This window comes from Gymnogyps californianus, chromosome 20 (assembly GCF_018139145.2).
Source record: "Gymnogyps californianus isolate 813 chromosome 20, ASM1813914v2, whole genome shotgun sequence".
Lineage (NCBI taxonomy): Eukaryota > Metazoa > Chordata > Aves > Accipitriformes > Cathartidae > Gymnogyps > Gymnogyps californianus.
This window is the reverse complement of record NC_059490.1, coordinates 2,879,499-3,429,917: the sequence shown is the minus strand read 5'-3', so window position 1 is coordinate 3,429,917 and position 550,419 is coordinate 2,879,499. Positions and strand designations below refer to the sequence as shown.

The following is a 550,419-nucleotide window of genomic DNA, read 5'->3' as shown; positions in this document are numbered from 1 at the left end:
GGTAAGCCACGCTGCTCCCCAGCCCAGCCTCCTGCCCCTCTTCCCCCGTGTTCCCACTACGTGCCCGTATGGATGCTCTGAGCATCGTGGGCTTACGCTGTCCTCCATGGGGCAGGACCGGGGGAATTTACTCCAGGGCTTGGTGCTTTTTTCATGGTACAGAATCTCTTATTTGGGAATTTTCTTGACTGCCCATGGCCTGTGCCCCGGCTCAGCAGCACCCCATACAGCAATGAAACATCCATCTCTCTTACTGCCGTGTTTTCCTGCACCCATGGGCTGTAGATCATTTACAGAAAGGCAGGGGTTTCCCAGTATTGCCAGCTATCTTAAGATACAGGAAAAAACTGGGATGCTTTTTTCCTTGCTCCCTGGCTGCTTCTTTTCCTGGACTTAAAACAGAATTCTCCACTACCAGGATTATCTGAACGTTTTAAACTCTTTCTGAATAGCTGGTGAGGTTTGCAGGTGATGGGTTGATTCCAGAGCAAGGCCCCAAGAAAATTACAGGTGACTGACAATAACACCATGAAAACTGGCCCTGCAGCCTTATTCCAGAGCTGTAACATGGTCTGCACAGTGTGGTCTGTGATACCCTGCTATTTTATTTTCTCAAGGTGTGTAAGAGTTGCTGTCAAAAACGAGTAACTTGAGACTTTCTGTTTCCTCACCAGCTCCCTGGCCCTGTGCATTGCAGGGTCTCAGGATCTCCTAAAATAGCTGGCCAAGAACGGCGGGTCCCTGGGTCACCGCGTTGCTTTTTTCTAGAGCGGGTGCTGATGGCATCCGCTGCTGCCGTGTGCTTCACTGTCCTCCAGCGGCTGGAAGGAGAATAATTTATATGAGCTTGGCTTGGGAGAAATCTCCGGACGCAGGACGGTCCGTCTGGGCTCAGCCCTCGGCGCTGGGCAGGGAGCTGATGAAGTCGTTATTTTCCCTGCCCTTTGCTTTCAAAGGCTGCTGCTGGTCACTCCCGTCGGGTCCTCAGATGCTGGGCAGCGCTGGAGGGGTGGGATCCTCTCCCAGCCAAGCAGCTCTGGCGTGGGGAGCTGGGCGGTGGCTCGCCCGTGGGATCCCGCTGTCACCGCTCGGCCCTGGCCCCAAATAGCTGCTTCGAGGAGGTTTGTGACCCTCTGCTCCTTCAGTCCCGTCTTTGCTGCCGAGGCTGCCGGCGAGGGGGAGGACCGCTCCAGCGGCAGCTGTGGAGCTGTCCCCACGCTGGCTGCGAGGTCACCAAGCAAGTTCCCTTTTGCAGCCAGCGCTCCTGGAGGGAGATGTACCCAGGAAAAGACGGGGTGTGGGGACAGGAGGCTTTATCCAGTACAGCTGGCAGAAAACAGCGAGTTTTCCATCAAGCCAGCCCTTCCCTGGACTCTGGGCAGGGGCTGGGCTGCCCGGGGCAGGTGGCAAAGGCCACGAGCACTGTGTCCCTGCTCAGGGCAGGTGACTCCAGCTCCATCTTTTATGTAGCTCCACTATATAACTCATTAATGTGCATATTTACAATCAAGTGTCCAAGCCCCGGTATCTCACAGAGATAACACTGTAGCGCATGCCTTCGTAGACATCACATTTCGGTGCCGTTAATCGTATGGTGAGGATTAATAAAACATGAAGTTTAAAAATGCCCAAATCACAGTGGGGGAGCTGGTAATCTCTGCCAACAATAATATTTGCACTTTATTTTCATCCTCGCATCCAGCCAAGGAGCGGAGCCTGGGCTGGGGAGCAGTACCGCTGCATGCAAATGGATGGGGTGAGGATGGTACGGGGATCCCGACCTGCTTCTTGGGCATCATGAGGGGCTCAAAGAGGCGATGGGTGGGACGCCCTTCCTCATCCATGTGAAGGACCTTGTCACCCTGGGATGCTGTGCTCATGCCCAGAGCTGGACGGGTGCTTCAGGGATGGGTTTAGTCCAGGGGTGAGGTAGGGATGAGACATGAAGTGACCTCTCTGCATGGGGACACATGCAGAGGTGACATCCGTGGCCACCCGTGGTCCGTGCTCCCCCAGGAACGTCCCTTTGGGCTGTCCCCTCTGGAGGGGGCAGATGTACCAGGTCTCTGCTTGGTGCTGGGCGAACTGTGGGCCACCAAAGGTGCAATTCTGCTTTTGCAGGGGCTGCCCGTGTCCCCTCCCCGCTGCAGCCCCAACGCCAGCGAGCCCGGCTGGAAGGGGCACCGCAGCCCCAGTGCCAAAATCGGGGCCAGGAACATGCTGCTTCCCTGGCAAGGCTGTTTCCTCCCCACCTCTTTGCTGCCTAACAAGCATCCTTGTGAAAATAGCTAATTTCCTTCCAGAACAAAAAGTCACCTGAATACATTTGGAAGCTGTATTGCACTATCAGGGCAATCAGAATTTAATTTGATGCAGTCAAGGCTCTGAAAAGATGTTATCAAGGGGAACATCAAAGCTGGATTCCTGCGCTTGGAAATGCAACTGGAATGCTTAGTCCAGATTTCTCATTTTATCGGAGACTTTCAAAATATCAGTCTAAATAACAAAAAATGAATATTAAAAGTATTTGCAAATTAATGTCTTTTGTAGCTGAACAAAGGCCTACTTCTTTTGCATGTCTGGGACAGTCTCTTATTAAATCCTACTAATTATACAATTTTGTTGTGTCTAATAATTTCTGCACTTACAGGAATTAAAACTGAAGCTCATTTCCCCATTTGTTGCACCACGCTGCTCTTCAGGGTCCCAATCCTGCAAAGTGAGGCTGCTCCCACTCAAGACAGGGAGACCCCGTGGGTACAGAGACGGGGGGAAGGTGAGATGGGGAACCTGGGCTTGTTCTTTCTCTCCTGTGTCTGTGTTGTATCCTTGGGTCTTTGCATCGCTCTCAGCTCTTGGGATAGCTGAGGAAAAGCTCCAGCACTTACTAGTGAATGTAATCATGTGATGATTTCAGTTTTTATTTTTCAAGTACAATTTCAGAAGGAAGAAAGGCAGTTCTGGGCCTTTTGGGTGCCAAGAAGGTTGAAAATGTGACCAAAATGTGACCCTGGAGATGGGGTGCTCCTTTTTGGGGAGGTTTTGTTCGACCTGGAGGGGCATGGCTGTGTTATAGCTATGGCTGATGCTGGGGGGGACACACACGCAAAAGCAGTGGCCTTGACTATATTCACTTCAAATGCCACGATTTCTGTGCCAAGCTCAGGCTGTTTTGCTGCCCGGCGCATGCCGAGCTGGCCGGGGCGGTGGGTGATGGCACGGCAGCCCCCGCTCAGCACTGCAACCATCGACCCCCTCTCTTCCCTTAGCTCCCATTTCTGCAGAGCCCCATCCCAAACTCCATCATCCCACCGTGCAGGGGACACGGGGGACAGACCCGTCCCCGGCTTTAGCCCTCGGAAACGTGGCGGGGGAGCTTTGGGGGAAAGCAGGCTCAGTCAACTTCGTTAGGGAAATAGCATGGATCTTGTGTTCAAACCTTTGAAGTGTTAATTAAAAAGAATTATGCAAAGGAGCGAGGATTTGAAACATTCATTTGAATCTCAATAAGGCATCTGTATTAAAAATAGCAGCGGGATCAACTAAAGATACAGCAGTTTTGGAGCTAAACGGTCCCGGCGTCCCCGGCGCTGTCGGGCAGCAGGTTTCTGCCCGCTCCCTGCCCCGAACGGTTGCTGTGGAGCCTGGCACAGCGAGAACCTGGGAAAACACTTCTTGCCTAATATTTAAAGATCTTAAGAGCATCTCATTTAAAAAAAGACCCAGTGGGGTCCAGCGTGGCACTCAGCTGTAGCGCATGGGGAGGGAGAGCAGGGTGCAGGGGCTGGTGAGGCGGGTGCAGGGCTGGGACCACCCCAGGGGCACCCAACATGGGGCACAAGGCACCCCACGCAGACCGCAGCCCCCCAGACCCCAAACCACCCCCCAGTCTCCCCCCAGCACAGCCCCTTCCAGGGGAAACTGGGGGGATGCGCCTCTCCGGCACGGCCCTTCATTAAAACTCCCGGCATGTCCTGGCCCTCGCTCGTTCCAATAAAAAGCATTCAGGGTATTAATTACCAGATCGGTGGATAACGTCGTTAAGTTTACTTTTGCACTGCGCGGACCCAACGGGAATGTCAATGCCTCTTGCCCTTGGCGTCGGCGCTGCAAGGGCGTGAGCGGGTGGGGGCCCCGACCGGCACTGGGTGGGCTGTGCCGGGCCGGCAGCGCCACGGGGGCACCGGCACCAAGACCCCGCACCTGCAGAGAACCGACGCTCTCGGTTCATTCCCGGCATGGGAGCGGGTGGGCTGCAAGGGCGTGGGTCCTCCGGTGGGGATGGCTTTGCCGGGCAGCAAGTTGAGGGGTTGCAGTCGGGGGCTGAAAGCAGCCTGAGCAGGGGACGGGGGGCGAGGAGCTTTGCTGGGGCCGCAGCCCCGCGGGGAAGGTGCTGATGGGCAAAGCTGGAGCCTCACTGAGAAATTACGCGGCGATTTCAAAGGCTGGGGCTGTAACCTCAGCTGCAGGTTTGATTAAAAATGTATGAATATCAGCCCGACCTTGGGCACAGCTCAGGGCCGGCACTCGCCCGGCAGCCCCTCGTCCCCCGTCGGCAGAAGGAGGTGATGCTCTCGGCCGAAACGCAGCCCGGGGATAACCCCACTGCCTGCCTTCCCGCGCCAGGGAGTGGGATTTCCATGGATGGGGCCTCCCCGGTCCCATTTGGATGCCTGAAGTCTGCAGAGGGGACCCCAGGACCAAGGGTTGGGCTGTCGGACCCCCCCCAGGGATGCTGCCGGTACCCGAAGCAGCCCTCCTGCCCGCGCGGGTGTGTGAAGGGTTCCCCATCCCTTGCACTGATGAGCCAAAAACAACGCCGGTGACAACGTCGGCTTAGGAAAGGGCCTTTCCTCCTGCCAGGTGACGTGGAGCTGGGAAGGACGGGGCGTCAGAAAATGGAAATCTCCCCGCTCTGCTCCCCAGGACGCTGTCCGGAGGCTCCGGTTTGGGAGCGCCTCGCCGGGCTCTCATTAGCATGGAAATAATTCAAGGGATGCATGCAAGACAGCTGGAAAAGCATTTTATCTGTTGCGCCGGAGCAAACTCCTTTTGCAGCGCAGCGTTCAAAGGACGGCACAACTGCAGGCAGCTGGCACCGCAGATAGATATGTTAAATGCAGATAGGCAGAGTAAATATTCACTATAAGCCATCGCTACGCCCCAGCAGGCAGGGAATGGAGGGGGGGGCGCGTTTTTTGATCTTTCTACAAATATGTTTGGGACCAATAGATATCAGCTCGGGTTTTGCAGGGAATCCTTGCCAGTTTTACTCAATAGCATATATCTTGCAAAAGAATTAATAATACTTTTGGCTGCCTCGGTGCACAGCTCTCCCCGCAGTAGCTGTTTTCAGTGCAGGAGGGACTCGCTGCAAACGCAGCCCAAACACCAGTGGTTAATTTGCTGCATGCAAAGTCTTATTCCTCCAAGTGCGAGCAATGGATTGAAAATCTCTTTTTTCCCCCCCAACCCTCAAAGCTTCCCATCCAGAGCCGCAGACCCCAGTACTTTCTCCTCTAGGCTTTTCCTTGTATGGTTTTTGCATCTCCCAGCCCTGCTCCGGGTGATGCCAGCTCCCCGCGTCCGCACCGCTCACCCGAGACGTGCCCGGCAGCAATGAGTTCCGGGGGCTTCCAGAAATGTCTCGCTCTTTGATCTATAATTTAAAAACCATTTTGTTTTGCCTTGGTCGTTTTAACCAGCAATTTGCTATAGCAAAAGAACACAATACCCCTTTAGGAAAGAAGAAATAAACTCATTCTTTCAATTAAATTTCTCCTGACCTTACGAAAACTTTTTCCTCGTTCCCTTTTCTAAAGAAGCAGCTTTTCTTTTTTTATTTTTGTGATCTCCAATTCCACCGAGAGACAGAAGAAATCAGCATATCAGAGAAAACAACGATTCTTGTGATGCCCAGCAGTCACTAATTAACAAATTAAAAAAAAAAAAGAAATCTTTCTGCAGATAGGATTGTTTTCTGGCGATGTTGCCTTTTCTTTTGTTGGCGCTGTGACAAGGAACTTCTTTATTGCTGCAGATAGAGCAGATTAAACCATCCCTCTCACACCGTTCGCCTAGTTGGATGGGTTTGTGCGGCTCATTGTTTTGGCCCCCAAATAAAATGTCTTGCCCCCAATTTATCCTGTTGTGGTGGGTTCCTTCAGAGACGTGCATAGATGTGAAAATTGCAAGAGAGCGTTTAAGGCATCGCATCCGTCCCTCGGCTGGACCAGGCGTCCTTTTAATAAGCATGAGCATCCCTCGAGGATGCCGAGTTCACCTGCGTGGACTCAGTTCCAGTGGAACATCTGGAGAACATCTGGGGTCCCACCAGCAGGTCCATCTCCCCCCTGAAGTCCAGAGCCCCCAACTGGCAGCAGCCCCAGGAGCCCTCCCCACGCGGCCAAGCTGCGGCTCAGCCCGTCCCTCCCGGCACTCGTGCGGTTCAGCCCGCAGCCTCCCCGCCTCCACACCATCTTCCCAGGCTCCTTCTCCAAATTTCAGGATCATTTTGGCCTCTCCCCCTCCCAAGCGCTCATAGCCCTACATGGGGACGGCACCTAAAGCAGAGGCTCTGTTGGGAGCTGCTGCCGGCCGCGGGGACTGAGCTCTCTTGTTCACGCACCGGTGACCAAAGGTGGCACCCATGGATCTCCAACCTTATTTCGGTTCACGGTCCCCAACGGTGAGGAGCAAAATGGGACCCCAAAGCCAGCCGGCACAGAGCCGTCCCCGGGGCTCAGCGCTGGGGTCCCAGCCTTGCGACCAGCTCTCGGGGTCTGCTGGAGCGAGGCAAAAGGGCAGGACAGTTCCCTGTTGGTCTTTGGCCAAAGGACCTTGGAAACCCTCTTTGCCAAGGTCCCCTCCGAGGGTCGGCGTCCTTCGGAGAGCTCCGAGAAATGTCGCCCTGCAGCGTATTTCCAGTGGCGATGAGTCGAACGTATGCGGGGGGTTGCTTAATTCCCCAAATGCCAACACCACCGTGTTTCTCTGACCGGTCCATAAATGTTCCCTTGGGGCTGCCGGCACCCACCGGATGCCCCAGCGGGCTGGGAGCACGGGGCCGGTCCCAGGGAGGGCAGGTTTTGGGAGCAACGACGAGCACGAGCCTGACTTGAACGTGGCCGCAGGCAGGACCCCAGCGCTGCCTGAAACCTCTGCCCACTGCGACGGGCACCGTGGGGCCACAGCCCTCCTGGGCACCCCAGTGCCGCCCGCAACCTCTGCCCGCTGCGACGGGCACTCGGGGCCACAGCCCTCCCGGGGTGCAGAGCAGGGGGATGCGCACAGCCGTGGCAGCTGGATGTTGCACCAAAATACACTTTTTTCCCCCTTTTTTTTAAATTGCACAGGTTTCCCTGGTCAGGGGCCATGGGTTTTGGCCAGCAGCGTGCCATGGAGGTGATGGAGAGCCACGGCGAGAGCTGGGCAGCAGAGCCCTGCACAGAAACCTGCCCATCCTTTGCAGGCAGCTCCCCCTTGTTCAGCTCCTGCGCTCAGATGACCTAATTAAATTAATTTTGGTGGATTTTTTTTTGTTTTGGGTCTGGCTTAAAGATAATTAGCCAAAAGATGCCCTGATTTCTTTCTTTGGAGTAAGATCTTCCATTTAATTATTCAGCAAGTGTGTTTTCACTCACCATGGATACTCCCAGGGACAGCCAATGTCACGTGTGAATCGGGGACCGGCTCCGGCCACCCCGGTGGGACCCATCCTGCCCCGAGGAGCCCCGTCCCATCAAACCCTTCATCCCTACTGGGGTTTTGCTGGGACGCAGCGCAGCCCCCAGCCTGCCGCTACCAATGCAATGAGTTTGCCAGGCCTGATGACACAGGGAGGGATGCAGGGGGTGCCGGGTGCCCGCACGGGGCTCGGCAGCGCCGAAAAGCCCCTTCCCCACTCCTCCAGAAACCAGAGAAAAGTGTTTTTTGTTAAAATGTTTTCTTCTCCCTGTGGCCCTGGAGCAGTAATAAATCATCACTTATTTAAAACAAAATCCAGCTAATGGAGCAGCTGCATAATGTGTGCTTCAAAGGGAAAAAAAAATGTCAGCAGTTTCCAAACTTTCGAGGTTAAACCGCTGTCAAGTTATTTTTAATAGTTTTTCATTTGTTTTAATTTGCCGTTCCTTAATATGCAGCGAGGAACTCGGAAAATAATCATTTCCTCCTCGCGGGTCGTCTTCCTGGCTGGCAAACACAGCCTCGGCCTCTGTGCCACCGGGCAGGGGTGGCCGGGGATGGCGGCAGCGCCGATGGGGCGGACAGGACCTCCTGGCACCGCCGCGCCTGGCTCCGGTGAACGGGGTGCTCCGAACGGGCATGCCGAGCTGGGCCGGGCTGTGCCGAGCTGGGCCATACAGCGCCAGGCTGTGCGATGCTGTGCCGAGCCCCGCTGTGCCGTGTCAAGCCATGCCCTAATGGGCCATGCCGAGCCGGGCCATGCCGAGCCGGGCCATGCCCTGCTGAGCAGGGCTGTGCGGTGCCACGCTGGGTCATGCTGAACCAGGCCATGCGCTGGTGAGCTGTGATATGCCATGCCGAGCCGTGCCATGCCAAGCCATGCCACGCCAAGCCAAGCAGTGCCAAGCCAAGCTGTGCTGAGCTGAGTCGTGCAGATCCAGGCCATGCTGAGCCAGGCCGTGCTGAGCCACACCATAGAGAGCAAGGCTGTGCCAAGCCATGCCATGCTGAGCCAAGCTGAACCACGTGGGGCAAGGCTGTGCCGAGCTGAGCTGTGCTATGCCCTGCTGAGCCATGCAGTGCCATGCCATGCCAAGCCATGTCACGGTAGGCCAAGCCATGCCGAGCCAAGCTGCGTGGGGCCAGGCTGTGCCAAGCTGTGTTGTGCCGTGCTGAGCTGTGCAGGGCCAGGCCGTGCCAAGCTGTGCCATGCTGAGCCGAGCCGAGCCATGTGGGGCAAGGCTATGCCATGCCGAGCCGTGCAGGACCAGGCCATGCCAAACTGTGCTGTGCCGCGCCAAGCCGAGCCAAGCCAAACCTAGCCAAGCTGTACAGCGCAAGGCTGTGCCAACCTGTGCCAACGCCATGCCGATCCATGCCGTACCGAGCCACACCGTGCCAAACCACACCAGGACCGCGCTCTATCAAGCCATACCATGCCAAACCGTGCCAAGCCCAGCCATGCCAACACCAACAGGTGGCGACAGGTCCCCATGGCACCCCAATAACCCCCCCCCACAGCAGCCAACTGGGCTACCGCGCCGGGGCCGTGCCGAACCGCGCCGAGCCGTGCCGAGCCGGAACGGCTCGGCGCGGCTCGGCGCGGCTCGGCACGGCATGCAAGGATTTAACACGGCTCGTCGTCGTCCCCCTCGCCCCCCCAAACCCCCCGTCCGGTTATCGGGCTGGTTAATCCCGTATGTAAATGGCAGCCAATGGATGGTGCCGTTGAGCGGGGTTGGGATTAGCGGCGGGGCGAATGGCTGGCACTTTTACTGGGATTACAGAACAAAGAGCTGCTCTCCCTTCCCAGTTTGGGGTGGGTTGGGGGGGTTTATTATTATTTTTTTTTTAATCACCCCCTCCCCCCCCTCCCCTTCTCCTCACCTCCCTCCCTCCCTTCCTTTCTTTCCTTTAAGCCCCACCGGGTAGTACCGGCTCCGCCCGGGGAGGAGGGAAGCGGCGGGAGGCGGCGGGAGGCGGCTCCATCCCGGCCCCCGCCCGCCCGCCCCCGCCGCTCCCGCGCAGCCTCGCCGGGGGAGGCAGGAGCGCCGCGCCCGAGACGCCCGCGGTAAGGAAAAGTTTTGCCCCCCCCTCCCCGTCCCCATCACGGTGTTCCCCCCTCTCCCGGTCACCCCCCTCCTCCCCCGGTCCCAGTCCTGGGGGTGGCGGTGGGGAGGGCCGGAGGGGATGCGGGGGTTGGGGGATGCTAGGTGCGATGGGGCTGGGGGGGTGCAAGGAGGTATTAGGGCCGGGGGGGGGGGGAGCAACGGAGCTGGGTGTGATAGGGCTGGGGGGGGGATAGGGCTGGGGGATGCAGGGGGGCATTAGGGCTGCTGGGGGGTGATAGGGCTGCGGGGGTGCATCAAGGCTTGGGGGATGTTGGGAGCAATAGGGCTGGGGGGGGATGCTGGGGGGGTGATAGGGCTGGGGGTGTGCAGGGGGGCATTAGGGCTTGAGGGATGCTGGGGGGGTGATAGGACTGGAGGATGGTGGGGGGCAATAGGGCTGGGGGGGAATACTAGGCTCATCAGGGCTGGGAGAGTGCAGGGGGGCAATAGGGATGCTGGGGAGCGATAGGGCTGGGGGATGCTGGGGGGCATTAGGGCTGGGGGATGCTGCAGGGCAGTAGGGCTGGCAGGGATGCTGGGGGGGGTATTAGGGCTGGGAGGGATGTTGGGGGGCTATAGGGCTTGGGGGAGATGCTGGGGATATTTGGGGCTGGGGGGAGTGTTGAGCTCCTCGGGGCTGGGGGGTGCATTAGGGCTGGCGGGGGGGAATGCTGGGGGTGATGATGGGGCTTGGGGTTGGTGGGGTCCATCAGGGCTGTGGGGGGATGCCAGGAGGCAGTAAGGCTGGGGGAGGGCAGTAGGGGTTGGGGGTGATAGCACTGCAGGGGTGCTTGGGGTGGTAAGGCAGGGGATGCAGGAAGCAGTCGGGCTGGGGGGGTGTGATAGCGCTGGGGGGGTGCTGGGGCAGTCGGGCAGGGGATGTCAGGCTGGCCTTTGGTGCCCACCACCGCAACGGTGTCCCATATCCCTAAGGCAGCTCCAGGGCCACCACCTGCCCCGGCTGCGTCTGGTGGTGCCGGGCAGGAAGGGAAGCTGCAAGCAGGGCTCTGCCAGGGCTGGCCTCCCTCTCCGCCGGCGCGGGGAAAGGCGGCAGCGCGGCTGGAAATAGAAACGCAGGGTTGAGCTGACGAAGCGCTCGGGGCTTCGGCTAGGCTGGTAACCTGGCCTCGGCACTGCGGCCCGTGGGGTGGAGGGACAGACATCCTCTGCGGCTCCCCAGTGCTGGTGGGGGCAAGCGGAGGTTTCTCAGTGTGCGGGGACAACCGTGATGGGGGAGAAAGTTGCTCCCTGGGGAGCCGGTGCCCTTGTCCTTCCAGCGTGCAAGGCTGGCAGTGGGTTTATCTGGGATAAGCTGTAAATCGGAGCGATCCTATTAATGCATCTTGCACTGGAGTGAGCCTTGGACCCGGCAGCGCTTCACAGGTAATCCCGGGTGTTCACGGCGGGCGCCGGGTGCACCTGGGCGAGAGCGCTTTGGGAGGCGCTGGTGCCGCCGAGCATCGCTGCAGAGCCGTGGGGCTGGGTGTTGCGGGCGCTTTGGGGTCGGTCGCTCGGCCTCCTGCTGCATCCATTGCCTGTCGGTGTGTGAGCTCCGGACATTGGAACCGCCTGGGGACGTCGGCACGGAGCCTCGTGTGACGGGAGCCCCCAGCTTTGGGGTGTCTGCTCTTCGCGCCGCTCCCACTGGAGGAGCTGCTGGAAGTGCTGCAGCTGGGGAATAATCCCGCAGACGCGAGCGCCTTTAATTCCGCAGGATCCCGGGTCTCCGGTTCCCGCTGACATGGCCAGACCCGCTATGTTGGTTGTCACCCGTCCGAGCCCACAGAATTTCCTATTCCTGTGGAAACTGCTGCAGCGCTCGCTCTGAAATGAGAAAGCGGTGTGGTGGCTGCCGGCATCAGACCCGACCCCGCCAGCGGCCGAGGGGCTGGGACGCTAAAGGCCGCGGCTCAGCGCCTCTGCCACAGCCTGCGGGCCCCCGCCACCAGAGCAGCGAGCCCTGGCACAGCGGTGCGTGCCGCTGTCGGGGCGATACCAAGCAGCCGGTCGGGTGTCAGGGTCGCCTTTGAGCCACGGCAGCGCAGTGTGGCTCTGTGGCCGCCTGCGTGTCCCCCGCTCGTCTCCCCTTGCCCCGACAGAGTCAGGGTCCCGGTGACCGCCGGGGGACAGGGTGCCCCGGTTTGGGGCTGTGCCGCTGGTTTTCCCATGCACCGCTGCTGTCCCAGCTGGTGTTGCTTCCCAGGGCTGCGTTTTCAGGGTGAACCCTGCCCGGGATGCATCGCCGCTGGGTGCGGGCAGGGGAAGGGATCGGGCAGGTGCCCTCGCGAGGTGCTTGCAGGAGCCGGGGGGTGACGAAGGGGACATGCACTGGTGGCCACCACTGCTTCCCTCTGCTGTCCCTCCCAGGAGGGCTTTCATGTCTCGGCGGAGGTGCTGCTGGTACTGCCGTGGGTCGCTGCTCGTTTAGGTTTGCTAATGAGAAGCCGGGAGAGGAGGGAAGGAACCTGCTCAGGGACGTATTTAGCAACCTGCCCTACCGGCCTGGGCGAGAGACACAGTGCCCTTGCTGGCAGCCCGGTGCTGTCCCAGGAGCTTGGTGCCGTGCCGGCAGGCGTCTGGTGGGACCTTGCGTGGGGCAGGAGGTGACAAGGAGGGTGGGCTTTGGGGCCAGCACAGAGGGGACAGGTCTGGCTGTCCCGCATGGTGTGCATCACATACGACTTGAGCGATGCTCTGCTTAAAGGAAGGAGAAAAAAAAACCCTCAAAACCCAAAAATCCCAGACCAAAACAAGCGACCTCTCGCTGTTGGAGCTAATGAGGGATTCCCATCTGCTGCTCCCGCAGGAAATAGCTCAGATTTTTTTTGGCAATTATCAATGCCCTGTACTTCCTTTGGGAATTTTGGCGGCTGCACCCGGGCAGCCAGGCTGGAGGAATGCGGAGGGACTCCGGTCGCCGGCCAGGCTCGTCCCTGGCCGATCGCCCGCTGTGGGGCTGACCCCTGGGGTGGGCGCAGGGCTCGGTGCCAGCCGTCCCCGGCTTGGGCAGCGGCACCCTGCCCTGCCTGCCGGCCGACGGGCGCGGTTGTTCCTTGTGCTGCCGGCATCCCTTCGGAGATGCCTGTGGCGGGTGGACATGGTGGTGGTTCATCATGGAAGAAGAGGTGTGGATGGGGACTGCTGCTCCCAGGATGGCTGGGCTTGGGTGTAGGTGGTGGGTGATGGTTTGGGGAAGGGGATGAGTGGGCGAGGGGCTGTGTTGGTGTCCATGCTCTGCTCCTGGCCCTCTGGCCACGTCTGCCTGTGTTGCACCTTGTCGGCAATGACAGACCTCCTCCGGGGCTTTCGGGGGAGCAGAGGCAGATGCTGAAGGCACGTGGGGTGGGTTTGCCACCACTAGAGCCTTGCCCTTGAGGACAGGGAGGAGGAGAGGAAAGGACCTACTGGGAGCCCCTTCTGAGGATGGAGATACACATCCAGGAGCTAAAAATGTATCTGTTGATTCATTTATTGGGAAGAGCCCAGCTAAAAGCTGTAGGGAAGGGCCTCTGGTGTCCATCTGGATGCTGGCAGCAGTGGGGCTGGGGGCAGAGAGCAGCCCCGGCCGGAGGTTTGCCGGGGAGGTGGCAGGTCTTTGCAGACTGGAGCAAGGTTTCCCAGGACCTTGCTCTGCCCCGTTGCAGCCTGTCCCTTCACAGGACATGTTTTATTTACATCTCTTGAAGCATTGTCTTTAAAAAGAGGTCAGGAGCGCTCGGCCCGGTCAGAAGCTGCGGGAGGCTTGGGGCTGCGCAGTGGCCGGGGTCCAGGTGGACTTTACGGATTGGGGGTTTGGGGTTTTTTTGCTCGCCAGTTCGATGGTTCGTTTCTTAGTGCAGCCCCATTGGTTGAATTTGCTTCGAGCCCAAGAGAAAAACGTGAAGTGAGCCCAGGTGGGCGCTCGGCCCCGCTGCGTGGTGCCCCCGTGGTGCGGAGCAATGGCCTGGGATGGGGGGCTGCTGCCGGAGAAATCCCCCGAAGCAGCTGGGACATCGCTGTTGTGGGAATACCCCCGTGCCTCGTCCTGGTTTGGGAAGCTGCTGCCAAACGCCGCCTTACAAACACTTTGGCGGTGATTTCCGAGGGACTTGCCTATGGCGGCAGCAAGGCTTTCCCGTAGGTAGGATGCTATGAAGAAAAGCAGTCGGTACACAAATCCCCTCCTCGAGAGCAGGCTGTACCGAGGTGGGATTTACATTCCTGCATGCAAACAGCTTCTGTTTGAGTTTTCTGGCTTCACGTTGCCTTGTCTGCTCTGTGCTGGTCTGGCTGGTTTAAGAAGAGAATTTACCTCAGTGGGATGAGCAGGGGACCGGTGAGGAGCATCGCTCTGCTGCTGCGCGTCCGCACGGATGTCATCGTCCTTTACCAGGGCTTCCCCCCTCAGAGCTGATCTCCACCTCTCATGTGAGGGATGAGGTGTCTGTCTTCATTTTCTTTAAATCTGCAACATCAAAAGGAGCAAATGCTGGTGAGGAGGTCAGTGTGGACCCAGGAGGGGTCCTGGAAATCTGTCATCCAGTGCCCGCCTGCGTGCCTGGAACCTCTGCCCCAGAAGATTGGAGGGGACAAACCCAGATGTCCCCTTGCCGTGGGTGACATCCCCTATGGGGTGTGCCGGGGTCTGGCTACGCCCCTGAGCCATCCAAGTGGGTGCGAGCGGGTGGGTGCAAAGGCTCGTGGTGGGCATCACGGACCTGCTGCTGATCCACTCCTGGAGCCCCACAGGCAGAGTAAAACCTGGGAGCTCGGAGGGTGCTTTGGGGTGTAGATCCCTCTGGAGATAGCCGGGAGGAAAACCGGTGGGCAGGATGTTTTGTTATCCTTTTTATTTTTTGGAGCATTTCTTGCACTTTTTGGTGATGTGTGCGGGTGCTGGTCACTGCCAGGGGTTGTGTGTCCTGCTTAGTTGGGATGTTCCTGGAGGAGAAACCTCCCCCTGTAATGGCTGGACAGAGGTTGGAGGGATTTGCACGCTTCTGAGAGCAACGTGTGGTGCCCAGGCCCTGATAACCAGCAGCTTTATGGGGTAGTTTGAAGTGGGGCCGAAAAATCCCTTTACATGAGAAGAGGCATTTGGTAGAGAGGTTGGAGCTAAGCCCCATCCCTGGCCGAGGCAGGGGGTGGACGCACGGGATCCCAGCCACGGGTTGTGCCAGTGGTGAGGCCATTGAGGAGCCCTTGGCTTCCTTCTCCCTCACTAAAAAAAAAAAAAGGCAAAAAACCCTCAAAGCTTTCCCTCTGGTAACTGCTGGTTAGAATAACATAGAGGTGGTCAGTCTGGCTTAGGGAAAACTCGTGGTGAGTGGAGAGGGAGTCCTCCGGAGCAAGGTAACATTGGGACATGAAACCACTGCAGTGGGTAAAGAAGACCTCCTTGGTTTTATCCGGTTGCTGTGCGAGAAGATGCTTTGCCCATCTTTAAAGGGTGGCGTGCGGGGATGAGCGCGACTCCACGCCCAGGTTTTGGCAGAGCTCGTGTCTTGCTTTTACCTACGGCTGCGTCTGCATGGATGTGTCTCCTGCCTGGGAAACCACCCACTCCGTAGTGCCTGCGTGAGGTGACCTTACCTTGGGACACTGGCCACCAGGTTGCTCATCTGCTGCTGGAGCTCCAGCCTGGTGGGACCGAAGGGTTGGCCCTGGGCGGTGGGGACGGCTCCGGCCATCGCGCCGGGGATGGAGGTGGCTCCCTGGAGGTGGGCAGAGCCCCCTGCGCTGACACGCACAGATGAAAGAGGGAAACTCAGCCCTGCTTCTAATTAGCGGCAATCCTCACGCCTGAAATTAAGCCCGGCCACTTTATAAGGGCTGGGTGCCGGGGAGCACGCGTGGCACGTCGCATCGATGACAGCACCCGGGAGCAGTGCCGGTAAGTCAGGCGCTGCCCTCCCCTGCCCACCCGCCGGCAGCCATCGGGCAGAGCGTCTGGGACGCTGAAAGGTTCGGGATGAGGCTTGAGATGAGCTGCTGGGCTGCTGGTCCGGACCCCGCTGCAGGGCAGAGACCCCAGAGGGACATGCGTGGCAAGGGTGGGGTTTTCCCTGGATGGATGCTGCTGCTCAGACCTTCCCAAAAGAGACCCTAAAGGATGGTTTGCATTTGGGGCTGGACCACTGCCAAGCCCCGTGGGATGGGTATTTTGGCATATCTCCCCCGGCACCGGTAGGACGGGGCTGTGCCCGCTGCGGTCAGGCTTCGTGACCTATTTGAGGCTCCCATCAAAGTCACACTCCTCCCCATTGGGTTGGTTTTCTGCTTGTTTCATTGCAGGGTAGGAGACGGGGATGGAAAAACCTGTAGGAAAGGCAGGATTATGTCTCCCTAATTAGTAGGGGCCTGATTATCATTTCTACCCAGAGCTCTCGTAATGATTAAATATGTGGGAATTATCTTTATTATTTGTATTGCATTAGTATTTAGGAGGCTAGGACCCCATTTGCTGTGCAAACAGTGAACGATAGTCCTTGCCTGGAGGAACGCCGTCTCTGGCACACCCGTCGCCTGTCCTGGGCTGGGCAGACTGGGGGGTTTGAGCCCTGCGCGCCCACGGCATCGCCTGAATTGCTACTGCAGCTTCGCTCCCTGGCACTTAGAAGAATTTAAAGCATTGAATTGTATGTCTTTTTTGTTGCATACGAGTCACATGTGGTTTAGTATGGGAAAAAAAAATCAGTGTATTAACATGACCTCTGAAATCATGATTTATATCTAGATTTAAAATATATATATATATATATATATATTTTTGGCACCTGGGTTCTCAAAGCCCAGGAGCTGGCCGCTGCCTTTAGATGCTCTCGCTTTATTGTTGGAGGGCTACAATAAAGCAATCTCGTTAGGTAAATATAACGATGTTACGATCCACCATCTGCTAAAGTGCTGCTGCGCGGCGCTGGCAGAGCGGTGGGAGCTGCCTGCCGTGCTGCCTCTCCCCTGCTCCTTCTTGCCGGTGTCTGCCGTGGGTCTTGCATGTCCTAGGAGAAACAGAAGTGGTTGGTACGGATGGAGAAAGGGCTTTTTCTTATGGTTTCCTCCCCTTTAGCCAGCCGGGGGATGAGCTGTGGAACCCTTCCAGCTGGTGAGGACTGATTCCCGTCAGAGCGCAGTGGGGCTGTTGGGATGGTGGTAGGGTCATCAGCAAGTCCCCCCAAAACTGGGTCACCACATCGCTGAGCCGTGGAGACCCTGATGTGTGGGGATGCTCTGGTCTGCAGGGACACCCTGAGATGCTACCAGCTCGCTGGGTCCCACAGCATCATCCTTGCTCCCATCCGAGCAGTGGGACAGCCCTGTCCTCGTGGCAGCAGGGACCCCCCGCAACCCCCCCGGGTGCTGGAAGCCCTTTTGCAATCGCCGGCAGGAAGGATCGCGCTCGGTCGGCAAAATATGTGAGGAACTCTGCTTGTTTAAAGTGCCTTTGGGGTTTTGGGCCTTAAATAAACATCCTGGTTGGGGTTTGGGTTGGAGGTTTTCATCCTGGGAAAGGCAAGCGGGGGGGAAGGGAGCTGCGCCGGTGCCCCGAGTCTGCGTGTGCCTTCTGACAAGGTTATAAATTAGCTTCATTAGAGGAGGATCACTGAAAATAAATTGCTCCGCACCCTTTAGGGCCATTGCCAGGCTGTAATTTCATCTCGTCTTTCTGGGGACAAATGCCTAGAAACCCCCAAAGTGAAATTACAGCGTTTTACCCTGAGCTAGAGCTTGGTATTTTTGCCAACAAAAATGCAAACGCCCCCGTGCCCCCAGAGGAAGCTCAACTGGGGGCTTGCATCGAAAGCAAGGGGCTTAGTTGGGGTTTGCTGCAGGTTTTGCCACCGCTGCCCGACAGCTTCCTTGGGGGACGCCTGGCTGGGGCGAGGAGCGTGCTGGGCGTTGGAACCCCGACGAAACAGCGCGGTTCAAACCGAGTGGCCCGTGTGCTGTTAATACAGATCTGCGGTGGGAGCGAGAGGCGGGCGACCTTTAACAGGACATTAAATATTTATTAAAGCCGTTAGAATTAGTGTCAGGTTGTATTTATTTATTTTATTTAAAAAGAGAGGGGAGAAGAAAAGACTTATAAGAGAGGTGAGCGTGACCCGAGAGTCCCGTGAGCTGATTGACCTGGTGTGGTGCAACCCCAGCCCTCCCCGTGCAAGCTCCCGGAGCAAAGACCTGGCTCCGGGATGGATCCAGCATCCGCCCGTGCCCTTCCCACGGCTCCTTGCTGGATCCTGCTGCAGGGAAGAGCAGGCAGCAGCGGCACATCGCAGCATCCCACCTCCATCCTCAGCCCCTCAAGTACTTATCGTTTAGGTGGGTTAATTTTTTTCCCCCACCTGCCCGAAGGTTTATTCCTTTATGGGGGGTGGGAGAGCACAAGATTAGCCCCTCGTCTCTCCCACATCGTCTTCCCACAGCCACTCGCTGGCTTTCCCCGAGCCGCCCCTCCAAGGATTATGTGCTCTCTTGAAAACCTCTTTGTTTCCCCATGTTTGCTGTTGTAATTTATGTACGATGCCACCGCTTGTTGAAAAACAAGGTCTTTATCTCCGTGGGAATTACACCTGCAGAAATCCAGCCCTATCACTGCCTGCGTACGAGGCTCTCCATGATAAAAGCCGGCTCCAGCGCCGCCGCAGCGATGCAAAAGTTTCCTCTACTTTAGCTGCCGGCAAGAGCGATGCTTGCCTCCCCTCTGCACCTTGTAGCGCACAAATCCCCTCATTTTTAAATGCTCTCTGAAAGCAGACTGCTTGGGTTGTGGCTTCATCGCCAATAAATTTTCTTCCTCTTGATTGATTTCTTTCTCCCCTAGCAGCATAGGTATCGTTGAATTTTTTTTTTTTTTGGCTTCTGGTTGATTTATTTTATTTTTTTCTGCACGTAAGATGCATATTTCCACTCTCGCTGACCTTCTGGCATGCCATGGACCTGGCACGGTGATGCCGGTGGACGGAGCAGAGAGCGCGCGTCCCACGGGGGCCAAGGGTGCCTGTGGGTGGCTGGCAGCCGCGCTCCTGGAAAGGGCTATTTTTAACAGCTGGGCTTGTGCTGGGTTGCCATCGATGCGCTGGAGCACGTAGGCATCCTTTATTATTTTAAACCCGATAATTAAAAATAATGCGGAGTTGTCTCTGCTGTGGGTAGCTGCTGCTGAGGATGCTCCGGGATGCCGGCTTTCCCATGATGCGGGGGTCTCATCCCCGGACCGGAGGATGGGCTTTGCCAATGCACGTGCCCAGCTCCCCCCAGTTGCTATCCCCGTTGGGGCAGGGAAGCCGATGCCCGCTGGCAGCCAGAGCCGGCCCTTTGGAGGTGCAGGAGGTGCAGGACCAGAAGAGCAGGAAGGGAAACGGCTCCCGTCTGGGCTGCGGGCGAGGAGAGCAGTGGGAGGGTGGCTCTCCTCCCGGCGCCGGCCGACAGACGGCCGGCTGTCCCCATGTGCCCCCACCCCGTGGCTCCGCACCCCCCAAAAGCAAAATGGGGCGATGCATGCCAGCATCGCTCGGGTGGGAGCCAGGACGCGGTGCTGGGGTCTCCCTCCTCTTCCAATAACTCTTTGCTTGTGGTCGGATCAGGCTCGGGGGGTGCCGGGCTGGGTCTGCACCCACCCTGCGTGCTCCCCGCCTAGAAACCATCAGTGATGCCTATGGAAAACCTTACAGCAAACGCTGTTCCTCTTAAACCCATGTGCTGTGGGTGTGCTGAGGGTTTGTCTGTCCTTTTCCCTCCCCTCCTTCACTAACCCGCTTTTCACCAGCAATGCTACGAAAGGCGTTTAAGCCCAGAACCTTCCTTCTCAGTATTGATTTTGCTTTCTGCTTGAGTCTCTCTTTATTGCCCTTGGTATTTTGAGTAGCTGGAAAGATGCTGGAGAGAGCCAGGCTGCCTCTTTGGGGGGCTTCGTGTCCCCGGCAGCGAGGTGATGGGCACGGGGGCTGGGGGAGGCATTTGTGGGGATGGAGCAGTACCCCTCCTTAGAAGTGCTGATATCCTGGGGGTCGCGGTTTTGGGCTGCCAGAAATGCTCCTTGAAGATGCTGGAGAGATGCAGGATCACACTCGGCGTCTGGGGAAAGCCTCTTGTAGGGTGGCGGGGGTGGTTTCTCCTCCTGGTCCCATACCACTGGCCTCGGGGAGAGGTTAAGGTGCTTCCTCCCATCTTGGGGAAAAACAGCATTTTGCTTTTAATCAGGTTTTTGGGCTCCACCCAGGTCAGCAACTTTGCAGAGGACAAGGCAGGGCGGCAGAGCAGCCGAAATAAACCTGCCTATTTAAATATTTACTTGCCCATTATAAAGTAGCTCCATGTTTACCCGCTCTGTGGCTGCGTGCGGTGCGAAGAGCCGTGCTGAGAGCTCACCGGCTGCCTCGGGCTCGGCACCCGGGCGGCGGGCACCCCTTGCCAAATTGTTTGCCACCCATTTAAGGGGAACTGACTAAGAAATTAATTCACAATCTCAGGCTCCGTGGGTCCTGATGTGAATGCTTTGATCACCGCGGAGCGGGGACGGATGCAGGCGAGCGTGCTGCTTCCCATCCTTCTGGCTGAAGCAAGAGGTAATTAGGGGGCTTTTGGTGTCGGGGTGATTTGGTATTTGAAAATTCCCTTTTTTTTTTGTCGGTTTCTACAAGTTTTGCAGTGTATGAGGCTGCGTGGCTCTCGGCGGGGTTTGGGTTATGGGTCTGTGCTTGGTGGCACCCTGAACTGCGATGAAGGAGAGCCTGAGCTGGTCCCTGGTGGTGCAGCCCCTTGTTTCCCATCTCATGGATGAAGACATCCGAGGGTTTCCATTTTTCAACCCAACAAGCGCATGTGCGAAAAATAAGCTACGAGCCCAAAAAATAAGCTGCGTGCCCTCTGCCTTCCCTGTGACAGGGTGCTCTCCCTTTGCACAGCCCCAAAAATCTCTTTTTTTTGAGGGGCCGGTCCCCACCCCTGGTATCAGCTCTCCTGGAAGCATCACCATCCCGGAGCTAAATCAGCATCGAGCCACCTCCCACACCCAAACCACAACGCACATGTATCTCCTATTTATGGGGCGCCTGAGCCAGGCTCTTGCTTTCCCTGGTGGTGTGGAACCGGAGTGCCTTACAGCCACCTTGGCACCCCCCAAACCGGCCCTGGGCATCCCGAGAGGTGGTGGGTGCTGGACGTTGGGTGCTTATTTCCCTGCCGTTGTACCTAAAGCAGGCTGCAAATTTGGGACGCCGCTTCTCTTGGTGCTTCGTTGGGCGCTGGAGCTGCCGATTAAGGGAAATGTGCCACGAGGCAGGTTTGCTTTGCAGGATTAAAAGCAAATAAATATTTATGCGCTATGCAAAGCAGGCCTGATAAGATATGCGTATCATTGGGAATTTGAAGCGGTTTCAGTTTGGGCCCAAGATGAAGGGGTGTGCGTGTCGGTGCGTTATGTGGGTTTAAAGGGATGGTTTTTCTCCTGCTGCACAAAAATAAAAATAGAAAGGGAAAAACAAGTTTTTTTTTTTCTTCTCGGGCTGCTCTGGTCTTGGGTTTCACCATCTCCCTGCATCCCCGTGTCTTTAACTGCAGGGATAGAGAAGAGCCAGGGAGAGAGGGCAGTGCAGGCAGCATTTCGTATGCAAATATAATGCTGGCCCCGTTCCTAATATTCGCTGTGTTTACACGTAAATGCAAACAACTGTTGACTTAGTTTCAACAGATAATGTGTTTCATAACACAATGGAAATGAGAATTAAGCTGGAATTTAGCAGGGGGGAACATGTGTTTCTGCGAGACCTCAGGCTCCGCCGGCCCCGTGCCCGTGTGCCGTGTTGTGGTCATGGCAGTGCCGGCACCGTGGGGGCTCAGGCTCGGCGTCCTTGGGGGGCCCCTTCTTGCTGGTGTTGGGGGACACCTCTGCTGACTGATTTCCCTTGCTAAATCGCCCTGAAATGGGGTGAACGAGACAAGAGGGCAGGGCCGGTCGGCTGCAGGGTCGGTGGGTTGAGCTGGCCCAGCGGCGAGGCTGGGGAAGGGGGCCGGTGTTCCCCCGAGGTTATAGTGACCGGGGCTGATCCCGGGCTGGTTTTCCCCTGGGAAAGAAGGGGCTCGTATGCTTTGGGGGGGTCAAGGCATCAGGGGAAGGGAAATGCTGGCCAGGCCACCGTGTTGGAGCCCGAGTGCCGGCACGTCCCGGGAGGGAGGAGGTGGCAGCGGCCAGGTCACCTTGTCCCGGAGTGACTCTGAGCAGAAGCATGTGGGAGAGGCCCCGGCTGTATTTTAGGGCCGGATCCTGGCCAGCCCGGGGCAGTCCTCGCAGGGCTCCCCGGGGCCAGCCCCGACGCCGGCCTGGGCAGCCTTTGAGTCACGGCTCAAATCGCCAGCTATCAGAGCCGCTCCCGCCGCCTCTGCCCCGCGCCTGCTGCCCTCCCCACCCCACCGCACCCCAAATCCCACTGGGGGGTGAGGCGGGACCCCGGCACCGCTGGGGATCCCCCCAGGGTGCTGCGTTGTCCTTCCCAGGCGAAGGCACCGATGCACGTGGGCAGCTCCCCACAGCCCCGGGGAGCAGAGGCATCGCCGGGGGATCGGCGATTCGGGACCCACGGGTGTGTAATCACCGTCTCTGGGCGTGGGTTTGTCCCCGTCCATCTGTCTGCCTGTCCCTTGCCTGCTGGCTGGCTGCCACCCAGCGCGGCAGGGCTTGCAGTGCTCAGGGCGCAGCGTTAAAAAAAAGCTGAGCCCTTGTGAATACGGCGGGGGGAAATTTTGTGATGTGCACCCAAGCTATGCTAGACACCGGCGAATCTCCCCACGAGAGCTGTAGGGACGGTCACGCCGGTGGGGACACCTTGGCTGGAGGTGCATGGCTCTACCAGCCACTGAGGAGCCCGACCACAGGCTGGGGACCCCTGGGGACACCCCCCCCCCCCCAGCCACGGAGCTGCCGCTCCCGGGATGCGGGACCAGCATGGCAGGACCCGGCATTGCAGCCCTGGTCGTGATGCCGGGGCCCGGGAAAGCCAGAGCTGTCCTCGGCCGGACCCGGCGGCTCCTGGCGTGTCGGCTCACCGCAGAGGGTGATGTCTGCCTGGGGTGGGTGGGGGCCGCGCGGCACCCGCGGCTGTTTGTGTCTGGCAGCCAGCGGTGATGCCAAGCCCTGATAGCGCTGCGGTAATGGCGGGCTTTGCATGAGAAACAGCAGGTTTCGGGGCTGGTGCCACAGCCAGAGGCTGCCCAGGAAGGAAATGGGGATCCTGGCTGGCCGGGGCAGGCAGCTACCGGCAGCATCCCTCCTCCCTGGCTGGACTGCTGCACTGCCTGGCTCCCTTGAAGGGTCACACCGGGGTGGGTGCAGGCTTGGCTTTGCCGAAGGCTCCTCCGTTGGCGGTGGCGGTGCCTGGGCAGCGCCACGTTCCCCTGCCCGCGTGGGATGCCCGATTCTGGGCAGGCGTCGAGGCTGCAGGTGACAAGGTGCAGCCAGCACTGGCTCTCAGCACACGTGCTCCTCGCCGCGGGGCCGGAGCAGAGGGCAAGCGCCGGGGCAACCCGGGACCTGCTCCTTCTTTTCCAACTCAGCCCGTAAAATAAAATAAGGGAGAAGGGAGCGGGCAGGAGGGGCAAGCTCGGGGCACAGGATGCTCCTATCTCCAAGCCTCCTCTCATCCCCTTAGAAAGCCATTTCATTTTTTTATTGAGCTTATTTATGTGGCGTAGAGTCAGGCCTGGGATTAGCAAATAGCCCATCCTGTAACATGGGGAATACTCGATACTGAGACACCAGTAACCAGAGAGAAATAGTAGAGATAAAATGAAAACATAATGAGATTAGGTAGCGGCTCTCTATCAGAGACCTCTTTACGCAGAGGTAATTACCTGGGAAGAGCAGAAAGCGGGTGATGAGCGGTGGTGGCCGTGGGCCGGGGTCAACGTGGGGCAGACGGGGCCACCCCAGCCCTGCCCGGGAGCTGGAGGGTTGGTGCCATCAGCAGCGGCTTTGCAAAAGAAAAAAGCGTTGGGGTTCAGTGTTGAGGAGGAAGACAAAATGCCCACCAGCATCCACTCCTGTGGCGAGGACTGGGGTGGACCATCCTCCGCTGAGCCCTTGCAAACTTGTTGCCCCCAGCCTGGGCACTGTGTCTTTGTATATTTCCAGTTTGGGGATTTTTTTGCTAGATAATTCAGAATTATTATTATTATTATTAATTGTTATTAACTGGAGCAGTGCCCAGTTAGACGGATGCAAGGTGGGCACGCAAACCGGGGCAACAGCCGGGACGGGGCATCGGGCGCCGTTCAGAGAAAGCAAACCTTGTACCGGGATATGGGGCTGGTGCTGTAGCACCTGCGGGCATCGTGCACATGGGATTTTTCTTTAATTTAGAGGGGGGAAAAAGGGGGGGGGGGAGCAAAAAACCATGTGCCTGTGTAATATAAAATTCAAGTTAGGCTCTCGGTGACTGCATGGAAAACAACAGGCTTTTTATGTTGGCTCTTGGGGTAGGAGGAGAGCAGGCTAGAATAAAGATTTACAGTGTTTGGGAGATTAAAGGCCCTTGGTACATTGTTCAAATACCACGAGATTAGTTTCCAAGGAGACGGATACCAGTTGCCATAGGCACCGGGGGGCCAGGAATTAGGATTGCGATTTTTTATCCTGATCACGCAACCAGTAGCTGAACGCTGCTAAAACTCGGGCTTTAAATAACCCCAGCGTTAGCTTACGCACCGCCGAACCAGAGGCTGGAAACCATATCTCCCTTCCTTCTCCCTGCCCCAGCACCCATTCGGGTGCGCAGCGTTGGACCCGGGTATCAGTAGAGGGGTGCGAGGGGATATGGGGCTGGGGACCGACGTTGGTGCAACCCCAAGACCTGCCTTGCAGGTCGTCCTGCAGCTTCCGAGCTTGTTTCATCTCATTTGTTTCATTCTCTAGGCAAGGGATTGCCAGCATCTTCTTGTGATAGCCAGGACGTGCGGTTCCCCATCGGCAGTTGCTGCAGTCCAGGGGCAGGAGATGTACTGAGGGGCAGAATTAGTCGCCTGCTAATTTTGGCTTCCCCCGGTCGCCCACTTCTGGGAAGTGCAACCCGAGCCCTGGCGCGTGGGATGCCGGATCCGTGCCCTCACCGCCCGCCTTTCCTTCTAGGAACTGCAAAGCACCGGGTTTTGTCCAGGCTGCCCCGGTGCCGGCACGGGAAGGGGTGCTGAGCTCCCCGCCACGGTGCTGTGGGATGGGTTTTGGGGCTGGATGTCCCCCCAGAGAGGGAGACTCAACCCTGGGAGCCATGCAAGCACCCAGGTCCCCATGGCTGGGCGTCTTTGCTCACCCATCGGGCACCATGAAGCTCATCTCCAGCTTCGCCACCCCCAACCACCCGCGTGGGGCTGCCGGGGCAGGATCCAGCTTAGCCGCAGCCGCTTTCCATGCACGATGCTCGCAGCATCCCTTCCCTGCAACAGTGGGAACGCTCCGATTAACACTTACTTTTTTTTTTCCCTTCCCTTTTTTTCTCTTTTCTTTAATAAATGAAGAGGCAGTTGCTCGAAGCAAGAGCTTCTGCGCCTGCCTGCCGTGAGATTGCGGCGTGTAAACTTGTCTAGAGCTGAAAGCTGCTCTGCTCGAGCTCCGCAGGCAGAGCAATCCCCCCCAGCAGCCGCCGTGACATGAAAGTGTTTATCCTGGGGGAGATGAGACGCAGCTTCTGAAGGGCACTTGATCCTGATCCGTCTCTCTTTGCACTAGACAGAAGCCTACTATAATTTTACTATATTATATCTGTGTGTGTGCCTAAGCCAGGCTTAAGAAAATCAAGGCGGCAGCGGAATGCAACGCCCTGGTTGAGGGGGGAAAGCTAAATTCCTGCGGCTGACACGTCCCTCCGTGGGAGCCCCCAGTTTGCTCTTTGCTGCTTTTATAAGTGGGACTAAACCGCGGCAGGCGCCGGATTATCCGGGAAAGCAGAGCTGAGGCGGCGATGCTGGTGGATGTTGTGGTGCCAGCGTGTATGTGAGGAGCTTTTCCAGCAGGTGCCCTGGGTTTTGTCGGTAAAATAAAACAGGGGAGGAGATGTTCGGTGGTGGGAGCTTGTTCTGCCTGGTACTACCCAGCTGGAAGGAGCAGGGGGAAAAATATAGGGTTTGGGGGAGCTGGGGGAGCCGGCAGACCTGCCGAGGTAAGGGCTGCCGGCACAGTGGGGGTGCGGGCACAAGCAGTTGGGTGCCCCGGACTGTGCCGCAGGCTGTTGCCCCCCAGCTCTGCTGCTTTCAGACTTTTGCAAAAAGGTATTGGCTTGAAAAGTAGCCAAAAAAAAAAAAAGGGAATTTGTGGATGTGGGGAGAGACGTGGCAGCGGTTATGAGGCAGCAGTTGGACCAGGTTCTGGGGCTGGGGGTGCACCGGCACCCACCTTTGGGGGATGCAGGTGTGTCCTCAGCAGATGCTTTTTCGCAGCAGATGCATCGGCAGGGTGGCACCTGGGGTCCCCCAAAACCCAGAGCCCCCCACCTACCCTGGGAGGGCTGCGCTGCAGGGGCACCCACACGTGGGGCAGGGACTAGGAATTTGGGGGCTTTTGGGGGCGTTCAGACATTTGAGGGTATTTCTGGGCATTTTGTGAGTGCCCTGGACCGCAGTTATCTGCTTTACTGCTGGCATCGGTGCTGACTGCGCAGCTCACCGACCGCGCAGCTCACCGACCGCCTGCTAACGAAGCATCGTTAGCGAAGCAATAAACCGCCCCGGCACGAGTTGCGTGGCTTTGCCCTGCGCCAGCTCGGGATGGAGAGGATGCAGCTGCGGGGGCCAGAGGCCGGCGCTGAATTAGGCGTAAGGGATTAGGGTTTAGCCAGGCGGCACGGCCGGGTTAAAGCCATCGTGCTGCGAGCAAGTTGTCCATGCGGAGCAGAAATCTCCACCGCTGCGGCAAAAACCCCAAGGCCAGTTATTTGGCGAGCGTGGGGCAGTGCCGTGGTGCTCCTGCACCCGAGATGGCTTCAGTCGCATCCGCTGGCTCCGCTGATACCGGTGTTTGCTTAAGCGATTAGAAAAAAACCGCAAGTTGAAATTCAAGCCTGGTCCCTACCCCTGGCTTTCGCCCTGCTGCGGTTTATGTGGTTTCCAGGGCTTTTTGCTTGAGTGGCTCCAGCTCGCCGGGCACCTCGCTGCTAACAGCTGCCTGCTGAAAAAGGGACCTCAAAAGTCCCCGAGATGGAGGGGGACAGAGAAATACCTTCCGAGGTGGTGCCCCTTCCTCGTCGGTGAGATAACCCTTAGCATGGGTCCTGCCCCAAGGCGATGTCCCCGGTGGGGACACGGGGGACGGTCCCCTCGCTTGGAGGGGGGACGCTGTCCCAGCACTAGCAAAGGACATTATTTGTCCCTCTGGCTCCTGTCAGGATGACTCCTGATGGATTTTAAAGTGTGTTTAATGATAGCCAGGGCTAATTGCTTAAATGTCCTCCAGGGCCGGTGTAATTTTTAAAAATCCCCTTTAAATATGCCCTCCCAGAGTAAAAGGCAATTACAAATAAAATCACTGTCATCTCATCGTTTTGTGCGGGTCATCGTTACATCCATGCGCTGGCTGCGGTGTCACATCCTCCTCCCGCCGGATGGGCTGCGGGTGCCGGACCTGCGCCCTCAGTCCCGGGGGGGATGGAGGCAGCTGAACATGGCACCTCATGTCCCGTGGCTCATCGAGCATTTTGGGTGGCGGAGAAGCCAAATGCTGCCTTCAGAAGTCCTTTTGGTGCCTGGTAGCCTAATTGCCCCCCACCCCAGCAGTGCCTTCCCCTGCTCTAGTGCACCCCCAGGCTGCCCCTCCTCTCCTCAGGAGGGGAAATGGCCTGTGAGTCCATCTCAAGACCTACCTTTTATATATATATATATATATAAAAAAATAGAATGTTTGAGTATCTATATTCAATATATATTGATACTTTTTTTTTTTTTTAAATATTTTGCTGGAATTGGGGCTGGCTCACTTGGGCTTCCCACGGTCTCACCGGCACCGCTGAAGCAACAGGCAGAATTTTCCTGGAAAAATGAACAAGCAGATAATTTCCAGCCACTCTTGTGTGGAGCTGCGGGCAGGACTGGCGCAATGGTCCTTTTTTTTTTTTTTTTTTCTTCTTTTTCTTCTTCTTTTTTTCACCGCAACGTGCTGAACGGTCAAAGCTCTCATTAATTTAAATTCCTGTTTGGCTCCCTGAACTGGGAGCCAGCCCACGCAGTCGGAGGCTTTATAAACATCTCGGGCGGGCGCGCAGGGGGATTTCCGTGGTGATGCTGCGATGTCCGTAGGGCAAGGGGGGAGCACTGGTAGCATCTCTTTGGGGCTCTCCGTGCTGCTCCCCTGCTTTTCGCTTCTCACTTGCTGCCATCAGACCCCGACACGCTCCGTGCCGGTGGCATTTCCTTGGTGCTGCGGCTGAGCCGGTGTCCTCCGGCTTGTCGCCCTTGGATGCAGTTGGTGGTTTAAGGGCTGAGCTGGAAGATGCGGCCATTGCACCCACCCAGCGCTCATGGGTTTGGGTTGGGGCACCGGCCGTGGAATGCTTTGCCCTGCAATGGTTTTGAGTCGTCTGGTGTCCTCGTTAAAGGAGATGCTTCATGCGGTGAAAATTGCCAGCGTTACATTTTTAAGATACAGTAGAGCTGCAGGAAAAAAATAAATAAGTCACTCAGTTCAGTTTAAAACCAGTATTGGTAGAAAGCAATATAAGAAGCAGCAGATGCAGGATGTCCTTGGTCCCTCCCGGGCATTTGGCTGTTCCCATCTCACGGCATTTCCCGCTCTGCACTGGGTTTGGCCTTAGGTAATTCCCAAAAAAGGATTTATTGCCCTTTTTTTTTTCTGATGGCAACGGTGGTCCGAAGGAGCAGCAGGCATGGGGAGAGCCGGCAACAAGTTCAGCCCAGTTTTGTGAGTCCTGGCGAGTGCATTGCTCCCTTTGGATAACTGGATTTGGGGGTTTAGGCTAAATAAGGCTTTCGTACACGGCAATGTGAAAGTGGTGGGGAGGATGGCAGTGGAGCTCCTTCTGCAAGCTCCACCATGGCAGTGTGGAAGCATCAACTCGGCTTAATAAATAAGATACTGTTGCTTCTGGTTGTGGCATGGGGCTGGAAATTGCTGTAAGGCTCGAAAAGATGAGCAAGAAGGGGGACAAAAGTCAACACCAGGAGCTTACAGCACCCGTCTTTGCCATGAACCAAGCCCCAGCCTGGCATGCGATGCCAGGGCTGCGCCGTGTGAGCTGCTGGCTCGCATAAACTCACCTCGGTTTCTCCTAATTGAACCTGTTTATAATTTAAGGGATGTAATCACACAGTTTTCTGCTTGGAAATTTCCTTTGGAGGGTTGTCGTTGGCTTGTTGTTTTTTTTTTTTTTTACTGTTCTGTTTGCTCCGAACGCTTTGGAAATGGTGACGAAGCACGCAAGACTGGAGGATGTTTATTCTGGGGAGAGATGCTGCCCGGCGGCAGCGGTCGGGGGGATGGAGAGGGGATGCGCCTGCTGCGGGCGCAGGGTTGGGGGGACCACTGCCATTTCTGCGGGGGTTCAGCAGCCTCCCCACGCACCTGGTTTTGCCTTTGCCGCAGCCCAGGTGATTCACGAGTGAAACTCCCCCGGGGCCAAATTTATAATCTTTCCCAGGATCATAAAGGGAGGCGAGGAAGGAGGTGTCGTAAGAGCCGAGCAGGCGACGGCCCGTGCGGGCTGCCTGCCCGCATCCCGCACCGGCTGTGGCACGACACCCTCGTCCCCGTGCTGTTCATCCCATCCCCGCAAGACTCATTCGGGGGGGAGAAATAATTAAATAATATATATATTTTTTTAATATTAAAAAAATAAAACCAATCTGCAAATGTTTGCTTTCGCCCCGTGACAGCGGCGTGACGGTCCCTGAGTCACCCTGCGCCCCTGGGGACGGGACCCGGCGTGCAGAGGTGGGATGGGGCTGGGGCCGGAGCTGAGCCCCTGCTGCGGGCCCGGAGGGGGGAAATCAACCCCTTGGTGGGTGCCCCGGGGTGGGATTTCAGCAGGATGGGTGTGTGGAGCCCTGGGAAGGGGGGTAGGATGCTCTGCACCCATCCTACCCACCTCGCTCCCTGCCGCCGGCCCTAACTGCTATAAGAATGGTTTACCCCAGTTTTCCTAAAGATTACTTTCCCTTTGATTAGACAAACAACTTCAAGCCGTACGTCTTAATTTGATTTGAATAAGCCTAGCGCTTGCTGTGAAGTTTTTTTCCTCCCTTTTGTTCCCCCCTTTTCTAAATCTGCTGTCACTGCTCTTCGTGACCACAATTATTAAAAGCTTTACCGGAGTATTGTCCCCCCCATCCCTTAAAGTCCTGTTGTATTACTTGGGTCACATTTTTATTAGGATTTTTTTTCTTGTTGAGTGATTGTCCCTTTTCCTTATTAAACAATCAGGCAGGTGAAAGGGATTATTTTTGTCCCGGTCTCCTGCAGAGCAGGGAGCGGGTAGGGAGGGGATGCAGGGACCCTGCCCCACTTCCCACTGACTTTATCTTGGGCTTTCCCTTTGGTTCCCCCTGTGGGGCTGGATCCAGCTCGTGGCTTTGCTTTTTGCAGCCAAGGGAGGAGCATCTCTTCCCCATAAGTGCTGCTTCCCGTGGGAGGCCGTGGCTGAGCAGGTCGGTGCAGCTTGAGCTCTCCGAGGGGCTGCAACCAGCCCTGCCGAGGCACGGACCGGCTCTCCAAAATGCTACCGGAAGGCAACAAGAACATCCATGTCGCAGCAGTCATATTTAATAATAATTAGGGCACTCAGAAATATGTACGGGCATCAAAATAAGGCTGTTTTCCAAGCGAGTGCTTGTGGGGGGCTTAAGAAGGGAGTGATGCTCCCTGCACCGAGTCCTTTCCTGACGGCAGCCCCCAGGCGATGGCTGTTCCCGAGCCCAGCATTGCGGCTGCCCGGTGTCCTGCAGGCTGGGAGAGCAGCTCAGGGCTGGCATCGGCACCGCTGTCACCTCGCTGCTCCCTGCCAGCTGCAACAAGGCACCTCTTATTAACACAGCATCGATTAAAAGAAGGAATCTTGAGTTCCCTGCACCCACAGGGCTGTGCGCAGGGAGCTGCTCGGGAGCTTGCACGTGAAATGATCCCTCGTCTGTCTGTCCATCCATCCATCCATGCACAAACTGCAGGGCTGGAGCAAGGCGGACCGTTTCCTGGCCTTGCTGCAAGCTTTCGTGATGGTAAAGCTGGGGGTGCCTGGCAGAGCCCTGTCCCCAGCGTGGGGACGTCCGGGGAGCTGTGCCGGAGGGCGGTAGCGCCTAGGCTTCAGGACTGTGTGTTCGGTTTCCTTCTTTATTTTCCATCCTGACGCCTAGTTTTGGGTTTTTTTTTCCCCAAGATCATCCTGGGGGAGAAGAGTCATCCGTCAGCTTTGTTAAGAAGTGTCAGATGGGTGTAAGAGGATTTTGCTGGGTGGCTGTCAGCGTGGCGCAGCAGAAGTGCTGGTACGGCTGCGGCCATGGCTCTGCTGTTCAAAAGCACCGGTGAGACCTCAGCACTGCTTGCGTGCTCTCACCGGCTGGCGACGCAGGGGAAGCCAGCTTGGAGGTCTCATCAAGAGCAATTTCTGAAATTCAGTCATTATTGTTTAACGGGGAATTGTCTCCACCCTTGTTAGCTTGTTGCATGCCCACAGAACAGCGAGGTTTTGCAGGGCCGAGGGCACGTTCATCAGCCCCCTGCCCTGTGCGTGCTCAGGCACCTGCAGAGATGCCGGCATGGGGGAACTTGTTATTTTGGACCAAAATCCACCATTTCCCCGGCTGCACGGAGCAGCACGGCCCCGCTTTGCATGCAAATTCCATCTGCTTGGACACGAGTGTGAACCGGGGCTGGAAGGTGAATGTGGGTTTTTGCTGTTGACTTTTAACCCTTCTTTTCAGCAGGGCCGAGCAGCCGCGGTTATCGGCTGAGCCACAAATCGAGTTACATGCAGGCAGCTTCATTCATATTCCCCGGCTCCTGCCCGTCTCGCCTCGTTAGAAATTCTCCGGCCTCTTTTATCCGCTTGCGGCTTCGAGCACATGATTTACGATCTGGTTTGAGTGGCTCCGGAGCATTGCCGGCTAATTTGCCACCCTTTATTCGCAGGATTAAAGGCGGGCGGTGCGACGCTGCCCCGCGGATGGAGGGGTGATAGCTGGGAGGGACCGTGTTGGGTGCTGGGGGGTGATGCTGTGTCACGTGTGGGTGCCCCAGCATGGGAGTGGGGTGATTTACGCAGGGTGAGCCCCTGCCTCAGTTGCCCCTGCAGCATCAGCATCGCCATGGGTCATGGTGAGACATGTGCACTGGGGTGCAGAGACCTGGCACAGTTGCTGCACGTGTGGCCGGGCCCCAGCATTTTTGCCCCTTTTTTCCCCGTTTTGCAGTGAGGGATGGAGCTCCCGGGGCTGAGCTCCTACTTGGACGTAGGGTCCCTGCACGCCGCCTGGTCCTGCTCCCACCGGCACAGTCCCCCAGGAGCTGCAGGGTGGGATGATTCGATGATGGAGCCCCTCGCCATAAGCTGCCTCTCTCCCTTGGGGTGAAGGCAGAGCACCCTGTGGCTTTGGCCCGTTTCAGGGACACCTTTGGGTGCCAGGCTCTCCTCTTGCCCAGGGTATAGGGAGGGAGGCACGGGGACAGCCATCACGGTGTCCTCGTGGGGACACGTGCATCACCCCCTGCTCTCTGCTGCCCACAGAGCTCGGGCACAGGAGCGCTCTGCATCCGCTTCAGCGCCGCATCCTCCGGCTTGGCACTGCCGCAGCCTGCTCATCCGGGGTGTCCCACCGCGCGGTCGGTCCGGCGTGCCCTGCGCGGTGGTGGCATCTCCCCGGGGGTGAGTCCTGAGGGCAAAGGTGACCTGGCCGTTGCTGGGACACACAGTATCGGCCCCGGCGTTTGGTTATGGCTCAGCAGCATCTGCAATTATCTGCCTTTAGCAGAGGAGACGCGGGGAACATGGGGCTCAGGCTGGCCCCGGCCTCTCTCTGTGCCTCAGTTTCTCCTGTATATCCATGCCGGTGTTGCGCCATAGCCCATGGCACACGCTGGTGTTGGGCTGCGCTCGCAATGCTCAGGGCCGGCTCTCCATCAGTAACAGCAATGCCTGTACCATTTTTTTTCTCTTTCCAGGTGAATATGGCCCTGGCAGGGAAGCCTTTAGACGTGACTCTCAGCAGTTCCAGAGCTGACCAGTGGAATATGGTTTTTCCCCAGAAAGATGAAATCATCACCAGCTTAGTGTCTGCCTTAGACTCCATGGTAAGAGGCCGGTGGTGTCCCCATCCCCCTCCATCGTTTCGCCTCCCTTTAACTGGGCTGGCTGGGAGCAGGGCTGAAGCAGGAGGGCTGTCGAGCTCGTCCCGCTCCCCCTCCGCTGCCGGCAAGCCCAGGGAGCTGCCGGGGCTGGGAAATAAAAATCTTCTACCGCCCTGACAGCCGTAAGGATCGTAAAGTCAGCCCAAGTTAATCTCAGATGTCTATTGTTTTCCCATTAATATTTATGTTGGTATCAACTGAATGTAGGGTGGTGGGTTTTTTTTTTTCTTGATGTTTTACCAATGTTACCGTGAGCTTTTACACAACAGGAGAACAACGGCTTTTATCTCCGAGAACAAAGAAAATAACTTTCATATCTTTCGACGTAGAATTCCCGGTGGAAACCTTGCCTAAGTCAGCCGTGCTTACATAAACAAGATAACTGTCTGGATTAAGTCTCGTGGACCAGAGCTAATCTTATTTTTAACTGTGAATGTGATCAAGAAGGGAAAGCGGGTGTGTAGTAACAAATATTTAATGCAATGCGATGTGCTGAATAGCCCTCCCTTTTTAAAGCCAAGTCGTATTTAACGTATTTATCTTGGATGCATCTTCTTCTCTATGCAGGTAGGGTTTTTTTTTTCACTAGTACTAATTTCCTTCTTTTTAACCATCACCACCCCACTAAGGAGCAGGTTCTCCGGAGCTGACGCACCCCAAGCGGCTTTGATGATTTATATACGTGCCATCCCGTACAGCAAATTGTGTTATCGTAGTTTGGCTTCTTAATGAATATACATTATTCCGCAGTCCTCGTTACGTGCTGACACCAGGGCCAGGAGGCCAGGCTGCTCCTGAAATTCAGCCTTTATCCCAGCGCTTCACCAGGGCCGGGCTCCGCACCCACTGAAGCCGGGCTGCCTGCGTGCGTGATAAATAAACCACAGGGCCACGTGCACGTTGCCAGGCGGGCTTAGGGTTTGGATTTGGTCTGCCTCCAAATCTCACATCCCCTGGATTTTGTATTTATTTTTTGAGTGTTGGGCTTTTTGAGCAAAACAATTCCATTGGCTGCTGCGTTTTTGAAAGGAGGTTTCTTAAAAATACCTATTTTTGAGGATGCGATTCAATACCTCCTTCTTGAAGAAGGTGAGCAGGAGGTAAAATGACCCAGTATAGAGACTGGTTTAAGCCCACGCAAATCAAACTTGCTGTAAATGCATGCGGGAAGCCGAAGGTAGCTCGGGGCGGGGGGGTTGGTCCATGGGCAGCTGCTGTCCCACTCCCTCCCTGGCTGCCACCATCCTCCGGCCCCTCCACGGTGCCGGGGGCAGGCGACATGTCTAACCGGGGCTGCCGACGGGAGAACTCCCCCTCTTTTACCCATTTAAATCGTGACCCGGGGATAGCGTCTTCATAGCGTCGGTGCTGTAGCTATGGGAATATGACTCAGGCTGCCGGCACTGGGTAACTATTATAATATGAAAAATAATAATAAAAACGCATATACATGTGTATTATGTAGAGCAGGAAGCGCACGTTACATAAAATGGATTAATAGAGGAAGTCTTTTCCATCTCTTTAATGTTTTGCATAACTGTACAAGAAGAATCGTTCGACTAATCCAGACTTTGACCATATTAGTGTTCTGCAGCTGAAATAAGATTCCCGTGCTCCTTATTTCATTAGAGCTGGTAGAAAAATACAAATCGTTGTTGTTGTTGGTTTTTTTTACAGGAATATTTTCTTTTAAAGAAATACTATAAAATGTTTACTTTTAGGGTAGGAAAAAATGAAGCGAAATGATGGGTAAATAGTTCTTGTTTTCCAGCAAAGCGTAGCTCAGCCGGATACCTTTCTGGAGCTGTAAAGTCACCAAAGTGTTTAGGGGATGTCATAAAACCCATGAAATTCTGACCCAAACCAGAAAATTGCTTTTGATGGGAGAATCTTTTGATGGGAAGGAAAAAATCCCACTGGAAACTGGCAGGGAGTGCCAAGCAGGGATGCTCCGCAGCCGCTCTGACCTGGTGCCTCCCCGCAGTGCTCGGCGCTCTCCAAGCTGAACGCAGAGGTGGCCTGCATCGCCGTCCACGAGGAGAGTGCCTTCGTGGTGGGCACCGAGAAGGGACGGGTCTTCCTCAGCGCCCGCAAGGAGCTGCAAGCCGACTTCCAGAAGTTTTGCAGTGAGTACCCCCGCCGGCGCGGTCTTCTCCCGTGCCGAGTTTGGTGCTCCAGTTGTGCCAGCTGGGACTCCCACCGCGCACAGAGGGCTTGTGGTTCGGGGGGCACCGCAGGCACTCTCTGTCCGTGGGGCTGAGCGGTGTTTCAAGTGATGGAGAAAGCGGGTGGGAACCACAGCCGGAGCCTCTCCCCTCCCAGGGAGGGCACCGCACGCCCCGGCTCTCCTCTCTGAAAGCATCCCTTGGGTGGCACGGGGCTGGATGGCTGCTGTGCTTCCCCGGTGCTGTTGGCCTGCAGCAACACTGCCGGTGCGCTGGAGTGGCATTTGAGGACTTAGCAGAAATAGTTTGACCTAGTGATCCCCCAGGAGCAGAGAGGCTTTCTTGGGCCAAGGCTTTTTTTCCTAGTTTTGGAAAGACAGGGATGGATTTGGGAGCTGGGAGTGATGGTTGTGGAGCCCCTTATTTTTTTGAGAGGCTAACCGATGTGATAGGATGCCTTAAGCAGGAGCTGTGGTCCCCCCAGTCTCAGATCAGGGTCACCAGGTATCACAGGGATGTGTGTGACTGGCAGCAGCCCTGCGTGCGGTGAGGCCGGCATCCAGCCCTCCACGCCAGCTCCGTGCCTCTGCTGGCTCCCCAAAAACAGCTGAGGGGAAGGTGGGAGCCGTGCTGTGAATGGGGACCTGCGTTCCTTGGATGGCATCATCCCTGGCACGCCAACCACTGCTTTCCCCACTCCATGCAGGAGCTGGGACGGGATCTGGCTTTGGTGGTGCTGGGGACTCCAGACCTGGGGGGACCCCAGACCCAGATCTGCTCGCACACGCTGCCTATGGCAGGATGTCTGTGGAGAGAAGTGACCCGGCTGTGTGTGCACACGCATGGTGTTGACGGAAACCATATTGGTGCTTAATCTGTTGGAGGGATTGCTCAGGAAGGGTTCACTCTAGTGAAAACATTAGCACCGTAGAGCTGCCGGCATCGCTGTCTGCTCGGGTTATTCGCCGCACACGTGCAGGGTGAGCTGGCACGGCTTTGCAGGAGCGGCTCCCTGCCAAGGCTCCGCTCTGCCCCTCCGTCCTGCCCGCCGTGGGCATCTGCCTGCCACCTCCACCACGCCACTTGCGCCTGGGAGAGCCGCCGTTAGTTATCCTCCGCTTTGGTACCTTGCGTTTTGCAGGACAGGAGGCGTTTTGGGGACGTTTCCTGCGTTGACGGGTGACTCTGCCTCCCCTTCCCACCACCCACAAGAGGCAGGGAGGTACCCGAGTGGTGAACGGCAGCGGGGTGGCCAACGGGAGGGAGCTCCCTCTTATATATGAAATGCCAACTGTGTCTCCCTAGAGCTCACAATATTGATGACCATCTGCAAATCTCACTTTTAGGAATATATATACATATATCCTGGCCGGTGACCTACTGTTGTGCTGGGGCAAGGCACCCAACATTAGATCCTGATTCCCCTCTCCTTCGGTTTCATTTCCACCTTTGTCAAGATGAAATAGTCACATCTGGTTGAAAGTACAAAATCTTGACAATGGGGTTCAGGCGAAGCGGCTGGTGCTGGAGACAGGGCGAAACGTGATAACTCTGTCTTGAATTATAAATGGCCCAGGCTCAACTCTGCTCCATAAAGCTCTTACAACTGGCACGCAGTGGAAAGCATCCCTGGAAGTGCCTCTGATTTATGGTCTAGCTGCCCCGTTAGAAAGGATCTGAAATAATCTAAAGCAGACATCGCTGGGAGATGTAAGAAGCCTCTTATCTCTCTGGGCGTGCAGACCTCGCTTGAACACCCTCCTTTATCTGAACCTCTGGCTCAGCCTTTCCTGGTACACAGCGGGACTTGGCAGTGATCAGGATTAATGTCAACGGAGGAGAGTTAGCGCCCAGCCAGGAGGGAGAGTCAGTCATACGAGGGTGTGGATGCTGATGCATTTCACCACCTTGGTAAAGCACCCCAAAAAAGTTTTCCAGGGCCCGTTTCCCCGTGCCATGGGAGGTATGCGGAGCTTGCCAGGGGTTGCGTGGTGTTGGGTGGCTGTCCCCTGTCCTATGTCGAGTTCTGTGGGTACCCCGGGTGGCTCTCGCCCCCATCCCAGTGATGCCCCAGCCACAGGCTGTTTCCATGGGAGGGATCCACGAGCTCCTCCTTGAGCGCTCAGGCAGCATCCAGGCCAATCACTGGCAGGAGCCTGTCGAGGATGATGAAGGAATTAGTCCTTTGCCACCGAAATCCCTTGTGAATCGCTTTGGATAGAACGGCAATAATGCACTTGTAGTGTTTAATTTTTTGTGCGTTTAGAGATGCAAGGAAGTCATTGCCGAAGATATGCTTTATTTGAGGTTTAATGGGGGAAATTAGCAGGAAATAGCTGGCATTACCGAGCTACGTGATGCTGAAGGGTAAAAAAGCCTCCAAGAAAGGCGGATTTTCTTTTCCTGAGAGATTGAAGGCTAAGCAGATTGAAACCAGAGAAAAGAAATGTGCTGCCCAATTAATCACAACAGTTCCAGTGCAGCCGAGTGGGTAAAACCAGGAAAGGGGGGGGCACGCACAGGATGACCGACCCCGCTCCCAGCTGCGCTACTGGCACCGCTGCCCATGCCAGCACCTTCCCCTGCACGTCGGGGGCTGCCAGGGGCCGTGGCCCCATCTGAGCCAGGGGGCTGGGGTGGGTGGGAGACCGGGGGCACCCGCCTGCCAGGCCAGAGGACTTTGCTGATGCTGTGAGGGTGGCAAGGGGCCCGGCGCCCACGGGACCGCATCTTGCCTGGGGTTTGGTGGGCAGGGATGCATTCAGCCCTGGCTGAAGTTGGTGTAACCTGGCTGGCGGGTTCGATCACTTTGAAAGCATGTGGGGCATCGCCCATGAACCCTCTTCTCACCACAGCGTCTCCCGTTTCCTCCTCTCCCCCCTGCAGGAGTCCAGCAGAGGAAGGAGCAGGACGCGGAGGCGCAGAAGAAGGCAAAGGAGTGCGGGCGAAGCGTGCTCAGGGTCTCCCCGGACCAGGGATCAGACGTGTACCTCCTCAGGAAGATGGTAGAGGAAGTGTTTGATGTGCTTTATAGTAAGAACCTTCACGCTTCCATTTGGGGATTTGGATTGCCCCCGGGGCTCACTGAGCTGCCCGGTGCTGCCGCCGGATGCGGCTTTCGGCCCCATCCCTGCTCCCCGGCGAGGGAGCAGGCGCCTGGCAGGGCGGCGTGGCGGGACATGCTCCTGCGTAGGGTTAGTGTTGCGTTGAAATGGGATCCAGCCACCGCTTCTTCATTTTCCAGTGCCCCAATCTGGGCAAAAAAAATCCCCATGCTGGGAGGAGCATCCTCTGTCCCCCTGGCCAGGGGAAGCCTCTGCCATGCCCTGAGTGTGATTTTCAAGCACACCTTTATTCCTGACACCACGTCTACAGCACCTCTTTCACAAGCACTGTGGCGGGGCTCTGCAGAGACTCTCTCACTCGTTTCCCTGGCAAGTCTATTTAAAAGGAAAAAAGATTATTTTTCTAGCAGGCGGCCTCGCAGCCTCGGCTCCGAGAGACGAGCTGGTGCCGTTCCAGCACATGCATCATCCCCGGCAATAAAGCTTCTGCAATTAAAATGTAGATGACCATATGGCTGTTGATATGTAACCCAGTGGGTTGCAGAGCTCCCTCCGGGCCCAATCTGCGGAGGCTCAAGAGGCGGCAGCGCCTGCTTCTCACTCGGGAGGTCCCCGCTGGAGCCCCGACGGAGCGGCTGGAGGTAGCGGCCATGCTCCCGGCTCATCCCCTGGCAGCACTTCTAGGGCCATGCTGGTCTGGGTAGGAATGGCGAGGTTGGGTTGGGAAAATGGGGCGGCGAGCCCCAATATTCCCCCGTGCTGCTCAGCGGGTTGCATTAGCCCAGCGTGATGCTTCGGGGGAGTTCAGGCTGCGTGGCTGGACCAGCTGCAGAGATGGGTGTTTCACTTTCCTGGGTGCAGCTCCCCGTCACCATTTGGGATTTGGGGTGTGCTACCAAGCCCTGCTGGGGCCATGTGGGTCTCCCTGAGCCCAAAGCGCAGGCATTGCCCCTGTTTGCGTGCTGGGTTTGGGAATGGGCACTCCCACGCGATGGGAGGGGGATAACGGGTGCTCCCACCAACCGCCCTGGGCTCGCGAGCAGGATCTGCTGCTGCTGGCTGTCGTTCGGCGCTCGCCTCGCCAGCGCCTGCCGCAGGCTTCACAGACAGAAAAGGGAGGTGGTATCCCTTCCCCTGGGGACGGACAGTCGCTGAGGTTTTCTGAAACCACTTAAAGGACTTGGAGGCAATATTCCCATTAACAGGGGGAATCAAATCCTCTCGCTGCCTTCAAAGGGCTGGGCTCAAGCAGGAAGGAAGGGGCAACGCAGAAGAGCCAAGGGAATGGGGTGGGTAGAGCATTTCAGCGCTGGTTGGATCCCTGCTCCGAGCTGCAGGTCGTATTGTCCTGCTGCTGGGAGAGTGCCAGGCTTTGCAGGCCTCTTGGGAATATGGGAATTATTCGTATATGACATACCATAAATATATAATTGCATAAAAAAGCTTGATCAGGGTGCATCTGCTTGGGGTGTATGAACCAGGCGGCGCATCCGTCAGGATGAGTTTGCCATGCTCTTTACCTTGTCGAGGTGCGTGGATGTGCGCGGGGACAAGCTGGCCTGGTCCCCAACCCAGGGTGGCTGGCATTGCCATGGCAGGAGGAGGTTGGGCATCCCTGGGTGGTGGTTTTGGCCCTGGCATTGGGTGTAGTTCTGGCATTGGGTGTAATTCTGCCTTTGCTGCTGTTTCGGTAGGATCAGCTGTTTCCATCCTTGAGCCGCTCTGGGCGAAACCCGCCGGGTGGATGCTCCCCTCCCGGCATGCCCACCGGGAAGAGCCTCTCCTGGTTGAGTGGGGAGAAGTACCACAGGAGATAATAGGTGCCCCAGGGTGATTCTGTTTCCAACACTGAGAGGACTGTAGGAAATTAACAGTTATCTTTCTTATGGGTTTTTTGGGGTTTTTTTTTATCCTTTCAGTCGCCTCCCACCAACAGGGATTGGAAAGAAAAAAATCTTAGAAAACGCTCAGTCAAAAAGATCGCATATTCCCTCCAGAGCTGGGTAATCTCTGCACCAACAGGATGACTGATTAGCGCCAGCTTCTATTAAACAGGCATTAATGATGATTATTGTCTCTCTTTAGCTAAACCGTGAGCCTCTGCACAGCAGCGTGAGGCTTGGTGAAGGTCACTTTGACAGTAACGCATTCCCCATAAAAATATGTTCGGGGAGTTGTTGAGTGTCGGGTTGATAAGGAGCCACCGTGGGCATTGGGAGCTTCTTGCCATCACGAAGAGAGGTGATGGAGGGAGGTGGAAAGCCGCTAGAGCCTGCGCATCGGGGCAGGGAAACCGTCAGCTTGCAGAAAGTGTACTCGTGGTGTTGTGGTTCAGAGGTTCGTTTTGAAACTTCTGTTATTGGCTTAATTAAAACGTTATCCATCCCACCTATAAGGAACCTTGATGGCTCATGCAAGTTGTATGTCGTTAGTTACCACGCATTCCTTCAAAGAACATGTTGAAGAAATCACTTTTAATAAGGACTTGCTGACAGTGTCACAAGATTTCCAGGGTTTCTGTAAGCTCTTTTGGTGGTTTTTTTTTTAAAGAAGAGATTAAAAAGAAAAGATTTTAAAGAAAATCAACAATATAAAATCCCACAGCTATTTAAAGGTCCCATAATCTCTGCTTGCTCCTCAGCCTGGAGATGGAGGCGCAGACACCTTGCCACGTGGCCAGATGTTCTGCATCTGGACGCTGCTTTGCCAGACAGGTTGCATTCCTGCATGACTGTTTCTTCTGTTTCGTGCTTTCAGCACCAGGTTTATTGGTCGCAGGGACCTGGGTTGGTTTCCAAAGTAATTTTTCCACAGAGAGCAGCTCAAGGGTTTTGGCCATTCTTGAAACCCTTCAGAGGGGGCTTGTTTTCCGACAGTGTCTTGCCTGAAGAGCACCATAAGCATCCCTGGTTTGGGCACGTGGGCTCTTTAGCCAGTTTATCCAATCTCTGTATAGCTGCGGTGCTCGCTGGTCATCTTCTGCTGCTGGGGAAGGGAAAGCAGTTTGCTCCTGACTCCTTGGGGAGATTTTGGTGTCAGAGGTACAGCGGAGCCAGCCCGTGCAGTGGGGACACGGGGGGACTCTGTGGCCATCATCAAGGGGAGTGGGTGAGATTTCTGGGCTGCTGGAGGCAATCGTGCAGTCAAATGTATCAATGTTCTTGCTGCATGTGAATGGTGGGATAGAGGAAGACTGTTGGGGTTCTTTTCCTTGTCTTTCAAAATGCATCAAGGCTGCCTGTCAGCACCAGCAATCAAAGTACTTTCCATTCTTCCAGGAGGTAAAATAAGAAAACCGACTGAAAATAAGGTTCCCAGAATATCTCAGTAAACATGAGATAAAAATCAGCATGAGCCCTTCAGCCTCCTTTGTCAGCTCTCAGCTCCCTCCTGGCTTGCCGGCAGCCACGTCCCTCACTGGCACGCGTCTGGGCGCTCCCGGGGGGTGGGCTTGTGCCAAGTGACCCCAGCCGAGGATTTTACTGTGCAACCCGAAAGATGAGACATCTGCTTATTGGCTTTTGTGAACTTTTTATTAATTACCGCTTACAAAGAGCTTGCAGGTCCTTGTGTGCTAAGTGCAGAGGTAGGAAGCGATTTTCTTCTCATAATGTTTCCATCGGGATCTCTTGCTCTTGCGTTTGCTCCTCCAGCCCGGCTCAGCCATGGTCAGGGGTGCGGGGTGTCCATCAGTGTGTAACTCTGCTCGCTCCCCAGGTGAAGCTGTGGGGAAGAGCAGCGTGGTCCCTTTGCCGTACGAGAGGTTCCTGAAAGAGCCGGGCTCGCTGGCGGTGGCCGGCTTGCCTGAAGGGATCAGCTTTAAGAAACCCATGGAGTACGACGTGAAATCCCTGATGGCCATCCTAGAGCACAGCCACAGCATCCGCTTCAGGCTAAAAAGGTAATTTTGGGGATCCCGAAGGGGTGGGAGGGCAGCGAGCCCTCGGGATGGCGGCTCTTATAACACCGGTGGATGGCAGAGATTTTGTGCAGAGCAGGCAGAAGGGTCCCTCCCATGTCCTGGCTTCCCCCACGAGACCCAGAAACCTGGGTCCAGCCGTGCCAAACCCAGCCTTCCATGGAGGTTCATCAGTGTCGGGTGGCTCGAGACTGTTTCAGACTCGTTCCTATAATAAGCGCGTGTAAACGTGCGCATTAACCACATCGCTTTACGTGTCTCCGCCAAAATTTCCGCTGCGGTTAGCTAAGTGCTTTTCTGTCTCCAGAGAGGTTTCCAGTGTAAATGCTGCAAGCTTCTTCCCAGGCTGAAATGAGGTTTTTAACACCAGACAAGGGAGGCAGGGGACCGCAGCAGGGCAAATCCCCATTTGGGCCACGTTTTTGCAAGGGGCTCGGCGGCTTTGGGTGCGTTTCCTCTGCGTTTGCCTGGCTGGAGGCACCTTGGATCCATTCAGAGAAATGCTGAGTGCTACCAAATACCTCCTCTGAAGGCTCAGCACTTCTGGAAAATCAGGCTGAGACAGCTAAAAGTAGGACACGCAGAATTTGAGCCGTCTGTGAGCTCGTGGCTGCCTGTCTCATGTGAAGCACGTGGGCTTCCTCAGTCTGAAGCTTATCCCTGGGCTGACTGAGGTCCCCCTTGAATATGTCATGGGTCCTGGGGGCTGGGACAGGCAATGGAGTCAAGTGATTATGGTCACACAAGTTGTTTTACTCCTTAAACGCACCAGGCTGTGGAGCTAGGCAGCTTTGCCCTAGCTAATATAAACGCTTTGAGCTACCGTAAGACCAACCTGCTCCACTTAAAGAAGACAAAAACGGTCCAGGTGCCTGAAGAAGCTGGAAGAGGTTGGGCGATGGCTGTAATTTCTGGAACAAAGAGCCCGGCAGCTGGCAGTGCAGCGTGTCCCACCCTCCCAGACATGGCTCTCCTTTTCCCCTCCACATCCTTGCTTGTCCCAGCTTAGCAGTGCCACAGACCCAAAGGAACCTGTTTTTTCCTCCTCTTCTCCCTTCCTTCCCCTCAGGCCAGCGGACGAGCCCAGCCGAGAGCCAAACCCCAGCGTCGAGTTGACTTGTACCTCCCTCGCCTCCAAGGGCGGCCGAGACTCTGGTGCCAATGGCCCCATGGCCAAACCCGCCGGCCAGGACGCCTCCTCCGCCGTCGCCGTCACCAACTTCTTATACGGCGTCTCGCTGCCGGCCCAGATCGCCGTCGACCTAAAGCAAGAGGTGTCCTCCGGCCTGCCCGGGCCGAACGCGGCCGGCGAGGCACTGCTGCCCAGGCCCGCGGGAGAGCTGAAGGTGCCTTCCTCACAGGAGTACAGCGACTGCTGTGGTAATAGCCTGGAGTTTGCTCTCAGACGAGGGCCTGGTGCGAAGCCCACCCCCCCGGCGCTGACAGGGGACAGGCCCGGGTGTTTTGGCGGTCCTCGGATGAAAATCGGTGCAAAGCTTGGCCCGTATGGAGATGAGCGAACCCCCCCCGCCATGCCGCGCCACCCCGGCCCTTCCCCGGCTGCCTCCGAGGTGCCGATGGGGCGCACCTCCATTTTTGCCCTGAAACGCTGGGTGCTGCGCCGCGAGGCTGGAGGGGCAGACGGCGGGGGACGGTGGGGGCTCGGTCTGGCCAGGACCCCGCTGGGTTGTCACAGGCCAGGGTGCACGGAGGAGAGCCGGCAGGGTTGGGTCAGCGTCACCGGCGGGGGACAGCAGCCAGGGTCTTGTTCAGGCGCCCAGAGCATCGGCCAGGCTCTCATCAGCCCGTTCTCCTTGTCTCCCCTCTTGTCCAGGACAGAAATCGTTGGTCTCCGGAGGTCCCCTCATCCAGAATGTGCACTCGTCCAAGCGCATCCTCTTCTCCATTGTCCATGACAAGACAGGTCTGTGTCCCGCTCCAGCGTTGGGGGCAGCCAGCAGCCACCTCTTAGGGAAAGGTTTCCCCCAGGCGCATCTCTCCCCAGCGGTCTCCCAGCCATCCCCATGCTCTGCAGGGACCTGGCAGTGCTGGAGATGCTGCAGCGGGGGATTTTTTCCCTTTACTTGCTGCAACATCTCAGCATTGCAGCCAAGACCTTCATGCCCGCTCGGGTCCGTCCCTGCCATCTCCACAATGCTTGGTCCTCAAGCGCTGCCGGCCGGCTGGGAAATCCCATCCTTGCTTCGTGCACAGGGAACCGAGGCACGGCTTCGGGTGAGGCCATTTGCCCGAGCTGCAAACAACAAATACCCGCTGAAAGCTTGGTGTTATTTCAAAATAACTGAAACCCACTAACCCCAGCGTGATTCTGCAGCGGTGCCCGGGGCGATCAGCAATGGGGAGGAGACTCTGCCATTTCCCCACCTCCACCCCACCCAAAGGAAATGCAACCTAAAAATGCTGACGTGTTTACGTCAAAACCCTCGCCTGCCTGCGTTAAAAAGAAGAAAAAAATATGGGTAGGAAAGTTGGGAAAGAGAAGGAGATGAAAAAGCTCCTCTGTGAAATGGCCGTGCCTTTCAAAGGTTCATTTCAGGTTGAGTTTGCTCTGTCCCAGAGGGTCTTTCATTTCAGGGTTGAGAAGTTTTATGGGGTCATTTCTTAGGAATCTGCTTTGCACATGCATGGCTGCAGAGGAGGTTGCTTGGGGCTGGGGAAGCCCAGACCTTATCTGCCAGCCTGGCAAAATCCGCTCAGGAAGAGGGAAATAATTATTTTTAAAGCAGCAAAGTCTTGTTCCTGCTTCCCAGCACTTCGCGCAAGAAAAGTGCATCTGCTGTGTACGAACCATATGGAAGTTCCTTATTTCTTATATTTTGTTTTGATAGATAAGTGGGACAGTTTTATAAAAGAAACTGAAGATATCAACACCCTTAGGGAGTGCGTGCAAATTCTGTTTAACAGCAGATATGGTGAGTAGGAGTTAATATCCCATTATGCATCTGCAGCGCTTGTGGTTTGCATATCATTATATAGCAATCATTTTTGTTCCCTAACACAGCAGCAGAAGCCATATGCTAGAGCTCCCTTCTCTTCCTAACACATTTAGCCCAGCAGCTCCCAGTCTCTGGGTGTCTGCTGAAGGTTATGTCAATATTTCCATTTGGAGCCCCCCCCCCACCATCGAGGAATTTATAACTGGGCTGTAAAACAGCCCCGGTTTGAAGTGTGGCATGCCAGGTCAGAGTGCCTGGGCACTGCCAGCGCTTGCAGGCGACGGGGAGCAGTGGCATGCGGCCGTTTTAAATTAACGTGGCAGAGGAAAAAAGAAGATTGTCCTTATTGCAGCTGCTTTTTTCCACCAGCACGGCTTATGGGCGTCATTGGTGCTTCCCTTGCCATGGGCAGTGCTTTGGGGTTAGTTCCTGGGCGTTTGGGCAGCTGTAAGCTCAGGAGATGCTCGGGAATGGGCTGACAGGCTGGAGGTTGTCACCTGTACCATCCTCATCAGGCTGTGTAATTCATGAGTTATAGATGGGCTATAAATACGCGCTATGTAACTCATGAGTTATATACGGGCTATAGATGAGCTCTGTAACTTATAAACTGTATATGTGCTATGCAACTCATGAGTTATATAGCTCAGTGACCTGCTGCGGTCATGGGGAGGTTGGGGATGGCACGTGGGCCGGCTCGCCCCTAGTTTGAGCAACACCGGGTGTGTTTGGGGGTTTTGGAGGACACCGTTAGCTGTGTTTGCTGCTGCATTGTCTCCCTGTTGTCCCATCTCCCATGGGCAAGCTGCTCCCAGGGCTCACCTTCTGGGACAAGCAAAGGAGAAGAGGGCAGGAGGCACTAGCTCTGCTTGAGTTCAAGCCTTTACACCTTCATTTTATCATCCGTAAAAGGAAAAGCACGTGTTTAAGTGAAAACCATGCGTTCACCTTTCAGCCGAAGCCTTGGGGTTAGACCACATGGTCCCCGTCCCATACCGGAAGATTGCCTGCGACCCCGAGGCGGTGGAAATCATTGGCATCCCGGACAAGATACCCTTCAAAAGACCTTGCACCTACGGCGTCCCCAAACTCAAGCGGATACTGGAGGAGAGGCACAACATCCATTTTGTCATCAAAAGGTGGGTGGCAAGGAAGGCAAGGGAGAGTGCCTGGCCTCGAGGGGGCTTGGGGATTTAAGCTGTGTTCCCGCTGTGCTCACAGGGTTTGTTTTGACACCCAAAACTCATTTTACCCTTTTTTATGGAAAAGAACTGAAGAGCTCTTTTTTCCCCCCAAACCTCTGTTTGCCATCGCTCTCCCTTTTTGTAAGGATGTGGCAGGGCTGGCCGTACCATGGTCACCCCCGAGCCCTGCCACCCTGTTGTAAGTCCATGCAGACATTGCCAGTGCCACCCTAAGCATTTCGGGTGGTAACGGGACCCTCCGACCACAGCACGACTCTCTCCAATGGCATTTGGCAGATGGGAGCGGTGCCTCCGGGCAGGAGGAGGAACATCCATATTCACGATGCACAGGGATTCCCCTCCACCTTGTTTTGCGGTAATCACTTATGGACATCCTATATATACAATGATGAGGATGTAACGCCTACAGGCAGGGCATTGTGTCTTGGTGTCTGCATTTGCACTGGAGTAGGAGGAGTGGACGCTTTCCCGGTTGTCTCTGCACCATACAACCCCTCTTTGCTTCTCTGTCAGGAAAATCTGCTTTATAATATATTTTTTTATTCGATCCCTGCCTGTGCAGCGCTTGTGTTGTTCTCCTGCTAGAGGTGTGAAACTATGGCACAGAAAAGCCCCGGCTAAGGCTCCCAAGGGGGCTAAAATCACTGACATCAACAGGACTCAGGCATCCTAAAAGGAATTAGCTTTCCAGATGTCAGCCGGTGGAGGAGCCGCTTTGTCCCACACCGGTTGGGCTGCACCGGCCTGGATCAGGCCGCAGGACGTGGCGCTGAACACACTTTGCTCTCATGAGCAAAGTTGTGGGTGGCACCAAAATATGATATTCAGGAGACAGGTGACATCTGGTCGATGGTCTACGTCATGAAGTGAAGGTCCAGCAACAGCTACTTCGGTCCCACTGTCTCTTTTGGTAAAGCCAGCCTATAGCAGCCTCATTTAATAAGTTAATTAAATTAAGAGAATGACTTGTAAGCAGATTTAAAGGTCTTTAGTTAAAAAGCATATGCTGTAAGATTGCTTGGTTGCACAACAGCCTAAAAGGCTTTTTTTTTTTAGCTGAAAAATTCATTCCCGCTTTTTAGAGAATGAATAAAATGACTGTTTTGACTTGGTTTAATACTGTTCATTAATAAAACCTAAAATTCAGTCATTAGAAGTACCTATTTCTAATCCCTTTTTTTTGCCTTTCCTCCTAGGATGTTTGACGAGAGAATTTTCACAGGTACGTTCTCCACGTCCTTTGATTTATTGCCCACAAAATTGAAAGATTAGCCAGAGAAGCAGAGTTGAAATAATGTCACCTGTAAGCAGCAAAAGTGCAGGACACGTGCAATTATGCTCAGTGAGGAGAAGCCTTGTCTGTGTCCCGCGCCCGAGCGTGCTGCGATTGCCTTCGCCTGGGATCAGTGCAAGCTCTGTGCGCCCCTTAAATAGTGTTTTGAAGGTTTAAGCCAGAAATCCGCGGTGCGTGAGGCTGGGCTGGCTTCCTGCTTGGCAGTGTTCGGTTTACAGTTGGACTCGATGATCTTAAGGGTCTTTTCCAACCTAAATGGTTCTATGATTCTACAGGCAGCACACGGCATGTTTCTGTGCTTTCAGGAGGAAGAAAAATCACTGCTAGGTTCCTCACTGGTAAATTATTCTCTTTTTTTTGGCTGGGAAGTGCTAGCATCATCCAGCCGCTGACTGTTTTTAAAACAACAAAAATCCATTTTTTCAGTGACAAAACCCTGGGGAGGGGTTTTCTTCGGCTTTTTTTTCCCCATATTTTTACTCCTTTTGCCTTGAGATGGAGAAGCCAGGCTAAGTGCTTCTTGGAGGAGACAGGTGCTGGTGCGGTCTGACCCGACCCTCGCTCCAGCGGCTGCCCCCGTCCCACCGCCCTGATACCCGCCTGAAATACGGCACTGCACCCGAATTCATCACCGCCCAGCCCCGCTCCCTGATCGCCTGGGCTTGGCTCGCAAGTAAAGACATGTTTTGGGGTGGTTGTTTGTTGTTTTTTTTTTTCCCCAAGCTGCCAACCCCGCACGCTGGCTTTCCAGGCACCACCTTCTCCTCGGATATCTCTGCCAGCCAAGTTAACCCCTGTGGCCCCGCGACAGCCCCAGCCCCAAGGGTGCTCCCTGGGGACGATGACGCCAGAGCCACCCAAAGGGGACCTCCAGCAGAGCCTGGAGGGGGTCCCACCTCCATGGGGGGGTTTCTTCATCTCCAGCCCCTTTAATGACTTTTCTTCTCAAGAAAAGGGTTTTTTAAGCTCTAACCCACCCTGAAGGGATAGAGCACCGAACTGTGTCTTGGAATGCTTGGGTTTTCCTTGCAAATCCATCATGGTTGCGCAGTATCCGTGGGGAGGCATCACATACGTCTGTACGTCAGCTCAAGAGCTGCTGATGGAAAGCACCGTGCTACGAGCTCGGGGGTTACACGGCAGCGTGGTGCAAGTGGAAATTAGGAGATGAGGAAGCAAACCCAGCAGGACTGGGGCGGATGGCCGTTCCCCCTCCCCTGTCTGGTCCCTGCAGGGCTACCAGAAGCAAAACACATTAAACCTGGCTTTTTGTGATTCGCATCAGCACATCTGACTGTGTGAAAAAAAAAAAAAAGCATCTGCTGAGTCAGGAGGTGCCATTTTTGCAAAGACACTATTTTCCAAGCGGAGCTATATTTTAAATTGCCGACTGCAAAGTATCCCAAAGCTTCCTCGTACAGTTTTGCTCACCCTTTAATTAAAATACCCACCACTGCTAGGAAACCTATTTTTGCTACTCCCCTGGGTAGCAGCTTCAGGCAGGCTTCGCTGCTGCAAGAACAAGATTTGGTCCATAGAAAGCACAAATTAAAAGGAGCCTTTCGGACTGTCGGTAGATAAATAGTGTCTTTAAGGCTCTATATTGCTGCTGGTCCCATTGCCAGAGCCCTGCCCTTCCTCGCAGACTGGAGCCGAAAGGAAAAAGGCTTCATGTTCCCACAGACAGGATGTGTTTTGGAAGGGTGGGGATGTCACGATGGCACTTTGAGACCAGCAAAGGGCCTTTGGCAGCAGCTATTTAACAAGACACCTACGTGGTTTCTGCAGCCTCGCGGCATAATTTCATTCCCTCCTTCCCCCAGCACTAATCCTTCAGCTCTTCACTCACCTTCCCTGCCCGATTTTCATTTCCTACCCTTCCTTCAGATCACTCGTTTCATCTCCAAGGTCATTGATGAGGCTTCGTTTCAGCTCCTTTCAGGTTACTGAGGAAGAGGGAAGGGGGAGAGGAGGTTTTTCGTGGTGACAGGATGCTTTTGTCCCCCTCCACATTGCTGCAGGAGAGATTTCTCCCGCTGTGCGCAGGGCTCAGAGCTGTGGAACTGGCCTCCCTGTGGCACTGCTGCTCTGGGCTTTGCCGAGCTCCTGTCCCCTCCCTTGGGACAGGGCTCTCCCCGCTTTGGGGCTTGCTCCTGCAGCACTGGTCCATGGCCCTGGCCATGCCTGGGTTTCCCGGCCCCAGTCCCCACCTCTCGGCACCCTGTCCCGGCAGCCAGCCCTTTCCGGAGATGCTCCATCCCTGGCAGGGCTTCCCAGTGCACACTTAGTTAGGCAGAGGTTTAAGCAAAAGATTTGCTGTTATTTTAACATGCAAACCTGATTAAATCTGTACCCTTCTCTTTGCAAGCAGGTGACGCTTGATAACCTGTCCCCCACCCCGACCTCAGCTCTGGGACTGGAGGGGGGAAAAATGGAGGTGGAAAAGCTGCATCATTGGCATCTCTGGTTGCTAATTCTGGTTTTGCTTTTCCTTCCAAACCCACCCTGCGCACCCGGCACCAGGAAGCAAATTTACCAAAGATTCAACCAAGCTGGAGCCCTCCAGCCCCCCCGGGGAGATCTCCCCTGAGCCGCACCGTGGGGCCGTGCTGGACCTGGCGGGGACCTCTCAGGCCAACAGCAGGTAAGTGGCACTCCTGTTCCCTGGCCACCGCAAAGTGACGTCCCTCAGAGAGTTATTTTGGGGACATTAATATGCCCAGCGGTTATTGCTGTGCTGCTGTAAGGGTGTTGCTTTCCTGCCGCCCTAAAAACCCACTGCGGTGGTACAGCTAGCCAGCACAGGAGGAGACTGAGCACCCCCATCCTTTTGCGAGCCAAAATAGCAAAGTTTGGAATCATTGATTTTGTACAAAACTGATGAAATCGGGGCTGTGCCCGGGCAGGCTGGGATTATCTGCAGGAACAATCTCTAGTGTTAAAGCATGGCCTAAGGATTCACCCTCAGCCAGCACCGTAACACAACATCCTGCTAATTAAGTATTACTTGTTTATAAAGCTCACAAGGAGACTAATAGCGGATTAACAGATGTTTTAATAAAGGTGAGGTTGCAGAGTTCAGCAGGGCAGGAGGCTTTTTATAAGAGTACCTGTTTCTGGTACAACCATGCCATGAACTAGACTGGTCTGTAACATGCTGGCAGGGCCTATGGAGTGTATAGGGCTGCTTTCCAACCCGTGCTGGGAGATCCAGAAGCTATTTTCCTCTGTGTAGCCCCAGTTTCCTTCATTTTTGCTGCAGCTGGTCAGAAGCAAGGTAATATTTAGCCCCAACGTTTCCCTTTAAAATCACTTTAAATAAGAGAAGCAGGGCAGCAGTTCATAGCAGTGTAACTGGTGCTCACAGGCGAGGCTGTGCTGCAGGGAAAGGAGCCTTTTCCCAGCCTTGCCCCGCACAGATGGCTCGGTCATGGATGGGTTTACAAGCAGTAAAATGAACTTTGCTGGGATGTCCATCCGCACACCCATGCTGGAGGCCGCCGGCTGCAGGGCGGGCTCAGGAGCGGGGCTGTAGGAGCCGGTGCTCCTCAGCCTTTCTGGCACAAAGTCTCGCTGCCCGGTGCTGACACCTCCACCAGCTGGGGCTGCGGACCGTGCTACGGGGTCAGTAACTTCTGCAAGCCGTGCAGGGGAGATGGGGTAACTTGCCCTTGTCTCCTCCATGGCATGTGTGGGGTTCCCCTCCCTCCTTGGCTCTTCGTTGACGTGAACCCGCGACAGGTTGGAGTCTCCTTCTGGTTCTCCGCAGTGCTGTTTCAGGTTTGTCCCCTTGGATGTGGCTGCCGTGTGCCTCTAAAGCGGTGCTTGCCGTTGGCGGGGGCCCTGCCACGTCGGCAGCGTTAGAGCAGGCAGTGAGCGAGCCCAGCGGTGCACCAAGCACTGAAATCTCGCAGCTTCAGAGGGCAGACACCTCTTGAGCTGCCCAGTCCGCGGGGCTGGCATTCGCCACCCAGCCCTCTGGGTATCTCCAGCTTCAAAGGAGGGTTTGGGAGTGGTTTTACCCCACGGGGCTGGGATGGCTCTTGTACAGCCTTGCTGCCCCACTGCTGCGGGACCCCACTGTGTCCCCTCCAAGACTTTGTTTTGCTAAATGGAACAAGCCAAATTCTTCTTGTCCTCTCCTCTGCCAGGGACGGGGTGCCGGGAGCACCCATGGGTGTCACTCGTGCCCCATGCTATGCCACGGTGACGTTTCCCGCACTTTGCAGATGCTGGCCCCACTTCCTTGTGGCGTTGGCTGTGAGTGCAATACAAGCCGTGCCACGCTGGAGCTCTGACGCAAGGCAGAGTCAACCATGGGCATGGGAAGAACGGGTGGTTGGGTTGGCTTGCCTGGACCAGGTCTCTGTGGGTGATGTTGGTTTGCTCTGTGCATTGATATTGTGCATGGGTTGAAATGGTCGGTCCTCAGCATGCTGGTGTCACCCCCAAAGAACAGCACCCCCAAATGCTGTGCTGGTGAAGCAGAGCCGTGGCAGCACGGCCGCTCACCCGCTCTGCCGGAGGGAGGCTGGCGGCAGCTGCCTTTGGGTGTCCATGCTGGAGCAGGGCTGGCTGAGTCACTCCAGAACCTTTCAGCAGCAGCAAGCTCAGTGCACCGAGTGAGTCAGCCCTTTCCAACCATTTAAAACAGGTTGGAGGAATCCCACCCCACGAGTGCCTGTTTCTCTTTCCGATGATGAAGGGACTCCGGATGAGAGCCTCGGCCGGAGACATCTGCGATGGGAACTCAGCTGGGCTGGGTCCCAGCCTGAGGTGCTTCACTGGTGTTACAGGGAATTAAACTCAAATCTCCAGGATCCTCAGCTAGGGCTTAGCCACAAAACCATTCTGAATCACCAGCTGAATCGCTCCATGTCTGGAGGCATTTAGACTCGGGGAGCAGCAGAGCATCCGCTGTGCACTGGATGCCAGGGGAAACAGTGATGCTTCAAATACTGCTGGCCTCTAAGCATGCTGCGGGGCTGAAACCTGGCCTGAGGCTTCTCGTTTTCCCATTCATTTGTTAACATTTGCAATTAGGACACTTTTAATTTTTGCAACAGAAGATCCCACTGTGCAGTTAAATTGGTGTGACTGGAAACAAGAAGGTGGAAGGATGGGATGTTAGGGATGCCGAGCTGGTTTCTGCAAAGCAATAGGTAGATAACCAGCCGCTGCGTGTCTGTTGGAGCATGCCAGCGGGGTGGGAGCTGAGGTTTGCCACTGCAGAGCTCCAAGGGCGGCCGGAGGCTCGTGGTCCCCGTACAGCCCTCACTGACACTGCACCATCCCCATCTCACCTGCCGCACTCCAGCTGTGGGCCAGGTAGGGATTGCACGAGCGGTAAAACCACTTTAGAAGATCCTATGGGGGAAAAATAGGTTTTTTAGGGTTGGTTTGTACCCAGCCAGATTCAGATCACCCTCCCTGTGGTGGTGCTGTGATGTGGACTGTGCTGGGCTGAGCTGACCACCTTCCACTGGTGTAAATCTGGGACAACCTGGAGGTCACGGAAAGGTCCCTTTCGAATCTATCCTATTTGTGTCTATATATGTCTTGCTCCTGATTTACGCTGTGTGTGCGCACATTGAATCGGGCCATGGACCCCGAGGTTCATGTGCACCTCTGGTTACAAAGGGAATCATGAATTGCAGTGGCGGCGCACAGCTTGCTTTGCCTGCCGCAGGGGTAAACTTAAATCTCCCAGAATCTCCCAGTGCATTGATAACACCTATCTGCAGGAAAATATAGGTGGATATTCAAATCCCACTTTGTTCTTCCTGCAAATGAGGAACCTCTGTTCCCTGGTAGGAGCAGAGCATTTCCATAGCAGTAATCCACCCAGGTCAGGGTCGAGTTCCAGGAAAAGGGCAGTGCCAGATACTCCAGGGAGAAAGGCCAGACACTGGCCTCCTACACTGCGAGGAGTAACACGCTCCCCAGGGAAGCCCTCCTTCCAAATTTCCCTAGTGAAAGGTTGACTTTGACCCGAAGTGGGAGAGTTTAAAACCCTTCCCAAGGCTCCTAGGTAGTATATACAGTGCTTTCTAGACCAGAGATCCTTTTTACCTATACCACATTGAGGAAGAACATTTCAAGAGCACTCCTGGCTTCCTTTGCGTAGCCCGTAGTTCTGCTGACGCTGCTGAGTGGATTTAGGCGAGCGAGAAGTGCTTTTGAACATCCCCCCTGAGCCAACAGGGATGTGGCGCTGGCTCAGAAGGGTTTTCCTTCCCCCTGAAGGACCAGCGTCGTGGAGGAGTGCGTTTTCCAGTGCCATTCCTTGGGTCCCTTACTGCCAAAGAGCTGTGGTTGTTCTTGTTTAAGAAAGAGAGAGACAGAAAGCAAATGCATCCTGAGAATGCAAAGTAGTCTCATTTGGATGCTGAACACCTTGTGTAAATTCCTGAGCATGCGAAGTTAACTGTAGGCGCAAGTTTGGGATAGTGCCCAGTTTTCAGGGGAGAAAAGCCTTGAGCAGAATAAATATTTACCAAATCAATTGACTTTTTTCCTTTCTCCCTATTTGCTTTAGCTCCATGAGTAACCACATTGTAATGATGCTTTATGCACTGCTCTCTGCCGCAACGGGATGGAGTCAACCAGGTTTCAGGCTTAAAAGCCCTCTTGCTTTCAGGAGCTCTGTGCTGTGGTTACATCCATCGGTTTCTAGAGGCAGGGCTGCGATCAGCAGTGGTGCAGGACCAGGAAGGGTTTGGGAGCAGGGCTTATTTGCAGAGAAACCCGCAGACCGTGGCTTTCCCTTGCAGCCATGGATGCCATGCCACTGCTGGGACCATGGGTGCAGTGTCCCCGGGGACCGCTCCGCAGCCTTGCCTGGCCTTGCAGGGGGCTGCAGTGTTTCTCCCTCCTGCCAGGATCAGTCCTACGCACACTGCTGGGTTTTAAGCTCTTTTTGGTTGCTCCATGACCACCTCTCTTGTCTGCCTTTCCCTTCCAGGTCCGAGAAGTGTAATGTTTCTGAAAGCTGTGAACCAGGTGAGGAATAATTCATTTTCTCTTGCAAAATAGTGATGTTGGGGGGGGCACTAGAGAAAGTTGCCTGCAAAGTAACTTGGACGTGTGGCACCACTTACCTGGTTGCCCCACAGTACAGTTCTCTAAGGACTTTATCCCCGTTCGATAGATGCAGAGATGAAGAGTCTTACCCTGTGACCCTCCAGCTGGGTCCCAAAAGTGCGTGAATTGAAATAAGAGACTTAAGCATGTGCTTAAATGCAAAGCTAAGGGAAGCCTTCAGTCTCCAAGTTCCCTTCTCCCTGAAAGCCACCACGGTCGGGTCACCGAGAAGTCAGTGGTGTCAGTGTTCTGAGCACCGCAAATGAGAAGGAAATGCTTTTCCCCAGGTTTAGGGGCTTGGACCCATTGAAACGCCACAACAAGCCTCGCTGTCCTGGCCGCCCACGCTGCAAGCTGTGACTCAGCCCCTTGCAGTGAATCAGTCCCACCCTGAGTGAGGAAATTTATCTGGAGATGAGAGGCAGCTGGGCGGAGGACCAGGGCAGCATCCTCCCGCGGCAGCAGCCTCCCGAGGCCGGCCGCTCCAAAACCATGCTGAATTTTGCCAGGGTTCAGCTGGTCGCGTCCTGGTGTGCTGCGGCTGCGGTCGGCCCTCCCTCCCAGAGCACGGGGCTGCAGAGGGGCATGTCCGAGGGATGAGTTTGGGAGCATTAAAAGTGCCAGGAGCGCCCGCTGGAGACGGCTCCTCCTGCATCTCCACCAACGCTTGTTGGCAACCCAGTTCATTTTAAGTGAAGAAAGCCAAGGAACAAGCACAGAGCGAGGGCTGGCGGCCAGTTCGAGGGCACCAACAGCTCCTGCCAGCTGAGCTGTTTGCAGAGGCCATGCCCACGGGTGCCCTTCGGGTACTTCCATGCTGTGGGCTTGATGCCGCTGGGCCACTTGGCCAAAGCCTCATTGCTGCGGGATGCTCGGCTGGCACTGAACTCGCAGCCGGCCGCGGTTTCCCTGCCCGCATCGGTGGGCAGACGCGGCATTGCTGGTTCCTGCTGGCGATTGCCTTTCATTGCCTTTCCCCGGTAGGTACCTCAGGAGAGCTGGGTGGGATCAGGCAGATCAAAATCGAGCCGGATGAGCTGGACATCATCCAGATCACCGTGCCAGGTAGGCGCTGGGGTACCGGCTGTGTGCAGTGGCCTCTGCGCAGGCAGGGCTGCTGCATCATGTCTCGGCATCTTGCTTTGAGAAGAGGCGTTTGCAGGGTATCTCCCAGCACGGAAGGTCCCCCCGTGCCCGTGCACTGGTCTTTCTTCCCTGAAAGTCATTTTAAGGGGCATATTGGGAATGAGCTGGTTTCCTGGGGGCAGTGGAGGGTGTTTTAGGGCTCTTCGTTGTTTCTCTCTCTCCTTCGTTGCTTTTCTATTTTGCCTTTCCCCTGGAGAAAGCAAGCCTGGTTTGCTGCTTTCCTTCACATGCGGGCTTGGAGGATCCCAGGTATTGAGCGCAGGATGCTTTTGGTGAAGTCCTTAATTTAGAAAAACAGCCTGGTTATGAAGAGTTTGTAAGAACAGGTTTAATATTAAGCATGTGCTGAAAACATGTTGGAATTGGTGGCACTCATGCATTTCCCCGCGTTTCTGCCTGGAGAGGTCGGTGGCGATGGGTGGTGATGGAGACGAGCGGTTGGGTGCTTGAGGGGCAGCTGGGAGAGTCGTTTTCCACTTACCTGACCTGGACAGCACAGCAAATGGTAGGATGATCCTCAGAGTTTAATGAGTGGATAGTTAGCACTTTGCATTTTCAGTGTCCTTTACAAACATTAATTAATAATCTCACCAGAATGAGGGCAGCAACAGGGCGAGCGATGCTGGGGACAGCAGTGACGCCCAGCCCTGCCACACTGGTGCGATCTCTGTTTCACCCAAATTGTAGCAGTCCCCTTAATACAGTGATATTTGGGGAGTCACTCCAGGATTATCGTAGAATTGACTTAACGTACGGTTAATATAGGGGAAGGAGAAGGAACAAGGTATAGTGGTAGATCAAACATTTTAATTTTCAACTTGGCAGCTAATGGAAGAGAAGAAAGCTAATACGTGGCGAGCTGGCGGTACATGTGAGGAGGAGGAGGAGGTGTTATCACTTCTCCGGTGCTGGGTAGATCATACCTGAAGTCCAGAGTCCACCTTTTCTTACCTTATTTGAAGATCAAGTTCAATCAGAGGGAGTACAACTGAGGGCAGGGAGGAGGATTAATAGAAAGAGGTGCTCACCTACAGGGAGAAATTGATGAAATTTGGATTATTTATCCTGCGAGGTGATGATTAAGAAGTGACCTGATTGAAGTATTTAAACTAGCTGAAGGTTTATTTAAAGCTAAGTTTGGATAGCTCTTTGAGGGCGTTGGAGAGCCCAGCATTAGGGGAGACAGGTTTAAATGAAGAGGGCATACAGATTACATAAGGGAAACCCAAGGAGGTGTGATTTTGGGGAGGAAGGCAGCATTAGCGGAATGGTTTTCCCACAGTGGAGTAGCTAAGTCAAGCAGCATTAACTTTTTAAGCCAAAATTGAGTGTCTGGATGGAATTAAGCCAAGTAAATTGTTTTGAAATATTTTTGCTCTTCACCTTCTGCGGAGGTTAGGAAGAAACTTTTGCTCCTGTCCCTCGGACTGAGAGGTCGGGTGTGTTTCAGGGACGAGCTCCGGGTGGTTCCGGGGAGGAAGAAGGCAGATGCACCCCCAGAGCAGCTCCTGGTGTGGGGCCGTGGTGTGTGGGGCTCCCGGGAGCGGAGGGCCCTTCGCTCAGCCCTTGCTGATGGGCCAGGACCCTCTGAACCCTATTTTGGGGACAGTGCCCCCCCCCAGCACCGAAATAAAAGCTGCCTGTGGGGTTTTGTCCGCAGACCGATCGCCCGGTTCAGATGAGATGCACGACCCGGTGCCCACGCACATGGCCTCGGAGGAGTCGAACTACATGCTAGAAACGGTAGCAGGTACCAGAAATGAAGCATCCAGGAGACTGCGCAGGGGCACGGGAGTTTGTGTGTGTGTCAGAAATGAGTAAATACCATTTATGAGCCAAGGTGATGGCGTTGGGACCCACTTCCAGAGTTGTGGCCTCAATCAGGCCAGCTGGGAGCTCTGATAGACAAACTGGTGGCTTTTCCAGCACCACCGCTCCTTCCCAGCCCCTCTCCAGCCCCAGCTCGCTGCAAACCCCAGCTCCTCTGCCCGACTCACGACTGGGATTTACCTGGGGGATTTGTGCCGGCACTGCGGCTGCCCTCACTCATGCCGAGTGCTGGGTCTCGCCTCTCCCAGGAAGCCCATGCCGAAGGGCAGGCAGACCTCTTGGATGTAGGCGACGGGTTTATTCTGCCTATGCAGCTCCTGGCACGGTGCTGCCAGCCCGAGCCTGCGCTGGGATGCGTGCTCAGAGCTTAGTGAGGGGAGGGGGAGCTGGGTGACTGCAGGGGACCTGGAGAACTCCTGCTTATATCTGGTCTGGTTTTGCTGGTGCCAGCTGCCGCTAACCCTCCTCTTCCTCAGCAGGGACAGAGAAGGGGCCCAGCGAGGAGTCGCGACATGAAGAAAAGCAGATGGAGGGCTCAGGTGAGTGGACGATGAACTCCGAGCATTGCCCATCATTGCAAGTTTTTGGAAGGATGGATGAACACAGATATATTTCGGGTTGGGTTTCATGGGCTTCCTACATCATGAGCAAAGCATTCAGCCTCTGAAAAGCTCAGCACAGAAGGGCACCGCTGTGTTCCTGGGCTCTGTCCTCCCCTCTCTTGCCCAGATTTGCTTTTTCCCCTATTTTTTTTCCTCCGTGCTGCTAGCACAGCTCTGTGGCAGGTGCATCACTGCCCTTCCTCGCTTGGGGATGAGCTTGGAGGCAGCTGCCGGAGGACCGGCACTGATCTGGGAGACGTGAAGAGCACACGGCCGGCTCTACCGGGGGTCAGGGGCTGCTTGTCTGCGCTGTGTGTTGCTTGCCCTGGAGGCAGCTGGTTTCTCAGAGCATTTCCCTCTTTTTCTTTTTCTTTTTTTTTTTTTTTTTTTTTTTTTGCAGATGGTATAGGGGACGTTTTAAGTCATTTGAGGAAACAAGTTGAAATTTTGTTCAACACGAGATACGGTAAGATGGTCGTTAACACATGTTCATCATGCTGAGTGCCGGCCTCTGCTGCGGGGAGCTCCTAATTGCTCAGAAATGTCACCTACCATTTCCAAACCAGCAGCTGAGTAAAGGTGCAATCTAATTTGTTCATTTGCTGTCTGCTGGGCTTACAAATGCATTTGAAATCTCCCCAGGCCGTGTTATTGCAGCTCTTCCCCTTGGTTTCCTCAATGCCTTCTCACTGGCTGCAGCCCAGGAATTGCCACCATGACCTTCAGCCTTCCTCTCATGGAGGGAAGGACCAAAGTGGTTCCCCCCATCACTTGTTTGAAATATCAGAGAGGGTTTTCCACCCGAGGTGGTTGTGGCGTGGCTCAGGAAGGCTGGTGGGACCCCGGCGCCAGGGGCTGGCACTCAGCATGCTCTGCTCACCCCTCTTTAGAAAGGTTATTTAACCCAGAAAAAATACAAGTGAGGTCACACGTGCACTTTGAGAGCTGGCAGAAAGGTTTTGCCACTGGCAGAACCAGGAGATGCGGCTCTGCCCAGCGGTCCCCAAAAGCCGGGGGCAGAGCTGAGCTATGCCCCTGGGCTGGGAGAGCCCATGGTGACTGGAGGAAAGGAGAGGGGCCGGGATGCTCTCGGGCAGGGTTGGGTGCTGGGGATGCAGCTGGAACGGCCCTCAAGGCAGCCCACGTTTTAGTAACAGACTGGGAGTCCTCGCCTGCACTGGTGAGATTTTGTCCTGATTTTTTACCTCTGGCCAAACAGCACTGCTTGGCACTGGCTGTTTGGTGGCTTTTTGGCAATATTTAGCAGAGCAAGGGGAGCCCTCGCCGTGCCGGGCTGCACGGGCTGGCAGGGCACCCCCAGGCACGTTCTCTGTCCCCTCATCTAGCAGAGGGACATCCATGGAGGTCTGGATGTGGGGTCCCATTGCCTTGTGGAGAGATGCTTGCAACCTTTATAGGAAGCCCCTTTGACGTGTGCCACCGAAAGGCAGGCTGTGTTAACGCAGCAATGCAGAAGCCAGCTCTGGGTGGCTGCCTGGCTCTGTCCCTCATCTCGTGTCTGCCAGTGTCAGGGACATCCCCACCAGGCACAGAGTGACAACAAACTCTCCAAAAACCTCTTCAGCCCCGCCGCCGACATATCGTGTCGCTGCTGCTTTGATCTGACGTGGAGGTCCAGCAAACTAACGAGATTTGGTCCCCACGCAGCGAAAGCCATAGGAATATCAGAGCCGGTCAAAGTTCCCTACTCCAAGTTCCTGATGTACCCTGAGGACCTGTTCGTTGTGGGCTTGCCAGAGGGCATCCTGCTGCGGCGCCCCAACTGCTTCGGGATTGCGAAGCTGAAGAAGATCCTGCAAGCGAGCAACAACATCCAGTTTGTCATTAAAAGGTAAGGCAGACGGTGTGGCCGTCCCCTGGGGAGGATGTTCCTGCTTGGAGCTCCTGCCACTGTGCAGTGTCCTGGGGAACATCCATCACTTGGTCACCTTCAATAAATTTGCTTGATTAGAAGCAACTAAAGGTTGTTGCCTTGTTGGAGCCATCCCTGAGAGGCAGCGGTGGTGTTGTCATCTCTCCCTCAATGTCTTTTGGGCTTTTAACCCACTTTTGCAAAGGTTTGGCCACAGCAGCAAGGAGCACCCAAGGGTGGGTGAAGGAGCCAGAGCCTTTAACCTTCAGGGTGCTCAGGCATGGGGCAAGGAGAGGGGCTGGGAGCTCCGGAGGGTTTTCCTGTGGGAAGCGGCTCTGGCTGAGGTCCAGATGTGCACATCTGTGCCTCAGCAGGATGCTGTGGGCATCAGGGAAGATGCTGTCCTTGCGCTGGGGAGCCGGGGGGGTCACAGGAGCTGGGGGGGCTGTGAGAAGCCATGACCGATGTAACACAACGGCATTGCCCTGAAAGAGGGAACGGATCCAGCCGAGATGGATTTAAAAATTTCTTTAGGTATTTTGGGGGGTTTCTCACCCAAATGCTGACTCTGCCTCCCTTGCAGAGGAGAGAGCTGACGCGACCAATGCGTCGGGCGGCTGAAACAGAAAATGAACATTGGGAACACAGAGATTTTGTGGTGTCGGACCAGCAGCTCACAGGCCAGCCTGACCACACTTTGGGGTTTCTCCTGGCCCCATCCCAGACCCATTTCTCTGTGACACAGCTTCAGCATGGCTCGTAACGAGCCCTGCTATCACCTCGCTGTGTGGTTTTAGCATTAGATACCCAAGTGACAATTTTTGGTGCCAATTGTATGATGAAAGGAGCCGTGCATGGCTTCTCCCATCCCCAAGAAACATGCAGGACCATGTCTCCTAGAAGTCTGTAACCGCTGATTAAAGCTGCTCAGCCATCACCAGCTTAATCTCATCCCGGGGAGCATCACATCAGCTCACTAAAGAGTCTGTTGGCATGAAAATTACTTCCAAAGTTTCCCCGCTGCATTGCAGGAGCTTTAAAATTGCGTTAGCCAGACACGGTTAGTGGTTAGTGGCTGTAGGAGCGTTGTCCTAGGGGATGCTGGAGCAGCGGGGTGTCGCTGGCCGGGGAGCTCACTCGCGTGCCCTCTGCTTCTCGCTGTTTTCCAGGCCGGAGCTGCTGGCGGAGGGCGTAAAGGAGCCGGCGTCGGACAGCCCGGCAGCCAAAGGTAGGCTGCGAGGCGCCCGGCAGCCGGGCCGTTAAGGACTAGGTAGGAGAGGAGTGAGAGCGTTTTCCTACAGTGCGTCTCTTGCCTTCCCTCCCCACCTCATTTTTTGGCTGGAAACCCCTTCCTGTGCGTCCCCCTTGGTGGCACCGCGAATCCTAATTCCTCTTATGTCCCCTGTCTCAGCCGCCGGCGAGAGGGATTCGAGTGAGGTGCTGCTGGAGGATGCTGTGAAGAGACAGGGCTTTCAAGGTGAGGGCCTGGAGGCATCTGCAGGGGGTTGGAGGCAGAGCCCCTGGCCCGTTGCAGGGACTGTGTAGAGCAAACAGACGTGGGAAGGGGGTGGCCGCGGGGCATCAGGCCTCGGTGAGTCGGCAGAGGAGCAAGGCAGGCAAGGATGGGAGGGAAGAGAGGAGAGGAGGAGGTGGGGTGAGAGGATGGGAAGGACAGGCAACCAGAAGACAAGTCGCGCAGCCGGGGCAGGCAGTCCCATAGGTCCAAGGAAGAGGCTCGAAGTGCTCTGGATGGTGCCCTAATTAACCGGCTTTGCTTATCTCGCCGTCTGACCTTGTGAGATGCATAATTAAGTCTTCCAAGCCTCGGGGTTTGCCTTTTCTGGAGCTTTTTCCACCTGGGTGATGTTTGTATAAACACCGCTCCTGTCCGGCACGCACTGGCAGCTGGCGTGGTGGCTCTGTTGGGGGAAGGAGCGATGGTGAGAAGCCCGTGGGCTGGGGGGGCAAGTGCTGCCCTCCTCGAGCATCCCTTTCCTCGGGCCATGGGGGCCTGCAAGGGTTTGCAGAGAGGGACGGAGGCTTTTCAAAGACTTTGGCTTCTCAGAGAGGCTTTGGAGTGCGTTTTATTTTAACGCCGGTAATTATCGTAACTGAATCTTCGATTTCATGCGGCTTTTATTCTTAGTAAAGAGGCAGGGGAAAAAAACCCATATTTCTGTTTAGATTATTTTTAAGGACTTTGAATGGCCCACTCCAGAGATTAGCTAATTGCAAGATAAGGACTTTCCTATAATTAGAAAATGGCATTACTTAAAAGTCACAGAGTGCCTTTTAATTTACCAGCAGAAGTCCATAATTGTTTCTTTATTTTACAGAAAATTATGATGCCAGGCTTTCCAGAATAGACATCGCTAACACGCTGCGGGAACAAGTCCAGGACCTGTTCAATAAGAAATACGGTGAGAAACCAGAGGGGCAGTTGGTTTTATTCCCCCCTTATCCCCTCCTGATTTTTTGCTCCCTATCCCTCCCCTCTCCTCCCGATTCCCCCTTGCCAGGTGCTTTTTCTCACCTCCCCCTTGAGCGGCTGGCACCTCGGAGGGCCGGGGAGGGAACGGTGGGTCTGGGAATCGGTGCTCTTTGCTGCAGACACTTGCTGCCTAGGCGGCTCCCACGCAGCACAGGGGAGCCCGTGATGGAGAGTGTGCCGCAGCCCTTCCCGCTGCCTGCCCTCCCTGGCCACGTTTTGGTGGGTTTTTTTTCTTTTAACCCCCCGTTCCATGAAGAACAACGATGGGAAATTCATTAGTGGAGAATTGCGGAGCAGTGGGGGCACAGAGGGTGATGGGGGGTTGGGAAGGGAATAGGGAGAGGCCGTAGCGAGCACTCGCAGGAGTGTTGGGGGACGAGTAGATGCCGCTCCTCCTGTCCCCAGGGCACCTACCCGGGCTCTGCAGGGCGCTCCCATGGCCTGCCTGCCCCAGCGTCTGTTCTTTATCAAGCAAGGCAGGGAAATGCTGTTTTCCTCATTTTCTAGGCAGGGATAAGACTCGTGCAGGTTCCCAGGTACCCACAAGAACAATTACTTGCAAGGAAATGTGTAGCCTTGGTCCTGCAGCCAGACCTCAGAGAGGGAACATGTCTATAGAGTTATCTCCAAATAATGTCCCAAAGCAAAGAGCAACAGCTTTCCGTCCCTCCCACTGCACTGCACGGACGTCATCGTAGAGGACGGTGACTTCCCTCAGCCCCACCAGCCCTGCTGCATGTGTGTGGCTGCCTTGGGACCCCTCCACTCCCATCGTGGAGGCGGCCTGAAAATGTTGGTCCTTGATCTACACTTGACGTGGTACCTTGAGCAGCCTGCTCACACCACGCCGTGCTTTGGCAGGTTGGGGATGGAGCCAGAGCCGCAGTACAAATGGCATCCCTGGCATCCTGCACGCTTACTGCTCGCTTACCGCTCGCTTCTCTCCCAGGTGAGGCCTTGGGGATTAAATACCCCGTGCAAGTGCCATACAAGCGGATCAAGAGCAATCCGGGGTCGGTGATTATAGAGGGGCTGCCCCCCGGGATCCCCTTCAGGAAGCCGTGCACCTTCGGCTCGCAGAACCTGGAGAGGATATTGGCCGTCGCCGATAAAATCAAGTTCACCGTGACGAGGTACGTGGTGAGAGGTGTCAGCCGCCCCACCGAGGAGGAGGGAGAGAGGAGGGAGTCGACCTAAATGCATCCCCAGCTCTGCCAGCCCCATAGGGGCAGGACTGTAAATACTATAAATGCCTCCAGCCCCCAAGACAGCAATTAAGTCAGCAGCTAAAGGTTTGACAGAAAGGAGGGGACCATAAAATAGAGACTCCTGCTCTTTCCTCCTGTCTGCTGCTTGGGGAGGCGGTGGGTTAGGCACTGGCAGGAGAAAACGGTGCTCGGTGCAATGGATGCACAGGCAGAGAAATCCCAGCCCCTTTTCTAGGAGGCTTGAGCTAGGAGAAACGTTGCTTGGTTTATTGCTGGTGCAAGGCAGCGCTCAGGGTCCCGCAGCACTTGGAGAGGTGCCGGGCACTGGCTGTTTGTGGCAGGGTCCTGTGGGTTTTGCAGCCAAAGGGGACGGACACAAGTGGGAGAGGAAAAGCACTTTATCAGTGTATCACTGTAAGGTGAGACAGGGAAAAAATGGTTTTAAGAGTGGCTCTGTCACCCTCTTGCTGGGCCACGCTGCCTGTCTTCTTACCGACGGGGCGCATGCTGCCCCGAGCAGGACCGCAAGGACTCCGTCTCCGCAGAGCTCCTGCGGGTCCCACAGGAGTCGTGGCACAGCGTGCAAAAGACAGGCTGATCCCTAATTCTCCTTGGGCCGCGGGAGGGTGCTCGGTCCAGGCATGTTGGCTTCCTAGTGGCATTTCATTTTAAATCTCCTTTTTTCCTTATTTTTCACAGGCCTTTTCAAGGACTCATCCCCAAACCCGGTAAGAGATGATGCCTTTTTCCCTAAGCAATGCATTGGCCAAGTGTTTAGTGGTGGTCAGGGAGTTGTAAGCTGTGGATGGTGAGCAATAATTTTATCAGCTGGAGGAAGGTTGCCCCTGACCTCGCTTTCCTGGGCTTCCCACTTTGGTTTTGCTGTTGTTTGGTGCCTTTGCTGAAGTTCCCCTGACTGAGACAGCGGGCCTCAGCGTCACCCATCGGTACTGCTGCTGTTGCCTTGAACTGATGGCATTTTTCAAGAGCTAATCTAGGGCAGGGATCTGTGTTCTGTATTTAAGAAAGCACCCGCTTTCTTAAGTGTTTTCTTAAAATAAGTAAGTGTTGCAATGAGGTGCCAGGTTCGGTGGCAAGGGAGGGTCATGGGAAGGGAGTGATGAACCACAGGGTCCGCATCGGGCTACAGCAGCGTGGCAAGTGAAAGCCCTCTCTGGCTCGTGGGCATCCCACGTGTGGATACCCGGGGGGAGATGTGGGAGAGGGGAGGACGGGGTGTCTGGGGTGTGCTCCGTACCCAGCTGCAGAAATCACCATCCCGGAGCCACGTCCTTCCCCGTGCATCGCTGCGGTAGCTCTGTCTCTCGCTTCTAGGCTGCCCAAAAAAAGAGAGCTGCCGTCAGAAACGTGGGTAAAAACCTGTCTCGGTTTTAAATGTCTGTAATTACAACTGTTGGAAGAGCACAGATGGGTGCAAAAAACGTTGTCGTCTTTATTGATGGCTTCCCATTTCCTTGGCCAGCCTCCACGGGGATGGCACAATTTAGGGAAGACAAATATGACAGAGAGGAAAACATTTATATGCCCTTATTGGGAACAAGCAAGAAGGTGTTAGACGCCCGAGAGGGCTCTAACAAAAGGCGAGCTGTCTGAGAAATTCAGTCCAGGGCATGGTCCATGTGTCGGCCCTCTGCATCCCTGTGTATGGCCCAGCCAAGACGATGGGGAGGTCCCCGAGACCTCCACGGACCTTGGCCTTAGAGTTCCTATCTCTCGGTCCTAAGCAGCAAGGTGCCGGCTCGCATCAGCTGGACCTTAAACGAGCCCTCGGCGAAATGCAAGTTTTGCAGAACTCTGGTTTTCCACAGAATTACACGGCTATAACGCCGGAGTGAGCCAAGGATGTATCTGCTCTTCCAGCCACATCTTGTCTTCCCGTTCCTCCGCCGTAATCGGTATAATTACGTTAAGAGACGCTGATCTGACACAAATCACACCATTAACAAAGGAGCACATCAGAAGGCAAATACTTCAACCTGCCAGCTGGCTGGGAAACACAGCCTGATAAATAGAGATGTAGAGGAAATTGATTTTCTTTTCGATGCACAACGGTTTTTTTTTCCTCCTTCTCCAGCTGAACGCTCCCACCATGGGCTGGCCCATGCTAGCACAAACCCAAAGACATATTTTATTCTGTGTATTGTGGTACTCGAGTGGGCTCGGGAGGAGGTCGCAGCATCCCAGCGGGGCTCGGGGCTTCGCGCCCTCTCCTCCCACGGGGGTTTTAAATAAGAGCAGTCGCAGGTGAGGGGTTTTTCTTACTTGACATCTCAATTTGTTATAGACTATTTCATATATTTGCTAAATCTTCGGAGACAATTGCAGGAGTTATAATTATTTTCTAGTAGTCAGACTACCACCAGAATGTCTCCTCGAGAAAAAAGCTGTTTGTATTTTGCCCCCCAAAAATCCCCGTTGACAGCAATTAACTTCTCATCTGCTTTTCCACCCCATTACACCGAAGTGGATGGTGGTAACACAGTGGTACATTCACTGCCTTGGCTTTGATCGCTTTTCATCTGCCTTAACAAAATTAATGACTTCCAACTAGCCATAGATCATTAAAAATTTAAATTTAAGAGTGTTCTTTTTACCTCAATCTTGTGTAGTAAAGTCCTGCCATGTAAACTGAAGAGCAGCAGCAGAAGTGCGTGCTTGGCGTTAAAACAAAATCAATGAAAATCACTTTTATTTTGCAGAGGAGCGTTAAAATGAAAGCAATAGTTACTCCCAAGCAGGATGGCATTGCAAAGGCATCTAAAAGCTGGAAAGCCCAGGAGATGACTGTATAAATATAAGGGAAGTTATGGTTTTTGTGGATCATTTTGGCCAAAAATTACATGAAAAGTACACATTTTAAGGGAAAAGGGAAATTTAACATTTTTTTTTAAAAAAAATCACTTTGGGGTGATTTTAGTTGCCTTTACGTTAAATTATGGGTTTAATTTGCTTTAAACAAGTTGTGCACCTCCTGCATTGCAAAGAGCATCCCAGATAACTGCAGGACCGCGGAGTACCGGCCTCCTTATCTCTCTCTTTTGGGGACACCCATTTTTTAAATGCGACAGAAACAGATAACAGGATTTCAATATAATCTGAGTGTCTCGCACCCTTTTTTCTCAAGATAATCTGTAATTTCTCTGTTGAGATGGTATCTCCCCCCTAATGGGTTGCAGTGGGGGCGGGGGGAGCGAGGCTGCCCGCACAGAGACGGCTGAGGGTGCGTGCCTGCAGGGATGCTGTTTGCAGAAGAAGGTGGTTTTTTGGGGGAATGAGGCTGGGTTTTGGAAAAATAAAGCCGGTGGTGCTCCCCGGTGCCCGGAGGAGGTCAGTGGCTGCAACCCCTTTCTGCAGCGTGCAGATCTGCAGCCTTTGAAAGGTGGGACAACGGCCCCGAGGTCACCGGTGCCTCTGCCAGCTCTTTACCTGCGTGGCTCCCGGGGGGCTTTAACTCAGGAGCAGAACCCTCCTGGTGTCCAGAGATTTTCCTTTTGATTTCCAGTTTCTTTTCTCCCCACCGCTGGTCTCTGCTCTGCAAAAAAGACCTTCCTTCAAAACCCCTTTTTGAAAGCAGAATGATCTTTCGGCATTAAACCAGAAGTGAGCGAGCAGGGGTGAAGCTCCAGCGCTATAAACATGGCACTTATCCTTTCTTTTCTTCTTTCCTGAGGCACAGAGATACAAAACAGGCTTAATTTGAGCCTTTGAAAAAAAAAAGATATCAAGCATAAGTAATCTAGCACACACAAAAAAAATCTTTCTGTATGTTAATTTTTATGTGCTTTGATTGAAAATGTACACCAGCTCCATCTGTCCTATTCCCCAAACTCCCCACCACCCTGATAGATTATTTCCCTTACTCCAATTAATAAAGTAGGGCAGGCAGTGTTCTTTAATTAAAAAAACCACACATCCAGGCATCCTTTTTATATTTTTTTTTTTTTTTAATCACAAGAGCACAATCCTCCTCAAGACTTTGATGAGATGTGCCTCGCGTTGGAAACTCCGAGCAAGAAAAAAAGAAAAGAGGAAAGCGCCTGATGGGGCAGTGATGGGAGCTGAGCGCATCTTGCTCCATCACCAGGTTGCTTTTTGAGGTCCATGCCCTTCTCCCTTCACCTCCCAGCCCCAACGTTTAACCCCCGCGGGAGCAGCCGGGTTATTTTTCCTTCTGATCCGCCTTCCTGTTATCCGGGGTGAATTATTTTTTAGTGTTCAGCTGGTCAGTGTTTCTAGTCTGACGGTGAAAATTCAAGCAGGTAGTGTGAATAGCTGTGGAGCTTCAAAGCCTGTTTATAAGCACCTCCTCGATGCCAGTCACCTTTTTCTTTGCCTATTCTTTGTCTCCTTTTCCCTTTCGCCTGCGTGTGTGGCATCCTCGCGCCGACGAGAAGGCAGCACCATCGCCCAGCTCATCCCAGCCCTCATGTTTGCTTTGCTCTTGCCTTCTTCCCACTCCCCGCCAGCCTCATATCCTGCCGTGTCCTTCAGAGACCCCAAAAGCCCCGTTTTTCATGGTGCTCATTGCACGGCGAGATGGGTGCCGCTCCATCCAGGCTGTGGTCCAGCACTTAGGGATGCGCTCCATACCTCGCAGCGCAGTAGCCGTGAGCCTGGTGGAATGCCTCCCTTGGTTAAGGCTGAGCAGCACATGTGGGTTACCAGGACAAAAAATTTTAATTATCTTTCTTAATCAGCATGATTTCATAAAGGCACCTTGAAATCTTCACCTGAAACACTACAAATGCCTTTGAGTTGCCACCGACCAAACGAAATGCCGTGCTGCCCTTCCTAGACCGTTTCTGATTCATATTGGAAAGATGCTGCTGTATGCTTCGCTTCCTTGCTGCCTGCCCGCACTCCTGCCTGCCTGCAGTCTGCCTGCACTCCTGCCCATGCTCCTGCCTGCATTCCTCCTTGACGGGAGCTATGCCAGGACCTCGTTCCCTCTTGGCTTGGACTCTAGCTTGGCTTTCCCAGTGCCGGCGAGACCCATCTGCATCTCTTCCCCTTTGCATTGCGTATTTGCCTAAACATTTTGCGTGGCGAGTGCCACCTGCAGGGCGTCCACGCAGGCAGGGTGTCACCCAGCGATTCGGGGGACGAGGCGATGGGCAGCATCGCTTATTTGCCGGCTGGGTCCTTCTGCGTGGCAGCAAGCAGCGGTGCCGCAGCCGCCAGCCGCTTACAGCAGGATTTGTCCGCCTGCAGCCCAGGCGGTGCAGGGTCCGGCTCAGCGCCCCGGCTCGCCGTGGTCTGCACCGAAACATCGTCGCCTGCAGCTGCCCTGTGCAAAAACCTTTGTTTTTCTGTTCCTTTGGTGCCGCTGAACTGAGGGGCTCTCCCCGCGCAGACAGTCGTGCCGGAGGCATTGGCAGAGCTCTTTGTGCCGCAATGGCTGCTTTCCTGAGCCTGCTTGAAATGTTTGATGCATATTTTGGGATTGCTTATGTCTCTGCTCAGCAAATTTGGATGTGCACCCTTGCTTTCTCCCCTATCCCCTCCAGTTTGCCGGTGCCAGCGTGCTGCAGTTTGGAAGCAAGAGCTTCCCCGCTGAGCCCCGTCCTTGTCCCAGTGCCACAACCCACAGCCCCCATCCTCCCCGCCGGCTCTCCCCATGGCTGCCAGCTTTGGCGTGAGGAGCCACTTCATTCCTCCTTTTGCCCATCATGCAAATCCTGGCCCTAGCCCGGTTGCTGCTGCTTTTCCCCAGGAAATTAATTTCTTTTTGATATCGCTTGTCACTTCGGAGTCAGTGGTGAGCGCCAGCCTCTCCTTAGGGATCCCTTTTTCTCCTGTCCCCCCGCCCGTTGCTGCAGAACTGACACAGTTTCCCTGTTTGCTTTTCATCTGCTTTAACCTCAGATATTTTTTTTCTCCTCCGGCGCGGCCACACAGCACAACCACTGCTGCTTTGGCACGTGCCGTAAATGCTGCAATTCGGCCACATGGCCCCGGGCACGTGTGGACCTCGAGCTGCTCAGAAGTGCGGCGTAGCTCGAGGGATGCTCGTGGGCTCAAGCACATCCCAAAACGGGTCCCTGGTGCACGGTGGAGAGCCCAGCCTGCCCGCCCAGCTCACGGGGCAGTTATTTAGCTACCAAAAGCATCTCTGTGCCAAGGGGCCTCGGGACCGGAGGAATTTTAAGCTGCTAGGGACAGTGTCATCCTGGGTTTTGCTTTTGTTTGTGACCAAGAAACCAAGCTGCAGCACTCATGGCTCTCTTTTTCTTTCTCTCTCTTTTTTTTTTTTTTTTTGTCTTCTTTTAACTTGCGCTGTAGCCCCTAGACGGATAACATCATTGGAAAAAGCCTACGCTGCCTTGAATGGTACGTAGCTCAGTTGATGCATCGTAGATGGTAGCAGACAAGAAATGCACTTGCGTTTTAATATGGGAATGAAAATGTCTTAAACCCCCAAATTTCAGGTATTTTTTTTTTTCCTCTCTGCTCTGTTTCCCTGTGATACCAAGAACTGAATGATGCAGGATGTGTTTAACAGTACTTTATTGTTGTTATTAATCCTCTCTGCATTTCTAAGCACCATTGCTGCAGTCCCTGGGCATCGGTGCCAGTTCTGCTCCAGACAAACCAACCTGCCACGTTATCCTCAGCTCATCCATGTGTCCAAGCAATTAATTTGTTAAAAAATCCACTTGCCATACACAAGGAGAGCTTGCACAGATTTGGGTTGGGTTTTTTTTGCTTTGCTTTAACACATACTCTGGGCCAGGGTTGGTATGTAGTCATGTAGGCTCCGGGGATTTAACATATATACTAATTTACAGGAGTAAAGAAGAGCTCGCCTGCTCGTATCTGTGGCAGGGCACAGCGTATCTCCGGCAGATCCAGCCTTAGTCCCATCAGCTGGAATTCTGGCATGTGTCTACATGTTAATTGCGTGCTCCCATGAGTTTATAGCTCTGCTTTGAAAACATGCATGTGTTGAGCTAGTTCTAACTGTATTTAACCCTGAGTTGCTGTGGAATAGCCTCAGTAAAGTCAGCAGGTTTATTCCGGATTTACACAGGGGTGTAATTGAATTATACCCATTGAAGCTGGAAGGGGGGAAGAGGCATGTATTTATCCTCTTAAGATTCAGGGCCAGATCCTGACCGCTGTAAGCAGCCTGCCCCGGCTGGGTGTTTCTTTGACATGACTGGGATTGCCTGAGGAAGGGACCCGTGCCACTTTCCCAGTGGGATGCATTGGGCAGTGGCTGTTTTCCTGATGAAATGGGCTTCATGCCAGGTGTTCTGGTAACGGGAGGTTGTTACTCCGAGCACAGTGACCGGGTGCAGGACGTGCATCGCCTGGAGCAGCACCCCGGGATGCTGGCAGTGGCACGGGGAGGAGGAAGGCTCCACCGGGTACCCTGCCCGGCCGTGCCGCGGCTTCGCTGCCGAGATCAGGGCTCGGCACATGGCATCGCGAACCCAGGCAGAACCATTATTTATCCTTGGGATACCTTGGATTTGGTTTTGTTGTGGGTTTTTTTGAAGTCACTAGAAGAATAGGCGGTGTTTTGGATCCTGTTGTCCAACAGCAGACACCTAAACCCCATTTTTAATAGCTACTGAATGTGACTTGGTGTTTCTAAAAGAAATGTCGAGCTCTGACAAGTCCTATTGGGAAAGAGGAAATGGTGCTTTAAAAATGTGACCACTTGTACGTAAGTGCCTATGGAGTGCAGAGGTCCTCGCTTCAGGCAAGTAGGATTGGGAAAAAAATAAGTCAATCAACTGGCTACTGTTTTTAATTTAAAAAAAAAAAAAAAAAGATAACACAGAGCTGAAGCCAGCAGCATGCATAAACCTGCTTTATGGGAAGGACTCAGCACATTCCAGGGGTGCCAGTGGCTTCCTTGCGTTGATTATTTCCCGAACCCAAATGGATAAACTCAAAGGTAGATGGAGATCCCTCTTGCCCGCAGCCGCCTGGGGACGGAGGGGCAGGTCCCCGGAAGCGGTGCCGCCGGCTGGTGCCTCCTCTCTGGCTTCTCTGTTATGCATGCTCAGTTCCAGGTTTTTCATGGCATTTGTTTGTGTCCTTGGATGGGAATTTGGGAGTCCTGCCCACTGCAAGGCGGAAAAAAAACCCCTTGGGATCTTGTTTCTTGCACTCGGGTCACTCGGGGCATGAGCGGAAAGGAAAGAGCGGCTGCGTTTTTCAGTCCCAGAGAATTAAACGAGTGAGAACACTTAATTTTGGTGTTTCTTTGTCTGCTACCATCTACACATCCATACGGGTGTGTATATACAGCCCAGAAACTGAGCATCAATGACAAGGAAGTCACAGAGGGAGCCCGCAGGGTTTGCCCCTGCCGGCCTGCCACGGCCTCGGAGCGGCACCACAAGGCAAGGTCTTGGTTCTTGAAATCAGAGCTCCTTGGCAACATCTATTTGATTTTCTTCTATTTTATCTATTTTTTGCTCCATCCCTTTCAAGCTGCTTTGTTGCCATTTCTGGATTTGAAGCATGACTTGGCCCTGAGGTTCCTTTGCAGAAACTTCTCCCTTTTTTTTTTCTTAGTTATATCCAGATAAAACTATTGTTTTCCAGGTGGAGAAGAGGCTTTTTTTGAGGCCGTACCCTGCAGTAGCAGGGTGCGGAGATTTAAGAGTGCCAGCTTTTCTCCAGGACCCCCAGCAGCAGGGTGGCCGAGGCGTGTGATTTCTGCTGGGGGTGCTGAGCGCTGGGCTCTGGGGCCTGGGCAGGGAGGCAAAGACTCGCGACAGGTTTTCAGCTTGCATTTAAAACAAAACTACAAGCCATGTGTTTGCTTAAACTCAAAATTGTGTGATTGCTCAAAATCAAATTAAATAGCTGCAGACCAGGAGCAGAGGATGCTCAGGGCCCTCTTGCTGAGGTTTGCAGCGCTCACCTTGATGTTTTAAATAACCATCCTGGATTTCCATCCTGTGGCATGCCAGCCGGGGTGAAAATGAAAATGCCTGCCTAGGGTGCGGTGAGGCTCATGATGGTGATGCCTCCTCTCCGGGAGGAGACCGCACCGAGCCGGCCCCGTGCTGCGCACCCCGGCTGGCTCGGGGCTGGAGGGGTGACCCCAGCGAGAGGCGGATAAGGTTCATTCAGTTGGTGCTTTATACCTGTGGGGTGAAAAGGCATCCAAGGGGGCCGGTACTGACCCCAGTTGTTTTTCCTGGAGCCCCCTGAGGATGCTGAATAGCCGGGGGAAAAATCTACTGACATAGGCACGTTGTTTGAAATGAGAGAACGGAGGAGAAACTGTTTGGCACGATGAGGATAATTAAAAAAGCTAGTAAAGCCAAGCTGATTATATGGCATATTATAAAACAATACTGTACTTAGGAGCCCAGCTATAAAAGTGCTATCTCATTCCTTGATATCACTTGTGGGAGCATTCGTGGCACTGAGGGCCTGAGTCTCCGTTGCTTTGCATATTTTGCAGTCATTTACAGCACCGCAAAGTGGATGTAAAACGCTCTCAGCCATGGCAGCGCGTAGCAAATGCAGATTTGGCAGCGTTTTATAGCTACTTTGCACGGCTCTAAAAGGCAATGCAAGGTGCAAGCGCAGAGCAGCCGCCTCTGAGGTGTCCCCACACCGCCCTGGGGCAGAGGGACAGAGACACGGTCGTGCGTTGTGAGAGTGGGATGGGTTTTCCAGGGGCTCAGAAAGAAACGGGGTATGTTATTCCCTGTCCTTTTTTGCTTTGCAGATGAGGACGATGCCAACAGGCTCGGAGAGAAGGTGATTCTCCGAGAGCAAGTGAAAGAGCTTTTCAATGAAAAATACGGTGAGTCTCCCGTCTGCACGCATCGCCAAGCGAGTTTGTTTTTGCTGACAGCAGCCATAGTTGAAATTAATTCGACTGACGGCCTCTATTTATAGGCCGAGCGCACGGCAGCCTGCTGCAGCACAGGTTTTGTCCCACTGCTTCACATTACAGCCTGTCCCCAGGGATGTTCCCATGTCTCGCTCCTGGCAGGTGGGACCGTGACCTTCTTGTTGACAGCTCATCCTTGGCGAGGGGAGGGAGGATGGAAAAACGCAGCCGAGGGGCAGGATTTGTTCAGTCTGGTGTCAGCCTTTGATGCGTTTTTACCGTGTCCTGAGCCGGTGTGAGCTGTGGTGTGTGTGCTGAGCGTGCCTGCCCTGCGCCAGCCTGCTGACAGGCAGCCCCTGCCTGCTCTGCCTGCCGGGCTGGGAGCAAGGCTGGAGCCGCAGCCCAACGTGGGGCACGGCTGGGGAAAAGCTTGCTGGAGCCGCGGTGGAAAAGGAGGTCAGGAGATAGATTGAAGAAGATTTGAAAATGCCATTTGCGGGCTCCTTGTGCTGCCTAGCAAACCCCTCCTTCCACCCATCGTTGGGAAAAGGTCCAGTAGGAATAGCAGCCGGGTGGGGGGAGCGTAGGAGCCAGCCACAGCATCATGGCCCCGAGCGGCGTCACCGTCTCAGTCCCGCAGGTACGGGCTGCCACTGCTCGTGGCTGTCCCCTCGCCGCTGTTGGGGCACAGCTTACCTAAGTGCTGGGCGGTTGTTTCTCAGCCTGTGACTCCTCAGGGCTGCGCAGCCGGGCCACGGCAGCTCGGTGGCACCCCATCGCTTCAGTGCGGTGTCTTGCCTCCCTCCCCAGAATAATTGCCTGAAGGAGAAGGAAAATAGCCAAAATGATAGCAAAGCAGTGGGGAATGTCATTCCCCTCCTTTCTCAAGTCTCCTCTTGTCAAGGCTGCTCGCCCTTCCCACAAACCCTGTTTATTTTGGGGTGCTGCTCACAGCATAGGCTGTGTGCTGCTTTGGCAGCAGATTTGCCCCGTTGGAGGTGCCAGCGTACGGGCACAGCTCCCCGGGGAGGCTGCTGCCCATGCTCTGAGCATCCCCATCCATCCTGGCTCAGCAGCACTCACCCCGCATGGGGGCTGAGCCCACAGCAGATCCCGGCGTTCCCATGGTCCTGGCACCATTTATGGAGCACAAGATGCTGGGTGGGCTCCAGGGACGAACTCCCTGCAAGGAAAGCCAGAAATGTGGCTGAGGGGCAGCTCACACCTTCAGGTTTGGGGGCTGCAGAGACGTGAGGCAAGAGCAGGCTCTTACAATCAGGACCAGCACAGGAGGGAGGGATGTTCACTGCTTCCCACCGTGCAGGAACTAAAGGGGTACCCAGAGAGGTGGGCAGCAGGTTTAAATCACGCAGAAGGAAGTACTTTTAATGCAGCAAGGAATTAAGTTGTGGTATTTCACTGCCATGGGATATTGTGGAGGCCAAAGGGATAAAGTGATTCAAAAAATGGGCAGGAGTGATGTGATGATGAGCGATGGACGTGATCTCCACCCCCGTGACCCCCAAACCTGCTGACAGCTGGAGGCAAGAGGAGATGGGCAAATCTCTCCCATTTGCCCTCTCTCCTGGGCTCTCCCGCGCTGCTACTGCTGGCCCAGCCGTGGGCTGGTGCAAGCGTGGCGATGGGTGTGCTCTGCACGCAGGAGAGGTGGGTGTGCAAGTGCTGGTGCTGTAAAACAGCCCTCACCTGAGGCTCCTGGCAGGATCCTAAATGGAGACTAACGGAGCAGGCAATAAATAGGGCAGGCAGACGTGAAACGGCTGGGTGGGATGTGGCTGCAGCAAAGGTCAGGCATCACGGCAGCCGTGGCTTCCCAAAGTCCTCCCAGGGCTCTTGGTCCTTCGGTTGGTTGGATCCGGAGCCCTGTGGGGTAAAGCCGGTGCGTTGTCCTCTGCTCTGCCGTTACAGGAGAGGCTCTGGGCTTGAACCGGCCCGTCATGGTGCCCTATAAACTCATCAGGGACAGTCCTGACGCCGTGGAGGTTACCGGGTTGCCGGATGATATCCCTTTCAGAAACCCCAATACCTACGACATCCATCGGCTGGAGAAGATCCTGAAGGCACGGGAGAGCATCCGGATGGTGATTATAAACCAGCTCCAGTAAGTTCCCCCAGCTCTGCGACCGGGGAAGTTTTCTGTTCATTAAGCATTGCCCTTGCTTCTCCAGCTGCGAGCGGGGTAAGTCACTGCGGGGCCACCGGAGCGGGGCCATGCCACCACGTACCCACGGAGGAGCCACTCCATCCCCAGCATCCGCTGTCCTGCACCACGGGGACGTGCTCAGCCACGGGTGGGCACAGCGAAGCGTTAGCAGGGACGGTTTATCCCCTCTTTCTTGCACAGTTTGAGATGATGATGCTGGGAAGGAGCATGGCACAGGGGCAGATAACGGGACAGCTCAGAGACCCAGCTGAGTTATTTTGGGTTGCTGCCCTCCGGGGAGCGGTGGGGAGGCTCCGTGTCCCACCCCCGCGCAGAGGGGTGTCGGAGGAGGCAGCTCGGTATCGGGGTCTGGGCTGCGTCCCAGCACGGGCAGGCGCGTAGGGGAGAAACAACAGCATCCGCCTGCTCTCACCCCCTTGTCTCTTAACGCAGGCCGTTTGCCGAAATCTGCACTGAGGCCAAACAAACAGGTAAGCGGAGGGCTAAGAAATAACCGTGGCTTTCCCTGCCCTGCGGCAGAGAGAATATACGGGCAAAACGGATGGGGGTGGTGGGGAGGCGTTTGAACCTCCTGCATCCCCAGGGGAGGCTGGGGAGAAGATCCTACCTGGAAAAAGAAAAGTCAGGCTCAGCATCTGTTCAGGAGCAAACCATCCTCTTAGACAATTGCACTTCTGTGAGCTGGGGAGAGACTGGGCTCTTAGTCTCAAACTTTCAGCATATTCTGGAGGATATGATTATCCTTTTCCCATTAGCAATTTACTCTCCATGAGCAATTTATTCACTGGTTAAAGTCCTTAATTTGAGCCATCGTTTAGCAGTTGAGCTTCTAAGGAAACAAGGTTTCTGTGATCACTGCAAATGCGTTTCTCTCTCTGTCCCATCCTCCCCAATAAATCTCAGCCAGTTTTAATCAAATGTGTCAGAATTAGCAGCCTCAGAGATAATTAGGAACCTATTAGTTTTATGAAAATAGGTGGCTAGGTAGGGGAGAGAGATCTGGCAAGCAAGAGCACGCCTGCAACCTGAGGTAAAAAGAGATGCACAAGAAACTTTATATATGCAGAGATATATATATGGGCATACTGTCATCACAGCTGGCACCTTCACAGCCCCAAAGCATCCAGCACAGACAGAAGTCTGTGGGATGTCAGGCTCTGTAAGTGCTGGAGTTTGGGATTCACTGAGTTTGGGGATTTTCTTTGCCGGTGCCTGAGGAAAGCTGGCAGCTCCGTGCCAGGTCATGGAGGCCAAGCCCACGTCACCAACGGTGGCACAGCGGATCGCCGCGGGGGGATGCTCAGCAGGAGGCGAGGTCGGAGCAGCAGGATGGATCCCCGCGTTTAGGGACCACTCGCAGGGCTCGGACACCTCATGCCTTCCCTCTTTCCCTGCAGAGAAAGACACCAGTGTTCCCAAACGGAAGCGGAAGAGGATCTCCGAAGGGAACTCGGTATCTTCCTCTTCCTCATCTTCCTCTTCCTCCTCTTCCAATATGGAGTCTACATCATCAACAAATCAGATCTCACTTGTGGTAAAGCCTTCCAAATATTAGGGGGGTTACTGCCTACCTATCTTTCTGCTTCAGGATGCTGCTCTCTGCTCTCCTCGAACCGTCACCACCTCCCTCCGCCTGACAAACACTATAAAGTGTGACGTAAAATGGCACAAGCAGGTTTGGCAAAGGAGGGGACGCAGCTTTGGGGCTGCCTTTTCCTGCCGGGTTTGTTGGGGTCGGGGTGGGGGGGGTCAGCGGAGCAAAGCACCCGCCGCCCCTCGCGGCTCTCCCGCATCGATCCTGCCGAGTGCCTCGGGGGGATGCTCAGCGTTAGCGGGAGCCACACGTGAGACAGGCTCGAGCAAATCCCCCGGCCCCACCGGGTGAAAACACCGGCGCTGGCGGCGGCGCCTCGGCCCCGCGGTCCCTCTCGGCAGGACCCGGCCGTTCCCCCGTGGTCTGAGCTGCGCCGGGCGTGCTGCTCCGGCTCGGTCCTGGGAGCGATGCAGAGCTCCGGTGTGCAGCGAAACTGCGAAAATAGGAAAGGAAATCGGGGAGATGCATCCAACTGCTCTCCCTCAGGGCTCGCCTTCGGTTGTGGATGATACCAAATGCTTTTAAAAAATAATAATAAAAAAAAAAAAAAGCGCAAAAGAGACATAAACTTAGAAGGTTTTTTTTGTCAGGTTTGCCGGTGGTGTTTTGGTTTGGGGTTGGTTCTTTTCTCTTATTTGGAAAGTGGGAGCAACAGCCCGTGTCGGAACATGTCAGAGATTTGATGTATGCATGGTTTTGTGTTGTGTCCTAACAGAGACTTTTGCCTTCTTTTTCTCTCCCTCTCTTTCAGCAATGGCCCATGAACATGTACATGTTAGACTATGGTGGTCTAAACGTCCAGATCCCAGGACCTATTAACTATTAGACCTCAATACCGAATAAGAACCTCAAATGAAAGAATAAATAAATAAATGTAATTTATGTAAAAAGTGTATATTCCAATATGTATCAATGCCTTTTAGTTTTTCCAATGATTTTTACACTATATTCTTGCCATCAAGGCCTTTTTAAATAAAAATAAAAAGTGTTGCCTTGCTCTTAAAAGTACTTATTTTATTATATATATTATTGATAAATAGCATTTATAGGTAAGAGTAAGTACAGGAGGGCACACCCAGACAGACCTTGTCGTGCTTTGGCTGCTCAATAAAGTCCTTAGCGTCACCAGTGCTTGAAACCAAGAGGTCTGACACGTTTTAATGCTTCATTTAATTTAGATCAAAGGCATAAAAATTTACGTACAGAGCTGCAGGAGGGGTGGTACCAAACTGCAGCAGTGGCAGACGAGGGAACCCGCCCTTCGGAGCGTCAGAGACCTGCGCCCGCGAGTCCTGTTGGCTCTGGAGCAGAAGCGGGTTGGGATTAAGCGGGAAGGAGGTTTCAGGCCCCCCAAGGAGCGAGATCCCCTCCAAGCACTCTCGTCTCCGGCCTCCTGCCGCCCCAGCCTTGGAAAGGCACAGAAGCAATTTCGGTTGCGTGCGTTCAACCGGCTTCTGAAGTAGGAAAAGATTTTCATTTGGCGAATTTCTTCACTATTTATGATTTTCTAAGAAGCTTTGATGCCTTACGGGGGGGGGAAGCTCCCACAGTACGTACAGGCTGATCCCGCTGATGCTCCACAGGTTCCATAACGCTGGACCAAGAGCTGCGGGTGACATTGCTGAGAGCATTCAGGGGAGCCCCTGGGCTCCTCCGCGTGACCTGGGCTGCTTCGCCCCATATAAGAAGCAACCCAGTAAATTGAGGGCTATAATCTGGAATTCCTGCAATTTTACTTCCATTCCACTCCTGGAGTTTGGCAGCAGAAGCTAATGGTGCCGACCACTATTACTAACCACCACTTAATTTGTGCTTTGTGTCTGCTGAGAGCCGTGCATGGGCGAGACGCGGTGGGAGCTAATGCCAGCGTGAGGGCGGCATAAGAAACCAACAAAAAGAAACATCCCAGCTTGCGTGTAGGTAAATGCAGCCCAGCAGGAACCACCAGTGAAGCGAGATGCCCTGGGGCTTGTAGCTTTGCTGTCCTCCCAAGCAGCAACGCGTGGCGTCACTGGGGGATGACCATTGCTGGGTGTCCCTCCAGGCTGCAGGACGGGTCACAGCCTTTTTGTGGAGCAAACCCGCTCTGAAAGCAGCGGCCGTGGTCTGCTGGAGGGTGGACGGTAGCAGACACAGGATCAAAGTCACTCCTGCCAGCTTTCCCGAGTGCAGCGTGCTACTTTATTTGTTTTACAGGTTTTTGGTCTGCTCGAGTCCTTGTCTTTTCGGGCCACAGGAGGGTTTTGATGGGTAGAAGTGTTTCAAGGCAGCTACAGTTTTATTTCCTGGCTCTGGACTTGCATTTGCTGTGGAGTTAGATGCAAATGATCACATGAGATAATAAAAGCCCAAACAAATGTAGGAGACTGCACAAAGGCAGCAGCTGAAAGAAGGGCAAAGATCTGTATTGGTGACCCCAATTAGAAATACAGCTTGACATCTGAGCGGTTGGCATAAAAATCTGAAGTCTTTCATGTTTCTGCCTGATGCTCAGACCTGTGGCATCTCCAATTAGGAAACAAAGAAACATGATTCAGAGGTAAAAATACAATTTTCTCTTCCCAAATGTCTGAAAGGGGCTTATTCACAGATCAAACCCCACCGAGTAGGTGTCTCCTAAGAGGGCACAGTCATTATATTTTGACTCTTTTTTTGCCGTTAAAAAAATAAAGGTCTGATGCCGTAGCACCAAAGGCAGCGGCGCGGTTCGGTAATGAACGGAGATGTTTGAGGCTGCCCCGGGTACGCTGCCGGTCCCGGCGTCCCACGAACGCGCCGGCGGCGGCGGGGAGGCTGCTCGCAGGGTGTGGGTCTGGAGCAGTGCGCCCTGCACGGGGCCCTAATTACTGCTGCTGAAAGGCAGGGCTGAATGCAGGCAGTGGAGTTAAATTAGGGCATGGGAGCTATGCTGGGGACTAATGATTTGGTTCAGAAAGCCGAATGCAATCGTAAAGGCTGTAAATGGGGGGGGGGAATGGAAGCTGAGCAAGGAGGCAGCGTAGGGCTGTTTCCCGACTCTGCCTCTTCCCTCTCCCCCCGCCGGCATCCCCGGCTCGGAGCCTGGTTAGCAAGATGAGGCAGGGGAAGGCTGGCTGTGCCGCTACGGCACGGGCTGAGCCAAAGCTCTGGGCTCAGGTTTTCTTCCCTGAGTTTCTTGATCCATTAACTGGAGCTCTGCGTGCCCCCAAGCCCCGCTGACCGAAGGGCAGCTCGTGCCCTGCCCCAGCTGCTCGGCCGGGAAGCTCCACGGCTGCCTGGCACCTCCAGTATCCCCAGGTTGGGTTTTGAGGCTGCTGGGTTCTGGTAACAGATATATTTTTGGGAGTGAATAGCAGTAATTCCCACTGTAATTTGGGGGAGTTTCAGAGCCACAACATCCACTTTTCATTTTCTGTGGCCGGGGTGGGAAGCTCCTGCCCTCAGTGCCTGTGTTTGCTTGTGACCCAGGAGCGCTGACCCTTCCCACTTTGGAAAAATGACAGATATCGCTTTATTACTGTTTTCCCTCAGCTGTAATTCTTGCAGCTTCCCTAATCTTGATCCTGCAGTTGCAGGGTATTTTTATACCCATTTTTTGTGTATAATGTGATTATCTGCTGAATGGGATTCACTCCATTACAATTAGACAAGTGAAGATGCAGATCTTAACACTTGAGCCACGTTTCTCATTTATTACTTTTCAAAGACTTTGGGGGGGGTGTTGTTTATGTGTTTACAAGTCCAATAACAATCCTCATTAAGAGTTGCAAAACATGAAGCCATTTTGATCCCAGGCAGATGGCAGCTAAATGAAGTTTAATTAAAGAATGAGAGCTTTGGTTCAAATCATTTTTAAAAAATATAGTGCACCGAGATGCTAGAGAACAGCATAAACAGCATCTGGGCTTTTATTCAGAAGCCTGAATGCATTTGCGAGGAAACACTTTGCAAACCCTTTCAGAGCAATCACGGGTTGTGGGCTGCAGCTCGACGGGCCGGCACGGCCGGCTGGGTGCGTGCAGAAACCTCCTTCCCCTGATGCTACGGCAAGGCTAGGAAACTCACAACACAGCCAAGCGCGAGGTCTTGTGTCCTTCTTCGGGTGTTTTTTTATTTTCAATTTTGAAGAGTTCAGCTGATGCCAAAGTAAGACTCGATTTGAGATACAATCAAGTTTCAAGCTGGTTTCCAGCAGTCGTTACACCCCACCCCTCCCCGCAGTAACTAGCCCCTTCCAGCAGCGCACGAAGCAGTATGGCTAGCATATACGTTACGAGTAGTCCTTTGTAGCCTATACACTTATGGCATGTTGCTTATCAAAGGCCAAAGCTAAAGAAATGGAGGCTGCGGTGTCGCAGGAGGCTCTCTCCCGGTGGTGCCAAGGCTTGACTGTCCCAGGAGCTCCCGGGCGGCTCCGGCCAGGGCTCAGTGCTTTCCTGCAGGTCAAACCCCATGTGCCCGCCCGGCCGTAGTGAGGCTGAAAGCCCACTGCGTGCCCGTGTGCAGGACGGGGCAAGGGGGAGGACAGCCCGGCGGCGCTTTTCCATACCCAGATTTTCTGTGGTCCCAGTGAGAAGGCGGCACAGGTTTCTGTGCGGGCTCTTTGTCCAGCACAGCGTACACCAGAGCCTTTCCAGGGGTGGCAGCTGCTTGACAGCGCAGTGACTTCTATTTATTTCATGTGTCTGCAAGTTGTGTGACCTTCAGCCATGGCCTTCCTTCCCCCATATAACTTATGTGTGTGTGTGTATATATATATATAAAAAACACTTGTATATATATATTCCCATATAACTTGTATATAACATATAACTTGTGCTTTGCTATCTCTTGGATTATTTTCTCCGGTTAATGGCTCAAACACCATTCAGTTTAAACTGGTAATCCTATTGATTAGGATTACCTAATCCAGAGAAAGAAACCCCACTGATGTGCCTGTGCTGCTGGACGGGAGAGCTGGTGGGCAGTGGTGCTGCTGGAGGCTCCGGGGTCAATCGGGGGGATGGAGCTGCGGTGCTGTAATTCATGAACACGCTGCCAGTGGAGTATCTAAGTCTTTTGTTAAATGAATGTATTAAACAGCTGTCTCAGACTCAGATTAACAGGTCCGTGGGGTATAAAGGCAGATTGATGTAGCTGAACTGAACCGGCGCGCTCTCATGCGAAGATTAGTGTCTTTCCATGAGTGGGGTTTTTTTGAGGGGTGATGCTTAAGTGGAATGAATCTCTGTGAGCCATCGTTAAAGTTATTTATTATTTTTTTCCCCGATAAGATTATGAAATGGGCACTCCTAGAAGGGACAGGCTGAATCTCCAGCAAGACCATTCATCTTACTAAAATGGCTTCATAGTCCTCACGGCAGGGGCTGGGATTTCATCGCTGCCTGCGGGATTTGGAGACGCAGGGCTGTGGCACATCCACTGCCGTCGGCAGGCTCGGGGAGGAGGCAGCTCTGCTGCTTCGCCCTATTCTGCTGATGGCAAACGGTGGCAGAGAAGACTGATGGAGATCTCCCCTGGTAGGAGCTGTGTGGTCACAGGAGGGTAACAAGGCTCCTCGTCAACCTGCACATTAATACCTCTCTGAGAAGGGCCTGGGCAGGAGCTTTGTAAGGGAAAAGGCAGGAGGGGAAGGGTGCTGGGAGTGGTTTGTCAAGGATCAGGGAGGCATCTGTGCAGCTCTGTGCCAAAGGATGCCATGGAAAATTTGTGTGGGCTCAAGGGGAGGCTGGAGAAGTAACTTGGAAGCAAGATCTGTTGAGGGCTACCAAGCTGGCAAACCACATTGGGTGTGGGCATCTCCCCAAAATAGCTGGGGTCTGGGTGAGTACTGGGGGAGAGCATTGCCTGTGCTTGTCCTCTTCCCTTCTCAGGCCACCCGTGCACAACCACAGTAGCGTCCACCTGCGCTGTGAGCCAGCCCCGCAGCCTCAGCAAGCATGGCCATGCCTGCGTAACCCAGGGCTCGCTCTAGGGAAGTGCTCTGGGTAGGGAGGCATGTTTCATGGAGACTGCCTGCTCTTCTTCTTGCTCCTCTGGACACGCAGCTCTAAAGGTATGTGCAGATCTGCCCAGCCATTCTGTTCCTGGGGTTTGGAAGAGCTGGGAGGGTCACAGGTGACCTGTGCTGAGGAAAGCAATGAGGATTCTTTCGGTTGTGCTTCTCAGCTCTGGTTTGGCGTTGGTCCTGCTGAACCCAAGCCAAGATGTCTGAGCTGGTTTGGATGCACCGGGCTTGTTCTCTTGGGTCTTATGTTGTGTGAACAGCAAGGAATTGCTTCTGGCACCTGCACGGGGGTGTGCCCGGGTGCAATCCAGCATCACTCCCAGCAAGGTGCTGCTGTGCCTGCGGCATGGCCCGTCCTGGAAAGCCCCTAGAAGTGGCTGCAGTTGAGTGGCCTGTGATGACAATCTCTGCTCCCGTCCTGCTTCAAAGCTTTCTCCGAAACACTTTGCCCATTTCTCTGACTAAATCAACACAACTGGTTTCCAAACAGATGAGGAGAACTAAGAAAGCAACCGCCACCGCCGCATGTAGCACCATCGCTGCTTTGCGATGTGGTGGCACAGGATTTCTTCTCTGTTGTAAAGATACTACATTGGCTTGCCAGCTTGGAAACCTCCAGCTTTAGGAGAGACCCTGGCAGTGCTGGTGTCAGTCTATGGAGAGCTGACTGCAGGCTCAGGGTCTTATAAAGGATTATAAAGTCCTCGGGGAAGAGGTGCATCTGACTTGTCTACAGGAGCGAGCTTCCTCAGAGTTGCTCTACTGATATGAATGGCTCATTTTAAGCTGCTGGTTACGTTGCTGATGTCTGCATCAGTAAATCTGTATTCTGTTGCAACCCGGACAAAAAAGACCCTCTTCTTCACACCCAAATGTCGATAGACCTGAGTGCAGAATAATTGGAGATAAGGATGCAATAGGCTGATTACATTTAGAAGCGCTAATAGATCTGCAGGCGTATAAGTGATAGTGACAGCCGACTGTGTTCAGCCAAAAATAAATAAGATGGCCCGTGTTTGCCTCGGGAAGCCTCTGCGGAGGATGGCACTGATGCGCCAGAAAGCTCCTGCGCGGAGTGCTGACATGCTGCTCATGCCGGCGCTGCCAGGCGCCTCCCCGGGAACATCACCTCTCCGGGAAGGACGGCGATGAATGCGGACAAACACGCTCTCCCTCGGTGAGGAATGCTGAATGGTTAGTTTGCACAAAAAATACCCAGCTCTGCAGCTGAGGAAAACTGCATCCATCTGGCTTTGACTTCTCACCACCAAGATGATGAGGGCAGAGCGCTCCCACGTCCCGGGCTCCCTGGTAGGAGCACCGGGCTGCTCCTTGCTGCTCAGTTTTAGACTCCTTCACCACCACTTTCAGGTGGCTTTTGGCCCCTTGGGAGAAGTTGTGCTGTGCCCCGGGGAGGCGAGTAGATCCAGGTGACAGCCAGGTTTAGAGCAGCCCTGCTGAAGAGCTCCTAACCCTAGAAGACAATCCCCATCGCAGCCAGCCTGCTGCCACCTCCTCGCTGCCGTGGTCCCTGCCTGCCCCAGCACAGCTCGTACAGGCAGGAGTACATAAGGAGAAGGGATGGACAGTGTCTAGGAAGATCAGACCGGAACCATAACCTGAACACAGGCAATTCCCTAAAATGTTTATTGGTTTTGTTGAAATTCTTTTACTTTTGTATAAAGACATTTTTTACAGGTTAGCTGCTAATGAAACTGTTCTGTAATGTAAAGCAAAAATACTCCCAAACTCCTTTCTTCTAGAAATGTAGGTCAAGTAGAAAAGTCTGTCTTCTTTTATTGCAAACAAGTACAAGAATCCCTTTTCAGCCTTTGGTGTTGTGGGTATTTGTATCAAATACGCAGGTGCCCAAATTTGGCAACCATTGTCAACGGCTTGATCTAGGCTCCATAATTACACTGGCAAAGATTTCTTAGTGAGGAGCATGAAGGGGGAAGAAAAACCCAAACGAAAGCAAAAAACCCCGAAAACCCTCTCTTGGATGATAAAGCATCCCGATCTAATTTCCTCCTAACAGCAACAAAATAACTTAAGTTTATTTGAGGGATTGGCTGAACGTAGGAGACACAAGCACTGCTGGCTTCTGCGTTACTCGAAGATCTTTGTTATACAGCTGAATTAATTTGCAGCGTGCCTGCACTAGATCTGAACTATCGCGTTTCGTGTTTGCTCACTTTGTCCTTTCTGCTGCCTGGGACTCTTTGCAGTGCCGGCCCAAGCCTGGCGCTGGGCTGGAGCGGGCCCAGGAGCGCGTGGTGGGATGCTGGCACGCCTCCCGCTCTGCCATCTTGCGCAAAACCGTCTCAGCTTTCATTTTAGAAACACTCGGTCGCTGGCTGGTATGGCTGGGAGGAAAATTCGGGAAGCACAAGCTGATGCAGCAATGTCTGTACGAGCCTGCGAGTGCAGCGACCATTTTGAGACGTGAATATTACTCAGCAGCCGCGGATCCTTTTAACGTCCCCATTAACTACTGTGCTCATTGAAGCATCTTACTGCACAGATTTGCTGGGTAATTTCAAAGTGGCAACTTCTTTTGTGCTGTAAGTAGATGCGTTTAGGGGTCTCCATGACCAATTGCTAGTGCCTGCAATTTTGGATAGTGTGTCAAGTTGGGTTTTGGGGTTTTTTTTATTCCTGATCTTTGGAAAAAATGCATATTTACTGTCACTGTAACCCTCTGTCACAAAAGGTGAATTATTTTTATATGCTTCCCTCTTCTTTTGAAGAGTTACAGGACACAAGCCAGTGCAGAATTCCTGCCTGCTGTATAGACTTTATATTGTCATTAAAAACGATGGTAATAGAAGGATCTTGATTTAAGATCATCACTCTGGGAGGATGTGGAGGGGAGAGCCAAGACATTCCAGTACATCCTTCCTTGCTAAACTTCCCCGAACATCCTTAACTGAGGGCAGAGGAGTAAATGATAGGAGAAAACGGTGCCTGTGCTTTTACTAGCCAAATATTTGTACTGCCCATGTGTTCACCAGCCTTATCACGTGCACCACGTTCAAAGGAAAAATACAGGATGTCCTTATTTACTATTTAACAGAGAAAAAGCTTAGTGAAAGAAAACTGCAGAGGAATCTAGACAACTGGAGCAAAGGAAAATTGGTAAAGGAGCATGAAATAAGCTTATCTGGAGCCGTTTGCTGGAAAACTGTGGATCACTATAGTCTTGTTCTGGTCCGTCATCACTACTGTTCTCTGATACAAAGAGCACATTGCAGCTTCTGGGCTGTACTGGAGCTATACTGGTTTGGGAGTTGCAATTAAAAAAATAAATTGGGAGAAGGAAAGAGATTCTGTTTACATATGAAAGAAACAGTGCACAGCGAGGAACTACGAACCCCGTGCTCTGGGGGTCTGACAGATCTGCACGTAGCTTCCAGACGCTGCAGTCTGACTTCTGCACAAAATATAAAAGACAATATAATTCTGTGTTGGTTTTCCCTGAGAGGTTGGGGCTTCCTCCTTCCTTTCCCTCTGCACTTCCCCTCTATTCAAAGGTTATATACGTGAATCCTGGAACTAAAGCACTTTGAGAAAGAGATGGCAAGACACCAAGTAAAGGCTGGCAAACTGAGGCACGTATCCTGCGCTGGACAAAGATAAGGCAGCACCGGGGAAGAACTGAGATTGGACCCGAACTCTCCACGCGTGAAGTTTTTGCAGGGGTTTTGAAGTTTTCCTGCCTGGAAAAGCAGGTCTACGGTGATCAGTGTAAGACTGGTTGGTTTCTACTCACCCTCACCTCTTCACAAATTTTTAAGGACTCCAATAGTTTCGACAGGTGTACGCTAAGGTTTTCAGACTCTCAGATGTTAGGTGGAAGTTGGCAAGGGTATTTAGATTTACCCATAGAAACTTCAAGGGCGAGCTGACTGAAATCCCCTATGCTACACTTAGCTTGAGGTTAAATTTGTAACTTCTTGCATGTAGTGAAACAAAGCCTTCTGATAAAGACAGCCTAGCTCTGGTGAGTGCTAAAGAGAATAATACACGTTTCTGGGGATGAAACAGAATAATTCCCCAAACTAATGAGTAAGTAAAAAAAAAAAAAAATTGTATGTATTGGTCTCAATTTCTTTTCAGAAGACGACTATGAGCTTGAAATGGATTATTTTTTTTTTTTAATGATGATAAAAATAACTCTGAATTCAACTCCTCTCTTCCAATGTTTTTGGTTTCACAGTCTGGCTCCCTTGTTTAAGAGAAATGTTTTGCTTGCCTTGTAGTCGTGTGAAAATCTTTTTCCATCTGTAGTTGAAGCCCAGCTGCTTAAGTAGTAGAGAGAAAAGCAAAGCGATATAAAATACTTTAAACCAAGGAATTTAGATCAAAGTATTTTCTGCCAGAAGACTTGACCTTGAATTTTAAACCTAGAAAGAATATCAAGATTAACTGGTCAGATGTTGTATATAACAGTCGGTTCAGGAATCTGCTGGTAAAAATCCACAGAGGCTGTGTATTAAGCTGGATGTCTTTTCTAGAAGGAAGCTGCTTGAATTTCCAGGCTCTGAACTGATGGAGAAATTCTCGCGGTCCGTGGTAATATGTTACAGTTGTTAATTACTCTAGCTACTAAAAACATACAAGTTATTTCTAGTCTGAGCATTGTTTTACAACACCCAGTGAACGTCTCTGATGGATTTAGAAGCCTTAAGGAACTAATTCTTCAGTTAGTCATCTTGTAACCACAATGGGTAAACATTATTCCACATAAAGCATGACTTAAGTTAACTCTCCGACTTCAGTTAACTCCTAAACTTTATTCAGCTCCATAGCTCATGTGGCTGGATCAGGTGGTAGAGAGGGATACAGCAGAGTGGGAAGAATCTTGTCCCGCAGAAATACCAAATTTCCACTCTTCTGAGGACCCACGGGGTAGCAAATGAACCACGGCAATGGTGGTCTTACCAGCGGGAAGCAGCTGCCACGTATGACTCTCAAAATAAATGGTGACGTGATGCTGTGTAACCAAAAGGCATCTTCTCCGCGACCAGGAGCAGTCCATGCCTGCAGGACAAGGGTCCGGGTGCAGCCCCTGAATGATGTCCTGGCAACAAGCTTCCATTTCTTAGGCAGGTAAAACTCCTCCTGTCTTCCAGGAGGATTTGCTTGAGTAACTTTTGGACAGGGTGTACTTAGGACATCTCAATCTGTATGAAATGGCCAGTATGGGCTGCGTGTGCAGTAAGGTACAGCTGGAAGATGACAGCATGCAGTTGTCATGGAGCGATGCCTTCCGCTAAAAATGCCTTCTAAACGGCAAAGGGAGCTGACACACTGACGTAGAAAATCGTTGTGGCTGCTTAGGAAGATTTGGTGTCCCTCGTGCTGAACTCCTTCACCAGAGGTTATGCCTTTCCCGGCACAGGATCTGCAAAAAGGAACCACCCAAGTGCCGCAGGGCAAAATCTTCTGGTTTAGGTTAAGCTGGTGATGAAAGTGGGTGGTGGCTTTTTTTGGTCTGTTGAGTTTTTTGGAGTGTTTGGGGGGGGAGTTGTTGGGGGTTTGGGGGGTCTTCTTTGCTAGGCCACCGCAGAATGCTTCTGTCTCCTTTCCCACAATGTAAATAATGAGAGCAGGTACGTCCAGCTAAACACTGGCAAGGAACCACCGAGAGCCACAACATCTTGAATCACTCGGACCGTTTGTTCAGGGGATGCCGGTAGGCATTTGCAGATGGGCATTTTCTGCACAAAGCCCATGGCCTCAACGGCCAAAGTGCCTCCCGCAGGGTCCTTTCCTCAGAAAGGTCCTTCCTCAGAAGCAGGCAGCTCCTGAGCTTTATTCCCCAGTTTGATTTATCGCTATTTATTGCAACTAGGAGGAAGCTGAATGCTTTCAACTAAGCACGCTTCCGTTTCCTTTACAAATGAGATTTACTTGCAATCGTAGTGTTTGGTGGTTAGTCTTGGCCAACTCTAAACACAGTTAGCATTCTGAAAATACCATTAACAGTTTTATACACATCGTAACACTCCTGTAACACACAATAAACAAAATGTTGATATTTACAAAAAGGATAGTTTGATTTAAAACCCAGCTACTTTTAACAGCGGTTTTTTTGATTGGGAGCAAATTTTGAAACGCAACGTTCCCCTTCGAATGGAAAACTTTCTATCCACATTGACCACATTGAACCTAAATTCAAAGGAAGAGAATAGCGATGCCAGCCACAATTTGCCTGGTTACACCAAGGTAAACAGATCTCACAGATGGCATCCGTTATGCTGAGCACCTTTGTGAAAGTAATAACCTAACTTGCAGCAACAGGGAAATTATTTTGCTGCGAAGATGTGTATTACACCGAAAGCAGGCTTTCCGCTTGCGGGAGGCTGTTGCCTCCAGTGTTGGCTCTGGAGAGCCCGGGAGCAGCTCTGGGTGCTACACCCGGCTCATTTTTGCAGAAAGGGATCGAAGGTGGCGGGGCTGCCGAGCCACGGCCTCTGCCAGGGGCCAGCCGGGGCACAGCCGGCCGGGCGGCACCGCGCACCGGAGCCGCACCAGCGCGGGGTGGAAGCAGCCGCCGACTCCGACATGCGGAGCCGTTTTCGGGGCTCGGCGCCGCCGCCGCTCCTCCGACAACCGCGACGGGCCCTCAGCCACGAAAGGGCGAGCGGACACGGTGAGGCCCCGCGGGGCGGCCGGCGGCTCTCCTCGCTGCGCCGGGCCAGGACGCAGGGAAGGAGGGAGGGGAACGGCCCGGCGGCGGCAGAGCCCTCCCGGGGCAGGGGAGCGGGGCGGGTCGGAGGGAGGCCTCGGCGGCGCACGGCCATCTTCCGCCCAGGCCCCCGCCGCCCGCCCGAGCGCCCGGCGCCGCTCCGGCCTCGCTCCCCTGCTCGGCGCAGGGCTCCGGCCGCCCCTCCCCGCGCGGGGCACGCCGGGAGCCGCAGTCCGCCGCCCTCCCCGCGGCCCGGCCCGGCCCGGCCCGGCCGCCGCCGGCGGACTGCGGCTCCCGGCGGCCCCCGCGAGGGGCGCGCGTGCGCGGCCGGGGCTCCCCGAACAAAAAAAAAAACCTGCCCCCTCCCCTCCCCTCCCCCGGAGCGGCGCTGGGCTCAGCCCGAGACCGTGAGGGGAAAAAACGGGGCCGCGCCGCGCCCGGTGCCCCGCCAGCCGCTGACAGGCCGCGGGGAGGCCGCCTCCCGCCAGCGGGGCTCCGCCGCCCCCGGCCTTCTCCCGCAGCCCGGCCGGCGCCTCCTCGCCTCCAGCCAGCAGGACCGGGCTGTCCGCGCCCGGCGGCGGGTGAGTGGGAGGGCGGGATCGGGCCTCGCCGGTACGAGGCGGGGCGGGGGACGGGACCGTTATCCCGCGGATCCCTGAGGGGAGCACTCCCCCTCCCTCGGCCCGGAGCGCGGGAGGCGGGGGGGGGGGGGCGCTTTGGCGCGGTGGGGGCCGCATCCCCCCGGGCCCCAGGGGGAGCTCCTGCCGCCGCTCGGCGGGGCTGCGGAAGCGGCCGGGGGCCCGGCGGGGCGGCTGCTCGGGCCCCTCCGCGCCGTGCCCGCCGCTCTCTGCGCGGTCCTGCGGGGGGGGGTGTGTGTGGTGTGGGGGAGCGCGCCCCCTCCTCAGCGCCGCGCGCGCGGGGGGGGCGGGGCTCCGCGCCCTTCACCGCCCCCTCCCCCGGGACCCCGGCCGCTGAGAGGAGGGGGCGCTGCCACCGTGCCGCCGCCTCCCATTGGCTGGCGGGGCGGCGCGCACGTGCCGGAGCCCTGCGCGTGGCGGCGGCGATTGGGCGCGGGCGGGAAGGGGCGGGGCGGGGTATGCAAAGGAGCTGCCGTGGGACCCCGCCCCGAGGGGCCCCGGCCCCGGCCCGGCCCCGGCGGGAAGCGGCTCCTTCTCCTTCTCCCGCCGCGGAGCCGGGCTCCCCTCAGGGATGAGGGGGAGGGTGTGCATTTGGGACTGTGAGCGCGGGGTGAGGACCGAGCCCCTCCCCGGGACAGTACAGATGTGTGTAGGCCAGTGCCCAGGCACTGGGGAGGAAGTGCACAGGCAGCTCAGGTGAGGAGGACGTGCAGTTACATGTAGTAAGCAGAATGATTTTATTTATTTTTTTCTTAAAATCTAGACACCTCTAGACTTTTTTTTCCTTCTATATGCCAGGCGACTTAACTGTGAATTCAGTCTAACACTGCAGTTTCACCCTGCAGGTGGCAAATCTGCACTCTAGTCAGCTGTCAAGGGGAGCAGATTGCCAGGGGCAGAGCGTTAGGGCAGGAGAGCTCGGCAGGGAGACGCGGGAGCGTGCTTCTCCAGAGTGGTTGCTTGAGGCAGGGATTCAGCAAAGGTGGGTTTATGTGCAGCAACGTGGCCGGCAGCATAGAGTTGTTATGGAAGTCCGTCAACCTGATGTTTAAGGGAGGTCGACATAAAATCGTACACCTGTCTGGATGTGTAACATTACCTGCCTGTCTTGGATTCATGACAATGTTTTTAATCATCACAATGTTTTGGGTATCACCTGTTGTGTTTTCCAGTTCTTTATTTGCAGGCTTCTTTTGCCAAAGGTTTGGTGTGTAAGTTGCTTAAGAGAAACATCTGCACGGTGACTGTTTAATGAGTGCAGCCATCCCCTTGTAAGCTAATCCTGTAGCTGAGTTGTGGTCAGTGTGTACAAATCTTTGGGTTAATATCTCACAATAAGGAGCAACTTTTAGACTGTGTTTTTAAATATACCTAATATTTGTTTCTGCTTGTCTAACTTTAACTCTGCAGTTAAAATAGCAAAACCCTATAAAACATATTTAAAAAAAACGAACAAAAAGAAAGGCTTGTAAATTCATTAGGTAAATTAGATGGCATAAAAGTTTGTCCCCTATGCGGCCTGGTAAGAGGCTACCGGCAGCCCTTTGTCTTACCCATCAGGACATGAGAACCTTTTCATAGAAGTTTGGTTGAAAGTCGTGTTCCTCTGGAAAGACTGTGAATTTGTAATTTTTTGACAAGAAGTTGCTGACGCATTCGCAAACTCTTGCTGATGGAGTTGACTTTTATTTCTGGTCTCGGATCCTGGGTAGAGAGAGGCTTCTAATAGGATTGACATAAATGCTTTAATTCAAGGAAGAACACGTGTAATTGATTCCATAGAAATCGGTGTTCTGGTTCATTTGGTTAAGTACCATAATAGGAACAAGGGAGAGAGATGCAGAGGGAATTAAGTGACCAAATAGAGGGGACTGATTGCTGCTGAAGAGTGACGGGGTGATTGGTTTCACAGGTTTCCCAGGGGGTCCTGATGTGTGCAGTGGTGGGCAGCAGCACACCGGTGTGGACACCGGGCGGTTCACCGCATGAAGCTACCGTGCAAAGGTGTGCGCTTCAGATACCAGCTATACACTGATTGGGTGATTTTTTTTCAAGGTGTTAGAACATGAGTGGATGTTTAGTGTCGGGTTAGTGCTTTGTGGCAACCCCAGAGGAATTAAAGGGGTTTTGTTTGCCCTTAAATCAATTTAAGCCTTTTGTTTCCTATGACCATTGCAGTATGACATAGAAATCCAAAGAACCAGCTCGCACTAGCGAGGACAACAATTTCTCACTCTGGAAAATGTGCCAGCACCAATTTTGTTATAATTAAACAAATACTAATAGAGTTTAGACTAATTCACTTCTCAAATATTATGTGTAAGTGTTGATGGACACACAGAACTAAAGTAATTGTTTTTCAACGTGATCATCATGTTGACTAAGTAAATATAATTACACTGGTAAAGACAGAAATTATCAGATGGTCAGAACTGCTGTGATTAATATTTCATTCTGTTTACATGGTTTCACTGTAATTCACAAATGCCTAGGTGCTGCAGTAGGACACTGCGTACTTAAAAACTAAGTGAATTTTTCCACGAGTCTGTCTGGCTTTAATACAGAAATGGAGTTTTACACTAATGGTTTCTTAACTACCCAAACTGGGTAATATGTTCACTTTTATATAGTTGCCTTGTGAGGTATATAGTTAGATACTGCATTTTCATTTTACCTAAAATTTTGTGATTATATTGTGGTCTATATTGGAATCTTTAGAAATAGTGAAAATCAAATTTAAATATCTCTTTGCAAACATTATGCGGACTTATGAACGAGTGAAATCAGAGGTTCTTTTAAAATAACAGTTACTGGAATCGTGTTTTACTTTTTTAATGGTTCTTAAGAGTAGCAGAGGTAGTTGCCATCTAGGCTGACTTAAAAGTCATCATATGGTGCTGAGTATCATAAAAGTACCTAGAAAAATGGAAATTAATTATTACTGCTTTTAGGGGGGTCTCACAGCTGTGTAATGAACTGTGCCCCCCCCCCCCCCAGCAAAATGCTGCTGGTCTTGTGTGACTTTGTGCTGTCTCAGTGTGTGCTGCGCACCAGGTGTTTCCCCTCGGAGCTTTGTTTGTTGGGGGCCCTTGTTATCTCTCCCAACTGCCTTTGGTTGCTGACCTTCTGCTCGGCTGCCCTCGGAGAAAAAGAAAAAAAAAAGCTTAAATCAGTGAGCACTACAGTAGCGATTTGGGGCAGTGTGTTGGTTTACAGTGAGATCGTATTTCTGAGTGATGTGATTCTGCGAATCATTTCATTAATTAGAGTGGGACGTGGTGCTGTAAGTAGCGTTGCTGGTGTGTTTTGTTGGGGTAAGCCCTAATGTAAAACACTCAGCGCTGCGTCTTGTTGATTCTGCTGCTGCGAGTTAAATCCCTGCAGTGGGAGTTGGATTGAAATGGCGACAGCAAATGTCCCAGCTGCTGTGTTTAATGGGTCACTGTTGCTGTGCTTGTAATGGTGTTGAGTGTGAATGGCAAGAGCGTGCTTACCAGGGAACCTGCTCCTCGGGTGAAACCAGTGAGTGCTATGTCTGTATTCCTGGTGTCTCGGACTAGAAAGTGATATAGCTTAAGGTTAGGGAGATTAAACACACTTAATTTTTAGTGAGCGAAGGAGCAAGAAGGTTGACTGTAATCGTGATGTGCGCTTTTCCTGAATCAGCCGCTCTGCTGCTCCAGATAAGAGGCTGGGAAAAAAGGCAACAGAGATACTTCAGGGACTGTGTGTGGAGGGGAGAGGGGCAGAGCCTCCCTGGTATGTTAAGGCTTCTTCAGGGCTACTCTGCTGTCCTTGAGAGTTATTTTTATTCATTTTTAGTGGGGATTAATAGCCTGGGTTCAGTCTTAGCGAAGAGCTGACCGTGCATATGTACATGACACTGCTCTCTAGCTGATGAGTCCAGGTTTGTACCTCCAAGGGAGCCAACTTCTGTCTGGAGGAGCTGACAGTAAACCAGAAGACAGGAACGCAGATGGGTCTGAGTTGACTAGACGGTATCTCCATATTGTCTCTCCTTCCTGTTCCTAACATCAGGAAGCTTCACCCTCTTGTTTTTGGTGTAGGCTGTTAGCAGAGTAGGTGTAGGTGTAAGCAGAGTTTGGTGTAGGTGTAAGCAGAGTTAAACTCTGCCAGACTGGCCTCTGCCTCTCTGCTTTGGATTGAGCTGGCTCTGAACATCTGGAGCTGCTTTTGCTTAGTGTGGTCCAGCAGTGTTTGTGTTTCAGAACAGGCTGGTCCTCCACAGAGGTAACATGGATGTTGCTCATCTGAATTGATTCATAATCCAGATGCATCAGATGCAGATGGTGAAGAACTGGCAATGTTTTTGTGAAGGAACTCCCAGATCCTTTGCTTCTATTTCTCTTGGGCTATGGCTGGTGAAAATACTTCCTTTCAAAAAATAGTTGCATGTATCTGAAGGTAAGAGTGTCACACAGTCTTGAGCACCCTTGCTGTTAAGCTAGTTGTGTTTCTGCTACGTGTGAGCAGTCTAGTGGTTGGAAGGAGCTGAAAATTGTTGCTTATAGAGTATTTGTATAATTTGAAGATGATCAATGACATGTCATAACAAGGAAAATAGATCATCCTAAGGGGATTGCATAGGTCAGCTATGAACAGATGCTGTGGGGTGAAGGTGAGACTCTCCTAGCCCTGTGTGCGCTGCAGCTAGGGTGGATGTGTTACAGAAAATCAGAAAAACCGGTGGTGGTCGGTTTGCATCCCAACAGAGTTTCTATGCTAGGTTAGCTAAGAACCGTCAGACTTCACTTCCTCTGAAACATGGGATCACTGAACCAAATTGTAGGAAAAATAACACAGATTTTTAGCCAACATCTGTTTAAAAAGATTCATTTGCACTTAGCAGCTTGTGAGTATTAATTTGTACCGTTTGGAAAGAACCAACTTCTGTCCTTTGTCAGAAGGCCAATATTTGGGCAGAGTTAAATATGCTGAAATTGTGTCTTGGCCCAGAAGGCAAAGCAGCCAAGGGGTGAAAGCTGCAGCAGCCAAGAAGCAGTCTAGCTTCGTTAGATTTTTTTTTTTTTTAAATGGTATATTTTGTTATGTTCCTTCTTGTTCCAGCTTTGTAATGAAATGTGTGCTTTTTTACTCTGCTAGAGTAACTTTTTTTTCCCCAAATATCAAAAGTGGCCCATGGGGATCTAGCAGGAACTGGACTTCTTTCCCCTAGGGAGCAGCAAATCTTCAGTGGTGTGTAAGGATGAGCTCACACTAACTCGCATCCAGCTGTATTTTGGGGTTCTCGGGAGTTACGTTCTTTTTCATCAGTGTAGCAGGATTTGTTTTAGTGTTTGTAATGCTAGTTGAGGGGTTAGTGGAGAAAAGTATGCTTTGGCATCCGCAGCTACTTTTCTGGAGAGTAGCAGACAATGAATGGATGTATCATTTTTGGAATACCAGCTTGCATTACATCTGGTGAAGGGTAAAAACATGTTGCTACTGCTTATTAAGACTCTTCTCTAAGAAATGCATATTCCTTCATTTTTTTCCCCCTAATTTTCCATATGTATTCTTTATATGCTTAAATAACAGTTTTTCTTCATAAAGCTTAATTATATTTTTGTTTTTGCTTTTTGTGTGTCTGACAAGCAACTACTAGAGACAGTATCCGTTACTGGTGGGTTTATCAAGATTGGCGTGTCTGCCTCTGTATGAGTACAGGGAAGATGGAAAGTAACTGTATCTTGTGGTTTTGTTCTCTCTTGCCTTGAGTATTTCTATTTTTTGATTCTTAAAAGTAGAAGCTGGCAAGAAACATGTGGAGTGACATGCATGTTGGTTTGATTTGGCTTCCTGAAAAGCTACTGGTTTTGGTCTTTGGTTTTCTCCTTGTAAAAGGAAAACCCAGAGGGTTTTTTAGGTCTATATCGTGGTGACCTTCTCATCAGGCAGCATGCTGGTTTTGGCTGGGATAGAGTTAATTTTCTTCATAGTAGCTAGTATGAGGCTATGTTTTGGATTTGTGCTGGAAACAGTGTTGATAATACAGAGATGTTTTTGTTATTGCTGAGCAGTGCTTACACAGAGTCAAGGCCTTTTCTGCTTCTCACATCACCAGCGAGCAGGCTGGGGGTGCACAAGAAGCTGGGAGGGGACACAGCCGGGACATCTGACCCTGACTGACCAAAGGGATATTCCATACCATATGACGTCATGCTCAGCATATAAAGCTGGGGGAAGAAGAAGGAAGCGGGGGATGTTCGGAGTTACGGCATTTGTCTTCCCAAGTAACCATTACGCGTGATGGAGCCCTGCTTTCCTGGAGATGGCTGAACACCTGCCTGCCGACGGGAAGCAGTGAATGAATTTCTTGTTTTCCTTTGCTTGTGCGCACGGCTTTTGCTTTCTCTATTAAACTGTCTTTATCTCAACCCACGAGTTTTCTCACTTTTGCCCTTCCAATTCTGGCCTCCATCCCACCGGGGAGGAGCGAGCGAGTGGCTCTGTGGGGCTTAGTTGCTGGCCAGGGTTAAACCACAGGCAGGAATGGCTAAATGCTACATCCTCGGTACTCTACCAGTGTATTTTGTAAGGCTTTGTTCATTGTTACAAGCCTTTACTTGGGCAAAGGCTCATCTCGGCACAGTTAAACTGAAGGATTTATAGGTAATTATAACTAATATTAACTGATCTGGAAGTTCTTTTTTAGCAGTATGTGATTAAGATTAATAGATATATTGTAAGTGGTACTCTGGCAGCCAGCTTATAGTTGTTCAAAGGACGGTTTTTAAATTGGCCTTTTTGTGTAGCATGTTGGTAATGGGTAAGGTGTTACACTTTTTTCAAGGCTTTGCACTGGGGATTTACATTGGGCAGTGGTGTTGTCACACACTTTCTAAGGGCTGGATCTTGGAAAGGCAGCCAGGTTCATTAGATCTACTGAACCATAGCCTACTCTTTCTAGTAATAAACACTGTCCCAGTGGTATAGATAAAGACAGTGGAGAAAACTTGTTTGAAAGGGAAAAACTGGTGAAATGTGGGGGGAAAAAAAAAAATCTTTCACATGTGACTTGCTGTCAAGTAGGTAGGAAAAATACTCTTGTGCTGCCATGGTGCAACAGGATGTCTCTTGAACCTACATTAAACACTGATGTGGCACCATGCAAACTGGTTAAAGAATGGGTGTCCTAAAAATACAAGCCACTATGACTTTATACTTTGGAAAGACTCTTCCAAATGTTATTAGAAGAGTAGTCCAATGATAACCTAACCCAACTCCTGATCCAAATGCGATTCTGAGATACTGAGGCTGTGGCTTCACATGCAGCAGCAAGGTAGCTTAGGATGTGCTGTCCTCTCCGTTGAGCCAGGACGGCTGTTTGTGGGGCTGTGCGGTGAATCAAACTGGGACCCCGTCCAGTGGAGCGCTGCTTCTCCCTGTTCCCTGGACAAGCTCCCTGACTTGATTCACTGTGTGCCTGTGGATCAGAAACCACCCTCCAGGGATGGGAGCAATTCTGCATGGGGGAGACAGCCTGAGCTGGCACTTCTCTTATGTGCTTGTGCATCCACAGCCTTCAAATGATCGCTAGAATTTCCTTCGTCTGTTTTCTGGACAAGATACCTCTGCAAAATAGAAAATAAGTTTACTCTTGCTTTTACACAGCGTGATTTTTCACCTAGAATGGGGTAGGTGTGTATGTTTGTGCCACGGCTAGCTTGGGAGGTGTTGAACTGATGCAGAACAACTGCATCAGACAGTGAGTAGAGATATGGGAGAAAGGGGAAATGTGTAGTTATGTTCTATTTAATCTTTAATATTGGATTGGTAAGATATCGTTTTAAAAAGTCTAAAAGCTGTCATGTTTAAAATCACTGTCAGCATCCCAACCCTAAATGAGTTCCAAAGATGAGCTTGAGAAGTCTGTTAGGTATCAAAAATCATGGCTCAGTGAAGACTGATTTATTTAAGTCACATGATAATCTCCCTTTTCCCTCTGATATTCCACAAGCAATAAGTAAGATGCCCCTCTTCCTCTGAAGAATAACCCCATCAGCCTCTGCCTCCCCATCCCCAGCTGACCCTCTCTTAGGTCACTGAAGTAATCAACATCGTTCGACAGTTGTTATTCCTTTATATTCACTTTTGAAGTTTCGCTCCTTTTCCAGACCTGATGAAGGACCTCTTTGCCTATTCTTCAGTGTAGCAGGTGCCGATGTTCAAACCTCTCATTACCTGCATCCTTAAACGGCTGCTGACTATGCCACTGCCAGTTCATCCATAACGCAATTTTAAAGCTGTTTAAACCTTGCCGGCCTGTGTCTGGAGAGCCAGAAGGCTGCTGGATGTCTGTTGTGAGCTTGCAGTGTTGCTAGCTTTTTTTTTTTCCTCCTCTCCAATTTGTAGTCTGAAGTGCTCTAAGCCCTATCAAAAGAACAACAGAGTGCCATTTTTTCCAATGTAAGCATGTATTATCTCATGCAATGGTTATTTATGCTGCCCTGACTTGACTGCACATCTAATAGGATACACGTCACCTTTGAAAACTTGAGCCACGTGTGTCCAGGTTCTACAGGAGCAGCAAGCTATCTCATTGAGCTGTTGTGAAATGTCTCAATCTGAGCTATCTTGACTTTTGAGGTGATTTTTCTCAAGACTTACACATGGAGTTGTAACAGCTAAATCTCTACCACTTCTGTCCTCCTCCAGGCATGTCAGGTTATTGCTTTAGATACCTGTAAACATCACAAGTTGCAACACTGTAATAGAAAAATGTGCTCTTAGCAGCTGCTGAAACTTCATTCTCAATATATTCATTCTTGTATAGACAATTCTACCAGCAGAAGCATAAACCAGTCCTGATTATTACTTATTTCTCAAATAAGTTGAAAGTCTCTTGAATGACATACAGAAAATAGGTTTAAATCTCTTTTTTGTGTCACTGCTGAAATTTTTTTAATTTTAGCAACTTAAATGGGACTGCTTAGCTTTGGAGTTAATCCTACAACTGAAGAATATGCAACTAAAAATGTCACGTTCTGGTTACTGATACTGTAGTCTCTGAGGCCGTGATTTTGGGGCAGGGTGGTGGTGGTTTGTTTTGAGCTAGGCCATGATAATTACAGGAGGGATTGTTCTAATACTTGTGTCATAACTGTGATTTGCCATTTCTTTTCTGTACATTAATGCCAGTGGTTTTTTGCTGCGTTTATCTAGACTGCTGGAGTTGCAAACTTGCTTAGAAAGAAAAATCGCTGTAAATTCAGCTAATCAATTAATATGCGTCTTTCTAGGCACAAAGGGTTTGTGGTCTAGTCATGGCACAACATTTTAACTTTTGAACGTTGAGCTCCAGCTTTGGATAAAACAGCAGGAAGCACGAAAGAGTAGAAGAGCAAGCACTTCCTCCTGTTAATTCACCTGTATATTTGCTTGCTTGTGTGTGTGTGTGGTGGGGTGTGTTCTGGGTTTTTGAATTTTTTTTTTTTCTTTGCTTGCGTAAGAGAGGTTTTTGTCTTCTTGCACTGTTGTGTGTATCTGAACAGGTTTTTTAATTTCATTTTATAGGAGGAAAATGGCCCAAACTACCGCACCAGCAACGTCCATCCATGATGAGGACTCCTCTGAAAGCAGAATGGTGGTTACATTCCTCATGTCAGCACTTGAGTCAATGGTTAGTAGAGAAGTTAAGCAGCTACGTCATAACTTGGTCTTGGCATGTGCAGGATTACACCAATATATTGCTTCCCGCTGGGGAGCAGGGAAGGTGTAATGTTATATCTTTACCTTACTGTGTGCTGTCCAACCAGCTGTAACTCTGTCTCTTTACTTGTGGAAAATCGTGCTAACAGTCTTCTTAACAGTCATCTTGTTTCTTGTTGTGGTGTGGTTGTTTTAAAAATTATTTTGTCAAATAAACAAATGGGAAATATTTCTTGACTGCTTGGGTAGAGCGTGGTTGAAAGGCAAGAGTATGTTCTGGTCTTTGTCATCTCTAATGTAGAGTGAATAAATGGCCTTGAGGCTAATGCCTTGTCCTCAGCTGCTGTACCAGACTTGTTCAGAAAATACTTTTTTTTAAGTTGGCATATCACCTGTTTTGTAGAAGTTATTTAATCATTGTGTGGTGTAAGGTTGGCCAGGGCTGTGAGTGGAAATGCCTGTCCCGTTTCCTTAAAGTTGAGGCACTGTTGAGGATTTGGTTCTTTAAAATTGTTTTCTTAAATGATAAGCAAGAGCAGAAATTTTCTTTTTAGCAATGAAACTTTGAATGGGATGGTTGTAAGATAATTGATTGCAAGCCTTTTCTCCCTATGGGTCTATTCAGTTCCTAAAGGCTTTGTGTCACTTTTTCCTCTCATGCTGCAGTTGTTGGTGTCTTTATAGGTTGCAGCAAACTCTGATCTGAGTTCCTAGGAGAAATTGACTTTTTGTGATCACTTCTTGATGATCTCACTAATTTTCTTAGCACCTTTGCTCTCTCCTTGCGCCGCAGGCTTCCTGCCTTACTACTTTGCCAGAAATTTCTGCCAGCAGAACACACGTAGGTAGGTGTTCACAGGGAAGGTGCAATCCTTCCGCTCTAGGAATTCACCTGAGCCTGAGCACAGCAGGCAGGACAAGGCAGACTGCAGGCAGCCTTCCTGCTTGCAACCACACCTTTCTGAACAGAACATGATGTGTGATAAGTGTGCTGTGAATGAACAAAACTCCTATACGCTCTGTTGAAAGTTGGAGTCAGAGATTCAATATGATTATCTAACAGGGAAGTGATAATTTCACATGGATTGATGTCATAAATCATTTTAATTAAAAACAGTGCAATCTCTGAGTCTAGACAAGGCCTTAATTTCACTAATGCATCTACAATGCTTTTAAGATTCCTGATGAAAAGCACTCCAGATGTATAAATTATTCTTTGCTAATGGCTGGTGTTATGTTACTTGCAGTACCTTCTGAAGGGTGGATGCTGGCAGCAGAAGTAATAACTGTTTTACATGATACCACATACATTTCTATTAACTGTACTCTTAACTCTGGTAATAAAAGCTTTTTGTTTTTCTTTTTATAGTGTAAAGAACTTGCCAAGTCCAAGGCAGAAGTTGCCTGTATTGCTGTATATGAAACAGATGTGTTTGTAGTTGGAACTGAGAGAGGAAGAGCCTTTGTCAATTCTAGGAAAGATTTTCAGAAGGATTTTGTTAAATACTGTAAGTTTCAATGTTGTATTTTTATATTTCACAAGCTGCTTAACCTGTATTGCATAATACTAATAACTTTGGGGAGCTAAGTTCTGTATATCATGGCTACATGCTATAATTACGTTGGCTATGGCAAAACCAGCTGTTTAAGAACATAAAAATGATCAGTAACAGTGGTCTTGTTTGGAGTGTTATTTTAACTGTGGCTGGAAATGTTCTTTTTTTCTTAGATAATGTGACAAACTAGTACAATAAGAAGTATTATACTGTCCACCCTCACAACAGATCCTGCATTTCCTAGTGCATGTTAATTTTTCTTTGTATCCCCTCCTCCAAGTCTGTTTTCCACTCGTGAAGGCTGGGCGGGACATTGAACAGGTAGTGGACTACTTCTGTCAGCTCAGGTGGTCCTGGTTCTTCAGATCACTTCATGCCTTACTAAAGCAGATGCACATTTCTGACAAGATATTAGTTTTTTATGTAGCTTTTTTATATCACTGTTATTTAGTAGACAGAAATATAGATCTATACCATAATGACTTAAAATTACATCTGCATTACTTTTGTACTCCTTTAAGTACATCTAGGGTGTGTTTTTTGTTTAATTTCATTTTTATAGTAAAACAGTGGAACTTTTGTGTTCATAAAACATGATCCGTTGAGTACAGGACAGTATTTTTAGGAGTTAGGTTTCAAAGGTTCAGTGACTTTGGGGGATCATTGACGTGCTCGTTTAGGAAAGTGTTGTTGATGGACACTGCTTAATCAATAACGAAATGTACATTTACCTGCCTAGGGAAAGGGAGAAGATGCAGGTCAAGAGCAGGGTATGAGAGAAGAATCGGTCTCTGGGGGAGTTTAAAAGCAACAGCTGTAAAATGTTATGGGTTGACTAATTAAATACTGCTTGGAAAGCAACTATGTTTAATCTGTAACAGAAACATTTGCTCCTAAAAATGCTTTTGCTGCTAGCTAAAATTCTCCTGGAGGTTTTGTCTCAAGGTCATTTGTTGCTGGTGGGGCTGTGGATTTTTGCCACTGTCCTATTCACTTGGACAGTGACTTTTTGTGCGCATAGATATATTTACTCTAAGGAAAGTCACCACAATGTTGCATTGTAACAGATAACTGATATCAAAATGCAGAATTATGACCTCACTGAGGAATCAAGTATAAGATGAATCAATTCCTTTTTTATTTTTTACAGGGCAGTGTTCTGATACTGGTATTTATGAAAACTGTTAGCTGAATAATGGGGAGGAGTTCAGTTTTTCACCTGATTTCTTTTTTTGTTGTTCCTTAAAGAGCTTCCCTGAGATCCTAGATACTTTGTTTTATTGCCAGTACAGTGGTATCATGGGCCCTGATGTACTGGAGACTTTGTATACTGGGCACATCTCTTGGTAGGGAGTCTGAAATAACTAGGATTTGATGTTTGATCTCCCTGGCTAGATCTGCATTTCTGGTTCTGTACCATGGGAAGCACTGGCTTCACATCCATGCTTGTGTTCAACTGTATCGTGGTTTCAACTGTAGACGTGGTTTCTATAGATATGTGCATGTGTTTAAATCTTACTTTAGTTCTGATAATCCTGATCCTTTGCTTTATTCCAATTACAAGATACTCGTTCTTGGGCAGCGTTTTTGTACTGTCAGGCCGATGAGATTAAACAATAGCCACTTTGAAAACAGTGTTTTCGTTATGCTTCTTGTGGAACATCATGGTGTAGTTCTGTGTGAGTAAAGCCAGCTAACCTCAGTCATTGATTTCATGGTTTCACTAAGTGCATATTCCTCATACTTTCTGGGGAGTTTTGATGCTGGAGGTAGTTTTCTCCTGTTGCTGACAAAGATGTTGATAATTCCAGAAGACTTAACCTCAGAACACCAGTTTTTAGGAGTAATAGCATTACATGTTCCTGGCAATGCTGATTCCATCACTGCCTTTGGTAACTTTGAAGTCTTAATGAAGTTTATAGTGTAATATCTTTTGATCTGAAACTTAGAACTGTGGCGGCAACAGTTCCTTTCCCCTCGCACCTTGTTTCTTCAGTTAAACATGAAAGCTAGCCATAGACAACGCTAGTTGCAATTTTAGTAGGTGTTTTGGAGAAATCCAGGAAGGCCTTAGTTCTGTGTGTTTTTAATAAGTTAAAGTTGGGCCCTTTTTGTTCCTTTATGATTAATTAAGGCTTCCAGGAGATTCTTACATTGCTGTTAGAATTAAACCTTCAAAAATTCAGCTGTGATGTCTGTCCCTGGAACACGTGGTGCTGACAATATTCAGAATTAGCTCTCCACTTGTGTGGGTCTCTTCATTTTTCTTTAAGTATGGAAACAGAAGTGTAGTTACTAAGCATTCCTCTGGTTATGTCTGTGTATTGGGTCTGACTGAGATGGAGTTAATTTTCCCCATAGCAGCTCTTACAGTGCTGTGCTCTGTATTGGTAGCTAGAAGGGTGTTGATAACACACCGGTGTTTTGGCTACTGCTGAGCAGTGCTTGCACAGCATCAAGGCTGTCTCTCCAACATTCCCCCCCTCACCAGTAGGCTGGGGGTGGGCAAGGTCTTGAGAGGGGACACAGCCAGGACAGCTGACCCAAACTGACCAAAGGGATATTCCGTACCATATGACGTCTGCTCAGAAATAAAAGCTAGGAGAAGGAGGAGGAAGTGGGGGGGCATTCGTTATTTATGTTTGTCTTCCGGAGCAACCGCTACGTGTACTGAAGCCCTGCTTCCTGGGAAGTGGCCAGACATGACCTGCTGATGGGAAGTAGAGAATAAAATCTTTTATTTTTCTTTGCTTTCGCACGTGACCTTTGCTTTTGCTTTATTAAACTGTCCTTATCTCGACCTACGAGCCTTTCGTTCTATTTTCTCTCCCCTGTCCAGCTGAGGAGGGGGAATGATAGAGCGGCTTTGGTGGGCACCTGGAATACAGCTGGGTCAACCCACCACAGTCTGATGTTGTGACAAGCCAGCATGTGTCTCCAGTCTTTACTTCCACTTTTCCCACAGCTCCTTTGTATAGTTTGAGTAAATATGAAGAGTTTTCAGAATTTGGAGGGCTCAGGCTTCAAACCCGCTGCTCATTTTTAGTAATGAGTGTAATTTAGCGGGCTAAATTGATGAAATGTATATATGAGTTTTACGAAGGAAGTAGCATGTACACTTTCTAGCAGTATAGGACTGATACAAGTAACTGGTTCAGTGAAAGCAGCGCTGGAGTTTGGTTTCCTGTGGCTTTCATTCATAATGACTTTCACCCACATGGGTTCCCTAATGCCTGGCTGCAGGGGAAGGAGGAGCCCTGTGCATCTCTCATGTACCTTGTTACCTTAAGAAAATGCGTTAGAAACAAATTATAGCAATGCTTTTTTTAATGTTAGTATGGGTTGTGTAGGGAGGGTTGAAGAGCCAGTCAACGGGCATTAATTATTTAAAATTGGGTCAGATAATATATTTGTCTGAACTGTGGTTAATTAAGATGCTGTAAGCCCTATGTTACAGTGAAATGGTATGTTTCAGTCAATGTAGAACTGCATGTGCTTGTACACATAATATGTAACTTAGGTAACCTGCAGTGTCAGTTATTCTAAGGTTGTGTAAGTTTGTATTGTACATAAAAAACGTATATTCTTCGAGTGCCTGCTCACATTCGGAATATGAACAAGCATGGATACTTGTGCAGTGTGAGCAATCAAGATCATACACGTCTTGCCCTACCAGTACCTCTCTGTTTTAGTTGCTGTTCCCTGCTGAAGTGTATTGTGTGGTTCTCAGTTCCTCTTGGATGGCCTCAGCAAGATGAAGTGCCTCCTTGCTCTCTGGATTGCTGTGGAGTTGTGGGTTATCAGCCAATCTGAACAGGAGACTTATTCCTGAGGTGCCTCAAGAATGCTGTTCCCTTCATGTATTCGTCTTTGTCATCTTGGCAGTTTCCCTTGAGGTTTGGTCAAGGTTTGGTATCAGCTTTGTGGAATTCATTCTCATTTGAAAGGAGCTGGAGGTGGTTTATAAAACAAAGAAAAAAACCAGAAGAGACCTCATCATGCCCAGGTTGTATTTGCCTGTCAGAAGTGAACTTTCAGAAGAGTTTCCTGACTCAAACACCCTTTTGGTCATCTGCTCTGGACTTTGAAAGAGATTTGCCCAGTACTGTGTGTTCCATCCCATCTGCCAAGGAGCTGATTGTTCTCCAAGAATCCCAGTTGCCTCTGCTAGCATTTCCACTGGTACTGGCTGTTGCACCATCGGTATGTAGGTCGCACGGAAGCGTAATCCTGCTAGTTCTGCAACTTTCTGTCAGCTCTCCCAGTCATGCTGCTTTTTCCTTCTTTGGTGCCAGGGCTCTGGGCTCACTTGCCTGAGGTGGAGCCATCTTGCATCTGTAGATGGTGCATCTTGGATGATAGGTCCTTAGGAGCCTTTGTTTTCCTTCTGGTGGCGTCAGGTTTCCACGCTGATCTTAACAATGCATCTGGTATGGGCTGGAGTTTGGCTGCAAGTCCTGCTAGAGACTTTGGCCCAACATCTTTCATTCTTCTTACCTATACCTCCATGTCCATCCAGCCACAGGTTGCAACAACTCCTTGTAGCTTCAAGAATGCTCAGAACCCGAGTGTTTTTAATGGGCACAGCTGTTCCTCCTGCTCGTGATGAATGAATGGCACACGATGCTCCAAAGACCTTATGGGAAAGATTGCTCAGCTTTGGCTCCTCAGTATCTTTGGTATGTGGATTACTGTTCCCTTTTGGAGATCCTCAATCATCTGCAGGCAAGTAAAACGACTTTTCCCATAAACTAGGCTACTGTGGACTTGCTTGAAGATCTGCAGCTAGGCTTCTGTCTCATTGAATCCTTCTGGCCTTTGAGCAAATAGAAGTGTCAGGTTTTCTGGGGAATTCTTCTGACGTTGTGCTCCCTTATCATAGAATCATAGAATGGTTTGGGTTGGAAGGGACCTTAAAGATCATCTAGTTCCAACCCCCCTGCCACGGGCAGGGACACCTTCCACTACACCAGGTTGATCAAAGCCTCATCCAACCTGGCCTTGAACACTTCTAGGGATGGGGTGTCTACAGCCTCTCTGGGCAACCTGTTCCAGTGCCTCACCGCCCTCACAGTGAAGAACTTCTTCCTTACATCTCCTCTAAATCTACCTTCTTGCAGTTTAAAGCCATCACCGCTCGTCCTGTCACTACAGGCCCTTGTAAAAAGTCCCTCTCTGGCTTTCCTGTAGGCCCCCTTTAGGTCCTGGAAGGCTGCTATAAGGTCTCCCCAGAGCCTTCTCTTCTCCAGGCTGAACAACCCCAACTCTCCCAGCCTGTCTTCATAGGGGAGGTGCACCAGCCCTCTGATCATCTTCATGGCCCTCCTCTGGACTTGCTCCAACAGGTCCATGTCCTTCTTATGTTGGGGGCCCCAGAGCTGAACGCAGTACTCTGGGGGGGTCTCAGGAGAGTGGAGTACACTCGACAAAGAGTCTCTTTGACACTGTAACTAATGTAATGCTTCAGTTTAGAGGGGAGTGGAAAAAGCAAACAAAACCAGAAACCTGAACGGCTAGATCTTACTGGTTTAAAAAACAAAACAAATTCAAAACTGGCAAGTCTCTAACTGGATTGGCAACTGTTGGACTACTTTGGCCTGCTGTAGTTTCCGTCTGAATACCTGAAATTGGCATTTCTGGGCCTGTAGTAGCTTGTCACTATAGTCTAGAGAGAATTAAGCATCTCTGGCTGAAGTTATACCATGTCTAGGGTCCTGCTATGGTAGATGCTGGCTTCCTACTCCATAGCTGTAATTATAGGTATGCAGTGACTGTCCTCACTTCAGGTTTTGGCTTCCACAGAAGCTGCTGTTCACTGTGCCAGGATCTCTTCTCTGTGGAGAATGAGCTTTTTAGCTTGTATCTAAGAAGGTTTCAAATGCACAAAAAGACTGTAGAGCAATCCTTTGGTCTTTAAGGATGTGCAAATGGGATTCTGAGTAGTCTGTACATCACACCTACACTGGAGAGCGTCAGTCTACTTCATCCCTGGCTGTTCGTCTCTGTAGGCTGGAGGATGCCTGTGTGGGATTAAAGCAAATCTGTTACTGCCTAGACCTTGTTTTCCAGGTAGCATCTTCCCAGCTATGCCAAAGAGCTACAACTCACTTCTGTCTTTGCTTTCTGTGTTCCCTTCAGTGGCAGAATTTTGATCTGTTTCTAGGGATTCTCCTCATGAAATCTTACTCTTGTTGTTCTCTGAGTGACAGAAATAGTTTTTTCCTTGCATTAAACATTAATGTTTAAACTATGACTGCACAGGACAAAGCTACTCAGATGTTCCAAGAGGCTGTTTTGCATCTCTAGCTGTGATACCGCAGCACAGCAAAAGTGCTGTCAGTGAACATAGTGTGCTCCACGTGGGGACTGGGGCTGTTCGATGGTATCACATACACCGTGCTGAGATCCTGGACAGCTGGAAGGCAGTCTGAACGTTCTGGATACGCTTTCATCAGAAGTGATGGCTTTGCTCACCTCAGGAGATCTTGCCATCAGTGAATATGAGCCCTGGCTGGAGTCATCCCCTATGGAAAAGTGCATATGGACACTACAGCCCTAAAGTCCAACTGTTTGAAGGCAGCAGCTTCCTTTCTTTGTTTGCCTATCATTATCTGTCTTACGCTGTTCCTTACTGACAAGAGGTACATGCACTCCAAATTGCCTAATACGTTTTTTTCCAAACTAGAAGTATTTTGTGAAATAAAATAGTCAATACTTCTCTTGCGATTGAAGTTTAAAAAAAAGTTAATATTCTCCATTGCATCACCACAGGTGCAATTAGTTCTAATATTAGCAATACTAAAAGCCATGCTAGCAACAGGGCCAGATCTACCAAGCAACTTAGGTACCTAAAAATCTAGAACAAAGCTTCTGAAAAGCTCCATGACATCTACCTGTGGGCATCTAAATAGCTTGTAAATCAGTATTTTTGTCTTGAACTGTGTTCTCTTTGTAGGTGATGATATCTAAAAAGCATGGTATAGAAATACATGACTTCAGTATTTTTTTAACCAAAGCTCAGTAAAGTGTATAGCATATTGGTATAAAGTTTAACATACTGAAGCTCTGATTGGCACGTCTTGCTGCTTTCTTTCATTTTTCTAATGGATGAAGCTATTTACATGTTTGATCCTGTCTGTGTGTCATCTATGTATTTTCACTATAAGCAATGCTGAACAGACTGTGATATTGCAGGCCTGAGAGCATCATCCACAGATCTTGTGTTTAGAAGATGATAGGTGGGAGTCAAGCTACAGTAGTGTGAATATTTTTATTAACTCAGTAGCTCTGGGTTAGTTTTAGACTTGTGCTTAAAAATGTCTTTGATTAAATCTGCAGAGATAGCCCCTGACACTGCAGCTTACTAGTTAGTGTGTGTACTGTACTGCTAGTCTGGACATAGTCCTTTTATGGTACTTTATTTGGATGCTCCAGTAATGATGTAAATAAAGTATTAATAAAGTTGATTTGCTTCTTCCTTACTATTGTGATTACCTCTGATTATATTCTGTATATCTTACTTGTCATGCCTGTAGTAGTTCAGAAGCAGCATCTAAATGGGATGTTTAGCTTTTCAGCTCTAAAGCAGAATGTCTCAGACTTGAAATTGAGCACAGACTGAATCTCCTGATCTGTATGGAAGCAGCCTAATACCTTTTCAGTATTACTCTAATAACAGAGGTTATTAGTGGGTCTAACTGCTAGTGATCGCGTTGTTTGTCCTCGTTATAATATCTAAAGGACAATCTTCATAATCATCTTTGGCTCTGATTATGTGCTACGGTATTATAGTGAAAATACCATTCTGTAACTAGCTGACATCTTTTTATGTTGCTCAGAGGCTAATCCCTTGACACTAATGCAGCTAGTTTAAAAATACCAGTTCTTTTTGTTGATGATGTGCCAGTGTGGAAACTGGTTTCCCACAGTCATTTTCTTTGGCCCTAAACTATTCTGTGGCCAGCTGAGACTTCTGTGGCTTTTGCTGCTCCTGAAGCTACAGAATATTTTGGAAGAGAAAGGAGTCATTAAATCATAGACATAAATAGTAAATGAAAGAAAAACAATAAGAGCCAGGCGGAGGATTAGTCCTGACAAAACACTCATGGAGTTGCATGTATGCCATCACTAATCTGTTACCTATTGTAAATGCAAATGGAGGGCTGTATCTGTGATTCTTGCTTTAGCTTTGGTCTTCCAGTGCACTTCAAAATGGGTAAGCTTTACAAAACGCGTAGCAGGAAAAAAGGATGTTGGAATAGTTGTTTTTTAAAGCTGTGAATGTCAGGATGCTTTCCTATTGCAAAGCCAGAGCTGTTTTACACCTCTGTAACTCTCAACCTCTTTTTTCATGCCAGATTTCCTTCCAGCTATTTGGGAGTGGCCTTTTTAAAACAACCTCTGCTAAATGCCTATTCTGTTTGAGTATCTGCTGGAACAGGCTCTTCCCAGTCACTTTTAATGGTAACTTACTCAGCTGTGGCTCTTGGTTGTGTTCCTGAGTTTTCACCTCCCTTTTTGCAGTAGATGACTTGGAATAACTTGCACTTCTCCAAATTGCAAGACCAGAAGAGATACATGGCTGCTCCTGGCCACACTGACTGTAGCCCATCACCATTTCCCAAACCAATTGTGCTGGCAAACATGATGTCTTTATTCCTACCATGTCTGTCACTTGGGAGTTAAGACCTTGCATCCCTGCTAGTGGAAGGGATCACGTGAGTGTTCCCTTGTCCATTTTACATTATGTGAGCCAGGTTGCATCATGCCTGTTTAGTGATGTGTTAATGCTAACCTGGCTGGCTCTGCCTGGGGTTAATTAGGGAACAGTTTCATAATCTTTTTTGCTTGGGAGAGTTGTGGGCATGGTAACTGCTGGCTTCCTCTTGTGTATCTCCTTTCCTGTTCTGCAGCTCTCTGCGCAAGATGATCTTCTGCATTTTTTGTGCCCAGGCCTCTGTATGACTGTAAAACCTTAGCACTGTGAGTTAGTTCTGAGAGTCCCCATCCCCCTAGGATGCTACAAAGATGTCTGGAGTGGCCTAATTGCTAAAGCTTATGGGATATCTTTGTTTAATAAAAAGCATGAAGCTTCAGATGTTCCTGCCAGCAAGCTAGGACACTTTGCTACATACATTGTGACTGCCTCCAGCACTCTGGGCTTCTACTTTCCCGGTCTCTTAAAGTATTTACATCGTACTCTGTTTATTGGAAGCACCAGTTCATATTTTGCATCTGTTTCTGCCCCACCCCTAGTTTTTGGGGGAGTTTTTCTGTTGCGGTTGTAACTGCTTGATAAATTAACTGAACTGTGTTCATTCTTGGAATCCCCAAGAGCTTTTTTGATTTAAGATTTCAGTTTCAATCACTTTCTATTTTGTATTTGCAGAATGTAGCTATGAGCTAAAGCATCTACCCTTAAAGACTTGATCAGTTTATTCCTAATAAATCACGTGCTTAGGAATTAGTTTAAAGATAACATTCCTAGCACTCACCAAACAGTTGCAGTTACAAGTAATAAAAATAAAATCCAAAGCAGTCATCCCCGTCTTTCTTACTGTAAGAGCTGCTTTTTTTTTGCCATTGCTGTCTCCATTTGAGCTCACTTAAATGGTTCAGCTTACAGTCCCCTTCTGCCTAACCTTTTGAAATGCAAATAATGTAGTTTTTGAGCTGTCCCATGCTGCATATTTCTCAAGTATTAATGTGTGTTCATTAGCTGAATTCTGCACTGATAGCCTAGATCTTCGTGAAAGACATGGAAATAATTCTCCTATCTCCATCTCCTTGTGGCCTGCTATACTTTTTCTTTTCTTTTCTACTACTGTTCTCCTTCCCTTCTTTTTTCCCCAACTTCCCAGACTGGTAAAAGGGCTTTACCTGAAGTGGGTGATGGCCAGCCCTGGCTAGCCATGCATTTTTTGATGGTCTCCTTTGCAAGCCCTTTCTCATGGTATTAGGGGTGAATTAATCTGGTTTTCTTAAGTTTCACATTGCTGGCAATTTCCCTTGTTTTACAAGTCAGTTTACCCCTTTTCCCAAGTTCTCAAAATGAAAAGAAAAATGCATTTTCAAAACTTCTGTTACATAGTTAGACACAAGTTATTTTTAAAGACTTTTGTAAGATCACTTTCTGCCTCCCTTCCTCAGAGGTGCTTCCTTTGCTTCCATCGTCTGCCTCTCTGGCTCCATAGATGTGTCAGGAACAGAGACTCTTGCAGGTCGTGCACCAGTCCCGAGGCCTTTTCTTTCCAGCACCTTTAGCTTTAGCCGTGTCCTGCCTAGCTCAGAGCTCTGTGCTATTTTTCTGGGTTTATTTCAGATTTGGGTAACTGGCCTCTTTTACAGCCTTCTTAGAGCTAGGTTGCTTGGCTTGATTCTCAGAAACGTTTCATGTTTTGTCTCTGCCTAGCCAGTTAAGGAGTATGAAGCTAACAGCTAGCTTAAAAAACTTGCTAAGAAAGTTCAGTCACATTTCAGTGGAGACCACCCATCTGTTCCCTCAGAGTTGCAAACAAACAGAAAATTACTGTAGATAGCCGATCTTTTTGAAATTCCCTGGCTCCTAAATTCTGCCTCAGGTGATTTGCTTTTCTTGTGGTTTAAGTGATCCTTTGATAATCGTAAAATTATTTTTCTTTAATTTGAGGTTATTGTCCAATTTCCTGAACTGTAAGACTGGATGGCCTTAAAAAGCTCACAGATTAACTGGGTGGATGCATTATAAAACAAAGCAAAATGCTTTTAGCCACACACACATTTACTTTCCCTCTTTCATTGCTCATAGTTATTCTCAGAGAGTAGTTTTCCTTAAGCACAAATGATAAAATATATATACATGAGTGTTGTCACAAAATAATTGTTGCCCTTAAGTTGCCTCTCGGAGTGTCTGTGCAGGGGTGACATTCATACTCTTATAATCACTTCTTGGCTTTCTCTACCTGAGGGTTTTAAAACCACCTGATTAAAAACCTTCTGATGTTGTAAGATGCCTTATGTACCGTGGGACTGACAGCTCTTTTGCTAGAGGAGAGTTGAGCTCCATCAGCTTCAGACACTGAATCCTACCAGCTTTTCTCTGTTGTTGTTTGTGTAGCATCTCATCTTCAGCTCACACTTTTGAAAAAATTTCAGTTAAGTAAATTGTTTCTCTGCTAAAGCTTGATTTCTTGTTTCTTATTCTTTGGTGAGATGCAGACAGTGCTGCTTTTGTCACTTGTCTGCAGCATGACCCAGCGTGGCATGCTCTGCTCCGCAGGAGAAATGCAGCCTGCCTCCTCCAAACAGCAGCTTTCCCCTTACCTCTGAGTCAGGTGCTTTGAAGACAGACGCGCTTTGTGGCCTATTTAGTGTGCTGCACTCAGACCATGCTTTAGTGGACCTTCAGAATAAGTGTTGTGTAACACTGCTGCGCTGTAACTCTCTTCATCAATTAATAAGCATAACAGCATCTATTTAAGGCAGGAAGCTATAGCATCTGCCCATACAGAGGTCAGGGTGTAGCTATCTAATTGCTGCCATGCAACAAGAAAAAATTGCCAAGTTAAAATTCGATTGTTTCAAGTATTCCATTTTTTGTTCTCTCATAAAAATTTTTTGTAAAAGAGGGCTTTTTTTACTTTAAAGCAGCCTATTCATTTTATAGTATATCCATTTTATAAGGATGGTGACAGCTGGGAGATTCCTTTTCCAGCCAAGTGGTAGGCTGGACTGTCAAACCCAGTCTGCCGTTGGTCAGGACAGGTAAGAGGGAAGGGTGTTCTGAATAACCAAAACACCTGGATAGTACAAAAGATAGGAGACACTCAACCATATATGGACTCTCAGTGCAAAATGAGGATTGTCAGGAGTTGGGTCATTGTAATCCTGCTGAATCCAGAATAGCTTTTGCAGAGTAACTGGACTAATCCTGCAGTATACTCCCAGCTGTGTAGAATGCAGTTCTTTTACCATACAACCGTTCCTCACCCTTCCTGAGCCATTTACCCTGTAAATACAGCCCCCCATCCCTCTTCCCCGCCAGGTCTTGTTGCACGTGTCCCAGGCATCCCCTCCCAAACGTAGCCTGAGTCCTGCTGGGTGCTCTAGTAATTGTGGCGAGGGCTTCAACAGAGCCTGTAAGTTGTGTAACCTCCAACAAGTGGAGATGTGTCCGTCGGTGCTGCCAGGAGGAGATGAATGGCTGCTAGGTTTGAGCAGTTGTGCAGAGCCTTTATAAATCTTAGTGTGTTTGAGACTTGATCTTGTTTGTCAGACTTGATTGAAATTGGCCAACAAATGTGGGAGAGATTAGGGAGGCAAATGCATAATGTGAGCTTAAGAAAATGGATAAAAATCGTGTAATAAACAACGATGAGGGTTTCTCTTCTAGTTAAGAAGGAAAATTTCTATGTCTCTTTGTCTGCGTTTCATTTTAATGGGAAGTGAGCAGTGTTGTCATCTTATTTTTGTTTTGGTTATTATTTTTAGAAAGTGTGGGTACACTTTTGAGAAGCTGCTGGCAGTAGAGGTGTTTTCAGTGAATCAGTCTCTTATGTGGAAGAAAACCCACCCAAAAAGCGACGTTGCATGTAGCTATAAATGGAAACTGATGTCTCTCATCCCCGAGTCTGCAGGCAAACCTTATAAGCTGTCATTAAGTAAGCACCTGTGTTATAGGTATATAATAATATTCCACTTTTGCATTATTTTTTTGTGTTATGGTAGGCCCTATCATATTGCAGAGAAAGCAAAAGTTTCAGGCCTGAAGAGCTAGAGAGCTAAATGTCACGTGGAGGGGGGTTTCCAGGGCACAAAGCAGATGTGTGATCTGTAGAGGAAGGAAGAGATTCTCTTTTAAATGAAGATAGGAGTTTTTAAGATGGTAAATGTGTTTTTACTTAAAGCGTTGCTGCTTTAGCTCATTTCACAACCCGTTTGTAATCAGTTGTTAAAACTGATGTTTGTTTTCTTGTATTAGCATAGAATTACGATGCCAGCAGTACTGGTAATGCAAATTGCAGTGTTTCAGGCTTACCGCTGTGCTTGCTCATGGTGAAGTCATGACACATCTTCAGCACTGATCATTTTCTTGTACATAGGAACAGATCTCCCTTGCTTTTTCTTTCATATGCAGAATATCTCTGTTTTCCCCTGTTTTTGCTGTGTGATTCTCAGTAAATCTTTGCAAGAACCAAATGATAAGAAAGGAAGGCTGCCACCTGAAACAATCACTTCCGTTTGCTTTTTAATATCGAAAGCATTGTTACTCCCTCACTCCTTTTGCAATGACTTTTGCTCAGAGGCTAGGACAAGGGGTAGGGCTGAAATCTTCTCTGTCCTGTGTGATGATGGCTTGTTTGCAACTCCTATTTGGCAATGAGAGACGTGTATTTAAAATGTCTTTTGAAAGATATAGGAGCTGTTGTGGCAAAAGTCAGATGCCTTCTATAAAAAGTTCAGCTAAGCACATACAGCATAAACAAAACAGGATGTAACATAAGTGCTGCATAAGACATCATGCATAGCACTAGAGAGCTATGGGACCCTCCACACAGGCGTTTTACCTTTTCCCTGGTGACTGTCTTGGTCCTTCTTTTCTTGGCAGTTTTGCATTTTATTTCTACTGTATTATCCTCTCCTGAGATTAATAGTGTTTTCTACCTCTTCATGCCAAAAAAAGCCTGCTTGGATGTGTCTCTTAATTCATCATTCTTACACCTCAGAGGGTGGTATTTTCAAAGATTGTAAGGAGGATATAATAATTTTGGTGTAAATTTAAATTTACTCATTGCTCATGTTCTTATGATTTTCTGGCAGGAATCCTTCCTGAGTGTCTATAGTCTAAACTGGAGGGACTGGGTACTGGGTGTTTTAATAACTTACTATTTTATTTTTGTCTTATTTTTATAAATAACTGTCAGGTGTTACAGAAGAGGAGAGGGCTGCAGAACTGCAGAAAACAAAGGCCATACCACCTGTAAACAGACTGACAGTGGATATTGTGGAACTGGAAGCTCTCAGAAAGTCAGTGGAGGACTTTTTCTGCTTTTGCTATGGTGGGTGCTTTAAAGTCTTCTAAATAGCTGTTCTGGATTCCAGTTGGGAGGGAAGTACTGCATGATCTTAGCCTTCCAACTATACTGCTGTTAAGGTGATAAGTTTAACTTTTAGTAGCCAATTCTAAAACGTACATGTATTGAATAGTTTTCTTTTTGATGTGTTTTGTGGGATGTGATTTGAGATTATTGCACAGCACAGCCCATTTAGTTTTCTTTCAAGAAAGCCTCTATCTCAGTGGGTTCCAGTGCATGTTAATGCGAGCAGTACTTGGTTTCCTGTAGAGATTTGCATCTGCACCTTGCTTTTGCTCCAGTCTTCTCCAAAGTAAAAAGTTTTATGAAGGACTCGTCCTTTTGCTAACTTGAGCACTCTTGACCCCAAAACAATTTTTTTTTTTTTTTTTTTTTTTTTTAGGTAAAGCTTTAGGAAAGTCAACAGTGGTGCCTGTGCCATATGAGAAGATTCAGAGGGACCAGTCTGCTGTGGTAGTGCAGGGCCTGCCCGAAGGACTTGCATTTAAACATCCAGCAAATTACGATGTTTCAACCCTGAAATGGATTTTGGAAAACAAGTCAGGGATCTCATTTATCATCAAAAGGTTATTTGCTCTGTCTTGTGCTGGTCTGTCCACTTTGGTTTTGTATTTAAATTAAGTCCAATTAATTTCAATTTTTAAGTAAATACGTTGCAGCCTGTTTCTCTTAAACAGGAGTGCTCTCTCTTTAATGTTATGCTACCAAGTAAGTAATGATGTCTTTGCTAAAGCTATGGGTTTTTCTTTCCATATTTCCACACAGGCCTTTCCTAGAGCCAAAGAAACACCTAGGTAAGTTACTACTTACTCAGACTAAACAGAAACAGATCAGAATTTTAGTTTAGATAGCAATATAGATACAAGATTTGGTCACGTGGATAAAATGGCAAACTGTGCAGAAATTCCTAGACTGTGAGTTGCCTTGCTTATGGAACTATAACCTTTTCCTTTACGCATTCTGCCAGGAGCGACTACTTAGAGATAAAATTTGTTCTATTGCATTCTTCATCCTTTTACTGAATTTAAATTTAATGTGGATTGGATAGTATCCTAGGGAAAGAAGTGAACCGATGAAGGACTACACTGCATTTTTAGAAGATGCCAAGACTTTGCAGTGCTGTGTGTTCCAATACGTAGCTGATTTTGGCACTTATATCTCATTTTAAAAATTGATTTAATCTTCTGAAGTGGCTAGGTGTTGTAGTTCCTAGGAAAGCCTCTATATATTAAAAAATCTGAGCTAGAGTGAGTTTTTTAAAACTCTGCAAAGATTCACTTCTAGCTTAGAAGAAATCCCTTCTCCTGTTCCTTTCATGGGATCATGTTGCTTTACTTGCCAAATTCGTGTATGTGAGGATTTGTTTTATGAGGAGGATGAAGCGATCTCTATAGGCATGTAGTCAAAAAAGAAAGGTTTCACTTTCCCAGGTGAAACAGCCAGAAGTTGATGCTGGATTAGTAAAATTAGAAATGTGTTGCCTGTGCCCAGTAAGAAGACTAGAGAGTGGGAAATAACAGAGATTCTGGTAATAATATATTTCTATTGACAATGCAAGGCAGGTTTTCAGTGTGGTAAATGACATTCTAAAAACATAATCTATTTGTGCCTAGCTGTAATTTAGGACTAAGCTGAATCTCTGTAAAACTATGTTTTCTTTTAGCAGAGTTTAGGTGAAAGATTTGTTTACCTTTATTTCCCAAGATTTTCACTTAGCATCATGAAAGAGAGCAGTGAAAAGCATGGTGAAATGCACATTTGAAGTAATTTTATATTGGTGTTGCTTTATAGATTAATAGAACAGTTTGATGAGATCTTTCCCTCGTATCTGTGAATACAGAAAATATGCCCATATGCTTGTAAAATGTGAACAGGTTTTCGCTTCATGAAATCAATGTTACATTTTCAATTTGTATTTAAGGTAAACGGAGTACAGGAAATTCAAAGATTGTCTTTTAACTTTCAGGAGCTCATATGACAGATCCTTCACATTCAATTATACCTCCAGGTGGAAGGTGAATTTAAAATAATGTAGTTTTTTTTGTATCAACTATGTATTTTCATATCGTTTATCTTTCTCTTAATGTGCTTTTTCTGTCCAGCTGACCTTTGGATAACTTGCTTGCCTGGGATTGTAAAAAGCATGAAGCTGAATTTTCTCTTTCTTTTGACTATTACTTGTGGGGAAACTGTTACGAATTAAACAGATGGCAAAGTTTCCCCTCTGTTTAATTAGCCCAATGAGTGTTCTTAATTCACAGTCTGTCAGGCAGGGATAAGTTTGTCATGTTTTACGATACGGCAGCAATGGGGAACAGATGTAATGTTTCTTCCTTCCCCCTTCTCAATTAAAAAAACTAAAATAAATTTTTTTGTTAGTAAAAGAAGAGATTATATCTGGAATAAATCAAAAATTGGTTAATGTGAAAACAGGGATCAGTTTTCTGTGCTTCTGAGTTTGCTTCTCATTAAATGGTAAACATGCTTTGGATATTGTGTATGTCCCGAAAATGTAGGGATAGGAGATTCCTGGCAATTCCTTTGAGATAAATCAGATAAGCCAAGATGCAGGGTTTTTTACTTTTGTGTTCCTAGTTGGAAAAAAATACTGGGAGATTGACATTATAGAAAACAAATATCACGTTTCTGGAAAGTTCCTCAAACTTTACAGGTTGTCAAGTAAAATCAATGTGCTTTATTTGTTTTTGTAGTTGTCCTCCTATTCAAGTGAAAACGGAACCAAACGAGGATTCTGGTATGTTCAAAATTTTGCCCTTATTTGCAAAAAAAATGGTCAGTTTCTGTTCAGAAGGCTGAATTTAAGCAAAGATAGGAAGCTCCAAGAAAAAAGCAGCAAAAAGCCGTCCTTTGTGAGAAGGAAAAACTTTTCTTTCCTTAAAATTGTCCACTTTTCAGTTGGAGTTTTTATCAAGTATTGAACCTTAGCCAAATGTTTCCATTTCTAGAAGGAGGAGATTTGTAAAATTTTGTAGAATAAAATAATTTATTTTTGTAAATAGTTTAGTTTTCAGTGGAGAAGAAGAAAATCCTCTGGTTTTTATTTTGTTCTAATTCAAGATCACTTTGTCCCTAATAGGGAGAGAAAAACTTGGTTTATTTGTTAATATTACTAAAATACTGAAAATGACAGAATGTCCATTTTCGAGCTAAAATGGAAATAAATAAATAATAAATAGCAAAATGCTTTATTGTTAAAAAAATGCCCAAGCATTCCTAAGTTCCCCTGCAGGTAGGACATGATCCTGCAAGGCACTGTGATCTGCAGCAGAGCAACGCTTACGTGTATGCTTTGAGGTGAAGGCATGAATGATCCCATTAGAGCCAGTGAGATGACAGATGTGCTTAGAGATAAGCTGGTGACTTTCCCTTTTGCTGCGTTGGGCTACACCGCTCAGCATTTTGTATAAGAATTAAGTTTTTATATTTAGTCCAGTTTTTTGCTCTAGTTCTTTGTGCTTCACAACTTTAAACTTGTGGTTTGGGAACCCTTCATGGTTAACATTTAGCTTAACGTACGTGAAGAGTTAACTTGAGCTTTTTGTCAGGTTGGTCCCAGACTCTTTCCAGTGCTGCTTTCTAGGCATTTTGAGTAATTCTCCTTTTGTCAGAACGTTTTGAAAACATTTTAGGGAATGCTGTGAAGGCTTATGGAGGGGATATTTCACTTAAAGGATGCCAAGAGCAGTTGAGGACCTTTGGTGTTGCTCCATCAGCAGCACAGTTTGATGCAGACTGTATCTGAACTTGGCTGTACAGAGGAGTGAGCAGGAGTAGGTCTAGAAGTACTTTCAGCACAAGAAGTGATAATTTTTTTTTTTTTTTTTTTTTTTTTTTTTTTGGCTGTGGTAGTGGGCAAAAAGGAAGGAGACCATTTTTTTTAATTCTTCAGATCCAAGATAGCATTTGCAAGGATGCCTAGTTTGGAGGGAAGCATTTAATCCTGAATCCCTTCTGACGGTTACCAAACTGAAACATAAGAAACCAGCAGGTCACTTTGTTACCATTGTTTTAGCTCAACAATTGTTTAGTGTCTCAGCACCTGAAAATTTTTTTTTTTCTTTTTTTTGAATAGAGACCATCTAGGATCTTGGTGGGTGTTTTGTTTGGGTTTTTTTAAGAATCTGGTTATTATTAGTGTCCATATTTGATTCCTTTGTTGCTTCTACAGGAATTTCTTTGGAAATGGCAACAGTAACAGTGAAGGAGGAATCAGATGATCCTGACTACTATCAATATAATATTCCAGGTAATGATACTAACTTTCATATGTGTTTATCTCATGAAAAGGTTGATTGCTTATGTGTTACTCTCTGTGTGCCTCTCTTTTTACTTATTCTTGGTCATTAAACATGCAATTACTAAGCTCTGTAGGGATACAACATTTCCATGCTGGCTATCAGTTAAGTTATTCTGAAGAATACCGAAAGAGCTGAAGTACAACTTCAGCATACCCACATGTGTGTGTTTGGGCTGAAGGAGAAGTTCCAGGAGTCTTTTGAACTGCTTGGGTTTTTTTCTGAGGATCCAGTATGCAGACTCTAATTCCAGTGACCTCTTTAAACAGGAAATAAACCATAATAATGATGCTGTCTAGAGTACTGCTTGAATCTTTTCTTTAGTTTAACGTTTCAGTAACTTTTATAGTGTATCCATCAGTTTTCTTGTATGGAATGACCAATGTGTGTCAAAATTGTATTGAAAGGTCTATTTATATAGACAAAGCATAACAACATTCGTGACGTCCATGACGTGGGCTCTGTGTATGTTTTAAGGTTGCTTTGCCTCACCTCTACATATCCAGTTAATACTGCATGTTAACCTCAACTAGGAGTGGAAAAAAAGAAATCATTGTTTCTGTGGGTTGAAATGAACAGTAATTAAGAAGTCGTGATTATAAATGGCCATATGAAATAACTAGAACCCTAAATTTATTATTTCAGCCTGTTTGCATTTGTCGTTAGGTTAACTGAGCAATACAAAGCAACACAGGCAAGCTGCCATGCATCTCTGAAGGATAGCTGCATGTTCAACAATGAAGTGCAAAACAGCACATCCTTTCATTTTGTAATATTATATATTATTGAGATAACATTTTTGTGTGTGTTTAGACACAAAGATTCTTGAGATTATTTTCTAATGTGCTTTAATAACTAACTGCAGGATTGTAGAATCAATATTCTCGTACTGGCATGTCTCAAGTAGTGTACGAGCACTGTTCAGAGAGATCTTAACTGTACAGCATTGCAAAATGTCACCACTCAAGTTCAGAATTGGAAAGGTGAATTCTCTGGCATTAGGATTATCTTTTCTTCATATTTGTACATTGCCTAGCCTCAGGGGACGGGGTGCTTTACAGGCACAATATAACGTAGTAAAAATAGATACTTTTTTGGAGAAGACAACCTAATCATTATTCCTTCCAAAGCCAAGTCCTGTCATCTTTTTGCTTTTCAGCCCTTGTGGCTTTCCATTTCTTGCATAGAAAACAGTGTCAGAATTTGGCCAATAGACTGAAGTGTATTCCAATGCCGTTTGAAGAGAGTCTGTACTGAAATCACTTCCTTACAAAATAGTAACCCATTGTACTGCAGTGAGTTCGTCTGAGCTAAAAAATCCCATTTATATGATATGCGTCCATGGTGAAGTCTAAGCAATGTGGATTTGGGGAGGGGGATTTCTGTTGTCTTTTACAGAACTCTGAATTTAAATTTTCTGATTGGTGAAGAGCAATATGTATCTCTCTCAGATAAAATGGTGCTCAATTAATAACTGCCCCTTTCCCCCCTCCTAGTGTAGTCCTCCAAACTTGTATTTAAAACGAGATAAAACTGAGTATATTGGTAGAAGTGATGGGGTGCTGTGAGCTAAAAGAGATGTTACCATGTCAAGTCATGCCGCCTTCCCCCGAGTAAAGCAGCTTCCCCTTCGTTTCTTCAAGTTGCTACTGCTCGGATTCAAGCCAAAGGTTGTACAAAGTGCAGAGAGCTATTAACTGAAGAGGCATATAGGGGTTTGTGTGTGTGTGATGGTGCTGTACAGAGAAGTGAACCTTAGAAAAGTACGGTTATCCTGAGGTGTGTTCCTGAGGAATGACGCAAGTCTGCCCAAGCATTGCCTTTGTAGAGACGTGCTACAAAATAAAGAAAATGGCTAGGGTCATAGTTCTTGCTAAAAATACCCTACAGCGAAAGCCGGGCTTATTGATTTATGAGAAGAAACAACTTAACTGTTAGAGAACAGCAATGTGCCCAGGGCTTCCTGGAGAAAATGATTTACTGGTGAAATCTCATGGTTATTGTTTTTCTCTGAGTGTTTGCTTCCTCTCACAAATCTGTAATGCTGACCGAAGCGCTGTGTGCGAAATTCTCCCATTAATCAAACGGGGAAAATTATACCTGTAGGTGGACGTTCTTTACATCTCTTATTGTCTCGTAGTAGGTTGCAGCGTTTGGATGTTGCCATGAGTTAATACTGAATTACTAAATTTAGAAATGTTTTAGCAGTACACAGTCAGACGACTGAAAAATAGGGACTTTAGCCATCAAAAACTTCGTGTGGGTGTTTTGACAGAGTATTAGGGGCAATTTTCCATCAGTGGGCACTAGCAGTATGGCAGTGGGTGTTTTTTTCCAGTATCCTGGACAAATGTGAAGGTCACTGCAGTGTTAAATGCTTTGGGTGACACCAAAGACAACCTGTTCTGGAAGAAAGGTCCAGATTTTGACTGTTGACTAAATGAGGAAAAAGACTGAGCAGAAATCTACAGGACTGACTAATGCATACTGGAGCATTCCAGCTATCATAGTTAATATTCCTGCATATACCTTATCTATAAGCACCAGTTATTATGGCTCTTATGAAAAGAAACGTTAGTTAAAATGCTGTTTCTTAGTTTAGTCATTGAAATGTGGTTTAGTCCTTGAACTGTGGTTTGTACTCTTAGATTAAGCATATTACTATGCTGTGGGAATAGATCTGTTTCCATGGCTGTTGCAGAGGGACCGGCATTCGTTTCTGCCAGAGCTCCAGACCAGCTGGGTATGTGCAAGGCCTGATCCAAAAGCCAAGTAGCAGGGCATCTGTTCTGTACTGTGTTAATGCAAATATATCTTTGTGCCTGTAAATCCTGCTAGCTTCTATACCAGCTTCCTTGGAGTCAGGGGACTGTTCAGCTGATGCATAAATGTATTGGACAATAACAGACACGCATCTTGGCTTCTTACTAGACGGCTGTCCACAAGACCCAGGCTATCTTGAAGGCTTTTGATGGAAGAAAAGAGGTCAAAATATCAGTGCCAGAATGAGAACAGCTCTGAATCAATTAACAGAATAGAATTAAGAGCGATACTTTTTTTTTTTTTCTTTTCCAATTTACAAAGAAGCAGGAATACATTAAGCAAATTTCTTGGGGATATATACCACCTTCAGTCCTCTTCATCAGCATGGAGTAAAGCAAGGCTTTTTGAAGACCTATCCCATGCAGAACTGAGTAATTTGCTGACTAAGGACCAAACATTTCCTGTGAATTTTGTGGATGCAAGTCTTCAGTTACCACTGACGCCTTGAAGTTAAAACCAAGAGAACTGGAAGCGGAAGGAAAAGGCTGTAAACAGTGTGTCCTGTGAATTGGCTGGTTCAGCTTATGAACCGCTGTCTAATGAACTGGCTGGTTTAGCTTATAAACCACTTAGAAGTGAGTAAAAACGGCCTAACATCTTTTCTCTTTAAAACACCATATCGTTGAACAGTGCCATCAGTTTTGGAATTTCTGGAAATGTTAGTGAGGCAGTTAAAATACAGGACATTCATCCAAAACCAAATGAGATTGAAAATATCTTCTGCTGGGAAAAAAGCCCAAAATGGGAATGTAAACTGTGCTTTTGTTCTCACTCTGGAACGTTGAAAGTCATGAATGTCTTTTGGTATGTCTCTAACAACAAAATATTTCTCCTTTTGAAGATCTCCCAGAATAGTGGAATAATGTCCCTTTTAATGGGGCTAAAACTGTAAAGCTAGGCTGGCACTACTCTAACCACCATAATGTAGTACAAATGAGTGTTGATACTATCTTAAACCAAGAAATTCCAGAGAATATATCGAGAAAACAAGAAAGCACAATGTTGTGTGCTTCCTAAAGGCATTCTGATAATACCCTGGTAATTACATATTGTTCACATTGCTACCATCTGTGTAGCGAAAAAAAGACCAGAAAAGTGAGCATTGCTGACGATGCTAATCCATGAGATGATAAATCCATTCCTTCTGCCAAGTGGCACCAGTTTGGCTATGTAGTGTTAGGACATAATCCATTAGAAACTGAGGCTGAGAGATTTGACCTCAGTGTAAGTAAAGGGTTTGTTGGTGGGTAAGCTGAAGGAATAGCTGTGACTGTGGAGGGAACGACATCTACTCCTGTTTTTAAAGGAATTGTTAGAACATGAAAAATTACATATTTGTAAAAGGCATTTCAGAAGTTTCCAATTTATGGCAATAGCCATCTTTGACAAAGGTTTCACTTCAGTGCAGAATCCCAGCCCAAGTACATGATTTAGGTGCAATGGTCTGTTAGGTGTTTATCTGCTCATGAAAGACCAAGTTTTAGTCTGAGTGTTACAGAATTTCAGAGTCTCTGTGTTGCGTAGCAGAGTCGGCTGTTAGCTGAAGAGCGTACTCGGTGCTTTTTCTGATACAAGGTGATATTGCTTAGCTCTGCCTACAAATCTTAAGTTCAGACTCCAAGACGTAACCATACTGCAAGATTTTACTTCTAATGTGTCCTGTGGTTTTAGTAATTAAATCTCCCACCTTTGTGTCCATCCTTCCTCCTGCATCCTACCTACTGCAGTGGAATTAAGTTCTTCTCTCTTGAGTTTTCTTCTTTTTTCTTTTTTTGTGATTTCCTCATACTTTTATTCCTAGATGGAACTTCTTTTGATCTGGTTACCACTGTACTTGGTTTTTGCTTTTCTTAGTTATGTGATGTGTGTGTATTTGCCTGTTATGTGCATGAATGCAGTAAAGCGGAAATCTGTCTGCTTTTGTTAGTGTCTCCTGGTGATAGAACTTTCAGAATTCTTTTAAATTTAATTTTCTAGTCTTTACTAAATTAAGCTAGCAGAATATATTGTTTTACACTTTTCAATTTCTGAAACAATTTTTTCATACTGTTTTTTCCTTTGTCAAAGCTTCATGATATGAAAAAAAAAAAAACCACTTCACGTTTCATAAAATAATCTGTGTGGGTCACTTTTAAAAAATCTGATGGATTTACTACCTGTACAGTAGTTTTTATTGACATTAAAGATGAAGGGATTGAATTCTCTGTGCTTAATCCCAAGGGCTGTAAGCCTAGTAAGTGTATCTTTTTAACTAGAGGAATCTTTCTTCAAGTTTGAACGTGTCAAGGACTCCTATTTTTCCTTTTTTATTTGTGTCACAGCATTTATTTGGCATGAAGATAAAGCAATATAGAGACTACTGCAGAATATGTGGGTAAAGCAATCCTGTCAGGATTTCTGAATTAAGGAATAAACACAAAAATATGTGCTTATAATAGGATATTTGCTTATAATGGGATGCATGCTTCTGTGTGTCAGTGTGTTATGAATTATAGTAATTGCATGTTCTGAAGAGTTCTTAGGAAATGACACTCCCGTTTGGCTGCATACACTCTATATGCTTGTTTAAATAAAAACAAATTTAGTCCACAGAGACGTTTTCCAGCACACCCAAGGAGGCTGTGTTCTATTCCCACTCGCCTGTAACGGTTGCAGATCACACCATTCGGATGAGAATTTCTTCTCATGTGGCCTAGAGCACCACCAGTGTCTCTGGCTTCTGCCGCGCTCCTTTTCCTCCCCCTGCTTTTTCCCATCTTTGGCGTACAGTCTCGGCTGTGCTAGTACCACTCTTTCTGGAGCTGTGTTGAACCAAATCTGGGAGCTCCTCTGAGTTAGAGATAAATAGAAAAAAACCCAACGCCACCCCCCCCCCACCCCCAGCAAAGAAAAAGTGGCAGGAGTGGGTTAAAGCAGCACTTACTGAAAGAAATCCATGTAAAACGAAGAACCTTGTATAGGTTCCTCACTTGAAATCCTGTTAATTTAAAATCCCTTTGAAAATCTGAGCAATCAAATTAGGTGGAACTGTCTCAACCAGACATTATTATAACCACCTAATAATCATGTTTTTCTTTTAAAAATTTAATCCCTAAATATTGATTTTCTTGAATAACTCATAGTATTTGATACTGAATATGAACTTTCAGTTGACTGAAATACTCATTAAGTCTGACTGCGACAGCAGTCTTTTCTATCTTTTCTTACTTACTGTGTGTATGAAATAATGAGTTTAAAATATTTCACTTGCCTTGTTAGTTAGCAGTAGCTTTTTCTGTTGTGAAGCTATTAATATTTGTTGTTGATACACTTTTAAACCTACCTCTAAACAGCCATAATTTCTGTAGAGGTATATGATCTTCTGCAGATTGCTTTTGCAAATGAACACAGCAATGATTTGGTTTATGCAGAACAATTAGTCCAAGTCCTTCAGTTCCATTTAGTCCTATACATTCCCGTATGCCACATATACGCTAGTTTTATGTACCTATGCTATTTTTGTGTTATAGAATGATCTCTTGCTCAGTGTGAAGCCATTTGTGCTGTAAGCAGTTCACTCTTTTCAGTGTAACTGCAGGAGTGCGAAAGCATTAAGCAGTAGGATTTTAGGGGTGTTAATTTAATCTTTTAAGTGTCGTTTGTGTGCTGTTTTCTGCAACAGCCTTTTAAAGCGGTCCGTATATAGCCATCAAAAGAGCTGTTGTGATGAAAAGCAAACAACCTTGAAGTGTCATAAATGATTTTAATCTCTCTGAATTTGTCTATTTAATGTAGGTAGAAATTTTAAAGTCAAAAAGGACTCCCTAGGAATACGAATTTTAACAAACAGGGAGAAGATTTAGCTGATTAAAAATTCATTGACAAAAGGCAGAACCATCAACATTTTGTGTTTTTAAAATTAGTCTGTTAACACCAAAAAAATGGAAAACCTGCTGTTCTGCATGAGTATCTGGTTGTTCAGTAGTCCAAGAAATGCATACCCCTGCCATTAGCCCTTCAATATTTTTATTCTGTTGAACTGGATGAGTAAGGATTTATATATTCTTAATATTTCACACAGTCTTTCCGAAGTTCAACATTACAGAAAGTATGAAATGAGCATGTGATATATGAAGTTAAGAGTTATTTGGCAAATTCCTCTATGGACTGGGAAAATGTGTTTATTGTGAGACACTATTTAAAAGCCGTTCTCTTTGTTCCCAAGCAGGCCCTTCCGAAACATCAGAGATGGATGAAAAAATTGCTCTTGCAAAAAGTTACACAGGTAGATCTTTTAGTTGTATTTTTCTCACATCTGTTTTGGAAATTGAATGTGTGAGTTTTACTTTTCAAGGCTCTGCTTCCTTGATTTGAAGTAAGAGTTAGGATATTGGAACTTAAACTTCAACAGAAATGAAAATTTCAGTTGCCTTAATTTTCAGGTGTCCAAGTAGAGACACATATAGAAGGGAATCTCATTTCTTTCTTTTCTAAATTCGAAAAGGAACATCAGGTTGATCACTAAAGCACTAGTAATTTGTGCAAGTTGATATGTTTCTCATGAAATTGTTTCGTAGTTGGTTATAAAGTTTAATAAACTTCTGCTTATGTATTATGAGTACAACTTGATCATTTGTTTCAGCTGTGTGTGAGGTGAATCGGTATATACAGAACAAAGTATATGGGAAGTCTGCGTTTAGTGGAAAGAATTCCTTACTGTATATGAACAATATGTGAAACAAACTTACTCCAAAATTGTATGGTTTTTTCAACTTCTTACAGTCTGTATTAAAAATACTGGTTTGCCTACTTGCAAACGCTAGAAAATACTAATCTGTATTTCAACCCGTGAATTTCTTTATAAGGTCAGAGTGCTCCTGCTGTCATGAATTTAAGATTCAGAAATTGAGCCTTCTGTATGTTGTTCATGTGAACATTATTGTTCTGGATTTTTCGCTTACGAAAATCCTTGCTTTGAATAGTCAATGTTAAAAGTTCCTTTTGTATTTTTATGGTATGTTTTTTACTTTATATTTATCTAAAGGAAGCCACCAGGGTTCCGATTGCAGTGAAGGAACAGATGTGGAAATACCGGTAGAAGGTTAGAGATACGAAATGTTTTTCATGAGAATAATTTTACATCATTGGATATTTTTTACAGAAATATTTTAAAAGATGGCACCTTAATTAAAGTTGTACATCTTCTCCAACCATTCTCTTTCCACATTTCCACAAGGTTGGCTTTTGGGTTTTTTGTTTTGTTTTGCTTTTAATCTCCCAAATCATGCCACTCTGTGGCTTACTATAAGCAAGTTGTGATGGGAGTCGTCATTCTTTTAAATCATGAATTGCATTTGTAAGGTGCTTGTGACCCAACATTTAATGCTTTGGCACGATGTTAAAAGTACGTCATTCTGCAGCTAGTTTCATTCTAAGCACCTGACTCTCAAACCTGAGTCGTGAGTATTTTTTGGATGTTAAGGCCAAGTTATGCTAGCAACAATACTCATTCTTGCAAATCTCATTAGTTTTGCTTTGAAGGTACATATCACCACAGTTAAGGGCACCATTACATGAAATTTAAAAGCATTTCTCATGATAAAGGAGAATAAAGTTCTTTGCTCTTGCTGACTGCACTATTAACTCTACTTATTTGGGAAGAAATAATCTAGGTACTTTGTTTTCCTAAGCATAATGCCATGAGCTTTGTGCCTGACCATGTAGAGAAAGCCTGGGGAAAGGGAAGTGTGATACAAAATGACCGAGACTCTGACTTTGCTTTGGTTTTGACTATGTAGAATTTTATAGCTACAGGTGCTGAGTGTGGCCCTTTGTGTCAGAATATGCTTTTGTTACACGCCCTTTTCTCAAATCTGTTCTCCTTTACAAGTTTCTGTAAGAGATATGCTGAAAGTTGCACCCTGGTTTTGCTGAATAGAATAAACGTGTTGTTTGTGAAGATGAAAAGGTCTGTAGGCAGAGATTAAAAATTGCAGGTAACAGTCTAACTTAAATGTCATTTGTTGTTTAAATAGGCATACAGCGTAGGCAGTCTTGTCTGGATTCTGTAAAATAAAATTATTTATTGCTGATCCTCACTAAAATGAGTTAGAAAGAAAAATCGATGACAATGTTTGGATTTTATGAAGTCTTTGGTGTATATCCTTCTAAATATTATTAAAGAAATATGTATAATAGGCATTTAAAGTTCTTCTGAAAGTTTGTCTGAAAGCTACAGCCTGTGATGCAGAAGATTTGCAGAAATGATTGTTTTCTGCAAAGAAAAACATCAGAGGGATGTACGAACGTATCTTTTGGTGTATATCACTGGGGGTTTTCACTGTTTTTCCCCTCCAGTAACCTTGACAAGACAGTGAAAAGGAAGTGGCAAAATGAACGTGTGCCTGCAATCCCCCAGATTAGCTGTAGCTGATAGATGTGTCTGAGGTCTTAGTGAGATTGGATGAGTGGGGAGCATGGTGTGATTGAAATTCAGCAATCAGAAAGTTAAGGTTAGGTGCATCAAAAGAAATTGTTTTAAACCAAATGAAATCACGTTTGAGAAACTGGAGACAGTGCCAGTGAATGAGAACATTTAGAACTGTGAAGAAGGCTGCTGCTTAGGAGCTGTGTGTATTTACCTAAGGTCAAAAAATACCTAGTGATGATAATACTTTGTTAAAAAAACCTTACTTTAGTGTTTAAACCAGTTGGTTTAATATGACTTAAGAAGAAGTGTCCCATCTGGGAGTTTTCTTCCAGAACTTTGTTACCATCTGCTTTGACATTTTTGCGTGTTTCTCTTAATTATGACTATTTCTCAGGGATTTGGTACTGGACTAGATCGACCATTTCCCAGTCTTTGTGGCTGTTCTTAAATTTCCAAAAATTGTGTTTCTTTTTTTTAAACTTTTCTGATGCTTCTGATGCTTAGAACCTTCAAAAAAGGTTCTAAGTGATCAGTTGATGTGATAGTTATTTTTATGACCATACTTTATGTTCACATCTACTAAAAGACCATTACCTCCTAATTCATTCCCTTTGTTGTGCTTTGCATTTGCTAGTTATCTGCCCAGCACTCACTCTGAATTAGTTCAAAACATCATACTGTGTTTTCCATGAACTAGGTGATATATTTGACATGGTTCGAATATACTACAGTTAAGGTGTTTCAGTAGATACTGCTGAATCTCTACTATACATGACGTCATGGGAAGAACCTTTGAAACGGAGATTCCTTCAGACTTGCTCCCCAAGTGATATCATACTTCCAGCTTACAGAGATCTGAAAGAAGATACTCTTCAAAATGCACAAGCAAAGCATTACTCTGCCAGAATAATTAAAATTTATTCCTTCGTACACCGCTACTTAGTTTTGAAATAGTTTCCAATATAATTAGCTTCACTTTTTTAAACTTTACTGCAGTTAAATGCAAATTGCTCTTTTTCCCACTGAGTATTGATAGGCCTAATCCGATGTATTATGTTGGTGTGGACTGCCCCAACAAAAGCATTGTGATTATGAATTTCCCTCTCATTTTTCACTGTTGGCCTTGCAGCCTGTTATGGAAATCATTATAGTGCAACAACTATGAGTCTGTATAAATGGTAAAGAAATACATCATCTGTAGGGGCACACAGCCGTTGTTTATATTTTCAGTAATCCTTGATAACAAAGGGAAAAATATTTATGATTGTATTAATCCTATTAAGCCAAGAATAAGGAATTTCCTACTGTCATTAACACCAACTCTGCACTGCTGCACACACAATTTAGCAAGTATAATCCCCGCCTCCTTACCCTTGTCTAGAATTGCTTAAAGGCTAATGGTAAAATATCTTTGGTTCTGTTTTTGTTGCACACTCTGCAAAACGTTTCAGTGAGCCGGGGGCTTCTTTGACAAGTGTTAGTTTAAATACAAAATCATGGAGTGTTTGGTTAAAAATCTTTTCTGTCTCCATCATTCAGCAGTCCTGTTTTTCCCCCTTCAGACTCCTCCCAGCACGCCCCTTCAGAAACAAGTGAGGATCCTGAGGTCGAGGTCACCATCGAAGGTTAGTTCTCCGGTTCATTGATTTCAGTCCATTGGGCATCTTTACGTCCAAAAAATGTTTTACAATGCCTGCATTACTTGGCACTGAATAAATAGGATTATGTGCCAGTGTTGACTGCAGTTTGGATCGTGCACTGCTTGGTAAGTCCATATCTAGTCCAGAAGTTTTATAAAACCACAATATACTGAAGCATATTGGACTTACCGGGCTGGTTTTGAAATGATGCATGACAGAGATTTGCATCTTTCACATATTTTTTTCAAGCATTGGTAATGAAGAATACTCATTACTTAACAGCCATTAATTTAGATTTTAAAAAGATTTTACAACACTCATTCTGAAGAACGCGTTGTTTTATAAGCACACTGTATTTATATAAAATTTCTAGCTAACACTAGCTTCTGGGAAGAATTGTACTATAACAGAAATGATGTGTTACAGGTGGTGTAAGTGAAGCTTCAATTTATGTGTCTAATATTGATAAATATGATATAAAAACCTTTATACTTACCACGTCCCTTTCTCATCTAAATGGCACTAAAGCCACTAACCAGTGTCCATGTTGTTTTCATGCTAGGATGTTGGTTGGAAGTCAGCTGTATTTCTTGTATTTGTGAATTACATGTCCTGTAACTGCTTTAAAACACTTCTGAGCTTGGCTTTTGCAATGCTTGCTTCTGGAATGGGTAAGATTAAGACCGCCAAAGTAGCAACTTAGAAATTAGGCAATGCATTTTAGGACACGTTGACACGTCTGGCATTACTTTCACCTTTTTATAATCCAGCAGTAAAATAATTTTACATTACCTCAACAGAAAAGGTAATAAGAGAATAGTCATTAAGTTCTGTGTATATGTAAAGGCCTTTACCACAAAAGTAAATATGCTCTGAAAAGGCTTTCTCTAACAGAATATAATACAACTGCATAGGTGCAAAAGTGTCAATATGTAATATTATTCTTCCTAAGTAAACTATACCCTTGGTGACCTGGGCAGATGCTATTCTGTATGTGAGATTAACTTTCATTTTCTTTGTCTGCTTTAACCATTTCTTTTCTCTAAGGTTGCAGGTATTACTAATTGGACAGTCTTAAAAACTCATTGACTGGCAGGGAAGATAGTGTTTTGGATTGGGAGGTGACTGGCTAAGTAGCAGCTTACTGAAAAATACCTGGGGTTTGCAGTTTTCCCCCTCTGTCTGTTTATGTGTGTGTGAGGTAGGGCTGACCTGTTAAATGAATTTCAGTTACGTCCATCAGTTTTACATTGGTTTGAAACCAGTTTTATCACCTTTGAGCTCTTCAAGATAAAAATTAGGTACTGTGTTTCAAGACTTATTAGTGGAAGGATACTTCCAATTAGATAAAAAAATGAAGTCTATGTCTGCACAATTTATTTCCTGATTTCTTTTGCTGTTGCATGGTCATTTTATGATCGTAAGATGTCCAGGTGTGTTTCAGAATATGATATTGTTTTCCTTAGGAAGTACGGAAGAAACTTTGCTTTTTGCTATCTTATGCCTTGTGCTGGCTCTCTTATGCAAATTGTTCCTACACAGGCCAGTAGCTTTCTAAAGTTACTCCGATAAGTAATTCATTGCAAAATTTAATGCCCTGATAAAGCACAGTTCAATACCTACATTAGAGCTTTGAAATTCAAAGCAGTTCCAACATTGCACATGAGTTCTCTGGATATTAAAACAGTGATATTTTTGTTTCTTTAAGATGATGATGACTACTTGCCCCCTAACAAGAGACCGAAGAACACCGAGTCAGCTAATGAAGCTGCCAATACTGGGAGAAGAAAAGTGAGAGAGTTCAATTTTGGTGAGATAAAAATTAAAGATTATTTTTTCTCTCTGCTTTGTTTTATAAAAAGGTGTTAGACAATTTCACACTGCAGGAGTGAGACACGCCAGCGCGGGTATTCATTTAAGAGCCCAGGGCTTAGATGTATTGCAGCAGTATAATCATCATCATAGGGTACCTCTGTTTCGCATTATTCAAAGTGACCATCTAAATAGACACGGCAAGTAATTCAATAAAATAAAAATAAGTCTAGATTTTTGTCAGCTGATTTCTTGGACAAGAAGATAAGACTGAATTTACTAGTGTGCTGAATTATGGCAAACTGGAGGTCAGGAGCCTGTCTAGCTGGTCTTTCTTGATATGTGCTGTGAACAGTGAAGATGTGCTGAGCAGAGCCGCATTTGGGAAGGTAACCAAATGACTCTGTTATGCTGAGTAGCCTGCCTTGATCCCTGTGGACACACAAACAGTTGGGGTCTTTTTGGTAGTGTTCTTTCATGATACCTGATGTAGAGTTCTCACTGCAGAAGTGCATCCACACACTAGTTATTCTGGTTAAAAGGTACTTCCCATGTGATTTGTTGCAGCCCCATACCTCTCCTTTATTTCTTGTTTTGGTTTGGTTTCTGGGCAGATATCCCATGAATCTGTGTGCTTCTATAAGGTTCTGCGCAATCAGGAATATGTCCTTTGGCACAGTGTTTGAGACGTTTATTAGGAATGCTGGGATTTGAGGTCACTTGAAAAATCCCCATGGAACAACTGCTGACATCTGTTTTACGTGAAACGTGTTATTTCATGCTAATTTCAGCGAAAATGAATAAAACATTGTTGAGAGCTCTGTTCTCAAAAGATCATTAATACTAATAGGCAGTTCCACGTGTAGCATTAGTTAGTTTTGGTTGGGTCAGGAGAACATAACGGCGATATTAGCAGAGGAGAAGATTGAGTGGTTAATACTGCAGAAGCCTTTGCTAGAATATATTCCCTTAGTAGAAAACAGCATCTAAGCTTGGCAGGCCAGCAGTGTTTGAAGGGAATAAACAGTGAGTTTGATTAGACACAGAGAGCAAAGGTAATAAAATATTAGGATGATAAAAGTTTGGGTTGAGCTTGCAATGTTGAAACACCAGTTAAAGAACATCTCACAGCTTACCTGCTCACTGTTGCTTCTGAGTTGACTTGGTAGATTATCTCTCTGGGCTGTTCTTAAGAAAACTTTGCTCTTAACCACCTGCCACGCAGTTAGATTACAGTGTTTTGCAGCTCACGGGTTATTCAGAGATCTTTATTCCTGGGCTTCCTAAATTGTATTGAGGTTATTGCCCCTCATATTCTCTTTTGGGATTCACCTACAGAAAGTGGTATTTCTCTGTGGTGGTGCGAGGTCTGGTTAAAACACAAAATGAATGTAAGAAGCTTTGGAGAAATAGACTTCATTTGTTGTAATGAAAAAAAGAGCAACTGTTGGTAGTTGCAGTGCTGCTGTTTGGACATTTCAGAAGACTTTGCATCTTTGTCTAATGAAGTCTAATATTAGATAATTGGACAGGAGAAAGGAGGTATTTAATTCTATCATGAATAGCTGCAGAATGACAAAGGCACATGCAGTCATAAGACTGGAAAGGAGGTATAGATGCTTGAGAGAGAAATCTGTCTCATCTGATAAGGACTTTCAGTATTTTACATAACACTGATGAGATCCAGATGTTTGATAGCTGTGAGTTGGAGAGACTTCCTGTATGTCTTGATTGAGTCAGAGATCAGGTACCCCAAGTGGCCTGAGAAACAGGGTGAATAATGTGCTGTGCTCTTAGTTTCGTGGAAACAGGAAAACAAAGTGGAAAACAAAATAATTGTAACCAGGGGGAGGAATGAAAAGTCTGGTAAAATGCTTGATAGAAATTGATAATCTTTGGGAAGGGAGGTTGGATTTCAAAAATATTTCTGAACCAGCTATTTAAGGTTAAAAATATCTTTGCTGAAAGGAACTGACATTGTCTGTAAAAATCTCTTCATCTCTTTCCACAACGTTTTTTTGCTTTCTTAGAGATTTTATCAGAAGCTCAGAAGCTTCAAGTTGTGTCTTGCAGTTGTGTCATACCATTTTAGTGGGGAAAAAAGTCCCTTTAGCTGTTGTCTCACTATGACAGTGACGGAAAGTGTGTACAGTTTTTTCCCCATTTTGACATGCTGTTGAACACAGGTTTTGCCAGCCTGCAGCATGCTGAGAGTTGCTGTGTGTTTTCCATTTTATTTCCCCACAGAGTACTGTGTGGCATGTTGATGGGAATAGGAATGTGCTTAGTACCTGAGCATCTTTTTGTGTGCATTGTGCAGGTTGCCCCTACTGTAGTGGATGTTATCTGCAGCATGTCCCGAAGGAGCAGAGAATGGGGCAAATTGAAGAGACTGTGGATGACTGGGAATTTTTCAGGATTGTTATTTAATTGGGATGGTGTTTCCCATGTATCAGAAGATGTATATATAGGAATAGAAGGAAACCACCACTTATCTTGGTGCCTACAGGAAAACTAAACTGCTTTGCAGAGCGTGATTGCCATAACAGAGTATCAGGTTAGCTTTGTGGTAGGTCTTCAACTTTGCTACGTGAGCACGAAGTGTGTGACAAAAGAATGTTTTTACAGTAATTGATCTGAATCAAGGGGTTAATAATGCTGACAATCTGATTAAAAATCATGCCAGTTACGTGATAACCCCTCTGAATTTTGAAATATCTCTGTAGCCTAACTTGGCAGTTTACTCATAGAATACAAAAGTAGCTAAAAAAACCCAGTGTGCTGATCAAATGTGAGCCAGTTTGTGATTTTTCTTTTTCAATTGCCTATTCTCTGTATGTCCATCATTCCAAATAAACATGCCTGTATTATGGTGTATTTGATTATTAATCCCTGTAGCGTTTCCATTGGAGGGAGAGGGGCACAGAAGTAGTTGCTTGAAAATATCCACATGGAATATTTGGCCAGTGATTGTGGGGTTTGGTAACTGAGAAAAACAAAGTCTTGACAACTTAATGGCTCATGTAGGAACACTCTTGTGAGCATGCTAACGAGCAGAGGGAGACCAGGCTGGGTGGGAGCAGCTTCTCCTAAAACTGTAGTGACAACCAATATTCAGAACAGTATTATTTATATACTTTTATATGGTTGCTTTGTAATATGGTATGACATTCTTTCTGGCTGTTCTCCCTCTGACGAAAACCAGCCTGAGTTTTAGAGGAGATCGTTTGCTGAGTCTGCCTCAGAGCTTGATGAACTGAAGGGATCTCAACTCTGTGACAGTTTCCTCTGGGTTGCAATCTGGAGTCACACAGGTGCCTTTCAAAACCCTTGTCCCAGGACCTGTCCATGTGTCCATGGTGTTCACCAGCTCTGAGTAAAGCAGGGTTTCCCCTTTAGGCCAGTAAATTCTGACTCATATTTTCCTGACTCTTACTGGTAAAGCTGCTGTTAATCCATTGTTCTGTAGGTCAACAAAAAAATGCAGTCGGTGGTTGTGCTGGAATCAGAAGGAGCTTCATCTGGCTACACATCTGCAGTTAAAGGGGGAAATATTACAAGGTTGAAGCGACACAGGAATAGAAAACATTGAGCTCACGACATGTTTATCAGCTAAGAAGCTGTGCACTACAAGATAGCAGTAAAAAGGGCGGCAGAAGCAATTATATAGATTTATCCACAAGGATGTTATTTCAAAATATAAACAGGTTAATTGATGTAGGTGATATGCCAGGTAACTAGAATGAAGAGTTTGTGTGTGGATGCAAGGCAGCATGCCAAAACACCCTTTCCCCTCTAAACAAGGTCTTATTCTTGCCCACATCTGAATCATGCTGTCCTATTGATATCCATGAAATTACATTAAAAAATATAAGCTTAAACATGGCACCAAAGTTGTGTACATTTGTCTGAGAATGAATATTTAAACCCCTTTCGATATGGACTCCAAATTCAATCCTCTGTCTTGTCTGATATAAGATTTTTTTTGACAACTGGAAGTGTAATAGCTTGAATGGCCTCATTTTTTGACCTCTGTAGTTACTAGATTCAAGTCGTTGGTGTAAGAAATAAGCTGTAAGTACGCTTGCTTATTAACTTGTTCTTAAAAGGCCAGCTAGCATCTGGTACCATCTACAGAAGAGTTGTGGCATTTTCCTAAAAGTATTGAGATAGTACAAAAAGCTGTGAAAATGTGTACTTTCTGTCACAGACAGAAAATTAGATGTTAAAATTCTGCCATTTAATCCAGCTGTCCATGGAACACATGATTGGATTTGGATAACTTCTGTCTTGCAGCCTGTATCTCCTTTCAGAAATAGGATTTATGGGGATGTTTTGCAACATCAGGACCTGGAGAAATACTAGATTAAGGTAGACGATGGCACAATGCCTCCTGACCCAGATAGCTGTACAGATTTGCACCAAAACAACTTCATGTATTCACTGTAACCTTTATCAAGCTTCACTAATAAAGCTTTTCAGCAGCCAGATTTAGATAACTATCAACAGCGGCTGCAAACTGACTTTACTCCTGATGGGAGTGAGAGCTGCTGACCGAGCCATCAAAGAGAAACCATTTTTGGAAGTCGCTTTAGCGGTTTATGTTTTTTTTTTTTTAAACTTGATTTAACATCTGCACAAGTTTTGGAGGTAATCTTAAACATTTTATTCTATCCTTTTTCTTTCTGAATTTATCCATGTGTTTTAAGGTATAGCCTATACCGTAATCCACAGGCACCTGTACGCAAGTGAGCAGTAAAAGCACACTGCATATTTCAGTTGGTGGTAACATAGATTTTACAAGAGATTCTCAGTTTCATTTGTAGTCTGACATGTCCCCCTCTTTTCTTTGCAGAGAAATGGAATGCGCGAATTACAGACTTGAGAAAGCAAGTTGAAGAGCTGTTTGAAAAAAAATATGGTATGTGTTACACTCCCTTCCAAACAATTCCCTCTAGTCCTTTGACACTGTAAATCACAGCTCTTTGGCATGCATCTTGTTGTTGCCTCAGGAGCGCACCAGTACTGACAGCATCAAAGGGCTAAATACTATTAGAAGACTTAAAACTGGGGAAAGTAGCTTTTTTGATGAGCAGAGTAATTTCACAGTTTGGTGCCTGTGTTTGGCACCTAAGTGCAAAACTTGATTTTTCAGTTGTGCTCAGTTTCCTGGAGCTCCAGTGTGCTCATGTCTTGGGCACCCACATTCGAGAGAGCTGGCCTTTTTTCTGTACATTACACTGAGTCCTTAAGTGAAATAATCTTTTAAAATGGCTCTGGGGAGAGGTTACCACTGATTGATTGTTCCTTTCTGATTATGATTGATTTGCAGTGAAGCAACAATTATATGTTAATGGTTCTTGGAGAGAAAAAGAAGCACACGTGTTAGACTTTGGAATTTGTGTCCAGATGCTGGACCTAGACATATTTTGTGTCCACATATCACAGACTAAAACAGCATCAGCAAAAATTTCAAAATAAATGGTGGTGCTCCTCTGCCATGAAAAGTGGAAGTGCTTTCAGCATGGACCTTGTGATTTGGAGTTACTACATGTTTTGGGTATGACTATCATCTGACATTTAAACAGCCCACTGAAAGCAACTCACACCAAGTAAAAACAGTTCAGAATCTGATTCACAATATTTTAATTGCTCTAGAAAGGAGCATCATTCTTGGTGAATTGCTTTAATTTTGGTTTCAGTGTTTGCACATAGCCAGCCTAAAAATCTCCTGTGGAGTCTGTTGAGTACAGAGCTATTCCTGACTTTCCATAGCAGGCCATATGGTATTACATTATCCCCTTTTTCCCCTGTGGATGACAACTTTTCATTGATTCACAAACCAATTCCGTATCCGATTCCAGTTCTTTCTATCTGTATGGCCATGCAGTTTCCCATTTACTGAAATGACTTATGGATATCCAGAATTCCCAGAATGCTCCTCAGATTTGTTGGCTTCTGGAGCTCCAAAGTGTTTTAGCAATGTCAGTCACTGTTGTCCATTACAACTGACGTGTCTGAAAATATATTTATTTTTGTGTTTAGATGTAAACTAAATGGGATTACTTTTTAGTGTAAATACAAGATAGTGGTTCACGAATACAGACTAACTTCTAAAAATGAAACCCATATTCAGTAGGATTTCTATGCAAAAACGTGTAAGGTTCCAAATGTAAGAAGCCTCACTGCAGACTGCGATGCTGATCGTGTTCTTAGGCTGTCTGAAGAGTATTTGCTAAAACATTTGCTGATTTAAGAGAAATACTCTCACTTGTAAAAACTTACCTGTTGTTAGTAACTTATTTAAACAAACAGGACTTTTATTACTCTGAAGCCATTCTTACTTGATGCTGTGTAGTGATCCAGACTTTAGTGATGTTCTTGATCTTTTTTCCTGTGGCTAACTGTGGTTCACGAACGCTCGTTTACATCTGAAGCTTGTCTGCTGGATTTGTTATGGTTTTCACCACTAGCCTCCAGGGCTGAGAATAATTTTTTTAATTTCTTGGAAGAGGTATATGACTGCAATAAAAATCTGCTTTAATGAAGGACTGGTGTGATACACAGCAGCTCTTTTGGTGATTGTTCTGCAGCTCCTTTGACACAGGTTTGAATGGGGTTTCTTTAGTCTATTTGCTAAGAGTCATCTTCAGGTTCATGTCCCTCTCTGTACGTATCTATTCTCTGTCTCCAGTTTTGGCCATCTTATATTTGGCAGTTGAAACCAAGTCTAGTTGAAACACAGTTCTTCTCACAGTTTTCTAAAATTTTGATATTCAGTTCTCATCAGAATATAAGACTAAGATACATACAGTATTTTCACAGCTTCTGTTTTGTGATGAACTTACCTAGAACTGTTCTGCTTCCAAGTGGCTGAAAGAGTATGTTACCCAAATGCCTTTAAAACCTAAATGGTTTTATTGCTTTTAAGAATTTGTCTGTTAATGTGAGCATTTTGTATACACCGATGTCTGAACCGCTGGCCGCTTTTACATTAGGTTAAGTTGCTTGAAAAGGTGCCCTGAGTAGTTTTGCTTTCAGAAACCCTGCCACAGCATCACTGTACTCTAATTTGGCCTCAGCTTGGCCTTTCTCTCCTCAAATAACTTTTTGCATCTGATTTCCATAGCAAAACCACAGAATGTACCAAACTGTTTGCAGACCAGTCAGATGATAATAGAGAATTCTTGTTGCATGGCCTACAAAATTAACGTACCCTTGTGAGTGTAAAGCAATTAGCCCTCTTGGTATTTGCAAACCATCATGCCATTCTCCAGTATTTGCCAGCCTGATAGGTGTATTGATATTATTATGGTCCTCATAACTTAAAGAAATACATTGAGGTTATTTTCCAGCTCTGGGTGAATCTGTTATTTGCTTTTCACTTGCTCCAAAGATTTCATTAGTAGGGCCATGCTTTTTTCAACAATGTTAGAAGTGTATTGTTTATTTCATTAGTGATTCCTTGGATTTCTAAAATACACTGAAGCTTTAGGAATTCACTCAAAAGAAGGGATGTGTGCCCCTCCTCCAAGGCATTAATGACTCCTGTAACCCAATAGTAGTAACAAATAATAATAATCAGAGCTAATGAACTGAAACATGCTGGGTTTATAATTAAGTCTAGATAAGTTCATCTTTCAAAATGTGCTATTAAACAAAACCAAAATACTGTGAAACTTCACTGTAACAGGTGCAGTCTCTGTCATTAAATGTTTACAGAGTAAAGGGAAAAGAGGAAAATTGCATATGTATGCAGGTCTGCGGCTTGTTTACTGTGAATTAGAGTGATTTAGCTATAAAACAAAACCAAACCCCCACAAATATGAATGCTTGCATGTTTAAATGTGCTGAGGGGGTTATTGCCTGTCTGCTAATTTTAATGTTTTTCAGAGTGATATCAAACAGGTAATTTGAGTAGAGCTACAAGTTAGTCTAATGTTTTTATTCTCCTTTTTTCTTAAAGCTCAAGCTATAAAAGCAAAAGGTCCAGTGTCTATCCCATACCCACTCTTCCAGTCACATGTGGAAGACTTATATGTGGAAGGGCTGCCAGAAGGAATTCCCTTCAGGCGGCCATCCACATACGGCATTCCCCGTCTTGAGAGGATACTTCTCGCAAAGGAGCGGATCCGGTTTGTGATTAAAAAGTAAGGAATTTTGCATTTTTGTCCCTACATTACTCATTGTTTTCTGCTGGCTCCACTCTGCTTCATTTTGTCTTCAAGAACTTCCAAACTGATTTGTGCTGATGTATTCTTTTGCAGTACTGATGAGTAATTTTTAGTTGATGTTCACTCTGATAAGTTCAGCTTATCAGATCACCAGAGCACCACAGTGGTGGCTGAGATCTGGACAGATCTCTTCAATATTATGGACTTCTTGTCATGGGCAGATCTCTTTGTACTATTTTAGTCTCTGCAGCTGTAATACATGTTGAAAGCCATTGGCTTGGGGATATTTTATGCTATCTGAGGATCCTGGCCTAAATTTCAGCTTGTGCTTTTGTTTTTTTCTTGCTGGAGTGCTGTGTCAAGGTGTCTATGGCCGTATCTGTGTACAGCATCTCCCAGGGCAGGCTTGAGGCCAAAATAGCTACTGGTTCCTGTGATTTAGTTGGATGTGTGTCTGGAGGTGGATCAGATAGCGTACATGAAGGGAGACCTTAGATGTACATAGAAACTGCTCAGTTTCTCAGCCCTCGTAGAAGGGCTCAGTTGCCTGCCGTAGCTAGCCTGGCAGCGTATCGTCTGCCTTTCAAGTGAGGACATGAGACTCATGAGATGTTCTGGGCTCCTTTCTTTTTCCTTTTTCTCCTTTCTTGCCTTGGTGTCTTTCCTAGAAGAACACTGACATTACTTTCTGCAAAGGCAGGTGGGATTGGAAGGGAGCCTGGACCGAGCCTGAATTCAGGATATGCAGGGAGAGATGCCGACATCTGTGGATGCTGAGTGCTGGATCTCAGAGCTGCAGAGCACTTCGAGATCCAGTACTGCGGGTACGACTGTGGCAGACTGATATGCAGCTTTGGTAGTGGGTGGATATTTGCCTTGTATAGTTTGGTGCTTCACTTCAGACAAATGTGATGTTTCACACCACAGATGAGCATTTACAGTTTAAATGAAGCTTCTGTGAGTAACAGCTGACGTTTTACTATTGTTCAGTGGTGTAGGGCCTAATCTAAGAGTTTTTGAAGTGGATAGGAATCTGCTGATTGCGGTGGTCAGGCTCAGAATTGGTGGTAGTGACGGCCCATACCTCTGTGCATGCTGCCTTTAGCACAGATGCTAGTTTCTCAAATTTGAGAGGTATATGTTCATATGTTCAGTTTCTGTCATCCTAACACTTGCAGATAACAAGAAAAGAGGAGGAAGTGTAGATCTACCTTTTGTCTCGCTTAAAATCAGACACTATGTGTAGATTTTAATATCTATGCAATGCTGCCACCTGCTCTTGTCAAATTTTGTCTTAGTTGTTAACTAATTAATTTATGCTGTTCATCGGTTTTGTGATGTGTGGTAACCAGAGTAGCTCAAAAACCAGTTCAGCTCTGAGAAATGTCAGAATTTTTAAATTTTTTGTTGTTCTAATATGGATAAAACTAGGGGTATTTGGGAAACAGAAATGTCTACTTTGAGATTTTCATTTTTAGAGGTTAAATTTTTGATTTGGATCTTTGTTTCTGATGAAGTGCATCTTAGACCTCAGAGATAATTTTAATGTAATCTGTATGTTATCATGAAATGTTATGGCTCAGGTGGATATGAGTATCAGGCATGAAAAATGTTTTTGTCAGTTGGGTTCCAACCAGCTCTTATAATACTTTGGTGTTAATTGGAATTTAATGTTGGGGATTGTGATATTCCCCCCCCCCTTTTTTTTTCCCCTGATCCTTCAGTGGAAACTTGAGGCTGTAACTTCTGGTTTATCAAAGCATAAAACCATATGTCACTGTTGAAGCATGTATCTTAAATCTTTTAGGCACGAGCTTTTGAATTCGACACGAGAAGATGTACCATTGGACAAACCAGTTGCAGGAGGTAGGTCTTCAAACAAGGGAGTTGTACAAGTACAGTATGGTTTCCTATTTGTCAGTCTTAGTGGTGGCTACCATTTGCTTTTACTAATAACACATTGCAAATAATTCCTCTTCTTTTGAATTTTCTTCAGCTACAAAGTGAAAGCAATTTTCTACTGGTTATCCAAGCCAGTGTTACTAACACTCTTTATTAACTGATTTGATTCAGCTGGCCAGAAGGAAAAACAATGAGCTAAGTGTTAGTCTGTTGAGATACAGAGAAAAGGCAGTAGTTTCCATAGTTGATAGAGTTAACTGGGTAGGGAACTGTCTGTGTCATGGAACAATTGCTTATATATGGTATTTGCCAAAAGTAGATTAACTGAAATGTAGTAATGAACATACTGGTTATAGGGATATTTATTATTGTAGACTCTGACTTGCTCGGATGATGGGACTCCGTTTTCACATAGCAGTGCAAAGACAATGCATTCTAACCACTTTTGCCATCAGGAATACTTTTCAGCAGATGCATGCTCTTACATGTTTTGTCTCCATTGAGTACCCATACAAAAATGACCATGTAAAAACAAGACTACAAGGATAGACTTGTGTTACAATTGCACCCATGAACTCATTTCCCCTCAAGTTGGGAGACAGCAGTTTAGTATGGAAAAAAAATCAAGTTTTGAAAGAATTGTGCCTTTGCATGGGCGCTAGTTGGTAAATTACTTTCCTGGACTTGTTTTTCTCTTCAGTTGTATTCTACTGTCTCTTGAGCTTCAGGGCATTTTTTTAATTGTCCAATTAAGCCAAGTGTTGAAAGCTTGTATACCTGAACCAATGGTAGCAAAAAAATTGCTCCCAACCCCAAAATGCTAACTGGCAACCTCAGCCTGGTTGAACTGTGAATTTTTAGTAATACCGGAGAAATTCTTAGTTCGGACAGGGACGCAAGCATATAAATGGTAGTATCTGCGCTACTGCAGCACCATTATGTTGTATTATATACTCATAGTCTTCTGTTGTAAAAAATATATCAAAGACTGTACTTAAACATTAAGGACGTAAATTAAGCAAAGAAATTATGTCATAAGGAAGTCACTTTAGCATGTGTGTATGAATTAAACTTTTCCTGCAGTGTAAGTTAACCTAGTGTCTTGAGTCTTAATAACCTACCGTTCAAGCACCAAATTTGACTACAAAAATAGTAGGTAGGCTAATGACTGAGTCTTAAACTTAACTGTAGTCTTATGTGGGTTTTTAAATTAACCCTTTTCTCTGTTGTTTTTGTTGTATTTAATATGGTTATACTGATTATGAAGACAAAGCAGGTACATTACATATCCTGTAAAACCTCTGTAGCTAAGAAAACTAGCGGTAACCCATTTTTATGGCACAGTGTTATGAACAGTCACTTTATGTTGCTTGTCTTTACTAACTCATAATGATGGTATATTCATGTGTGACCTCTGCATTATTTCTGAGAGAAGAGAACATCTGTGAAAGCTGTTGATAACATCTCAGGGAACATAGCTCAGAAGACAGCAGCTGTCTGAGCCTCCTTTCCCTCAGTTTTCTTTTCTCCCTGTTTGGATTCCCTCTTTCCCAGTAGCTCATAGTCTCCTCTGCTGCTCCACAGGAGCAGCCATCTCAGGAGATCTGAGACCATCTCCGTCTGCTGCCATCTCAGGAGAGAGCGCTTTGTAGCACCAGCCCCTGCTCTCAGCTCCTTGCGGCTCCATGTCCAACATCCTGCTCTGTCCATAGCCCCTGCTAGCTTCTGTCCCCAGCAGGAGAGGAATGGGATGAGTATGGAAGTTGTATTTTGACTGGCAGAAGACAATTTGCATTTGTATTCCTGTGGGAAATAGGCTGGTCAGGAAAGTTTAATGAAATGGCCTCAGCCCTGAAGCCCTGAGAAGCTGTCCGGTATCTTGTTCAAGCCTGGTGAGCTTCCATGTGTTGGTCGCAGACATATTCAGAAGAAAAAAGTGATTTGTATGGTATGTGCTTTGATCCCTGTCACCCAACACTGAGGGGACAAACAGGTTCTTTTAGGGATCCTTGACAGAATGATGACGGCAATAAATCGTAGTTACGATTAGAGCTTTATTTTTTTTATTATAACAGGATATTATAATTAGCATAGGATAGAATTTATGATTAGAATGACACAGGATTTCTACAAGCAGAGTCAATGGAGCACAATTTGTAAGTAGTGTAATACAGAATTTACACTAGTACATACAATAATACAACTTAACCTGTAGTTTCTAGTCACCTAGACCCTCTCCAGATCGGGTCAGATCTTAATACATGGCTTGCTGTATCAATATAACAATCATAATCTAGACTCAAAAACGATATAAAAGAAGACGAGTCACTCAGTCCTCGGGGGAAGCAGAGGACAGTGGAGGCATCCCTGGCCACTGAGGGGTCACAGGTCTCACTGTCCAGCAGCACCTCTGGTCCAGGTTCCCCCCACAGGACTTGTAACTGCTTGATTTTACGGACAGTGCTCCATGTGCTGTTACGCTTCCCTGTTCCGTGCCAGGGACATCACCACCACCGGGCTGGCCGGGTGCCTGGGACCTTCAAGGCCGATGAGGAGGGGAGCAATTGGCCTGGCACCCAGGAACCTTGAGGGTGGTAGGGAGGGAAAGAAGAAATCTGTTTGGTTTGTCTGCTTGGTTCACAGGACCTTCAGAGCCTGAAAATGAAGGGAAAAGGAACGAGTATGTGACCCGCTCGGTCACAGAGGATGGCTGCTTGCCTTAGCATAACTAATGCCATTTTGTAACGACATTACCAGGGGTTGGGAGCAGGGCGTACCGGTCACAATCCCAAATGACGAGCACACATGACAAAACAGAAACAAAAGCTGTTACCATTCCTGCTACCAAATACAACAGCACTAACATCATCGTTGTGCTCTGTTGTTCTGCTGGAGGAGCAGAACTCAAACTCATGACTATCTTCAGGTGCAAAACTTTTTCTCGTGAACTCCCAAGTTGCGTGTGTATCAGCCAATAACCAAAGACGCTCAAGTGATAAAATGATGGAAAAACTGTATTTAATCTTGTTTTATTGACCAGGATATGCTAATCTGCATAGCTGCCACATGTTGGGTTCTGTGTCTAAATTATGACTTAACTCATGTCTTAGGTAGTGTCAAGGAAACATTTTGGAGAGTTGGAACTAAGCTGCTTGTCATCTTAAGAAGAATGACAAAATCCCTGGAGTTACTTGATGCAGTTATTAATCACCATTTAAAAAGTATTGTCCACAAACAGTGGGAAAAATGGATGCTGGAAGTTCAGCGTGAATATACAGCAAGGAGCAAACTGCTGTGTGCACCCATTGCAAAAGCTTACTTTGGGGTTCTCAGTGCTTAGTGAAAATTCCTTGAAAGCAAGTTTTCATCCCATATGCATACCAAATTCTGCACTGAATATCAAGATAATTTTTTAGAAAATGAAACTGGCAAAAAACTAATCCCATCTCCAAATGGGATTTACAGTTTGGAGGCGGATGATGAAAGCATTGCAGTTCTTCATGCCAATACACTGTGTGTATTTTGTAGCAAGAGCGATGTCACTGGTTTAATGGATTTTTGTACAGTTTTAATATTCTGTCATTTTTTTAATAATAAACTTTGCTAGTTCCAAGTTGAATCCATACTTCTTCTGCATAGTATTTTCTGGGTTACCTGAAAATGCAAGATGGTTATGCGTGCTATAAACTGAACGACTGAAAATATAACAAAAATAATTAGGGAATGTTGTTTTTGTTCTGTGTCACTCTCAAATACAGTGAAAGAGGAGTGGTATGCCAGAATCACCAAACTGCGAAAGATGGTAGATCAACTCTTCTGTAAAAAGTTTGGTGAGTACAGTGTTATTATTTCCTTTTCTTTTATGGCTGTGTATTTGTTGAAGGTTGCTTTCAGTATTTCCTTTGAATGTCTACATGAATAAGACCTTTGATCAGTTTTTTTCAAATATTTAAAATGCTGGCAGTTGAGTGAAAAAGAGTGTATTACTCTACTGCTTATACAACAAAGTAAATTCATAGTTAAAAAAAATTATAAGTCTTATATGTACAGCTCTTCTAATTGCTCTCAATTCCTTCCTATTTGGATTTTTTTCCTTTGATGGTGAATAAAACAACCATTTACTTATTTATATCCATTCCAGTATCATTAAAATTACTATTAGAACATTTCTGGGTGAATTTTTATGTTCTCTCCAATATTAAAAAAAAAAAAAAGTCAACTTCATAAGAGCTAGAATCAAATGTTGCATGATGGTCTATAATAGATTAAAAACTTTGGATAAAACCACTGTATTATGCCCCCGTGAGGAACCCAGTAATCTTCAGTCTAGCATTGTGACTGCCCAATAGCAACATGATATAATACGGTAAATTTTTATGGTTTTGATGTGCTGAGACTTGGACTCTGGTGGGTTTAGATATCCTGCATTGTCCCAGGTTCTAAGATCACGATTGCAACAGCCTGAAGAATTGGTAGCTTAGCAAGCTTTTAATAAAGGTTGATGGCCAAACTGTCCAGTTACTGGATGTATTTTGTTCTAACAGCCGAGGCCTTGGGGAGCACTGAGCCTAAAGCTGTTCCATACCAGAAATTTGAGGCCCATCCTACTGACCTCTATGTTGAAGGGCTGCCAGAGAACATCCCCTTTAGGAGTCCCTCCTGGTATGGAATCCCTCGCCTTGAAAAAATAATTCAAGTGGGCAACAGAATAAAATTTGTGATCAAAAGGTAAGTGTTTGTTTTAATGCCTAAACGTGTTTTGTTGTTTGTGTTTTTTTTAAGAAAGAGGCCAAACAAACACCCTTTGTGTAATCAGCCACTTGCTTTCATTAAGTCATGAAGCATTCGGTCTCTAGTTACCAAATAGGCAGATTAAATATTCTGCATTATAAAGTGGGTATTTGCAATCCAGACAAGTCTTCCAAAATATCTTTGTAGCATGCTCACAAGTGCAAAATACGTAATAGAAAAATCCAAACTTTTCAATTCATGTCATACTAAGTAGTAGTATTTAATTTATGTCACGAATGTGCAGATTATTTGTTTTCTGGTTGCAGGCCAGAGCTGCTAACTCTCACTTCAACCGAAGTTATTCAACCCAGGTCGAACACCCCAGGTAAGACAGGTGCTGTCTCCAAGTGGGAATGGAAGGGTTTGGTGGGGAAACACATTTGGATTAATGCAGCGTTTTTCAAGAAGTAACTCTTCGATGATGAGTGTGCTGACATGCTCTTCATGAGGTCTGAAAAGAATAAATTGATCATTATGAACATAGATGGCTTTCTGGATTCGAGACAGCAGTCCAGCTGTCTTTGAATAACTAGCATGGATGACCTTCACAGCCCGGGAGAACGGGAGTTACTATCCTGGCCTGAATCAAAGCTCTGGAGCCCCTTAGCATTTCACAGCGGCCTCTGTTGGGCTTTTTTCAGGCCTCTGTTGGTAAGGAATTGTAATGACTTCTTGAAAGCATGAAGTGCCTTTAACACAGGAGAAGCATCAGATTGGTTTTTATTTCTGAATGCTCTGAATTGGAGTGTATTGGCACTTTCTTGCTACAGAACTGTACAATCCAGATCTTGTTAGGGTTTTTTAGGAGTGTGAATCTGCTTGTAGTAATAACACAAACTGAGATCCAGGGCTTCCTAGGTTTTTCCCCACACACATTTCACTGGATAAACAAACAGCAGCTTTAGGAAATAATTGTGTAGAGCTCTCTGCAGGAAAAAAAAAAGAGTATGATTTAATAATCATGTAATCAGTAGTCATCTTACATCATCACAGTGTATTGTGGATTTTGTTTGGAATTTGGGAAAAGGCTCATATTCAGCAAGAAAGTAGCTCAGTAGAAAAGACTCTGTTCAGTGTGGAGCAGAAGGAAAAGGCAGCATTGTTTAGTTTGGTTTGGTTTGTTTGGTTGGTTGCCAAGACCCCGATTGTCATCAAATTTGACAATATAACTGACAATTTGACAATGAAGTACTAACAGCAGGTGCCAATGATACCAGTAAAAAACCAGCTAATAAAATCCTCTTTCTGAAAGAACTGGCACGCAGCGGTCATGATTCTTAAAACTCAGACTGTTTGAATGTTCAGAATAACATTTCTTTTTTGTACTAGTTATTTCACTGTACTTTTCACTAACTTGTAGGTGAGTCTGGTATTACCAGTGCCCACAAAGCTTACCACGGTCCAGGGTTTGATGTCAGACAGGCAAACACAGCAAATGTTCTCTTGGGGTTAGAGCCCGGTGAAAACCACTTTCCCAGGCAAAGGCTGAGGATCTTCTTACTGCAGATGCAAACTTTATGTTGCTAAGGAATATTAGACCTTTTTTAAAGCAAAATATTATTCTATTGCAAAGTAGTAACCCTGTGCCCTCAACAGATAGTCTGCGAACAACATTTTCATTTTTTTAAAGTAAATTAGTCAGTCTAATTCCTTTGCCAGTAAGACTACAACATGTGAATAAGTATAAACACAGGTGCAGGTGTTAAATACCTGTGAAATCTATCAAATAAGTAGGCCAGATTGGAAAAAACTGTAATGCATCTTGCCTTGAAAATATAAGAAGCTAGAAATAAACAAGGTCAAGTAATTTGTTAGTCAAAAATATGATTCGGAAACAAAAAATTTCTGTATAGCTTCCTTCATGCATGCTTACCACAACTCTGAATGGTTTTAGCTCAGTAGCAGTTAATTGTTATTTGTGGGTTATGATGAAAAGTAATGAATTAGGATGCTGTTTGTCAGAAAAGAAGTGCTTTTTATTGCTGCTAATGTCCTTTGCTTTCTTCTCTACCTCCACTGCGAATTGTCTGCTCTGGCTAGCACTTCTATAATTGGCTTTTATTTACAATAGAGAACAGGACTGAAGATTATTTTTTTATGCTAATCAAAATGTTTAGCAAAGCGCTCTTTAAATCCTCGTCTTCTGTTCTAAAGAGTGTTATTCTTATGCATTATGATTAATTAATTCGAACTTTGTAAGAGCCACTAGAATAATTCCTTCCTGCATCTAAAGGCTCTGAAGAACAAGTTCTCCCACTTGGGCCAATGTTTGAAATCTGTAACTACATTTAAACAGATTTTCCATTATGTAGAGGGAATTACGTGTATCATTTAAGCTGCCATTAATAATCATTACTCATTGTGTGTCCTTGTCTACTCAGATGTGATTGTGTTGATAGTTTACAAGTTCTTGTGTTGAAAGAAATGTGTTCGAATGTACCTCTGTCTGGAACTGGGTAATACTCTGACATATATCCATTTCTGGTTTTCAGTGAAAGAAGATTGGAACGTCAGGATCACAAAGCTAAGAAAGCAAGTAGAAGAGATATTTAATATGAAGTTTGGTAAGTTAAATGAACTGTTTTATAATGCTGCTGCATTTTGAAACTCATCTGTAAAAAGTTTTAAATTTTACTGTACTTATTTAAATGTCAGAAATGTACTAGGACAGATATGGAAATCTTGACTCTTCTTACCTACTTTTTACTGACTTTTCCCTGTAACTGACATAAATGACTTTATAACAACATCCTAGGCCTTAGTTTTTCCAGTTGTGTGACAAGAGATGATGATATGTGCACAAAAAGCTTTTAGATGAAAAAAGTTCTCAGAAGAAAATATTAGGCACTAGAGGCTTAGATGTTATCTGAAACAAGATGGACCAAGTTCCCATTTGCAGTTATTCTACAGAAAATACTAGCAAATCTATTTAAATATTTCTCTTGGGTTTTTTTATTATCTCTGAGTAGCAGAGCTTCTGTAAGCCAAGCTTCTTAAAATCACTTGAGATAAAATACCACCCATTTGAGTGTGTAAACTATCATTAAATCTTTATTTTCAGCCCAAGCTCTGGGGCTTTCAGAGGCAGTGAAAGTTCCCTATCCTGTATTTGAATCAAACCCTGAGTACTTGTACGTCGAAGGCTTGCCAGAAGGAATCCCCTTCCGGAGTCCCACATGGTTTGGAATTCCACGCCTTGAAAGAATTGTCCGTGGGAGTGGCAAAATCAAATTTGTTGTTAAAAAGTATGTTTGTAATTCAGTTATTTTTACTCCTGATTTTGAAGTTATTTGATTTTCTTCCCAGCAACTTTAGGCTTTAAATGCTACCTAAATTCTGTTTCCGTGAAACAGAAAGAACATTTTGCACGTATGTTTTATCTCATAAAAGGATATACCTTCCTTATTAAATTTATATAGATGTATAAATTGCGTGTTTCATGCATCAAGGATCTAGGGGAAAAAATGGCCTTGTACCTGGAAGCTTTTTTCCTTTTTTTTTCCCTTCTTTATTTTTTTGCTTGAAATAAACCCAGAAGAAAATTACACAGTAGAAAATGTAGCTATGTCTACTAACTTTTTGTGGCTATAGTTGATGGAGAGTCACTCGTGCTTCTAGCAGTATTATAGAGAGCTGATGTTATGTAAATTGGAACGCAACTGAATTCCAAGAAATTTGTAACATTTTGCTGTATTATTTTTCTTGCATGTGTACTTGATTGGATTGTGTTCTGTTCAACTTTTAGGCCTGAGCTTGTCACTTCCTATTTACCTCCAGGACTGGCTAGTAAAATAAACACTAAAGGTAAACAATTAAGTATTATTTGCTGCCATCAATTCATAAGTGCTTACTTTCTGCTTCCTTAGCAGACTGAGAGATCTTTGTGGTTGAAAAATACGGGTGTTGCAAACAAAAGACATTATTTAAGATGATCTAGCATAGTAGCCTCTAAATCTGCTATTATTGGAAAAAGTTACTGACAACATAAATTTATCTACTTTTTTTTACTTAAGACTATTCCAACAGAAAATGGAATTTACCCAATTTTGACAACTTTTATTTTGCTATTAATGGCCTAAACCGTATTTAGCTTATAGCTGTGAACTGAAGTAAATAACAATGAAGTTTTGTAAGAAAAGAATAAAAAAGAAAGTCTTTTAAGTTGTCTATTAAAAATTCAGAGGTTAATAATTTTGTTATCTAGACAATAAAAAGTACCAAAGCTGTCCCTCACACTTAGAAACAACGAAGTCTTCTGTTCTGAATTAGTGGAGCTAAAATTCAGGTGTGATGCCTGCCTTTTTCCAGAGTACTAAACCTACTTTTTAAGGCTGTGAGCGTCACTACATTGTTCAGGTTTTACAATGCAGACTGTACTTAGTACAAACACAAGTGATTCTTCAGTCTGTTGGAATTTTCAGCATACACCTGTTTTTTCATTAGCTGTGCAGGATATACGTTATAGAGGGTTTGTGCATTACACCTTGTATTGTATTGACTTCCAGCAATGAGTCCAAAGAGTTCAAAAAGGTCACGAAGTCCTGCAGGCAATTCAAAGGTCCCAGAGATTGAAGTTACTGTTGAAGAAGGTATGGAAGAAATATCATTAAATATACTTCTAAGGTTCTTCTATTCTTCTAAATGTTTTCTGTTCTTCTCAGTTTTCATAGCCCGTAGTTAACTTATACATGCACCTCATGTAGCAAACTCAGTTTCATTTCAGGGCTCCAGATACACTTTAATATAGAAACGGTTTTATTTTTCATTTCTGATTAAGACTGGATTCTGTGCAGTTGATGGTTATGTAAAATGTGGAGTTTGACAGCTTGCTTGGGCCTTTTATTCCAGGCAGAGATGTGGGAACTGATGTAGTCCTGAGCAGAGAAATGACAGACATGATCAGTAGTATCAATGCTTAAATACAACCCTAGAAGAACTTCTTAAGGGGTTTTTTATTCTACTCTTGATTCAGAAGTTAAGTTATTTCTAGTGATCAAGTTTGATGCATTGTTCTTTTTGTATGATGGCTTGTTTCTGTTCTCTGCATGTATATATGTAATGTCTTTTTACAGGTCCTAATAAACCACAAACAACAGATGTTCGAACTAATTCTCAAACCAATGGGTCCAATATGAGTTTCAAGCCACGAGGAAGAGAGTTTTCTTTTGGTAAATGTTGTGGGAATTAGCACACATGCATTCTATTAATGTTGGTATTGAGAATTCTGGTGATTACCTATCAGAGATCTTTTGAATTCATGTTTTATTCTACAGTTAGTGAATGACTGAACTTGTTTTCATGTACATTCAGTTCTTCGTCATGTAGAATAATCTGCATCGGAGAAATCCTGGATGACGTATGAAGAATGCTGTACAAATGCAGCACAGGTCCATTAGATCTTATTAATTTGGGTTCAGAATCAGTCCCTTTAGACTTTTGCAGCTCTGTTACTTCACAATGCTGCAGACCTTTGAAGGACTTGTCTGGTGCACAGTACCACCAGAGTGCATAAACCCAGCTGAGATCTGATGTCGTGCATGAGCTTAATAAGCGCTCCACGAACTTGAAATATTGAGCATCACTGTGCAGAGATACCCAAGGGGTATGTAGGAACTGGGAAGGATTTGAACTAACATTAGTAAGCCATGATCTATCAGAGCTGATTTTGCAAGATTGCCGTTATAGACCTCTCAGTTCTGGAAAATCAGTAAAGGAAAAGCCAGACAGGACTGGAAGCCATGTAGCAGTGTTCACGAGCATCGGGCCAGAGCTTTTTAGCCATGGAGGACCAGGCCTGTCTGTGCAGTGCTCTCGCACAGAAATCTTTGCGTTGAAAGCACTGTCAATTTGCAACCCAGATAAATTCCTCATAGTCAGGTGAGATGAATGACTGTATTCAGAGTAACTGTAAGCAGTTCCCAAGTCTCCTGAAACCTTTTTTTCAGCATCCTTATATTCTGAGTTTATTTGCTTATATTTATATAGGAGTTTGTTGTTATTTGCTTTATTGTATTTGTCCCCCATGCTTTCTTCTTATCCATATGGTCATAAAATGTGAAACAAAGGAATTCTTTACTCCTACTAAGCCAGTTTAGAATGAATATAAGATACTGATTTGGTATGACTGCTCCTTTTGGCATGGGCAGTATTTGTATTCAGAGTTACATACAGTTTTCTTGGACTTGCTTGTTATTGTTAGACCTAGCGCTTTTTTTTTTTTTTTTTTTAAAGTCTGCAACTTTTTTAAACTTTCAACTGAGTTCTTAGTTTTGTAGACCAGCTACAGACCACTTACTGCAGCCACAGGTAAACCGGTTTAGGAATTGCTGCTGATCGCTGTCAGAAACAAAATGCCTAGCTAGATGGACAGTTAATCTTACCCACTGAAGTTGAAACTATGATAGAGTTTGTAGTTCTCAAGAGAGAGGCGTGTGTTTCAGGGCTATGTCACTGAACATCTAAAGAACTTTCTGCCACTATTTTGAGTGCTGGTTCTGATGAGTAAATTTTATGCTGCCTGATACTGTAGATTTGGATCACTCTTGGATTAATTTCCATTTTAATCACCCTTGCTTTATCTAGTAGCAGTATCTTTCAAAGCTTTAGGAAAATGAGGATTGATGTGGATATAGGTTTAGACTGCAGCAGAATGTTTCAGTGCCGTTTGCAGAATGAAAGCCATTTTGCGTGTTTTACTGTCATAGTAAATCAGTTATCAAGCATAATAATTTATTAAACATTTATTAAAATATTCTTCAAGGACGGATTCATTGTATGAGTGTTGATTTAATTCTTCCAATTTCCTCCTGGCAGAGGCGTGGAATGCCAAAATTACTGACTTAAAGCAGAAAGTCGAAAATCTTTTTAATGAAAAATGTGGTAAGTTTATTGATTCTTTTTTACTGAGATGTCTTTCTTATGAACATGCAGTTAAACATATGAGAGAGATGTTCACATGTTTATTCCAAAGGCCCTGCAATCCTTGTGTACTCTAGGCAATTTCTCATTTGAGTTCATTCTCGCGTAGGTTGCTTGCAATTCTGTGTCACATTTCCAGTAGTTATTTTATTTGGGTTTGGAAATGGAGAAGTTGTGGTTGGATTACTACTTCTTTAATGACCCAGAGGCATAGTGACTCCACATCCTAGCACATCTTTTTAAGCTTTCTTCACTCTGCTTATGAATGGGCCTTCGTATGACTTCGGCCTCTGCATGACTCGATACGTTATGGATGGTATCTGGAGAGATGTGCTCCATTGCATCCCAGCACTGCTTCTAGTGCAGGCTGTTTGGAGGCTAATGACTTTAGGAAGTAATGACTTCTCATTACTCTTCTGAGTGTGGTTTTTGGAACAAGAGCACTAATCTCACCTGCCCTTGGTGCTATTCTTTAGAAGAGACAGGATGCATCGCCTGTAACAAAGTCGAGTACAAATGGGATAGTCTTGTATGCAGACCGAGCCAGTGGCTTGAGCTGGCTGCAAATTATTAATTTTCAACTGCAAATTATGATCAGATTTACTGCAACAGAATGAGTTATGTTTGAGACTGTTAATTTTCTTCCTACCTACTCATAGCTGTCACCAAAAAAGGCAAAGCCTGCTGGTTGCACCTAATCTAGTATATATGTGCCCACTATTCTATACCATTTATACCCGAGGTTTTCCTTTTTATACGCACATCAGTTATCTAGCTGGTAGCTTATTTGTTCTGTTGCATTTCAGGGGAAGCGCTGGGGCTGACTGAACCAGTGAAGGTGCCGTTTGCATTGTTTGAATCCTTCCCGGAGGTTTTCTACGTGGAAGGACTACCTGAGGGGGTGCCATTCCGCCGACCGTCTACTTTTGGAATTCCAAGACTAGAGAAGATCCTGAGAAACAAATCTAAGATAAAATTCATTATTAAAAAGTAAGACTCCTATATGTCTTTGATAATCTATTCTATGAGAATTGAAATGTAGACAACGAAATGAAATTGTGTTGCTGAGTTGCTAAATTACTCTATAAAATACACACTGGAATATTTTTAGTAAATGAGGAAGTGGTCAGAAAGCTCTTGTAGAGGTGGAGCAAGATACAGTAATCTCTTTTTTTCTGAAAGACACTCACAACCTGTTCTGGGAGGAAGAACAAGACCAGATTTCTTAGCCCATTTCAGTTACCATATCACTGGTTTAGTTGCTACTGCGTGGAGCACTTATGGGTTACTCAGAAAACTTGCTGGCAGTGTACTAAGAGCTGAGAAGTGGATATTCATATATTGGGGGTTGTAAGAATTTATTTTTCTTACATGTTGTGGAGCCTCTCAGCCATTGCATTCTTAGCTGTCTTTGGCTGAGAGGGTATCACTTAGTTCCTGTCTTTAATAAGTTAGTATTAGAAAATTGCATTTTCTTTAATGTTGATGAATGTAATTTTATTATTGTACATGAAATGTTCAATCTGTTTGCAGGCCTGAGATGTTTGAGGCAGCTGTTAAGGAAAGTTCTGCTAGAAGCCCCCAAAGTGAGTTTTGCAACTGCTTAACATTCTAGATAACAGTCTCTTTCAAGGATTAAATACAATTCGGGAGAGCTGCATGGTGTTAACGAATTCCTGAAAGATTCATTCTACATGGTGGTTGGTTTGTTTGTTTGCTTGTTTGTTTTTAAGATAGGAAAAGCACTTACCAGTTACAGTTTAAATATAGCTTTAGCAAGGGAGTATTAATTTTTTAAAGTTATTCACAATAATCGTGCCTCTAATATATTCTTTACTACCTTTTATCCAAATGTAACAAGTAATGTGTGATTCACAGAAGTAATTCAGGTCTAGAGATAAATTATTTGCTCCTAATACGTAGGTCATCGAAATGACAAGTGCTCCACAGCTAGGAGTGCAGATAGCCAGTAGAAGATTGTGTCAGGCAGGTCATGGATTAAATGTTTTGAGTCATATTATTATCTGTTACTATGGGTTGGCAAAACTCGGCTGATTTACTTGAACTATGCTAGTTTGTGCCACTGGACAGTGTGGCTCACAAGTATAACTGTAAGGGATTTCTTTTGTGAATGCACAAAGTGAACACATGAATCAGTGGGTGTTACTGAATTAACTGCAAGTGCTATGATTTTTCTGTTAATAAAAATACCTTAATACATGCTCCACATACTCTTTTTTCCCTTTTCTTATTAATCTTTTTAGAAAACCAGATAGCTAAAGACTAACATTATCTTTAATCTAGCTCTTTCTCCTCTTGAGTTGGAAAGACAGAGTACTGTGTACCTTCAGTAAGTACATCTCATTGGAAGCTGCTCCCATTTTGAAAATGAAACTGGGTCCGCTTTGAAAACTTTGCAAATATCTGTTATTTTGCAATATTTTCTTTATATATGACATTCAAGATTTTGGGCTTTCTACAAGTGTTTTTTAAATTAATTCTCTTACTTTTAGGAAAAAATAATTCGTCTAATATAGCCAATACAGCAAGCACCACAACAAACACAGTGGTGAACACAGCTGCAGGTGTTGAAGATCTTAACATCATTCAAGTAACTATACCAGGTGTGTATACTGTCTGGTTTCACATCATACTCTTTGTGCTTATGTTCTTCAAAACATTTGTTTAGTCTGATGAAGTTTTTTCCTACAGTCAAGCTGGTTCACTGAAATACAAGTACAGTCAACAAAGAGCATAATTTAGCATTCTGTTTTTGCCGAGATGTTAAATATTTTCTAACACTCATGAATATGTGTTCAGTGACAGCTCTAGAATATTCTTGGTCTAGCCTCTAGTTAAGAAGTATCCACATTTTTCCCTTTTTTCTCATGCAATAAATTAAATATTGATTTGCAATTTTCTTGGCAACTTCAAGAGATCAGTACTCGGACTGAATTGAATAACCGTGCAGACTGAACTGCTTTGTCTTAACACTGATTACTACTTTGTCAGGCATGTATTACATTCATTAGAAACTGTGAGGACCATTGCATGCTATGGTCATCTGTTGAATGGTCACTTTGCTTTTACCTTTCCCCACCGTTATATGTACTGTAAGAAAATAAAATATAATTTGTGGTTTTAGATTAAGTTTACAAAATCACCTCTAGACAGTAAATCTAATGTTGGTTATGTAAATACTTTGAAGCTTCTCACAGATTTCTTAACAACCATCTATTTTTGCGTATTTCTACAATTCTCTGTTACTGCTAAAACTAGGAACAAAGACAGCGCCTGTTTTGAAGCACTCAGGTATACCTGCTTTGAGTAAACATGCAATGATAAACAAGCTTCAGGGAAAAAAAAAATCTGCTTGATTCTGATGCTATTCTAACAATTTCTTCCAGATGATGAAAGTGAGCGACTGTCAAAAGTGGAAAAGGCCAGACAATTGAGAGAGCAAGTAAATGATCTTTTTAGCCGGAAATTTGGTAATTGCTTCCTACTCCCCATTTTTACATAGATGTGAATGCAATTAATGTTGTTCATATTGAAGTTACTGAATCATCACAGTGGATGATATATATGATCATTAAAATGGAGAAATTTGAAAATTGTATATGAATGTTGTGATTTCACTTCAAAAAGAATCTTTTATAAGTGATGTAAGTTGTTTGGTGTTTGAAACAAAAAATCCTAAGAGTATTGATTGCTTTACGTTTCCCCCCCTCCGCTTCCTGTTTCTTTCTGTGTAAACATGGATGAAATATTTATTTTGCTGGCAATCCATGATTCTTGTTAGGTCTTCATAATCCTGACCTGTTAATACTTGGGACTAGAGTAATTTTAAAAATGCAACTTAACCTTTTTGCTGTGTATAGTTTTCTTTTTTTACTTTGTATTTGCTTTGTACAGCAATAATGACCTGAGTTTCTTTATCTGAAATTCCTTCACTAATGCTGTGTTGAATTACTTTTCGTGGCATTGCAGGAAATGCTTTGTTTTCCTTCATGTAGCTATTTCCTTAGATATCCTGTTCTATGCCTTTTTTAGTAAAAACAGAATCTGGGTTCTTTATCTGGTGAGCTGTCAGGGTTGGAGTTTTAACTAACGCTCTCGTAGTAATGTTCATTAGCGTAATCCAAAACATCTATTTCTAACACTGTAATGGTTTCATTGTCAAGTGAATTTTCATTGTTTCAGATCTGATAGAAAGCTTGGCTTTGCATTTAGTTTCTTAATCATCTGAGGACTTTTTCTTCAATGTAATCATAAATATGTAGACTCGAAAATAAACATGACCTCTCTCACTTAGGTGAAGCCATTGGTATGAATTTTCCTGTGAAAGTCCCATACAGAAAAATCACTATCAACCCTGGCTGTGTGGTGGTGGATGGGATGCCTCCTGGCGTGGCATTTAAAGCTCCCAGTTATCTGGAAATCAGCTCAATGAGGAAGATTCTAGAATCAGCGGAGTTTATCAAATTTACTGTCATTCGGTATGTAGTTGCCATTGATTAGATTGTACAGATGTTGCGAGGACAGCCCTGTAGCTTGAATAAATTGCAATTTGAAAGAATAGAAGTTGTCGTGCATCTTTAAATAGTGGCAGATGTTGGCTTTTTTGGATAACAATATATCAGGTCAAATGAAGCCCAGATGTTCATAGCATGAATGAAGATGGTAACTCTTTGGAGGACACGTCCAATTTAGTATGAGAAAGGGCATATTATTAATACTGCATATTACAGCAGCTGTCTGTTGAGTTGAAATCTGTTCGTATTACGTAAAAGTCCTAAAGTGTTGTGGGCCTTGCTCTCCCATTTATAAGATCAAGTTTTGAGACAAGCCGAGAGTTTGTTGCCTCTTAACGGTAAGTAGTATGTTTGTAATAGTATTACTATTAATATTTTTAAATATTTCAGTTGTGTTAAGAATCCTGAGTTAAGGTAAGCTCTTTGATAAATGGTTTTTTCCCCCTACAAAATGAGTTTATCTACAATATTTAAAAATACAGTATTGTCCAATTACAATGTAAGTGAATTTTATTTGTATGTGTATATTTCCATAGACACCTACACACACACGTATATACAAAGTATATTTGTATGCATGAAGCAGAATAGATGAAACTTTGGAATCATACTAAGAAGGAGTTCAGTAATTGAAAATAAAATTTTATCAGTTTATGTAACTTCTCAAATCATAGACTGCTTCACAGGAGTCTAAAAGCTTCAGTTTATCTTTAGAGAGAGAGACATTTCTTAAATATATTTTGCTAAGGGGTCTGAGTTCTCAACCCTTAATCATAAGTGTTCTAACTGAAAGGACTCTTGCTTGATACATTTTGTTAAATTGAGCTCTGAAGAAGAGGTGACTCCCTGGTTAATTAGTGGTGACTGAGGGAAGGATTTAGATCTTTCTGTGTATGTTACTTTTCAAAATGCTAGTGAACAAACCATGGTGCCCAAGAGCTGCTGTGACGGTTCCTTCTGTTTTGTTCGACTTTCTGTTTGTTTTTTAGCATGGCCTCTGTTACAAAAGGTTAGGTGAGGTTGCCTTGGGAGGGAGACCCCATACAGTATATTTTAGTATCAGTAATTTTTTTTTTTTTTTTTTTTTTTAACAGACCATTTCCCGGACTTGTGATTAACAATCGTAAGTATTTATGAGACACTGATGGTAAATGTATTTTTGTAACTTACCAAGATTCATTTTCTACATTTTGGCTTAGTGGCAGAGGCTCCACAGTGGTTAAATTCCATGTATAACTCTTGTCTGTGTCTGTCTCATTAAGATTTCCTGACTAAAAATGCATGTGCAGTTAACTTGAGAGCAGTGTGATAAATTTACAGAACAGTATAAGATTAGCATTAACTTGGATATGAAAATGCAAGATACTGATTTTGTATTTTTCAGCTGCAGAGTCCCAAAGAGATTTAGGACCCTGACTGAGCAACAGACTTACATGGGAGTGCCTACATTTTAGGTTCGGATCCATCGCAGTAGCAGTTAATAAGCAAGAACTTTCCAGTAGCTGCACAACTGTGTTCCAATGAAAAATTCTGCATTCTGCTGAAACTGTAACACTTTAGAGAGGCAGAGTGTAATTACCTGGAGTGCCATGGCCAATTTGGCCGTGTTAATGAAATTGTTGGGGGTGGGGGGGGAAGATCTCTTAGCATTTTCAGTTGCCTAAAATAATTGTGACCTGGTTTTTTAGATCTTATTTGAGAGAAAAAACAAACCGCAAAACACTGTCATTACAGTGTCCCTTGTGTCATGTCCTTTCTGAGCCAATGTCAGATTAGAAATTCAGAGGCCAAATAACCTACTGTCATTAATTTGGCCTTACGCAGCCTGAGCCTTAGCGACCGAGCGTTCATTCATTTGCATCCAGCCACCAGTATATTCCAGCTAACATGCTGAGGTCTATGAACTGCAAGTATGAAGTGTTCTCAGGAAGATATTATAGCTAGTAACTCACACTGACCTGCTTACCGGTCCTAGGCACACTTTCTTAGGTGGGAAAGAAATCCCTTTGTAAGAGGGAACCTTCCAGGCAGATAAGTGTGTAATAGCATTTCCAGAGAATTGAATTAGAAATGAAAGAATCTGTTAAACTGTTGTCTTTTCGGCATAACTGTCAGCATGTGTTAGGACTGAGGCTAGCTAATATGCTGAGTAAGAACAACACAGATATCTGATCATCTTCCATCACTGGATGAGCAGATTGGTCATTGTGGGGTTTATGCATTATCCATGTCCATTATGATCAAAATGATCCGATATTGATAGATACCAAAGTGAATGATTGAAAGGCTCTGAGCCTACTGCTTATAGGTATGATGCTTTATTCTTCTGAAGAACATGTGGGAACTTAAAAGGAAATTTTTGGTGCTTGCAGGCAAGATAGGGAATGTTTTTTCTGTAACAAAAAATACTGAACTGCAGCTCAATCACAAGTGTTAGTAACCTGTTCATGCGACAAGTTTCAGGATTTGCAGATTCAAGAAGTAGGATTGCCCTTGTGTTACATGTGGACCATTTTCATTGTGAAGTTAAACAGTGATCATGTCTAATCTTAGAGCTGATGGAAAAAGCTGAAGCAGAAGCACCACCAACAGCACCAGCAGCAGCACCAGTACTACCAGGTGATGCAGAGCGTGACGCATGTCCTTGCAGGAGGGGTAGGGTATGGAGTTCTTGATCTTATTGGCAGATGATATTAGTAGTCATGTCCTGGGTACACGCTGCTCATGATGAGCCATTTTATTTTGACAGATGGTGTGCGACGGTGACTTTTATAGCTATTAAATATTAATAAATTAATAGAAAGAGCCATTGCTTCCTTCAAGCTGTGTCATTGGCGTGTTCCTTGATTTGATTTTTTGCAGATGATGAGTGAGCTGAAAAGAAGGATTAGTAGGGGCAATATATAAAGCCAATTCAGTATCCATTTGTTGATGTCTGCTTAACTCAAAGTGTGTGTGTGTGTGTGTACCAGACAGATGTTCAGCCAAGTGAAGTTTGCCTGTGTAACATGTAAGAACCTCGAATGGGGTCTTGATGGAATTTCTGCCCACTGCACAGCTCTGTAACCCCTGCTAGACTGTGTCTAGACTGCACACAGGTCACCTATCTTAGTCTGAATGGAGAACTTAGCTTTGTGCTATGAATAGCTGAAGTAAATGTAGTTGAGCAACTTCCTTTTGGCCCAATATAGTTTCTAAATGTTCGCAGACCTTTTAAAAATGTGTATCCCAAGTTGGTGTAGTGCGGGACAGACTTTTGCGATTGACTGAATAAACTGTTACTCAAAGAAACTGGGTGACTGAGAGACGACATTCAATAAACATTTTAAGAGTAAGGCACACTTGTATGGTGGAAGTAATTATAAAGGAAACTACTGGCTCCTCTGTTTGCATTTGGAGGTGGTGGGAGGGAGGAAAACAGCTGCTGATGGTCAGTGAACTTGCTGTAGTCTATCTGTCCTTAACTCACCGCAGTGTTAAAAAGGTTAAATGGCTTTCCCAGCACCTGTCCATCTATAATCCATCAACATAGGTAATAGAAAAATCATTATGGAATCAAAACATACTTTTTGCCCTCTATTCTGCACCTTCCCCCTCTCCCCCAAAATACACATACTCGCCATTGAAGACAATACTAACTGGAAGTGATGACTTCTTTTTTAAATACAGTTTTATATATAAGCGATTTGAGTAAAGCTGTTCCAAACTTGGTATGTTCTGTGCAAGTGCATGTTGTGTTCTGCTAGGACTTGGTGATATGTCTGCCGCAGTGAACTATACTCGGAAGAGAAAGTGTCAGGTAGTGTAATGTAATAAATGTTTGGGTATTTTTTATTTTGCTGCAGACTATAGAAAGTTACACACATTTATCTCAGGCAAAGATATTTGAGTCTGATCGTAAGAGAAAAAATGAGGCACTTTTTTTTCAGGGAAAACTTAATTTCCCTAATTTTTCTAAGATACGTATCTGATTGATATTGTTGAAACTATATTCATATTCACTTGACTATATTTTTTTCATTTAAGAGCCAGCTGAGCCAAGCCAAATAGAAGTATCTGTAGGAGGTAAGTGTTTGTCTTCAGTTATTATCAACAAATATTTTCAAGTAATTTTGAACAAAGTTGCATCTTTTTTGACCTGAGACAGGTCAATGAAAACAAAAAAAAGGGCTTTTATTGGTTCCGAGGACATTTTTTCATCTGTATTAATATCATGCTGCATCATGTGAAAAATACTCTGCAGCAGAAGTTATTATTCAAATAATTTTACAAAGGAGTTCTATGAATTGTTGTTCTTGGTTGGTGAGTCATGACTATATATAGGCTTTGAGTGATTGCTCATATCCTGAGCGATGCATCTAGTTACTCAGCGCAGTAGTTTCCACAATTTATGCAAGTGAATGATTGCCATCATCAGGAAATTTGAATGCCATATTGGCCTGAATATACTGTGTTGAGGAGCGGGAGTATTGTTGTTCGTCCAGAACTTAAGCTCTTGGAAAACATCCAACTTTCCTATTGTCCAAGAATATACTTGAGTTGTATCTTTTTCAATGTTTGATATATGTGAGACCAAGGAGACTGTAGATCTTCTACACCTCCTGTGCTTTTGCATGTGGTCTTGGAGCATTAGGAATGCTGAGTTGACCTGAGAATTGGGATGCTGCTGTCTGCTGTGTGCTCTGGTCCTGTAAATGCTGCCTCTGCTATAGCCCCAGCTTGTCAGCATGGCCCTGGACGGCTGTGGCTGCCTCTGGCGTGGCTGGCATAGGGGATCCGAGGTGCTGTGACAGTTTGACGGGGTGCTGCCTTCGTGCTAGGTAGTCCTGAGAGGGGCTCTCTGATGTGTCAGTAGCAGATTGACAGCAACGTAGCCAACAGCACTGGGATGGAGGCTGCTGTGCATCAGCGCTTGTCATCTTAAAACTCTCAACTTGAGTTCATTCCCTAATCCTGCTTTGGTTCCCCCAAAAGAGAAAGCAGCAAATCTCAGCACTCCCATTCGTCTGTATCCTTTTCCATGGAAATGCCCTTTGCAGTCTCTGTTGCTTCAGTTTCCCTGTCACGTCACTGAACTTGAGACAAGCCAACGTGCTCAACCAGAACTACTGTTACAAGCTCAGTTACAGGTTCACTCTGAGTGTTATGAGTAGGTCTTTCTCAGAGTGTAGATCAATCCTGTTGCAGCAATCAAGACAAAAAGAAGGCAAGTGTTAGAGTCACAGAAGAGCTGAGCTGCAGGTTTTAAGCTCACAGTTATTGAAAGCTGGAACATCAGATGTCTTTATAATGCCAAAACTATGTGGGATCACTGAAATTGTTAGGTGATGACGGAGAGAGACAGTGTTTTTGAATTTGTCATCCAAAACTGGATTCAGACCCAGTAACCAGAGGAATGATCTTGAGAAAAGGCATGCAATTGCTAAGGAACTCAAAGTCACTTCAGAACTAGGCTGGAAGGTATAAAATGATCGTGTGGTGAAATGGCTTGGCTTTGTAGTGATGAATTACCCTAGCCCCGAACCTTCCAAACAACTTCAGTGAAAAACCAATTTCCTTCCAGCATTATATTCTCTGTTTATAAAAAGAACAAAATCAGGCTCCAGGTCATATAGGCAGTGCTATACAGGCACGAGATTTCTTTGATTTACCTCCAGGCATCCCTGTGAACAAGAAAAAGCAAAGATTTTGTAATGAAGTCTCCTGGAAATGAAAATTATATCAAAAAATGATGAATGCTTTTGCCAACAAGATAAAATTTATTTCTCTTTTTTTTTTTTAAGCATATCATAATGCCTTCCTATGTGATACTGTGCACTGAAGAAGAAAAATTAGCTAGGGTTAAAATCTGTTTTGGACAGAATGAAATACAATAATGCGGAAGTCTGTATCTAGTCGAGAAGAGATGGAAAAAAAAAAATCTGAAAAGTAGTCAGTGCTGTGAAAACAAGAGTTCGTGCCATGAATGTTAATTTAATAACTAACCCAGAAGGCATGACTTGAGCACAAGTAGGTTCAGATGTTGTTAGCTAGCTTTGGAAGACAGCATCTTAAAAAATGTGAAACAGTGGTCATGCCTGATGTATTTGAAGTCATGAGCTACAGACTTACCTGTGAGTGTTTGAAAAGCTTCACCCGGCATCGCTTATCCGATGAGGTGGCTGAAGGAAGGAGTGGTGCTGGGGATTGACAAAGAGGAGAGAGGAGGACTGAAGAGCAGGATGCAGACCAAAACAGTGATATATCTGACATTTTTTCACTGATTGTGTGTTGTTTCCTTTTTGGATTAAGTACCTTTCTGGCCCAGTGAGTATTTCAGCTACATAAAAAGCATTTTTAAGTTTCATACACTTCTAATACCAATTTTTATTTCTGTTCTTTAAAAACTAAAGTTCTCTAAGATCCCGGCTGCTTTACATTGAAGTGAATATGGTAATTTCCACAGAATCAGATTGTTGTGAATACTTTTTTATTTATTGTTAATAGTTTAAAAGGATAAATTTAATAGGATAAAATATTGTCATAATTTGTTGCTTATAAAGTACAACAGTAACAACAAAGTTAGTTGGGAGATTCCCTTTTTTTCTTCATTCATTACTGCTTTTTCAACAGGTATTACAGAAACAGAAGAAAATTCTCAAATAAAGCAAGAACCAGACCCAACGTGGTAGACCTCATCAATACTGGGTAAAAGAATTTAGTGTTTCTTGAAGTCAACACCTGTCAAGGAATAATATTTTTATATTTTTGGGTGAGGAGAAGAGGACTGAGATACAGGACTGAATGCCAGAAGGTGCCAGTCCTTTACTTGTGAATTATTTTATTTGTCTCAGTTCTCACCTATAAAATGTAGGATGTTTTCACTACCTTATCCAAATACAATGTAAGGCACACTGTGTTCAAATTTGTGAGGCAGTGAGTCCTAGGAAAATGTGGCCTATAAATAAAAATGGGTGATGGTAATTACATACCTCAGAGGCAGAGTAAATGAAAGCTTAGGGAATTAGTGTTTACGAAGAGCTCTGACATGGTTGTGTGAAAGAGCATTGTTATTCTTGGTAAAGCCTATATATTTCCAAATTGTAATTGAGCAGGAAAGCTCTTCACTATGATTGCAATATTGTCTAAGCTTGGGACACTTGGTAAACCTATTAGCTGTGATGACAAACCAACTTCCTTTAAAAGTTTTTTTCTTTTCCATTAACTTTTATGAAAAGCTTAGTTTAATTTACAGTGCAGAAATGTCCGAATCTTTCTCTTATGCTATTTTTAACTTCACTTATTCCTAAAAATGACATTTTGGTGGAGGTGGAGAACAGTGCTAGCGATGCTATCACATCACCAAATGTAAAAGGCTGACCCACATGGTTGTGAGTCTCTATGCTTCATTCAGAGAAAATGGCAATTTTAAGCTATCACAGCTCTGTAGTACTTTTTCCCATTTCAGTTTTTTGCTAATACTCCAAACTAAATATTTTCCTCATTGTGTAGTGTTTGATACTTTAGCAATTTTATTTGATTGATGTAAAGTTGGATGCATTTATTTAGTGTACTCGAGCTTTAACCTGTCCAGCTTTAGTAAGAAAAAGACATGGTATTCATCTCAGAGAGGAAAACGTCTGCGTACTATTCCAGTTCTGAGGGCACAGACAGGCAATCCGCAACACCACGCTCTGGTTCTTCATTTTTGCCAGCCTGAGCAGCTGAGAGTGATAATGCGGTTTGCCCCTCGCATGAAGCAGTGCCTGGGGGAGCCTGGAGCCTGCGGGTTTCGCTCCTGGCACCATCCAGCTTTTTGGAGACAAGGACAGCTTTGGCCGTGGCCCTCCGTCCGTGCAGCATAAACACAGCCTGGTACACGGAGGGCTGCTGATGGCATCGGGATGAGCGTTTGAAGGGACAAATCCAGAAATGATTTGATAGAAACTGGCAGAGACTGATGTACCAGCATACCAACTGTCTGTGCCCTGAGAATTAAAGTACAGCAGTAGTCCTCCTAATAAATTGGTGAAGTCTGCTTTGAAAAATATTTGTCATAAAACTGAACGTGGCAGGAGAAAATATACTAAAGAAAAACTTTTGATTTGTCATGGGACGCACTTCACCCAGTGGAGGTATAAAAAGCCATCTCGCTTGTCCGTTAAAGGGCACGGAAACTTTGTCTGAGCAATGGCTGTGCAATTCGGTGCTGCAGCGGTTCGGATTTTTGAGTGCTTTAGGCCATCCACTGAATTTACACGAAAGCAAATATTTGTTCTAGATTCTTACAGAGACCACTCAAGCACGCGTTTAATCTCGTATTTATTGAGAGCAACATTGAGTTTCTGCATGCTTTCTGAATCTAGGCCTAAAGAACTCAAAGGCAACGCAAACTACTCGTATCTGTAATAAGGTACAGAGCTGCAATGAAACTAACTCACTTTTGTAATTTTTCTTATCTAGTCAGAAGCATCCAGTTCTGAGAAGAGCCTGCCGGGACTGTCTTGAGCTGTGTAATATAACTGTATAAGAGAAGTACCTTCTATACAAACCCTTTTTGTACTTTTAGATAGAAATGTCTACTTTTTCAGCAGTTCTGTGAATTGACTTAAAGCAAAGAATGACTGTAGATTTGGAATGGCTGGTTTTACTTTGGAATATATTATAAGGACTAAATTTGATGCAGCAATGCTGGGGAGATGACAGGGATTAAAACCAACAGGGACTTAACAGAGGCTGTCTGCATTTCCCAATAAAGCTGAATTTCACCGTACCTGAATGCATCTCAGCTTTTGTAATGAAGAAAAATTCCTGCAAGTAGTTCAGTTTGTTAGTTTTACTTTGGAAAAAAAAAACACATTAATTTTTGGTTCTTACTCCTTTAATGGCTGATTGGACAATAGTATCTGTATATTTGAACTAATTTTTCCTATGATATCTATCACAATTCATATGTTTTTCATAAATAAAAGATAAACTGGTTCACTTGACCGTTAGTATGCATTAATGAGACGGACTGTGAAATGGTCAGTATTTCAGTGTGTGGATTAGGAACCAATTTAAATTAAACCCTGTTATAGTTTGTTCCTTTAATTCAAAGTAGTAAGTGCATGTTTTATCAGAATATCACATGGTTTATATATGATGGGTCTGGTCTTGCAGTCCTAACGTAGGCAAAACTCGCATGGACCTGTGTGAGAGCTTTTCTCTGAAGGCTGGGGGGGATCCCCTTCTGGTCATCTAGAACTAGTTATGGAAATGTATGCTACAAGCTGCTGTAAGTCCTACTATGTCGAAAGTTAAGTCCCCTGTAGTCCTGGTTACGCCCCGCATCATGCAAGAGACTTGTATGCATTTTTTTTTTTTTAAGTTTCACAAACCATAAGAGATGTAAAGTTCTGGCTATATGATAATCTCTATAGAGAAGATGCAGATTATTGTAAAGGTTTCTCTTTTATTGGCATGAGTTTGGGATGACTGCATTATGCACAAATGGTAAATCTTATTCCCTGATAAAGAAATAAAAACCTTTCTGATGGTTTTCATGACTGTCCATGCAGTATACCTTTACCTGTTTTACAACAAATCAAGTTCTAGCAGTAATTCTGTAGGCAGGTAGAACACGCTGTAACATAGTTATTCATTCCAGCAAAGGAAGTAAGTTCTAGTCATGCCTTTCAGACAGAAATCCAGCTCCTGGTGGGTGACGTGGTTGTATCTTCAAGGAAAATTTTGAAGCCTTAAGTTCAGTCTCTGTTCCCTGGGAGCAACCTGAAATTCAGCAGATGAATTCAGAGCAGCACGTGTTCTGTCGTTCTGGAGGCAAGGGAGAGCTGTAGGACGTGTGCTTGCGTTTTCACAGTTGCTCTGTGCAGATCTAGGTGCTCCCACTTAAATATTTGGACCTTGTGCTGTTGATGTCAGTAGGAGCAGGGTTAGCTGCATGCTGAGTCATTTTGAAAACGCTCGTCCCGGTTGTACCTTCCAGCTCTCCAGATGGGAACCGGTGGTGACCGATGCAGTGCTGCCTTCCTGCCTCGGCAAACAGCCCCCATCTCAGTCCCATGGGAACGAGCCCGTTGACTTAACTTACCTGTTAACTCTCAGCCGTATGGGTGCTGTCCCAAATTATAACCCCTGACGTATTTCATTGCTGATTAATAGACATGCTTAGTTAACGTACCTCCATAAATAGGTTGTTATCAGGGTGACGGCCAGTTTCGCGATTGCTGCTAGAAATGTTTAGAAGGGGGAAATGAGTTATTGCAGCTTTCCCCGGGTTTTCAGCTGGCTCTCGACTTCTCCTTTTGAAAAAGCAGAAGGATGGTCCATCCCTTCTTCACTCGCAGTTATCTTTAGGAGGCACTTTTTGCACCGCTGCCTGCCCAGCAAGGCTGTGTATTGCTGATGGAGTCGTTAGTGCTCCCTCAAAATGAGGGCAAGGCATTGTAGCGAAAGAACTGTGAAAATAAGTAATTGCAGGCTACTGCCTTGTCAAGTATGTAACAGCAGAGCGTGGACGTCCTGCAACTTTGCGTGCAGGAGCTGAAAAAAAAAAAAATATGAAGTGAAAACTGATGCAGTGGTTTTACTGGAAGGACTGGAGTCTTTATGTGATGCTGGGAGCGAGGGTGGTGGCGTGCGTTGTGTCCGTCCTGCTGCTGGGCTTGCGGTAATGCTGATGGGTGCGTCGGCATTCAACACCGAAGTCTCTTCTTGGTCTCAGACATTTTGAGTTATATCCAGTAGAGAGAAATTAGACTGACAATATTTATACCTTCCAAATACCAATTTTATATTAAAAAATTATCTATATATATAGTCCTAACAGGTAGCAGACTTTTAAGATGTTGACCGTGTATGAAAATCTCACTCATTTCCAAACTAGTAATACATGAGGTGTGTCACTCTTCGGGTATTCAGTGATAATGCCCTAAAAAGCCTTGGCTGTACTAATAAACAAGTAAATAAATAAAATTGCAACAACTTACCAGAGCTCTGAATATTTTTTTGTTCCAGCAGAGAAGCTTTGTGGTGATGAAGTAGCAGACGAGTATTTATTCCCCATGTTTTACTGAACTTTAAAAGCCCGTCCTGTGCCTTGGGCTGGCTCCTCTCTCTTAAATAGGAATTTTGGATCCAAGTAGTGTAGGATCCTGGGTGTCCGTGGTGGAGCCTGCTGTTCCTGGGGTACGGCACCCCGGCTTTTCTCCCAGCAGTAACCACTAGATGTCAGATGAGGTCCAGCACCTCTGTCGTGCAGCTGCTGGCCACTGTTTTTCCCTTGGGATTTGAAGTTTTCCACAGACAAAACTTGAACCCTTTCTCCTTCATTTATTTTCATATCTGTCCTGTCAGCGACAGACTGCTAAGGAAGAGGGCAGACTTTCATTTTTGTGATTTTTGCAACAGCTATTAGAGCACGTAGTATACTGTTCACACACAGCAATTTGCCATCAGTGACATAAGCAAGGCCTCCCTTGGCTCTGGATTGAATTAAGCTTAAATTTAAACTACCAAAAAAATCAAAAATTACATTTTGAACAAAATTAGGGTGGCATCCCTTCCTTCAGCTTTTAATTTCTAGTTTTGGTACTAGTTTTGGGTGGAGCACTACAGAAAAGAGGATAGTCCATTCGCCTAAGAAACTCTAAACCTCCAGCGCTTCATCTTCAATAACCTTGACTGAAATCTGTCACCTTCAGTCCCGGATCTGCCGTTCCCACTCCAAAGCAGTGGTGCGTTGCTGCAAAGCACTGCTGCTAACTCCCCGTCTGCAGGCCAGTGGCACTTCTCCCTCTCTCAGAAATCAGGTCCTGCATTCAGATGCCAGTCTTGTTTCCCAAAACACGAGGCGGCTCATGAACTCTGTAAACTCAGCTTGTTTAGCGGATGGGTCATTACTCCTCCAAGAATTTTCTTCTGAAATTATGCTTCTTGACGCCTGCTAACTATGGGACAGTTGGTAGAAACACTAAGCAGTGTATCATACTGAGTTACAAGTTACATCTCACTGTGAACTAACCCAGTGCCAGCAGTGAGATCTACAAGCTCCGTTTCATTTCTCACATCACAAGATGAGGAATGAGGAAACAGGAAGAAACATGTGAATGAAGTGGTTTCCAGTAATGCACTGTCTGTAAAGCAGTTTTAAACTTGGTACAAACAACTGTAATTATAAAATTAGCTTTCATGACAAAGTTTGTGGTGGTTCTGCATAAGCAGCAGCAATCTGGCTATTAACAGAGCAGAATCCAAACAGCCCTGGAGGTATCTTTTAATATTACTGGTTGTATAATTTTGCCTTGCATACAGGGAAGTCCCCATGTTAAGATAATAAGAAACCGAATGTAAATGAGACTGTTTCTGATCTCAACAGCTGCAAAGCACCATACTTGATATTCAGGGGAAAGCTATGGTTAGGTTGGTTTTTTTTTAATGCAGCTAGAGCCAGCTTTTGTCTTTACAGCTAACAAGGGCATCGGGGGCTGACCCTGTGCCACGGTTTGCTGTTGATGGTCAGTGGGGACAGCCTGTGTTAGCTCCGCTGGTGGTTTGGGGCTGCTGCCTCGCTTGACCAAGATGACTCCACTCCCGGTTGAGACCGGGGGTCTGGGCTTGCTCGGACGACCAGCTCGCGGTAAGGCGCTGGCCTGCTGGGGACACCAGCGGCACCCGCACACAGGCTCCTGGAGGGGATGTAGTGAAGGGAGCCGGGGATGGGGCTGAGGGCTCACGGCCGGGCGGCTGGAGCTGCTCCTCCGAGCATCCCGTGGAGAGCAGGTCCCGGCTCTGTCAGGGGACAGCCCAGCACTGGCACCCGTTGTAATCGAGGGTGCCCTTGCTGGGGACAAAAGTGCTCCCGGGTGCACCTTTGCCTGCGAGCAGCGTGGGATTGATACCTGCAGCCCTCGCGTCCCCTCAGGCCTTTCTGCTCAGAGCTGGGGGCGGAGGAGGAAGAGGAGGAGGATGCTGGTGCGCTGCCGTTTCAGAGGGGCTTTGCAAGGGACCCTCATGCTCTCCCAGGGGGAGGCAGGCCCTCCCTGGGGTTTCCCCTTGTCTGGGGTCCCCCGTGGCCGGGGGTCCCACGCAGCCCTGTGCCCGGGTAAGGCAGTGAGCAGAGCGGCGGCGCTGGGGCTGGCTCAGGTCCTCAGGGGCTGCTCAAGGGAGCCTTTTGCTGGCAGATTTTGGGGAAGCTGCAGGTGACTGAAAGGAAACGGTGATGCAAGGGCAGGAGCTCTTGCACACGCAGCCTGTGGCTGCCCCATCCTGCCTGCGCCGTGCCCCATCCTGCCTGCGCCGTGCCCCCAGCTTCCCCGCCTGCCCTGGGAGCGCAGGATGGTCTCCCAGCCGTACAGAGGACAGTGCTGCCGTCCCTGGGCTTGGGGAGCGCGTTATGTCCTTCGGTCAGCCCATCCAGCTCTGCTCGAGAGGGTAAAGACTCATTGCCAAGGCACTTGTCTGTCCTTGACCCTCTGCGAAACAAGTGCTGCAGCACCCTGTGCCATCACGGGGCTGCGTCAGCAGTTGGAGGGGCCACTTGGCTATCAGGGCAGCCAACCTGGCCCTAGACCTTCACTGTCCTCTGATTTCAGAGGTGCCTCCAGGGCATCCCCAAGGAGTCCCTACTGCCTGCATCCTCCCCAGCCCTGGAGCCGTTGGAGGGGCTGGGCTGGAGACTCCCCACGGGAAACACCGACTCAATACAAACCGCAGCGGGTAAACAATTACGGGTGCGATTGCAGCGGGACTTCCGCTTTCCCAAGGGCTTTAACGGTGAAGCGGAGCTGTGTGAAGGCAGAGGGGAGGAGAGGACGCCGAGACGCCTGGGGAGACAGGAGCGGGGGCCGGAGCGAGACACCTTGGCTAGGAGCAGCTATGGGGGATGTCTTCATCCGACACATCGAGCTGCTGGGCTACGAGAAAAGGTTTTTCCCCAGCCAGCACTATGTGAGTATGCAGCGACCTTCCGACAAGCTGAGTAGCGAGGACTGGCTGGGGTAAAAAGCCTGGTCAGCAAATTTCTTTAGCTAAATATGACCGAGGGCCTAAAAGCATTCTTTTTTGGGGGGCTCATGACTGATGGCATGAGCCGGAGGCAGCCAGAGGCTAAAATGTCCTGAACACACAAGATTCTGGGCACCTGCTTTGCAAGCCATTGGTTACTTCGCAGGCTTGGAAAGGGCTTTTCCCTCTTTGATTCCCACCCGTCTGCATGTTTCTGTTCCCCACTCCGTCCCTGCCGAGCTTTCCTAGCGCCCAGCTCACTCGCTGCCTGGGCAGAGCTACTCGCATTGGGGTGGTGGAAGAAAAACACACAGTTTGTTTGAAACTGAAACATCCGCGGGGCTCCCTGAGGGCTTCAGCTGCAGCGGGGTGCCGGGTCCCACAGAGCTGCAGCGCCTTTGCTTTGCCCCTCAGGTCTACATGTTCCTGGTGAAGTGGAACGACCTCTCTGAAAAGGTTGTCTACCGCCGGTTTACCGAGATATACGAGTTCCACGTGAGTCGTCCTGGGGCGGGTACCGGCCCCCAGCCCAGCGCACCAGGGGTTCCTCGGGTGGGGAAAAGAGGAGGGCGAATTCCAGCTGAAATTGCCCCAAAACAAACCTGGCTCAAAAGAGGCTCCTGGGTCCCAGTGCTTCAATCTCCTTCGCCCCTTGAAGGGGGGAGCCGTCGGCTCTGTGCTCCCCTGGCAGATTTCTCCCAGTGTCAAGGCACGGGGTCCAGCCAGCGTGTGCCAGTGGCAGCAGGACGAATGCCGGGACGGGGGCCAAGCCGTGGGCAGGGGTGTGGGTGCCACAGGGGGGTCCCTCGGTGCCATCCTCACGGCCGTGCCTGGCTCTGCTCTGCAGAAAGCGCTGAAGGAGATGTTCCCCATTGAATCCGGGGACATCAACATGGAGAACCGGATCATCCCACACTTGCCAGGTGAGGGGCAGGTGCCGGGGCTGGGGGGTGAAGTAGAAATTGCAGCTGGTTGGGAAATGCCCCGGCGGGCTGAGCTCTGCCGGCTGCCTCCCGTGCAGGTGCTTGGTGTGATTTCTGTTCCTGCCCACCAGGCTTGAAATCAAAACCCCAGAAAAGTCTGAGCAGCGGCGGGGCTTTCCCCCAACACTCGCCAGCCCTGCAGATCCTGTCCTTCCTCCCCAAAAGCTAGGCACCCCGGAGACACGTCCTGCAGCATTGGCTGTGACCCCTGGCTGGTGCAAAGGGTCTGGCTTTGGGGAGCCTGGGCTGAGCTGAGCTGAGCTGAGCTGAGCCCTCCTTCAGTGACACTGTCACTGGGGATGGGTTTTAGTGCCCTTATGGCAACACACGTTTTTGTAAAAGGAAACGATGCAATGTGTCTTCAATGACAGGGAACGAACTCCTGATCCAAAGAGCTGACAGTTTGCCCCCGAGCAAGGTGCAGGTCAGCAAAATTCCCCCTTTTATTTAATTTCCTGCTTTAAAGGAGGCAGGAAGGAGCATGAGAAATAGCTGCAGGTTGTGGTCGACACCTCTTCAGGAGGAATAAACCTGCACCACGGAGGAGTGTGGGTGCCACATCTGGGGGGCTCCCCTGGGGGCCAGACTAACACCGCTGTGCCGGGACCCTTCCCACGTGCTGCCGCCGCCATGCTGGGGCTGTTTGGAGCGTCCTTGTCCGATTTGGGGAACTGAAAGCACTGGGGACAAGGCAGGCGTCAGACTGCTGCGGGGGGTGTGGGGGTGGCACCAGCTGCACACATGCACCCCAATGGGGGGTTCAGCACTGCTGTGGGTTGGGGCTGCCAGCGGCATTTTAGAGCCCTGAGGTCAAGAGTGGCTGCTGCAGGACACGCGCTGTGGCCGGTGGGATGGAAGGACGTGCACCTCTCCCCTGGCGCAGGCTGGTCCCCTGAGCCCCTCTTTGTGCCCCGGCGCAGCCACTGTATTTGTGGCCCAGCAGCTGCGCTTCATCTGAGCACGGATGTGGGAGTTATCCTGTAACTGAAATGGGGTCAAACGGGGTCTTTTCTGGGCTTGCACAAGCTGTGCAAGGGTCCGTGGGCTGCAGGGGACGAGTCCGGCTGCACAGAGCTCTCCTCCGCGCTGCCTGTGGCACCCGGGCTGGGCACTGCACCGCACTCGCCTCCCCAGCCACACTGCTGAAACGAGGAACCTGCGGCTGTAGCGCTTTTGCAAAACAGCCCTGGCCCTTCGGTCAGCTTCTCCCCAGCTTTTTCAGCACCATGCATGGCCCCCCGTGTGCAAGGCCGGGGCCAGAGCAGCAAGCGAGGAGACGGGGCCACACTCCCACAGAGCTTCGCCTTATGGGCACCATGCAGCCATGCAGCACCCTGGGGCCAAATCCACTTGTTTTCAGGGCAAAATTAATGATTCAAAGCAGCCTGCTTGGGAAAGTCATAAAAACAGGGCGCTCTGTCTGCTTTTTGTGAGTCCTTTCCCCTCTCTCCCAGCCCCAAAGTGGTTTGATGGGCAGCGCTCAACCCAGAACAGGCAGGGCACGCTGGCCGAGTACTGCTACACGCTGGTCAACCTGCCCCACAAGATCTCCCGGTGCCTGCATGTGGTCAACTTCTTCAAGGTCCGTCATGATGACATGAATCCCGTCACAGACAGCCAGTGAGTCCAGCTGCCTGCTATTTGGGGGGAAACCCTGCATCCCCGGCCCCGGGTGCTGGCAGCAGCCTGCAGGGAGGGCACCAGTGCCAGCGGTGAGGGCTGGTTGGTATTCAGCTGCCTTTGCTCTGACCTGTCTAGGATCAAGAAGCCTGAGGTCTTCCTCCTGCCGAAGGATGCCAAGAAAAACTCCGCCGGTAAGAGGCCTCGGAGGGGTGCAAGCGGCTGCCTCAGCAGCAGCAAAGCCCAGAAGGGAGAGGGGCAGCCATCCCACAGCAGATGCCCTGACCGAGAGCACGGTCTCTGTGCCAGAGCTGCAGCTGGGAGGAAACCACAGCCTCGGGGGGAATGAGTCCCTGTCCTGGGATCCAGCTGGTTTGGGACCAGAAGAGGCTGAGAGAGCACTTTGGGCTGTCCTGGGGCTGCTTTTGGCCTGCCTGAAATAGGGTATTTCTGCGCTGGGGGCTGGGAGAGGGAACGTCTCTCACTTCTCCCACACAGACATCACGGGCCCCATTGTCCTGCAAACGTACCGAGCCATCGCCAGCTACGAGAAGAGCTCCACATCCGAGATGGCTCTAAAAGCTGGGGACATGGTGGACGTCGTGGAGAAGGGCGAGAGCGGTATGTGTCCATCCCTCCAGAGAGCCCCCGAGGGCCAGCCCCCTCCTCACCACCATTTCAGCAAGGACGGGGACCGCCCTTGCATCTCGCGTCCAAACGCAGCATGCGAGTTAGTTACGCCGGTGCACGGGTTAAAGGGTAGGCGGTTGTATCGGGGTGTCCTGATGGAGAGGCTCAGAGCAAATGCAACCGGCAGCACTGAACCTCTCGGCGCTTCCTGCCCCCTTGGGACACATTTCACATTCACATGGAGCCACATGACAGTCGGTTTCGGCCGGGGAGGGTGTGGGACAATCCTAGAAAACCATGCAACCTCCTCACATGCCTCACCCTGTGGGGTTTCCTGCCCAGGAGGAAACAGGATGAACTGCCCAAGCTCCCTGGTTGCACCATGTAAACAGGGACCAGCCCCGGCGCCGTCCCTTCCGTCCAGGCCACGTGGATGCCTGCGCCTACCCCAGCGGGGACAGACCCGGTGCTGGTGTCCCCACAGTGCCCCCACAACGCCCTCTGCTTTTGCCCACGGCTGCTTTCCTTGCAGGCTGGTGGTTTTGTCAGTTGAAGAATAAACGGGGCTGGGTGCCAGCCGCCTATCTGGAGCCGATGGATGGTCCTGATGAGTCTGAAGAGCAGGAGCCCAACTATGCAGGTAAAAGGTTGGGGTAACCAGGGTGTGCACCAGAGCACAGCCTGCCGCAGCTTCCCGCTGGGATGGTTCATTGCAAGGCCCCAGTCAGGCAGTCTGTGCTAAGCAGGACCGCTGGGCAGGGAGATGTTGCTGTAGGAGCTGCCAGGAGGGATGAATCTCATGGTTTGGTGCCTCAGGGTCAACCTCAGGAGCTTCCCATGACCTGCAACTCAGCACTAGATGCTTGTTTTGGCTGATCACAGATGCACACCTTCATCCAGTGGCCATCCTGAGCTAGCTGGGTGAATGCCGAGTTGCTGGATTAGCAAAGGAGTACGGTGCAGCATCCAAAGGGAGGCACAGGCTTTCCCTAGTGCTTGGTTTCTGCACTGTCCTTATCAGCCCCCCGCATCGCCCCACCGTGACAGCGGGGCCTTATCGCACGGAGCAGAGGGAGGATCCTGCAGACTCATGCTGATTGCTCTCTGGCTTTCATCTTCGTGGTTTTCAAAACACTGCAACAAACTTTATTAGCACAACATTTCCTTCTTCCTCATTTAATCACCCAAATTATAAACATGCTCTTCAGCAGAGATAAGTGTGCTTCCACTGCTTGCATTCACCAGCTTTCTCCTGGAGAGGTGCTGGAGGGGCTGGGATGAGCCACAAGCACTGACAAGGCTGGGGGAAATCTGAATCCAAACTTGGAGACCTGAAGTGCCCTGGCTTTTGCCTAAAATGTAGGGTAGATGCTCTGGTGCCTCCTCTCCTCAGTGGCTGGAGAGCCTGAGCCCCATCCCCAGGGTGGTAGCACACAACCCGCTGTCCCAATTTTGTGCGCAGGTGAGCAGTACATTGTCCAGAAAAGCTACACAGCCGTGGAGGAGGATGAGCTGACCCTCAAGGAGGGTGATACCATTGAAGTCATCCACAAGCTCCTCGATGGCTGGTGGGTCATCAGGTGAGAGATGCCAGGAACAAAGCCGGCAAGCGGGATTCGGGCAGAGAGAAGGGGTGAACCAGCCGTTCTCCACACCGGGGCTGTGAAAGCCACAGACCGTTTGGTGCCGCTGCCCAGCACTTCCTTTTGCAGGGCTGCTTCTAGTAGCCTGTGGCTTTGCCAAATGTTAAACGTTGCAGCTGGGGCTTCCTCTGCTGGGGGCTTCAGAAATATCCAAGAAGGAGACAGATGGAAAAAAACCATATCTGTTATTTTGCCTCTAAGTATTCTGGCACATTTTGCTTTGCAAAACCTCAGCTTTCATCCCAGCCCTGGCCTGCCCTGCAAACTCGGGCTTTCCCAAGGGGAACCCCAGCTGCATTTGTGTTCTGGAGAGTCACAGATTGCACATTCACAGCAGGACATGGCGTGGCTGCAAACCCTGGGGATCCTCCCGCCCCAGCCTGCGCCCAGGCGAGTGGCACCGGGAGGATCTCCTGGTGTTTGCAGGTGTGCTGCGCTGGAGGGGGAGACGGGCCAGGGACCAGGGAGTGTGTCTTGAGCACACAACAGCAGGGTGTCTGGTAGGAAGCCCTGAGTGATGCTTCAGGAGCCCAGCGAAACGCCCAGGGGAGATAATATGGGCTGGTGAGACCCTGAAAGCTGTCAGCCATTGCTCTGTCTGCTACCTACTTGCTTTTGGGACTCAAGCCACACTTTCAGGGAGAGCCACAGGCACACAAGGTGGGGGGACAGTCAAAGCCCCCCTCGCTGCAAGCAACGTGAGAAATAGCCCACCCAGCGCCAGCCGGGGACAGGCATGAGGAGGTGGTGGTTGCAGAGCCACAACTGCAAGCGATGTTCCTTTGTGTTGCACTGCAGGAAGGATGAAACCACGGGTTATTACCCCTCCATGTACCTGCAGAAAGCCGGGGAGGCGAACACCTCCATGAAGAGTGAGCTGCGGAACCGGGGTGCTCCTCCGCGGAGGTAGGAGAAGCCCTGGGTGGGGGGGAGGAGGACTAAAGCTCTTCTTCGAGGGGGGTGAAATGAAACCAGACAGTGATTTGTGGTGTCCCTTGCTCGCCCTGGCAATGAGGAACTGCCCGGGAGAGATGCGAGCAGGGCAAAGACAGACCAGGAGGCAGATCCTGGAGGGCTGCAGCAAAAATAGCTCTGTGCTCCCCGACTTCCACAGGCAGAGAGGCACCCCAGTGTTTCTGATGCAGGGCGGCATGATCCTTGCTCCAACAGGTCCTCCGGCCAGGTGTATTTCTCCTTGTCCTTCTGCAAAGTTTCTTTTCTGGGCTAATCTTGTTTAATTTTCAAACTGGCCTTTTTCTTATTTCCAAAGTGCATCCACTGAATCTTTGAGAAGCGAGGAGAGATTTGACTAATCAGAGCTGCCAAATGGCCTAATCTGATGGGAGGATTTGAGCTAATGGAAGGGATTTTATTTTGATTAAAAAGATAAAAAGCAATAATAACTCATTAATTCTGATGCAAAGAAAACTGCTAGGAAGGGCAGAGCTTGCCGCTATCTTTTCTTCCCTGCAAGAAAACACAGCAGCCTTGCTATAAAATCTCTCAAAATCCAGCTCTGCTGGAGCACGGATTGAGCGTGAGACAGTGTAAAATGGCCCAAATCCACCTATTTGAGCGCGGTGATGCTCACTGATACCCTTGGGGGAGGTGAGGTGGCCTGTTCCAAGGACAGTGACTTGCCCCCCGTGCTGAATGCTGTCCCTGTGGTGCTGGTGACGGCAGCCAGGCTGAGCCCTGTTGCAAAGGTGGTGACCTGCCGTTGCGGGCAAGAGCTTTGCTATGAAATGGGGTGCGTGCTCAGACCAGGGAGGAGTTGAAGGCAAGATGGGCACGTTGCCTTGGGCAGAGCAGGAGGATGATGCCATGGGATGGACATCAGGAGCCACCTCGCTCATGCCCTGGTAGTGAAGACAAAGCGGTGGCCTCTGTCTGCCTGCCTGGGGACAGTCCCCGACGCTGGGGGTTCCCCTGCGGCAGCATGCCACCACACAGCCCCAGGCTGCTCGGCCTTTCACTTCTCTCAGTAGTTTCTCTGCTGTGGTTCAACACCGCACATCCAGGTGCACCCTGACACGTACCCCACGCTGTTCCCCTGGCCCAGGGACTGATGCTTGGGTGTCAGGGAGCCATGCCAAACCCCACACCAGGGATCTCAGTGTTGCAGCCAGTATAGATGCTGTATGTCCATTCATCAAAGAGCTATAGATCACTTCCAGGGCTTTCTTGGATAAACCTCATGCTTCGTCCTTCCAGCCTTATGCCCAATCTACCTCGCCATCTCCATCATTACTTTCTGGACTTGTGCTCAGGCCTCACCCTTCAGTATTTGCTTCCAAAGCACCACTCCAGCTGCCTCCTGACACGCTGTACATCACATCTCACCTATGGCTGCCCTCGAGGGCTGGCATCCACCTGCTGCCTTCCGCTGGGCAAAACCGAAAAGCAGATATTGGGCTTTGGGTGAGACAGAGGAGGAAGCGCCGGGGGGGAAAGCCTCAGCGAGAAAGTGTGTGGTGCGAGAGCTGCTGGCACAGAAACTGAAAGTTTTGTTTCTAACTCACTGTAGATCCACCATCCGAAATGCGAAGAGCATCCACAAGCAGAGCCGGAAGCAGATCAGCCAGGAGACCTACAGGAGGAACAGCAAGAAGTACATCCAGAGCCGGAGGAACATGAAGGAAAACTTCCAGAAAAAGGCCAATGTCATCAGTAAGTCTCACCGGGCCCTTGCCCTGGACCGCGGGCTGAAGTCCTGCAGGCATGGCCCATGCTCTCCAACGCTGGTTGCTGGAGTAGGACAGCACATGGAGGTCACTCCTTGCTTGTCCACCCTTTTCCTGTGAGGAAAGTGTGTGCAGGGAGGTGTTTCTTTTCAATGAGGTTTCTTACCTCTGGTTATAGGTCTGACAGGGAAGGAGCAGAATATGGTCCTGGTGGGAGGTCAGCCCACATTTAGGACCTGTGCTTTCCTCTGTGCACCTAACCTCACCCATGCCGCTGTTACCATTATCATGTACGTTAGCTGTCAGCAGAGCACCTAGAGGGAAGTGTTGCATGAAGGAGGAGGCTGCTATTGAGGTGGATGCTTTAGATCTGGTAATCCCCGTGTGGGACCCATGACCTTCCCAAGGGAGAGCAGCTCCTCGTGCAGACCTCGAGCTGGGCTTCCACCTGAGCAGAGCTCCCAGCCGGGCACGGGTGGGCTCATCCCACCACCCTGACCTCCGGGAAGACCATCACACGCGGCTGAGACAGGAGGAGAGGCAGGAGCTTTGGTGGCCATTACACAGGAAGCTTTTGAACGTTCACATGAAGATGTTGGGTGGCAGAGAGCTCTGACCCATCTGTACATCTGCTTTACCCGCAGTTGAGAAAAATGAGCGAGAGGAGAACAAGGCCAAGGCTCAACCTGCTGTTCCTCCCCGTCCCAGCAAAGACCTCATCCTGAACCGCTGTACCGAGAGCACCCGGAGAAAGATCCTGTGAGCCCTCAGCCCCCCGCACCAGCCAGCCGATGCTTTATCTCCGCCAGCTCCTGCGCAGCCGGGGCTCAGAGCCAGACCAGGGGATCCAGGTTCTGGCAGCTGCCGCAGGCCCCGGCGGGCTGCCGGCCGCATCGGCGCAGCCCAGCGCCCATCTTCATCCACCGGCACAGCGATCCCCAGATGTCCGAATGACAGCGTGAGGAGAGCCCCAGCCCTGCTCCACCGGCTCCTGGGGGACTGAGGTCTCCACAGCCACTGGGGACCCCTCGCCACTAGACCACCTTTTATCCCCTATTTGTATTTTGAATTATTTTGCTTCTTTCATCAATAAAGGAGAGACACTTTATAGAAGTATTTCAGTGTCCGCCTGGACGGCTGGTCAATGCAGCCACCAGGGAGCAGCCTGGCAGCCGGCAGCATGGCGGCAGGAAAGGCGTTTCTCCCCGCGTGGCCAGTGGAGGATTGGGCAAGGGTCTCTTGTGAAAGATGCCGGTGGGGAGGAAATTTGGTTGGGGGGACAAAAGGACGGCATCTTCCTCCTGGAAATGGCTGCTTTGCTCCCTCTAATGGAAAGCGAGGACTGGGATGTGGGGTTATGGTGTTCGCCGGGATGGGGTAGGAGCCATGTGGCAAGGTGGCCGCCCCGAATGGCAGCGGGGTGTGAGGGGCGCGGGGCGGGCGGCCCAGGGCCCGTGGGGCTGCCAGGGCCTGAGGGGTGAGCGGCTTCCCAAGGCTGCAGACACTGGTCCCTCCTGCCGCCTGATGGAGGGCCACCATGTCGGGAGGCCAGTGGCCATGACGGCATGGCCAGCGCCTCCGGGACAGGGCTGCTTTGCAACAGGGAGCGCGGTGCGAGGGCTGTTTGTGTGCCACCACAGCCAGCCCTGCTGCCGCCATGCCAGGCGGCTTCGGGTTCGGGTCTGGGTCTGGGTGTGGGTTTGGGATAGGGTCTAGGTGTAGGCTGGGTCTGGGTTTGGATCTGGGTTTGGGTGTAGGTCTGGGTTTGGGATGGAGTGTGGGTCTAGGTGTAGGTTTGGGTCTGGGTTTGGGTTTGGGTCTGGGTTTGGGTGTGGGTTTAAATCAGGGTCTGGGTCTGTGTTTGGGTCTGGGTCTAGGTCCAAGTTAGGGTTTGCATTTGGGTCTGGGAATAGGTTTGGGTCTGGGTCTGGGTTTGGGTCTGGGTCCAGGTTAAGGTCTGGGTTTGGGTCTAGTTCTGGGTCTGGGACTGGGTTTGGGTCTGGGTTTGGATTTGGGTCTCAGTCTAGGTTTAGATTTGGGTCTGGGTGTAAGTCTGAGTCTGGGTCTAGGTGTAGGTCTGGGTCTGGGTTTAGATTTAGACCTAGCTCTGGGTCTGTGTGGGGTTGGGGCCCACTCTCTGCAACGGGCGGCATAGCCCCTTTAAGACAAGACCTTCCCGCGCCACAGCCGGCCGCGTCTCGCACCGCACGTGACCGCGGCGCCGCGGCCGGGCGCATGCGCGCAGGGGGTGGTGAGCGGGCGCGCGGCCCGCCGCCCGCACGGGGGTCGCAGGTGAGAGGTCGGCAAGATGGCGGCGGCGGCGGCCTGAGGAGCGCGGAGAGGCGGCGGCGATGTGGGGGGCGCTGAGGGGAGTGCGGCGGCCGCCGCCGCCGGCCCTCCGCAGGGGCCTGGCCAAGCCGGCGGGCCCGCGGAGCGTCCGCCAGCTGAGGGAGGCCGAGGAGGCCGCCCCCGTCTTCCAGTACGCGGGGAAGGCGGCCAAGCGGAAGGACCGCGTCTTCGTGTGGGGTTTCTGCTACTCGGGCGCCCTGGGCATCCCCAGCTTCGTGAAGCCGGACGTGGGCTGGAAGAAGCCGCGGCGGATCCAACCCACGCCCTACCGGCTGGAAACGGAGGAGAAGGTGGGCCCGGGGGCGGCGGCCGTGTTTTGTCCCGCAGGGTAACGTTAGTGCTGCTTCCCGGGCAGCGGTGCACCTCCTCCGTCCGTGCCGGCTAGCCTGGGCCGGCATCTTCTCTCAGCTTTGAAAGGCCATTACTTTGAAAGTAACCTGATTGACACACCTTGCAGTGATTCTTTTTTTTAGTTGATACAGCGGTATTCGTCAGGGTGATTTTTGGTGTAATTACGTACAATTTGGAAAATATGTATCTGTATTCTTTTGTCAGAGGCATAAGAGAGCAAGAGTGCGAACAACACTTATCAGAGAAAATGGGCCTCGTTTTCAGTGGCTTTCATGGCTGCTCTCACCTTGACAAAATTGGAAGCTTGTGTTGAAAATCATGTTATTCTGTCGCAAGTTTCAGTCATTATGCTCTGCTGTCCAATTCAAAGAAGGTCAGAGCTTTTATACTGGGCTTTTTTTGTCAAAAGGAGTAAAACAGGGGAATGTTATTCTCTTAATATCTCTTTGTGTTTGGGGTTTTTTTATCTACTGCTGCTGCTGGTCAGCAAATAGGTCTTCCTGTTGTGTTTGAATGTGTCCAAAATAATGCAAAAAATAAAGATGTATGCACATGAAAACAAAACTCTAAGCTAGTAATGTCGGACTTGAGTTTACACCATTGTGCTTATCGCTGAAGAGTGTTTCTGATCATTTTTACAAAGACCATTCATACCATGAATTTGGGCCGTATTTGGAAATAGCTTAATGAAGGTTGAATGCTGATGAACAAATAGCATGGGGTGAAACTTGTTTTTCTAAGCCATAGCTTGTAACTGAATGGTGTGGGTTTTGTTTGTCTTGAAAGATATCCTCTGCTGCCTGCGGTTATGGATTCACACTGCTGTCCTCTAATACCACAGACATCACCAAAGTGTGGGGCATGGGGCTGAACAAGGATTCCCAACTTGGATTCCAGAGGAGCATAAGAGATCGAAGTAAGGATTGAAGTGTTTTGAAGACTTACAGGGCGGCACTACAGGATACATGTGATGTGGGAAACTTCGTGTTAGAAGGCATGAAAAATGCCCAGCAGGCTTTGATGCAGAGTGTGGGGCTGTGCTTTTTCTTTTTTTTCTTTTTTTTTCTTTTTGAGAGGTCTTTTTTTGGAACTTAGCTGTATTTTTGTGTGCTTTGTAATTGGTCAAGGTATGCATCTGTTCTATGCACTGCACTTATATTCTTGCCTGGATGTAACTAAAATCTAAGTAACTATTCTGCAGAAGTGTGTGTGTGTGTGTGTTAAGGTGTTGCTTTGAATCTCTATAGTTTTATAGTAGGCAATGTAGTGGACTAGTTAATAAAACAATTTTGGCAAGATGGTTCACTCACTTCTGTTGCCTTTGCATCTATAAACTAATTTCCTTTCCCACAGAGATCTTTTTATACAGCCAGTGGAATTTTTTGTGAAGCTGTAGGAGTTTTTTATTTTAATACCAAATTCCATTTTGAAGGAAAAAATATGTTATTCAGCCATTCTGTCTTATACCAGGCTCTCAAACTCATTTAAGATGATAATTTCTGTGCAGAACATTGCCACCTTCCACCTAAGACAGATACGAAAAACATGAACTTACTTCCCTTATAGAATGGCTGTCTTTAACTGTTTGAAAACATTCCTCCATGAACAATTGGGGAAAACCATGTTAAAAGCAGTTTTTCTCTGTGTAGTGTGTAAGAGCATTAAGGTATGGTGCATCTGATATGGGCAAAAGGTTAAACTTTGTGGAGAAGCAAAAGAAAACTGCAGCTACTGTGCAGAATGCTGAAGTTTACAGTGGTGCTGCTGTTGTGCATTGCTGATAGCACACTGTATAGATTTCCAAGAGTGTGTGCACGCAGCAAGTGTGTGTGCTTAAACAGCAGCTGCAAAATGAAGGGTCCGCAGAAACCCACTCCACTCACTTCTGCTTTTAAAGCTTTCAGCTATTACTCTGTCTTAGTTCTGTATGTGCTGATGTCTCAGGAGCATCTTGTCATTTCCTTGTTTTTCATCTGACCTGCAGATTATTTTTGCCAGAAAATCCAGAAATAGGTTAAATAGTTTTGTGGTTCAAGCCCTTCTAAGTAAGAGAGCGCTCAGTGTTTGGTAGGATCTGTTGAAAGTGAAACCTTCTGACTTTTAGATGGTTGTATTTCATGCTCTAACTTCAGCTGTTTCTAAGCTAAACTGCTAGTATTTTACTCTCACCCTCCTCTTCCTTAGCCACCTCATTGCCTCTCTTCTCCAAAATCCCTCAGATATCAGTGATGATTACCACAGATCCCAGTAGCTTGTGTCGCTCTGCTGGAAGGAACACAGAGGTTTTTTGCTTTGTGACTTCCACGTCTCTTTAGACAGATACAAACTTTGCTGCCTTTCAGTTCCTGCTGTATTGCATGGCAGGCTCCCACCATTTGCAAACAGCCAGTTGTGATGCCCATCCTCGCATCAAGTAGTGTCTTACTGTAAAAGGGTATGTGTAGATTTTCTGGGTTTTTTTTTAATTGAAGGCAGTGAGGACTAGTTAAAGCACTGCTACGTATGAGCAGAATACTGCTTTGGGTCCTCTGGGATTTGATTTCACTTGTTACAGTGGCTTTCTTTGATATCAAAGCTTTTTATCTCCCCTTAACCTTTTCCCTAGTACTGATTTATGTTTTGCTGTTCTTTTTTTTCCTTTTTTTTCCCCAGCTGACCGTAACTGATTACATATTCTTCAAGTTACTAAATCTTCTTTTTCTAGTACAGCCTGTCATTTTTTTTCGTAAACGTTAGATCTCTTATCCCCTATGGAGCCAGGCTAGCTAATGTTTCTTGCATTCCTTTTTTCTGAAAGGGCCTTTAATCTACTGTTCTTTAAATATGAAGCCCTGAGATTTTTTTGTTCACCTTTCGTGCTGTCTTTTTGTGACTGCGGCTATTGTACCTTGTTTGCAATATCCCCAGTTGCACAGAGTACTTAGTTTGTGCTTGATGTTAAGCTCTCTAGTAATCCAGCCTTATTCACCAAAGTGGTTGAACATATGGCTGAAAGCCTCAGTTTCTCAGTTCTGGCCACCTGAAGCCTTAATAACATTCAGCCTCTAGGTATGGTGGATTTTTGATTAGGCAGTGATTATTGCCTTCAGCCATCCCTATGACTTTAAACTTGTTCCCCTCCTCAATGAATCCTAGTCAGCCTTTTACTTTGGTTAGTATCTTGGCTTTCTAAAATATATCTGCTTTTGTAACAAAATAGAAGTGAGTGTGTGTATGTACAACAGGATCGGCAAATATATGATGAATTTGCTTTGTGGAAGCTACTGACTTTTTAAATTTCTCTCTCTTCCTTAAGCTAAGGGCTATGAATATGTCTTGGAACCATCTCCAATTCCATTACCCTTGGAGAAGCCGCAGCAGACTCGAGTCTTGCAGGTGTCCTGTGGGAGAGCCCATTCCCTGATCCTGACAGATAGTGAAGGAGGTATAGTATCGCTTGTGCTGGTGACAAGGGATGCCTGACTATGCTTTTATTAAAAGCTCCGAAAAAGATTGTCTTCTGTTCTTTAGAACTAGACCCCAGACGGGCTGTCTGCACTGTAAATGTGATGCAGGTAGCTGTTGGCCTTTTTGGGATTGCTCCAGGGAGGGAGGGCCCTGAGCTGCTAATGGTGTGTTGAGCTCTGCTTGGCTCAAGCTGTAATGTGTTGGAAGCTTTTTCGCTACAAGTGTTGCAAAATATGGTTTGTTTATCTAGCCCCAGGCCTCGTTTAAGTGTAGCCTATTTGTCTTGTTCAGTCGGATGTGTTTTTGAATTCATTTTTGGATGGCTATGCCAATACTCCTGTGTTACTTTCCCCTTGAAGCCCCAGAGTGCTACATTTATAAAAGCGATTAATTAATAGGCCTTTATACAGGAGATCCTGTTTGTGAATTGGCTCTCCACATCTCTGGGAGTTCTCCGGTGCAGTGGCTTCGGTGCTGCACCGAGCGATCCAGTGCTGCTTATCAGTGGGTGAGCTGGTTGGCTGGTTGATTTAACGCTCCTGTGGGAGCGCTGATCTATTTCTGAGTCTCCTTGGCAACGGCAGGATGAACTAGGCAATTACTGAAAAACAGCCAATGGGCTCCAGGTACCGCTACTGTGCCTGCAACAATATCGCCGGGATATTGCTGACGAAAATGGATTCAGTCACTTGAATTTAAGTGGGCTTGGTTTGAAGAAAGCTTATGCGATTTTTACGGTACTGTGCTCCACCTTTCGTACTGAGGACCGCATGAAAGTATTTTGTGTACCTGAAAAGAGGCTTTCAGGGGATTGGAGAGTAATAAAACTAGCACATTTTATCATTGTTTTTCAGTTTTCACAATGGGGAACAATTCTTACGGACAGTGTGGCCGGAAGGTTGTGGAAGATGAAAGTTACAGGTGAGAATCCAAAGATCCTGAACTTCCTTAATGTTAAAAACATAATTGCATGAAAACCACCCTACAGAAAAGCCTGGAGGTGGAAAAATCTGGTAGTATAAGGATTAAGGAGTCTGAGAACAGGCTTTAGTGCTGCAGGCACCGTATAAATGGCCTGGCTTTAAACCCAGGCTGGGCACTAGCACTCTTCTGACCACATTCACAAAAGACAGAAAGATGTCAGCATGTGACAGTTTTCACAGGGCATAGTGAGAAAACCCAACCTTCATAAATTGCGTGAGGTAATTGGTGTTAGTAGTCGGTCTTTCTCCCTTTCGCCTCTCAGAGTGCAAGTGCTATTTCCGAGGGTGTTAGAAATGCCATTTAATGATGAAAGAGGCATCCTTTTGTTGAATCTCTTTGCTGTAACTGCCTTTGAATCTGTAGTGCTTTGCCTTTACAGGCTTTTTGTGGGCCACACCAAAGCATGTTCTCAGAATGCTCTGTAAGATAGTAGCAATGTAAGTGGATAATGGGAATATGTTGGAAGTTACAGACTCCCTGGCAGGGCCTAGAAGAGATCTTGCTCATTGCTCTCTCTGTGATCCATAAGACTTGGCCTGTAGAGTTTAAGAAAACAGCTGTAATTTAGCTAGCCTTCTTTTGCCTTGATACTGGAAGTTAGTCATTGGATTGTTCAGAATTCCTGTTTTTGTGAAAGAATGACATGGGTGTTAACACTAGGCTGTTTGTGCTCTGGGATATCTGGTTAATCTCTAGTTAACTGTAGTGTTTATATAGGTGCTGCAGTATTATCTAGTGTCTGTGCTCATTCTAGACTAAGGACTGTGTTTGAGGATTGCTCCCACCCCCGGTTCCCATGAGAGGTTATATTTATAAAGTGACAGTTCTTAACTTCTTAAATAAGAGAATGCAAAATTGCTTTCCTTTTTTGTGCAGTAATTTTACAGTGGAATTATGCTCTTTGAATATATAAGAGAACATGGGACAGAATCTCTCTTCTTGTAATAGGAAAGCAGCTTTCAGTAAAGGCAGGTCTACCTTCACGTTTTTCAGTTGCAGTCCTCTGAAATCCTCTGTGTTCCCTTTTCTCTTCTCGGTGGTTGTTTGGTGGTGTCCAGTGAAAGCCATCTAATTCATCAGCTGAAGGAGTTTGACAGCAGAGTTGTCCAGGTAAGAGGATCATCTGAACTGAATTCTGAAGGTGGATTGAAAACTGGCTGAACAGCCGAGCTCAGAGGGTGGTAATCATTGGGACGAAGACTAGTTGAATGCCAGTAACTAGTGCTGTATCCCAGGGGTCAGTACTGGGCCCAGTCCTGCTTAACATTTTCACTAATGATCTGGATGATGGGGCAGAGCCTACCCTCAGCAAGTTTGCAGATGACATAAAACTGGGAGGAGTGGCTGATACACCAGAGGGTGGTGCTGCCATCCAGAGGCTGGAGAAATGGGCTGACGTGAACCTCCCGAAGTTCAGCAAGGGGAAGAGCGAAGTCCTGCACCTGAGGAGGAACGGCCCCAGACACCACTATATGCTGGGGGCCGACCGGCTGGGAAGCAGCTCTGCAGAAAGGGCCCTGGGGGTCCTGGTGGACACCAAGTTGACCGTGAGCCAGCAGCGTGCCCTTGCTGTAGAGAAGGCAAATGGTATCCTGGGCTTCATTAGGAGGAGTGTTGCCAGCAGGTCAAGGGAGGTGGTCCTTCCCTTCTATTCAGCACTGATGAGGCCACGCTTAGAGTACTGTGTCCATTTCTGGGCTCCCCGGTACAAGAGAGACATGGACATACTGGAGAGAGTCCACCAAAGGGCCATTAAGGTGATGAAGGGACTGGAGCATCTCTGCTGTGAGGAAATGCTGAGAGAGCTGGGACTGTTTAGCCTGGAAAAGAGAAGCCTGGGGCGTGTGTCTTGGCAATGTGTATAAATACCTGAAGGGAGGGTGCAAAGAGGACGGAGCCAGGGTCTTTTCAGTGGTGCCCAGTGAGAGGACAAGAGGCACTGGGCACAAACTGAGACACAGGAGGTTCCCCCTGAACATCAGGAAACACTTTTTTACTGTGACTGAGCACTGACACAGGTTGCCCAGCGAGGTTGTGGAGTCTCCCACCTTGGTGATATTCAAAAGCCATCTGGACATGGTCCTGGACAGCTGGCTGTACATGGCCCTGCTTGAGCAGGGGCGTTGGACCAGATGACTTTCAGAGGTTCCTTCCAAACTCAACCAGTCTGTGATTCTGTAATGAAAGAAGAAAAAAAAAAACCAAACCAGTATGCAAATCATTCAGTTGAAGCTCTTTGAAACGACAAGCCAATCTACTATATGGTTGCTTATAAAAAGCACAAGGTGATATTTTGCTCCATGCCTCTGCAGAGCAGTTGTAACTGGCCATGCAGGGTCTGAACTTATTGAAGAATTTGATGGGAATGCCAATGCAGCGTTTGTTTGCTCGACTCCTAGGTAACGCCTGCACGGCAGGGAGGTTGTTCTGACGCCTCATCTCTTCTTGTCCTGATTTCTTGCTCGTGTTCCCCTTTGTCACTTTTATATCACTTGGGAACTGTTTTATTTTGAATTTTGTCTTCCTCATTTCAAAAGTGAGCTGTGAGACTGTCCACTTAGACTAGCCAGCATTTCCCTAGGGCAGGTTTCTAGGAGAGCAAGGGACTGCAGAGCAGCATAAATGCCAGGAGTCTGCACATGGCTACAGTATTTCCAGGCACGGGAGCCGTTTGCTAGTATGTCTGTGCCACTGTAGCAGCACTCTGTGGGCAAACCGCTCCTGTTCGTGCAGCATCCTAGAAAGCAAGGGTCATTCATTTAGGTCTACATGATGAGAGTGTGCCGTGGTACATCCTAATGATGTACCTAATGAATTAGGCTTGTAAACATCTCTTTGGATTTTTCATGATTTTATTTTTTTCATGGGAGTTGAATAATTGGTACCTGTTTGTACTTTGATGACAGCAGTTATGTGCTTAATACTCTTGGTAGTCACTCTGTTAACTTGTGGATTAAATCCCTTTAATCTTTGGCTAATTTTTAATGTCTGCTTTTGAAGATCTTGGCTTTAATTCATGCCAAGCCTGTGGCAGACATGATTGCTAGTTCAACATAAATGTCAATTTGAGAACAGATGTGTTCCTAGAGTGCTTACATGGCAAGGAATCAATAGCAGTTTGTAGCTGGCATTGAGAGCCATGTGGTAGCACTCTGGGAAGGGAGATCTCTTACTTACTCTTTGCTGTTTTATTGTGTGGTACTGCTGAATCGAGCTTTCTGTTAACTAGGCCTTGGTTTGGATCTCAGAACAAATCAACTGCAGCATCACTTTCCACAAAGAAAATTCTGCTGTTTTCTGTGCTGTATCGTGCTGTTCTTAGCCTTCGCTGTCTGTAGAGCCGTTTGATCGGGAGAGAAAGGTCAAAATCTGAGCTGATGGGCGTTGTAGAGGTTCATTGCTCAATTTGTCTGCCGGTAATGCTTCATTAAATCGATTCTGAACACGTGACCTTTCCTGACCAGCTCTGACTTTTTTGTTTGTGTGCAGGTTGTGTGTGGGCAGGACCACAGTCTGTTTAGAACCAAGAAAGGTGCTGTCTATGCATGTGGATGGGGAGCTGATGGACAAACAGGTAGGAGCTCAGCTCAGCTTGCATTTCAGTGAATTGATGAATATAGCAAGCTGTCCTAATTCAGAGCTTGTGATGTATATTTGTCCTGCGTGTATGGACAGAAAGGGGCTGGTATGTTTCCAGCTGTGTGCAGATGTTCTCAATACTATTGTGGAACCAAACTGAGACAAACCAGTTCATTTTTAGAGGAGCTTTAGGATGCCATGCTGGCAATCCAAGCGTGCAATCTGAGGAGAATGTGTCTACTGTTTAATGCTTGTGAGGGGACGTGGAAGTGGCATGGGAAGGTTAGCTCCCTGGTTCTGTGCAGGCTTTGCCTTCCGATTCGCATTTCAGGGTCTGTTTTGCTTCTTGCTCCTTTTGAACTGACAGAGACCTTTGGCAGCTACTGCTGTCTTAGCATGGGATCTTTGGCCAGGCCCTTTTTCTGGTGGCTTCTGCTGTCAAAGAACTTCCTCACAGTCCTTCCTACTCTTTGATCCTTCTGCTGCTCCTTGAAGCTGAGTTCTTCCCGTGGTTCTCTTGTGCGGACATACTGTAGCCCATCTTGTTTCTGTCATCTACATTCTGGCCTCTTTTCCAGGCAGCTCTCTGTCACGTAAAGTGTTTGCTTCCCAGCCTCTTTTGCCACGTCACCTGCTGTTGTCTAAACTGATTGCACTGTGCGGTCAGTCATGGCTCTCCTTGCAGAAGACAGGATGCAGCCTGTTTGTGAAATTTCACCTCTGTCAGGATATCTGCCCAGTTTGATTACTGCTCTCTCAAACACTTTGGTCCATGCAGACAAGAGAGACGAGACTGTTTTCCAGGTGTGATTGTATAAAGTTGTTTTGTACTCTAGAGAGGTAGCTTTGGCTAGTAGAACTGGTGTTTGTGGCTATATGTCCATTGAAGCTGGTAGTTAAGAGATATGGACAGAAGGATTTCTTTTGGAGGAAGGGTGATTGGGTTATAACATGACAAACTGGTCCTATGTAGGCGTTAAAAGTATGTCTGGAAAAAAGTTCTTCATCTCTCTACCTTTTTCCTTTCAGGTCTTGGACACTACAACATCACCAGTGTTCCTACTAAACTACGTGGTGACATTGCTGGAGTAAACATTATCCAGGTCTCTTCCTATGGGGACTGTTGTCTGGCTGTTTCAGATGAAGGAGACGTCTTTGGTTGGGGAAATTCAGAATACTTGCAGTTGGCATCTGTCACAGAAACCACACAGGTCAGTTGGCCTGGGGACATGTTTTTACATGTTCCAGTTCAGCTGCTGCACACAGAGTTAAAAATTACACATTTCTCCCTGCTCTGGGTTCTTTTGACAGCAGTATAAATCAATATAAACTAATACCACTAGCAGGCTGGTTTTACCTACGCTTACAAAACCAATCTGTCTGAAATATTTGTATAGCTTTAGGGCAGTATGTTTCCCAGCTATTGATAGGCAAAGGCTTGTGTCACCTCACCCCGGTTTGTTAGTCTGTTATAAAGGAAGAGTACACCCCATGTTCTCCTTTCCCCATCCCATGGACTTTGCACCAAATTGAGATCCAGCTTGAGGGCTTGTGCTGGTTTCAGGACAGGAATTAGTCTTTTGGCTGGCTAATCTAGAATTTCGAGTGGTCCTGCTTTGAGCATGGTGCTGGTCCAGATGACCCTTGGAAGTCCCTTTTAATCAATTCAATCACGTATCTTGGTGAGTTTTTCACAAACAACCTTAGTAGGTTTATAGTTGAGTCCTAAACAAATCCCAGTGTCTCACAGATAAAAGTTTTTTGGAGCAAAATTATGTGGGGCAAAAATATAGTGCTGACTTGACACTAAGTATTGTAGTATGGAGATAACTAGGCAGATGGTCTCATCTTACAGTTAGTGTAGGAAATGGAGTCAGGGAGTTAATTAATACTCAAGCTATTCTTGGCAGAAGGCTAAGAGCAGACAATTGCATTAGTATGGCTTCAGTAAAATATATGCCTTTGTTTCCTATGCCTCTCCTGATGTTGGGCTAGTTACTGAGACCCATAAGGCCTGAAGACAATGACCAGGTTAAGTAGTGTAGTAGTTTCCTGGCTGGGTGCTCGATGGAGGTGAGAGGGATCTGAAACGGATGAATGGTGTGTTTGCCAAAGCGGGAGTTTTAGGTACAATATAGATAAAGTCCAAATTGTGGAATAGCAGAGCTGGATATTGTCCGTGAAATCCGAGGTCACTGTTTACATGTGTCAAGCCGTGTAGGTTTCTATTGTGTTGAACTGTACCAAATAAGAGTGATTTTCTTCTGAGTGATTTTTCCTTAGTGTGTTCAAAAATGCCACCACAGACCAAATTTTAGTGATCTTGTCCATTGTGAAAACTTGCAAATGTGCTCACCTATTGACTTTCCCATCGTGTCTGACTTAGCCAGGGATATAAGCAGATGTTAAGCATTCCCAGCTTTGTTGCCATGCATGTAAGCTTTCCAGTGGGTAACTTTTTCTACTTTGTACTCTCGGCCTTAATGAATTTCATGTAGTTTTTTTAATCTTGAGACTTGCCTTCATTCTGTTACTCAGGCAATAAAGGTTGTCTGTATCAGGAATTCACTGTACGTAAGCTCTAACCAGAACGAGAGAACAAGTTAAAAATGTGTGTCTAGTTTGCAGTTTACCATGTCTCTAACGACTCTCTTGCAACCTCATACAGGTGAATGTTCCCAGACATTTGCCATTCAAGATCGGGAAGATAAAGGAGGCTGCGTGTGGAGGGACAGGCAATATTGTGCTAACGGGTGAGTTTGCTTTTACAATCATCCTCTTTGGTGCAAGGCCATGCAGTAGGTAGATTGTAACATCATGGAGCAAGCATCTTGTGTACTGGAAACAGGAAAGTACTGTCTGTTACAAGGAAAGCTGGGAGAATGTGAAACCTGTGATTTAAGAATGTACTAGCGGAGTTATTTTCACTAGCCGCAGAGCATTGCTTCCAGTATCTGCTGTTGCGAGTACTTAAGCAAACTAGAACAAGAGCATAGTTGCTGCTTGCGGTTCTGATCTCGTTTGCTGATCACACGGGCCATGTGTGGCCTGTAATGAAGATGGATATAGGGAGGAAGTAAGGCAACACTTGAGAGAAAGAAGAGCCCTTCAGACTCAATATAAATCTGACATGTAAATAAATCTTGATAAACTAGGCTGGAAAGTAGAGAGTTCTGAGAACAGTGAAACTCTGCAGCAGGCTTCTTAGTAAATACTGCTTTGGATTGCCAGTGGCGAGGGGAGTACAGCTTGAAAGGCACTGGGTGAAGGAATGAGGGAGAGGATTGTGCTACTTTTATGAAGGATCATCTCAAGGAAGATGTTCGTATGTGTGATGTGGTAGTTGTGATGACGAGACATTTGAACTTCTAGTGTGAAGGGAGCAGAGCTAGCAGACATAGCAACTTACTCTGTCTTATGCTGTCCAACTGCTGCCTTTCCCAGGCACCCAGTTTAAGGCAGAATGCCAGGCAGAGTGACTAGCCTACTGCTGGTTTGGCCATGCCTCAAAGGAAAAAGCAGTGATAATAAAACACTCAACCTCTGTCCCGTCAGTCAGTAAGCTGAAGTATTTTATCCAGCCCACACTGTGTTGGCATTATTTCCTCATGAAAGTTTTGCCTGTAGAGCTTGATCTGCTTGTACAGCTTAGGAAAAAATTAAGGCATTTGGATGGGAATGCATTGTTTTCAAATTTTAAATAATCAAAAGGTGCTAGACTGCTCTGGGAGAAAGGAAAATATCCCTTCGGATCTGATTAACTCTTGGTCACGGCATGAATTTCACAAGCACAGACTTTCTTACAGAATGTGTTCTTATTGTAATACAGAAGAAGGAAATGTTTTTGTCTGGGGATATGGAATTCTTGGGAAAGGACCAAACCTAATAGAGACAGCAGTGCCAGAGATGATCCCACCCAGCCTTTTTGGCTGGTCAGACTTCAATCCGGACATCCGTGTTGCTCACGTTCGCTGTGGACTCAGCCAGTTTGCAGCACTTACAAGTAAGTTTCTAGTCCTACTGTCATGGAGAAGTCACATTGCTGTATTGTTGGCAGTTAAAAGAAAAACAAAAAACCGCCCATCTTTCTTTAAACTTAAAGCACACTGGAATGCAACAGGAGGGGCGGGCAGCACATTTGCAGGTGTCAGCATGGTTTCTAATGGTAGAATCTATTTACCTTTGTAACTATTTTTATTATTTCTATACATTTCTATACAACTATTTATTTCTAACTATTCCAGCAGTACCTACTACTAATAGGTACTGCACTAACTTACGCTTTAATTAAGAAAGTGTTATTCTTCTAAAGCAAACAAAAAATTTCTCTCAAACAGGAAACTTGGGAAGTTTTTTTCATTTGCTTGTACAGAATAAGTCAGTCAGTTGCACTTCAGAAGCCGCAGGAATTTGTGATAAATGAACAAACAAAAACTGAGTCTAAATCGGAGCTGGATTGTCAGGGTTTCTTGGCTCTTCTGACCAATTGAGTTAGCCATCTGAGGCGGGAAGACCTATACATTTAACATGCAAGGGGTACGATACTCTGGTATGTGGACGCTGTACTTGATACCAGCCTTTAAAGGAAGTTTTGAATTTGAAAGTCATTTAAAAATGGGCAGCAGAGGGCAGCAGCACAGAAAACCCATGTACTTGGTAGTGAAAGTAGTAGTTTACTAATGAAAAGTGCCAGGTGCCAACGTGCTCGGTCCTTCTTGGGGAAGTGTTATGCATGACACTATCAGTTTGGTTACAGGGTGCTTGTAACTGGTCTCCCACTGGTATTCGGGAAGCGTTAGAAACTGTGTTCGGGTGAAATTGTACTGCTGTTACAGATTGTGTTTTGATTGTCTGTGCTGTGGGGCTGATCTGAACACTTCCGAGATCTACATGTTTTGTTGAGGAGCTTAAAACTCTCCAACTGAACTGAACACAAGTTTTTTCTTTTCCCCAGTTGTCATTAGGTCACTTCTGTCAGGCAGCTGAATAACCAGTCCCCAGGTGATGGCTTGGGACAGATTTCACTGCCTTGCTTACCCGATTTGCTGTGCTGATAGCTGACGTGGGTCAGCTGTAATTGTCTAACTTCCAGCACAAATGATTCACTTCACCACAAATGATTCCCTGGAATCTCTTCTGCTGCACTCTTTCGTCAAATAAAATTCCAAAGCAAGAGCTGTAAGAGGGGGAAGCAAAGACTTGTGCCCAGAACTTGCTGCTTGTTCTGCTCATTAGGCATCATTTTGCCCAAGCACAAGTACATTTATTGTACTTGGAACTAAACTCGATGGCTTTCGTACTGCATGTATAACCCTTTATACTCCCAGAAGCACTGTAGCCACACTTGCCAGCATCACAAATAGAATTCTTCCTTTTTAATGACTCTGCCCTATTTTATTCTTTTTATTCTTTTTTTCCCTGTATAGACAGAGGAGAACTGTTTGTATGGGGCAAGAATCTAAGAGGGTGCCTGGGAACTGGAAGGATGGAAGACCAGTATTTCCCATGGAGGGTAAGGATGGTAGTATTAAGACCACGAGTATATTCTTTAGCTAGTCTTTGTTATCCTGAGGGCAAGAAACATCATTTGCTGTGTAGTTTGTTGAGTAATTTTGAAAGAAGTGGAAGCCTAAGATGACTGTAGAATTGCTTTGTTTTCCAGAGGTCCTTGCTTAGCCTGCTTAGGGATGGAGATATTCAGTAAATTTTTTAGTCTGCAACTTCAGTATCCATTTCAGAAGCCAAAGCAACATCTGGTGCTGTGCCATCACATCTGAACAGTTCTTACCTCCCTCCTGTCTGCAGTCTTCTACCTGCTACCCCTTACTGCCTCTTCCCTCCCTGTCTCACCTGCACTTCGCTTTTGTACATGCTGCAAAGAAAACCACCAGTATTGGTCATCTGTGACCCAAAAGACTTGCATTATACATCTAAATTAGGTGAATGTTTTGGTCATGGTGGTCAGACTATAGTGGCAGCAGGTCCACATAGAGGTGGGCTTCCTTCCCCTGCTCCTCTGCCAAGTCAAGCAGCTATGGTGGTGGGTCACTGGACTGACTGTGTAGTTACAGCAGGAGATCCTTAGCCGCTGAACTGTTTTCATAGCTGTTTCGCAACGCTTCCAATTGCACTCTCTTCTCTCGGATGGCTCTGAGAGCCAGACTCTGTGGGTGTAGAAGAGTCTTTGGCTCTGGAGTTCAGCACTCAGCCTAACAGATGTTCCCAGTCTCCATGAAGGCCAAGTAGGAGAGGAGGGAGGCAATCAGTGGACCACCCTGGAGTCCCTTTCTGTGTGTCTGAACTTGCAGTGGATGTGTTTCTTTAGCATGCTTTCTCCTCCTTTTAAAAATGAACGAGAAAAGACCAACTCTGGAGCGTTTGCCTAATGCTGTGGCTGAGTGGAGTTTCTGAATTCGCCAAGCGTGGCACGTCCAGGTTTCCCTAAGTGTGGACATTGAGGGTTATGCTCCCTCAAACAGCCAACGCCTGTCTGACACTACTACAGCAAGGTACCAAAGCAAGGGCAGTTACCAGGATACTTGTCTGTGACCTGCTGCCCTAGAACCAGCCGTCTCTCCTCTCCCTTAGCTCTAAGGAAAAACTTGCAGTTGTAGCCTCTGCTTTCCTTGAGTCTGAAGTCAGCTTTAAGTGAAAGAGCTGTAACTACACTAGTGAGCGAGCAGGGTCTGCTTAGCATCAAAGCAAAAACTGCCGTAGGCTGAGTTGAGCTTTTGCCTTGTTCCAGTCCTTGCTGATGAGAAAGAGGCAAATCCTTGTGGTGCTTGGGCAGGTCCTCTTCCTGCTGTGTGCATTACGCTCTGCTCGGTCATGGTGTTTCTGCTGCTGAACAGATGGGCTGAGGCTACAGTCTCCTCAGTGTCTGCTAGTGAGCCCTCTCTTTCTGTCCTTCCAAAGGTTTATGTGCTTCTGTGAAGGGAGAAGGGGAATATTTCACAGCTCAACGCACAAGCATGTCTGGTGCTGAATCTTGCTTTCTCTGGGTTTTCAAGATGGCACTTTCATTGGTACAAGTCCCTGTGAAACCAACTAGCGTGTTAAGCAGAAGGAGGATGAGAAACAGGAAATATCAGGTGTGAAGTACCAGCTTGAGAAATAATCCACTTCTGTGTGTCTGATCCAGGTGACTGTACCCGGTGAGGTGGTGGATGTTGCGTGTGGAGTTGATCATATGGTAAGCATGGTTAAGTCTTTTACCTAGTAATATTGCTGGGCCTCAGCACTGTGCTAAGAAGATGGAGGGACTTGGTAATGAGCTTCTTGGAAAGGAAGACTCATTCTGTGAAGCCAAGCAAGAAGTGACTGTGAGCAGAGACAGCCGTAGCAGTGCCTGGGTGTGTTGTCATCTCTGCGTCGTTGAAACGCTCTGGCCTGGCTGCCAGAAGGAAGTATGTTCCCTGAGGAGAGTGGAAATGCAAGGAGTGCTCTGGCTGCTTCGTGATGAGCTCCCAAAGAGTCTGAGGCCCAGACCACAGCTGGTGAGTCCCTCTGTGCCTAAGGATGAAGAGCATCTCCCTCAGGGAAGATTGGCACAAGATGAAATCTGTAGCACAGGACATTCATTTGTGGATGCTTTCCCTGTCACCAGCTCTGGGGTGTCAGTGTTGGGCTGAGCCAAACTATTTCTTAAGGGAAAGGGGTTTTTTATGACTATTTTTTATGTGGAAGAAAAGTCGTGCTGGCTGTTGGAGTCCAGCACAGCCATCCTCGGAGTCCACCACCAGCTGCACTCTGCCCAGGCTGCTGTTCCGTGCGGAAGCTGGATGCACAGCCAGTGGCCTGGAGGCAGCGGCGTGCTCTTGTCCCAGGCTGTTGCAGGCTTTCTGTGTGGACTCTAAAGACTGAACACCCAAGGAACACGTTCGTTAAACTGGAAGAGTGAGAACTTGTTTGCAGGGGGAAAGTACTGTTAAATAAGACAGCATGGAAAGATAAATCATAGGCTGTCTAGGCTGCCGTTGCTGTGGAAGGACAGATTGATAGTGACAGTAGCCAACCTAGCCTGTTTATGGAGATGATAGGCTGGAAACAAAGCTCTCTCTTAGCTACCTGCAGGGTCGGTGCTCAGGCAGTGGACGCGAGCAGCACTCACTGCTCGTCAGGTACGTTTGTCTTCATGTGCTGATCACAAACCGCTGCCTTTTTGCTTTTTTTGGGGAGTCCCTGCTCTCTTTCTGTCTTCAGGGGTATGGTGGCTCTCGGTTGCAAAGAGCCCTTTTAAATTAGCCAGGCTTTTCAGTAGTGCCTAGCAGGGGAAGGAGTCTTAATGGGCAAGAAGCAGAGCCTTGTTTCTTGGTACCTTCACAGCAGAGAAGTTGTGGTGAGCACATTTAGGACACAGTAAGCTGATGGAGGTGGGATGCAACAGCTGTATGTACCTGTAGCAGGCACTTACCAGATCTCACACTGAAGTGTGGGAGACTGTCTCCTGTGAAATACTCCAAACAACAGGCAGAGTTGTATCATTTCTCTCTGTGTGGGATACTTCTACTGTGTAAATTATTTTGGCGAAATCCAAGCTAATACGTTTTTAATAAAGTGATTATAAAGTCTTTGTCAGTAGTAATGAGAATATTCTTGAGCTTGACTTCACACATGAGCTGCTCTGTCTTGCACTCTGCATTTAAACTTAAGCATTTCGGTTCAGAGTGATGTGACAGGAAACCTCTTTGGTCAGCTGAGGCACCTCCGCACCTGCAGGACTGACACCGCTGTAGGCAGACGCTGCATCCACGGACCCAGGGGACACTACATATGCACATTTTGGTTCCATTAGCTGAAATTCTATATCAAATCTCTTGTGTAATTACCAAAACTCGAGGGGTGAACTCTACCTTGATGAAATAAGTCTTTAAGGGCTTTTCATAAAATATAGGAAAGGTGAAACAAAGTACGCAGAAATAGAGACAAGTATATGAGTTGTTATTAATGTTACTGTGTAACTGGTATTGTTGTGGTGGGTTGAGAGGCAGAACAAGCAGAAAGCCACCGTTCAATTGTGGCAGACCTTCGCTGCTGTGAATTCCCATTAAGTTAGCTTTAATTTGTACCTTATTCTACATGCGACTTGGGCAACTTGAGCTGCCCAAACATGTCTTGCTGGCCTCATGGGAGTAGCTATGCCCTTTTAACATGAAGAAGGTTATTAAAGCATTGAAAACAAATATTAAAAACTATGGTAAGAAAGGTGTTACAAACAATTCCCTTCGTGGATGTTGCTGTTTGAGGAGGGCTGCACGCGATGGCTGGTTAGTGCTGGGGAGCGCTGCAGGCTTTTAGCTGCTCTCGTTCACGACTGTTTCCTGATGCCACTTGGGGCTGGGCCTCTTGGAGAGCTGGCATGAGAATTAATGCCGTGTCGTACCTGGGTGTGTTGCAGTCTTGCTGTGCAATAAATTGCAAAATCTGTGTGTTAATTAGATGCCGGCAAGGTCTTTAGCCCTAAATAGAAGTGTTGTATGGCTTAATGCAGTGGGAGTGTTTGCGCTTTCATTACAGTGGCTGTGGGCATTCTCGAACATGCTGCTTGATGGGAACAAGGTTAGCGGCAGAGAGCCTGCGGTCCGGCAAACGCCAGCGCTGACCCTTCTTTTGGTTGGAGTGGTGTGGGGGGTTGACCTTGGCCCGGTGCCCACCGAGCTGCTCTGTCACTGCCCTTCCATCGACAGGACAGGAGGAGAAAATATGATGGAAAGCTTGTGGGTGGAGGTAAGGACAGGGAGATCACTTACCGGTTACCATCATGGGCAAAACAGACTCAACTTGGGGAAATTAATTTATTGCCAATGAAACAGAGCAGGATAATGAGGAATAAAAACAAATCTAAAAACACCTTTCCCCCACCCCTCCCTTCTTCCAGGCTCAACCTTGCTCCTGACTTTTCTACCTCCTCCCTCTCCTTGTTCACTGACCTTGGTGTCTGCATGGTTGTTTCTCGCACATTCTCACTCCTCTCTCCCAGCTGCCGTTGCACAGCAGTTTTTTCCCCTCCTTGAATCTGTTATCCCAGCGGTGCTACTGCTGTTGCCGGTGGGCTCAGCCTTGGCCAGCGGCGGGTCCCACTTGGAGCTGGGTGGCACTGTCTCTGCCCGACGTGGGGGTGGCTCCTGGTGTCTTCTCACAGAAGCCACCCCTGCAGCCCCCTGCTACCAAAACCTTGCCATCCGATACAAGCAGGCGTTGCTGAAATGATTTCATCCACAAGATCTGACTAGAGCACATCCAGAGCCATTAGCGAGGCCGTGGCAGCAGCCGTTTCATTATTCATAGCGTCTTGCACTACTTGTGAAGTTAGATATGGCCTGAGACCTCCAGGCCCAACGCCAGCTCCCAGGGTGTTTGCATTTGCTCAACAGTTTTGTACAGAGGGGTCAGCGTGCGAAGTAGACTGCGAGAGCTGCCAGGGTGGTGACAGATGTAGTAGCACGCTGCGCTGCCTGTCCTTGGCTGGGCAGAGACCTGCCTCCAGCAGGCTGCTGGCTGGGCAGCACAGGCTGTCCTGCCCATGGGGTGGCTGCGTGGGTAGGATGGGTCGGCAAAAGCCTGAACAGGCAGCAGAGGCCAGAGCTGGATGCCCAGTGTACCATCTCTGACTTTTTAAAATCAGCCTAACCATAGGCCTGATGAGGAAAACTTCTGGGACCGGGTGTTTTTCTCCCCTCCATCCCTGCCGGGGCAGAGCTGAGGCCAGACTGCAGAAACCCAATGCAGCAGACCCTAGCTAACGCAAAGTGCCTTCTGTAACCCTTGCTCCCAACCATTGCTACCTCCTTTAACGTCAAAACCCAACTCTCTGTTCCCCATCTATCAGCTGTTTGTGCTCTCCTCAGGTAAGAAACAGCCTCTGCTTTCTCTTCCTACCTACCCCAAACCAACCCCATCGTCCTCCTGGACCACAAGCAGGGACGACCGGTGCGCTCTTCGTGCAGCAGCAGCCTGTGGCTGAAGTAGCGACCCGAACTGTGGGTGGGTTTGCTGCTCTCCTGCCCTGCCTCCAGCGAGTCTTGTGTCGCAGCTGAAGTGGTGGTGGGATGTGCTGAGCTTGTGGTTACCTGGGCTGGAGCTGCAGTTCCCCGGCTGCTCATCGTGCTCTGCTCCAGGATCCTGGAAGTGCAGGGAGAGCTGTGCTGGCCTAAAGCTGAGCCCCCTTTCCTCTGGCTGCTGGGGAAAGAAGTCCAAGTGGCAGAAGGTTCCTTAGAGTCATAACAGAGAGGAGAAAGTCTGCAGTGCCGTGTTTTCTAATTGCCAGCATCATACTGTGAATGTTGAAATGCAGGTGGGAAAAGGTTGGCGTTCACAGGCCCAGCTGCCCTCTGCAGCAAATGGCAGGGGTAGAGGGAACGCTGGCTTCAGCGCCGGCTGGGCTGAGCTGCTGTCCTGCCCTATAGCCCTGCAGTCTAAATGCGTGTAAAGAAATCCTCTGCTCCCTGCCAGCCTTCAGTGTGAACCACTAAGTAAACCTAAAGCCCTGCGGCCCTGGCAAACAGCGGTCGCGAGGAAGAGGGTGTTTGGCCACCGTCTTTGCACCCTGCTCAGCTGCGAAGCCTCACGGCGCTGCCAGTGTGGTAGTTGCCTGTGGATGAATAAAGACCGAATGGAAACCGTATGTCCAGCCCTGTGGGGTGCAGCTGCACTGCTTTCCGTCTGGAAGGGCTCCTCCGAGCCCCCTGCCAGCGCGCCTGGGGAGACGTCCCTCCCGGTAGGCAGGCTGGGGAGGCCAGGAGGGCCGTGGCGGGGGGTGCGTGCTGTAACCCCCTGCCCGCTGCAGCCTGCGGTGCTGGCTGTGCGATGCTCTGCAGCCCGCGCAGCTCAGCCTCGCTGCCAGCCAGCTGGGGAGAGGCTGCGGAGGAGACGCAGAAGATGCACGAGCCCGTCTTTTAGCTGAGGCGTTTCATGGCGTGTCAGCCCTGCGGCCGTCTCCGTGGCACTGTCCTGCCGCGGCTCGCCCGGCCGGCTGGCGGTGGTGTGTCCCTGCGGCCTTTCCCCCAGCAGCTGCAGGTTTGCTAAATGGGTGCGTTGTTGGCCAAAAAGGGCCTTTGCCAGGGACAGCGTTGCCAGGATCTGCTGCGCTGGCATCGGTGCCCCGTGTGTCAGTGCAGGTGAACCACATTTACGCTTGTCTCTTGGGGTTTGGGGTTTTTTTTTTACATTATAGTCTGAAATTTATTAACATAACTTTTAATATATGCAATCTGTTCACTATTTTACGGTTTCCACTCTCATTACAACAAATTTGTAGTTTTTGTTTGTTTGTTTTTGTTAAATAAAGACTTTGGTGTTGGGCTCCCCTCCTCCCCACCGGCAGAGCCACCCCGACTGTGCCACCCCTCAGCCCGGCACTGGGCTGGCCAGGCCATGTTTTTGGCATCCAAGCTCAGCTGGCAGCCGGGACCCGGCAGGAGCCGGTACTCGCGTGGCATCGCTGCATGCACAGCTCATCCCCGTGGGAAGCCTGGGAACAGCAGCTCGTGCTGCGGAGGGGGAAAGTGAGGCTGGGGAGAGCCGGCACCTTCCTTGGCTCCGGCTGCCAGGGCAGAGGGCGCAAAGAAGCATCCGCAAAATGAGATCGTACAAATGGGGTTCCCTTGCGGGGGGGCAGCAGGAACGCACCCTACTAAAAGGAGCCCTTTCAGTGGCGTGTTGCTTCTCACTACAAGCAGCCAAAAGAGACAGGAGACTTTCCCTTCCCAATTTTTTGCATCTTTCTTTTGAGCCTGGCTGACAAACGTCCTACTCATCTGGCCTCGCTCCTCCCAGTCCGGCTGTGTGTCCAGCTTCAAAGGAAGCGCTGGCAGACGGCTGCTGCCAGCCTGCCTGACCCCTCTGGCCGTCGGGCTGCTGGAGCCGCTGGCTCTGGTGCCCACCAGCACCGTGCTGCTCTTGGGAATGGCTCTTCCCAGAGAAACCTGTTACAGCTTGTGAGGAGCACGAGCCTGGCTGGGCAGGAGCCTGAGCGGCCGTAGGATGGAGCTGTCGTTCCCGGGGCTCTGCGAGCTGCTCTGGTGCCAGGTTTCTAAACAAGACTTGCTTGTCATTTGTAAAAATGCCTTCATCTCTTGCTAAAGGAGGGGACCTTCATGGCTAAATCTGGTCAGTCTTCGGTCACTTCTCCCAATTGCTGTGATCAAGAGGTTGTGTGCGGGCTGCACAGCATCAGAGACAATGAACGGGAGACAGACAGGAGCGTCTCTGAGACGCAGCATCTTGAAGAGTCCCCAGCTGCAGCGGAGAAGCAGGCAGTGTCCTCCAGGTGAGTGCAACCTCTGGAGAAGGTGAAGGATGGACACTGGTGACTTCTGGCACTAAGAGGAAGGCTCCTGCCCCACCTAAAGTCTTAAAACTACAAAATAGGTTCACTGTCCTCAAAGTTGAAGAGGAGCCAGAAGTGCCTTTACCCAAACGCTCTGGTCCACTTGACCACACAGACCACCAGGAAAAAAACACACTGAAAAAAGATCAGAGTTTATTTTTAGTAGCCCCTTCCCATCCTAGATCCCTTGGCCTTGTCAGCTCTCCTTGGGGGCTGTGCTACTCCAGTTTGTGTGCTGAGAGCAGCTCAGCATATTTTATCCCCATGTGATGAAGGGAGTCACCACACACACACCCCCAAACCACACACACACACACTCCCCCACTGCAGACCCTTCCCTCCCCACCGGGCAGCACCCTGTGGGTCCATCCCAGGTCCAGATGGTCTCCAACAGCAGGTTGCAAACTGGGAACACAGAGTCGGGGGACGAGCTGGGTCCAAACGTATTTGGAGATTGGTGGTGGGGCTTTTGGTTCTAAGAAAATTGGAGAACGTGGATGAAAATGTCTGTGCCAGGCCCTAACTAATAGCATTCCTGTAGCAGTGCCCTTCCCCGTACTGCTCTGTATCTAGGAAATAATAACTAAAAGACAGACAAATGTTTTATTTAAGGAAAAAAAGCTCAGAAAATAGAAAAAAAAATACACACTCCCCCCCTTACCTATCAAAGGCAGCCACGGCCTGAGAGGTTTGTGCTGCCTCCCCCGTGACCGATGGGCCAGGGCCATGCAGGAGCCCTGCCCTGCTGTGGTGTAATGACCCCAGGGCATTACAGGTACGCACTGGAAGGTAACTTTGCATTATTTTGTCCTTCAAAGTATGGCAAATTAGTCAGCCCAAAATATACCTGCATCTCTAAATATACCTGCAGCGGGGCGGGGGGGGGGGGGGTGTTACAGGACAGGGATGCACACGGGGAGCAGCTCAAATTAGAACTAAAATAACCTACTTGATTTTGCATTGATTAGCAAGAGTAATTCGCCCTCCAACCACCACCGCGCTGTTGGATTTGGCTTAAAATAGCCTGAAAGCGCTTCAGGACAAGACACTCGCACAGAGCTGTGTACGTGTCCAGCCCCAAGCACGTCGGTGGTGGAGCAGGGTTGTGACACGTATTAGCGACTGGGGGGGCTGCAGGAGGGAAGGGGTGAGAGATTCGTGCCCGAATGCCGTACCTGCCGTGCCAAGGGGCTGCTGGCAATTCCCTGCGGGAGAGCTGGCCCCGACACGGCTCCCGCAGCCCCTCGGCTGCCCCGCGAGCCCCCTGCACAGCGAGGCTGGGCTTGTCTATTGGCAAAAACGGCCTAACTGGGAATAAAACACATGAAAGCCCGTAAGACGAAGAATATTTTAGGCACTTGCTACATTACAGCAAAGTCTTTTCTCTACAGGATCACTTCAAAAACAAATGACTCGGAGAACTAATAATAATTAGCCTGAAGCATTCAAAATACTCCTGAAACAGTATTACTTCATCATGACTCATCAGAATCTATTTGTGTAGCATTTTTTGCAAGGGGCTGGAGCCCCCCCAGTGCCCCAGCACCTCCTGCACAAGGGTATGAGCCTGGGCAAGTAAAGGAAGAGAAATACTAACACTAAAAACCTCTCAGTGTGTGCAGCGTCTTAGGGGTCTAGGCACCAGTTTAACAGCCTAAATCCTGCGGATTTACCCTAAGATGCCCGTTGCTTTTGCGGGTAGCTGTGCGCAGTGCTGAGATTGTATGGCAGCGTGTCTGTTGATTTTTATTTTTTTAATGGATTAAACCCTCAAGGCAACACTCTGCATTAAGGCTGCGTTCCAGATTAGCAATCCCACGCTAAATTCTTCCATGAATGCTCTTACACTTCACCAGAAGAGTAAAAAACGGGTTACACTATGCTAAAAAGAAGATAATTTTCTCAACCGCAGTTTATGTAGATGAGCTGCTTCCCTTTAAACATCCAGTATAAATTGTTATAACTGTGATAGGGGTGATGATACATCCAACTTCACTGTTTTTTCCTGCACACTTCAGCCAGATTCTTCAGCTCCTCCTTGCCAAGAAGCATGTGGCAACGGCACTGCGCAGCCGCGTTGCTTACTGAGACTCAGACAGCACCCAGCAGCAACTGCCCTAAAATAGTCCACGAGGGGATGATGTCTCCCCTGCCCCTGTTCGGGTGCTGGGCTCGGGTGATGCCCCGGCGGGGTCTCTGCTGGGGCTCTCCAGGCTCCCGGGTGTCTCACACCCTTCTGCGAGCAGGTAAAAATTAAGTCTTGCAAATACACTAGCGGTATCCCACCGACTTCTTATTTGAAGGGAATGGGATGGGGCAGGTTTGGTGGCTCCCAGAGAACGGCTGCAGGATGGAGGAGGTGGTGGGTGCCATCCCTGGAGGGTAAAATACACCCGGTGACAGGTCTGGGACACCGGAGAGCCTCAGGACGTCTGCTGACCTTCCTAAATGGGTGTACGTAGGCAAAGGGCACTGGTGGGAGTAAGGCCCAGGTTGAAAAAATAAGAGCGCCACATCTTATAGACAATGCCAAGCTCTGCTTTATTTTCATCAGTTTGATCAGTACAAAAGCAGACAGCGTATGTTTCACTTTTTATTCTTTTTCATTTTAATTAACACTTTACAAAGTACAAAATATACTGTCATTTATTTTGGAACATTAGGATTTTTTTCTTTTTTTCTGTTTTGTGGTTTTTTTTTTTTTCCCCATACAGTACATAAATCTCAGCTTTTCAGCATAAGACCAGCAAAGAAAAGAAGCGTGTGCGCTCGCTGGGAAAGCAAAGCATCCACTTCTCAGCTCCACGCTTCGTGCCCAGAGCACGACCCTCAGCTGCTGCCACCGCTCCCTCTGCCCCGTGGCATAACACTCCCCCTCGCGCAGAGGCCGGCACGAAGGCCACCGACACTTTTGGTCTCCTCTACGCCTTGTGCCCCCAAGCTCTCACGAGCTGCTGCCCGTACGTGTGGTGCTCGGCCCCACCGAGCGCAGCCGGCACTGCCCGCATGGCCGCACAAGCAGCCTCCCCACGGCGGCAGCCCAGAGCAGGGGGTGCAGCGCAGGCCCCTGCACAGGGTGGACCCCCCTGTCAGTTCGCATTAGTCTGGTAATTAAAGGGAAAAAATACACATTTTTTGCTCCCCCCCAAAGGAAAGGCTCCCGTAGGGTTTCTGAGAGAGGTGAGCAAGGAGGAGACGCTGCAAGAGGTCGGGGTGCCCAGGGCTGCCTGCGTCCCCAGCCCGGCTTCAGCCAGTTTGAGGCCAGAAGTGGTATTTCACCTACAGAGAAAATGATACATAAATAACTTTTTTTAAGAAGGCCCTAAAGATTTGTGTTTCCTCCCCAGGCTGCCCAGCATGGCCGTTCCAAGCAGCCGGGGAGCAGAGGGGCAGACCCTGGTCCGAGCTGGGCAGCCGCTGCACCAGGAGCCTCTCTGCTCTCTTGGCAGTTCTAGAAATTTGGGCTGTAATGCTACAGCCATCCTGGGCATCTGGGGAAAACTGGGGCTCCTTCTTAAGTCCAAAAAAAGGGGAGAAAGAGAGAAATGCCTAGTCTTGTTCAAGCCAGTTGAATAAAGTGGAGATGCACCACGGCCATGGAAGGGCTGACCCCCACGCGTCCAGCTCTGAACGTGCCCAACACAGTGGAGTTACGGCGTAAACCTGCACCGTGACCCCGCAGGGCAACAGCTCGCTGCATTCTAGCCCAGAGGGACCAAAAAAATATCTGACCCTAACCACTGATGAGGACGATGAGGTTCCCTCCATGCAACGCTCCCTCCAAGTTAACCCTCCCAGGTGCCTTACGGTGCCCAAAGAACAGGAGACAAGCGAAGTGAGCCAGCGCCGTGCTGCGGGACCACAGCCGGACACATCTGCGAGGTGGGGCTGCAGATCCAGAGCGTGGGCACTGCGGGCACTGCGGCACCGAGGAGACCCCAAACCCCAGCACCACCAGGACCTGCTGGCACGGCTCGGTGAGCGTGTTCACCAAATTGAGGTCATCACCCGCCTCTAATTCTAGTGAAAACAAGGGGAGAGCGGGCTACCTGGGGAGTTAATGGGGGGAGACAGGCTCTTCCAAAGGCTGCATCAGAGCATCCAAAGCCGGATCCTGCCGTGAGTCACTGCCCGGCGGCCTCCTTCTCCCCTGCCTGTCCCAAGAGCCGTGGCCTTCCCACCGCTCGGGTCGGCAGGACAAGCATCCCCTCGCTGTCACTGCCATCCCCAGCTGCTGCAGAGGCAGCGCAGAGGAGGAGGAGGATGCGCCGGCAGAAAACATGGCTGCCACGGTGCTAAAACAAACGGCCCACTCCTCAACTTTGTGTCTCACGAACCCCAAGTCCAAGCCTGCAACCCACGCACAGGGGAGGGACGACGGGAGGAGTGACCCAGCCACAGGCAGTGGGGACAGGGGACGTGACCACACTGGCTGTGACAGTGAGCACAGCCCTGGGCTGGTGAGAGGCGGGCGAGTGCCACCACCCTCTGCATCGCCAGGCCCCTGATCCGGGCACTAACAGCACTCGAACACAGTTCTCACACCCCTACTATCAATGGCCATCGGATTAGCATGATTATTTTTAGCAGCAGTAGCAGCGAGGTTTTCGGGTGAGAGGCGAGGGCAGTCCCAGCTCCAGCACAACCAGAAACACCAGGAGAAGACTTTTCCAGTGCCTCCGGGGAGCTGCAAAAGCACCCCAGCCCCCTGCCCCAGGGACCCTGATGTGCTCCTCCGTTCCCCCACGCTACCAGAGCAGTTCACAAATGCAGAGCAAAAAAAAAACCCAGAGGAAGGAAGAACTGAGATGGCGCGGCTCGGGCCCCATGGGGCTGCGAGAGGGGGCCCCGGCAGGCAGTGTCTGGAGGAGAGCGAGGGCATGATTCATTTTTTAATTCTATGATAAAACTAAGACAAGGCCGAGGTCAGCGAGCCGGAGCAGACAGCATCTGTTCCTAATGGTCAAAGGAAAAACTGGGCGCTCCTACTGCAGAGCTGGCCTTTTCGTACACTGACCCTCCCAACCCCAGCACGGTCCTGCACAGCACCGACCCACAAACACACACCACGAGGGAAACCACAGAGGTTTGCTCCCAGAAAGGAGACGTTCAAAATTCAGTGTTTTCTTCAAGAACAGGACTAGTTAAATAAGACTGCCTACATGTATCACTGCAGATGAACGGCGTGGCGGGATGGGACAGCCCTGAACACCCCGTGCCTCAGGGGTGAGCTGCAGTGGGATGGGTCCCTGCACCCTGTGCAGGCCAGTCCTGCCCAGGGGCAACGCCGCCCCAGGAAGGTTTGCAGTTCCTGCGGCTGTACCAGCAGAGCCAGCTCTTTAGGTAATTTCAGTGACCTAAAAAAAATTCAAAAAAATCACAAGGCTGGCCTTAAAAATAATTACAAGAAACAACTACAACAAAAGGCTGCGAGTTTTTTCTCCTTTGCCCTACGCATACAACCCCTCGCCCCTTCCTTCAGCTTCCCACATGGCAAATGCTCTTTCGCTCTTCCCACCGACCACAAACCCAAACAGGAGACTGCTGGTTTTCTTCAGCAAAAGAGAAATTCCCTCCGCGTCCCCTTCCAGCCGAAGGGAATGACTCTGTGCGGGCAGCGAGGCCACGGAGGGCAAGGCGGCTCCGTCTGCCGGGGCTGTCTCTCTCGTGCGACCTGTTCCCCAGAGCAGCCTCCCGCCAGCCTGAGCCCGGTGGCTGCTTCAGCGTGCTTCAGCAGGCAAACGGGGCTGAGCTCCTCCTTTGGGGCCTGAAGGAGCATTAATGCTCACAGCAGCCATCCCGGCAAGTGGGGTGCTTCCAGCAGCATTCCCACAAGGGCCAGGGAATCAGGTACCTGGAAAACTATGGTTTTCAAGTTACAAAAGAGCTGGTAGGAATCCTTTGGGAAAAAGAAAAAGCTTATTACTGTAATTGCAGAAAGCTGGTTTCAAATCCTCAAGACGCTGAGAGAGCAGCAGAAAGCTGGGTGGAGCAGGGGGACCCCAAACTACAGCCAGCCTCTGACGGCATCTTCCCAAACGCGCCGTGCAAGAGAGACACTGCCTCTGCCACATCCACACAGGGAGGAAAAAAGCACCCAGCCCCCCAAAATGAAGGATGAAAGGAGCCCTTTTTTTGGCATCATCTTCTAGAGTTGGGATGACGCTGGTAAAACCGCTGGGTCTGCCCAGAGAGGGACACTCAGCAGCTGATCAGCTCTCCTACGGTACAGGCAGAGGACAGAGCTAAGACAGAGGGGAGCAAAGTGCTCCCACTCCGCTCTCAGATACATTTCAAAATTTCAATCCTGCCAGATTCCTGCTGGGCAGCTCCGTCCGTCTCCAATCCAAAAATCCACCCACACTTCATTTACAAAATTCTGCAGAAAGCTAAGAAAGGATGAAAACAAAAAACCAAGGGAGCCCAGGGAATTAAGCAGCTGGTTTGCAACCAGAGCACCACTCCACCGCTGGCGCAGGCCGGGGCGGTGCCGGGCCGGGCTGGCCGTGGCCACGCTTGTGCCAGGCAGCCAGGGCAGGAGGTGTGCGGCTGCCGTCCCGCCGCCGCTCCCTGCGCCTCGGCTGCAAAACTTAGGTGCTTTCAGCTGGGATGAGCTGTCTGGGGTTCGTGCTCCCTCATGGTTGGGCCCTCACCAAACCCGGGGCAGGCAGCGGCACAGGTAATCTCCGCAAGGGAATTACAAAGCGGGGAGAAGCTATTACATATAATTTGCAATTACAAGGTAACATTCAGTCCTAGGCTTCGGTATACAAATTATCTTCCCAACCTGAAGGAGAAATGGCTGGTGCTGTCTAGAGAGACCAAGAAAGGGACTTCTTGGCTATATATGTTCCCAAGAGGTATGTTTCTCTGCACATTCATACCCTAAAATTAGAATATACTTCGTTTGATACATACTTCATTTATTTCCCCTGCTTAAAACAGGGTCTGTGCATTGCTCCACGCTCACCAGAGCTTCTGCAGGGGCTATTGCTGCTGCAGCCAGGATTTGCTGATCAGCCTCCAGTGCATGTCCCGTGTTGCAGAACCCAGTCCTTTTCTTCATCTGTGCTAACTAGAGCTGGTATTTCAACTGAGCTGTGCTTCATGAAGATGAAATAAAGAAGGAGGCCGAGGGACGGAAAACAGGAGACTGAAGACAGCAGAATAACTCAAGATTCACAGTCAAGCGTGAAGGTCCCACAGCCCTCGCTGGGGATGCGCACAGAGCGTTTCTGTACCGGCTCAGTGCTGCCAGGATGCCCGAGGGATATTGCTGGCCCCTGACATGTGGCCCACGCAGGGTACGGACAGAGACAGACAGACAGATGCGCTCATGGGGAGAAGGTATCTAAATCTGGAGGCAGATCTGCACATCTCGGCCCATGTAAACACACCCCAGCACCTGCAATAAAATGTAAATACTATTTGGCAAAGGATTACTGGGTTTTACTCTCTAACAGGTAATAAAAGTTTAATCCAATCCGACGTTTGCAGGCAGGACTGGAACAGGTAAGTGAGATGCCTTAAGCTGCTTACTGGAGATGTCCACAATAGTCATAGTAACAGAGAGAAAAGAAATCCTCATCAGAAAATGATTTCTTGTCCATCACCGAATGCTGCTGTGAGACACCTTCGCTTGGGAGCTAGCAGCCGACGCTCAGGCTTGGGCTGAACGAAGAATTTCTCCCTTGTCATTATCAGAAAATACCAATTATCCAGTGCCAAGACAGGAACATTTGCTCTCACTGAGCACTGACTGCGCCAACACAAGACCTGGCACCTTCTACTCAAGTTGCTGACCTCTGAAGTAGGAGTTGGAATGCCCCGGTGCTCTCGAACAGTACGTGTGGGTACATGGACAGGAAAAACCACAAGGATGTGACTAACCGCTCCGGCCACAGTGCCCGACAGCACCATTACCTCAAAACACACAGTGATAATTGGAGGCTTTCCCCCAAGGCGAGGTTGAGCATCGGAAGATTTGCTGAATGCCGGGGGTTTGGGAGGGCTCGTGCCACCCTTGCTGGGATGGTGCTACCGGGACAACTGCATCCCCAGGGGGTCACTGGGCTGAGCAGGGAGGCTGGGCAGGGAGAGGAGGTCTGTTTGATTCAAAGAGGAAAAAGAAGAATAAAAATGCTTTTGTGTTCACAACAATGAGCAAACCCGCGTACATTCATATTTGCACAACTAGAAAAGAAAAAAATAATTCCTTTGCATCACTCGGTACTCCAGCTATCCCCGCCTTTCCCCTGGCCTTTCCATGCCTGCCCGCTAACAGGGACCTCCGCAGACCCCTTATTGCCACACCACGGAGATGTGTGGGAAACTGCCAAGACAGAAACAGGGATGCTCACAGGAATAGAGAAGCCGGGGCCGACACCACGGCTGCTGCAAGTCAGCACGGACCGAAGCCATGGCCCTTCTGCAGCCGGGGCAGCAACGGCTGCATTAGCTTACACCAGGGAGGTTACCCCCTTTGTAATAGAAGAAAATTCAAGCATTGTACAGCAAAGCTAAGAAAAGACGGGAAACGGCTTCTTTCAGAGCCAGACTCTGATCAAACACATGCAGTTTAGCCTCTAATGTCCCAAACAGCTTCCCTACCTTCACGGGATGTCAGAGTCACGGTATTAAACCCTTGTCCCAGGGACACACTGTGAGACAACAGGTCGCCGCGCGGGGCAGCCGGTGGGGGAATGTGTTGGGAGCTCACGCCTGGGGATGGCAAATCCAGTCCCTGCAAATGCTGGGACACACACGCCAGCATAGTCTCTGAGCAGAGCTGCTTTCTGCCTTGCCTCTCTCAGGTGTTTGCACGCTGCTGAGAGCATCAAGAGCATCAGGAAAACAACTGGGTGCTCACAGAGCTATGCTGCAGCCTGAGCGACCTCCTCTGCTACATGCCCCCCGCGTTGCACTGCCTTGTTTCCCTCCCAGTGTCTGCAGGACAAAACATCATGCTTCAGAAAAATTAAACCTGGTAAAGTTCTGTTGGGTGCTTTTCTTGGCTAAAGCAATCGTGACCTTCCTTCAAGTAACATTTTCCTTCAAGTGTCAGTCCTGAAAATCCCCACGCCTGCTCTGCATGGCACGTCTTAAAAGAGTAAATCACTGCTCAGTGCCATTTGCAGACCCACAAGCCAGGTCTGACACCAACAAGCTTTTTGTTAGAGACGAGGGTTGATTCATCTCTGACCAACAGCATTCCCTACCTGTGCCCCTGGGAATGGTAACACTGAGCTTGGAGCCAAAAACACATTTGGAAGCAGCAGCATGATGTCTATATGATGAATGCTCTTTATAAATGGCATTGCCATTAAGTAAGTCTTAATACTAATGTCACCTGCTGCAGGTGCCACGATCTCTTTGCTCCAGCAAACCCAAATACTTCCACTTAGGCCTCCCTATGCAAGAGAGATTAATACCTGCCACTTAAAGCACAGTATTTCAGAAACTATCAACTGCAAACCAAACTGACTTTTCAATGTCTGAAAAGAAACAGAAAGCTGCACAGACCTATGCAAGGATGCATTTATGTGACAGACTGAAAATCAGCAACCTGAAAATGCCGAAAGGTCAGCTGCAAGGCAGCACCCCCACGGCGTTTGGTGAAGCATAACTGAAATATCAAAATAGAGGATGATTTCGGTAAAAACCTTTCTCCCCCTGGACCCTAAGAGCACTCCTGGTCAGCAGGAAACTCTGACAACAAGATGCAAAGACCACACACTTCCAAGGACCGGGTTCAAACAGCCTCTCCTACTTTTAACAGGAAAAGACCCTCCAACACTTCCATCTATTTAAAAATAATCCACTGATTTAAGGTCCTCACAGGCCAACAAATGCAAGTTTCCCAATAAATACCAGAGCTCTGCATTAGCCATGGGTGGCCTTCTGGCCACCGAGCCACCAGCAGACACATCTACCAGGAAACCACGCACCTGCAGAAAGCACCCACAGCCTCGCGCAGAGACACTGGGGAAGGCCACCATGAACCGGCTCCGGAGGAAACGCGGCGACAAGCCCAGGCCACCCCGAAGACCTCGCGGGCAGGAGGTTCAGGAGGTGCTCCCCGCGGCCGGCACCCGGACCCAGCCTCGGCCGAGGGAAGGCGGGCGGCACGGGCACCGGCTCGGTGCTTGCAGGAACTGGAAGCTCCACTGCAAACCCCCCAGCCAGGGTCTGGGCAGGCACTTTGCAAATGAACCATCGCTACTTACAGGCTGAAGCAACTCAAGGCAGCAACTAAAATATATATAAAGAAAAAGGAGCAACTTTCCTACAGTCTCTGTGCTTCCGGCACCAAACTGAAGAGGAACAGGGTGTTTCTGAAGCAGGCAGGAAAACTTGATGCTGCAAATCAGTGTGGGTCTCTGCCTACTCACAGCAAGCAGAGGAGCCACAGCTTTGCTCCGGGTCAGCCTCACTGCTGCTCCACTAAAAACATGTAGAGAAATCCCGAGAGCATAACTAAGCATTCATATTGCCTATACACTGGAATTAAAAATATATGGTGAATAAACGTGTGTATACAGCACTTACTACATGTATATACACACACAGAGCGTGTGCCTAGAGTATACACACATGTACTCACAAAGTATATATTAACCTATATTGCTCAAGTATATATGCTATGTACAGTATATAGCCATACGAACATAAAACACGGGTATTTATGTATGTGTACAATAGAGACATACTAAGTATTTCTATGTAAACACTACACAATTATATGAACATATGCACACACTTGCACAGTAGAAAGGAATCTGCAGCCAAAATCTAATTGCGGGGGGGGGGGGGGGAGACAAAAACCTACGCAGTAACACACACGACATGAGAAAGGTTGAAATTTCTAAGAAAACAAAGGCCTCGGAGAAACAAGGAGGGCACGGGAGGGCTGTGTTCTCCTTCCCTGCCCACCCCTCCTTGCAGGGCTGGAAACGCTTTTTGCATTTTGCTGTTTGGTGAATTTTTGTGCAACGAGAGGAACCAAGAGGGCATGGGGAGGGTCCCGCAGCGTTAAGGGGATCCCTGATTAAGGGGTGATCCCTGGCCACGGCCAGGTGAAACTCTCCAGACAGCCGAGCAGGGATGCTCAGGGCAGCGCATGTGGCCGACAGATAACCCGGGCTTTCAGCGATGCAAATGCCCAGCCGAAGGACGTCCCACTAAGACACGTTCCTCCTTTTATCCACACTGTTAAACAGCACAATGCCAGGGATGCTCAGAGACATTATTATCATAAGGCATTTTAAAAACCAAGAAAAGACCCTTCACTTTTTCCCCACCCCAAAGGCCAGGTGCTGGGAGAGCGGGAGCTGTTGAGCAGCTTTAAGAGCCACTGCTTTGGGCTCGTTAAGCACTGTGGTGTTACATTATTATTATTATTACTGTTATTTTTTTTTAACAAAGGCCCTACAGACCCCTTCCTACCTTATCCAGTGAAGGTTGCACAAGCAACACCACTGCGCAAGTTTGCGCTGATCCTGACCACACACAGGACTGCCCTTCCCCAGGGCTCTGGTTCAAGGTTCGACCAATTCTAGCTAAATTTGGAGTATCTCAGTTCCCACCAGCAAAGCGATACGGGGACCACTAAAGGGAAAGCATCAAACTACCCCAAGTTGTCTGAAACAATCTTCTTGGTTCTCAGGACAAAACGAGAGAGGAAATAAAAAGGTGAAATCGAGGATGATGGCAGAGACAGAGAGTTCCTCAACGGCATTTTACACCTTGTGAATTTTTCAGGCTAATGTTCTCGTGCTGGGGCATCAACCTGCTTTGTGAAGTTTTGAAACACCCCAAAGACTTCTACAGACTTCACAAATTTAAGGCCGACTCCCTCGGGAAAAAAAGTGAAAATTTTAAATTAAAAAATGAGCCTTTAAAAGAGCCTGAGTGCAAAGTTTAAAAAAAAAAATTAAGAACTATTTTTTTCGCTTTCTCTTAAGGCTCAGTAAAGTTGTTGCTTGTTTCAAGTAATTCCTTACTGTACATGTCACGGTCCTTAGAAAGCAGCACTAGCACAGGAGGAGAGCAACACACGTTGCTCTCTGATGCGGAAAGTGGCTAAAAAATCATTTTCCAATGGCTGACAAAACCCAGGAGCACAAAGATGACCCTGTCCCAGTGACACCGCCCACGCACACCGGGAAAGCTCAGGCTCAACTCAGCCGACCAGAAAGCCTGGCTGGCAACTCAGTAGCTGTACACCAACTAATGTGTTGGTATCCCTCTCCGAAAAAATCCTGCACAGTCCTACAGACACCCCAGTCTGCCATCCCAAGGAGAAACCCTTCAACAATTTACGTGGCGAAAAGCTACCGACTGCCCTGTCGCATCCTCCAGCTCAGCGCCAACAACGCTGTGCAGATTCACATAAAACACCTCTGAGTGCTTTTAAATATTGCACCGCACAGCCTGTGCTCGCATCCTTACAGCATGCAGGAGGAGACCAAAGCATCTTTCCAAGCAAACATCCAGAGACGCATGGTGCCACACCTGGAATAAACCTTTACTCCAGAAATCTGGAGTGAATATAACATATCACGGCACAATTCTGAAAACCCATGTAAAGGAACAGCAAAACATACTGTTCGGTAAAGTATTAAACATGTGCCTAAGTGCTTCTCAGCAGGGATGCTTTAACTCAGTTAGGGCCTACAAAGGAAAGTTACCCACGCTTTTTCCTGTGGATGCTCTGATTCCCTGTCTAGCTGCCACACAACATCCCACTGACGAAAATCAGAAAGATTTGAAACTCAATGTCTGGGTCCAGCAGCACCAGAAACCACAAATGTTAAGCTCGGCCCTCCAGCACCGTGAATGGAGAACTAAACAGCGAGCTGTAAGCCAGTGTGTGTGTTTGCATGCCCTACACACCAGTATAAACCCTGCCCGTGGCATGATCTCAGGTGCTTGCCTCCAGATTAATGCAAAACCCCAGCTCAAACCTGCAAGACACAGCCTCAGGAAAATCATGCTAGAGGCTGTCTCTTAAGCAAAGCTGGAAAGCCCTCATTAGAACTGCAAGACCTGCAATTTCTTCATGTCAAAAATGAAATGGGAAGAAGTCTAGAAATGCAAGATATACTTGGGTTCCTAACTGTAAAAACAGAGTCCTCTGCAGACGGCTTCTCCTTTTCACCACCCCTCACTGCATGTTCACAGCGTGGTGCAGACCGCTGGTACCTACGTCTTGGGTGATGCTTGCTCTCCCAGCACCAGTCCCCACTGTCCTCCATGGTGCTGGGAGAGGCCGCGGGCGTGATTCGGAGGCGGGTGCTACCACAGGCCTCAACGCCTGGCTCCCGCTGGCCCACAGCTTCGGTGCAAGCCAGGAGCAAACACACTCCTGCTGCCCCACGGGAAAAGCCCACATCACCTTCCTGTGACAGGACCAGAAGGAACCGCCTTGGGTTTTATGCATTTTCAGCACCGTTCTGCTTTCAAAGGGCTGCCCACTGAACCCAGTGGAAAGCCCCTGGGAGTCAAGACCCCAACCGGCAGCGATTTCCACCCTGGTGATGAAGGAGCTGACGAAAAACTGCAGGAGGGTCCCAGCAGGGCTTGGGCACCCTCCCAGCCCTGGTGGGGACAACCCGCTGCGGCTCTTGGCCGAGGTGGCCCGGGATGTGCAGAAGCAGCTACCCAGGGACCCCGGGCAATCCTTCGTGTCCCCGTGAATGTGTACAAAGTGGATGGGAAAAAGCCCCAGGGGACAGGAGAAAAGACAGCTCCCTCCTCTTGCTGGCCCTGGGGGACAAGGGCTTGGGGATGGCTCTGATGCGGGGGCGAGGGGACAGCAGCTGCCCTGGAGCAGGGGACGTGGCAGGACGACACTGCGTGCAGTGGAGGGTGACTGGGGAAAATGGAGCTAAAACGGCCAAGTTTCAACGCAGACAGAAGTCTTGGTGACACCACCTGCCAGGAGGTGGGCCAGAGCAATGCTCCCCCTGCCCAGGCTTTCTCAGAGCAGCGAGGCTTTGACTGCAGGGAGAAAGGGAAAAGGGGAAAATTCAAACAACTGGATATTTGCCCCTTTTCCAACGCCAAACAGTTTTGTCAGGGGAAACAGAACCCAATTCTCATTGTATCTCAACATAAGCAATGACGGACAGTCCTCAGAAAGTCTGATGCGAGGAGACAAGCCAGCACTATGCGACGTCTTTTCTGTTTAATTCCACATTTCATTTTGTTTACGGTTTTCAGGGCTCTCTCTGAGCAAGCGGCCCGTCCGTCCCAGCCGTGCCACGAAGCTCTCGGCAGAGCGCCCGCACATGCGGTCATCCGTGCCGCCGCGCCTCTGGGAGAGCCGGGTGTCCCCCAGCAGCTGCTTCCACACCGAGAACGCGGGCAGGTTACACTTCACCTTGGAGCTGAATGTCAGGAAACCATCTGAACTCCCTTTCCTCCTGCCCCTCATCCATAAATTTAATAAAATAACAATAATAATAATAATAATTAAAACAAAGGCTTATTGGAGCTGTTTCTGCTCAACTTTCCACAGTCTCTTTTCATGTCACTCTCTGGAATCAGATTTTTCAAGAAATACTGTGAGAAAAAAAGAATAATAATAATAATAATAATTATAATAATAATAATTATAATAATAAAAAGCATCTGGAACCAGCTCAGAAGATTTCTAATGCTTTTCAGCTTGACTGACTTGGAGTGCATTGACCACACCGTTTATATTTTCTTCAGGTACCTGCAAGAAAACAAAAAGAAAGGTCATGCTCTAGCAAAAGCCAGGCAGGGACGACAAGGAAAGGAGAGACAGGAGACGAAGCCACAACAGTCCCAAGGAGCCAGGTGCTTTGCTGTTGGACACCTGAACTCCACTGAGAAAGGACTCCATCTACAAGAGACACCCTCTGGTTCAAAAGCCCATGATACCCTAGGAGCAAACATTCTAAGTGAGATCTGGCTGGTTTGCTGTCCGTATGGTGGGTGCCGGTGGGGAGACAACTGTTTTGGGGTTTTCCTTTCCTTCTCCTCTTCCTCTCCCCTCCTTTCCCTTCCTTTTGTTGGTAAAACATTTGTATACCAGGAGCTCGCTCACGCAAGGTGCCTGTGCTGATGGATTTGTGTGGCTGCCTAAGGGCTCCATGAGGCTCTCTGGGGCATCCTACAGGCTTGGGACCCGTAAGTGTAGGTGGGGAGACCACGTCGGGTGACAGGGGAACATGTCCATCAAAAGAAGAAAACTGCCAGTCTGCTTGTGGTGGTAGGGGTCCCAGATGGTGCCGCGTAGCACCTGAGCTTTCTTATCCAGCCTTGTGATGAGACTTAACCATAGAAGTCCATATACAAAATTATTAGTGGGTGTCTTTTCACACTTACTGCAAGAAAAAACCCTTGCAACAGAAGACGCAAAAGATCTCAGAGCGACTGTCATCGGTAGAAAAGAATATCGTAAGTAAAGTTACATCAGACAGAAAAGAGGTATCTGACTGTTACATAAACTCAAAGACGACACTTAGGGGACAGGCAGCTAACAGCTCTTACGAAGTGGAAAGGGGACTGAGGGAAAAATAAATTCTCTGTGAGCTGCTGCAAGAAGCCAAAATAATTCATGTTAAGTAAGCTGAAGAAGGGACTGTCTCCTCTGCGAGGTATTTGAGTCCTTGGCCAGGAGTACAATACCTGGATTCACTGGACACCCTCTAGAGCTCAGACAGTGGAAATACAACTGGACTGTGATTTTCTGCAAGGCTTTTAACAAAACTAAGCAAAAAAACCCCACAAGAAATAACAAGAAAAACGTTCAATTTTCCAATGGAAAGACGGAATAGGAGCGCTAACTCTGATGATGTGTGAAGAAAAGTCAGCTGGGAAAGGAAGAAAATAATCTTAAGACAACCATACAGCAAATTCTTCTGGGTTAGGAAGAAAACCCCAGCAAACCTCCACCATAGGGAACAGGACTTTGAGACAGGACTCTCTACTGCCTCCGCTCCATCATTTTTCCCAGTACATTGAACACTGCAGTGGAAGAAGCTGTATGACTCTTTGCCTCTCCAGAAGATAATGAGAAAAGACACAGGAATCAATTTTGCAAAACACATTTTCTTAGCCAGCTCCAGTGGATGATCAGCGGGTCTCTCCATATGCTCCTTCAGTGCAGTACAGAAGCAAGAGGAAGCAGAACCAGCCAGTTCTGGCCAACTGGCTTTGACCTGCACGGACCCACCTCCTCACTTAAACGCAATGGGCTGATCCTTCACGCACTGCAAAATGCCTGACTCCCTTAACATCAAGGAAATGGTATCAATCATACCACAAATGTTTGGGCTGGATTTTCTCCAGGACAGATCACAGAATCATAGAATCATAGAATCATAGAATGGTTTGGGTTGGAAGGAATCTTAAAGATCATCTAGTTCCAACCCCCCTGCCACGGGCAGGGACACCTTCCACTACACCAGGCTGATCAAAGCCCCATCCAACCTGGCCTTGAACACTTCCAGGGAGGGGGCATCCACAGCCTCTCGGGGCAACCTGTGCCAGTGCCTCACCACCCTCACAGTGAAGAACTTCTTCCTTAAATCTCCTCTAAATCTACCCTCTTGCAGTTTCAAGCCATCACCCCTCGTCCTATCACTACAGGCCCTTGTAAAAAGGCCCTCTCTGGCTTTCCTGTAGGCCCCCTTTAGGTCCTGGAAGGCTGCTATAAGGTCTCCCCGGAGCCTTCTCTTCTCCAGGCTGAACAACCCCAACTCTCTCAGCCTGTCTTCATAGGGGAGGTGCTCCAGCCCTCTGATCATCTTCATGGCCCTCCTCTGGACTCGCTCGAGCAGGTCCCTGTCCTTCTTAAGTTGGGGGCCCCAGAGCTGAACGCAGGGGGGTGTCTCACGAGAGAGCGGAGCAGAGGGGGAGAATCACCTCCCTCGACCTGCAGGCCATGCTTCTTTTGATGCAGCCCAGGATACAGTTGGCTTTCTGGGCTGCAAGCACACGTTGCCGGGTCATGTTGAGCTTCTCATCAACCAACACCCCCAAGTCCTTCTCCTCAGGGCTGCTCTCAATCCTCTCATTGCCCATGATGTACAAACACTTTTGATTTGTAGGACATATCCTAGTTTGCCACCAGTGGAGAAGTCCTACCCCCCTCTGCCCCTTAGAAAAGATCCCTATCCCAGGGCAGCTGGTGCAACATGTTCACTTGTCAGCTAGAGGGCAGATCAAAGCATCTACCGTGAAGGGAAAAGTAAAGCTCCAAACTACATCCCAGACATAGCTTCAGCCTCATTAGATGCAAAATGCTGGTGAAGAAGAGCAAGATACCTCTAGGCATGAGGCAGCAGGAGCAGAGCACCTGGAAAAGGGACTCTTCTCACTTGCTCTCTCTAGAGGGAGCTGGAAAAGGTAGCTCTCTCCAGCCCAACCTTACGTCACCCAGGGGACACACCAGAGACCTGGAGGTTCCCATCTCAGCATTGTCTCCCAAAGGGATTTCTTGTCAAGCACAGGTCCTGATTTCCAGGGCAAACTTCTACAGCTACAGCATTGCAGGAAGACCTGAGTATTAACACCCAGGTCAAATAAGAAATTAAGCAACAACAACCACCTTAAGATGCACAGGAGAAAAAAGATCAGGTCAAAGGGAACAACAAGCTTTTATAAAGCGCTCTAAATTGTTGACAACAAGTACTGAACAACCTTAAATAAAGAAAGGGAGGATGCAGAGAAAGGATTCAAGATGCACTTAGACCTTGAGAAATGTCACTAGAAGTCAAGGTGTCTAGGTAGCAAAGTTAGGGAAAACATAACAAAATCTAGGTCAGGGTCTTGGCCAACAAAACCAACCTAGAGCCAGCAAGCAGACAGCCCAGCCACCATGCCTGGAGCAAAGTCAAGCAAGGGAGGGCTTGAAATGCACCTTCCACCTGGTGGAAGGATTTGACAGCTAGAATAGCACCGTCCAGATGAAAAGGCTTTTAAAACCGTACAAAAAGAAAAGAGCAAGTAGCAAGGAAAATGCTAAAATACTGATTTGAGTAAGGAAGATCTGCAGACCTCAGTGCATGGCCCAAATAATACCCTGCCAGCTGCTCGGAGGCAGGGATCTGCTGGGCTCAGATGCAGCAGCATGAGACACTTTTAAAAGGCGGAGCTGCCTGCAGAGTCATCACAATTGTATGGCACAAGTTTTAAGTGAAATATCTATTTTAACTGACAGGGCTTAGCTCTCCAGATATTGCTTGACAACTAGAAGCACTCTGCACCTTGTGCTCTGCACAGAAAGCATGCACCTGGGGCCACAACAACAGGTAGGAATGTGAGGCAAAGCTAACAGTATTGATTTTAAAATGGTGTTTTATTAGCTTATCTTATCAGCACAGTTAATATTCAAGAAAATAAGACAAACATATATAACACTTTGACCTTTGCTATCTGGAATAATATTTACTTTTACTCTTTACACACATGACCTATAGGCTGCAAATGGTTCACACCAACTGTGAAAAACCAAAGTAATTAGCTGAAAAAAACCCGCCTTGAACTCACTGAAGCTTTTACAGGTCAAAAGTAGGGCCTGAGCAGTGAATTTACAGTGATGAAACCAGAAGTATAATGCAATAAAGGGCACATTTAAGAAAAAAACCCGAAAAGCACAAAACAGCTGAGTTTTGTTAGCTTTGTTAGTGCATGGGCTACTGGCTCTCTCCCTCAGGACTTGGGGAATGGGCTCCAAGTCAAATGCCATCCTGTTTGTGGCTACAGGCATACCAATTTTCCCTTTTCCGGGAAATTCCTCATTTTTGAGGGTGTCCTATACAGCCAAAGGAAGAGCAGAGGTAGGCCTAGAAGGTAAAATATCCGCCATTATAAGAGAAGAGAATCCTGCACGAATGGCAAGACCCTCATGCTGATGACTGTGCTGCAACTGCTTATGGGCCCTCATGAGAACAAATATGGCAACACCCTTCTCTGCTTCAAAATCACCTTCCCTTGCTGTGCTGCCAATTATTGCTATTTTATCAAAGGCCTACACCATGAGGAGGACAATGCAGGGACAGCAGAGCAAATCAGGACTCACAGATGGGTCTCAAAACACAAAGGTTAGAGCCATGCAGGTACCAAGAGAGGAAGGCAGGGGTCTGCTATTGGGAGACTCTCCAAAAAGTTCCCCCCACACAAAGGCACCCTCGTGAAAGTCTGGAGCCTCCAACTACATTTGCAGGAAAACGGAGAGGGTTTGCGGCTGTTTCTAATAAAAGATAGTGACGCAGTGGAAGAGACTGCTCGGGGAGGTTGTGAAGTCTCCATCGCTGTAGGTCTTGAAGGACTGAGACCAACCTTTTGCAAGAATGACACTCCCTAACACAGCTTTGCCTTGGGGTAGGGCTGGGCTTGGTTCAGGAGCCTCTGACCCAGGGCAGTGACAGCCAGGAGGCTGAAGAGAGGTATCTGCTGGGCTACGTCAGAGCACAGGCACTCCAACAAGCTCTCCAGATGGGAAATGATGTTCTCATCTGAAGTCTTCTCCCAGGGAAAAGATCTCCCTATTCCAAAGAAGCTGTCTTGATACTCACCAATGCGTGATCAAACTTAAAAGTACTGATGTAGTAGGCTGGGATGTCGGCTGCGGCCAAAGGCTCAGAAATCTGAGCGACAATTCCACATTCGTCTGTGGGCGAGATAAAAAATCAATCATTGTCTGAACGGCACCTGTCAGTCTCGCAGAACTCCTGGGTCTCGCCAGCTCCGTGCCTATACAGGGAGGAGTTTGTCTTCGCAAACTCCATCAGAAGGGATTGCTGTAGTAAAATGTGTTCTTTCTCACAGAATCAGGCTCTTTGGGCCACCACGACACTTTGCACATTTGATTTTATTGCCTTCTTTTTGTTACAGAGAAATGTAAATCCTCCAAAGGCACAAAACATTACAACTGGAATGATTTTCAGAGGTCCAAAGAAAGGCAATTAATGACGTTCAGGAAGGAAGCACCAAAACCAGTCTCATATACCCTTAACCTCCATTTTTCTCTTTAGTTGTTGCTATTAAACACTTTGCCCTGCATCTCTGAGAGAGGAGATGCTGACCCGCTGGTCGGCCTGGACACGTGGTTCTTAGACCACAGACCACCACAGCCCCTGAGACCGGATTTCATGCTGATTTAAATGGTTCATCTATCCTGTTCATCGCAGATCAATGGTACATTGTTTCCAGATGAAATCTGAGTTTCACTGATCCAAATTGAACATTTCAAATTGATTGTAAGCTAACATATTTAAACATTGCATATTTAGGGGACTAGTAGGTGTCCTGATGTCCCATCAATGACATATACCATGCCATTTCTACATATTTTGCCTCTAAGATGCATAAAGAGAAGGTGCACGAAAATTTCCTTCTTGCTGCTTTTGGTTGTCTGGTGTAGAAGTTGCAATTAAATATAAAAATTGGCCAAACATTTTTCAGAAATGTTCTTGAAGCCTGTATTTTGTCACTGTTTCAGAGACCACGGGAAGGAGCCCCAGTGTTTTCTGAAGAACAGGCCCTTGTTGCAGTATTCAGATCGGACCCCTTAAAATTACAGGGGACATAAAAATAACAAGAACACTTCTGCAGACATGAAGCATTTGCTCTGTGCTACTTAAGTCCAATATTCTTTTGAGCAGAGAAAATGTTTGCAGCACTGGATGTGAAACAGGTCTATGAATAGGACTCCCACTTGGACTGCTATAAATCTATACTAAATCTACTAAAGCCACAGAGTTGCCCAAGGACTGCACTGGAGTACGACAGTGCCTTCTGAGCACTGATTTCAGTAATCTACAATGCATTCCCATGCTATCTTTTTGTCCACTTTTTAAACAGAGACCCAGCTGTAGCTACCTCCAAAATCCAGCAGATGAATGCAACTTATAGGGAGCTGTCAAGCATGTAGCACTTTCAAAAGTATATTTAGAAGTCTGACTTATTAGGTAGGAGTCAGACTCCTCCTGTTTGAAAATCTCAGCTTGCAAAGTCATGTTAAGCTGCTGGCTCTTAAAAAGCCTCAGCCTCAGATGGATTTTTCCATCATCCTTGAAGGCCCTGAGGCAACTGACTACCTGTGCACCAACTGATCCCCCAAATGTTTACCTACCGAAGCCAAGAGGCTGCCCACCAATCCGCACCATCTTCCAGAGTTCGCCAGATGCACTTGTAAACAACAAATTATTAGGAAATCTGTAAAAGAAAAGGAACACCAAACATGGCAATTAAAACACAGCAGTGTGTCAGATTCTGCCTGTGGGGATGCTGCTGTTCCTGCATCCCTGTGCTGCTTGAAGCCAACAATAGCGGCGGTGGCAGCTCGGTGAAACTGAGAAAACTCAAAGCAAGCAGGACAGATGCACCTGCCTGCCCCTCCAGATGTCCTATGGTAAATCGGCATCTGATGCTGGAAGTGTGCATAGGCACCGAGAGAGGCACGGAAAAAGATTTCTAAGAAACAGGCCATGCCCCAGCTTTACAAACGTCGAGACTGTTAATCTGAAGGCTTGATTTGAGCTGCATTTAGAAACACCTCGGGACAGAATATATTTCCATACCTACTCTCTCAGGAATGTGAACGGTGACCGCTGTTTTTGTGTCTGAGCATCGTCAGTGCTTTTTGCCATACCATCCCCGGGAGGTCTCTGGGATCCCTGCAGAGATCCTCATTTCTTAGCAGGGGAAAGACGACCAGTGGCTAAGAGACTTGGCCAAGGTCAAGCAGGCAGTCTGTGACAGAGAAGGAATTGGCTGCCCAGGTTCCCCAAGCACCAGGCTGCTGCTCCAACCCGCTAGCCTCTCTTGAAGGCAGACAGAGGTTTACTCCAATTAAGGCGAAGAAACTTTCAAGAGGGCAATTAATAGTTTGCAAAACAAGTCCCTAGGGCAGGCAAGAATCAGAACCAAACACTGCACTGTGTGTCAAAAGCAAATCTATGCATTGCATCTCAGTGCAGCATCCTGTCTAGCCTCCAGACCTCAGAAACTTCTGTGATGTGAAGCTGCAGAAGTACACACACACACACAAACAGGCTGACACTTGCTCCCTAGCTGACTTTCTCCTTGCCAGACAAACGAGTCATGGGCTCCCGCTGCACCGGGATGACTCAGTACATTATTACCCCAACGAGACTCCGCACCAAGCCCAGCCATGTGTAAAAGCAAAGCGGGAGGACAGCATCACTGAAGTCCCCACCCTACTTTTGGCCTTTAGCAGTAAAACTTCAACCACGTACACCAGATTTTTTGGGGTTTTGCTCTTAAAAGAACAACTAACGAACAACGGAATAAAAATGTCAAAATCACTTTGCTCCAGTGTTCCTCTTTCAAAAGTGAGTTAACCCTACATTACTTTGGCTTGTGATTTCACTGAGGGCTTGGACAGCCCAAAATTCCTGAGCTGGAACTAACATGCCAGACTTCACTCAGAAAAGTGACAGGGTGTACAGGCACATGACACCCACGCAATGAGGCTCCCAAGAATTAACATGGAGGAGCTTAAGCTGCTTCCTGCTCCTTTGAGAACGTCCTAGGTGCTTTTCTGGGGTCCAGGAGACCCTAAGACCAAAGCTCACCTCTGCTGTGTCTGGACATCCATGACCAAGGAGATGTAACCCTCAATGAGAGAAAAGGAGAAAAAGCGAATATGTCCCGAGTCTTCGTTGCCCACCACCGAGTCTTTTACTCTGAAGAAACAGAAGAGAACAGCATTAACTGTGGCTAGAAGAGCAAAGGAAGGCTTTTAAAGCAGATATAGCCAGTGAAACCAGAAATGTTCATACACTGACTCAGGGAAGTGACATTGAGTCCTGTCACATTATACTGCTTTTCATTTTTTTTGATTTTGCAGGGCAAAAAAATGCCAGTCCCCACAATTGACAAAACTCTTCCATCCCTGCCCCAAGGTTCTCTCGCAGAAGGCTGTGGGCCAGGAGCCACAGGTACCAATGGGCAGCAGCACAGCCAGCCGTACATCCTCCGGTCATAGGTGGATATGCAGCACATTGATCGCATTGCTACTCTTAGCTTAAATCTGAAAAGGCTCAGCTTTCCAAAGCCAGCGGATGTCTTTGGGCACCCTCAATCTCCTATTTGGCTTCCACCTGTCAGGACAACCCTCCTGAGCCTGTGAAACCTCCCTCCCTAAGTGCAGAGCACCGCAGCAGCATAAGGCCACAGCAGATCCCTGGGCACCCTGGAGGAGCAATGTGTGCCTCCAGACGCCGGCCACACCTCCCCCGGGAGCCCGTCTCCCTGCCGGGACCTACCCATTGGAGTAAAACATGACATCCATTAGGAGTGTAGCAACAGCGGGAAGGGTATCAGGATCCAGGCTGGTGACGCAGAACATATTACTCGGACTGGAAAGGGGATGAATGACAGGCCTCTGAACTGAAAGAGACACACACAGACACACGCAACTATGAAGCCACGTCTGCAGCAGGTTCACGTCCCACCAGACACGCTATCCATGCACCGGCAGCGGCCACAGAGAAAACTGAGTGTTTGTAAGGAAGTTCCTCATTGCTGAAGCCCTGCTGGCTCTCAGACAGGGACTGAGGAGCCTGGGGACAACCCGCTCTTGTGGTGTTCTCCTTGGGGTATAGGGTGAGATCATCCCAAGTACCCTGTCCTGCATGGGGCACAGGTCAGCTCTCTGCTAGTAGGGGCTTTCAGGCCATCGGGTGCATCCACATGAGACGAGGGGCAAGCTAAAGGAGGTGCTGACACAAACTGAAAAGTAGAAATAAATTCAGGCTTCCACCATTCAAAAGGCAGAGCTATGGAAGGCATGTCTCTGTCTGTGGTTGCTGGCAGTACACCCTCTTTTCCCTCCTTTCTGGGGGCCTGTTTTGCCATAATATCTACAAAAATTAAAAACCAGCTGCCATGCAGCAGCTTGGCAAACACGTTGCAGCCAGTGGCTGAGAAGCAGCTGGTATTTAGGCATGCAACTATTAAACAGAGCAACACAGCAAATTCCATACCTGTGCATAATCAACATGCCTTTCGCTGTGCCCTTCCTTGATACTTTTTGTTTAAGGCTCATTTTCTTAAACAAGATTATCTATAGCTATCAAGTGACGAGGCTGAGTGGCACTTCATAATAACTGCTCCCTGCTTTGTTTGGTTATGGGCAAAAAATTACACACAGGTGTGTAGGTAAACATATGTATTTAAGTAGTTCCTCTTCCTGATTGTGCCCTTTGCTTGATGCTTGTTCCTCTAGACTGGAAACATCCTCAGGTTCTGTACAGCCCTGGGCTCATTGTGGCCTTGATCCTGACTGGTATTGAAGTGTGAAAGTTGAACAACAGTATTCTCTGTGCATCAATCACTGCAATATTTAAACAAGCTTTTATATAAGCCATTTTCCTTCGAAATGTTGAAACATGGGCTACAGACAATGTTATTTTTGCGACTGAAAGGCATTGTACTTTAACCTTCTGTCCTACAAAAGGCATGTCTCCTCTAGAGATGTGAAACCAGCGTTAAAAGGCTCAAATTCAGCAAAGCTCATCAGCACTGCTCAGAAAGTTAAGCACCTACTCAAATCCTTGGTTGAACTGGGATAGACTCAGGCATGTGTTAAGATAGTTTATTATCTTACAACAGGATAAACATTCACCAAAACGTTGAAGGAAGGTAGGAGGCAGACTTTCACCCCCATGTGTCATGGAGACCAACTCCCTGGCAAGCTGAGCCCATGCTGGTCCTTACCTAGTTTTGGTTTGACAAATCCATTCGTTATCCCAAGGTCATCGGCAGCCACTGTCTCCCCATTCACTACTCTGAGGATGGTGAACTCGGCAGCCAGCGTGTGCATCACGAAGGGCAGGTCTCGCTCACGTACCTGAAGTTGACAACAGGATTAGCTTGTGATGGTATGCTCCAGAAGTGAGAATACACTGCAGTGGAGGTTACACACTCTCAGGGCACAGAAAAGCAGACACATCGCTCCTGCTTGAGCCAGCAGGTGTGTAAGGATAATTACCATCTGGATGTGTGTCTAGAGAAGCACATTTGGTGGTATCACTGCAAATATCAGTAGGATTAAGCACCACAGTGCTTTTAAGACTGTGGAAAGAGTGTGGAGACTTCTAAGAGGGAGATGTTTCACCTCTTTTCCACCATCCCTTCAACTCAGCACTGCCTGTTCTTCAGCCTTGTCTCCTAAGGAAATAAAGCTTATGTGGTCATGCCCTGTGTGTGTGCATATACGTGTGTGAGACAGAAAGACAGTCTGTCTGTCTATCCCCAGAACAACTTTGGAGCCTCTTGGTCATCATCAGCCAACCTGACAGCAGACACTAGTTTCCTCTAACTCTCAGAAAACTCAGTGCCTGAGTGATGGTGGGAAATGCTGCCAGTGCCTCCTTAAGGAAGAGACTGCAGCACTCTCATTAGACACCAGATAACTCATACCAACAAATGCCTCATCCCACGGGAAAAGCTCCTGAGATGTCAGAGAGCCTAACTACAAGGCACAGAGCTCTGGGGAAAGCAGACTTCGGTACTTCTGCTGCTCCTCACACAACTTGTTCCCAGAAACGTCATTAGAACTGCCCAACTGAACTTTCATCTGGTGGCAGGTAACTCTGCCTGGTCCTCTCATGTCCTCTTACCAGGATGAAGTCCGTCTGATAGGTGGAGAGCATGAACACTGAGATGTTTTGGTCAGCTAGTGGTGCTATTACTGACTTGGCAATTTTGGTCACTCCGATGGGCTGGGAGCTGGAGAAGCCACCTCCACCAGACACCACGTTGAGGGCAAGCCATGTCGCATCGGCCACGCTCAAGTGTTCCGAGGAAGGGAGCTCTGCAAAGAGACAGAGGGGGAGGACAGAGGTTTGTTTTAGAGGCAGAGAGAGCGAGGTCCACCATCTGGTCCGTATGTGGTTAGCACAGACCTCAGTGCAAGGAACGAGATGAGCCCACTTATCCAGCCAACCTCCTGGGCTTCCCAAGCTGCTTCACAGGGTGGTACTGTGCCGCTTTTTAGACATACCGATCGCATCAACTGCCACTGCAGGATTCATACAGATTTTCAAGGACAACACAGGGAACTACATGAGCCTCAGCGATTTGCTCAGATGCCAGTAACCAGCACTGCTGAATTCCTCATGTGGAAACAGCCTGAGGTCTTTGACTTAACTTGAATCTCTTCTATCACACAATTTCTCCTAACACTTTACTTGAGCTTTTCTGGTCTCTTTTGTTTCCTTTTTCCTGCTCTAAACCCAAATTTTCTTCTCCTGGACTTGAGATGGAGGTTGACAGAGCAGCCTGGGCATTAGCCCAAGACTTTGGAGATGCAGAGCAAGTACCCTATGCATCTGCGGGCTGCTGCTTCCATCTCTAAAGCAGAAGACAAGAGCCACTCAGCTCTGTAAGGGATGGATGGAGTAACATGTACACTAGAGATTACAAGGTGATCACGTACTAAGATAACGGAAATCTTTTTAAGCGTAACCCCAGTTCCATTCCATTTGCTTCTAGTCTATTGTCATTAAGTAGTTAAAAATCTACAGCTAAACCATTTAATACAAATTTTTAACTGTTTTAAAGAAACCTTAATATATTAACAGCCTGTAAAACCAGACGCGGACCCTGGCATGAAGGCATAAACTTCTCTAAGATTCTCTGGACTTTGGATTTTGGTTTGGCAAATTATAGAAACAAACAGTTCAGATCCAGATCCAGACTTACAAATGCATAATCCCAGTTAAATCTACTTGGCGTAAGGAACCTGACCTCAGATGCAGATCCAGCCAGCAAAGACAGAGCGGAGGTCCCAGCGGAAACCTACACACTTTGCTTAGAGGTTAGATGCAGCCCAGCAGTCCGAAAGCATAAATCCCAGTATTGCTGCTCTTGCAGTCAGTGCGCTGGCACCGTAGGCAAGCCACTTCATGTCTCCATACCCACGTTTCCTACCCTGTCCACCCACTCCTGGCTCCTCCATACAGTATCCTTTCCTTCTCCTTCAGCGAGACCTTTGGGAGCTGTTTCTGTACAGCTCCAGACACCATGTAATAAATTCATAACCTCACACCCCTGAATCGCCAGGCACCACTGCTGTGAGACAACGACAGCGCTGAAAACCCAAAATGAACTGAATAACAAATACTGTTCATTTTGCTCTCCTCAATAACCTCAATTGTGTGTGGCATGAAAATAACCCTGAGCAAACACACTGCAAACAGTGGGGACACTGAGGGTTCTGCTTCTGCATTTTGATGTTTAGCTTCATAGGCCAATGTTTCTTTTTTACTGAATAATCAGAGCTTACATGGAATGAAAACTAGACACCAGGGAGAGGGGGTAAGTTTGTGCATTAATCAACAGCATGTTACCTCAGAGAGACCAGTGCAAGTTGCTTGCAGAAAATTATTGCAGCAAAATACCATTTTCTGATTAGACAGCCCTTTGCATCAGAAAAGCACCCCCAAAACAAAGCTTACTACATCAATTGGCATGGAGAAGCTAGGGCTCAAAACAACTGCTGCTGATCTAATAAGCAGCTGACGTCTTTTTTTCCTTTATTCCCACCTCTGCTCCTTGCCTGTGAAATAAATAAGAAGGAGGAAAAAAAAAAGATGTGTTCCTTCTTTGGACATGTATTTGCTCCCTGGCAGCATGGAGTGGGCAGGCGCAGGCGAGGCCACCTGCACGTCATCGGTGTTTACACTTCCATTTCCCACATCCCAAAGCCATTACAGCAGCCAGGCAACTAAATCACAGAAAGGTCAAGCGACACCTTTCCTCTCTACAAACTCATCCCCAAAAGCCTCTGGCAGCACGGCTGCCCCAGTAACTGCACCAGCTGCACAGGACGTATGGGCAGCAACGCGTGCTCCGGGGTCCTGTGCTCACTGACCTGTCCCACCCGCAGTGGGCACGTCCCAGATGTGCCTAAGTCCGCTAATGACTCGTTACCAGCAGCAAGAAGAGATCGCAACTCATTTCCCTCTCTATAAACAGAGCAGATGACACTCCTGCTTTGTGTGGGTGATGTGGGCCTGGCTGCAGTTCATTAAATACCAGTTTAAATACTATTTTGGGTCCAGGATGTGATGGAAGATGCAGTATTTCACAGTGGACGGAGGCATTATCACACTTCATTCCAGCAGCAGCGGTGCTGGAGGAGCTGCCCCAAGAAGACCTCATCAACCTCTTCCTCAGTGGGGCAGGAAGGCTGATGTGCCCGTTACATTTGTAATTACTGGAAAATGTTGATCGTGTTTGGTTTTATGTGTTTAACAGGCCCTGTGAAGTGTGACAGGGGACATTGCATTTGCTTAAGTAACCTGCTTCTCATAATTCAATTAACTTTGCAAAAAATAAACAGAAAGTGACTGAAATACCAATTTTGGACACTGTATCCACTAGACAGCCAGATGGAAAAGTACAGGCCAAACTTTAATGAAACAAACCCAGGCTAGAGGCTCAACAAATTCATCTAACTAGCATCAAATAAGCCATGTGGGAAGGTGCTTTGCCCAGGAACGTGTTAAATGCAGGAAACCCAAGGAGAGCTGAAAACACCAGATGTAACATTAACGCAGACTCAGTGAGGCAGAATAAGGTAATAAATAAAGAGCAAAATGAGGACTCGCCCATGTTTCAGCACCAACCACCGAACCTACCATCTCCACCACTTCCCCCACAGCAAAGCAGAGCTCCTGACACCCCACAGCTCCAGCACCGCAGCATCCCCCGTCCTCGCACTGCAAGACTGGCGCAGAAATCTCTCTGTTGGGCTCTCAAGATCCTCTTGCAACTGGTTTATCAGAGTGCAGGTCACTCCCACTTCTGATCACAGGGGACAGCTCACCTCTGGCTGAGAAGGACCTCTAAGAGGTCAGAGACTTGGGCTCTGTTTATTACTATGAGGGTGTTTGTTTTGAATTTGCATTGTGGCGAAGCCTTTAGATTTTTGTGGTTTTGCTGTGCAACACTTTGCAGACCTGCTGCCAGGAGCAGGCACCCAGGAGCAGTTCAGCTGCCCGCAGGCTCTGTAACCATTGTTTGCTGCCCATCATCACAACCATCACTGGGAAGCAGAGGAGGCTCATAGACCCCAGCTGTCATTTCATCCACGGTAGCTGGCATGGAACCCCACCAACCTATGCAAGATGTGATCATCCCGATCGCCCAAGCACAGCGCTCATCTCACGTATGATTTTGCCTGCCAGTGCAATGCTAGGTACCTATTGCTGGTAGGCTCCAATAGCCCATGGTACTGCTCTCCGATGGCACAGCAGTTTCCTCTCATCCAAAATTCTCCCTGCTGCATGAAATCTGCAGTGCCACCAAGCAGACAGACAGATGCCATGTGGGACACAGCACGGGACACAGCACTCCCCAAGGGAGACATTAAACCAATGCCAATCCCTGCTCAAACCAAACGCAACAAACACGTGTCAAATAAGGCTTAGGGCATTAGGCATAAACTGCTTATTCACACCATGGGTGACTTAAAAGGTCAGAGGTCTGTCCGGAGCCTCACTGGCCCATTTGGCAGGCACAGCTGAAGGAAAGCAGCCTCCATGGCACGCGTCATCCTGGGACGCGAGGTGGTGAGTATTGTATCGGCCATAATTGGCTCCTGAGCTCAAATAATCAATACCATTTCCAGTGAAGACAACAAACGTTGGCCGAAACCCAAAAAACAATCGAATTGCTGCTGCTGGAGCGCTACGAAACGCTGTAAGTACTGCAAGCTGGTGCTCCACGTGGCACTCTTAAAATACCTTCGGGAGGATGCCGGCCAGATGATGAGCTTCCAGCCCATGGGTCTTTGCAAGCAGCCAAGGTGGCCACAGAAAGCAGGGAAGGAAAATCTCCTGGTTTACAGCCCTGACCAAAGAGTCAGTCTGATGGTGTGGGTCTGCACAACAGTGGGAAAACAGCAATAATTTTCTGCCTCCGTTTTCCACCCTGGGGACCCCTCACTCTCACGCACCCTGTACAGCAGGAGGCAAAGCACTGGGAGAGAGTCCTCCCCCTCTGGAAGAGCCCTGGAAAATGTGCAAAATGCTCTGAGAAAGTGCAACACCACTAGAACTTTTTTTCCCCTTTCTGTACCTAATTTAAATGGGTTCAAATTTGTCATAAAAGGGTTACAGTTAAGGGGGGGATAACTGGAAAATGCACAGTTCCATAGCAGAAATGCATCACACCTATCCACATTGATATCTGGATCAGTGCTGTGCAAAGCACTGCCAACTAGGGACTTATTCCTTTCCTGCAAGTGATCTGTTTTCTGTGGACCTCGCTCCAACTTAATGGCGATCAGATACCCACTTGAGGACACCTATTAGCTTTCAATAGCTAGTAGATATAGGATGGATTTACTGTAGTGCTTGGAGAGAAATGAAGGCACTCAGCTGGTTTGTTTCTTTGGTGTGATATGTTGGATCATCTCCTAAGCACTTATCTTCACTCAGTACACAAATTTTTGCATTACAGCAGAGTACTCTGGGTGATGTGCTACTCCTTGATTTGTTCTGGTACTCTGAATGAACCAATTGCTCATTCAATTCATCGTTATAGGACTTATGTATGCACCCACGGCTAACTCCAAATGTTAAAAAATAATGAAATTAAGAAATACTGTGCATTTTTTGACCAGCCTTCTGGCTTTAGATCCCTTACACTGTACTTATTTCACCTTTTATAGCCTCCCTCTGCAAAAATGACAGCTAGACTCTTGCTTGTATTAAAAAGGTAGAGAAAAAGGCTCCTGCAATAGCAGGACTCCAATGGTCAGGCATTAAAATTAAAAGCGCTGCCAACTGCAAAATTCATGATAAACTGGGAGAGCTGTTGCCAATGCCTCTATGTAGCAGCACAGTTTATGTATATATATTTTTAATAGGATTTTTATGTTTATTTCCACTGCCCAGCGGAAGTTTTTCATTGCTCTGCAGTTTTAAAATCCCATCTTATAATGAAGTGAGGGATTATCTCAGGTCGTAAAGCCTGATCCAAAGCCTGGGTGTCTTTCTGACTTCTCCATCGGCTTTATCATGCAGCCACTGAGGAGGGGCTGGAGAGGCCACTGGGTGCTGCAGCCGGGTGCTGCCGAGAAGAGCGCGCGATGGCCCAAGCATCAATGGACCCATGGGGAGCTGGGACGCCCAAGGCAGGTTTCCAGCACGCACTGGTGTGGTTTCCCTAATATCTAATGAAGTGCATGTGTTTGAACTGGATGTCTCTGCTCAGAAAATGTTTTAGGAACTTTTTATCCTTGAGGGCACTGTGGAAACTGGCCACACGAGCTCCAAATCTTGAGGGGAGCGTGGGAGGAAGATAACCACCTGAGCCTCATTTCTTTTGAGAAATTAGGCTAAGTAAACATTCCTTTAATGTTAGGAAATTGAGTACTCTGTTTCTCTCACTTCCAGAAAGCCATGCGAAAGGGGATAAAGCAGGGTAAAGATGTCATTTATCAGTTTCCATAGTGTGCTAAAATCCAGAAAGAGCTCTGAAGCTGGTCCAGCGCCCAGCTTTGCGTCTCCCAGTCCTCACTACTCTGGAAGCACAAGGGTTATTCCTGCAGGATGCCCCGTTTCTCGCTTTGCTCTGCCGCAAGGACAAGCTGAAGTGATCCAGCGCTGCACTTCCCCCATGGGGACCCCGCCAGGGCAGCAAAAACGTCTTGGGGATGTTACAATGCATATCATAACCTTTCAGAGGATGCAAATACCCTTTCTTTTCACCTCAAAACTTATACGTTGCCAGCTTCACACTTAATAACTAGGAGTAAAGACTTTTGCTGCCGCACAAATTCTAAACAAGCTCCACAGGCAGTTTGCAGCGCGGTTCGAGACGGCTGCCAGGCAGAAAGTCCTTGGTGTCAGTTTGATTCGAGTGCCACAGAGCACTCCCACACCAAGGGACTTATCTAAACACAATAGCCAGGCGAGATGAAAGCATACCGCTTGGCTTCACGTTGGGAAACATGATGATTAGGTCCAAAAAGTTAATGCTTTTATGCACAAAAGAAGGAAGAAAATCCCACAGCTCTGATTCAGCTGAAATCATCTCACATGCCAACGAGCTCAAGCTCGTCCTGGGAAGAGGTCGGCGCGCTCACAACCAAGCAGCTTTCGCAATTTTTTCCATTTATGCTAACGGTTTGGTCAGCTGCCACCCTCTTCAGAGGGCAATACTGGAGGAGATCATAGAATCATAGAATGGTTTGGGTTGGAAGGGACCTTTAAAGGTCATCTAGTCGAACCCACCTGCAATGAGTAGGGACATCTTGAACTGGATCAGGTTGCTGAGAGCCCCGTCCAGCCTGCCCTTGAATGTTCCCAGGGACGGGGCATCTACCACCTCCCTGGGCAATCTCTGCCAGTGATGGGTGCCAGAGGCAGGCACACAAGACAGCCCTGCGAGCACCAGTCGCGACACAAGGAGCACAATGCCTCCAGCATTGCATCTCTGCCCTGCAGCATGCGCTCTGGCTCTGGCTCAGAGGCATGAATCGGCAGCAAGACATCTCATCCAGTGGCACATTAGGAATTTTTAAAGCACTGGTAGCTCCAAATGTTCATTAGATACCAAGCGCTACCAGCAAATGGTACGGCAGGTTTCTCCAGGATCACAGCGGACCATCAAACTTCAATTATTGTCTCTTTTATTGCTCTTCTTTGTGCATCCCAAATTTGCTCCTGATGGGATGCCTGGGCACCTCTGCAGGGTTGGATCCACAGCCAGGGAAACCTCACCATCTCTAACTGCGTGCCTCTGTGTTTTTGACGTTTTCTCCTAACAGAGCATGCAAAACTGAGGATTTTTTATTCCAAACTCCCTCAACAGGGAAACTGTGAAACCTGTCATCTCGTTTTCCTATTTAGGTATTATCCCACTCACAAAACTGTCAAAAGAACATTGTTAGGTTCATAAACTCAAACACTCTGCAGTGAGGAAATGACAGCTTGACATTTTATATATTTAACCTCAATGTTTCTGTGCCTCAGTTTCCTATCTATAAAGTGGGTACAAAAAACCCTATTTCTTCTAAATTTTGCTCTCAAGAAACAGCTGACCTGAACGAGTGCTGTTCCTCAGGGGTCGGTACTGGGACCAACGCTGTTTAACATCTTTGTTGGCGACATGGACAGTGGGATTGAGTGCACCCTCAGCAAGTTTGCTGACTCCACCAAGCTGTGTGGTGTGGTCGACACGCTGGAGGGAAGGGATGCCATCCAGAGGGACCCCGACAGGCTTGAGAGGTGGGCCCGTGCAAACCTCATGAAGTTCAAGAAGGCCAAGTGCAAGGTCCTGCACATGGGTTGGGGCAATCCCAAGCACAAATAGAGGCTGGGTGGAGAAGGGATTGAGAGCAGCCCTGAGGAGAAGGACTTGGGACATGAGAAACTCAACATGACCCAGCAATGTGCGTTTGCAGCCCAGAAAGCCAACTGTATCCTGGGCTGCATCAAAAGAAGCATGGCCTGCAGATCAAGGGAGGTGATTCTCCCCCCTACTCTGCTCTCTCGTGAGACCTCCCCGGAGTACTGCGTTCAGCTCTGGGGCCCCCAACTTAAGAAGGACAGGGACCTGCTCGAGCGAGTCCAGAGGAGGGCCATGAAGATGATCAGAGGGCTAGAGCACCTCTCCTATGAGGACAGGCTGGGAGAGTTGGGGTTGTTCAGCCTGGAGAAGAGAAGGCTCCGGGGAGACCTTATAGCAGCCTTCCAGGACCTAAAGGGGGCCTACAGGAAAGCCGGAGAGGGACTTTTTACAAGGGCATGTCGTGATAGAACAAGGGGTGATGGCTTTAAACTGCAAGAGAGTAGATTTAGAGGAGATGTAAGGAAGAAGTTCTTCACTGTGAGGGTGGTGAGGCACTGGCACAGGTTGCCCCGAGAGGTTGCGGATGCCCCCTCCCTGGAAGTGTTCAAGGCCAGGTTGGATGGGGCTCTGATCAACCTGGTGTAGTGGAAGGTGTCCCTGCCTGTGGCAGGGGGGTTGGAACTAGATGATCTTTAAGATTCCTTCCAACCCAAACCATTTTATGATTCTATGATTTAGCTGAGGTTTATATACATCTCACAATTGAAGTATTACACAGTTAATGCAAAAATCAGCACTAGGCAGACAAGCAGCATGGAAAATTTCTGCCCGAAGAGGGAGTGTGGCAAAGATTTAAGTGTCTGAAAACAGGGTGAGAATGGAAGGAACTGGGAAGTTTTGCTCTGGCCTCTTTGAGCATCTTTCCTTCATCATTGAGGGAGGAAGCTGTTGGTGCTAGTGGTATTCAAGGGATATTAAGGTAGGTTTGAAAGGCAAAGGTCTCTCACTTTCCACTATCAAGACCATAAAAGACAGACAAACAGATAGACAGAGGGAAAGAAAGAAAAGGAAAACGAGAAGGAAGCAAACAAGAAAGCACTCCAGGGAAAAACAAGCACCCAGAGCCTGTCAAAGTCTCACTCCCTGAGCTCTGAGCAGCCGGCGCCCACAGAGCACCCAGTATGGACTGGCTTTCCCCATATCCATACCTCCCGGGAGCGCTCCCAAAGTAACATCAGGCAATGCAGCCATCTCCCCTCATTTCTCACATGAAATTTATCTTATACTGGTCCTTGTCTGCTGTTACAGATTTTCTCTCAATTACAGATTAACTAAATCTAAAGGCTATTTACGGGTTTACATTAGAATGGGCGAACATACCCAGTGCAATTTTCTCATGTTTTCCTGACAATTCAATTCAAACTCTACCCAGTGTAATAACCAGTTTGAATTTCAAACTATTCATGTGAATAGGACAAATTACATACACAGGGAATTACACACGGTGACCCCAGGTCCCATGTCCATCTGACGGAAACTACTGTTATTACTCACAAGCAAGGGAGTTCTCCAAGCCCTTTACTGGAGGGAAATTATAAACACATTCTTCCCACCTTTATTTCATAAAAATTGGCAGACTCAAAAACCTGCTTCCAAGAGCACCGAGGTCACCCAGGACATTTCTTCAAGCCCTGTTCTCAAAGAGAGAGAAATAGCTCCTAACCAGACACATCAAGTGATTTAATACTGAATATTTCCAGCCACCTTGGGAGCTACTGCGGAGACTGTGTCAGCTCAGCCATCTCCACCGAAGCTCCACTGGCCCCATAAACAATTTGCAGGGGCGTGTAAGTATTTTGAATCTTCAAAACAGCTGGGAACTTTTTACATAAAGTACCTACTTTTTCTAACCAGCCCCATCCACTATCCCATACAATGCAACCAGTTCTGCAGGCACTACAATCAAGCAGCTCTCTAGCAAGGCCTTTATAAAAAGTTTGTACGGAAGGGAGGGTACACCGCTGTGCAGCTTCTCCACTGTTATATACCTGCCCACGTATCTGCATGAAGTAGGAAAGTCTTTCTGACAGCGCTGGAGATGTCATACTCAAAGATGGAGAAGTCAATGTATTTTTACCATTTACGGTACAGTTACACAAAGACATCCCAGGCCCAACGTCCGTGCCCCGGGATGACGGAGGAGGACAGTTTGTTGCTTCTTCTCTTTGCCTATCCGGGAACACGTGCATCCCTTTCTCAGCAGATGCCAAAGGGATCCTCACCTCTGCTGACATGGACACAGCCTACGTGGATTTTGAGGAACGAGATGAGGTAGATGCTGAGGGCTGGCACCTTCCTGGAAAGTTTACTAGCTAGTCCGTTAAAAGCAGCAGAAGTGGCAATGTATTTACACTAGGTCCAGAGCTTGGGAAGGAGTATGTGCTAATTAAAATTATTTTTCTGCTCAGCACGTCCTCAACTGCATTTGTACAGAGCAGAGATGACGCCATGTGGCTGACTGATCTATTTACACCTCTGGAGTCCCCTGCTCATCCCCATCCCTGCTTCCCAATTAAGGGTGCAGACAGGAATTTGGGCTAGTTCCAGCAATCAAATACGCCTGGCACACCACTGGGACTGAAGAGACAAACCAGTGACTTTTACCCAACATGAGCTGTTCAGGATCTCCCTCTTGCCTGAAAACAAGCAAGCAGAGGAACCTGAAAAGCCCATTCCTGGGGAAGAGCTGAAATAAAGTGAATATTGTTGCTGGAGCCTGTTGTGAATGCAAAAAGCCAGCAAAAGCCAGGTTAAAACTGTCTGCCACTTTTTCTGACTTTACGAAGCGGACGCAAGAAGCGTGTTGCATTCAGAAATGCACCCATTCCTGTGCAGCCTCTGGGTCTCTGGCCCGGGCATGTTACGTGTTCCTGGAAGCAACAGGGTGGAGAGCCCATGATGCACATGCACCTGAGCACACATCAGGTCCAACCCAGCACTGCTGCTTAATTCAGGCTTGACCAGAACACAGCCTGGCAATGCTCACCAGCTCCGCACAGCCCCAGCCAGCTGCGAGCCCATGTCCCCCTACCATAACGAAGGTACCATTATATTTGCAAAGACGTCTCCTGTACCTGTTAAAAGAGAAGGCATGGCTGAGAGCTTGTGAATGATCTAATTCAAAGATAATCATGGCACTGCAGATAGGGAAAAGAAAGCTTTTAAAAGATGTGCCTTTGCTATTAGCACCTCGGGGCTTTTGCTGGCTCCCCAGCTGGTTGTGGTCACTGAAAAACCAGTGGCTGCAAGAGTGATTTTAGCACTTTGCTCTTTTCTTGCAGGGATGGGGCTGTGTCTCTACACCCCAGGCCTCTGTCGGCATGGGCTACATTTCTGCCATGTGCTCGGCATACAGATCTAGAAAGCAGAGCCAGAATTAAAGAGCAGCTGACTTCTGAGGTGGTGAAGATGAAGCGCAGGGGATGAAGCTCTCCTCCTGGTTTTGACCTAACAGATCTAGATGTTGACAGATGTCCTTCCAAGTTGGAGATGTGGGTCTCTTCCTCCCTGCAGCGCTCCAGGCCTGTGGACGAGGTGTCTGCACTCGGTTATAGCTGGAGCTGCCTACGGCAGGGATCCCTCTAGCAGAACACAGCTCGCTTGTACAGCCGCGCTCCTGGATTTGGTGACTATCCAAATTGCCACTGAACAGCAAGCAAATATTTGCACAAGTTCACAGAAGCTTTTTATGGAAGAAAGGAGCAACGACATTTAAAAGACGAATACAGTATGCTGCAGGTACGAAGATTTTTGTAATTGAAAATATGTGCTGAGGAGCCCACATAATGCTAACTTTCATCAATACTCAGAAAAATAAGTGAAATGTTTCTTCTTATTCCCACTGCTTATTTCTCTTTTAAATATGGGGGAATTAGAGTACATATCAATTACATGTTGGAAAACATGAAACTGTTCGCTGATCTCCCGCAGCATTTTAGCACTGGTGTTTCCTGGAGCAGCTAGTTCTCAAGATGAATACTCTTCTGGCTGCAGCAACAGCATCTCTCTTTCTTCCAGACTTCTTTATACTCCTTGCTCAACTGCTGCTGGCTTAGGGCTAAGTAGAGCTGCAGGCTGTTTCACAGGTGCCCTGTCCCTGCCAGAGAGACAGACCGCATGCAGGGATGTTGGGGCAGTGGCAAGGGTTGCAGCATTGCAGATGGATGCTGTGAGTCCATCACAGTGGTCTGGCCCCAGCAGACATGGCTTACCTGCCTTACTTGGCCACTAGCTTGTGAGGTGACCTTGAGCACATCATGTCCTCTCCCTTACCTGTGCTTCCCTTCCACATTAAGTATTTGGTTGCTAAAGTCCTTCTCTCTTGCAATACGTATGTAAAATATTGGCACCACAGAGCATTGTGGTTCCTGGGTGTTGCAGTAACAGCAATAAAAATAAGCTCAGGAGATGTGACTTGGCCACCCGTCCTGGTGCACTTAAAGGAAGCAACTCCCCTTTATTTGTCTCCTGGTATTTTCATTTCATGCAGTTTTCCCAAAGCCACCTGTGTCCGCAGCACCGTGGCCCTCAGAGCCATCCCCAGCAGTGCCTGTACCACTAAGGAGAGGGGTCTCCATGCCTCCTCTTTTCCTCTGAAGTAGGAAACCCAGCAACAGCTGCAGAAATCCAAGCAGTTGCTTTTTTCTCCCTCCATTAGGCTCCAAACTACAACCAAAACAAGTGAATCCTTTGGTTTGCATCTGGAGAGCAGCTGGATCCCCTTGCATTAATGAAAGGCCAGGATTTCCCAGGGGGAAAAGAATGTGTTTGCAATGCAAGTTCCCTTTGCAGGAGAGAGATCTTCAGCCATGTGAAGCACAATATATTTTCTTTAAAATCAGCAAATATTCCTCCCAATCTCAGCCTCCCCATCTTCAAGCAAAGAATTAGCATCCCTGTGTCAACCTGACAGAGAGCTGAACTCAACAACTGCTAAGCGCTGCACTCCAGCCTTCCAGGCGCTGCAGGCACAGGCCAGCAATACTACCTGGAGTCTCTGCTTGTCCCACACTAACCACACACCCAAGCAGTGACATGTTCTGCTGCACATCTACCAGACCTGCTGCAGCCCAAGCTGCTTCACCAGAGGTACCCAGCACAAATCTCTGAAGACCCATGTGAGCTCATGTGCCCGTCCCTCTCCCTTCCCAGGCTCAGTATTTAGTACCTGATGCGTGTATGCACCGGGCTTTGCAGGGATTTTGCTGCTACCATCATCTTTCCCTGGCCTCATGGAAGCCCCCAGACTGACTGTGGTCCTTCACCTGAGCCTGCAATGAAGGTTGCGGCAAGAAGAAAAGCCCGGTGAAGCTGTGCCCCCAGTGGGTACATGAGATCGCTGTTCCTGGAAGTGCTGCCGCAATCCCTACCACAGTGAGAGTCTTGTGTGCATCCTGGGTCATGTCCAGAGCCACAGACATGGCTAAGGCAGGGAAATGAATGAGAAAGGCCATTTTTAGCATTTGAGTGGGTCTCTGATGTACAGCGCTAGAGCAGGGCTCTGCAAGGCAAATACCTTTACATGCAAATGTCAAGCTCTCCAACTTTTGAAGTTGTTTTTCTAAATGCCCCCCTCCCCTCGTTCCAGTTAAAAGATGTGGAGGAGAAGACATCTCTCTTGGAGATGTTCTGGATACAAACCAATGACTGCACCGAGTCAGACCAGAGGCAGTTTCAATAGTGTCCAATGACAGACAATCACACCGCTCCATTTTTTGGGTGTTCCCATCTCACTCTGAGACTACAGAATGGATCCAAAGCACCGCCCAAACAATTACATCAGTTTAAGAGGGACTTTTAGGGCAGTGCAGACATATCTGCACGTCTGCGGGCAAAACAGAGAGAAACCTGGTAGCGCTGGCTACCCAGCCCAGCATTGCGAGGATGATACCTGTTTGCCACTTGTCATCTGAGCCCATCATCTTAAAAACCAAAGACCCTTCCCAGCTGCCAGCCACGCAGACCAGCTGAGCTCTGCTCCGTCCCCATCTCCAGCCAGTGCCTGGCACGCAGGTGACACAGGGTGGAGCTGGGAAAAGGATTCACAGCAGCTCAGTTTCCAGTTTGGGAGATGTTTCTTTCTTTCCACCTCCCCTTGCCTACTCTATCTGTGAACTTGTGGATAGACAGAGGGGATGTTTCAGTACTTTGTTTGAACTGGGAAAATCTTTCCTTGGCTGGGAGGTGCCAAATTACTCCAGAGGTGTCATCAATCTTTGCCGTTTCTGGAAAGCCAAGTATGCAGCTGCGAGGGCTGCACACACTCGCTCAGGCAGATCCTTTTGAAACAGCAGCAGAAGAAACGCTACCTTTTCTATGGATGAAGTCCTTAAAGCTATGGCTTAGTGCGCACGAGCCAGCATCCCTCCAAAGGCACAGTGCGAGGCACTGGCAGGGAGTGAACCTTCCCCTCCTGCCAAAGCGACAGATCTGCCAGAGGGACAGGATTTACCTGCCAGCCTGGAAAGAGGCTGGGACTGCAAATGGCGCAAACATCTCCCCCTCTCCTACCTGGTTCCATGCACACCTTAGAGCTGTCCTCCACCTCTGACCCAGCCAGGCTGCAGCATTTCATCAAAAGGAGTCTGAGCCACGGGCACCTAATCTGACCCTGTAAAGAAGGGGCTACTTTTCTGGAGAGAGATAGGTGTTATATTTCACTTTTCAAAATCTGCTTATGATTCAGGGGTAGACAACGGCTACTTGTTTCTAGTTATACACACACCCCACCTGGAGACAAGACTGCTCCCAGAAATGGGATGTAAAGCTCATTCTGTGCTTTATTCACCGACGCTGCTGTCCCGGAGGGGTGCAGCTCCCTGCGTGCAGCCCCGCTAGCACCGGGCTGTGTGCTCCCCTTTGCCCCTCTGCCCTGCTCCCTGCCCAGAGCTGCCGCACCAACCTCGCCCTTTTCCCTGGTTAGCAAAACAACCCCTGATTTTATTCAAAAGGTACAAGAGCAAGTCCTCCAGGTAAACCAAACCTGCACATGCAAGCTGGGGAGAGAAATGAATGCAGATGAGTTTATTTTTGCATAGCCTCCTACTACCAGAGCACCGGGAGTTGCTAACATTACATCATCTGCACACCCCCGCCCCCTCGACAGATCAAACCCTGCAAAGGCACAAGGCTTCTGCTGATGGCTGCTGGAAGCAATAGCCATAGGAAAATTAACTCTTTGCTCTGCAGGATGCGTGCTGCACTCTCCAGTGGCCAGTAGTTACCCAGCGCTGTTTTTTTCTGGTTAGCTGTTACAGAAAGGGATGGCTCAATCCTCAGAGATGAGCAACCCCAGCAACCTCTGCCTCCAAGTATTTATCTAACAGAACAAGTATTTTTCTAACAGGACAAAGAGTCTGAGTTGCTCCCAGTCTGTCCCAAACGTAGGACTAGAGATGGGCAAGAAAAGCCACCTGATACCTCAAGGAACAGACTAACAGTTTTGATAGAGGAACATGACTGAGCAGGACTTTCAATTCCCACCCACAGACTTCAATTACACAAGAAACAGGTATTGTTAGTGTCAATTTTCCTCAAGACCCACGTGGCCTGACGGAGCAGCCGCTGACTGAGACAGAGGCACAGGCATCTTGTCGAGAGCAACACAAAAGCTTTTCTTTGCAGGAAATTAAAAACAAGGAAACAAACACCAGCACTTGCGTAAGCCCCAGACTGGCTCAGACAGAAAATTACCTCAAGACTGTGTTCCAGATCAGTGGATCAGCTGCGGCACGGGGCAATTAGCACCTTGAAATTATTCAGCAAGCTGAGGGGTGGGAATTTTGGGGGAGGGTGGCAAGGGAAGGGTGAAAGCAAGCAGGAGTAGCAACAGATCTTTCTGGATACAAAAGTATCTGGCTGAGCCCAAGCTACAATATGAATGTGGCTGTTGGATGCTTTCGCAACCAGGCAAAAGGGGGACAGGCGGGAGCTGGAGGGGCTGCTGACACTGCATCCTGGGAATGGGGACATGGTATGAACATGGAAAGCAAAGCAAATTTTTTCTGGCAGGGACTAAAGATACATGCCCAGTTACACCACAAGCCTGTTTTCTGCTGTACCAGCAATCCAAGCAAGGCAAAACTACTCTGTAAACAGATCCTAGCTGTGCTAGATACGTAGACGGGCACGAGGTGCAAGCTCGCCACAAGGCAAACACTTCAAGCCGGCAGATCTCAGCTCAGTTAGGGCTCTGCCCAGGTCTGCAATGAGGCTCAGGACCAGACCCTTTCAGAGGAGCGAGCATCCTTGCAGGGGCTGGGTGGGCCTCTCCAACCACGCTCCTCAGCAGCACACACACCAAAAACCTTCATTGTTCTGGATGTTATGAAGACATTGGTCTGATTATTCCTGACGCTGTTAGGAACAGGAAAATCTCATTATTTCATATGTGCTGATATAATGCTCACATATATGTAACATGCTTTACTGTTACCATCAGAGAAGGAGGAGGGAAGGAAGAAGGGATGAGTGTGGCTGGCTCCAGTGTAACCTCTTTCATGGCCCTTCTTTAAACAAATCAAATCTCCAAACTCACCCAGGAGAAATAAGACATTTGCTCAGACAGGCCTTGTTCCCCAACCCACCGGGACCAACAGGAATCACTCCCTCTCCCCATGACCCGGGGAAGCACACGTGGCCTTTGCTGTGGGACGCGGGGGCTTCCTCCACCATTCCTGAACACCAACCCACAAAAAAGCCAGATACCAAAGACATAACAAGGATTAAAGCAACTACATGAGAAAGCCTTGCTCCTTTCTAACAGATCTCCATGCTTCTCTTATTAATCTAGGATGAAAAGAAAATCACCTCCGTCCAAACAGTTTTCTATTATCACGAATGTGTTTGCATCTAATCTGAACACGGGGAGGCCAAGGCAAGCCGAATGCAAAAGTCTTTCAGGCACTGATGCTCTTAACACTTTGAAATCATGCTAATCTGATAAGGCACTGAGAGAATTATGCAAGTAAACAAAGCTGGGCCCCGATAAGGAGTATTAAAGATAGGGCACACCACATATTTAGCACTTGGAGAGAGGGAGGCAGCAATGGCTAGCACAGTTCCCTGCAGCCCGGTGCAGGAGAAGCTGCGGCAGGGCCCGCACAGCAGCCGGCACAGGGAGGAAAGTCAGCCTGCCCCAACCACTGATCACTGTAGCCCATGACAAGGAAAATGAAACAGCAGGATGCGAGCGCTGCTGCTCACAGTTAGATTTTCCTGAGCATTAACATTTGATCACAGCACTTCCTTCTCCAGGATACAGAGAGAGGCAGGAGGAGGACAGGCTAGATACCACGAATAAAAATGGCCAGGATATAAGGGTTAGCTGCAAACAAAGCAAATGGGAGACAGCAGGGTTTTTTTCTTGCCTCTGCATGGTTGGTTGGTGTTTGGCAAAACCTGTGTCCTCCCTGCATTCCACGTTGCTAGTAACACTTTAGCTTCGTGCTTTGTGAAAATGATGCAGGAAGGCTGCAAACTGCTGCCTGTCCTCCCGCCACGCTGGCTGCGCTGGGAACTCGCCTCCTGTCCCCCTGCACAGTCCTCCAGAAAAACAAGCCTCACAGTTGGAGGAAAGCTGATCTAAGTCCTAACTCCTAAATCAACTTTCTAATTTAGGGGCAATTTTTCAAAAGCCTCTCCCCACCCTGGGACACACGGAGCCTGACTTTGCGCAAGCGCTGCTCTCAGCCCGGCAGCGCTGGCACTGCTCTAGGACTCAGCACCTCGGAAATATCAGGCTGCAAATCAAACCCCCAAAACAGACCCACCCCAGAGCAGCAGACACTTCCTATGAAGTTTTGTTGCTACCTTCTTCATCTCGCTTTCCTTATTTATATAATGGGGATACGAACCCTGTTGTTTCAGGAATGCTGCTGAGTGATTAATAGCTGCAAAGCATTTGGAAGGTAAAATGGTCTGGGTAATTATTACCCTGAGCGACTAAGAACAAGACAGTTCAAGAGTACACACTGATAGATTACATCATACTACAAGGGAGCACCCAAAATCTCCCAGCAATTCCTGCTCGAAGGACCAGGTCCAATGCTATACGTTGTGAGAGACGCTATGGCATTTTCACCTCTTCTTCAGCATTTGATTCTATTATTATTATGCTAATTGCCAGTGGAAAAAAAAGAGATTAATGGGGTGAGAAGGGGAAGACAGGCTCCAGGAGGGGCTCACACTGACAGGATGAGGCAGGAATAGCCACTCTCCCACCACTGGCTCCCCTTTCCTTGGCATCCACTGTCTGGAACATGATGCAATGGGAGCAATGCACATGAGGAAGCCTGGTCCCCTCGATGTGTAATATGGGACCTTTCCCTGAAGCAGGAAAGGGTGAACAGAGACACAATACCTCTCCCATTTCCCACTCATCCATTTGCACAATTAATTGCAGGAATCTAAGATCCTTGAGAGCTTTTCCTCTGCCTCCAGGAAATTTCATTGAAACCAGCCAAGCGGAGACACTTATTCTCTGCATGTGTGCAAATCTCACTTTCCTATGGAGAACATTGGTGTTCCTGAGACAGCCACGCTTTTGGGTAATCCAGCACTAAGTGCCACTGAAACAGCAGCATTAGTAGTAATTAAAAATGAGATGCTTTCCACACCAGGCTGTATAACTTTGGAGGCAGCCAGTTCACTGAAACAGGATTACAATAACTCAGGATTTTACTTCTTTATTTCCACTCCCTTAACCATGAGATCAACGCAGCGAGCCTCGGAAGAAATAGGCACAAAATTCACTTACTTTGAGATGGGTCTGAAGTGAAAATGTATTTCCCTCTATTTCTCTAGAACATTCAAGACAAATACAAATATGGAACAGGACTGACACTGGAAAGCAAATAGCATTTAGTCACCCACAGAGACCTCTAACAAGCGCTTTACTGCATAAGTGAAAATCCCCTGCAAAAGCAGTTTAGTTCAGGGGAAGGAAACCTTTAGGAGAGTGGTAGGAGAACTCCCTGACCGCTCATTTGTGGGAAATTAGAGGTAAAAACAAAACATACAAGGGAAACCAGAATGGTTTAAGTGGGAAGCCTCCAAACTGAGGAAGCAATTGGGCTGTGGTGGCCTGCTAGCACGTAAACATGTAATGTGCTTGTGTGCATCTATATACATGCTCCTATATATAACACATAAGCATGCCAGCTTCTGCACACACAGCAATGCTCTCCCCTCCTGACCAGCCCCATTTTCAGTGAGTAGCAGACTTGTAGGACAGGCAATTTGTCTTCAGGCCACACATGTGAGCGTGCATCAGGAGCATTTGTCCCCTTTTTGACCCCAGCGTGTTGGTTCATTCTATTTATGTATTTTTGATCTGTAACCCACGACAGAGGTTTTTGGCACTGTTGCTGGAAGGTCAGGGAAGGACCACAGAAGAGCAAGTCCCAGGCACGGAGCCCTTGCAGAGCATGATCCGTCAGCTGCCACCACCAGGAATTTGCTGTGTTTTGAATTCAAAGAATCTCTTTCAAAAACAAAAACCCCACTCAGGCCTCCATGCCAAGATGGTAAGCTGGCAGCCCAGAGCTGGTGGAATAGCACAGGGAGCATCCCACGTTCACACGGGGCAGCCAACCTTACAGGGACGCTCAGCCACAAGACCTGCAAGAACGTCCTGGGGAGAGGGAAGGGATGGGGTGAGATGGAAAATGCAGATTCATGCAGGAAGAGAAACACCCTTTGAGAACAGGCTCTACTCCTGTCCAGCACGAAGCTTGCTGTTGGGCAGCCAGTTTATCAGCATTGCTTAGGGCAGGAGAAAGTGCCTGCAGAGCTGATGGGGAGCTAAGAACCATCCCCTGGATTTTCTTCTCCCTCCGAGGACTATAAAAGACATTTCATAACTTAGACCCTACTTCCATTAGGTGCCAGTGAACATACCCTGATGATTTCTGGCACCGTCCTGTTGAAGGATTCGATAAGAGAGTCCAGGACATGTGCCAGAAAGAACAGGAGGTTCAGCCAGGAGGACGACTTTGGTCCCGAGCCCCTGTGAAACAGTCAGGTGAGGCTGAAGAACAGGAGACGACGACATGAGAAAGAGCCACATATATCAACAGTGTGGGGAAAAACACGCCAGGGTGAGGCTGCCAAATGCACAGGTTCTCTTCATGAGTTCCCAAGCAAACTCATGTGTATACATGTTAGATGTCCTAGGAGAAGACATCGGGGCGGGGCAGCTACAGGGCTGGGTTTTCAAATGATAGAAGAGCACAAATCTTGAAGGGATGGCACTTAGGAGTTTCCAGCAGTCTTATTTCTAAAGCCCTAATTCCCACACGTCTGAAGAAGGTCTAGAAAAGAAGGTGAATACAGGGGCCAGGAGCTTCCCCTTGCACAAGGCAGGCATGTATTTAAAGAAGCAACAGCAGAGAAGAGTTGGGTTGTATATTCCCTGCTGGAGACAAACCACAGCATCCTGTTTTTCAGCGCTGAGGTTTAAAAAAAATCCCCCAAAATTGACAGTTCATGCCCACTGATCTCACAAGACAGTACTAGGGGATTTTATCATTACAAATGCTTCATCACAGGATCACCCCTCCTGCAGCTTCACATCCCACGGTGGGGACAGCCTTTCCTAGGAAGGGACAATCCCCACAGGATTAGAGCATCTTGTGGACTAAGCACACATTCCCACTGCCTCTCCACCTTCTCAAAACACACTATTTATTGAACAGGCACAAGCGACGATACAAGAAATACATACAATGGTGATTTTCCCTGGGTAGATAATAGCATCTTCTCTCCTCTGGAGGCCAACCTCTGGGCTGCACTGGGTATCAGCAACCAGGCACTCCCCTGGCCATGGCGGGTGCATCGTCACCGTTCACCCACTCACGTTCTGGCACGTGAATTTTCTGTTTAATAAACTTTCCTGCAGTTTGTGTTTGTCAGTAACCCTGCGGTAGTAGTCATGGTGACAAAACTGGGGTCCTTGGCAACACACCAATGATGCTGCAAATCTACGATGACTAATCCTAAAAGCCTAATTTGTAGAACTCATTTAAATGCTTAAAGATATGCAGGTCACCGCAGGGGTCGATTTAATGGCTATGGCATATCTGGTGGTGAAACAGTTGTTACAGGAGGAGCAGCCAGGGCATCTTCTGGTCATAAAATTAAGTGGATTTTTAATGCAAGATGTAGACTAAAGAGATTAAAAGGAAAGCACAATTTAAACATAGGCACAATAACAAACCCAGCTGATTTCCAGTCAAAGAGCTGGTCAAAGCTTCCAGATGAAACGCTGTTTTAAATAACAATCCCACACAACAATATTGCTGATACAGTATTGCCTGGTTTATTTGTGCCTATTCAGAACGTAATGAATGCTCTTCTCAACACATCTTGCCCATGAGCGTGCAAAACCACGGTGCCGCACAGCCAGTTCCCCAAATTGGCCCCATTAAAGGCACACAGAGGATGCAGATTGAGGACCTTCCAGCTGGAGGTTTCCAGCTCCACCAGGACGGCCGATGGGCCGAGCACCTGCCCCATGCCGCCTCTCCCTGTGAATCTCCCACGGGGGAGCGCACACAGGTCAGCGGCTCTCGTTACCTATTCAATATTTCAGACTTTCAGCTCTTTGCTGGCACTAAAAAATTCATGGTCACATCTTCAGTTAATATGCTGATGACGTCACCGAGGGAAGAGCGCCAAAGTAAGTATATTGCTCTAACTGTGCTCGGCTGGACCGACGAGGCAGCATTAAAGCCATTGGCTCTTTTCTCCCCACAGCTTTTGCGTTTCTCCTCTCCAACTGCCTGCCACCTGGCATTAAACACACATAGGCACAAGGAAATGGAGAGTGGCTTCTGCTAACACACACACATCAGCAAAACCCCCTTTGCATAGGCTCGCTCTCCCTCTCTACACAAATAAAGCAATAAGCACTGTAGACAATATCTTACCCCACAGAAAGCAAATCACGCTGGCCTGAGGCTGTAGAGTCCTAAATCTTTATCCCATAGTGCTAAACAATTATCACTCACCTAATTTGTTGTGGTTTCGAGTAAGCATTCACATCACTCTACTCAGCAACTACCAGAGACAAGCATCAACACACAACCAGGTTAAGCCATTTGATCACACAGTGATATGATTTCCATGTCCTGATCCGCTGCCTTAACCCACTGCTCTTCCTACACAGGCATCTTCCAGGAGAAAGACTTCTTTCATCTGACCAGGAGCTGGGACATGAAGCACATTCATGTGGCAGAAAGTAGGCAGCTTTAGTTAAAAGCAAGCAGACAAAAATACTTGTTTGGTAAAATCCTAGTTCTACTTATCAGGATTTCCCCCTCCTTCAAACTGGATCCAACATAACTGCACTTGCCATAGTGGCTGACACAGAGCCAACTCGAGCACAAAGCACCGTTGGTTCCCCTCATTAGTTTGTCAACGTTTCTGTTCCTGCTCAGGAAATTGAGTTTAACCAGGAGTTATCTGCACTCATACTTCATTATATTGCTGTAATAAAGCAATAGCAACAACAATAATTACCATGAGTACTAATGACTTCTACTGCACCTTCAAGAGCAAAATGCGGCACATGATGTATGTAATGCTTGCTTGGATGCAATCAAGATGCTTCTTGGGTAAATTCATGCAAAACAAATGCTCTGTAAGTCTTGAAGATAGACTCAACCTTCGCTCTTTTGAAAAACAAAACCCCTTGCTGATCCCACTGGGGACTGAACCAGTGATCCTGGAGGGCTTGCACAGTTCGACACGATCTCTGGTCACCTAAAATAGCACCTGTGACTCCTGCAATGGAAACATTAGTCTCCTTGACCACAGAGATGCCACAGCTCATTAACAGGATGCATCTACTATAGTAAGAAACCTGAATATAGATTTATGCCATTGATACTGACATTCTGGTCTCAGCGCTTGGGTATAGAACAGCACAATGACTGTTTTCAATGATGAGGAACAGAAATGACAACGCTATACACCAATTACATCAAAAGATGGGAGTCCAAACCCCGCCTTCTGAATCCCTGTATGTGAATATGTGATCCAACTGAAGTTGCTTCAACCACGGCTCAGTTTCACCACTGGTAATAACAGGTCGTTACCCTCTCCCGGTACTACTGAGAGGCATTAATTAAAGCACTCATATAATTTTGCAATACATAGTGTTATTTACAGTGTTGTAAATGCAGACTGAAATCCTGGATATGTGGACATAAAGAGGTTTTTGCTCATGCCTTTTCAGCCAGGACTATTTGAACTTCTCTTGTCAAAATAACAAACCTTGCAGGGTCCGCATCAGTGGCGCAGCTCCCTGCTGCTGCCTGTGTCACCTCCCTGCAGCTCCTCCCTGGGTCACCTCCAGTGGCCTGTCACGTCCCCTTGTCCCCCTACCCTGTCCAGGGGACCACAGCTGATGCTGACTCCCTGCCCCAGAGAGGCTGCCACTGCCCTCGAGCCCCGGCCAAGGCACTTCCATCTCACAGCACTGCTCAGCCCGGGCTGCCCGCCCTGCCTCTGGGAACGGTGCTCCAGGCCCTGCACAGCCACATCAATGTTTTGCCACAGAAAATAAGGGCAAAACGTGGTCTGCATCGCACCTCTCCAGTGCTAGGTAAAGGCACCTTAGGGGTTTACTCCATTTCTGCAATTGCAGCTGGGCTGCGCATTTGAGCATGGATGTCAGGTCCTGCTGGCAGTTCAAGGGGGGGCTTAAGGATGGAAAAAGCAACATACTTTTAGCTGCAGCTCAGCTACAGGAGAAGAGCTCCCTATAAAACACTGCCTATGAAGCTGTCAAGTTTTCGATGGCTGCTACATGAGCAATTACAAAATCTATTCCCTGCTACGCTTTACACTCACCTCCTCCTGAAAACCCAGTGTCTACCACGGACATTTAAAGCTCAGCTGAACAAAGCATCAGAAAAGGGGCTGCGCGGACCGATGGCGTGGTCGGTGGGGTGTGCAAAGAGGCGACTTGAAGAGGCATTTACCATTTCTAAAACTCCAGGCAGAAGAGAAAAACAAGACTGGAGAAAAAGAGGGATAAGAGAGAAAACAGGCTGCTGTGCGGTCTAGGGGACTTGTAAGCTCTTCTCAACATCTGCAGAAGGGTTTGAATCCAGAACCAGAAACCCTGGGACGATGCTAGTTAAATGCTTCAATGAATTGGAAGTTATCTTCCAGTATATTTTTAGTTGGCACCAACAGGCATTACATAATGGCTATTATATAACAGCACTACAGCTACAAATACTCTCTTTTGGGCTTTCTGTTTGTTTTTTCTTTGTCTTTCTCTCTCTCTTTCTTTTCCCAAAATCTTCTCCTTAGTGGGGGATTGATCAATAATTGCACTTTCCATCAAATGAGGGAGGCAAGTCCTTAGCAGAAAAATCAAATGGAGTAAAAATATTGTTACTAAGCCTGTGAGCGCTTCTCCCTTGCCCAACCTCAAACAGAATTAACTATTCCCAGAATAGAAATTCCACTAAGGCTTATCTGTAGGTTTAAAGGGACAGGCTGTGATTCTGTGCAGACACTAAATTTCTCAATACTGGAGGGTTTTTATCTCATAGTGATGATAGCTCAGAAGACAAAAATGAAGGGGGGAGAGCACTATGTAAGAGATGCTGAGGAAAAACTGAAGGAGATTTTCTTTATCTGCCGGCAAGATCATTGCCCATTGGTGCTCCTTTAAAATCTTCCCCTGGCATATTTTTTATCTCTTCTTCCTAACAGCCATACTGGCAGAGCAGTAGACACTTTTGCTTCCAAAGTAGGTGCTACATGAAAAAAGAAGAAAGTTTCCAAAAGCTAGAAATATTTCCTTTATTTCATATCTCTGAACCTAAAGAGAGTCGAAGCAGCGCGCTCCGCCTCTGAATGCAAAAATAAAAATCAGTTCAGTGGCACACCACGAGCTCCCACATCACGCCACCCTATGGGCTCAGGCAAGGGCTCACTTTGCTTTTGTTATCCCAGCACAGAGCCTCTCTGACAAACACAGCACTCTCAGTAATTCTGCCTTTTTCGGGCTGGTCCTCTAAAACAAATGAGCTGATTCCAGAAAGAGCAAAAGACATCATCTGACAAATAATCGCTTCTTTGCTAGCAAGCTGCTCCCTTCTGCTGCTTCACTCTCACCTCCACAAACCCAGTAATGCCACTGATGCTCTCCTGGCTTGTGCTAGGTTTATAAATAAACCAAACCCTGGGCTACCTAGACGGGAAGGCATCGTGCTGAGCGCATCGCTGGGTGTCACACGTGAACAAAAACAACCCTGAGAGAGCAAAGAAGGAAAAAATACAAATGCAGCTGCTTGGAGAGCACTAAGTCAATTCAGAGAGAGGCTTTTTGGCTTTAAAAGCTGTCGCAGCACACAGCAGACCCCACTACTGATAGCAGATCTGAAGGCAGCGATTGCAGCCCAGTGCAGAAGGACAGCCTGGCAGGGCTGGGTCATGTGAACATGAGCAAAAAACCCCAAGAAAACAGGACAAAGAGGGAGCAGAAGGAATAAAAATGAGTTAGCTGGCACAACAGTGCTATGTTTGGGCTAAAGTAGTGCAGTTGTGGGGAGAAGAAATAGCATACCCATCAAACGTACTAAAGTCTATTATTACATGGGGAATACTGCCTTGCTGTGTTTGGTGGGCTTCTGACACCTAGCTATTACGATCTTCAATAATTAACTTGAGAAAAAAGTAATTTGCTGGAAAAGCTGTCTTGAGAAGTTGTTGGAGCTGTGAAGATATGAATGCATGAGACTCCTGCTCCGCAGTGCTCTGCAAGTGGTCCATGCTAACCACAAAGAATACAGCCATCTGTCATTCAGGACTGAAAATATTAGAGAAACAAGTGTCAAAACAAGCAGAAGAAGTAAGTTTACTTGCATTTGTCATGGTTTTCTCCTCTATACAAGCCATTAAGGGATTTTACAATAACCCATCACTTGCAGCACTGGGAAATAGCAAAAACAAGCTGAACTGAGACAAACGTTCATGGTTCTCAGGAGAAACGCTACTAATTCATTTCAAAGCTACTCTGCCCTGCTGAGCCTCCAGCCCCAGGTGCTCAGGATAAAGGCATTTGATACGGGTTCGGACGCAGTGTTGTTTCTGCTGTTGAGTGCCCTTCTCAAGATCAAAGCTCTGCAGGCAAACACAGCACAACTGCTAAATCCCTTGTTAATGAACCCTTCTACATGGCTGTACATATATATTGGTAGCTTGTTCATGTATGTATGCAAATGGGAGGAGGGGAAAAAGACATCCTCAGGAATCAACAGCTGAACATACGGTCGGGCACTGTTTATCAAACAGACGATTGCAGTTGCTGTTGCAGCACTTCTGTTGGAGTCGGCAGCAAACAGCCTGTCCGCAAACAGCGCAGCCACAATGGGAGCGCGCTTGGGGGTCTTCCTGCCGGGGGGACTCACTGGAGGGAAAGAAAAGGATGTTTAATTTAAAAGGAAGGGAGCAGCGCGCAGACTGTGTGAACTTGTAAAAATCAGGTTTCACTCTGACATGCTCGAAGTTTGGCCAAAGAAAACCAGCTGAACTCTACGAGGACAGAACAGCACAGCCCTTCTCCATCAGCAGCCTCCTTTGTCCAGCTCCCCATTAGTCCCAGCCAGCAGGGAGGGGGAAGAACTGCTATAAAAGGGCTCCATGTGCACCTCCTGTGCTCAAGGACCAGACTGGGGCAAAGCCCAAAGTGGCACTACTGTGATGTGCTTGGGACACCGCAAACAGCCTGGCAGGAGGGAGAGCAGCAAACGCTGCAGAAGGGACTCCTGGATTTTAGCCCTGCTCTGCCACAGGTGTGTGCTCACATCGGAGCCCAAACCACTCACCCTACCAGACCAGCGTCCAGGAGGTGACACAGGCAAGTCGCTCACTCTTTCCCTTGCCCCACTTAATCTCCACATCTCAGTGGACCCAAACATTCATTACCATCACCATTCCCACCCAGCCTCTCCACACATGCCTTTGCAACAGCCTGACGTATCAAACCTCTCTCCTGTGAAAGCAGCACAGTTATCCCTCATAACCTTGAGGCATAATGCACTGAGGTTCAGTTCGATGGTGTTTCAGAGCTCCTGAAAGGTTAGGTTACATTTTACAAGACTTCTGGGGAAGTGCATGCAACAGGACTGCGAAGAATCCTAACTAACCAGCTGCATGTCCAAGCGCAAGCCTCTGCAAACATGCTGCTGCTGGGTAAAAAAAAGAGCCAACTTCACTGTAAAGATTGTTCCACTGTATTTAAGATGGAATTAAAACATATTTAACTTGTATAAGTGATATGTAATAAATTCAAGAACAAAATAAAAAGCCTCGGACCTGCAAAATATGAACCATTAATCAAACAGACACTCTGTAAGACTTCACTGTGAAATCTCTAGTGATTAGCTATGGGCACTCAGCCAAAGAGGCCTGCAAGCTCTGTTTCACTGACATGTATTTTTAAACTAGCTCCAGCAAAGAGGAGGCCATTTGGGGCACAGAATACCAGCTTTGGGGGCTGGGACCAGTCCCCGCCACAGATTATCTTGCAGAGCATCTCTCTGTATTTCAGTTCTCCATCTCTAAGACGGGGATAATACGCCCTGCTCCTAATTCCTGCCTAGCTTTCACAACTAAATCTGCAGGGCAGAGACCACCTCTTCCTACATTTATGTAGTATGCAATGCAACTCTGTCTCTGTTTGGTGATGAGAGCTGTGTACATCTGTAATATACACCATGGAGACAAGGAAAAAAAACAGGGTCGAAAGATTTTCAAGCATAACACAGCCAGTCTATGGCAGGGCCAGTTAGCCCTATATCATTCCCAATTCTATTCAATGCATTATTTGAAACCACCCAGCGATAGAGAGCCTGCTGCCTCTTTAATAGCCTATTGATTAAATGTATTGCCACAGCCCACGACACAAACTACTAGAAGCATCTCTCAGACTGCATTAACATCCCCTGCGACTCCAGGTATGCTGAAACCTGCCTGGGCTGGGTCAGGAGACCTGACGTTTCATCAAGCTAGTGGCCCCTGCCGACTTGTGCTGAGCAAAATATCTATTAACTTCTCTCAGTTTGCAAATCGCCCAGAATGCTACAGAGACAAGAGGTTACACTGGTAACAAACAGAGAATTAAGCTGGCAGTTTTAAAAGATTAGTAAAGTGTTGCTTTCCATTCAAATAGGGGAAAAAAAGATTACTTATAAGAAAAAAAAGAACTTCCCCCCCAGAATGTTTACTCTCTCTTGAGATGCAGCAAGAGATATTTGCATTACTGCAAATCCTCATCAACAGAAAAGCAAATGTTTAAAAAGAGGGAGAAAAATGTAAGAGTTTGGAAAATAATGCCAGTTAAAAGGTTTTCAGATTGGTCTGCATGAAAGAAAATGGGTAAACAGTGCTCATCTAAACTCTGCCAAAGCAATAACCATTGAAAGGGTGCAAAAGACCTGCAGAGCGGTGGTCAGCACAGGGGCCCAGGCGAGCAGGCTGCCCAGCGTTAGTCCTACCATAGTATCTGAATCCAGCTGTAGCACAGCGAACCACAGCTCAGCTGGAAGCAGTCAGCAACTTCACTCTTCAGGACAGAGCCACTGCTTCCCTCTCTGAAAGCGATGGTAGGGGTTCAAACTCACAGTCACTTTTGTAGCTTCTGGAGATCCTCAAGCAAAACAAGGCACAGACCCAAAGGGTGGCTATGAGGGCAGATTCCTGAGCAGGCAGCACCACTGCGGCTTGGCTTCTACCTGCTCACCCCGCAGGACACAACAGCTGGGGGAAAGGGAAACCCTGTGTAGGAAGGTGAGGTGCTAATTAAAAAAAAAAAAGAACAGAGCAAGCAGAAAAGCAGACATCAGTATCTTCAGTGTGCCTCACCAGCTGGGAGTGATTTGATTTAACATGCAGTTTTGTTTTAAATGCTTGTACCACGTAAGTTTTTAATATAAGTTTTTACTGATCACTTTACTTGCAACAAATGCATCAGAGACAGCGGTACTCTGAAGGGCCCTGCACTAGTTTCAAAAAGATGTTTCTTGCCCCCATGAGTTTACATTTCAACCTAATACAGAGAGACAACGGACGTAAGCAAAAATGCATTCTGGCTGCTTTCACAGCATGAGAAACGTTAGGAGAGTAAAGAAGGTAAGTATAGACAAGAATAGTTTAAATTCATTTCTGCAGACATAGCCCGAGAAGTGTGAAGTGGAACTTCCCTGTGCATTGCAGGGAATCAAAAGCAAAAGAAAATCCCATGACAGGACTTAGCAGAAGCTCAGCACAAGCTCTTGAGCAAAGAAATAAAACAGACATCTTCATACAAACACAAGTTCTGAAAGAACTGATTGAGAGAGATGATGGATGTCCCAGAGAAGGAGGCTTACAAAGCGATGCAGACTAAAACACTGCTCCACAGCTTTACCCTCTCCTCCTGAGCTGGTGAATCTGTGGGGAGACAGGCACACAGCCCTACCAGCAACCTCACTGCTCAGCATGCTCTTCAGCTTAGACTCTTGCCTTCAGGCTATCCTCCCCAACTCTATTTCCAAAGTGCTATCCTGACACAGCTAAACTCCAATTTGTAAGAATTAGACCTACCGATCTTAGGTCCTAAAAATATAAATAAAAGGACAGCTAACTTTTTCAGCTCTACTGTGCCCTGTTGTTGTTGTTGTGCAATGCCATGGGACAGCATGCTATGAAAGAAAGCATAGAAGCAAAGCGTCCTACAGAACAAAGCCGTTGTGTCTGTGCTGGACTCGCATGACCTCTTCCTTAGTGTAAACAAATCTGGACTTCTTCTGAACCAGACACAGTCGGAGATGACTCTCCACTCCCAGGACTCCAAATTGATCCTGAAGATGAAAGAGAGCAAGAAAACCCTCAACGCTGCGTTGTTGCAGCCCCATCTCTCCCATGTGTGGCACGGATGGCCCTTCAAACAGGTAAAAGCAATCTCTTGACCTGCTGGACCCAAGTTAATCATTGATTAACTACTTATTTATCATTTATTAACCTTTTATAACTTCCCTATACATGTGCCCTTAATGAAAAGGGTGATCATTCTTCTCAATATAGCAGGACATTATCTGTGGAGTTTCTGCATAGGGACAATTTACTCCAGATGCCATGACGTCCTGGAATTTGGGGGCTATTACCTGTGCTTGGAAAGCAATACATTCGCCAATGGTCAGGGATCATGCCCCACAGCACCGGTCAGTCCCCAGTGGGACAGTTCATCCTGCAACAATGCTGCAAATCAAGTAAAGCACTAATGCATGTGCCCAAGTCCCACTGATCTCAGCGGAGGTTAAACGCCCATTTAGCACCTGGAGCTGGAAACAGTGGTTCCTTGCAGACAGCTTCTCACAAACCATCATCCTGGAGCCTGCTTTACACCAACCACTCCAGCACAGTTACTGAGGATTTATCTTACACATAAAAATGTTGTTTAAAGTGGTGCAATACTGAGTGCTCTGAAGGTAGGAGGCTGCCAAACTAAGGTTGTCACAGACCGGGACACAATCCTATTTACCATGAAACCAACCTTTCTTTTCCTGCCATTTGCTTTATTTAGTCTCCAGCTTCCAGCAGCAGGAAGGATGCAACTGCCTGCAGCCCCCAGCTGCATTTACCATCCGAGCCAGATGCCACCCCAATGCAGAAGCTTGGGGCAATCAGGTAATGGATCTCAAAGCAGTAGCCTGTAATGATGCAACTGAATGCCTGCATCATGAAGCAGACACAAGAGGAGGTAAATTATCACAGCCAAACTGAGTTTTGGCATCAGCCTTTCTAATAACCCCAGGCACTTCTAGTAATAGTTAAAACAAAATGCTCAGAAACAAAACCAGTACAACTACCAGCTTGGGCACTGAAAACTGCTGAAAAACTGCAGTTGCATCAGAGCTTTATCGTGTTCTGCACATGCTCCTGTTTTAGAGCCAGCTCATTCAGACCTGCTGCCGTATGCACTGCAATTGTAGCTGGCCTCTTCCACTGCCCAGAGGTGGTGTGGAATAAAAGACACCCTTTGCTGGTGAATGAGACAGGTACCTGCTGCCATGGGTGTCCTCGTGGGCAGTGGGAAGAGAGAGTGCTCTGGGTGGCCAATTTCTGCTCATCCACAAACCCAACACCCACCAGCCTGTTTCACCTTCTTCCCTTCCCTCCTCCCACCTCCCCACCCCAGTCACCCTCACCAACAGCACTTGATCCTCGTCACCTCCTCCCATTCTCCTTGTTCATACATCCAGCTTCACTCTTTTTCATCTCCTCTTGCCCTCCCCACTGGCACTGTGCCCCATCTTCCCCCCAACGCCTTCCCCCTGACCATCCCCCCACCCCCCCCGCCTGTTCTCATCTCCATCACTGCTGCTCTCCCTCATCGATTTCTCCCCTCCGATCTCAGACTCACTATCGAGACCTTTATTCTGTTTCTTCCTCTGCATTACGTTGGTAACAGCAGGGCCAGAAACCTCCCTTGATCCTGCACACCCCCGAGGGTCCCTGCTCCCCACTGCAGCACTGAGGCAGTTGTTAAAAAGCTGGTTTTTCTCCTGCCTTACCCACAACCTGGGGGTACAGCATGCTCTGCCAGCATGAGCTGTGCTACGGACTGCACAAAACCACCACAGGCTCGATGTCACTTCTGACACTTTGGCTGAAAACCGCCAGGGTGCAACAAACCTACACCTGGGCCGAATGGTTCTAATAAGGCGAAGGTACCTTCTCATGGAAAGACACCTCCCCTGCCAAAGCATGAGAGGACTAGAGCTCTTCAGAGAAAAGGTTGTCAATGTTTTGCAGTATTTCCTTCCAAGTTGCTCCTGAGAATGGCTTAAATAAAATTAAAAAAAAATTGAAAAAGTCAGGTCCCCTGGCATAAAGAATCGCACCCCAGGTTACCAAACCTAGCAGAGAATCAGGCAAAGGCCTCAGGCATTTTAATGGGAAACACTGGGCAAAGTTAACAGAAGGCCCCACCTATAACAAGTTTTAAACTTTTGCTGACACAGTTCATTATCTTGCAAAACAAATTGCTCCAAGTGAACTGTGACATTAGTGTGTGTGATTCTCCAGTTGCTCAGGCTATTAATGTTTAAGATGTAATTAGAAGTAAGGGTAGAAAATAGCCTTTGCAGAATATTTTTCAGACCATTAGTTGAAAGAATTTTCCACACAATTTCTCTCTGGCATTTCTGAGTACAAAGGCCTTCTCTTTATCAAGTGCTCCCCACCCCGCTAAGCACTATGCATTTTCGGTAGTCACGCCAGCCACCCACCCAACGTGCATCAGCGACTCCAGCTCTTATTCCACTACTTCACCAAACCGGCGAAGATCAGGTCAAATTAGACTTATATTGACAAGGGGCTGCCTTGTTTCACTCGCCTCAATGGAAAAAGGCCAAATCAATCTTACTCTCTAATCCACAAGCCCCTCTTGGTAGCCAAATTGTTAAAGAACTGAAGAAAGAAGCTGTGAGAAAAACATCAATAGATTATTGCACATCTATGCATCGTAGAAATTACATGTATTGTCACTATCCAGCAACAGAGACTCTGCCCACTTACTAACATACAGTTCATTAAGGCAGGCCTTTTCTAGATGGGAAATTGTTCACATTAAGCCCCTTTGCCTTCTGCTCACCTTGGAAATAAGTACCTTCTGTGCTTTACTTAAAACCTTTCTTGCCACCTAGAACCTTCTAGCTGCAATGGCTGCTTGGAAAAAAGTACTTGCCAAACACACAGAGTCTGTCAGTTTTTTGCTTCCTGGACCACATTACTGTTATTATTTATGCTGTACAGAGGCTAGGAGACCTGGTCATGGACCAGAGCCCAGCTGCCTCAAGCTCACTGGAGGGGGGGAAGAAAAAAAAAAAAAAATCAGAAAAATTCAAAAGCATGAAAAGCAGCAGATGAAAAGCAGTATCTAATTCTTTTCCTTGTCCCAATTTTCCACCGAGTGCTTTTTAAGCATCATCTTTCCATTTTCAAACAAGGAAGCAGGCTGCACCCTATGTCAGTAGCCCAACTAATCAAAACTGACAACAAAAGTGTCCCCACCTAGAACAGCCCATCACAAACATACCAAACTCGACCACAGGAATCTCTATAGAATAGGCTCTTTTTTTCATACTAAATTTCCCTCCAGAAACTTTTCAACTAGAGAGAATTTTTAAAGCAGCTGGGGAAGGACTGAGAATCAGTGACAAACACAATCTGAAATACTGCGGTGCCTGTTAGAGCTGCCCTGCAGCAAGCACTCCAGCACGCGCCTTGTCTGCTGTACTAAAGAGCCCTGCTCAAAATCCAGTGTTTTGCACTGCCAACAGACCATCAACTCCCCATGTCACATAACCCAAGTCAGAAACATCCACATAACGAGGCTTTTATGTGAGTAAAACCGCTGCTGATGCCCTCCTCCTTCCCACTGTAAAGAGCCGGGCTCCCTCCAACTGCCTTGCCTTCCCCCACTTCTTCTATGGGGTAGTACATGAAGGGGTCCTGATCTTTTGGATATTTAAGCCACGCTCAGCATGCGAGTGGCTCTCTAAGCCCCAGCTTAATATGCTTAAAATTAAGCAGGTGCATATGCCTTAAAGGTGCAGCCATTGCTCCACAAAGAGCATTGCTATTAAACCTCCTGTTCTCAAGAGTGTTTTTCTTTGGGGTTGGTGAAGTGTACTCTGCAGTTCCTTTGAACTTCATGTTTACAAGACACAGGTTGTACTTTTGAAAGCAAACTGGTTTCAGTTTGTGGTTTCCTTTCATCCAAGTGGGAGGCAATCTGAGAAGCTGGCATGGATTGTCCTTGATTCTTGGACACATAAATACATTTCCTTGTAAAGGTACACACAAGCCACTAAAACCAGGCACATTGTGGCATGTTGGATTATTCATCTAGGTCAAGAATTTGTTTATACAAATTCTAAAAATGAATTTTGGGGGAAAATGATCTCTTCTCTGCTTAGAGCATGAAGAGACATGGTAAACGTCCATCAGAGCAGGCACTCCTGTCTGCTGCAAACAGCAAAGAGCTTGTTCAAGAGGCTGTTTTATTTTTTGTTCACTGGCTGAAATGCCAAAACAGACATCCACCAGAGGCTCATCCATACAATGACCCACATAAATCCTCATCCCACATCTCCAAACGCTCAATTCTAACTTTTTCCTTTTTTAAAAAAACCAAAACTAATTCACCAAACCCAAAACCTGGTATCACTGAGGATTTCAGCTGTATGACAGCAGTACTCAGAGATCAGGACACAACCTGCCATCTAGCTCCTGAGGATACCCTCCTCTGCTGGACTGCCCTCAGTTACGGATGTTCGTGTCTGTGTGTCAGCTGCCTATTTAACTCACCAAGTAAAGAAAACCTTGGTTTGGCCCTGGACCGCTGAGTCCTGGCAGGTGCTCTCACTAGGTATATTAAAGCTTGAAAATCCAATATACTTTTCAGTTTTAAGCTACAGTTTAAGGACAAGTTTCTGAAAAAGAACAGCTAAAAATGCTCTCACTTAATCCCCTTCTACATCCCTGAATAAATACATACATATACAAATATAGGTATATACACATACGTACACACAGGCAATATATATAAATATAAATTGGCAACTCTTAATTACACAAGTTCAGCTCAAAGTGTTTCAATAAATAAACATCTTACCCAAGCCCAGGGAAACCGAAGAGAAAAACAACTGTGAAATAAATACCTCGCAGACACAGTTACTTCAGCAGGACTCCAGAGATTACCATTTATTTAGCACTTACAATCTGCTCAGCAACGTGCAAGATACAAAGATAAAGAAATCAGGCTGTTGGGGACCCTCCAAGGGCACGCCAGCCACAAGCCCAGTGCTGCGGACACCTCCGGCCCTTGAGAAGTCGCCTCTCACATCTTATGAAACTCTTCAATTTCATGTACTCCAAAACCAACTCAAACAATAAATGCAGACTGTGACTGCGGAAATACAGTTCATTCCAACTTCAAAAATTCAATAAATGTGGAAGTTGAAACTGAAGAGGGATCGATAAGTCTTGTAAAATAAACATGAGAATGTTTTGGCAGAACATGGCGATGGAAATCCCAGAAAGAGAAAGCCCAAAAGAAAATGGACAAAACTCATGCAAAGCAAAACTGGGGACATGTTTACCACTTTTGCCTAGATGGTATGCAGAAAGCTTGGACAGGGATTATGGAAGAAAATAAACTTGAGTTTTTATGCTACTCTGAAGGAAGTTAACCACTGTAAATCGTCTCTTACACCTAAACTAGGTTCCTAGAGTCAGGATTTAGGATTAAAAAATTATGTGATTCAAACTGATATGTATATTCAGAGAGGCAGAGGGAGGGGGGAAAGAGAGAGGGAGGTATGGACCCAAACATTTTGTGATTCTTTCCATTTGTCTTCTGGGGATGAAGTGTTCGTATTTTAGAATTCTATTCTTCTCTATCATGAGAAAGTCAACTGGATTTTTTTTTCTGTTAAAAAAAAAAGTACTACAGCTATAATATAGTTCTCAGAGATGGGATTTTAAGGGAAGATATATTGTGAAACAGCTTATCAAAAGGCAGAATTTGTCTTACAAACTTTCTCACTTCTCTAGTAGAATGGAGTGAAAGCGAAGATCCTCTGATGGACTTTTAACGAAAAATAGCAATAAACAGTCAGTTCTCAATGGAGGGACTTTAGCAGGATAAACCAACAGGGGCCCCTGGCAGGACCTATGTTATTCTATGTTTTTATTAAGGCTCTGTTCATCCCCTTTCCTAAGAGTCTTGGAGACACTGTGGATAGTTCTTTGAGAAACATCAAGTCAATGTTCAACAATCTTTAAGAACTGTTGGGAGGAGAGCTGTGAATAAGACAATAGGCATCATTATGCTACAGTGCAAACAAACAATACCTGAAACCCGATGAAATTATCCAGGAGCAGGTTTAAACGATATGAAGTACAAATCCGTACAGCGCACACGCTGCCACACGTGCTGACAGAGGATGTCATGGAGACTGAAAGAATGAAGAGGCTTCGAAAGGGGTTTAGACAACTTTGTGGTGGATTGGTATACTCATAGCTATTAAATATGGTAATGTGGATTCAACCTGTAATTTAGGAATCCCTTGGTTGTTGACTGGTGGGGAACTGTAGTGGGGAAGTAAGAATACAAACTTTCTTGCTCATCTCCTATACTTGCAGACCTTACACAGAGGACAACCCATGGGCATTGCTCATGTAGCCACAAGTCAAGCTGAGCTGACGTCCCCAGTTTTTTCAAACAGATCAGCATCTCAAGAGAACTGGATAAGTCCAGATTAATGCAGACAATAAGTTTTCACTGTTATTATAAACTGCAATTGATGCAGTAATCTCTCTTTCATCGTATTACTGTGTCTGAGCAGGATATCAGTCACCTAAAAGCAAATGGATATACAGAATCCATACCATAAACCTTCAAAAGAGCCCTCTGGTCAGTGGTGCAGAATGTGCATGTAAAGACTGCTCAACTGAAAGGCAGTGGTAAACTCTGACTGCAGATTAGCAAACACCTAATTAAGATTGCAAGACTTTTAAGTAGGCATCTGATATATCAGAACTGCAATTTTGCGTCATGGTTATATAAACAGGACCTTAAAGAAAGAGCTTAAAGCTGTGCAATGATGAGGACTTGGTATGGGAATTGTCAGAATTGTGAGCTCTGGGAAGGAATTAAAATAGGGAGTAAAACAGTGAAAAAGAAAAAAATAATCTATTTTATTTTAGATTCAAGACTTTAAGGGAAGTCTAAGAATCAAAGGAGAGGAAGGACTCCCGAACAACCACTTCCTGCCGTCACAGGAGGGAATTCAGAAATCATCAATTTGTACAGCCCAATGCATAAAGCTTCCATAAGCACAAATCATAAATCAGGATCTAATTAACATAATCTGATGCTGACATCCTTTCCAAATTGAATAAACGATTTGGAAGAATAGTTGACTTGTATGTTTATTTCTATCACTGCCTGATTGTGTACTAAGTGCATGAGCCATAAAAGCAACATATGGGCAACTCCGCAGTGTAATATAACCCCCAAGAAGCTACAACCCTCAACTACAGGTAAATCTCATATGCTTTCTTGTTGCCTGTGTGTCTCTAAAATGCTCTGCAGCCTCAGCTGTGCAAGTCCTGTTAGTCTTGCCGTGCTGATAAAACATATTTCTGGAAGGTGGTTGCAGCTGAAAGACAGATTTACTGATGACACAGTCCAAAAAGATGAGAAGCGTTTTAACCACAGGGGCAGAAGAGCGGGCATGCCTTTAGCATTATGCACTGAGTATCACAAGATAGACACATCTCTGCCAAGGGAAGCTGGAAATGCAACTCGCTCGACTGTCTCATCTGTAAGCTGCATACAAAATATTAGTGCCATGGTCAAATAAAACATTCTACCATTTTAGGCACATTGCCTAATTAGAGGCCATTGTTATCTGAGAACACTGTTTTTGCAGCTGTCAGGAAATTAAATAACCCAAGGGTAACTTGGAATTAAATGAAGCTGTACAAACACATAGCCCAGCTCTGAAATCCTGACTCTGACAAGTAGCTCCTCTGCTTTCCAAAGGACTAAACATCTAACTAGGGCATGCAACTATCCTTTTCTATCAAGCCACAGGATAATGCAATACCGGTCCTTCTTGAGCGGCTGATGTGGTAGTCCTTTAGAGACTGGGAACTCACAAATTCATATGTATGCACAGGCACTGCCTTCTCTCCACTTAAATAATCAGCACCTCCTGAGGAAAGACCTTCAGTACAAGTGTCCACTAAGAGAGCAATCAAGGACTGATAAAAGGAAATGCTTATACAAACCCCCCCGCATTTTCAATCAATTACTTCTCCTCTTGCAATCCTTGTAACTTTAAACTTTGACAGCAATCTAAAAACTAAGCTGGTTATACTTTTACAGTGACTTTTTAAAAATTAAACAAAAAGGAGGAGTGCATTTCCAATGAGATGGGCGCAGTCATGTGAAATGCACAAAAATGTCCATTTAGAAAATGTTTATGGTGGCCTCCTTTCTTAGCTTCCTACTTGTGATTTCTGCTGTGAGAAACAAAAAACTCAAGAGTAATAGCAATAGGCTGAGTCTAAGAGCAAGGAGGCGAGTTCTTGCCAGGCCAGACACTGATTTAGCAATAAATGGCATTGCACAAGAAAGTCAAGTCGTAATGTAGAAGTTGTTATAATGCGATAGCACACTTCCCACCTGGCTATGAGCACAGAGGGATAAGTGACTCACTGCAGACTAGTGGAGGATCACTAGAAAACTGTGGTTTTACAGTAGTGTCTTAGAACACACATTCAAGTCTTTGGAATACAGTGGTAAATAAAGTCCGATTTTGAAGTGCAGACAAGCAGATGGCAATTCGGGCTTGTAGTTAATGCAAAACCTGATCTGTCCCACAAAGCACGTATGTGACTTGAAACAAGTCATTCGGTCTCCTTTTTATCAGTTTCCTCATATGTGGGAGAAAAAAATTAATTCTTACCTCACAGGGGTATCATAAGACAGGAAGTATGAATACACTCCAAAAACAAAGCATCATTATTATGTTTGGCTAAAAATGTGGAACATGGTAAGGTAGATTCCAAAAATAATCATTATGTCCACTCTCACTATAGAACTGGGTTAGGAAGACAAATCCAGGTTAGGCTCCAGTCTGCTCTCAGGAAATGAGGCTGCTCTCTTCCTTCCTCTTCACGGCATAACGGACCACTAATAATGAGCAAACCTGGAAAATCAAAACCAGATCCAAGCTCCAAAAGCTGGTGCTTGCTTATTAGAAGGAAGAAGGGAGCAGAAATTGGCTTTTTTCTTTACTGATAAGCAATGAAGATTAAAAATTTGGCTCAAGATGTGTTCAGAGCATGGATATGGGCCTATCTGTCCTTCTGCACAGGATTGCCTCCTGAGTGCACTGACTTTGATGCCCTCTCTGTGCCATGATCAAGAGCTGGGTCCTTCCCAACCTGTCGACCACAGCTTTTTGCTCCCAGCCAAGAAAGCATTGCTCACAGCCAGCCTCTCCTCACCCACTCGCTGCTTCACGAGCAAATGGGTTCCACAGTCCGAAAGAACTGAGGATTTTGTCTCTGGTAATCAGGGGACAGGAACTGCAGAAATCAGCAGATTTTCCACTTCCTGACAAAACTTTCCCTGTGTTTCAAAAACTCTTGGCAAAGACTTTGCTCGCAGAATCTGCAAGCTGGGGGGTGGGGAGGACCTAGCCCAGACAGTTGAAGGCAACGCTGACGGCTCAAGTTACTGCCGGCAAGGGGACGCAGACAGCATGTTTCACTGAAAAAGGAAAAACACAGAAATAAAAGAAGATCAAAAAAAGAAACCGATGCAGTTGGACTCGCATTTCCAATTCCTTCTGTATTTTCGAACAAAATAGCACAAGGAATCCTTTTTTTCTTCTTTTTTTGAAAATCACATTTCAGACAGTATTTCACCAGACTGACAGAGCAGAGCAAATAATTACATTTCAAACAAGACTTGAAGATGGAGCCACTAAATTCCTAACCGTTGTATGGCTGTAACCTTGAGGTTGTGAGACTTAATCTTGTGCAAGATTAAATACTAAGATATGAGATCTTAAAAAGATTATGCAACTTTTTTCATAAAAGGGTATTTTTTTCCACCATAATCTCCAATCTGTTCCGCTCTAGAGATGATTTAATTCAGTAGGTCTGCAAGTGTACCCATTGTAAAAGTGAATCCTGTGACAGAAGCCACCTCAATTATTATTTGTCATGGCCCTTGCCTGTTACATTATGAAAGCATTTCCACATGTGTACTAATTAATCTTTACAAGGCCTGTTATGAGGTGATTTAATAGGATTATCCCTATTTTTCAGATGAGGAAACTGAGACACAATGAGAGACTTGTCCAAGGTCAAAAAGAAAAGCCTGCAGCAGACCTGGGAACTTCTTCACGCTGCCCTGACTCCCTGTCCCTTCACCTTGGATTGCAGCAGCAAAGCTGCTCACTTGAGAAAGGCTCATTTGCCCAACAGGCAGCCCTTCCATGAACCCAAAAGAGACTTTCTGTGACTGTCAGGCCAAAAGCCTGAAGATGATGGTTGGCCAGTGTGTCACCATCAGCTTAATACTGCACACACAGGAAAGAACATCCCCTCTGTTTTAACAGCACAAGAATTAGCTCAAAGCATCAAGCCTCCCCTCATTCGCCTCAAAAGAGAACTGTTAGTTTGGAGTCAAACACATGCATCACTCTGCATTTCCAGAGTTAGGTACAAGGAATTCAACTGATTCTAGTGAAAACCAAACAACTAGTCACGTTGCACTGGGATTATGAGAGCTACCCTTGAGATCCATCATTAGCTCTGGAGACTTTGTACCAAGGCTGGCAGAAAGCTGGAAAAGACTGATCACTGCACCAGGAGAAAATAAAGTTGGTGAAGTTTTGGGCACAAAACTTGTCACCTCTGCCTGAGAGCCTCTGCCTAGGTACAGACAGGATGTACGTTTGTTTGGCTTTCTCTCCTCGCTTGACCAGGAGGATCCTCCAAGCCTGCCAGGGACAGAAGTTTTCTCACCTTGACGAATGACTGCTGATCCTTGGGAAACCTGAGGCATGGAGGCCTCCATCTCCTGCACCGAAGAGAAAATCTAGCAAATCTGCTCAGAGACCAACCCCGGGGGGTGCGGCGTGCTGGCATTTTGCAAGGGATTACCACAAAAGAAGTGTTTTCTCTGTTTGCAGGTGATGACAGACTGTTTTTCTGGAAGGTTATTGTAGTCTCACCATTTCTAGACGAAGGTCACAGCATTTATGAGATGCCAAGGTGGAGGAAATCCACTTCCTCGTCAGGTCACAAACTTGAGAAAAGTACGGCTTAAAGCTTAAAAGTAGGTTCACAACTAGCAAAGTTTGGGAACTGAGGGTTGAATGCTTTCAGCCTTGGGAAAAGGGGTTCATTCCTCTGCTGTATCACTGATCCCTCAGCTCTCCCTGTGCTTCAGTTCTCAGCTTGTGACGGGGGGTAACAGCACTTCCTTATCTCTCACAGGGTGCTCCATATAAAATTCACTTAAAAAGCAGGGAAAGATCACAAATTACAGCCCTACCAGCACTTACAATATACAAATGCTTCAAAAGGTCTTACAGAGTATATTCAGCCTTGTCCCTTCCTTGCCGTGGGGTGCACAGTTAGCTACCCTGGCGTGTCTCCACCAAGCCGGCAGACTGTGGTTAGCTCCAGATACAGGCAAACAATGAAAGCCACCAACTCCCCTTAAGCCCTGCCTTAAGAAAAAAAAAACAACAAACAGAAATGCACCAGTGGAACAGCAAACAGATGGTCAAATGCTCTCTACTGAACCAGATAAGCAGGGCTGCTACTTCTCTGTTGAGCTGCATCTTGCTTTTAGAGACCAACCTAAAATTTCAGTGAATCATTCCATCATTTCAGCCAGAAAAGCTTTTTTAGGTCCCGCATTTATGAGAGCAGGTTGATAAGAGTGAGCCATGGTATCTATCTGCTCATCTATCTCAGACTTTGGAAAGCACTAGGAAGCAGCCAAGACGTAATAAATTTAAAGGAGGAAATCATGGCCAGTCAAGTGGTTCAGGAAGAGATGTCTGGGCTTTCTCACCACAGGCTGTGAAACAAAAATAGGTATCGATACACACCCATCTGCTGGAGGAAACAGTGAAAAATATGTATTATTTATGCAGTATTTCTTTAAATAGGAGCAAGCAGAGAAACTGGACCAAAAGACTATACGTGGCAGGTTACAAACACAAGGAATAATATGTGCTATCAAGATTTGCAAACCCACTCACATATGAGCTCTAAGGAGAAGCTAAAGTGCTCCTCTCCCCAGGTGACACAAACCAGACCTTGGAATATATTTCTCATCCTTCCCTCCCTCCCACCAAAAGCTTTAACTACCAAACCCTACCACCTCTCGGGAGAGAGCAGAAATCCCATGTAATCGCAGCCCCCCCAACATGTTTATTGATCTATATCAGCATATATGCATTGCAGGAAAAACCTTCCCAACCAAGCACGTATTTCTAATTAGCCAGTAGTCAAATCCCCATGTTTTTAATTTGCATTTAGGTCATTAATACCACTTTACTTAAAAAACCTGAAAACCACAGACACAGCGTAGTCTGGCCAATACAGAGATCCAAAAGAGGGAGATTGTGCACGTGTTTAATAGAGAAAAACATCTTCTGCCTAGCAACCAGCAGGCTCTCCTGGCGGTCCAGGGGAAGGAATTCAGCACTATAAATGTCAGCAAGCAAATTAAGCCACTGTGCCTGAGATACAAAGGCCTAGTCACTGGGCAATAAAAAATTAAAGGAGAAATAGTTATAGAAGAAATATTAAAAAAAACAGATGCATTTATTAGCTTGCTTCGCTCTGTATCTTTAAATAAAGTTACAGATTGCTCCCAGCTAGATGGGTTCTGTGCTTGCACTTATTTATTAGCTGATTTCTTGCCCATTTTATATACAGGATGAGCGAGAGGACACTGAAAGCAATTTACCATTTTGATGTTATTGAAAAAGGGACTCAGTGTGGTACTAAAGCATGTGATGGTCCTGAATCCAAGGTCAGATAGGGAACAGGTTGTCTGAGGATGATGGTTATCAAAACAACGCACTGCCAGCAAGAGGGCTTTTTTTCTTTCTATCCTTTCTTTTTATTAGAATGAGGTCAACAGTTTATGAGTTCTGACAAAATCTCTCTGCCACTCTAACTAGTTGAGATTTTTCAAATAGTTCCATTATTCTTAATGTACTGGGCAATTTATTGTGAGGTATGAACTGAGATTAGGAGCCTCCTCATTCTGGAAACTGTGTAAATGCATGGATTTTTGGCCTTAGAGAAGTTACTAGCCATATTAGGCAGCCAAAGAAGGTTAAAGGAAGGTTAAAGTCACCTCCATCTTGCAGACGAACCTCAGTGTGGGGAGAGTGAGAGTCTTGCTCTATGTTCGCACAGGGGATCTGCACCAGAGAAGGAGATGTTTCCCACCGCTGCTTCAGTACTGAAATCAAATTGTCTTTCCTCTCTGGTTCCAATCCAGAAGAGATCAGTCAGGACCTAAGGTCTGCTGACTGCAGTGACCTACATGAAATGGGCTTGCCAGTTCTAGGAGAAAGAAGACCAGAGTACATGAAGTGATGTGTTCCCCTTACCCTCAATTTCCCTGAAACTAGAATATGCATGTTTACCAACTTGGAAATCACAAGGATTTCTCCTCCCTGGACTCCAGCATTTGATTTCTTTTCCCCTTCTCTGATACCTTTTAAGTTCATTGCCTACAGAGAAGGACTGCATGCAAGTGACACCAACCAAGTGCCAAAGCTGGGAATGCAGCAATCTCACCTTGAAAATGGTAGCAACGTGTTGCTTTACAATCTTTCATCTTCAGGACAGCCTCACCTGGGTGACACTGTCACAGACCCCATTTATGCAGATCTTCATGGAGCAACTCAACAGCTGCCAAGGTCACAGAGGAGGCTAGGTCAGGGCAGCAACAGGCTAGGGGTTGTCCCCGCAATGGAGAAAGAAGCCTTCAAACTCCGTTCACTGCCCTGTAAGAGGTCTCAAAAAGGGAGACTCCTCTTTCCATCATAAATAGGGCAAAAACTCAAAAAGTAGAACTTGTTGCCTTCTAGGTGCGAAGAGACGATCTTGCCATAGGAATGACAGTACAGAGGAGCTCCTTTTCCCTTAGCACATAGCCAGGTCCCAGTGGTGGTGATTCTGGGAAGGTCCTTATCAAACAGTTTGGTTTCGTTTCAAGTGGATGCAAGAGATACTGAAACAAAGAAATACCTGAGGGTAAACTGTAGCCATCTCTCACCTCCGTGAGATTGGGCCAACTTATATAGATGACACTGGATGGGCTCTTCCTTCATTAGGTTTGTAGAGAATAAAGGTGGTTGAGGAAGAGTGTTAGTTCTTCATTTCACACTGTGCTGTGCAATTAGAGGAGTGCTGTAAAATGGGAGGCTAGATGGATGGCATTTCATTGAAAGATACCCAAGCAGAGCTACTGCTAAACCTAGTAGTGGACTTCCAAGAGAAAAAAGGATGAACAGGACTGCAGACAAACCAGCTGGAGAAACCAGGAACAGAAAAGGGACAATCAAAACAAACCAAACACCCAAACCGCCCCTTTACCTCCAATGAAAGGCTTTCGGGATATATTGTGCAGAAGCTGCGATGTGACAGCTGTTGGGAGTGCCACTGGAGGAACGTTGCTACCCCCAAAACCCATTATTTTATTCAGATAGCATCTCCCGGACAGGACTGCAATGTCAGCAACTGCTTCCTGGTGCACATAAACAGGGTTTCCGTGAGCATGGCTATCTCCAGGTGTGCTGGCCTGTGCTTTCCTTTCAGTGTGTGAAAGCTAAAACCTTTGATGAATGGAGACTACTGGCACCAGTGAGACCACAGGCTAAAAGCTCTGCTGGTGCAGCTGCCCAGAGAGGGAGGGAGTCTGTCCTTGCTGCCCTTTGAAAAAGGGGCAGACTACGCAGAGAGCATAGGGGCTATGGCATAGCTGCACCACGCACAGGCAGCTCCTGCTTTCAGCCAACCCTTGGGAAAAAAGCAAACCAAACTCAAACAAATATTCCTGTATTTCAGAGAGCAGCAGCCGCTTGACTTTTCTGCCACGCGCTGGCTGCACAGCAGGTGATAAATGCAAGGATTTTACATGGCTGTCCAAGCACCCCAGTAGCTGAGACACTTGTCTTCATGCAGGAGGGCCCATGGCCAAACTCCTTCTGCTAATTCATCTCAGTATCAGCCAGGGAAAGAGCTTTCTGCGCACTGTCCCCCTGTGTTATTTGCTGAATAAAATTCTTCCTCGTTAACAGGCCAAAGCCCAAGAAACGGCCACTGGAACAAACAAGGTTCTGTGCAGATATAATCCCCACCTCACTGCTGGGGAATTAAAGCAAAGAATTAGGCTGTAGCCATTCCCTTCCAGCACGATGAATGCTTAAGCAGGTTATGGCTTTGCACTGCAGACGTTTTCTGGGGAGAAGAAATAATTACTTCTTTACCAGCCCAACTCACTTGCTACTCTCAGGGAAACAAGGCTGAGGATTATTTTTTGACAAAACAGTTAAGAATTATTATTGCATGTCAGTATGTTTGAAGCGTTAACCTCAAGGATTGCTGAAAGTGCCAGTATTTCTCCAGCCTATTCTTTTCACTTCAGTGCTGTCTGTGATACGCAGGAGAAGGGGCCTGGCTGACAAGAGAGATGCCAGCTAACAGGACAGTCTTCTCACTGCTGCTGCAGCAAAAATTCATACAGGTGCCTGAGAAAGAAAGGTCCTAATTTTCCACACAGAAAAGCCTGCCCTTCAGAGACTTACATGGAGTTTGTTAAGCACTACAAGAACAAAAGTTACCTGGAGAGGAAAAAAAAGTCACTTGCTGCTGGACTTGCTACCTAAACTGCTCACCAAAGGTGAAGATTTACCTTGTAATTCTTGAGCTGAACCTGGCACTTCGCTAGGCATGTCAAGAAGGAGCTGATGCACTCGAGGCAGACATGATTGGTGCTGTTTTGCAAGAAGGTGGGATGCTGCAATTCTTATAGATTCTGATCCTGTTCAAGCCCATGGGCTGATTACATGCTATACAAAGGCCAAGTGAGAGTCCTCCTCCTGAGACATTTAAAGCCAGACTGTAAGGGGAAGCAGTTCACTGTTACAAGGCATCCCAGATGGTAGATCCTGAATTCCTCCAGACCGTAAAAAACTTATGGCATATGAAAATGAGGAACAGGGATGGAGCAACAGTGGAGATTTCGGTCAGGGCTAACCCTGAGAGGAAGCTTTGGTTGTGGTGGTGACAATTCAGAAAGAAGAGCATGGGCTGGACACAAACCCAAAGGGCATGGGGGTTGTGTTAGGAGAGTTAGCAGGATGCAGAGCATACAAATCTTGCCAGCAGATCATCACTTACTAGCAAAAAGCAAAGAAAAGGTGATGAAGCTGCCAGCTCCGTGACACTACTAACCATGCTGGGTTTTGCACCTGGCTTCCATGCCATGATGTGGTAGAGGATGGCCTGAGCATGCTCCTTCCTTCCCCTGCGTTGCCTGGAAGGTGATCTTTTCTCCTGCAAAGTCCTGCTTTAACACCCTAACTGTACGCCGTGTATTTGAAAAAAAGGGATGTTATATGCTGCCAAAACCATAGCCCAACGGAAGCTACATGGGTACTGTACTATCAGCAGTAAATTCACGTGCCTGTGAGAGCCAAGGTAACAAAGTCGAAAGGGTCCAAGCAGAGAGGACTGCTGCTTTGAAGTGCAGCAGCACTGTCTGGTTCACAGAGATAACCTGGGGCACCCGTGGGACACGCACCTCCTCGAGGACACTGGTCTGGCTAGACCTGGGATATGCTCCAAGTACAACCAGTGGCACACACAGTGCAACACAATCCCCCACTACTGATGAGCAAAACCACTGCTTGAGCTCACCTTTGTTTCAAGCTGGAATAATTTCCAGAGAGATAAATAGCAGCGTGGCTGCTAGAGGCTGTACGGGGATGGTTGCAATCCAAACTTGCCACTAATGATTGAATTGAGGAACCTGCCTTGTGCCAACTGGGCAGAGAAATGAGTGCCATGGATGTCACAGACACAGATGTGATGCTGGAGACAAGCATGCCCCTAGCACAGCAAATCTGCAGGGACAGCACGGTTCAGTGACGCAGACTCCCTCCTCCTGAGAGTGGGAATCTCCGGGTTTCTTGCTCTGCTACGTGCTGTGGCCCTTGGAAAAAAACCCTTTCTCCTCCTTTCGTGACTTCTCTCTTAAAATGAAGCTCCTAGAGGGAGGCTTTGCATCCTACTATGATGATGAAACCAAATTTGAATCAATTTCCCCCAGCTGTCACCAATAATAAAAAAACCTGATACTACTGATAGTAGTAATAAAATTTTCGTGCATATGCCCCCTGAACAAATGCAACAAGGGACATTCTGGCAGCAGAATCTGATGTCACCTCCTCTTTTGGGAGCAAAAGCAGAACATGTGACATACACTTTCAATCAAACCTCACAACTCCCAAATTACAAACAGCAATAGCTGTAAAGATCCATTCACCTATTCTCAACCTAGTGATTATTTTATGAAAATGTTTAGCCACCATTGTAGTGTTGTAAAATGTAATAATTTATTCTATTATATCTTTATGAGTACTCCTAAAACAGAAAGGGGAATAATTCAGCAATGCTACTGATTATAAAACTTTGACTCTGTACTAAATAAAGATGGTATAGTTTCCAATTTCCTCCTTAGGGTTTGGGTATTACAAACCCATTGAATATTACAGTGTCCCAAGTAGCTACTCAACAGTTAATTCCTATTCAGGAATGAAATCCTCTTTTTTCATATTGTAATGAATTTTCTCCAAACCGGTAAAATGTGTAGACTTTTAATTCCAACCACAGAAAGCAGCGACTGAACAAAAATAATAATAGCTGCACAACACTTCCTCATTCCACCACCTCAATAACACTGCTGCAAACAAAACCTTCCCACATGATAAATGTTATTACAAACTATTTCCATCCACAAAGCCAAACCATTCTCTGCATCAGCACTCGCCCAACGCCAAGCGTCTGCAGCTCCCAAGCACATGCCAACCACCTTCTTTGACACACAGCCGACTCCACCTTTGACGCAGGCTGAGAGAGACTTCAGCACCACGGGCAAAGATGGCACATTTAGTACAGAGAGAGCTGGGTGTAAGAAAGGGGGATAAATCACAGCTTTCAGTGATGAGCCAAAGGAGCTGATTCGCAACTCCACAGCATTGTGATGGTTGTGGGGATGATACAAACTACTCATCTTCAAGTGCTCCTTTTAAAGAGAGACGTTGGATGAACAAGCTGGAGACGCAAGATGTGGTGTGCCTGTGGAGGTTGGGGGACAAAGGCCAGCTCATTTTAATACAATGATATGCAGATGGTTTTGCTTTTTCAAATACGCTTAAGCTGCTCTTTAAGACTTGTGTGTGCTCTTCTCCCGCATTAAAATATATTCATATTCCATGTGTAAAATGCTTTGTACAGCACAGCAGCAGAGACAGTGTGCTTAAATGATCAAAGCACCTTTCATAGCTGTACCACTAGCACTGACAAACAGACCTGTTTTACAAATGCTTTGGTTTATAATCTCAGCGAGAGATGACGTGTTTTCCTCCTCCATCCCCAGGTTGGATACCGAAGTGGCACACGCCAACACTTACCTAGGAAGCCCTCTTCGTCCACAATGATGGTGTAGTCCTCTGGGGTTTCCGTGAGGCTGAAGAACTTGCACCTGGCAAAGGCAAACAGCAGGAAGACATGATTAGCTGCTGGACTGAGCAGAGCCTGGTCTTCCACCTAAAACAGAGGTCCTTTCCCACCCAAGCTGTGCTGGAGGAAAGAGTCACGGTCTGGGGTTTATGGAGAGGCCTGAGGCATTAACAGACCTGGATTTTATTCCTGGCTCAGCCACTCACACTGCGTGACCCACATTCCCTGCTGCCTGCCTATGCACAATGGAGCTGGTAAAACACTTATTATTTTTATGACTTAGTTCTTAGTTACTTTTCTTAATTACCATATCCCTTAAGGCTTCCCGTCACAGCCCAGGACCTGCTGTATTGCACTGACATAGAGCAAAAGGCTTTGCTCACTGACTGATCACTCCAACGCCTTCCAAAAGCCCTCCCATGGTTCACACATGCACCCATCTTCCCTATTTGCCCACTGAAGTTTCTTGCCTTGTCAAGGTTTGACATCTAATCTCTCAACCAAACCCCAGTATCTCTTCTTGCTGCTTCAGAGGCTTTCCCCACCAGCAGAGAGCATCTCAATTCCCTTTGCTGGTCCTTGCCCCTTCCCTCAGTAGATGCCTCCCTTCCCTGGGGACCTCCAGGTGAAAAAACAAGTGGTAGCGGCCATCAAGTACATGAACACAAGGTCGAGCTTCCCCTCCTCTCAATCTCCTACTGCCTCTGTTCTGCTCCGTGCTCATCTTTTGACACCGCAGGCCATGTGCAGCACAGCCTCTCCATCTCATTCAGCACTGAGCACAATGTCACCTCTAACATGAGATACAAAACAAATGTGACATGGGATTCTTCCACTGCAGACACACAAACAAAAAAAGCCTCAGCCTTAAGGTTTAACACCACATATAGTTGAAAAGTTTTTTTTCCCTGACACACCAACGTATGTACAGCAACATCTACTAAAAAAACCCAACTTTCTCCAGTTGGTCCCCAGCAACGGCAGGAATGTTTGCACAACATTTTGCAAGCTCATGTTCACCTTCTGCAGAGCATGCACTTGTCGAGCATCAGCGCAGTGCTGGCCGCCTCCCCTGACCCACGCAGGGCTCCTGGCCCCTCCAGGAGCATGTCAGAGCACATGGACTGTGTTTGCCGCCCAAGCCACAACAGAAATTTTTCCCTCTAGGAAGCTAAATTGGGTGCGACAGGAAGAGCTTGTGTCTATAAGGACCAAAGAGCATGATTTCGCAGTTACAGTGTAATACTATCAGATTTACCTGAGGCAACCTACAGAAAATATTTTAAATACTGGAAAAAGAAAGATTGTTCTTAAGACCCCCAAATTTCACACTGTGTTCACAGTATAATTCCTGCATGGAGCACAGTTCAGCAGGACTCAGCAACCAGGGACTACCAGGGCTTCTCAGCACTGCTGAGCATCTGTGTCCCAACGTCTTCAGGACTTCTGAAAGCCAGGAACCCCACGCTGGTGGCTCAAGACATCAAAAAATGGAAGTATTCACTTGATTAGAGAATCAGACTAAAAACTGGCTTGAGCATTCTTTTGACTGGCTGAAAAGAACAAAGATTGCAGCTATCCCCTCCAAAAACAACAGGGAGAAAAAATGAGATGGCTGCTGCCCTCCCCCTCACCTCATCAGAAAAACTAGAAGAAACAACATGCAGCTCTATTAGTGATCTGCCGTGTAACCAACAGGATTTCATGTAAATGGAAAGTATTAGACAACCTGCCTTCAGAGACTCATCCTGTTTTCCTGGAAGCATCCGTCACGACAACCAAGCATGACACTCTCCCTCCTAGCACAGACGTATCACTATAAAATACAGAAGTGGCCCCACCACAACAGAAACCACAACTTAATTATTTTATGTCATTGGTAATAGCAAATGTGGCTGTCACAGTAGCTAACTCAACTCTCTCCAGGAATAGCGCCAAGGGAAGCAGAAAACAGTAGCAGCCCCAATTTCTTCTCTCACTTCTTAACCGCACAAGGATGCTACCTGTGCGAAGGGTGATCCAGGCTGGGTAAAAAGGACTTCTGGGATGCTGCTCCAGGTGGGTCCCAGGAGGTATAAGTATTTCTTTTTTAGTGGATGAATTCCCTGGAGAAGTCACTGAAATAAAATTCTTTGCTACTACTACCTGACTGAGCCACATGCATGCTGACTAGGGAGACGCTAGTGGTCTTAAAGGAGGAAATGTTAATATTAAAAAAAAAAAAAAAAAATCTTTCCTGATCTGCAATGGCATTTATGGAGGAATTTTGTTCCAGAACAGTAATACACGTCTGTGTGCACACATTGACCCCAGCAGAAAAAGTATGATTGTGACAGATGCCATTTTCTTAGCACACATCTAAAAGTGATGATATTTAAGGGATATGTACTGATGAAATCCCATAATTGCTGGCTCAGAACACATGTCAAAACCTCACATCTTCATATACCATCTTAAAGCCCAATCTCCACCTCACTGCAATTCTGTAAAAGGTCAGCAGCATAGAGGCATCTGAATTTAAAAGCAAAGTCTTTTCACCAGCAGAGAGAAGACCAGTGGTTCTTGTGGTATACATTCACTTTGTTCAAGCCAACGATGCATTCTTTTTCCCAGGGAAAATTCTAAAAATGAAAAATTGGAATTGCAAACATTGTGTGATAAAATGCAGCATGGAAAATTTTCTTACCATTGCATGCTGCCAAAACTCAAGTCCTCACCCTAAAACCTGTGCCTCAGCATAGATACGTAGAGATCTACATAGATATGTAAAGATCTACTTCCACTTCTGCTTTCCACAACTCAAAAATTGTCTTGAATCATCAATGACAGAAGGAATTCAATATCATATTTCTCTCCCGCACTACAGTACATATGCCTCTTCCATTCAAGTTATTCCAATCATTTCTTTCCCTTTACACCAGTTCTCGATAAGCTGAATGCCTACAGCATCTATTATCACACCAAAGCCAAGAAAGGAAAAGAATTGCCCTTCAATCATTTTGAGACATCAGACAAACAGTATTTCTCTAATACATGTGGAAAGCATATATGTAAGAAGACAGTATTTTTAGTTTCCTAATAGCCAAACCTCGGATAGATTCTTCTGGATTTCTGCCTTCTTCGTGTTTCAGCACATTTCCACTTCAGCACTGTTGCTGACTTCAACTGCCTGACAACATATGTCTTTCTGGCAACACAGCAAATGTAGACCAATCTATTATTAGATTAGATCTTTGAAACTGCAAAGCTTACACTGTGTATGGAAGTAATACCCAAGCTTGCACAGAGCAGGAAAGCATGTGTAGGATGCAGCAACAGCATCATATCAGTTTGCAAACAGCACTCAAGTCTCCACGGGAGAAGAAAGCAGGCAGGAAAGCATACTGGTTGGCCTCACTTGCAGGTCCGCACCACAAGTGTCTCCTCAAGACATTTGGTCCCCAGGCCTGCCTAGATCACAAGGGTGATAATACTGAAATGAATGCAACTTCCATCGGTTCTGGGTCACACACAAAGCACATGTTTGTGGGAATACTGCTATGGGTCATTTGAAAGTTCAGCACAGACAACGGTCTTTAAGGAAGCCACAAGTCCTATCTTCTCATTTGTAAGGAAACTACTTAGTTAATTGTTGCCTCGGCAGGGTGAAGTGTTGCAAAGCTGTTTGTTCTATGGAAAAGATCCTTCCCAGAAGCAGGTGGGTGGCTGGCCTCCCCACATGTCAGAAACCATGGCCAAATGCCATTCAAAAGCAACATAATGCCTAAAAGGCATTCAAATGCAAAGTCTGGAGGTAACCCAAAAGTTTGTAAAGAAGCAGTTGAACTGAATGGGAATTAAGAAGCAGTAGCAGAAAGTTGATCTGAGTGAATTTGAAAAACATAATTTGTTGGGTTTTATTCCAGGCTGTCTTCTCATTTTAGGTGAGATGGGATTTGTGTGCTTCACTCTGTACATTATCATGATAATATATATTCTTAGTACAGAAAGACAGTCTCATGCTAATCATCTGATTCTTGGTGATCTTAACTTCTTTGCAGTTTATAAATAATGACAAGAGGTGGATTCTAGTAGAACATATTGTGAAATGTATTTAGGAAAGCAGTAAAGAACACTTGTGCTGTTAATGCGTTTTGACATATTTGTGTAACATGTTAAGTACTTTACACCATCTAATTACAAGACTATACAGTCAAATGGCACTGAAAATTGCAAACAGTGAAATGGTTGGTGTTTTCTAAACAGTGTATTTGTTTGTTAGCCAAAACACTTTGCCATCTTTTTGGTGAGACTGATAAAACACAGCTTAGCTGAACTCCAAAGACAAAAACAAGCCCCTTGCAATGGGTGTCAGTTGACTTTCCACTCAACACTCAGATCAGAAAGTGGTGGGTTCACCTTTCTTACAGTAACTTAATTCTGCAGCCTGATATTAGAAGGCTGCTACCCTGTTAAAAGGAGCATTATTGTTTGTATGAGCTGTTTAAACAAACTCCACACTACCGTCCCTACAAAGGGAAACACTAAAGATGTCACAGCACTGTTAGAAACGGTCAAAGGACAGTGGCAACATTCCTTCCAGTCATTAGTTGTGCTCAGATCTGGGACGGAGACATTAGCAAATACAATCAGGGACCGCCTAAAGAGTCACTGTGATAGCAGAGTTTGGTTCATTACAGAAAGTTAATCATTTTCAAAACCAACACAGAACAAAACTAACAGGTTTGTGGCCAAGGAAAGCAAGTATTCATGAACAGACATAAATTCAGGGAAGTCTTACAGCCTGTGCTATGCCAAAACTTCCAACACAATAACCATGATGGTCTTGTCTAATCCATAATAATAATAATGACAGTTTAAGCTACAGATTACATTGTGTAAAGTTCAAAGGGGGGACCTTCAGTCAACCCCTCTCCTTGCTACTTTTGTGTAGCTGGGGAAGTTATCTAAGCCTTTATTTAGACTTTGAGACAACTGTGAGCAGAATAATAGAAAAATGATCAGCACCCTGAAGGAACAGAAATCAAGACAAAACACAAAAAGGATGACCTGCAGTACAGAAAATTAATTAAATAAATAAATAGATGTGGATGTGCTGAAGAAGATACTGATCTTAAGCATGGCTTACTGATAAAGCCAGGACACATGGCAAAAATAAACAAGGATTATTCAAAAAAATGTCAGCTGGATGTCTACCGTATTGGCCTTCATTAAACCAGTATCAAACTGTCGTTCAAGTCTTCATCAGAACAGTTCCATGTGGTCTGGACTAGAAGAGCCCATGCAAATCCAATTACTGCTGCAAATAAAAGATTAGCAGTAGCTTGAAACAATACCTACTAGTAATTCTGATACGATTTCTATTTTTCTGGAGTCAGACTTGGTCAGCCCAGACTTCCCAAGCCACAGATTGAACAAAGCTACAATATTCAAGAGTTACCCTGCAACATAACCACAGGAGATTTTTTTTTGGTTCTATAAACACACACTTGGAATTTACTTTGTATGACTAGCAAAGCCCAAGTCATGAGGCTTTCACTAGTCAAAGCACAGCGTTTGCAGTGTTGCTTTCTAAAACTGTTACTTGGGATACTAAAACATAGCTTTCCTTCATTTGTCATGACAGCATTTTTTTAGTACTTCCTAAAAAAACAATTAGAAAGCAACATGCAACTTGGCTGGTTTATTTTTCCCCCTTCAACAGACTTCCACCATCATATTTAGGAAGATTCTGTAAGAAAATCTGTTTTATCTCGACTTATGTGTAGAAATAAGTTCTTGCCAAATGTGAAGAGAGAAGCCAAACCTACACTGAAGTAGTAGTAAGAAAATACACCACATGAAGAAACTAAGGCATGTTACATGCTGGAATAGAGTGGAAAGGTCAGCTTACTGAAGGAAACTATATAAGGGAGATTAAAAGGTCCGAGTCCACCCAAGTGCAGCTCGCTCATTAAGCCACTCCATCTGATGAATGTGAACGACGCTGGTTTCCCATCCCAGCATGACTACTAACAGGCAAAGAGTCTGTGGTGCTTAGCAGAGATGTACTGCAGGAAATACAAATGCAGTTTAAGACCATGCAAGTGTTACTGCACTCATCTGTTATTTGTCCATTGAAGGAGCTAAATACAGAGATTTTTTTGGTGAACTTAATGAGAACAATACACAAACCAATGACTTTAGGTGTGGACATACTGAGTTAACACATCTTCTATACCCAAGACTTGTCCTGGGCATGAATCTGTAGAATAATTTACTGACCTGATGTAATTAAAAGTTATTCTTAGCACAGATTTTTCTTCCCGGGTCATAAATTATTTCAAGTGAGCTCTGCTTTGCAATTTTTACTTGGAACGTCACCACTCGCCACCTATATTAGTGAATGGGGCTGAACCAAAAACCTGGATCTGAACTTTACTGCTCTGGCCAGTGCCCAGATGATGCAAGTGCCAGGTGCTTGACAGGAGTCCTTCCATCCACATGCTGAGAGAAGTCACCCAGTTACCTCCCAATGGCTCACTTGCACTTTGGGACTCCAGTCTGCAAGGCACCATGTAAGCATCCTCAATGATAAGGGTGCTCAAGGGTGCAAAGCAGAAGGACAGGAGCCTGCAGCAGATCTGCACCCATGCTGCACCTCGCTTCACACAACCACAGGGTGTCATTTAGGTTTTAGCATTCTTACTGGATATTTAGTGGTACTGGATACTGGTGCTCATAAGGATTTGGTGGATACAACGCGTCTGAAAGATTATCTGGTGCTCAGAGAGGAAGCAGCTCTTGGTCTAAAAAACCATCAGTTATAGCAACATAATTTCAATTTTCCTGAAGTAACCTAAGAAGAAAAAAAAATTTGAAAAAATGTAAAAGGGAATTACCTCACCTCTATTTCTCATTCATCATTTTCTTTTGTCTTCTCTGCCATTTTGCTTCCCAAAAAGGGGCAACAGAAGTTGAGGAAACAAGTTCTTGATAAATCAAAACTAGAAAATCACTTCTTGTAGTTTCAAGTTGAAACACTTCCTTTTAGTTTTAATCGAAATAAAAAATTTCATGCCAGCAACAAACATTTCATGGAAGGCACTGTTCCATTTTGACATAACTGAGCCCCTCAAATCTTAATTCCATAAAGAATCTTCACTGGTTAATGCCTTCTGCTTGGGAAATGTTTGTTTATCTTGGTGCAGCAAATGACAAGGGGGATGGAAGAATCCAGCAGTCATGATTCAGTTGCAGCCAGGAACAAGATCCTCCACTAATCTTAAAGATAAAAAAATATTAGAACAAAACAGCATTTAGATAGGTATACGCTCATGCTTCTGCTCCTACATGCTCTTCTCGGGCCTTTGAAACTGTACTGTGTTTCACAGCATGTATGACTGCCACATACACCTCGCTTACGCTTACCCTGGAACCACAGGGTTATCCCTCTGGCTTGCACGTCGCATGCACTACAAAATGCTGCTGTTGGAGCAGGTTTAACAATCCCATCGCATTAAGTGAGCCACAACAGACCCCATCTTCCTCTTCTGCAGGCATAGATGAGTTGCACAGCATAGTGCCGGCCTTTTCCCATCTTGGAAAACTCATTTTTATCATCTGCTTAAGTAGGCAACACAGTAAGGCAGGAGAGAAGGCTGGAGGAGGGGAGAAACGAGAGGAAGGAAATACATTCGATTAGGTTTTACTTTCCCAAATACTATTTGAACTTTCTAGATTCATTATGGGCAAAAAATTCAGGTGTCAGACTGCTTATGGAACTAGCTGCTTTTCTGCTTGAAAGCAGACATCTCTCCATGCTCTAACTGTTGGACGCAGAAAACAGAGGAGAATTACTAGGTCATTCATCTTCTGTTATTCTCAAAAACTTTGAGAGCTGTTGCTTAATACTGGCTGCGAGGTACTAGTTTTCCTTCCTGTTATCACAGTAATTCTGAGCCCAAATTCATCAGCATATGGGTGAACATGAATGGAGCGAACCATATATCTTTGTCCCTTGACTGTATGGAAAACATCAGCATGCTTGTTTATAGGGAAACACAGCCATAAAGTCAGTAACAGGTGTTCCTTCTCACTCGAAATGATTTCCTATTTTTCTTACAACACAAATTTGGCAACTTCAGGTTCTGCGAGAACAATAATTATTAGCTGATTTTGCCTACCTGTCTAGAAGTCAAAATCACTAGGCTGCCCTGATAAGGGCAGGCAGCAGGCAAAGTTAAAGCCACAGCTTCCCTTGCACCTTGGGATTTCTCGGTGCATGGCACAAGGCGGTGGCAACTGGGTGCCCGGCTACAACTGTAGTCAGTAACTTTGCAGGGTCTTTGGTGGGATGCCTGCCGTTCACCCCAGGAACATCCTGGTGTGCATTCAGAGCTGTTGGGCATCTGGGTGACGAGCACTGTGCATCTGCCTGGGGTCAGTATTATGGCAAAAGCCTTTTTGCAGCTCTGGTTCTACAGAGCTCAAGGCAAACTGAGCACAGCTCTATTTCTTGACATTAAAACCAGCATTAAAAGGCTTGTTGTTGAGCCTCTGAGGAGTATTTAAGAAACAAGCCTTGCAGAGTCATTGGAACCAATGTGCCCGGAGAGCCCCCCTGGCTGAGGAGCCCTGCAACACGGGCAAGCATGGAGCAATGCCGTGCACACCGAGCACACATTGCAAGAGTCACAAGGTGTGAGACAAGCTCGGATACTCAGCTCTTCCCAAGTCAGCATTCATACTGTGCTGCCCCTTTTTACCAAATGGTGCATAAATTTCTACCGATTTCGATGGTCTTACACAGCTCTAAGTAAACACTGATAGGGTGACAATCTGTTTGCATTGCAGGAGAAGCACTGAAGCATGTTTGCAACAGAGGCAGGTACAATGCGTCAGTGCTATCCCTGATCTGGCAGTCTATCCCGCCAGCTCACAAGCGCTCCCAGGATCTGCTTTTTTTCCCCCAACTGTTAAAGCAAGTCAGGGCTGATGTTGAGCTTTCACTAGAAGGAGCCTCCCTCTGCTTGACTACAACCCTGCTTGCAACTTAAGGAGTTCTGCTTGCAATATAAGAGGAAATTAAGTGAATTTAAGCCAAGAAGTTTAGTGAAACCTGTCTTCGTGAGTTCATGGCTTTCTGGTTATTGGGATATATAAGCAAAACCCAGTTGTAGGAATGGGTCTTGCGTAGAGTTGGTTTGGCGTCACTAAAGACTCTACATTCCTCAAAAGGCAAAGTATGTAAAGAAAGCAGATTTTTGTTCTGACCACTGAAAACACGGATGAGTAAATTTTCTTCCTCCAGCCATTGCTGTTGATTGACCTGTATCATATTACAGAAATTCAACTTCAAAAAGTGAACTTTCAGGGAGAGCCATCTAATGCAAATTTGAATTCGGGAGGAAAACAAAACAAAACAAAAAACCAACAACAAACTTGCAATGTTCACAGAAATATAACCAAAAAGAGCCCAGGATTTATTAGCATAGTTTTCTGTGTTAAAAAGCAGCCATAGAAACATCTTTTTTGTCCATGCAATTCACTGAACATAACCCAGGTAGTGGTTTGCACCGACTCTCTTCCCAACTCTTCTGAATTTCATCAAACCCAACACTAGTTTCACTCAATACAAAACAGGCAAAGGGCAAAAGCAGAGGATATTTTTCTTTATAGAAATCTGCCTTTAACATTATTTTCTGAAAGAACAGCAATAGTGTCTCTCTACGTTGCACAAGACTCCAATTAGGATTGTCTCATTCTGTCTGTATTCAGCTTTTCACTGTGCGCTCTGGGCATGTTTCTGTAGCTCCTGCCAGGACGGTGCAGAGCCGCAGAGGACTACCAGGGAGTTGTACAGTCCCACAGCGCCAGGAGACTGGTAAAAAAAATTACTTGCCGCTTTTCACGTCAAAGTGAAATTCTTGGAGGCTTGGCACTAGATAAAATGAATGAAAGTCAAGCTAAGGCAGAAGGTGAGCCACAGCACAAGTGAAAATGCCAGACCCACATCTCTGTCCACAGCAGGAAGCAGGTCTCTCCCGGAGCCAAAGCAGCATGGCACCGCCAGCATCAGTGATATCAAGAGCCTTGAATACGGACCGGCCATGGCTGTACTAAGCACTGTCGAGGTATTGTCTATGCTGTGCTGACCTACTGTAACCATTAGCAGGAACCATAATAACCATTAACATGCAGGAAGAGCAAGGATGTCTCCTCTCAGCCCAGAGCACTTTATGGAGAACAGAATACTGCCTGCAGGGCCTCTGTGCACATCCTCCTCTGCTAACCTAAAACCTGTATTTAAACACATTTTCCCCCCTTCTGCTCCTCCCCAAAAAATTTCTTAGGAACAACTGTGAGAAGGGACTAAGAACCTAGCAGCGTGAACGGTGTCACAGCCCTCAGACCCAAGAGACGTGAGAGCAGCCGATAACAGAAATATTCAAAAGATAAAGTAGCCTTAGATAACGCATTCCTCCAGTCATTACAGCCAACTACGTGAGGACAGTCACAAAAACAGGCTGTAATCACTAAGCCAGATCCTGTTTCAGAAGTGAAAGCACCCCGAGACTGGTTATATTTCCAGCCTCCATGCCTGGTGGGATGGGAGAAGCTCTTTCCCAGTGCGAAGGCAGGCAGTAACACACCTCCTGCGTTACAGGATCCAGTCCCAAAGGCTGCGGGTTCATTTCCATGTGCGACGAGGTGAACAGGGAAGGTTGTGGCCATTGCTACTGACCTAAACCTACACAGCAGCAAGGAAAACTCTCTTCCCTTTAGGCAAACCCATAAATTACATCAGGAATTATTTTAGTCTGCTAATTCAGATTGCAGTGTCTTTGGATTTACAAACAGGAAAATGAGACAAGACTCTTATCCACTTAAAAAAAACCCAACCACAACAAAAAACAACCCACACCAAAACTGCCAGAGTTATGTTACTAGCTCCAGAGACTCTAATCTAACACCTTGCTCCATACTGGTCCTATGGGCCAGCCTACGACTCAGCTTCCATTTGTGATACAGGTCTAAAACCATCCCTGTTGAGAAGTATGGGGATATAAAACCAAACCAAACCTCATCATATTCTCATTTATTGTGCTAATGGGAACTAAATGAGCATCTCAGGCATCACTTTGCTCATGTTTTATTGCTGTTCTTCCTCCAGCTTTTTTTTTTTTGAACCAACATATCAGAAACAAAGCAATAGAGCAATAGCAAAACCATTTGAATCCCCAAACTTGCAAAAATCATAAAATTATTTCCAAAGATGAAACTACTATCTGATGCAGAGTACAGTGCTGCCTGTGCCAATTTCCTTCTCCGAGGACGACGGTAAAAGTGCACATCACTTCTTATTCAAGTCCTTTCATTTGTTCCTTTTGGTTTGATGCCCCCCCAAAGCATCTTTAACAATATTGTTTACAGTTTTATCATTGTTAATGACAGGAAAGTAATTTTTCAAATCTCCATAGAGGGTCAATGAATGTTTACATCAAAATGGCAAGAGCTCTTTGCTTTGGGAGAGAATGCTGTAATCAGATCTCTGAAGGGGAAGTTGGGGCAGTAAATGAAAAGGAAGCTTAGTTTGTGTGCATTGGAAAAGGAATCATTTATTATCTAACAATTAACTAATTGATCCAGGCACACCTTTTCCTCTTCTCTCTCTGCTATCGCAGCCTGCCAGCACTCTTAAAAGCCCATCTATTGCGAGCCAACTTACCCACACAAGAGATGCAAAAGCAATTCTTTCCATTTGAAATAGTCCATCATTTAAGCAGAAGGTAACTGTGCTTTAAAAACTTTTTCTTTACAGCAGTAACAGTATCCCCTGATCACTGTCAGAGCTGAACTTTCAGCACAAGAAAGAGGTGGAGTACAACACAGAATTTTCCTTAACCACAAAATTATTTTCTACTAATCAGAAACTGAACTGAGAAACATGTTACAGACGTGGGTGTGGGACCTAAGGTTTACAGTTGAAAACAAAGCATGATTTAATGTACAATAAAGGCTTGTGAATACATTTTACCGACTGGATCCTGAAGGATTATCCTATGAGGACAATGCAAACGCTGAGAAAAAGAGTAAGCCCTGTTTCTCTTCCCCTTCAAAATCAGGCACTATACATCAGTACTGGCACGTTTGATTCTCTCTTATGTTACTCCTTTAATGCCCTCTGCTGCAGAATATTGACTTTGAAATCCTACCAACAATAAAATACAATTGAGTTTTCATAAGTGCAGTGCTGCTGCACATCCAAACCCAAATATTTGGGGTACATAGTAGCTATTATTGTGTTCAGCCCAAGACCAATGATTATTTTGTGGACAGCACTGAAAAACACAGACTGCAGAGCATATGCTTTTTATTTCAAAGATGGGAGAAACCCAGGCTCAACCCAACAGGGGCAAGAGGTTCTTACGATATTGCTCCAAGATACAAAAGGAGGAAGAAGAAACAGCAAAACTGTTGTGGACTGGAGTTGATGAACTTGTTTCCCTGCAGGAACCATAAACACAATTTTCCCAGCATGGGACATAATAGTTCTCCCACAAATTACTAAAATATATTTCCAGTGCTCAATATAGAAAGCTAGATGCACAAGAAATGTTTGCAGCTTCAATGCAGGCAGTAATTGAGAACATGTGTGGCAGGGGGATTGAAGGGGGAGGAGGAGAGTGAGCAAGCCATACTCCATTGAAACGGAGCGGCAGGAGAAACACATTTCAGTCCTCATCATTTTCAAAGAGCTCCCTTTTGCAAGCGGGTCCAAAACCCCGTGTTATAACTCCATCCGAGGGGGAACGCTGTCTGTGAGTCTGCATATCAAACCCAAATTTAATGCACATTAACAATTTAAGAGCCATTTTTGAGCCTGAATAAAAAATAAAAAAATAGTTTCATCAGCTTTCCTGTAAGCACAGAGAGTGGGTTGAGTTTCTTGTATGAATTAAGGACACATTTACAGGAAAAGCTACCTTTGACTCCTCTCATTCTCCCAGGCTCTGCTTTTGGGTCCTACCCAACATGGGTATTAACTAGCCCAGCAATGAACAAGAAAAGCAATATTTCTGCATATTCTAGCTGACACGATGTGCAAAATAGCGTTGTAGATGTGCCTGTAGCCAGCTCTCCATAAACCTGTGGTTAAGGTGTTTACCAAATCTACCACACTCAGAGGGACTGAAAGGAAGCTTCATTTGCTTCCTTTGCTAATGAAGTAAAAGGAAGCTGCTCTCGTGCCAATTCTCTCTGGTTTTTTGGATAAAGTTCCCTATACACATAAGCAAAGGGGAAAATGCATTTCAAGAATTTTATTTTTTCTAAAGTAAGTCAATACTTACAACCCACAACGTTTCAGCCTTGAAAATGCCAGCCAGTATTATTTTTAACAATGCTCTTCCAAAAAGCTCTTTCTAAATCAGTCTCTTCAGGCTGCGAAGGAAGAGCCCATGGTAAAGGTAGAAGCATCAAACTTCTTCCCAGGCCTACCAGACCCAAGAAAAATCTGAGAAATTATTCAGCAAGTGAGCATTACACGGCTCAGATTGAATTCTGTAGTTTCTGAATATTGCTCCTGACATCCAGCTGCCAGATCAATACCCAAAACAAAAGCCAGAGCTCCTGGAGAAGTCAAGTCTACTGATAATGCAGAGTGGGTCGCTGTTTGGGTCAAAAACAGCGTCACGGCCAGCGCCATCCCACAGACATTTCTTGTTGCTCGGTCACTCTGAAGGAACATTACAGCCACTCCACAGGGCTTAGCCTCGCTGGGTCTGTCTCAGATCCCTGCAGGGCCGCCAGCGTGAAAGGTGTCAAACAAGCTCAAAAGCAGCTCAAATGAGGGCCTCAAATAATGCTCCAAAAGTCTCCAGAAATTAATGGAGTTACTCATTCCCTCGCTGTGTTCTGGGGCTTTGGATATGTTTGCTGGCTACTTTAACTGGCTGCATTGTACCTGCAGTGCCTTCATATTTGGCTTTTGATCCTTTCAGAGTTTCAGCACAAGAACTCTCTCATGCTCTCTGTACAGCACCTAGCACAATGAGGCTCAGACACTTCTAGAGAACATGTGACACAAAAGTGTGCATTAGCAATACTGTTTTGTAAGGCTGCTAAGTTTGCTGGGTGATGAGAAAACAGCTGCTTTGAGCTAAGGATTCATAAACTCAGTTTCCACCTAAAGATCTTATAATGCCTGGTGACTGAGTAATAAGAGGGCAGGTGAAATACAAAGTCAATAAATGGAAATTAATGCATACTGGGGGAAAATAATTTAAATTCTGAATGAAGAATGACAGGCTCTAAATGAGCTATTATCACTCAGGAAAGAGATTCTGGAGTCACCATGGGCTGTTCTCTGAAAGGGTCAAGGCTTTCAAAGAAGCTGAGAGAACAGGAATAACCAGGCAGGGAGGCAAGAACATCTCATTACCCCAAAGCACAAATCCAGCACATACCCAGCTGCCAAGTACTTCATGATCAAACCATCCCAAGGCTACCAAATGGGTTGGAATTCAGTTGGAACAAATACAGAGAAGGGGCCAAGGGTGATCCAAGGTGTGGAAAACTGAACAGATGAGAATCGTCCAACTGCAAGAAGCGACGGCTCAGTGTGGGATTATGGGAGAAGTTATTATGGCCAAGGTGATTAAAGAAGAATAATTCACTGTCTCACAATGTATGAAAGTGGGGCATGCAATGAATTGATCTGATAGCACAAAGTTTTCCATTTAAAAACGTGCATGATTGTGTACTTATATGAGAGGAGGATGGCCAGATAATAACACAAAAGCCAAGAGACAGGTTCAAGGAAGAAGAGTTCACTGGTGAGCATGGTGCCCCTGATGAAGTCTTCCCTTTAGAACATCTCTTACACTTCTGGCTCTGGGAGGATGCTCCAGGGTACGTACACAGGCTCCGTTTCACTTCCCTGAGCAGCACAATCAGTGCTATGGGAGACACAGCACTGGGTGAGATGGCTCTTTGCTTTGACCAACCTTGTGTTCCAAAGGATAGCATGACTCAAAGCAAGGGTAAGACAGGAAAGTACAGCATGAAATAAAAACCTGCGGGTCTCAATCCACCCCACCCCACCCCACCCCTTTTTTTTGCTGACAATCTCTGACACCTACCACCCTTCAGGTAAGTGGCCTGAGGGTCAAACAGCCCCAAACACACACAGTCACAGAGCAAAGCCCTCTCCGTGTCATTGCATCCTCTCGGTCCTTCTAGGCACGTATCCTAGAGGGACTCTTCATGCTGAGTTGCCACTTTGGGAGAAATTTGTCAGCCCTTTCCCAGGGTGGGAAAGAGATTATTACCAGCACTAAGCTGAGCTGGTTGTCTGGCTAAGGTAAATCGGAGCCCACTGCCTCAGATACAACCACAGAGAATTCCATGTTTCAAATCCTGATTCTCAAATTCATACTTCCAAGCCCATACGTAGGATGGGCAAAAGGGGAGTGTGAGCCAAAAGCCAGGTAAAGCCTGTTATCAAGACGTATCCTCTTCTGGCATGGCTGTCACGGTTACTAAATTTGTAAAGTTTTTTTAGACAAGATTACCTGTGCTGGGGAAGGGGGATAGGACAGAACCGTATCAGGAAAAAAGTCAGCATTTCAGTAATGGTTTAGAGGTTTCAGCTACCAGAGATCAGTGTTAGCTGTCATCTTAGTCAAATTAAAAAGCATCTAAATGGCAGTGGTCTGTCTATGTTTTAAAGAGGCATTTAAAGCCTATGAGAACAAATACAATGCATTTAACATGCTGGGAAAACCTTTCCACAAGCAGAGGTAGCAAGAAGTTAAGGTAGTTCTAAGTGAGAGCCTGAGGGCTCAGACAACATCTTTCCATTTCCAATTGTCTCGGACTGTATAGGCATTTTGGAAGTGAAAGGAAATGCTGTGCCCCCGGCAGGTTTTAATACTTTAACTAACAGATCTTCCCCTGCCCTACCCTCCTTGCTTTAAAATGTAGATGAATCAAGTGCAGAACCATTTAAAATACCACTTTGCATGAAATTTTAATCACCGTTTCAGTTTATGTTTTACTGCATTGTTCATTCCATGCTTCCCCACAGAGAAGGGGAGGAAGAGAAAAGGGAAGAGGAGATGTTTCAGAAGCCGACAGAGTCCATAAACATATTCTCTGGAAACAGCCAAAGATTGCAAAATGGCCAGGCCTTATGAAGACCCAACAGGCTGTAATCATATATTTGTGTCCTGTAATCATGTATTTGTGTCCTGTCCTCACCAAGTGCTGTGCAGGATAAGTACTAAAATAGATTGAAAAAATTAAAGCAACAAAATAACAGCTGTCAAAGATTTACAGAAAATTAAAATTGTGAAATCACTAGCTGGGATTAAAAAAAACCCCAAACATAACAAAACTACACAATCTTCCTCTTGTAAGGGTTTGGGGAAGAACAAATACTCTCAGAACAATACAAGGCTGCATCATCAAAAGACACCTCCAAAGTATGAGAACTTAATGAGTAACAGTCTTGGATCTTCCTCTGCGTGCGGTTGTGTTGAGGCCCACCAAAAATGAACAAGGGTATGGCTGGGCAATATCAATATCCCCTCCATCCCAAGCAGCTGCCTGGGAATACTCCTGACTTCATTCTTCCTTCCAACCAGTAAGTGGTCAAGTGGACACAACAGAAAATACACTGTTGGATGTTGCTTTTAATTTTCATCAATAAAGAAGTTTAAACCATCAGATGACTCAAAAAGGGAAGATAAGACACCTGCAGAGAGGTCCTGAGACACCTCAAGCCCCCGTGACACCTGTGTGCTCACACCACACTGGCTGGGCTGAAAAGCTCCAAAGGGAAAGTCCCCCTGCTGTGGAAAAATGCAGCCAGCTCAGGTGCCCAAGAGCTCAAGTCTGCAACATCAACAGTGTCCAACTCGGAAAGGAAACAAGTCAAAATCTCAGTAAGCTGAGCCTTTAACATAAAAGGCTCTTCTGTCACCTCAGTTCTGTGCTTACTTTTTAACTTAAGCACTTCAGCAATATAAGATTCCAGGATAACAGACCTGTGTAGAACGCAAGTATCTATAGATCCAAGGGAAAGCACGGCCCTGTGAACGGAGGGATATGCTTGAGGTATGTTAACAATCCGTTTCCACTCCAATCAGGATTTAAAACACACTTTACAGATACAGATGGGGATTCTCATTCATTGGCTGCATGAGTCCTTTCTGCCAGCGGTATTTCAAAACATTTCCAAGCATGATCATAAGACAGAAGTTTATCGGTTCATCTGGGTGAATAACCTAAATTTTGCTTAATGCTTCCTGAAGAGTCTGATAAAAAGTTTGTTCTACTGAGGAACTACAATCAGGATAAATGACAAAAACTTCAGGTGAGATGCAGCCCTGGACTTTGGGTAGTGTAACACAAGATGCAAAGATATCAATGAGAGCTTATAGTCTGACTCACATAATACAAATAAGCCTGGCTCCCTTCTCCAGAGCCAGCAAATACCTGTGATTAGCACCATCAGAAAGCTCTGTATTAAAAATACATTTAGGTCACAGAAAACACTGGAATATCCTCAAAGAAGATACAAAACTAAGTACAATGTTGAACTAAGACAATCACAGGTGGAATAAGAACTAGAGAACACAAGTTATTGCTAGGCTGTGAGTAGACCTGATAGGGAACCACTAAAATACTATTGTTGAGGAATAAAAGAAGAAAAGACTCTTATAAAGGCACAATTCCACCTGGCTTCTATTTGTTGCTTTTCACAAGTAGACCTCAAAGCACTTTCTAAAGAAAGTCAGTATCAATACCAGGTTTTATTGCATCTCAGCTTCACAGGACAAAGCACAAAAGTAGTAATTCTCTCTAGCCTCACACAGCCCAGACAGGTCTGAACATTTAGTGCTCTTCCAGCAAGTCCTCTAGTAGAATAAACAGTTCATAACAGTTAAAGAACATTTTTAACCTATGCTGAGGATGAAGGGAGCACAGCCTTCGGCAATATACAAGACTTTGCTTTCAAGCCAAGACTTTGCTTTTTTCACAGCAGAAAGAAACAGGAACAAAACCACCAGGTATTGCTGTCTGCGTGCTCTGCACAGTGAGAAAGCAGTGAGGAGATGAGAAAACAGCACGGTCCCACAGGACAGCAGGGTCACACCCAAACCACCAGTACCCTGACACCCTCATCCACAGATCAATCCAAGCAATGGCATAAAAGCTGGAAAAGGAAGTAATGACCTGAAAAATAAAATTCAGTCCTGTACAGAGGATGAATATGAATAAGATTTTTTAAGCATGAATAGGGATCTACACTTAATTTGGTCTGACATGGTGCACAGGTCTCCAGTAGGATCTGGCCTCCAGTAACCAGATGTCTCCAGCAGCAGTTTCAGGAGGTTTCTGCGAACACACACTGCCTGTGCTCCTGTCCCAGCCAGCACTTGGAGGATCTGTAAGAAAACTGTCTGGAACCAGGACTTCACTGCTGGGGGGAACAGAGAGAGCAGGAGAGTCTGGGAAAGGTAGATCTCTCAATATGGACGACTTCTGTTTTGCTGAGCCCAAGGCTTTACTGTCAAGCTCACACTTTGAGATACAGTCTGCAGGCTTTGTTCTGGCAGCAATTAATTGGCTTAGTCACCATTTTTTATCTGCTGTCGTTGACCTATGTCAGTAAGTAAACAACATGGGGTTTTTGATCAGACAAAGAGTGCGGGGGTGGAAGCTGCTCAAAGAACAGAAAACAATCATAAATGAACCTCTGATCTTAGAGGCTGTTATAAATCAAGAGGGGGAGCAACAGAGAAGGTGCTAGGAAAACCACTGGTTATTGCACAAGCTTTTCTTCACTCAGTGCCAAGATTCAAATCCCACTGGAAGGTTAGGAACAAAACAGCCTTCTCCACGGCTATGACAGCATGCCCAGCTGCCAAGCCAAGAGTCTTCTGTTATTCCAGTTCAAGATACTGCATTAGTGTACCTACATTATCATAGACAAGACCTCAGACTCCACTATGTCCATCTTAGTCCAAATCTAGAGCATTTGCTATTATTCTGTATCCAGCATATCTCAATACACAATTCTGGTCTATTCTGCCTCACCCTGATGTACCTTCTCCCACTGCTTAAGCTCTGCTGAGCATTGCTTCCTTCCCCACCACCTTCCCTGTGGGGATGGGAAGTTGCACAGACTATGGAGGCTGCTAAGGAAGATGAGCAGCCACACACTTCAGATGCAATATCCCTGAAGCAAGCACTATCTGTAAACCTGTTCCCTAATTAAACACATCTGATCTTGTCACAGTAAGAGAGATGGCAATTTGAAACATAACAATACAATGATTAAAATTCAGATGCGGTGCAAGTCACAGTAGTTTGGGGGTGATGAACGTCACACAAGGGGTGTTTTGGAGGGATGAAGTAACATTTTCATATATCTGTGCAATTAAAATTTCCTTAAGTAGCAACAAAAGCAAAACTAACAAAACCATAATTGAGTACTTGTGTATTAAACGAACTAGACCACATCGTATTTTTCCCTGTAGGTTATTTCCAGATCCACTTACGCAGCCCTTCATAAAGGCCTGCTGAAGACATCAATCAAGCTTCCTAATGCAGAATGACTGATTTCTCTGGCCATCAAGAATACATTTATATCTCAAAGAACCGAATAAATCCAACAGAGGGAAGTTACCATTCATTTATTTGCCAGCAAGTTCTTTGCCATTTTACCTTTTGCTCCACTGCTAAAACGAGCACTTCCACGAATCACAGAATGATCCTCTGACATACAAAGCAATCAATTCCTATCACATCAAAGAGTCCAAACAGCATTTTGCACCATCAACAGCAATTTCACCCATGGGTTTAGGTGCTATTCACTGTGAGTGTGGGATCAAGAGTCCGGTCCATGATGGAGCTGCGAGAAGGCTGGTAGGAATGTCTATGCAGTGCTGTCTCCTGCAGATCTGGCGCAGCAACATGAATGTTTTGGGAATGTGAATTTTTAATTGCTGTCTTCCCTATAACTACATTTCACTGTTTAACCTCAATAGAGAGTTGAGATGCCCAGGAGGTGTTTGGAGAAATTGTGCACGCACTCTAGCAGATGAAGCATGATCCAGGGTCACACACCTAGATGTTCCTCCAGTTACGTGGCAGCCGCCGAGAGCGGTGAACTGGCTGTGAGCCAGGGAGCTGCCTTGCAGGTAGACGGGGCCAAGCCATGAGTCACTGAAGCTGCCCGGCATGGAAGAGGAGCGGTGACCTACTGAAGGAACTAAGATCTTATTAACATGAGAAGTTCTGCTTTTTTTCTTGCTGTTCAGTTGCTCAGCAAGAAGTAGAGCATGGAAGAGATCATCACTCTCTTCCCAAAGACAGGGCAGGGAAGATTTGGGAAAGAAGTACTGATAGATCCCCTATTTTGGGCCTAGTTTTAAAGAGGAAGGCAGTTTTAATGCAAACACACTATGCCACTTTTCCCTTCCATGTAAGTTTTTGACCTATTGGCTAATTTCTGTTAAATGTCAGAGTTGGAGATTTCAAAGGTACTAAATTCATATAAGGCTCATTAAAACGGGTGCTAGCTAGAAGAGGAAAGCCTGTCTGCAGCAGCGCTGAGGAAAAGGCCATAATGCAAGCACAAACCTTATTAGACAGCGAAGAATCCACAAGGGACATGTCCCGACCACAGGAAACCTCAGCGCTCACACCATGCTAGACTCCAGAGAGTCTCGTTGCAAGAGAAAGTGAGAGGAAACCAGCTTTACTAGTTTGGCTGCTCATTTTCATCAGAGAAGTGCAGCCCGGGCATGCTTTGTGAGGCAGAGTCCTAGTTGTTTTAGAAATCCCACATAAAGCTGTGGTGTTTCTTTGTATCAATTGCCTGAAGGGGCTGGAAAACCCAGTAGTGAGTGTCTCCAGCCAAGGGAAGAGCACATGGACTGCTGTGCTGGTGGGAGAGCACTGTTCCCATGCCTGAGCTGGGGACACAAATACATTAATGCCACCACCCCAGATGGGAACCAGACCTGACCCAAACCCAGCAGCCTATAACACAGGCACCTGGATGTCCAGGTAAGAAATAGGGTCTGTCCCCATGCTTGTTCTGGGGAGATTGTCATGACTGAGGGGCATCTCTGGCAAAGGACAGGGCTCAGCCAACCCTCCTGCCCCGCCAGGTCACAGCAGGCCTTGCTTCCCTTCTGGAGCTCCTCGTTCATTCTGGAAGAAGCTCTCCTCTGCTAAGAAGCAGGGGCACCCAAAGCCAGCTCCGTGATTTTGGAGGAGAGAAGGCAAGCCTGAATATGAGTTTTTGAAGGTTGAGGACTGGCAAACTTTCATTAAAGCAGTCCTAAAGTTTTCAGTTACCTCAACATCTGCCTGTATAAATATAACATTTCTCTCAAAGTCAATAGTGGTCTGTTTTTATCTTCACTATCCTTTGATGTCATTGCCCAGAGGGCTGGAAATGCTACTTAGCAGCATCACCACAAAAGCGTAGGTAGCAGGATCTTCTGCATCAATAGCTGATGACTCAGGAATCCAGTATAATTCAGCCTTCACTTTTGGCTGTTTCCGTTACCTGGATTTTCACCACGCTGCAAAACCTGTACAGAGTGCTTAGTATCTTCTCCTTGGAAATGGCCATCTGTCTACCCTGACATGGTTGAGTTAATTTCAGGTTTCAGCGTCGCGTATTAGCTATAAGCCACCAAGCAAACAACGCTTGAGGAGAATCTCCCAGAAATTAGACTAGGGGAAGGTATGTTTTAGTCATTGATATAAGGGGAAAACCAACTTAGAGCTGCTTCTGCCTCACTGACAGCAGCACTTTTCCACAGTTACTTGCCAGCCAGCCAACTTCCAAACTAAAACCCAGCGGCCAGACTTTCAAAGGTAGGCAGGGTTGCTAACAGTGCAGACTGTGAGGTTTCCAAAGCATCCGCCCCTTTCAAGAGAAATGGAAAAGGAGTCAGGCACTGCAATACCTCTGAAAACACATATGAGTAACCACATCTCAAAACGAACTAAATCCCTTTGCAGCACATGCAGTGCCTTGTTCCCTGTAAGTGTGGGGAACTTTTGCTTCCCACCCAAGATGCTGCTGTACCATAGGGTGTCTTTCCCAGTAAGATGAGAAGGGACTTCACTAGGAGCTGTTATCATTTCTAGACCCAGTGAATCACTGAGCGCTGGCAGTAGGCTGGGGGAAACCCCATCTAAGCAATCCTTGCTGTCACAAAAGTTAAATAAGTTAGATAAACTCTCAGTAAACCAGAGATCATTCATGTTGAGTTAATCTGGCTAAGGCACAGCTCCAGCTCTCTTCCAGGCTGGTAGGAGGCAGAAGACACAACAAGTGAGATCAAAATGAGCTTGTGGTGCCAAACGCTTTCATGCTACACATGGAACAGAATGTCATCCTGCACTAATTTGTGCTATGGTTTCTTATTCATTCCTCTGCATCGGTTTCAGATATACTCAAGCTGCAGATCTTTAAATGGACATGCTAAATATAAGCTATGGAGCTGACTGACAGTTTTATTTTTGTCTTTTATTTAAAGACATGACTGAATCTAGTATTGCTAGTTTTCTCTCAGCACCCATGTTCGTCATTGGAAATTCCACTCCATAGCAGGTAAGAGAGGTAAGGGAAATTTCACTCACCTTCCCAAGAAAAGAAGTTACTTCTATCTTAGACAAACACCATTTAGATCCTCCTACATAAATTCACATCTGCATCACTGCACATAAATATACCAGTCATACTAGTGCATATAGAAACAATTTATAATCTTCCTCTGTTTTTACTAGTCTAACAATCTTTGTATCCAATCAGCCCTTTAGTAAAACCCAGAAAACCTCATTCCCAAGAAAGTGCACTCTCCTCTGAACCACTCATGAGTAGTATTGTAAATGTGAGCCTATAAGAATTACTTGTGCAATTGATCGTGAGGAATCAGCCAAATCAGTATTGCTAGTTTATCTTGTTACTCTGCTGGATGTGGGGAAGACAGAACTTATGCAGCTTATGGCATACAAAGACGCCTTTCTAAGCCATTTGTATAGAAAAACACCACAATAAAAGGAGTGCTCACCGGAGACAAGGAAACTCAAAGGAACAACAGAAAATGTTTTCGCTTAGTAAGGGACATGCTTCACCCCATGTATCACACAGGTGCTACAAGACTAATCTGCTTTGTCAACGCAGGCCAGCATCTACTTCTGCTGCCTGATGCAACGAAGCAGACTGATTTTGGATTTCAGTTGGAGCGGCTTTATCTTTCAAGCTATGTACCTCAAAGACAAAAACAGTCTCACAACACAGTTTCACGAATGCCAGCCCTCCAAAGATGGGTTTTGAGGGCCAAAAGGAGACATTGTCCTGACTAATCTTCGTCCTAGCACACACCACAGATTTTGACATCAAGTCCAAAACTTGCTTATAAAGCAGAACCTCAAGTGTGGGAAAACAACTGCACATACAGGTGCTGAGTTCTCTGGAACAAAGTCCTGTGGTTTTAGTGAAGAAAAGAAAGCCAAAAAAGATACTTTTCCATTTTAAGATGCTTTAGTGTGTGTGAGAGCTCTTGTTCTCAAGAGGTGAATGTGAAGGGCAGCCTCGTTCCCTTGGGAAAAGGCCAGCTCCTCTACTCTAAGAAAACGTCCCTGCAAAATAAGAATGCAGCGCTCGCTCCTGCATTCCTCCCTGGCTTTATGTCTATGATTGAAAAGGCTTTTTTCTCTCAAGCACAGGAGCAGGCAAATTACTACCTTCAATTTCTGCCTAGATAAAAAGAACATGTCCGAGAAAGCTAGAGTGAAAACTGAAACAGCTACATGAGTAGAAATGAGTATGTGAGTGCACATGGTTGTTCCAACTGCCAGGATGAGCCTGGATCTTTACCTGCAAGTAACAGGGAAGAAATCTAATGGAAGTGGAAGCATTGGGACGCAGGGCTCTTAGGTGCAGCTCATGGCTTCAACATGAATTCAGTGCAGTATTTTGGGCTGGCTGCTGAAAATCCTGTTCCACATATTTTTTCCAGTGAAAATCAAAGTAGAAAAAAGCACATCAACCTCTCAGGTATCCTCTGAGCTTAGCAGCTGTGGTGAAGCACTATATTTCATAGGCAAGTCTTTCACCCAGCATCAGTAAAGGAGCCTATTTATTTTATTTTTCATATGATAGTTCAGTAGATGTGGTAGAACACTACAATGATAGAGAAAAGCCAGAAAATATAAAACGTATGCAATTGGGGGTAACACATTATGGCTTCTGCTACTACTACTACAACTTGGGCAGGGGTTTATGACAACCTATCTATTCAGGACTTTAATTCAGCTCTCATGAAGTTTGCAATCATCCTTAAAATTCATTAAAGTGCACTGAAGTGCCAATGCATGGGGAAGATAAGAAGAGAAGTATTCAACAGTGAGCATATAAGAGCTTATGTACTTGCTCTAATTGTTCATATACCTGTCCCTCAAGATGCAACTTCTTTATGTTCATCTGTCATTTTATTGGGAATTCTAGAATACTTCATTTCAAAACACAAGCAGTTGCCAATGCATATTAATGAATATTAGCACTGACAGCATGCCACCATACTGTCAAAATGGGTAGCTGTGCAACTTCCTGATTTTCATGATTTTGAAGCACAGAGGTAGGTGGGCTCGTGCACATATTATTCAGCTGCCCAAGGAGAAAGAACAAACAACCCATTGTGTCCATCTGAGAAAGAAAAAAACAACCTGCTGTGGCGAAGACAAATCGGTTTTTAGTAATGCTGCTGCGGACACTGTTGATGACAAATGCTGAATTCTGGCTTGAATGTGTGGGGTGGGAAGATTAAACGTGCTCTGCCATTTAATAAACTTTACACTAAGCTCTGTTTTTCTCTGCCTCGCTCCCTTATCAAAAGAATGAAGCAACTTATCAGATATTTCCAGGCATGCTTCAGATATTATTACGAACTTAAATAATATCAGCTGCCTTTGCTGCTAGAAAAAGAAATAAGAGGTGAGACATAGGTCAGAAGCCCACAGTTTGAACCAAGTACTGTCACCAAGTTAACTCCTTTTGTTACAAAACCAAAGGCAAGATTACACATCAAGGGTCATATTTTAGGCATCAGACAATTTCAACAAACATGGAGGCAAGAGAAGCAAAGCCTTGGTGTATTATTAAATGAGAACCAAATACAAAGAAATCCAGTTAATGACAGAGACTGCTGGCACCTTATTGTCCCTGTGTGTCCAGACAGTCTCCATCTTGTACCAACAACTCAGAAGTTGCTGACATGCTGGCATAAAAGTGAGGGAGTACCAGAGAAAGCAATGCTCCCCCACAACACTTTTACCAAACTGCAGCAATTTATTGTTGCACCACGCTACCAAGTTTGCATGGTTTTTTGATTGTCAAATCTTATGACTGCCTTGTTGCTAATATATCTAGAAACAGATGAGGTCTTCGTGTAATCACACGCCACTTTAAGAAAAAAAAAAAGCCCTTTTTAAATGAAGGAGCTAAGCTAGACTTCACAGGTGTGGAGAAAGGTCCTGAAGCATTAACCGCAACTCAAAAACAGGATGCCAAATTATGTGTGTATGTGGAGATCTGATGCACCTTGAATGCTGCAGGTTGACATTAGCATAAATTCACAGATTCCCAGGTAGAAATTGGGATATCAGCCACCAAAAACATTTTTAAAAAATCAATACCATTTAGAAAAAAAAAAAAGTTCATCATCCATCAGAAATTGCTTCTTGTTTATATTCAACAAGAACCAAGTCTGTAGCTGAACAGCCCTAATTCTCATCTCACACCGAAGAGCAAGGAGGGGAGAGAGCGAACACTAACACGCCCCCACAGAACAACTAACCCATTCCCTGTGCCTGACCATCCATGAACACTGCCACATCCATAGCACTGCTTTTATCATTTACCAAATAATTCCTTGAGTATTCAACTAGCAGCAGAGATTTGGAAAAGTGCTGAAGATATCTCTTCCTTTTAAATCACCTGAAGATCTTTGAAGAGGGAGACTATCTTGATGGAAGCAACAGATCTACATAAGCCAAAGTATTTCCCTAGGTAAAAGAAGTTTGATGTCCAGACTGACACACAGCTGCACGTGCTGAAAAAAAGCCTGCAGAGAGAATTAAGCACTTGTGCACATAAAGGAGAAGAACCGGCAAAAAATAAACAGGAAGGGGAGAAGAGAAAGAGGCAATAGATGGAATAAGGGTTTCCAAGTACATTCAGTATGGCTTTAAAATTTAACTATTGCATAGTTTTGCACAGAAATAATAATGCTCCATTGTACTTCAGCGTAGTGCCAGACTTAACCTCCACGGTAAGCATCAATATCTTGTGCTCCCAATACGTCCAGCTGTTCACCCCTTAGCTTACAAAGGAGGAGGAAAATAACTAAGGCATATACTAGGGCATTTCCGAGGATACTGCTGCTTCAGTACAAAGCCTATTATATTATCAAGTGCTCACCTATACGCTCTCTCTCAGAGCTCCCTCCTGCTATCAGATTAGACAGACTTGCTAGGTGAAGGCAGCACTCTCTAAAACTCAAGGTTTCCTGGTAGCCCCATCTTGCTAGTATTTGACACTGTGCCGGCACACATGACAGTACCAGCAGGGCAGTATCAAGGCAGTCTCAGTGTAAGGAGCTTTGCTCATTTTTATGCATACATTTTATTTGATGCAACAGTGAGAAAGGTTCACTCCCTGCAAGACCATAACTGCCCCATTCCTGGTTAACAACAGTTTTTCTGCGGATTTGTGCTCCAGGTGAATTCAACAGCGACAGTCCTGTCTAACACAGGGGACCAAAAGTTGGAGTCTCTCCCTGTCCTCTACTGCGAACTCAATCAGAACAGTTCTGGCAGGATAACACAGTGGTAGGAAATGGTACATCTTTAGTTAACTTTATTATGCACATGGAGGACAAGAATTTTGTCAGCAACTTTAATGAGAGGAGGATTAGGCCATTGTGGAGGTGGGTGGGTGTAAATCAGAAGCAAAAGCTTGGGATTCACTGGACTGGAACAATCCTATCAAATAAGATCAATGCAATACCCAGCTATGAGCCAGCCACACTCCTAACTCCCGAGCATCAAATCAGCATTACTGGTTTAATGCCACTGGAGTTTACACCTGCTGACTTGCTACCCTAAGAACAGCTATGGAGAAAGAGTTAATTTCCCATAAAATTTATGTCTGTCAGGAAGCTATCAGGAACTTCGTCCTCTCTCTGCCCTGCTTAATTTCTTGCTATTTACTCATGTTCCTCTGCCACACAAACTCAGGCCAGCATTTTCAACTTCACTGCCTAGAGGCAGGCACCTACATCGGCTTGCAAGTCCTTCAGCAGCTTCCGAAGTGCCAAGCTACTGGTAATTCCTGTTGCCATCGGCTGGAGCTGCAGTGGCTCAGCACCTCTGTAGGGAACAACCTACTCGGTGTTTCAGTGCAGATGTGGTGATTTGAACACTTCCATGTGAAAATTTTGTTCCTGATTTTAAACATTCCAGTAAGTAAAGGCAAACAGCACACGGCCATTGCAAAACCAGCCATGGGTGACCAGGGATCCCCTTGGTTATCAGTGTTCCCAAATAACCCTGTACATAGAACAGAACAGATTAACAATTTCACTAGTGTTCACATTCCTGGCCTCCCAAGGCTCGTTATAAGCATGGTTTAGTTGTAGCACTGTTCTAAACAGTGCAATAGGTCCCCCCATAACTGATGCTCTTACTTTACAGAGAAAAAGGCTGCTTAACAAGCTCTCCCTTCCACCCCCAATTACCTCCAAGTATTTCATTCAGTCTTTTTCAACATCTCAGATGTGGAAATCAAGCTATACTTACTAAGTAAGCAGAAAACGTCAGGGTATAGCATAACCTCCTCAAATTTGCTCTCTGTTCCACACAGACTCAGAAGACAGTTTTGCTAGTGTGCTTACGGCAGTATCCTCAAACAAAATGAATTCATGAAAACCAACCTCACTCTCTGTAACTGCAGCTACAGTCGACACACAACATTTGGATCTTTTGAGGTGACAAGAATCTGGGGAGTCTGTTTGCATTACAGTAGCAACCCCAAGCCTGAAATACAACGTATTTATATGGTCATCAGAACTGTAGTATCTTATTTTCTGAACTGTCCTTGATGCACTTACCCTTACAAGACTGAAGGAAGGGAATTTTTCCCCCCCATGTTTTACACATCAAATTTGAGTATTCAAAGCTGCCTGCACCATCTTTCTAGGTTTCTTGTGTGATCTTAGGCCAGTCTCTTTGCTCTGTGTAGCTCCCTTTCACATCTACCTCAGAAAAAAGTTTGAGAAGGACTGGCATTACGACACTTTGCCAAAAAGACCGGAAGCTCTGGTGCAAACTGAGTAGGCTGAGCCCTTTCAAGGATGGAGTCAGAGTGGAGCACAATCACTAGAAAGCAATTAGAAGACACTGAAGTTTGATTAAAAGAAAAGGCAGGGAGAGCACACTACAGAGAAGCACATATGTACTGCTGGGCTCAGCCCATATTAACAGCCCCTTAAAGTGAAGAATTGCAGGGGTGCCAGACAAACGAGGAGAGCAGCAAGAATCAATTCAGTCAGATCAGAGAAAAATCTTTATAAATGCTCAAAAGTCCAACTTAAGCAAAAACCTAGTGTGGTAATACAGCAACCCTTCCCCCAGCCTGCGACTCAGACTGTGGAGCAGAACTGAACCCATCCACAGTGTTCATCCTTCTGTCCTCCCCGCTTGCAAGGGAACAGAGTGAAAGCTGAGTACCGGAACCCCATTAGTGAAAGAACCCAAAGCAAGAGCTACTGCCCAAATCTCCGTAACCAGGCACTTGCCCACATGCTCACCTTTCACAGCTAAAGTCACTGGTTTAAGGAATAACACTGCCAAAGCATCAAAATCCAGACTAGGCACTAGCAAGCACAGAAAAAAAAAGTTCATGCGTTTCCATGGGGATAGCGGTGATTACATATTTAGCGGTGGTAAGATAAGGCAGCATGCATGATCAGCACACCAATTTCCTGGACGGCAGAACAGCCACAACACCTAAAAGCCGGGACAGCCACAAAATGACAGACGGCAGATTTCCATTCAGGCTTTAATGTCGAGGCAGTGTTTTCCGCAGAGCAGGAGCTGGTGGTGAAGATTCGTGCTATTTCATGTCTTGAGATCAGACAAACGATGCCTTAACTCCTCCCCGGATTTGCTTGTTATAGAAATCCCAGCAGAGGAGGCCTGCCACATCTAAAGAAGTGCAAGTCCCATGACTCCTCCCTCCCAATTTTGGAGTGCTAGAAAGCATCATCAGACCTCACAACTTACATGTGGGAAGAACAGGCAAAACGCAGGGGCTGACTGGGGACACACAGTGTAGAGTCTTGTGGCAGACAGACAAACACACAGGATGGTGCAGGAAAGTGGGATATAGCAGGGGACCAAGCAGCGTTTGCACAGGACTCCCTGTGTTCTTCTGCTGAGCCCCATGCACCAAGCTGTGGGCAGACCCCAGATCAAGCTGACACCTGCATGGCCAGCAGGCAAGCTCCCCTTTTGGGAACTGTGCAATACAGAGCTGAAAAGTCCTAAAGGGAGACAAAGCAAGAGAGTTTCTTGCTGACCATAAGGCCTGACAGGGCTGTAGTGCAGTGCTGCAGGGCAGCAGACATCTCTCCCAGCACCAGCCAGTGCTGCAGGAGCATCCTCAGAGCAGCCATTAAAACCTTCTTGACTGTATTAGACCTCTGGTGTCTTTTTATGCTCAAAAATAGAATAAGGCAAAGGACTGCAGCAGAATTAATAAAAATATAAACCTCTTCTACCAACTGAAATACTTAGAGGCCACTTCTGCACATGTTTATGTCAATACTTTTGCAACCTAACCAGCATGGGGCAGGGATCAGGGGTTGGTTCCTTACACAGCTGCACTTTTGTGCTAATTCCTTTATGAAAGCAAACAAGCCATTTATAGGCAACCCAAATGCACACAGACACACAGCAAAAGCATGCAGTTATAGAGGGCTTGATAAAATTAAACTCCCCAATGAATTTCAATTATATTCCTTCAACAGCTTAATAAATGGCAAGCTTAAACTACTGGCAAAAACAAAGTCATTTGACTGGTCACTGAAGTACGTTTCTATGGCTTATGTAATTATACCCCTGTGGCAAAGCTGTAGCATTTGAAGTCCTGTTAAAGAAAGGGAAGAAATTAAAAACCAACCAATTACTGTATGCCGGCCCAAAGATTTCGGTACAAAGCTCTACGCTGGCAAATAGCCTGCAAACACCAGAGCAGAGGATAATTTGTGTCTAATGCTGCCAGGGAAAAATGGGGCTCTGAAGGCCGACACCTCAAACACACAGGAACGACGCAGCATCCGGCATCACTCACCGGGCTTTTCAACAGCCTATTTCACATTACCGCCCAATACTTAGCAATTCAGGACACGCATCGTCTGCGAACGTATTTTACAAATAGATCTTCACATCTCCCTGAAGCAAACAGGTGTAAATTGTCATTAACTTCATCACTTTCATCTTCACACATGGAAGCAGGGGTAAAACCAACCTCCAGAGCCCGGATCAGAGCCAAGTTTATTAATCTAGATGCCACGTCTGAACTCAGCTCAGACATCCCACCCCTTCACTCCCATATCTGCTCCATAGAGAGTGTAATGCTCCTGCCATGCCTCTGCACTCCCACTGCTGGAAATGGAAACTGGAAGCAGCTATCAAGCAATTTAAGAGCTCCTGCATTAGGACAGTGGCCCCTGAAAACAGAGTCATGAGAGCATGGATCTGCTTTAAAAGATAAAACAGGCTTTACTGCAGAATCAGGAGAGTGGCAAATCATTAAGTGAACTCTGAAGTTTATAGTTTAAGGCCCAAAAGACCATTTCATCACTCAATCCAGGCTCCTTTTAGTGTCAGTATCACACTGGAGGTGGGCTTCAGGGGATGGAGGATGAAGAACTCTGGACAAGAAAGTTTCCAGGACCATTTTCTGATGCTCTCCTAGACTGAGCACACAGCAGGAAGGGTGCTGTGAAGCCAGCACATCCAGAAATCCTCAGAAACAGATGTGGGAAAACAATGAAACACAGACTGACACACAACAGGCAATCCAGGACCAGGATAGTATCATCTACCCAAAAACTGCCCAAACGTTCATTTTGGGGGAGCTTTTCACTACGGCAGATCCCATTCCTCAGATACGTCCTTCTCACAAATTCTCAGTCATTTGTCAGGTAATTCCTGCCACAGAAACCAGGAAAATATTTTTTTTTTTTTTTAGGAGTACTTTTAGGGGGCTACCTAGCGGGTAACTCCAAACAACCTTTTGGTCAACTGAAGGCAACGGCTGCACAGCTCTACCCCAGCTGGCAACGGCCCTCTGCTGACAAGCAGCCAAGGCACAAGGCAGTTGTCAGCTGCAGAGCCGTCGCTCACCACTTTCCTTCCCAGACTACAGCTGTTGAGTAGTAAATATCAGCATAATTAGAAAGAAGGGGAAAACACACAAACAAATCTAACCGACCAGGCGACAACAGCAGCACTGCGAGAACCCCGTCCTGAAGTCAGCTGCATTCTTGGCTTGCTGTTGATGCCCTAAGGCTGCGCTGGAGGACGACAACCTGGCAAAACAGGAGATGTGCCCCACATGTCCCCCATACAAAGCTATGACTGTACCACTAGCGGTCTCCTTATCTAGACAGACGCAGCAAGAAAGGCTGAAGATAGGGCATTTATCCTGCTTTGCAGATAAGGAAAGGAGACAGAGAAATTAAGGCCAGAAATGCCAATACTTGGCTACAAGAAGGTTTTTGCTGCCCAAAGATGGGCTGTTGCTCTTGAAACTTGTGAAGCAGCTGCAGCGGCAGTACCGAAACTGAACAGCAGAGCCCAAGTCCCAGCTCAAAGACTAAGCCAAGCCCTCCCTTTAAAGCCTACAGAAGCACTTGCAAGTCCCTGTTGTAGCCCAAGGACAAAGCCCAGCTCCTGCCAGCACGAACTATGTCTCTATTCAGTCCTGACATGCTCCTTGTGCCAACAAGGCTGCTCCCTCCAGGAAGGCTGCAGAGACACCTCCAACCCCTCACAGATTTGTTTCCACTAAGGACTGCTAGTATTGCAGAAGGAAAAATGAAGAAAACAGGTAGATAGCAGGAGACAAAGTTCTCATCCCAGGGAAAACTAAAAGTTTCTCACTTTCTGCTGGTGGGCAGGTCTTGGAGAGCAGCCATGGAGGCTGCCACAAACCCCTGGGCTGCTGCTGGGAGCAGAGGGGTGCAGCACTCCAAACTATGCCAGGGACTCTGCCCGCTGTGCTGGAAGGAAACACAGGCAAGACACAGCCGCAGGGATGTCAGGGCTGCCTTTCCACCTCCAAATCAGTATTTAAAGTTACAATGGGAGAAAATGGCTACTTGTTGGTACAAAATTACTTAGTTATGACAATAAATCCCAGCTGAGCCACAGAGGAGACACACAAGGAGAGCAATTTTTCCTACCTGCGCAGTGAATGAACTGTGTAATTCTACACTCCCCCCATAGGTGTGTTGTTACACATTTAAGCAGTGTTGCTACAGTGCAGTGATTATGGCTCAAATACAGTATTTGTATTTATTGGTGCACTTCCAAAAGTTGCACTCTAATATACCCTGATATAAACTATTCTGTGATCCTATGGACACAGACAGCTTTCCCCCCTGAACAGCCCGCAGGTCTTGCATTGCAGCAGATCAGATGGCTCACAGGCTGTTTTGAAGGTTTGCACATTAAGCATTACTAGAAGTAAGTGCTTGCTGCCATAGACTGCTTGGGCTGGAAGACGGAGAACATAACACCATAGCAAATGGAAGTGATCATTTCTTAAAATGATCTAGCTGCCACTCATTCATTTAGTCCGCATACTAAAAGAGACTTCCAGCTATCATCTGCGATGCACCTGTCTGCTTACACTTAACATCACCCCACTGTTCTCTGGTAACAAATACAACTGCACAGTAACCCAAGTTTTCTTGCAACCTGATCTATAAAAAGCAGCTGGCTTCCCTTCCCTCTCCCAACACTACCTTGGGTTTCCTGGTACTCTTGGAAACCTAACAGGGTTTTTATTGAGCAAGTTGGCATTGGGTAGCTATAAACATGAATTCTAACCCTACCTCTCTAAATATTTCTTACAAGGTCAACATCTCTCATCTATCCTTCACCCTGCCCTCCAAAGCAAACAACAAACACAAACTTTCTTTAGCCCCTTTTGAGTTTTTGGAAGCTACCAAGCATTAAATTAAGATACCACCTAGTTGTGTACTCTGCTTAAATACCTTTGGCTGACATGGAGGGAGAGGAGTCATATTCAGGGGTACATGAATGCAGCTTAAGTAAATAAGGGTAAACTTCCTACTTGCAACCAAAATGGGGGCAGACCAACATGGCAAATTCTTGTTCACAGACAGATCCCTATCTCTCTTCCTCCTCCCCTGAAATGTTGCTTGGAAACTAGACAATTGAAGGCATCCATTTTAGAAACCCCATCATCACACACCGCCTCCATTTTAGCAATTCTCACTTGGTCTGTAGTGATGCATGGGATGCAAGAATGGTAGGCACATCGCAGCCCTATACCTTACTGTCATCAGACCGGGAGACAGATTAAAAGCCAATAGGAACAAGGACAGAAGGAAAACCCTGCAGCAAGCAGGAAACAGGGGGGTAGAATTAACCTAAAGCCAACTCTGTTTTTTGGGAGTCATGAAGAAAGAGTGAAGTCTCAGTACCAAGGTGCCTTGCTATGGCTCAGCTCTGCCCCAGAACTTCATGCTCCCTGTAAATCTTAACACTCACTCTGAAGGGGAAGGACATCCATTGCAACAGCACAGATTAGGTTAACCTGTCCAGTCTCGGTTTCCTGGATTTTGTCACACTCCTGTCCATTGCTGTGCAGCCTCTTTTTTCCAGCACCTTCAAACCTCCTTGGATTAAGCCTCTCCGCAGACAGTTCTACCCCATCTTCTGCACTCAGGCCAAGACCATGTAAAGAGCCATGGATCCTCCCCTGAAGTCCCCTAAAGCTGCATTTTGCTAAGAAAACTTATGATTCCTCACCGCACTATGGGGTCACATGCATGCTTCATAAAATGACTGGTAATGAAAGGGCCAAGTACTGTTTCTCTGGTCCGACATCCTTACATTGGAACATCACCCCATTTAGGGTACTCAGTCACTGTATGGCCCGCGCCAGTCTTCTCTGCCATGCCAAACTTTACAAGCCTGGCAGAAAGAGCCAGGTATAGGTTGTGCTGCAGTGGGTTTGACCCCTCACAAGTTCATCCATTGCCTTGTTTTAAAGAGTACAGAACTTTGTGTGCAATGTTGTTTTGGTGAAGAAATAGTTTATTATTTATGGCATGTTTTTTCAGGGAAATATATATTCAGGCTTGAGTATAACCTTAAAAGTAGGCTGAGAGTACATCAGGGAGTAAGAATGAGTTGAGCTAATGACTTGCTCAGATTCACCCTCTGCTTTCTGCACTGTTTATTGACAGAATAAGATGCTCCTACAGCACAACTCAGTATCAGAGCATTTAACCTGTACACGTCGTTTCCTCCCTGCAGTCCACACACAAGTATTCTGGGATCTGTACATGGCTATAATAGGAGGTAATTCATCAATAACCTCTCCTTCCCAGGTCCTCAAGGAGTATTTACCCAGCTCTCAGGTAAATGAGGCAAGACAGAGCACGTCTTGTTCCCAGAACCAGCCCCTCTCTATCAAGTGTTAGACACATTTGCTGAAAAACAAATTAGAGCATGTTAAAACACTTCACTTAATTAAAAATAATCCTAACAGTATCACAAAGGTAAAAAGTAATTCAATGTTTTGGTTAAACACTGAAAACAGAACCAAAGTCTGTGAGATCACTCTGTGCATACCAAATAGTGCTTTATTTTTAAAGCATACTAATGGAGTAAAAAAAAAAAAAAAAGTGAATTGAATTGGCTTTTTAGTCACACAATTTATGCTGTAAATAACTATCAAAAAGCATCTGGACACAGGTAAAGGTCAGTATAGAAAGATTTTTTTTTTTCAGTGTTAAAAACTGGTAAGATGCATCATCAATATTTTGAATTTCAATGAAAAAACAAAACCAGAAAAATTCAAATTTCTTCCATCCTCCAGGGCCTGTCTTTTCACCAGCTTTACAAATAATACCCTAAGTAGATACCTGGCTCCTTGCACGAGCATGACAGAACAAATCTACTGCCTTTTACAAAACATGAATGAACTATTGATATGACACAGAGCTCCTCTAAACTCTAACTTGCAACCTCCCCCAGTGTCACAGAGGTGGTGGACCACGTTCTCCCTCCAGCAAGCAGTAACGGCCTTCAGTTTCACACTGAAGTCTGACCACAGACTGTCAGTGATTTCTGCAGCTCTCCAACAGGCAGTTCATAAGAAATGGATCTGTCTGGCACACCAACTTTTGGCTATGAAAAGCCGGAGGGAAAAAAAAATACAAAAGAAAGAATGGAAGAAAAATATGGAAGGAAATTTGCAGCAAGCTTCCTTCATTTAAAATGAAGTGTGGTAGAATAAGCCACCACCATGACTTCAACTTAATTGCTTTTTTCTTTCAGTCTCCTTCACGGTACCTTCAAAGAGAAAGCAATGTACATCTTAACTTTTCCAGCACTATGCTTTAGTTCAGACTTCCTTAAGAAAATACATCAAAAGTTATTTATAAGAAGAAAAAAGAAAAAAAAAACCCTCAAATTACTCATTTCTTGGCATTCAGATAATAGGAATGCTCTAGAGACATAAAAGCAAAACTTCAGGTTTTGCACTAATGTATGCCTGTTTAAGAAGGTGAAGTCCATTGCTCTGGACAGCTTTTATTAATTCTATTTTTACTGTTACCATTTGATACCAAAATACATTTTTCCTGAAGAATTAGGCACTTGGATCACTAAAGCCAACATCATTTTCACCACTGAATAGAACGAAAGCAGGATTTAGGCCATACTGCCGAGCATACCTATGTCCAGTTATTTTGAGAACATAAATTAACACTGAAGCATCCATCTGGCATAACAGATTGTTTGGTGCACTTTGTCCCCTGCTAATTAATCGATTAGCTCTACCGGGTAACACGAGAGTTTCCCGCCTGGTTGTCCAGTTTCGGAGGATGGGGAGGACAGGCTGCCTGACCGCAGACTCAACAAGTAAGGGCTCACACTGACATCAGGCCTTTTAAAGCCCTTTCAGTAAAACTACAGTAGGCAGGAAATTGCTTGGCCAAAAAGTATTTTGGAGAGGAGAGATGGTTAAGTTTATTGATTAAAAACTGTCCTTTTGTGAAAGGTTTGCAGGTGTCAAAGCTGTTCTGATTTGAAAATGTGGAGAAAAAGAAAAGAACTGACAAATTTCCCACCCCAAAAACCAGCATAGGCATCACAGTAAAAGCTGAACACACTGATTCCCAGACCCAGCGGTGGAGCCTCAGGCCAGATCACCTGGCAGCAGAGACCTGACCCACTCGAGGCAGGGATGGGGGCCAGCCACCTTTCCCCTGGCCCCGGCCCTCTTCTGCTGCAGCGATGCTTGAGGGAACTTCTCAGGGCCTTCTGCTTGTAAAGTCCACCCTTGTCCCCAGATGTAAGTTCATGACAGTAACACCCCCCCGACTTGAGATGGAGCCAGGCAGCAGAGGATCATGCTGCAAGTGCAGAGTGATCACCACAACAGGGCCACAGCATGGGGAAGGACATTCCTGTGTTAACCTCGCTCCTCATCCAAGCCACCACCCTGAACTATAAGAAAGCTTGCTGAAAGCAGAAAACAGACTTCCATGACTCTGAAAACGTAGAAAACTTAGGGGATTTGCTTGATGCATCTACATATGCAACATGCCCTGGGAAGTGCTTTGGTAGAAAACTGTATAGCTTTCGCAGCAAGAACAAAACAGAAGTTAGGCTCTGTTTAAGCTCACTTGCCAGTGTATTTCCTGCAGTTTTGCTGGATTTTACCACTGCTAGCTGTTTATTTGCAGTTTTTTCCAACTGCAAACTTGTGCTGCTGAAGGAGCAGACAGCCCCTGGGAAGCCACCGAAGAGCAGAATGCAACTCCGCTGCCCTGACTCACTGGGTGCATGTACCTGCTTGCACCCACAGCGGTGCCTGGGCCCAAAGCGGAGCCTTTCAAACAAACCCAGGAAGTCAAAAGTGCCTGTGTCAGGAACTGAGGGCTTAACTTACCTGAGATATTAACAACAAGAAAATTATTGCACATGAATATGCTCTTTAAGCTCCTTTTTGTAGCTCAGTTCAGCAAGGCAAAGGGCAATGATGATTTTATTCCACTGTCTGAACTGGCCTGTTTGTATAAGCTAACAAGTGAAAACTCAGAACAAGCTTGAGGAATAACAATTTTTCCTCAAAATCTGCCCATGTGTTGTGGTTTAACCCCAGCTGGCAACTAAGCCCCACACAGCCACTTGCTCACTCCCCCCCAGTGTGAGAGATGGGGGAGAGAATCGGAAGGGCAAAAGTGAGAAAACTCGTGGGTTGAGATAAAGACAGTTTAATAGTTAAAGCAAAAGCCATGTGTGCAAGCAAAGCAAAACAAGAAATTCATTCACTGCTTCCCGTCGGCAGCCAGGTGTTCAGCCATCTCCAGGAAAGCAGGGCTCCATCACGCGTAACAGTTACTTGGGAAGACAAATGCCGTCACTCCAAACGTCCCCCCCTTCCTTCTTCTTCCCCCAGCTTTATATACTGAGCATGATGTCATATGGTATGGAATATCCCTTTGGTCAGTCGGGGTCAGCTGTCCTTGCTGTGTCCCCTCCCAACTTCTCATGCACCCCCAGCCTGCTTGCTGGCAGGGTGATGTGAGAAGCAGAAAAGGCCTTGACTCTGTGTAAGCACTGCTCAGCAGTAACTAAAACATCCCTGTATTATCAACACTGTTTCCAGCACAAATCCAAAACATAGCCCCATACCAGCTACTATGAAGAAAATTAACTATATCCCAGCCAAAACCAGCACACCATGTCATAAAAATATTCCAAAGACACTTTCTGGGAAATATGACTTTCTTGGAAACTGCCTTTCCAAATTACATTTATCTGCTCGTCAAAATTGCATGCTAAGACAGGTCTCGGTGATCTGTGTAAGAACCTTAGGGCTGGGACCATCTCTCCCAATGCAGGTCTGTGAAGTTCCTTATCGCACTTGAGGGCGGTACAACAAAAAAAACACAAATGCAAGTGTCTGGAAAGAAGATATCTTACAAGCCAATGAGATACTCATCAAAATGGAAAGGTGATGAAACACTGTAACAATTCAGTAAACAGCCCAGTTCTTTGCTACAGGGCCACCACTTCATTGCATAGGGTTTGACTGCTAAGGGGGCATATACACAACAGTCCATTTTTGAGAAAAGGGAGCTGCTCTCTGTACCTATGCAGAATTTTTTAAATATCTGATGTCAGAAAACAAGGACTTTCAGTCCCTGGCATCACCACAAAGCCGCCTCAGACAGGCCAACAAGAAGTTTGTATAGTGCAGGATGTGGGAAAGAAGAAATATTTGGCTTACATGCTCACAAATAACATAGTAAAAATTCAAATGTGTTTTAAATCTCTCCTACAGGGTGTGAAATTGTGGCAGGGAGCCATTCTGATATCCGAACTGTGTTTCGGCTAGGCGTCTCACAAGGAAAATGTGGGACATGTACTCATACTGGGTCAGGGTCTTGAGCTTCCCACCTGTAACAGGAACCAAGGAAGCCTGAGGTACAAGGGAGAGGACTCAAGTCCTATGCACCGGCCGGCCAACAAGTCTGGGATGCGACGCAGAAGTGCCAGAAGGATTGAGTGTAACTTTAAAATAAATGCCTGTCACAAGGAAAACAACTGCAAAACAGAATGCCTTCATCAACCAACCATCCTGCCTGCCCTGGCCGTGCAGTCATCCATCAGCCGCCTTCATGCTGAGATACACTCTGTGCTTTAGCTGGCCACAGGGGGTCCGTTCAAGTAATACTCGGCCATGAAGTAAAGCCTCATGAATGATCAAACACTACTGGCACACAACGATGGCCCACATTCCACCCCCCGCCAGGTATTAAGTTAGATAACATGGCTTATTTTATCTCCGTACCACCCTGACTCCTGCAGCTCTTGGTTCTATTTTTTCCCCTGCTCACTATTTCCTCACACACACCCCCCAGCAAACACTGAGCGAACACAAGCTTCATAGCGCTGTAATACAGCGGCGCCGCAGCTCAGAGGAGGAAGGCATGGTGAAAAGATCAGTCACTCTGCTACAAAGAGATGCAAATTATGGCTCTCCCTATGCTGAGGCAGGACAAGCCTCCTGTGACTGCAATACGAAACCTCCTGGAAGAAGGAAATGTGAAGATCAAGGTCAGGAAGAAGAAAGTAAGTGTTACAGAAGGGAGAAGGTTCCCCCAGCAGCTCCAAAGGCCCCCTGAAAAAAACCCGCACATATATCATGCATGCATGTGCCCACTGGCTGGCCAAGATCCTGGTGCTGGTCAAAAGAGCAGAGGAGCCAGCCCAGCACGTGGCACTTGCAGAAGCTGGGCACTAGGCAGCCCTGTCCACCGCACTTAAACTTTATCGGCAAGGCTCAGCTTGGGAGCTCTTCAAGCAGGGATTTCATGGAAGTTACTTGCTGAGAGCACTGTTGATCTTTCATAATCCAAAGGTGCGCAGCCATTTATCCATTCAAGCACCAGCCAATACAACAGGAGCAGTTATTACCCTTCCACTGCACAGGCTCAGAACTTGCAAGGATGGCTATTTCAAAGGCAAAAGAGGAACAAGGAATCTCCTTTCTCCTTCATTTATTTCCTTGGTTTAGTTCCTTCTGCTCATCAACCAGGGTCTGGCACTGTTCTTCCACAAAGAGTTTCCAATAGATGGAAACCCCTTCGTTACTGAATCTAATTACTCAACATGTTGATTCCATACCAAGAAGCCACATCCCTGCAGTCGCCCGTGCAGGAAATTCCAGGCTTTGTCAAAACTTGGCTTGAGACAAGAAATAAAAGCTCTTCATGTTCAGATGTCACATAAGTCTTCCAAGCACTATCATTTATACAGCCATGAGTATTTAGTTTAAACCTCTATCGTGAGAGCCACATGTTCATTACTCCTATCTCAAAATCAATTAATCAATCCTTCTCTGGTATCCAAAGCCTCCATATCAGTTTTCTCTAAAAACATATTCACACCCAGAGTTTACATCAAGGTCTTCTGGGCAGCGGGGAAGGGGGTGGGATGCAGCTTGAGACACAAGAGCAGTTCCTTCTGCAAAGGCATGGGATCACATTCAGATGAATGATCTCCATAAACCTAGAGGTCGGAAACTGCTGAGGTACTGCAGCTTTGGAGCAAACCACTCCCCTCTTTTAGCCTCCTGCATAATACCGGGCCATCATTCATTGCAACATGGTTAAGAAAGCAGGTATCTTTTCTCCAAATCTCTACCTAGAATAACGTGATTATGCAAGACCAAACATAAAAAAATAAATAAATAGGTTCAGGCTTGTTTGCAGACAAAGCTAAACTGAAAGCCTGGATACTAATCAGATAAAGAAACATACATTCAATACTTCTAAATAAAACTCACCTTTTAAAGTCAGCCTTCCTATTTCTTAGGGCCCAGCCTCCTGGGGTTTTTGGATACCTGGGTATGTTGATGCTGAAAATGGAATGTCCAGCCCACAGCTACCTCACACAGGTGTTCTGCGGCTTAACCACTCTTAATGAAATGCTGCTGGTCCTTTGACAGCTATTTCTATTCAGAGTTTGTGGTAACACTACTCCTAAAATAGCTGGCCAGCTACGAGAGGTCTCCGAGCAGTGTCTTCTCTGATTCTGCCTGGCTACTGTGCAGCACTCACCTTGCACACCCAGGCTAGAAGCGACCAAGTGGAAGCCAGAAGAGCCCAGCCAGTGGAGTCAGCTTTCTGCACATCTTTTATGCTCATATTCTACACAGCAATATTCAAAAAAAGATCCTTTACCGTAGCAACCTGGAGAAGCGACTCCAACAAGCCCACTACATCACATTCTTTCCATTTGGCCTCTGGCAAGTCTCTGCCTGTTTGAACAGATGCCATCAGCACTTGTCCACGTTGTGCTGTGCTGGTTTTTTCTACTTATTCCACTCTTCTGCTTAAAAGAACAAACCAACTTTTACAACCTGAATATTCACCTGATGGCAAAAGATGGGTAAACGTTAAACCAGAACAGTCTCCCATCCAGATCCCTAAGCACAAGTCTACATTTAAATGTCTCCAACACAATTGACACTATACAACTATATTTGTGAAGTCAGAATCAGCTGTTAGAATGGTGCTAAGAGGCGATGTCGAACAAAGCTGCCCTTTACTGGGAATGTGTGTACAGACTTGCTCTTCAGAAGTACAACCCAAGCCCAAAACCTTGGCTGAGAGTCATCTGAGAAGCCCTATACAGGCTCAAATCACTTTAAGTCAGATCTGAGCCTATTCTTCAGCTGAAGATACACTTAGACACTCATCAAGCTTTAAAAAAAAAAAAAAAAAAAAAGTAATTTCCGTATCTTCTCTTTAGCTTTCCAACTTTCAACTGTCAAGCATATATGATACTATGGGATTCCACTTGGAATAAAATTCAGCATTGCCAATCTGTTTTACTGTCACTGATCCTATGATATGAGCTTTTCTTAAAACTCCAGCTTATAAAAATAAATCATATGAAGCTCCAGGATATGTATTTTAGGCACCTGAACAGAAAAAGAAAGGTAAACATGATGCATGTGTAACTAAAGAGGCTCAGACTGGAACATAAATAAGAATAGCTCTATTTTTATTAAAAAAAAAAAAAAAAATCAAGATTTTAAAATTAATTCCATTGTTTTGACGACGTATGTATACTTGATCTGCGTGAAAAATGTTTAAAACCATCTATCTTGCATTTTTTTAAACTCTAGAATCCAACAATGAAAATAGCCACAGGCTTGAGCAGGTTGTAAAAACTCCCTTGCTACAAAGCTTGTGGGCAGACAGTATTATTGATTTTATTATTTTTTAATATATGCTTTATGTATCTTGTTGAAAAAGTCTTGAGGAATATCATAAGCACTTACAGAAAGTTAATATCTCTGTAAAGCATTTAAGGAATTGTAATCTCTCTATATCAAATGCTTAAAATAGTTCAGACAGCCGTGGATAAAACATTATTCTCAATGATACTCTACAGAACTTAGTTGCTTTTAAAATAAGTTTTCTGGTTTTATCACCTTTGAATCCCACAAGCCTGTCTTCAAAAGAATCACTTGACTTTTCTTCTGCCAAACTTTGAGAAAGTTCGTTAGTAAATCTTGGAAGCAAACAGATCTTGCAATTACACCACCACAGAAGGGGTTACGGCCAGACGAGAGAGTTGGGGAACAGTCCCCCAATCCCTACTTACAACTTGCGTTCCCAATTTATCAAGTTACTTAATCACATATCTAGCCAATAAATTTTAAATGGATGACTTGCGCGCTTGAAGTTAGGCATGCCCTAAGGCAGCCTGATGAACCAGGGATATTGGGAACCATGCATGCTGACCCTGGAGAAAAAACAACCCATCTAATATAAACCAAGTTTTTATAAAAGCACACCTTCCTAATTAAGGCCATCGCTTTCAGAGAGACAACCCCAAACTATCTGGTATTTACACTGTACTGTGGAGTACTATATTTTCTAATGCATGCCTTCAGTCATTACTGGCTAGTCCATTAACAGAAATTTTAGATAAAAGTTTAACAGCTACTTTGATCAGAAGTGAAATATGATTCCTTTCAGCTTTGTCAGTCTTGCATTACGTGAGTGATCCCAAGAGTTGATGTTCCCTTGGTTGTATTAAAGTAACACTTGATGAGGAAGCAATAACCTTTTTTCTTCCCAAACTGCCCAGACAGCAGGTTGCCCTTATGTTGGCATCTCTGTAAACAGTCGCACACTTTCCCACTGAAACAATTCACTAATGCTCCCAAGTTTCCTGATGTAGTTTCTCCCTCTCTTATCAAATTAAGGCAAGAGAGAATATGAAGAAAGAGACAGGGAGAAAATATACAGCTTAATTATCTAGAAGACTACGGATAATCAAAGCAAGTCACAGGGCTGAAACAGGACAAATACATACTGACTTTTATATAAACAATAAATATCCACAGTGTATCCCTAATTACTAAAAGTACTCAGCCGCAGGCTGAATTGTAACTGCATAATTAGACCCAGTGAGGACAAACAACCAAACAGAAAACTGTCCACACAGATAGAGCTATGGAGTTTGGAGCTTGGCTCCTAATGTTTTGTTGTCATTACACTACGAAAAATAAATTCAAACCTAAGGACTTACCAAAGACTTCCATGCACTTAAAAATTTTTCCTCGCTTTTCTCTTTTGTGAAAGATTAAGTCCCATGTTTTCTTACTGAGAGGATGCAAGAAGGAAGTAATTAGCCTTCATATCAAGCTTGAAAACAAAGCCCTAAATCATATGATGGTCTAGTGTCAGCAAAAGGAAATTAACATAAAATGAAAAAAAAAATTGCTTTATGGCTGAAAACACAGTAAAAATCATGGAAAAAAATTATCAGTGTACAAAGGAGCCCAAGAGCCTCCGTTACTTTTTGGGCAGGCTTTAGTTAAAATACTAAAAGCATCAAGTGCACAACTTAGTCAACACTGGGCTACATTTAAGTGCATCTTAAGGTGCTTGTCTAGTGCAGTACTTGGAGAAGCAGAGCAAAGGCTTTTTTCCTGGCCCTTTTTCTGATGCCCACTTCGTTGGGGACGAGCCCTCCTGCTGTTCTGGGATGAGCAGCACTCAGGGCTGCCACGCTCTCTACAAAGGAGGGGGGAAGAAAACTGGAAGCTCACATCTACTTCTGAGTCCTCTTGAGACAAGCAAACCAGTCAACTTACCCCAAAACGTCCCATGCTTTACCCGCAGGGGCTACTGGTGCCCTCAGGCAGAACAGCAGCAAACAGGCTCCTCCTGAGAGCCTTCCCCTTCAAGTCAGGAGGGATCTAGCAATTGACAGAGGGAGAGAGCGCAGACAGGAAAGCAAGAGACTCCTATACCTTAAGGATGAGAAAATAAGGTTGGATAAGCATTAGAACAAAATGAGGGGAACCTCATTAAAGAACAGGAGCCTGCTGCACATGCAAGGGCTCCAAAGCACAACTGCAAGGTGACTGCCAGGAGCAGAATGACATGCATCATCATCAGGGGGGACGGGGACGACAACGACAGACCCAGCCCTAGTGCATCAATCTCAGAGGCTCTCTGTGGATATGGACTGCTTCCCCAGCACTGGGGTGGGACATGGGCACTAAGAGGAGCTCCACCCAGGGACGCACAATGAGGACCAGGAGTCACCAGCACTGGTGGCAGCTCCAGTCCATTGCCTCATATGCAGTCAGAGACAATTAGATAAACTGTAAACCTGGAGACACCAATAGATTTATATGTGTCTTTAAAGGTACAGGCATGTAGCTCCCAAATAAAAGTCATCTTCAAGCTTCTGACGATGGGCTACCAGTGCTCTTTGCACCATTGCCCCTCCAGGCTCCCAGAAATGGCTTGCTGTACAAGTCAGGACAATATTTTCATTCACTGGGGAGAGAGGAAGGGAGGATACTGTCCCGGCCTGAGGGGCACAGGACATAATGATTCTGCTCCTCTGCCTCTTACTTTACCTAAATAATTTATTCAGCAAGGCCTGCACACTTTAAAGCCCTGTTAGTCAAATATATCTAAGCACTGGGATAGACCTGCCCCTTCACAGGCTAGAGCATGAAGTGCCACTATGCTAACAAACATTTCCTTAAAAAAAAAAAAAAAAAAATCCACTACCAGGCTCTGTGTTTTCAGAACTAAGTTTACAAAGAGACCATACCTTCTTTAACACTTATCAAAAACTCAACTGACACAAAAATCAAGTTGTGTTTTTTTCAAGCTGATCCCCCACTGAAAAGCCTGCTAACAGATTTTTGCCAACAGCTCTGTAGATTAATCCACCTCTGTCCCTGCACCAGGAAAATAAAGCCTCACACAAACCAGGAGAGCAAGATGCTGCACTCAGCAGATACCAGAACTGCACATGCTACAAAATACAGCACAGCCAAATGTAAAGGGAAGGGTTTTGCACATTATAGTACCCTTTTGTTGTGCCCTTTTATCTTACAAGATACTCCAGAAATTAACTCCTAGCCCAGAATGTTTTTAACTCCATTTCATTTTAAGATTACAACTCAGATTATCTTAAAGTAAAAGTACCATACAAAATGAGCATTCCCATTCACCTTTGCAAAAAGGTGGGAAATTAATTTAAGGCCAATAAAAGCAGAGTTCACTGTAGGTATTAATTTCCAACTCTCTGAATTTATTGACAGCCATAGAACTCCTCAATTTCTAGCTGAGCCAGTAGCGTAAAGAGAGAAACAAGCACCAGCACTCATCCTGGCACATAAAGCAATTGAGCAAGGCCCATGCTACATTGACCTTGCCATCTGGACATGTGGCAAGCCCGGTGCAGAGGCATTTCCAGCATTATCCTCTATAATCATGTAAAATTGTATTCTGATGACAGAGGCTAAAAACCCCATGCTCCGAAGATCCAGTTGATAACAGCAATCAATCAATCTCCCTTTATGGATGCCAGGTCACACACGTCACACAGTGATGCCCACGTTACTGCTTCACAAACATTAACAAATTATCACACTTTCTGCATAAAGATGTTGATTTTCATTCCCCTAGTCCTACTGAGTGAGAGAAAAACAGCAGTTAAGAAGCTGATCCTATGTCCCCAATGAAAACCTGAAAGGACTTTACTGGGGGCTGCTATACGTGCAGGATTAGGCCCGAATGATTTGCAAAAGGCTTTGCAATGAATTGTTTATTGAGCTAAGAATAGAAGCTGGGAATCCTGGTTCCTAGTTCGGTACTTGCTACACAAGTGCTGCCTGCTCAGCCTCTATAACCGCTGCCTTCTCCCATACTGGGCACTCAGGCACCCAACTGGACTTTGATGTAGCAAGAGGACACATTGCTCTTGTGAGGCTTCACTCGGGAACCTTCCATCAGCTACACTGCAAGAGCCCTGTGCTGGAAACTACAAAACAGCTGTAGCTTCAGCTCCTACTTCGGTATTACACGCCAGTGTTATCACTCTCCATCTTTATGCCAGGAATTCTACAGGAATTCGCTTTCTGCAGACTAAAGAGAAAGAAGAATGAAAAAGATGAAGGGAAGAGATGATTTTGTGTGTGTGAGAGAGGGGGACAGAAAGAAAGAGAGAAGATGAAAGGCTTTGTAATTATATAGTTTAACCTTCTGCAAAACACAGGCTGAAAAAAACTCATTAGTAATTCCTGTATCAAGTCCGTAATTTCTGTCTAAGTCTTCCGTATGGCATTCATCCTGCCCACTATTCTACCATCTGTATTGCAACAGCTTCCAGCCTGCATTCAGGCCTCTTGCACGTACAGTCTCTGCCCCAAGAAGCTTGCTTAGCTGCATCAGACAAATCCCATTGCTTCAGCAGCAAAGGCTTTAGCCAGCTGAGCACAAGTGGCATTTCTTCAAAACAGCACGTTTTGGGAAGAACCAAACACCTCCAAGGCTCGAGATGTAGAAGATAAAGGACTCAAAAGGAGATCCCCCAACAACGAAAATATATACAACCCTCTCCCACACACCCTGACACAACAAGACTTTACAGGGCTTGAGGGAGCAAGCGTAACAGTTATGATATGTTGAAACAAGTAACGTCACTCATTCCTTGTCTTGTACGACAGATTGACGGATTGTCAGCGCAGAACTTGCAGACAATTTCAAAAGGCGGCAAGCTGAAGACAAACTGTCAGCGAAGGGACCAAAATCTTTTTCTGAAAAAGAATAAACACAGTCCCTGAATCCCCAAGCACTCTGGACTCTTATTAAGACACAAGCACAATCCAAGAGAACAAATCCTGATACGAGCCCACAGAGAAGAGTAGTCTGTGCATCTTTTCTAAGCAGAAGAAACTGTTTTCATGAAGGATGTCATTACTTAAAGACCAGCAATCCAGACCAAGAAAAACAGGTTAATTATGGAAGAAAACGACCAGGGGACATTATGGGGTTTTGAGAAAGCCAGCAATGAATCAGCTAACCAGAACATCAGATAATTCCACTGAAGCCAGTTCAGTGGCAATTCCCACAATGATACTTCCCAATTCTGGATGCAGCCATGACATTCTCTAGTTTGGTGACACGTAACTATATGACACTGATTTTCTACATGGCATCAAGAAGGAAACATGCTCCCAGCCTGTCATCTGCAGAATGGGAAGGCTGCTCCACAGATGCAAACATTTCAGGAGGAGGCTCCAAGTGGCCATACAAATGCATGGGTAAAAATACTAAAAATGGCTTTACAGAGCTTGTTGCTTCAAATCTGTCAGTGTGCAAGCCTGTACTGAAGTCTACTACTAGTTTAATAACAATGTTACAGGTAGTCAAGGTACGCAAGCCAAGGTAAAGCAGTTTTGATAGATTTCCTGGGAAGCTACAGTGCCATGCCACTCTCTCTGCAGGGAAGGGAGTTATCTTCATGGGAATCAGCTCGCACGATGTCAAAGTAATAATTTTGTGCTCAGATGAATAAACGAGGCGAGGGGGAGGAATCTTGTAGATTAAATCGCAGACAAGCTTTCTCCACAACAAAAATCCAACAGCACACCAAGGTTTCCAAGCCAGTCACTGCTGACCTGTCCAAAGAAAAGCTGAAACGTAATTTACTGGATTTCTGTAAAATAAGCTTCAGTTTCATCTGAGGCTGCAATAAGCAAAGCTACAACTGCTGTGGAGCTTTAGTTGGTGCATAACGCTTCATTCTAGAGCTTCTGTGAGCAGTGGGCAGCATCTCCTGCTTAAAGGACCATAAAGAACTGAACATAAGTGTGCTGGAAAAAGAAAGTAACACTCAAATCTGTCAACAGATAGGGACAAAGTCCGTCCCTTCCAATTACATTAACGTCAATACGGCCACTGCTTTTGATTGAATAAATATTTCTCCTGTTACACAGGTTTAGCTTGCTCATTGTCTACCAAAAACCATTCAATGTTGAGCCATGCTCCTGTTAACTTCTTCCTCGAATGAGAGTATTGCCATGATTGAAATAAGCTTGTATCACTGCCAGCTGTAATACAACCATACAAGGTACCTCAAAAAGGACAAAATGAGGCTCCAAAATTATGAAGACAAAGACTTGGTGAAGATAAAATGATTGGATGCTTTTACTGCAATTATTTGAGCACTAGCAAACTTCAGTCTTTCCTGCTCCAAACAAAGGTGGTGTAAAGAGGTCAGCACTACTGTGACCTTTACCCAACGGATGAATCTCTTCGCCTAAGCTTACACAATAGATGTATAGAGAAGATGTTCCCCTCAATTTCAAAAACAAAGCTCAACACAAAACCCCAAAATTTACATGCAAGTTTTCCTAGACTCTTGATTAAGTCTAACACCCTTTCTTCCCTGCATCCTCCCTCTCCTTGCACGGCAGCCCACTATTGCCTAGCAGTTCAGGAGATGTTCTGAGGCATCATGGGCTAGACTCAGTGCGAGGCATCACATCTTGCTCCTGAGCAGCGCTGACAGCTGTAAACAAAACATCTATAAAAAAGACTACCGAGGATGCAGACCCATGTCTTAAATGGAAATAAAAAATTTCTATCTGGCCAGACTCCCAGGAAAAGGTAGTCCTGTGCCAGTTACACTCTCAACTAGGATTTTCATGCCCAAGGAGCGAAATAATTTCTTCTTAAACCTCTCCATCAAGAGACTGGTGAATAGCCATTCTTTGAAATAATGGCACAGAGCCACCATGGATTTTTTTCTTCAACAAACTAGCACAGAACAGAATCTCACAGCCACAAAGGCAGCAATAAAAGGGGAAGAGGTAAAAGAGCAAGGCTTAGGCAACCACGACACAGAGTATCAGCATCTTCACACTCACCACAACACACAATGGCTTGAAACCACGGTGGAGCTGCTGAGCAACAGGATGGGAGCACTGTAAACATCAGTTATCCAGGAGAACAAAGGGATGGGAGAACCTTGGCAAAATAAAACTTTAAGTAGCAGAAATCATACAAATGAGTCTGGAATGGGATGTTGGAGAAAGAACCATCAGCCATCCCTATTGTCTGCTGAGTTTCCAGAGATGGGAAATCAACAACAAAATGCCATGCTGCTTCCAGTCTGCTCATCAAGATCCAGACGGGATGTTTTGTCCCCTTAGTACAGGAACTTCACCATTTACACAATTCACCCAGAGATAATCAAGAGCTGTCTTTAATATAACAGGAATTAATCCAAGGATCCTAATGCAGGCTACATCCAGCAAAAAGGGTTATTTTCCCAGAAACCTCAAGCATACTGATGTCCAATTTGCATGAACAGGATTTTGCAGAAACATTCCCTGTCACATGAATTTTTCAGCCTGGGCTCTAACTCGCTGACATCAATGAAGAGAAACTTGTTGACATTGCCAGGCGTGGAACTGGGTTATCAGGGCATCCCAAGCAGATCTGTAACAAAATCATTGGCTCAAATATTGGCATTTCCACTCTTGTATCTGTAGGCACGGTAAAGGAAGAAATACTTCTTGCAAGAAAAAGTTCTGGTCAAGCATAAATACCAAGTCAGCGATATTTCAATACAAACAGTAAGGTAAACCATTATGTAGTGGTTATACTGTATTAAAGTACACATTGGCATCATTTCATACCAGGTTTTAGGTTTTCCAATTCAATTCTATTCAATTCTATTTTTTTTACCTGGCAACGCTTTTCAACTTAGTACAATGCAAAATATAGTGAACTGGTACAACCTTGGAGTTTGGGCTGAATGCCAATTGTCAGCCCTACAGCAACTGAAGCCAATAAAACAGGGCTTATTTGCAGCAGGAAACTACCTGAACAATTGTTTTCAAAGGAAGACAGCAAACTCCTGGAGAAGTGGGAAACATTCCCATGGAAAAGAGAAGGCCACACCTGTAAGCTTCAGGTATTTCCTTATTATGAAACTTGATCTTGGGGACAAGACATACTTACTCAGCATTTTTCTCGCTTCTTGCTGCCAGAAATAGGTGATGTATTTGAAGCATACACAAAGCTAAGTCTCTGTAGAGACCACCATTTCGCAACAACCTGATCTTTTCTGTTTATTAGCAGAGGCTGGACTTAGATTTTTCAGTACTATACACCAAGACCTATATAATTTGAGCTAGAAGAATACTGCCATAATTGACAAGAATAGGTGTGGCCAAATGTTTTCTTATGTGGTTCAGAGATATCAGAGTCAGGCAGCATCTTCTCTAAACATAACAAAAGATGACACTTCGTCAGACAACGTAGTTGTGCCAGGCAATAAATCTTGCAGCAGAAGGCTCCTTCCTATTTTAATTCTAGTCGTCACAGATCGAGAGATACAATTGTCTTTCTCAAGACAGACACAGGAGAGGTGAAACCAAAGCAAACGCCTCAAACAACTGAAAAAACACGGAAATGCTCAGGGTTTCATTTAAATCCTGGTGTACTTGTTCTGGTCTAATAAAAATAGCCCACTTCACTGTTTGCACAATTCCTGGGATCAGTAGATACTATCCTGCAGCTGCCTGCACTATTCAAAACAGCAAGGAGGCTTGTTTCAGTTGGGCACGTCCATCTGTTTCCCCCTCCCCTTTTAACAGATGCATCATTTCAGCCCCAAGTATGGAACAGGTTGGAAATCTCCCCCCCTGTGACTTGCATATCTGTGCACTATGGACCACAAAAGGTGTACCCACAGCTTTGGTACTTTGCACTATTCTAGGATCTTTCATCTAAATGTTAGCAAACAGCTGTTTTGCAGTACTCCATAAGAATATTTTTTATTTGGCATCTGACCATTGTTCCTGTCAGGGCATGAAGAAAGGGCTCTCATGTACGTAGCAGCATAGACCAGTGTGGACTACAAAAAAAATCCATCTAAGAACAGAGTAAACACTTGGTCACTTAGTCCATGCCAAGTTCTGTGTTTTACTGGTTACAGCACCAGATTTATCCAAGCTACCTAGTTTAAAGCTATAGATGTGTTATTGCTGTGTGGATTGGTCTTGAGGTAGGAAGTTTTAGCTCTCCATCCACAGCCACAAAATTAGGCACCTACAAAGTGCAAAATAAGATCCCAATGCCTGGTCCCCAGGTTCTCCAGCTAGTAAGGAAAAATTACGCAGTTGGCAGCAGTAAGAGTCAGAGTCAGAAGAGTTTAAAACGTTACCTCTTAAACAACAGACTCAGATATATTATCTAGTAAAAATCCATGTATCAGTGGCCACTTTTCCTTCAGAAGAAATGCTCCAAGGCTCCTTCAGTGCTAGCAGCTCAGAGCTCACAAATAACCCTCTGATCAGAAGCCAGCATGCATTCAGCAAGGATATACGGCCTACCGGGATCAGGACTCAAACCAGCTTGCTTCTCCTTCTTGTTCTTCCACAGCTCCCTGCATGCCTGTGGGTAAATCACTCAATCTTCCCGTGCCTAAATTCCACATTTGTATAAGAGGGATAATCACTCTTCGCTACTACAGAGGGCCATTGTCAGGCTACATTTACTAGTGATTGACAGAAGCCTAGGTACTACAGACAAGCAGCACAAAAAAAATCGCCCCTCTGCCGCAAATGCTTTATGACAAACAAATGTTCCTTAAAAAGCAGGTTGCAGATTCAGTTCCCTAGTAGTTATCACAAAGAACAGCAATTTAACAAAAACTCTACAAATGTAAAAAAATCCCAACACAACTTGACAATGTCCTTTCAACCTGACATTTAAAAAAAAAACCTACATGCATAGTTACATACGATAAAGATAACGACAAAACAAGAGAACAGAAAAGGTGGGCAATATTGTTCCTTCTAGCTTAAAAAAAAAAATTATAGTGCACTCAGTTTGCCAGTTTAATAGGTGACGTGACAGGTCCTTAGTTCATCTTGGGACAATTTGAGAACAGAATGATTAGCAGTGTGTGATGACAGTGATCACTAGCTGGTTCCTGGAGAGCTGATAAGTTATTAAGCTAAACAATGCATCACTATTATGAGCAAGTCAGTGCACTAACTGTAATTTCCTTGAAAGCTGAGCGGTGCATGATTATACTTGTCCACTCAGACTCCCTGCTGGCAGCTCCGTATTCTGCTATTGTTCTGAGCTCTAGAGCCTTCCCAGTGCCCAGGATACAGCCGCGTGAAAATGTATTCTTCATATTCAGCCTTCGTTGTGGCAGCTGTCATCTGAAGGATACTGGGAAGAGAGACATTCTCTGTCCTGAAGCACAGCTATTAGAGCCCCTAAAAACATGTGGTTTTATTTGTCAGCACGAGCGACCTCTCATTTCTAGCTGAGGCAATTTCCATTTCAAGAGTGCTCTGACTTTGGAATGATGCATATATACCTACATATATATTATACACATACATACATATATATGTGCGTTTATGTGTATTAAAAAGTCACACATACATACAAGTACATTCCTGGTTGTTTTCTTTATGACTCTCAGGAAGGCTGCTGTTATTACTGGAAGCTCAAACGGACATCTTTCAACTCACATTTCTCTCTCAAGGTATAAGCAAAGACGACAGAGCACACCTCCACTAACAAACCTACAAAAACCACGAACAGAAAAGGCAAAAGAAAAAGAAGGCAGCAGCTGGATGACGAGGATTTCAAGTGGCTAACACAAACATAGACTGAAAACATGGCCTTCATCTGTCCTACCGAAAAGAGGCAGTTCTAGCGGTGGAGACGATGCAGGACCTGGAAAAAACACAGTCAGGTCCTACTGCAGACCTGCTCTGTGAGATGGATAAGCCACTCGCCCTCCTACGTGCCTCAGTTTCTTCCTCCGCAAAGAAAGTCAGCAGCATCTCCCCACCTCTCAAGAGGTGCAGCCAGTACGCACTGTAAGGGGTGATCCCTGGAGCGCGCAGGGCCTGGTGACCACAGGGATTACTGCTGCACAGTAGGGCAGTGCAGGGGCCTTATGCTGCACTGCTGGAGAAACGGAGTAAAGCAAGTCCCTAACCCACGTGGTTATGTGGAGAGAGAAGAGCAAAGAGACCCCCATTTCGATTCCCTAAACTAATTCTCAGAAATATATCTTCACTCTTGCTTGCATGAACAGTCACACCAAGCCTCCCCTCCCTTTGGTGCATTTTTACCATGCTCTTGTCCTGAATGTCGTCAGCTAGTGTGTCCAGGAGGCAAAGTTTTTAAAATCCGTAAGTGCCTTCCCCTCCAACAGCAACAGACATTTCAGAGTGTAAGCCCCATTGGCTTCCAATGAGCCTTGGGGTGCCAAGTGCTTAAGTTTTGGTTTTTTTTTTTTTCTTTTAAATGGGACTTAGGTGATTCTGAAAATATTATCATGTACCTCACATTAGATTTGATATAAAGTGAACATTAAGTGGGAAGAAAACCTGACACTGAGAACATTTGACAAGTGCTTAAAAGGTAGGTCCTAATTCATTTTAAACTTTGTTTTATATAAGACTCGTATAAGGAGCACCATGAAATTCTTTCATTGTCCTTTTCTTTGTGCTGATCCTGCAAGGAATATATAATCAGTAATATGTTTAAACAAGCCAAGGAAAAAGTACCACTCTATTTTGAATCCAGGAACTGTTCTATTCCTGTCACTGAGTTTTTTCAAACCCAAGTAAAAGGGAAAAACCGTTACTGTTGGAATTAAAAACACAAAATGAGCAAATGTAATATTCAAAATGTGACACTAGTAATACATATAGGATAAGCTTGCCCTATAGTTTTGAAAAAAGTTAGCACCGCTGCTATTCGCACACCTCATACTTTTACAAATAAATTATTTCTATCCCTACAACAAGATCTAATCATCTGACCATTCTCCTGGGCAGTAAAGAAAGGTTAAGTCAATCATTTCTACTCCAACTCTGAAATTAACCATCCCATAGCTGCACTACTGCAACTGTCTGTGAGCCTGTGCCATAAACATAACCAAAACGATTTGGCTTCAAAGGTGGGGGGCTTTGGTTTGGTTTTTTTTTTTCCCCTGAACTTGGGTCACACTCAGCAAGTTAACAGCAACTTCCACAACACGACAGGTAGAAACTGTTGACTCGGGTCCAGGAATTTCATCAACTGCTTTGCTATGATCCTCCAACTACACCCTCAGTTATCCAGCCAACAGAGACTGCACCTAAAGATAGAGCCATTAACTAAGTACTGTGGCCATCTACAAATCCGTAAGAAAAATGCATGGTTATGTTCCAGTCATTGGGAACTCAAAAGGAGATAAACAGCAATAACATGCCATGGAAGGCTATCAAACATGGATTAACAGCCAAGGATGTATCAGTTTAAAGCCTCAGTGATATACTATAAACATAGAAGAAAATTAATTTAAAGCATATGCTCATGTACATCTCAAAAGGACACAAATCTTACATAAAGCATTTTACACATACGTGCACATACTATTTATAATTTCTGACTTTTTTCCTGTTTTTTTCCACCAGTAATTTGGTCATTATCACCTTTACAATGAGATAGCCATTCAAAATACATTGCTTCACAAGATCATTAAAAGCTAATAGATAACCATATTGTTTTGGGACTACTTCATATTTAAATCATTGCCTAAGATTACAGTTCAACCACCATCTGAATGAACAAAGCCATTCAAACGGTTGCAGGACACACAAAGTCCTTTTACATTAGTTGTTCCAGGCTGATTTCACACTCCTGTGCAAACGAAAAGTATTTCTGGCCTGTCACAGCATAAGAGCTACCAGGGGATAGCTCAGCGATTCGGCGCAAACCCTTCCCTTAGAGACTTTTATCCTTCCTCAGACACAAGGCTTTCCCTACATACAAAACACAGAGCACTTGTCCTGGGGTCAAGCCTCAGCAGCCCCCGGATTACAGCACTGCGATGGGTAATGTGACAAGGCATAAAGCCAACAAAATGACTGTACATACAGGAATTATGAGAATCACTCAGAAATGCAGGGCCTTGGAGTAACTTGATACCAATATGAAGACTACAGAGAAAACTCTTTCACACAGTGTGGTTTCATCGCATGACCACTATTACAGTAGGATTTCAGAAACTATACAATAACCAAAGCACAACTTTTACTGCAGGGCATCCACCACACAATACTGTACATTAAAGTCAAACCAAGTAACATTTGGACTTCATGCCATTCTAATACTTTCCCTTACTTACGTCAAGGACATGAATAAAAGTCTTGTGTAGAGGGCTTGGGTAGAAGTCGCCTCATTAGCCTTGTATATCCATCTAACACCATTACGAATTGTAATTCAGCTGTCTGCACTGGTACAGAAGTGAGTACATGCCCTTTCCCAAGGCAAACTTTGCTCTTACCCAGCTATGGAACTTTTTGACTTCTAGTTTTTTAAAGTGAGAGCCGCCTTGAGGCTGCTCTAACTTCAGCCAGTTTTTCACAGTTTGCGGCCAATAAGCAGTTTCACATGAAATGGTCACAAAGAAATATAAAGGACCAATAAATTACCGCAGTAGACAGTTTCTCCTCCATACCAACAGTTCTCTCCAAAACTGAGAGGTTGTACAATCTCACTCTTAAGTTCAAAAAACACTTTGGCCTGTTTAAATGAGACATTAAATCACACATTATAATGCTATGCGGAAAGTAACGCCAAATGGAGCAAAGCGTTACAATGTCAACAAGGTCAACAACATGTTAACGCAGAAGAGAGCAAAGCTCCGTGCACAGCTTTAAGTACAAGATCCAACTGGACAAAATCCTGAGCAACCTGCTCTAGTTGACTGCCTTGAGCTGGGGGGTTGGGCTAGATGATCTTCAGAGATCCTTCTCGACCTCAACCATTCTGTGAAGATTTGCTATTTTCTGTTTTTGTGAAGACAGCATGGTACCAGGCTTAGACTGAAAACAACACAAAAAGGTTACGGCTCTGCTATGGCATTAATTGTCAAAGTCCTGCGTGAGGCTCCCATGTAGTTACGAGACACCCATGCTCATTCACCAGGCCAACCTCGTGCTTTGTCATCTTCTGTTCCTCTTCCTCCCCCCGCCCCCCCGCATCACTCCCCTCCAGAAAACCATAAAGCCTGCTTTGGTCAAGCTGAATTCTTGCTAACCTGTTCTGTGCTTAGCCAAAATTATACTAGTCTAGCAAAGTGGTTCCTGGCAGTCATCAAAATACTGTCACACCTGTATGCCAGAAATACTGAAAAGAAAGCAACCATTTAAAAAACAATTCTGTGATGCTCTGTTCTTCAGCAATCCAGTCGTTTTGTACATTTGTAACTACCATTACTTTGCCTGTAATGCAGGTAACTCAAATCCATTTCATTTTCCAGAATAATGTATTAATTTCATTTGCCCAGAAATTGCTATAGAGTGTCTACACTGCCAAGTTTTGCCTGAAAAAAGACCTCTTAACAAAAACAATATCTCTTTTTGTGTCCCCTTAGTCCGTAAAAGGGAAATATTGCAAAACACACAGTCCCACCACTCACTGCAGAAAACCATTCACTAACTAGTCTAAAACCTGTGGTAAGCTTAGGAGAGAACGTATGGTTTCACACCTTGCTAGCTCAGCAGATGCAAACAAGCCACGCACATTAAAACTCTGCTTGGCCTACGAAAATGCCAAATGGGTAATAACATGCAACTCAAACCACTTCATCTCAGTATATCATAAACTGTCCTAAATTTATCCCCACAGCAGTGAGAGACAGGTTAATTCTAACATTTCCCTTTTGCAACCAAGTAGTTCGAATGTGAAAACAATTAAAAGCACAATTTTATTTTAACATTAGCTAATCTGATTTAAAGATACCTGAAATAATTTTTGGAGCAATGGCATCTTAGGTGTAAATAAGATACATAACAAGTATCAAAAGAAGTATGTTTGCTGCTGAAACTCCAAAGCAATTTAAACAAGTCAATTGAGGAGAAATCGGTGACAAAGCAACTGGAACTAGTCCATTTACGCAATAAGCCAGATTTTGACAGCAACAGCAGCTTCTGCAAGAAGGGAGAATATTTTCCTCATTTCAAATTACTGAGTTTAGTTCAGAATGATCACTAGTTCATTCCAGGTTGAGAAACAAATCAGGAACTGAAAAAGCAAGTAAACTTGTTTTTTTCCTTCCAGTCTGCAAACAAGAAGTAGGTGTGGGAGGCTGATACCTACTAGCTCCAATGCCTTGACAAGCATAGTCTCAAGTCACCATTAGTTTCGTTTGTTTAATACAGGTCACATTACACTGCTTAGTTATAAACACAAAATAGGCTGAGATTTTTTTTGCTAAACACTCAGCACATTTAATATTGCTTATTAGTTTAAAAACAGCAAATTAAAATGTTTGTTTTCCATGTTACAATCAAACTCTAATTTCCACCCAAAAGCAGCTTGAAAAAGACCACAACTGAAAGATTAATCATGTAATAAGTCATCCATCATTTTCAAAAAAGCATAAAGACTAAGTAAATCTATGTAAATGTATACAGTTGCTTAGATGCATACAGAGTATATCTTTCTCATTATTAAGAACAACCTTTTTTTTATTTTTGCCAAGACTACTTTTATTTGCAAGTGACTGCCTTAGAGGTTATCAAAAGAGAAGAGTCAATCTTTCTTTAGAAAAAGAAATAAAAGGTACAAATGTTAAACACGATTAACATGGGCCATTTCAATCAAGGTCTCTGACTTGTGAACTTCAACCAACTCACCCTGTAAAACAGGATACATGTGTGGCATAATAAAGGGTTGAATACTGATCTTTCAACCACAGAACTAGGATAAATATTCAGGTATTGCTAAAAGCACTGCACATCATTACCCAGATTCTCTGAAACATAACATTTCTAAAAAGCCTGAACAGAAGATAGGGAGAGTCACACCTACATTTTAGCTGTTCTATCCATGTCAAAACTTGTAAATCTCCCCCTCCCAGCTTTAGAAATTCCCCTAGTATCAATTTTTTTTTTTAATTTACCTATTTGAATACTTTACATAAGACTTAAATGTTGCTTTTTACTCTAAACTTAAGTGGCATAGCTTGCAACACCTTATGACAACTCTAGTATCCTCTGTAACAAGGACACTAAAACTTTGCAGGCAAAAAAAATGAACTTTTCCTTTACAGTTGATCTTGATCAAACACACATTCACACTTACAAGATGGTTCTAAGTCTATAAAGACTTTGCATTTATAAACTTTTAATTTATAAAAGTTTATAAACAATTTGTATTGAAAGAATTTGGGTCAAGGACAGCCTACCACCAATAACAGCCTACATCTCTCTATAATTACTGGCCAATAAGTAGCACAAGTATCTTAAAAACATCTATTCCATCACATTAATGAAACTTAATTGGACTGCAAAGGCCTGAAAAAAAATCACTTTGCCTACTGAGACATCCCCACAAAAGCGTACCTCAGAAGCGCCCAAAAGATTAACAAACGGTTTGCTGCCACCAAGCAAACTCACCGCTTCTCTTTTCCATGTGCCAACTTTGTGCTACGTAGCAACTCTGATATCTCAGCATTACTGCTGTGAGCCTTCTAAAGCAGGTTGCAGTTCAGAAGAAGGCTTTTTATTTTAATCTCTAGTAAAGCACGTTTAACAGACCAAAGTAAGGAAGTCAGTTCTGGTTGGTGAGGAAGTTTAGGCATTTACTGCTTTTCTTTGGATGGGAAAATAAAACTTTATCAACCAGTACAAAATGTTTATTATACATCAGACCACAAAAATGAGATCAGATTCTCTGCTTCCATGGTCAGCACAGTAGAACTTTGTGCAGTATGTCTGAAACTAACAAGAGATTGTATAGTCACGAAACAGACTTAATCAGTCTTTATTTCTTTTGTGTCATAATAAAACATTTTTGTCTGTTGTTTTCTCTCTTAACAAATATATCTTATAGTTAGCTACACAAAACCAAGCTGAGCTCGGGGGCAGGAGAGATCTTTTTACTTTGAAATGACAACTGCAACTTACAGGCTTTGCTCTGTTGATTCTGAACTGCAATGAATGGAGTTATTTCCTCACATTCCTGTTGTATAATTCTTCCTTTACCAGCCTTCAGCTATCAGCAGATCAGAGCTGGAGTTTACTCTGGAGTTGGCGGTAAACAAAAGAACAAATCTGCACTGTTTCCTCTGAAAAAAGAAATTGTAGCCCTTGTCCAAATATATTAAAACATTGAAACATGCAGGACGATTAAGGAGTTGTGTATTAGATAAATGGGGCAGTGTGCTCAACAGATTAAAAAAGAGAATTAAGTGGAAAGATTGGAACGATTTACATATTTATAGAGCACAAACAAGGCATTGTCAAATAGTTCCAGCCATCAAATGGAGCCTAATTTAAGTTACAACTCAGTGGAAGGAGTAGCCTGTGGATTCAAACTATTGTGTTAATGAACAACTCAGCTGTTACTTCTTGATGACAAATGCACAATAGTCATACTTTTCCTTAACAGACCTGCAATACATTTGCTCTACTGCTGAAGCATAAGAGCACCCAGTTTGCAGGAGGAGCCATTTAGGAACTAATAAAAGCCACATTTTTCGTTTAAATATTGACTTTCATCTGAAGGTAATAAATATTCAGCTGAAGGGATCTTTAATGAGTTACATGGCAAAAGATAAATATTTTTTCCTCTTTTTTATTTCTCAGCTGAACATCAGTGGGCACCAGTGTTGCTTCCTTGACATCACTGATGATGTACCTTATCCCCAGATGATGCATTACATCTATGCAACAGCTCTGCCAATGGATGGAAACAGTTTAGCATGGGAAATAAGGAAAAACAACCAGCCCACTACAAACTACAGCCAGGTATTTATTTATTTAAAAGGCAAATGTCCAAGTTCAGACAAGAGGAAGAAAAAAAAAAACCCCACATCTTAAAAAAACAAAAAAAAAGAACAGGCCTGTTAAAACGTCCAATATCTAAACCAACATTTCTCCAGCACATAGTGCTCCCCAGCATTACACTGTGGGTTTGATCCAGTACTTCTGTTCCACCTTTTGAATCTCATTTAGTTTCTAAGCACTCCTGTCAGCTTCTGACTTGGCATCAGGCTTAGCCTGATGGGACCACATGGTAGGTTGAGGACTGCATAACAAGACTGCCAGGCAAAGAAAGACATAAAATAAGGCAGTGGCCCACTGGTCAGCCCATGTGCCAGAAGCAGAAAAGAAAGGGAAATAATAACAACATTTGTAGATAAACAATAAGAGACCATCAGGAAGGAAACCTGCTCTTTCCAAGGTTTAATGTATTAAAACACTGCAGAACGTTCTCACAGCCCAGTGGCAGCTGAAACACCCAGCAGCCCTGAACACAAATCGATGACATTCTCAATTAAAGAGCTTATGTCCTTCGTTAGCCCCAACAAATAACTTCTATTCTCTCTCCTTCTCATTTATGTGATTCTCACTAGCTCTTACTCATCCTGAATATCCACCAGCAAGTTCAGCACCATAGATGCACATGGTGATGCAAACAAGAAGGCAAAGTATTTTGGGAAGGGCAGGCAGGCGACTTTAGCCACGAGGCTTCCCATCACTCCAGCCTCCTGTGGTGTCTGGACATCAGCGCTCAGTCCTTCTGTAACAGATGGTCACCAAGTCAGACTAAAAAAGAAGTGCCCAAACCTCAGATATCACACACACATATACCCGAGGACAAAAAAAAAAAAAATAATAAAAAAAAAAATCAAGACATTTGGGAGTCTTTGCCACACCAAAAGAAAACATGAGCAACCTGTTTTAGACGAGTAAACACTGCCGTATAACTTGCAAAAGCCTTTATTCAGTGGTCTTCCTAGGACATACAGGATGACAGAAGCTGGGGGGGGGGGAAGGTTTTAACAACAGGAGTAACTTGCCTTTGCCAGATGATCACCCAATGTTGCAGACCAATCTGTATTTCATATAAGGGCATAAACAACATTTGTTTCTCTGAGTTCATACCAAGGGAAACAGACTACTGATCTCTTGAATGTCCTCAAATGATGCATAGATACATTTTAAGCACTTGTTTGTCCTATTATGCTCTGAAATCCAAAATAGACCTTTTATTACAGTATCTCCAATTTCAGGACACCTAGACAGTAAACAAGTGATCAGGGAATGAGAAACACTTATATTAATAGCAGCAACACACTGTTCATAAGTAGAGGTGTCAATTATTACCAAGCAAAATGGATAGATTACCAAAAATACCACCACAAATTTAGCAAAGCTAACAAACCTTGTTTAATTTTTTTTCAAAGACCAAAGAAAATCCAGCTTATTCTGTACAGTTTATCATTGTTTACTTCTTGCTACATTTTATTAGAATTAATATTTTTAAGCACCTCTCGACTCTAAGAATACCTCCTGCCTCCAAGCATCCCACAGTAGAGGCTGCATGACAAGCAGCATCAAACATGGGGCAGAGCCCAGCCTGGCTCTTCCACCTATCTGGCTTCTCTGGGAAGCACCTCACTCACACGGCCAGCCTTCTGTATTTAGTGCCAAATCTGTAAGCTTGCAAAGTGCCTGTAATTCTGCTTCAAGTCACCAATATACAGAGACTGCACCTCTAGAAGAAGATCTGAGTATCTTGGAAAAGAAACCAGACTGACAGATCCTTTGGAAATGGGTGCCTTAAACACTTCTGTGACCAAGGTCTCATCCTTTACACAGGCAGAACTTGTTCCTTCTCTTCAGTGCACTGAAATAATCATCATCTCAAACTAAACAGTATCAGAAAACTCTCAGAGATTTTAAAATTTGTGATGCTAGACGCATGACCTACAATTATTTCAACCGCCCAGCCCTGTGAACAAACTAACCTCTCAACTTCATCCCAGCTATAACTTAACAGCATTAGATTTTAAATAATACCTTTCTCCCTCAACTACTTTATTTCACTGTTTACCACCAAATCTTTATATTAGGTACCGGAACAGAGAGAGGAAAGGCTACTTGTTAACTCATTGACTCCAGATGTTCAAGGGTCTACCAAAGCATTACCCAGGAATCATGCTAATTACATTATACAGATACAGTGCTTGGAAGAACCCTGACCCCACTTTATTCTCCAGGACTTAAACTCTCCATATATTTTTATATACACTCAAAAGACAAGGTCAGGCTCACCTTCATTCTCCCTATTGCATGCACTGGTGGCTCAGTGCAAGCATTATCCAAGACTGTCCTTCCTCCCTCTCTATTCAGATTTAATTCCTATGCAGTAAAAGGAGACGCAGTTAAAAATATTTTGCAATTAGGGGAAAAAAAAAAAAATCAAGACAGGAATGTAGCAGCACATTAGTATGTCTATCAAGTTCTCAAGCAGGTTACTTGTGGCACATCACCCAATAGCATGACATGGTTTAACTCTGACCAAGGAAGCAGAGACACTTAATTTTGGTGGGAGTGAAGCTGTTCTTTTTGCAGCACACAGGGAGCTGAAGGTGAGAATTTACAGACGAGCACAGTTCTCTGCCCCAGAGAACTAACATTTACAGAGGCACGTACAAAAGAAAAAGGACGCAACGTTAAAACCAGTACCAGTTGTTATATTTACATGCATAAACAAGCAGCACGTCTTCTGAATAGGTGGAGGTCCTTGGCACCAAGGAACTCTCAAGCCAAACACAGACACAACACAATCAGTAAAACACTAGGATGATGATGACAGCAATAGCAAAAAGATTAGACACGTGCAAATCTTCAGCATGCAACTAAAAATTACACGGATCTGATGCTCCACTAGGGTGCCTGGCAGAGCCCAGCTGAAATCAATAGGTCTGCACTTACTTACACAAGCAGAGCATCAAGAGCACATTGCTCAGTGTAACTGCTTAGGAGTTTCGCTATTAGTTATTTCTGGACTACCTGTCTTAATGCAACTTTGCATAAAATGCCTCATGCCTAACTTAAAGTTATGATTAATAGTGTTTTTCTTTCAGCTCAGTTCAGCCCACCGTTTTATTCACTACTGGTCTCACCTCTTCACCTCGTTAACTGCTTTCTTGCTTCTGGCCATCGGAATAGTTCCAAAATTGCTGTTCTTTGTTCAAAAAAATACTACTGTTGTAACAGAAGCTAAATTAAAAGACTCATGTCATGAACAAGGGCAGACTGAAAGTGGCAAAAGGCCAAATAAAAAGAGAGAGATTTGTTACTTTTCCTTCCCAAGAGCATTATGAAAAATGTACGAGATTTTAAAAATTGTTCCAGCCCTTTTCCCTGGTGCATGAGAACATGAAAGAGACTCAGTAGTCCCTCCAGATCACTTCTCAGAAGAGCCTATGTAAAAATTGTAGTTTCTTGCATGACTAACATAAGGATACTGATGATGTCATTGCCACCTCTTTGGATCACATCTGTCCCACAAATCATTATTTCTTACTGACAGCCTTGCAGCACAGGTAAAAACTCTGTTTAAGGTCTCACTGGGAAAAATGTAGGTGGTATAAGTAACCGACATCTTTGCTCTCTCATCAGAAAAGATGAGCAGGGATGTAGGCCACCTTCCCCTTTCATCCCCCAAGTGGTCCTTTTCAGATGGCGTGGTTGGGAGGGGAGATTTGTCTTGCACCCATATAAAAAGTTGTCTCCTGGGCACACTCACTTCTTAAAGGAGGAGGAAAAAGAAACGGTGGGATCCTAAATTTATGGAGTTACATCTCCCAGAGACCCTCACCTTCCTCATACGCATGGCATTCATCAGAGCAGAAGGTCTGTGGGGCAGGGACGTTGTTTGCCTCGGGGCATGTAAAAAGCACACAGGAGAAAGCAATGTTTCAGTACTGTCAGTTGTCTTAAGAATGACACAAACAAGCTTCCCCTTCTCTCCCCTGCATCTCTACTGTCTGCAAAAACAACAAAACAAAAGGGAAATAAATAGAAGTTTCCCATGCCAACAAACCTTTCCACAAACAGTTTTTTGTTCCTGACCAGTGAGATTCCATGAAAGCTAGGGAAAGATTATTGATACTCACTGTGCATGGAAAGGGCCAGACACCACAGTAACCAGAGGCAATACCAAACTGTCAAGTGCTGCACCCAAATGCAGGACAAGGTATCACACCCCAAAGGGCTTATCTTACTGTCCTAACCCTTTCACAGCTCTCTAATGTTGAAGATGTGAAATGTAGTGTGAAACAAAAAGACAACAGGACCACCCCTGAACTTAAAAAAAGAATTAAAAAAAAGAAAAAACCCACCAAAACCCAGTCTATGCATTAGGAGTGGCAGATTTAAAGATTTCACTGTTGACATTGACAGTGACATTTTAAGCATGGGAGGGGGAACAACAACCCCTCCAAAAAAAAAAAAAAAATCAGCAACCACTTCCAATTACACTGAAACAACACATTAAAAATAGAAATTTAAGATTGAAGAGCCTTTAATGTCCTGTTGAGTATTTAGAGACAGCAGTAAACAAGGTGCTGATATACTTTACACTGCAAACAACGTTAGTGGTGAGCCAAATGGGATGAGCCCCAAATCAGAGTGAAATTTCAATGCATGAAGTTTAACTGTAAGATAAGGGACTGTAATCAAATTACACCACAAATAGGTCCATTCATCCGTAAGCATTATCGCAGAGAGAGGATTGAATTACAGCTTGGAATAAAACAATTTAAGAAATAAAAAGCAAATTTATTATCTATTTATTATTTTCCTATTGCCAAAGAAAATTTCCCACCTTCATACAAGAATGCTATCTGAGATGAATCTGGGGAGAAAACTGAAATACTAATTATCAGGCTGGAAAAACAAGAAGAGTTTGAGTTGTGTTATTTACATTTACATTCCCATTCCTCCTTCTGAATAGAGCAAAGTCAACAAGCTAAGCGAAGACACAAGAATATGCATTTGCAATTCAAGTTGTTTTGCTGCGAAAGGCCTAAGCAGCTTATACGCATTCAACAAACCGGCCAGAGTATTTCTTTTCCTCCCCCTAAAAAAAAATTTCTCACAGTGCCTACCACTACATTTTTTTTTTGTTTTTCCCCGAAAGCCATCACAATCCACATTACTCAATACCACAATTTTTAAAGAGAACCAAGTGCAAGGCATGCATTGCCCCTCGTCCTCCTCCAATTTGGCAGCATTGAAAAAGCACCTTTTAAAACAAACACGCGTGTGGACGATTCGCTCTTTCAGTAAGTGCTGCAAGGAACAACAACGGGGGGGGGGGGGGGGGAGGAGAAAAAAAAAAAAAGAGCGAGAGGAAAAAAAACCACTCCTCCTCCTCCTCCTCTCGCTGCTGTTGTTGCCTTTGTTGTCCGGCGGTCGCCCCGTGCCTGCAGCCTGCCCCGGCCGGCCCCCCGGCCCCCACCTGTTCTCATTCATCCGCTCATCGCGGAGCGCGGCTCCCGGGCGAGGTGGCCCGGGAAGGGCAGCAGGAGGCAGGAGCCTCACTGGGGGCTGCCCTAAAACGTTACGGGGGGACCCCAAACTCCAGCGCTGACCCCCCCATCACCATCTCCCAGGCTTGGGGGGTGGGGGCAGTGTAGGGAAGACCCAGGTGTCCCCCCTCACCCCCAAAAAACCCTGCCCTCTGGCGAGGAGGGTGTCCCCCCCTCACCCCAGCACCCTGACTTCGAGCAAGGAGGGTGCCCTCGCCCACCCCAGCACCCTGCCCTTTTTACAAGGAGGGTGTCCCCCCCACTCCAGCACCCTGCCCCTTTGCAGGAAGGAGGGTACCCTACCCCCTTGCAAGGAGGGTGCCCCCCACCCCAACTCCCTGCCCCCTTGCAAGAAGGGAGCCCCTCAGCCCAGGACTCTGCCCCCTTGCAAGGAGGGGTGTCCTCCATCCCAGGACCCTGCTTGTTTTCAAGAAGGAGGGCTCCCCCCACCCCATCAACCCACCCCCTTGCAAGAAGGAGGCTGCCCTGCCCCCTTGCAAGGAAGGTACCCCCCACCCCAGCCCCTTCGCAGGGACGGAGGGTGCCCCCCACTCCAGCACCCTGCCCCTCTGCAGGAAGGAGGGTGCCCTCCTAGCACCCGGCCCCCTTGTAGCAAGGAGGATACCCCCCCCAAACACCCTGCCCCCTCGCAAGGAGGGTGCCCCCCAACACCCTGTCCCCTTCCAAGGAGGGCGCCCCCAGCCCCCGCGCTGCCCCAGCCCCAGCACCTACCTCGTCTTGGAGGACAGGAAAGCAAGTTTGATTAATCCATAGGTAAACAACTGGATGCTCTCCTTGGCTATGCTGGCCACTCTGAGCCTGTGCTCTAGGATGTGCAGTTCCATCTTTTCCTCTTTCTCATTTGTAGTTCATCTATCCCTGGGGTTTATTTTGTGTTTTTGAATGGGGAGGGGGAGGGGGGCTGTTATTGTCGGTGCCTTTTTTTTTTTTTTTTTTTTTTCTTCCCCCCTGGCTCCTTCTCCCCCTTCCCGGCTCCGGGGGCGGGGAGAGGCGGGCAGGGGGGGATGAGGGAGCAGAGGGTGCAAAAGTTGGACCGGCGGGGGAGGCCGGCGGGGCGCGGAGCGGAGCCGGGCAGGGAGGCAGCGGAGCCCGGAGTGCCGAGCAGCTGGTGCTCGCTGGAACAAACAACTTGCCACTCAACCCCGGCCCAGCGCGCCTGCGCGCCGCCCCGCCGCATGCCGGGGCTTGGAGTCCGCGCCGCCGCCGCCGCGGGACGGACGGGACGGGACGCCCTGCCCTGGGGAGGGGGCCCGGCAGCTCCCCCCACCGCACTGCCTCTGCCTTCAGGTGCGATTTTGACCAGTCACTTAAAAAAATAACAAGGAAATTTATTACAAATACTTGTAAGCGAGCAGCCTTTTTGTTTGGTTGGTTTTGTTTAATTTTCATTGCACCTATTGTTCAACTCGGGCAGGGGAGGCACACAGGGCATCTGGAAAATCTTTCACAACCCAAAAACCAGCAGAAAGGAGAACTTCAGAAGTTTTCATTAACAACAGGGAAATACTCAAATCTTACCCTGTTTATTCTTTCATGTGGCAGATAGGGAGTCCTGGTCTACTTCCCTGTGCAGCAAAAATAAAGTGGAAAAAACCTCAATTTGCATGCAAGTATTACAGAGGTAAAATTACAGTTGTTAAGAACGTAAAAACAGCCTTGTGTGTATGACAGTTGGTAATGTTGGAAGGGTGAATGTCCTGTTCATCCCAGTCCTCGCCCCACTCCTCAACAAGGAGGCTGAAGGGAGGTAGGGGTGGACGGACCTTCAAACCAGCACCCCAGAAATGGGGGCTGCTCTGCCACCAGGAGTGCCACAGGGCTGGCACCAAGACACTGACCCCAGCCACGTTGTCTGTGAGCACCGGCTCCTCTGCACAGGGCCCCACTGACACCACGCAGACTAAAACAGGAATTAAATTCAGGCTTGGGGTATTCTTAAAACAGGACTTGGGCCGTAAACCTGGTTTTAGCTTCTGTGCAGGGCTCCCTCTGACTTCAGATCACACTGATTCTGCCATGAACACAAAAACAACAATAATAATACCACCTAGATCACTATGGCACTTTTCATTAGTAGATCTCAAACAGGCTTTATAAAGACCATCAACAGCAACCCTTCTGTTCTACTCATGGGCAAACTGAGGCACAGGATGTGTCCAAGGGCACAAGGTCAGAGCTCAGTTAGCCAAGCCCCACTCCAGGCCAATCCTCTTCCCTATACAGAAGGAAGAGCTTCTGCAGTTGTAAATTAAGCTTTTACGGCCTGTGTTCTGTGGCAGAAATCCCTCGAATCCAGCTCTGGAGACAAGCTTCTGAAACTAGGATTTCCAAACCCTTTCTATTCAGTTAGTTCCCACTGGATGGCTGTATTTCTCCACTGGACATGTCTGTTCTTCCTCTGCCTGTGGCCATACTTCTGGAAAGGCTGTCTTAATTTTGTTATACCCCAAAAGGAAAAACTTGAAATTAGAGGCATTCATATCAATAGTTAGTTGAAATCATTCAGAGGAAAGGCAAAGATAAAATATCAAATCTCTACTTCATTTTTTAAAAGCCTTTAAAAACCAAGGAGTTGTTTTCCTTCGTTGCCTCATACAGAAGTTCAGATGACTGTAGGCGTTGCATTCTAGGAAGCTGAAGAGGATTTTTAATCTGCTTCCACTGCCAGTTCAAGGTCTTGGTCTTCAAAGCTCTGAATGTGTCTGCGCCCAGCTACAAAAAGTGCCTGCACCTGCATCTACAAATCACAGAGCTATCTGTGTTCCTCTGGGACAATGCAGACCACAGAGTCCAGAAGGAAGCAGCCAGGGACAAAACATGCACTGTCAAGGTTGCTGTGAGCTTCCAGAGGAAATCAAGACAAATGTAGCCTGAATCACTTCTAGGAAATGCTGCAAAACTTTCCTCTTTTAAAAGATTTTCCATCATAATCAGAACAACATTCACAACATCAACTCTTCCCCTTCTAACTTAGAGAAAAAATATGCTGCCCCCAAGCAGAGCTTTCTCAACCCAGAGAGGCCAGACACTCCAGGAAGGCCACCAGGGATTATGCTATTACCAGTCTAATTACCACAGAAAATGCTTACATGAAACAATGAGAGATGGTAGAACAGACCCAAAGGTAAAATCAGCGTGGACCTTTTGAAGCAAGCAAATCATCAGAGACTTTGTTCTGCCTGCAGGGAAGGAGAAAAGAGGCCCTGAGTTAGTCATCTGGATTTACTAAAAAAAGAAGAATCAAGCAAACAAGCAAAAAAAAATCCCCCTAAACCCACAAAACACAAAAATACTTCTTCATTTTGTAAGTTTACATCTGGTGCTCTCCAAAATTGCAGTTTCTTTCCTGGGTCTGTTCAGCTGCTATGGTTTTCCAAGTCTTTCAAAGAAGGCCTGAAGGCCTCTCTGAGCTGGAAACACAGACCTCATGGCTATGTGAACCTTCACATAGTCGACTGTAGGAAGCATTAGGAAAACAAAAAGCCCTACCAACACCCAACCTAATTTTCTACACATCAAAAATATGCCTAGCTCAGCACAGGCAAATTTTTCAAGAGCAGGCAACCTGGCAATTAGCCAAAATACTATTAAGTGCCCCCTCCTCCAGCTGTCATTAGTATTCAGATCTCTCTCTCCCTTGTTGCCAGGTATACCTGGGAGATTCCATACAGGGAGCAGCCTAGAATGTGTTGTTATTATATATAACATGCTATAATATCTTTTGATTATTGCAATTCCAAGTTCTCCATATTTTTGCAGCTCGAAAGGACTCACTTGGCCCAGCCACAGAGCAGGGACCTGTTGTGCAAGATGATGTAACCACACTTTATTAAAACCAAAAACCCGTTCCCTGCCCACACAGCTTCCAATGTCAGTTACCACAGCACATGCTGGGCAGACAGAAGAAAGAAATGGGGAGAACGGACAAGAAAACAGGAAGATGAGATAGCAGCAAAACACATCTCCGTATGAGGACCAGGCACCATGAGTCATCTCCTGCCTGGATGGAGAGCAGAGCACTCATGAGCCATCACAAGTAGATGAGATTTCTACGTGCTCTAGGTCAGATACCACCCATAACGCTAAGCAAAACTTGGGTTTTGAAGCCTTGAGGCTAGAGGTGGTGCGGTTTCCCCAGTAGAAGAATGCAGACTGTACTTGGACTGATGGGCAGTTTTCAGATATCTCAGCTTCTGCTCACAAGGACCTTCTTAGTGGTGAGCAGGGCAAGAGCCATCTCCTGTTTGCCCTGGGGCACTGTTTGTCTGGAGGTGAGGTCCTCAGAAGGAATGCAGCATTTAGGAAAAACTTGAGTTCAAGAAGATGGTCTGTATTTTTGCCTTGAACATTTATCTCAGCAGCAACCAAGGTACAGCCAGGTACAGGTCACCAACAGTCCTTTGGGAGACTCTAGCTCTCGTAAGCCTGAATTTTGTCTGAATGTGAATTTTCTCATAAAGCACACTGCAGTCCAACATCCAAGTCTCTGCATGCAGATTGCTTCCAAACCAAACACTCAACAACAATCAGTGTTTCAGGAAATAGGAATTTTAAAAAATGTAGAAACAGTTTAGGTGAAAGGAATGTAATTACGTACTGTGACGAACAGTTCATGAAGATCAGCACTGTACGCAGAGGAAAAATAAAGGAGAATTTCTAATCACGTGAATCATCATGTTTTATGCAGGTACTCCAAACTACAGCAGGATATTTCAGTATTATTTTATTTAGATGGTGGAAGGAAGTTCTTAAATCATTTGTGGTCTCTACTGATATCATAAAAAAGCCCCATTACCCTATTTAGTTCTCAAAGATGAAGCTATGGTAGCCTTTTACAGATGAATTTTAACATGCAATATCTAAATTTTTGGCAATAAAACCTCATTTAAAAAAATAAAATATAATTTAGATTAAATTATCTCGTGATTTGTATGACACTGCACTGCTGCAAATCTAACATTGCTCTGCTGTTGGCAGAATTACACTTTTCTTTCAGAAACATCTGAAGTTCAACAGCATCTTGACCTCTGACTCGGGCTTGTAAAAGCTTCTAAGATCTAAAATAGCAGATAATAGAAGTCCTAATGTGAATGATGTAATGGCAATACCCTGGATAAATATGCCCAAGGCAAGATGAATCCAGTGTCACAGTTGTTTATACTAGCATTTGCTTTTCTGCAGTAGACAGAGCATATGAAGTTCTTAGCACGCCTATAGCTCTAGTGTGAAACCAGGGTCAGTGTGCATTTCTGGGGTCCCTTTCAGACTCAGAACATAAGGGACACAGCAATCTGTTCCAGCTTCTAAGCTCAGAGAAGACTTTTTGAATGTAGACTGTGTTTAAAGCTTTGAGGACTGGAGGTATCTTCAGGTCAGTCACTGGTTTTGACCAAAAGGGAAGCCATCACATTTCTTAGCAGCCTTAACCAGTTTACTCCGAGATGAAAGTTACTAAGTAACTATAATTATCCTGGAACTCCTTGCTTAAGTTAAACAGGCCTTTTTGACCCAGGGAGGGTAATGCTTCTTTAGACAAACAGGTAAACAAAGGCACAGAAAGGCAAGCAATGAACCAAGGTCACACCATTAGTTATCATCATTTTGGAAGTACAATTCATAGGCCACTGCTTGATCACGAGACCTCTACGAGGTTGTCTGAGGCAGACAGACAGGATGGGTTTACCAGCTGCTATCTTACACTTCAGTGACAATTAGTCTCTTCTAAAAAAAAAAAAAAATCAGTTCTTTAAGAATAATCATGTGTAAAATATAAAAAAAAAAAAAAAAGGAAAAAAAAAGCTTCCCAAATGATAGCTTCTGGGCTTGCTTGTGAAAAATTACCCATTTGTTTAATTGAAGAGAGCGATTTATCAGGCTAATTTCCTTCTAGCAACCAGAGACCTTTCAAAACTTGATTGCAGTTAATGTGCCAGTGTTTCAAAGCATTTTATTCAACTATCAAATAAGCTAATGAAGACCTTTAATTTACTGTTGAAGTACAAAGTGGGCTGAGCAGGTCAGACATTTCATGCTCCCAGGGCAGCAGAGGTGTGGATCAGACTCCGCTGTTGCATCAGCTCCTCAGAGAGGCCCAGATGTCCTGCAAGAGAGCTGGGGGAGGTCAAACCAGTGAAAGGATGTGCAGAGGCAGCTCCCACTCTGTGTACAAAGGCACATTACCCCTAACCTGAATAGCAGCAAAGAGCTCCAATTAAGCATTCACAAGCCAGTTTGCAAATGGAGATTGTACAACTAAATACCTTGGTCAGGAAGGACAAAACTTCACATCTTGGTTCCCCCACCTATGGTCTATGCTTTGGTAACACCTAACAGCTACTGTCCTAAAAGAACAGAAAACAATGGGACTCCCAGTACTGGGCTGGGGAAAGGAAGCTTTGGCACTTGTAATCAACGTTACATAGCCTCTGGACAGAAGAGATGAAATTGCATGTACCTGTCGTGTAGCTGGACAAAGCAACTACCAACTGCAGTACCAACCAACTGCGAGTAACTCGCCGAAACTCAGTACACCACAAAGTGGCAGGCTAGTACTGTCCCCATCTAAGGCTAGCAGACTTTGCTCAACTTTGGCCTGTGAGGAGCCAAGCATAAATATTTGGTCTTGGTATTTTACTCCAATTCCTTGTTCTCTTAGCTAGTGGCTGGCAAAGCTTGTCCACATCCTTGGAGATTCAATGGCTGTAGCCGCTCCTATAAATCCCTCATTCTCAGTAACACCTAGATGCATTAATAAATTGCAGCTATGACTTTACTGGAAACATTCAAAGTCTGGGAGGTAAAATGATTATTAACAAAAAGAGGAAAAGTAGTGCATGTGTTGCTGAACCAAAACATCACATGAGATAGAACCTGAAAGTTTCCTAGCCAAGATGCTGATCACCCTGGTATACTGATCAGGTGAGCTACTTAAACCTGTTTGCTGCAATAAGCATTATTGAAACAGACCCAGTTCAGCCCATTAGCTCTATGCAAAGCCAGGTGAAATGGCTAAAGTCATGTCCACTTCATGAAAGCTGAAAATCATTGTTAATGCAAAACTGAGACAGCATGGCTCAGGATGTGGGAAGGACATCTTCACAGCTACTAGGAGGTGTTAAAGATGACCTCATCTTCTCATTTACTTCTGATACTGAAATAGACAGTTGAAGAAAATACCCCACCCCACCCCCCCGCCAGCCTCCTAAAGATCAACACATCTGCAAACATATTCTGCAAACCTAAGGGAAGAAAGCCAGATTGTAGCCTGCCTTATCTCTTCTGACTTGCTAAATGTATTTCAGGCCTCAAGCATCACATGACTGTACATAACGTGTGGATACAATAACTAATGTGGCTTTCATAATGGATCAGCAGGGATCAGCAATGTTGAACAAACACCCTTATTTGCAAAAGCACCTTCCCAGCCCATGAAGCAGGTGACCTTGTCTCCCAAGGGTTACAGTGCAAAATTAATGATCCGCAAATTAAGGATTAGAAACTCGTGTGAAATTTATCCACAGCTCCCCCTTAACCTCAATGTTTTGCACTGAATCAAACAAACACTGTCACTGCTCTATGGACACCTAGTGCAATAAAAGAGGCCGGTTCCTGGCAGTGCAGGAGGCAGTGGACAGTGCATTTTCTGCAAGAAGGCACCTGTTGGTGGGGACAAGATTTCATGAGAAAGCATAGATCAGCGTCTTGTTGAGTGTCCTTTGTTGTACCTCCAACTGAAGAACATAACGCATCTCTCACATAGTCCTACCTAGTCACATGGTAGACTAGGTAGGACTACACAGCAATGTGGGGACTCCTAAAGACCAGGTCAATGTATAAGCTATTAACATTTTCCAGAACAGTTTTCTACACACTGGAAAGTTCCGATTGTACAGGACGAACTCCTGTATGCTCTGGTGGACCACAGGATTCAGGTATTCACAAGATTCAATTCCAGATGAAATGCCACATGGAAAAATTCCCTGCACATTGTTTCTCACATTCTTAATAAATTACATCCCATTTCTCGATGGTGAGAAGACCTCATTTGCCCATGTATTTATAGAGTAACCTTATGTGCACAGAAGGCAGTACACTTCTGACCACGCTATGCTTCTCTCACAACTGGTGTAGCTAAGTTGGGCTCACAGGGTTTTGCCATTTCCACTTGAGGACCCCTTGAATTTCTTGGTCAGTATAATCTCTGGGTAAGTCCTAGGGCTTTTTTGACTTTGTGGGCCTGTGAACACCACGGTGTTTCCTCACGAGGGAGTTTTTGGCTGTGGCAATGCATTTACTGCTGTTGAAGCTGGCTTTAGAAGTTGCAGCCTGCCCTAAGGGACTAATTCCTACACATCTGCTGTGCTAGTCAAAGCTTTTGTCTGGCTACAGGACCAACAGGGAGCTCCTGTGACAGAAATTCAGCAAAGAAAAGGAAGCAGTGAATATTTTAGATCCACTCCAAAGTCTGCCCTCTTAAAGAGAAGCTGAGGCAAGCTGGCAGGAATCCCAGTGAGGCAAGGCAGCTTTGCTGAGACAAAGCAGGGCCTGTTGGTCATTCGTCCGTAAGAGGTGGAGGGCCTGAACCAGCATGTCCAGGTCTCTCTGGGCAGGAGCTCCAACAAGGAAGCAGCCTGGTCTCTCTAACAGCCTCCATTTCCTCCAGCACATTATCAGCATCCATTCCCTCCTGTTTGTCTTCTTCAGATGGGTCTTCTTTCACATGATTACTTTGATACAAGTGAGCCCTCCTGGAGCGATTTAGAAGATAAAGCCCCGTTGCTCCCATAGTCTCTAACATGGGGTCTTCCTTAAAGTGTCTCAACCCTTTTGATTCCAGACAGCACATTCCAGCAAATACTTGAAAATACTCTCCTCCTCTTGCCTCTCATACCAGGGTAAGATTTTTAATCCATTGTTATTCCTTGAAAACAGGATACAGCAGCATGCACAACAACTACTCTCATGCACTCCATGGAGTTTAATACTAGAGATAGACCAAAACCAAAATGAAGGATGCACTAAAGAGACAAAAATAACTGCACAATTAGGAAATGTACACACATTTGCCTACACAAGGCCTGCTTCTATAACACTTGGGAGTGATGTATAATTGCTTCAGGCTCCAATTTGCAAGTGCAAAAATCATGGAAATGTCATATCTATCAACAGGGTACCTCTGCAGAGAACTAGAAACGTGTTTTCACATCTTCAGATTGTGTGTTCCGCCATGGTGACCAGGGAATACTTTTTACTTGGTTTATACACCGTATTTGTAGATTCATAGATGCTGCAAGGGACGACTTGCTGAAACAAATTCAGCGATGAACATAATGAGCTGCAGAACTGGACCATCTTGCCTTGAATCCTGTTTCTGACAGCAGCAAATGCTGATGACAGAATGTAAGAATAAGACATTTTTGTAGCCTCTTCTGCTGCACCCTGTCTAGTGTCTAACAGGTACAAAAACTCACATTCTTCTAAACCACTCTGTAGACCTTGGGCCTTTATTTTAAGAGCAAAATTTTAGTAGTAATAATCTGAGTGCCCTGAGGAACTAAAGCTGAATTGAGGAACAAAGAGCCTTTAAGACAGCAGGGGAAAAACCACTGAGATGTTTTAAAATGGAACATTACAAACACTGAAAACAAGCAGACTAAAGAAATGGGACAGCAAGACACACAGGGGAGAAAGTGGAAGGAGGCAGAGTCCACTGCATTTAACTGCATAGAAAGTTTGCTTTATATAAAACATTTCCACTCCTAGGCTTAAATCATGGCTTTCCTCTGCCACTGGCCCCAATAAAAAACAACAACATGAAGAACGTTCCAGCTTTGGGGATCAAGGGAGAAATTCAGGCACAAGGTTCTATAATATGGTCACACATATCCCCCTCCCAAATGCTTTCTCGCCCCCTGCTACAACCACCCATGTCTTTGTCTGGAGAGCTGACAGGTTTAAATAGAGCATATAAAACTGGCTGTTTTCAAGACCCCATTTCTGCCTGTATCAGACAGCATGTAACAGACTTCTTTACACTCAGAGTCACTTTTTCAAATTTCAGTTTTGATTACTTCAGGGCTGTGTTTCACACTATGCTGTTGTTTATTTTAATGAACTCTGCCTACTCTATCATTTGGTTCAAACTAGGAGATCTTTGGAGCTGTTATGCTACACACAAATTCAGGATGATACAGCAAAGTAACCTAAATGGAATGAGGCCAAACAACATGTAATCATGTCTAACAAGGAGGGAGGGTAGAGAGTGCAGAGGGGGATGGGTGGGGAGGAGTGGATACACAATAAATACCGCGCACAGAAAACCAATGCTTCTTGCTGTACATGAGGCCTGACAAACAAACAGGAGGACAGCTCTGGCTGAGAAGGAAGAGCAAGATCTGGCAATCAGGTGGATGGACAGCAAAAGCCATTTTCTGAACTGGTAGCTGATTTTTTTTTGTAGGGGCCTGTTTTCACAAGGGGGAAATGTAGTCCTAGAGAAAGAACCCTGCAAGAAATGGCTCTTAGTTTTTTTGCATTGCTGTTCATGACTAGCAGAAAGCAGAAGGGGGGGGGGGGGACGACGGACACGGGACTTACACCAAGAAGAGAGACTCCCGACAGTTACCTGCTTCCTAATCTGCTTGTTACCTGAAGACTAAGCCTTCTCAGTTCTTGGCATTAACTAGAGTCTTCCTTACCTCTCTCTTCCCATGTAACTCAAATTCATTTCTTACTCTTTAAGTGGAGTGAGTAGGCAGTGCTTTTATGATCTGCTTCTTGGGCAGAGCTAGAAATGGGATAAACTTCTGAGGCAGAGATAAAACTAAATGGGTCCACTTGGTTGCAGAACAAATAGATGAGTTGAAGGTAAGGCAATATATTCACCAGAATATTTCACTGTTTTTGCTCCAGAAGGTTGAATGACAGAAAAGTGTCTGCACTGGAATAATCTGTCCCAAGGGGAAAGGATAATGGAATAAACTAGTACACAGTATCTGTTTAACTTAGGAACGTGCAAAAAGAAAGAACAGCAGGAGATAATGAAGCCTAAGGAAGAGCGGAAGTCCTAGAGGCTTTTATTTCTTCCTCATATACCAACCACACTCATGGAAGCACTTTATGTTGTTCTCCAAATTCTTGGACATGAACCTATAACTAAGCATACCAGAACTCCCCCTACTGAGGAGCTACCACAACCACAACTAAATATTTGGGGAATTTCTTTGGCGAAAGACTTCTCTGTTGGAAAGTGCTGATTTGTTGAAACCAAAGCTTTCTGTGGAAAAATGTCAGCTTCAGTGAAATATTAGCTGGGAAGAGGTTCTTGTGCTCACAGTGCAATTGCTTGGCAAGACCAGGCAGATACAGCATTCCTTCTGGGGTTCTTCTCCACTGTCCACAGACTGCAGAGTCAGACAGACGAGCAGACAGACATACAAACACAAACCAGAAAGGGCAACCTCTTTAGTGTGGAAGGCCAGATTTAGAAGAGATGTTTGAACCTGGCCTTTCCCACTGGGCTACTACCATATGGGAAGGGGGCTGGTTCCTGTCTCGGTATCTTTCTTCAAAAGATAGACTTAGGCGCTTTGGTTTTCTTTTTCAAGAAGAGAACAAACAAAAAGACAAAAGCATTAAACTTTTCATGAAACAGCACTCTGTTCTCACTCTCTAGTTTTAACACAAATGATATCATTGCACTCACACTAGGGACTTGATAATTATTTTGGCTAAAGAAAACTAAACAAACAAGAACAAAACCTTGTAACTCTGTGTGATAGCGCTACATTTAGAAAGATTAAGCATAAGACTTAAAATGAAAGAAATCCTGCCTTGCTCTCTACCCTTCAGCCTGAGGCTGACTTTCCTTGCATGCGCACTTCCATACTTGCTGCCAGCACCATTTTACTAAATCAGTGGAACAAGTTGCAAGCTGGGCCCCCTCACTAGGGGAACAGCATTTTCTGATGATGTTTAAGAACCCTAAAAATCTGTCTAAAAATGCCAGATCCTCTGTTTAAATGATGTGGCTGCAGTAAGATTTTGTTTGAAAGAATCTAACTGCAGGAAGTTGTTTTTTTTTTAGCCCAGATGGAAAACAGAAAGGCTCTTTCTGGTTCTTGAATCTCATTTTGTGCTATCATGAGCAACTGCATTGTTTAACTCCCTTCCCAAACACCTCAGGCCCCATATATGCCAAGGACTTTTAAAACAGCTTAGCTGCCTGGCAGATTCTTAGTTAGCTCAACCTGGGTGTGCGTTTGTCCATGCTGATGGCTGGATGGGGGCTGTTGCTGCATGTGCTCAGGGCTGAGGAGCTTGGTGTACTGCTATGTGGTGTCTCTGCTAAAGGCAGGTGATGCATGTTTCACATGCACGTAGCTGTCCTGAGTCCAAAGAGAACTGTGCCTCCTCCCGATTCTGTGTTTCCAAGGCAGCATCATCACTATCAAACTTGGACAAAAACAAATGAAAGAATTACCTTCTGGATATATTTATATGCCTAGCTATAAAATACGCCATTTAAAAGTGTTTTTGGTTGATTTTTTTTGGAAGCCACAAGCCATGAAAACAGCATGAAGACAAGGTCTTGCAGACACTGCTTGCTGGAATACAGTTGAGTGTAAATTGAGGTTCAAAGCAACAATGAAGACCAGTCCACAAACAAGCTGTGAGCCCACAGACACCTTGACACAAGTCTGCAGTTAGGATTAAAAGCTGAACCACAGCCGTTTCAAAAACCATGGCATTATCTCATCTTAAGTCCTTTTGTTGGTCCAAAATAAGCTTTATTTGTGGCTCAGTATTATGCGACTGACATTTTTATGTCCCTCATTTGCTGTACGCAATCACTGTTGTGGCAACAAGTGATAATGCCTTGCACTTTAGTGTTTGCTGATGTATAAGCCACTCCAGAGGGAACTGCCCAGGGAGAAAGCAACAATGACCCATGCATTAGCCATATACAGAGGATAGAGAGGAGTTAAAGCTTGCTGCTGTGCCATCAAACCTTCCCAAGCAATTATCAAAAGAAAGGTTAGCAGAGACACTTTGGTCCCAGGCTGTGTTTGCCCATCAGGTTTTTGAGCTGTAAAACTCAAGGGCTAGAAAAGGCCAAGAAAATTCAAGAGCCACTTGGTGAGAGGGAGGGGCTACTTGCTAAAGCATGGGTCAATGGAAGTCTGCTGTGACCAAAACAGTAAGTAATACAAAGATTGCCCCCATGTCACAGCTTCTATTAGGTTATTAACTTCCAGCATCCACATGACTGCATCTGACTGACAAGGTGGCCATGATTCAATTAGCAATCTGTACACACCCACCTTTAGTACTATCGTGGATGTAAAAAGGCACATCTAGAAAAGGAATAACAAATCTATCACCTCAAATACCGTAAAAAGATTATGTTCCTAAAATGCAGATGTTGAATGTCTGATTGATGCCAATCACTGATTTATTATATTTTTTTCCTTTTGCTTCACAAGATTTTTTCCTGCAAATATAAGTGTCCCACTTGCTTAGATAATCCAGTCTAAATACTTACAAGCTTTGTAGGAAGTTATGGCTTCGCTATAACTTTTTTACTAACGTTACGAGAAAGATCCATAACATAATCCTGTAAGGCTTGATTCAGTCACACTTCAAAATCAGATTTTGGCACACTTGTAATCTCTGTATTTAGAATCATTGACACATTTACAGCCCTTTAAGTCTGTTTCTTCCCAACTTTCAGTCTAAACATTTCCTTGAAAACACAGAAATATCCATGACAAATTAGAAGATATGTATCAACCAGCTGATCACAGAAGGCTTCATCTGATAGGCAAGAAGAATATTACTATTACACTATTGTCCAACACAGAGGCAAAGATCCTTTATCAGAAAGGTATCTTGCTATTAATGCGGGCTTGCCAGAGACTCAAATTCTCTGAACGCAAGTGGCTTGATAATGAGGAGAAATACCATGTTTAGACCACTACTGCAAAGCTAGAGTGTTTGGGTTTTTTTTTTTCTTTTCATCACTCAAAAAAAGAAAAAAGGAACGTCTGGTCAAGTGCTTTTGCTGCAAGTTATAAGAAACAATTACAAGTTTGTTTTTCTCGCCCCCCCCCCCCCTTTCCTTTACTCCTTTAAAGGGAATCTGTCTGGAGAGAATGGCATTGCTGAAGTGCTGAAAAAACAGAATGCAGGCTGCCTCCCAGTCATAGCATAGTCCATATATTACATCCGGTTTTATCTGCTCCAGCAGCAGGTGGAACAAATTTAGGCAGTCGGGATAACATTGTTGTCAATTCCATATTATGGTCATTTTTGTGCAAGTCCCTCTTTGGAAGCTAGTATGAAATAGCACAACTCCACCAGACTTTCCTGGGACAGCACTAGTTTACACCAGCTCTGATTTTCAGGCTTATTCTCTAACTACCAGTATGATGTGTGGAAACAATCATAAGAGATTTAAGGAAAAGACTGATGTCTTTCTGTAGTTATTCCATGCTTTCTTGTACCATGTTTTGCCAATTTACAGATGACTTGCTTATTAACCCAGTTTGCCCTCATGGTATCATAACTGATCTAGGGGCTGGTTCCTGCTATGCTAATCTATCACTTGGTGCAACAGCTGCATCTGAAATTGCATGAGAAATACAGATTTACTGCAGAGTAGCAGCAAGCAATCCTTAGTACTGAACCTGCAATCTTTACAAAGTTGGAATTCCCATGGGATTTTGATTCAGGTGTGCAGAATTCACTTTTAAAGGTTGTACATGAACAGAAACACAGTGAGGGCAAACACTAGTAGGGACTCTCGTGGTCCTCAAAATGGTAAACTGTAACATCATACACTAATGTAAGAATACCAGGAGTTAAAGTCCTTCTACAAAGAGAAGAAATTAACTGTTATTTTGCTCTGTTCACGTATTTTCAACTAGATATTTTCCCATCCCTTAACTTTTTAGAACAGAATGAGAAACACTCTTCCAGCCAGTGTGAATGTGGTATTTTAAAAATATTTTCCTCATTTAAATCAGAATGAAAACTTCAACTTCATTTTTTTCATTGCAACTATTCATTTTGTCTTATCTTTTTCAATTTAAGCTTCCATTTATGTGTTTCAAATAGTAGTTTATGAAAGAAATTGTTCAAAGCAGATGTTTCAAAAATGTCAAAACCTTTCCTGTAAAAATGATTTTAAAAGACAGAATGTGATAGGATAGTCTCAGAACAAGCCCCCTCCTGAAAAAAGGTTTGATTTTAATGAATTATCATTTTACAACGCAAACATTTCAATAAGAAATGCTTGATTAATTCCTTCCAATAACCTCTCAAGAAGGAACATCCTTTTACTATCTATAAGCCTGGAATTACTGTGCAAGTGTGCTGAAGAGTGCTAGAGACAGGTATGTGCTCAAAGCCACCTGGGTACTTCTCCTTCATGACTCGCTCTGGTAACCTCAAAGGAAGCACAGAGAAAGTGTTCCTCTCAAAATGACAACAGAACAATGCAATCCCCATGCCCTTGACAAATCAGGCCAGAACAAAGTGGTTGCTTTATTTTCACTTGTCACTCCAATATCCTTTTGCACGCTCTTCAACAAGGAAGACAAGAAGAGTGCATTAAGTGGCTTTACCCATTCCACATTATCCTGTTCTGCATCTGTGTTGATGATATATGCTGAGTGAGTTAAATTCATTCATTAGAGCAGGGCTGTATCTGAACTTATGTTCTCTTCCCAAGGATGTGAGCAGGGAGCATGTTCTGAATCTTGAGATTCCACTCACTAGTGGAGTATGCTGCCATTATAACACTGAGCTGCCATGAAAATGATAGCTTCAATTACATTTTCATGATGAGAAGTTTCCACTAAAGCTGATTTAACAATACATTATACTGTCTATTTTCCATGCCTATGCCAATGACTTGGAAAATTCTAAAATTGTAAAATTTTGTACAAGAGAATAAGCCAGGCCTAATTGCAACCTCCAAGTGTCAGCACTGTAAATTTCAAATCCACAAGAAACAATGCTGCAACCAGCACCCAAATGTAGGACTTATTACTTACTCCTGCACTCATATGTTCCTTCTCCAAGCAGGTGGATAGAAGTCTCTCTACATGGCTTAAACTTTCTCTCTCAATACAGGCTTGCTGACTTTCATCATTTCTCATCATGCAGCAGCAAATAATGTTCGCAGAGTACAGATGCCATTAATAGATGAGTAGAGAAGGGAAAGAAAAACACGTTGGTAACAACTATATGATTATGAAATTCCAAAACTTTGCCAGATGAACATTAATATAGGTTCCAAAGGGTCACTTCTGCAGTTCCTTGTTGAACAGAAGTTTGTACGGTCAGATGACACTGAGTTGAACATATTTAAAAGATTCACCTATATATTTAAGTCAAAAAGTATCATCAATGATACCTTTCAAACCTTGTGTTTATAACCTTCATTCAGCTCTGAAGAGACATCTTTCTCCTCTCTTCCACAGCTAGCATACCTTGCAAACAAGATTCTTTTCAGTTCTATACCTTGGAACAGACAAGGGGCTACATATTACATTCTGCTGTGTTACTGTTCATTAAAAAGATAAGGGAAGAAAAGAAAGCATGCATGAGTGCGTGACATGGACAGATAAGACACCTAAGGCCACAGACAACAACAGGAATACATTTGCTTCCATGATCTGCTTATGTTTTGTCTTAGAAAACACATTAGGAATACAATGTTAAGAAAATGTCACATGTCTACTCACATTGAATGTAGAAGTTTAGCATTTCTTAGGGTCAGGCCTTGAAGACAATATAATTTCTATAAAGAAGCAACGGAAAAATCAGTCAGTTAATTTCTTCAACCACAGTAAAATAAATGACTGTTTCTAACACCACTCTTAAATTGGAGCAGGTCAGATTTCTTTTTTCCCCCTAAAAATTTTTATTGGGCAAAACCCAACAACAACAACAAAACAAACAAAACCCAACTTTTGTTGATTTCTGCAACAAACTAACATTACAAGATATTACTAAAAGTTAAAAGCATGTGTTTTCCTGCATAACCATGCAGGTTTTTTCTACTAACGCTAATGCAAATCACTATAGTGGATCTAAACATACCACTCCATGAAGTGGATCCATTTTGGAAAGATGTGAGTAGAAATGCAGAAGGGTCAGCAGAGATGCTCTGAAAGGCACTCAGCCTTGTTCTAATAGATGTTAGCAGCACTGGAGGACTTTGGTGAGACTAAGAACCACAGGTTTGGTATCTTTCTGGTATTAATAATTACGCATAAACACCTCTATTCCAAGACAGATGACAGCAGTTGCCTGCAGAGGGTCACTGCAGTTTTCTCCAAGCCCAGCAGGAGCTGCTGAATACCTGCAAACAGTCCACAGAAAGATAAGGCAGGATTGGAGCCAAATAAATCCAAGGCCATTTACTAATCACTCATCCCATTGCTTCCAATCTCGCCTCTCCTCTCATTTGCCTGGCGCCTAAGGCTCCTTTCATCAAACACTGAAGGGCAGTAATCTAGGTCAAGACAAAGGGAGTGAATTCTACTGTTGAAAAGACCATGGGGGTAACACACACACACACAAATCACACACAAAGAAACACAGTTAATTGGAAATCTGAAGAGCAAATACTCTTCCTTTTCCTTGCTGCAGAAAGCATATACCCCCCCACATACTCCTATCAACAGAAAACCAATGTTGACCACAGCCAATGTTCACAGGGAAATGCTCTGCTCAGTGAACAGCCAGCCAGGTCATAGCCCTATTTCTACATTCAACTTCAGCTAGCTGCAAAGGGTAATACTATCTTTGTAAGTGATGTACACAAGATCTGTGTAAATGCAATCTCTGTCGAGATTATATAATCTAACAAACATAAAACCAAATGCATGTCCCACCAACTAATCCTCACGAGAGCAGTATTTAGAAGGAAATGCAGAGCTCTGGCATTGTATTTATGTTGCTGGCTAAATCTACTGGGTACTATCAAGGCCAAGTTGTAATCTTCCTCAGAGGTTACCCCTCCCTTGCAGGGCAGAACTCACTTAATTTCACTGGGACCAATATTTGGCTCTCGGAGCATAAACTACAAAGTAGCAGCCAGGCCACACTGCTGCAGCTCCCATAGCCAACAGCAAAAAAGAAAATGAAGAAGCTAGTACTGCCAGTACTTTGTAGGGGGAATGAACAGGTCAGCATTTCACAGATATGTTCTGCATATAGACACGTGTGTATACATTTGCAAGAAACTTGTTCCCTCCCCATGGTGTGCTACATGTTTTGTACATGCAGCCCTCTGTTTTCTGATTGCAAGCCTCGAGGAAGTACTATTGGAACAACCACCCTGGACATGCATATAATTGTTTGACTTGTCCGTATTCTACTTTATCAAGCTTTGACACACAAGTTTCATATCCAGAAAAAAAAGGGGGTTCAGACATAGGGAGCTGATTTGGACCCCTGTTTTAGTGTCAGCACGTTGTTAGTGCCTAAGCCTTATGCTGCACAGACTTGTTTCTGTCACTTTCTACAAGAGCAGCAATAGTTAAATTGGCATGAGGTTCCCTACTGTATGTCATTGACATTTTTATAGTAGTGGAATCAGGTGGACTTTTGCCGTTTCATCTCTATTTACTTGTTTGTTTTGTAATAACCAGTCTATTTTTAAAAACAGAATCATCTGTCCTGGATATTTGGCTGTGTCTGAGTGCAGTACATGAATTAACCTTCAAATGTGCAAATTCAACAGCCTGCAATTATTGCAGTGATCTTTCATTACAGACGCTTTTAAACAAATAGTTTTTTTCCATGTAGGATGAGCTTCCCCGAAACTAGCAAAACCAGGCATCAAACTTAATCACATGCTCTTTTGCTGGCAATAGAAAAAAGGGACCAGAGGCACAGGCCAAGAAGTGCAGAGAGCTTTGGAAGGTAAGCACTGCCCCTCAGCCCAAGGCCAGGGAAGATGTGACTGTCCCTGCTGTCCTCCCTGGGGCTTTGCCAGGGGTACTACCCCTGTGCTGGCTCCAGAGCAGCTGCACATCACCACTTAGCGTCTTAGCTTGAACTGGTATTACAAACTGCTTAGTTCCTAGCTATGGCTCAGGACTCGGCACAGAAGTGGTTCTCCTGCCATTCCAATGGATTAGCAGAAGCATCTGGCCAAGAAGCGGTATGTACAACTAAGAGAGGTGTGTCCAAAACTGTGACAGTAATAGTCATCTGCACTCATCTACCAGAGTGCTTAAGCATATGCTTACCATTAACCCCTTCTTAAAGTCTTCCTGGTATTAAAGGGACTTAGCATGTGCTTGAAGGCTCTGTTGAACACATGAACTGAAGCACGTACTTAAAAGCAGTCAGATGAACTGCAGTCTCAATAGACTGAAAAGTTATTTCTGAAGGCGGCAATGAAAGACAACAAATATCTTCCAGAAGGCTTAACATAAAACCCTCAAAAATGGGATGCTTGGGGTCACTGTCAACGCGCCATAAACCCAGGATTTACTGGGATCATATTTCATTAGAAATCAGCGTGTATATGCTGGGAAGAAAAGATGGCAAAGGGGTTTGTAGAACTTAAAGAATATTTTCTGGTATCTAATACAAAATATTTCTAGATTGTATGCTTCATCACAGTTTTGGCTTTTTATTTTTGTTTAAAGTTTGCTTATAAATGATTTCCTCTACTTTAATATTTTTTAACATGTCTTTTTCCTAATTTGATACAAGTTCCTTAAAGATGGAAAATACTTTTTACATACATAACCCAGCTGGACTTTCAAATTCAGTTTTGCAGAATTTCAAGAATGAAATATGTTGATTTATTTAGAGCTGCTTGGATGCTAAAGGCACTGAGGCCTTTCTATACCTACGGGAAACTGAGCTACGTAGTTACTACAGAATAACTATTTCACAACACTCCTTTCAGTGCAGTTTAGTTATTCAGAGCAGCTGCAGACATACTCCTGCAAAATAAAAGTCACTTTAATTTTAGATTAAGAAGTGAAAATGGGATAGCTATGGTAGAACAGTTAATTCTGCAGCAGCTAAGCCACAAAGAATTTTCCCTGGCATAAAAGTATGCCCATTTCTGTAACTTCACTTTTTAAAGGAATAGTTGTGAAATGGCCACAAAAATCAATGTTAGGGAAGAGCAAGAATGTATTTTGTACTCTTTCTCTTCCACAGATTTCATTGCATGAACCTTCAGATGTATATTGGGACTGAAGAATTATGCTTCAGCAAAACAGTAGCCATAATATTTTCCACAATGCCCAGAAAATTTGGGATTCTCAGTTTTACTTGAGTGTATTAGTAATTCTTAGAAATGAGTTTTTCATCTCATATTGTTTTTTGATCTCATTGGTTTCTGTTATTTGGAAACCCCAAATTTCTTTACAGCAGACAATCAAGATAACACATTTTAAAAACGGAGTAAATTAAAAGTTAAAGATAGTAGTAATTACAAGTATGCACAGGAACTACCCTGATTGTTTGTTTCCCATTGTACAGAAGCTAAGTTAGTAGTTGCATTATTTTTGGAGGTGTTGGCTTGATTTTCAAAATTTATCATCAGATACATCTAGCATGTGTCAGCTTCAATGGAACTTGTGGTTTCCAAGTCTGGCTAACTAAGAAAACATAGCATGTTAATAGGGCACACACGGCCAACGTAACAGAAGATTTGCACCTAGTCTGATGCAGCTGGTTTAGTTTGAAAGACTTTTTTCTTTTTGTGCCTGGTACCATTCAGCATTGAAAGTACCTTTGCTGTGAAAGGACATTGCTAAACTTTCTATTGAGAAAAGCTCACCTGACCCTTCCCTCTCATCTTCCTGCTCCCAAATAGTGTCCATTAATTGTCCTATTCAGCAATTCCTTGCCCTTTACTATGGAGAAAACATCTATTATCCAAGCAGTTTTCAGTGACCTTGGCCTCACAATAGTTTTTCAGGAGGCCTCCAAAAAGACAGATGACTCCAACTACATGGTCTGAACTTGGGCACTGCAGCAAACATCCTCTTCTCAACCGACCAAGTCACTCATCTTCTAGCCAGCACTCATGCCTGACCTTGAATTTGCCAAACTCCTCTTGGCTTTGGGGACAAAACAGTGAAAACTTCTTTCCTTTATTGCTTTCTATACGATTTGATAGATACAACTATTTATCTGTGACATTAGTGTTGCCCTTTCCTCCCTGAGTAAACTCAGAGAGCATAAGGCACTTATAGAGCAGGGCCATGAAGCAAAATAGCAGACTTACTTTTAAAAATAATGTGATTACAGCATTCTCATTGCTCTGCAAAGATGATTCATGGCACCTCTTAATTGGTACTCATGTACACTTTTTGTCTTTGATTTTTTTCCCCAACATGCAATAGAAATGCATATCAAACTTTCAAAATAGGTCATGAAATCTCCTTCATGCCAGTTAACTACTTTAGAGACAGTTTTTATCAACATATTCTCCAATAAATGGATTAATATATTTTTAAAGAGGCAGAAACTGTGTTTCCTCTCTGAAATCAGGGAAGGGAGAAGTCCTGTTCTCACACCTAAATGTATTAAAGCAATGGAACACTACTATCTCAGCTTCTAGACACAAATAGCATAGTCATATCCTCTGATGGGCCTGTCCCCAATTTGTTTGTCATTTGTTTAATTTAAAATCAGAAAATGGGCATTTGTTCTGGTTTAAGCAAACTGCAGCAGAACCTGAGATAAATGTTCTCTTCATGACATGAGTAAAGAAATCAGTGTATTGATGACAGTTTATTCAGCTCAGGGTTATCCCAGAAGTATCAGCCAGACACATCACCGCCTGTCCACCCCTATCAGAGCTCAGGCATAGTTCCAGAAGCCTGAGACTATTTTTGCCATCTGCAACGGTTGTCTTATACTGGCCCAGGCTGAGAAATGCCTATACTACTTCCTCCACTGGAGGTTTGGAGACAATACAGAGGAAACAGAAGGAAGAACTAAGAATATTCGGTATCCTTGTATTTGTGCTATGCAGTATAACAAGCTGTTTGGTGGTCCGTCTCAGGCACAGGGAAAACAATTACCCTTGAGCTAGTACAGGTTCTCATGCCTCTGAGTAGATCATATCTATATTGATAGACTGATAGTAACTGCCGGCAGTAAAAAGAACAGGCTATATAACCAATATCTGCTGACCTAACAATTTTTTTGAAGCTTACAAATAACATCAGCAGACATTTCTGAAAAGGTTCATAGGCCTCATTGATATTTTAATATTTTGTTACACTGAACTTGCGTCTTGTAGCCTCCACCAAGTTTAACTGGATATCCCTTAACAGACTGAATTAAAAAGGAAAACAAACAATTAATTTCTCCTGTAACATGCCAAACAGTGAGTGAGAGGACAGATTGCTTATTGACTTTCCTTTGCTCTTTGTCTTTCAAAACACAGGAGCATAGTGTGTGTCCCATTGCACTGTACCTTGTTTAACCAGGGACTGCCCTGACACCCTCCTTCTGGTGGTCAGGAAATGCGAACAGCAAAGCAGACACTGGGGCTTCATAGCCCAAATCTGCTATTCCTGACTGTACACAGCAAAACTTTATTGGGAAACTGCCCATTTGCTCTCCACTTGACCAAGTACTCTCTTATTCTAAAAAATAATTTTAACAGGCTAAATACTCAGACAACCTCATCTCTTAGTAAATTATATGAAACTATATTGTTTTCAGTCCATAAACTGCATCATAAGAGGCCTAAGCATAACATATAATAAGGCTCAAGATTTTAACTTTAGTATTTTGTACAAGGAACCACACTAAAGAGCAAAGAGAGAAGCATCATGTTCCCAAGGCTCTCCCTCTCCAACAGGGTATTACAAGAAAACAGCACTCAATTTTCAGTGTAAGACTCAGCTGCCCCTTCAAATGCTCAAGGCTGAAAACTGTGGCAACTTCCATCTTCTTATCTGCTAGTGCTTCCTCCTCCTTATCAGGTGCTTACAGACAGCAACAGGATGATAGGGAAGCTGCTGCTTGTGCTGCATCAGAAAGCAAAAAGCAGCACGGATGTGTACAAACACACAACTCAACCAAGCCAAGCTCCAGTTCCCCATCTGCTTGTATGAGGCCAACAAATCAAGAACCAGTTAAGAATACACTTGCTTACCTTCACATTTAAATTGTTCTCCTGCCAGAACACACACATACAGGCAATTTTATTAACTCCCACTCCAAAAAGGGCAATATAGTCCTTCAATACCTTTTCACTTAATGAAAAGGACCGGCTACAAAAATACTTGGAACAATATTCAACCCCAAGATGGTGCTTCCCTTTCTCCAATTTGTATAACATGCTTGTCAAAAAAGAGCTCATACATCACTTAGAAAGAGATAAAGATTGCCACAGTGATCATTATCGAAAAAACACAATCTGCACATGCAACATTGACCACATTCAACCTGTGACCACTTAAAATCTCAGAAAACAACATGCAACTTCCAAGACACATGATGTACAAAAGGTCACGTGGATCTCATGGTCCTGGATAGCAATGGATTGCAGGGAAAAAAAAAAAAAAAACAACCCACAACCTATTTTCTTTTTCACTCTTTTTTTTTTTTCCTGAAATCTGTCACACAAAGTACATATTTTATGGGATGCCAGTGTACTAACAAATATAAACTCAAAATCAGGCTTCTGCCTTATAGAAGAGCTGAAGTCATCCTTCAGTCATTCACGTTCTTAATTTAATCAGGAACATAAACATCATGTGTCCAAGCACAATGGATCAATAGATGCTGTGTCAGCACAACTTAGAAATAGAGACCAGTTACTGAATAGCTGACCACTCAAGTTTTGCACCAAACTTAGATTTTTTTTTTTTAACAAACCTCAGAGATGACTAATTAGGCAAACCAACAATAAAAAAAAAGCTATATTTGCAGAAAGATAGGAGTGTGCAAAGAATAGTTTCATATAAATATGCTTCTTTATTGAGAAAATGAATTTTCTGTTGATGAGGTAAAGAGGAATCTAAATCAAGATCTACCCAAATGCATGATAACAGCGAAAAAAAAAAAATCTACCTTAGCCATGTGTCTTGAGTGCACAGATATTTGCTGTAGATGCAAATATTTTTGGCTAACTTGGATGAAAAAGAAGGAGGTAGGCATAGGTTTTCTCCATATAACAAAGTTTCCATTGGAAGCTGATCCTAATCCTTGCACATTTGCCAAGCAAGTATTTTCCTCTATGTCTTTTCTAAGCATGTATGTCTTTAAACCTGTCTTAAGCCTTGGAATTGAGAATAGATCTTACAAAACAGCATGTGCAGAGCGGAGCCCTACAAAGCATACAGCCGCTGCCCCTAGCGTAACAGCCAGGGTGCACTTACACCACATCCATGTGTCAGGGAAGGTTTTCACACTGTCTCAGACTGCAAGGCTGGGTGGAAGGGACAGATAGAGAAGGTAAGTTTCCTGTGCTTCTAAATCAGTTATGCAAGAGCGTGTAAATTACTGCCATACTACTGTGGTAGGCAGGAAGAAATCCTGGATTGGCATCCTAGAGTCCTGACAACCATCCTGACACTGAGATTCTGATGATGTGCAAAGATATGTGTATTATCCATTATTTTACCACTGACGTGCAAAAAATTGTGATTCATTAAACACACCTATGCAGGTTTTATGCATTTCCTTTGTGTCATGCAAACTAGCCTGAAAAGGAGCCACTTGACTTTCTCTAGGAATGTGCTGTTTGGGTGAAAGAACACATTTCATAGGGATTAAGTGGAATAATCTCTTTGCCTTCAAATCAATGAGACACTTGACAAAGTAAGGTAGAGTTCAAGGGATCTGGAAAATATCCAAACCTAGTCCATAATCCTTCTTAATTGAGTGGAAAAAAGTTGGATATTGTTCTACATCCAATCTGATTTTATATTAAGATTGCCATGGCAGCCTCTGATACCATTTTAATATGAGATACGTGTATAATCTCATGGGTGAGGGGAAAATTGTTTTCTAGTAGGATTGGTTGACTCAGGCAGTTTGCTGAATTGAGGTGCTGTGTATTTGTTAGCACTTCTCCCCTGGATATACACCTGGTTCCAACTACTTCGGTTCTACTTCAGTTAGATCCTCAGGTAAATTCAGATGAAAACTCCCATGGCAAATTAGCTTGCCAAAGCTTGTACAGACATTAAGAAATATATAGAGCAGAAGATAAAAACCGGTTGCCTCTCTGCCCAGGCACTGATGATTCTGTGAGTCTCTACAGCTTAGAGCTAGGTTTTGTTTGGCACTATCGAAAAGGAAAGAGGCTGTGTAATGATTAGTGTTTAGCAAGACCCACCTCAGAATCTTAGAAGAACACTGTTGTGGGTTCAGAAAACAACCACTAAGATTAACTATGAGATCACCATCATAATAAAATTACTTTAGCTTAAAAAAATTAATTTTCAGATCTAAGACTCAAATCCTACAAATTCTTGGTGCTCACATGAAAAGTTTTCCTATAAATGTAGTTAAGAAATTAAATTTTCCCAGAGGATCATAAAGCAACTATTAAAAATAATCAGTCACACAGGGCATCTCATTAAGAATTAAATTGACATAGATTTCAATTAGTCTCATTTCTAACTAACATAACAATAGACCTACTGGGGCAGACAGCAAGCTCTGAAGTTTCCTTTGGCTATCTTTTTACAGATTCTGAAAGAACTGAAAAAAATATCCACCCAGACAAGAAGTTACCCAACTCATAACACATACTGGCATGTTCTAACAACAAGGGAAAGACACAAGTTTGCATAGGTTGAGGTAAAGCTAGGCAATATAAGTCAGATAGTATTTTGAGTAGATGTTTTACTTCTACATATCATGCCTCTTCTGAAAACCTATATGACTAGCCTGGTACCCTGACACAGACAGTAGCCTGGAAAACACAGGAAGAGGGGAAACCTAACTGTTCAATCCCAGTATCTTTCCAGCCTCCAGGGACCTGCAGCTGAGGGAACTTCGTAAACTAACAATGGTTCATCATATTGAATAACTCTTGATTAGTTTTTCGCAGTAAGTTTTTCTTGGTAAGCCATGTAAGCGTTTTTCTGTCCACAACATTCTGGCTGCTTGCTTTAAGGTTTATTAAGTTAGACTTAAATTCAGAGCAGGACTTGCCCCATTTCCTGTTGAGGAACAACTCCTGTAAATAATTTGTTTTGTAAAGTTTTTGTTCACTTCTTCCTGGAACCCGGAGAAGATCTTCTCTCTGCCTGAGGATAACGCATGGATATTTGTCATGAATTCCAGAACCAAACATAGCAGACTGTCTCTGTAGAGGCGGGAGGATGAAGTCCTGTGGTACTAATGAAGCAAAATGTTGGTTCATAAAGGTAGACAAACAGCCCTGAAGCTCTTCTATTTAAATTGCCAGTCTCACTCAATGAGTCCCTTCCTGCCATTGGTCATCCTTTTTTCTCTTCCCTATAACCTTCATATGAGGAGGTCATGCCAATCCCAGCAAATGCCAAAGAACAGCTAAATTCCAACCTCAAACCTCAAATTCACTTCTGTTCCCCAGCCAGGAGCAAAATTCAGAAAGTGATTGTAATGCACTATTATTACTATTATTTTTATTATTATGGGACTCATTGAAAATATTTTTAGTATCTTTTAGATGCAAATTACCGTGAGACAGCAATGGCCTAAGTGTTATCTGTAGCAGATTAATTCTCAGTTTATCTGGAGGGACCTTTTCAGAATAATCAATGTATAGTAGTTTTGTAAGCAAGCTAATAAGCAAATTTATCAAATACAAACACAGCATTATCTAGAAAATTTGCAATAAGGCACATGATGCTTTCTTTAGCCTAAATTTCTACTTTCTCAATGCTTTAAAGAGAGGGGAGTGATGTAATCCACTATTCAATAGGCACTGCTTCCCTCCGTGCTTGATTCACAGATCATGTGAATGCATGTTAGCTTCCAGCTAGGAAACATGTTATTTCATTTTAAACTATAAAGGTTCTTGCTCTTAATTCTACAGATCTTTCAGTGACAAAGATCATGACCACTGCATCACAGAAGAGTGGTGCAGTAGGAAAGAATGCCCTGTGCAGTCAGATAAGGGCCAGAGGATGCAAAAGCAAAGGTTACTAACCCAAAATTTTTAAGGAAGCCTGCTTAATGTTGGATATGCAATTTACAAGCCTCTGCAATACGTTTTTCACAAGAGCTAAGCAGTCCTTTATCAGAACATGTGCTTGCCTTTTGGATGAGATACAGAACCAGAGGCTATTAAAAAGACTATTCATTATAAGATTATTCACATTAGCAGCATTTCCCCTCATAGCATTAGTGATAATGGTCATGGTATTGACCTCGGGTTTGGTACAAGTTAGATGACTTACATTAGCAGGCATGTATTTCACATTAATATGAATCATGAACTCCCGCTAGTGAGCTAAAACACAATGTAGCAGGAACGAATGGTTGCAAACAACTGCTTCACCAGAGATCCCAATCCCTCTACAGTATTCTAGAGCAGCAAGAGGAAGTTTGGCACATAGACAAAAGTCTATTCAGTGACAAGTCCTGCAGTTTTGGTGCCTAAAATATTGTTTGGTAGGTCAGTCCAGAATAGAGTTGCATGTTTTCAAAGGTCTGACTCAAATTCCCCTGGATTGTGCATCAAATGATTTAACAACAGACTTGGAGAAATGCTCAACTCTCATTTATACCTGACAAAGATTTTCCTGAAATCTCTAATGTTTACAGCTAGCTGTGTCAATCTGCGTCTGGGATCCAATTAGTGGGGTCAGCTACTGTTTCTTACAGGGAGGACAACTTAATCACCTCTCTACCTTTTGCCCTCTTGCCAAATTCCTTGCATACATTAAGTCTATAAGGCCTTACTAGTCACCTTAAAATCATACCACTAGCCTTAAAACACATCACTGCTACAATCCACAATGTGTACTCATTTGTAATGTTTGAGCTGAGCTGTTCCTACCTACTTCTATGCTAGGATTAAGTACACTTCTAAAATATGCATTTATAATGCATCGGATTATCATATCAGCTGTCACTGTAGCAAAACACCACTGCAAGTTACTTTAACTGCTTACTTACCATCATTTTGATCGCAGCACTATAGCTATATATTTTGCCGGGTAAACCATTTTAGTAGCTTTAACTCTGAAGGAAGAGAACTGGTGAGTGAAGTCTCAGGCTAGATTCAGACATAATGAATGGGGAAGAAAGTGTAGAGCTATATTGATACCCCTTGACCATGTGTAATATATGCACAGTGCAAAGTGGGAGGATGTTACAGTCACCGAGAACAATGGAGAACCATTAATACCTTCCTCATGTCTTGGTCAAAAAAACTCAGCACTTTCTCCCTTTTTTTCCATGCCTTCATTTTGTTTATATACATGCATATATATGCACACATACACACATGCTATTAAATATGTATTTTGTCATGTAATTTAACCATTTGCAACTGCCCTGAGTATCCTGGAGGAGAAAAAGCCTCACATGCAAATGCCACTCTCTGCTCTAACAAGTGCTGGTCAGGAAAAATGCAGAGAGATAAATTATTTTTTTGAAAGAGGTTATGCATTTATGTCCACACACTGTGCCCCTCGTTAATCTAGGCAATATCATATTATACTTTGAAACTAGAATTATTTTGGAGAAGCTGGTATAGGACAAGAAAACACTGTAGAATCACGCGCAATGAAGATAATACAGCCATACTATTGGGTATCACCAGAAGACAAACAAAACCCTTTACCTTTGTGTATATTCAGTTCCCCAGTACAAGAGGAAACACAATAAGGGGATCTGACACTATTGACCTCGTAAGGCAAGATCTTACTTATCTTTATAGTATACCTTTATGTATTACCTAAACCTTATCTTTATAGTATATTATTTTATATCTTTTATATATAGGTATATTTATTTAATATCTTTTATAGTATACTAGAAGATGACTTCTAGTGCAAAGCAGAGCTTTTCAATTTTGCTCACAGGATTTTTCTTGTATGCAGGCACCTACTTTAGAAGACACATTGATTTGGGAAGAAGTAAGTACCATTTGCCTATAATTAACGAGTGCCTACATTGCTTAATGTGCATGCATATAGAACACACAAAACAGATCACAGGGAGAAATGAAGAAATAATGCCTGACCTATTGGTAGAATAAACAACTCACTTTCCCCAAGTTCTCTGATGACACACTGTTTGCCTGAAACATACCAGTCATGCACATTGCAATTAAATACAAGTTCTTGTAATCAGCAAAATCATTAACAGAAGAGGCCATCTCCTCCCATGCCCTGGGTTGTAGATGGTAGGTTTTAATTTTAGTAAATGAAGACAATCTCACTGAGAGGAAGACCCTCGTTTTGAGAGAGGCATGCTCTTGGGCACCTGTGTTATCAGCCAGCTTCTCTTGCCAAATGCAGCTGAAATCAAGGTCAAAAAAGCATCTCTCTCCCTCTCAGAGAACAGCTTGACCTCTTCCACCTATAAGTTTTAATCAGTCCAAATGAACTGACTTTAGTCTTCTCCAGTTTGAACAAGGCTGAACAACTACAAAATAATCACCTCCCTTAAATAGACTGCAACAATGAAGCAGAGAGGTGAAGCCACTTAAGAGGTTACCCCTCTTTGCTTCAGTATTCTTATGAGTTAAACGCTTACATTGAAGTCTGCCTGTCAGCTAGCAGCATAGCCAGAAACACAAAGCAGAACTCTAGCTCTGAGTTTTATCCTCCCACTTCCACACTTGGAGTAATACCTCACACTATCATCAGTGCAAGGAGTAACAAGGATCAATGCAGGGGCAACAGGCAGAAGGTTGTGCAAAGTACGTGAAACATGGGACAGTGCATCATACACTTCAGTGAGATATGAACAGGAAAGTGTTTAAGTGGGATACACCAAACTCAAGAGAGAAAAATGGATGAGAAGGCCATAAAGGGAACACTAACACGACTCTAAATATTTTTAAGGATAACTCATGTGTTCAGAAGATAAGACTTATGGACAGAAACAGGCAGGCAAGAGATTCTATGCAACATACTGATCACCTGGATAAGAAACACAATACCCTGTTTTCATGGCTACAGTTCTCCTGAAGTAACAGAGCTGTGAGCCTCGGAGCCGAGTGTGCACGGTCTGTCATCTCTCCTCTCTTCTGCAGCCTTTGCAAAACTCACGTAAGGCTCCTTCTTTCAGGTTCTCTTTAAAGACCTTGGGCTACTTTACCATACACAGACCCTGAAATAAAAGTTACAAAGGTCTTTAGCCCAGCTATTAATTTCTTATCCTTAACAGTAGCATTAAATCAGCCAACCCCCTCCCATCCTCTTTAGCTTTCAGGTTGAAAAAATTCCAGAGTTACACCAGGTTACAACCCCAAACACAGCAAAGCCCAGGAATTACTGTTATATTTCCTTCCCCTATTCTTTCTGGAAAAAAGTAATGGATATGACCTGTAACACTGCACACACAGAGGTATTTAACCTCGAGGCCTTATGTGTATCTCTGATGATCAGATCTGTAACTCTGACAAGCTCATCACAACTCATCACAAGCTTCTCTCTCCTGCTTCTTGTTGGAATATCCTGTGGAGCAAGTGGGGGGATGCATTTGCAACTCCAAGTTCTTCTCCCATTAATATCTGTTCAACAAACTACTGCTTCTGCATGAGCAGTAGCCAGAGGTGCTCCCGAGAACACGAATGCTGGCAGGAACATCAACACTCAGCAAGGCTGCTTTTCTGGAGTGTATAGCTACTTTGACGAGAATCACTGCCGTTTAAGTCTTTACATGAGAACAGGGCTAGAGCCAGACATTTGCTACATTCCTCCTTAAAAAACAGATGCAAACCCAAAGTATCACAAATACATCCTGCCATTGACATCCCTTTTCTAAGGCAAGATAACCCATCTGACTGACAGATCCACAGCTACATCATTGGATTTCATTCAGAAGGCTGTATTCTGAAGGGTGAGCCACTTGCTCAGCTGCTGTTAGGCTACAGCTGATAATTCAAGTGCATTCAGAACAGAACATTTGCTGAGTTCACCTCTGTGTTTTCCGTGACTCTGAGATATGAGGCTTTTCCATTCATCAGGTTTGTCAGCTTATTTGGGCACAGCAGAGGCCAGGAGACTTATCTTTGCTCTACGCAGGGAAGCAAAGATCCATACTGCAGTGCACCCAGCCAATTTTCCTTTCTAGTTATCTGTGCAGAAAATACACCACCTTCTGCACTGCTCTGAGCTGATGAGCCCCTACCAACTGCCTTACTTGAAAGCAACCTGTCACTTTCATTACACAAGACATTTGAAAACATGTTATTCCCAGGCAAAAGATGCATTACAAGGAGCATACTCTTACTCTAAGTAGAATGGTCTTTTTGTCTATTAAAAATGATAGAAAGTATCCAGCAACCAGAATTTGGCTGAGTTTGACCTGCACAAACTAAAGGAGCACAGTTCACTGCTGCCTTCAAACATCAAAATGATCAGATCAAAACAGCATCCATGAAAGCTATCTCATCCTCATTGTAAACACAGAGAAGCCCAAATGATCATTTGTTTGAACAGTATGAGTGCCATCAACCAAATTCTTTACAAACCAATGTTTATTAGGTATATTTGTCTATATTATTTCAGGAGGATACAATAAGTAATACAAATACAGAGATAATCATAAGCATATTTAACTGCCATTTTGCAAAAAAGCATAAAATTTGTATTAGCAAGTAAATATCGGGTTGGGCTGCACTTTTGATTAAGATGAACCAAGCCATCAGAAATCAAGTATTTAAACTATTTGCCTGATTCAGTTTGATTCTCCGAAGGAGTTCTCAGATCTAAGAAACTATTAACCACCAGCAGGAAACAAACAGGTCAGAGCAGAACAGGAAAGGAACCTCTTTAGTCTCTTCTGTCCTTGACGAGACATAGCTGCGGCCTATCGCAACAGGTAGCTGTAGGAAACAGTCTTATTTCTTAAGGAGATAGTAATCTCAAAGCTAAAAGAGGATCCATCCTTTCTGGTAACCCCGAGTATATTGGTATCTTGTAAAATGCATCATGGCTTATGTCAGAGGACAGATTGTTAAAAAAAGTAAGTGAAGTGCATGTCTAAGAATTGGACAGGGAACAAAGTATTGGTTAAGTATGTGGAGAAGCAAAGGGAGAACTTGAAATGGTGGCAGCTGAAAGAAGCTCAGCACAGTATGTGTGGAAAGAGCTTCTAGTCATTACGACCAGAATTATGACTCTGCAAATAAACGAGGTTGGTTAGATTTCTAATTACTTGAGTTAAAGTGAGTAATATTACCCTATATCCGATACACTTACTGGGGAAGCCCACAGCTATCATTTAATTAAGCATCATTTAGACTTCTGCAGAATTTGTGTAGACCAGATTCTCTACTGCGTTACAGTACTTCACACACAGTTAGCTCCAGTAAGGTCAGGGGAGTTAAAACAACTGAACTCTGAGCAGTGGAAAGGAAATTCAGACCCACTGTCTTGATAATTTTGAACAGCCTTCTAACCACTTATCTATAGCTCATACCTTTACAACTGGCTGAACTGATGAGAAAGATCTTTGAAGGCATTAGGTTCTCATTGGAATCAAGATCTTTATGCTATGCTTTCTTTAAACAGAGTTTGCCTGTGTGTGGCTGAGCAAAAAGTGGATGATCAAAAGTACCACCAATGAATGTCCTTGCATCTTCTGCAACAGAACTTGGTTTGCAGGCTCCTTGGTTGCTCAAAGTTGGTATAGCATGTGTCACTATCATTTTCCTCCCTACACGACTTCAGAAAGTAGGAAGTGTGCATGACAAGATGGTTAAAGGGAAAAAAACAACAAAGGGCAGCAAAGTGCCACTGGAAAAAGTGAGTAAGTAAAAGAACAAGCTCTGAGTCTTCCAATGTGTCCTTAACACTTCTCTTAAGATACCAGGAAACTGTTTCATTCAAAGTAGCAAACTATGTATTTTAAACTACTTCATGAGCTTGCTGAGCCTAGTATTTGAAGAATGAGTCTGTTCAGCATAAGGAAATGACAGTGGAGAGATTAGTTACAACATACTTGTAAATTGCTGACATTTTACAAAAAAACAACAAACAAAAAAAGAAACAGAAAGCAAACATTGCAGACCTACTGGAAGATTCCCCACGAGAAATAAAAAGGTGATTTATCAAATTTGGGATCCCTATGAAATTCTAAAGAAAGCTGCAATTAGAGAATTAATGATGCAACACCCATATTAGCAGCTGTCATGTTCAATGTAGTAATTAAGCGACTCAAAGCTTTTGTTAGAAAGGTATAAATATAACCATTTTATAAGGTATAAAACAAACCTGTTTTACAGACAGGAAAGGAGTAGGAAAGTTAATCATTGTCATCACCTAAATATAAACTCAGAAGTATATGACGCCAAGTTTAATTCTCATTCCTTTGGATCATGCTTACTAGATCAGTTCCATTAAATTTATTCTACATTCATGACACACACACAGAAGGGCAGTGAGCATGCAAGCTACCTCTGTGTACAGTTAGTACACAAAGCACCCTGTGGTTACCAAAGTGAAGTAAATAGGAATTCTATGAAAACACAATATGAAAGATTAAAAGTACATCAACGAGCAGGGAAGCCTGAAACTTAATTAACTAAATTCACCAGTTTGTCAAAAATACCTTCCCCATCTGTAAAAAGCATAGCTACACTTCTCTACTTCACCACTGGGCCAAAAAAGGTGCAAAAGTAGCATTGCCATAGAAAACATATAAGCAAGTAGAATACATTTACCAAAATATTATTCCTAAATTCAACAGCCACTAGATTTTCTGCATGTAGCTGAAAGCACTCTCACTGTCCTGGAAGAAGTCCATCAGATTTTCACCTGACTTCCTAGCCTAACAGTGGTGGGATGGAAGCTGTGAATTCATACGTGAAGAACAAAATGTAACAACTTTCTTGAGAATAAATATGCTAAATCCATTAAGAAAACACAGAGAAATCAGTCATAGTACGGTAAAAAGTAGATATGCAACTTCAATTGTAGCTCCTTTAATACATGCTAGATACATTTCCTTCTTTATCTTGGACAAGCACCCACAAAAAGAAGAAACAATTTAAGTAATCATAAAATATAAAACTAGAATGAATGACACAGATTAATTATATATTTAATTAGAAATTTATTACTAGAACTGCCCATACTTATCTGAGCCATCTGAGGGTGGAAAAAGGGATTTTAGGCATGTTTGTAAGAGCTATCACCCTGTGACTTCTTTTTTTTAAAGTACAGTTTATGCTGCTGCCCTCTATTATATGCATAAGCAGTCTCAAATGGGTAGTATCACTCCTAAGAACAAGTACAGATACTGAAAAACCTTTCCAAAAAAGCCCTGTCTACAAAAGAGAGACACTTCCAGACTCTGGTTCTGTTCTTGCTGCAACACTGAGCGAACCTGACATTCAACACCAGGGAAAAGCATGAAGTTTTTGGGTGGCCAAAAGGTTATCACTATTATCATTCTTTACATAGACATACACATATATACACACACTTTTTTTTTTTTTTTTTTTACAGTGTACCTGTTCTATCCTAGAAATTAAACTTTTAAGAGAGAAAAATATCCCTTTAAATAAAGCGAGGGACTTAGAGAGCCTTATTCCAATAGTTACGTATTCTGGTCAAGAAGCACTGACATTACAGATCTAGGCATACAGCAAGCACTTATATTCAGCCTCCTAAATCCAAATGTATGACTAAAATTAAATTAAAATCTACAGGCACAAACAGAAGACCAAGTTCTGTCTGGATTTAGTCACTGATAAAAGAATTATATCTATCAACACGTGGCACATCTGGAAGAGTTACAGCCATGAACCGGATGGGGAGTAAATCAGGACAGAATTAGACCTCTGGAGTACACAGCTGTATGGCAGCCAGATGTGCTCTCTGTCAACAAACATAATCCCTTTTGAGTCACTGACTCCATCACCAGCAGAAGTGGCATTATTAGCCAATGCTGTGCATGCAGTTTCACTAATGTACTCCCTTGGTTTCAGGGATAAACATATGCATAATCCTGCACTGCACGACTCCCACACACTAAAGAGGAGTCAGGCAGATTGGTCAGACCACCCAAGCTGAAGGTCAAACAGTGCAACTTGTAAAATGTCCAGACTGCAAACCCTCTATCATACTGGTAAGCAGACTCCTCACTTCCAGTTCACTGAGTCAGTGGGTAACTGCTTGCCAGAGGATTTACGGCTTTGCCTCAGAATAGCAGAGATGATACTTTTATCTTAAGAAACACAAAGCGATTGCCATAGTATATGTGACAGTAAACTGGGGCAAAACAGATAGAGAATTCATAACTAGAAATAGCACAACCATCTCAAAGAATTATCTCTGATAGATACCCATCTTCAGACTGTAGAAGATACTGGCAGAGCCTGGATCATGTTCCGTGTTTTGTGATTAGAATAGCAATGATTCTTCTCTGGAAGATGATGACAAATTGGATGACCCTGCAAGGCTAGAAAACCTTTATATGGCTTGATATACGCTACTTCTAATTTTCAATGGCTACATAATGCTTGGAAAGGAGGGCTAAAGTTTTACTACTCAACATGGATGAAGAGTAGAACACTGAACTCAAAAGTTCAGATTCCTCTACTGATAATCAAGATAATCAGCATTTCACTTATGTTATTGATGCCACCAGGACTATTCCTGGAGAAGAGTATCATCACCCTAGCCTGTCTAAGGATGACAAAACATGACTCATGGCAACTTTATACAAGTATCACTTGCACTCTGAAAACAAAATAATACAATGCAAAATCCTTTTAATAAAGAAGAGCAAGTTTAAAGCTTCTTGACTGACACTGCTATGTCAATGGAGGCAAGGACGTAGAATGCCCTGCTAATTGATGAAGAAAAAAGCAAGCATCAATTCAGTGAAATGAATTAATGTTCCCTGGAAATGACACCGAGGAGGCATTTAGAAATATTTTTAAAGGTGTATTATGCTAAAGTGGCCAACATTTTGTACTAGGCCAGCAAAAAAATTTTCCGTATTCAGTTGTCTAGCTTTAGGGATGGGAGTTGCAGTCCAACAATTTAAAACATGATAGCTGCTCTTAGACACATGAAGATTACCTAGGTAGCATCAGAGGTATATAATGTCTTTGCTCATAAAAGGTCACCTCAGTAGTTCATACTACATCCATGGGAGAAAGGTGAATTATTCTCAAGTAGGTGAATTATGTTGACAGTTTTATTTGGCAGAATTTATTGGAAGAGATGAACAATTTTCTCAACTGATACAGAAGAACAACAGAGGAGCAAGCTTTACCACCAAAAGCTGTATATATTCGAGATTTTCTTATGCATTGCATTTTTCTAGGTTTAATTCTAAACTAAAGAATTTTTACCATTTGTCTTAATGGGAGAATTGTTCTCATGCTGTGTGTTGAAGTGTGTGTCGTATTAATAAGTACTATGAAACTTCTTTCTAAAGCAGGCCTGAAAATGGAGTTAAACACTCTGCTCCTAGGTTGAGCAAGTAATGCATGAGCCTTTCCCAACACCCTTATGAAACAGCTGCATAGTTTAACTGGTTTACAGACAGCTAATTACGGAGACAAGCACACTGGGGATTGGCCTACTCCTGATAAAGTGTCTTCTCCCAGCTTAAAAAAGACATTTTCACAGAGCTTCACAAGTACAGTGAAATATTAGTGCTTGGTTTAGAACAAATTAGCAAGTTGCCAACCAATGCAAGCAGCATTGATTTACGTTGCTTCCTCATGGAAAGTTGTTATTTTAATAGCTGGTATGAAATCCCAGGACCATCTTTTAAATTCTATAAGTTAAATACAGGTGTTTCATATGCAGACAATAAAAATCTACCCTGCTTTATATCTTTGCTGGGCTATCAAGCTCTAGAACATTTTATACTATACAAATGACAACATCACTCTGCCATATATAGAAGAAATGCGGAGGCATTATTAGTCAGGAAAATCTTTAGCAATCCAATACATTCCTTGCTGCAGCTGTTTTCAGAATGGAACTGATCATTACTCAGACTTGCCAGAATCCCTAAAGGGGCGGAAAGTCATTCACAGTTCAGCATTTTCTGCCTAGAGACTGTAGGAGTCATGGCAGGCATGGAAAAAATCAGCACATTAGAGAGATTACGTAGGAGCAGAATTCTCAACTGGAAAAACAGGTAATTTTCACAGCACCTCCTTCCCTATTACGTAAGTGTTCTTAAAATAACTGAAATAGTAGACAAACAATTTTTTTGGTGGTGTCTACTAGTGTAAACTGACCATTTATTTTAATTTTGTATTATATATCAGAAAAATAAGTTTAATGCCTGGTGATATGACAATAGCTAAAGGGCAATGAAAAAATCCCTTCCAGGGCTGTGCAAATGGCAATAAGGGTTATAGAAATAGATAGGTATGTTTTCCCAATAGAATTAGATCAAGTGGTTGGCATAGGAGACAGCAGCACAGGAAGATCAAAAAAATACACATCACACTGGAGATTTGGAGTAATTTTGGGTGCCATGCTCAGTTTTGCTTCTCCTGAGTACTCACCATGGAAAAATGCCAGGAAAATACCATCACTATTTAGAGTACTTCCTCTGTGCACAATAGAAGCACTACTGGTCATCGTGAAAGGAACAGCTGACCTTCAGCTTCTAGCCTCAGGAAAACCGGTCTAATTGGTGCTGAAGGATTTCTCTGCAAGCTCTAGGCCTCAGACCAGTGCTCACTGTACAGCTTATGAGTTGTATTAGGGCTAGCAGCAGTCACATGTGAAAAAAAATTGTTGCACTAGAAACAACAGCGCTGATTGGTTTCATACGTTGCCTGTAATACTGGATTTTTTTTTTTTAAATCCCCAATCTGAGAATTTTATACATAACTAGATTTCAAGTAATAAAATTAGAGAGGAAAAAACCAGTAATAGTATCAGCCCCAGTTCGTTTCTTCCTTATTTGCATCTAAGCAGTATCAAGCAACTGAGCTGTTTATTTTCAAAAATGCCTGTGCTATTTCATTGAATAAGATTACTAAAAGAAAATTAAAAGTCCTTTGGGCTAGATGAATTTGGCCTGAAACTATCACAAATTAGCCTTATCCATGAACCCTTTGATTTGGGGACAGAACATTTCTGATCACAAGCAGTGAGCTCAGCATCCTCTACTATCTACAGCTCCCAGAGCCTCACACCTACAAGCCAGGCCTATGCACAGGGAGGGCAAAGCTGAGGGAATTTGCTTGCCTCAGGCTTCTTACCCGAGTGAGGCTTTAATCTCTGAATGTTTGCTAACTCCTAACAACAGCAGCCTTGTACCTTTTCCCTCCCCCGACAGCCATTTTGTTTTACTGGGGTTATTGAGGCATGATTACTTAAGAGTTTATTAACACAAAGCCACCCACAGCATTTAAAAAAAACAAAACAAAACAACACACTTATCTATATAGCTAGCATCATCGTGGGCTAATAATGATTTTCTAGCTAGGGATTCACATTTCCTTGTTGGTACTAAAAGCTGACTCACCTGCTGAAGCAGGCCAGGCCTGCCATTCCAGCATCTACTGCTCTGCCTCTGCTGACAGGACACAAGGAGACAATACAGCCCACTTTTTAAAGGGACTTTCTGAAAGTGACAGAAACACTAATTTTAAGGATTTGGTGCTTTAATTAGCAGGGAAAGAAAGAGGCGGGTCCCTCAGCTGAGGCCATTCTTCTCCCCCCTCCATTTCCCCTCAGCGAATGAGGCTGACGGCCCCACCCCAATGCACCGGGGCACCATTTTGTTTTCCCTCCTCACCCCTTCACTCCACCCCATCTCGGCTCTACAGTGCTCTAAGCAGGGTGGTGCCAGCAGGAATGACTTGTAGCTCCCACCTGCCCTGCCGAGATGCTTAATGTGACACAGGGAAGATGTGTTTGCAGTGACTTCTTGTTAAATTACCTCATGAAGGCCCAGGTACTGGGAGTTGCAGGTCAGTCCTGTGGGGAGGGCTGTGCTTGATGCTGCTGCTGAAATGGTTCGTGAGGGAGACCATCCTCCAGGGTGTTGTCTGGCCTGAGTGCTTTCAGCTTCATTGTGTTATACTCGTTGCTGTTTCTTAAGTCAGAAAACCTTATGGGCAGCCCAGTGTGTTTACAGCTGTGTCAGAAGTGCCAATGCCTCCAGGCTCATGTTAGCCTCGGTGCTCTCCTCAGGCTGTGAGAAGGTAGGTTGTGAGGGCTGGGGCTTGGGGTCTGTTTTACCTAAGGGATGTTGCCAGCTGCCCCTTCAGAGGGTTTGGTTCTGGAGTCTCTCCGTGGGAGCCTCTTTCCTGACTTCTTGCTGTGTTTTAAGTGGCTTCCCTGCAATCTGTTGAGCCAGTCAAAGTAAGAAAGGTTTCAACCTGAGGTAAATGAGAGTGGATGTTTAAAATACACATGGAAAAAAAATCACCTTTGGCAGGAGAGTGGGACTTACAAAAAAAAAAATTGGAAAATAAATCCCAAATACAGCTATTTCTTTGCCACACAGCATGAGTTAGAAGTGCTGAATTTTGCAGCATGTTACATTCCTTTTAAGGCTTAGCTCACCTTTATTTCTGTGCCTATATCTGACAGATTTCCAGTACTTTATTAGGCTTTCCTGGTTGGAATTGATTTTTTTCTTTAAAAGTCTTTTCCCTGATCAAGGATTTCTCTGCATTAATGAAGCAGTATGTTCTTGTATCTATAAATGGAATAGCATACGCTATACAGCAAGTGAATGGGGAGCAATAGAGAAACCTCTAAGAAAAAATACCTCTTCCACTAGCAAAATCAGCAAATGTATGGGATCAAGAAATATTTTCTAAGATCACTGGTGTGGCAGGAGCACTGAATATGGCAGTACCTCATTAGCCTTAGGTTACCATAATATTTGTTTTGTGACCTTTATGCTGTAATTCAAAGCAGTATCACTTTCTTGCATTTTTGGTATTAAGTTAGAACAATGTGATATTTAAAAGCATTTTTCAGTTTCAGGATTTTTTTAAATCCCTCTCAAGTTTTCTGTTGGCAGTTCTGTAAATGTTACTAGCAGCGTGGTGTTGCTGATCCTGCTAATTGCTGTGTAGAACTCGTGTTGATTTAGCAAGCTCAGTTGTCGTTTTGCTGCTAACACAGATATCCATTCCCTGTTTCTGGCTTCCTACCAACCCATGGTGAAAGCTTGCTGAATAAGTATGTTTGGCTGCCCAAGTTTAACTCATTGGGGTTATTTTAAAGATAGAATTCATATTGGTGTTGTGTAGGAAACTTTCAGCTTTAATCCTTCAAAGAGACATTTAAAAAAAAAAAAAACCAACCCAAAACAAACCTCTTGTGCTAGATAGTTGCAGCCTGAGAATCCTGAAGCCATCCCCGAGGAACACTGCTTCAGAGAGAGATGGCAGTACAGGACAATTAGATAAGAATTTGGTCGCTAGTTGAAAGGAAATGTGAACTCCTAAACCCTCATGGGAGCAGCACAAATTGATTTACCATGAAGTGCAAATGATCAAAATGAGTAAAAGGCAAGTATGGAGCAATTTTGCCTTCCTCTTTCTTGCTTCTCTTTAGTTTGTCTGGAGGCAAAAAGATAACATTGTGCACTTTAGTAATTTGTTTTTTAAATTGAAGATTTATATATGGTTCTAAGCAGTCTATAGTAGTTAGTTCACCCACAAGTTACCATTAGGATTTCATCCTCAAGGCATTTGTATGTGAAAGCAATTCTCATTAACGGGTAGAAGACCTCTCTGGTTGACTGAGCCATAGCTTAGCTTGGTGTTTGTTGCTGAAGTATACGTACAGAATTCCTAGGAAGGTGGTAGTCTGAGGAGAAGGGAGATGTGCTTGCAGGTCAACTCCTGACTTTAATCAATATAGCTTTCCAAGGGTCTGCCTCGGGCAGAGGGGACACCATGCTCAGAATGGTGTTTTCCTAGGGTGACGTTAATGCCTTATGTTTCAAATATGCTGACCCGAAAACCTAGCTACATCACTTGTGGGGGAAATGATGTTCAGAGGTAACAGCATGCCGCCCAGGCACTAACCCCTTTTGCCTAAAGCTAGAGATGGTTTTGCATAATGCGGTAGGTTTTGCAGTGCTGTGGCCAGGTGAAGCCTGGCCTTCAGACTATTATGCATTTGAAAGAAGTCAGCTTATAATTTCTGTGCTGAATGAAGTGTTTGAAACTAAGTACTCATTCTGCTGCAGGATGAAAACAAATGTGAGACTTAAGTGCAAACATTCCCTGGGAACAGTATAACAGGCCTGCTGTTTTTCAAATAGTAAAATTTTTCCTAATTGTTTCCCTTAAGAGACTAGTTAGAACAGTATAAGCACCTTTGTAGCCCTGTTCACAGCTGTGGGAGGTGTGGCACAGCTGTGTTGTATTATTTCTAAAGCTAGGACGCTGTACCACTGTAGATCTTGCTCAGCAGCTCAGCATGCCAAAGTTAACCTAAATGTTTAGGATGAGAGTTGGTAGTCTCAGTGTTTTTAGAAGTTTTTTTCCTGGTTCCTCTTTCTCCTCCATTGTTCAGTGTTTTGCTAAGGATGCGTATTTCTGTCTGAAAGAATCCTGCTGGGTTTGTCGATGTGTAGAGATACACCCAGCAAACTTGGGCAGACAGTCTCTGCAGAGTGAGTGATACCTGCGAGTTGGGCTCTTTGTAGCTGAGGCAACTTGTGACCCGTGTCCTGTTTCCTCTGAGAGGCTCAGCTAGAGCTTTCTACGTTGAAACCATGCGTGTTTGAGCAAGCCTGGGAATGAACTGCTTGCACTGTGGGAAGTAGCAGCTGAGGCAATGGGTAGAGGAAGGACATAGTCCTGATTGGTGCTGATAGCCTATCCAGTTTCCTTCATTTCTGTGATCTTAGTAAGAGAGAATGAGGTCAAAACAGATTTTTACATTTAGATTTTAAAAGCAACAGAAGCTTCCAGGAAGGTAGAACTTGAAGAAACATAATACAAGCGTTGGAGAGTGGCAGGAGGATTCATTTGCTGTACAAATTAGTACATAACATAACGAAGGTTAGATGACTCATCAGGGAGGTACAAGGGCTTTTCAAGGCCCAGGCTACATAATGGGAAGCTCCCACTGATTTTTAACTGGTTTTAGGTCATGCTTCTGCAGAGCAGAACTGAGACTGCTTCTGATGAAGTCATGCATTTTTAAAAGTGATAAGCATATACAAAAGCTCTTCCGTGGGATTCCTCCAGGAAGCAGTGGGAATACAGATGAAGCTTTTAAAGCAAAGCCATGTGAAGGCCAGGCCATGTAACATGGGAAAATTGTGTATGAGATCTCAAACACATGTATAATTATTAAACCAGTGATTGCACGCTTGCTGGAACAGGGGTAATGTTAACAAATTTGTGTTTGGACAGTAGCTAGCACAAAGGCTTGTTGGTCCTTATGCATGATTAATAACAAATTAGCAAATTTACTTGAAACAACATCCTTCAAGGTTTGAACTAACAGGGCATCCTTGAAGATGTGCAGGATTTAGATCATTAGTAAGCTCTGCCTAACAGCTGGAAGTAACAGAACTAGTTCTGTTAACATGCAGGTTATATGAAATCTTCTCTTTCTGTCCCTGTGTTGACTGGGTAGTTCTACTAGGAAAGTTTTGTCTTAATGGTGTTATAATGGTAGCATGGCTTATCTTGTTTCTTTGACCCATGCTTTTTGTATTCTGTTCCTGCTCTGTTTTTATGTGATCCCATTTGCTGGGATTTGTGTGTCAATTGTTTGCAAACATATGACTCAGAATGTGTAACTGTCACCAGCTACATTAATATTTACAGTATATTGTGGTGTTCCCCCTGCCCCCCCCCCCCAAGTGTAAACACCAAAGCAACTCAACAACCATTATTTATATGTAGTCAAACAGGATGGTTTATAGATCTGTGGCATCCAGTGCTGAATCTCAGTCTGATTGCAGGAGACTCAGGAATTCAGGGTTTCTACCTGATGTACTGATCAGAGGTTTCTGGAGGTGAACTTAAGAGGCAGAACGGTAGCAATACATACCTTTTAAATAACATTTATTCCCAGGTAAGTCTTAAAAAACAGATGCAATGATTTCCTCTGTATTTTACAGGTGGAGAAACTGAGGCACAGAAGAGTGACAAGTCCTGTCTATCACTACACTGGAGGGACAGAACTGGTCAAATAACTCGGATTTTTTGAGTCTTAAATCAGTGAGTTCTCTAATGACATTGGAATATCATGGTGGACAATAGTTTTCAGTCTCAGCTCTTGGAGCCTCCCCTCCAAATTTCAAGGGACTTGCATGGAATTTTTTATGGGTCCATATGCAGGTTGCTATATGGTGTGCACAAACACGATTTTCTTAGATGCCTTTAGTGGATGTCTCCCAAATAGTTTGAGGTCCCCCTCCCTGCCCCCCAGAGGAGTGTGAACCACAGGATGAAAATTGCTGGTGTAGGAGTGTTATTAGCCAAGGCTGTAAGGACTGAAGTGTGAAGAAAAGTGTGTTTTGAAAGCAGGTCTGGACTTGCTAGATTAATGTTCTACTTTGCTCCTCAGATAGCTGCAGCTGGAGGAAAAGCTTAAGTGAAATTCTGTTGTTGTATATGCCTGACTTTTGGGTAGGTCAGAAATGGAAGTTTTCGAGCTTTTGTTTGCGGATGCCACTGGATGCCACCTGTGTGACCACAAGTGATGCAGGTTGGGGCAGGGATGGGGTCTTCATGTGGAGCAGTATGCTTGTTGCAGGACTCAAAACTGGGAGGAACTTAGATGGTGACAGGCAGACATCCCCTTAGTGTCCTGGTACTTCGATAGCAGTTTGCAGTTTATGTTCAGAACAGCTTTAGCAAGCTTGGCCATTGCTAGTGTTATCACCCCAGTGGAAGTGCTGACAGAAAGCTGCCTGGCAAGTACCATGAGTGTGGGGTTTCAAGGAAAATGTGGGACAGTGTGGGATTGGGAGTAGGGGTTTATGCATGTGTGGGGGGTTGTGGAATGAAGGGCTGGACAATGCTATGTAGGCTATATTAGTGGTGGTTTTTTTTAAATATATTTTCTGAAAGATGAAAATAGCTTTTGAGGTGAGGCTTTTAAGCTCTGGCTGAAGCAAATACATGCTGGTGCTGCAAGGAGCAGCTCCAGAGTGTGTTGTATTTATTTTTCTCCTTTTGGAATGTAATTTATTTTTCTGCAGGTTCTATCCTCTTCTAGCAGATTGTTTGATAGCGTCAGTGTAGGGCTAGGAGACTGCATTGAAACTGTAGCTCTCTTGCTGGCTGTTTCTGTGTGTTTAGATGAGGTCAGTGGGACATTAATCCAGTTATGAAATGAAGAGGTTGCCCATGAAAGAATGGCACCTGATTGCATGATCCTGCTGTGTTTGTGTATTTGCTGTTAACTTAGGCCAAATATAAAATGGGAACAGTAAATCATTCCTTGTTGTTGTCTATCTGCAGCTGGTTCTCTTTGCTCTGAATTAAATAGCAGGGGACTTGCAGTGGAGTACAGCACAGATGATGGAAGGCTGGGTCGAGCAATGCCTTAAAAAACCCTTTGCCTAAAAAGCTCTTGCATGATTGTGTTATTTTCAACAACCACACTGTGCCTGGCCAGCACAGAGCTGTTCCTTGGTGGTATCCACACTGGTCCCAGGGCAGGAAGCAGAGCTCATCGGCGTGTGCGCTGTATCACACTGTAATGGCTTTAGCAGAGCTGGGATCTGGGTGGGACTGCCCTGACCTGAGTACCTGTTCTAGCTCTAGGGTTACCAGGCTGTGTTGCAGTGTATAGTGTAGGCTGACCTCAGCACTTTTAAACAACAAAGCTGAGCGAAGCCAGTCCCAGACTGCCAGGAATCAGAGCTTTAAAAACAGTTTACATTTGAATATGCATTTGGGGTTCCCCTATATCCCAGAGTTTAGCAGTTCCCTCCTCTGCTGGGGATGGAGCATACCAGAAGACCATTGGATTTCATCGCAGCTGATGAAATAACATTAGAAGTGTAGCCACCTCGGGTGCCCTGACCAGCTTCATTCATGTGTTTTATTCTGTGTAGAGAGTGGCAGCCTGGCAGGTATAAGTTACTGGGATCTTGGTGGATCCTCTATCTGAACTACAATGTGCAAGATCATGGTCCAGAAAGCCATAGTTTCTGCATGGTATTTTCAGTTCCAAGTCTGATGATGAGAGGAAGTGGATTTGCTAGAAAAGCACGGTGGCCTCTTAGTTCAATGCACTTTTTTTGGAAAATCCGGACTTGGTTCTTCACTTCTGATAGGAGGATTTCCAGTGCCTAGGGCTGAGACCCATCCTCACACTAAACTGCCTCCCCGCCTTCACTGTGTGAGGGTGGCTTTAACTCCACATTGATGGCTGAAAGTCAAGGGAATCCAGCTTGACAGAAGCAAATATGACTACCCTGTAATCTCTATGTCAACTGGTGTCACTTAAGTGGTTACAGTTTATTCATCTCTCTCTCTGCATGCTTTGGGGTGGACAATTTTTCACCACTTCTCTGTGACAGAAATGGAGTGGTACTTTGCAGTTACAAGGATCACAGTATGACTCGTGTCATTTGGGGGCAATTCATACAAAGGAAGGCTGTGCAGACTTGAGCACCTTTCCCCAGTTGTACCCAGTAACACCAACTGGTACAGTGTGTGCTCCTGTATCCCCTGATACCACTGAACAGGAGTTAAGGATTGTATTCAAGTAGTTGCTCATGAATTTATGACAATAACTGAAACGGGAAAGTGGAAGTTCTCTTTCTTGCAATGAAAATCTGCATCATGTATGTTAGAGCTTACTGCTTTGTATCCAGAATTTGATTTATTTTCTATAGAAGCAAATCAGTTTTTAAACACTGAAGTATTTCAGTGTATTCGTTTACCTCTGATTTATTTGTATAAACATGACAAATTTGAATTCTAACCACCTTCAACCCTTCACCCTTCTGATGGTAATTAATTCATAGTATGTTCCAGTACCACTCAGCGCAGGCCTAATCAGATCATCAGTTGTGGATGTTAACCGCAACATCTGTGACGTTTGCATAAACCTGTAGGAGCCTGATGCTGTATGAAATTGCTCTCATTACACAGTTCATTTTGAGATTGTAAGTAGCCATGCTGCTCAGAAAACAGGATTAGGGTGAAGTGTTCTATTAACACACTTAATCCATAACTAAAATAATATTAATAATATTCATTACTCCTATCCTGTTTTAGGAGACAAATGTTTCATTTAAGCTGAGAATGACCTTTCTGAATAGGACCTACGTAGTTACATTATAAAATTGAAGTCCATAATGAGAAAGATTAGTTGGAGCTTGTAATACAGCAAAATTATGTGTCAGATAGGAGGCAGCTGTGTCAGAGGTATCACCACTTTCAGAGAGTTGCTCCTCTGCAGCTGGTGAGGATAAAATTGTGATTCCTTTCTTTAAAAGTTGCACTGTGGTATATGTTGGAGAGGTCCAACCACTGTGTCTTCACTGGATATGTCTGAGTTAGGCATCAGTTTTTCAGACCATTGACTGTCTGCTGGTATTTCCACAATGTCTGTGTTGCAGCCACAGTTTTGGCTCGCGCTCCAGGACTGAACTGGAGGACTCCAGAGCTAAAACAATGAGCGCCGACAGCTTCAGCAAAAGAGCCGAGCTCCTGTTGTGGGTGGCTGTCACAACGCATATGCTTTGCGTGTTCACTAGAGGATGGACATGAACAGTAATGCTGTGTTTTTCTCCACACACAAAGGCTGTCTGTAGGCTCTGTCAGAATTACTTCTTCTGGATTGGAAACAACCGCGGGATCTTTGTCAGTGAGCATGCTGTGGAAGAGTCACGCTGGTGACTGCCTTTAATTGAAGTGAATGCAAAATGGCTGCCTGTCTCTACAGCAGAGCTGCGGCATTGTACAGAGAAAAGCAAGGCATGACAGCTATGCACTTACCTTGCACAACTTGCCTAAACTCTAACCTTATCCTATTGCTAGTGCCAATTAGGAATTAAAAAAAAGAATTATATTTGTTAAGAAAGTACTAAAGGTTTTCTATGACTGGAAACATTTTAACAGCCTTTGGGTACCTTGGTCATTTGGGACAAAGAATTCTGGAGTTGAGTGAAGTGTCACACTTTTCATGCTGCTTTGGAGCAGATTTTGTGAAAATGGATTTGCACTGGGGAGAGGCATGCACATGTCTGTCCCTTTGGTTGCAGTTTGTAGCCACAGCGTGACTGACTGGGGTGTGGGATGTGTCGTGTTTAGTTTCTGTTCTCACCAATTCAGTGGAATTTTTTTCATCCTGCATGATTTTAAATGAGGCTGAGGAGGGACTAGAATGAGAATCTCCCTGGTCAGTACACCCCAATTCATTTTGCCCAACTTCATGTGCCTAAATGCAGTTTTCTGAAGTATAGAATCGGTGTATGGGGGAGGAAAAAAGACAATGTTGGGGCGGGGGATAAGGAATAGAAAAAATAATGGTGAATTAGTAGAACAGGTAAAAAGTTAGAAGTAACGAAACTGAAGTAAAACTACTGTTTTGTACAGATCTTTGTTATATACATGAAGTCTTGCTGAAGGTCAGTGTCTAGCACAGAACAAGGAAGGGGAGTAGAAGGAAGGAAAACATCAATTCATTCTGTAACAGTTTCTAGGTTTAGGGTTTTTTTTATAGCATTATGAAAGAAGCAGCAGCAGAGCAGTCCAGAATCTGTTTTGGATAAGGAACAAATCTGGCTAGAGCCAATCCTTTGGTCAGATAAGACAAACGGAATTTTACATGAGGAGACTGCCAATTGTGTGAAGCTTCCTGTGGCAATGGGCGGAGGAGCCTTCAGGGTTTCTTTTCTGGTAGTGGAAGATTTTCTGATGCAAGAACCGTAGAGGATAGCCATAAAGCTAGCTTTTGAAGGTGCTTTCCAGTACCTGCTTGGAGTCAAGAAAATCTGTAGACCCTCCTGTGGCAGGCCTCTAGGGTGGTTCAGAAATGAAGGCCCATCTCTCTCTGAGAAAGTCTCCTTTATTTTCTGGTTCACCGCTTGCCTTTCTGTGTCTGTGATAGCATTTGTTTAAACGAAGATTTAAAATATGTGAAAACATTTTGGCATTTTTGGACAAAGGTGTAATTTCTATGTTAATGCTAAGCTGCTGCGGGAGAACAATCACAATTATATATTTTTTAAATTAGTTTTTAGTTGAAATTGATCTCATAAACAAGTGATAAAAGTAGATAACAAGCACAATTTAAAAAAACCTGTCAAATGTCAATGAGACAAATGGTTCAGTTAAAATACATTAATGTTGTGTTCAGATATCCTTTCTTCAGGAGTGTGTTCTTGTGAAAAACTGTTCTCTCCTTCAGAATTTTCTAATCTTCTGTTAAGCTTTCAGGGATTGTTCAAACATGCTGTAGAAGAGCTATCATTTTCTATTATCATTTTGTAGGCTTTTGTATGTCACTTATGAAGAAACTATTCAATTTCATCTGTAATAAATTGTATGGGCCTGCTCAGTAAAGGATCTGTATGTGACTGCCAAAGATCTGGAGTGTCATGCAGTCCCCTTTAAACACCTTTCTGGGAAATCAATGTAGCAAAAATCCCTCCATAAGAATATGACTTTATTCAAACTGTGCTTGAGCATGGAAAAAACACAAACCTTGCCAGATGAGCAGTCCTTGTAAAGTAAGCTCTGGTGTTTAGTTGGTTGGTTTAGTTTCAGCCGGAATCAAAACCTCTGATTACTGTCAATGAAAAGTGATTATATAGGCTGTTTGCCTCCCATTGGGCAGAACAATGAAAGCCATGCCATGTTTTAAGTATTTGTGACTAGCTTCATTTCATAAATAAAAGGCATGGGTGATTTACACCACTGAATAGTGATGATAAAGGTGTCAAATCATTGGTGCCTTTTTGTTAAGGGGAGTGGGGAGAGCTGGCACCTTGAGATGTTGTGTCTGCAGCCGTGCTTGGCTGAAGAGGCCCCTGGGAGCACTGGGCCCCCCTGCTCTGGCTGGGAGGCTGTGGGGGGCTGCCCCCCAGGCCTTGGAAGAGGGCAGAGCCAGCTGCGCTCTCTGGCCCGGGCATTCGGCTGAAAGGCAGTGGCAGGCCTTTGCACGGTGTGACGGAGTATTTTGCTCACCCTCTGTTCTGAACATGCTAATACAAGTATTAGTTCTGGTTTTGTGATTTTAAAAAAAATAGGAAGGCAAAAAGAAAACCCTTGATTGTAGAGACTTCATGTAGCACAAGGTGGCAGTAATGCTCTATTATTTGCATTTGCCCTCCTGCAGTTGAACAGACCTGAAGTTAGAGCTGCAGAATGCAAAGCTGAGATTTTTTTTTTTCCTTGCAGACTACTTCATCTCCCCCTTGGCCCCCCCGCTCATTCTTTCTATTTTTCCCTGAGGTCCTGGGGTGGGTTGGGTGGGACAGAATGGGAAATGCTTGTGACCCGAGTCTCAGTTCGGAGCCTCCTACCTCAAAACCACAGAGAACTGAATCCATTTGAGGTTGGTGCTGTAGGAAAATGGCTGGGAGTGAGTTCCTAGGATTAGTTAAAATGTACTCACCAACCCTACTGTCACTACAAAACCTGTGCTACCTACAGGGCCCATAGAGCGGCACAGGAGCGATGCTGTAAAGATAGCACAGACTGAGATCTAAGTGTAAGGAATAGCCAATCGCGCTATGATGTAGATCTAATTCTCTGTTACTTACTGCACAAAGGGATGTTTTTCTCTGCTGAGCTTTCTAGACGTCTTCTTCAGAACAGATCTGGATATTGACCTCTTGTAGCCTTTGCTCAGGAGTGGCACCGTGTTGGCCATAAACACCATTGTTCTCAGCTGATATGTGCAGAAGTTTAGTCTTGGTGTGTGAATAGCAGGTCTGTGTCATTGTGGAGTTGCTCTCCTGCCCTGATGCCTTGTGTTGGCCTTCCCTGCTAATGACTCGTTAATTATTTCCATTATGGCTCCCTTCCTGAATTTGTCAATACTGTAAAATCTGTTCTAAATTATAATGTCACAGAAAATAGGCTTTCATTCATTCAAAGATAGTATTTGCAGTCCTCTCATGAGTGGATCTGGGATTACTTACTTTAAAAATACCTGCATATTAGATGCAGAAGGAGAAAAAAGTACTAGACTGATGAAACTTGTTGTTCACAGTCAGCCATTGGACACTGGTACAAGATCTTGGGACAATTTCATATCCTCTTGGCAAATTTGGGCAGGTAGGTGGCATACATCTGATTGCAACAACATTGCCTATTGTTTTCCTTCCAAGCTGCAATCCAATATTGGGTCTAAAGCCCAGATATGAGGCATCTTTCTTTGTCTGTATTGCTAAGATAGCACTGTTTGAAGGTATTATGGTTAGAGGGGTTTTGTTTGTTTTTTCCCTTGTGGTCATGTTCTCTGTTCCACTTCTAGGGTGGTATCACTGTCCCTGTAAGTCTCGTGGGACAGAGTTGGAAAGGATTACAGTGAATGCTTTTGCCCTTTCACATCACTGCTTTTTGTCTCCTTCACCGCTCTGCAGTGGACACAGTTATCCTTTCTTCCTGACACAAGCATAATTGCTGTTTTTCTGCCGCACGGTTTTGATGTGGTGTGCCAACAGTTTGTCTAGAAGCCTCTTGAGTGTGTGTGTATCTCTCTGAAGCGTTGGTGGTTGTGTGTGTGTTTGCACAAAGGGCTGTCCAGATCGAAGCCTTCGGTGTGTTGGCAGTCAGTGCGGCGAGGGGTCTCCGGGCTGGGCTCGTCTCATTCCTTTCGATGAAGGCAGCCCGGTGTGCAGCAGTCCGAGTCCCGGCAGATGTCACTCTTGGCTCGCGGGAGAAAGCTGTGTGGTGAGCAATCCCCCATTCTGTCTGCAGAACTGCTTTTCGCTTTGCACGCTGCTGGGACACTACCTTGGTGTGGTTGTCGTGTGTTCTGGTCCAGTGTTTTGCTTCAGCTGCGTGCATCATGGGAGGAAAACAGAATGGTGTTCCTGTGGCTGTGAGTGCAACATGTAACTGCCCAACATTACCGCCTTTTGGGAATACAGATTTAGTATGGTTTACGGAGATAGCTATTTCAGCTGCAAACACACAGTGTCTGTGCAACAGCATGCCATGACTTAAAAAGTGCCTGTGATTTTCCTGTATGTGTCTGATTAACTTTCTGAGTAAGCAATTACATTTCCACAGTTACTTTGCACTGGTAACAACATTTAATCCTTGATGTATTTCAATATGTAGCACCTTCCAAATGTGCAAATGATGTCACCCTCATCCTTCTGGGTGGCACATATTGAGGATTAGACCTTGGGTTTCTTCCCTTAGGTCTTGTCGCCAAGAGTTAGCCAAATGTGCCTAGTCTAGTTACTGACAATTAGTTTGTAGACTGAAACACAGCTGCCCCTTGTCCTGCTGTGTCCTACAACCTTTTACAGCTGTGTGAGTGTGTGAGGCCTGGGTTATAGGATGATGTTTTGGCTCTGCTGTGGGAGGAGCAAAGGCTTATTGGACTCAGGCTGATTGTGGAAGAACATCTTTCTCCTGACTGATGATTGATATTTTTTTTAATATATTTTTTATTTTTTTTTAAAGATTTTGCTAGGTTCTGAGGAACTGGGGCACTTTTTACCAGCTTACTTCTGTGTTGCTTAATACAGCCTAAAGCACTATTTGACCATGCACAGTATGTGTTTTTGAATAATATCGAAGCCTGCGTGGGTATTTTTGACATACACAAATGCATCCATATGTGGTTTTTTTGTATACAGTAAGAAAGTCGTATCATTGCTCAAAAAAGCAGACTGTAGCTATTAAACATATGCTACAGCTCAGAGTTTCCATTAATTTAATATACCATGCCTAGTTGGAGAATATACTGTACTAACAGGAGATTCCCGCTCTAAGCAGAATTGGGATTCAGGATCTCATATGTTTTGTATCACTTCCTTGTCTTGACTCCAGCTTAAAAGTATTGAAGTGCTTTTTGGTAAAGTTCCCCACCACCTCCCCCCTGCCTTTTTTTTTTTTTTTTTTTTTTTTTTTTTGCCTCCCCTCCAAATACTTTCACAAATTGTTAGCTCCAAAATTAATAGCGTGGTCCTTGTGGTGCCAAAGTGTAATGGCAGAACGAGAGATTGGCACTCCAAGCTGTTGGACTGGTTTTTGCTACCTGTGGACTTCATTCTTTGGTATGCAGTCTGACTTGTGCAGGTTCCTAAAAGGAAGGCCATCCGCAGAGCTTTGTGTTTTGGGCTGGGACCTGTGCAGGCGATCTGAGTCAATAGTTTGAAACTGTGAACCAGAGAACTGTTCATTGGGATGTACTGACTTTGGCATGAGCCAAGGCTTCCCTGGTCACACAGAATTGGCCGGCCCACTTTCTCTGGAGGAAAAAGCATCAAGGTTATGTCTGTGCCTTTGAAGGAGGGTCAGACTGCAGCGCGCTTTGGCATGCTGGAGCGAGCTGAATGTGTCTACTAGCCAGCAAATGTAGGGAGGATGTAGGAGAAAGTACTTCTGCTTGCTCTTGGGAATGTGTAGCCAGGTTGCTGGCTTGTTATTATCTAGCTTTGTGCTTTATTGTTTTCTAATGCAACTGTTCAGACTACATGGGTTAAGCTAGTGGATATACCATATGCTAATAGATATACCTGCTTGAGGTTACAACCACACCTTCGTTTCTCAGTATGGACACACCCTAGGAAGACACTGTGCCAGGAAGCTTCAGGCATGCGTGTGGTCATTTGTACCTAGCACTGTTGTTAAGTTGAGCCTTCTAGGCCTGAAAGGTATCGAAGAGCAACTGTTTCTTTGCTGTGCATTTGACAGGCAGGACATTTTGTCTTGTCCCTGCCATGAATTGTGACTATCGCCTCCTAAAATGCTTGCACCACTTATTGAATGTGTAATTATTTAGCATGTTGTTTTAGACTGACACCTTTTGTATATACATTGTCGGGTCAAGGCAAATAGTGTGTTCGTTCATGCATGCAGACCTAAGCCTGCCTTCTGCCAAAGCAATTAAACTCTAGAAATGCGCCACAACTGTGGCATCAGTCAGCAATGTCAAAATCTGCTTGCATAGCAGTGGGTAAACTGTTCTTTTCTCCTGTGACTTGCACACGTTCTCTCTCTCCTTTTTCCTTTTTCTTGGTGGAGACTAAGAGCTGGATACTTGTCAAATGCTATAACGTGAAGTTAAACATTTGACTTAGGGAGAATGACACATTGACACTTTTCATAATAATTGCTTCCTACACTGGAAACCTCCAGCTGTTTTGGTGAAAATAACATGATGTGACTGTGACAATAATACAGTCCCAAAGCCTGCAAACTGAAAATAGAAGCTTCTAGGCCCAAATTTAGTTGAAAAGTAGGGTTTTTAACCTTTATGACACTGATCATAAAGATGACTACATATGGAAATTAAAGGAATCCCAACAAAGTTCTTCCAGTTGTTCGTACATATGCATAGGTATTCGTTGGATGGCTTTATGATTAAGGATTATTTTTATGTCTTTGCAGCAGTAAATGTCAGGAATGCCCTTTGAAGAGGAATAGGTTTAGATCCTCTTTTGGCTTTGGAGAATTCAAATTGCAAAATCTGTATTGCAAGATCACCCTGTTCAGTCCTGATGCTATGCTAGCGTAGGCAGCAAAAGAATCTTGGAGGCTCTTTCCCTCTCAGGAGAGTGTAAGGCCAGTCCAAGTTGAATGGAAAGTTATCTGAAGGTTAGTCTGTAGTGAGACAGCTCTGGGGTAGCTTTCCATCCTATAAGCAAAATTATTGATGTAAATAACAGTCATTAAAGTTAGAGCTGAATGGGGAATACTTACTTTTAATATTTTTTTGTCCACATGAAACATTAAAGATTGGACAGTAAGTATGCTTTTATTGAGACACATAACTATTCTGTGAAAGGATGAACATGGTAACTGTATTTCATTATCTATTTCTTTGGAATTAATGCCTCTATCCCCCCCAATAAAAACAGGATGAACATATGTCTGCTAAATCTTTAATGTCTCTAATGGCCTCTTGATCATTTGCATTTCAGATCTTTCTTCATACACAGTAGCAATTTGTGATCTTGGAACGTGCTGCTGATTGAAGCTGAAGGTGCTGCTTATTATTTCCCCCCCATTCAGCCCTAGGATGCAACAGATAAGACTCTGCTGTGATATTTCTGGAGATTCACTGCTGAGGTCGCAGCATTGAGAGGGTACAGGCTCTGCTTAATTGTATTCTAAAGGGAATATTCATTTATGCATCTTTCTTTTTGATGACAGGGATTTGGAGAAATCATTAAAAAAAAAAGATACTTGTTGAAGACAGTAGACAGGCAGGTAAGCAGTAGTGCAGTAGTAGTTATTGCCCATTGTGTTTAGAAGATGATCCCCGAAGTCCCATCATGTAATGTCATTAAGAGATGGATTAAAAATCAGTTAAGTTCCTTGTGTTTTGTCAGTGGTGACAGAGCCACTGATGGAGCAATTGCTGAAAAAAAAAAAACAACTCATGGGACTGAAATATGTTATTAAACCACAGTCCACTTTTAGAAAATATAAAGTACAGGGACTTGAGTGTAATTTAGGCAGTGTGAGTATGGCCCTCAGAGGAACCTGTTCATAGAGCAAGTTTCTCAACCTGCATCATGCTGAGGTTAGTTATGCCAAATGTCACTGTAAAATACCAAATCCAGGAATAGCTTTCTTATATCACAATATCCTAGTCTGGATTAAATTCTTTTTTCTTTTTCTGCTGTCTGAAGACCTGGAAGGTATTTCACTACTGTAACTGATTTGTTTTGACTTATGCCAGTCACCAGGGCATATAGTCTACTTTCAGTTTTCAGTAGTAGATACTGCAAAGTTTCTTTTAGTCAGCTTTGTGTGAGGTACCTTAAAAGGACCCTTTTTAAGGGAGGAAAACAGGGTTGCAAGCCATTTGCTGAAGTGTGGTTATTTACATCTTGAAGTCTTCGTCTTTTTGTAGGGATACCAACAGATACCGTGGTTGGTAATTTTTTTTTTTTTCTCCCAAGGCAGCAGTTTCTCTCTTTCTGGGCCATACCAGATCCTGCCTGATCTTTCTTGGGAGCCCTTCCGTATTATTTCTGCTCTTTCATGCTTCTGTGAGTGTAAAGCCATTGAAGACTGAATCTGGTACATATCCAGAATAAACCCTCTGCTCTTACTGGAAGGTGGAACTAGATACCAGATAACTGGATACCAGATTTCAGAATTTGCTAGTTGCAGTTCAAAGAATACACAGATGCTGTAACTATATCCCCTATTTTCCAGCTTAAAATGTTAGACTGAAATGAATACTTCCCTGTTACATAGGATTTTTTTTATGGCACAATCATTCAAAAGTCTCAATAGCTTTCTATGTTTAGACACAGCATTTTAAAGTGCAGTGCCAGCTTTACTCCAAAAGATATCTAGTCCCTCTCATCTTAAGGAAAAACACCTGTTATTTACTGCACAACTGTCATTGTCGCTTCCAGTTATCATGAATAGCTCTTCAGTGAGCCACTGCAGGTAGATTAGTCAAGCTCCTCCCTTCTTGTAGTGGATCCAGGTGGATGCTAAGCTTGCCAGAGAGGTTTGTGGTGCATATGCCCTTGTCTGCTGCGGACACAGACCAGGTGTCAATGCTGATTCTCAGCCTGCAGCCTTGATCTTGGTGCCAGTGACAGGAAAGTGATATGTCTGTTGCACCCTGGCAAGGATAGGTTAGATGCCCTTAAGTGTGTCTTTTTCATCCTTTGAGAACTTGAAAGTTTCTGTGATTGCTCGTCTGCCTTGAGGGTTAACTCTCCTGTGGTGGGATAGAAACCCATGTTGGCTCCCTGTTGTTCAAGGCTATGAAGTGATCTGAACAGCAGTGTATTTGGATGCTGTAAAACTCCACTGGATTTGTTTTGCTTTATTTGTGTGTTGTTGACACACATATATGGGTCGAAAGTGGCCAGCTGAAATGTGACCTAGATGATGAGGGAAGCATCCAGCAGAAATGGCCGTAGTCATGGAGTAACTGGTGAGATGTGTCTTAATTTTCTCACTGTAACTTAAAATCTGGTGGTTTTTTTGTTGACTGAGGTGACTTGATAGTACTCCAACATGCCTCTTCCACTTCTTGAAGATTTGTTCTTGCCTGTGAAGTGACTGTTTCTGCAAGATACAAACTGTGTTTTGTAATCTGTACAATATCTGTTTTGCAACTGCCACTGGATTTTTGCAATGCATTTTCCTTGTGGTTACAGTTGCCTGGCTTTTGGGTGTCTTTAAGTACCTATGCAGTTAAGTATCTGTCCAGTTCAGCATGTAGCTTTGTGGTGGCTTGTGTTCAATGTGATTCCTGTTCATACACATGTACAGCAGTGGTGGTCAGCACTCATCTTGTGTGTAAGGTACAGGGATGAGGTACCAGAGGCGATTTTGAGGCTGTTCTGAAGGCAAGAATACTTGGCACTTTATGAACGTAGAGGTTTGTTAAGGTGTCTGACTAGTAGCAGGAGAGGATCTGATAGTCCCTGGATGGGTATGACTGTGTATTTCATCCCCATTAAAATCTGAAGGACGTTAAACATACTTTCTCACGCTGTGGATCTTAACTCTTAGTAACGTAAAAGTGGACTTGCTTTGTAAGAGAACTCTGCTCTTTTTCCTCATAGAAGATTTAAAAAAAAAAAAAAAAGAAAAAAGAATGTGTGTTAAGAGTAAATAAACGGAGCCCAATGATCTGTGTGGTAAGGTAGTGCTGGCTAACATTGCCTGCCTGTTTTTCTCAAATGTATAATCACTTGCTCTTTTTAAATGGCTCTTCACATCTGAACAGCAATACAGATGAAACAGTGACCATTTAGGAACATTGAATCTGATAGTTTTCATAAATTTTACTGCTTGCAGAGTCTGTATTTTGTTGACCATAACTCATCTGTTTTTCCTGTCTTTTTGTGTCTCTGTCTCTATAATAACCTGTTTTTGATATACTATATTCCATAGTTCAGTAATTAAGACAGATGCTTTATTATTATTATTGAGCAACTATATTCTAGAGGGTTTTTTTGCTGTAGTACATCTTGCTCAATCTGTTAAACCAAGGCCTTCAGAATGCCTGACCACAGTAATCGCATCATTTTTTCATCCCTACTTCCAGTTCTTAGTTGGTGACTCATGCCACATATCTCACCATATATCCTCATTCGAGCAGTCCAATTTACATATTGCTACGATCACACTGAAAGTTCTAATAAATTTCCCTCAGTGGCAGAAAGCTCTTTGAATAATGGCTGTGTCTAAAACTGTCATCTTAATACCTTTGAGCTTGTCATCTTCCTGGAGCTTATTACTCAAGTTCTAACAGTATCCTGTAACTGTTGTCCTGCCTGCATGGTTGTCTTTTAAAACCCTGTGAACTTTCCATTGCCTGTGGTGACGCTGCAAGTACTTGCAGTCCTTTAGGGTTTATGTAAGCAAACTGAGACCGAGTCTTCATGTGTGCTGGACGAGGTGCTAATCACCTTCTTCCATGGCTGTTTAGTTGTTTTTTCAAAGGAGCACCTGAGAGCTTTCATGAACCTTGTCACAAGAGAGAGCTTTTGCTTTTGTCATGCATGTATTTTATTACAAAGACTGTCTTGGAGTGGCACATCATTTACAAATCATGCATGATCCAAGCACTTGTCAGTGAGGTTATATACAGGCCTATCTCTTTTTTGTAATAATTTTTTCTTTTCTGATTCAATATTTATCCATATTTTTGTGCTAAATAATATGGGAATACTGGTGATGAGAGGAAATCATTGGATCCACACGGAAGAGCTGAAGTGCTGTTTGGGTTATGGTTTGCCTTAGCTAGGGAAGGAGATGCTAGGAGCTTATAAGCCAATACTGAAAGCTGCTGAAGCTGCATTGAGAAACAGCAGTTACTTATGGGAATGTGTATGTGACTGGCAGTTGTTGCAGGTTCCCTTTTTTAGTCAAATGCACTGTAGGTGCAATTATTGTACAGGAGGCATTGTAAATAGCTGTTTATTCTTTATTTTTCTTGTAAGTATGCAATCTATCTTAGCCTCCTCCCCTCTTAGGGCTTTGTTTGTTGTTACTTGCCACATTCAGATGTGCTTCACACCCTCTGACTTTAACTAGTTAGAAGCAGTATAGAGAAAATGAATGTTGGGGCAATCCATTGCACTAGGACTGTTTTATGAAGACAAACTGCTTGCATATAATAGGTAAGTTGAAGTTTTTCTGTTAGTGTCCTAGATAGGCTATCTACTCTCAGGCAGAAAAGAGAGGCTATTCTCTTCTATAGAAGGAACTGAATCTTTGAATGGATTGATAGATGCATAATGAAAATGGATGTGACAAAGGACAATGCACTTTTTGCTACAGGGCTGACAGGATCCCTCATGTGGAAGTGCAGTAGTTGGAGGGGTGTAGTGGATATGTATTTGTATATGAGGTGTAACTGTTACTTGAACATCGTGGTAATTTTAAAGCTAAATGGTCTCCAGTCTGAGAGATTTGGGGGTGGGGTTTAAGCTTTAGAGTGGTGTGGGTTTGTTTTGGGGGGGGGGTTGTTTTGGTTTTTTTCCTTTTGAAAAAAGGGTGTCCAACCTAGAGCAATAGCTGCTAGGCTAGTGCTCTTGCTCAAATGCTGAGGAAAGCTGGTTCAAGATCCTACTTCAGGTGGGTGAAAGCAGCAAGTGAAACTGGATTTCCTGTGTTCCAGGTCAGCCTCTTATCCAGGAGGATTTAGAGAGAGGCTTCTCTCCTGCTTTTTCTTGTGTTTTGAGCTTTTGTTCTGATGCAGAGCGAAATCAAATGTCCTTTCTTACAGAATGAATCTCTCTCTAATTTTTTGTAAATGGTGCTGTTTAGGACCAGATGTTGCCAGCCAGTAGCGATGTGCACCTTTCACTGAAGGCTACTTTCGGTGTTAAGAGTCTGACCCAATTTCTAATGAAATTGCTGTGCATTTGGCCTAGGGAGCTAGTAGGAACAAATATGCAACATGCTGGGAAAATGTGTGTGTCATGTTGGGGACTGAGAATCTATGAGTTCAGCTCCTGCTTGCTCTCTGTTTGCTTTCCCCAAACAGAAAATGGATATGTGTTTGCATATATGATGAAAATATCCAATATGCTTTTTAAAAAAATAGGTTATAAGGGTCATCTGATTGTGAAACACTGCCACCTTAGCTCTGTGCAAAATTGTGGAATTGAGGCCAAAGCTTTAATGTTGTTCAGGTGCTCAAATCATCTTGATTTCTTAGGGATTCATTGATTTCAGTGGGAGTGAGGTGCTTTCAGCAGTTCTGGCTCTTGCATCAGATCAGAAAATGTCTAGTCAAGCACACAAGTGGTCTCGGTGATGTTTCGGTAATGCCTTGGTGGACGTAATATGCAAGCCCACTTTCAGGACAGACGGTGATTTCTGGGGCTTTTTGAACATGCTTATTGAGAGGGCCTGATTTCCCCCCCCCCCCCCAGGTATGCTGAAATAAGACCTCTCTAATACTCCTCAAGTTGAGCACTTCCATATCAAGGATCAGTGTGGAAAAATGTATTTGGTTTCACTGTTTATTATCTATAAAATATGGATGTAAACACTCTCACAGAGTGATGATACATTCATGGTGCCCACAGACTGAAAAATACATTTCTTACAATGTTATATCCCAGGTAAAATAAGGTAGAAAACAAGTCTAGAAAATACCAAGGAAGGAGAATAACACTGCCTGTCTGTTCATCTCCTCTTCTCTGCCACTAGGTATTGTTTTTTGATTTGCATGTAGAGTTTTATATCTTAGATGTAAGTAAACAGACTGCCTCCCTGTAAGATATTTACTGCAGTTTGTCACTCTGTGCAGCATTCCAGTGATTTCTGTACCTCAGTTATACAAGCACATGCTGAGTTGTTGGAGCACAGACAGTCTGGCAGGTGGCTGCACAGTGTCTAATTACAAAAGGGTAACATGGGTTTGTTGTACATATATGTAAACATAAATCAGGCTGGAGATAATAAAAAAATATTCTTTGTCCAAGTCGGGCAGCAAAATGGAAAAAAGAACTAGGCAGTAATGACTGCTGAACTTTTGCACTAACTTTGCTGAGTGGTGTCTCCTTGGGAGCTATGGCACACTTGTCTGTTGAGCTTATTGCACCAGATGTGGAAAAAGTCAGACCTGCCTCCTGTGACCTGAATCAGGAGGTAGACAGACGTGTGAATTAGACTCTCCTCTGTCACATGTCTGTTCAGCGAGTGCTTATAAGGATCTGTTCTAGCAGAAATTTTGTTTTGGTTACCCTTCCCCTATTAGAGGAAAAAATGCAGTGGCAGGTATTAGCTATGTCACTACTACACACGTGGAAGGAGAGGTTACAGTCATCCAGCTTTGAGAACTACGTGTCAGTCGAGTTTAACTGAGTTCATATGGCATACTTGCTTTGGGGTGGGAGGATATCAGTGAATCATCTGCAAGCTCTTCATGTTTGACTTTTTTTTTTTTTACAAATAAAAGTTGTGGAACACAAAGCTAAATCGTTTTATGCATAAACTAACTGTATTAGGAAAGGCAGTCTCTGAGCTACAAACTGGTACGTAAAATTCATGATTTAGCAGACTGTTCCCAGCTTAAACTCCAGTTTGTTATTTGTGTGACAGTGGTACTTTGAGATTCCAGTGGAACTTGGACATTCATTGCTCTGGGCGCTGCACAGAATATACCCAGAGAAACATCTCTGCCACTAAAGAACTGCAGTCCAATGTCCAAGATAAGCAAAGGGCTGGAGCCTATAGCTGGTCAGATGTCCAGCTGGACACAGACCTACAAGTCCAACATCTCACGGAGTGGAGTGCGTTACCTCCTAATTGAAATATTTGTGTTTAATACAGCCATTGATCCATGAAAAATCTGTCATACAAAAAGAATGGAATAGAAGATAGGTTGCCAGTGCTCTGATGCTAAGTATTTGCTAGACTTGAAGAGAAGGTCTGTTTTTAAACAACCTGTGTTCTTGATGCAAGTACTAAGCCAGCTGGCATTTCCACACTCACTTTGCTTCTAGCTTAATGCAAGAAAAAACAGACTCTGCCTGCACAATAAAGAGGGAAAGAGGAGGAGGTGGGAGGATATCTCTTTATTGTATTATTGGAGGTGGAAATATGGAATTTGGGTTGTGCTGGTGTGTTGGAGGATAGTATGAATGCATGTGCCACCTTTGCTAAGGCTGCTGGCAAAAACGATGGCATCTGTTAAAATATGTAGCCTCTGAGATGTCTGAGAACTGTTTTATTTCAGGTTGAAATCTGGCACTGGGAGTGCTAAGGAATATTTTTCTTCTGCTTTTTGTCTGTGACTAATTGATGAATAAATTAATGTACTGTTAGTGTGAAATGAGAACTGAATTATTCATACTTGTGGTTTTTTTGGTAAAGACATGTAAGTCATGAAGAAATAGTGATAACAAATTTTGGTTGGTGTAAAGTCAATAACTGACTGAAATACTGGAGCTAGATGTTTTAATAATGTGCCTAACCAACTGGAGTGTGTGTGTGTTTAGGCAGGAGCTCCATGAATACCTAGAAAATTGCTTTTTAAAAGTACCTGATAAATTGCAACGCCTCATTGAATCCATTTGACCCAAGGACTTGCACAGGAATACTTCCTGTCTACAGGAAAGCCGCCTACATACACAAAGATTGTGAAATCACCATGGAGAAACCTACCTCCTTTTTTTTTTTTTTTCCCCCTGACCCAGACCTTCGAATGATAGGATGTGTCTCTTTGATTTTTCACCACCCTTCCCCATTTGTCATTAAATGGAGAGAGCTAAAATACCAGCAAGTATTGATAGGTATGCACTTCCAAACGTAAAGAATTATTATTTTTTTCCATTAAGGCCATTTCCCCACAAGTATGTGAAAAGATTAAAGTATAAGATGTTTTAATGTATCATGCTAAAAAACTAAGGCTGTATCTGTGTCATAGTTCAGGAGAACGATACCAAGTTGTACCAGAAAGCACTGTCCTGTTCAGAGGGAGTCCAAGTGGAGAGGAAATAGGGTGCTGTGGCCCTGAGCTGCACTTTGCCTGTCACAGGCACTCTGGGAGACCTTGAGGAAGCCCTGGTGGAGGTTTCTGTATCAGCTTCCTAGCTCTAGTTTTGCTGTTATCTGTTTAGGTGGAAAATATTCAGAAAATGTTCTGTCTTGAGATATGTACAGCAACTAGCACATAGGGTCTTGCTCTCAGGGCACTGTGGCAATATGAATAATAGTCCTTAGCCCAGGAAGCAAGGCACGTTTTCCCTTTGCAGCATAATAGCACTTGAAATTCCTCTGCTGTCTTAGGTTAGATGCATGCCGACTCAGCAACATAAGGAGATGCTACAGAAATATCTTTACGTATGCTATGGGTTTGTGACTCTGCTTCCACAGCCATGTAAATCAGAAGTAACTCAGCTGCAATCAATGTTTTATGTACTGGTGTATAACTGTGGGAGAGAAGAACAGATTTATTTTGAAGAATGGGAACAGCAGCTTGCTTAACGTTTCTTTCCTTGCATTAAAAAATCAAAATGTGTTGATGATGTTTTTCTAATGGGCTCTAAAGACTCAACCCTTAAAATGAGCAGGTTCATGAATAAAAGAATTGTTCCTGGCACGGGGGAACTGCCAAAAAATATGCTTAATTTATGGCACTAAGAAAGAAATACTGATGTAATAAATGAGTTAGTTTTGCCATTCGATTATGCAGCTAACGTTATGGGTACTATAATCTTAAAGTTGTTTCCAGTTTCTATTTTGTTTCCTTCCCACATCATATAAATACTGCAAAGTAGTTTCTAGTTTAAAATGGGTGAGTACTGTGAGAGGAAAACTTCCCTTTGGTCTTTCTCATGTTAACTTGCACAATGCCGCGTGAACACAGTTGCCTATCAAACACATGTCGGCTACCAGCATGCTGACCTAGCAGTCCTGGTTGTCTGTTTTCATTAGATGATGTGGATAATGTCCATGAGGGAGAAGGCTGCATCGTGTTGACAGGTGCCCTTGTAACAGGTTTCTCGAGGATATTACCTCCTAATTATAAAAGAAGAAGGTACTTCTGTGTTGTGTTTTCCCTATCTAGTGACTTTTTTCTTTTGTAAGGTAAAGGACTTTTGGTTTTCATATTTTGACGTGAGAAAAAAAAAAAGTTTAAGGGCTTGGGGTTGCTTCTGACTTTGTAGTATGTTCTGCTGTGGACCCTGAGCAGTCAGCATCAGCTCTGGGCTGGCATGATGCCCAAGAGAGCAAACGATGGAGTCTGCTCTCATTTTGAAAATTAAGAGAACAGGGAATTTGGACCAACAGATTTCATGATGGTTATATAAAACTGTGACTGAGAAAACAAGATGCCTGGCTGGCAGCTACTCTCTTTGCTAATTACCTGGTTTTGTTTTGTTTTAAAATTGTTTTAAAATTTTGTTTTTTAAAGTGTAGTGGTTCTTTGCCAATACTTTGAAGGAGCATCATCTACCATGAGGTGCTGATTACCCCTTAGTACTAACATAATCTTACTATTATGTAGTTCTCAAAGCATGCTATAACAGAGATTATATTTATCTCCGTTTATCAGCTGGAGAAATGGTCCTAGAAGGAGGAACTGATGGCCTCCCTGAGGTTTAAAAGCACATTCTAAGGCAAAATTAGGAAAGAGACTCAGTTTTCAGGCAGTGCTCTACCCTCAAGGCATCGCTCCTAATTCGGCTGGTTGAACACCAGTTGAATTCTGATGCCTGGTATTATTGTCCAAAGTTTGATGTATTCTTACTGCACAGCAAATAATATCTGATCAGCTAAGACTGACTGCTGCCAAAAGCTGCTGGAAACTGAGGTGATTTATGATCAATCTTTTTTCTTTCAGGAAGTAATATGGATGCAGACTTATACAAGTGGGCTAGTTTTGTCAAGTAGAATCAGATTGAGGTTGGGACTCAGAACATTGGGTTTTGGTCTCTTAGATCTGTTAGGAATTGCGTGAGAAGCAGTCCCCAAAAGCTTTAAGGTGCTGACACTGGGATGTAGGCAGAATTCAGGTATCTGAGCCTGGAAGCACAGTCCTTAAAATCCACTCCATTAGCCTGCAGGCATCTGTTGTCATCAGGGAGTTTCCACAAGGCCCCATGTGGGCATGTACTCTGGGCTGCCTTGAGAATAGCACAGTACCTTTTGTCTCTGCCTCATGAGTCCTCCACTAAGCTGCTTGTAGCCTTTCTATTTCCAAGGGACATCTTGTGGGATATGTTTTAAACATATTAATGCATACTACAAGATCAGTCAAAAGTCAGTTCAAAACTGAAGAAAAATGAGGGGTGAAAAGATGGTGATACCCTTTTGTGTGTGACTTAGCATTTAGGGCAGTCTCCTGCATATGGAAAACTCAGAATTCATTTCTTCCACCTGCCTGCCTCCAGCTTAAATCTGCATCATCTTCTGCCCAGGACTGACTGCAAGTTCCAAGGCTCTGAGGTTTCCTGGCTGGTAGGGCAGTGAAAGGTGCAAGTTTAAACCTCCCTCAAGCAGAGGAAGAAACTGAAATTAGACTTCCTACATCTTGGCCACATGCTCTGATCACTAGGGCATCGGGTGAAAGAGGAATGTCACTGCATCCCATGTCAGCCATATTTCAGAGGGAAGAATGATAGCTGACTGGCTTTCAGTAGAAAGATCTTCAAGTGGACAACTCACAAAGATGTCAGGTGTGTGAAATCTAAAAGAGGAAGATGGACTCCTGCAGGCGAAGCAAGATACACCTCCTTCTGAAAAAGGTGATTTAGATGGCATTTAGCTCAGCGTGAGGGTTGCTGTGAACACCACTTGGATGTGCTGACTTTCTCCATGGAGCACTCAGTAAGCTTAAGAGCCTCATTCACAGTGATGGATGGCACTGGTGAAAATGGGTTAGGTATCTGTGGTGCCCTTCATTGCAAAAAACAAGTCTCTTTGGAGAGCTGGTCCTTGCCTTCTCTGCAGTTCAATTGCACACTTATGAAGGGAGTAATCAGGGCTGCAAAACTGGAGTATTTTGCATACCCAGTATGAAATGGGTAGCGAATTTTCAGTCCAGCAGACCTAGAAGTTTCCTTAAGCAGAGGAACTGTCAAGGTCTGTTGTTGGATTTGTTTGTAAAAGTATGTCTGGAAGGTGTCATGAAGGACTTATCCCCTAAGTCCTGCGGAGAAGGACTTGGGTGTGTTGGTTGATGAGAAGCTCAACATGACCCGGCAATGTGTGTTTGCAGCCCAGAAAGCCAACTGTATCCTGGGCCACATCAAAAGAAGCATGGCCTGCAGATCAAGGGAGGTGATTCTATCCCCTACTCTGCTCTCTCCTGAGACCCCCCCCGGAGTACTGCGTTCAGCTCTGGGGCCCCCAACATAAGAAGGACATGGACCTGTTGGAGCGAGTCCAGAGGAGGGCCACGAAGATGATCAGGAGCCTATGAAGACAGGCTGGGAGAGTTGGGGTTGTTGAGCCTGGAGAAGAGAAGGCTCCGGGGAGACCTTATAGCAGCCTTCCAGGACCTAAAGGGGGCCTACAGGAAAGCCGGAGAGGGCCTTTTTACAAGGGCCTGTAGTGATAGGACGAGGGGTGATGGCTTGAAACTGCAAGAGGGTAGATTTAGAGGAGATGTAAGGAAGAAGTTCTTCACTGTGAGGGTGGTGAGGCACTGGCACAGGTTGCCCTGAGAGGTTGTGGATGCCCCCTGCCTGGAAGTGTTCAAGGCCAGGTTGGATGGGGCTTTGATCAACCTGGTATAGTGGAAGGTGTCTCTGCCCCTGGCAGGGGGGTTGGAACTAGGTGATCTTTAAGATTCCTTCCAACCCAAACCATTCTATGATTCTATGAATGTATAGATCTGAGGCTGTGCAATGGAAAGCTGAGGCCTTATATTAGGTCGTAAAATCAATTTTCTGTGATCATATAGGGGTCTTGCAAAAATTGCTGGAATTTCACGTATGTGACTTTTGGATTATCTTAAAGTAGAAAAAAGGTAGACAATGCCTTATTTGCTCTCCAAAATCACCTTCTTCAATTAATTCCCCTGTCATTCAGCTGTAATCTTGACTATTAGGAGCTTGTCTGAGTAACATGAGGGATAATTTACATCAGAGTCTCTGCTCCTGTTAGTCCTCAGGTCTTTGCCTTTGATTTTGATGGTTTATCTTTTGACTTGCTTTATTTGTAAAAAGAGGTTGAATGTATGAGCTAAGGGCTTATATTAGCAAAAATGTGCTATTAGAGTGCTAGAGAAATTGGAATCTATAGTTTATTCAAATGTGGCATTTCCTGAATTTCCTAATAAATCAGGATATGGTTAGTCTTTTGAGAGTGGTTCTTGCTTGCAGGGTCCATTAGTGTCTAAGTCCGTAGCTTTTAATTTGCCTGAGGAACTCTGAATTCTGAAGGATTTTATCTGGCTTCTGCAAAGGAAGTTTCATTTATGGCTGTTGTTTTCCTCCACTGAAGAAAATTCAAAGCTATTACCTGGTAGTGTGAAGAGGTGAGTGGATAGGGCATTGCTTATATTGGCTGTGATTGTGGTAAATATTCCTGAGGACAATGCAATGAATAGAAAGCCTGAGCTTTAATTGACAGACTCAGACATGAAAAGAGAGACCTGTTTGATGCATTTCTCATTACTGGGCAAACAGAAGGTCAAGCTAATTAGTTCTCTTGATAACTTGCTTACTCCACTGTGGGAAAACTTGAATGTGTCTGAACAAAACTGGTTTGCAGTGCAACAGAGAATTACCTTGCAAAATCATTAAAGAAACATTAAGGAAATCACAAGTGTAATGCACCTGAGCAGATTACAAGGTTCTGTTAAACCGGTGCATATTTAAAATTAGCTCTAATTTCTGCCTTCATTTAATGCACCTTCATCTCTTTAATGAGGACTCTTGTGAATTTTAACAAAGGGGGAGCTGAGTGTCCCAAGATGGCACTGGTTTTGCACAAATAATTCAACCAGTTGTTCTCTGGCTAGATTTAACGGCTGATAGTACTTTTATCTAGTTTGATTCCAATGAACATGCACCCTGCACTGAGGCTAGTTTCGTCTCTTATGTTTGTCAGTGTATATCTCATAATTATGGAAGGTTAATGTGATCTTGGTAAGGGGAAATTAGTCAAGTTAATGTATTGCAGTGTTTTACCTAAGAGTGAAGGATGTTTACAGCAATCTTGTGACTTGAATCTTCATGGGAATTTGATGCGGTATACTCCACTAGATCAGTGATGTATATTTATTGTTTGGGGTAATCTAGTAGAACAACTTTTATGATTAAACAGTTTTGTCACCTTTTTGTAGAGGTCTAGCACTGTGCTTCCTTGTTCCATATCCTACAAATTCAGAGGAGAGGAAAGCTGTGTCTGCAGTATGATCTGTTGTTGTAGCTATAGTATGCTATTTCTCACCACCCCAAGCTCTGGTTTTGCATCTGGATCTAAACAGTGCTGGTACTGTTGCAGGTATAAACCCCCAGATATGTGTCTAACACAGTCATCTTTTAACTGGTAGGGCTTTTTATACACTTTGTTATCAGCATATATCAATGGGAATCAAACAGGATTAGGATCCTAGAGTGCTGCACAAATGTAGTTCTAAAATCTGCACACCTTGAAATCCAAATCAGCAGGTACAGAGGGGAAGCAAAGAAATAAATTTGTTATCTACGTATGGGAAGCTAAGTCCAGGAGAAATCAAGTAATTTACTGTAGCTCCCTTGGGAGAGCAAGTCTAGGGAAAATAAGAAGTTGGAATCCAGATCTCCTGAAATGCGGTCTGATTCCCCAGCAGTGGAACTACTTTGCACATAGATGCATCTAATCCAAAAAGCAGAGAGTGTTTTGGCACTGTGGGTTTAGCTGCTTTGTGCAGTAAAAGAATAAGCCTCTGGGAAAGTACTCGAATGCTTTCTGAGAAAGGTTTCAGAGATATCTAGTCTTTTTTAATGAGTTACTTTTCTCCTTAAAGCTGTTCTGTGGTTCAAATCAAAAGTGGATACAGATTTTGAAAGTAAAAGTAATGTGCAGGTAAGCTTATTTTTAAAAATGGCAAGTATTTAAATGTATGTTTTTTTTCTGTTGGCTTTCTCTTGCAAAAAGGGCCCATGTTTTAGCAGAAAATAGCAAAATTTGGTTTAAACACAGGTGTTAAGATTTTTTTGAGGGGGATTCTAAATATGAATATTGTAGGAACGTGTGTCTAATTTATGTTTACCTTAAGTGTGTTTAAGGCCTAAATGTCAACTCTTTCATATCAGGATCACTCCCATTTAAAGTGGGATCTAGTTTTGTGTTTAACTACCACCTTGAAAGAGAAGGGAAGAAATGTTTTCATCTTTATTGGTATCTATGTAGCTAATCCTTCTCTTCTTACCACTTTCTTCTGTGGTATATTCCCTGCTGGCTCCTTCTGTTTTGCCTTGACATCTAAACTTGGATCATGCATAAACAACACCTGATGGTGTCAGTGGGACAACTGCATACATGAGTGTCCTCGCAGTAGTGCCCTGCCAGCAGTGATGACATTCCAGCCCCAAGTTTGACATTGATACTTGTTCCAAAGGCAGCGAGGAATATTATTGCATGCTTGTGTTTAAAATCATATGCATGTATTTTTAAAGGGTTTTCTTTTTTACTTAATACGTTTGAAAGGCAGCCCACCCCACACTACTGGTTTAATTCTTGACTATGAAATGGTGTGTGTGTGTGTGTATATATATATATGAATGAATTGTGTGTGTATATAAGAAAAAATGTATATTAGAACTGTGCGAACATCCTACTTTTTCATGTTTAGTAGTTGCATTTGTCAGTTGCTAAATGAATCTTTGAATTGTTTTTGATGTGTAATTTGTTCTGATGCATCTATGTTATTTTTTGGCTTTTCAGACAAATATAAAGAAGTCATTTTACAAACTTTTTTTTTCTTAAGACCTTAGACACTCTTTTGGTAACTGTGCCATCAATGGATGTCCAGTGAAGAGATCTTTCTTTTTGCTGTGAAGTATACCGTTCATTCCTTTTTTGCCGCAGAGCTACATAAGAAACATTAAACTAATCAGGATGCAGTTCAAATAATGATGTCACTTTATGCAGGTTTACTGTGTGGCTTGTAATAATTAGAAACCATGTGTAATGGTGCTTTTTATTTTCCCACATTTTGATTTGTGTTAATGGATGGCAGCTGCTATTGGTATTACTGAAATAATCACACATTCTTTTGATTCTGGTGTTAGTATGGATGAAGTCACATTACTGGTCATAGCGCTTACTATTGTTACTGTTCCCCATGGCTCTGTGTGACAAAAGCTGCCCATGTGTGTAAGTGAAGTCTACTTGAAATGCACTACTACACTTCAGTGAAGTTTGGTTAAAACTGAAGTCCTCATGGAAACCTACTATTAAAAATTGAGGATTTGAATGTTGTGGTGTATACTGAGAAAGTCAATGACTGATCTGAACAGAATGAGTTTTATTGAGTAAACAGTGAATAAGGTCTAGTGGAGTCATACTGATCTGCATCAGCTAAGACCCTAGACCAGCAATATTTTTACTGTTTGACACCTTTGCTCTTCCTTACGTGAGCATTTTAATGAGAGGAAGTCTACTTTAATATTGGATTTGAGAAATAAGTTTTATTTGTTAGATTTGCAATAAGAGATGATTGTTAACTGTATTGCTGGAGGTGGACCAAAGTGAAAGTCATATTAATATTCTGTCTTTCATGGCCTCATTGTGTGCAAGGTACGTGGAACCGAGTCATCTCTGCCTAAGAGGCGCAACTATATTAAAATCCAAAAAGACAGCGGGTGTAAATGGAGGATAGATCGTTCATTTTCCTTTTAAGTAGGAAGTGCTGCTACAGTAATGCAGGGTAGCTCTAAAAAAAGATGTTTTGTAGGACTTCTGGAAGGTCCATCTTCTGCAACACCTTTCTTTTTTTTTTTTTTAAATTATTTTATTCCCTCCCACTCCCCCCACCCCTGTGCCAGCAGGCATCATAGCAATAACATTTATGACATCTCCCCACTGCTCCATGGGTAAGAGTTGCTGTGAGCAGAAGCTGCATGGGCAGTGACTGCAGAACACCAGTTGCAAGCATTGATATCCAGCCCCCCTCACATGTAAAGGAAATGAGCCTAGCAGATAATTAAATGGGTCTTCCCTAAGTCCACATTCAGAAATATAGATATTCTAGTTAGTGATGTGGGACTTATTGCCAATTGAACCTTGGGTTTTTTCCCATAAAATTCTGTTGTAGGGCATCAGTTTAACAGTTTTGGTGAGGAGACAAGGTCAAGAGGACAGGAGTAAGGGTAAAAGTAACTCTCTTGGCCTGTGCAACTTTCTTGCAACAGAGACTGGAATGGGAGAGAAAAGGAGAGGTGCTTGCGGGCTGTCTTTGTGTATATAGTGATAGTTCGTTCCTTTGTGGGTATTTTCCATAAGGAGGTGGCCTAGTGGAATTTCTGCCCATTCTAGAAGGCTGCATTTTGGGTGAAATATATGTAGCTCTGTCATAAAATAAACCAAATTTGACGATTGGCGCATTCCCCTGTAGCAAGGATTATCTTCACAAAATCTCATTTGAGTGGAGCATGTCTCCTTTCCTTCTCCCTCTCCCAGAAGAGGCTGCTAATGATTGATATGGAGTATTTGCTCCGTGGTATTGCTGTCAAGACATCATGTTTTGCTAAAGTTTTATAAGCCTTAAATAAATATAAACTATTTTGAAATTAATTTCTTACTGTAACACCCCTCCTCAGAGTGTCGAGGATACTCTTGCTTCTAGCTTCCCCCCCACCCCCGGTAGATGAATGTATACTGTCTACTTAGAAAGGTGAATAGCTGCTCATAGAGTAAATGTGTTTGCCTTAAAACTGCTGCACCTGAGTAAGATGCTGCTGATGCTTTTTGGACTGTGTTTTCTTGCAGATCTGTTACCAAACAACATCAAGTTTTAAGTTTTTAATAAACACTATTTAATCCCTTAAAATAGGAAGATGAAAGTACTTCTAATGTTCAGGGAGAATCACGCTAGAAATACATTAAGCAACTTTGCCTACTTCAAAACTGGTTAAGTTTTTGATGTTAGTGTTTGTAGGACTACAGTTCCCAAATGGTGAAATGGTAGGTTTTGGTCCTGTTTTAGTGCTTTCTTCATGTTAGAAATATCTTCTCTTTTAAAAAAGTAAATACCAAAATTCTTCCTTATCATGTAAGCCCATGGGTATAGTGCACACAAATAGAACGAGCATCATGATGAAATGACAAGTCTGGCTGCAATATGTGTTTGTAAGTCATCCCTGAATGGATTGTTCTGTAACACTAGCAAGTACTTTGAAGTCTTTTTGAAGTAGGCTAGTTTTAAATTAGTACATTTAGCAATGACCTCTTCCTATTTTGCTTTGGATCAAAGTTTTGAGGCCACTGTTTGGCAGCAACAGGCTGTAGAAGTTTCAGTGGATGTGGAATGGGGACCCTATGTGACTTCTTCCAGGTCTCTTGCATGCTAGGGGCAGCTGGAAATACAAAGGTTGATTAGGAGTCCTGAGCTCTAACCTTAACATAGCACTGTCTGTCCTAGCAGGCTGCCATTTGATAAAACTTGAAGTGCACAGTTTGCAGTTGATACTAATTACATATCAGTATTAAACACAAATGAAGTATGTGTTCATGCAAGACCAGTGAGATGTGGGCCTGTGTGAGTGAGCGGAAGTGTAGGAGGCAGAGATGGCAGCTCATGTGGAGCAGAATTAAAAATATGAAGTGTTACGCACATATCTAGGAGAAGAGAGAACTGAAGCCATTAAGTTACAATTGCTTGACTCCCTTTGCCTCTGAACCACAGAAACAGTATGCACATTTTAATAACGTTGTGGTATGAGTAAGGACATCATTGTGCACAATTCTTTTGCTGACTCTAGTAATAAAGCATTCTACCCTTTATTTATAAGACTGCCTCAAGGATCTGACAGGAGGAATTGAGTATGCTGCCAAGATATTAAATGAAATTCCCCAGAAAGACATTCAGTGCACTAAAAGAGCCTCAAAGGCAGAAAGGCAAGGAAATGGGCAAGGTAAGTCATACATAATGATCTCAGTTGGCGTCCATTGATCTCGTCCAGCATCCTTTGAGAGTGGAATATCCATAAAAGTCTTTTAAAAGTCACTTGACTATTCTGGGTAGTGTTTGTGCTCACAGACATGCATTGTGCAGCAGTAAGGTTAACTGTGACAAGCCATTTTCTTTTGACCTAACTAATTAAAAAATAAAAATAAAATTGTTGCCTTTAGTCCATTGCTGTTAATCTGAAAAGTCAGCAAAGAAATACATATTTTATCCTGTCTTCAGCTCTCTGCATTTTCCACTGGCTTTCCCTGGAGGAGAACTGTCAACATGGGACCGTACTAAAGAGATGAAAGGTCCCTTGAGCTTGTGCTCTGTCTGCAGCGCAGGCCAGTGATGGATACCTGGGGCGAGTATAGGAACAGGGCAAGCACATAGTGACATTGTTCACAATTGTCTCTATCAGCTGTCTGTGGCTGGGAGCCTTCCTGAGCCACGTGAATTTATCCGCTTGGTTTTTGAATTTATGTAAGCTACGAGCACCCGCAGGACCTTGCAGCAAGAAGTTCCAGAGGTGAATCACATGTGTGTAGTTAATTACCACTTCTATGTTGTGTTTAGTGCTCTCCCTGAAGTTTCACTTGGTACTCCCTAGTTTTTACACTGTGGAATTCACAGGAGCTGACCCTTCCATTTATGCTTCATGTGATTTCAAATCTCCTGCCCTCTCCCGCTATCTCCTTTCCCACCAGAGAAGTCCTCATCTACTTAAGTTGTTCCTCATACAGAAGTTGTTCTGTTCATGTATCTAAACTACCTGCTCATGAAGCTTTTGTGGTAAAAGGAAAATGGGTGTTTTGGGGGAGAGCTGTCTGGAGTTCAGTTCTGTAACATCCCTGGCCTGAAAATGTAACTCTTGAAATGAGAAAACTCATGTTCTTCCCCATATCCAGCAGTAACCAGGAAGGTCTATATTTCAAGTGACTAGGTAAAGCAAAATGTATTGGTACCTATACATCTTTGACGAACATTTTATCTTTTGGAAAATTGTATTTTGATTGAAGGGAGTGTTTGTGATCTGACAAAGATGCTAGTAAGTTCCATAAAAGCTCAAAGTGAGGGATTTGTTCTTGGTTTTGGGTCTTTTGTGTGAGGGAGAACATGTTTCGAAGTTGAGTTAGCTCTTTCACTTTAATGCTTGAACAGCTGCTTTGAGGAGATCTGATAGTAAGCACAAATATTTTATGAAGGATCAATAAAAAATACATCCCTGTTCCCAAAATGCACTTAATGCTTTAGGTCAACTTTTTCCTGAAATACAGGAAGGCAACATAAATATTTCTTAATATTGCAAAGTGCTTCTAACCCATATCCAAAGAAGATGGAAGACATGGCTGTGTCCGTGGCTCTGTCAGTGGTGGCTTGTTTTCTGATTGGTCCCTGTGCCTTCACCGTCAGCTCAAAACAGTTTCTGTACAGCTAGCTTGCAGTTTGCTTTGTTATGCATTATTTTATTTATTGCTATAGACTCTTAGTAGTCTTGTGCACAGATCTAGTTTCCTAACAGAGAAGGATGAAAGCACGTTTTGTGGGGGCTTTGGGGGGGGTGTGGGGTGTGTTGGTGTGATGCAATCAAACAGGATATCAAACCCAAGAGTTACCATGAATCAAGAACCACCTAATCTTTTGGGTAGCTTGTGGTTCTGTGTACCAACATTATGGTTGTGAATTACATTTCTAATCCTTCCTGTTCCTTCTTCCAGCAGAAACATAAAGGACTATTCAAGTTTTATGATATTCTTAAAAAACAATACTACTGCATTATTGCCGTTGTTTAAATTATGTTGATGAAGTGCTTGGACCTGTACAAACTGTACAAGAAATATTGAGGTTGTAGTCTGAAACATGACAGTCTCTAACTTTGCTCTAGTTGTTGATTTGGGTAGGGCAAAGGGTGTAATATCTTTTATTCTTTTTCCATGTTAAATCAACCCTTTAACTCTATTCTTCAATTTATATAAGGTAGTTTGTTGTATGCATTATATTCACAGGTGCTAGATAGCATTAGACAGGCAGATGTAAGCTTCATGTTTGAATCCCATATTTTCTTTGCACTGGTTTTTTTGTTTGTTTGGTTTTTTTTGGTATGCTCAGATTGCTCTGGGGTACAGTAACAAATAGAACTTTCTGATTTTAACAGTCCATGTCCTTTTCAACAGGAATGTTACCTGCCTGGTACAGGTTTAGTGATTGATGCTATTGCTGAAAAACTGGAATTTGTTTGTCCCTTTCATTTCAATTTCAATTGAAAAATTAAATCAACAGCTTAGAGGGACACCGCTCCCCTCGCCGTGGCTAAGGAGTCTACATTCACTCTCCCCTGGCCCAAAACTTTGCTAGTGTCGTATGGGATAGTCTTTTACCTAAATATCATTCAGGTTTTCCCCCAATAGGAAAACAATGTAGTGATGCAGTGTAAGATGCTTTGCACACAAATCTGTATAGAGTTGTTAAAAAGAGCCTAAAGCTGGTAATAGGCTTATCATAGAGTCATTTTGTTCACCAATGAAGTGCAGTTACTAAGCAGGAAATACAGCAGGCCTCTTGTACCAAAAATTAAACTGCTTTTGGGATCTTTATTCTTATAACTGAAACAACTCTGCTTTGGAAAAGCAGCACGCTGTGGCCTGGTTGGAATTTGGCCTGGTTGGACTTCAGCTGAAACACCTGTGTGACACTAAATTAAAAAATCCCTCCAAGTTTTGATGACCAAAAGATGTCAGTGCTTTAAAAAAAAAAAAAAACAAACCCCAAAAAATTGCTTTGAACCTGGGCAAATACTTCACCCTGTTCCATGACATTTTTAATAGAATTTTTATTGATGGCAGAGGGAGCTTTAAATACTGGCTTTTCTAGCATTGGACCTCTTAGCTAAACAGCTGCACCTAAATTTTAGCAGATGTTTCTCTATTTTAGGCTTTTTCAAACCTCTAAGGATTTTTTCCATTTAAATACATTAGGACCAAATGGTGAATTACTGAAAGTCAAGAAACTTTGTTTTTATCATAAAAGTGCTTTCTAATAACAGAAAAGGCGATATCAAGGCCTTTATTATTGTCTTCTGTATCAAATTGCTACAAATTATTCCATATTTAGTCCAGTAAAACACTTGTGATTACTTTGTATTGAATATGAACTGTAACGAAGTAATGTGGCAGTTGAATGAGCTGTTGAATTAAAAAGGAGAATCTTTTACAGCTGGGAAACTGTCTTTGATCTGTCATTTATTATTTCCATGCTCCACCATGTGCTAGTGGCAAGTGTGGCTTCTTTATAGTCTGCCTGCATTTGTGTATGTGGACTAGGACTATCTCAGTTTTGATCCTGATGTTAAGACGATAGGAACCATTGCTTACAGTGAATGTAACTGTTAGAAACTGGGGTTGAGAAACAGGACTTTTATTCCAATGAGCAAACAAATAACTGAGCATAGATAACAGCTCACTGCAGTTAGGAGAAAGAAGTTTTTATTGGTGTTTCCATATAGCTCAGGAAAGAAATACATGTAGTAAGCTCGTGCTTTCAGTTGTTTGAGTAATGGTGTTATGCCAAAAATGACTACTGTCAGTTATTTGGAGTAAGTTTGCAAACCCTACGGTGTTTTTAGGGCTGCAAAATCTGCATTGTGGAAGGAGTTAAGTGTACATCCTCCCAGCAGGTTTCCTGTTGGGGTCTTTTAGGAACTGCCAAGTTTTCTGCAGGGTGTTTTGGCATATCTTTGAGGTGGTGGTGTCTCCATTGTCATGTTCTCTTGAAGTCTTGTGCAGCACACAACTCTTCCCTCCCTGCCCCCCCATAGTGTGTAAATAACTTCAGTTGCTGCTGTCTGTAGAAGTGGTAGTTCCCCATCCTCAGCTGTTGCATGGAAGCCCTATACCACCCCTGGTAAGAAGCGTTCAACCTTTTGGGTTGTTCCATCCTATGTTCTTTTTCTAAATCTGTCAGTTGACTATCCAGGATTTTTAATCAAAATGTAGGAGCCTGCCTTTTAAACTACAGTTATGATACACTATTGAACTGGTAGTGCATTGCGTCGTATCCAGGTTTTGAAGACCAGCTGGGCTTCTCTTGCACTGACATTTATGGTGATACTGCTTTCCTGATGGTGTGAAGCTTATGGTACAGGAAATTGCTTGCCTTAGTGGCAATGTGGATACAGAAGAATGATATCTTAAACGTAGTAACCTTTTTGGGTCTTTCAGGTACCTGTTTCTTACTGAAAAGAAAACTGTATGTGAAAAGAAAAAAGGTGCCAACAAGATATCCTAATAGAGTAAAAAAATAACTGTTAAAAGGGAGCAGCCTTCATTTCTATCCACCCTTCAGGATGTGGGAGACTATCACAATGCTCCAAGCCCTTTCTCTGAAGTGCAGAATGACCTTTCCTGGCACTGCAGCCAATAGTCTGGAACTGTGCTTTCCTGGAGCTCACAATTTTATCTTGTGGCATAAGTTGAGATAGAGGGTTCAGATTTAAAAGAGAACAGGAGTGACCATAGAATTAGACCTGTGGCCAGTTCCTGATGCCTTGTACTCTGGCTACATGTTTCGGGCGTAGTTTTACTGGAGAGGCTGAGGAGAGACTTGCCATCCAGGAGTGTCCCCTGTTACAATGCATTTGTCTAATATTTCTAGGTGCTGGCAGCATCCAGGCAGCAGGCACAGGGCACGCACAGCTGGTGAGATGGTTCTTGTCCATCACCAATATGTACGTCGGCAGCAAGTTTGGTTCCTGTCAAAGGATTCTGTCCAGGAATTCCTACCCTTCATCTGGATCAGAGCTCTGTCTAGGGGCAGATGAGACTGGGCCAACCATAGGTGGATGAACTCTTGAGTTGGAAACTGTCTTACTGAGTTAGCTCACATTGAAGCTGAGCTGATAATCCTCGCTCAAAGCCAAGGACTATTAGATTGTGCTCAGTGCTAGGCTAATATGGTTACATGCTTTCCAGCTAGCTTGGAGCGTGGCCAGAGCAAACTTGGGGCCCGCTCACAAGAAAGCGTGCGGCTATCCTTGCGATATAAGGTATAAAATAAATTTCTTTCCCTAATCGCTTGCAGTTAGGGACTGATTTTTGTTCCTTGAAGAATGACTTTTTTCACCTTTATAACGTTGAAAGTTCTTGTTCTATATTTAAATTTCTGTTTTTATGTGAAATGCTAGATATGAAGGGTCCATGAGGACTGTGGGATTTGGTGTTTGTTCAGCTGGATTAAAAGCCTTTATCGTTTTACTTCATCTTACCCCTTTGCAACTTTTTCAGCATGAGCACGGAAGCCCTGAAAACTTGGTAGAACATTGTTACAATAGCTGTAGTCTTTGATTTATAACTAAAAGACATTAAAGCCATTTATGTGCTGGCCTGTACCCCAATATGAGTTAGGCTGAATGTAGCATAAGAATTTTTGTTGCAAATGCTGAATATCTTCTGGCATTTTGACTTTCCTTTATCTGTACAGAATTATTGTGGAATCTGTTCAGGTACGTAGGTATGAAATACTCTGCTTTAAAAGAGCTAAACCACGTTCTACTTGGAGGAGCTTAACATCCTTGAAGGAGGAGAATCTGAGATGCAGAAATGAGGAAGATAAAGAATGGAGCTGTGTGTGCAGAAAAGGTTATGGCCATGTGGGACCAGTGTCTGATGATTCACTGAGCATTTCCTGTGATGAGAGATAGACTTTGATTCTACAGAACAACCAGCAATGTGGCCCCTGGGAACCTGTAGATCTGCTAACTTTTGGGGCCATTCCTGCTAACATCCTGAATATCCACAGTATCCCTCATGGGTGTCTCCTGTTTTCTGAGCTGAGAATGGCTTTGTTTAGCTTCTTTAGAGTAGCAAAGGCTAATGATTTATTCTGTTTAGATTGATTCAAGGGTCCCTGAGTTCTAATGATAAATGAGGCTGTCATTTGAGGAGGCTGCTGTAGTTTAATGGTAGCATATATTAAGTTTACTTATGGTAAACATGGGGGAAAAAAAAACCCAACCCAAAAACCAACTTTGGAAACTGGACTGGTGAAAACAAGAAACTAAACAGGTGGGCAACTGGAGAGAGGCCATGGCAGAAACAGTAAGGGATTTTGTTTATTTAAGATACTCAGCTGGTAATTTCTGCTTGGATAGGTTTTTCTACTTCTGTCATATAAATTAGAACATTTCCTTTAAATTTAGAAAGTCAATGTGTGCAATAAATTGGTGCCCTGTCTCACAGACAAATTCATTTTCATCATATGTAGATGTTAATCCTGGTCACACTAATTCAGAATTCTAATAAGTTTTTGGTCATCATTTTGGGAACAAAGCCAGTTAGAAGGATGTATTTTAAATAGAGGTAATATTAGGAAGGATATTTATGCAGCTAAGAAACTGTAGCAGTGGCAGAACAAAGATTATTTATTTTTCAACATAGTGTAATTTTAGACCAAAGTATGGAGAAATTTGTGCCAATTTCTGTGAATTCTTTCAGCTGAACTATAAGAGAATTGAAACTTTTTCCTGTCTTGAATGTCACCTTGATTTAGATTAGATGTGTTTTTAAAATGTAAGCTAGCACCTGAAATTTATTTTTTTTACCTTAACATTGTGGCTTTTTTTTGGCATTTTGTTTCACCAAGAAAACAGTGCAGACAACCCCCCCAGCCAGCCAACTTTCCTTCCCTCCCCATCTCAGCTTGCACTATTTTGTTAATGATTTTTCCACCCCCACATCCCCTTAGTTTGTTCTGTTAATCAGAGATACCATTTCCTTCTTAGAGGATTTTAATTTTTAAAATATTGATGGCTACAGAAAGAGGAAAAGGTTCTGATTTTTTTAATTTTTTTTTTTTAATGGCAGAACTGGCTATCTGTCAGAGTCGGACTGAAGAACTTGTTCATTTCTGTGCTGATTGACATTTGGGTGGCTTGGAAAAGTGGTTTTGAAGTAAGTTGAGAATATGGAAGTGATAAAAATTAACATATTTACTTTCATAGTTGACTTCTGTCCAGCAGCAGCTATCTTGAATGTAGCAGCCCTGAATCTGGGAGTGAATGTGTTCTAGATATGTATTTTATGGTTTGCTTCTGAGCACAAAATAGCTTGAACATTGGCTATGAATTGAAAATATGCTGCCTTTGGCAATATTCAGAGGTGGTTATAGTTGTTATACTTTCACCCTACCTTCAATCCTAATGGTCATCTACCTTCTTTAATTTCTCTTGAGAAAACAACCTAGTTTTCATCCTGTGCATTCATGGGTGGGGTTTTTTTTTTTTAATGCTGCTATTTTTATATGGAAAATCAGTTTGGGATTACATTTTTAGGAGATACTTTAGGACAACAAATTGCTCTTGATTCTGGCCTTTTTGACCATTGCTAGGTGTTGGGGATAGCTGGACTAATGCCTTCTCTAAGCTGATGTTTGTTAAAATGGATACGAGATTTTTCCAGGCATGTGCATTTGTTTTAACAAAGTTGCTTATAATTATAGCTGCTAAATTTCTACTTTCTTGCTCAGCTGCTGGGTCAAGCTTGAGGTCATTTAAAACTCTGGGAAATTTGAGTTGATTTTTAAACTGTTTTAAATGCACGAAGGACCTGTACTGTTGCTATTAGAAGGAGGAATAAAAGCTTAATTTTTATTTTTAAAAAGGCAATTTGTATAGTAATGTGGACATTTCTTACAGGGGCTATATGCTAACTAATGTGCAATTACTTCTGGCAGCACGGTATTACTGTAGTAATACCAGTTCCTCTCATATATTAATGGTTTTATGATTACTGAAACGATATTTCCAAGCCCAAATGTATCCAGTGGGGTTGGATATATTTAGTCAAAGTTTTCAGGTTCTCTACAGGAAAGAATGAGGTGTCTAAGTGAAAATGTAGTCTTTGGATGTATTAGTTAGAAGGAATATTTTCTGTGTGTATTATACATTAATCTTTTTATTTTCACTAGCTTTCCACCCTTCATATTAAGAATTTCCTTGGAGGAAAGACTGCAAAATCCAAATCATCGTAATAAGACATGAACAGAATTAAAAGGTAGGAGCTGTAGCAGGTTACCATGCTAAGTAATGGAGCTTTCTCCTGGGTTGCTTCCATTAATGCTAGGTGGAAATGTTAGATTTTATTGTATTTTTATTATATTTTATGTTGTCAGTTATATCCAGGAAGGTACAAATCATTGTTTCTAATTTCTAAGGAGTACAAGTAAGAACAAAGGTGTTCAAAAGCATAGAGGACAGAAGTCCCATACCTGACTGAAAAGATATTGTTGTTAGCATGAGTTTGCTGTAGTCATGGACCCACAGGTATTCTAGGGGGTAATGTTGAAACTGCTGCCCTCTCTGTGTTATAGTGTGCCGCCACAGTGCAGTGCTTTGGAGTCTTTTCTGGTCTCTCAAAATATGGATCTGCAGCAAAATGCCTTATGTCACGCTGCCCCTTGATAGTTCTATTTGCAATGCCATTACAAACAGCTCTGAACAGCAACAGAGCTGTTCACTTCTACAGTTTTTTCTCGAATTTTTTTGAGATATATAAAATATGTTTCTGCTTCTACTAGGAATCTGTTGTTCCCTTGTTTAGCTGGGTGTCACATTTAGAGACCTATCTAGATACAATAATAAGCTGCTTGCACGCAGTGCCTGCTTTGCAGAGCTTTTAAAAATTGCTTGTGTTCAATTAAAAGTGGCTTGCTTACCTTCTTAATACTTGGTGGGTTTCGTTCATACTTCAGTAATTGCTGTATTAAACCTTTTGAACATCCTTTTGAGTGACTTTTTTCCCCACACCCTCCTGTGGTTAATGGATACCCTGGCTTAATGTCTGGTTTTGTATAGTGTGGTGGCACCTTCTGCGCTCTGTAAGTTTGGTTGCTATTGTATCAGGCTATGACATGCAGCTCTATAACTTAGCTCTGCATACTTTGCAGCACCGTGTGACTTTGTTCTGGTAACTCCGCTTGTCAAAGTTGCTTAGGTTTTTTTTTGTGTGCGGAATACTAACCCTTTTGAAGGACATTACTTGACAGAATGAGTCCGATTTTTCATACAAGAAAACGGGTGTCTAGAAATGATCCAGTATTCTGGAATTTGTTCTCGGTGGGATTTTTTGTTGATGTTAATTTAAGTCTCTAGTTTGGGTGATGTGATTACAAGTGCTCTGCAAGGGATTATGCTACTGTGAATTGAGATGGTTTTTCCATCCTAAGTACATGCATGTAATTTCGTTTTCAGAGGGAGCCTTCAAGCAGCAGCCTTGTCACATGCTGTGGCAGGGTATTGCTCCATGAAGGGAGAATGCTAGGCAGGGTTTCTGAAGCTTTTGTTTAAAAGAGGGTCACCTAAAGATCAGTGTGCGCCAGGTGATGGGGAAAGGCATCTCCCTTGTGGAAGGAAGAGTGTGAAGTCCTCAGCAAGCAGGAAAGTGGAATTCTGACTCAGGAGCACACATGCCTCAGTCCCTGCCTGACCTGGTACTCTGCCGTTGCTTCCCAGAATAGGGATGCTTCCTTCTCATAAGGGCATAAAAGAAGGAAAGTGTCACTGAATTTTTTTTTTTTTGGGGGGGGGGGGATGGGGATGGGTGGTGCAGGCAGGAGAGGAATTTTCTGAAAACTTAAAAGCTCTCAAAGGAAAATGGTGGGAGGTTGTCTTCCTGGGACTTGAAACTAAGTTGAGCAGGGTATCAATAAACAGTAGTACTGGAGACTCTTGTGCTTGCAGGGGAATGCATCAGCTGAAATACTCCAACAAGCCTTATCTTGTCTGTCTCTGCTATAATTATCTGTCTTGGAGGCTCAGTGTACTAAGGCATGATGACTACAGATGTTATCTGCTACATGATGGAAAAACAAGCACTTTAAAAACCAAACAAACATTGGTGGTTACAGTAATCCTCTTTCCCCACAACGGTTTGCAAATCACGCAAACATAAACAAATTCTATAGAATTTTGAGCAAGTGTAATCTGCTCCCATTCAAATAGAGCGGATTGTTGCTTTTCACAGTTTTAGCTTATGAAATCTGTAATGTAATTATAGTGTAGAAATAGCAAGAATGGAAGGAATTTAGCTTAATGTGCAGCGAGTTTTCAAATGGGAGATAAATACAGATCTTGCAGGAAACTATGCACAAATTGAGCAACGCATATGCTGAATGAAAAACATATCCTGGCCCAGAGAGTGTGCTGACCTCTTCCTGAGCAGGCAGCACTGGAAGGAATGCATCGGAGTTTTGCCACCTCTTTTTAAAAGGTGAGTGAAGATTCCATGACTGACTTGGTCAGAGGTGGGTCAAGGTCAGCTCTGTTTGTCCCATCCAAGAACTGGGAGCAGAGCTGAGAGGAAGGCTGTGGGAGAAAGCGATGTTTTGCTTTCCTTATCCTAGGGCTCAAGAGCACAGTTTAGTACTGGCTGCACATTAGATGAGCCTCACTGGTTTTAAGCTACCTGCTAATGGCCCTGGTTAGCTATTGAACTATCTGGGAAAGTCCCAGAGACTTTCCTCTTGTGTCTGCTGTAATGCACCAGTCAGAAGCAGGTAGAGAGAGCTACTGCTGTGCCTTGCGGGGACCTCTCCTTCCCCTGCTCTGTTAAAGAACTTAGTTGCTCAGTAAGGGCACGTGTACATCCCTTTTGTGCCACTTGCAAGGGATCTTGTGGAGGGCCTGCATCTGGCTGCATGAAGGGGAGAGTCTAGGTGATGCTATGGAAGTGTGAGGGTGTTAAAAATGGCTGGTGTAAGTTAGTACACTTGGCCTGCTGCCCAAAAGCATAAACAACTGTGGCAAGACTTTAAATGTTTTTTCATGACTAGGACTACAAATATAAAGGCATTCTTCACAGCTCTTGTATCTTTCACGAATAAATTATGATAGGAAGTGCCTTTCTGCTGAAACATTTGAGTGGTATTAGTTAATAATGCTCAGTTATATGTAGCAAGGAGCTGAAACGCATCCATAAATAATGGCAACTACTGCGTGGAACACAAGAAATTTACCTTGTGCATATAGTTTGCTAACACACCTAATAATGCAAATGCTAAGTAGTCTGATATTATTTAACATGAAATCCTCTGATTTGAAGTGCTGGCCCCTTTTGTCAGAAGAAGATGGGCTCAGCTGGTGAAAATCAGCATTGTTCTGTTCTTGGGGTAAATCCTCTTAGGGTTTCATGGAGGTTGGTGAACTTATGCTAGCTGCTGTTTCTGACTTTGGGCTCAAATCAGCATTTCTTTCTGGTGCAGCAGACAGGTCTGTGTGGGAGCTTGCTGTAGCTGACTTGACAAATGGAGGTGACTATATTTGGGAATTCTGGCCTTAGTTATCTGAGAGCTGGACAGGAGTTTGGGGTGGAAAGGGTGGAGGAAAGCTCTGGAGAGAGAGAAACAAAGATGAAGTCATAAGGAAAAGTGGAGAGAAGGTAAGTAATTTTTGGTGTCTGAGCAGAATAAGGGTGAGGTGTTTGGGTTTTTTGTTTGGTTCTGTTTTTTTCCAAATGGGCTTTGTCCAAATAGGATAGAACTCCTAATTCAGGGCTGGAAAGCATTTGTTTTGTACTCAGTGTTCAAATGTGTTTCAAAATTGGCACCTTTGTGTGCCATATAACTGGGGAAATCAAATGTATTTACAAAAATCTCTTCTCTGCCAAAAAAGGTCAGTCATATTTATATGCGCTGGCTGGATCTCGCCTCCTCAGAGGAACCCCGTGTGTGTATTGGAACTCTATCAGCTTTGCTTTTTAATGTTGTGTGATTTGGTCTGTCCTGTGTTGTTGCCGTTAGCCTTGAGGCTAATTTTTAATACGTGCTCTGCCTGTGCCAGCGATATAGAGCCTGTCTGTCAGATGGCTTTGAGGCTAGGCAGGCACGCAATGGATAACATGCTCTGCCTGGTTGCTCACTGCTTCAGCTACAGCAGTGGCATGAAGCTTGGCACAAGGGCACGTCCTCTCGCTACAATTCCTACAGTCTGCAACCTCTTCTTCGCTGTTCTTTTCCTCACTGATTCCTTAAACGTGAGTGGGAAGTGATTTACAGTCCTTCCCGATCCCATGAAAGTTCACCTACCTTGTTACCAAGTGGAACTGGCTTCTGTCTTGGGCTGGGGGAGTTGTGGGAGTGTGTACTATCCTCACCATTGGCTGTGACACCTCCCCAGTCAAAAGGTTCCCTACACATGACATACAGTGAAGCCTTCAGTCTTGCAGGTGGTTTCTCTGTTCAGTGTTTTGTATTAGGATGAGGGAGACATATAGAGACTGACAGGGACAGGCATGAAAATTAAACACTAGCGTTTGTTCTTCAGGATTTTAACCTTCACAGGAATGAAGCTACAGAAAAACTAGTTGTATTTACATCCCTATTAATCATATTCAGGCAATAAAATGGTTCAGTTTAGAGCTTGTCTCCATTGTGGAGATAAGAAAACACAGAAAATAACACAGAAAGTTGTTTCAAATTAATTTCAACTGTGTATTAAATGAAATGTGTTAAACCTCTGTGTACAGGCAATGTGTCAGAGCTGGAGTGGCTTTAATTTGCTTTACATGTTAAACAGCATTGAGGCATTTTCATTTTTAAATGAGAGAGTTCACTCCAGGGTTTATAGCACTTTCTACAGAGAAGCCCATATGCATCTTTTCAGCTGAAATGTTTCCAGGCTTTTGATGAGCAGGTTATTTTGTAATTGTTCAGCTCTTGATGCTCTTGTTTCATTTTAAGGCATGTGTTAATGACCTGTGTCAGAAATCAGAGAGGACTCTGGATGGACTTCTGGCCTCTTCTTGTATGGCTACTCTTGCCTTCATTGAGATGGTGGAGGAAGGGCATTAAGACAAGATGGCAGTGAACTAATGTGCTGGCTGTGCATTTGAAACCACCTATTCTTGGCATCTCTGCCCTAGTAAAACTGGCACATCACCTAGTAAGCAGGCAGTATGCCATGCTGACAGATGGCAGGATGGAAGCAAGCAGCCAAGAGGCTATATATGAGCATCAAATGCATTTGTTGAGGGCAGGATACCAAGCCAGAAATGTCAAAGTGGTTTTCAACCCAGAGCTGCTGAACGTGTGTGCAAGAGAATGTCGTTGATACTTCAGCTCAGAGCTGGATTAACTGGGTAAAGGTAAAGCTGGAATTCCCAGATCATAGATGATGAATTTCTGGAAAGTCTTAGATCACAATTTGCTTGCCACAGGGCATAAAGGGGAAAAGGCTATCACACTGACCCTTCCATTTTTCTCTCTTAAAATGCTCTCTATAGAAGTGACAGTAGTACATCCTGATCTGTTTCTGGTTAATTAGATAAAGCTGCTGGCTATCTCATGGGTTACTTTTTTATTTTTTTTTAAACCTGAACAATATTTCTGTGGTTAGCATCCTTTGGCAGCCTTACATATTAATGCTAAAATATTACACAGTGGAGATAATGTCCATGTAGTAATCTAGTAAACTGCTGATTGGCTTTCTCAGGGCAATTGGGTGGGACTCTGGATTTCTAAATCCAGCCCTTTGCTGACGTAGCACCACAATGCATGAAACTATTGTGCTTCATCTTCAAAATTGTAAGCTTTTGGTGAAATGTTCTGATTGGAAAGCAAATGGTAGGGAAGCTTCTTCCAATTCTTTTTCTATAATTGAATTTGAAAGAATAATTTGAAACCAATGTATTTTTTTTTTAAAAGAACTTTACAGAAAACTCTAGTTTAGCAAATCTGAAACACAGCTGGCACCTAGAGAAGTATTGTCTGTGATGATCTGTGGGTCCACAGCATGGACTTTTAAACTGTGTAATTACACTGATTAGCTTTATTCATACAATAATCAGATCAATGTCTGGTAAAATGAGGGTTTTTTTATTTTGTGACATAAGAAGATTATTTTCATTTAGTAGGTTTCAGAGTTTTAGTGCCAATATGCTTTAAAAAAAAAAAAATTGCCTTTAGTCATGTGGGACAGTTGGAACACAGTGAGTAAATCTGTGTTCAGACAGGAACGGATCTCACGGGGAATGCTTTAGCATGGATTTCCATGCTTTGCAAAGGAAATAATGGTCTTTAAAACTGTCAGTTTCTCACCTAAACATTTATTTATATTGCAGTGATACCCAGAGGCCCCTCCTGATAGGGAACTGATTGCACTGAGAAGTGGAGCTGCTGGTGCAGGGACAATTGATGATAATTGCACACCTTGGCTAAGCTTTCCCAGCACCTCCTGTCTGTTACAGCAGCATTATTGGTAGATTCAGAATTTTAATCCATTATCGCTATGCTAATCTGGTTTTCTGCATAGTGCAGTCTGAGACTCCTAATCTTTGTTTTCTCTATCGTGATCTTGATTTTTCCCATTTTATATTATGTTACAGAAAAATGAAGACTGGAAAAAACTTGCAACTTGTTGCACTACCATGAACTTTCTGTTTAGAGACCAGTTCTGATTCTCTGCTCCCCTTTTGCATTTGACCTAGGAAAAGAATATCCATAATTTACGTAAGGAACTTGGAAGATGCAACAGCCTCAGTAATATGTATTCAAACCAGAGTTAAATCTGTCTATTTGAATTTTAAAGAAAATGAAAGCTAATTGATACTCTTTAGTAAAAATAGGGTTTTTTCGTATCAAAAACTATTTTAGCCTTATTAATAATTCAGCTAAGGTTCTAGTGTTGACCTAGTTTTTTTTAATTTTATTGCATATTGTTATGTCTCCGTAGTATTATGACTGAAGAGTGCTATTGTGGATCTTCCAAAATTCAAATAACTCCATGAATCTCCCTCAATCCAGTAATATGTTAATTAAAAAAATGTATTGTTCATGCCTTTTGAACACAGACATTCATTATTTTGCTTGATGAACTGACCTTAGCCAGAATTTGCTAATGTCCAAAGGGGTAAGCCTGTAACCTCAGTAACGTGGTTAATTTTAATTAGTCAAAGACATGCTCAGGCTCTCTGTAGCTTTGAAACATTTGAATTCAGTTTTGATGACATTATTCTCAGGGAGCATGAAACAGATGCACGTAATTCTTGTTAGCATATTACTTGAAGTTGACTTCAAACATGTGTTCATTGTAAATTGTTAGACTGTGTTCATCTACTGGGAATCCAATCTGTCTATTTGCCTTTTTTTTTTTTTTTCTTCCTAATTACTACTACTATTATTGTTTGTAACTCACACCTAGGAGCGTATGTCATGTGGTGGGCCCTTTTTATGCTGAGACCTGTATGGAAAAAGTCTCTGCTCCAACAGTTTATAGTTTAAGCCTCAGAATTTCTCGCTTGGTTTTTGTCTTACACAAGACTAACTTCTTTAAAGGAGGTATTTTATTTCCAATTACAATTTTTATTTTTTATTTTTTGTGTTCTGGTGACAAAACAGTGGTGATAGCCATCTGAGTATATTCTTACAAATTAGAATGGGAGTACTAGGGTCACCTGCTGCGCACGGCTGTCAGCTTTGAGGTACTGTCTTGAGTGTGGCAGTTTGCTTGAATGAAGGAGCTTGGATTTTGGCACTTCGCAGTAGAAAGAGAATCTCTCACATAAGCAATGTGTTTCTTTTTCCGTACTTAAATGTGTAATATCATATTATTGTCTAAATGACAATATGTAGTACTGAGTATGTTCAGGTTCATACAAAGGTGAAAGGATCCATTGCTAAATCTGTAGTTATTTTTTTAAGTCACTATAGGCTGGGTTAAGGTTTTTTAATAGGGAAGGACTGAAGAGAATTTTGTCTGTATAGTAGTAGTGACCTTTATTTAAAGCTTTAGCAGTTCACTGAGTTTAGTGCACCTAGATGAATCTAAAATAGGAGGAAGAGGGATCAGAACAAGACCCTTCATGACCAGGTCACCTCCCTTTTATAAATTTGTGGTCCTGTTTCTCTCATGCCTGCTTGAACATCTTTGTGAGGCATTTGTGTCACAATACTGATGCAAAGAGATCAATTTTAAAATTGTGTTCTCAGACATACTTTGTGTTGCTTAGACTTTTCTGCTGCTATCCTGTTCAGTCTGCTTTCCCAAGCAGAAGTCTTAGAAACTGCCAAGATATCAGGCATTGATCTGTGACCAGCCTTCCCAGGTAACAGAACAATATATTCTGCTTACTCTTTTCAAGAACTGAAATTGGGAGGAATAATTTGATGATTCTGATTGTGACAGTTTAAATCGTAGAATACCAGGTTGGAAGGGACCTCAAGAATCATCTGGTCCAAACTTCCTTGGCAAAAGCACAGACTAGACAAGATGGCCCAGCACCCTGTCCAGCTGAATCTTAAAAGTGTCCAATGTTGGGGAATCCACCACTTCCCTGGGGAGATTATTCCAATGGCTGATCGTTATTGTGAAAAATTTTCCTCTTGTGTTCAGGTGGAATCTCCCCAGGAGTAACTTGTGCCCATTACCCCTCCTCTTTTCCATGTGACTCCTTGTAAAAAGGGAGTCTCCATCTTCTTTGTAGCCACCCTTTAAATTCTGGAACATGGTGATGAGGTCTCCCCTAAGCCTTCTTTTCACAAGGCTGAACAAACCCAGTTCTCTCAGCCTTTCCTGATATGGCAGGCTTCCCAGTCCTTTGATCATCTTTTGTGGCCCTTCTCTGGACCCTCTCCAGCCTGTCCACATCTTTTTTGCATAGCAGGGACCAAAACCGAACACAGTATTCTATGTTTGGCCTGACAAGTGCTGAGTAGAGTGGGATAATGACTTCTTTATCTCTGTTGGTGATGCCCTTGTTGATGCAACTGAGCATCCTGTTGGCTTGCTTTCCCGCAGCAGTACGCTGTTCAGTCATATTGAGTGAACTATAACAGAAACAAATAAATGAAAATTACTGTGAAAATTTAAAAAAATGTTAACCTGGTGGAGAAGCTCTACTTTTTAATACTTTGAGAATATTTTTTAAAACTAAGATTAAATATTTTTACTTCTACATCTAAGAATAAAGGTGGAAGAAGAATTAGAGAGTGTGTAGATGTCTTGTAATCTATTGTAAACTTCTGTGCACTTCTGCTAATGTTTGTTGTCCCAGTATGAATTTATGACCTCCTTTCTTCACCAAAATGTTCCTAGCAGAAATAGATTCCAAATGACTCTGCAATTTTTTTTTTTATTACTTGCCATGCTCTAAAGACAAGAAATGCTCTAAATAATCTTGTGCCAGATGAGCATGCCTCCTCCTGCATAGTCCCATTGGTTCACCAGAGTTCCTTGTTTTTGTCTTCAATCAGTATGTTATGATACCCCAGCTGTAGAGTAAGGCCTTGATTTTTGGACACAAGAAGCCTGTTTGCAGAGTGTGTAAGATGTGATTTCTGCCCGCTTCCCCCCGCCCCGAGATGAAAATCTTGGGGTTTTTTTTATTGGGGTGGAATAGTAGTTTGTTAATGCCCCTGTGTAGTCACGGGTTAGTATATTTCTGAATTTTTTTAAGCAACAGAGAAGGTTAAGTTTTCATGGCAGTTTGTGTCACACCATAGTAAGACATTATTTTCTTGTGGAGATGGTATGAAAGGATTGGCTGAGCGCAGCAATAATGCTGTACCTTGCTAGGCTGGAGCTTTAGTTTGCAGTCTTGGCTGTAGTTCTCTTCCTCCCAAGTCTGGAAGGAGCTGTAAAGTTAACAGTCAGTTCTCTGCAAAATTCACCTCCCTTCCTTCTGCAAATGTTTGAAAACATTCTTGGGGTGATAGTGAGTATTAACACCTCTTTAGTTGGGGAGAAATAAGGTAGGCAGCCTATTTCTCCTGCTGCTCTAAATTGATTCATGCTTTGTATGGCCCTTAGTCTTGAATGCTTTCAGTATGTGTTGTTTCTTATTTCTTGTAATGTTCTCATTAAATGTAAATGAGAGGTTTGAATTTGGTTATTTTTTCAATGACATAGAAGTTGGTTTCAAATACTGTAAGATGTGGCATTTGCAGTAAATAAGTTTGAGGGGAAAAAAGATGCCAGCTGAGTTTATGTAGTGTCTAGTGACAGAGGACTTGAAGCTCAGGGAAGCCTTTGGCATCTGGACTTGCTTACAATGTGCTGTAGTCTCCCCCCAGCATGCAAATACCTTTCATTTCCTAATGCCTTTAGAGCTCTTTGAAGTCCAGTCAATAGTCCAGTCAAGCCACATAGCAATGGTTTGGAAGTTTTGATCAGGTCATTGGTGTGTGTCAGTGTATTGTTTGCACCTCGTGCATGTGAAATTTTACAGAAAATACAGATAAAATAATACACACATGTGTAAAAGTGAAGATGTGCCTAATAAATTTCACCAGATAATGAGCTAGACGAAGTGCTAGTTCCTGCAAAAACTTTAAGCTGCATTGCTTTAATTAAGGAAAGGGTATATGATTATTGCACCTCCAATAGTAAAAGCCATATTTCTGTAAGGATACAATTTTGAACCTCTTAGTGGAATTTGCATTCCCTGAAGACTTGCACTTGTACTTGAGACAGGGAAGTGAACTGTTGTAGGATTAACTCAGTAGCCTAGCGTAGGAAGGCTGGTAGATTGCTATGTGTTGGTCACTTGACGGTGTCTTAAAATCACGTCTACTGTCTGCTTACCTAAGGATTCAAGTTCTTTGCATGTTTGCCCAGTAGAAGTGACATGGCAAGGGATTCGCTAGCTGTGATTTTCCTGTGTATTGGCAGACTTCACTAAACTTGATTACTACTGTTTGTCTCCAGTGGCAGCTGTACTTCACAGATGATCCGTAGAGAAAATACTGTAGTCTTCCGTTGTAAGAGAAGACTTGGCACTTGTTTCTCTTAAAGTACATCATTAAGGCAGAAAAATATGCATACAGTTGTTTTAGAATTGGGGAAATTGAGGCAGGGTGTGCAAAAGACAATGGCAGAGATGAGGACATCTCTGCTGAATCTAATGCTTAAAGGGCCTCATATGATAAGGTGGGAACCTAGAGATTCACTTTCCTTTAGGGTTTTTTTTATGCTTATCGTGGCTGCTAGTGCATCAGTGTATGATTGTGTATCTTATGGTATTGAGCTATGGCCTAAGCTAGCATTGTTATGGGAGGAAACATTCTGCTTCTGACCACTTTGTCTTTTCCCTGGGCCAGCTATGTTATGCCCCTGTGAGCCACAGGACAAAGTGGATCAAACCAGCAGTCTCCCCTGCTCTCCCCTCCTGGTTCATCTGATCAGGGTGGTCAACTCTGTCAGCTCTCTGATCTGCTTCCCAGGGTGAGTTCAAGAACATCTGTCTTGGTGTAAGAGGATGGAGTGGCAAAGAGAGACCAGAGGCATGAATAATGTAAAACTGTTCCTTTTGGCATCAGGACCAGGTTATGATGGGGTAACATGCTGAGGTAGACCTGCAGCTCTAGCAGCACCACCTGCTATTTGCTGAATTACAGGGAATGTTGTAGATACTGCTAAGAACAAACAAACCCCATGAAACAGCAACGCTGTTGGGGGGGGGAGGGGGAGGGCGTTGTCCAACACAACATCTCTCCATCTTAACTTCATGGATTAAACATATGGACACCCAACCTCTTAGCCAGGTGAAAAGAAAATACAAGACTGCAGAGAAAGCATGGGCCTTCCTCTGAGGCTCAAGTTGACCTGTGAGGACATTGCACCAGTCCATTCATTGTGCTCTCAGTCATGTATATGATTAAAGAGTGTGGTGTGTGATCTATCAGATGACAAAATAGGACTGAAGCTGCTCGTGGGATGTGCTGACTGGTATTTCCACCCCATATACTTTCTGCAAAAGGCAGAAGTACCAAGTGTTCATCTCTGTTTAAACTATTCTATAGCTAGAAGGCAGCTGAGTGACTCTGGTATGTGGTTTGGCTGCTGCACAAGAGAACTACTAAAGACACTGCTTGCTTTATTTATTTCATAAACAGACTTCTGGGGGCACATTAGACTTCAAAAGACTTTTCTTCCTCCTTCTTCCCTGAAAAAGAAAAAAGTTTCTCTTACGCATATTGCTTTAGGCCCATATTTCAAAATGACACATTGGTACCAAAGATTGTAGAGCTGAGCACATCACTCATGATGCATTGCTCCCTATCCACATAGTTCCTCCACTTTATGATCAAAATAAAACACTTGAAATATGTTCTAGTCTGCTGGGTGGGAGAGAGAACAAAATGCTGGAGGGGAACCTTTAAGTAGTATCTCTCTGGACTTATTTATAAGATTGCACTATTTTTCCCCCAACCCCTTCTCTGTTTCTCCTCCTCTTTTCCTTCAAATATTCTGACTGGTGCTGACAGAAATGATTATAGCTTATGAGTGATAATATAATTCAGTTTCCCTCAAGGAGAGATGCTATCAGAGAAGGTTTTTTTTTAAATATACTGGTTGAAAAGAGCCATCTTTCTTCCTAGAAGAACAGTTATTAATCTCGTACTAGTACATTTTCATATCATTTTGGACATTTATTTCCATGCTGTGATATTATAAAACCAGGCATTTGTGTCAGTTTTGATGCAGTGCAACATGCTGGAACATGAAAAGCCGTAATTACCACTGTGGTCATTTGAATTGCTAACCAGATCCTGACATTTTCAAATCGGACCAATTTCTTAGTGATCCAGAAGTAAGCCTGGGTGCTGTATGAGCTGCATTTCAATTAGGCAACTCAACATTTTAAAAAGAAAATGCGGAGCATTCACATCCCCAAAGCATTGCTAGAATGAAGAAGTGCTTTGCTGGTTTTCTATTGCCTCCTCTAGACTGAATGTTTTGTTTGTGAGGATTTCTGATAAAATTGTAGTTACTGTTAACTTTGATGCATTTTCAGTGTTCAAGAAGAGCTCTTTAAGGAACAACTTCTGCAACTGTTAACTCTTTTTAATGGATATACTTATAGCAACCCGCTCTGAGGTTTGTATGTGAATGTGCTGTGTACCTTCATAGGTGTGAGCTCTCAATGCTCCTGAGGCTTTGTGTTATGGACTTTGTTCTCTAGGCCTTGTTCATTTGGGTTTGTTGTGGTGCAAGCCTCATAACTTGAGCTTCCAAGGTGGCTGGAGAGCTTAATTTTAGCAAGTGGATGCACTTCTCCATGCTTCTGCTGGCTGATGGTGCTCTGCTGGCTGGTGTTGCTTGGAGAGGTTATTTTGTTAGAGCCCTCCAGCTGCACTGGCTGGGAGAAGGGAATGTGACAGAGCAGAGCCATGGTGAGAGAAATGTGCTGATGATTAACAGCACTACAAATGAAGGGTGTGACACCCTGTGACATCAAAAGTTTTATCTTTGAAGGAGTAATTCAGAGGCTCTCAGCATCCCAAAACAGTAGAGTAAAATATATATGAATAAAAACATTTTTCTTTTTTCTTTTTTTCTTTTTTAAAAAGAAGATTCATGTGCTTTTAGCCTATTGGACCTGAGGAATGTAGCATTAATACGTAAATCATATCTCTTAAACCTGAGGCTGGAAAAAAACATACAACAATCATCTTACAAGTGTGAGGAGGGAAAGTGAGAAGAATATTTACTTTTATTCTGCAGAGCAAAAGTGGCAGTTGCAAAATTATCTTCCACTTCAGTTCAGTAGCTATGGCAAAGCAGTAGCAATGCTAGACTGGACTAGATGAGGAAAGAAAGTAGGAAACAAATTGAAATGTATTTGAATTAATGGGAAATACTTGTATATGATTACTCTTTTTTTTCCTCATTTACTTGCAAAATTTTGTATCTAAAAACCTGAAGAGTCTGATTTTTGTTTCTGCCCCTTCTCCTTTTTTTCTTTGAGAAGTGTCAGAGTGTTTTCCCACAAAGAAAAGGTGAATTCTTGGCTCAGTCTGGGGAGGTCTGTTGTTCTTTTCCTTGTGTGGACAAAATCATAATTTTCCTTAAGCGGTGGGTTTGCTTATTGAATCAGGGAGAGAAAGAAAGATGACAGAAACCAGCTGCAGGCTTCTTTTAAAGATCAGACTTCAACCTTTCATATATAGGGATTTCACCTTTCCTGCCTGAAAATATCAGATTTGCATATCTGTCACAATGTTTGTGTGTGTTGAACTATGAAAGTCTAGCTGTAGACAAATGAAGCTAAAAACTGGCTTAAATTAACAGTTGTTTTCTTTATGACTGTTTTTGCTTCTTGGAGGACTGAGAGAAGTGCTTTAATCTGTTTTTGTGAAAGTATTTGGAATACATAATTTTTATATTCCTAGCATGCAGTGCTGTAGTTGTTGGAATATTACTTGTCAAAGCTACCATTCCTGATTCAAGTCCATCTCTCCTCAAAGTGGATTTTTAGATCTGTTTTGAATTTCATGTGAGTTTTGGAGGGACTGAAGCACTGTTGATGATGTTGTTATGTGTGGTATTTAATGTAGTCTTTTAGGAGGTAAAGTTCATCTTGAGAACACAGATAATTTGGGCATATTGTGCTTTGCACTTGAGTTGGCAGTGGATAATTTTCATGCAACAGATGTGTTTGATTATGGCAACCTGGGGCATGAAATTACTCCTAGTGCTAAAACTAGGGGATTCAATACAGTGCTAGGCTGTGCAGTTGTTATTTCCACTGCAGAGATGTCTAGACACCTCACCCAGGGAGCCAGGCCCCCAGGTACTAAGCACTGTATGTCTATGTAACAAAAGGCCTCTTCCAGACTGAAACAGCTTTAAAAATACACTTGAAAGCATGTTGGTCGTTCCAAAAAGGAAAAAAAAAAAAAAAAGTCTATTCTGATTGTGAAACTCCTATGTGGGGAAAAATAAGAAAAATCTTTGTGTGGCAAAAAGTGAATGAGTCACAATGTGCACAGCTACAGACTGACTCATTACCTCTCTGGGTTTTCTCCTTCTTGCGTGTCTTGCAGCGTGTTCAGCCCAATGTGGATCACAGCAATCACCCATATGCCTGTTGCATTAGTGATAGTGTGCTTAGGTCAATGAAAAGTGTGTATGATGCAAAGAATTCAGAGGCTGGGATTTTATAATGGGCTGTCCCTGGCCTGCTTGCTTGACCTTCCACCAGTATTCTGTGGGTGGTATGGGGTTTGTTTGTTTTAAAGAAAAACACATGTAAATGGCTAACTAATAATATCTATGTCTGGATCTATGAAGTCTGAAGTCCAGAATATGAAGCAATGAATAAACTTGTTGGTATTTGTCCTTGTGGCTTCTTTCATAAGGTGCATCATTTCATCTGAGCCAAATCAGCCACTTCTGCAAATGCTTTCATGGGCATGGACTACTTGCATATGCACTGCTACTCTCTTGAATCAGCATTGTGCTGTTTTTACTGAAGCACAAATAGTGAGTTTCCTTAGGGCATGACTGCAGATGGGGTTCTTACTGCTAAGAAAAACCAGAATGTGTATTTGTGTGCATCTATAACATGGCACGTCTTCTCCAAATATAATTGGTATCATATTATTAAACTGGAGTCCCATTTCTGTGGCATTTTAGAAATATGCTAGAGAATATTGCCATGGATTTGTGTTTTAAGTCAGCCATGGTAGAAAATAGAAGGATTCTGACCCAGCCTGGAATTGAGACAAAGGCTTGCGGACAGAGCAATGGTCACTGCCATCCATCACTTCTTCCCTTCTCTGTCTGACAGGGGACAAGGTGAACCTCTTCTCATCCCTTGTGGGGGCACTATGGCCCCTTGTCATCTCTCCATCAAGAAGCAGTGTCACCTGCAATGACAGCACTGACATGAGTAAGTGGCTTGCAGGGATACAAGAAAGCATTGCAGTGAACAAAACTTGTCAGCTTTAATTAGCAGCGTTGAATGATGTCTTGAAAGCCTGTAGGTATAAACAGACAAATAAGCTGGTAGAATTAAAAACAGATGTTAGAATTTAACTCCTTTAATAACAACATCCCCCGCCTCCTCCCCATTAAAAAAAAAAAAATCTAATGTCAGTTAATGCCCAATTCTATTTATACATTTCTGATTTACATGCAGATTTAGCATAATGTATTCAGGAAGACAACATGCTTTTTATTTGAACAGAGGTGGCTGTTGGTATTCATCAAATCTCTCTGCTCTTACCTTGTTCCTAGCCAGTTGTCCAGACAGAAGGGACTTGACTCAAAAACTGACCAGGACATACTCAAATTCCATAAATTCCTGATCCTCCAGAAGAGAGTAAAAAAATTCTGTACTAAAATCCTAGAAAAATGTCATCTGGACTACTAGAGTGCACCGAAAACTCTTAAAATGAAACTCATTCAATGCAATAGAAAGATGGTTTAATATGAGGAACCCCTTCCAGACACACTGTTTCCAGGGTCCCTGTGCCTTTCCAAAGCAAGCTGTTAATCGTGACCATATGCAACTAGAAACTGAAGCAGACACAGTCCTTATCTGAACAGCATGATCACGCAGCCTCTGACCATGGCTGTGGCATGTGATGTAGCACACGCTAGGTCAGCTATTAATAATAAGGGGGAGAAAGTGGCGAGAAAAGACATCATGGCTCCCTTAGCCCTCAGATAAATCTACATCTGCTTTGGTTTGTCTTTGAATTTTTTTATTTGCAAAATGCTTTATGTTGCTGTAAGTTTACAGAGCATAAGCAAACTGTAGCCTTTTATTTATCTCCAAAGTCTGGATTTAGGCTGGAGGTGCACAGTGTCTTGGAAGGAGGACCATGGAGATGAACACAGTCTTGGAGCAAAAGGCTTTTTCAGCCTGATTTGGAGACATGCAAATACTTCCTGATTGAGTGAGGAGATGCTTGTGTTTTCTAGCCTGTTAATCTAAGGATCAACAGTCTGTGGCAGGGATGCCAAAGATGGCACCCAAACAAATTTTGAATGGCATTTGGCAAGGCTGCCACATTGCGAGAGAAGAAATAGCTGAGAGAAACAGGGTCTTCTCATTACAATGTCCTATTGAATTGCAAACACGGCCAGAGTGGGATCCCCATCTTACACAAGGAAGAGGTGGTAGATAAGCAACAACTTTCCTCTGGGAGGCAGCATCTCGTGGCTCCGGTGTTTGTCTCCATGCTTAACACTGAAATTGGAAAGAGAAAATATAGTATGGCACAGGTCCTCTGAAACAGAATGCAGCATGTCCCAGCGGTGGGAACACAACTCGGAGCACAACTTTTCCCCATCAGCCTCCTTAAGGGGTTCAAATCTTTGGGAACTTCTTTAAAGATAAGTCTTCCTACTGGTATGTACCAGGAGAGAAAAATCACAGTCTCTGATCTAACTGCTGTTGCTATTTGAAAGTGATATATTTTTCTGGATGACATATTTGATGTCAGACTTCCCTATTGGACTTTACTGGCACCTGAGGACCAAGCAGTGAGCATGGGTGTACTTCACGATGACTAATTGGAATGCTTTCTTTCAACTGTTAGTCATTGTTTTTCCTGCAGGCTAGACCTGTATTTATGATATGAGCTGCAAATGCTCCAATAAATTATAAATAGGCATGTAAATGTTTCAATCCGTGTGTTTGGATGAGAGGCAACACTGGAAAAATAAGAGCAATTCTTGATCTACTCTGATTTTCACAATACAACAGACTGTCAAGGTTAAAAGGACCTTCACAGATTTTTATTCACTTTTATATTAGTTGCTTGATGTAAAATGTAGATGGCAAAACAGGAGAGAGTCATGGCGAGGTGTCAAGTTATTAAGACTTAATTGCTTCTAGAGAGTACACAACTGAACATGTACAGTGCTATAATGTAAAAATAAAGTAAATGTTAAATAGATTGACTAAATATGCAGCTTGAGGACATATCTTCCATTTTTATGTTTTTGGCTCACAGCTCGATAAGACATGATTAGTCTCCATATCATTAATATGATACTGCTGTAAAACATTGCTGCTGTTTCTATTCATTTTACTGAACTATGTCCTGCTGAAAACAGAATAATGGGCAGTTATAACTGAAATCAATAGCTATTGTTTCTTCTGTTCCAAAGCATTAATATTGTAAAACTAAACATAGGCAGTATAGATTTCCTCTCAGAAGTATGAGAGAAGTCGTCGGTTATAGAAAATGTCTATGTATGAAAGGCTCCCACCTTTGTATTAAAATTACCTTTTGACCCCTTCTCTCAAGTTCATATGCATGTAAGTCTTTAAAAGTGCAGAAAAGGAGAATGTGTAGACTTCTTGGGGACCTGAGAGGTGGTAAGCTAAGACCTCCATCACCTTGGTTCTGGTGAGTGGAGGTACTTGAGCAGTGCAACCCCACCTCTGCAGGTGGTTGTGCTCTTCCCTCAGAGGCATTGCTTTGAGCTGAACCAGCAGTTTGGTAACTGTGCTTTTTGAAGATGCTTGTCATGGCTGAAGATTTTGCCATTTTAAAAAACAACAAACACCACCACAAAACAAAAAACCACAAAAAACCTCCTAGGGAAATACGGGTGCTGGTAATCAATACGGCCATGGTTCTGCTCCTAAAATGGCTTTCACTGTTATCTTGTTATAATTGGCCCGTGTTTTTTCAGTGACGTGGCATCTGAAACTTGCTGTATTGAAACTCTGAATTTGGCATAAAATTTTGTCACTGAAAGTAGTTAACCATTAGAATGACATCCCTCTAGACAAGGGGGATCCTTCACTGAGGAGTTTAGTTCTTTTATTTCTAAAAGAAATAGTCACGCTCAACCAGAAGTTATGCTCCTGTTGCAGGAATACACTGCTGAAGCTGTGTGTCACACTTTGTGATAAGACTTTATGTTCTCTCATATCCTTAAAATCTGACACTCTACTTCTTTTTCTCCCCGCCCCCCCCCCCCCCCCCCCCCCGTTACAGTAATGCTTTCAGCAAGGAGTAGACGAGAGGGTGGGAGCCTGAAGGTAATGTTCTCTGCTTTTCCTTCCTGGGAGGCATTGCACCTTCATCTGCCAATAGCAGGCTCGTTCTGTCCAAATGAGGCAGTGAGTTGACTGCAACTTTCCTCTTTTTTTTTTTTTTTTTTTTATGAGAACTTTCTGTTAAACAGTTGTGTTGTCCATTGAAAAGGCTCTGATATGTAACATTTTTCCCCTATGTTATTTAGAACTTGGACAAAGATCAGTCATAATAACACTATTGTCCATTGTGTTGGTAGGACCTTATCTAAAATGTCAGAAAATCATGAGCTGCCATTTGAGGAAGATGAATTCATACTCGGACTGGGGGAAAGGGGCTACAGGAGTGATATGGGGAATGAATTGCTTGTAACAGGAGACAAAATGAGCTAGCTCAGGTGTCTGCTGTATGGCACTTCCTTGTGCTCTGCAAGCATAGTCTTAGATAAATTGGTTTCTATCTTGCCAGTCTAGTCTCTCAGCAGAGTCCATATTTCTCAAAAACAAATATTTGTGTTTAATGTCTGAAGCATATCCTACAGTGATAAATACACCACTAACTCTGGGAAAGCAGGAAAGGCCAGAAAAGACTATCTGGATCAGGTTTTCCACACTGATGCCCCCTCCACACCATGCTTTCTGGCTATGCTGGCAAAAAATTATTTTTCTTCCTTGTGAAATGCAAAGCACTAGAAATAATCCTTACTGGATTGTTCTTGGCTGGTGATGTTGAAAGCTTTATTATATTTCCCTGTAGTTGGTACAATTTTGCTGCCAGCTTGCTATTCGGGTTTGCGTGTTTCTCATTCATTTTCAAGGAGTTTAATACCATGGAATGCAGAGAGCAGGACTGGGACATTAGATTCAAAGAAAATAGTTGTGAGGGGAAGAAAAGACTGTTTTCAATAGAATCTAAACTACTGAGAAGCTTTTTGCTGGTTTTGGTTTTTAATAGTTGATGAATTCCTTTGTCTGTTCCCCCAACATTGTCTGGGGTTTCTTGTTGTTTAATTTATTTAATAGCAATAGTTTCAAAATCAATAAGAAATGAGAAAAAACAAACCCAAAACCCCAAGCTTGTGCGTCCTTGGCAGAGAGAGCTCTGCTACACATCTGCTAGCTGAAACTTGAGCAGGCTCTGTGTTCATACTCTGAGCCTGGAACCTGATCTGGTGTCCATTTATGTGGAAGAGAATCTTGCCATGAGTTCACTGGGCTTTGCTTCACACTGTCTCTATAGCAGTGGTTTATCAGTCAGAAATTTGAACCCTTGTGGGATTTTGGTTTGGTGGGTTTTTGTTTGTTTTTTTTTTTTCTTTTTTGAGTTCAGCTGGCTCATCCATTTGCTTTGCACTTAGAAATGCAACCATGTTAATTCTTTAAACCTTCAGTCCATATTTTAGCAAATACACACATCTCTGCAGTTAACTTCACATAGACATACCTATTTTCCTTCTCTGACAAAGCTAGCTGGAAGGTCTGTGCTATCAGTAATGGTAGTAAATATTGGTTAACAAAGAGAAATAAAAATCTGCTTGGGATTTTATTTCCTTAGTCTTGGAAAAATGTAGCTTGTCCATGTGGTTTTAAGACTTGCAACAAGTTTAACATTACTAGTGATGGAAAACAAAGTGTGTTTGGATTTTGGTTTTCGTTCAGGTAGAGGGTGACTTCTACTCTATGGGCAAAGTGACAGCCCCACATGTCTTTTAGTGGTGCAAACCACCTGGCGATTTCTCTGTAGCCTGATTCTTTGATTCGTTTGCAGATAGACTTCTGCTTTGGAAAAACTAGACGTAACACCATCCAGTGGTCTGGTACTTCCAGTAGGAATGCCTGGAAGGCCTTCTCCTAGATAGAAGTGTTTGTGGCATGTTTAAAAACTACGAAATAAAAATATCTGATGCAAAAAAAAGTGATATTTGCATCAAGGAGGGCAAGATGATTACTTTCTCTAGGCTGTGGGAGAACACTAACATATGCCATCCTTACATCCCGTTAGATTGATGAATACCAGATGGAAGTCATGCAGAATGTTTTCTGTAGTATGCATAAGTATTGCTGGCAGCTTTTCAGTTTTTGATATAGCAAAAGACAGTTGTACTTGCTTTAGTGAGTTGAGATAAATGCCTACAGACTCCAAAATCTGTCTAAGAGAAGCACTGCAACTCTAAAAGTTTTCAGTGATCCTTCGTTTATTATCAAACTATCATGACTGTGGCTATTACTTAATACAAGTGCTTGATATAGACAGTCTCTTAGTAGCCATTAGTGCAGGTAAGTAGCTCCTTTGCACAACTTTATTTTTCATGAATTTTTATTTAAATCTTAGATGTACGTTCTGTTTTTCCTTTAATATCCAAAGATGCATGTTGAAATGTTCACTAAATAGCCTTTCATGAATAACATATGACTGCTGAATTTCACATTCTTCTGGGTTTCTTTCCCCAGCACTTTGTCCATCTTGTCCATTTGGGTCTTGCAGCTGCATTTAATCTGCCTCAGTGGAGTCTTGTCAATTGTGACCTAAAACAATGAGCTGTGCAGTGCCAGCATAGTCTTCTTGTGTGCATGCTCCTAACTGCATTACTAACTGTGTTCAATTACTAAATGTGTTTCGGTTACTGACTAGCAGTAACAAATCTTTGGGATACTATAGAGTGTTCATCTATTGAAATGCCCGCACATGCAGCTGTTATGTTTTGGCACTGTATTTTTATGATCTTCTCCATCAGTGGGTTTACTCTCAAGGGGCTTAACTGACTTTGTTATTTTGCGACTTCTAGTTTTTAAGCTAATGGTCTGCAGCAATTTGTCTTTTGTAACCTTAGCCTGTGATCTGGGTTTGGTTTGGGTGTGATTTCCATGTGGCTATTGTTTGTTTCCACCAGCTCCTTTTGTGACTGTTTGACATAATTCAGTTGAGACCAGTTTGACATAATTTCAGGTGAGACCAGAAATAAATAATGGAAATCCATACTGAAAAACTGCTGCATAGACCGTTTGTGGCCCACTTGTGCAAGGGTTCAAAAGAGACACTGAACCATGTGGTGGTTGAGGGGGAAAAACAGTTCTGTAGCTTGTTTCCTTTGGGAAAAGGGAGTGTGATTGTAAATGGCTGCAAAGACTTACTCTGGCTGGGGAACTGCAAACTGTCTTCAGCTGCCAAGAGCAGCCCAGTCTCCCAAGGCAGGGGAGTGTGTGTTACCTCCCACAGTTAGCAAATACAGCCAGTTCTGTCATTCCTTTGTCATGGAAGAACTGAGCTGCTGCCGACTGAGGAGACCGCACAAAAGCAGAGTGGCCAAGTAAAGGAAAGGGTAGAGCAAGTTTGTTTGAACGTGTTTGCGAAACACGATGAAGTTACTTTCCCCCATGGTGCCCAGAGGAATACAATAATAATTTAGGATAATAATTGGTGCTGGTTGTGAACTTTTCAGTGATTTTTTTTTTTTTTTTTAACATTAGAAAATGCTGGCTTCTCAAAATGAGAAAAACGTTCTCTTGAAGCATATTGGCTTTGTTAAAACTTTTAAGGAGGCTTCCTAGTATGAGTCTTCTGAACATGAGAGGGATGCACCCCTGTAACAGTTCAAAAGCCTGGTTGTCAGAGCACTCACCCAGGATGGAAGATGGACATCCTCAAGTCCTTGCTTTGCTTCATCGAAATGGTCCTTAAATCCAGCTGGAGGCAACAGCTGGATGGACAACAGACAGCAGTGCTTGCAGTGACTGACAAGGTTACTGTCCTTGGCACCTCCCTGCTCCCCAGGGACCAGGTAGTTGAGCCACTTCTGAATTTGTCATTAAGTGCTACATTTCGCAGCAAGGAAATCAATGATGTTTACTTCAAAAATCACTTGGTAAATGCCCCACTGCAACTTCATTAGCCACTCAAAGCTATGCAGTCCCTGCTCATCAGTCCAAGTGCTCTGTGATTAAGGTTCATCAAACTCTGATGCCTGGGCTGAGTTCTCCAGTGATTCAGTACTGCAAGGTATACTGCACTGTGCTGTGTCCCCTACTTTTCAGGAGTTCTGGTAGCATGTCAAATAAGGAAGGCAAAGGAAGTTTGAACAGCTTGAAGTCCTCATCAGGCCTTTAGAAGCAGACATGAACTAGGATGATGTGATATTTCAGATGTGTCCCAGACAGATACCGAAAGCCTGCTGCATGGTTTGGATTTGTTGTGTTGCAAGCAGCTTCCAATTGCTTATGGCCTGCTGGACAACTGAAAGGCCAGACTACTTCTAACCTGTCTCACATGTATAAAAATTACTTCCCCTCACATTGTCTCCAGCTCTGTACAGTGCTGGCTCTGTGTATCGCCGTCTTTCAAGCAGTAGCATACAAAGCTCAGGTATTGGCTAACCTAACTCTTTTTAGGGGGAGTGGTGGTGGTGGGCAACAGAAGTCATGAGTACAGAAGATGTATAGTTTAGTTCATGTGCTTTATTTAGAGAATGGAGGCATCCAGGTGTACTTGCAGTTTAAAATGAAGGCTGTTGCCAAACTCTTGAAAATATGAATAGTTTGATTTTTTTTTAAATGTGTTTACAGGGATGTTCTAAAGTCTGAATCCTGCTATTGTTCACCACTGAAATTGTATTTTGCCTTGTTAAAAGTAATACCTGTTTAATAGCTAGTAAGTTTAACTTAAATGATACTTATGTCTAAATCCTTTGGATGACTTTAAAAACCTTGTGTTTCAGTTTGTTTGCATAGTTTCAAGGGGTTGTGTTATATGGTTGTCTTTGATAGCAGTGGAGGGGACTTAGTGCTGTTGGTGGTCCCGTTTCACATGTGCCTCTTTTGGGGCCTAGTGCTATACGTGAATCATAAGGGTACTGCAGAGTAAGTGTATACTGAATACAGCATTGTAAGGAGGTTGTTAAGCTAGTGGTGACCTGGACTACTAAATCCATCTAGCACAAGGTGTGCCTCAGTGCTGGGAGAGGCTGAGTCAGAGGACCAAAGTTCAGCAACCTGGTAGATGTCATGAATGGAAGCAGGAGGCAGCCTTTGCATGCGGAAGACCCGGGACATGCTGACTGTGCAGGTGTCTCTCTTTCCCTGTTCTGTCTATTTGGGTTCTAAACTGTAAAGGGGAGTGACTAATTGCCAGTAACTGTGTGCACTGTGCCTGGTGCAATGAGCTGGTGGTCTAGGTTAGCTCTTCAATACCAGCATAAGAGTACAATGAACACAGTGTGCATACGTGGTGTGCTAAAGCTGAGGACAGGAGGGTGGGTTGTAGTAGTTCCTCTGAGTTCTGTTAGTGCAGGAGGAGAAAATTCCTTGGCTGCTTCTCTGTCCCATGATATGGATGTCAACACTGTGTGTTTTGAATGGGAAGGAGGGGAGGGAGGGCTGAGGAGCTGGGGTGGCAGATCAAGCAGTAGAAGTTGTAAGTAGAGTGCCGCTTCCTGTCCCTCAGGGTGCTTGGGGCAATGGGAACTGAGGGGTTTTATCATCTGATTTCCCAGCTTCTAGCTAATGATGTCTGCTTTCAGCTCTCTCCTCTTTGGCAAGAGCTCTGTTCTGCTGTGCTCCTGTAGTAGCAGGTTTATAGGGTGCCTCAGAGAATGAGGGAGTAGGTGGAGTCATCACATCCTACTTGATTGCAAGGGAGGCAGAGTTAAACCTTCACTGGGCAGGAATGTCTCTCTAAGAGTTAAGAAATATTTTAAAATAATAGTACAGGTAACATGCAGTAAAGCAACCATCAGTCTTCCTTTCCAATAGACTTTTTAGGTTGTAAAAAGGCTGAATTTGAGCCATAGTTGGATTTATGCTTATCTTTCTCACTGTACTAGCAAAGCTGGTTAGGGATTTATTTGTATTTTTCTGGATGAGGGATTTTTCCAGAACTCACTTGAAGATCTATTGCTTTTGAAAATCCCCTCCTGTGAGACTTAGGGAAAAGAAAGAATTAATGGAACTGGCACTAGAAAGATGGGGAAAACAGTGGTAAAATGGTAAAAAGAATACTGAGCAAATTACTTTTTTCATTCTAAACGTAATTACATAAAATGTGTTATAATGTAAAACCCTGTGAGATGCTGAGATAGGTATTAAAATGTTTATGCGCAAAACACTCTGGCAGTAAGGGCAAAAAGCAGTGCAGACATTTCACCAGATGATGGTGCTGTGGTTTCACAAAAATTCTCCCCACTGTAGTAAATAACATTTTTTGACGTGGCTATTATTGAGGTTTCGTTCTAGCTAGATACATCAGCAATGTTAGCCCTGCAGTGATGTGTCACTTGGGACTCCTGGCCATGACTTGCAGTGATGTGGAAAGAAAACTGCTTCCTGCTCCACAGAGCAAGACCCACAGTGAAGAATGGCTGGCGCTGCAGCATCAGTTCTTGGGGGGAATTTGGGATAATCTTAACCTTTCGAGTGCTCCGTACTACTGTGGTGTGTGCATACAATCAGCTCCAGTATATGGAGAGGAAAAGTGTCCTGTAAAACAGTTTGGTACTCTTCCTTTAGGCTCTGCAAACCTCAGCGTGTTGTGTCCAAGTCACATGTTGAATACCACATAAGCAAATAACGATCAGAAGATGGTCATGGATTGGCAATGGGATGCAACACATGGTGTCAAACAGCGTGTATAGAAGCATTAGGAAAATACGCGGTACCTTTTCTTTGAAGCATCGCAGAGCAACACAGTTCCTACTGAGGCCTGATAATCAAAAGCATCCAAAGCAATTAGGAACACAAGCCTCCTGGATTTTTTTCAGTGGGAGCTCTTAGTGTTTATTCCTGAGATCCTGAGTGACCACGTTGCAGTGGCTTAGCAAGCAACTCATCAGCTAAACTTCAACAATTGACCATCTGTGTGCTCCTAGTTGGTAAATGTGAATGGTTTAACTACCATCATGTGTCATTATATTGTAGTAGATAGTATTTTCTTTAGCAGTTTGAGAGCCCTGTGATGGCATTCAGTAATTGCCATCATATTGCTTTTAGCAGAGCAATGTGAAAAGCTGCATAAGCAGAGTAAGGTCCTAAATAGTTGTTTTTACTTGAGATATATACGGGCAGGTGAGGCTCAGTTGCACATGTGGCTTTTTCACCGTTTTTTTTTTTTTGTTATTCTTGAACACAGAGCAATGATAGAAGAATGTAGATAATTAAGGATATTGCAATCTCCCTGTATACTGTACTTGGGTATCTCAGTGGTAACTTAAATTTCCGAGCTAAGCTTTTTGTATCCCTACTGAATTCCTTTAACTGTCTCTAGGAGTTTATCTGTGAGCAGTCAGTGCTTGTTTAAAATATCTCAACCAAAGTTGACTGTAAAGAATCAACTGGTACCCAGGGAATTGTTAAGAAGGTTATAGTTTAACAGTTGCAGAATGAAGTTTATTCTCTTATTTGAGACACAGTAGCACTGTAACAGTCAGTTAAGCATGCCATCAAATGGTTTTGTCCAATTGGGTTTTCTTTATGATGGCTGGGGGAAAGGCTGCCAAGAGGATGACTGTTGAATGCTTAGCTGCTTGGTTTATCAGTTCATCAAATAACTGTGCTGTTAAGAGCATGTTTGTCATCAGTCTTAATGAGTGCAGGGCTTGGACAAAAGGTGCTTTCTTCAGGTAGGTTTTCCTCAGTTACAATGTAGCTGTGTGAAATCTTGGGTGTTTTACAGTAATAAAAAAGCATTGCATGGAGTTTTCTCTGATTTTCTTTCAAACTAGTGAGGTCTATGATCCCTTTACTTTCTTTCACTTTGATTTAGGATTTTCACTGTTTTGGTTGCTTGGCGTATTGAAAATGATAGATAGGATGGCACTGAGAGCACACAGGCAAATTAGTGAATACAACCACAAGGGCAGGCTGTTTGCATAGATTCAGACAAGAATTAGCAGAACCATAAAGAATTATGAAGTCCAGATTGTAACAGCGATCTTTATTTAAGATTAAAAAGATATATTCCTTTGAAAACTTTTGAACCAATAGTTGATGCCTGCTAAGAGATGTCTGCATAGTCATGCTAATTTAGCTTGGATGTAACAGGCTATAAGCACTTCAGTGTCTTGTTCTAGACAGACATAGGGATGCCAGGTGCCTAAAGACTAATATGACAAAGACTGAACTGATGTGATTATTGTAGGATAGACTAAACCCCATGATCACACTGTAATTTTTCTACACGTTGTAATTTGAATTAAGTTTGTCACTTACAGGGGGGAAAAAAAGACTTAGACCACTTAAATGGCATACTTGAAATCACTGTGTGAAAAAAGTATGCCACTTGTGGTGTATAAGAATTGGTAAGTAAAGAAACTTGTATATTATATGTTAATAAATGGGACCAGAGAAATGCCTGGTCTAATCTGTATTTGATTAGCAATGCAGTATCCAAGAATTGCCTATTAAACTACAGGGCAGGTGGTTTAAATAAAACCAGAATTGTATTGGTAATAACTATCTTATAGGAGCAGGCAATAAGACCTGTTAGGACAGATCCAAGAAAAACTGAAGAAACTTTGCATTGGGGTGGGAAGAGAGAGGGTGAAGGAGGAGTTCTGTCTTGATCCTGTGTACTGAGGTTGCTAATACTAATAATTTAGTGATGCTGTTGTGCAAATATGTGATGCTAGTGTGCAAATTCTTTGTAAATAATTGCTACTGTGGCTGACATAAGATGCACGTTTTCAGACAAAAAAGTTTTAAAGACACTTAATAAAGAAACCTTTAATTCACTTTTTCTGTCTGTCATGGGATATACTTTTCCTCTGTTCAGAGCTTTCTAGCATCATTAAGTATCCAAGCTGTGAAAATGTATGAATTATTAGAATAGTCATCTTTAACAGTAATGGCAGAACACAGAGGTTTAGTTCAGCTTGGATAAGCATCTGAATGTGGGTGCTTGCTTATTCAGATTTACAGTATTTTAGTTGTTTTAATGCAGAAATTGAATTCTTGAAGAATTGCAATTTTTTGCCAGATGATCATGTGTTTCCCTCTCACCAGGCTATAGACAACAAGACATGAGCTATTTTTTCTCCCTTCTGGTCTTCTAGTCCTAAACACAATCTGGAAGTGGAAACTGGAAATGCAAAAGCAAATCACGAAACAAGAATTAGATCTTACTCAAATGTCAGATCTTATAGAAGATTACAAAAGCATATGTACAAAGTGCACTTCTTAGGCTTCTAAACATTTGAGAGTGGTTTGCTCTACTTAATTCATCTGGTAGGTGCAATTTTCAGAAAAATCATCTTTTGAATTGCCACAAGAATGCAGTCCAATTACTTTATTTTGTAAAATAAGAGAATAAGAAAACAACTAACACTGAAGCTTGCATAAAGTCCATCTTCTCAGCAAATCACATATGCCAAAGCCAGCTTTCAGCATTGTCCATAGAACTTCACTGGAACAAAGGCAGTGAGATGGCAAAAAAATAGGAAGCTAAAGCCATGATTCTGTACTGTGGAACTTCAGAGAAAATTGTCTACTCCAATAGACTGGGGTTTTCTTAGTCATCCCACAGGACTGAACGCAGAATTAGTATGCAGTGTTCTGAGTGGGAGGCGCAAAGAGATGGAGGCAGGCAGGAAACCAGCTGTACTAGAGGGTGGTAGTACCAACATGTGCAGATGAACGTGAGCTGCTTTGCTTCTGCCTGGCAGGGATTCCATGCTGATGGAAATGTGGGGTGCAGGTTTGAAGAGGGGCCTTGCAAGCCCACCTACTCATCTCGCTGGACTCTGTACTGCCACAGCCATGCTGCTCTGACATTCAGAAAACCTTTGCTGCTGATTTTTTTTTCTTTATCAGTCCATAAGAAATGACTTTATTTCTCTGCAGCTTGGGTTCATCTGTAAAATGTGGATAAATGTGCTGTCTTTGTAAAGTACTTTGGGTGCTAAAAAATGCAGGGTGCTGTGTGGCAGCTGGGGAAGTGCTGCAGCTTTCTGTTTAAGGAGTGTTATTGTTCTCTGCCCAAGTCTAATACGCAGGACTTTTCCCATGAGGTTTTGAATCACAGGAAGAAGGGAGGGGAGGGTCTACTTCATGGTGACTTGTGACTTCTACATAAAACGTTTTCTCAGAACTAATTAAAACTTCGAGAAATCATCAGAACTTGAATGAATCAGTGCTGCGTAACTAACAGCTTATGTTAAAGGCTTCGAACAAATATCCACAATGCATCAGTAAACATGCAAATTACTTTTTCATGTCGGGATGTGTCTCACTACAATGCTATGCATTGATAAAAGATTTCTCTGTGTCTGTAGCTTTCCATACTTTTAAGTTTATTGGTTTTCCTAACCTCTCTTTCAGGCCTTTTAATATATGGAGAAACACTCTTTAAAATGATTTACCAAGCAAAATTCACTGTGCTTCAGCAATAACTAGCAGTTAACAAAGTGTCTAAATTAAGGACTGAAACAAAGCTGGGACCAGTTACTGTTCAATCATGGCTGTTAACTTTGGTAATCTCCTTTAAAGGGGATTATTGCAGCTATAAAATATTTTCCCATGGTTCATGATGGCAGTTATGGAGAAGATTCATGACTTGCAAAACTTTTGTTGGGCATAATTCCCTCTTGGGTTCTTTAACTGATACTGTAAAGTAAGCCTCAGTTTGGAGAGGGAAAGGAGGGGAGAGGATTGGATCCAGTAATGAATATAATTAACACCACTGGCTTCTTTTTCAGTTAGTTTTTCAAGCAATAACCCCCTATTGCTTGAGCTGTTTCTAACACTGTTAGGCTTTTTGGATCACTTCATACCTTCTGTCTGTGTGCATAATACATACTAGCAAGCAATACGGTGCTGCCTTTGTGTTGTTGCAAGATGGCTATAAGCTTGCAACTGCTGGCTGGCAGAACTGGTACACTTGCTCAGTGGGTAGAGGCTAATCTTTCTGGATTGAGAGGTTCTCAGTTGAGTCAGTACAACTGGCTCATACGCTGATGGCTTCCTGTTATGAATTCACACTAGGTGGACTTCATACTGCAGGATGATATGGACTTCAAAGGACTCTGCAAATACAGTATTCAGTGTGAGTAATGGGGTTTACAACATTGCAGTTCTATCTGCTTGTGCTGTTGGCATCTAATTTTTCATTCTCTACAGACCTGTGCAGGTTTTCCATAATCCATTTGTGGTAGTCACCACTTACTGATTCTTTAATCTTGGTGCTTTTTGGTAGCTAAGGATGTTCTTTCTGTGTGTGTGTGTAAGAGTGCGGGTCAAGAATGAAATGTCTACTGGTGCAAAATCTCTAGTTTGAGCTGGCCAGTCTCAGTGGCACGAACGTTGCACATCTTTCTGTGATGGTTGAAATCTTTGTTGGGACTTCCAGATGTGAACCGTCAGAGAAGACGGCAGCCCGCGTTTCCTAACCTGGGAGTGTCACCCTGGTAATGGGCGAGGGTGAACTTTTGTCTTGGCCCTTTCAAAGCCAGTGTATTCATATGTGAACTGTAGGAAGCCAGTGACTCGTGCAGTGCTGGTTAAGAACAAGCTGCATCATATTGGATTAATTTGTTAGGACCATGTGCCAGCCCATAATGAACCGGGACAATATTAGTGCAATGGTACATTATGGACGCTGGCCACTGAGTTATGTTTTATGCATATCAAGTCACTTCGGTTTCCAGGTCAGCGTTTGCTGCCTTCAGTGGGATGTTTATGGGGCTGTATTGGAAGCAATTAAAAGAATTCCAGTACTGTTGCAGGGGTAGTGAATGATATCCCAGATTATTGCAGTGATGAATTTAGATCACAACATTCAGTTATATCGGCATAACTGAAGGGAAGAGCAGAAAACAGCAGTATTTTAATGGGGACAAGAAGGGGGAGGTGGAGTCGAGCAGGAATTTCTCACGCTGGCTTTGCCACCAAGGAATACACATTGTGTAACTGTACTCTGCAAATTAAATGTTACGCTTTCATGCCCTTCTTATTCAGCATGCCTTAATTAAAAGCCCCTTTCCTTTGGTTCGTGGGTTCAAAACTGTGTAATGATGTTAAACAAACAAACATCTGCCTAAATTTCTATCTACCAGATTAATTTTGTAATAGTTTGGTGAATAATGGCATATCATTAAGGGTAGATAGTGTATTTAAACCCAACTAAGACTTTGTCAGTGGAAGTGGGTATCTTTCTGGAATATTGTGGATTTCAACTTGCTTTTAAAGAAAAAGAAAAAAAGGTGTATTTTTCTTCACAGATTATTTAAATTTTGCAACTATTCCACCACAAAAAATGCATTCATTTCCCAACTACTGTCTACATAATATATAAAAATGGCCATGAAACAACTATGTTTCTGAATAGCGGAGCAGAATAGTTGAAAAGTATTCATACACTTCAAAAGTTGATTATGAATGAGTTTTTGTCCAGACATAGTTACAAGAATATAAACAATATCATACTTAGAATTGTAGGGCTGTAAGGATAAAAAGGTCAGTGGCTTATGTAAACTAAATTCAGCTAATTAACACAAGATGGTGGCATTTAGTTTCTTAGTTCTTTTCTGATAGCCCGTTGGCTCTCCACTTGCCTGATTAATGCCAGATATTGTTGCAGCCAGTGTTGAATCGGAACTTTCAGAGCATGAACGGCCCCTCTTTGTGGTGTATTCCAGGCTTTGTGGGTTATTGTGGTGAATGGGTAGGTCGTTTGCTGGTGTGGTTGGGTTGTTTGCTTCATGATCTGTGCTCTGCTTAATAGAAGGGTGCTGCTCTTTAGCTCTCGTGAAGAGGAATCCTCAGTGTTAGTCTAAAAACAAATGTTTGTTATGTGAAAAACCACTTTCTCCCAAACAGGCCAGAGAGTAGGAAAGAAAACTTTGACACTTATGCAGAACACTTTGTATTAAACTTTATTTGAATTTGTATTTTGGAAGGAGTCCTTATTTTAGGTTAGGACTTCTGCATTAAGATGAGAAACATGCTGTGCTGGACTCTGCATGTGCTGATCATATTCATGCATCCCAGATTTTCAGTGTTAAGTAGTTGAAAGTGAGTTTGTGTAAAGAAATGGCTATGGTTTTGGTGTATGTCTTTGGAAGCTTGATGAGTTTGCTTTTGTGCAGGATAGTTTAGGAAGTGAAAATAAAAAATGTTTTGTGTGGTTTCACAGAGAATTTTCTTAAATTGCATATGTTTTGAAACAAATTTTGTACTTCATTTTAATGAGTTTAGATGGTGAGTTTAGGTAAAATGAGGCATAGTAGAGTATCTATGCAGAATAACATCATTGCCAGAACAGTGATTGCATGCTTGAAGAATAACATCATGTTGGATTCTTTTTTTCCTCTTAGGTTTTAGAATCAAGCTATTGGTTCCTCCCATAGTTTCAAAATCTCCCTCTTGATAACAAAAGCTGACTTAACCACTGGTTTCCAACAACTGAGTCCTGACCAAAAGCGTTGCAGATAGCAAAACTTGTGAATAAGCTTGCCAATGCTGATATTGTTGCCCTGGTTTCTGAAACACCTTGATCATGATTATGAAGGAATCTCCCAGTACCAGTCTGAAAGACTTCCAGCGTGAGATTTAGCAGAAGGTTGTCCCTTCTTTTCTGCCAGGACTCATTGCATGAAGAACGCTCTACTGGCTATGGCCTCAATTTTCAGGCTCAAACCCTAGGTACATACATACTTCTAATGTGACGTGATGCAACACACCTACAGGTTTTTCTGCTTACTGGTGTGTGACCCCATTAACCTTCGGTATTTTATCCAGTTAGGCTGCTCGCGCCTGTCACGTACCATATGCAAAGCGCTATTCCAGAAACAGAACCTCTGCACTTAAATATGCGTGTGTGTGTGTGACTGTTCGACTTGTCATGATTGTCAGTTCCCAGCTTCTTTCCCTTGCATTACACTGGTGAACTGGAACTCTGATAAAGGAGTTATGTACAGTGATGACAAGAATTGATTTCCAATTTCCTGTAGAATGACTCTATCATTGCTTGTGACTCAGGCAATTTAGCTTATATTACAGTGCTAGCTAGGGGCTATAGATCACCCTGACAGTCGTCTAGTCACAGAGCATGCTGATTTTGACAAGATATTGAAAGAGAGATTTTACGAGAGTTTCCTTTGTGATACAGCTTAAAGTGCTGTTTTCTGTTGTTGGATCATGTGTAAAGAGATTTTCTACGAGGCAGAATGAAAGTATTGGGCTCCGTTTGTCTAATTTGCCCTTAATCTTTGCGCTTGAGAGCCTATGGAAAAACTGAACAGCCTTCTTGTCTTGGATCTGGTTTAGAACATGCAAGTATCTGTATTAGGCTAGACAGAAGTCCCAGGATCTTTTTAGGAGTGGTAAGTAGCAGATGCTTAGGGAAAGAGTATGAGAAATGAGGCAGATGTAAGAGCGGTCCTTTCCTGGATATGCCCTGGCAGATTCAGTAGTCAGTGATCTGGAGCCTTGCTGGGTTGGGTGACTAACACTTTACAGAAATAGATGCTATTGATGCCTTCGTTCAAGAATTTCTGTTGCTAAATGATGATCTGATTTGCTCTCTCACTACTGGAAGCTATAGCACTCTGCTTTTTAGTGATCTCATCATCTTTTGACACTGCTGACCTGTAGGTAGAGTTGGATGGGAGTTCAGTGTCCTGTTGCTAATGCAAACTGCTTCAAGCGTGCCCTTGTTCCACTGTGTCACTGTTAACTTGAGTGCAAGGCCCCTGTGACAGCTGAGGAGAGGACTGAGGGGCAGTGAGTGATTTGGGCTTCTCTGACATTCAGTTATAAAAAGACAGGAGTGGACTTCAGCTGGGAGGGTCTCCCAGCTTCCCAAGCTGTGGCTGAAGTGCAGGTCTTGATGGCAGCAAGCTATGTGCTATTTAATGTGAATGGGGCTGAGTGCTGCTGTATGGTGTGTGTGCTCCCAGAGGGCTCAGTAGAGGCAACGGTATTTTAATAATCATTTGGAGATCAAGAAAGATATTTTGAGGCAGGCTGTGCCTGTTCATATGAAGCAGCCCATTTTGTTTTAGGTGCTCTGCTGAGCAAGTACACTTTTACGATGTTTTGGGCACTCGTGTTCCTTATCACTCTAATATCTGATTGCTTTGCACTTCAGCCTCACAAATGCATCTGGAATGGGAGATGCTCACGTCCTCAAGTTGTTGTCAAATGGAGAATGTAGAGCAAGACTTCTAAAGGTAGATACTCACCAGAAGATACAGACAGTTCTTCAGAAGTTGCAAAACCTCTCTCCCTATTTCTTTTTGCATCTTTATTTAAATATCTCAAAATGTTAAAGGCTTTCTGTTTCAGTTAAGCCTTAAGTATTTCTGAGAACTGATCCATGTGATTTCTTTAACTTCCTTAAGAACCTTGTGAGTCAGGGAATTAAACTAGGGGTTCCTAACATCGTAATGGCATTGTGAGTCTGCCTTTGCCTCCTCAGGTTAAATGGAGCAGAAGTAGCCATTGCTTGTCAGTTTTGCCAAAACTTTTTCTTACAAAATGAGCAAAAGGGTAAAATTAGAATTCAGGCTTGGACAGTCCTATACAAAGTAGGGCATTGAAATGCTTAGCACACGAAGTCCTTAAAAAATGAGTCAGACGCAACTGTCCTCCTCTAAAGTGACTTCCTTAAATTAAACCAATTCTCTTTCTGTCTTTAAATGACAGTTTAGAGTTTCATTTTCCTCAGATTGTCAGGCAGGATGAAAACTAATGAGACCAAGCTTGAAGTATTGGATTTTTAGTTGGATTTTCAAATTCAGCATCTATAGTAAAATGACAGTTATGAAAGTAAACCATACCCTGATGTTAAGCTTGGAAACAAATTGTTTCAGAGGTTTCTTGAGGACAAAGATGAAGACTTTAGGTGGCAGGGGGATAGCGAGTGTCCCTGGTTCTGTCCTGATGCGCTAGGAAAGTGTATTTATAAAGTATCTGTCACGTTGGAGTTCAGACACTGGTAACAAGCAAAAGGCTAACTGCATTTTCATTTCAGAGCTTCCACCTTGTTGAGAAGTCTGTGATGAGGAGTTCTGGGTGGAAACTCCTTTTGCTATTTTAAGTATCACAGTTTAATTCTATTATGGAAACTTTTGAAGTCCTACCTGGATTTAGGTGAAGCCCTTTGGGAACCTGGAAGACTAAGTTCTGCAATAGGCTTCAAGTTTTTTGTCTAAATTACGTTATGTGTCTTACTGGGGTTATAACAGCCATAACAGACTTAGCCCAGCAAGATGTTTCTGAGGAGATCTAATAGCAGCTTCACAAGGAAATAGGACTCTTTACAAGACGTAAATTGAGCTAATCTACACAAAGATGAAAAAGCTTTGAAAAATGGTGAGATGTGTTTGGAGGAGGTATGAGTGCCAAAGTATTAAAAATATGTTTAATAATGATGGGGAATGATAAAAGTTGTCCTCTTCAGGCTCTTTCATTGAGAATGGGTCAGTTTTTTTTTGTCTGAAATAAACAGCATTCCACGAAACTTTCATGGAAGTCTTGTGAGCTGATAACTAAATTTCCTTTTTCTGTTACGCTGTCAGAGAACAGTGATAGTTTGACGAAAAGTAGTAGTATTAGCTTCAGTATTTCCAATGATTTCTAGGATTCTCAGCCTTTCTTCATTTCAAGGCATTTGTTTGGGTAATTAAATTTTTTTTTTAACTCTAACTATGGGTTTGTGCTTTTGGAAATAGTGATTATGCAGTGCAAATTTCGTCATATATTTGTGGTATAGCCTTATGAAGAGGAAAGAGCTATGTGTTGTCTCATTGTTTTGAAAACTTTGTGAAAATTTTTGGCTATTATGGTATGTTACACTCTGGTAAATTTAGAATGAAGCTTTCTGGGGCTCTATATTTGTCAAAGTCTATCTTAAAAACAAGTTTGGCTTTTAGCTCACTGTTTCTGTTGTAGAATAATCTGTATTTGGCAACTTAGATTGGAAGGAAGTGGGCTACAAAAAAATCCAAAAATGCTCTCTGCCCTCAGCAGCTGAGAACAATCTCAAACCACATGAACTGCCCTGGCTATATGTATGGAAAGGCTCCGGTAACAGCGAGTATAAGACAGTGGTACATACACATTGATTAGTATATCACTGCATACTTGTTTTTCTACATAATGCAATGACATTTTTTTTCCTCCTGCCTTAGTAATTAATTAGTGTTTGGCAAATATTTAAGAAATGTAAAGCTCTCAGTAAGAGGTAAATGCTGTTAATTGTAATTACCAAGTAAGTTATTTCTTAGCTTTCATATGGTTCCATTCCCTCTGGATAAACACCAAGGGATGTACACCTTCAGGGTAACTTGATAACTCCTGTTCTCATAGCAAAGCCAGAGATAATACAGTTTGTGCTTGTTTTGTCAGCGGGAGGGGGAACCAACTACAATGCTAGAAATTGTCCAGGGATTGCTCAGGTGTCTTTTTAATTATGGCATGGTAAAAATACCTTGTCTGCAAAACCATCAAATTTGCTGAAATAAAATCCCAGTTAGGTCTCTAACCTGAGTGATTGCTTGACCGGCACTTCTGAATATTGCTGTCTAGACCTGTGCAAATAATGATTCAGCTCATCTGTCCCAAAAATGTTTTGTGGTTTTTTTTTTCACCTTAACCTTCCTGTGCTTCATCCCCTGTACCTTACCAAGCCTCTGACACTGTCGCTCATGTTGTGCTGCATTACTGGCTTCAGAGGATTGACTGTGACAATATAATGGCTCTGTTCATACCTGTCAGGTACAAGCTGTATTAAGCAGTGCATGTGAGGCATTTTTAGCCTGTGATCAAAGTGATTGAGGGAGATGTACCCCAGGGGTCTTATTTAATTGCTGTAAAAATGACTTTTATAGACAAATAAAGAGTTGCTGAGAGGACAGCATGATGGGGGAGGAGCTCTCACTTCTGGGAATTAGGTCTGTAGCCTCATTGGGATCACAGGGATGTACTAAGATATACACACAACCAGACTGCTGCAATGGATGATACAAGCCCTTTAGGAAGGTCAGGCTGGGGGTGGCGAGAAAGAGTTGCCCTTTATGTGAGAGAGCAGCAGGAATGCATGGAGCTCTGCCTTGAGGCGGACAATGAGCCAGCAGAGAGTTTGCAGGTCAAGATTAGCAGGTGGACAACACAGGCGATTGTTGTTGGCTGTCTGCCATGGACTGCCTGATTAGGAAGAACAAATAGGTCAGGCTTTCTTCAGACGACTGGAAGAAGCCTCATGTTCGCAGGCCCTGCTTTTCATGGGGAACTGTAACCACCCCAATATCTGCTGGAAGGGCAGCCCAGCAGGGCACAAGCAATCCAGGTGGCTTCTGAAGTGCATTGTTGAAAAACTCCTGACAAAGATGATCAAGGAGCTGACAAGATGAGGTGCTCTGCTGGACCTCATACTTAGAAACAAGGAAGAACTGGTTGGGCATGTGAGTTTTGGGGGTGTCCTTGGAGACAGCAAGCTTGAGATGGTGGTGTTCAGGGTCCTGAGGGGAAGAAACAAGGCAAATAGTAGGATTGTAACTGTGGGCTTCAGGAGAGCAGACTTTGGCCTGTTTGTGGACCTGCTTGGTTATTTTTCAAGGATTATCTCCTCCAAGCTCAAGAGTGGGCCAACTAGATGAGCAGGAAGTTGAGCACAGGTGACAGGAGGCCTGCATGGATGAACATGGAGCTCCTGACCAAACTCAAACATAAAAAGCATACAAGAGGTGGAAGCAGGGTCAGGTGATACTGGGGCAATACTGTTTTAATATCTTCATTAATGACATAGATGATGGGACAGAGTGCACCCGCAGCAAGTTTGCAAAACACATAAAACTGGGAGGAATGGTTGATCCACCACATGGTTGCGTTGCCGTTCAGAGAGATGTTGACAAGCTGGAGAAATGGGCCAACGGGAACCTCATGAAGTTGGGAAGGGAAATGCAAAGTCCTGCAACTGGGAAGAGACAACCTCATGTATCGTATAGACTTGAGGACTGACGGGCAGCAAAACAGCTTGGCAGAAAAAGCCTTAGGGGTCCTTGTGGACTGGAAGTTGAGCATGAGCCAGCAAAGGCGGCCAGTGTGTCCTGGACTGCATTAGGAAGAGTGTAGCCAGCAGGTTGAGGGAGATGATCCATCCTGTCTGCGCAGCACTGGTGAGAGTGCTGTGTCCAGTTCTGAGCTCCCCAGTGCAACAGAGACAAGGATATGTCCTTGGAGATAGCCAAAGCCTGACTGCACAGGGTCCTGGGCAACCTGCTCTACTGACCCTCCTTGAGCAGGGTGGGACTAAATGATCTTCTGACCTTGACTGTTCTGTGATTCTGTGATTATCTGTATTCTCTCCAGAAATTATTTGTGTGCAAATGGTGCTTGCTCTCTTCTTTTTAAAGCAAGTAATTCCTCAGCAGTGTGTAGCTTATAAATTTTAGTAGGGGATTATAAAATGCAGCTGCTTATTAAGTTTGGCTGTTACGTCATGGTGAGCTGCACATGATTAATATGGTTCTTATGTTGAAATAAGGTGGTAACTGGGATCTCTCTGACAAAGATGGCTTCAGGAGATAGAACTGGGATCTGAAGACGTACTTGTCTGTGCACTGAATAATTGCAAGGGAATTTGAGCTTTTTGCTTTCAGTGCTGACATGACTAGCCTGTGTAATTGTACATGGTAACAGCACCTACATTACTTTAATAAGGTGTTTATTCTTGTCCTGCCTACATGTTATACAAAAGGGTAACCTTTACAGAGATACTAGCTAAGGTGTTCCATGTGTGGGAGGAAACCGAAACAAAGGAAACTAGACTGTAAGTCAGAAGTAGCGTTAGCAGCTCTAGATTTGTCCCAATAATCTGAATGGACTTTCATTCAAAATATCAAGCTGAAAAGATAATATTTGGAGGAATAAGGGCACTGAGAAATAGAAATAATTCATGTCAGAGTGTTGCTTTATAGCTAGTAGTGTTGGGGAAAAAATGGTCTTCTAGAAGTAAGTATTTTGAGGGAGCAGCTGTTGAACTGATTTCATATCTGCTCTCTTTGGCTAATCAGATGTGTTTTACTGCATGTTGTAGTTGACTAGCAGTTAGCAGATGGTCACAGTAGCTGCAGATGTGTTTATTATAACCTCTGATATGTGCTAACACAGTTGCAGATGACCTTACCCAGAAGTTGAAGTGAAAGGGGAACTGGACGTGCAGGGAGATGCAGGCACGCACTCTTGCCGGGATGACTGCAGAATCTATGTATGCTGTCAATGATGGACCTAGAGGACATCCAGATCTGTAAAGAAGTTGTGGTCCCTGTGTCCTGTTGGCCTTTTGAGACAGATCTCAGTCTTGGTTGGTAGGCAGACTGTTAGGAAGTCCTCTGCCCACAAATGACTGCATCAAGGCAGATAAAATTCAAGGTATAAAGCTTTGGGACCATAGTTACTATGAAGCTGGTACACGGAAGCAGCTGTCAGGTGTTCCTCCTTGGCTATCTCAAGGGCAGTGGGGGTAGGAAATCACTCCTTTTCAATAAGCTGTGCAGAACTGCAGTAAAGTCATGTGCTCTCCACTATGGAAGTTTTTTCTCCAGTGATATCCACTTAGTTCCTAACAAAAATGTATTCAAAAGATTAGTGGCAGAACACTTGGAAGCTGGAACCACTCAGGACTGATGATATAATTACTCTATAAAGCCATTTGTAAAGGAATTATGTACTATTGTTCTCTTTTGTTCTATATCTTTATAAAGAAGTGAGCCATCTTGGCAGGCTGTGATGTGAATGCATTGAGCTGGCTGTTATGTAAGAATATGAATAATTTGTGTGCATATTTATAAAAGAAAAATGATGCTTTTACAATGTGACTGAATTGTTTACATGTAAAAATCTTTGTACAGAAACAGCTTGCTGTTACAATTTCTGATGTGGCCAGTGTTTTTCAATAGGTAGTCTTGTAATTTCCGTAGAAAGTCTTTGTAGGTTTATTCCGTTCCCGCCCCCCCCCCCCCCCCCCCCCCCCCCCGAGAATGTTATTAAATGTGTTGTTCAGGTGCTAGAGGTAATATAATTATTAGAAATAAGACCTATTATAAATAAAATGTGTTTTTTTTCAACTTATTTAACAAGCTCTTACCTTCTAATTTTCACCTAATTCTGCAGAAGGATTATGTGCATAGCTGTAACCTGTCACTATATGCTTAGCTTTTATTTGTTGCTGTGTGTGGGCATCAGATTTTTTCATATGCCTAAGCATCAATATCTATTTTGGCTGAACTGTGAGTATGTAATAAGGTGTCAAGCCAGGGTGAGGTTCCCAAGGATGGGCTGAGTTAATTCACCACTGGAAGTGGTGGTCCCACTCAGTCTCTCTCCTGTGTGCATGCTCCTGTCAGAGTCTCTGTCAGCCTGTTTAAAATGGGAGAAAGTGCAGCAGAAACAAGTTTGTTTTCTGCTGGGTTAGAGAGCTGACCTGGCTCACTGAGAGATTAGATAGGTGCCAGAGCCAGCATAAAAGGGAAGTGGGACTGCGTGGCTAAAACTGAGTGGGGGAAGAGGGAGCCTGGAAATGGCAGGGAGCAGTAGCAGCAAGATGTTAGGTCACTGTAGCCTTTTGCTAGCATTCAACCTGAGAGTCTGGTGTGAGTGTGGTTGAGCTCTATTTTGGCTTCTTGCTGGTAATGCAAAATACACAAAAAGGAAAAGCATTGTCCACCAAGTAGTTTTTCTGGACATGTGGAGCATCAGTGGTGCACATCACTATTGTGGAGCATCAGTTCCTTCAGTGTTTCACAGCTATTGTGATAAGTAAGCATTGTGCTTCCTAGCCCACAAAAACTGTAACACATGGCTGTAAAGGAGTGGAATGCTTGTTTTAAATCTCATATGAAAAATCTATTTATAGTCTAATCTACGTTGAATGTGGAATTTTTTTAGTTTAAAACTCTTCAGCAAGGACTGTAACTTGCATAGTGTAACCTGTATATGCCCCAATACTACACGTGAGAGTGGGAGCAAGTTAATTCTGTGCCTGCTTTAGCCTGGAGAGAACCTACCTTGTCAGTGGTCATGTTTTAGACAGGATGCATATGTTTCTGTGACATCAGTGTTGCTTTTGGCTTGATTCAACTGAAGACTTGATGATAAGGTGCATTTTGTGTGCACTGGAGCTTGTTGAATCACTGCTACTCATGACAGAGAACACTGAGCTGCAAAGGAGAGGGCTAATATTAGTCTGTAGGTAGTAGGAGACTCACCTGCAGAAAATGTTTCAGTTGAGTAAATTTGTGCTATAGCAAATGTGGACTGCCTTACTAGGACAAGTAGTTGAAGCACAACATAGATGTACATTGGTCTCAATTTGTTAGGCTGAATTTGTGTATGTTAAAATATTAAATAGATTGTAATCTCAGTTTATAGACCAAGTACAAATTTCTCAAGGAGCTTTAAAGAAATACTGATATTTACTAATATCTTATGTACAGAAAAACAGAAGTGGGGTAAGTGATCAGGCAGTGGTGGAGTTGAAGCTTAAAGAGAAATTGAAAGTATTCATCAAAATCTCAGATGTAAGCTGTGGTGGGTTGACCCTGGCTGGATGCCAAATGCCCACCAAAGCCACTCTATCGCTCCCCCTCCTTCTCAACTGGACAGGGGAGAGAAAATACAACGAAAGGCTCGTGGGTCGAGATAAGGACAGGGAGATCACTCACCAATTATTGTCACGGGCAAAACAGACTCGACTTGGGGGAAAAATTAGTTTAATTTATTACCACTCAAATCAGAGCAGGATAATGAGAAATAAAACTAAATCTTAAAACACCTTCCCCCCACCCCTCCCTTCTTCCCGGGCCCAACTTCACTCCTGATTTTCTCTGCCTCCTCCCCCCAGCAGCGCAGGGGGACGGGGAATGGGGGTTGCGGTCAGCTCATCACACGTTGTCTCTGCCGCTCCTTCCTCCGCAGGGGGAGGGCTCCTCACACTCTTCCCCTGCTCCAGCGTGGGGTCCCTCCCACGGGACACAGTCCTCCATGAACTTCTCCAACGTGAGTCCTTCCCACGGGCTGCAGTTCTTCATGAACTGCTCCAGCGTGGGTCCCTTCCACGGGGTGCAGTCCCTCAGGAACAGGCTGCTCCAGCGTGGGTCCCCCGCGGGGTCACAAGCCCTGCCAGCAAACCTGCTCCAGCCTGGGCTCCTCTCTGCACGGGGCCACAGGTCCTGCCAGGAGCCTGCTCCAGCGCGGGCTTCCCACGGGGTCCCAGCCTCCTTCGGGCATCCCCCTGCTCCGGCGTGGGGTCCTCCACGGGCTGCGGGTGGATATCTGCTCCACCGTGGACCTCCATGGGCTGCCGGGGGACAGCCTGCCTCACCATGCTCTTCCCCACGGGCTGCAGGGGAATCTCTGCTCGGGCGCCTGGAGCACCTCCTCCCCCTCCTTCTTCCCTCACCTTGGTCTCTGCAGGGTTCTTTCTCTCACATCTTCTCAATCCTCTCTCCAGCTGCAATTGCTGTTGCACAGCAACTTTTTCCCTTTCTTAAATCTGTTATCCCAGCGGCACTACCACCGTCGCTGATGGGCTCGGCCTTGGCCAGAGGCGGGTCCATCTTGGAGCCGGCTGGCATTGGCTGTGTTGGCCATAGGAGCCACCCCTGTAGCCCCCCTGCTACCAAAACCTTGCCATGCAAACCCAATACATAAGCAGAGGGGCAAATGTTACAAAATATTTCCAAAATTTTCTTTTTCTCTATGTTTTTTCTCTGAAGTGGTGAGAGAGCTGTGTAATACAGGGACTTAGCGGAGAGAATTAAATGTTTCTACTCAGAAGACACTTTCTTGCTGCCTGTGCTGCTAGTTTGATGGGGAAAAGCAGACCGCTTTGTTCTTTTTTGCATTTTGTTAAATCTTGCCTTTTACTGTAAAGGAGTGCGGCTCTACTGATAATAAAAACAGCGCTAAGGGTTAGAAATCATTGTTGTTTATTGCCTTCTGTGTTTCCAAGTGAGGGAAACCTTTGCTCTCTACAGCTTTGAAGGGTGCATCATTAAATTAGGTGCTTAAATTTAAGAGTTCCTCAGAGGAACTCTGGTTTCCTCTCATTATTTTCTGTTGACAAAATATTCTTAATAATGTGGTATCACAACAATTGGGCAATTGAGTATGAAATGAATTATCTTAGATTACAGAAATGCTGGCGAAATTGAAGATAATTGTGTTCATCATATGTTAATCTCCAACTTGGCTTCCTGTGAATCACTGAGTAACTTCTACAAGAAGAGATTATGCTCTCCAAGCATTTATCTTCTTGAATTTTTCTGCATAAGAGTAAAACACAGGATATGAGAAGTGCTTATAAATCTCTCTTGAATAAGGGATCATAGGAGTTCATCCAGCTTTGTCATATGTAACTCTTATTTCCCACATTAAAATCCTATATTCAAACCTTGCAAATCCGTGTTAGGTCATGCACTTGAGTTCCCAGGAAATACTGAATAGTCTCTAATGCCTCTTCCCCCCCCTCCCCCCCCCCCCCCCTTTTTCTTCTTCCAGATAGGTTGCATGGTTGTGCTAGGGTTGAATTTTCACTTCCACTACATGGTGGTAATATTGACAACTTCTAGTTTTGTTGACTGGGCCGTTCTTCACTGATAGCCTGCGCTGCTTCTGTGAATGCGAAATACAGCCCGGAGGTGCTGTGCTTGTTACCTGGCTGAATTTTAATTTGTTCAAGTTTTTCTCTCTTGAGTTGTTTTTTCCTGATTCGGCTTTGCATGCTACCTGAAAGAACAGGCTTGATGACGGAATCTAACTAGCAATTTTATGTGTGGTATGAATTTTGTTTTCTGTTGAAATCTGAATGCCAAATGACTGTGACCCAAACATTAGGAAGCACTTTCCAGTTAATATTGCTGAACTATGTATAAACCGTCATGAAAGTATTTCAGGTGTATACATGAGGCTCTGCTCCTTGAAGCATCATAGAATTCTTTGAAGTGGAGGTGTCTGCAGCATTAATAATACAAAAATTTGGCATGATAGCAGGAAAGAGCTGTCATGATGTATTGTCAGTTCACTGCTGGAGTCTTTAAAGTGCTAATTTAGATATCTAAAACAAGCTTAGACCAGAGATACTTTGCAAATCTGATCTTAGCCACTTCAGGCAGGGTTAAGGGAGGAAAAGGAGTTTCCCTTGTTTAAAATACAATGGAAAGAAGACAGAGAACAGGAAAAGAACACATAAATGACATATGAAATTACTTCTTTGAAGGCTCATACAGTCATATGGTATGTATGTGCCTGTTTGCCCTTTTTGCCCCTCTCAGACTATTTCTTTAACATCTCTTAACCAGATTTAACCAGATTTAACCAGATTTGAAGAAAGGGACTCAAACATACTGTGTTCCTGCATGAAGTTAATTGGTTAAAACAGCCTGTGAGCAAAAGCCTGCAAATGTGAGCTGACTTCTCGCATTGGATCCCCCATAGGAGAGCGTTCTTTTGCATGTCTAAACTGTGGAAAAACTGTTCCCATGTCAGGGAGCAGCAAGAGCAGGGCAAGCTGGTAGCCGAGAGTGGTGACAGCACAGGGCGGGCAATGGCCACCTGTCCTGGTTTCAACTGGGACAGAGTTAACTTTCTTTTTAGTAGCTGGTACAGTGCTGTGGTTTGGATTTAGTGTGAGAATGATGTTGATAACACTCTGATGTTTTAGTTGTTGCTAAGTAGCGCTTATCTTAAGCCAAGGACTTTTCAGTTTCCCCTGCTCTGCCAGCAAGCAGGTGTGCAAGGAGCTGGGAGGGAGCACGGCCGGGGCAGCTGACCTGAACTAGCCAAAGGGGTATTCCATACCATGGAACGTCATGCCCAGTATATAAACAGGGGGGAGTTGGCCGGGAGGTGCGGATCGCGGTTCGGGAACTAACTGGGCATCGGTCAGTGGGTGGTGAGCAATTGCATTGTGCATCACTGGTGGGTTTTTTTTTTTTCTCCCCCCCCCCCCCCCCCCCCCCCCCCCCCTTTTTTGTTGCATTCCTTTTCATTACTATTATTATTATATTTCATTATTACTATTGTTAGTATTATATTTTACTTTAGTTATTTAACTGTTCTTATCTCAACCCACGAGTTTTACTTTTTTTTTTTCCTTTGCTTTCCTCCTCCTCACCCCACTGGGAGGGGGAGGGGGAAGCGGCTGCGTGGTGCTGAGTTGCTGACTGGGGTTGAACCACGACAGCACCCCACTGGCGGGGCAGAGCCCCACAGCACCTGGGCTGGGTGAGCAGAGCTGGTAAGTGAAGGCAACAGCCGGGTCTAAGGTCATTCCTGGAAATCCTAGCATGAACTCAGGGACAGAGTTGGGGACAGGCACAGCTATGACACAGCTTGGGCTGGGCCTGAAGGCCTGGGTTTGAGCTTAGGTGGAGCCCCTGGGCAATGGGCAGTGGGTGGGGGGAATCCCAGCCACAGACTGCAAATCCCGAGGCAACCAGTGCTGTTAGCCCTGCTGCCAGCAAGGGTGCTTGTTTTCAGTGAGGGTCTACATCTCTAGGTATTTCTGCAATAAGCCCATGAATATTTTATATTTTTTCCAAAGAACCCTTAACAAAATAACTTCATGTGGATGCTGTTTCTGATAATGTAGATCCATGATATTTCTTAAAAATGCTTATCTGAGGAAGGGATGTCTTGCCAAGAGTGAACATCGACGTTTGTTACAGCAAATGCTGCTTTCTGCTCAGTCTGCAGCCTTTGAGGAAATATCAGACACATGGTATTTGCAAAAGATGTATATTATTTCAGCAAAATTTTGCCCACATTTTCATATAAGATGATTGAGAGTGACAGTGAATTCACATAGTTGTAAGTGGCTTTTTGGAGCTGATAACATCTAGAGCAGGAGTGGGAGTAATTTATACGCAAATTATTTGCCATGCATGTCTGTTGGTGCCATTTACTAAAAAAATATTAATTGTAATTAAATTAATCTGGTCCTATGGAAATATAATCTTGACAAAGTGTGTTTCTTGCTGCCACAGAATGCTATTAGCTCACTGAGTTTTATGTGTTGTTAGTAATTTAAGTACTGTACCAGTCAAAATAACTGCAAATTGCTGGTACCAGATGTCATTAATGCAGAAAAGCATTTCTCTGCCCTAACCTTATTTTCAGTAATGTAAAGGAAAAAACTGAAGATATTGTGCAGTTAATTAGGAAATTAACTGTTACTAAGTAATCTTGCATTTTGTTTTCTAAAGAAAATGCTTTCTTCTGTATGCAAATCAGAGAATGAAACATAGCGTTATTATTAATTGCTCCACTGGAGGAACTGGTGGGGAAACTTTGCTTAAGCATTTTCAGTTGGGAAATGCAGATAAGTTCAAGTCAGTCTTTTTATGCACAAGCTTATGTGCATGAATTAAAATATCACTGAGAGATGGGGAGGGAAACTGAGTGGGCAGGTGAGGTTAAAACTGCTTCCCAAAGGAGATAAGAGAAACCCCACTGCAGGTGATGGAGACCCAGACTCAAAGCCCTGTTCCATGTGATTGCCAGCTGGCATAGAATTTGGGCTTCCAGCTTTTCCCAGGGGAATGCCCTCAGCACTTGGCTGTTGATGTTCATGGGGATAGGTAGTGCTTAGGGTGCACAGATATTCATGGTGTATGTTCTTTGCCTTGGTTCTTTTTTGCTGTTGGTTTAAGTCGTTCATTAAATGTATAGTGTAAAACTAAGCGTGACAGACTTCTTGAGCTTGAAAATATGATTTGGAACTAGGCAAGGTTTTTCTTTTCTCCTTTACTGTGACTTGGATCAAATTGAAGTGAAAGGGAGAGATAGTAATGCTGGGAGAAAGGAAGGAATGTGGCAGCCAGAAAGTATTCACATAACAGCAGTGAAAAAGAGGAGAGGTGAATGCAAAGATCAGAACAGAGACAGGGTATTGAGCAAAGAGAAAGCAGTGGTGGAAAAAGGTAGAAGAAGGAAAGGGGAAAGAGAATCAGGGTAAGTGATAACATGAATGATCAAATATAAAAAGATGAGAAGTGGAGGAGAATCAAGGTGCAACTGGAGTTGAGTGCTAAGTTGCAAGAGGAGCGAGAGCCGGACAGGCAGTCTCATGCCTCTCTAAGCAGAGCTGGCTGAAAAAGGAGGTGAACAAAGGAGAAAAGAGTTAACAGTCTATTGACTGTCAGTCAAACTCTTGACCTGCTTGGTTGGAAGGACTGTGATTTTTGACATTGGAGTTTGGGGCTCATAGTATGTGAACAAGCTGAGGAATCTTGCACCTGTTTATACAAGTGGTGAGAAGTTAGCCAGAGTGCTATGGATGCAGAAGGGGAGCCACAGGAATTTATTACATCCTCATGAAACAGTTCCCTTTGAATGGTAGAAGGGTTACTAAGATGAGTAAAGTATTTTCATGGGGAGAAAACACGGGGTACTAAAGGGTGTTTTAATCTAGCTGAGAAAGACAGAATGAGAAGCAGTTGCTGGAAAGTGAAACTAGATTAATTCAATTTAGAAATAAGGCAAGTGTCTTTCACCTCTTCCTTGGTAATCTGTTTCACTGTTAATTTTCTATTTCCAAATATCTATGTCAGTATCCTCCTTTTAAATGTGGAAAGGAAAGCTATAGACAGAGGCAGTCTTATCTGCTCTCCTTTTAACATTTTCAACAAATGGATCAAGTCTTTGCCACAGAACTGTGCTTGGAGCTCACGTTGTCACTTCTTTACCACAAGCCCTACTTTCTTTTTCCATTACTATTTTCCTGAGTATTGTTCCTTAGTCTTGAAAGCAGGACCAGGGAAGAAAAATTGAACAAACTGTTTTTCATGAAAAGACAACTGAGGGGAGATGGGCTAACAGATTGTTGCAGGCTGCTGTTGTAAGAGGGTGTTGCAAGGATAAAGTGTGCCTCGTTCTTCATGCCCACTGGGGACTGGCTAAGAAGTAAATGTGATCTGAAATTGAGGGGAAACTTTCCAAGTTATGAAGGAAAATGAAAGACTAGATTTACTTGTCAGGCCTGTGCAATCTCAGTCATTAGAGATTTTCAAGAAAACCTTAGACAAATATCTGTCTGGATGGCTTAGATCTCAGTCAGAAGATGGGTTTGGATGATTCATAGGCCTTTTCATTTGGAATTTCTAGGATTTTTCCCAGATGAACGTTTTTGTGAGTTTTGATTTAAAACATATTTTGTTCAAATGGGTCCTGTTTCCCAAGTGGCTCTGATTTCTTTCTCAGTACTCTCATCTTTTCCTCATTTATCAGTCTGCAAGTATTTGTAATATCAATTCCCTCTGCTCAGTTTGCTTTAGTTAGTTCTCATTGTTGGAAGCATTCCTTTGTAAAGGGTTTCATCCCAGTCCTTTTGGGAACTTGCTAGTAATGGCGCCTCAGATGTCAAGTCCCCATTAATGTCTATGTTTTCAAGCTAGGTAGATATTTTTAATCCTTTTAATGTGTACTTTAGTTGTGCTGTATTCTTGGGTGCTAATTTAGAGGTCTTATATGAATCTAGGAAATTTGCGCTATTGAACCTGACTTGTGATCAACTGCAAGACAAAATCAGGTTTGTTAAACAAGAGCTAGTCTCTAGCAAATAATATTTGCTGGCATTTATTATATTCATGGCTTTGTTTTGTGTTGCCTGAATGCTACATTAATTGTTCCATTCACCTGCACCTATTAAATATTGGAATAATGTTACCATTCTTGCAGTCTCTGGGAATGCACAAACTTAGCCTTGAGCCTGTGGTTAGTCTCACTTGAAATTAATTTTATCACTTAGGGGGGGAAAAAAACCCAACAACCCTGAATTTTGGGACAGTGAGGTTTTTCATGAATTTTCATCCACTTTGGAAAAAGTAGATGTACAAACTTCTTTTATAGATAAAAAGTCACCTCTTTTTTCTGTGTAGCCATTGCTGGTTTACTATGTTTTTCCTGAAGCTAATAATTTTACATCCCCTATAGAAAGGAATGCATGATTGTGGCTAAGGAAAAGAAGGGAAAGTGGAGAGTTTTCAGATGTGCGCTCCTGGAGGACTGAAGTGCACTGCTGGTTCATTGCAATGCAAGGCTGTCAGTAGCATAGGAAATAAATACGTAAATGTCAGAAACCACCGCAGATTTAGTGGGACAACTTTCAGAAGAAATGTATCAGTTTGGAGTGATCAGCTTTGAGAACACATCAAGAGCTGTCAACATAGCCCAGAGCCATAAATATTTAATTTATCTTGACCCTTTTGATGTTGACAATCAATGTTGTTCTCTTCTGCTGCAGATCTGGGACTATTATGCTGACAGTGATACCAGTCAGTTTGTCAAATGGAATGACACTATCTCTCCATATTCTGTTCTTCATGGTCATGGGATTCTGTCAGAAGCCTTTGCGCACAGTGCATAGACTGTGTGAAATTTATAGCTGCAATCCTACTCAGAAGTAGAACAGACCAGCATAATTAGGTAATATATCTTGTTAATGATAGTTTTATGCAACAAGGTATACAAAGTAAAACTGTCTGCCTGCGAAAAAACCCCCACATTAACTAATGATAAAATTCTGAATGCTTATAAAAGTCAAACGTTAACATTGTGGTTTTTGCTTTGCCACCATTTTTTTAGTTTATCGTTGCATTAAAAACATTAAAAAATATTTGCACTGAGTTAAAGGTATGATTTATCTGTAGCAACTGTTCTTTTTTAGCTGACTTTGCCTGTTACAAAGATTGCTGGAGAAACAGGGTATGGCTGTCTGGCAATTACACTGGCACATCGATTCCATAAGTCTGGAGAGTACATCAGTGTTTAAAACTGAGTGTTTTAGTGGAACAGGTAAGTCATGTGAAGTGAGGCAGTTAAAACGGTTGTTAGCTTCAGCTATCAAAAGAGAGGGAGAATTACACCTAAGGTAAATGGATGATTATTGGTCATCAGAGTGATGATAATTTTTAATGTAGCATGTTTCATACCAGTAGGAGCTCAAAAGCATAAGATTTCCTATGCAGTCACTGCAGGTAGCAGATCTTCTGTGGAGTTTGGTTTGACTCAGCAACATTTACACAATGATTTATAGGTTGGAAATAGAGAATGATGCCACCATTTGAAACTTGACAGAGCTCTCTCAAGGTCCGTTAATGTGTGTGAAGTCTGAAGAAATGACATTACCACCCAACTATTCTGAGAAGTGCTGCAGACATTTTGTGGTTATATATCCCCTCCAGAAAAAGGGGAATCAGTAGAAGTATAGCATGTCCTAGGATCACACAGCAGCCTTAAACAAGGTGCCACCTCCTATGCCTGTAGAAATCCATTATTTCTCTGGTTTCTCTCAACCTGGGGCAGGCCGGGACTATATCTGAATGATACTAATCATATGATCGGAGTCCCATTGGATCTGGATTCCAAACAATATCACAGCTCTGGTGGTAATAAGAAGTTCTAATGTACTCTGTGGGTAAGAGTACAAATAGGATGAATAAATGTGAATTCCTATCCTGCAGGGTTTCCTCTTTGTAAGCAAAAGCATGCAACTGATTGAAAAGATGTTAGGGCAGGGTATTTTATGACTGGATCACAATGGCTTTTTCACAGCTACATATTAGAGATGCACATTTTCACAAGTATGTCTTTCTCACAAATGTTTTCATGTATATAATTTGTCAAATATATTATGTAACATTCTGTTTATCAGTATTTGTGGTTTTACTACTTTACTACTGTGGTTCCCAGCTGTAAGTACTGTTGTGGTTCCCAGCTATTGGTACACTTCTGTATGGAGCAGCTGGGTTGAGTGGAACCTGCTGCAAGGTGCAGAACCATGAAGGTGACGACTCTTCAGGTCTTGCTTTCACCTGCCAAGGAGCCCCATATGATTGAAAACCAGTGGAATTGGGCGTAATGTCATAATTTTGTTCATGATGGACCCCAAGTTCCTTTGTTGGACTGGGAGCACTTTTTCTCCCCCCTTTATCCTAAAGACAAAACCCAGTAACATGACTTAATTTCAAAGAGCAGGTTGATGGATCCATGTTGGCTGCTCAAATATAATTTCATCCAACTTCTACTGATTTTCTGAGTCAAGAACACTTTTTTTTTTTTTTTTAAAATCCTGGTTAAACTGACTGCTGTTCTCATAGACTGTGAATGGAATGCACTGCAGGTAGGTGACTGAGTGAGCTCTGTCTGTTACTGAAGCATGTGTCCTGTCTGGGTAAGTGCCTATTCAGCGCTGTTTTGTTATGTAGTGACTGAGAAAGGAAGTGAGCATGGGAATTCAAACAACAGTTTTGCACAAATGCTTGTCAGTAAAGCTGGTGACCATCTGTAATAGCTAGCTGCAAAATCACACCAGTTTGGGAGCATTTTCATATGGTTTGTAATCTTCTCTGCTTCAGAGCAGTGCTGTTAAACTAAGAGCTATAGGCTACATCCAACCCACAAGGGACAACTAAGTGATCTGCCGACAGTCAGTACAAATTGTCTTTTTCACCTTGTGGCTCTGGGCAGGTTGAAGGAAGGTAACCAGTTCTGTTTTTCTTCAGCGCTGGACTATGCTCTGGTCTATTATGAATTTACCTGTGCCCAGGGAAAAGAAACAGCATACTACCTACTCAACTTTTTCCTCAAACTATTCATTTAACTAAAATTTGGAAAAACTTGAGTGAAGGGATCAGTTTGGGGAGTTGACTGTGTCTTGAAAAGATAAAAGATGACAGTATTTAGTTCTCAGTTAGAGAGGGAGGTTAAATACCTTGGGTTTTATAATGTTTTCCTCTTAATTTGTGACGGATAAAACCAGTGTGCAGTACATGAATAGTTTTTTTTGAATAAATTGTTTAGCAGTTGACAAAAATACCTGAATTAAAATGTGATGGGAGTCATAGCATAAAGATTTACAAAGGAGAATAATCAGTAGATCTAAATGTTGCATCTTGAGAAAATACCTACAGGAAGTTTGTTCTGAAAGAAATCCTGCCTCAAGGCGTAATAAAAAATGTGACCAAAACAAACAGGAAAAAATAAGTATGTTGAAACAGCCTCATGCTGAAGGAGGGTGAACATGCTCTGTTGCAACTGTATGATGGCTTTGCTTTTATTTAAATGCATTTTGCAGCTGTCTTGCAAGTTTTATGTAACAGAACATGAACGTTTAAAAACATTTCCTGAGAATTTCTTTTCCCCTGCAGACACATCATCTTAGAATTGGGGTTAAATTTTGGTTTTGGTAAAACTAACATTTTCCTTTCAAAATCCACTAACATTTACAGATCTGCTGTACAGTAACTTTACTTTTGTGCATATTTTAAGATAGGATTTGTGTGTTTTGGCAGTATGGATTAGGCGATACTGGCTGGATTTAAAAACACTACTTGCATTAAAATAGGAAAGGTTGTCTGGGTAAAATGCTATGAGTTCCTGCAAAGAAGTGCTTTATCTATTTTGCAGTTATTTCTATAATATTAACAAGTCTGTTAATACAAGGCAAAGAGCAGTTTGCATTCCATTTAATAATATCTTTCCATGCATAACACTTCCCATGTGCAAGACTGAAATCTCCATATGAAAAAGATGATCTCTGACCCATTGGGTACATGTAGAAGCCATAGAGTGGCCAGTGAAGTGACCATGGTAGTTGGCCAAGATGGGAATCAACAGGCAGTCCAGTGCCTGGTTTTGATGGATTTCCTCTCTTTAGATGCATTGTCGCCTATCAGCTGCACTCAGGGACCGTAGCGTTCATCCCAAGACCTATATTTTATGATCTTGCTTAGCTTTTCAGTTCTTTATCATCAACTTAGATGGTAGGCTTAGAGCAATGTGAAGAGTGCGTGTGCATTACTTATCTCCTTCAGCTGTCTGGAGGGAAAACAAATGGAACACTGCAAAGCTAGCTCACATCAACTATCTGGGGCACGCTTACGCTCTCTGCTAAGGTTAGTACCTGGATGCTGTACAATTCTCCACTGTGCTTTTCCTGAAAACACTTTGTGAGATGCTGAAGTGCTTTTAGCTCTGCTTCACTAATGGGGAATTGAACTTCTCTACAACTAGAGGAGAGACGGAGTCCCCTTCAGATGCTCCAAAGTGTTTTAGACCCCTTGCTTAAGAGGTGATGAATTTCCCTCTGGACATGCCCACTTCTCTGCATAAGCTTAAGAAAAACATAAACAGCTTGCTTAGACTTGTGCAATTAACTGCTAGTGATTGCCTGCCTAGAGGGATTAGACAGGACTTTCATACTGATTCAAGCACCAAAAGGTAGATCAAGTGAATACCTAAATTATGTTGTTCAGGGAGGTTTATGTGTTTGCTCGAGAGACACAAAATGTCCTGGCCAACATATAGCCATCCTTCCTATTCCTCACCCGGGTTTGTTTGCTATTTGTTCCGCTTTCAGAATTCCCTCTGGTGAACTTTCTGGTGGGGACCTTTGCTTACAGGGAGTGTTGGGTGTGGGTGTTGGTATCTTATTTTATGTGTCTGCTATTTCAGTTGAGGCTCTAATGCTAGAGATGTCTCATCTGGTAGGGAATTGAGTATCAGAAGAATTAAAATATAGTCAAACAAACAAAAACCTATATTTGCATTCTGAAATCATAGAAACCTCCACCAACCAGTGTTTATACTGTCCTCAAAACTTGGAAATTTACAGTTCGGTCATCTTGATTCGCCATGATGTTTTGCATATCTGTCATTGTGTCTTTAACTTACTGCAGTGTGTTATATCTGAGAGTGTATTATTCGGTACAAAATAATTCTATATCACTTAAATTTCAAGCTTTGGACAAATTGCTTTTTAAATTGAAAGAGGCTGAGCTGACCTGATAATTCATCAGTTTAGGAAGGTAACTGTTGAGACTCAACTGCTCGCAACCAACGTTTATTCCAGCCTTACTTAAAATAAAGGGTTGTTACCTCAATAATTAGCACTGACTTGTAACAGTTTAGCCAGGAAACAGAGGAGATTATTTGTCTGTAGGGTCCTCTTTATTTTGTACATACAAGCCTTATTTTGCACATGAATTAAAAAAAAAAAAAAAAAGTGTGTATGTGTGTGGCAGATGGGCTGGAATTCTTTCCTCTGAGGAATCCAGTTTGGAAGTGAAATGTGCATTATGTTTTGTTCCTGTCTTCAAAGTTAGGAAGAAAGCAGCTCTACAGGAATGTGGGGAGAGGTGTTCATGAGGTGTTTGTATCAACTGTTGTTCACAAGCAGACAGAAGTGGATAATGTTGAACAGAAAATAGGAGTTTAAAAAACCCAATGTGTGGCACCAAGAAGGAGACACCCCAGATGGTGAATCCGCAGCCTCATGAAGTGACACATCCAGGGGCTACTTTCAAGCTGCCAACACAACTGGTGCTGAATCATCCAAACGGGCCAGATGTTACTGCTCACTCTTTGCATGGCTGGGACCCAAAGACAAATAGAGGCCTTGCATTTTCTCTGTTTTCACACTACCATATGGGAGTGGGATGCAGCATGGATGAATTGAATTTCATGTAGTTTTCTAGATGCGTTGTTAGGTTTACCTGCATTCTATATTACAGCAACTGCTGATGCTCGAGGGCCTTTTAGGTTCTTGCTTTGGTTTGCCAAGGTAGGCACCCAGAAAGGCACAGATTCAAAAGACTTGAATCTGCAAATAGTCTTAGAAAAATTTTGGAAGGAGAATACGTTTTTTCATGTGAAGGCAGCATTACCATGTCCTGGCAGTGTTAGAAGGTGCGTGAATAGGTTGTACAAGACTGAAAGGTCATTGAAAAGGAAGGTAGCAGAAAGCTGTTTGTGTTACAAGAATAAAGACTAAGAAGCCACAGTCATGAATAGAGCCCTGTGGCAATAAGTGTTGGATAAGATGTTGAGGGACAGTCTGTCTGACACTTTACAATCTAGATGTTAAAAGCAGGCAGTGCAGTCCGATGTGGTGTATGTTATCCCAGGGGTCTCGGTGGATGCTGCACTTACTTCCAGAGCTACTGCTGACCATGGCCGGTTGATCCAGTGCTTCGTGGCTGGCTGCTCTGCCAGTTGTCCTTCTGAACTGTTTTTGGAAATGCTTTGCATCACATGCAGTCCTTTCTCAGCTCCTACCAACAATGGGTACATATGTAATGGTAAGGGGCTGTACCTTCTGGCATAGACAACTGCTATCATAATGTAAACAACAAATGGAAATATGGAAGTCAAAAAACCATGTGTAGACTGTGCACATTACTAGAGTGTGGCAAAGTGTTTTGTTTGGGTGGTGAGACTGAAGTGAAGGTCTGGGGTTTTTTTGTGTGTGTGTGGTTTTTTTTTGGGTTTTTTTTTTTTTTCCCCCTAAGGCAAATTCCCATCCTGAACGCCAGGGTGCATCTGTTGAGGCTGTTGCTGGCAGCATTGGATCCGTGCATGTGCCAGTTGAGGTGCTGGCACTTCATGCATTTGCAACACAGGACTATGTTTTTCTCTTGTGTTTCAGGCTGTGCCTGTTGCATAGATGTGTGAAGTGAGAAGGGTGCTGCGGTGTTGCTCCAGCTCGCAGTGCAGGCCTGTGCTCCAAAGCTTCCCACCTCCTCTTGCACAACACCCACCCTCCCCAAGATCAAGTATCCTAATGCCTCAGCCCTTTCCTGCCATGCAAACTAGGGGCCCGCTAATGGGCAACCACAACACACCCATCAGGTTACCTACTGGTAGAATGGGACAGGCTGTCATTAGGGTACATTAAGAGGCCTTTGCAGCAGTCTGCCTGCACTACAGTTCTTTGTTGTACTTCTAAGAAAGCAATAGCTTTTAAATCCAGCCTTCTGTGCTGTGGCAGCCTGTGGGTGCCTAGAGGCACTGAAGTACTTAGAGCCAGCAAGAGGGAAGTGGGGAGAGTGAATGTGAATTGCTATTATTATTAATAATAATACTAATGAAAAAGCTCCCAAAGATCAAGGACTTTCAAATTAATTATTCCTAGTTACAATATACAGCATGAAAAGAGGCTGCCTAAACCAATAATGGGCTTCTAGTCCTTTCCTTATTAAATTAATTTTGTTTCAGATCTTCAGCTTTTTCCCCATCTGTGCAAATTTTTTATAAATATTTAAAAGAAGAATTAGAAAGGAAAGATTAAGGAGAGCAGAAGCAGCAGTGAGCCAGCTGGGAAAGGAGTATGGAAAAGAAATAACTTACGAGATACTGAAGCATTTTTGAATAAATATCCTTTCATTTTTATGACTATTATAATTCTTTTTCAAATACTCTTATGACCAGATCCTGCGTTTCTTGTGCATTTAAATCTCCCATTAACCTCAATGCCACAGTATTCAAAGGACCCCATCTTGCCTTCCATGTGCTCAGTGGGACTTTGGATTTGTGAGGAATGAAAAATTGCACCTTTAGGATAATTGAGCCATCCTTTTATTCTAAAACTGATAGTAGAGATTGAAGGTAATCAGATACTTCTGCATGAATCATACTTTCTTAAAATATGATCATTGCCTAGGTTAATCTGAACTAGAGATGTGAATTTTACTGCTGTCCATATGGATGAATATTAATTACATAGTTCTTCTGTGGCTAGCTATCTTCTCTCTGAGTGCTAAGCCTGCATGGAAGTCCAGAGGTGATACCCTGTTTCTGTTGAAATCACTGGCAAAATTCTTGCTGACTTCAGAGGACCTAGGAAGTCACTCCTGATACCTTAACAGAATTATACTGGAAAATATTTACCATTATCGCTAGTCCCTTGGGAACTTTTCCAGAATGTTTTGCTCATACACACACCTTTTGTTTAGGTAAGGCCATTTATTCTAAGTTTATAATTTCTGAATGTGTTGAACACCAAAAAAAAAAATCGAATGATGGAAGATATGCTCTAGTTGCTCTGTGTACTTTTTGCTACAACTCTCTGCATAATAGCATGATTTACACATGGTTTTCCATTGTTGGTATTTTATGCCATGTTTTTTAGCTGATAATTTAAAAGCTTACGGTATCTTTTGAAAGTATTACTTAAATAGATCATTTAATTCTCAGTGGGGAGTCCATTTTTCCCCTCCAAGAAGAATGACATTATAGTTGCAAAGTATATTACAATTAAAAGGAATTGTTTTGACCGAAGGGGGAGAGAGAGAAAACAATGTGCTTTACTCTTCTGTGATTCTATACCTCCGCTCCCCCCCTTTACAAATCAGTCATAGTTGCCTAAACAATAGGCATTTGGATGCCTAGCTGAGTCTTCATGCCCGTGATTAGCTGGTACGTACTCGAAAAAACAAAAATTTTGCACACCAGATATGTATATACCAGCTCAGATTCCTCTTCAGCTCAACCTGAAGACAGCTAGTTGGCTGGGAATTTGCAGGGGGAAGCCGCCTGGGGTGCTGCAGCAGAAGCAGAAGGTGTAGCGGGAGTGGAGTCTGTCCTGTCTTTGCCAAGTGAGTGGTGTTAAAGGGCTATTACAGGCTAAAGTGTGAGTTGCTGTGGTATGAATTAATCCTGAAAATAGGGAGCTGCTGTGACCCTTCCTTGGCAGCCTCTTGTCCCTGTTGTGAATCTGAGCGGGAATCTCTAAGTGACTCCTGGCTATGCTTGAAAAACAAGTGTCAAATATTTTTCCATTAATTGTAAATAATTGCCTGTTGGGACACTTGTGCTGAGATGCCTGTGTACCAACCCAGTGCAGTCTGTTTCCTAATTTCTGTATTCATCTACTCACCAGCAGAGCTGTGTGCATATGGCATAATACCTGCCATGAATATTTGTTCGGGTCTGACTGCATGTTTGGATTCAGCCATACCCAGGACCTGCTCGCTTTCTCAGAAGCTTTGAGCACTTGCATGACAAGTTGGTTTCAGCTAACTGTTTGCTCAGTTCTAATTTTAAATCCTCTAATTTAGGGGAGAAAAAAACTCCACCCAACAAAACCCCCCTTTCTTCCAGTCTGCCCCCTCTCTCTGTAAGCTGCACTGCTTGAGGGCTGTCCAGTCTGCCCTGGTTGCTGCTGGTGTGTGGAGAGCTCTGGTAACCCTGCAGCTCATGGAGAAGAGGTGCCGTGGTGTCCTGCAGAGAAATACTCTATCGGGGTTTCCAGCACATGATTGGGATTGCCCCGAGAGAAGCCTCTCTTCCGTGTTATGTAAAGGAAGCCCGTGTTGCTCACTCTGTTGCATCGCAGGTGTGATGAGTCCTGTCACTGGTTAGAGAGTGCTATATGTACTCTTGGTTCTTAAATTTGGTCATCGAGTACAAACCTGCTTGAGAACAATTTCTTGGCATGCTGTCAAGCTCATTGATAAACCATTCCAGGTCTTTTGTCTGTCATCAACCTGCACAGGAACAGTCATGACTTGGAGAGGGTCTCCATGACTAGAGCTATCAGGTGCTGTGAAACAGTATTGAATAAGATGTTTCAAAATTACTTTTTGATGACATCAAGATTTTAGGATGCCCTGCTTTTTAAAAAGAACTCGACAACAGAGAAAATAGCGATGGGGAAAAGTAGACTATAGAGCTCTAATTCTAGCAGATTTCAGTCTTGTTTACATCCTAGGTGTACGGAACTTGATTGAAAGACTTAATAATCAGTATACCCATCCCTTGTGTTTAAACATGAAAAATGGATTTAGAAGAAGGAGAGTTATGCAGCTGTTAATTAACCTGTACATATTATAGAAGTGTGGATTTTTTTCATGCATGATATGGGAATTATTTTTTCTGTTTTAACACTAGTAGAAGTTATAAAACGATTTTAAAAAAATTAATTGCCAAGCTTAGAGAAGGCTTTAACTGTGTAACCTATTATTTGTTTAGCCTCCCCTTCAACATGTTGCTGAAGTGCATTTGTTGCTTTTTCACTTTCTTCCTCAAAGAAAAATCAATCTTATTAGGTCAGCACTATGTTTTAAACCACTATGAAATGTCCATTTTATTATTTAAAAGTAGAACAGCCTTAGAATCTTCTTCAGGGTAAAAAATTAGCTAATAGAGGAAAGGCAGATGGTGATAAAGAAAAGCTTGGTAGGGAGTGGGGAGATCTGAGACCTTACAGAGAAGCCTGTTCAGCATGTTTGAGGGGACGTCTGTGCATGCATGGCCTTGTTCCTTTTGTCCCTTGAATCCGTGCAGTTCATAGCCTTCATGAGCATGGTGAACCTCAATGACATTTAATATATAATAAGAAATTATTTTGCTGGTCTCACTTGGGGATGTGAATTTATTACTAGTCTCAGATCTATTTCTTTTCTTCTTTTGTAATGCTTTTCAGGGAGGGAGGCTCCTCTTAACAAAATGGAAGTGTTAATTTAAAATTATTTTCTTCCTTTCTTTTTTGCCATGGGTGATCTGTAGCTGTTAAGAACAAAACAAACAATAGAGCAGATAAAAACGAGTAAATTCTACGTGGTGAGAAAATTGAAGAAAATTAAGGACTTGCCTTTTGTAATGTAGAAACAAATATTGTGCTTAGAGAGTTTTTTGTTTGTTTCATGTAACTATAAGAAACTAGTGCGGATGATTTTCTTCTAATTTATATGTTTATAGGGGACAGTTCTTAGTATATGTAATAATAATTTCAGTTTGCATTTCTGAACTACCTGTTTCTTGCAGTATAGCTTTGCAAGGGTCCTTAGAGAACCTATTACCTATGTTACTCACTTTTCTTGGTAAGTATAGAACTGCAGAGTTAATATTCTAGTACTGCTTATACCTGATGATGACGGAAGAATTGAATCATTACAAACCTTTTCTTCATAAAAACTCCTGATGTAGAGTTTAGCAACATCTGTAGGGTCCCTTTCAATATCATTCTGCATTTTCTTGTCGCTTCTAATGTGCTTCTAAAATTGCACTGGAAAACAGGTAGCATTTGTAATCCACTTAACTCATCTCTGCACCAACTCATACAGAGGTGATGAAATTAAACATCTCTTTGGCCATTAGGGCAAATAATAAATGACCCTGACCTGGCTAAGGAACAACACTGAGCTAAACTGCTCAAGAGCAGCTAAGGAGACGAAGTCCTTAGAAGCAAATGCCTCTTGAAGATCGCCGGAAGGCAAGAGAAACTCTCCAGGGCTGCGTCTTTTCAAGGTGTACAACGTGTCTGATCACTGAGCTGTGCAGGCTGGTGTGATGTGGATATGTAAATCTTAATGGAACTTCTTTCCATCCCCTTTGGTACAGATAATGACCCCAGGGATATTTAGTTTAAAGAAAAGTCACTTAAAAAGAGAGGTTTGATCAAGGCAGACAAAATGGGTCTTCAATGGGCACAAATTGAAATACAGGAAATTCTGTTTAATTGTAAGAAAAAACTATTTTACTGTGAGAGGGCAATCAGTAAGATCTGTGTTACTGTAAGATTGGAACAGGTTGTCCAAAGGGGTTATAGAGTCACCATCCTTGGATACATTCAAAACCCAACAGGACACAGTCCTGAGCAACCTGCTGTAGGTGGCCCTGCTTTGAGCAGGGGGGCTGGACTAGATGATCTCCAGAGATGCCTTCCAACCTGAACGATTATGATTCTGTGAAATGATGGTGGGGTAAAAAGATGAGCCAGGTGACCGTGGCTTACCCTTTTTTATAGCAAGGTCAAGCAGACATTTGAGAAGTCTAACGATTAAGTACTATGCTGCTCTTCTGGGCTTTTCGGCCCCAGAGGGAATTTGGTATAGTTCAGGAGCAGAAGGAGAGGGTGTAGAGAAGAGAGCGCGAGTACTAGCAAGTTTTGGATTTCCATCTGTGGACAGTGGAATGCAACTCATTTTGTGCTTGTATGTGCCTTCAGTGCTGGGTGCTAGGATAAAGACTGGAATAATTAGCTTGTGCAATAGTGGTTATACAAATCCATGTGTGGTCCATGCATTCTCTGTTCCTAGAAATGAGACAAGGCTGCTGCAAATTCTGTTTTAAGAAAAAAGGATGGAACTGAAAGGGAAGATAAAGGTCTTTTTGAATCACCTAGCAGCAGACTTTCATTCTGGGCACATACTTGGCTCAGCAGGTGGTATTATTTACTGACCAAAGAACATTAGTCAGCATGGCAAGCTATGGGCATTTGAGATCAGAAAAAAGCTAATAATAAAGTCTTCCCCTGACTATATAGCCCCTCTTTTTAATATATCGTTCACAGTAGGTGGAGAAGATTGAAATTATAGTGGTGACTAAAAATGAGCAGACAGAAACTTAGCAAAGTAGTCTGACAGTTTTGAGAAATATCCAGATCTAGATGGACGAAGTCTGAAATCAACTGCAGTCCCTCATTCTGCACTCAAAACACGCCTGCCAGTGTCTGGGTCTGGCTGTTTTGCAGCCACTTTCTAGTACTTGGGTTGGTGCTTGTGTGGGTGGGGAAGGCGAGGTAGCAAGCCAGTATTTCAGTAGACTTCAGTGGATGGGCTAACAGTGAGCGAAATGTAAAGCCTCACTGTAGTCACAAGAGCTGCATTAGAAATGTGCCTTGGAACATAAGCAGAGATTAATGATACGTTGTCTGCTTGTCTCCAAGCAGGAGTTGTGAATGAGCACACTTGGAGAGACAAAAGATTTTTTTTTCTGAGATATGCACTAAAGTTTCAGACCCCTTGAGTCTGGTATTCAGTGGATGCAAAAGATCATTCCCTTTGGGTAGTTACAGCAGACAGTTGTTCTAGTAATATATTGTGTATTGAAAGATTAATAGAGTTCTGTAGAAACTGCCATAAAACCTCAAAAATTAAAAAGAATGGGATTCTTCCATTCTTCTGGGGCAGGGAGAGGAGGGGAAGAAATTACTGAGATTGACAGTCTGCCATACTGGAAAAAGTTGACATGAAATAAATATGCAACATCTGCCAGATGCAAAAGCCAGATGTGCATCTTCTGCCAGCCCTTCCTAAGACAATAGTATTTGAAGGAAAAGAGATTGTCAGTGGTTGATAGTCTATGAAATAAAGTTCTGTATGTTTGGGAGGTCAAGGCTAACACATCACAGGTCCTGCCGTGGCCCATCAGGAGAGGCCTCTAGCAAAACCCAGGTTAGAAAGTCATCTACTCCGGAGGTCACGAAGGCTTGTCTTTGAAAGCCCTTGACATCAGTGTTACCCATGTGAGTGCTTAGAGGTGAGTATGTGCTCAGGTGCGCTCAGTAGGGACCAACTTGAAGTAAGCGCTTAACTCTTTTAATGAGCTGGAGCAAAAGTGCATCAAGTTCTTTGTAAGACTGGGACCTCAGTTTGTCTGTACGGATACTGTGCATGGTCTCTCTTAATTTCTCTAGTCGTATGCGCACATTGTCAGTGACTCCCATTCAGTATGCAACACGCAGAGCCTTTTTCAAGTACAGAATATTACCCTGCAACTAAACTGAAGTTCTCCCATTAATCTAAGGTTTAGAATTCATGATGACAAATCTTATTTAAGGGCCTATGTAAATTTTGACATTAATAATTCTCTAGCACTTCGACTTAAATCTGGGAGCTCCCTGCAATTCCTGACCTCAGAATCGTGCTACAACATATTTTTCAGTTGCTTTTATCACAGCAATTTGTCTTAACCTGTCACAGAGCATTGTCTCTGCATACGCAGAAACTGTCAGTAATGACTGTTTAGTTAGTTCTCTATTTTGTGACTGTAGAATGACAACTTTCAATTGCTCGTGTTTTGTTGAGAAGCTTGATAATACTTTAAAATGCATTGATTTCTTCCTGATAGGCCACAACTTGTGATCTTTAAATACAGGAATGCTTTGATGCTGTGCAATAAGGTGCTACTGCTTTTCCTCACCAAATAGTTACACAGAGTGCTGGCCAGAACAAATATGACTTCTTCAACTTAATGTTTGAGACTTTCCAAACTTGCTTTCCCCCCCCCTTTTTTTTTTTTAATGCTGTATGGTTTTAATCGTGTGTGTTCGGAATAGGCAAAGATTTTCCCAGTACTGCAGGAACCCTTGTGTTCCCAGTCTTTCCTCATCTCCTTCTTTCTAAAAACTGACTTCGTTCTAACATAGCAAAGTGACACCTGCCATCTCTTGCTGATGACATCTCAACATTGATTAAACAGAACACTAATCATCTTGGCATGTTCTATCCTGCTGTTCCTTTTTGCTTCATATTGCAAATTCCCATAAAAAGTGTGCGGCGTCTCTTAATTTCTTCCATTTTCAATATTGCTTGGGTTCATGGAATACTGAAATCCAGCTGTGAAGGACAATTTTAGCTGAACATGAATTACTTTTAATTTCTAGATTTTAATTAGGCGTTTAATTACTTATGACCGTGTTGTATCATTGATGACATTTCAGTTTTTAAGATAATTACACAAGTATGCGAAGCTAAAGAATTATTCTTTACAGTTCTGTAAATCTTGCTGTTGTTAGAATACAGTTATGAAATAGAGCCTCATAATTCTGAAGCCTTCAATTTCCATAAGTTAAATAACTATTAATTGTTTAGTGAAGTTCTCTAATAGTTCTAGAGCAACTCAGGGTAATACAAAATGAATTGTGTATTATATATAACCATACTTTAGAGGGCAGACTAAACATTTATTGAATTTGTTTATCCATAGTCTGGATTTTTAATTTAGCTTCATGGAATGCTATTCGGTATATTAACCAGGCAATCTTCAAAGGCGTGCTGTATCCCTTGTGAGTGGGACTGTGTGTATCATGTATCACTACTGAACAACAGCATATGCTAACTTTTTAATAGCACCACTATTGAAAATACATGGGCTGTGGTGGTCACGTATCTGCACATTAGCTTTCTAATACTCATGTTTTGGTGGCTGTTCACTACATCTATTTTAAGCTGGTGACTCCGTGGCAGCTCAGAAGAGAGACCATGCTCAAGTTATATGCTTAACTTAGATAATGTGAATGTTCTCAGTTTGTATAGTATTAAGAGTCACAGGCCTCAGTATTTTAACACCTAAGTGACCTGAGATCCTGAACACTCCATTCCCAGCTGTGGGCCTGCCTTCCGTCCTAGTACTTGTCCCCCTGTTGTGCCGTTGACTGTTTCAAGACACTCACCTACCTAATTCTCCTAATAGGTGAATTAAAATTCACCTAAAATGGGTGAATTATTCTGAATCGACCTCCATCGGGTCATGGCTTGATTGTGTGATTATCAGTCCAGTTCAAGGACAGGGGTGCTGACCTCAATCAGATGAGCATAAGCACCCTTGGTCTTGATTCCAAAGTGCTTGCTTACCCGAGTGTAGTTCAGCTCCAGTGGTATTTAGTTTTGGTGGTGGGTGGTGGCCAAAACACTTCAAATCTGGACTCAAATGGAATTTAGAGTTCTGTCATGACTTTTTTTTCCTTGTTGCATGTCAGCCCATTGCTGTTCTCTTTGATTTCCACTCAGGTCAAGGTGCCATGGTGGCTAGAAAAGCAAAACAGGCACGTTGAGTAACTGGAAGTGCACTAAAATGGACTTGTCTGTTATAAGCAGAAATCTGTCTTCATATGTATACCCTATGGTTTTAGGTAGGAAACGCATGGAAAAAGGCTGGACAGTGTATTTGTAAACTCCCCCCCTTCTGGGTGATTAATTCCTCATATAGCTTATTAAGTTTCTTATTTAACAACATCTATTTCATTATAAAGTACCTTTTACTGAGGGTGCAGCACCCTCAGTAAGTGCGTGTGTGTGTCATACTTTCCGTCTGTATATCCAAACTACAATACCTTTTTAGAAGTAATTACCAGAAATATTTCTTTTGCTGCTCTTTTCTAGTCCAGACGTCAGTCATGTGATCTCACTTAGTGCTGCTTAGGCCTAAGACTGATTTCCAAAGCAAGCAGGCCTCATTGTATTATGCATGTCCTGACCACTCACAACTTCAGATTCTGTTGACAGATTTTAACAAAGTTAGATTTTAAGTTGTCAAATTTAATGAAAATTGACAGTAATGAAGAGAAGAATAGGAATATCTTAACCATGGGAAAGATTTCAAATTTTGTTAGAACAGCCTTGAAAAGAGGGGAAAAAAGAAAAACACTAAGAAATTGAGTTTCATTATTCTGCTGGTCATGGAATAATTTGTATTTTATTTTTTATTTCCCTTAAAGAACACATTGATTTTTAGAGAAATCTTGGACTAACATTGCTAGGGTGAAATTAAATATCCCTAGCCACTGAAAAAAGGCCTTGGTAATTTGCATTTCTGCTATAGTCCCATGGGTCTGCTTCAAACTATTGCCTCTGAGACTTAATCCCTAAATTGAGTTATTCCTTTATCGGACTGCTTAAAATGATCACCAAATACTTGTTGTACCTTCCAGTTAGAGGCGTGGAATGAGAATGACAATTCACTCAAAATATGCTGTCCAACAGCCACTGGGTGCCAGGAACCATCCATCACTTGTGACTTGGACTGTGTTTGAATGCATAACCTTCAGTGTAATGAGTGTGTTATCTGTGTGTTTTAATCTGGTATGCCTTCGGAAATGTGCAGTTCATCTCCCTGCATTCACAGTATTACTGTTTAAATTTGAGTTTTAGCTAATTAGAACCGTTAAGAAATATAGTAAAATATTGTACGGTCCTATCCCATTCTTTCTCCTTCAGTATTTACATACTAATGAGTGCTGAAATCTAATTTGCTGCTGTTGCTGCAGTAGCTGTCCCTCTCTACAATGACAGGGAAGTTTTCTCATGACCCATGACACAGCATGTGTGGACAAGAAGGTTTCCTTTCTGTTTGGAGGAGTTGTGGAGTATGTGTGTGTGCACCTCTGAGAACAGCAGGTAAAACGGTGGAAAGGTAAAGGCAGAAGCTGTAGAGGATTACTAAACCCTGGTTGGAAAAGGATGAGAGCTGAGGGCAGTGATACTTTGATTCCTGCTGTATTCAAGGAAGCAGACTTGGTGGCTCAGGCTTTTGAACCTCAAGAGTGTCTTTGCCCTGTAGTAGTCCTAAAGGAGTGTGATCTTGTGGATGGAAAGCTTTGATTATGGCAGACTAATTTCTTGAAATCCGGCTCATCTCTTTTCCACAAAGCAGCAGGGTGCAATAGTAAAATGCCTTGGGATTGAGGTGAGCACAGAGAGTTTTTACTACAGATTCAAGTTAAGTGCCTAAACCTTGGGTGCATGACTTTCCATCAGCTGGAGAGGACACTGGACTCCACCAACTGCATAAATCAGAGACTAGTTTCTCCTTTAGATTCCCCTGATAATAACTAAGCTGAGATGCATTTTATTTTGCTAGTCAGTTTTACAGTCTATAAGCTGTTAATTGTAAATTGGGTTGTTCTTAAAAGCAATGTTCTTCATACAAGGTTGCTTAATATTCAGTTGTACCATCTGTTTTGTAGTAATGCTTTGCTCTTCTGTGCATACTGAATGTTGCCTAGATTTTTTACTACCAAAAAAAAAAAAAAAGTGGACAGTCTGAAGTGCAAGATAATAACGAGAACAAATCCTAAGTGCGATTTGCATGAATGCCAGCCTAAGATTTTTCTATTTATCACATAGATGGTGGGATGGCCTGGTTGTCACAACCCTTTGATTCTGAAAATGCACCTGGTTCTTCTCTTTTGTGGTGTTGATGTGTCACCTTTTATTTCCATATCAAATGTTCGTGTTCTAATTATGAATTTTGGAGTGTGCGTACGCAGACTAGTAGACCTAACGTAGGATTCCAAGTTGTTAGGAAATTATCTTGCCGTGATATGTACATTACTTTCATCTTTCTTGAAGCTTAATTTAAAGTCCATTCTGAAGGTGTGTGCATGGCAGGACCACATTCTGCAGACCTGTATTACGAATATAAATGCTTTATATGAATATTAATATACGAGTGCTTTGCAAAAAACTAGTGTGGTTCAACATGGATCCATTGGTGTGTGAAACAAAGCTTTTATGTTTACTACTCAACCAGACCATACTAGCACCAGTACTCTCTGTGCAAGATGGATGCAACAGTACAGCAGAAAGATGGAATTTTAACCTTCTACTGCTCCTGAGCTGATACTGTGCTTGTTGCTGTTTTGAGTTCTTTTTGTGAAGAGGTCATATAGCATCATAAAGTAATTTAGGTCAGAAAAGCCCTTTGAGGATGATCCAGTCCAACCCCCTTGCACAAAGCAGGGCTAACTTCAATGTTAGATGATGTTGCTCAGGGCATTATCATGTCAAGTGTCGGGTATCTCCAAAGATGGAGATTCCACAACTTCTCTAGGCACCCATACGAGTGATTAGCCACTCCTTTCATGTAGTCTTTCATTGAGGGATCACATCCTGATCTGGTTTTCTCCTTTTTTGGATTGCAAAGTTAGCTCTTTTGTTTCTTTGCCTCTTGCCATGCATGCCTTTCATATGTATTGCTGTCATATATCCTTTGTTAAAAGTGGTCCTTTGCTTACAACCAGAGCTGTACCTCTAGTGCCATAAAAATGTGGACGTAGCAGAGGTGGGTACAGGAACTTCTGCGACAAAGACCCGTGTAATGGACTTCAGCTTGTGATGTGTAAGCCTTCTGAGAACCGTGAATGCTGATGTGAGCATCCAAATCCTGTGATGGGATGCTTTACCCTACCCTGCAGGATAGCAGAATTGATCAGTCACCTGCCCCTTCCAATGGTCATAAATTTTGTCAGGGTATCTTAACTTGAATTTCATTTGTTTAGAGATATTAAAACGAAGCACTTCTTGTCGTCATAAGAGAAACAGCCTCGATTTTTGTGCTTAGCCAGCTCAAGCATAGACTTGTACAAATGTTTCTATGGCATGAGAAAGACATTTCAATGTTTTTGTTCTCTTGGGAGGGGGCAAGAAATGGAAATGTAACTAAACTTTCACAGAACAAGATGGATGAAAAATTAAATTTCGTAATGCATTTGGAACCTGGGATTCCAATACACTGATCTGGGCCAAAGTATTTTCTCAAGATATAGTATGATATTAAATGGAATTGTTTTGTAGTGACAAATTGCCTACAGGAGCCTCTTTACTTCAGGATTTGTTGTCCCTGGGGGTTCAATGCTATGTCTAGACAATACTGCCTGTCTTACTGCAAAATCTGCATTGTACTGATTGCTTTTTTATTTTCTAGGAGGTTGGGAAGGGGTGAGCTGCCTCTGGGGAGAAAACTGTTTTTTGAACTACTGGACCCATAATGTAGTGGTTTGTTACACTGATGCAAAACAAAACGTTTGAGGCAGGTTTTGTTTTGTTTTCGTTGGGTCTATCCAGCTGTAAATGTAACAATTCCTTCAGAGCTTGGACTGGAAAATTTTCCTTTTTGTAGCAAAAAATGTCAAGCAACTGTTTTGTACAGGAAGAGATAGAAACCTTTGTTTTTACGAAAATGATTCCTTGGGAAAATTCCCAACTATCTCAACTGACGCACCTTGAGAGGTTCTCGCAGCTTTACAGCCTTGTCTGGTTGTTAAGGTAGCAAACCAATCGTGTTTGTAAGCTGGTGTTTTCTCTCTCTACTACAGATTCTCTTTGTCTGAACTTACTGAAGTAATACTTGTTTCCTGTCTAAATTTCCTATCTGTAAAATAGACCAGTGGTAACTCCCACAGTCTTGTCTACTGAGACCCTCAATTCTTGTGGTCAGTCTTTACACAGCACTTAGAACAGTGGGGCCTTGAATGCAGCCGGTTCCTCTCTAGGTCCTGAAATGGGAGAAATGATACATAATGTACATTCCAAGCTTAAATACCTGAGACTGAACTTGAGTTGCAGCTGTCTGAACAACTGGGAATGCAGCTGGGTTGAACTGAGCCCGACCAGTGATGGAGCAGGTACAACACCTCGTAAATGTAACCAAGTGGCAAATCAGTTTGAACATTTTCAGTGAACTATCAGCACACGGTCTGCAAGCATGAGTTATTCGTGAATAGTTTTGTGTAAGGAATACATTCCAGAATTTCACAAAATGTTCAAAGAGAGATGAAAGGTGAAATGCAGTGAATAAATTATTCATAACAAATTATTCACTAAGCTCTATTCATCACTGAGATGAGACAGAATTATTGACTGGACATGGAAACAAAATTTCATTTCAGAGAGATGATATTAAAATACCGGTATGTTAGTGTAATTATGCTGTGACTGTAAAGACTTTACTATTCTGCAGTAAAATATGCCTTCAGTACTGCTGCAAGATTGATATTTTCCAGGGCTAGTACACTGGATTATTCCTTTAGCTACATAATGGAATTTAGGTACACTATTGATCTTTTCCCATAGCAAGACAAACTTTTGCTTATTTCCTTTGCTTGTAATTTGCTGAAAGGCTCAGCTGGACGGGATGAAGAGTGGTTAAACTGGAAGTGGTATATATGTAGGTTTTAAGCCTTCTTCCTTGTGCTTGGACAACAATCTGCAGTGTCCTAAATGTTCCTATGATGTGAGAAAGAGGGTACCTTCTCTTGTCACTTGCATGTTCTGTATGTAAGCATTCGGGTCCTGCTTCAGCTGTGTGTGGATAAGTACCTGCATTAACATGTGAATAATCTTTTGGCCAGCAGGTTGGGAAACAGCAGTTAAAATGTTCTCTCCAGTACAGCTTCTGTTGTCACTACAACCAGTGGATCTACGTGGAGATTGTGAATGTGTATTCATGTTTCTCCAGCCCAGGCGATGCTTACTTTAGTCAGCTCCTTAGGTTTTTGAAACATTTTCCTCGATTTGCTTCTTAAGATACAAAATTAATATTAGCATGTCTGCTGCAGCGTATACATGGTTATTCATTATTGACATGACCCTAATGCTCCAAGTCCTATATTAAATCAATGTATCATTGTGCTAGGAGCTTCATTTCTGCAAAAAGACTTTGTATTTCCTTGAGTTGTACTGTGTAGTACTTTCTGTCCATAGGCTCTTAACATTGCAGTCCTCTTAAGCCGTTGGTGAATTGAGGCATAAATTATTCTTCTTCCCTCACTCAGTCATTGTGTTTGTCCCTACATTGTGAACTCCTTAATGCATGCACTGTCTCTGTGTGATCAGATACTTCTACTGCGTAGAAGGTATGCTGCAAACAGTAAGTACGTGGGGTCACTGAAGGGTACAACTGTTCTTCCTGTGAATTCATTGCCTGGGGGACAGAACATGAGATAAAATAAATGAGTTGCCTGATTTTAGCACAACAAATCTAGTGTTTGAGTCAATCCAAGCAGTTCACCATTTCAGATCAGGACTTGAAATCACTTTAGTACTTTTCTGCTCTTTGTAGTTGTCCTGGTCTTATTTTCAAAATCACGTAATAGAACTGCTGTTTATTCATTGCAGATGAGCACATATTGGTTTGTACTGGAAGGCCCGATTTGTTCCACCCCAGTTAAAGATGTTGGCCTAAAACCAGGAAAGGGTCACATGAAGACTGCAGCAACGCATTTGATGCTGCTGTACTAGCTGTAGCTTTGGCTTTGGTTACTGAATTGCTTTCACTTATTACGGATAGACAGTCTTCCAGCAAAAAGGGAGGCTTTTCAAAATGCTAATAAAAGCATTAGTGCTCCATCATCATCATCTTGCAGAAAACAATGTCTAGATCAATCTATCTCCTTCTAAATCTTTAGAGAAACAAAATTTAAACTCATTTTGCCAAGGCCAAATGTCAATCATAAGAAAAAATCTATATGAAATTTTAATTGCAAGATGTTCAGTGCAAATTTAATGAGTGAAATAAGAGATCTGAGAATTCAAGCATGCTCGGCTCATGCATAATGTTGACTTAAATTGGCTCTCTAGAGGTGCAGGGAATTGCGTTTTTAGAATTTACACACTGATAGAGCAAATGTACTGGGCCCTGTAGGTTAAGGTCATAAATCAGAATCATTTAACTGCCTTTGAGTGATTGCTACAGACTATAATGGTTGGGAGAACTGGCTTCAGCTACAAGTGATTACTCTGCTTGGATTATTGAAATGCTACTCAATATTCATAAATCAGTGATCATTAATCCCCCAAATAGTTCCTGTCAGCTTTCTAAATAAATTTCCTGCTAGCTAATTGAGATTGAAGGAGACTAGCACGCACTGGTTCAGAATTAGGACAAATGAGCTACTTTGCCTACCTAGGATCAGAAACGCATCTATGGGGGAAATTGAACCATACTGAGTACATATGTGGCTGCTAAAATTGTCACACTTAAGCTGTTACTGGAGAAGCCTTTCTTAGCAGGTTTTGCCCTCATGAGTTACAATGATTATAAAAATACTTCTTTATGTTTTTTTTATGATGAAGATATTTGTGTGCTACGCATCAAAAGTAGCTAAACTGTCAGTCGGTGGCATTCATCACAGTGCAGAGGGCAAATACATGAGAGACAAAGACCTGCAACCCTGTAACCACCTTGGTGTAAGACACTTGTAGTCTTCTCAACAACAGTTGAAAGAAATTAAAATTCATAGCGCTGGTGTTGGGATGTAATGGGAAGTTTTAGCTCTGTAGAAGTTTTTTATTAGCTGCACATATTGGCTTAGTTTAATTTTGTTTACTGCTGTAACTGCTTATACTTGAATGTGGGGAACATTTTACAGATACTAATGGTCTGTCTTACCTCCTACTACAGTAGATGTGAAGTGGGTTTGCAGACTTCAAATACCAAATTTCTCTGAAAGCAGAGTTTTGAACTGTAGGAGCCTGTGTAAATGGTTGTTTCTGTGGGTCCTACAGAAGGACTCAGTACCATTTGTGTGTAACAGCTGAGAGGCACAGCTTGGTCCTTCTGTACGGAACCATGTAAATGGCGCAGATGTATCTGGAAAACACTGTCTAGGACATCCCTGGCACGTTCCCTATGGTTGGATTTTTTGTTGACTTTCCTGAGATGAGGATGCTGTGCGAATACTGGATGTATGACTGCATAGGTGTCTGTCTGCTCCTCCTGCCTGCAGGCAATTTTGAATCCGTGGGCCAACTTCCACCAAATGTAGCAGAGCAGGAGGGGGGTTAAAACTGTCACATTCCTACAACTGGGCAGGGAAGAAAAGACTCTCCTGCTAATCCACTCCATAAGGAAAGGTGGTAGTGTGAGTTTTGCCCTTCTCAGGCACTGGGGAAGCCACGTGGACCTTACCCACAGGAAACCATGTTTTTTCATAGCTCAGGTGCTCACAGAACTCCTTGTTTTTTTCTGTTGTCCTGTTGAAATGTTGCTGTTGCCATGGGCTTGGAGAGCATGTATTTTTAAAAAACTATTATTGTTTAAGTGCTGCTCCTTGCTCATAGTTTCCCTCTTCTCTCCTGTTCATTTCATTTATGTGCATGCTTCAAAAAAAAAAAAAAGAAAAAAGGCAGTATTTAGTTGAAGGGCAATAGACAAATTAAAATGGTATTTGTAGGTGCTAGCACTGGCAGGGATGCTACTCCATTGTCATGATGATGTACAATATCAAAAGTACTGAGGAAAGGAGAGATGCTGTTGCCTTGTTGTAATTATCTCAGAATATCTCTTGTTAATAGGATTTATGAGAAGATGAGCTTGAGAGGAAGGATTTATTTTCTATCTATTTCTTTTTTTAAATGCAGAACTTAAACCAGAACTGATGTGTATCTAGATTCCTTTCATATCAGGACCACCAGAGCTCCAGGCAAAAAGCTAATTGTATCAAAAAGCCATACTTAATTTGACAAAGAGGAATTATTTTTGAAACATGTATGGAAGGATTAAACAGTGTACTTAAGAGTAAGTGTACTTATTGCTGCTGCAATGTATCCTTTTATTGCTGTCGACACTAACACAGATGTTAACATAAGTCCTTTATCTTTAATTGAAACTAGTAATGTATTTAAAGTTGAGGATGTGATGAAGCAGTTTGAGGGGAAAACCTCATCTTTTGTCTCTCCTTCACTGCTCTTCCACTTGTATTATCTCCAGCCCAAACCTTCCCTAGCTGGCTGCTGTGTTAAAATGTAAATGGCCATCCTGCTAGAAAGTTATGCCTTGGGGTGGAGCACACACCCTCATTAATTGACATCAGCTATGCCCTGAAATAAGCTTTTAAATCTGGGCAATCAAGATCGCAGTTCCTTGTGCTGTGAACGTTTTTTCTTCCTATTACAGGCACTTCCACGTAGTACAAGATCCTAGAAATCTTTATGTTTTATAGTGTATCATTACTTAATTACTTTGCTTGGTGTTGCAGTTTGGTTAGTGATAAACTAAATGCTTCTGTAATCTCTTAAGCTTCTTGCGTCAGAGAATGACAAGTACGTTGAGACTGCTGCCTCCTTCAGGATCATTTGAGCGGGCTTTTGGGAAGCGCTGCTTTGTTGGCAGGATTAGCTGCACAGCCTGGGACTAGGGGAGCCTCTCTTATGGTACCTTGTGCTGGTGATGGATTTTAACTTACTGCTACTAAGTAGCCCTTCCAGACATGAACTGAGACTTCCACTGTACTAGATGCTATCCACATTTAGATCAAAAAGTTGCTTTAAACTTCAGTTTGCAATTAAAATACAAAGCAAAAGACACCTAGTAGGCAGAGAGTGAGGAGCCACACGTGGGGCATTTTTTTTTTTTCTTTTCTTGCTGTAGGGGCGTAGCTCCACATGTCACTATCTGTAAAATTCTTCTGCAGTGCTCTGTGACTTAATTTTCTTTCTTTAAAACCATGTTGTTCTATCTGACCAGGCCTCTGTGGCTGATGCTAGAAATAGAAATAAGCTGGTGATAACTTCTTTACTAAAGCCAACTGGGGTTTGCACTGGGATTTGTCCAAATTGCTTTGTTGCGTGTAAAGCATGCAGTGCATTGTCTGCATCTCTGTTCCCCAGACGAGCAGGGAGAGAACATTTTGAGGAAACAAGCTTCCTCCAGGCAGGCTCAAGTGGCTTCGTTTTTGACACAAGAGGCAGTAAGCAGGTAAGCAGTGCACAGAGACTCCTTCTGCTGAAGGAGCCTGATCGCTCAGTTTGTTTCCAAGCTTGGCTTCCAGATGTGGGAGCAGAAGGTGAAGGTGTGGAGTATCTGAACAGAAATAGGACAAAAGGACTGTTGAGGGCCAGGCTCATTTTCTGGTTGGCCTAAATACCATCTAGACCTACCATCTAGTAGTCAGAGCGACGCATCCCTTGGGAGCTGTGCAGAGGCAGCCAGCTGGTAGGAAATGGAGCCTAGTTCATCCAATCATGGTGTGTGGTGTGTAGCTCTGTCATTGCTGTTTTCCAGTTTGGCATAAAGTTGAGACTCATTTGACTTGGCCGTCCCCCTTACACCCTGTTCAGTCCCACAGGCAACCTGTCAAGAGGGGGAAGCAACAATGGGGTTGTTTTGGTTTTCAACCTCATTTTTTAAGTATGTTTATACTTGGTTGGAACAGAGCTGGAGAAGACAAAAATGACGATGGTCATTGCAAAGTCTATCCAGATGTTTGTCTGCACTAGCTTTTCCACATGGATAGCTCCAAACTGTTGTTTGCAATTATTTATTTACTTTTTAGCCTTTTTATACACTTGCAACTACCATTATCTGGCTGTAAGGATTTTGTTATTTTTATTTCCATTGCTATGCCTCCAGTTCTTAATTCCTTCTGCTATTGCAGTGTTTTTTCTCTAAGAATAGAGTGTTTGGTTCTGTAGAGCTTGGCATCAAAAGGGAGCACACACTAAACTGAAACAAGGATATTCTTGTGTCTGCATTTTTCATGCTGATTTGCCAGTGCTTCCTTCTCGTACTGTGAAAACTGATTGTGGAATGATAAATAGCCAAACCTTGTTACGTCTCGTTAATAGTCTAATCCCATTGTCATGTCAGATCCTCTAATCTTCATCCAAATTTTGTCTGTTGATCTAATTAGGTTTTTCATTTGTTCCTGGCAAATTTCTGGCTCTTGGAGTTGCTGGGCTGGCTCTTGAGACTGTTGAGGTGGAATGATCCATACGGTTCCTAGTGGCTTTAAACAGAAACATCTGTCAGAAATGAGCAATTTGTTGGCTGAGTTTAGCAGTAAGTAAACTTGCTTTTGACAGCACTGCTCTTGCTTCTGAGTGACTTAAGTCGGTGAGAAAAGCTATTAGGGACTGCAGAGCCAGCAGAAATCATCTGTGTCTACCAGGCTCTGTAGGATGCACCATGCTCTCTGGTAACCTTCACAGGAAAATTAAAAGTCCAGACAGATAATATTGACATATTTTCATTCTTTGTTCATGTTTCCTTCCTTTCCTCTGTTGGAGAGGAGGTTTCAGCAATCATATCTTCATTTTCTTCTTGCTGGCTAAAGATTAACTCTAATTTTGGGGTTTTTAGGTGTTTTTTTTTTTTGTTTTGTTTAAGTCATCAGGGACTTCTGCTGAAGCGTAAAACTGAGTTTAAATAATGTCCTGAAGAGAGGTGGTCTCCTGTAAATTAGGGTCTAACTTAAACTGATCTGGAAGGAGGATACATATCTGTAGCATGTATGTGAAAACTATATATGTACACACACATAAATGACTAAAACCAACTGCCTGTTTCCTTTTGTCACCTTATGTTGCATCGTGCCAGTCATCCTTAAACAGTATGGTTTCAAAAGAGAAGTTACTACTTTGGCACCGATTCTGCCACCATTTAAGCCAGTGGCAAATTTTCACTGATTTAAAGAGTGTGGCACTGAGGCAGTGCGAAAGGGGAGTTTGACAGTACATTTCTTTCCTTTTAGGCCACAGCTCCCAAGAGAACGGCAGGAGTCACCAGGCAAGGGTCTTTAGCTTGTGGATTTTTTAAATTAAATTGTGGTCACAGGCCTGCTCGTGAACCTGCAAAGAAATGCAAACACCACAATTTCATTGTAATCCTGTTTGCTGCAGATCCATTACAAAACATTACAGTCATCTACTGGGGCAGCAGCTTTTCTGGCCTTGCGGTGGCTCTGTCAGTGCTTGTGTAGTGATGTGGAAGCACCTGCTGTGTGACGACAATGCAAGGAGTGTAGGAAAAACAAAATGCTGCTCTACTTAGGCTGAGACATGAACCAATATAAAGCCTGCTGAGATCAGAGAAAGGAGCTGCCTGCACACATGTGGCCTTCACAGAGCCGGCAGCACTTCAGGAGTTATTTGCAGGAAGGTATTTGGGAAGGTGGCTGACATGAGATTGACAAGATTGCTGTCAAAATTCATAATTAAGATTTGTGTATCTAAGTAGCCTGCTATGCGTTGGAGTAGTCGTGCCATATCTCCTACTAAATAAAGGCAGCGTAAATTAAAATTGGACAGGACCTGTGGCATGTAAAGTGTAGTCTCTCCATGAAATGCTTGAGGTTCAGGAACCTGACAGCCGCTGCCTTCATTCTGTTGGTGTGGGGCAGCCTGCCACGGTGCGCAAACAGATGGTGCATCTTCATGTGCGTGGCAGGTCAGGCCTCCACGTTGTACCTGCCATGAGTCAGGAAGTGCTTGAGCTTGTGGCTCCAGCATGGACAAAATTGTGCAGAGTAAGGTGATTGTGGGGCCTTTCCTTTGAAGCAGGGCTGGGAGCCCAGGCTGGGTGATCTGTTGCTGGAGAGGCAGTCCTGGGTGCTGCTGGTTTCCTGTGGCAGCCCCATGCTGGGGCAGAGCTAGGCCTGTAGGAACACTAATGAGGAATTTTTTCAGTTTCTGATGTTTCAGCTGGCAGCTGGTTATCAGTTGATTCATACTGTTCAATCTGCCTTGAACACAAGTCCTCAGAATCCTGCGCTGATCCTGTATTTTTAAAAAATAATAATAATAAAAAAAAATCCTTGGCTTATTTTATCATGAAATTAAGTGCTTTCTGGCTATGAGTGATGTTGATTGGACTGATGTGTATAGCACATACAGTTTATTCCAGTCCTCAGTATCTACTCCAGATTCATGGGTGATGGGTTACTGTACTACTTAGCAAATACTTCCCGCAGAGGATGTGAGTTTTGGAGATGACAGCAATGTGTGAAGCAAAACTGTGCAGTTGGTTATCTTAGCTTTACTTTGCACGGAAACCTAGGCATAGCTAAGTATGATCCTTAAGCATTTCTGCTCTAACTCATAAAGCTGGAAACTTATCCTTGGAAAATGGGAAATGTGTTTTGTTTTGTTTCTGTTCCATCTCATGCAATACTTGGATTAGTCTCTGCTGAGATAAAATTCTTTCGAGCTGAGGTGGCTTGAATTACAAGAACATGAATTTTGAGTGAAAATGATCCAGTGTTTTAATGGAAGTAATAGAATTGGTCCAAATGTCTTCAGTGAGAATAAGATTTTCAGTAAGAAGTTTTACGTGTTGTGGAAGTCATACAGATGTCCACCTTCCAGTTCTGTATCCAGACACACAAAGGTCCCAGGTTTGACTTAAATTATCTCTAGTTAACAAGAAGCTCAGTTATTGTTTGCACCACGCGTTTCAGTCCAGGCAGTGATTTTTACATCATTCTACACTAATTAGGCATGTTATCTCTAATCTTTTGTGGCTGTTATGAAAAGGGGGAGGATAACTGATGGATAATACTTATAGGTTCAATATTAGATTCTCTTTAAAAGTCCAATTATCGCTCATGGGAGACTGCACATGCACAAAAAGCAGATGTTATTTTAATGTGTAAATCAATAAAGTTGCCTTGTTTTTTCTGGTTTTATTCCAGTATTGATGGGATTTATAAAAGTCTTTTTTGAAAACAGCATCCTGTCTATGTTTGGTTTTCAGTAGGAAGGATGGATCGATTTCTTTGGGAAGATTCTGAAAGAGTATAAAACAAACAGATATGATCAGTGATTCTGAAAACCAAGATTAATCTAAGTATTGATGGTTTCCAACCAGGGCCTTGTATGCTTCTGGAATACATGCTGTAGCCAGCTGTGAGCTGTGCTCTGGTTAAACACAGTTGGCCCCAACTGAAACTGAAAGGCCTGTGAAATACGGAGTTCAGGACAGTCAACCCAATCATTCCTTCTGATTTGAAACTTCCCCTGCCTTTGATTTTTTAGTCAAAGTCTATTTTATGTGGGGGAGAGGGAAGGAAATAATAGTAATATTAAAGAGCCAGGGTATTGGGAATAGGGAAAAAAACCTCCAACCCTTTTTAATTAATTTTTCTCTTGATTATGCATGATGGCAGATTTTGCTGTGGAACAACATGCCACCCTCAGAAATAAAAGGAAAAAGAGCATCTGTACGGAGGAGCCCCCAGCATGAGTGTGTGTGGGGAGTAGCTGTTCTCAGTAAAAGGGGCTATGATGATTATATTTCTGAAATGATTGAGACTAATAAATGTTGATATGTAAAAAGAAATGATCCTTTTTTTATTGGTCCATTGAGGCAGGCTATAATTTTTTTTACGTTCAAGCTCTGATCAGAAATTGAAGTGACATATGGAATCAGAATTGAAATACAGCTCCGTGGAATACTTTGTCAGTAGGAAAAAAATTGCATATGATAAAGCTGCTGAATTTTTGGCATCAATTACAACACCATCTTGTGAGCACTGGTGAGAGACATTTATGCCCAGGTTTCAGCAGCGTTGTGCTCTGAATGAATGGAGGATTTCAGATAACTGCATTTCCCTTTTCTGTTCCAAGTATGTGTGGGTATTCTGCAGGGTTTTTATTAAATTGAATTGTAATCAGATACAGTCATTACTTAGCTGCTTGGAAAGATAATTCCTAAGAATGAGAAATTAGGGTGAAATTCATTCTTCCAGAAACTTAGAGCTCTTAAGCCTTCCAGATTTTTCAGGATGTTTCACATCTCGGTTCCAGTGCACATTTGAGAAGTACAAGTATCCTCCAGCCTAAACAGAAATGCCCAGAGCTAGGACCTAGGAGAACACTTGAGTTCTGATCTCTCCTGGCTGCAGCCTGTGTTATGGTGTATTTATTACTTTTTTCAGAGAGCACAAAGCCAAACCCCAAAGATCTCACAACCTGCCTGGGACTGTGGTCAAATATGGTGGTTGATAAAAACCTTCATGTTACACAATTTCACCTTAGGTAGCATTTTTGAATGAAATTCTGCTATGCATTGTGATACTCACCGAGGCAATCAGCTCTGTGCTGGCACGTTCTGCAGCAGAGTGGAGGATCGCGGTGTACAGGGCAGTGTACAATGCCTGAGTGGACACCTACACCCAGACTGACCTCCCAAGAACTGAATGAGCTGCCCAGACTCAAACTTGCATGGAACTCCAGAACCTGGAAGTCCCTCTAAGGTCTGAAGGCAGAGGTGGATGTCATGGGTGCAAGCGTGCCCAGCTGGATGAACTCAAGCTTGATCAAACCTCATGAAGTTCAGTAAGGCCAAGTGTAAGGTCCTGCACCTGGGTCGGTGCAATCCCAAACATGGATACCGGCTGGGTGATGAGTGGATTGACAGCAGCCCTGAGGAGAAGGACTTGGGGGTGTACTGGTGGATGAAAAACTGAGTATGAGCCAGCAATGTGTGCTAGCAGCCCAGAAAACCAGTCGCATCCTGGGCTGCATCAAAAGAAGTGTGACCAGCAGGTCGAGGGAGGTGATTCTCCCCCTCTACTCTGCTCTTGTGAGACTCCCCCCTGGAGTACTGTGTTCAGCTCTGGGGCCCCCAACATAAGAAGAACATGGACCTGCTTGAGCGCATCCAGAGGAGGGCCATGAAGATGATCAGAGGGCTGGAGCACCTCTCCTATGAAGACAGGCTGGGAGAGCTGGGGTTGTTGAGCCTGGAGAAGAGAAGGCTCCGGGGAGACCTTATAGCAGCCTTCCAGGACCTAAAGGGGGCCTACAGGAAAGCTGGAGAGGGCCTTTTTACAAGGGCCTGTAGTGACAGGACAAGGGGTGATGGCTTGAAACTGCAAGAGGGTAGATTTAGAGGAGATGTAAGGAAGAAGTTCTTCACTGTGAGGGCGGTGAGGCACTGGAACAGGTTGCCCCGAGAGGTTGTGGACGCCCCTCCCTGGAAGTGTTCAAGGCCAGGTTGGATGGGGCTCTGATCAACCTGGTGTAGTGGAAGGTGTCCCTGCCTGTGGCAGGGGGGTTGGAACTAGATGATCTTTAAGGTCCCTTCCAACTCAAACCATTCTATGATTCTGTCATTCTATGATTCAAACAACACCTCATTTGCTTTTTTAATACTTTATCTCAGGAATATGCTAATCTAAATCAGCCCTCCAGGCTTTTCCTATTTGTAATACCTGCTGTAGCTTCCTTTCTATTCTAGCTTAAAGCAGATTTTAAATTTTGAAACCGTTATAATGCCTCAATTATTGCAGCAAACAGATATTCCACAGCTCCGACCCATCTTGCATCCTGACTGCTGTAGCAGGCCGAGAAAAACAGCAAAGAGCTGCTGCTACGTTAATGTGTCAAAGGCGGTGTTGCTGTCGCCATCGTGATGGGACTGCAGACATGTGCATTAGGAGAAAGGATATTCCTGTAGTCACGGAGCTCCAAGCCTTTCTGTAAGCCTCACCGTGCCTCTCGGCTTCATCTTTGACGTCAGGCCATTTGTCCAACCTCTGTACCTTTTTTCCCCAGGTTGTGTGCCCAGCTTTGTAATGCACAGTGAGGTCTACAGATGAAAATACTGCTCTTCCTTCAACTATTGGTGACAAAAAAGTGGCAGATTCCTTGAGTGGTCATAGTCCATGAGAGACTGGGTTCAGGCTGAACACCTTCTGGTTGGGTTAAGGAAATTCAGTGACTGTGTAGCGCTCTCTGACCTTTGTTGTGCTCCAGCTGCAGCCCTGTTAAAGTCTGATCCTGTTGCCTTACGAAGTACTTATTACCTGGATTAAATCTGTCTAGACACTTCACCTATCTTGTTATGGATTTATTCAGAGTAAAGTTGCTATTCAGCTGCGGACTGTAAAAAGGTCGTTCTTGCACACCTTGATACACAGACACAGGACAGAGGGTTTTAATGAAAAAGAATGAACAGACTGACATGTTACTGAGGAAAGTACAAGTAGTGTAAGTTAGGAACGTTAGGTGAAATGGGAGTAGTAGTTGTCTGTATATCAGCATTTTTTTATCCATTTGATTGGACCCCAAAGAGAATCTTGCTGTCTTCCTCATTGTGTGATTTCTAGGCATCTCATCCTCCTATGCCACATGAGGTTCCTTTGAAGTAAATTCAGTCAGTGTCACACCAAGCAGAGTTCCTTTTTTTTTTTTCCTCTAGTGGCTGAGAGCCTCCTGCCCCTGTTTGTTCCTGCATCCATGGCACAGATTACCATCGTGTCAAAGCAAGTCTGAGCTCTCACTGACCTGGGTCAAAAAAACTCAAAAAATGTTTATTTTGCAGGTCTTTTTTTTTTTTTTTTTTGAACTGACATTTTCTCCCACAGAAGCTGTAACATCTAGGTGCACCTGAAGGTTTTTTATAAACAAGCAAGAACACTTTTTATGCAGGAAAATGTTCTGCTGGGACTGGTCAGGTGAGTGTAAATTGTAAACATCTGAGACGGCTGACTGTTAAAAAGTGAAAGCCTGAGATTGCAAATGTGAGTTCTGTATCCTTAGTTGTTGTGTAGGTTGTGCCATGGGATCCTACCTGTGAATCAGGGCCACATTGTATGTCACCTGTGCAACCTCAGGGTAGGCAGATGGTCCAGCCCAAAGTATTTAGCAGAAAGAATACAACAGATGGACACAAATAGAGATGGAGTAGCAGAGGGAAATGATGAAGCAGAACTGGTTGATGTGGTAGCACGTGCTCTCAGCACATCAGCAACCTCTTTGCCCTGAGTGGGCTCCCCAGGTCTCTGATTGTGCCTGGTAGAGAAGTTAATGCCAGGAAGAAGCAGGAGAACCCCAGAAATCAAGCAGAGCCCTACTGTTGCCCCTTCTGTCCTGTTTCTTGATGTTAATAGCCCTTTCTCTTCCAAGGTCACGTCAGTACAGAGACTGTGGTGTTTTATGAGGAGCTGTCTTTCAAGGGGACAGATACTTTACAAAGCTCCTTTTTATTTTTTCCTTCATACTCTAAAGCTCTTGCCAGTCTCTCTCTTCTAAGTTTAAAGTGCCATGTGCTCTGTGCTATTCCAAGCTTTTCTTTTGGCAAGGAGAGAAAGGCAGGCCTGTTATGCTGTAATAATAGTCGCCCTCATTCACTAAAGATGCCATGTGTTGTGTGTTTGAGCCAAACATATTTCTGATTGTGTGATACCTAAATCTACTACCCAATATTTCCCATGCTTTAAGTTTTAATAAAAGCCATTCCAAGTTGCCTGTATTCCAAACGGAGTGTGTAATCTCTTTATTATGCCTGGCCTGGCTTGCTGGGCACATGAATAAACCTGGCTGTGTGTCATGATGACTGTTTGTATCGCCTGACAATAATTGGAACAGAGTTAAATAAAATCAGTGTTTTGTCTTTCCTTAGATTGGACTCATCAGCAGATGGGGAATGCTGCCATTCTTTCTTTATTCTTGGCAAGGCCCTGCATGGCTGACAGACCCCTGCTATGATGGAAATAGATGGTTCAATGAGGTTCAGGGAAGAACTAATAATACGTCATTTACTTCTGTCACACTTGGAATATAGTTTGATTTGATAATTTAAAATGTATTTTTTTAATTTTAAAGGAACCTGCTTTATTACCTACCTCCTGGTTTGACATCTGCGTAGCAAAATGTGAGCATTTGGAATATGCAAACTAAAATCAAAGTGTAGAATTCCCTTTGAAGCTTAGTTTCTAGCTCTTCTCCCTCCCCACCTTTTAATATTCGGCCTGCTGTAATTTTATTTCTCTGAAATGTTCAGTGTAATTGAAAGAGTGTTGAAGGAACAAAGCAAATATTTACATTGCACAAATGCCACTTGATGTGATTAGTTAAAAGCAATCTATTTAAAATTTAATATGTGTATTAAACACATGCGTACACGTGCATGCACACACAGAGAAGGCAGTGGAATAAATTCTGAGTTTAGATAACCTAGAAGCTTCCAGGCTCTGGAACTCAGTATCTGGAAGATGATTTTGGACAGTCTGATCTTCAGGTTTTAAAGGAGCAAACCCATCTCTAACTCACTTCAGGATAACGAACCTAAAAGGCATTTACAGACTTCTGGTGCTGCCTTCTGACTTGATGTGTGTGGTCCTGTAAGGAACTTGCTCTTAAACCTTAGGCTACTTTATCCAGCATTAGAGGCCAAATGTTCACCAATAAATATGCCTGCAGAGGCTGAAATAACACATCAGTAACCGCACCTCGCTGTGGTCTTACATGACCTATAAAAGACCTTGAACCGAAAGGAAGGGAGAACAGGACAGGTGGCTAGTTAGATAAACTTCGACAAGTGATCAGTGGCTGAGATTGGATGCTTTTCTGTAAAATCTCATGATTTTATTTTTCTTATTTGAGTACTTGCAGCAGGGGTGCCCCAAGATTTGTTTCGTGCCAGCTGTGGGGGTTTGGGGAAAAACTTTGCTTGAGCACTACTTCATAAGTTTGGTTTGTATAGCCCTTGAGAAACAATTGGGTAGTATGAAAATAGAGCTGGATTCCTCCAAGTGTTCTCCCCAGGAGGACCCTGAAATGTCAGAGAAAGAGTCTGTCTTGTGGTTTTGACCCTAAAGGTAACTCTTTGGGTTGTAGGTTCTTTTTTGAGTGGTGGGCAGAGAGAGATTCCTCTGCAACGTGATTGTCATGACAGACCTAATACTGGAATGCTCAGGTGATGCACATCTGGAGGCTAAGGCACCATCTTTCAAATGCATCCATAGGGCTTATTTGGATGAGGAAGGTTTCACAGGTATTTAAGTGTTAACAGCATTGAATTCTAGCCTGTGATGTTTTGCATTGCTTTTAGTCAGCATTTCCTGAAAACCTGTATCCCTCTGCCCCATACATGCCATAGACAGACAGCCTGTTACAATTGTGATCCACCAGGGAAATAGACATTTTTCATACGGGTTCCCCAATATTCTTAACACTTTCGTAACAGCGTAATATGGCTTCTGTGGAACTGATGTAAGGGTCAAGATTCGCCAAACCTGATCTGTCAATTAGAGGAGGAAATAACATTTAATCCACGTTATAAAGCCTGATTTCATGTTACTGAGAGAGTCACTGTAAATGGCTGGATTAAAAGAGTATCTTAACAAAATCGTAGAGCACAGAGAAGGAGCCATGTAGTGTTTTTGTAACAGATGCCTCTTTTTCCTGTGATCCTCTTTTAATGTGGCTTTGAAAATTGCCCAGCAGTACAGTATTATTTAGCTTTGCTTTAAATGTTAAAACACATTTCCTTTTTTTCAACCTAAAGGAGACCTTTATATGGAATTAATGCACAAAATCACAAGTAAAGGACCATTAAGCAAGTATAATGCTGGGGGGGAAAAGTATGCTTTGAACATTGTTTCCATTATTCAGAATACATGAAGTTTCAGCCCAAATAGAAATGAAAGACTATTGAGGAAACTTTGCAAATACCTGATATTCTAACTTTTACTTTGCTCTTGTTAACTATGTCATGGTTAAGGAAGAAAGGAAAATTGTTAAGAGGCTTTGCCATTGCCAGTGATATAACTGTGACCCTGTCTTAACTATAGGCATGTGCAAAAGTTCATCAGTAGTCAGTAAATTCACTGAACTTTTAAAATGTTTTTCTTTGATACATCAAACTAAAAGGAATAACATACTCTTGAAAGCACAAGAAAACTTTGTATATTTGCCCAATATTAATGACATATGAGGTTGTATTTCTGTCTCAAGATGAAATGGTGCAATTGTGTCTCATGGAAAATAGTTTCTTACTGCTGCAGGATGGTTAGATTTTACAAATCCCATGCTGCTTTCCATTGATTTTGAAGGTAAGGTAATTATAGAGATGTAAAAGTGTAGCCTTATGCCTCATAGAGCTGATCATTCAATAACTGTTTCCTATGGGCTTTATTGTATCAGTTTCCAGATAGTTTTCTGGCCAACTTTTGAACGTTTTCCTTCTCTGCTGGTGTTGCTGGAGTGGCTGCCCTTTGTTCTAAACAAACCTTCTTACCCAGAGCAGTAGGCAGCAGTCTCATTTCATAAAATTTGCTGGAGATAATTATGTTTTACTTTATTCGGTGGGACTGTTGTGGTGCGCGGCAATCGGGTAAGGGCCTTTAGAAAAGGGCATTGTTTGAACCTCGGACACTTGTTCTTATTCATGAACATGTATGTGCGGGGCTGGTTTTATGAGAATTCAACCTTAAATCTTTGCAGACTGGCCGGCTATAGACTACAGCAAAACACTCTTTCCTCTGGGTACAGCATTCCAGCACATTTTGCCACTAGTTTTATAGAGAGGGAATGCTAATATTTGTTCTTTCCCTCCCCTTTTAGAGAACAGATATTTGTGCTTTCTTGCAAGACTGTTGTTTTTTGGTAGTTGTCTATTTTTTCCTACTGTGACAGTTTAAAAAAAAGAAAAAGTGGGGAGGGGAATTATTATTGATTTCAATTCTTGCTGCTGTTTTGTATTGACAGAGCAGAAAATACAATAAAAGAGGTGGAGGTGGTAAATCAGAGATGGCTTTTGTAATTGCCTACTCATATCATAAGGATTCTTGGCCTGATCTAATGTATTCTTAATCTTTCTTTACAATATGCAGATGTTGCTCACTTAAATGGATTTCAACTGAAGTAGAATTCTCTAATTAGACAGTAACATTAGAGAAATTGACCATTATCTCCAGTTATTGAATTTTCAGGCAGCCTGTATTAGCAGTCATGCTTCTACCAGTTGGTCTTTAAACCTGGATATAATGCATCCAGAGATTATTGTTCAAAACTATTTTCAATAGTCTAATAGCTTTTTAATTTTTTAAAATAGCTTATATTCATCAGCTGGAGCACAGGGTAATCAGATTGACTCAATCAACTCAGTTATTTTATCCCTCTTAGCGAATGACAGGTTGTATTCAGATATACCAATGGGGAAGCTGTGATTCTTTTTTTTTTTTTTTTTTTTTTTTTTAATAATCTTATAAGCAGTAGCCTGTGCAGTCAGTGAGTTAAGGTTCTCTGGCAAGTAAGAAAAAGGCCTATAGGCTTTAAGTAAATATGCAGAGTTGCTTTGGTAGTTTGTCAGTGGTTTGTGATTCTTGGTTACTTTGCTTTATTGCACTCTTGTAGACTCATCTATGTAGGGAAGATACTGAGCAGGGTATGAGTTCTTGGTGTTTTATCTATACTGTGCTTGGGTCTCTGTGCAGATGCTCTGGAGACGAGATACATGGGAACTGATTTCTTCAAAGGTGTCACTTCTAGGCACCGAATCCAGCTGTGGTTGGGACAAGGGGGTAAGTGTGGGCTCTGCAGTTATCTAGCAGCTCTCTCATTGCGAGACCAGGAGGATGTGCTTCACAGAAGGGTGAATGGAGGGAGCCTGTAACCTCCCCAGACACCTTTTCCCTGGTAAAACATCCCACAACTCACTCTGACCTACCTCCCTTATGTAGACAAGCTCTGTATGTTAGTGTCTCTCTAATGCAGATAAAATTCTCCAGCGTACTAATGTTTACCCGTTTCTGCCCTTGGTTGGAAGTGAAACGTTAAATAACGTAGTGCCTGGATGTACTTGGGAAAAAGATGTTTGCAGAGAAGTTCAGGACCCACAGAGGGTGTGGGGGTTTGGAGCTCTGTGTACAAGGCCCAAGGACTATGCATGGACATGCTCAATAGAAGGAGCAGGCGCTTCTCATCAAAGCCAAATGCCTCCTTTCAGTTCAGTGCCTATTGCTTTATGTAACCTTAATGCATGCCAACAGCTAGAAGGAGACGTATGTCACCTCAGTGTACTTTAGTTGCCCATTAGACACAGCTCCATGTGCCAGTGTGATACCTTGTTGCGTATTTGCCTGAAACAGATGTTTGGGTCATTCTATAAGGTATGTGATCTGATAATGTTACCTTGATATTTCCTTGGTTGCAGGTACAACAGATATTATTGCTTCAACAGCTCCAGGCTATTTTTCCTCTGCCAAATCTGGACTTTATGGGACAAGCTCTGAACTGGAGGCTCAGGCTGAACTCAGGGCATCATAAAATGCAGGGCTCATAAAGGAGGCCTACAAGAAGGGTTTCCACCTGTGGCTTCTGCACCTGTAGTTTCTTCAAACAAACATGGATGGCAGGTCAAGCCACGTAGCTGTTCACATTTGCAGCATCAAACAGCACGCTGTGTAAAAAGTTTCCCATATGATCTCACAAACCTAGGCAGATGAGTTGATTATAAGCATTGACTTCTTTTTAATTACTGTAATAGGAAGTAGTTTTCAGCTGGCAGATTGGGCCACAGAACTAGAAAAAAACATTTAAACAACTCCAGCTATGAGATTAGGTACTGCAAGTCTGTGCATATTCCACTTTTGAATGGTCTTCTGAGTCTCAGCACTTCTGGAGTCCTGTTGTTGGAGTATTGCCCAAACTGATAAATTAATACCTTTATAAGTCAGAGATGTACAAGTCTGGAGAATGGAAATACAGTGAGTTGATATGTAGAATCTGTATGGTAGATATGTAATATCTGTATGGTGATAGCACAGAGCGGAAGATATTAGCAAATGAGGCAGTGTTCAATAAATATTGATTCCTTTGCAAGCCCTGATGGATGAAATTAGAAGAGTTAACACAAACAAAGATGACGATGCTGAAGGATAGTCAATGTGCACATTAGGATTCAAACTCATGTCCTTTGCTCTTTTACTAGGTATGGGATAAATCCTTTTTCTGTGGTACTCCATGGTTAAATAAAGTGCAGTCAGTCTACTCTACAGTTGTAAACTTACTCTTTTCTCCTGATTTTTGGTTTTGTGTCATCCTTTCTGGGTCAGCTTTTACAGTAAAGCAAAAACATCAGTAGACTATGGATAAAAGGATTTGTCTCCACCCAAGTGTTCAGTACTAGCACAGGGCTACCTGTGTATCGCAGGGGTGTTATATGGCAAGGCCAGTTTGGATCCCCGGAGCAGCGTGTTAGTGCAATGACTGGTGCTAATCAGCCCAGGTGAGACACAGCATTGGTTCTCTCCTACTATTTCTCTGGCTCAGAAGCTGGCTTGTTTTGTGCTGGCTCTGGGATCTCTCCAGAGCTCGGTGTTGTGCAATGATAGGCGTGTTCCGGGGTTGAATTCACTGCATTGCTATGCTTGTGTGAAATTCTTAAGTATCTTGAAGATATTGACATGATAGGAGACAGATGTATTCAAATCAGTTAAATTTTCCATGAAATTGATTTTCCATGGAAAAATACTCCATTTCATTGAAGTGCAGTGGATAAAAGTTAATAATTTAAGTGCATCTTTTTCTTTTCTGAAAGAAAAGTGGTTGACTAGATGTACTTTATGTTTTTCATACCAAAATCCTAGTTGTCTGAAATGAGTTTGCATGTGAACAAAGGTTGCTTCAGTCCACCTTTTGTGTCTGGTTATGATTTGCTCTTAGAGACTCTATAATAATTTGCTGGGAATATTCCATCCGTGGGAATACATACTACAATCTGTGCCAGTTCAAGCTTACATGCTGTCAAAGGTTTGGGGGAGGATAGTTATGAAATAAAAGAATAACAAAGGAGCTCCGTTTTTCCAGTTTCTGAAATAAGGATGATAAAGCTCTTGCCTCCTTTGGTTTTAGTTTTGTTTGGAATAGAAGAAACTTGTAGCTGTCATGCAACAGATGCATTTTGGCAGCGGTCTTTAAGACGCTGCTGATTGCTGTGATGTTTGTATGCCTGTTGTGCAGTCCAGAGAAACTGGCACATGCATTTGTGTTTGGATGCAGTGACCAGTAGACTTGTTACGAAACGGTTAGTTCCTAATCTAGTTAAGTGTTCAGCCATTTCAGAATGAGTCAGCAGCAACTGAAGCTTTGACTTTCATCTGCACACACAGTTTGTTGCCTTCTGAATAAAGAACTAGAGCAGTGTGACCTCTTTTTCTATTCTGGACAACAGGTACCAATAACTCCTTGGAAAGCATAAGTCATATTTTCCAGATGTTTAAATTATAAGGTTCTTGTTCCAAATGGCATGAAAACATGAAGCATTGAAATTTCCTGCAGAATGGGAATGCTGAAAGTTAGTTCTGCAAATATATGGATTCTTTTAATAAATGTATCCAGGCTTTCACCATATTCCTGGAGTGCTTAAAACCCAGAAGGCCAGGAGTTCTGGAGTCAGACTTGCCTACTGCTAAAAGGCTTCTAAGACGCTGGAGACTTTAGAAGCAGTGGGGTTACTGTAAATTGAAGGCAGTTTGCCTGATGCTTTACCAAGTTGACAGGGAGCCTTGCAAACTTGGCTTGTGAATTTGCTAGTCTGTGAGTTTAGGACTCAGGGTTTCTTTATCCCCAGGTTTCCATCAGCCTGCTCGGAAGATTGCAGCAGAGCTGTGAGGAAATGAAGTAATTTTCCAATGGAAACCTGCCTGCTTTTCATCAGAATTTTAGCCAAATTAATCAAGTAAGATGTTTTGATGAACTTGGATTTTTTTTTTTTTTTTTTGTCCTAGTGGAAAATGTTCCATTGGAAAGTTTCTGAATGGCCACAAGGACCTGTGCGTATTGTTACAGCTCCAGTGGCGGTTGCTGTTTGTTTCAATTTATTTGCTTGAGATGATCTGGATAATGCAGACATCATGACTGCCATCTTCGATCACAAGAGCAAAATCTTTTACAAAAATCTATAATGTAGTTTATGAAATGAACTGTTACTGCAAATCAGAAGAAACATGCTGTAAACTGTTTTACTGTGTCTCATATATGCGAGTGATTTATTTAGCGTTGACTTTTTGTTAAGTTCATAAATGTAAGGAGATTACAAAAATCTGTACAAATTCATGTGTTCAATGAAACTTCCATGCAATGAAGGCTGTCTATTCTTGCCTTAGTATGAGTCCTAGTTTCCCATTAATGGACAGGAAAATTATATAAAAAATAATGTTTGTCATTTGTGGTGTGCTTCTTATACATATTTCATATTTTAATTCTTGCTTGCTGGTACAGAAGCACTAACTGATGTACTCCATGTGCAATTTAAGTTATGCCCACCAGTTGTGCTCATCTTGAGGAGAGAGACATTATTGGAAGGCATCTGGGGAAGAGAGAGAGATAGCTATGCTCCAGATATGAACAGTGGCTAACTGCCTTGCAGGGGCTTACCACATCTATAAAAGTGTACTGGCACAGGAAGAGTAATCGAGGTCCTTGGATTCATGCCTAGGCAGATACTTTGGTCAAAGCTGCTGGGAATGGGCTCTGCAGGAATGGAATCTAAAATGGCTCTGAGTCAGCAGCAGCAGCTGCAGAAAATGTGGCCTGGGGAGAAAATGGAAAGCAAAACACGCAGATGTGCAGAGTTGAAAGAATTTTGCCCTGCAAAACTCAGTTAACACTTCAACCAATGCTGTACAAACCAGACAAGATTCCAGCTCTGTCTAGATTCTAGAGAGACTTAACATACAATAAAATGCAATAAATTTTTTTATGATAAAAATAGAGATGTGTTACTGAGTATTCACTGTGCTCAGATGTGTTCAGTCAGAAGGAGTGTTTTTACGTGTCTTCAGCGGTAGTTACTCTTCATTCTGGTGTAGACAGCCAGCCCTGCAGAGTCTTAAATGCAAAAGCTTTGTACCTATGCAGTAAGAACTGAAATTGCCTTAAAGCTCTGCAAGTTTTTCGCAAATTTTGGCAAATGTTTTAGATTTGATTGCTGTATCACTCGAAGGAACGGTACTATGTGAAAGCAAATGTGCCAGACCAACACTTCACAAATTTTGGTTTCAGATGCTGGTTGAATTTCACGTGCAAGGTATGTGTCACGTCCTGGTTGAGTCTATAGGTACCATAGTACTATAGGTGATGGGTGCATAAGGAGGATAACGTGTGGACTTGTCCTGTTAGTGTAGTCACTGATTAATGAAGATGATTGTTGGGTGAGAATAGTAGGCCTTGCTGCTGCAGTGATTGAGTTACTCAGGTTCAAATCCTCAAGTCAGTGTTGTGATGTATCACTTCACTTGCTCATATTTATAAGGCTCTTGTGTCTAGAAATCCATGTGACTTGGGCTGCAGTGACTGTATTTTCTGCTCTCTATCCTGTGGCACATGCAAAGAATAATCCTTCAGTGGTTTTGATCTGCTCCTGAGAATATCCCTGGGTGGTGAATGAGCTTGCAAGCAGGCCTCCAAGGAATATGCTGTAGCTGGGGTGAGTTATTACATCTTTGTTGACTTGTAACCTGAAATCTATATGCCACTGAGTCTTGCTGTGTAGCCATCATCTCTTTACCTTGGGATTATTGATTGTATTAAAATGTTCACTTTGTACTCTGCACAGCTAGGGTACTGATTACTTTTATTCAAGTTGCCACTCGGAGAGGTTATTTATGTGGGACCATTTCCAACATCTGTGCCAATCTGGAAAGCAGGATGTTTTATCTTTAATTATTTATTGAAAATCTTTATACAAAATAAGTTGCTTACTGAGATAAAATACTTATTCAAGGGGACGTCTTGCCCTCTTTATTTGCTTCATTTATTTTGGTGCATCATCTTCAAATTAAGGAAACATCAAACCTAAATGGGTTTCATTCTTTGTTAGTTATGCAAAGACTTGTGTTTCTAATAAAAGAGATCACTCAGTCTAGGTTTGTGGCAGAACGTTTTAGTCATAGTAAATGTGCTTGCAGTGTTGCGCTGTCACATATGTATGTGTGAATATAACTTTATGTATACAAAACATACATGTTGCCATGCTTATTGCTTTGAATTTTCCTTTTGTGTCTTCAAATCATGGAAACAAGTTCCTTTATCATGCTGATTATTCCCCTTTCTGGACTGTTAGTAAAACACGAACTTTACTGTGTCATTGTATCACCAGGATTTTGATTTTTAAATTACAGTATCAGACCTAGGAATACCCTGTTGTATCACTTTGCAGGAAGCTTTGGCATTCATACTCAAAGCCTTCTTCCTTCACACCAAGCTGTTTCATCAAACAGGACTTACTAGGATTTCCTCTAGCCACTTTCCATAGGGACCAGTTTGGCACATGCTTCTCACCGCCTGTTGTGATAGACTGCAGGGGCCACCTCAGGTTAGGAAATGCTCTCTGTAAATAAATGTACTGCAAAGTTGACCTCTAACAGTTCTTGGAGCGGTTTCTACAGTGAGATCCTAACCATTTTCCACTAATCTGGAGGCCTGACCAAACAGTAGTAAGGTCTCAGAGCTCTTTTACTTCCTTCCAAAGCAACTGGGTGCACATGGGGTGGCATCGAGTCCTCGGCTGTACAGGTTGACATCACTCTTTGGCTTCAGCTGCGGCAGCGCGTGCTAGCTGCCGGGTCAGCTGCTATTACTGTGGTGCAAAGATGGGGGAACTGCATCAGTGTGAAATCAAAACTGCTTAATTTCGACCCTCAAAGTTTTAAGTTAGTTTTTGGGTGTTTTTTCCCCAACATTGCTGAAAGAAATCTTGGGGGGGGAAATAATTTGTTTTATTTTCAACTGATTTCCCACTTCACCCTCTAAGCATAAGTAAATGCACATGTATGTTTTTTCAGTGCAATATAATTTTGAATCAAGAAAGGAAAATATTTCATTTATGCAGTGACCAACTGAATTAATTATCCTTTTAAAAATAGCTGAGTATGGTTCACAAACTCCAATCTGATTTTTGGTTTAAAAAATTGCAGGTTTGGGTGGTTTTGTTCTGGTTTTTTTGCAAATAAGCCTCCCACACTTAATTTGAGCAGGCATAACTGTCATCTCTTGTTTTCAATGGCAAGGCAAAATTTGTTTCAAAATCCTGTTTTCAATTCTGGGCACAGAACATTAGAACCAAGGAGCTTGCTCAGGCTTGGAACCATTTATGCTGTTTGCATCCTTGTTGTAGCCTATATTTTCCATTGAAAATTCATTTCTTAAACAACTGGAACATGCATACCAGATAGTGTTTTCTTTTAGATTCACAATGGTGGAAAGGCAGAAGACAGGGGCATGAACCCAGAGCAGATCAAAGTCTAGAATTTCTGCTTCATTTTCATACTATGCATAACAAAATCCATAAAGTGAGTCTTGGGAGTCAGGCTCAAGGGCCTCTTGATTAAGAATTAAATTACAGGTATGATTTACTAAATTTGTGCTTGGGGAAAGAAGGATTTTGATGATGATGTGATTGGTAAACTATGCATTTCCTCAGCAACATATTAAAATTAATGGGAATAGCATAACCATACATGCAAAATACTTCACAAATCTCAGGAAATGTGTTGTCTTGTAAATTAAGCCACATAACCAAAAATCTGTGTCTATAACTCCTTTACTAAAGTAAACCCAAGGGGAGTGTAAAGCTGGCCCCCACTCTTCTCAGACTGAAGTTTCTTCTGCTGTTAAAGAAGATGTAGTCAGAGGAGCTCTCACATCAGCTCCTTTATCTGATTTTTTTTCACATAGTTTTCATGTGATTGTTTTAAAGTATTGAAATATAGAACAATTTGAACGCATTTTTTTTAATGGTTATTTTTATTAGGCTAATTTAAATTTCTTTTAAATTTCTTTCAAAATTGCTTGAAATTATACTTGTTATATCTTCTTGTTCTTTGTTGTGTAAGTTTGGCATAGTGGGATCCTTAGCCATCTTTTGGGCTTCAAGATGCTGTTGCATACAAACAACACATGACAACAAGTTTTGGAAGGAGAAATAATACAGTTATTGCTAACTCACGTGGATGCAGAGAAGCGAGAGTCTGTGGTATGCAAGTTCCTGTGCTGCAGAGTCTTGGCTCAAGAGCTTGTCTGTTTTTTTTCCCCCCTTTGTCTGTGTGAAGCAAGTCTGGCTCGTAGCGTTCAGCCAGCATGGATATGGCAGCATTGCTGCTTCATGTGTTGCAAACTAGTGTGTGGGACATCAAAAAAATCCACATCATACCATGCTACTGTAAATCTACAGTACGTTTCACCAGCCTGAAATGCAAAGTCTGTGCTCTTCCATTGTTGTTTGGCTGTCTTAAGGCAGGCAAGTTAGACCAGTGTTTCATGCAAGCCCAAATAATTGGGTATTTCCCTTCCATGGATGCAGATATTTAGAAACTCAGTGTATGTGAGTAGGAGGAAGGAGGAGGCAGGAATGGTCAGAGTCAAGTTTTTGAGCATTCTGAGATCACATCAATTACTCTAATCCAGGAGAGGCGTTTTGCTTGCAGCTCCAAGGGGTACTGCAGCTGCCAGGATTTGAGAGAGTGGGTAACAGTTGCTCCCACTCTATCCATCTGTTGTATTTCATTAGGATTAAAAATTGCCCTGTTCTTCTAAAACCTTTCATTGGCAGTCATTGCAACTTTGGAGCTTTTGACCAAGAGCAGCAGAGCTCTGAAGCAGAACATTTTTTATAGTGGAAAAAGTGCTTGATTTACCTCCAGCTTATGCCTGGGCTCCCTCACCTGCAGACCCAAGATTCATTAAGGAGAGAGCTCTCAGTCATATCACAAGAGCAGAGAAACATGAAAGACTGCTTTCTTCTAATATGCAACAAAGCACATAATTAAAATAAACAAAATAGCATTAACCATAAGGTCATGCTGGTGTCATTTTCAAAGCCATAAAGGGATTTTGGAGTCTCTAAGATCTAATCTCTTTGGATTTCAGTAAGGCATTAGCTACAGAGCCGCGTGGGAAATTATTAGTTAAGCTCGAAATTGGTACAAGGAACCAGCTAGAAAACAACCCCATTTTGTGATATTAAGGGAGATATTGGGCTGGGGGGGAGATTAAGCTGGAATGCCCCCCAAAACAATGTGTGACTAACTGTAATTACAATAGGAATAAATTAGAAGTTACTAACATTACTTACTGTCGATGCAATGTTGGGGAGCTTTGTCAAACAGGGCAAAAGAACAGAACATCACACTGGAAGCAGAGGCTGGTCTTAGGGACTGAAATAATAGACTATGAAATATATTAGTATAAAATTCAAGTGAGTGGTTAGGGGCTAGTAATCAGGATTTCATTTATAAAATGGGTCTTGTAATTTGGAAGTATCTGAAGAGGAAGACCAGAGCAATTCTACAGTGCATCCAGCAAATCATTGATAGTACAACCATGGTCTTTATAATGCTGTTATATGAGGCATGAGTGAGACTGTGTCTGGAATACTGTGCTCAAGTCTGGTCACCTGTATTCAAGAAAAATGAATTAATACAGGGACAGCTACAGAGAATAATACCAGGAGGGTCAGGGAGCTTGACTTCTGAGATGAAGCTAGAAGACTGGGATTGTTCTGCCTTGCAGAATGAGCGCTGGGGCAGGGTACGATCATTGTCTGTAATATGTCCCAAGCACAAATAGAGGCTGGGCGGAGAAGGGATTGAGGGCAGCCCTGAGGAGAAGGACTTGGGAGTGTTGGTTGATGAGAAACTCAACATGACCCGGCAATGTGCGTTTGCAGCCCAGAAAGCCAACAGTATCCTGCGCCACATCAAAAGAAGCGTGACCAGCAGGTCAAGGGAGGTGATTCTCCCCCTCTACTCTGCTCTCGTGAGACACCCCCACCCCCACGGAGTACTGCGTTCAGCTCTGGGGCCCCCAACATAAGAAGAACATGGACCTGCTTGAGCGCGTCCAGAGGAGGGCCACGAAGATGATCAGAGGGCTGGAGCACCTCCCCTATGAGGACAGGCTGGGAGAGTTGGGGTTGTTGAGCCTGGAGAAGAGAAGGCTCCGGGGAGACCTTATAGCAGCCTTCCAGGACCTAAAGGGGGCCTACAGGAAAGCCAGAGAGGGCCTTTTTACACGGGCCTGTAGTGATAGGACGAGGGGTGATGGCTTGAAACTGCAAGAGGGTAGATTTAGAGGAGATGTCAGGAAGAAGTTCTTCACTGTGAGGGTGGTGAGGCACTGGCACAGGTTGCCCAGAGAAGTTGTGGATGCCCCCTCCCTGGAAGTGTTCAAGGCCAGGTTGGATGGGGCTTTGATCAACCTGGTGTAGTGGAAGGTGTCCCTGCCTGTGGCAGGGGGTTGGAACTAGATGATCTTTAAGGTCCCTTCCAACCCAAACCATTCTATGTCAGGAGAGAAGGCTGAAGAGGGGGAAAATTTTTAAATGTCATAGACAACTGTGGTGCAAGGTTAAGGGCACATAAATTGACAAACATAGATTTAGACTTCTTTTAGGAAAAGGTTTCTAGCATTTAGGGTAATTTAGAGTAGAAGTTTTGGAACGGTTTGCTGGTAGGAGAGTCAATGGCAATGTAGGTATGTGCTTTTAACATCACGTGTGTTGTTTAGGAAACTGTCTGTAAGATATAGTTGTCTGTTTCAATGGTTGACAGATCTCAGTGACCCAGGAGAACACTCTTCCTCCTTCTGTGTTAATAAATTGAAATGTGCCTGGCCTTGTGGAGACTTTTTAAGAATGGGTATGTCTATGCATGTACAACTGCAAGGATGTTTGGGTTTTTTTCCCATGTGTAAATATTGTAATTTCAGGGCTTAAAATTAGTTGCAAGTATGTTGCTGCAGGTACTTATAATATTTCATGTTTAAGCCATGGCTATAATGAAATTTCTTTTTAATTCTGCTCCACAGCATTCGATACTGAGACACAGCAGCTATGGGAAACAGCAACTAAAGAGCACTAATTAAGACTCAGAGTGCTTTCAATAAACTTGTGTTGCAATGAACAAATTAACTGACAAGGGAAAAAGACAATATTGCCCTCGAGGGAATGTGCTGACACAGAGGTAACTCTAAATAGTTCAGCAGTCTTTTGATATGGAGGAAACTATGAAATATGAGTCTGGTTCAGTAACGTTTACATCTGATGTGTCAGAAGGAATAGCACAAAAATGTCATCACATTAGAAAACAAAAAAATTTCCAACTAAGTAAAATGCAGGAGAACCAGTAGAAAGCTTAAGTAGGCAATTATTCTTGCTACTGCCTGCCTTAGCTGTAGTGCACGAGGACAGCGCTGTTTGCAGTTGGTGCACAAGGAGTGCGCCTTTCACATTGCTGGATACAGACTACACCGAGGGGAAGCTGCAGACACATTCAGTTTTACTTCTTGTTTTAAAATACAAAACATGTTTTTTCTTGTGAAGGTGCCGTCCTGAAGAAAAAGAGCACCTGCTGTTCTCTGAAGGCACGCTCCAGTACAGGAGATGTTAAACTCAGGGGCAGAACCTGAGCTTTGCATATGGCAATACCAAAAGGCATTCAAGAATTGTTTCTTTCTAGTGGTTTGGGTTGGGGTTTTTTCGTGGTTTCTCTTTTGAAAGATGTAACATTTGCATGTCGTCAGAGAGCACATGCTTGCAGTTTTGATTTCTGACTCAATTTGGTACAGGAATGTTATTTGAGACCTTAGAATTTCTGGTGGATTGGGAGGTTTTTCCCCCAGTGTTAGACAAAGTAGTATATAGATTTTTCAGTGTGAGTATCTGGGTACTAACAGTGTTGATGTGTGCTTTCTGTAAAACCCTGAAATGAATAATTTCAGAAGCATTGAACTTGTTGGGATGAAAATGGTAGGTAGGAAGATGGTGACAGGGGCTTTTGTCAGCAGTAGTAACGGTACAGCCCTTTGCTCCCTTTTGGTAGCTGGCTCGCTCGTGTAACATCAGTAAATCCTTCTTCATTCAGAAAGTCCTTTAGTTGAAGCAACAGTTTTGGATCCATGGGTTCTTGGGTTTCGTCTTCATGATTTACAGTTGTTACATTGGATCGTTTGCATCAGCTTAAGGGTGTTTGTGATACACTTCCCACGTTTCAAGCTACAGGCCAGCAGCTCTTACGGCAACAGAGAACAGTGCAAGTCTGAGGAATGCTGGTGGGGAGTTACCTGCTTGCAGAGCTTGAGGCTCTTCTTTCTTGGTGAGGAGAGAAGAGGCTTTATTTGCAGGATCTGTTTAGCATTGTCCATGAATACTAAATCCTGTCCTTAAACAGACAAGAAGAGAAAGGGGGAGAAAGAAGGAAATAAAATGGCAAGCAGCTCACATTGTTCCTGTGCCATTTTCTGTTTTCTTTTTTTTTTTTCCCCCAAAGCCCATAACTTGAGGTCATTTTGAGATTAATTGAAGCTAATATCTTTACTTCAAAGCAGCACAAGATCAAGCCAAATGTACGTGCATAGCAATTAAAAATTTGGCAAGGTAATATGGATTGGCTTCTACAACAGCAGCTTTCTCCCTGTGTTGTTCCACTTGTTCAGGCCTTTGATGTGCTTCAGAGCACAACTAGCTGGGCCTGTGTTTTAAACAAAGGAGCATTTTAGCACTATATTCTGCAGAGATTGACTGTTGTGCTATAGTTAATATATTTAACTGTCTATAAAATTGCAAAGATTATGAATCTGTAGTATGACTGGCTACTGGAGAATTCTGTGGATAATGAAGAAAATTGCAGGGGGCAAATTGAAAGATTTCTCTTTTATATTGTATAGCATCAGTATTCCTTTAGTGCTAACAAAGATGAGGCCAATTTAGTATAAATCTTCAAAGCAACATGTGTGAATTTATCTGTCCAATGCTCATTACAGTTAATGGGAATCATGTGGCTGGAACTTTGCAAGTGCTTTGAAAGTGCTCCTTTTATGGTTACATTATAGACCCCCATGTTAGCTGTTTTGCTGTTATTTTTATATTGCTCCATTTGTTTTCTTGACATTAAAAAAGCCAAAACAGTAAATTAATTAAAAACTGCATCACCCCCTCCAGTGTTAAATAGAGTAAAATACTCATTTTCTAAAGTAAATAAAATATTACTTATACGTAAATCAACTTGAGACACAACATGAATCTTAACTGTTTTAAATCCCTGTAGTATAAGACATGCTGCTTGTTGCACACTAATTAAGGTGAGCTTAACTGAGAAGTCAAAAAGTTGATCCAGATATGCATGTTTGATTTTTGGTCTCACTGTACCTGATCTATATCTCTTTTTAATCTCTAGGGAATCTGTAGGGAAGAAGAAAGATATACTAAAAACAGGAACTTTTATGCTCATTATCTGTCTTACTTATAAGTGCACCTACACAGATGAAAGTGTAAATTGTTGGAAGTTTGGTCTTAATTAATGTTTTCATTGTTGTCCTATTAAAATATATGAATAAGCATATACCTTATTATGGAAAGCAAGATTTTTTTTTTTTCCCCCCACTTGAAATATGGATAGAGAATCATTTAAATCATTTAAAAAACAAGAATAATAAGAGGTTTTCAGTCTGGCATTAGGTGAAATGCTCTGGGTTTTAGGTGAAGAAGAAGACGCCTTGGTTTAGGAGTACATCAATGAGATGGTCAGTGATCTGTGCCCAGTGGGTGGGCTGTATGTGATGGCAAGTGCCTTTTGTTTCTCCTGCAGCCTTGTTTGGTGGGAGCCATGAGAAAAACATGAAGGGTGGCTTCTGTGAGAAGCTGCCAGAAGCTTCCCCTACGTCCAATAGAGCCAATGCCAGCTGGCTCCAAGATGGACCCGCCGCTGGCCAAGGCCGAGCCCATCAGCGACGGTGGTAGCGCCTCTGGGATAACAGATTTAAGAAGGGGGGGGGGGGAACCCCTGCAATTGCAGCTGGAGAGAGGAGTGAGAATATGTGAGAGAAAGAACCCTGCAGAGACCAAGGTGAGGGAAGAAGGAGGGGGAGGAGGTGCTCCAGGCGCCCGAGCAGAGATTCCCCTGCAGCCCGTGGGGAAGAGCATGGTGAGGCAGGCTGTCCCCCGGCAGCCCATGGAGGTCCATGGTGGAGCAGATCTCCACCCGCAGCCCGTGGAGGACCCCACGCCGGAGCAGGGGGATGCCCGAAGGAGGCTGGGACCCTGTGGGAAGCCCGCGCTGGAGCAGGCTCCTGGCAGGAGCTGTGGCCCCGTGCAGAGAGGAGCCCAGGCTGGAGCAGGTTTGCTGGCAGGGCTTGTGACCCCGCGGGGGACCCACGCTGGAGCAGCCTGTTCCTGAGGGACTGCACCCCGTGGAAGGGACCCACGCTGGAGCAGTTCGGGAAGAACTGCAGCCCGTGGGAAGGACTCACGTTGGAGAAGTTGTGGAGGACTGTCTGCCGTGGGAGGGACCCCACGCTGGAGCAGGGGAAGAGTGTGAGGAGCCCTCCCCCTGAGGAGGAAGGAGCAGCAGAGACAACGTGTGATGAGCTGACCACAACCCCCATTCCCTGTCCCCCTGCGCTGCTGGGGGGAGGAGGCAGAGAAAATCGGGAGTGAAGTTGAGCCCGGGAAGAAGGGAGGGGTGGGGGGAAGGTGTTTTTAAGATTTATTTTTATTTCTCCTTATCCTACTCTGATTTGACTGGTAATAAATTAAACTAATTTCCCTAAGTCGAGTCTGTTTTGCCCGTGACAGTAATTGGTGAGTGATCTCCCCCTGTCCTTATCTCGACCCATGAGCCTTTTGTTGTATTTTCTCTCCCCTGGCCAGCTGAGGAGGGGACTGATAGGGCAGCTGTGGTGGGCGCCTGGTGTCCAGCCAGGGTCAACCCACCACATTTTTAAAAACTTTTAATCTTGAAATTGTTTACTGCGAGCAATACTGCAAATTAGGGTATTCTTTTCCTTGGTTTGGTTTTTGAACCGTCAAGTGCAAGTGGTTTGAGAGAAATGCCAGATATTGTCAGGATTGGCAAACTGAGAAGCTTCTGTCCCACTGTCTCCAGGAAAAGGCAAAGTGTTCAGTCCTCTTTGCGACAGGCCTGGCAAAAGCCAAAATCCAGCATCAGGTGGTGGCCTCAGGCCACCTCAGCTCAGCTGGTGATGCCTTTTGCAGGCACTTTGTGCTATCCATGTTATTCTCAGGGATAAGGCATGGGTTTTTTGCTTTGTTCTGTTTTCCCTCAGTCTGAAGCAATCTTGTAGGCCATGATTTAGCAATGAGCCTTGCAAGAGATCCAAAATGGGAGAACATTTTCCCCTCTGTATGAAAACCTAGTGGATTCATGCAGGTGCTAATCACCCACCACTGCAGACGGATCAATGCTATTGAGGTTCTCCAGAGAGGCAGGGAAGGAGCCAGAGCTAAGTTCCCCAGTCTGATATTTGTTTTCCTTTCATCCTTACAGTTCTTTATAGGAAGCCAGATTTTGACCAGTGAGAGAGGGAAAAGATACAAACATTCCCACAGCACAAGCAAGATTCTCAAGATTTTTCAACAGAAGGTAAAGGGAAAAAAAGATGGTGGGAAGCTGCTTCACAGCGGGGAGGCTGGTATGCAGATTCAGTTGTTTGCTGAGAGCTTGTATCTTTGACTTGTTGATTAGATTACTGTGGCAGTAGCAGAAAGCTTTTGGGGGTTTGATGAGTATGGTAAGAGGGTGGTTGTTCAGAGCTGTCACCGTGAAGGGAAGGAAAACATTCAGAAGCGCTGAATGTGATCGCTGTTGAGCAGGTACGTGCTGCTAGAACAATGGTTGGCACTGAGCTTTGCCGCAGGAAACTAGCTTTGGTGTATCAGCTTTCCACTTGCAGTTGCTGTTGCCAGAGGGAGGGAGATGAGAGAAATGGGCTATAACAGCAGAAAATCTGATTTATTTAAAAAAATATAATCCTGGGGAATTGCCAGTATTAAATGTACTTAGCACTTTTGCTTGAAGGTAAAAATGTGACATACCAGAGAGAAGTAGGGACATTGTAGGGAAAAGGCAAAATAAATATGAATGTTGCAGTTGCCGGGTTCTGTGGTTTGCGTGCAATTACAAAATGTAGTAGCAGCCCATGTGTATTGTGGATGATTGTGTATTATGATTAAACACTCAGGTCTCGACTGGCAAGAGCAAGTTGCCTTAGCAAAATATTTTGTGCAGCCTATGCAGTAGTAAGCATCTTACTAGGAGGAGTGAAACAAATCCCTTTGGAAAGAGCCATTGGATATCTCTTCCCTTGGAAAAACTACACGAAAATTTTGTCCAGACTGTCAGATAGGTCATATAGGTTTTGCTGCCAGCGTGGGGGTCTGTTCCAAAGCCTGTAAAAAGCCTGCACAAAGCCTAGTACTTTCAGTGGACTTTAGATTACTGTGATGAGTAATCTGATTAGAGAGGAGGCCTCTAAGTGTGTAGAAGAATCGTGTGGCTGAAGGAAGTGACTGGTCTGAAGGATAAGAGTACAGCTGAATAGGGATCTTGTGGAGGTCAGCGAAGAGTCTTTGTAGAAAGATCAGATCAGAATGATAATGTGATAGTATTGATAATTTCAGGTGAAAAGAGTACTGAAACATGCAGTGGGTCCGCCTTTCCAACATTAATGCTGGAAATAGTGCCTCTAACGTAAAATTAATTTTTCTTGGGCACAGCCAATGTTATAAATGATTCTCAGGTCCTGGTCTGCATGCAATTGATCACAAGTTAATTTATGTACATGAGCAGTTCACAAAGACAATGGCTTAAGTTAGATCTCAGTGTAGGTGTTTGTATGACCTAACAACATACCACCTGTAGGAGAGGAAGAGCTTAAAGTAACATTCCTGCTTCTGTCAAAGACGAGGCGTTTCTGCATTATGGTCAGTAGAAGTAGACTGCAGTCCAGTTTGTGAATCGAAACAGAACTGACGTGATGGTTCAGTTTGTGTAGGACTGTCTGAGACCCAGAAGGACTGTGTGCTGGGATTGATATAGCCTCAAGGGAATAAAAAGAAGACTGAAGAAAGTTTATACATTCCCATGGTAACCTTCAGTTTGGAGGTAACCAGCAAGGTGTTTTCAAATAAAACAAAGATTTCTATATTGTTACAATTCCCCCCCCCCCCCCCCACCCCCCCCCCCCCGATGGCATTTCCACTCTTACAGTTTAATCCAAAATATTCTTGGTGGAAATATCTGGTACATTTGAGCTGTGCGGTGTACTCTGTAGGGTAGAATGTTAAGCGTATTTTTGGTCAAAATTTATGTTGGGAATGCAATTTTTAAGTAAGATTGCGATTATAGATACTGAATGTTACATAATGGATTTGTAAAGAGTACGTATGTGTAGCCAGGACCAAGTCAAAGCAAGACTCCCTCAAACCTCTCAGATTCTGTGTGGCACACAGCGCCATGTGGAAGGAGAGTTAATATGTGATCCACCTTATGTCCCTCCTGAAAAAATACAGCTGAATTGATTTTTTTTTTTTTTTTTTTTTTTTAAATTTAATGTGGTTACTGCTAGAGGTCTTTGCATTTTTATCAAAGCCAATGAAATGGCTAATAAAATCCTTTGACCTCTGTAATCATTGTGCCAGGGTATACTGATCTTTCAAGCTTGTTTTTGGTGACTTGTTGCCATTGGTACATGGGAAGTACACGGACGTAGTGCGTTTTGTGACCCCGTGAGCTCGGTGCTATCGCAGACATTAAGGAACTGCTAATGCAAAACAGAATTTAAATTCTCACTCTGACTCACTGTCTGTATGTGTCAGCAGGCTGAAAGAAGTTTAGGAGAATTCAGATCAGCTCCGATCTTGAGGTAAGAACCTTGTACTAACAGACACTGTACGTTCTATTTCTTTAAAGCTAAAGGTAAATTACTATTTTCTGTGGAAACCCCCTCTCTCTCATACCGTACCTGAAATAATGCCTTGGTTTTGAAATTAAGTTTGTCATAAGAATTGTTGATGAAAATTATGTTGTGACATTGTCTTCAAGCAAACTAAACAGAAGACATCAAGGTTGAAAAGCATTGCTATGGTTACCTTATTTAAAGGTGATTGTTAACAAAGGAGAGAAAATGGCAAGTGAGAGAGGCTGTAATTGCAAAAGCATAGAAAAGGTTAGACTAGTATTTTTCATCAAAACTTGATGTGAACTTACTTCATGTTATGTTCATTAAATATCCATTTTAAGAATGCCACCTTAACTCAAAGGATATGGCTTGGCGAAATCAAACTTAACAAGAAGTTTAGGTTTTAAAAAAGGACAGCATTCATGTTTTGAATTCCTGGGCTAAGGGGTCTGGATGGAGTCCAGTTAAGCTTTAGAGTGGGAGGTTTTCGCCCTTCTTCAGTGTTTTGAGAAGAGATAATTGGTTTGAAAATGGTTGCAATGTGCCTTTTAAATCACATATGTTCTGATTTTGCTTCCCTGTTCTTTATCATGGTGCATTACATATTCGCATGGGACCAGAACCTTAGAAGCAAGGCATTTGAGCTTGAGCTGCTAGCATGATTTAAAACCCAAGCTTAAATATTCTAATGGAAGTCAGCTAACATATAGCTTCCAATCCCAGGGTAGAATGTTGGCTTTTTAAAAATCATAAATATGCCCACAGTCTCTGAAATGGAGAGAACTCCATGCACTGGTAGCGTGGTTTGTGGTGACAGCAACTGTCTTTGCCTACACAAAGACCCCAGTTCAAATCTGCATAAAATGTTTTCTAGTTAGTTCCTTTCTGGCATAATATTTTTGAGTTCAGAGGAATTAGGCTAAAGCTGACTGATGGCCTCCATTTATGCAAAAAGGGCTTGTTTACTTTGAAAATATAGGTTAACTGAATATCAGCTTTCGTATTAGCCTACTTTATCACTTAAAAGAGATGTTTTTCAATTGAAATAAAAAGATACTACATACCAAAGGTTACAGAAACATGTTCTTTAAAAATTAAGTTAAATTAGAAATGACATTTCCTCTTCTAATATTGATGTTGTAGCTGAGAGTTAAGCTATAAAAGGAGTCAATTAAATTCTCTGCAGCTTTGCTGCAAAATCCAAATTTAAACTACACAATAAAGCAATCATATTAATGCTGGCAGTTTCAGACCACTCATTTCTAGAACTAAACTGGGGCAAAAACATTAATCCAAACCCACATCTGTCTGATTAATAAATTCCTATGATGTGAAGATTTAAAGATGAACACGTCACAGATTCAGTCTTGTTGCCAGGTTTCTGACACCAGAAGACTCTGAAGGGCTGTTAGGAAACTAGAGTGTTTATTGGTATTAAAAATGAGCACATCAAATGTGCTGTACCCCTTTGCCGCAAGGTTTCTCCAGTGAATCACAAATGCTTCCTACTAGTGGTGGTATCTTGTCTCTGTGAACTAACTTACACTGATGTATCCAGGAGTCTTTAGATTTGGTTGATCATGCTTTGCAAAGAGGAATCAGGGAGCGCTTTCTCTGGTTTTAGACCTTTCCAGGGAAGAAAGACTGCTGAATACAAATTTTTTTATTAGTTTATTTAAACATATTGATTTAGGAGATTTTGATTGGGTTCTAAGCTTTTGGATGTAGGTCCTTGAGATTTTGAAAAGCTAGCCCCAAACATGCAGGGAAGCAGAACAGTGTAAGCAGTAGGTCTTCTCTAGCTCCCATCACATTGACAAGGCTGGCTGCGAGAGAAGTGTAGGAGCAGAGGAGACTTTGGCAACCTTTTTGGGGCAGAGGAGCCCCTTCAGGGCTGTAGCTGAAACAAGTTATCTGACTTGAGAGCACAAATCCTGATGTTCAGTGGGACTTGAGCTCCCTACGTGCTTTAAGGGTTTTGAGAACTTTCCCCTCTCCTGTGCTTTGCAGATACCTGTAGGAGAGGTGTCGTAGTGTTACTGTAGGTTAGATCAGTGTAGCAGAGTATAATCTTACTAGTTTTTCCATTTGCAAAATGGTAGTGGAAGGTCTTCTAGCTGAGTATGAGGATGTACAGAGTAGGATTGGGAGGTTGTTAGGCCTTGTGGTCATGGGAGTGAAAAGAGCCCCAAAGATAAACCCATAGATAAGCGAAATGTTTTATCTGGTTTCTCACCAACAGTTGCTGTCAGACTTAATTTTAAGGCTCATCTGTAATCCTAACTCTTGGAGTTTGCTCAGTAACTGCACTTTATAGCTTAATCTTTACCACTTGATTATTTGATGAAGATTTTTTAAATAGTGTACTGAAGATTACCCTGCTTGGAAATGGTTAAAAACTGCGGAGAACTAGCTTTCCATTTATAAGTATATATTAAATATCTCCTGCATACTCTCTGCGCTTTCTCCTGTGGCAGTGTTTTGTAAGCAGTCTTTGTGTCTCCTCTGATCACCTCTGCAGTAGCCAAGACCCATCTTTTGAGCCTCACACTGTGCAGACCTAGGAGGAAGAGGAAGTGGTCCTTGTCCTAAAGAATTTAAACTCTCTGAAAAATGGTGATGAAATAGAAAAGTGGTGTTAATTTCAAGCTTCATTAGAAGCAAAAGGACAGATATTTATATCCATCTTCTGTGCTATAGTTTGGACCCTTTGATATTTTGTTTTAGTGTGGCACTTAAATATCAGAATGAGGAGCGCTTTAGAGGTCAAAGAGGAACTGGGGAGTGAGTGCTTGTTAAATGAATGTTGACAGGAATCTCACATTAAACTCTTACAAAAAAAAAAAGTTCCTATTGCTGTAGTGCCAACAGTACATTTGAGGGGTGCTCCTCCCTCCTCTGGCCACTTTATGATCAAAACAGGTAGGTTCTGGCAACCCGGTTATGCTGACTGGCACCTTACTTGCTTATTCCTGCTCCTGCCTTAAGCAGAAGCGTGTGCGGAACAGGGGAGAAGCAGGATCTGGCCCGATGGGAAGGGGAGCGATGGGGCATGCGGTGCAGCACACTTGACAAAGTCTCTCTCTACCATTGAACCAGCAGCCTGAGCAAGTTGCTGCCTCTTGGATAAATACGCCTCTAAGAGTTTGTTCAATGCAGAGTGCCCACCTCGGCCAGAGCCCTACCGAGCTGCCGTGGCCTCCGTGTTTGGGACGCCTGGAGTCGCAGCTGTGTGCTCCACCTCCCATGGTGTCACAGCACGTGCTGTTTTAACGCTTCTGACAGCACTGAGCTGAGGCTCCTGACACCACATATTTCATTTTTCTAATAGGATGTTTGGTTTATATAATGTTTGTCTCCAGCAGCTTGACTTCCGTTGTGTTTAATGCAGTTCTGATTCCCGTTCTAGCAGGTTTTTAAATTACATCATGAGTGAGCTAAAAAGGAATATTTAGGAACAGTGCTAAGATGGTTTCTGCTGCTCTATGCTGTTTTGAAGACCAGCTGTGCAGTGAAGAATAGAACTGTTCCTGATGAGCGTATTAGTTTAAATACAAACATTTAACATGCCTGTGCTAGCTATCTGACCTGTAATCTAAACTGATGGGGTTTTGCCCTAGGGCCACCCAACCACTATTCTTAAGTGTTATAATTGTAACGTGCCTTGGATAGCTAGCCTGCTATTTCTAGCAGAGTCTGTAGAAGCAGAGGATTTGGTTCCAGTGAAACTAGTATTTACCAAAGCTGAAAGTTAATCTGATCCTATTTGTAGCTGGCATTCATATAAATCATTTGGACAACTTTGTGCAAGGCCTGCTCTTTATTCTGTATTTATTCAGTGCCTACCCCAACATAATCCTGATCCATACCTGCCATCTCTTGATGTTAGCGCATGACAGTGTTTAATCCTAATGATGGGCCTGACACATTTCATAAGTGTACAGGGCAGATCAAGCATTTAGAGCTGTTACAGTGAACATCTGTGCTGGCAGAGTTCTATCAACTAACAGTAAAAGAGGTGTTCACCTAGCAAAATGGAAGTACTTGTTGAACTTGCACTGTGGAGAACAACAGACCAGCCAAGTAAAGCAAATGCAGGGAAAAGAAACAGTAATTTATGCTATAGTGGAGATGTATAATACAGGTGTATACAAACTTAATTAGTGTTTCCAAATAATAGGTTTAAGTGAATCTTTTCTTCTTGCATAGAATCTAAAAATGCTAATGCAGCTATAGAAATGCAATCTTTCCCAATATAAAGGGTGTTATAAATAAAAGCATATTTAACCACAAAATGTTTTGCAACAGTGAGTGAATAGGATGATTTCCATTTTGTGTCTGAGGAAAACAAAGACAAAGAAATACACATACTGATTCTGGTTTGTTTCTGTCATGCTACAAGATACGAGCATGGACATTACAGGTCTTCCGGAGTCTCACTCCATGAGCAATCACTCCACAAAAGCCTATTTTGATTTCAGGGGGACCAAGGCTGCTACGAGGTGTTGACAGATTTGTGGCAATGCTGTCTGGGCCCTGCTGGGTGCAGTTTTAGCTAAAATCACAGCCAGTTCCCAAACCGGCTTTTAAAACCACCTCCAGCAAGCTCTTGTTTTCTGCCTCTGTTTTGCTGCCAATGACTGTCTAAGCAGGCAGCTTCTTTTCACATCACCTTTGCCACCCTGTGCAGTGAGGCTCCAACCTGGAAGTCCTTGATCGGGGAATGTGTTGCTGCTGCTGTGTTATGCAAAAGGAGTGACCCCAAGGAGTGCTTTGAGACTCTGATGCAATAGCATCCCCGGGGTAGGAAATGGAGCTAAGGGCAGCAGGGTGAAGGGCTGCCATGTTTGCACGTGGTTCAGATGCAGCCAGAACTGGACGTCCACATTTTGGAAAGGTCCACCCCCTCATTTTATTTCCAATCTCTTGTTTTCTCATGTGTGAAATGGGATAGCGATGTGATGCTTACCTCACTCAGAAAATGCTTTCAGTTTCATAGATGAAAAGTCTTTTATAGGACTGATGTATTATATTTTTTTCTGGGAAATCATAACTCAACCATGAAATTTAACTTTTTTCTGTTGCTAGCCTCAATCTCTTGTGCTTTGCTCAACAGGAATTCCCCTTGCTTCCCCATGTAAAATAAACAGCTTTTAAAGTCACTTTGTCTTTTGAATTTTAGAGTTAAATCTTACCATAGCAGTGTCATTGCAGCTGTGATGTTTTAAAGGTGTAAGAATGGCAAGTTTTACATTTAGCGCTCAAATTTTGCGGTATACAGACAAATAGAGATGATAGCCCTATTTTCCAAGGAAGATGAGCTATTGAATTATTTTTAAGAAGATAATTTTTAAAAAAGCAGAATTTATTAACGTTATTTGGAGAATACTATTTACAGTGGATCTAATATGCCAATAGAGAGAATTTATTTTCCTCTCTTTTTCTCTCTCTTTGGTTTTTAACCTACCTGAGGACGTTCTGTGACACAGACGGCCATAATGGTACTGGACATTATAGTCTATTGTGTTAATAATCCGTGAATTAAAACATCCCCCAGCAAGCTCTTAACGTGATGGATTGTATCAATGATGTGTGGTTAAAGGGTCCCCAAGCAGGCCTTGACACGATAGACCAGAGCAGCGCGGAAGGTCTAGTGTTGTCAATGATCCGCTGATTATATGAACGTATCTGGAGGGAGGGTGGAGTGGGAGGCAGAGGGAGGCTGTAAACAGCAGCTTAAGCTCTGTCAGATGTTAGGGCTGCCTGTTACAAATGGAAAGCTGGCAAGAAAAGCATGTGGTGCCTGGGATGAACCAAACAGTAGGTCATGAGGAACTTCAGAGGAGGTTGAGGGGCCTCGTCAGATTGCCAGGGATGAGGACTGGGAGACCAGAATACTTAGAATCCTCTTGACGAAGAAAAGCATAAGTCTCAACATTAAAAACAGATGCTTTTTATCTCGCATAAGATGCAAAATCTCTTGTGATATGGTATTTTTTTTATTATACTTCAGCAGCTCCAAGCAGTCTTGGATTAGGCCTGTATCACAACAGTAATACACAGGAGGCTATGTTTTGTCTTGCTATGACACCAGCTACTATTGTTTTTGATCTGCAGCCTCTGAAGAGGGATGCTGCATCTTCTACGGAAGGTGTTATGAGTGCAGATTAGTTAGACAAGTGCTGGAGTGAATGCATAAGTAGTGATTTTGCATAATGAGGTATGTGAAATCCCAGTGGAGGTTGTTAAAACAGATAGACAGCCTGTGGTAAACAACAAGGAAGGTAGGCTTTGAAAACAGATGGCTTTGAAAACCTGGCAAATGATTGTTCCATACTTAAAAATCAGATTTTTTAGTGGAAAATATCTTATTTAAAAAAAAAAAAAAAACAAAACTGAAAAAGCTTAGCCTGCATATTTTCATAAACCTGAATGTGTTAATAAAGTTCTGTGGGTAACGATATATCATCTGTCTTTCCTGCTATACGTATCTCTGAATGATGGGAGGCAGTGGACTGAGTACCCTGAAATGTTCTGCAGTGATCTGTCGGGCTTTGTCATGCAGCTGCTTCTATCTGGCAGATGTGTTGGTCTGCTTTATCACTTTTACTCTCTCTAGGTGTGTACTTTTCCTTGGGAAATTAATCTGCAATCAAAGGGTTAATTCATCTTGAAAAATAGAGTCTACGAGTGAAATGGGAATATAGAGGAGTATTCCTGCTAGTTGGAAAGGGCGCAGAGAAGCCAATTGCCATCTGACATACTACGTAGCTAAGGTTAGAGCTGGCCAGAAGATGGGATTCTGTTTTGGAGCTTTAAGTGTACGTGTTTTCCGTGTCTTTTATGCCTTTGGCATAAGCAGTAGCACATGTGAGACTGGAACCAACCTCCGCTCCCTTTGGTCTGTTGCGAGTCAGAACAGTCTGGAAGGTGCTGGTGAGCCGGCAGTGAGACACACAACCATTTCTGGTGTCACCTGTCTGGGGCTTGCACTCTATTTTCCTGCAGAATAGCTGCAACATAAATTTGTATAGTATTAACTCCAAATATAATAGTTATTGCAGTATTTCCAGAGGCCCAGCTTGGGGGGCTTGCTCTCAGAGTACTGACACTGAAGCACTGAGTTATAGTGACTGTTAAAGACCTTCCCCCATGGCCTGAACTGAGGATATGAGACTATTTCAGTAGAATAATGCTTTTCATTCTTTTCCAGTGTAACCTCTGAAAGCTTTCCTGTGTGTGTAGGTGCAAGTTACTCTACAGCCTGTGGGTAAATAAACTTTCATTTTCTTAGTTATTTTGGTGGCTCTCTTAGAACAAGTCCATAGATGCCCAGAGCTCTGTGGACTCGATTGAAAGATAGTGCAAGTGGTCCGATTCCTTTTTGAAAAGGATCACAAATGCAAACAGGGGATTCCTCAGTCCCCATCTTCTGCTGGAAGAAAGGCAAGTTCCTATGATTTGGGAATCAGAGATGGGTCATCCTGCGTCCTGAGAAAAATCGGGGACACAGGGACTTGTCAAACACTTGCCCTTGCACACTGGTGCTGCCTTGGCTGATCTAGTATGTGCCATCAGCCAGAGTGATAAACCCAACAGCAAAGCTTCAGCTCCAGTGATGGCAGTTCGTGCTCTTAATCCTGGGAATCTGGGGGAAGAGGACAGCTGCTGTACTCTGCTGTACTGCTTCCCAACTTGCGAAAAATATGTTGAAAATGGGACTGCACCTGGGAGATTGGCACAAACCACGTTTGGCACATGTTTGGCACATGGCTTGTGCCAGTCTCCCAGGAGTGGGAGCCAAGTGATGCTCTCAATATGGGAAGGGTCCCTGTCCCCTTTGCCCTTTGGTTTGCAAGGCCAGTGCTGGGGACAAGCCCACTGAGACCAGCAGTGGCAGCGGAGCTGGGGCAGGTGTGGGAGCATGGGTTCTGCTTTCATTTACATTAGATGGGAGAAATAGGTGTTTAGAAAGTAAGAGAAGCAAATATTAGCCACTTCATCTTTCTTCTCATAAATTAAATGAAGTACTTGCTGAGTAGCTCATTTCTCAAGGTATCAAGTGCAGCTGTTGAGAATTTTTGCCATTATGTTGTTTTTAATCAAAAAACGCTGATTATAAAACTGGATTTGTAGGCAAGAGAAGGTAGTGGATTTTTTGCAGTAATTTCCTTTTTTGATTAATTTCAATATGCCCTATTTTAACATTTTCAAAATGACAAAGTGGGCTTCTTTGTTGTTATTTCACATTGTTATCAACATTTAAGGCTAGAAGTATTGGTTTTGGTTGAAATAAAAATGAAATTATTGACCTGGTCATTTTTTTCCTTGAGGTTTTTTTGATTCCTTGATTTTCTCTGGATTTTGACTTTTAGCTGTACCTGCAGATGGAGATCACTGCATCTGAGCAGTGAGCAGGAGCTGAAAAGTCTGACAGGACAGGAAACTGGTTCGGTTTTCTGCTTGGAGAGAAACCTTTGCTACACAGAAGTTGATCAGAGCTGAGAGTTTCCGCTGCTTCTGTGATGAGTTGTACGTTTTTCTCTCCTATTGGGTATTTGTACCCATCACTGAGGCATTTCCAGAGCTCTGCCAGGCTCTGCACAATGCTCAGCATCATGTTTAAAAGCTCATTTTTTCCAGAGAGACCTGGTCTTCATAAAGTGTTGAGAGTAACACTCTCAGATAAATTTTTCAAAAGCACTTCAGTTAATGTACTGCAAACTTTCAAATTTTGATTATTTTTGTACCTAAAGAAGAGTTGAACTGTTCCAAAAATCTCACCCCAAGTGTCTCAAGATCCATTGTGTTCTGTGCTGCAACAAGATAGTTACAAATGTCTGTCTGAGATGTATGAAGTTACTATAGAATAAATGAGAAGGGACAGTGCTGTCCTGTCGTTAACCGGTTAAGAAAGTCAGACATCCCTGCACCAAAATATTCATCTGATTTTTCATTTGGTTTTTCAGTTGCAGGGAACCAGGATACTTTATCTATGACACTCCACTAGCTCTGTGATAATGAAAACCAAGATAGCATTTTTCAGTTCTAGGCTTACTGTTAGAAATGTTTATTACACATGGGGGCAGTAGCACACCATAAAGATGCTAAGTATGTTAATACTGGCTGGGTTGATTTATGGGTGTGCAATATACAGTGGGATATTTAGTATTCGTTAGCTGGCTGTATGTTTGACAGATATTGGCACAAAGTATTAACTTACATCCAAGTTTGTCTTAACTAATAAGTGATGAGCAAAGAGAAGTTTGTATTTGCTGTCTTAAAACGATCTGTGAATCTTTATCCTTCAAAGTTTTTGATTCCAACTTTGACACATGGCCGCTTTCATCTGTTTAAATGTTGCAGGTGCCATCAGAGGCCAAAAGTGAAAAGACTGCTCTTGAGACCAACATGAAACCATTCTTCTTGTGCCTTGAAATCAGCACTTGTATTAAATTGCCGTATTTCATCTAAGCTATTTTTTAAGCTCTTTTGAATATATTTTCTGTGATACAGTTAGTGGAAAAGTTGCTCCACTTTTTTAAGGGATAACCAAGTGCTTAAGTGCTTTGCTGGATCCAGGCCAGAGCCAGCATCTTGCAGAATAGAGCCCATGACAACTCATTTCATCCCAAAATCTCAGTTTTCTTCACAAACTCCAGTAAACAAAGTCTCCTGATAGCCTGTGAGTACTGTAGCAGCGGCAATGTCCCAGCTTTCCAGATGGCGAAGAGAGTGGTTAAATGACTTGCTCAAGGGAGTTGGGAGATGAGTGAGGCCGGGCAGATGTAGGAGGCGGACTCTAGGGATGATTTTGTTGGCTGGGTTTATTACATGTTTGTTATATTTATGCTGCTGCCTGGGTGGTGTGATTGGGACGTAATTGCCTGAGTCCGTCTGTTCTGCAGGGTGTTTTCTGAGAGTATATCTAGAGCTCTCAGGGGTGGAGATGGAGGGGCTCTGGTTGCTCCATAATGGGGTAATTTGAATGACACCGGCTTGCTCCCAGAGCGAGTGTTAGGACTGCTGGGGGTGACAAGTTGCAGAATGGTAGCACTGATGCTTTGGTGCGCCCAGTCACCCTTGACTCTTGATGTGTGAAAGGAAATAATGGAAAAAAGAGTAAAAGCAAACAAACAAAAATGCTGAGTAACACCTTTTTTTTTTATCCTTGCATTGGCAATTTATGTTAGTAACTCCAGTCAGGAACTCACCTGAAGCAATTATCCAGGGACTTCCTAATAGTATTCCATCATAACACAGGGAGTTACACAGGGTATTATTTTAAGGTAATACATTCTGTGTATTAATCATTGGTTGTTATTGACTTGGTGACACATTGCTGTTGGTGAAATGAACTGTGATATAATTAGGAGCAAATAATACCCAGGCATGCTGTGCTAATTATTTTTATGTGAACCCAATTCATTGCTAATATAAATAGCAATATTAATCACAGCAAGTATCAATATTTATGCAGCATGCTTCCATTTAAGTGCAGCTGTAGACGATGATGCTTGTACGTACGCCGAGGAAAAAGGCATACGTGGGGTTAGTCTTTTTAATCACGCCATTATGCATTACATCCATTACTTGACACAAGGCGAATTGTTCGGTGGTTATAGCAAAGAACTGCATGACCTTACTCCAGGCTGCTTCTCTGCAGAAGCCCCAGGTCTTCAGTATAACAAACTGAACTGCACGTAGAAGAAATTTGTATTTATACCTGCTCATTTTTCCCTCTGCCCATTTCTAACCGCATAGGCTGTTAGCACCTCTTGGCCTGTGACTCCGACACTGGAAGAGTGCTGGGCACCGCAGGTGTCTTGAGAGGATCTGGTGTAGGAACGAGAAGCACGTTCTGCTCTATTTCCATGGAAATCTCTCTGAAGATGAAGCTAATTTGGGTGAGTCAGGGTCATCTTTCTGTCTCTCAGCTTCCTCATCTTCAAAAGATAGCTGTCATACAAGTAGGTGAGTGTGGCAAATGGAAAACTCAACTGCCCCAGCTGGATTTTCATTCTGTAGAATAAAGCCAGGAGAGTCTGCGTTTGGGTGCCAGTGTCTGAGCATGTAGATCCAGGTGCTTTGCTTGTTCCAGTGGCTCCTGCTGGGGTGCCATCTTTCCTATTACTTGACGGTTTTCCTAGGATATTGCTTTTAATGAGTGTCATGGATTGTTTCTGGTTCAGCCTTATGCTGATTGTACAGCTGCTCTGAAAAAAAGCACTGTTGGACTATGCAGGTGAGCGGTGTGAACAGAGCTGGCTGTACAGACCGGGGCAGTATCGGCACTCGGAGGAGTCCCAGGGCTGGGAAAAGCAAGACTGAAGATTGGCATGTGATCCTGACCCTGGGCAGGGATGTACAGTGCATGCTGCAGAGGTGCACTCAATAAATTAGACGATGATGTATGGCATAGTACATCACATTCTTGAAGGCAAGGCATATATACTCACCAGATAATGTGGAGCATGTGAAGTATTGAATATATCAAAGAAAGATTAATCTTTGTCTGGGAGTAACCCTGCACATTTTCTGTCTAGCTGAGCCAATGCTGTATAATTTAAAATGTGGAGGGAGCCTGTGTGCTTCTGTATTTGGACACGGGAGGAATGTGTTTGTTTGCATGTTTCATGTTAGAGAGTGTCAGGGCACACATCTGTCACCTTTAATATTAAAAGATTTCCCTCCATTATTTTGCAGAAGAAAATGTTCTCTTCACATCTAAGGCCCTTTTCGTAAATGAGGACCTGTCCCTTGTGTCAAATGCTGCATAAACTCAGAAGGAACAGCGTGTCCTGCCCCAACAAGGCTTGCAGACAAGTGAGTTTTATTCCTTCAAATCTAACCAAAGGAAGCAGTGGCTGCAGTGCGTGCTGTGTCATTAGTACACTCCTCAACACATCAACCGAAGAATCAAAGAATAGGAACTGACAGAATAACTGTTGTGTGGCGATTTGGCAAGTATCTCCTAAAAAATAGATGTTGTTCTGTGAAGGTATGTGTGACTGAAAGATTAGCTAAAAATTTCCAATCTCCGTTTTGTTTGTGTTTAAGGACTGGTATTTTGTATAGTTAAAATTGCTACAGCTATTTTCACCTCAACAATTTGCATCTGCTCTGAAAATTTGAACATGAAAATCTAACATGAAAATTTAAAACCTTGGTACGATGTATGAAATGATGATTAATTCACAGCATTTATCTTGGTTTACTAATCATTCTGTTTTTAGCTGATAATTTTATTTGTAATCTCCACTGTTAAATTGCCATAAAATATCATAGTACAAAGACATTCATGAGCAGTTGAAAGGATATGACACATTGTAATTTAGGAATTAATGCACACATAAAAAAAGCAAATTCAAGAGAAAGCTACTAATACATGTACGTTGTAGGAAAAACAAAGCAGAAAAAAAAGCTGCAAACCAGAAGATAAGCACATGAGCATTGCAGCTGTATCACTAAATGACAGTTTAAAGATATGGTAAATTCCATCCCACCATCTCTGAACAAAGAGCAACAAAGGGCAGAGAAATGTAACAAAATAATCTAGTGCTGAGCATGAGTGGTACCAGCTGGAAAACATTCACAGTCCACGCCTGATTAAGCTCTGCCTTGCTATCTCTCATAATGTGGACAGCTAAAAAATGTCCCCCATTTAATGAAACTCAGACATATCACTTCCACTGCAGAAGCACTGGGGAGCTCCAGGAAAGGATCAGGACCTGTATTACCAGGTAATGCAAAACTGTGAGCAAGATACTCTTCGCTTGCAGTGCTGGGTAGTCCCTCATTATAAGACATCCAAGTATAGGACAAGACCTTTGAAGACTGCAGTGATCTCCAAACCGCACATGATCTGCTGCCTTCTCAGATTTCTAAGCCCGTCTACGTACCCAGATGAAGCGTGGCTGTGGGCATACACCGATGGATCTGGGCTGGGTACCTTGCAGGGCTACGCTGCATACACAGGGCTCGGCGTTGGTTGTTCACCCAGTGCCAGGTTTGTAGCGGCAGGGAGCTCTGTGTTGCTCTGTCTTCCACAAGTGCTTCTCACGCTGTAGTTTAAATCTAGGCTGGGCATGTCCATGTAAGCTGCTGTCTGAAGTATGGGAATACCAGCAGTACCAGCCAGTTCCTCTTCACCTGTGTCCCTGTTTGGGTAACGTCATCACCATCCGACAGTGTCATAGGAACGAACACATACTATCTACAATCTGCAAGCAATACAGAATAAAGGCGTTTTCTTTTCTTCAGAACAACCACTAGAAGCTTAAGAAAGGGAGTAGAGGTGGATGAAATAATCAAGATAATGACACGGATTTTGGTACATTTAACATGCACTTAAGTTTGTGGTAGAGTTGGTTTATTTGTTTAAATCTGGCTACTTTATCTCCTGTAATGATTGGTCATTCTGAACTGCATAGATATGATTATCCTTTTTAGATCACTGTAATTACATGAAGGAGAAATTTAGAGTTGTGGTTTCCTTTTCTTGACTATTAATTGCATAGCTCTACTTAGGTGCACAGGGAGAGATCCATTTCCTTCGTGGCATAAGAGAGACATAAATTACATGAAATTAAAGAAGTTTTTTCCACCCTGTGCAGACAACCCTTTGTTATGTGTTTGTTCTTCATAGAAAACAGTTAGTCATTAATCTTACGCAATACAGTAGGGAATCTTATGATCAAGAAATCAAGACTTCAACCGTGCTTTCTTTGAAGGATGTTTTTTACAAGGCACAGAATATCCCATGGCAAAAGTAATCCTTAGCAATAAAGAGAAGAGTTGAAAGTGGTAGAGGTAGAGTAGCAGTAACTCTTTGCTTACTTTGAACTGTCTTGGGAAATTGCAATTTATACCTACAAAAGAATGGGAAGAGTTTGAAGAATGGTGTGATAATATGAGACAGAGCCTGTATCTTAACAGGTTGCAGTGTTTAATGGGATCCTGGCTGGCAAACAAACTCATTTCCTTTCACAATGCTGTTCATGGAAATACACGTGTCAGTATGGGTCACTGCTGTCACCCTGCTTTCATTCAAATATCCATTCTAAATAATAAGGAACATTTAAGAACTAGCGGAGATTTTTTTAATTAGCTCAATCCCTCAGGCTTAACTATATTGTGTATCTTAAATTCCCCAGTTCTCTTATTTTCTGTTCTAGCATTACCTTGATAATACATATGCTGCCATTCATGAAGGATTTATAATTTAGCTGATTCAACTCATGGATTTTAATGTAGAATACTAAATACATTTTAATTTGATCCCCCATAACGAGAATAACTGGTCACTTTTTCTGATTTGTTAATTTTCTACAAGCATGTTACCTGTGATAATACCTGGCCAGGTGATTTCTGTGCCATTAACTCTTAGATGATTGAGTTGGTTATAGATAACTGCAAGATAAATAACCCTTGTGTTTCACCAACCTTTCCTTCAGCCTTCTGCAGGTTTCCTTCTGTCTGAGTGGGAGAGAGGCTGTATAAGATAACACGTTTTTTACCTGCTCACATCAAATTGAGAATGAGTGATCCTCCTGCCTCTAGCTCTTTGCTCAGCATCTGCATACATGCACGTTCAGTCTCTCCACATCAAGCAGATTTTCAGCAAGGGAGCATCAGGATTACAGGGTTACAGTGTGGTGCAGGATCATCAGAATATTTTGCAGGGAGTGCAGAGCAAGGAGTACACAGGATTGAATGGGAAAGGCAATGACATTATTTTTTAACATTGGGTGTTTTTTTTCCTAGAACACAAAAAGCTTACCAGTAGCTTCTGGGCAGCTTTTCCATTTGTTTATAATGTTCTCTCCACTGATGCTGTGTCCCAGTAATCAATAAAACTTGATTAAGGATAATAGTGAAAAGCAGCAGCCTGCAACCTCATTAAATGTAAAAATCCAGTACAGACTGTGGTGACTAGAGTCAAATAATCATGATTCAAAGGACAAATATGTGGCTACAGAATAGAAGAAACTGAAGCTGATATTGCCAGGGTTTTTTTTTCTCACTGACTTTGTCCCACAAGAAGGAAGCTGCCACTTCCATGAGCTGGACATGGAATTACAGCTGGACAGGAGGATAAACCCTGCACGAATAAGTGTCTTGTTAAAGATTTGTTTTCGTTCCAGATGAAACCAGAAGGGTTGATTTAGAAGTATTGAGAAAACAAAATAATTAAGGGAAAAAATTGGTTTTGAGCTGAATGAATGCTTTGCCTAACCTTAAATGAGACATTTTATTTTTATCATGAGTAGTTTTAAATATTGTTTCCATGATTAAAAACAATTGATATTTTGGAGTGAAACACCATTCCGAATTTTTTAAAATTGAAATATTTTTTTCATATCTCTGGATATCTTTTCAAGCGGCAGTGTGATGGAATAGGCACACGAATGCGAAATGTTCTGTTTGAATTTGGATTCTTCCACTCCAAGAAGGTCTGAGTGCCACCAGCTCTATTTGAAGGTCTGTGGTGGAAAGAAACGTACATCTTGATTTTTGGGACTGGTGAGACTTCCTCTCTTCAAGTATGATGATAGAATCGGAAAGCTCAGAGTTGCCAACTGCAAATTTCTAAAATTTGTATTAGTGACTTGAAACTAATGAACTATTGCTTTAATGCAATTGTGGATTCTTTTGATATACCTTCTGGTTTCTGGATTGTTAGAGTATTCATAGTTATTTCTCCATCTTTTCTGTACCACCACAAAGGCATAATACTCACTTTTTCATTAAATGGGAGTGTCACAGCTAAGCACTGGGAGCTGTGACTTTAAACGTAAAGCAACATTGGAAATCTCCAAGATAGGAAAGTTTCTGCTGGATTGTTTGGTGCTTGTTGGGAATGCGGGTGTCTGGTGAGATAAGAGCTGGGCCCAAACTACTGCTGTTCTTCATGTTGAAATACTTAAGACTGTAGGTACAGTAAGGGGCAAAACTTCATCTCTGGAGAGTCCTGCCTCGCAAGGCGGGCGTGATGGGGTTAGACGTTTGATGAGTGCAAGACTTTGGGATGGTCTGTAGGTGGGGAAGGCTGGCTGCTGCGCTTTATCCTGGCAGAGTTAGGAAAGTCTTGGGGTTGGATTTTCCTTGCTCACATTCTCCAGCAGTACCTCTTCTCCCTTATGGCTCTTCAGCTGCAGCATATTGGAGCTCAACCGTTGCACAAGCATTAGAGACTCGTACTCTCTAAGGTATTAGTAAAACAGGTAGATTCTGGCTCTCAAATCCATCATAGCATTAAGTCAATGTTCTAATTGTCACATTTTAAAAAGCAAAATGAAGTGTTAAAGTAGAGGTACCTGATGGATGATAACTTACACGTTGGTCACTTACTGTGTCAATGCAAACTTGGCATCATACTTTAACTTGCTCAGTTAATTGAGGCTGTGTTTGAAATTGTTTCTCTCTCTTTCCCCCCAAATGGAAAGTTAAATGCAATCCACTTTCTAGAAGCTGTTTTTAATTTTGACCATCCAGTAACATGCTCCAGTAATGAAACCTATACCTCTATTTAAAGGTCCTTTGTGTAATTTATAGACACTATTTTCTTTCCTCATAAATTCCCACCCTACTTTCTAGGGAGGCGAAGTGTACATTAGCCCCTCTCCCAGGAGGCTTCCATACTGTGCATATAATAACTGTGAGATAATAACTCAGCCTAGTAGTGCTGAGTGCACTCAGCTTCCAGCACCATGCAGAACTGGGTCCTCAGCTTGACCCCAATATGAGCCAACAAGGGGCTATTTTTCTTCCAGGCGGTACAATTTTTGGCGTGTAATTTTTTCCAAAGCCCTGATTCAGGGGAGGAGGGGCTGTGGATTTTCCTTTTGCTCTATTTCTGTGCAAGTCTCTGACACACATGGTTCTTTGAAGTGTCTTTAGGATGCTGTAGGGCAACCATATTTCTCATTTTAAAATATCCTTTAAATGACTAAAAACTTTAGATGTGTGTGTTTGTATTCATAACAGAATGTAAGCACAAAGATACAACTGCTAACACGCATGGAAAGTCAGCTTGGTCAAGCTACGTCAGTGTTGCAATTTCTCTTCAGTCCTGTGGTTGGGGACCTTTTAGATTAAATTCATTAGTTCATGGTAGTTTTGAGATGTAACATAAGCCTCCAAAGGGATCTTAAGCTTCTCTTTTTTATTAAAATGAAATCTTCCCTTGGCATTTCTCTCGGCACTTCTCCAGTCACAAATAAAAGGGACACTGCTGAAGGATGTTCTGCTGCACACTTAAATGCCAGCAATCCAATTAAAGGAATGTTTAACCTTTTGTAAATAAAGCTATGGCTTGCACTGCCTTTTGGCTAAAGGAAAAAAATTAACTAATTTATTATTAAGCTTCTTACCCAAGACTGATGTATGTATTCACAATATAGTTTACAGCATTATAAGGCCAGAATACTATTAAATTTATTCTGTTCCAGAAGGTCAGCTGGCTGCAGATTCAGACACTGTGCTTTCAAGACAGCTCTGCTAAGTGATGTCGTCCTCAAAAGCTACTTCTGAGTCTTTCGCAGTCTCTAGTCACAAAAGTCCTGATCCAGATGTTAGACGCTTCACAACATTTTTTTATATTTCTGTTTTTTTAATATGGTCTTTGTTAAAATGAGGATCATTTTCCAATTGCAAACAGTACATGTGGATTTAGATAGGAATGTGTTCAAACTCTGATGTACATTGTTCTAAGCCTTGGTCAAAAAGCATTTTCAAAGCTAAATAATTAATTCTAAATCTGGATGTCGATTTTATATTACCTCTAGAAAATTTAAACAGTGTAGAAGGCTATGTTATAATTTATGGCCTCTTTTGCTGCTACTCGGAAACTTGATCTGTCAGGATGTTGTATCCAGGAATATTTGGCAGAGACGTCAGACCAAGCCTTGCTCAGCCAGGCCTGGTAGCAAACCCTGATAAAGGCTTATAATGGGCGCGGAGAGGAGGGGGAAACCGTTAGAAGTTTTCCTGCTTTTCAGCATCCTGTAGCTCTGTAGGGCTTTAAACAGAGATCTCTGTGATGGTAGCAAAACCCATCTAACAGTCGTGGTGGTAAAGTTGCACTAAGACAAGATACCTAAGTATCTTTTACTAGACTGGCTGATATGCTTAAGACACGTAAGCCTACTTGAATTCTGAAACAGAAGTAGCGTGCTTGAAAAATAAATACAACTGGAGAGCAATCGCACAGTGCAGATTTCAAGTCTGCTACTTCTGTTTCAGATCTGAAAAGAAAAGCCTATGTGCCTAAAAGGTTCTCTAAGTTTTCCAGCAGTAAGAATTGGTTTAGTCTAGGATATGGCCTCTGTATGTGAATCCTGGCTTAACTTTTCTGGGTGTATTTCTTGCTTTCCTGTTGCAGCATCCCTGAGAAAGGCTACACTAGAAGCTCTGAATACCTGTGGTGCAGCAGAAGGCATTTCCGAGGGACCAAGCGACTCAGGCCAGCGGATAGCAGTATTGCACTTGCTACAAGAGGGCAGCAGGCGAGAGCTCGGAGCCTGAAGGTAAGCCTCAGCAGTCCAGGACAAATAAACGGCGCTGAGCGTACCTGGGTGCCAGCTGGCCTCGTAGCCCATGCAGCAGGGGCTGGCAGCCTTCGGGGGAGCGGGACAGATTGCATTACATTGCAATTACCATTTCTCATAGCGCTTTTACTTTTGTCTGCACATTTCATTTGGTCCAAACACTTTGCAAGCAAAGGCTGAAAAATACAACTATTCATTATACGGAAAGGGAAGTCCTTTCCTCAGTTAATGTATGTGCATTTGCTGTGTGGAAAAAGGTTAAATGGTAACGAGAAATATCGGGCAGGAGTCCAGCACTTTATAGCCTCGCTGGGACGGTGCCTGAGTTCTGTATTAACAGTTTTTCAAAATTCCTTGTTCTTGAGGCCACAATATGAGTAATAACAGCATAAAGAAGGATGGCGAGTAGCAGAAATGGAGGCCAGCACTGCGCATTACAGTCATGTTAAGAGTAAGTTCATTATTGTTGCGTGGCCAGGACCTAAACAACTGTGATTTTTCAATTTCTTTGCGATCCACCCCTGTAAAGTGTTTTGTGGCTCTGTGAATGAAAAAGGGTTGTATTAGAGATAGGAATTGCCCATATAGTATTCTGACTATTTTGTCCCAGTTGAAAATCGCAGACCAAAAGCAGGCCACGTCTCACCAGCTGCCAGGGTTCAGTAGTGAGGTGCCCTGGAGAACAACACTGAGTATAGCAATCAGTGCAGCAAAAGCCTTAAAAAGGCATAAAACCATAGAGAGAGATTTGCTCCTTCACGTGATCTCTGGTTCAGAACCGATTTTGCTTTTGTTTCCCTGTAGGTAATCATCAGCAATAAAATTGAAGAAACTAAGATTTCAGTGAAATTGTGTCACCCATTGGAAGGCAGTGGGTTTGCTTTCGTTTTGCAAAATTTCTCTAAATGGGGCTTGACTTTGAAAAAACATTAAGTCAAACTTAGGGCTGAATTGGTGCAGGTTGCGTTTTGTGTTACCATACGGGTCAGAGAGAATCTGGCTAGGTTCTTGCACTATTTCACTTTTTTGCGTGCAATGCACAAATGAGAATGGTTCTGCCTTTGCATAATCTTTTCAATTAGTTTTGGGTTTTGGGTTTGGTGGGTTTTGGTTTTTTTTTTTTGTTTTTTTTTTTTTTTTTTTAGCAAACCGACACCTACATTCTCCTGTCCCCAGTTTCTTGGAAGAACAACAATGCAGGGGGGTTTAGGCAGAACATCTCAGTGTTGATTCTTTTTCCAAAGGAAAAACATACCTTTTCAGGATTTGAGTGCCAAAAGTCACAAAGGGCCGTTTTGATGGTGGTAAGACGTTGCCATCGAGCTGCAATGCCATTACTGTCTGCAGGTATGGTAAGTCAGGGCTGCTCTTGAGATTCCCTAATGCTGATCTAGCACGCTGTGGTACTCATCCCAGCGTGCCCTAGGATGGGCTCCTCAGTGTCTGTAATTGGTGGGAACACAGAGGTCCGTTGTCTGCGTGTCTGCTACATTTGTGGTTTGCCAGCTGGCTTGTTCTTTTATGTTTGTATTGCTCCTGCTTGCAACTTGGCATGGTGTTTTGGGGGTTGGGTTTTGTTGTTGGTTTTTTTTTTAATGTTGCTTGCAAGGCAGATATATTTTCTTTTCCTTGTGAGCTATGGAAAAACCTAAAGCTTCTTAAAAAAAAATTTAAAGCAATTCAGCTTTTTGAAACTGCATAATTGCAGAGCTCTGAAATAATTGGCTTATTATAGTGCACCCGTAAAAATGAATTTGCATCTTATTTATGAACTATTAGATTCCCTATTACATGAGACTGTTCTTAATGTGACTTGCATGTAATTTAGCATTCTTTACTCAAACACTTTGCAGCTAAACACTGGGGGAGGGAAGTTCATTCCAAAATCACGGCACTAGAACTTAGATTACGGAGCATTCACAACTGGATCCTGCACGGTGTGCTCCCAGTACGCCGTTTGTCTCTATATTCCCATCCCAGTTCCACACTGTGGTGCAGAAGCCCAAGATTACCCAACTGATTTTTCCTTACCTCTTCACCACTGTTCAGGCCTGGTCACACTGCAGTGAGAAGTGCGGTTGCTAAAGAGAAACATGAGCTGCAAGTACCCAAGTAATTTCCCAGTGCCACGGACATACTTTTGCAACCCGTGTTAGAGCCCTCCCTGTGACAGTCACCCAGGCTCGTTAGCCCGAGGTGACAGGGACGTTCCTGTTTGCTGCAGACGTGCTGCCAAGTGCAGCACAAGGGTGGTGCTCAGATCATCTCTGGAGTCCCCACCTTAAGGATGGTCGGGTGGCTCTTCCGAGGGCTGAGCAGTGCTGCCCGTGGCCCATGTGTTCTTGGTTGTGGTGAAGGCGGTGGCTGAGCTCAGTAACAGCGTGCTATCGCCTGAGCTGACCTGTCTGACGGAGGGCTATAGGTGCTGCAGGTGTTTGCAGTGGTTACGCTGGTGGTCAAAGCCCTCGTATGGGGACGTGCGTGAGGATTGCTGAGCGAATGCTTTCCAGCTGCTGGGCTGGGAAATCTGCATGTATCAAAATGTCGGAAACATCCATCTGTAATGCTACCGAAAGCTATTCCATTACATCAGAAACAGGATGCTAACACAATCAGGAATCGTTACCTCCCCCGTGTGCTTCTGTCAGCATTTCCTGTGTGTAAGCATTAGTTTAGGTGATTATAAAGCCCAGTCTTGATATCTGTGAGTCCATTTTGACTCAAAGGACGGGCAAAGATGACAAGAACAAAAATGCAGCAAAACGCAGGGTCACCTTGCGGAACGGAGGAGGATTCTGGGTGAGTGATTGTAGAAATAACGTCACAGTGTTGAAGGGAAGGTGACAAGCAGGCCCCTTGCATGAAATGCTGCAGAATTACTGAACTGTAATTTCAGAATATTGTATTTACTGTAGCTAGCAAATGGCAGAAGAAATGACGTACCTAAGTGCTTTCCAATAGATACAAAAAATGCCATGGTCTTCATAAGAGGCTAATGTTAGTCCCTCTTTGGACACAGCCAATTAAGAAAATATTGATGCTGACTCTTCAGCAGGAGCAAGTGTAGTAAGCCCTGGGGTCATAGGTTTGAATATTGGTGGTTCCAAAAATACGTGGATAATCCTGTATGCGTTTTTGTCAGAAAGCATGTAGAGAATTGAGTTTTTAATCGACCCTTTTGTTTAGCTGGTGGAACAAGTGGTTTAATCCAGTGCATGAGCCTACTGTTTCTTTCGGGGTAGCAGGTAAGTGGCACACCAGGTGAGGTAAGGGGAAGGAATTCTGGATCGAAAAATTGCAAAAGGGCCTTATGCTCCTTCAGACAAAGTAAAATATGTACAACTCTATTAACTTCAGAAGAGTAACTAGCAATGTTGACAGCAGTTACATCAGGACAGTGCTGAAATACTTTGTATTTCGTTTGCCTTTCTTCTTGATTGTAAATCCTCTCCAAATTTCTGTTCAGCAGTACAGTAAATACAGCCGGAAACACGTGATACACCAACAGCCAGGGAAGCAGAAATTATCCCTGCAGTCCTCTAATCCCTCTCTTACACTAATTTATAACAGATTAAATTTGGGTTCAGATATGTGGATGTACTGCACCTTTAAGAGCTACCATTTTATGTAGGGAAGTTACTCACTTTATACATTAGAGCAGATTAGAAATGTGTCAGTACCGATCCTGGGCGTTTCTGGGCCGTCACATGCTGTTACGGGAGCAATTACTTCCAGTCCGAGTGAAACCTTACCTTGGGGCTGAAGCTAACGCAGCACGTGGTGCGCTGCAGAAGCAGGGGCTCTGCAGCTCAGGAGGTCAGGCACAGCCCCTTGCAGCTGGGACGTTAACATCGTTCTTCCACTTCATCCTGTTACTGTATGGCAGACTTTGTTATTGTTTTGTTTCGGGGTGGTTTTACACCTCGGAACCTGTGAAAGGTTGTAATAAGGATTCAGGGTTCAAGGGTTAAGCAGAATTGATCTGTTAGCTTTTCCAAGACGGGTGCTCTGCTGCCCTGGCCTTTGAAGGATAAATGTCTTATTCAGCCAAATCCACGTTGCTTTTCAGAGAGA

At 44.6% G+C, this 550,419-nt stretch overlaps 5 protein-coding genes and 2 long non-coding RNA genes across 10 annotated transcripts; 5 read left to right on the top strand and 2 right to left on the bottom strand.

The window, feature by feature from the left end:
• The first annotated feature begins 32,925 nt into the window (after positions 1 to 32,925).
• On the top strand, positions 32,926 to 78,508 carry GTF2IRD1 (GTF2I repeat domain containing 1). The gene is made up of 27 exons (XM_050908834.1): positions 32,926 to 33,048; positions 35,090 to 35,231; positions 38,157 to 38,303; positions 42,053 to 42,236; positions 43,324 to 43,634; positions 44,089 to 44,178; positions 45,104 to 45,187; positions 46,167 to 46,350; positions 47,613 to 47,638; positions 50,234 to 50,354; positions 54,675 to 54,712; positions 55,778 to 55,858; positions 57,600 to 57,689; positions 58,246 to 58,308; positions 58,772 to 58,837; positions 60,040 to 60,223; positions 61,414 to 61,472; positions 61,656 to 61,721; positions 62,581 to 62,664; positions 63,685 to 63,868; positions 64,643 to 64,671; positions 70,247 to 70,294; positions 73,668 to 73,745; positions 75,705 to 75,897; positions 76,393 to 76,430; positions 77,358 to 77,494; positions 78,306 to 78,508. Exons 1-27 carry the CDS (start codon positions 32,926 to 32,928, stop codon positions 78,378 to 78,380), a joined length of 2,925 nt encoding a protein of 974 aa, XP_050764791.1. The 3' UTR covers positions 78,381 to 78,508.
• A 12,179-nt stretch (positions 78,509 to 90,687) lies between these two features.
• GTF2I (general transcription factor IIi) lies at positions 90,688 to 169,012 on the top strand. 4 transcript variants are annotated; one of them, XM_050908691.1, is made up of 35 exons: positions 90,688 to 90,815; positions 100,410 to 100,515; positions 101,914 to 102,052; positions 116,002 to 116,136; positions 116,555 to 116,738; positions 116,938 to 116,966; positions 118,139 to 118,187; positions 118,884 to 118,927; positions 120,362 to 120,439; positions 127,516 to 127,575; positions 128,335 to 128,391; positions 131,283 to 131,345; positions 133,069 to 133,170; positions 138,028 to 138,093; positions 141,139 to 141,322; positions 143,154 to 143,212; positions 147,007 to 147,078; positions 147,793 to 147,976; positions 148,306 to 148,364; positions 150,532 to 150,603; positions 151,101 to 151,284; positions 151,785 to 151,843; positions 152,545 to 152,628; positions 153,112 to 153,207; positions 154,853 to 154,918; positions 155,764 to 155,947; positions 156,491 to 156,543; positions 157,471 to 157,581; positions 158,365 to 158,448; positions 159,273 to 159,456; positions 160,587 to 160,615; positions 162,046 to 162,111; positions 163,519 to 163,557; positions 166,105 to 166,179; positions 167,935 to 169,012. In XM_050908691.1, the coding sequence occupies exons 2-34, from the start codon at positions 100,417 to 100,419 to the stop codon at positions 166,161 to 166,163; spliced, it is 3,033 nt and encodes a 1,010-aa protein (XP_050764648.1). In that variant the 5' UTR covers positions 90,688 to 90,815; positions 100,410 to 100,416; the 3' UTR covers positions 166,164 to 166,179; positions 167,935 to 169,012. The 4 variants fall into 4 exon arrangements, with proteins under 4 accessions (XP_050764648.1, XP_050764646.1, XP_050764645.1 ...); XM_050908689.1 differs by lacking the exon at positions 90,688 to 90,815 and adding an exon at positions 91,512 to 91,568 and having other exon boundaries at positions 127,519 to 127,575; XM_050908688.1 differs by lacking the exon at positions 90,688 to 90,815 and adding an exon at positions 91,512 to 91,568.
• A 4,337-nt stretch (positions 169,013 to 173,349) lies between these two features.
• On the top strand, positions 173,350 to 182,121 carry NCF1 (neutrophil cytosolic factor 1). Its single transcript, XM_050909090.1, has 11 exons — positions 173,350 to 173,421; positions 173,893 to 173,973; positions 174,326 to 174,401; positions 175,916 to 176,081; positions 176,220 to 176,275; positions 176,580 to 176,702; positions 177,244 to 177,351; positions 178,174 to 178,291; positions 179,153 to 179,260; positions 180,882 to 181,024; positions 181,683 to 182,121. The coding sequence occupies exons 1-11, from the start codon at positions 173,350 to 173,352 to the stop codon at positions 181,799 to 181,801; spliced, it is 1,170 nt and encodes a 389-aa protein (XP_050765047.1). The 3' UTR covers positions 181,802 to 182,121.
• Positions 182,122 to 182,575: 454 nt separating this feature from the next.
• RCC1L (RCC1 like) lies at positions 182,576 to 200,314 on the top strand. Its single transcript, XM_050909183.1, has 12 exons — positions 182,576 to 182,585; positions 183,331 to 183,677; positions 184,525 to 184,654; positions 187,034 to 187,162; positions 188,040 to 188,106; positions 189,228 to 189,279; positions 191,659 to 191,743; positions 192,778 to 192,959; positions 194,417 to 194,501; positions 195,578 to 195,751; positions 197,175 to 197,260; positions 198,890 to 200,314. Exons 1-12 carry the CDS (start codon positions 182,576 to 182,578, stop codon positions 198,965 to 198,967), a joined length of 1,425 nt encoding a protein of 474 aa, XP_050765140.1. The 3' UTR covers positions 198,968 to 200,314.
• Positions 200,315 to 219,138: 18,824 nt separating this feature from the next.
• On the bottom strand, positions 219,139 to 345,401 carry CASTOR2 (cytosolic arginine sensor for mTORC1 subunit 2). Its single transcript, XM_050908905.1, has 9 exons — positions 345,185 to 345,401; positions 278,782 to 278,852; positions 230,704 to 230,897; positions 229,799 to 229,931; positions 228,346 to 228,469; positions 227,653 to 227,763; positions 226,188 to 226,270; positions 224,629 to 224,723; positions 219,139 to 219,797 (listed from the first exon to the last, which is right to left on the bottom strand). Exons 1-9 carry the CDS (start codon positions 345,295 to 345,297, stop codon positions 219,732 to 219,734), a joined length of 990 nt encoding a protein of 329 aa, XP_050764862.1. The 5' UTR covers positions 345,298 to 345,401; the 3' UTR covers positions 219,139 to 219,731.
• A 15,520-nt stretch (positions 345,402 to 360,921) lies between these two features.
• Positions 360,922 to 361,829, bottom strand: LOC127024530 (uncharacterized). The gene is made up of 3 exons (XR_007767563.1): positions 361,583 to 361,829; positions 361,225 to 361,280; positions 360,922 to 361,000 (listed from the first exon to the last, which is right to left on the bottom strand). It is a non-coding gene; the product is annotated as an uncharacterized LOC127024530 (long non-coding RNA).
• A 21,818-nt stretch (positions 361,830 to 383,647) lies between these two features.
• On the top strand, positions 383,648 to 540,168 carry LOC127024465 (uncharacterized). The gene is made up of 4 exons (XR_007767556.1): positions 383,648 to 383,798; positions 387,701 to 387,800; positions 538,559 to 538,701; positions 539,501 to 540,168. It is a non-coding gene; the product is annotated as an uncharacterized LOC127024465 (long non-coding RNA).
• The last annotated feature ends 10,251 nt before the right edge of the window (positions 540,169 to 550,419 follow it).

Excerpts from the sequence above, each read along its gene's own strand:
- NCF1 (XM_050909090.1), top strand. The coding sequence starts at position 173,350 with ATGGGGGATGTCTTCATCCGACACATCGAGCTGCTGGGCTACGAGAAA. Across the intron at positions 173,422-173,892 it reads TTTTCCCCAGCCAGCACTAT|GTCTACATGTTCCTGGTGAA; the intron begins GTGAGTATGCAG and ends TTTGCCCCTCAG. Across the intron at positions 176,082-176,219 it reads AATCCCGTCACAGACAGCCA|GATCAAGAAGCCTGAGGTCT; the intron begins GTGAGTCCAGCT and ends TGACCTGTCTAG.
- CASTOR2 (XM_050908905.1), bottom strand. The coding sequence starts at position 345,297 with ATGGAACTGCACATCCTAGAGCACAGGCTCAGAGTGGCCAGCATAGCC. Across the intron at positions 228,470-229,798 it reads ATTTGTCAAACCAAAACTAG|TTCAGAGGCCTGTCATTCAT; the intron begins GTAAGGACCAGC and ends TGTCTCTTTCAG. Across the intron at positions 226,271-227,652 it reads GATGTCCAGACACAGCAGAG|ATTTCCTAATAATTTGTTGT; the intron begins GTGAGCTTTGGT and ends TTTCTTTTACAG.
- RCC1L (XM_050909183.1), top strand. Across the intron at positions 183,678-184,524 it reads GGCTGGAAACGGAGGAGAAG|ATATCCTCTGCTGCCTGCGG; the intron begins GTGGGCCCGGGG and ends TTGTCTTGAAAG. Across the intron at positions 191,744-192,777 it reads GGGAGCTGATGGACAAACAG|GTCTTGGACACTACAACATC; the intron begins GTAGGAGCTCAG and ends TTTTCCTTTCAG.
- GTF2I (XM_050908688.1), top strand. The coding sequence starts at position 91,516 with ATGTGTGTAGGCCAGTGCCCAGGCACTGGGGAGGAAGTGCACAGGCAG. Across the intron at positions 147,977-148,305 it reads ATAAAATTTGTGATCAAAAG|GCCAGAGCTGCTAACTCTCA; the intron begins GTAAGTGTTTGT and ends TTCTGGTTGCAG. Across the intron at positions 160,616-162,045 it reads CGGACTTGTGATTAACAATC|AGCTGATGGAAAAAGCTGAA; the intron begins GTAAGTATTTAT and ends GTCTAATCTTAG.
- GTF2IRD1 (XM_050908834.1), top strand. The coding sequence starts at position 32,926 with ATGGCCCTGGCAGGGAAGCCTTTAGACGTGACTCTCAGCAGTTCCAGA. Across the intron at positions 58,838-60,039 it reads TTTGTTCAACACGAGATACG|CGAAAGCCATAGGAATATCA; the intron begins GTAAGATGGTCG and ends GTCCCCACGCAG. Across the intron at positions 64,672-70,246 it reads AGGACTCATCCCCAAACCCG|CCCCTAGACGGATAACATCA; the intron begins GTAAGAGATGAT and ends CTTGCGCTGTAG.